Source organism: Giraffa tippelskirchi, chromosome 1 (genome assembly GCF_054371585.1).
Source record: "Giraffa tippelskirchi isolate mGirTip1 chromosome 1, T2T-mGirTip1v1.2.pri, whole genome shotgun sequence".
NCBI lineage: Eukaryota > Metazoa > Chordata > Mammalia > Artiodactyla > Giraffidae > Giraffa > Giraffa tippelskirchi.
The window spans coordinates 110,884,812-111,346,834 of NC_137275.1; the positions used below are offsets into that span (position 1 = coordinate 110,884,812).

The 462,023-nt window shown below is 43.2% G+C and overlaps 7 protein-coding genes, 2 long non-coding RNA genes and 2 pseudogenes across 41 annotated transcripts; 6 read left to right on the forward strand and 5 right to left on the reverse strand.

Annotated features, from left to right (window-relative positions):
- Positions 1-14,370: 14,370 nt before the first annotated feature.
- LOC145505864 (uncharacterized) lies at positions 14,371-106,399 on the reverse strand. 3 transcript variants are annotated; one of them, XM_081488990.1, is made up of 30 exons: positions 105,342-106,399; positions 104,037-104,138; positions 103,425-103,565; positions 102,686-102,835; positions 99,729-99,952; positions 97,725-97,956; positions 91,277-91,498; positions 88,820-88,969; positions 85,863-86,086; positions 83,859-84,090; positions 77,411-77,632; positions 74,954-75,103; positions 71,997-72,220; positions 69,993-70,224; positions 63,545-63,766; positions 61,061-61,210; positions 58,104-58,327; positions 56,100-56,331; positions 49,652-49,873; positions 47,162-47,311; positions 44,205-44,428; positions 42,201-42,432; positions 35,752-35,973; positions 33,272-33,421; positions 30,315-30,538; positions 28,311-28,542; positions 21,862-22,083; positions 19,380-19,529; positions 16,513-16,736; positions 14,371-14,705 (listed from the first exon to the last, which is right to left on the reverse strand). In XM_081488990.1, exons 1-30 carry the CDS (start codon positions 105,456-105,458, stop codon positions 14,387-14,389), a joined length of 6,021 nt encoding a protein of 2,006 aa, XP_081345116.1. In that variant the 5' UTR covers positions 105,459-106,399; the 3' UTR covers positions 14,371-14,386. The 3 variants fall into 3 exon arrangements, with proteins under 3 accessions (XP_081345116.1, XP_081345124.1, XP_081345135.1); XM_081488998.1 differs by lacking the exon at positions 77,411-77,632; XM_081489009.1 differs by lacking the exon at positions 21,862-22,083.
- Positions 106,400-106,435: 36 nt separating this feature from the next.
- LOC145506045 (kazrin-A-like) lies at positions 106,436-145,220 on the reverse strand. Of its 5 annotated transcripts, none has more exons than XM_081489705.1 (13): positions 144,871-145,220; positions 123,892-123,971; positions 115,864-115,984; positions 113,063-113,122; positions 112,596-112,675; positions 111,603-111,764; positions 111,416-111,513; positions 110,831-110,942; positions 109,815-110,065; positions 109,342-109,367; positions 108,709-108,766; positions 107,470-107,536; positions 106,436-106,558 (listed from the first exon to the last, which is right to left on the reverse strand). In XM_081489705.1, the coding sequence occupies exons 1-12, from the start codon at positions 144,904-144,906 to the stop codon at positions 107,520-107,522; spliced, it is 1,101 nt and encodes a 366-aa protein (XP_081345831.1). In that variant the 5' UTR covers positions 144,907-145,220; the 3' UTR covers positions 106,436-106,558; positions 107,470-107,519. The 5 variants fall into 5 exon arrangements, with proteins under 5 accessions (XP_081345831.1, XP_081345818.1, XP_081345840.1 ...); XM_081489692.1 differs by having other exon boundaries at positions 109,342-109,718; XM_081489714.1 differs by lacking the exon at positions 144,871-145,220 and adding an exon at positions 131,640-131,989.
- Positions 106,872-107,668, forward strand: LOC145506855 (uncharacterized). Its single transcript, XR_014054397.1, has 2 exons — positions 106,872-106,942; positions 107,455-107,668. It is a non-coding gene; the product is annotated as an uncharacterized LOC145506855 (long non-coding RNA).
- LOC145506572 (uncharacterized) lies at positions 131,386-144,303 on the forward strand. Of its 5 annotated transcripts, XM_081491533.1 has the most exons (3): positions 131,841-132,182; positions 132,539-132,731; positions 133,108-133,130. In XM_081491533.1, exons 1-3 carry the CDS (start codon positions 131,841-131,843, stop codon positions 133,113-133,115), a joined length of 543 nt encoding a protein of 180 aa, XP_081347659.1. In that variant the 3' UTR covers positions 133,116-133,130. The 5 variants fall into 5 exon arrangements, 2 of the variants coding, with proteins under 2 accessions (XP_081347670.1, XP_081347659.1); XM_081491544.1 differs by lacking the exon at positions 132,539-132,731 and having other exon boundaries at positions 131,386-132,182; positions 133,088-133,332; XR_014054048.1 differs by lacking the exons at positions 132,539-132,731; positions 133,108-133,130 and adding an exon at positions 143,508-144,303 and having other exon boundaries at positions 132,018-132,182.
- LOC145506702 (uncharacterized) lies at positions 144,626-247,327 on the forward strand. Of its 15 annotated transcripts, XM_081491978.1 has the most exons (5): positions 144,626-145,425; positions 211,283-211,466; positions 212,262-212,526; positions 214,575-214,697; positions 227,762-228,084. In XM_081491978.1, the coding sequence occupies exons 1-2, from the start codon at positions 145,084-145,086 to the stop codon at positions 211,325-211,327; spliced, it is 387 nt and encodes a 128-aa protein (XP_081348104.1). In that variant the 5' UTR covers positions 144,626-145,083; the 3' UTR covers positions 211,328-211,466; positions 212,262-212,526; positions 214,575-214,697; positions 227,762-228,084. The 15 variants fall into 15 exon arrangements, 3 of the variants coding, with proteins under 3 accessions (XP_081348104.1, XP_081348095.1, XP_081348109.1); XR_014054220.1 differs by lacking the exons at positions 211,283-211,466; positions 212,262-212,526; positions 214,575-214,697; positions 227,762-228,084 and adding exons at positions 186,860-186,916; positions 195,713-195,810; positions 196,752-196,937 and having other exon boundaries at positions 145,261-145,425; XM_081491969.1 differs by lacking the exons at positions 212,262-212,526; positions 214,575-214,697.
- On the reverse strand, positions 146,360-152,252 carry LOC145539093 (olfactory receptor 4C11-like; annotated as a pseudogene). The gene is made up of 2 exons (XR_014077568.1): positions 152,237-152,252; positions 146,360-148,338 (listed from the first exon to the last, which is right to left on the reverse strand). The product of XR_014077568.1 is annotated as an olfactory receptor 4C11-like (transcript).
- LOC145506204 (olfactory receptor 4C15-like) lies at positions 157,737-159,053 on the reverse strand (annotated as a pseudogene). The gene has a single exon (XR_014053622.1). The product of XR_014053622.1 is annotated as an olfactory receptor 4C15-like (transcript).
- Positions 168,559-242,209, reverse strand: LOC145505927 (neurotrypsin-like). Its single transcript, XM_081489284.1, is given in 8 exon segments — positions 168,559-169,134; positions 200,920-201,116; positions 204,120-204,261; positions 206,318-206,496; positions 213,547-213,697; positions 218,291-218,469; positions 226,080-226,218; positions 241,667-242,209. Coding segments are annotated over 8 exon segments (1,950 nt in total). The 5' UTR covers positions 242,160-242,209; the 3' UTR covers positions 168,559-168,664.
- Positions 247,328-247,374: 47 nt separating the features above from the next.
- Positions 247,375-247,860, forward strand: LOC145506939 (uncharacterized). Its single transcript, XR_014054459.1, has 2 exons — positions 247,375-247,452; positions 247,736-247,860. It is a non-coding gene; the product is annotated as an uncharacterized LOC145506939 (long non-coding RNA).
- An 81,274-nt stretch (positions 247,861-329,134) lies between these two features.
- LOC145506138 (N(6)-adenosine-methyltransferase non-catalytic subunit METTL14-like) lies at positions 329,135-371,005 on the forward strand. 4 transcript variants are annotated; one of them, XM_081490072.1, is made up of 12 exons: positions 329,135-329,356; positions 333,393-333,481; positions 334,131-334,218; positions 335,524-335,604; positions 335,953-336,040; positions 347,389-347,479; positions 348,874-349,015; positions 353,181-353,273; positions 355,470-355,586; positions 356,974-357,184; positions 367,996-368,244; positions 369,495-371,005. In XM_081490072.1, exons 1-12 carry the CDS (start codon positions 329,291-329,293, stop codon positions 369,545-369,547), a joined length of 1,368 nt encoding a protein of 455 aa, XP_081346198.1. In that variant the 5' UTR covers positions 329,135-329,290; the 3' UTR covers positions 369,548-371,005. The 4 variants fall into 4 exon arrangements, 3 of the variants coding, with proteins under 3 accessions (XP_081346198.1, XP_081346189.1, XP_081346209.1); XR_014053572.1 differs by lacking the exon at positions 369,495-371,005 and having other exon boundaries at positions 355,881-357,184; positions 367,996-369,487; XM_081490063.1 differs by lacking the exon at positions 369,495-371,005 and having other exon boundaries at positions 367,996-369,487.
- On the forward strand, positions 369,495-405,213 carry LOC145506173 (liprin-alpha-1-like). 4 transcript variants are annotated; one of them, XM_081490212.1, is made up of 9 exons: positions 369,495-369,569; positions 384,856-384,918; positions 385,860-385,939; positions 388,143-388,278; positions 390,963-391,186; positions 392,957-393,188; positions 401,567-401,718; positions 402,571-402,740; positions 404,068-405,213. In XM_081490212.1, the coding sequence occupies exons 2-9, from the start codon at positions 384,904-384,906 to the stop codon at positions 404,121-404,123; spliced, it is 1,065 nt and encodes a 354-aa protein (XP_081346338.1). In that variant the 5' UTR covers positions 369,495-369,569; positions 384,856-384,903; the 3' UTR covers positions 404,124-405,213. The 4 variants fall into 4 exon arrangements, with proteins under 4 accessions (XP_081346338.1, XP_081346324.1, XP_081346316.1 ...); XM_081490198.1 differs by lacking the exon at positions 369,495-369,569 and adding an exon at positions 382,882-383,005; XM_081490190.1 differs by lacking the exon at positions 369,495-369,569 and adding an exon at positions 384,087-384,256.
- The last annotated feature ends 56,810 nt before the right edge of the window (positions 405,214-462,023 follow it).

Consider the following 462,023-nt stretch of genomic DNA (forward strand, 5'->3'; position numbering starts at 1 on the left):
AGGGCTCCTCTCCCAATGGGTCCCACCCTCTCCTTCCTCCCCTGTATCGACAAGTCTGTTCTCTACGAGGTTCATCGGTGCCATTTTTCCAGATTCTCTATATATGCTGTCATATTCCTGGGTGGCTCAGAATCTGCCTGCCAGTGTAAGAGACACAAGCGTGATTCCTGGGTCAGGAAGATACCCTTGAGCAGGATATGGCAACCCACTCCAGTATTCCGGCTGGAGAAATCCCATGGACAGAGGAGCCTGGCAGGCTACATACAGACCATGGGGTCGCAAAGGGTCAGACACAACTGATTGACACACACATATACAATACTTCTTTTGACTTGCTTCACTCTGTATAACAAACTCTGTGTTCATCCACTTCACTATAACTGACTCAAATTCATTCCTTTTCATGACTGAGTAATATTCCATTGTATATATGTAACACATCTTCTTTATCCATTCAGCTGTTGATGGACATCTAGGTTGCTTCTATGTCCAGCATTATTGTAAATAATGCTGCAGTGAACATTGAGGTACATGTGTATTTTTGAATTGTGCTTTTCTCAGGGTATATGCCCAGGGATTGCTGGGTCATGTTGTCGATTTATTCCAATTGTTTTTTTTTTTTTTTTTGTATTTTCTTTAAAGGATTACTTTATTAATTCTAAGTACATAACATAAAGTATACTAATTTTAAATGCACAATTTTTCAAAACATGTATACATCAGTAAAACTACCACTCATAGGAAGGTATTGAACATTTATTTTACAATGAATGCCATGTTATCTACCGCATAAATCAGCTTAAATGTTACAACCTGTACTGTATGTCTTATAAATATGCTGTAGCTTGAGTTGTCTAATAAAAATATTGCTCCCTACTTGCATTTCTATGACTCTTTGTTTTCACTATCTTTATACTCTTTTATGGTTTGTTTTCTACAAATATGAGTATCCAGGGTTACAGAGCCATACTGTTCTTCATAGTGGCTCTATCAATTTACATTCCCACCAACAGTGCAAAAGGGCTCCCTTTTCTCCACATCCTCTCCAGCATTTATTGTTTGTAGATTTTTTTTGATGATGGCCATTCTAACCGAGGGCTTCCCTGATAGCTCAGTTGGTAAGAACCTGCCTGCAATGCAGAAGACCCCAGTTCGATTCCTGGATCGGGAAGATCCACTGGAGAAGGGACAGGCTACCCACTCCAGTATTCTTGGGCTTCCCTTGTGGCTCAGCTGGTAAAGAATCCGCCTGCAATGTAGGAGACCTGGGTTTGATCCCTGGGTTGGGAAGATCCCTTGGAGAAGGAAATGGCAACCCACTCCAGTATTCTTGCCTGGAGAATCCCATGGACAGAGAAACCTGGTGGGTTAGGGGTCCATGGGGTCGCAGTTGGACCTGACTGAGTGACTAAAACTTTGATTGTAACCATGTGAAGTGATACCTCATACAGTTTTAATTGCTCTAATAATGAGTGATGTTGAGCATCTTTTCACGTGTTCATTGGTCATCTGTACGTCTTCCTTGGACAAATGTCTGTTTAGGTCTTCTGCCCAGTTTTTGGTTGGGTTTGTTTTTCCGATGTTGAGCTGCATGAGCTGCTGGTATATTTTGGAGATTAATCCTTTGTCAGTTGCTTCATTTGCAATTATTTTCTCTCATTCTGAGGGTTCCCTTTTCATCTTGTTTGTAGTTTCCCTTGCTGTGCAAAAGTTTTTAAGTTTTATTAGGCTCCATATGTTTATTTTTGTTTTTATTTCCATTACTCTGGGAGGTGGGTCATAGAGGATCTTACTGTGATGTATGTCACACAGCGTTCTACCTATGTTTCACTCTAAGACTTTTATTGTTTCTGGTCTTACATTCAGATCTTTAATCCGTTTTGAGTTTATTTTTGTATATGGTGTTAGGAAGTGGTCTAATTTCATTCTTTTACATATAGCTGTCCAGTTTTCTCAGCACCACTTATCGAAGAGGCTGTCCTTTCTTCATTGTATATTCTTCCCTCCTTCGTCAAAGATAAGGTGCCAATATGTGCATGAGTTTATCTCTGGGCTTTCTACCTTCTTCCATTGATCTGTATGTGTTTTTGTGCCAGTACCATCCTGTTTCAATGACTGTAGCTTTGTAGTATATCTGAAGCCAGGAAGGTTGATCCCTCCAGCTCTGTTTTTCTTTCTTAAGATTGCTTTGGCTATTTGGGGTCTTTTGTGCTTCCAAACAAATTGTAAAATTATTTGTTCTAGGTCTGTGAAAAACAATGCCTTCGGTAATTTATAAGGATTGCATTGAATCTGTAGTTTGCTTTAGGTAGTTTAGTCATTTTCACAATATTTATTCTTCCAGTCCAGGAACATGGTATATCTTTCTATCTGTTTGTGTAGTCTTTGATTTCTTTCCTCAGTGTCTTACCATTTTCTGCATACAGGTCTTATGTGTCTTTAGGTAGGCTTATTCCTAGGTATTTTATTCTTTTTGTTGCAAACACATTTCTTACTCTTAAGAACTGTTTTTTTTCCAAGAGAAAAATTTCCTGTAGCCTCTATCTGATTTTGGATAATTTCTACTGCTGTTACATTTTCGACTTTTTATTTCATCTGGCTCTATAATTGTTATCTAGTATAATTTTTTATCTACACTGGTTGAGTCTACACGGCCATTTTACTTGGACAACATTTCTGGACATTCTCTCTCTCTCCCTCTCTGTTAAAAGCTGACATCTATTTATTTATGTTTGGCTGTTCTGGGTCTTTGTTCCTGCATCGGCTTTTCTCTAATGGTGGTGAGCAGGGTCTATTCTGAAGTTGTGGTGTGTGAGTTTCTCATTTCATTGGCTTCTCTTGTTGTGGCTCCTGGGCTCTAGAGCACAGGCTTAGTAGTTGTGGCTCCAGGCTTAGTTGCTCTGAAGCATGTGGAATCCTTCCAGACCAGGGATTGAACCTGTGTCGCCTGCATTGGCAGGTGGATTCTTAACCACTGGACCACCAGGGAAGTCCCGGATGTTCTCTCTTTATGCATAAAATGTAATTAGTAAAAATCCTGTGAACATAATCTTCTAAGTATTAAAACTTTTCTTTCTTTAAAGAGATTTCCTTAGAGTATTAGTGCACAATTGGTCAAAAACATAAACATTTTTCAGATATATTGTATTATGATGAGATAAATAAATGATTTTTCTCAAATCCCTGTGGGTGAATGTTGCTGGTAGCTGGAATGGGAGAGTAATAGTAAACCAGCAAGCATTCCAGTGTTTTAAAAGAGGGTAAGCTTTGCAAAGCATATTCAGATCAGTATTGTGGTAGGAACAAGAGAAGTTTGTTTGTTTGTTTGTTTGTTTACAAGAACATAATTCACTTCTGTGAAGCTCTGAGTAATATGAACATTGTGAATGTCTCATTGAAACATTTACCAGTTTACAAGTTGACAAATTTGGTTCAGAAAGATTTTCTCTTCAATCATTATTATCATCATCTCAGTTTCTAATAAAAACACTGAAAAGCACAACCTCCCTAATGACTATTAATTTTGCTCTTCTTACTTTCTTAGATACATCGTGTTGTCAGAGTTAAAATCGAACATAACTGGGGAAACACGATGCTACAAATAGGAAAAGTGGGAAAGTTTTTACTCAAATTGTCACTTGGTATCAAAGACCTATATAATAACAATGCTTAATTTTCTTGGTTCTCTTTAAATCCCTTGAAAGTACTTGAAAATTGAACAGAAATCAGACGCTGTGGAAATACTAGATGTATTAGTAGCTAAATACAGTGTTTGAAAACAATTCAGTGTACAATTCAGACTTTTGCAGAATTTGAACAGCAGTGAACATCTGCAAGAATGTAATTAATCTTAACCCAACGAAGCTGGTTTTCCTAAATCCTAGGCATGACTCCCTGACTGCAGTGAGGGGTCCTTTGCCTTACTCTGACTGCACAGGTCACACTGTCTCAGTCTCCTGCTCTGTGAACGCTTTCTCTTCCCCACCTCCCTATTTGGAAATGTCCCCTGATTCGTATTAGGTCCTTTTCTGTTTCTGTGTAAACACTTGTCCTAATTTATCTCATTTAATTCCTGAACTTTGAAACCGTCTATCAACTTAGGAGTCCCAATTTTTGGATTGGCCCCGAGCTCCAAAATGTTTATTCAACACCCTCACTTGAATGTCTACAAAGAGAAAAACAAATATCATGTGTTAATGCATATATATGGAATCTGAAAAAATGGATATAGGTTATCTTATTTACAAAGCAGAAATATACATTCAGACATAGGGAACAAATGAACAAATGTATAGACACCAAGGAGAGGGAGAGAGGATGAATTGAGAGAACGGGATTGACACACATGTATTATTGACACTATGTATGAAGTAGGTAACTGATGAGAAGGTACTGTATAGCTCAGGGACCTCTACTCAGTGCTCTGTGACCTCGTAAGAGTGTTAGTCATGCAATCGTGTCCGACTCTTTGCAACCCCATGGACTGTAGCCCCCCAGGCTCCTCTGTACATGGAATTCTACAGGCAAGCATACTCGAGTGGGTTGCCATTCCCTTCTCCAGGGATCTTCCCGACACAGGATTTAACCCAGGTCTCCCGCATTGCAGGCAGATTCTTTACTGTCAGAGCCACCAGGGAAGCCCATGGTGACCTAAAGGGGGAGGAAATTCAAAAAAGAGGGGGTATGTGTATACGTATAGCTGATTCATTTTGCTGTATAGCAAAAACTAGCACAACATTGTAAAGCAACTAGACGCCAAGAAAAATTTTTTTAATGTATCAAGAAGGACCAGGCACTTTTATTCACCTCAATGCAGCCCACCCTCCCATGTGAGTCAAAGCCACCACATTCCTCCCACGACCCAACCAGCTGCTCAAACCAGGAATCTGGGTCTCACCCCTCAGAGCCTTTGTGTACCCTGAACCACCAGAAGGTCCTGTGACACTGCCTTGCGGTGTGTCCTGACCTGGGTCAGCGTCTCCTCTCACGCCAGCTAGTCCTCTGCTCCCTCGTCCTCACAGAGCAGCTTTGATGACCTGCTCTGCTCTGCAGTGTCCGGTCTGCAGGCTGAACCAGAGAGAGTTGGATCTGTCTCTCACCCCTCTAACATCCTTCACTGACAGACAGTTCAGATAAAACCCATCTTCTGCCCCAGTCTCGCCAGGCTGTGCTCAGGCCTTGGCCTTGCCCTGAGCCTTTCTGCCTGCTCACCTGCCTTTCCTTCCAGACCAAAGGCCGTCTCCTTGAGGGCTTGTGGACAGCAAACTCGGCTCCTGCTCAGAACCTTAACGTGACATGTAAACCTGCTCTTCATTTATGTGGACCCCTGTGCCCATATTTGGCAAGCGTGGCTCTTTCTTCTTATTGAGACCTCTGCTTGAACATTGCTTCCTTATAATATCTTAACCTGGCCAACCTGTTCTTTTTTTTTAATTTGATTTTTTAAAACTGAAGTAGTATAATAATGAGTACAATTCAGACAGTAAAGAATCCGCCTGCAATGCAAGATACCCAGGTTCGATCCCTGGGTTGGGAAGATCCCCTGGAGAAAGAAATGGCTACCCACTCCAGTCTTCTCGTCTGAAAAATCCCATGGAACAGTGGAGTCTGGCAGGCTATAGTCCATGGGATCCCAAAGAGTCAGCCACGACTGAATGACTAACACTTTCACTTTTCTGTGTTGATTCATAGTGTGCTAATTACTTCTGTACAGAAAAGTGATTGCTATATATACATATATATATACACACACATACATATACCTTTTATTTATATTCTTTTCCATTATGGCTTATCACAAGATAGTCAATGTAATTCCCTTTGCTGTACAGTAGGACTTTGTTGTTTACCCATCCTCTATATAAAGCTTGTGCTGTGCTGTGCTTAGTGGCTCCGTCGTGTCTGACTCTTTGTGACCACATGAATTGTAGCCCTCCAGGCTCCTCTGTCCATGGGGATTCTCCAGGTGAGAATGCTGGATTCGATTGCCATGCCCTCCTCCAGGGAATCTTCCCAACTCAGGGATCAAACCCGGGTCTCCTGCATTGCAAGCAGACTCTTTACCATCTGAGCCACAAGGGAAGCTCATATATAGTTATATATGATATATACAAAGCACCCAAAATAGTTTGAATGAATGAATTGGTTTTTCTAAGGATTTGGAACCGAGGGCAAGGCAGGCGGTCATGTTGGTGGGCCCCTGGACGTCCCCGTGTGGCCGTGCTCTCACCCTGTATGGCATATTCGGGTCACCTGTTAGTGTAACAACCAAAGTTACCAGTCACCCAAATTCATTTACTTTTCAGAAATATTCTTTTCCAAGACTTCAAAAATGTTATCACTGGTCATCCTAGCCAGCAATCCCTGAAACCTCCATCTTTGAAAACCTCAAGACTCTCTCCAAAGCAAAATAGGAAATGTTAGCTTTCCTGAATTGTGTTGCTTATCAATTATAACAATAGATTTTCCTTGTATAAGCCACATTTCTCCAACTCTAAATGTGACTGTCAATTTCATATATCGACAGAGTATTGCTCTTCAATCTAAAGCAATTTTTTGAGAGAATTCACATAGAATATACAATAGCTATCTATGTCATGCATAAATGAAAAAATATGATTTTAAAAATTATCTTTATCTCTGCACTTTGGACATAGACTGATATTCAAAAGCCCATTTAAGGCTGCCTCTAATTGGAAATTTGCATTCACCCTTTCCATTTTGTAGCAACAGAATTCATGAATTAAAATAACCTGTTTTAAATTATTTTTCAAATTAGAGACTCCAAACCTTACAAGAAATTTAGTTAAAACTCCAAGAAAAAAGTAACATACTACAAAATTATTTTCACCACTTTTAAAGTTAGATTCTAGTACATTAGTTATATATGTTAATTTGAAACAAAGTTCATATTTCTGGAATAGTAATTTTCATATATTTCAGAGAGATTAGAAGTCAGAGAATCATTCTCATTAAAGAAGGAGAAATACTTATGATGGTAAATGGGTCTCATATGACATTAAAAGCAATGTGTATTGAAAAGAGGTATCAGGTGTTTCTGGAGGATATTTTCCTTTGGGTTTGTCAATACCATTTTAAAAATTGTTTTTTATTTATCTGACTGTGCTGGGTCTCGTTGCTGCACAGGCTTTTCTCGAGCTGTGCAGAGCGGGGGCTCCTCTCCGTTGCAGAGTGCAGACTTCGCTTTACAGGGGCTTCTCTTGTTGCAGCCCGGGCTCTGGAGCACAGGCTCAGTAGTTGGGGCACACGGGCTTAGTTGTTCTGGGGCAGGCGGGATCTTCCCGGACCAGGGACTGAACCCTCGTCTCCTGCATTGGCAGGCGAATTTATTTGTTTTGAAATGGAAACACAAGATGCGTCTGACTCCCATGTGAAGGCTGGAGCCGGTCCTAGGAAGGAGCATCAGTTCTCACGGAGCAGATGTGAACAAAGCAGAGCCATAACCATGACTTAACTTTTCTTGAAATCAGTAAATAAAGTTCATGTCATCATATAAAAATCCTTCCCTGGTGGCTCAAGCAGTCAAGAATCCACCTGCAGTGCAGGAGACATTGATTGGATTCCTGGGTCAGGAAGATCCCCTGGTGTAGGAAATGGCAACCCACTCCAGCATTCTTACCTGGGAAATCCCATGGACGAAGGAGCCTGGTGGGCTGCAGTCCATGGGGTTGCAAAGAGTCGGACACGACTGAGCGACTGAGCACACACACTAGTCTTACCCATTGAAATAGCAAATATAGTTTTTGCAAAATAATATTTCATTTTGATGTGTGACTGTGAAGTATTTAAGAAATAGACAAGCTGGAATTTACATATCCAGGCATGTATTGTTGTTTGCCTTGGGAGATTATTAATGATGGCAGTGATGCCCTTGTTTCAGTGATAAAAGTGAGTATTTTTCAGCACCAAATGTGCCAGCTTTGTTCTAAACACTTTAAATAGTTTTAATTTGTCCCTGTAAACAAGCCTATGAAGTAGGCTTTATTATTTCTCCATAATATAGTTGAGGTTGAATATATGGAAAATGAGATTCAGATGCTCTGTGGAGCATCCTTGTGTGAGGTTTTAGTGAAGATAAGGACCTGGAGCGGCAGGCAGGAGAGTCCAGGCAAACCATGGGCTTGCCATCGAGGCCCCCCACATGGGAGGATGCGACACCCACAGATGGGACCATCACCTGTGGATGTGTGTTGCTTTGGGAGACTTTGCTAGAAGCTTCCGGTGAGATCTGTCTCTGGTTATGCAGCCAAGCCAGGCTGACTCACCTGCACCAGCAGTTCCTGGTTGCTCTGGGAGTTGTCTGGGGTTAGTCTGAAACTGCTGCAGTGGGACACCCGCCCGCGATGCAGTAAGGAGTTTCATGATGCAGCCCCCACTTTGGGCTTCTTTTCCCTTCGGGTGTCTCAGGCCCATTTTCCAGACCGCATCAGAGGCCCACTGGCTCATCCCCAACAATGGGCAAAAGCCACTTCTGCTGTTGGCGATTTCCTCTGACGGTGAAAGGAACAGTGCTTACCTCTGCCCACAGCGGGCTTTTCTTTGACCTCTTCAGTTAGTGTAATGCCATCAGCATGTCAGCAGAGCACTGTTTTCTAGATGGAACACAGGCTGGTCATCTTGATCAGCGGTTCCCAACCTTTCTGGCATCAGAGACCAATTTTGTGGAAGACAATTCTTCCCCCAGCCGGCGATGAGGGGTGTTTTCAGGATGATTCAAGCTTTCCATTTACTGTGCACTTTATTTGTAATCTAACCCCACTACTGATGATGACAGGAGGTACTGAACCACAGCCTGGAGACTGGGGACCCCTCCTCTAGATGGTCAAGGACCGTCTACCATCCATGCCATGTGGCACCCTCTGATAAGTGTCACAGGAAAGGGACCCCTCAGTGACATCCTTTCAAGAGTCCACAGGGAAATGGAGGACCCGGGGGAACACCAGCCTCCTGAACATCCTCCTGATGAGGTCCCATAATACGCTTCCGCCCCCAACCCCCATGATGCTGTGAAAGTGCTGCACTCAATATGCCAGCAAATTTGGAAAACTCAGCAGTGGCCACAGGACCGGAAAACGTCAGTTTTCATTCCAATCCCAAAGAAAGGCAATGCCAAAGAATGCTCAAACTACTGCACAACTGCACTCATCTCACACGCTAGTAAATGCTCAAAATTCTCTAAGCCAGGCTCCAGTGATAGGTGAACCGTGAACTTCCAGATGTTCAAGCCGGTTTTAGAAAAGGCAGAGGAACCAGAGATCAAATTGCCACTGGACCACTGAAAAAGCAAGAAGAGTTCCAAAAGACATCTATTTCTGCTTTATTGATTATGCCAAACCCTTTGACTGTGTGGATCACAATAAACTGTGGAAAAGTCACCAAGAGATGGGAATACCAGACCACCTGACCTGACTCTTGAGAAACCTGTATGCAGGTCAAGAAGGAACAGTTAGAACTGGACATGGAACAACAGACTGGCTCCAAATAGGAAAAGGAGTACGTCAAGGCTGGATGTTGTCACCCTGCTTATTTAACTTCTATGCAGAGTACATCATGAGAAACGCTGGGCTGGAGGAAGCACAAGCTGGAATTAAGATTTCCGGGAGAAATATCAATAACCTCACATATGCAGATGACACCACCCTTATGGCAGAAACGTGAAGAGGATCTAAAAAGTCTCTTGATGAAAGTGAAAGAGGAGAGTGAAAAAGTAGACTTAAAGCTCATCAGTCAGAAAACTGAGATCATGGCATCTGGTCCCATCACTTCATGGCAAATAGGTAAGGAAAGAGTGGAAACAGTGTCAGACTTTATTTTTGGGGGCTCCAAAATCACTGCAGATGGTGATTGCAGCCATGAAATTAAAAGACACCTACTCCTTGGAAGGAAAGTTATGACCAACTTAGATGGCATATTTAAAAGCAGAGACATTACTGTGCTAACAAAGGTCCGTCTAGTCCAGGCTATGGTTTTTCGAGTAGTCATGTATGGATGTGCGAGTTGGACAGTGAAGAAAGCTGAGTGCCAAAGAATTGATGCTTTTGAACTGTGGTGTTGGAGAAGACTCTTGAGAGTCCCTTGGACTGCAAGAAGATCCATCCAGTCTATCCCAAAGGAGATCAGTCCTGGGTGTTCATTGGAAGGATTGATGTTGAAGCTCAAACTCCAATACTTTGGCTACCTCATGCGAAGAGTTGACTCATTGGAAAAGCCCCTGATGTTGGGAAGAATCGGGGGCAAGAGGAGAAGGGGACGACAGAGGATGAGATGGCTGGATGGCATCACCGACTCGATGGACATGGGTTTGGGTGGACTCCGGGAGTTGGTGATGGACAGGGAGGCCTGGCGTGCTGCAATTCATGGGGTTGCAAAGATTCGGACACGACTGAGCGACTGAACTGAAAAGAAGTCTTCACTAAGAGAGAATCTTGTATCAACCTAGAGGGGTGGGATGGGAAGTGAGATGGGAGGGAGGTTCAAAAGGGAGGGTCTATATGTGTACCTGTGGCTGATTCATGTTGCGGTTTGACAGAAAAGAACAAAATTCTGTAAAGCAATTATCCTTCAATTAAGAAATAAACTAATTAAAAAAAAAAAATAGATGATCTCTCCTGGACTCCCAGCTTTTCCGCTGGTCCTGGGTCTGAGGACAGGAAACAGTGGTGGCAACAGTGTGGGGAACAGCTAACCCCTTCAGGGTCCAGACGGGTCTCACTTATACCTTTGCGCGAGTGGTTCAGCCAGGGGAGGTTTTAGGAAGCATGCACGGCCAAGTATTTTTATAAACAATGAGTGCGCTGTTTTAACCAACTAACCTGTGCCTTTTTAATGAGATTCTGTAAAGAATACTGATCCACTGCAGCCCCACAGGAGCTTGGTGACAACAAAGTGACTTAGTGCAAAATACAGCTGAACTCATTTAACAGGAGTTGGATAAACTGTGCACCCTCCCCTGATCTCTAACAACCACCCTCAGACAACAGAAGGCTAAAAGGCTAGAAATTATCCACATGGAACTGAACAGGGATCAATCTCAAATTCAAGTTAAAAGAAGCATTTATAAAAATCAGAAAACAACAAAGAACAGACCAAGGAAGTGACACCCCTGGGTTGACTATAGACTCCATGGAGAAAAACACCTGCCTCAAAGTCAGGGACCACGGCCAGGCCCTTCCCCCGGGCCTCCTCCTAAGGCAGGCCTCTGGGTCCCCAGCCTGGCCGCCCTCCCCCAGGATGGGAGCCCGCCCCACGGGTGCCCACGTGACTAGGACGGGCAGTACCGTGTCCTCACTTAACAAGAGGGCAAAGCAGGCCACAAAACGGGCGAGCCGTACACCCAGGTCACAAACCCCAGGGTGACGGTGCTGCTCTGCTGTGCCCGGCAGAAGGGTTCCTGGGCACTGCGCTGCCTGAACTGGAGCGCGGCTGCCCGAGTCCTGCGGAAAGCCCCAGGAGTGCTCGATTAGCAGGCTGGAAGCGAGAGAGGGACAAGGAAGGCCAGCCCTCGGGGCACTGGACTCCAACAACAGGGGCTCATCCAAGTGACCCGAGCGGAGAGGCACCGAGCTCCCTCCTGATGCTCCCTCCATCAGGGATGCCATGATGGACACGAGAGCCTCTGGAGGAAAGCGGGCTGGACGGCACCACAGCTAAGTGTCCAGGCTCTGATCAGACCAGTCCCCACCGCACTGCTGGGTGTGCAAGCCTGGGCATGGTGCCCAGCCTCTCTAAGCCTCAGTGTCCATGTCTGCTGAATGGGGATAACAGCAGCCTGGACCTCACCTGGGTGTCTGTGGGATTAGATGACAGGCTCGGAAAGCACTCTTCGGGGTGCCTGGTGCACAAGAGTCTCCTGCACACTGCTACCCACCGTCATTAAATTGGTTTCCCCCAATTCTAACATCTATGGTTCTGATTCGGTCATTTCTTTTAAAAAACCACTAAGTGGAAATTCCATGGTGGTCCAGAGGTTAGGTCCAGAGGCACTTTCACTGCCCGGACACAAGTCTGATCCCTGGTTGGGAAACTAAGATCCCGTAAGCTGTGCAGCATGGCCAAAATAAATAAGTAAATAAAATTTTAAAAATAATAAATAATACTACGTCCATTATAAATAAGCATGAGATGATTAGAAGGCAAACAAGTGGGAGAAAGGCAAACTGTTACAATTTCCCCAAGGAATGACCCATTTGCAACAAAATCATCAGCATATTTTAAGTGGTGGGTGAGTTTCATCACTTCCATTAAAATGTCAAGTATTCACCAGTACATAACCACATAGCGTTCATTCATGTAAAACGATAAAGACTCTTTAATACTTCATCGAGAAACAAAGGCATGCTAAATTACTAAATAGTTTACCTTTCGACGATGCTTCCTTAAATCACTAGGCTGATAGATGCATGCAAAGAAATGAAGAGAAACCAGATTTATTGCGACTTTGAAGCTAAAAATCCAAGAATCCGTATAGGCAAAGACAGTAAAGCAAAAATGACAGCAAACATATAAGTGAGATGAAGATTTAGAGAACATGTAACTGGAAACAGAACATTTTCTTGGACCACAGAAGTTAAATAAGCTATTCAGGATTTACTAGAGAAACACTATACATTATTCCTCAGCAAGATACAATTCTATTCCAACATCATGATTTGTTAAAGCACAGCATTCTGTACAACGAAGGGCCTTAACAAAGGGCCTGAGTTTTCTATTCTCAGCCAAACTTCCCTATAACTTAGTTTCTCTTAATAAATAACATGTTATACTTCAAAATAGTAATTTAACAGATGAGGAAGTTACCATAATACCTTTTTTAACACTGAACAAATCTAACCACCTATTGGACGTTAATGTAATATCTTTACGTAGAATCTGATTTCAAACTTCTCAAAATAAATTCATTAAAGCAGGTACCCTGTGAAAATATATAAGAATGAAAGCTAGAATAATAGCAGGTGGAGTCTTTACATTTTATGAACCATAGAAGATACATTTTAAGAGAGTCTAGTAGAGACATTAACCGTGCAAAAGCTGATGAGATTTACAGTCTTAAGTACAAGCACCAACACAGAAAGGATATTGTGTCAAAAGTCCATTAATTCTACACTTAGAGGATCATTTCTTTATGTAAGCATAATCTCATTTATGAATCACACATGCTACGTAGTGTACTATCCATCTACATTCTGCTTGTAACTGCATAGTGATACAATAATTCAAACTTCCTGCTGTGGGAGAAGAACATCATTTAATGAGACATGACGACAAAGCACAAACCCGACGAAAAGGGACACACGCTGTGGACCACAGCACTGCTATGACCAGAGCAAGTGGGAGGGCGAGGGAGGGGAGACGGATGGGTAAACTACAGCCTCCGGGTGGGGGGATGGGAGGCTGGGGTCTGGACTGACGACGACTAAGCAGACAACAGTATGAGACAGGAAATCAAAACCAATGATGAAAGCAGACACACCGTCAGAGAGCTCCAACAACAAGGAAAAAATATACAGAACTGTTCTTTTACAAATACTCGGAAAGAAATCAAGCATGAAACCACAGAGAAATTTCAAAGAATTTTAAATACCAACTAATTAGCCAGTGATGCAAATTATAAAAACAGTGTGTCAAGAGACCACAAAATGGACTAGTTACCACTTCATCTGCAGCTAAAATGATTCACCGATAATTTAATTATATGCTAACTAACAATGCAGCTACAATGAAATGGGTGGTAACAAAAAATAGTGATAGTACAAGTGCAGTTACAAAGCAGAGTGTTGCAGACATGATTTCATGGGGTAAACAGCAATGCACTCACAAAACCTAAGCTAAACACGCAAGAAAGCTGGAACATGTGCTTTAGAGCCGCACACTCTGTCACCAAAAGCCCTAGGTCGTCATCCCATTTTTAGACTCGGAAGAGCGAGGAAGCCCAACTTCTTCCCTGGGGCCCTGGGCTTTTAACCTGGTTTCACACGCAGAGCTGGCCTGAGCGTGCGGCCAGGTCCAGCAGCAAGCAGACCAGTTTAGCTTCTTGGTTTTGTTCCCACCGCATGCCCTGCACCCTGCAGCCAGGCATCCCCAATGGAAAACGTGCTGCACGGTTTTCACACACCATGAGACCTGCCTATGGTTACTTTCACGAAGCTGTCTGCTCCCTGAGAACAGAAAACTTCCCTGCAGCTGCTGTGCCCAGCACAGGCCAGGCCCAACGTTACAGAGGCAGGCTCTGGCTGAGTTCATGATGATGTGGCTAAGCCGGCGGTCCAAACATCAAGACTCACTTGTCGCTGTGTGATTACGGAATGATTAAAGACTAGCCAGTTTTAAAAATCTTACACCTCTGAGCGTAGCAAATGTATATCTGATTTTATTCTGGGTAAAAAGAGAAAAAAACAAAAAAGAAACAAATAAAACACAAAACCAGTGTGCTGGGGGAGGGACGCAGCAGGGAGGCCAGAGTCTTGATGTCCAGCTTGTCTACCTCTTGCTCCGGGCTGTGCAGCCTCCTTTGGGGCTTGGAGCGCCCACTGCTGGGCAGGCAGGAGTCGGCAAGCGAGGAGGTGGGACACAGGTTGAGGGAGCTCACAGATTCACGACGACGAAGGTTGCCTAAGCTCCCCCTGCACACTCTGCTCTCAATCTCCTCGACCCGCTGCTCCGTGTTCTCCTTCTCTTCTTGGATCAACCTAAAATAGAATAAAACTCTTCACCTGCCTTTGTCAGCAGAGGAACGTGTCTGGACAACAAATGTGGGCTTGCATTCTGTGTCACGATTAGCAAATTCCAGGAACAGTTGCTCAACTAACATCTCAGCAAAAAGGTAGGACTTTCCCTCTTTTCAACAGTCTCAAACTTAGAATAATTATCATTGAGTCTTACAAAGTGGCCCCTGATCGTTCACGTTTGATTTGACTGATTTACTCTAACATTCTGACGGGGCCTGGGTGGCGCCTCTCTCCCTGTGAGGAGATAACCTGAAGTTGACAACCTTCACCTTCCCCGCTCTCAGGGCAGAGATGCACGGCAGTGCCTCAAGTCTTTTCCACTGGGAATCGGGAACTCTGTATAATCAAACAGCAATTCACGAACAAGCTGGAGTTTCTAAACACAAGTCTCCAGACCAGATGAAGTGCTGAGTTGATTTTTTTTTTTTAAGGTTCTATACATACAAACGCATCACTTGATGCAGTTCTCCACCAGCTTTGTGTGAGTTTCTGGATTCATGTCAATGTGCTGCATTAACCTGTAATTCATGGTTACTGCTTTTCTCCCCTAATGTGTGGTGGATGATTTTATACAGCAGTTTAAATACTCGATTATGCAAATAAAATGATTTTCAAATTTAACTACAAGATTCTTACAGGTCGTAACCTCTCCAGTTTCACTTCTGCTTATACATACTGGAAGTTTTTCACCGTTGATAACAAGTTGATGGACAGCATTTGCCATTTACATCAAGTTAACTTGTGGCATAAGGAAAAATCACCTTTACCTGACAACGTGCTGTAAAAATAAAAATATTAATATATAACCGTTCCAGATTACCTGCGGGGACGGGGAAAGACAATCTTTCTGAGCTGTCTGTGCTCAAAGCCGGCCCACAGAGCAGTCTGTCTACGGCGTCAGAAGTGCAGGCGGCACCACCTGCGTTTGCTGGTTGGCCGTCACCCCCGCCTTTCCCCCGGGCCCCCCGTGCTCGGCCGACAGGAACGGGCACCTCGGCCTGGGCTGACGTGACAAGAACAATCTGAGCAGCGGCTCTGCCAGGTCCTGTGCAGGGTCACCGGCCTGCGACCAACTCTGAACGTGGACTCGGGACAGGAGGCATGGCTGTGCGGGTGTGGTACCAGGCAGATCTCGGGGCCCCCAGCCACCCGGCTGCACCCAGACCCAAGGCCCCCTGTTCACCACGAGGCCGGCCTTTGGATTCTAGCCCGTTTTGTAAATTGTTATAACTGCCAAGACGGTGTCTAAGGAAAACATCTTCAATATACTGATGAGATGAGAAAAACTCAAACACATGTCCTTGGACCACTGTCTTACTTACAACAAGCCAATCTTCACACTGTATTAACTTTAAAAGGAAAATGCAGATCTGAGTGGGAATTTGCCAACCCCAAAACCCCAGCTTTTCTGTTCTAGGTGGCTTTTCACCAGAACGTGGGCGGCTCCGAAGGACACACGAGGGCGAACCCTCAGTGCCGGAGGGTGCACGGGCCACAGGGGGACACTGCCTTGGCACCTCACCCACCTTGGGGCTCAGAGCTGAGAGGGGAACACCCCACAGCGCCTCCCCACAGAGTGCTGACAACACACTGTGGACCGAACGCCCTGGCTGACTGAGCTCTATAATCAAGGGCCATCTCGGAACTGAAAATTCTTGAAGCAGACCTGAAGTCAGTTTTCTTACTAGGGAACACTCAAGACTTGTCTAAGGAGAACAGCTCCTCAGAGAAACCAAGTTTCCAGGAAGCTGGGCTCGGGCGCACCCACCGGATCTCTTCGTTGATGCCGTCCAGCTGCTCCTGAAGCATCGCAGTCAGAGTCTCGGCATCGTCCTGCCCTCTGGGCGACAGCAGAGCGGCCGAGCTGCAGAGGGTGGCCCTGTCGTCCTCGCCGTCAGACACGTCCACGTCACTCTCGAACGCCTGGGCCACGCTGGCCGGCACGCTGGCTTCCTTGGCGCGCTCGCAGTCCTGTTTCTTCGGGGTCTGCACCTGGGCACGAGAGGACCACGTCTCGTCAGTGACCACGATTTTACATGGGAGCCCTGACTTTGGATAAATGGGCCATGCTTATGAGACACTGCCATCTCTTAAGCGAGCAGTACTGAAGAAACGGGCAGGAGGAGAATCCAGTTCCTAGATGGCCTGGTGACATTCAGGTCTTAGCGTGGACGGAAGGCAATCCTATGAGGTTTTTCATAAGGGTGGGCTGATGGAGTCAGAGACAAAAACCGAAAATTAAAAAAAAATACATCCATGCTTCCTTCAGCCAGGCGGAAGGAAAAGAAAAAAAAAATCCTTCAGCTCCGCAGCAGCTGGGTCCACCTCAGCCGTCATCACTTGTACTAGTTCACCGAGGAGTACAGTCCTCACAGGTTCCCAGCCCTCCGTTTTCCAGGCTGGTCTGAACACCTCAGACAGGAGCGAGCAGGGGCAGCCAGGGGACCGGAAGGCCAGCCCCCCGCGGCTCTCCTCTCCGGGCACAGGCACTCGGGCTGTTCTGGGGGACGGCCCCTCACACCCCAGGGGTGGCTCTGTCATCAGAGATGCCCGGGAGAGTGCCTGCTGGGCCCCATCCTGCTCTTCCACTCTCACACCTCACACCCTTCTCTCTGCAAATCTCCCCCCTGCCCCACTCTCAACCCAGGTCCTGCCTTCTTTTCCCAGACATGACCTCAAAGCAACCAAGGGGCAGCCTTGAGGGGCTGGTTTGCCGGCTCCCTGTCCCCCGTTGCCTGTGCCCTCACCCTCTGTCTTCGTCACAATCCCTCCCCAGGGCTGGGCCACCCCCTTCGCTGGCTCCAGCACCTCCTGCCATCATTCCTGCTCCGCTCCAGCGAACCAGCTGCCTATGGGTTCACCCCCATCAGCCCGGTCAGCACATCCTCTCCCTTTTCTCACCTTAAAATCGCACAATGGGAACCAGCAGATTCCTCCTCCAGGGCTCCCTGCAGCACCCACTGCAGGTCTCTGAAAGCTCCCTGGGAGCGGCCTCTACTGTCCCCTGTCCCACCCGGTCTCCAGCTCTCTGCAAGCAGGTGGTGTGCCCCACCCCGCAGGGCAGTTCCCCGGGGGCGCCAAGGAACCCATGTTATCAAGCCCCCTCCCCTCCTTGCCCCCGCAGCATGTCTCTCCCTGGGCTCCAGGCCCCTCCCTCTCTGGGGTTATTCCTCAGTCCCTCGCGCCCCTTCTCAACCTTGGAATGTGGGGCACCCCACGGCTCTACTCTTGCACCCCATCTCTCTCCACCAGCACATGCCTGGTGACTTTACCATGCTCGTGCCTTTAAATGCCATCTGTATGCCCACGACCCTGAGTCCTCTCCCGGATCCAGGCCGGAACACTCAGCTGCTGACGGGCTCGTCCACTTGAACAGGGCTGAGGCCGGCTCTTAGCTCCCCACCCCAGTGCCCTCCTCACTTCAGGAAACAGGCTCCGGCCTCGAGCTGCTCAGGCCTGAGCCCGGGGTCCTCCCTGATGTGGCCCTCTCTCTCCGTTATCCCAGCTTGTTGACACGACCCTTGATCTATCTCCGAGTGGCTCCTTCTCTTCCTGCCTCTGGGGCTCTGTTCAAGGTCACCCTCCTGGTGTCACCTCGTTGGCCACCCTGTTCACACTCAATCGTCCCCCCTTCCTTGGACAACTCGGGCACTCTGGTCTCCTTTCCCTGCTCGTTACTGTCAACAGGCTGCGCGGGCTTAAAAATGGATCCACAAATTCTTCCATCCTCCTCCCTTCAAGAGGCAGAGGGGGCAACTCCTGCTCAGCCCCTGAGCGAGGCAGGACTTCGCAGCTCACTCTCGCAAACAGAACTGAAGGTGTGCGGCTTCCGAGACCGGGGCGTGAAAGGCCCCGGGATACACCCCGCACTCTCGCTCTCAGAGGGTGTTCCGAGGAAAGCCAGGCCATGAAGAGGTCCACACGGCAGGGACCTGGGCCTGTCCCCACCAGCCAGGTGAGTCTGAAAGCCTGCCATCCAGCCCTGGGGGGCCTTCCCATGTTTGCGTCCTCAGGAGGCCCTGAACCAGGCCCACCTGCTGCAAAGCACAGAAACTGGACTGTGACCTGCTCACTGGGAAGCCACTAAGCTTTGCAGTGATTTGTTACATGGCAGTGGATAAAGAACGCACACGGTTTTTAATTCACTGCTGGAGTCCTAGTTCTGACGATGTCTGGCCCAAACTAGCTGCTCACTGAACATGGCAGCTCAAAACACAGACATGTATGAAAACATACATGCCATAAATGAGGCGAAAATACAAAGGTACTTAAACTTCCAATGAGAATTCTTCTCACTATAAAATGATGGGTATGTGTATCCATTTACTCGCAGGATGATTTCAATCAAAACGGTGCTAATTAGTACTGTGCTGGGCCTCACAGTAGGCCACAAGTTATCAAAATTGGTTCTTTTAAGAAAAAAAAGCATGCCTTAAAAGGAAACTCGTAGCCAGAAAAAGGAAAATGGGAAGACATAAAGCAATCTATCAACGCTTTGTTCCAAAACCATTTCAGGACCACAGTGTGAGGGGGCAGGTGCCTTACAACGTGGGAGTCACATGAAAAGGTGTTTACCTTCCTTCCTCAGGAATTCACCACCATAAAAGTCAGACACAGTTCAGTAAAAGCCGTTACCTGTCGATGCATAGAATCCTTATCTGCGATTTCATTTTCAAGTTTATCATTGAGGTCGTCGTGCACAGAGGTGGCTTCGCGCTGGGCGGCAAGGTAGCATCTCTCAAGGGTAGTGATTCGCACCTCCACGTCCGTGTTCTGGACCATGGCCTACACCGGGCATTGCAGAGTAGAAAAGGTAAGTCATTATCATGGAACATTCCGATACACGTACGCGTAAAAAAGTTGGACTAAATCCTAAGTTTCAACTCAAAAATAAAGTTAGCGTCCTCAAAATTAAAGTCCTAGACACGGCAGTTTCCTCGGACGTGAGCAAAAACGTGCCTACTTAAAATGTCACATTTGCCACGATTGGCACCCATATGTCTGTATTAACGTTCTGTCTGGCCACTCGGTTTCCCAAGCTTCTCTTCAACATAATCAACCCAAACAGCAAAGAGTATACTAAACTACCCTGTTATTGCATGAATTCCAGGAGGAATGGTATCTGGCATGAAGTCACGACCTCTGTCTGCTACACCACACAGGCGGACTGGATCCACAAGAGGGAGGGACCTTCGACAGATCCAACAGGGACCTCTGAGGCTCGTTTCCTCGGGTAAAAGTCGGAAAACTCTCATGCAATTTCCTCAGAATTCAAGTAACAGTAATGAGTGGAAACAGAAGTCAAAGTTTAACACAACTGGAAGCAGCCTTCTCAAGCCTAATTCTTCTAAAGCAGACTTACACCACATGTATGAAAGGGTCAAACCAGGACCAGAACTTGCTGCTGGTGCAACTCCCGTCCGCCAGGTCAAAATCCACTGCAGGTCCCTCCGTAGTCGACTACTAAGTAACCAATGTGGGCAAAGGCCTGACATTAAAAGTGAAAGGTCTCAAGGCCGCTTTTCCCAGAATTCTCTACATATTGAACTCTGCCACCTAATCTCCTCCTGTTGCCAAAGAGTAGTGGGAAAAGGTTATACAAGCGTGCAAATATTCTGTTTTGAGTTCTCACATTGAGCTCTCACAGAGAATTACTCACACCAAGCTACTAAACAAGGACACCTGCTGTAGCACATGTCGGAGGGGTTCTGTCTGAGACGGTCTCACGGGGGAGGGGTGGGGCAGGGTGGGCGCTGTCTGCCTGCCTACAAAGGAGAGGTGAGGCTCACAGGAGGAGGCCCGAACCCTCAGCACTCTTCTCTTTTCACAATGACCGTTAGGCAGTTTCTCATCAATCATGACAGCCGCAGACACGACCACCAGAAACATCATGACTCTACATGGTTACACAGCACGGGCCTGAGGCTCTGAGGGTGAGCAAACGCCACTCGACCTGTCTGACCGCCGGTATCAATGTCACACATCCCCTCAAGGAGCAGAACCTCAGAAAACTAGAGAAGACGGCCAGGCAAGCTGCCTCAGCAGGGCCCACACAGCGGGCTCCCATCTCTCCGAGAGAACGGGCTCCACAGACGTCACCAGACTCGCCTGAGTGAACCCGAAGGAAATTTCAGCATCATCAGGTATACATTCGACAGGCAGGTGGGGGGGATGAACTGGGAGACTGGGGTTGACGTATGTACACTACTGAGACTATGCGTAAAGTCAACAACGAGTAAGGACCTACTCTACAGCACAGGGCAGTCTACTCAGGGCTCTGTGGTGAAGTAAATGGGTAGGAAATCTAAAAAGAGGGATATATGTAGACACACACACACACACACGTATATATATATATATATATATATATATAAATATAAATATAAATATAAATATAAATATATATATATATATATATATATATATATATATATATATATATATATATATGACGGATTCACTTTGCTGTACAGCAGACATTGACACAGCAGTGTAAAGCAACTGCTAACTGCTAAGTCGCTTCGGTCGTGTCCGACTCTGTGCGACCCCACAGACGGTAGCCCACCAGGCTCCCCTGTCCCTGGGATTCTCCAGGCAAGAATACTGGAGTGGGTTGCCATTTCCTTCTCCAGTGTATCAAAGGGAAAAGTGAAAGTGAAGTCGCTCAGTTGTGTCCGACTCTTAGCGACCCCATGGACTGTAGCCTACCAGGCTCCTCCATCCATGGGATTTTCCAGGCAAGAGTACTGGAGTGGGGTACCATTGCCTTCTCCAAGAAAAAGGAAAGCAACTAGACTCCAATAAATGAATGAATGGATGAATGAATTTTTCAAAGAGGAACACACTGGGCACCCTAGAACTTGTAGAAATGAGGAGTCCACACCCAGGGTGAGCACAGCGCTAGGGATGCCCTCGTGTTGCTCCACTGCCAATGGACCGCCTGGACCAGGCCTCTTCTACCCCAGAGATCTCGACGCAGAGGCGGGGAGGCCGCCAGTCGCGGTCTCGCCAGCGCTCTGTGCTCCTACTCACGCAGCCATCCCAAAGCTCAGATCAGCCGGAGAACAAGGGACCCACATTCCACCTCAGGACAACAGACACGTCCGCTGTCACTCACTTCGCGGACATCCCGCTGTGGTTGTCTGTTCGCTTCCTCGGACGCGAGGAGCTCCTTCCTGGCCGTGTCCGGGTCCTCCTCCGGCTCTCTCACGTAGGCAGAGAGGTTTGCCAGGCACTCCTTCGACTGGCTCTGCTCCCCTGACTGCCTCTCGATGACCTCCTGGAGCTCGATCACCTTAGCCAGGTCTTCCTCGTGGCTTGGGGAGCCGTCGGAGGATCTCTAAGGGGGAAAGGAAGCCTTAGACAGACAGCCTTGTTTTGGGAGGGAGGGAACACAGCATTTCCGGGCAATCGGTGAGGTCAAAACTTTCTTCTGCACTCTGGGAGCTCACACGACCCTCACGGCCACTCAGATCTACATGGTGCATTGCTGACAGGTCCCAACAGCCCCGCACAGACTGGATGGTAAGGCGAGAACCAGACAGAGAGCGAGACCGAGGACTTGCCTTTCCATTGGTGCTTGGCATGTTTACTTGCTCGGGATTTACATCAAGCACCCCGTCCGTTAGTAGCTTTCCCCAGTTATTCTGCTCTTTAAGAATCATCTGCTAAACGTGAAGTCCACCGGACTTTAGGAAGCATCACTACGAACAAAGCTAGTGGAGCTGATGGAATTCCAGCTGAGCTATCTCAAATCCTGAAAGATGATGCTGTGAAAGTGCTATATTCAATATGCCAGCAAATATGGAAAACTCAGCGGTGGCCACAGGACTGGAAATGGTCAGTTTTCATCCCAATCCCAAAGAAAGGCAATGCCAAAGAATGCTCAAACTACCGCACAATGGCACTCATCTCACGTGCTAGTAAAGTAATGCTTAAAATTCTCTAAGCCAGGCTTCAGCGATAGGTGAACCGTGAACTTCCAGATGTTCAAGCTGATTTTAGAAAAGGCAGAGGAACCAGAGATCAAATTGCCAATATCTGCTGGATCATCGAAAAAGCAAGAGAGTTCCCGAAAAACATCGATTTCTGCTTTATGGACTATGCCAAACAAAGCCTTTGACTGTGTGGATCACAATCAACTGTGGAAAATTCTGAAAGAGATGGGAATACCAGACCATCTGACCTGTCTCTTGGGAAACCTGTACGCAGGTCAGGAAGCAACAGTTAGAACTGGACATGGAACAACAGACTGGTTCCAAATAGGAAAAGGAGGACGTCAAGGCTGTGTGTCCTTGTCACCCTGCTTATTTAACTTAGACGCAGGGTACATCATGAGAGACGCTGGGCTGGAAGAAACACAAGCTGGAATCGAGACTGCCGGGAGAAACATCAATAACCTCAGATATGCAGATGACACCACCCTTACGGCAGAAAGTGGAAAAGAACTAAAGAGCCTCTTGATGAAAGTGAAAGAGGAGAGTGAAAAAGTTGGCTTAAAGCTCAACGTTCAGAAAACTAAGATCATGGCATCAGGTCCCATCACCTCATGGGAAATAGATGGGGAAACTGTGGAAACAGTGTCAGACTTTATGTTTGGGGGCTCCAAAATCACTGCTGATGGTGACTGCAGCCACGAAACTGAAAGACGCTTACGCCTTGGAAGGAAGGTTTTGGCCAACTTAGATGGCATATTTAAAAGCAGAGACACTACTTTGCCAACAAAAGTCCGTCTAGTCAAGGCTATGGTTTTTCCAGTGGTCGTGTATGGATGTGAGAGTCGGACGGTGAAGAAAGCTGAGCGCCACAGAACTGATGCCTCTGAACTGTGGTGTGGGAGAAGACTCTTGAGAGTCCCTTGGAGTGCAAGGAGATCCGAACAGTCCATCCTAAAGGGGATCAATCCTGGGTGTTCATTGGAAGGACTGATGTTGAAGCTGAAACTCCAACACTTTGGCCACCTCATGCGAAGAGCTGACTCATTGGAAAAGACCCTAATGCTGGGAAGGATTGAGGGCAGGAGGAGAAGGGGACGACAGAGGATGAGATGGCTGGATGGCATCACTGACTCGATGGACATGGGTTTGGGTGGACTCCGGGAGCTGGTGACGGACAGGGAGGCCTGGCGTGCTGCGATTCATGGGGTTGCAAAGATTCGGACACGACTGAGCGACTGAACTCAACTGAAGTCTTCACTAAGAGATACTCTTCTATCAATCTCGAGGGGAGGGAGATGGGAGGGAGGTTCAAAAGGGAGGGGATATATGTGTACCTATGCCTGATTTTTCCTGCGATTTGACAGACAAGAACAAAATTCTGTAAAGCAATTATCCTTCAATTAAAAAATAAGCTAATTAAAAAAAAAAAAAAAAGATCTCTCCTGGACGCCCAGCTTTTCCGCTGGTCCTGGGTCTGAGGACAGGAAACAGTGGTGGCAACAGTGTGGGGAACAGATAAACCCCTTCAGGGTCCAGACAGGTCTCACTTATACATGTGGGCGTGTGGTTCAGCCAGGGGAGGTTTTAGGAAGCATGCATGGAAAGTATTTTTATAAACAATGAGTGCGTCGTTTTAACCAACTAACCTGTGGCTTTGTAATGGGATTCTGTAAAGAATACTGATCCACTGCAGCTCCACAGGAGCTTGGTGACAACAAAGTGACTTACTGCAAAATACAGCTGAACTCGTTTAACAGCAGCTGGATAAACTGTGCACTCTCCCCTGATCTCTAACAACCACCCTCAGACAACAGAAGGTTACAAAAGCTAGAAATTATCCACATGGAACTGAAGAGGGATCAATCTCAAATTCAAGTTAAAAGAAGCATTTATAAAAATCAGAAAACAACAAAGAACAGAGCAGGGAAGTGACACACCTGGGCTGACTAGGACTGAATGCAGACAAACACCTGCCTCAAAGTCAGGGACCACGGCCAGGCCCTTCCCCCGGGCCTTGTCCTAAGAAAGGCCTCTGGGTCCCCAGCCTGGCACCCTCCGCCAGGATGGGAGCCCGCCCCACGGGTGCCCACGTGAGTCGGATGGGCAGTACCGTGTCCTCATTTAACAGGAGGGCAAAGCAGGCCACAAAGCGGGCAAGCGGCACACCCAGGTCACCAACCTCAGGGTGACGGAGCTACTCTGCTGTGCCCGGCAGAAGGGTTCCTGGGCACTGAGCTGCCTGAACCGGAGCGCGGCTGCCCAAGTCCTGTGGGAAGGCCCCAGGAGTGCTCCATCAGCGGGCTGGGAGCAGGAGAGGGACAAGGAAGGCCAGCCCTCGGGCCACTGGACTCCAACAACAGGGGCTCATCCAAGTGACCCGAGGGGAGAGGCACCGAGCTCCCTCCTGAGGCTCCCTCCATCAGGGTTGCTGTGATGGACAGGAGGGCCTCTGGAGGAAAGCGGGATGGACGGCACCACGGTTAAGTGTCCAGGCTCTGATCAGACCAGTCTGCACCGCACCGCTGGGTATGCGAGCCTGGGCACGGTGCCCGGCCTCTCTAAGCCTCAGTGTCCATATCTGCTGAATGGGGATAACAGCAGCCTGGACCTCACCTGGGTGTCTGCGGGATTAGATGACGGGCTCAGAAAGCACTGGACACGGTGCCTGGCACACAGAGTCTCCTGCACACTGCTACCCACCGTCATTAAATTGGCTTCCCCCAAATCTAATATCTATGGCTCTGATTCAGTCATTTCTTTTAAGAAAACACTACGTGGAAATTCCATGGTGGTCCAGAGGTGAGGACTTGGCACTTTCACTTTCACACCGGTCTGATCCCTGGTTGGGGAACTAACATCCCATTAGCTGTGCAGTATGGCCAAAAAAATAAGTAAAGAAAATTTTAAAAATAATAAATAATACTATGTCTATTATAAATAAGCATGAGATGATTAGAAGGCAACCAAGTGGGAGAAAGGCAAACTGTTACAATTGTCCCAACCAATGACCTATTTCCAACAGAACCATCAGTTCAGTTCAGTTCAGTTCAGTTCCGTTCCGTTCAGTCGCTCAGTCGTGTCTGACTCTTTGCGACCCCATGAATTGTAGCACGCCAGGCCTCCCTGTCCATCACTAACTCCCGGAGTCCACCCAAACCCATGTCCATCGAGTCAGTGATGCCATCCAGCCATCTCATCCTCTATTGTCCCCTTCTCCTCCTGCCCCCAATCCTACCCAGCATTAGGGTCTTTTCCAATGAGTCAACTCTTCGCGTGAGGTGGCCAAAGTACTGGAGTTTCAGCTTCAAAATCAGTCCTTCCAATGAACACCCAGGATTGATCTCCTTTAGGATGGATTGATTGCATCATCAGCATATTTTAAGTGGTGGGTGAGTTTCATTACTTCTATTAAAATGTCAATCATCCACCAGTACGTAACCACATAGTGTTCATTCACTAACACGATAAGGACTCTAATACTTCACAGAGAAACAAAGGCATGCTAAATTACTAAATAGTTTACCTTTCGACGATGCTTCCTTAACTCACTAGACTGATAGATGCATGCAGAGAAATGAAGAGAAACCAGATTTATTGCGACTTTGAAGCTAAAAATTCAAGAATCAATATAGGCAAAGACAGTAAAGCAAAAATGACGGCAAACATATAAGTGAGATGTAGATTTAGAGAACATGTAACTGGAAACAGAACAATTTGTTGGACCACATTAGTTAAATAAGCTATTCAAGATTTACTAGAGAAACACTATACATTATTCCTCAGGAAGATACAATTCTATTACAACATCATGATTTGTTAAAGCACAGCACTGTGTACAACAAAGGGCCTTAACAGTTGTCTGTTCTCAGCCAAACCTCTCTATAAGTTAGTTTCTCTTAATAAAAAAAACATGTTATACTTTAAAATAGTAATTTAACTGACGAGGAAGTTGCCGTAATACCTATTTTAACACTGAACAAATCTAACCACCTGTTGGACATTAATGTAAAACCGTTACCTAGAATTTGATTTCAAACTTCTGAAAATAAATTCATTAAAGCAGGTACCCTATGAAAATATGTAAGAATGAAAGCTAGCATAACAGCAGGTGGAGTCTTCACATTTTATGAACCATAGAAGATACTTTGTAAAAGAGTCTGGTAGAGACATTAAGCATGCAAAAGCTGATGAGATTTACAGTCTCAAATACAAGCACCAACACAGAAAGGATGTTGTGTCAAAAGTCCATTAATTCTACACATAAGAGGATCATTTCTTCAGGTAAGCATAATCTCAGTTATGAATTACACAGGTTCTGTAGTGTATCATCCATCTACATTATGCTTGTAACTGCACAGTGATAACAATAATTCAAACTTAGTGCTATGGGGGAAAAACACCATTTAATGAGACATGAAGACAAAGCAGAAACCCGACTAAGGGGACACACGCTGTGGACCCCAGACTGCTATGACCAGAGCAAGTGGGAGGACGGGGGAGGGGAGATGGATGGGTAAACTACAGCCTCGGGGGGGTGCGGTTGTGGGAAGCTGGGGTCTGGATTGATGACAACGAAGCAGACAACAGGATGAGACAGGAAATCAAAACCAACGATGAAAGCAGACACACCGTCAGAGAACTCCAGCAACAAGAAAAAATATACAGAACTGTTCTTTTACAAATACTCGGAAAGAAATCAAGCATGAAACCACAGAGAAATCGTCAAAGAATACACACTATCAACTAATTGGCCAGTGATGCATATTATAAAACCAATGTGTCAAAAGACCACAAAATAGACCAGTTATCACTTCACATGCTGCTAAAATGATTCACAGTTAATTTAATTATATGCTGACTAACAATGCAGCTAACATGAAATGGGTGGTAACAAAAAAAGTGATAATACAAGTGCAGTTACAAAGCAGAGTGTTGTAGACATGATTTCACAGGGTAAACAGCAATGCGCTCAGGAAACCTAAGCTAAACATGGAAGAAAGCAGGAACATGCGCTTCAGAGCTGCACACTCTGTCACCAAAAGCCCTAGGTCGTCATCCCATTTTTAGACTCAGAAGAGTGAGGAAGCCCAACTTCTTCCCTGGGGCCCTGGGGCACCAGGCTTTTAACCTGGTTTCACACCCAGAGCTGGCCTGAGCGTGCAGCCAGGTCCAGCAGCAAGCAGACCAGTTTAGATTCTTGGCTTTGTTCCCACCGCATGGCCTGCAGCCTGCAGCCAGGTCTCCCCAATGAAAAATGTGCTGCGTGGGTCTCACACGCCAGGAGAGCTGCCTATGGTTACTTTCACAAGGCTGTCTACTCGGTGACAACAGAAACTTCCCTGCACCTGCTGTGTCCAGCACAGGCCGGGCCCAACGTTACAGAGGCAGGCCCTGGCTGAGTTCATGATGACGTGCTAAGCCGGTGGTCCAAATATCAAGACTAATTTGTTGCTGTGCGAGTATGGAATGATTCAAGACTAGGCAGTTTTTAAAAATCTTAGACCTCTAAGCGTAGCAAATGTACCTGAGTTTCTTCTGGGTAAAAACAGAAAAAACAAAAAACAAACAAACAAAAAAGAAAGCCAGTGTGCTGGGGGAGGGACGTGGCAGGGAGGAGGCAGACACATACCAGAGTCTTGATGTCCCGCTGGTCTACTTTCCGCGCCGAGCTGTGCCGCCTCCTTGGGGGCTTGGCGCGCCCACTGCTGGGCGGGCAGGAGCTGGCGAGCGAGGAGGCGGGACACAGGTTGAGGGAGCTCGAGGATTTACAACAACGAAGGTTGCCTAAGCTCCCCTTGCCCACCCTGCTCTCAGTATCCTCGGCCCGCTGCTCCGTGTTCTCCTTCTCTTCTTCGATCAACCTAAAATAGAATAAAACCCGTCACCTGCCTTTGTCAGCAGAGGAACGTGTCTGGACAACAAATGTGGGCTTGCATTCTGTGTCACGATTAGCATATTCCAGGAACAGTTGCTCAATTAACATCTCAGCAAAAAGGTTCAACTTTCCCTCTTTTCAATATTCTCAAACTTAGAATAACTTATCCTTGAGTCTTACAAAGTGGCCCCTGATCATTCTCGTTTGATTTGACTGGTTTACTCTAACATTCTGACGGGGCCTGGGTGGCGCCTCTCTCCCTGTGAGGAGATAACCTGAAGTTGACAACCTTTACCTTCCCTGCTCTCAGGGCAGAGATGCACGGCAGTGCCTCAAGTCTATTCCGCTGGGAATCAGGAACTCTGTACAATCAAAACAGTGAGCCACGAACAAGCTGGAGTTTCTAAACACAAGTCTCTAGACCAGATGAAGTGCTGAATTGATTTTTTTATTTTTTAGGTTGTCTATGTACAAATGCATCACTTGATGAAGTTCTCCACCAGCTTTGTGTGAGTTTCTGGACTCATGTCAATGTGCTGCATTAACCTAGAATTCACAGTTACTGCTCTTCTCCCCTAATGTCTCGCGGATGATTTTATATAGCAGTTTAAATATTCGATTATGCATATAACATGATTTTCAAAATAAAATACAAGATTCTCGCAGGTCGTCACCTCTCCAGTTTCACTTCTCCTTATCCACCCTGAAAGTTTTTCACTGTTGATAACAAGTTGATGGAAAGAATTTACCATTTACCTCAAGTCAACATGTTACCTAAGGAAAAATCACTTTTACCTGACAACATGCTGTAAAAATAAACATATTAATATGTAACCGTTCCGTATTTCCTGGGGGAGGGGGAAAGACAATCTTTCTGAGCTGTCTGTGCTCAAACACGGCCCACAAAGCAGTCTGTCTCAGCGTCAAACGTGCAGGCGGCACCACCTGCGTTTGCTGGTTGTGCCCTTCACCCCTGCCTTTCCCCCGGGCCCCCCGCACTCGGCTGACAGGAACGGGCACCTCGGCCTGGGCTGACGTGACAAGAACAGTCTGAGCAGCAGCTCTGCCAGGTCCTGTGCAGGGTCACCGGCCTGTGGCCACTCTGAACGTGGACAAGGGACAGGAGGCAGAGCTGTGCGGGTGCGGCACCAGGCTGGCCTCGGGGCCCCCAGCCACCTGGCCGCACCCAGACCCAAGGCCCCTGCTCGCCATGAGGCGGGCCTTTGGATTCTATCCCGTTTGTAAACTGTTATAACAGCCCAGACGGTGTCTACAGAAAACATCTCACAGACACTGATGAGTTGAGAAGAACTCAAACACATGTCCTTGGACCACTGTCGTACAACAAGCCAACCTTCACACTGTATTAAGTTCAAAAGGAAAATGCAGATCTGAGGGGGAATTTGCCACCCCAAAACCCCAGCTTTTCTGTTTCAGGTGGCTTTTCACCAGAATGTGGGAGGCTCCGAGGGACACACGAGGGCGAACCTTCAGTGCTGGAGGGTGCACGGGCCGCAGGGGACACTGTCACGGCACCTCACCCACCTTGGGGCTCAGAGCTGGTGGGGGGACACCCCACAACGCCCCCCACAGCCCTGGCTGACTGAGCTCTATAATCAAGGGCAATCTCAGAACTGAAAATTCTTGAAGCAGACTTGAAGTCAGTTTCCTTACTATGGAACACTCAGCCTTCTCTAAGGAGAAGACAGCTCCTCAGAGAAGCCGAGTTTCTGGGGAGCTCGGCTCGGGCTCACCCACCGGATCTCTTCGTTGATGGTGTCCAGCTGCTCCTGAAGCATCACAGTCAGAGTCTCGGCATCGCCCTGCCCGCTGGGCGACAGCAGAGCGGCCGAGCTGAAGAGGGTGGCCCTGTCGCCCCCGCCGTCAGACAAGTCTGCGTCACTCTCGAACGCCTGGGCCACGTTGGCCGGCACGCTGGCTTGCTGCGCGCGCTCCCAGTCCTTTTCCTTCAGGGTCTGCACCTGGGCACGAGAGGACCACGTCTCGTCAGCGACATTCAGGGCAGCTCAAGTCTATCAGGAACTGAACACAAGTTTACATGGAAGCCCCAACTGTGGATAAACGGGCCATGCTTATGAGACACTGCCATCTCTTAAGCGAGCAGTACTGAAGAAACAGGCAGGAGGAGAACCCACTCCCTAGATGGCCTGGTGACATTCAGGTCTTAGCGTGGATGGGAGGCAATCCTATGAGGTTATTCACAAGGGTGGGCCGATGGAGTCAGAGACAAAGTCCGAAAATTACAACAATACATCTGTGCCTCCATCAGCCAGGCTGAAGGAAAATAAGAAAAAGAAATCCTTCAGCTCCGCAGCCTCTGGGTCCACCTCAGCGGTCACCACTTGTGTTACTCACCGAGGAGCGCCATCCTCGCAGGTCCCCAGCCCTCCGTTTTCCAGGCTGGTCTGAACACGCACAGACAGGCGCAAGCAGGGCCAGCAGGGCTGGGAGGGCTGGGAGGGCCAGCCCCCCGCGGGGCTCCTCCCGGGGCGCAGGCCCGCGGGCTGTTCTGGGGGACGGCCCCTCACACCGCAAGGCGGCTCTGTCACCAGAGACGTGCGGGAGAGGGCCTGCTGGGCTCCGAGCCGCCCTCCAGCTCTCACACCTCACACCCTTCTCTCTGGCACATCTCCCCCCGGCCCACTCTCACCCAGGTCCTGCCTTCTTTCCCAGACATGACCTCAAAGCAGCCGAGGGGCAGCCTCGAGGTGCTGGCTTGCTGGCTCCCTGTCCCCCGTGGCCAGCGCCCTCGCCCCTGTCTTCGTCACGACCCCTCCCCAGGGCTGGGCCACCCCCTGCACTGGCTCCAGGACCACCTGCCATCATTCCTGCTCCTCTCCAGCGAACCAGCTGCATATGGCTTCACCCCCATCAGCTCAGCCAGCACGTCCTCTCCCTTCTCTCACCTTAAAATCGCACAAAGGGAACCAGCAGATTCCTCCTCCAGGGCTCCCTGCAGCGCCCACTGAGGGTCTCTGAGAGCTCCCTGGGAGAGGCCTCTACTGTCCCCCTCCCCGCCCAGTCTCCAGCTCTCTGCAAGCAGGCGGTGTGCCCCGCTCGCAGGGCAGCTCCCAGGGAGCTCTGAGGAACCCATGTTACCAAGCCCCCTCCTCTCCTTGCCCTCCCCCCACCCCAAGCATGTCTCTCCCTGGGCACCAGGCCCCGCCCTCCCTGGGGTTACTAGTCAGTCCCTTGCGCCCCTTCTCAACCTTGGAATGCGAGGCACCCCACAGCTCTACCCTTGCACCCCCTATCTCTCCACGGGCACCTGCCTGGTGACTTTACCTTGTCTGTGCCTTTAAACACCATCTGTATGCCCACGACCCAAGTCCACCTTGAGCTGAGTGAGGCCTCTCCTGGATCCAGGCCGGAACACTCAGCTGCTGACCTCACAGGTCCCCTGGACACCCCATGGGCTCATCCACCTCAACAGGGCTGAGGCCCGTCTCTTAGCTCCCTGCCCTGACAGCCCTCCTCAGCTCAGGAAACAGGCTCTGGCCTCGAGCTGCTCAGGCCTGAGCCCGGGGTCCTCCCTGATGCGGCCCTCTCTCTCCCTTATCTCCGCTTGTTGACACGACCCTTGATCTATCTCCGAGTGGCTACTTCTCTTCCGGCCTCCGGGTCTCTGTTCCAGGTCACCCTCCTGGTGTCACCTCGCTGGCCACCCTGTTCACACACGATCGTCCCCCCTCCTCAGACAACTCGGGCACTCTGGTCTCCTTCCCCTGCTCACTACTGTCCGACAGGCTGCGTGGGTTTAAAAATGGGTCCACAAATTCTTCCATCCTCCTCCCTTCAAGAGGCAGAGGGGGCAACTCCTGCTCAGCCCCTGAGCGAGGCAGGACTTCGCAGCTCACTCTCGCAAACAGAACTGAAGGTGTGCGGCTTCCGAGACCGGGGCGCGAAAGGCCCCGGGCTACATCCCGCGCTCTCGCTCTCAGAGGGTGTTCTGAGGAAAGCCAGGCCGTGAAGAGGTCCACACGGCAGGGACCTGGGCCTGTCCCCACCAGCCAGGTGAGTCTGAAAGCCTGCCATCCAGCCCTGGGGGGCCTTCCCATGTTTGCGTCCTCAGGAGGCCCTGAACCAGGCCCACCTGCTGCAAAGCACAGAAACTGGACTGTGACCTGCTCACTGGGAAGTCACTAAGCTTTGCAGTGATTTGTTACATGGCAGTGGATAAAGAACGCACACGGTTTTTAATTCACTGCTGGAGTCCTAGTTCTGACGATGTCTGGCCCAAACTAGCTGCTCACTGAACATGGCAGCTCAAAACACAGACATGTATGAAAACATACATGCCATAAATGAGGCGAAAATACAAAGGTACTTAAACTTCCAATGAGAATTCTTCTCACTATAAAATGATGGGTATGTGTATCCATTTACTCGCAGGATGATTTCAATCAAAACGGTGCTAATTAGTACTGTGCTGGGCCTCACAGTAGGCCACAAGTTATCAAAATTGGTTCTTTTAAGAAAAAAAAGCATGCCTTAAAAGGAAACTCGTAGCCAGAAAAAGGAAAATGGGAAGACATAAAGCGATCTATCAACGCTTTGTTCCAAAACCATTTCAGGACCACAGTGTGAGGGGGCAGGTGCCTTACAACGTGGGAGTCACATGAAAAGGTGTTTACCTTCCTTCCTCAGGAATTCACCACTATAAAAGTCAGACACAGTTCAGTAAAAGCCGTTACCTGTCGATGCATAGAATCCTTATCTGCGATTTCATTTCCAAGTTTATCATTGAGGTCGTCGTGCACAGAGGTGGCTTCGCGCTGGGCGGCAAGGTAGCATCTCTCAAGGGTAGTGATTCGCACCTCCACGTCCGTGTTCTGGACCATGGCCTACACCGGGCATTGCAGAGTAGAAAAGGTAAGTCATTATCATGGAACATTCCGATACACGTACGCGTAAAAAAGTTGGACTAAATCCTAAGTTTCAACTCAAAAATAAAGTTAGCGTCCTCAAAATTAAAGTCCTAGACACGGCAGTTTCCTCGGACGTGAGCAAAAACGTGCCTACTTAAAATGTCACATTTGCCACGATTGGCACCCATATGTCTGTATTAACGTTCTGTCTGGCCACTCGGTTTCCCAAGCTTCTCTTCAACATAATCAACCCAAACAGCAAAGAGTATACTAAACTACCCTGTTATTGCATGAATTCCAGGAGGAATGGTATCTGGCATGAAGTCACGACCTCTGTCTGCTACACCACACAGGCGGACTGGATCCACAAGAGGGAGGGACCTTCGACAGATCCAACAGGGACCTCTGAGGCTCGTTTCCTCGGGTAAAAGTCGGAAAACTCTCATGCAATTTCCTCAGAATTCAAGTAACAGTAATGAGTGGAAACAGAAGTCAAAGTTTAACACAACTGGAAGCAGCCTTCTCAAGCCTAATTCTTCTAAAGCAGACTTACACCACATGTATGAAAGGGTCAAACCAGGACCAGAACTTGCTGCTGGTGCAACTCCCGTCCGCCAGGTCAAAATCCACTGCAGGTCCCTCCGTAGTCGACTACTAAGTAACCAATGTGGGCAAAGGCCTGACATTAAAAGTGAAAGGTCTCAAGGCCGCTTTTCCCAGAATTCTCTACATATTGAACTCTGCCACCTAATCTCCTCCTGTTGCCAAAGAGTAGTGGGAAAAGGTTATACAAGCGTGCAAATATTCTGTTTTGAGTTCTCACATTGAGCTCTCACAGAGAATTACTCACACCAAGCTACTAAACAAGGACACCTGCTGTAGCACATGTCGGAGGGGTTCTGTCTGAGACGGTCTCACGGGGGAGGGGTGGGGCAGGGTGGGCGCTGTCTGCCTGCCTACAAAGGAGAGGTGAGGCTCACAGGAGGAGGCCCGAACCCTCAGCACTCTTCTCTTTTCACAATGACCGTTAGGCAGTTTCTCATCAATCATGACAGCCGCAGACACGACCACCAGAAACATCATGACTCTACATGGTTACACAGCACGGGCCTGAGGCTCTGAGGGTGAGCAAACGCCACTCGACCTGTCTGACCGCCGGTATCAATGTCACACATCCCCTCAAGGAGCAGAACCTCAGAAAACTAGAGAAGACGGCCAGGCAAGCTGCCTCAGCAGGGCCCACACAGCGGGCTCCCATCTCTCCGAGAGAACGGGCTCCACAGACGTCACCAGACTCGCCTGAGTGAACCCGAAGGAAATTTCAGCATCATCAGGTATACATTCGACAGGCAGGTGGGGGGGATGAACTGGGAGACTGGGGTTGACGTATGTACACTACTGAGACTATGCGTAAAGTCAACAACGAGTAAGGACCTACTCTACAGCACAGGGCAGTCTACTCAGGGCTCTGTGGTGAAGTAAATGGGTAGGAAATCTAAAAAGAGGGATATATGTAGACACACACACACACACACGTATATATATATATATATATATATATATAAATATAAATATAAATATAAATATAAATATAAATATATATATATATATATATATATATATATATATATATATATATGACGGATTCACTTTGCTGTACAGCAGACATTGACACAGCAGTGTAAAGCAACTGCTAACTGCTAAGTCGCTTCGGTCGTGTCCGACTCTGTGCGACCCCACAGACGGTAGCCCACCAGGCTCCCCTGTCCCTGGGATTCTCCAGGCAAGAATACTGGAGTGGGTTGCCATTTCCTTCTCCAGTGTATCAAAGGGAAAAGTGAAAGTGAAGTCGCTCAGTTGTGTCCGACTCTTAGCGACCCCATGGACTGTAGCCTACCAGGCTCCTCCATCCATGGGATTTTCCAGGCAAGAGTACTGGAGTGGGGTACCATTGCCTTCTCCAAGAAAAAGGAAAGCAACTAGACTCCAATAAATGAATGAATGGATGAATGAATTTTTCAAAGAGGAACACACTGGGCACCCTAGAACTTGTAGAAATGAGGAGTCCACACCCAGGGTGAGCACAGCGCTAGGGATGCCCTCGTGTTGCTCCACTGCCAATGGACCGCCTGGACCAGGCCTCTTCTACCCCAGAGATCTCGACGCAGAGGCGGGGAGGCCGCCAGTCGCGGTCTCGCCAGCGCTCTGTGCTCCTACTCACGCAGCCATCCCAAAGCTCAGATCAGCCGGAGAACAAGGGACCCACATTCCACCTCAGGACAACAGACACGTCCGCTGTCACTCACTTCGCGGACATCCCGCTGTGGTTGTCTGTTCGCTTCCTCGGACGCGAGGAGCTCCTTCCTGGCCGTGTCCGGGTCCTCCTCCGGCTCTCTCACGTAGGCAGAGAGGTTTGCCAGGCACTCCTTCGACTGGCTCTGCTCCCCTGACTGCCTCTCGATGACCTCCTGGAGCTCGATCACCTTAGCCAGGTCTTCCTCGTGGCTTGGGGAGCCGTCGGAGGATCTCTAAGGGGGAAAGGAAGCCTTAGACAGACAGCCTTGTTTTGGGAGGGAGGGAACACAGCATTTCCGGGCAATCGGTGAGGTCAAAACTTTCTTCTGCACTCTGGGAGCTCACACGACCCTCACGGCCACTCAGATCTACATGGTGCATTGCTGACAGGTCCCAACAGCCCCGCACAGACTGGATGGTAAGGCGAGAACCAGACAGAGAGCGAGACCGAGGACTTGCCTTTCCATTGGTGCTTGGCATGTTTACTTGCTCGGGATTTACATCAAGCACCCCGTCCGTTAGTAGCTTTCCCCAGTTATTCTGCTCTTTAAGAATCATCTGCTAAACGTGAAGTCCACCGGACTTTAGGAAGCATCACTACGAACAAAGCTAGTGGAGCTGATGGAATTCCAGCTGAGCTATCTCAAATCCTGAAAGATGATGCTGTGAAAGTGCTATATTCAATATGCCAGCAAATATGGAAAACTCAGCGGTGGCCACAGGACTGGAAATGGTCAGTTTTCATCCCAATCCCAAAGAAAGGCAATGCCAAAGAATGCTCAAACTACCGCACAATGGCACTCATCTCACGTGCTAGTAAAGTAATGCTTAAAATTCTCTAAGCCAGGCTTCAGCGATAGGTGAACCGTGAACTTCCAGATGTTCAAGCTGATTTTAGAAAAGGCAGAGGAACCAGAGATCAAATTGCCAATATCTGCTGGATCATCGAAAAAGCAAGAGAGTTCCCGAAAAACATCGATTTCTGCTTTATGGACTATGCCAAACAAAGCCTTTGACTGTGTGGATCACAATCAACTGTGGAAAATTCTGAAAGAGATGGGAATACCAGACCATCTGACCTGTCTCTTGGGAAACCTGTACGCAGGTCAGGAAGCAACAGTTAGAACTGGACATGGAACAACAGACTGGTTCCAAATAGGAAAAGGAGGACGTCAAGGCTGTGTGTCCTTGTCACCCTGCTTATTTAACTTAGACGCAGGGTACATCATGAGAGACGCTGGGCTGGAAGAAACACAAGCTGGAATCGAGACTGCCGGGAGAAACATCAATAACCTCAGATATGCAGATGACACCACCCTTACGGCAGAAAGTGGAAAAGAACTAAAGAGCCTCTTGATGAAAGTGAAAGAGGAGAGTGAAAAAGTTGGCTTAAAGCTCAACGTTCAGAAAACTAAGATCATGGCATCAGGTCCCATCACCTCATGGGAAATAGATGGGGAAACTGTGGAAACAGTGTCAGACTTTATGTTTGGGGGCTCCAAAATCACTGCTGATGGTGACTGCAGCCACGAAACTGAAAGACGCTTACGCCTTGGAAGGAAGGTTTTGGCCAACTTAGATGGCATATTTAAAAGCAGAGACACTACTTTGCCAACAAAAGTCCGTCTAGTCAAGGCTATGGTTTTTCCAGTGGTCGTGTATGGATGTGAGAGTCGGACGGTGAAGAAAGCTGAGCGCCACAGAACTGATGCCTCTGAACTGTGGTGTGGGAGAAGACTCTTGAGAGTCCCTTGGAGTGCAAGGAGATCCGAACAGTCCATCCTAAAGGGGATCAATCCTGGGTGTTCATTGGAAGGACTGATGTTGAAGCTGAAACTCCAACACTTTGGCCACCTCATGCGAAGAGCTGACTCATTGGAAAAGACCCTAATGCTGGGAAGGATTGAGGGCAGGAGGAGAAGGGGACGACAGAGGATGAGATGGCTGGATGGCATCACTGACTCGATGGACATGGGTTTGGGTGGACTCCGGGAGCTGGTGACGGACAGGGAGGCCTGGCGTGCTGCGATTCATGGGGTTGCAAAGATTCGGACACGACTGAGCGACTGAACTCAACTGAAGTCTTCACTAAGAGATACTCTTCTATCAATCTCGAGGGGAGGGAGATGGGAGGGAGGTTCAAAAGGGAGGGGATATATGTGTACCTATGCCTGATTTTTCCTGCGATTTGACAGACAAGAACAAAATTCTGTAAAGCAATTATCCTTCAATTAAAAAATAAGCTAATTAAAAAAAAAAAAAAAAGATCTCTCCTGGACGCCCAGCTTTTCCGCTGGTCCTGGGTCTGAGGACAGGAAACAGTGGTGGCAACAGTGTGGGGAACAGATAAACCCCTTCAGGGTCCAGACAGGTCTCACTTATACATGTGGGCGTGTGGTTCAGCCAGGGGAGGTTTTAGGAAGCATGCATGGAAAGTATTTTTATAAACAATGAGTGCGTCGTTTTAACCAACTAACCTGTGGCTTTGTAATGGGATTCTGTAAAGAATACTGATCCACTGCAGCTCCACAGGAGCTTGGTGACAACAAAGTGACTTACTGCAAAATACAGCTGAACTCGTTTAACAGCAGCTGGATAAACTGTGCACTCTCCCCTGATCTCTAACAACCACCCTCAGACAACAGAAGGTTACAAAAGCTAGAAATTATCCACATGGAACTGAAGAGGGATCAATCTCAAATTCAAGTTAAAAGAAGCATTTATAAAAATCAGAAAACAACAAAGAACAGAGCAGGGAAGTGACACACCTGGGCTGACTAGGACTGAATGCAGACAAACACCTGCCTCAAAGTCAGGGACCACGGCCAGGCCCTTCCCCCGGGCCTTGTCCTAAGAAAGGCCTCTGGGTCCCCAGCCTGGCACCCTCCGCCAGGATGGGAGCCCGCCCCACGGGTGCCCACGTGAGTCGGATGGGCAGTACCGTGTCCTCATTTAACAGGAGGGCAAAGCAGGCCACAAAGCGGGCAAGCGGCACACCCAGGTCACCAACCTCAGGGTGACGGAGCTACTCTGCTGTGCCCGGCAGAAGGGTTCCTGGGCACTGAGCTGCCTGAACCGGAGCGCGGCTGCCCAAGTCCTGTGGGAAGGCCCCAGGAGTGCTCCATCAGCGGGCTGGGAGCAGGAGAGGGACAAGGAAGGCCAGCCCTCGGGCCACTGGACTCCAACAACAGGGGCTCATCCAAGTGACCCGAGGGGAGAGGCACCGAGCTCCCTCCTGAGGCTCCCTCCATCAGGGTTGCTGTGATGGACAGGAGGGCCTCTGGAGGAAAGCGGGATGGACGGCACCACGGTTAAGTGTCCAGGCTCTGATCAGACCAGTCTGCACCGCACCGCTGGGTATGCGAGCCTGGGCACGGTGCCCGGCCTCTCTAAGCCTCAGTGTCCATATCTGCTGAATGGGGATAACAGCAGCCTGGACCTCACCTGGGTGTCTGCGGGATTAGATGACGGGCTCAGAAAGCACTGGACACGGTGCCTGGCACACAGAGTCTCCTGCACACTGCTACCCACCGTCATTAAATTGGCTTCCCCCAAATCTAATATCTATGGCTCTGATTCAGTCATTTCTTTTAAGAAAACACTACGTGGAAATTCCATGGTGGTCCAGAGGTGAGGACTTGGCACTTTCACTTTCACACCGGTCTGATCCCTGGTTGGGGAACTAACATCCCATTAGCTGTGCAGTATGGCCAAAAAAATAAGTAAAGAAAATTTTAAAAATAATAAATAATACTATGTCTATTATAAATAAGCATGAGATGATTAGAAGGCAACCAAGTGGGAGAAAGGCAAACTGTTACAATTGTCCCAACCAATGACCTATTTCCAACAGAACCATCAGTTCAGTTCAGTTCAGTTCAGTTCCGTTCCGTTCAGTCGCTCAGTCGTGTCTGACTCTTTGCGACCCCATGAATTGTAGCACGCCAGGCCTCCCTGTCCATCACTAACTCCCGGAGTCCACCCAAACCCATGTCCATCGAGTCAGTGATGCCATCCAGCCATCTCATCCTCTATTGTCCCCTTCTCCTCCTGCCCCCAATCCTACCCAGCATTAGGGTCTTTTCCAATGAGTCAACTCTTCGCGTGAGGTGGCCAAAGTACTGGAGTTTCAGCTTCAAAATCAGTCCTTCCAATGAACACCCAGGATTGATCTCCTTTAGGATGGATTGATTGCATCATCAGCATATTTTAAGTGGTGGGTGAGTTTCATTACTTCTATTAAAATGTCAATCATCCACCAGTACGTAACCACATAGTGTTCATTCACTAACACGATAAGGACTCTAATACTTCACAGAGAAACAAAGGCATGCTAAATTACTAAATAGTTTACCTTTCGACGATGCTTCCTTAACTCACTAGACTGATAGATGCATGCAGAGAAATGAAGAGAAACCAGATTTATTGCGACTTTGAAGCTAAAAATTCAAGAATCAATATAGGCAAAGACAGTAAAGCAAAAATGACGGCAAACATATAAGTGAGATGTAGATTTAGAGAACATGTAACTGGAAACAGAACAATTTGTTGGACCACATTAGTTAAATAAGCTATTCAAGATTTACTAGAGAAACACTATACATTATTCCTCAGGAAGATACAATTCTATTACAACATCATGATTTGTTAAAGCACAGCACTGTGTACAACAAAGGGCCTTAACAGTTGTCTGTTCTCAGCCAAACCTCTCTATAAGTTAGTTTCTCTTAATAAAAAAAACATGTTATACTTTAAAATAGTAATTTAACTGACGAGGAAGTTGCCGTAATACCTATTTTAACACTGAACAAATCTAACCACCTGTTGGACATTAATGTAAAACCGTTACCTAGAATTTGATTTCAAACTTCTGAAAATAAATTCATTAAAGCAGGTACCCTATGAAAATATGTAAGAATGAAAGCTAGCATAACAGCAGGTGGAGTCTTCACATTTTATGAACCATAGAAGATACTTTGTAAAAGAGTCTGGTAGAGACATTAAGCATGCAAAAGCTGATGAGATTTACAGTCTCAAATACAAGCACCAACACAGAAAGGATGTTGTGTCAAAAGTCCATTAATTCTACACATAAGAGGATCATTTCTTCAGGTAAGCATAATCTCAGTTATGAATTACACAGGTTCTGTAGTGTATCATCCATCTACATTATGCTTGTAACTGCACAGTGATAACAATAATTCAAACTTAGTGCTATGGGGGAAAAACACCATTTAATGAGACATGAAGACAAAGCAGAAACCCGACTAAGGGGACACACGCTGTGGACCCCAGACTGCTATGACCAGAGCAAGTGGGAGGACGGGGGAGGGGAGATGGATGGGTAAACTACAGCCTCGGGGGGGTGCGGTTGTGGGAAGCTGGGGTCTGGATTGATGACAACGAAGCAGACAACAGGATGAGACAGGAAATCAAAACCAACGATGAAAGCAGACACACCGTCAGAGAACTCCAGCAACAAGAAAAAATATACAGAACTGTTCTTTTACAAATACTCGGAAAGAAATCAAGCATGAAACCACAGAGAAATCGTCAAAGAATACACACTATCAACTAATTGGCCAGTGATGCATATTATAAAACCAATGTGTCAAAAGACCACAAAATAGACCAGTTATCACTTCACATGCTGCTAAAATGATTCACAGTTAATTTAATTATATGCTGACTAACAATGCAGCTAACATGAAATGGGTGGTAACAAAAAAAGTGATAATACAAGTGCAGTTACAAAGCAGAGTGTTGTAGACATGATTTCACAGGGTAAACAGCAATGCGCTCAGGAAACCTAAGCTAAACATGGAAGAAAGCAGGAACATGCGCTTCAGAGCTGCACACTCTGTCACCAAAAGCCCTAGGTCGTCATCCCATTTTTAGACTCAGAAGAGTGAGGAAGCCCAACTTCTTCCCTGGGGCCCTGGGGCACCAGGCTTTTAACCTGGTTTCACACCCAGAGCTGGCCTGAGCGTGCAGCCAGGTCCAGCAGCAAGCAGACCAGTTTAGATTCTTGGCTTTGTTCCCACCGCATGGCCTGCAGCCTGCAGCCAGGTCTCCCCAATGAAAAATGTGCTGCGTGGGTCTCACACGCCAGGAGAGCTGCCTATGGTTACTTTCACAAGGCTGTCTACTCGGTGACAACAGAAACTTCCCTGCACCTGCTGTGTCCAGCACAGGCCGGGCCCAACGTTACAGAGGCAGGCCCTGGCTGAGTTCATGATGACGTGCTAAGCCGGTGGTCCAAATATCAAGACTAATTTGTTGCTGTGCGAGTATGGAATGATTCAAGACTAGGCAGTTTTTAAAAATCTTAGACCTCTAAGCGTAGCAAATGTACCTGAGTTTCTTCTGGGTAAAAACAGAAAAAACAAAAAACAAACAAACAAAAAAGAAAGCCAGTGTGCTGGGGGAGGGACGTGGCAGGGAGGAGGCAGACACATACCAGAGTCTTGATGTCCCGCTGGTCTACTTTCCGCGCCGAGCTGTGCCGCCTCCTTGGGGGCTTGGCGCGCCCACTGCTGGGCGGGCAGGAGCTGGCGAGCGAGGAGGCGGGACACAGGTTGAGGGAGCTCGAGGATTTACAACAACGAAGGTTGCCTAAGCTCCCCTTGCCCACCCTGCTCTCAGTATCCTCGGCCCGCTGCTCCGTGTTCTCCTTCTCTTCTTCGATCAACCTAAAATAGAATAAAACCCGTCACCTGCCTTTGTCAGCAGAGGAACGTGTCTGGACAACAAATGTGGGCTTGCATTCTGTGTCACGATTAGCATATTCCAGGAACAGTTGCTCAATTAACATCTCAGCAAAAAGGTTCAACTTTCCCTCTTTTCAATATTCTCAAACTTAGAATAACTTATCCTTGAGTCTTACAAAGTGGCCCCTGATCATTCTCGTTTGATTTGACTGGTTTACTCTAACATTCTGACGGGGCCTGGGTGGCGCCTCTCTCCCTGTGAGGAGATAACCTGAAGTTGACAACCTTTACCTTCCCTGCTCTCAGGGCAGAGATGCACGGCAGTGCCTCAAGTCTATTCCGCTGGGAATCAGGAACTCTGTACAATCAAAACAGTGAGCCACGAACAAGCTGGAGTTTCTAAACACAAGTCTCTAGACCAGATGAAGTGCTGAATTGATTTTTTTATTTTTTAGGTTGTCTATGTACAAATGCATCACTTGATGAAGTTCTCCACCAGCTTTGTGTGAGTTTCTGGACTCATGTCAATGTGCTGCATTAACCTAGAATTCACAGTTACTGCTCTTCTCCCCTAATGTCTCGCGGATGATTTTATATAGCAGTTTAAATATTCGATTATGCATATAACATGATTTTCAAAATAAAATACAAGATTCTCGCAGGTCGTCACCTCTCCAGTTTCACTTCTCCTTATCCACCCTGAAAGTTTTTCACTGTTGATAACAAGTTGATGGAAAGAATTTACCATTTACCTCAAGTCAACATGTTACCTAAGGAAAAATCACTTTTACCTGACAACATGCTGTAAAAATAAACATATTAATATGTAACCGTTCCGTATTTCCTGGGGGAGGGGGAAAGACAATCTTTCTGAGCTGTCTGTGCTCAAACACGGCCCACAAAGCAGTCTGTCTCAGCGTCAAACGTGCAGGCGGCACCACCTGCGTTTGCTGGTTGTGCCCTTCACCCCTGCCTTTCCCCCGGGCCCCCCGCACTCGGCTGACAGGAACGGGCACCTCGGCCTGGGCTGACGTGACAAGAACAGTCTGAGCAGCAGCTCTGCCAGGTCCTGTGCAGGGTCACCGGCCTGTGGCCACTCTGAACGTGGACAAGGGACAGGAGGCAGAGCTGTGCGGGTGCGGCACCAGGCTGGCCTCGGGGCCCCCAGCCACCTGGCCGCACCCAGACCCAAGGCCCCTGCTCGCCATGAGGCGGGCCTTTGGATTCTATCCCGTTTGTAAACTGTTATAACAGCCCAGACGGTGTCTACAGAAAACATCTCACAGACACTGATGAGTTGAGAAGAACTCAAACACATGTCCTTGGACCACTGTCGTACAACAAGCCAACCTTCACACTGTATTAAGTTCAAAAGGAAAATGCAGATCTGAGGGGGAATTTGCCACCCCAAAACCCCAGCTTTTCTGTTTCAGGTGGCTTTTCACCAGAATGTGGGAGGCTCCGAGGGACACACGAGGGCGAACCTTCAGTGCTGGAGGGTGCACGGGCCGCAGGGGACACTGTCACGGCACCTCACCCACCTTGGGGCTCAGAGCTGGTGGGGGGACACCCCACAACGCCCCCCACAGCCCTGGCTGACTGAGCTCTATAATCAAGGGCAATCTCAGAACTGAAAATTCTTGAAGCAGACTTGAAGTCAGTTTCCTTACTATGGAACACTCAGCCTTCTCTAAGGAGAAGACAGCTCCTCAGAGAAGCCGAGTTTCTGGGGAGCTCGGCTCGGGCTCACCCACCGGATCTCTTCGTTGATGGTGTCCAGCTGCTCCTGAAGCATCACAGTCAGAGTCTCGGCATCGCCCTGCCCGCTGGGCGACAGCAGAGCGGCCGAGCTGAAGAGGGTGGCCCTGTCGCCCCCGCCGTCAGACAAGTCTGCGTCACTCTCGAACGCCTGGGCCACGTTGGCCGGCACGCTGGCTTGCTGCGCGCGCTCCCAGTCCTTTTCCTTCAGGGTCTGCACCTGGGCACGAGAGGACCACGTCTCGTCAGCGACATTCAGGGCAGCTCAAGTCTATCAGGAACTGAACACAAGTTTACATGGAAGCCCCAACTGTGGATAAACGGGCCATGCTTATGAGACACTGCCATCTCTTAAGCGAGCAGTACTGAAGAAACAGGCAGGAGGAGAACCCACTCCCTAGATGGCCTGGTGACATTCAGGTCTTAGCGTGGATGGGAGGCAATCCTATGAGGTTATTCACAAGGGTGGGCCGATGGAGTCAGAGACAAAGTCCGAAAATTACAACAATACATCTGTGCCTCCATCAGCCAGGCTGAAGGAAAATAAGAAAAAGAAATCCTTCAGCTCCGCAGCCTCTGGGTCCACCTCAGCGGTCACCACTTGTGTTACTCACCGAGGAGCGCCATCCTCGCAGGTCCCCAGCCCTCCGTTTTCCAGGCTGGTCTGAACACGCACAGACAGGCGCAAGCAGGGCCAGCAGGGCTGGGAGGGCTGGGAGGGCCAGCCCCCCGCGGGGCTCCTCCCGGGGCGCAGGCCCGCGGGCTGTTCTGGGGGACGGCCCCTCACACCGCAAGGCGGCTCTGTCACCAGAGACGTGCGGGAGAGGGCCTGCTGGGCTCCGAGCCGCCCTCCAGCTCTCACACCTCACACCCTTCTCTCTGGCACATCTCCCCCCGGCCCACTCTCACCCAGGTCCTGCCTTCTTTCCCAGACATGACCTCAAAGCAGCCGAGGGGCAGCCTCGAGGTGCTGGCTTGCTGGCTCCCTGTCCCCCGTGGCCAGCGCCCTCGCCCCTGTCTTCGTCACGACCCCTCCCCAGGGCTGGGCCACCCCCTGCACTGGCTCCAGGACCACCTGCCATCATTCCTGCTCCTCTCCAGCGAACCAGCTGCATATGGCTTCACCCCCATCAGCTCAGCCAGCACGTCCTCTCCCTTCTCTCACCTTAAAATCGCACAAAGGGAACCAGCAGATTCCTCCTCCAGGGCTCCCTGCAGCGCCCACTGAGGGTCTCTGAGAGCTCCCTGGGAGAGGCCTCTACTGTCCCCCTCCCCGCCCAGTCTCCAGCTCTCTGCAAGCAGGCGGTGTGCCCCGCTCGCAGGGCAGCTCCCAGGGAGCTCTGAGGAACCCATGTTACCAAGCCCCCTCCTCTCCTTGCCCTCCCCCCACCCCAAGCATGTCTCTCCCTGGGCACCAGGCCCCGCCCTCCCTGGGGTTACTAGTCAGTCCCTTGCGCCCCTTCTCAACCTTGGAATGCGAGGCACCCCACAGCTCTACCCTTGCACCCCCTATCTCTCCACGGGCACCTGCCTGGTGACTTTACCTTGTCTGTGCCTTTAAACACCATCTGTATGCCCACGACCCAAGTCCACCTTGAGCTGAGTGAGGCCTCTCCTGGATCCAGGCCGGAACACTCAGCTGCTGACCTCACAGGTCCCCTGGACACCCCATGGGCTCATCCACCTCAACAGGGCTGAGGCCCGTCTCTTAGCTCCCTGCCCTGACAGCCCTCCTCAGCTCAGGAAACAGGCTCTGGCCTCGAGCTGCTCAGGCCTGAGCCCGGGGTCCTCCCTGATGCGGCCCTCTCTCTCCCTTATCTCCGCTTGTTGACACGACCCTTGATCTATCTCCGAGTGGCTACTTCTCTTCCGGCCTCCGGGTCTCTGTTCCAGGTCACCCTCCTGGTGTCACCTCGCTGGCCACCCTGTTCACACACGATCGTCCCCCCTCCTCAGACAACTCGGGCACTCTGGTCTCCTTCCCCTGCTCACTACTGTCCGACAGGCTGCGTGGGTTTAAAAATGGGTCCACAAATTCTTCCATCCTCCTCCCTTCAAGAGGCAGAGGGGGCAACTCCTGCTCAGCCCCTGAGCGAGGCAGGACTTCGCAGCTCACTCTCGCAAACAGAACTGAAGGTGTGCGGCTTCCGAGACCGGGGCGCGAAAGGCCCCGGGCTACATCCCGCGCTCTCGCTCTCAGAGGGTGTTCTGAGGAAAGCCAGGCCGTGAAGAGGTCCACACGGCAGGGACCTGGGCCTGTCCCCACCAGCCAGGTGAGTCTGAAAGCCTGCCATCCAGCCCTGGGGGGCCTTCCCATGTTTGCGTCCTCAGGAGGCCCTGAACCAGGCCCACCTGCTGCAAAGCACAGAAACTGGACTGTGACCTGCTCACTGGGAAGTCACTAAGCTTTGCAGTGATTTGTTACATGGCAGTGGATAAAGAACGCACACGGTTTTTAATTCACTGCTGGAGTCCTAGTTCTGACGATGTCTGGCCCAAACTAGCTGCTCACTGAACATGGCAGCTCAAAACACAGACATGTATGAAAACATACATGCCATAAATGAGGCGAAAATACAAAGGTACTTAAACTTCCAATGAGAATTCTTCTCACTATAAAATGATGGGTATGTGTATCCATTTACTCGCAGGATGATTTCAATCAAAACGGTGCTAATTAGTACTGTGCTGGGCCTCACAGTAGGCCACAAGTTATCAAAATTGGTTCTTTTAAGAAAAAAAAGCATGCCTTAAAAGGAAACTCGTAGCCAGAAAAAGGAAAATGGGAAGACATAAAGCGATCTATCAACGCTTTGTTCCAAAACCATTTCAGGACCACAGTGTGAGGGGGCAGGTGCCTTACAACGTGGGAGTCACATGAAAAGGTGTTTACCTTCCTTCCTCAGGAATTCACCACTATAAAAGTCAGACACAGTTCAGTAAAAGCCGTTACCTGTCGATGCATAGAATCCTTATCTGCGATTTCATTTCCAAGTTTATCATTGAGGTCGTCGTGCACAGAGGTGGCTTCGCGCTGGGCGGCAAGGTAGCATCTCTCAAGGGTAGTGATTCGCACCTCCACGTCCGTGTTCTGGACCATGGCCTACACCGGGCATTGCAGAGTAGAAAAGGTAAGTCATTATCATGGAACATTCCGATACACGTACGCGTAAAAAAGTTGGACTAAATCCTAAGTTTCAACTCAAAAATAAAGTTAGCGTCCTCAAAATTAAAGTCCTAGACACGGCAGTTTCCTCGGACGTGAGCAAAAACGTGCCTACTTAAAATGTCACATTTGCCACGATTGGCACCCATATGTCTGTATTAACGTTCTGTCTGGCCACTCGGTTTCCCAAGCTTCTCTTCAACATAATCAACCCAAACAGCAAAGAGTATACTAAACTACCCTGTTATTGCATGAATTCCAGGAGGAATGGTATCTGGCATGAAGTCACGACCTCTGTCTGCTACACCACACAGGCGGACTGGATCCACAAGAGGGAGGGACCTTCGACAGATCCAACAGGGACCTCTGAGGCTCGTTTCCTCGGGTAAAAGTCGGAAAACTCTCATGCAATTTCCTCAGAATTCAAGTAACAGTAATGAGTGGAAACAGAAGTCAAAGTTTAACACAACTGGAAGCAGCCTTCTCAAGCCTAATTCTTCTAAAGCAGACTTACACCACATGTATGAAAGGGTCAAACCAGGACCAGAACTTGCTGCTGGTGCAACTCCCGTCCGCCAGGTCAAAATCCACTGCAGGTCCCTCCGTAGTCGACTACTAAGTAACCAATGTGGGCAAAGGCCTGACATTAAAAGTGAAAGGTCTCAAGGCCGCTTTTCCCAGAATTCTCTACATATTGAACTCTGCCACCTAATCTCCTCCTGTTGCCAAAGAGTAGTGGGAAAAGGTTATACAAGCGTGCAAATATTCTGTTTTGAGTTCTCACATTGAGCTCTCACAGAGAATTACTCACACCAAGCTACTAAACAAGGACACCTGCTGTAGCACATGTCGGAGGGGTTCTGTCTGAGACGGTCTCACGGGGGAGGGGTGGGGCAGGGTGGGCGCTGTCTGCCTGCCTACAAAGGAGAGGTGAGGCTCACAGGAGGAGGCCCGAACCCTCAGCACTCTTCTCTTTTCACAATGACCGTTAGGCAGTTTCTCATCAATCATGACAGCCGCAGACACGACCACCAGAAACATCATGACTCTACATGGTTACACAGCACGGGCCTGAGGCTCTGAGGGTGAGCAAACGCCACTCGACCTGTCTGACCGCCGGTATCAATGTCACACATCCCCTCAAGGAGCAGAACCTCAGAAAACTAGAGAAGACGGCCAGGCAAGCTGCCTCAGCAGGGCCCACACAGCGGGCTCCCATCTCTCCGAGAGAACGGGCTCCACAGACGTCACCAGACTCGCCTGAGTGAACCCGAAGGAAATTTCAGCATCATCAGGTATACATTCGACAGGCAGGTGGGGGGGATGAACTGGGAGACTGGGGTTGACGTATGTACACTACTGAGACTATGCGTAAAGTCAACAACGAGTAAGGACCTACTCTACAGCACAGGGCAGTCTACTCAGGGCTCTGTGGTGAAGTAAATGGGTAGGAAATCTAAAAAGAGGGATATATGTAGACACACACACACACACACGTATATATATATATATATATATATATATAAATATAAATATAAATATAAATATAAATATAAATATATATATATATATATATATATATATATATATATATATATATATATATATATGACGGATTCACTTTGCTGTACAGCAGACATTGACACAGCAGTGTAAAGCAACTGCTAACTGCTAAGTCGCTTCGGTCGTGTCCGACTCTGTGCGACCCCACAGACGGTAGCCCACCAGGCTCCCCTGTCCCTGGGATTCTCCAGGCAAGAATACTGGAGTGGGTTGCCATTTCCTTCTCCAGTGTATCAAAGGGAAAAGTGAAAGTGAAGTCGCTCAGTTGTGTCCGACTCTTAGCGACCCCATGGACTGTAGCCTACCAGGCTCCTCCATCCATGGGATTTTCCAGGCAAGAGTACTGGAGTGGGGTACCATTGCCTTCTCCAAGAAAAAGGAAAGCAACTAGACTCCAATAAATGAATGAATGGATGAATGAATTTTTCAAAGAGGAACACACTGGGCACCCTAGAACTTGTAGAAATGAGGAGTCCACACCCAGGGTGAGCACAGCGCTAGGGATGCCCTCGTGTTGCTCCACTGCCAATGGACCGCCTGGACCAGGCCTCTTCTACCCCAGAGATCTCGACGCAGAGGCGGGGAGGCCGCCAGTCGCGGTCTCGCCAGCGCTCTGTGCTCCTACTCACGCAGCCATCCCAAAGCTCAGATCAGCCGGAGAACAAGGGACCCACATTCCACCTCAGGACAACAGACACGTCCGCTGTCACTCACTTCGCGGACATCCCGCTGTGGTTGTCTGTTCGCTTCCTCGGACGCGAGGAGCTCCTTCCTGGCCGTGTCCGGGTCCTCCTCCGGCTCTCTCACGTAGGCAGAGAGGTTTGCCAGGCACTCCTTCGACTGGCTCTGCTCCCCTGACTGCCTCTCGATGACCTCCTGGAGCTCGATCACCTTAGCCAGGTCTTCCTCGTGGCTTGGGGAGCCGTCGGAGGATCTCTAAGGGGGAAAGGAAGCCTTAGACAGACAGCCTTGTTTTGGGAGGGAGGGAACACAGCATTTCCGGGCAATCGGTGAGGTCAAAACTTTCTTCTGCACTCTGGGAGCTCACACGACCCTCACGGCCACTCAGATCTACATGGTGCATTGCTGACAGGTCCCAACAGCCCCGCACAGACTGGATGGTAAGGCGAGAACCAGACAGAGAGCGAGACCGAGGACTTGCCTTTCCATTGGTGCTTGGCATGTTTACTTGCTCGGGATTTACATCAAGCACCCCGTCCGTTAGTAGCTTTCCCCAGTTATTCTGCTCTTTAAGAATCATCTGCTAAACGTGAAGTCCACCGGACTTTAGGAAGCATCACTACGAACAAAGCTAGTGGAGCTGATGGAATTCCAGCTGAGCTATCTCAAATCCTGAAAGATGATGCTGTGAAAGTGCTATATTCAATATGCCAGCAAATATGGAAAACTCAGCGGTGGCCACAGGACTGGAAATGGTCAGTTTTCATCCCAATCCCAAAGAAAGGCAATGCCAAAGAATGCTCAAACTACCGCACAATGGCACTCATCTCACGTGCTAGTAAAGTAATGCTTAAAATTCTCTAAGCCAGGCTTCAGCGATAGGTGAACCGTGAACTTCCAGATGTTCAAGCTGATTTTAGAAAAGGCAGAGGAACCAGAGATCAAATTGCCAATATCTGCTGGATCATCGAAAAAGCAAGAGAGTTCCCGAAAAACATCGATTTCTGCTTTATGGACTATGCCAAACAAAGCCTTTGACTGTGTGGATCACAATCAACTGTGGAAAATTCTGAAAGAGATGGGAATACCAGACCATCTGACCTGTCTCTTGGGAAACCTGTACGCAGGTCAGGAAGCAACAGTTAGAACTGGACATGGAACAACAGACTGGTTCCAAATAGGAAAAGGAGGACGTCAAGGCTGTGTGTCCTTGTCACCCTGCTTATTTAACTTAGACGCAGGGTACATCATGAGAGACGCTGGGCTGGAAGAAACACAAGCTGGAATCGAGACTGCCGGGAGAAACATCAATAACCTCAGATATGCAGATGACACCACCCTTACGGCAGAAAGTGGAAAAGAACTAAAGAGCCTCTTGATGAAAGTGAAAGAGGAGAGTGAAAAAGTTGGCTTAAAGCTCAACGTTCAGAAAACTAAGATCATGGCATCAGGTCCCATCACCTCATGGGAAATAGATGGGGAAACTGTGGAAACAGTGTCAGACTTTATGTTTGGGGGCTCCAAAATCACTGCTGATGGTGACTGCAGCCACGAAACTGAAAGACGCTTACGCCTTGGAAGGAAGGTTTTGGCCAACTTAGATGGCATATTTAAAAGCAGAGACACTACTTTGCCAACAAAAGTCCGTCTAGTCAAGGCTATGGTTTTTCCAGTGGTCGTGTATGGATGTGAGAGTCGGACGGTGAAGAAAGCTGAGCGCCACAGAACTGATGCCTCTGAACTGTGGTGTGGGAGAAGACTCTTGAGAGTCCCTTGGAGTGCAAGGAGATCCGAACAGTCCATCCTAAAGGGGATCAATCCTGGGTGTTCATTGGAAGGACTGATGTTGAAGCTGAAACTCCAACACTTTGGCCACCTCATGCGAAGAGCTGACTCATTGGAAAAGACCCTAATGCTGGGAAGGATTGAGGGCAGGAGGAGAAGGGGACGACAGAGGATGAGATGGCTGGATGGCATCACTGACTCGATGGACATGGGTTTGGGTGGACTCCGGGAGCTGGTGACGGACAGGGAGGCCTGGCGTGCTGCGATTCATGGGGTTGCAAAGATTCGGACACGACTGAGCGACTGAACTCAACTGAAGTCTTCACTAAGAGATACTCTTCTATCAATCTCGAGGGGAGGGAGATGGGAGGGAGGCTCAAAAGGGAGGGGATATATGTGTACCTATGCCTGATTTTTCCTGCGATTTGACAGACAAGAACAAAATTCTGTAAAGCAATTATCCTTCAATTAAAAAATAAGCTAATTAAAAAAAAAAAAAAAGATCTCTCCTGGACGCCCAGCTTTTCCGCTGGTCCTGGGTCTGAGGACAGGAAACAGTGGTGGCAACAGTGTGGGGAACAGATAAACCCCTTCAGGGTCCAGACAGGTCTCACTTATACATGTGGGCGTGTGGTTCAGCCAGGGGAGGTTTTAGGAAGCATGCATGGAAAGTATTTTTATAAACAATGAGTGCGTCGTTTTAACCAACTAACCTGTGGCTTTGTAATGGGATTCTGTAAAGAATACTGATCCACTGCAGCTCCACAGGAGCTTGGTGACAACAAAGTGACTTACTGCAAAATACAGCTGAACTCGTTTAACAGCAGCTGGATAAACTGTGCACTCTCCCCTGATCTCTAACAACCACCCTCAGACAACAGAAGGCTACAAAAGCTAGAAATTATCCACATGGAACTGAAGAGGGATCAATCTCAAATTCAAGTTAAAAGAAGCATTTATAAAAATCAGAAAACAACAAAGAACAGAGCAGGGAAGTGACACACCTGGGCTGACTAGGACTGAATGCAGACAAACACCTGCCTCAAAGTCAGGGACCACGGCCAGGCCCTTCCCCCGGGCCTTGTCCTAAGAAAGGCCTCTGGGTCCCCAGCCTGGCACCCTCCGCCAGGATGGGAGCCCGCCCCACGGGTGCCCACGTGAGTCGGATGGGCAGTACCGTGTCCTCATTTAACAGGAGGGCAAAGCAGGCCACAAAGCGGGCAAGCGGCACACCCAGGTCACCAACCTCAGGGTGACGGAGCTACTCTGCTGTGCCCGGCAGAAGGGTTCCTGGGCACTGAGCTGCCTGAACCGGAGCGCGGCTGCCCAAGTCCTGTGGGAAGGCCCCAGGAGTGCTCCATCAGCGGGCTGGGAGCAGGAGAGGGACAAGGAAGGCCAGCCCTCGGGCCACTGGACTCCAACAACAGGGGCTCATCCAAGTGACCCGAGGGGAGAGGCAGCGAGCTCCCTCCTGAGGCTCCCTCCATCAGGGTTGCTGTGATGGACAGGAGGGCCTCTGGAGGAAAGCGGGATGGACGGCACCACGGTTAAGTGTCCAGGCTCTGATCAGACCAGTCTGCACCGCACCGCTGGGTATGCGAGCCTGGGCACGGTGCCCGGCCTCTCTAAGCCTCAGTGTCCATATCTGCTGAATGGGGATAACAGCAGCCTGGACCTCACCTGGGTGTCTGCGGGATTAGATGACGGGCTCAGAAAGCACTGGACACGGTGCCTGGCACACAGAGTCTCCTGCACACTGCTACCCACCGTCATTAAATTGGCTTCCCCCAAATCTAATATCTATGGCTCTGATTCAGTCATTTCTTTTAAGAAAACACTACGTGGAAATTCCATGGTGGTCCAGAGGTGAGGACTTGGCACTTTCACTTTCACACCGGTCTGATCCCTGGTTGGGGAACTAACATCCCATTAGCTGTGCAGTATGGCCAAAAAAATAAGTAAAGAAAATTTTAAAAATAATAAATAATACTATGTCTATTATAAATAAGCATGAGATGATTAGAAGGCAACCAAGTGGGAGAAAGGCAAACTGTTACAATTGTCCCAACCAATGACCTATTTCCAACAGAACCATCAGTTCAGTTCAGTTCAGTTCAGTTCCGTTCCGTTCAGTCGCTCAGTCGTGTCTGACTCTTTGCGACCCCATGAATTGTAGCACGCCAGGCCTCCCTGTCCATCACTAACTCCCGGAGTCCACCCAAACCCATGTCCATCGAGTCAGTGATGCCATCCAGCCATCTCATCCTCTATTGTCCCCTTCTCCTCCTGCCCCCAATCCTACCCAGCATTAGGGTCTTTTCCAATGAGTCAACTCTTCGCGTGAGGTGGCCAAAGTACTGGAGTTTCAGCTTCAAAATCAGTCCTTCCAATGAACACCCAGGATTGATCTCCTTTAGGATGGATTGATTGCATCATCAGCATATTTTAAGTGGTGGGTGAGTTTCATTACTTCTATTAAAATGTCAATCATCCACCAGTACGTAACCACATAGTGTTCATTCACTAACACGATAAGGACTCTAATACTTCACAGAGAAACAAAGGCATGCTAAATTACTAAATAGTTTACCTTTCGACGATGCTTCCTTAACTCACTAGACTGATAGATGCATGCAGAGAAATGAAGAGAAACCAGATTTATTGCGACTTTGAAGCTAAAAATTCAAGAATCAATATAGGCAAAGACAGTAAAGCAAAAATGACGGCAAACATATAAGTGAGATGTAGATTTAGAGAACATGTAACTGGAAACAGAACAATTTGTTGGACCACATTAGTTAAATAAGCTATTCAAGATTTACTAGAGAAACACTATACATTATTCCTCAGGAAGATACAATTCTATTACAACATCATGATTTGTTAAAGCACAGCACTGTGTACAACAAAGGGCCTTAACAGTTGTCTGTTCTCAGCCAAACCTCTCTATAAGTTAGTTTCTCTTAATAAAAAAAACATGTTATACTTTAAAATAGTAATTTAACTGACGAGGAAGTTGCCGTAATACCTATTTTAACACTGAACAAATCTAACCACCTGTTGGACATTAATGTAAAACCGTTACCTAGAATTTGATTTCAAACTTCTGAAAATAAATTCATTAAAGCAGGTACCCTATGAAAATATGTAAGAATGAAAGCTAGCATAACAGCAGGTGGAGTCTTCACATTTTATGAACCATAGAAGATACTTTGTAAAAGAGTCTGGTAGAGACATTAAGCATGCAAAAGCTGATGAGATTTACAGTCTCAAATACAAGCACCAACACAGAAAGGATGTTGTGTCAAAAGTCCATTAATTCTACACATAAGAGGATCATTTCTTCAGGTAAGCATAATCTCAGTTATGAATTACACAGGTTCTGTAGTGTATCATCCATCTACATTATGCTTGTAACTGCACAGTGATAACAATAATTCAAACTTAGTGCTATGGGGGAAAAACACCATTTAATGAGACATGAAGACAAAGCAGAAACCCGACTAAGGGGACACACGCTGTGGACCCCAGACTGCTATGACCAGAGCAAGTGGGAGGACGGGGGAGGGGAGATGGATGGGTAAACTACAGCCTCGGGGGGGTGCGGTTGTGGGAAGCTGGGGTCTGGATTGATGACAACGAAGCAGACAACAGGATGAGACAGGAAATCAAAACCAACGATGAAAGCAGACACACCGTCAGAGAACTCCAGCAACAAGAAAAAATATACAGAACTGTTCTTTTACAAATACTCGGAAAGAAATCAAGCATGAAACCACAGAGAAATCGTCAAAGAATACACACTATCAACTAATTGGCCAGTGATGCATATTATAAAACCAATGTGTCAAAAGACCACAAAATAGACCAGTTATCACTTCACATGCTGCTAAAATGATTCACAGTTAATTTAATTATATGCTGACTAACAATGCAGCTAACATGAAATGGGTGGTAACAAAAAAAGTGATAATACAAGTGCAGTTACAAAGCAGAGTGTTGTAGACATGATTTCACAGGGTAAACAGCAATGCGCTCAGGAAACCTAAGCTAAACATGGAAGAAAGCAGGAACATGCGCTTCAGAGCTGCACACTCTGTCACCAAAAGCCCTAGGTCGTCATCCCATTTTTAGACTCAGAAGAGTGAGGAAGCCCAACTTCTTCCCTGGGGCCCTGGGGCACCAGGCTTTTAACCTGGTTTCACACCCAGAGCTGGCCTGAGCGTGCAGCCAGGTCCAGCAGCAAGCAGACCAGTTTAGATTCTTGGCTTTGTTCCCACCGCATGGCCTGCAGCCTGCAGCCAGGTCTCCCCAATGAAAAATGTGCTGCGTGGGTCTCACACGCCAGGAGAGCTGCCTATGGTTACTTTCACAAGGCTGTCTACTCGGTGACAACAGAAACTTCCCTGCACCTGCTGTGTCCAGCACAGGCCGGGCCCAACGTTACAGAGGCAGGCCCTGGCTGAGTTCATGATGACGTGCTAAGCCGGTGGTCCAAATATCAAGACTAATTTGTTGCTGTGCGAGTATGGAATGATTCAAGACTAGGCAGTTTTTAAAAATCTTAGACCTCTAAGCGTAGCAAATGTACCTGAGTTTCTTCTGGGTAAAAACAGAAAAAACAAAAAACAAACAAACAAAAAAGAAAGCCAGTGTGCTGGGGGAGGGACGTGGCAGGGAGGAGGCAGACACATACCAGAGTCTTGATGTCCCGCTGGTCTACTTTCCGCGCCGAGCTGTGCCGCCTCCTTGGGGGCTTGGCGCGCCCACTGCTGGGCGGGCAGGAGCTGGCGAGCGAGGAGGCGGGACACAGGTTGAGGGAGCTCGAGGATTTACAACAACGAAGGTTGCCTAAGCTCCCCTTGCCCACCCTGCTCTCAGTATCCTCGGCCCGCTGCTCCGTGTTCTCCTTCTCTTCTTCGATCAACCTAAAATAGAATAAAACCCGTCACCTGCCTTTGTCAGCAGAGGAACGTGTCTGGACAACAAATGTGGGCTTGCATTCTGTGTCACGATTAGCATATTCCAGGAACAGTTGCTCAATTAACATCTCAGCAAAAAGGTTCAACTTTCCCTCTTTTCAATATTCTCAAACTTAGAATAACTTATCCTTGAGTCTTACAAAGTGGCCCCTGATCATTCTCGTTTGATTTGACTGGTTTACTCTAACATTCTGACGGGGCCTGGGTGGCGCCTCTCTCCCTGTGAGGAGATAACCTGAAGTTGACAACCTTTACCTTCCCTGCTCTCAGGGCAGAGATGCACGGCAGTGCCTCAAGTCTATTCCGCTGGGAATCAGGAACTCTGTACAATCAAAACAGTGAGCCACGAACAAGCTGGAGTTTCTAAACACAAGTCTCTAGACCAGATGAAGTGCTGAATTGATTTTTTTATTTTTTAGGTTGTCTATGTACAAATGCATCACTTGATGAAGTTCTCCACCAGCTTTGTGTGAGTTTCTGGACTCATGTCAATGTGCTGCATTAACCTAGAATTCACAGTTACTGCTCTTCTCCCCTAATGTCTCGCGGATGATTTTATATAGCAGTTTAAATATTCGATTATGCATATAACATGATTTTCAAAATAAAATACAAGATTCTCGCAGGTCGTCACCTCTCCAGTTTCACTTCTCCTTATCCACCCTGAAAGTTTTTCACTGTTGATAACAAGTTGATGGAAAGAATTTACCATTTACCTCAAGTCAACATGTTACCTAAGGAAAAATCACTTTTACCTGACAACATGCTGTAAAAATAAACATATTAATATGTAACCGTTCCGTATTTCCTGGGGGAGGGGGAAAGACAATCTTTCTGAGCTGTCTGTGCTCAAACACGGCCCACAAAGCAGTCTGTCTCAGCGTCAAACGTGCAGGCGGCACCACCTGCGTTTGCTGGTTGTGCCCTTCACCCCTGCCTTTCCCCCGGGCCCCCCGCACTCGGCTGACAGGAACGGGCACCTCGGCCTGGGCTGACGTGACAAGAACAGTCTGAGCAGCAGCTCTGCCAGGTCCTGTGCAGGGTCACCGGCCTGTGGCCACTCTGAACGTGGACAAGGGACAGGAGGCAGAGCTGTGCGGGTGCGGCACCAGGCTGGCCTCGGGGCCCCCAGCCACCTGGCCGCACCCAGACCCAAGGCCCCTGCTCGCCATGAGGCGGGCCTTTGGATTCTATCCCGTTTGTAAACTGTTATAACAGCCCAGACGGTGTCTACAGAAAACATCTCACAGACACTGATGAGTTGAGAAGAACTCAAACACATGTCCTTGGACCACTGTCGTACAACAAGCCAACCTTCACACTGTATTAAGTTCAAAAGGAAAATGCAGATCTGAGGGGGAATTTGCCACCCCAAAACCCCAGCTTTTCTGTTTCAGGTGGCTTTTCACCAGAATGTGGGAGGCTCCGAGGGACACACGAGGGCGAACCTTCAGTGCTGGAGGGTGCACGGGCCGCAGGGGACACTGTCACGGCACCTCACCCACCTTGGGGCTCAGAGCTGGTGGGGGGACACCCCACAACGCCCCCCACAGCCCTGGCTGACTGAGCTCTATAATCAAGGGCAATCTCAGAACTGAAAATTCTTGAAGCAGACTTGAAGTCAGTTTCCTTACTATGGAACACTCAGCCTTCTCTAAGGAGAAGACAGCTCCTCAGAGAAGCCGAGTTTCTGGGGAGCTCGGCTCGGGCTCACCCACCGGATCTCTTCGTTGATGGTGTCCAGCTGCTCCTGAAGCATCACAGTCAGAGTCTCGGCATCGCCCTGCCCGCTGGGCGACAGCAGAGCGGCCGAGCTGAAGAGGGTGGCCCTGTCGCCCCCGCCGTCAGACAAGTCTGCGTCACTCTCGAACGCCTGGGCCACGTTGGCCGGCACGCTGGCTTGCTGCGCGCGCTCCCAGTCCTTTTCCTTCAGGGTCTGCACCTGGGCACGAGAGGACCACGTCTCGTCAGCGACATTCAGGGCAGCTCAAGTCTATCAGGAACTGAACACAAGTTTACATGGAAGCCCCAACTGTGGATAAACGGGCCATGCTTATGAGACACTGCCATCTCTTAAGCGAGCAGTACTGAAGAAACAGGCAGGAGGAGAACCCACTCCCTAGATGGCCTGGTGACATTCAGGTCTTAGCGTGGATGGGAGGCAATCCTATGAGGTTATTCACAAGGGTGGGCCGATGGAGTCAGAGACAAAGTCCGAAAATTACAACAATACATCTGTGCCTCCATCAGCCAGGCTGAAGGAAAATAAGAAAAAGAAATCCTTCAGCTCCGCAGCCTCTGGGTCCACCTCAGCGGTCACCACTTGTGTTACTCACCGAGGAGCGCCATCCTCGCAGGTCCCCAGCCCTCCGTTTTCCAGGCTGGTCTGAACACGCACAGACAGGCGCAAGCAGGGCCAGCAGGGCTGGGAGGGCTGGGAGGGCCAGCCCCCCGCGGGGCTCCTCCCGGGGCGCAGGCCCGCGGGCTGTTCTGGGGGACGGCCCCTCACACCGCAAGGCGGCTCTGTCACCAGAGACGTGCGGGAGAGGGCCTGCTGGGCTCCGAGCCGCCCTCCAGCTCTCACACCTCACACCCTTCTCTCTGGCACATCTCCCCCCGGCCCACTCTCACCCAGGTCCTGCCTTCTTTCCCAGACATGACCTCAAAGCAGCCGAGGGGCAGCCTCGAGGTGCTGGCTTGCTGGCTCCCTGTCCCCCGTGGCCAGCGCCCTCGCCCCTGTCTTCGTCACGACCCCTCCCCAGGGCTGGGCCACCCCCTGCACTGGCTCCAGGACCACCTGCCATCATTCCTGCTCCTCTCCAGCGAACCAGCTGCATATGGCTTCACCCCCATCAGCTCAGCCAGCACGTCCTCTCCCTTCTCTCACCTTAAAATCGCACAAAGGGAACCAGCAGATTCCTCCTCCAGGGCTCCCTGCAGCGCCCACTGAGGGTCTCTGAGAGCTCCCTGGGAGAGGCCTCTACTGTCCCCCTCCCCGCCCAGTCTCCAGCTCTCTGCAAGCAGGCGGTGTGCCCCGCTCGCAGGGCAGCTCCCAGGGAGCTCTGAGGAACCCATGTTACCAAGCCCCCTCCTCTCCTTGCCCTCCCCCCACCCCAAGCATGTCTCTCCCTGGGCACCAGGCCCCGCCCTCCCTGGGGTTACTAGTCAGTCCCTTGCGCCCCTTCTCAACCTTGGAATGCGAGGCACCCCACAGCTCTACCCTTGCACCCCCTATCTCTCCACGGGCACCTGCCTGGTGACTTTACCTTGTCTGTGCCTTTAAACACCATCTGTATGCCCACGACCCAAGTCCACCTTGAGCTGAGTGAGGCCTCTCCTGGATCCAGGCCGGAACACTCAGCTGCTGACCTCACAGGTCCCCTGGACACCCCATGGGCTCATCCACCTCAACAGGGCTGAGGCCCGTCTCTTAGCTCCCTGCCCTGACAGCCCTCCTCAGCTCAGGAAACAGGCTCTGGCCTCGAGCTGCTCAGGCCTGAGCCCGGGGTCCTCCCTGATGCGGCCCTCTCTCTCCCTTATCTCCGCTTGTTGACACGACCCTTGATCTATCTCCGAGTGGCTACTTCTCTTCCGGCCTCCGGGTCTCTGTTCCAGGTCACCCTCCTGGTGTCACCTCGCTGGCCACCCTGTTCACACACGATCGTCCCCCCTCCTCAGACAACTCGGGCACTCTGGTCTCCTTCCCCTGCTCACTACTGTCCGACAGGCTGCGTGGGTTTAAAAATGGGTCCACAAATTCTTCCATCCTCCTCCCTTCAAGAGGCAGAGGGGGCAACTCCTGCTCAGCCCCTGAGCGAGGCAGGACTTCGCAGCTCACTCTCGCAAACAGAACTGAAGGTGTGCGGCTTCCGAGACCGGGGCGCGAAAGGCCCCGGGCTACATCCCGCGCTCTCGCTCTCAGAGGGTGTTCTGAGGAAAGCCAGGCCGTGAAGAGGTCCACACGGCAGGGACCTGGGCCTGTCCCCACCAGCCAGGTGAGTCTGAAAGCCTGCCATCCAGCCCTGGGGGGCCTTCCCATGTTTGCGTCCTCAGGAGGCCCTGAACCAGGCCCACCTGCTGCAAAGCACAGAAACTGGACTGTGACCTGCTCACTGGGAAGTCACTAAGCTTTGCAGTGATTTGTTACATGGCAGTGGATAAAGAACGCACACGGTTTTTAATTCACTGCTGGAGTCCTAGTTCTGACGATGTCTGGCCCAAACTAGCTGCTCACTGAACATGGCAGCTCAAAACACAGACATGTATGAAAACATACATGCCATAAATGAGGCGAAAATACAAAGGTACTTAAACTTCCAATGAGAATTCTTCTCACTATAAAATGATGGGTATGTGTATCCATTTACTCGCAGGATGATTTCAATCAAAACGGTGCTAATTAGTACTGTGCTGGGCCTCACAGTAGGCCACAAGTTATCAAAATTGGTTCTTTTAAGAAAAAAAAGCATGCCTTAAAAGGAAACTCGTAGCCAGAAAAAGGAAAATGGGAAGACATAAAGCGATCTATCAACGCTTTGTTCCAAAACCATTTCAGGACCACAGTGTGAGGGGGCAGGTGCCTTACAACGTGGGAGTCACATGAAAAGGTGTTTACCTTCCTTCCTCAGGAATTCACCACTATAAAAGTCAGACACAGTTCAGTAAAAGCCGTTACCTGTCGATGCATAGAATCCTTATCTGCGATTTCATTTCCAAGTTTATCATTGAGGTCGTCGTGCACAGAGGTGGCTTCGCGCTGGGCGGCAAGGTAGCATCTCTCAAGGGTAGTGATTCGCACCTCCACGTCCGTGTTCTGGACCATGGCCTACACCGGGCATTGCAGAGTAGAAAAGGTAAGTCATTATCATGGAACATTCCGATACACGTACGCGTAAAAAAGTTGGACTAAATCCTAAGTTTCAACTCAAAAATAAAGTTAGCGTCCTCAAAATTAAAGTCCTAGACACGGCAGTTTCCTCGGACGTGAGCAAAAACGTGCCTACTTAAAATGTCACATTTGCCACGATTGGCACCCATATGTCTGTATTAACGTTCTGTCTGGCCACTCGGTTTCCCAAGCTTCTCTTCAACATAATCAACCCAAACAGCAAAGAGTATACTAAACTACCCTGTTATTGCATGAATTCCAGGAGGAATGGTATCTGGCATGAAGTCACGACCTCTGTCTGCTACACCACACAGGCGGACTGGATCCACAAGAGGGAGGGACCTTCGACAGATCCAACAGGGACCTCTGAGGCTCGTTTCCTCGGGTAAAAGTCGGAAAACTCTCATGCAATTTCCTCAGAATTCAAGTAACAGTAATGAGTGGAAACAGAAGTCAAAGTTTAACACAACTGGAAGCAGCCTTCTCAAGCCTAATTCTTCTAAAGCAGACTTACACCACATGTATGAAAGGGTCAAACCAGGACCAGAACTTGCTGCTGGTGCAACTCCCGTCCGCCAGGTCAAAATCCACTGCAGGTCCCTCCGTAGTCGACTACTAAGTAACCAATGTGGGCAAAGGCCTGACATTAAAAGTGAAAGGTCTCAAGGCCGCTTTTCCCAGAATTCTCTACATATTGAACTCTGCCACCTAATCTCCTCCTGTTGCCAAAGAGTAGTGGGAAAAGGTTATACAAGCGTGCAAATATTCTGTTTTGAGTTCTCACATTGAGCTCTCACAGAGAATTACTCACACCAAGCTACTAAACAAGGACACCTGCTGTAGCACATGTCGGAGGGGTTCTGTCTGAGACGGTCTCACGGGGGAGGGGTGGGGCAGGGTGGGCGCTGTCTGCCTGCCTACAAAGGAGAGGTGAGGCTCACAGGAGGAGGCCCGAACCCTCAGCACTCTTCTCTTTTCACAATGACCGTTAGGCAGTTTCTCATCAATCATGACAGCCGCAGACACGACCACCAGAAACATCATGACTCTACATGGTTACACAGCACGGGCCTGAGGCTCTGAGGGTGAGCAAACGCCACTCGACCTGTCTGACCGCCGGTATCAATGTCACACATCCCCTCAAGGAGCAGAACCTCAGAAAACTAGAGAAGACGGCCAGGCAAGCTGCCTCAGCAGGGCCCACACAGCGGGCTCCCATCTCTCCGAGAGAACGGGCTCCACAGACGTCACCAGACTCGCCTGAGTGAACCCGAAGGAAATTTCAGCATCATCAGGTATACATTCGACAGGCAGGTGGGGGGGATGAACTGGGAGACTGGGGTTGACGTATGTACACTACTGAGACTATGCGTAAAGTCAACAACGAGTAAGGACCTACTCTACAGCACAGGGCAGTCTACTCAGGGCTCTGTGGTGAAGTAAATGGGTAGGAAATCTAAAAAGAGGGATATATGTAGACACACACACACACACACGTATATATATATATATATATATATATATAAATATAAATATAAATATAAATATAAATATAAATATATATATATATATATATATATATATATATATATATATATATATATGACGGATTCACTTTGCTGTACAGCAGACATTGACACAGCAGTGTAAAGCAACTGCTAACTGCTAAGTCGCTTCGGTCGTGTCCGACTCTGTGCGACCCCACAGACGGTAGCCCACCAGGCTCCCCTGTCCCTGGGATTCTCCAGGCAAGAATACTGGAGTGGGTTGCCATTTCCTTCTCCAGTGTATCAAAGGGAAAAGTGAAAGTGAAGTCGCTCAGTTGTGTCCGACTCTTAGCGACCCCATGGACTGTAGCCTACCAGGCTCCTCCATCCATGGGATTTTCCAGGCAAGAGTACTGGAGTGGGGTACCATTGCCTTCTCCAAGAAAAAGGAAAGCAACTAGACTCCAATAAATGAATGAATGGATGAATGAATTTTTCAAAGAGGAACACACTGGGCACCCTAGAACTTGTAGAAATGAGGAGTCCACACCCAGGGTGAGCACAGCGCTAGGGATGCCCTCGTGTTGCTCCACTGCCAATGGACCGCCTGGACCAGGCCTCTTCTACCCCAGAGATCTCGACGCAGAGGCGGGGAGGCCGCCAGTCGCGGTCTCGCCAGCGCTCTGTGCTCCTACTCACGCAGCCATCCCAAAGCTCAGATCAGCCGGAGAACAAGGGACCCACATTCCACCTCAGGACAACAGACACGTCCGCTGTCACTCACTTCGCGGACATCCCGCTGTGGTTGTCTGTTCGCTTCCTCGGACGCGAGGAGCTCCTTCCTGGCCGTGTCCGGGTCCTCCTCCGGCTCTCTCACGTAGGCAGAGAGGTTTGCCAGGCACTCCTTCGACTGGCTCTGCTCCCCTGACTGCCTCTCGATGACCTCCTGGAGCTCGATCACCTTAGCCAGGTCTTCCTCGTGGCTTGGGGAGCCGTCGGAGGATCTCTAAGGGGGAAAGGAAGCCTTAGACAGACAGCCTTGTTTTGGGAGGGAGGGAACACAGCATTTCCGGGCAATCGGTGAGGTCAAAACTTTCTTCTGCACTCTGGGAGCTCACACGACCCTCACGGCCACTCAGATCTACATGGTGCATTGCTGACAGGTCCCAACAGCCCCGCACAGACTGGATGGTAAGGCGAGAACCAGACAGAGAGCGAGACCGAGGACTTGCCTTTCCATTGGTGCTTGGCATGTTTACTTGCTCGGGATTTACATCAAGCACCCCGTCCGTTAGTAGCTTTCCCCAGTTATTCTGCTCTTTAAGAATCATCTGCTAAACGTGAAGTCCACCGGACTTTAGGAAGCATCACTACGAACAAAGCTAGTGGAGCTGATGGAATTCCAGCTGAGCTATCTCAAATCCTGAAAGATGATGCTGTGAAAGTGCTATATTCAATATGCCAGCAAATATGGAAAACTCAGCGGTGGCCACAGGACTGGAAATGGTCAGTTTTCATCCCAATCCCAAAGAAAGGCAATGCCAAAGAATGCTCAAACTACCGCACAATGGCACTCATCTCACGTGCTAGTAAAGTAATGCTTAAAATTCTCTAAGCCAGGCTTCAGCGATAGGTGAACCGTGAACTTCCAGATGTTCAAGCTGATTTTAGAAAAGGCAGAGGAACCAGAGATCAAATTGCCAATATCTGCTGGATCATCGAAAAAGCAAGAGAGTTCCCGAAAAACATCGATTTCTGCTTTATGGACTATGCCAAACAAAGCCTTTGACTGTGTGGATCACAATCAACTGTGGAAAATTCTGAAAGAGATGGGAATACCAGACCATCTGACCTGTCTCTTGGGAAACCTGTACGCAGGTCAGGAAGCAACAGTTAGAACTGGACATGGAACAACAGACTGGTTCCAAATAGGAAAAGGAGGACGTCAAGGCTGTGTGTCCTTGTCACCCTGCTTATTTAACTTAGACGCAGGGTACATCATGAGAGACGCTGGGCTGGAAGAAACACAAGCTGGAATCGAGACTGCCGGGAGAAACATCAATAACCTCAGATATGCAGATGACACCACCCTTACGGCAGAAAGTGGAAAAGAACTAAAGAGCCTCTTGATGAAAGTGAAAGAGGAGAGTGAAAAAGTTGGCTTAAAGCTCAACGTTCAGAAAACTAAGATCATGGCATCAGGTCCCATCACCTCATGGGAAATAGATGGGGAAACTGTGGAAACAGTGTCAGACTTTATGTTTGGGGGCTCCAAAATCACTGCTGATGGTGACTGCAGCCACGAAACTGAAAGACGCTTACGCCTTGGAAGGAAGGTTTTGGCCAACTTAGATGGCATATTTAAAAGCAGAGACACTACTTTGCCAACAAAAGTCCGTCTAGTCAAGGCTATGGTTTTTCCAGTGGTCGTGTATGGATGTGAGAGTCGGACGGTGAAGAAAGCTGAGCGCCACAGAACTGATGCCTCTGAACTGTGGTGTGGGAGAAGACTCTTGAGAGTCCCTTGGAGTGCAAGGAGATCCGAACAGTCCATCCTAAAGGGGATCAATCCTGGGTGTTCATTGGAAGGACTGATGTTGAAGCTGAAACTCCAACACTTTGGCCACCTCATGCGAAGAGCTGACTCATTGGAAAAGACCCTAATGCTGGGAAGGATTGAGGGCAGGAGGAGAAGGGGACGACAGAGGATGAGATGGCTGGATGGCATCACTGACTCGATGGACATGGGTTTGGGTGGACTCCGGGAGCTGGTGACGGACAGGGAGGCCTGGCGTGCTGCGATTCATGGGGTTGCAAAGATTCGGACACGACTGAGCGACTGAACTCAACTGAAGTCTTCACTAAGAGATACTCTTCTATCAATCTCGAGGGGAGGGAGATGGGAGGGAGGCTCAAAAGGGAGGGGATATATGTGTACCTATGCCTGATTTTTCCTGCGATTTGACAGACAAGAACAAAATTCTGTAAAGCAATTATCCTTCAATTAAAAAATAAGCTAATTAAAAAAAAAAAAAAAGATCTCTCCTGGACGCCCAGCTTTTCCGCTGGTCCTGGGTCTGAGGACAGGAAACAGTGGTGGCAACAGTGTGGGGAACAGATAAACCCCTTCAGGGTCCAGACAGGTCTCACTTATACATGTGGGCGTGTGGTTCAGCCAGGGGAGGTTTTAGGAAGCATGCATGGAAAGTATTTTTATAAACAATGAGTGCGTCGTTTTAACCAACTAACCTGTGGCTTTGTAATGGGATTCTGTAAAGAATACTGATCCACTGCAGCTCCACAGGAGCTTGGTGACAACAAAGTGACTTACTGCAAAATACAGCTGAACTCGTTTAACAGCAGCTGGATAAACTGTGCACTCTCCCCTGATCTCTAACAACCACCCTCAGACAACAGAAGGCTACAAAAGCTAGAAATTATCCACATGGAACTGAAGAGGGATCAATCTCAAATTCAAGTTAAAAGAAGCATTTATAAAAATCAGAAAACAACAAAGAACAGAGCAGGGAAGTGACACACCTGGGCTGACTAGGACTGAATGCAGACAAACACCTGCCTCAAAGTCAGGGACCACGGCCAGGCCCTTCCCCCGGGCCTTGTCCTAAGAAAGGCCTCTGGGTCCCCAGCCTGGCACCCTCCGCCAGGATGGGAGCCCGCCCCACGGGTGCCCACGTGAGTCGGATGGGCAGTACCGTGTCCTCATTTAACAGGAGGGCAAAGCAGGCCACAAAGCGGGCAAGCGGCACACCCAGGTCACCAACCTCAGGGTGACGGAGCTACTCTGCTGTGCCCGGCAGAAGGGTTCCTGGGCACTGAGCTGCCTGAACCGGAGCGCGGCTGCCCAAGTCCTGTGGGAAGGCCCCAGGAGTGCTCCATCAGCGGGCTGGGAGCAGGAGAGGGACAAGGAAGGCCAGCCCTCGGGCCACTGGACTCCAACAACAGGGGCTCATCCAAGTGACCCGAGGGGAGAGGCAGCGAGCTCCCTCCTGAGGCTCCCTCCATCAGGGTTGCTGTGATGGACAGGAGGGCCTCTGGAGGAAAGCGGGATGGACGGCACCACGGTTAAGTGTCCAGGCTCTGATCAGACCAGTCTGCACCGCACCGCTGGGTATGCGAGCCTGGGCACGGTGCCCGGCCTCTCTAAGCCTCAGTGTCCATATCTGCTGAATGGGGATAACAGCAGCCTGGACCTCACCTGGGTGTCTGCGGGATTAGATGACGGGCTCAGAAAGCACTGGACACGGTGCCTGGCACACAGAGTCTCCTGCACACTGCTACCCACCGTCATTAAATTGGCTTCCCCCAAATCTAATATCTATGGCTCTGATTCAGTCATTTCTTTTAAGAAAACACTACGTGGAAATTCCATGGTGGTCCAGAGGTGAGGACTTGGCACTTTCACTTTCACACCGGTCTGATCCCTGGTTGGGGAACTAACATCCCATTAGCTGTGCAGTATGGCCAAAAAAATAAGTAAAGAAAATTTTAAAAATAATAAATAATACTATGTCTATTATAAATAAGCATGAGATGATTAGAAGGCAACCAAGTGGGAGAAAGGCAAACTGTTACAATTGTCCCAACCAATGACCTATTTCCAACAGAACCATCAGTTCAGTTCAGTTCAGTTCAGTTCCGTTCCGTTCAGTCGCTCAGTCGTGTCTGACTCTTTGCGACCCCATGAATTGTAGCACGCCAGGCCTCCCTGTCCATCACTAACTCCCGGAGTCCACCCAAACCCATGTCCATCGAGTCAGTGATGCCATCCAGCCATCTCATCCTCTATTGTCCCCTTCTCCTCCTGCCCCCAATCCTACCCAGCATTAGGGTCTTTTCCAATGAGTCAACTCTTCGCGTGAGGTGGCCAAAGTACTGGAGTTTCAGCTTCAAAATCAGTCCTTCCAATGAACACCCAGGATTGATCTCCTTTAGGATGGATTGATTGCATCATCAGCATATTTTAAGTGGTGGGTGAGTTTCATTACTTCTATTAAAATGTCAATCATCCACCAGTACGTAACCACATAGTGTTCATTCACTAACACGATAAGGACTCTAATACTTCACAGAGAAACAAAGGCATGCTAAATTACTAAATAGTTTACCTTTCGACGATGCTTCCTTAACTCACTAGACTGATAGATGCATGCAGAGAAATGAAGAGAAACCAGATTTATTGCGACTTTGAAGCTAAAAATTCAAGAATCAATATAGGCAAAGACAGTAAAGCAAAAATGACGGCAAACATATAAGTGAGATGTAGATTTAGAGAACATGTAACTGGAAACAGAACAATTTGTTGGACCACATTAGTTAAATAAGCTATTCAAGATTTACTAGAGAAACACTATACATTATTCCTCAGGAAGATACAATTCTATTACAACATCATGATTTGTTAAAGCACAGCACTGTGTACAACAAAGGGCCTTAACAGTTGTCTGTTCTCAGCCAAACCTCTCTATAAGTTAGTTTCTCTTAATAAAAAAAACATGTTATACTTTAAAATAGTAATTTAACTGACGAGGAAGTTGCCGTAATACCTATTTTAACACTGAACAAATCTAACCACCTGTTGGACATTAATGTAAAACCGTTACCTAGAATTTGATTTCAAACTTCTGAAAATAAATTCATTAAAGCAGGTACCCTATGAAAATATGTAAGAATGAAAGCTAGCATAACAGCAGGTGGAGTCTTCACATTTTATGAACCATAGAAGATACTTTGTAAAAGAGTCTGGTAGAGACATTAAGCATGCAAAAGCTGATGAGATTTACAGTCTCAAATACAAGCACCAACACAGAAAGGATGTTGTGTCAAAAGTCCATTAATTCTACACATAAGAGGATCATTTCTTCAGGTAAGCATAATCTCAGTTATGAATTACACAGGTTCTGTAGTGTATCATCCATCTACATTATGCTTGTAACTGCACAGTGATAACAATAATTCAAACTTAGTGCTATGGGGGAAAAACACCATTTAATGAGACATGAAGACAAAGCAGAAACCCGACTAAGGGGACACACGCTGTGGACCCCAGACTGCTATGACCAGAGCAAGTGGGAGGACGGGGGAGGGGAGATGGATGGGTAAACTACAGCCTCGGGGGGGTGCGGTTGTGGGAAGCTGGGGTCTGGATTGATGACAACGAAGCAGACAACAGGATGAGACAGGAAATCAAAACCAACGATGAAAGCAGACACACCGTCAGAGAACTCCAGCAACAAGAAAAAATATACAGAACTGTTCTTTTACAAATACTCGGAAAGAAATCAAGCATGAAACCACAGAGAAATCGTCAAAGAATACACACTATCAACTAATTGGCCAGTGATGCATATTATAAAACCAATGTGTCAAAAGACCACAAAATAGACCAGTTATCACTTCACATGCTGCTAAAATGATTCACAGTTAATTTAATTATATGCTGACTAACAATGCAGCTAACATGAAATGGGTGGTAACAAAAAAAGTGATAATACAAGTGCAGTTACAAAGCAGAGTGTTGTAGACATGATTTCACAGGGTAAACAGCAATGCGCTCAGGAAACCTAAGCTAAACATGGAAGAAAGCAGGAACATGCGCTTCAGAGCTGCACACTCTGTCACCAAAAGCCCTAGGTCGTCATCCCATTTTTAGACTCAGAAGAGTGAGGAAGCCCAACTTCTTCCCTGGGGCCCTGGGGCACCAGGCTTTTAACCTGGTTTCACACCCAGAGCTGGCCTGAGCGTGCAGCCAGGTCCAGCAGCAAGCAGACCAGTTTAGATTCTTGGCTTTGTTCCCACCGCATGGCCTGCAGCCTGCAGCCAGGTCTCCCCAATGAAAAATGTGCTGCGTGGGTCTCACACGCCAGGAGAGCTGCCTATGGTTACTTTCACAAGGCTGTCTACTCGGTGACAACAGAAACTTCCCTGCACCTGCTGTGTCCAGCACAGGCCGGGCCCAACGTTACAGAGGCAGGCCCTGGCTGAGTTCATGATGACGTGCTAAGCCGGTGGTCCAAATATCAAGACTAATTTGTTGCTGTGCGAGTATGGAATGATTCAAGACTAGGCAGTTTTTAAAAATCTTAGACCTCTAAGCGTAGCAAATGTACCTGAGTTTCTTCTGGGTAAAAACAGAAAAAACAAAAAACAAACAAACAAAAAAGAAAGCCAGTGTGCTGGGGGAGGGACGTGGCAGGGAGGAGGCAGACACATACCAGAGTCTTGATGTCCCGCTGGTCTACTTTCCGCGCCGAGCTGTGCCGCCTCCTTGGGGGCTTGGCGCGCCCACTGCTGGGCGGGCAGGAGCTGGCGAGCGAGGAGGCGGGACACAGGTTGAGGGAGCTCGAGGATTTACAACAACGAAGGTTGCCTAAGCTCCCCTTGCCCACCCTGCTCTCAGTATCCTCGGCCCGCTGCTCCGTGTTCTCCTTCTCTTCTTCGATCAACCTAAAATAGAATAAAACCCGTCACCTGCCTTTGTCAGCAGAGGAACGTGTCTGGACAACAAATGTGGGCTTGCATTCTGTGTCACGATTAGCATATTCCAGGAACAGTTGCTCAATTAACATCTCAGCAAAAAGGTTCAACTTTCCCTCTTTTCAATATTCTCAAACTTAGAATAACTTATCCTTGAGTCTTACAAAGTGGCCCCTGATCATTCTCGTTTGATTTGACTGGTTTACTCTAACATTCTGACGGGGCCTGGGTGGCGCCTCTCTCCCTGTGAGGAGATAACCTGAAGTTGACAACCTTTACCTTCCCTGCTCTCAGGGCAGAGATGCACGGCAGTGCCTCAAGTCTATTCCGCTGGGAATCAGGAACTCTGTACAATCAAAACAGTGAGCCACGAACAAGCTGGAGTTTCTAAACACAAGTCTCTAGACCAGATGAAGTGCTGAATTGATTTTTTTATTTTTTAGGTTGTCTATGTACAAATGCATCACTTGATGAAGTTCTCCACCAGCTTTGTGTGAGTTTCTGGACTCATGTCAATGTGCTGCATTAACCTAGAATTCACAGTTACTGCTCTTCTCCCCTAATGTCTCGCGGATGATTTTATATAGCAGTTTAAATATTCGATTATGCATATAACATGATTTTCAAAATAAAATACAAGATTCTCGCAGGTCGTCACCTCTCCAGTTTCACTTCTCCTTATCCACCCTGAAAGTTTTTCACTGTTGATAACAAGTTGATGGAAAGAATTTACCATTTACCTCAAGTCAACATGTTACCTAAGGAAAAATCACTTTTACCTGACAACATGCTGTAAAAATAAACATATTAATATGTAACCGTTCCGTATTTCCTGGGGGAGGGGGAAAGACAATCTTTCTGAGCTGTCTGTGCTCAAACACGGCCCACAAAGCAGTCTGTCTCAGCGTCAAACGTGCAGGCGGCACCACCTGCGTTTGCTGGTTGTGCCCTTCACCCCTGCCTTTCCCCCGGGCCCCCCGCACTCGGCTGACAGGAACGGGCACCTCGGCCTGGGCTGACGTGACAAGAACAGTCTGAGCAGCAGCTCTGCCAGGTCCTGTGCAGGGTCACCGGCCTGTGGCCACTCTGAACGTGGACAAGGGACAGGAGGCAGAGCTGTGCGGGTGCGGCACCAGGCTGGCCTCGGGGCCCCCAGCCACCTGGCCGCACCCAGACCCAAGGCCCCTGCTCGCCATGAGGCGGGCCTTTGGATTCTATCCCGTTTGTAAACTGTTATAACAGCCCAGACGGTGTCTACAGAAAACATCTCACAGACACTGATGAGTTGAGAAGAACTCAAACACATGTCCTTGGACCACTGTCGTACAACAAGCCAACCTTCACACTGTATTAAGTTCAAAAGGAAAATGCAGATCTGAGGGGGAATTTGCCACCCCAAAACCCCAGCTTTTCTGTTTCAGGTGGCTTTTCACCAGAATGTGGGAGGCTCCGAGGGACACACGAGGGCGAACCTTCAGTGCTGGAGGGTGCACGGGCCGCAGGGGACACTGTCACGGCACCTCACCCACCTTGGGGCTCAGAGCTGGTGGGGGGACACCCCACAACGCCCCCCACAGCCCTGGCTGACTGAGCTCTATAATCAAGGGCAATCTCAGAACTGAAAATTCTTGAAGCAGACTTGAAGTCAGTTTCCTTACTATGGAACACTCAGCCTTCTCTAAGGAGAAGACAGCTCCTCAGAGAAGCCGAGTTTCTGGGGAGCTCGGCTCGGGCTCACCCACCGGATCTCTTCGTTGATGGTGTCCAGCTGCTCCTGAAGCATCACAGTCAGAGTCTCGGCATCGCCCTGCCCGCTGGGCGACAGCAGAGCGGCCGAGCTGAAGAGGGTGGCCCTGTCGCCCCCGCCGTCAGACAAGTCTGCGTCACTCTCGAACGCCTGGGCCACGTTGGCCGGCACGCTGGCTTGCTGCGCGCGCTCCCAGTCCTTTTCCTTCAGGGTCTGCACCTGGGCACGAGAGGACCACGTCTCGTCAGCGACATTCAGGGCAGCTCAAGTCTATCAGGAACTGAACACAAGTTTACATGGAAGCCCCAACTGTGGATAAACGGGCCATGCTTATGAGACACTGCCATCTCTTAAGCGAGCAGTACTGAAGAAACAGGCAGGAGGAGAACCCACTCCCTAGATGGCCTGGTGACATTCAGGTCTTAGCGTGGATGGGAGGCAATCCTATGAGGTTATTCACAAGGGTGGGCCGATGGAGTCAGAGACAAAGTCCGAAAATTACAACAATACATCTGTGCCTCCATCAGCCAGGCTGAAGGAAAATAAGAAAAAGAAATCCTTCAGCTCCGCAGCCTCTGGGTCCACCTCAGCGGTCACCACTTGTGTTACTCACCGAGGAGCGCCATCCTCGCAGGTCCCCAGCCCTCCGTTTTCCAGGCTGGTCTGAACACGCACAGACAGGCGCAAGCAGGGCCAGCAGGGCTGGGAGGGCTGGGAGGGCCAGCCCCCCGCGGGGCTCCTCCCGGGGCGCAGGCCCGCGGGCTGTTCTGGGGGACGGCCCCTCACACCGCAAGGCGGCTCTGTCACCAGAGACGTGCGGGAGAGGGCCTGCTGGGCTCCGAGCCGCCCTCCAGCTCTCACACCTCACACCCTTCTCTCTGGCACATCTCCCCCCGGCCCACTCTCACCCAGGTCCTGCCTTCTTTCCCAGACATGACCTCAAAGCAGCCGAGGGGCAGCCTCGAGGTGCTGGCTTGCTGGCTCCCTGTCCCCCGTGGCCAGCGCCCTCGCCCCTGTCTTCGTCACGACCCCTCCCCAGGGCTGGGCCACCCCCTGCACTGGCTCCAGGACCACCTGCCATCATTCCTGCTCCTCTCCAGCGAACCAGCTGCATATGGCTTCACCCCCATCAGCTCAGCCAGCACGTCCTCTCCCTTCTCTCACCTTAAAATCGCACAAAGGGAACCAGCAGATTCCTCCTCCAGGGCTCCCTGCAGCGCCCACTGAGGGTCTCTGAGAGCTCCCTGGGAGAGGCCTCTACTGTCCCCCTCCCCGCCCAGTCTCCAGCTCTCTGCAAGCAGGCGGTGTGCCCCGCTCGCAGGGCAGCTCCCAGGGAGCTCTGAGGAACCCATGTTACCAAGCCCCCTCCTCTCCTTGCCCTCCCCCCACCCCAAGCATGTCTCTCCCTGGGCACCAGGCCCCGCCCTCCCTGGGGTTACTAGTCAGTCCCTTGCGCCCCTTCTCAACCTTGGAATGCGAGGCACCCCACAGCTCTACCCTTGCACCCCCTATCTCTCCACGGGCACCTGCCTGGTGACTTTACCTTGTCTGTGCCTTTAAACACCATCTGTATGCCCACGACCCAAGTCCACCTTGAGCTGAGTGAGGCCTCTCCTGGATCCAGGCCGGAACACTCAGCTGCTGACCTCACAGGTCCCCTGGACACCCCATGGGCTCATCCACCTCAACAGGGCTGAGGCCCGTCTCTTAGCTCCCTGCCCTGACAGCCCTCCTCAGCTCAGGAAACAGGCTCTGGCCTCGAGCTGCTCAGGCCTGAGCCCGGGGTCCTCCCTGATGCGGCCCTCTCTCTCCCTTATCTCCGCTTGTTGACACGACCCTTGATCTATCTCCGAGTGGCTACTTCTCTTCCGGCCTCCGGGTCTCTGTTCCAGGTCACCCTCCTGGTGTCACCTCGCTGGCCACCCTGTTCACACACGATCGTCCCCCCTCCTCAGACAACTCGGGCACTCTGGTCTCCTTCCCCTGCTCACTACTGTCCGACAGGCTGCGTGGGTTTAAAAATGGGTCCACAAATTCTTCCATCCTCCTCCCTTCAAGAGGCAGAGGGGGCAACTCCTGCTCAGCCCCTGAGCGAGGCAGGACTTCGCAGCTCACTCTCGCAAACAGAACTGAAGGTGTGCGGCTTCCGAGACCGGGGCGCGAAAGGCCCCGGGCTACATCCCGCGCTCTCGCTCTCAGAGGGTGTTCTGAGGAAAGCCAGGCCGTGAAGAGGTCCACACGGCAGGGACCTGGGCCTGTCCCCACCAGCCAGGTGAGTCTGAAAGCCTGCCATCCAGCCCTGGGGGGCCTTCCCATGTTTGCGTCCTCAGGAGGCCCTGAACCAGGCCCACCTGCTGCAAAGCACAGAAACTGGACTGTGACCTGCTCACTGGGAAGTCACTAAGCTTTGCAGTGATTTGTTACATGGCAGTGGATAAAGAACGCACACGGTTTTTAATTCACTGCTGGAGTCCTAGTTCTGACGATGTCTGGCCCAAACTAGCTGCTCACTGAACATGGCAGCTCAAAACACAGACATGTATGAAAACATACATGCCATAAATGAGGCGAAAATACAAAGGTACTTAAACTTCCAATGAGAATTCTTCTCACTATAAAATGATGGGTATGTGTATCCATTTACTCGCAGGATGATTTCAATCAAAACGGTGCTAATTAGTACTGTGCTGGGCCTCACAGTAGGCCACAAGTTATCAAAATTGGTTCTTTTAAGAAAAAAAAGCATGCCTTAAAAGGAAACTCGTAGCCAGAAAAAGGAAAATGGGAAGACATAAAGCGATCTATCAACGCTTTGTTCCAAAACCATTTCAGGACCACAGTGTGAGGGGGCAGGTGCCTTACAACGTGGGAGTCACATGAAAAGGTGTTTACCTTCCTTCCTCAGGAATTCACCACTATAAAAGTCAGACACAGTTCAGTAAAAGCCGTTACCTGTCGATGCATAGAATCCTTATCTGCGATTTCATTTCCAAGTTTATCATTGAGGTCGTCGTGCACAGAGGTGGCTTCGCGCTGGGCGGCAAGGTAGCATCTCTCAAGGGTAGTGATTCGCACCTCCACGTCCGTGTTCTGGACCATGGCCTACACCGGGCATTGCAGAGTAGAAAAGGTAAGTCATTATCATGGAACATTCCGATACACGTACGCGTAAAAAAGTTGGACTAAATCCTAAGTTTCAACTCAAAAATAAAGTTAGCGTCCTCAAAATTAAAGTCCTAGACACGGCAGTTTCCTCGGACGTGAGCAAAAACGTGCCTACTTAAAATGTCACATTTGCCACGATTGGCACCCATATGTCTGTATTAACGTTCTGTCTGGCCACTCGGTTTCCCAAGCTTCTCTTCAACATAATCAACCCAAACAGCAAAGAGTATACTAAACTACCCTGTTATTGCATGAATTCCAGGAGGAATGGTATCTGGCATGAAGTCACGACCTCTGTCTGCTACACCACACAGGCGGACTGGATCCACAAGAGGGAGGGACCTTCGACAGATCCAACAGGGACCTCTGAGGCTCGTTTCCTCGGGTAAAAGTCGGAAAACTCTCATGCAATTTCCTCAGAATTCAAGTAACAGTAATGAGTGGAAACAGAAGTCAAAGCTTAACACAACTGGAAGCAGCCTTCTCAAGCCTAATTCTTCTAAAGCAGACTTACACCACATGTATGAAAGGGTCAAACCAGGACCAGAACTTGCTGCTGGTGCAACTCCCGTCCGCCAGGTCAAAATCCACTGCAGGTCCCTCCGTAGTCGACTACTAAGTAACCAATGTGGGCAAAGGCCTGACATTAAAAGTGAAAGGTCTCAAGGCCGCTTTTCCCAGAATTCTCTACATATTGAACTCTGCCACCTAATCTCCTCCTGTTGCCAAAGAGTAGTGGGAAAAGGTTATACAAGCGTGCAAATATTCTGTTTTGAGTTCTCACATTGAGCTCTCACAGAGAATTACTCACACCAAGCTACTAAACAAGGACACCTGCTGTAGCACATGTCGGAGGGGTTCTGTCTGAGACGGTCTCACGGGGGAGGGGTGGGGCAGGGTGGGCGCTGTCTGCCTGCCTACAAAGGAGAGGTGAGGCTCACAGGAGGAGGCCCGAACCCTCAGCACTCTTCTCTTTTCACAATGACCGTTAGGCAGTTTCTCATCAATCATGACAGCCGCAGACACGACCACCAGAAACATCATGACTCTACATGGTTACACAGCACGGGCCTGAGGCTCTGAGGGTGAGCAAACGCCACTCGACCTGTCTGACCGCCGGTATCAATGTCACACATCCCCTCAAGGAGCAGAACCTCAGAAGACTAGAGAAGACGGCCAGGCAAGCTGCCTCAGCAGGGCCCACACAGCGGGCTCCCATCTCTCCGAGAGAACGGGCTCCACAGACGTCACCAGACTCGCCTGAGTGAACCCGAAGGAAATTTCAGCATCATCAGGTATACATTCGACAGGCAGGTGGGGGGATGAACTGGGAGACTGGGGTTGACGTATGTACACTACTGAGACTATGCGTAAAGTCAACAACGAGTAAGGACCTACTCTACAGCACAGGGCAGTCTACTCAGGGCTCTGTGGTGAAGTAAATGGGTAGGAAATCTAAAAAGAGGGATATATGTAGACACACACACACACACACGTATATATATATATATAAATATAAATATAAATATATATATAAATATAAATATAAATATATATATATATATATATATATATATGACGGATTCACTTTGCTGTACAGCAGACATTGACACAGCAGTGTAAAGCAACTGCTAACTGCTAAGTCGCTTCGGTCGTGTCCGACTCTGTGCGACCCCACAGACGGTAGCCCACCAGGCTCCCCTGTCCCTGGGATTCTCCAGGCAAGAATACTGGAGTGGGTTGCCATTTCCTTCTCCAGTGTATCAAAGGGAAAAGTGAAAGTGAAGTCGCTCAGTTGTGTCCGACTCTTAGCGACCCCATGGACTGTAGCCTACCAGGCTCCTCCATCCATGGGATTTTCCAGGCAAGAGTACTGGAGTGGGGTACCATTGCCTTCTCCAAGAAAAAGGAAAGCAACTAGACTCCAATAAATGAATGAATGGATGAATGAATTTTTCAAAGAGGAACACACTGGGCACCCTAGAACTTGTAGAAATGAGGAGTCCACACCCAGGGTGAGCACAGCGCTAGGGATGCCCTCGTGTTGCTCCACTGCCAATGGACCGCCTGGACCAGGCCTCTTCTACCCCAGAGATCTCGACGCAGAGGCGGGGAGGCCGCCAGTCGCGGTCTCGCCAGCGCTCTGTGCTCCTACTCACGCAGCCATCCCAAAGCTCAGATCAGCCGGAGAACAAGGGACCCACATTCCACCTCAGGACAACAGACACGTCCGCTGTCACTCACTTCGCGGACATCCCGCTGTGGTTGTCTGTTCGCTTCCTCGGACGCGAGGAGCTCCTTCCTGGCCGTGTCCGGGTCCTCCTCCGGCTCTCTCACGTAGGCAGAGAGGTTTGCCAGGCACTCCTTCGACTGGCTCTGCTCCCCTGACTGCCTCTCGATGACCTCCTGGAGCTCGATCACCTTAGCCAGGTCTTCCTCGTGGCTTGGGGAGCCGTCGGAGGATCTCTAAGGGGGAAAGGAAGCCTTAGACAGACAGCCTTGTTTTGGGAGGGAGGGAACACAGCATTTCCGGGCAATCGGTGAGGTCAAAACTTTCTTCTGCACTCTGGGAGCTCACACGACCCTCACGGCCACTCAGATCTACATGGTGCATTGCTGACAGGTCCCAACAGCCCCGCACAGACTGGATGGTAAGGCGAGAACCAGACAGAGAGCGAGACCGAGGACTTGCCTTTCCATTGGTGCTTGGCATGTTTACTTGCTCGGGATTTACATCAAGCACCCCGTCCGTTAGTAGCTTTCCCCAGTTATTCTGCTCTTTAAGAATCATCTGCTAAACGTGAAGTCCACCGGACTTTAGGAAGCATCACTACGAACAAAGCTAGTGGAGCTGATGGAATTCCAGCTGAGCTATCTCAAATCCTGAAAGATGATGCTGTGAAAGTGCTATATTCAATATGCCAGCAAATATGGAAAACTCAGCGGTGGCCACAGGACTGGAAATGGTCAGTTTTCATCCCAATCCCAAAGAAAGGCAATGCCAAAGAATGCTCAAACTACCGCACAATGGCACTCATCTCACGTGCTAGTAAAGTAATGCTTAAAATTCTCTAAGCCAGGCTTCAGCGATAGGTGAACCGTGAACTTCCAGATGTTCAAGCTGATTTTAGAAAAGGCAGAGGAACCAGAGATCAAATTGCCAATATCTGCTGGATCATCGAAAAAGCAAGAGAGTTCCCGAAAAACATCGATTTCTGCTTTATGGACTATGCCAAACAAAGCCTTTGACTGTGTGGATCACAATCAACTGTGGAAAATTCTGAAAGAGATGGGAATACCAGACCATCTGACCTGTCTCTTGGGAAACCTGTACGCAGGTCAGGAAGCAACAGTTAGAACTGGACATGGAACAACAGACTGGTTCCAAATAGGAAAAGGAGGACGTCAAGGCTGTGTGTCCTTGTCACCCTGCTTATTTAACTTAGACGCAGGGTACATCATGAGAGACGCTGGGCTGGAAGAAACACAAGCTGGAATCGAGACTGCCGGGAGAAACATCAATAACCTCAGATATGCAGATGACACCACCCTTACGGCAGAAAGTGGAAAAGAACTAAAGAGCCTCTTGATGAAAGTGAAAGAGGAGAGTGAAAAAGTTGGCTTAAAGCTCAACGTTCAGAAAACTAAGATCATGGCATCAGGTCCCATCACCTCATGGGAAATAGATGGGGAAACTGTGGAAACAGTGTCAGACTTTATGTTTGGGGGCTCCAAAATCACTGCTGATGGTGACTGCAGCCACGAAACTGAAAGACGCTTACGCCTTGGAAGGAAGGTTTTGGCCAACTTAGATGGCATATTTAAAAGCAGAGACACTACTTTGCCAACAAAAGTCCGTCTAGTCAAGGCTATGGTTTTTCCAGTGGTCGTGTATGGATGTGAGAGTCGGACGGTGAAGAAAGCTGAGCGCCACAGAACTGATGCCTCTGAACTGTGGTGTGGGAGAAGACTCTTGAGAGTCCCTTGGAGTGCAAGGAGATCCGAACAGTCCATCCTAAAGGGGATCAATCCTGGGTGTTCATTGGAAGGACTGATGTTGAAGCTGAAACTCCAACACTTTGGCCACCTCATGCGAAGAGCTGACTCATTGGAAAAGACCCTAATGCTGGGAAGGATTGAGGGCAGGAGGAGAAGGGGACGACAGAGGATGAGATGGCTGGATGGCATCACTGACTCGATGGACATGGGTTTGGGTGGACTCCGGGAGCTGGTGACGGACAGGGAGGCCTGGCGTGCTGCGATTCATGGGGTTGCAAAGATTCGGACACGACTGAGCGACTGAACTCAACTGAAGTCTTCACTAAGAGATACTCTTCTATCAATCTCGAGGGGAGGGAGATGGGAGGGAGGCTCAAAAGGGAGGGGATATATGTGTACCTATGCCTGATTTTTCCTGCGATTTGACAGACAAGAACAAAATTCTGTAAAGCAATTATCCTTCAATTAAAAAATAAGCTAATTAAAAAAAAAAAAAAAGATCTCTCCTGGACGCCCAGCTTTTCCGCTGGTCCTGGGTCTGAGGACAGGAAACAGTGGTGGCAACAGTGTGGGGAACAGATAAACCCCTTCAGGGTCCAGACAGGTCTCACTTATACATGTGGGCGTGTGGTTCAGCCAGGGGAGGTTTTAGGAAGCATGCATGGAAAGTATTTTTATAAACAATGAGTGCGTCGTTTTAACCAACTAACCTGTGGCTTTGTAATGGGATTCTGTAAAGAATACTGATCCACTGCAGCTCCACAGGAGCTTGGTGACAACAAAGTGACTTACTGCAAAATACAGCTGAACTCGTTTAACAGCAGCTGGATAAACTGTGCACTCTCCCCTGATCTCTAACAACCACCCTCAGACAACAGAAGGCTACAAAAGCTAGAAATTATCCACATGGAACTGAAGAGGGATCAATCTCAAATTCAAGTTAAAAGAAGCATTTATAAAAATCAGAAAACAACAAAGAACAGAGCAGGGAAGTGACACACCTGGGCTGACTAGGACTGAATGCAGACAAACACCTGCCTCAAAGTCAGGGACCACGGCCAGGCCCTTCCCCCGGGCCTTGTCCTAAGAAAGGCCTCTGGGTCCCCAGCCTGGCACCCTCCGCCAGGATGGGAGCCCGCCCCACGGGTGCCCACGTGAGTCGGATGGGCAGTACCGTGTCCTCATTTAACAGGAGGGCAAAGCAGGCCACAAAGCGGGCAAGCGGCACACCCAGGTCACCAACCTCAGGGTGACGGAGCTACTCTGCTGTGCCCGGCAGAAGGGTTCCTGGGCACTGAGCTGCCTGAACCGGAGCGCGGCTGCCCAAGTCCTGTGGGAAGGCCCCAGGAGTGCTCCATCAGCGGGCTGGGAGCAGGAGAGGGACAAGGAAGGCCAGCCCTCGGGCCACTGGACTCCAACAACAGGGGCTCATCCAAGTGACCCGAGGGGAGAGGCAGCGAGCTCCCTCCTGAGGCTCCCTCCATCAGGGTTGCTGTGATGGACAGGAGGGCCTCTGGAGGAAAGCGGGATGGACGGCACCACGGTTAAGTGTCCAGGCTCTGATCAGACCAGTCTGCACCGCACCGCTGGGTATGCGAGCCTGGGCACGGTGCCCGGCCTCTCTAAGCCTCAGTGTCCATATCTGCTGAATGGGGATAACAGCAGCCTGGACCTCACCTGGGTGTCTGCGGGATTAGATGACGGGCTCAGAAAGCACTGGACACGGTGCCTGGCACACAGAGTCTCCTGCACACTGCTACCCACCGTCATTAAATTGGCTTCCCCCAAATCTAATATCTATGGCTCTGATTCAGTCATTTCTTTTAAGAAAACACTACGTGGAAATTCCATGGTGGTCCAGAGGTGAGGACTTGGCACTTTCACTTTCACACCGGTCTGATCCCTGGTTGGGGAACTAACATCCCATTAGCTGTGCAGTATGGCCAAAAAAATAAGTAAAGAAAATTTTAAAAATAATAAATAATACTATGTCTATTATAAATAAGCATGAGATGATTAGAAGGCAACCAAGTGGGAGAAAGGCAAACTGTTACAATTGTCCCAACCAATGACCTATTTCCAACAGAACCATCAGTTCAGTTCAGTTCAGTTCAGTTCCGTTCCGTTCAGTCGCTCAGTCGTGTCTGACTCTTTGCGACCCCATGAATTGTAGCACGCCAGGCCTCCCTGTCCATCACTAACTCCCGGAGTCCACCCAAACCCATGTCCATCGAGTCAGTGATGCCATCCAGCCATCTCATCCTCTATTGTCCCCTTCTCCTCCTGCCCCCAATCCTACCCAGCATTAGGGTCTTTTCCAATGAGTCAACTCTTCGCGTGAGGTGGCCAAAGTACTGGAGTTTCAGCTTCAAAATCAGTCCTTCCAATGAACACCCAGGATTGATCTCCTTTAGGATGGATTGATTGCATCATCAGCATATTTTAAGTGGTGGGTGAGTTTCATTACTTCTATTAAAATGTCAATCATCCACCAGTACGTAACCACATAGTGTTCATTCACTAACACGATAAGGACTCTAATACTTCACAGAGAAACAAAGGCATGCTAAATTACTAAATAGTTTACCTTTCGACGATGCTTCCTTAACTCACTAGACTGATAGATGCATGCAGAGAAATGAAGAGAAACCAGATTTATTGCGACTTTGAAGCTAAAAATTCAAGAATCAATATAGGCAAAGACAGTAAAGCAAAAATGACGGCAAACATATAAGTGAGATGTAGATTTAGAGAACATGTAACTGGAAACAGAACAATTTGTTGGACCACATTAGTTAAATAAGCTATTCAAGATTTACTAGAGAAACACTATACATTATTCCTCAGGAAGATACAATTCTATTACAACATCATGATTTGTTAAAGCACAGCACTGTGTACAACAAAGGGCCTTAACAGTTGTCTGTTCTCAGCCAAACCTCTCTATAAGTTAGTTTCTCTTAATAAAAAAAACATGTTATACTTTAAAATAGTAATTTAACTGACGAGGAAGTTGCCGTAATACCTATTTTAACACTGAACAAATCTAACCACCTGTTGGACATTAATGTAAAACCGTTACCTAGAATTTGATTTCAAACTTCTGAAAATAAATTCATTAAAGCAGGTACCCTATGAAAATATGTAAGAATGAAAGCTAGCATAACAGCAGGTGGAGTCTTCACATTTTATGAACCATAGAAGATACTTTGTAAAAGAGTCTGGTAGAGACATTAAGCATGCAAAAGCTGATGAGATTTACAGTCTCAAATACAAGCACCAACACAGAAAGGATGTTGTGTCAAAAGTCCATTAATTCTACACATAAGAGGATCATTTCTTCAGGTAAGCATAATCTCAGTTATGAATTACACAGGTTCTGTAGTGTATCATCCATCTACATTATGCTTGTAACTGCACAGTGATAACAATAATTCAAACTTAGTGCTATGGGGGAAAAACACCATTTAATGAGACATGAAGACAAAGCAGAAACCCGACTAAGGGGACACACGCTGTGGACCCCAGACTGCTATGACCAGAGCAAGTGGGAGGACGGGGGAGGGGAGATGGATGGGTAAACTACAGCCTCGGGGGGGTGCGGTTGTGGGAAGCTGGGGTCTGGATTGATGACAACGAAGCAGACAACAGGATGAGACAGGAAATCAAAACCAACGATGAAAGCAGACACACCGTCAGAGAACTCCAGCAACAAGAAAAAATATACAGAACTGTTCTTTTACAAATACTCGGAAAGAAATCAAGCATGAAACCACAGAGAAATCGTCAAAGAATACACACTATCAACTAATTGGCCAGTGATGCATATTATAAAACCAATGTGTCAAAAGACCACAAAATAGACCAGTTATCACTTCACATGCTGCTAAAATGATTCACAGTTAATTTAATTATATGCTGACTAACAATGCAGCTAACATGAAATGGGTGGTAACAAAAAAAGTGATAATACAAGTGCAGTTACAAAGCAGAGTGTTGTAGACATGATTTCACAGGGTAAACAGCAATGCGCTCAGGAAACCTAAGCTAAACATGGAAGAAAGCAGGAACATGCGCTTCAGAGCTGCACACTCTGTCACCAAAAGCCCTAGGTCGTCATCCCATTTTTAGACTCAGAAGAGTGAGGAAGCCCAACTTCTTCCCTGGGGCCCTGGGGCACCAGGCTTTTAACCTGGTTTCACACCCAGAGCTGGCCTGAGCGTGCAGCCAGGTCCAGCAGCAAGCAGACCAGTTTAGATTCTTGGCTTTGTTCCCACCGCATGGCCTGCAGCCTGCAGCCAGGTCTCCCCAATGAAAAATGTGCTGCGTGGGTCTCACACGCCAGGAGAGCTGCCTATGGTTACTTTCACAAGGCTGTCTACTCGGTGACAACAGAAACTTCCCTGCACCTGCTGTGTCCAGCACAGGCCGGGCCCAACGTTACAGAGGCAGGCCCTGGCTGAGTTCATGATGACGTGCTAAGCCGGTGGTCCAAATATCAAGACTAATTTGTTGCTGTGCGAGTATGGAATGATTCAAGACTAGGCAGTTTTTAAAAATCTTAGACCTCTAAGCGTAGCAAATGTACCTGAGTTTCTTCTGGGTAAAAACAGAAAAAACAAAAAACAAACAAACAAAAAAGAAAGCCAGTGTGCTGGGGGAGGGACGTGGCAGGGAGGAGGCAGACACATACCAGAGTCTTGATGTCCCGCTGGTCTACTTTCCGCGCCGAGCTGTGCCGCCTCCTTGGGGGCTTGGCGCGCCCACTGCTGGGCGGGCAGGAGCTGGCGAGCGAGGAGGCGGGACACAGGTTGAGGGAGCTCGAGGATTTACAACAACGAAGGTTGCCTAAGCTCCCCTTGCCCACCCTGCTCTCAGTATCCTCGGCCCGCTGCTCCGTGTTCTCCTTCTCTTCTTCGATCAACCTAAAATAGAATAAAACCCGTCACCTGCCTTTGTCAGCAGAGGAACGTGTCTGGACAACAAATGTGGGCTTGCATTCTGTGTCACGATTAGCATATTCCAGGAACAGTTGCTCAATTAACATCTCAGCAAAAAGGTTCAACTTTCCCTCTTTTCAATATTCTCAAACTTAGAATAACTTATCCTTGAGTCTTACAAAGTGGCCCCTGATCATTCTCGTTTGATTTGACTGGTTTACTCTAACATTCTGACGGGGCCTGGGTGGCGCCTCTCTCCCTGTGAGGAGATAACCTGAAGTTGACAACCTTTACCTTCCCTGCTCTCAGGGCAGAGATGCACGGCAGTGCCTCAAGTCTATTCCGCTGGGAATCAGGAACTCTGTACAATCAAAACAGTGAGCCACGAACAAGCTGGAGTTTCTAAACACAAGTCTCTAGACCAGATGAAGTGCTGAATTGATTTTTTTATTTTTTAGGTTGTCTATGTACAAATGCATCACTTGATGAAGTTCTCCACCAGCTTTGTGTGAGTTTCTGGACTCATGTCAATGTGCTGCATTAACCTAGAATTCACAGTTACTGCTCTTCTCCCCTAATGTCTCGCGGATGATTTTATATAGCAGTTTAAATATTCGATTATGCATATAACATGATTTTCAAAATAAAATACAAGATTCTCGCAGGTCGTCACCTCTCCAGTTTCACTTCTCCTTATCCACCCTGAAAGTTTTTCACTGTTGATAACAAGTTGATGGAAAGAATTTACCATTTACCTCAAGTCAACATGTTACCTAAGGAAAAATCACTTTTACCTGACAACATGCTGTAAAAATAAACATATTAATATGTAACCGTTCCGTATTTCCTGGGGGAGGGGGAAAGACAATCTTTCTGAGCTGTCTGTGCTCAAACACGGCCCACAAAGCAGTCTGTCTCAGCGTCAAACGTGCAGGCGGCACCACCTGCGTTTGCTGGTTGTGCCCTTCACCCCTGCCTTTCCCCCGGGCCCCCCGCACTCGGCTGACAGGAACGGGCACCTCGGCCTGGGCTGACGTGACAAGAACAGTCTGAGCAGCAGCTCTGCCAGGTCCTGTGCAGGGTCACCGGCCTGTGGCCACTCTGAACGTGGACAAGGGACAGGAGGCAGAGCTGTGCGGGTGCGGCACCAGGCTGGCCTCGGGGCCCCCAGCCACCTGGCCGCACCCAGACCCAAGGCCCCTGCTCGCCATGAGGCGGGCCTTTGGATTCTATCCCGTTTGTAAACTGTTATAACAGCCCAGACGGTGTCTACAGAAAACATCTCACAGACACTGATGAGTTGAGAAGAACTCAAACACATGTCCTTGGACCACTGTCGTACAACAAGCCAACCTTCACACTGTATTAAGTTCAAAAGGAAAATGCAGATCTGAGGGGGAATTTGCCACCCCAAAACCCCAGCTTTTCTGTTTCAGGTGGCTTTTCACCAGAATGTGGGAGGCTCCGAGGGACACACGAGGGCGAACCTTCAGTGCTGGAGGGTGCACGGGCCGCAGGGGACACTGTCACGGCACCTCACCCACCTTGGGGCTCAGAGCTGGTGGGGGGACACCCCACAACGCCCCCCACAGCCCTGGCTGACTGAGCTCTATAATCAAGGGCAATCTCAGAACTGAAAATTCTTGAAGCAGACTTGAAGTCAGTTTCCTTACTATGGAACACTCAGCCTTCTCTAAGGAGAAGACAGCTCCTCAGAGAAGCCGAGTTTCTGGGGAGCTCGGCTCGGGCTCACCCACCGGATCTCTTCGTTGATGGTGTCCAGCTGCTCCTGAAGCATCACAGTCAGAGTCTCGGCATCGCCCTGCCCGCTGGGCGACAGCAGAGCGGCCGAGCTGAAGAGGGTGGCCCTGTCGCCCCCGCCGTCAGACAAGTCTGCGTCACTCTCGAACGCCTGGGCCACGTTGGCCGGCACGCTGGCTTGCTGCGCGCGCTCCCAGTCCTTTTCCTTCAGGGTCTGCACCTGGGCACGAGAGGACCACGTCTCGTCAGCGACATTCAGGGCAGCTCAAGTCTATCAGGAACTGAACACAAGTTTACATGGAAGCCCCAACTGTGGATAAACGGGCCATGCTTATGAGACACTGCCATCTCTTAAGCGAGCAGTACTGAAGAAACAGGCAGGAGGAGAACCCACTCCCTAGATGGCCTGGTGACATTCAGGTCTTAGCGTGGATGGGAGGCAATCCTATGAGGTTATTCACAAGGGTGGGCCGATGGAGTCAGAGACAAAGTCCGAAAATTACAACAATACATCTGTGCCTCCATCAGCCAGGCTGAAGGAAAATAAGAAAAAGAAATCCTTCAGCTCCGCAGCCTCTGGGTCCACCTCAGCGGTCACCACTTGTGTTACTCACCGAGGAGCGCCATCCTCGCAGGTCCCCAGCCCTCCGTTTTCCAGGCTGGTCTGAACACGCACAGACAGGCGCAAGCAGGGCCAGCAGGGCTGGGAGGGCTGGGAGGGCCAGCCCCCCGCGGGGCTCCTCCCGGGGCGCAGGCCCGCGGGCTGTTCTGGGGGACGGCCCCTCACACCGCAAGGCGGCTCTGTCACCAGAGACGTGCGGGAGAGGGCCTGCTGGGCTCCGAGCCGCCCTCCAGCTCTCACACCTCACACCCTTCTCTCTGGCACATCTCCCCCCGGCCCACTCTCACCCAGGTCCTGCCTTCTTTCCCAGACATGACCTCAAAGCAGCCGAGGGGCAGCCTCGAGGTGCTGGCTTGCTGGCTCCCTGTCCCCCGTGGCCAGCGCCCTCGCCCCTGTCTTCGTCACGACCCCTCCCCAGGGCTGGGCCACCCCCTGCACTGGCTCCAGGACCACCTGCCATCATTCCTGCTCCTCTCCAGCGAACCAGCTGCATATGGCTTCACCCCCATCAGCTCAGCCAGCACGTCCTCTCCCTTCTCTCACCTTAAAATCGCACAAAGGGAACCAGCAGATTCCTCCTCCAGGGCTCCCTGCAGCGCCCACTGAGGGTCTCTGAGAGCTCCCTGGGAGAGGCCTCTACTGTCCCCCTCCCCGCCCAGTCTCCAGCTCTCTGCAAGCAGGCGGTGTGCCCCGCTCGCAGGGCAGCTCCCAGGGAGCTCTGAGGAACCCATGTTACCAAGCCCCCTCCTCTCCTTGCCCTCCCCCCACCCCAAGCATGTCTCTCCCTGGGCACCAGGCCCCGCCCTCCCTGGGGTTACTAGTCAGTCCCTTGCGCCCCTTCTCAACCTTGGAATGCGAGGCACCCCACAGCTCTACCCTTGCACCCCCTATCTCTCCACGGGCACCTGCCTGGTGACTTTACCTTGTCTGTGCCTTTAAACACCATCTGTATGCCCACGACCCAAGTCCACCTTGAGCTGAGTGAGGCCTCTCCTGGATCCAGGCCGGAACACTCAGCTGCTGACCTCACAGGTCCCCTGGACACCCCATGGGCTCATCCACCTCAACAGGGCTGAGGCCCGTCTCTTAGCTCCCTGCCCTGACAGCCCTCCTCAGCTCAGGAAACAGGCTCTGGCCTCGAGCTGCTCAGGCCTGAGCCCGGGGTCCTCCCTGATGCGGCCCTCTCTCTCCCTTATCTCCGCTTGTTGACACGACCCTTGATCTATCTCCGAGTGGCTACTTCTCTTCCGGCCTCCGGGTCTCTGTTCCAGGTCACCCTCCTGGTGTCACCTCGCTGGCCACCCTGTTCACACACGATCGTCCCCCCTCCTCAGACAACTCGGGCACTCTGGTCTCCTTCCCCTGCTCACTACTGTCCGACAGGCTGCGTGGGTTTAAAAATGGGTCCACAAATTCTTCCATCCTCCTCCCTTCAAGAGGCAGAGGGGGCAACTCCTGCTCAGCCCCTGAGCGAGGCAGGACTTCGCAGCTCACTCTCGCAAACAGAACTGAAGGTGTGCGGCTTCCGAGACCGGGGCGCGAAAGGCCCCGGGCTACATCCCGCGCTCTCGCTCTCAGAGGGTGTTCTGAGGAAAGCCAGGCCGTGAAGAGGTCCACACGGCAGGGACCTGGGCCTGTCCCCACCAGCCAGGTGAGTCTGAAAGCCTGCCATCCAGCCCTGGGGGGCCTTCCCATGTTTGCGTCCTCAGGAGGCCCTGAACCAGGCCCACCTGCTGCAAAGCACAGAAACTGGACTGTGACCTGCTCACTGGGAAGTCACTAAGCTTTGCAGTGATTTGTTACATGGCAGTGGATAAAGAACGCACACGGTTTTTAATTCACTGCTGGAGTCCTAGTTCTGACGATGTCTGGCCCAAACTAGCTGCTCACTGAACATGGCAGCTCAAAACACAGACATGTATGAAAACATACATGCCATAAATGAGGCGAAAATACAAAGGTACTTAAACTTCCAATGAGAATTCTTCTCACTATAAAATGATGGGTATGTGTATCCATTTACTCGCAGGATGATTTCAATCAAAACGGTGCTAATTAGTACTGTGCTGGGCCTCACAGTAGGCCACAAGTTATCAAAATTGGTTCTTTTAAGAAAAAAAAGCATGCCTTAAAAGGAAACTCGTAGCCAGAAAAAGGAAAATGGGAAGACATAAAGCGATCTATCAACGCTTTGTTCCAAAACCATTTCAGGACCACAGTGTGAGGGGGCAGGTGCCTTACAACGTGGGAGTCACATGAAAAGGTGTTTACCTTCCTTCCTCAGGAATTCACCACTATAAAAGTCAGACACAGTTCAGTAAAAGCCGTTACCTGTCGATGCATAGAATCCTTATCTGCGATTTCATTTCCAAGTTTATCATTGAGGTCGTCGTGCACAGAGGTGGCTTCGCGCTGGGCGGCAAGGTAGCATCTCTCAAGGGTAGTGATTCGCACCTCCACGTCCGTGTTCTGGACCATGGCCTACACCGGGCATTGCAGAGTAGAAAAGGTAAGTCATTATCATGGAACATTCCGATACACGTACGCGTAAAAAAGTTGGACTAAATCCTAAGTTTCAACTCAAAAATAAAGTTAGCGTCCTCAAAATTAAAGTCCTAGACACGGCAGTTTCCTCGGACGTGAGCAAAAACGTGCCTACTTAAAATGTCACATTTGCCACGATTGGCACCCATATGTCTGTATTAACGTTCTGTCTGGCCACTCGGTTTCCCAAGCTTCTCTTCAACATAATCAACCCAAACAGCAAAGAGTATACTAAACTACCCTGTTATTGCATGAATTCCAGGAGGAATGGTATCTGGCATGAAGTCACGACCTCTGTCTGCTACACCACACAGGCGGACTGGATCCACAAGAGGGAGGGACCTTCGACAGATCCAACAGGGACCTCTGAGGCTCGTTTCCTCGGGTAAAAGTCGGAAAACTCTCATGCAATTTCCTCAGAATTCAAGTAACAGTAATGAGTGGAAACAGAAGTCAAAGCTTAACACAACTGGAAGCAGCCTTCTCAAGCCTAATTCTTCTAAAGCAGACTTACACCACATGTATGAAAGGGTCAAACCAGGACCAGAACTTGCTGCTGGTGCAACTCCCGTCCGCCAGGTCAAAATCCACTGCAGGTCCCTCCGTAGTCGACTACTAAGTAACCAATGTGGGCAAAGGCCTGACATTAAAAGTGAAAGGTCTCAAGGCCGCTTTTCCCAGAATTCTCTACATATTGAACTCTGCCACCTAATCTCCTCCTGTTGCCAAAGAGTAGTGGGAAAAGGTTATACAAGCGTGCAAATATTCTGTTTTGAGTTCTCACATTGAGCTCTCACAGAGAATTACTCACACCAAGCTACTAAACAAGGACACCTGCTGTAGCACATGTCGGAGGGGTTCTGTCTGAGACGGTCTCACGGGGGAGGGGTGGGGCAGGGTGGGCGCTGTCTGCCTGCCTACAAAGGAGAGGTGAGGCTCACAGGAGGAGGCCCGAACCCTCAGCACTCTTCTCTTTTCACAATGACCGTTAGGCAGTTTCTCATCAATCATGACAGCCGCAGACACGACCACCAGAAACATCATGACTCTACATGGTTACACAGCACGGGCCTGAGGCTCTGAGGGTGAGCAAACGCCACTCGACCTGTCTGACCGCCGGTATCAATGTCACACATCCCCTCAAGGAGCAGAACCTCAGAAGACTAGAGAAGACGGCCAGGCAAGCTGCCTCAGCAGGGCCCACACAGCGGGCTCCCATCTCTCCGAGAGAACGGGCTCCACAGACGTCACCAGACTCGCCTGAGTGAACCCGAAGGAAATTTCAGCATCATCAGGTATACATTCGACAGGCAGGTGGGGGGATGAACTGGGAGACTGGGGTTGACGTATGTACACTACTGAGACTATGCGTAAAGTCAACAACGAGTAAGGACCTACTCTACAGCACAGGGCAGTCTACTCAGGGCTCTGTGGTGAAGTAAATGGGTAGGAAATCTAAAAAGAGGGATATATGTAGACACACACACACACACACGTATATATATATATATAAATATAAATATAAATATATATATAAATATAAATATAAATATATATATATATATATATATATATATGACGGATTCACTTTGCTGTACAGCAGACATTGACACAGCAGTGTAAAGCAACTGCTAACTGCTAAGTCGCTTCGGTCGTGTCCGACTCTGTGCGACCCCACAGACGGTAGCCCACCAGGCTCCCCTGTCCCTGGGATTCTCCAGGCAAGAATACTGGAGTGGGTTGCCATTTCCTTCTCCAGTGTATCAAAGGGAAAAGTGAAAGTGAAGTCGCTCAGTTGTGTCCGACTCTTAGCGACCCCATGGACTGTAGCCTACCAGGCTCCTCCATCCATGGGATTTTCCAGGCAAGAGTACTGGAGTGGGGTACCATTGCCTTCTCCAAGAAAAAGGAAAGCAACTAGACTCCAATAAATGAATGAATGGATGAATGAATTTTTCAAAGAGGAACACACTGGGCACCCTAGAACTTGTAGAAATGAGGAGTCCACACCCAGGGTGAGCACAGCGCTAGGGATGCCCTCGTGTTGCTCCACTGCCAATGGACCGCCTGGACCAGGCCTCTTCTACCCCAGAGATCTCGACGCAGAGGCGGGGAGGCCGCCAGTCGCGGTCTCGCCAGCGCTCTGTGCTCCTACTCACGCAGCCATCCCAAAGCTCAGATCAGCCGGAGAACAAGGGACCCACATTCCACCTCAGGACAACAGACACGTCCGCTGTCACTCACTTCGCGGACATCCCGCTGTGGTTGTCTGTTCGCTTCCTCGGACGCGAGGAGCTCCTTCCTGGCCGTGTCCGGGTCCTCCTCCGGCTCTCTCACGTAGGCAGAGAGGTTTGCCAGGCACTCCTTCGACTGGCTCTGCTCCCCTGACTGCCTCTCGATGACCTCCTGGAGCTCGATCACCTTAGCCAGGTCTTCCTCGTGGCTTGGGGAGCCGTCGGAGGATCTCTAAGGGGGAAAGGAAGCCTTAGACAGACAGCCTTGTTTTGGGAGGGAGGGAACACAGCATTTCCGGGCAATCGGTGAGGTCAAAACTTTCTTCTGCACTCTGGGAGCTCACACGACCCTCACGGCCACTCAGATCTACATGGTGCATTGCTGACAGGTCCCAACAGCCCCGCACAGACTGGATGGTAAGGCGAGAACCAGACAGAGAGCGAGACCGAGGACTTGCCTTTCCATTGGTGCTTGGCATGTTTACTTGCTCGGGATTTACATCAAGCACCCCGTCCGTTAGTAGCTTTCCCCAGTTATTCTGCTCTTTAAGAATCATCTGCTAAACGTGAAGTCCACCGGACTTTAGGAAGCATCACTACGAACAAAGCTAGTGGAGCTGATGGAATTCCAGCTGAGCTATCTCAAATCCTGAAAGATGATGCTGTGAAAGTGCTATATTCAATATGCCAGCAAATATGGAAAACTCAGCGGTGGCCACAGGACTGGAAATGGTCAGTTTTCATCCCAATCCCAAAGAAAGGCAATGCCAAAGAATGCTCAAACTACCGCACAATGGCACTCATCTCACGTGCTAGTAAAGTAATGCTTAAAATTCTCTAAGCCAGGCTTCAGCGATAGGTGAACCGTGAACTTCCAGATGTTCAAGCTGATTTTAGAAAAGGCAGAGGAACCAGAGATCAAATTGCCAATATCTGCTGGATCATCGAAAAAGCAAGAGAGTTCCCGAAAAACATCGATTTCTGCTTTATGGACTATGCCAAACAAAGCCTTTGACTGTGTGGATCACAATCAACTGTGGAAAATTCTGAAAGAGATGGGAATACCAGACCATCTGACCTGTCTCTTGGGAAACCTGTACGCAGGTCAGGAAGCAACAGTTAGAACTGGACATGGAACAACAGACTGGTTCCAAATAGGAAAAGGAGGACGTCAAGGCTGTGTGTCCTTGTCACCCTGCTTATTTAACTTAGACGCAGGGTACATCATGAGAGACGCTGGGCTGGAAGAAACACAAGCTGGAATCGAGACTGCCGGGAGAAACATCAATAACCTCAGATATGCAGATGACACCACCCTTACGGCAGAAAGTGGAAAAGAACTAAAGAGCCTCTTGATGAAAGTGAAAGAGGAGAGTGAAAAAGTTGGCTTAAAGCTCAACGTTCAGAAAACTAAGATCATGGCATCAGGTCCCATCACCTCATGGGAAATAGATGGGGAAACTGTGGAAACAGTGTCAGACTTTATGTTTGGGGGCTCCAAAATCACTGCTGATGGTGACTGCAGCCACGAAACTGAAAGACGCTTACGCCTTGGAAGGAAGGTTTTGGCCAACTTAGATGGCATATTTAAAAGCAGAGACACTACTTTGCCAACAAAAGTCCGTCTAGTCAAGGCTATGGTTTTTCCAGTGGTCGTGTATGGATGTGAGAGTCGGACGGTGAAGAAAGCTGAGCGCCACAGAACTGATGCCTCTGAACTGTGGTGTGGGAGAAGACTCTTGAGAGTCCCTTGGAGTGCAAGGAGATCCGAACAGTCCATCCTAAAGGGGATCAATCCTGGGTGTTCATTGGAAGGACTGATGTTGAAGCTGAAACTCCAACACTTTGGCCACCTCATGCGAAGAGCTGACTCATTGGAAAAGACCCTAATGCTGGGAAGGATTGAGGGCAGGAGGAGAAGGGGACGACAGAGGATGAGATGGCTGGATGGCATCACTGACTCGATGGACATGGGTTTGGGTGGACTCCGGGAGCTGGTGACGGACAGGGAGGCCTGGCGTGCTGCGATTCATGGGGTTGCAAAGATTCGGACACGACTGAGCGACTGAACTCAACTGAAGTCTTCACTAAGAGATACTCTTCTATCAATCTCGAGGGGAGGGAGATGGGAGGGAGGCTCAAAAGGGAGGGGATATATGTGTACCTATGCCTGATTTTTCCTGCGATTTGACAGACAAGAACAAAATTCTGTAAAGCAATTATCCTTCAATTAAAAAATAAGCTAATTAAAAAAAAAAAAAAAGATCTCTCCTGGACGCCCAGCTTTTCCGCTGGTCCTGGGTCTGAGGACAGGAAACAGTGGTGGCAACAGTGTGGGGAACAGATAAACCCCTTCAGGGTCCAGACAGGTCTCACTTATACATGTGGGCGTGTGGTTCAGCCAGGGGAGGTTTTAGGAAGCATGCATGGAAAGTATTTTTATAAACAATGAGTGCGTCGTTTTAACCAACTAACCTGTGGCTTTGTAATGGGATTCTGTAAAGAATACTGATCCACTGCAGCTCCACAGGAGCTTGGTGACAACAAAGTGACTTACTGCAAAATACAGCTGAACTCGTTTAACAGCAGCTGGATAAACTGTGCACTCTCCCCTGATCTCTAACAACCACCCTCAGACAACAGAAGGCTACAAAAGCTAGAAATTATCCACATGGAACTGAAGAGGGATCAATCTCAAATTCAAGTTAAAAGAAGCATTTATAAAAATCAGAAAACAACAAAGAACAGAGCAGGGAAGTGACACACCTGGGCTGACTAGGACTGAATGCAGACAAACACCTGCCTCAAAGTCAGGGACCACGGCCAGGCCCTTCCCCCGGGCCTTGTCCTAAGAAAGGCCTCTGGGTCCCCAGCCTGGCACCCTCCGCCAGGATGGGAGCCCGCCCCACGGGTGCCCACGTGAGTCGGATGGGCAGTACCGTGTCCTCATTTAACAGGAGGGCAAAGCAGGCCACAAAGCGGGCAAGCGGCACACCCAGGTCACCAACCTCAGGGTGACGGAGCTACTCTGCTGTGCCCGGCAGAAGGGTTCCTGGGCACTGAGCTGCCTGAACCGGAGCGCGGCTGCCCAAGTCCTGTGGGAAGGCCCCAGGAGTGCTCCATCAGCGGGCTGGGAGCAGGAGAGGGACAAGGAAGGCCAGCCCTCGGGCCACTGGACTCCAACAACAGGGGCTCATCCAAGTGACCCGAGGGGAGAGGCAGCGAGCTCCCTCCTGAGGCTCCCTCCATCAGGGTTGCTGTGATGGACAGGAGGGCCTCTGGAGGAAAGCGGGATGGACGGCACCACGGTTAAGTGTCCAGGCTCTGATCAGACCAGTCTGCACCGCACCGCTGGGTATGCGAGCCTGGGCACGGTGCCCGGCCTCTCTAAGCCTCAGTGTCCATATCTGCTGAATGGGGATAACAGCAGCCTGGACCTCACCTGGGTGTCTGCGGGATTAGATGACGGGCTCAGAAAGCACTGGACACGGTGCCTGGCACACAGAGTCTCCTGCACACTGCTACCCACCGTCATTAAATTGGCTTCCCCCAAATCTAATATCTATGGCTCTGATTCAGTCATTTCTTTTAAGAAAACACTACGTGGAAATTCCATGGTGGTCCAGAGGTGAGGACTTGGCACTTTCACTTTCACACCGGTCTGATCCCTGGTTGGGGAACTAACATCCCATTAGCTGTGCAGTATGGCCAAAAAAATAAGTAAAGAAAATTTTAAAAATAATAAATAATACTATGTCTATTATAAATAAGCATGAGATGATTAGAAGGCAACCAAGTGGGAGAAAGGCAAACTGTTACAATTGTCCCAACCAATGACCTATTTCCAACAGAACCATCAGTTCAGTTCAGTTCAGTTCAGTTCCGTTCCGTTCAGTCGCTCAGTCGTGTCTGACTCTTTGCGACCCCATGAATTGTAGCACGCCAGGCCTCCCTGTCCATCACTAACTCCCGGAGTCCACCCAAACCCATGTCCATCGAGTCAGTGATGCCATCCAGCCATCTCATCCTCTATTGTCCCCTTCTCCTCCTGCCCCCAATCCTACCCAGCATTAGGGTCTTTTCCAATGAGTCAACTCTTCGCGTGAGGTGGCCAAAGTACTGGAGTTTCAGCTTCAAAATCAGTCCTTCCAATGAACACCCAGGATTGATCTCCTTTAGGATGGATTGATTGCATCATCAGCATATTTTAAGTGGTGGGTGAGTTTCATTACTTCTATTAAAATGTCAATCATCCACCAGTACGTAACCACATAGTGTTCATTCACTAACACGATAAGGACTCTAATACTTCACAGAGAAACAAAGGCATGCTAAATTACTAAATAGTTTACCTTTCGACGATGCTTCCTTAACTCACTAGACTGATAGATGCATGCAGAGAAATGAAGAGAAACCAGATTTATTGCGACTTTGAAGCTAAAAATTCAAGAATCAATATAGGCAAAGACAGTAAAGCAAAAATGACGGCAAACATATAAGTGAGATGTAGATTTAGAGAACATGTAACTGGAAACAGAACAATTTGTTGGACCACATTAGTTAAATAAGCTATTCAAGATTTACTAGAGAAACACTATACATTATTCCTCAGGAAGATACAATTCTATTACAACATCATGATTTGTTAAAGCACAGCACTGTGTACAACAAAGGGCCTTAACAGTTGTCTGTTCTCAGCCAAACCTCTCTATAAGTTAGTTTCTCTTAATAAAAAAAACATGTTATACTTTAAAATAGTAATTTAACTGACGAGGAAGTTGCCGTAATACCTATTTTAACACTGAACAAATCTAACCACCTGTTGGACATTAATGTAAAATCGTTACCTAGAATTTGATTTCAAACTTCTGAAAATAAATTCATTAAAGCAGGTACCCTATGAAAATATGTAAGAATGAAAGCTAGCATAACAGCAGGTGGAGTCTTCACATTTTATGAACCATAGAAGATACTTTGTAAAAGAGTCTGGTAGAGACATTAAGCATGCAAAAGCTGATGAGATTTACAGTCTCAAATACAAGCACCAACACAGAAAGGATGTTGTGTCAAAAGTCCATTAATTCTACACATAAGAGGATCATTTCTTCAGGTAAGCATAATCTCAGTTATGAATTACACAGGTTCTGTAGTGTATCATCCATCTACATTATGCTTGTAACTGCACAGTGATAACAATAATTCAAACTTAGTGCTATGGGGGAAAAACACCATTTAATGAGACATGAAGACAAAGCAGAAACCCGACTAAGGGGACACACGCTGTGGACCCCAGACTGCTATGACCAGAGCAAGTGGGAGGACGGGGGAGGGGAGATGGATGGGTAAACTACAGCCTCGGGGGGGTGCGGTTGTGGGAAGCTGGGGTCTGGATTGATGACAACGAAGCAGACAACAGGATGAGACAGGAAATCAAAACCAACGATGAAAGCAGACACACCGTCAGAGAACTCCAGCAACAAGAAAAAATATACAGAACTGTTCTTTTACAAATACTCGGAAAGAAATCAAGCATGAAACCACAGAGAAATCGTCAAAGAATACACACTATCAACTAATTGGCCAGTGATGCATATTATAAAACCAATGTGTCAAAAGACCACAAAATAGACCAGTTATCACTTCACATGCTGCTAAAATGATTCACAGTTAATTTAATTATATGCTGACTAACAATGCAGCTAACATGAAATGGGTGGTAACAAAAAAAGTGATAATACAAGTGCAGTTACAAAGCAGAGTGTTGTAGACATGATTTCACAGGGTAAACAGCAATGCGCTCAGGAAACCTAAGCTAAACATGGAAGAAAGCAGGAACATGCGCTTCAGAGCTGCACACTCTGTCACCAAAAGCCCTAGGTCGTCATCCCATTTTTAGACTCAGAAGAGTGAGGAAGCCCAACTTCTTCCCTGGGGCCCTGGGGCACCAGGCTTTTAACCTGGTTTCACACCCAGAGCTGGCCTGAGCGTGCAGCCAGGTCCAGCAGCAAGCAGACCAGTTTAGATTCTTGGCTTTGTTCCCACCGCATGGCCTGCAGCCTGCAGCCAGGTCTCCCCAATGAAAAATGTGCTGCGTGGGTCTCACACGCCAGGAGAGCTGCCTATGGTTACTTTCACAAGGCTGTCTACTCGGTGACAACAGAAACTTCCCTGCACCTGCTGTGTCCAGCACAGGCCGGGCCCAACGTTACAGAGGCAGGCCCTGGCTGAGTTCATGATGACGTGCTAAGCCGGTGGTCCAAATATCAAGACTAATTTGTTGCTGTGCGAGTATGGAATGATTCAAGACTAGGCAGTTTTTAAAAATCTTAGACCTCTAAGCGTAGCAAATGTACCTGAGTTTCTTCTGGGTAAAAACAGAAAAAACAAAAAACAAACAAACAAAAAAGAAAGCCAGTGTGCTGGGGGAGGGACGTGGCAGGGAGGAGGCAGACACATACCAGAGTCTTGATGTCCCGCTGGTCTACTTTCCGCGCCGAGCTGTGCCGCCTCCTTGGGGGCTTGGCGCGCCCACTGCTGGGCGGGCAGGAGCTGGCGAGCGAGGAGGCGGGACACAGGTTGAGGGAGCTCGAGGATTTACAACAACGAAGGTTGCCTAAGCTCCCCTTGCCCACCCTGCTCTCAGTATCCTCGGCCCGCTGCTCCGTGTTCTCCTTCTCTTCTTCGATCAACCTAAAATAGAATAAAACCCGTCACCTGCCTTTGTCAGCAGAGGAACGTGTCTGGACAACAAATGTGGGCTTGCATTCTGTGTCACGATTAGCATATTCCAGGAACAGTTGCTCAATTAACATCTCAGCAAAAAGGTTCAACTTTCCCTCTTTTCAATATTCTCAAACTTAGAATAACTTATCCTTGAGTCTTACAAAGTGGCCCCTGATCATTCTCGTTTGATTTGACTGGTTTACTCTAACATTCTGACGGGGCCTGGGTGGCGCCTCTCTCCCTGTGAGGAGATAACCTGAAGTTGACAACCTTTACCTTCCCTGCTCTCAGGGCAGAGATGCACGGCAGTGCCTCAAGTCTATTCCGCTGGGAATCAGGAACTCTGTACAATCAAAACAGTGAGCCACGAACAAGCTGGAGTTTCTAAACACAAGTCTCTAGACCAGATGAAGTGCTGAATTGATTTTTTTATTTTTTAGGTTGTCTATGTACAAATGCATCACTTGATGAAGTTCTCCACCAGCTTTGTGTGAGTTTCTGGACTCATGTCAATGTGCTGCATTAACCTAGAATTCACAGTTACTGCTCTTCTCCCCTAATGTCTCGCGGATGATTTTATATAGCAGTTTAAATATTCGATTATGCATATAACATGATTTTCAAAATAAAATACAAGATTCTCGCAGGTCGTCACCTCTCCAGTTTCACTTCTCCTTATCCACCCTGAAAGTTTTTCACTGTTGATAACAAGTTGATGGAAAGAATTTACCATTTACCTCAAGTCAACATGTTACCTAAGGAAAAATCACTTTTACCTGACAACATGCTGTAAAAATAAACATATTAATATGTAACCGTTCCGTATTTCCTGGGGGAGGGGGAAAGACAATCTTTCTGAGCTGTCTGTGCTCAAACACGGCCCACAAAGCAGTCTGTCTCAGCGTCAAACGTGCAGGCGGCACCACCTGCGTTTGCTGGTTGTGCCCTTCACCCCTGCCTTTCCCCCGGGCCCCCCGCACTCGGCTGACAGGAACGGGCACCTCGGCCTGGGCTGACGTGACAAGAACAGTCTGAGCAGCAGCTCTGCCAGGTCCTGTGCAGGGTCACCGGCCTGTGGCCACTCTGAACGTGGACAAGGGACAGGAGGCAGAGCTGTGCGGGTGCGGCACCAGGCTGGCCTCGGGGCCCCCAGCCACCTGGCCGCACCCAGACCCAAGGCCCCTGCTCGCCATGAGGCGGGCCTTTGGATTCTATCCCGTTTGTAAACTGTTATAACAGCCCAGACGGTGTCTACAGAAAACATCTCACAGACACTGATGAGTTGAGAAGAACTCAAACACATGTCCTTGGACCACTGTCGTACAACAAGCCAATCTTCACACTGTATTAAGTTCAAAAGGAAAATGCAGATCTGAGGGGGAATTTGCCACCCCAAAACCCCAGCTTTTCTGTTTCAGGTGGCTTTTCACCAGAATGTGGGAGGCTCCGAGGGACACACGAGGGCGAACCTTCAGTGCTGGAGGGTGCACGGGCCGCAGGGGACACTGTCACGGCACCTCACCCACCTTGGGGCTCAGAGCTGGTGGGGGGACACCCCACAACGCCCCCCACAGCCCTGGCTGACTGAGCTCTATAATCAAGGGCAATCTCAGAACTGAAAATTCTTGAAGCAGACTTGAAGTCAGTTTCCTTACTATGGAACACTCAGCCTTCTCTAAGGAGAAGACAGCTCCTCAGAGAAGCCGAGTTTCTGGGGAGCTCGGCTCGGGCTCACCCACCGGATCTCTTCGTTGATGGTGTCCAGCTGCTCCTGAAGCATCACAGTCAGAGTCTCGGCATCGCCCTGCCCGCTGGGCGACAGCAGAGCGGCCGAGCTGAAGAGGGTGGCCCTGTCGCCCCCGCCGTCAGACAAGTCTGCGTCACTCTCGAACGCCTGGGCCACGTTGGCCGGCACGCTGGCTTGCTGCGCGCGCTCCCAGTCCTTTTCCTTCAGGGTCTGCACCTGGGCACGAGAGGACCACGTCTCGTCAGCGACATTCAGGGCAGCTCAAGTCTATCAGGAACTGAACACAAGTTTACATGGAAGCCCCAACTGTGGATAAACGGGCCATGCTTATGAGACACTGCCATCTCTTCAGCGAGCAGTACTGAAGAAACAGGCAGGAGGAGAATCCACTTCCTAGATGGCCTGGTGACATTCAGGTCTTAGCGTGGATGGGAGGCAATCCTATGAGGTTATTCACAAGGGTGGGCCGATGGAGTCAGAGACAAAGTCCGAAAATTACAACAATACATCTGTGCCTCCATCAGCCAGGCTGAAGGAAAATAAGAAAAAGAAATCCTTCAGCTCCGCAGCCTCTGGGTCCACCTCAGCGGTCACCACTTGTGTTACTCACCGAGGAGCGCCATCCTCGCAGGTCCCCAGCCCTCCGTTTTCCAGGCTGGTCTGAACACGCACAGACAGGCGCAAGCAGGGCCAGCAGGGCTGGGAGGGCTGGGAGGGCCAGCCCCCCGCGGGGCTCCTCCCGGGGCGCAGGCCCGCGGGCTGTTCTGGGGGACGGCCCCTCACACCGCAAGGCGGCTCTGTCACCAGAGACGTGCGGGAGAGGGCCTGCTGGGCTCCGAGCCGCCCTCCAGCTCTCACACCTCACACCCTTCTCTCTGGCACATCTCCCCCCGGCCCACTCTCACCCAGGTCCTGCCTTCTTTCCCAGACATGACCTCAAAGCAGCCGAGGGGCAGCCTCGAGGTGCTGGCTTGCTGGCTCCCTGTCCCCCGTGGCCAGCGCCCTCGCCCCTGTCTTCGTCACGACCCCTCCCCAGGGCTGGGCCACCCCCTGCACTGGCTCCAGGACCACCTGCCATCATTCCTGCTCCTCTCCAGCGAACCAGCTGCATATGGCTTCACCCCCATCAGCTCAGCCAGCACGTCCTCTCCCTTCTCTCACCTTAAAATCGCACAAAGGGAACCAGCAGATTCCTCCTCCAGGGCTCCCTGCAGCGCCCACTGAGGGTCTCTGAGAGCTCCCTGGGAGAGGCCTCTACTGTCCCCCTCCCCGCCCAGTCTCCAGCTCTCTGCAAGCAGGCGGTGTGCCCCGCTCGCAGGGCAGCTCCCAGGGAGCTCTGAGGAACCCATGTTACCAAGCCCCCTCCTCTCCTTGCCCTCCCCCCACCCCAAGCATGTCTCTCCCTGGGCACCAGGCCCCGCCCTCCCTGGGGTTACTAGTCAGTCCCTTGCGCCCCTTCTCAACCTTGGAATGCGAGGCACCCCACAGCTCTACCCTTGCACCCCCTATCTCTCCACGGGCACCTGCCTGGTGACTTTACCTTGTCTGTGCCTTTAAACACCATCTGTATGCCCACGACCCAAGTCCACCTTGAGCTGAGTGAGGCCTCTCCTGGATCCAGGCCGGAACACTCAGCTGCTGACCTCACAGGTCCCCTGGACACCCCATGGGCTCATCCACCTCAACAGGGCTGAGGCCCGTCTCTTAGCTCCCTGCCCTGACAGCCCTCCTCAGCTCAGGAAACAGGCTCTGGCCTCGAGCTGCTCAGGCCTGAGCCCGGGGTCCTCCCTGATGCGGCCCTCTCTCTCCCTTATCTCCGCTTGTTGACACGACCCTTGATCTATCTCCGAGTGGCTACTTCTCTTCCGGCCTCCGGGTCTCTGTTCCAGGTCACCCTCCTGGTGTCACCTCGCTGGCCACCCTGTTCACACACGATCGTCCCCCCTCCTCAGACAACTCGGGCACTCTGGTCTCCTTCCCCTGCTCACTACTGTCCGACAGGCTGCGTGGGTTTAAAAATGGGTCCACAAATTCTTCCATCCTCCTCCCTTCAAGAGGCAGAGGGGGCAACTCCTGCTCAGCCCCTGAGCGAGGCAGGACTTCGCAGCTCACTCTCGCAAACAGAACTGAAGGTGTGCGGCTTCCGAGACCGGGGCGCGAAAGGCCCCGGGCTACATCCCGCGCTCTCGCTCTCAGAGGGTGTTCTGAGGAAAGCCAGGCCGTGAAGAGGTCCACACGGCAGGGACCTGGGCCTGTCCCCACCAGCCAGGTGAGTCTGAAAGCCTGCCATCCAGCCCTGGGGGGCCTTCCCATGTTTGCGTCCTCAGGAGGCCCTGAACCAGGCCCACCTGCTGCAAAGCACAGAAACTGGACTGTGACCTGCTCACTGGGAAGTCACTAAGCTTTGCAGTGATTTGTTACATGGCAGTGGATAAAGAACGCACACGGTTTTTAATTCACTGCTGGAGTCCTAGTTCTGACGATGTCTGGCCCAAACTAGCTGCTCACTGAACATGGCAGCTCAAAACACAGACATGTATGAAAACATACATGCCATAAATGAGGCGAAAATACAAAGGTACTTAAACTTCCAATGAGAATTCTTCTCACTATAAAATGATGGGTATGTGTATCCATTTACTCGCAGGATGATTTCAATCAAAACGGTGCTAATTAGTACTGTGCTGGGCCTCACAGTAGGCCACAAGTTATCAAAATTGGTTCTTTTAAGAAAAAAAAGCATGCCTTAAAAGGAAACTCGTAGCCAGAAAAAGGAAAATGGGAAGACATAAAGCGATCTATCAACGCTTTGTTCCAAAACCATTTCAGGACCACAGTGTGAGGGGGCAGGTGCCTTACAACGTGGGAGTCACATGAAAAGGTGTTTACCTTCCTTCCTCAGGAATTCACCACTATAAAAGTCAGACACAGTTCAGTAAAAGCCGTTACCTGTCGATGCATAGAATCCTTATCTGCGATTTCATTTTCAAGTTTATCATTGAGGTCGTCGTGCACAGAGGTGGCTTCGCGCTGGGCGGCAAGGTAGCATCTCTCAAGGGTAGTGATTCGCACCTCCACGTCCGTGTTCTGGACCATGGCCTACACCGGGCATTGCAGAGTAGAAAAGGTAAGTCATTATCATGGAACATTCCGATACACGTACGCGTAGAAGAGTTGGACTAAATCCTAAGTTTCAACTCAAAAATAAAGTTAGCGTCCTCAAAATTAAAGTCCTAGACACGGCAGTTTCCTCGGACGTGAGCAAAAACGTGCCTACTTCAAATGTCACATTTGCCACGACTGGCACCCATCTGTCTTAACGTTCTGTCTGGCCACTCGGTTTATCAAGCTTCTTTTCTATATAATAAACCCGAACAGCAAACAAAAAGTATACTAAACTACCCTGTTATTGCAAGAATTCCAGGAGCAAAGGTATCTGGCATGAAGTCAGGACCTCAGGAGTCAGGAGTGTGGTGGGCTACAGTCCACAGGGTCGCAAGGACTTGGACATGACTGAGCACGTACGCAGGCAACACTTTTTAACCATATAAAACTCTGACTTCGTACAGAAAAAATGTATTTACAAAAATTCAAGAAGCTCAAAAGTCAACTAGTTACATAAATACGTGCATCATCCACCTAACAAGGCAGCAAGTGTACAAATTCAGGACGGCCGGGTGGCTGGTACCTTCTCGCCCAGGGCCTTGTGGTGCTCGAAGAGTGACTTCAGTGCCCTGAGCACCTCCACCTCGCTGGTCATGCCGGCTGGGGACGTGCGGAGGGATGGCACGTACCGGGAAACCAGGCACTCCAGGCGCTCCAGCAGCAGCTGCAGGGCAGGGCCAAAGGAGCGCCGTCAACCTCATTCTTGAACTCAGGCCCAATAACTCCTCTCAGCCACACGCTAAAGCTGAAACCACGCTAAGGCAAGTCGGAATCCCGCCAGTTCAGTCTCAAGTTAGAGTGGACTTCCCCAGTGGCCCGGTAGTTAAGACTCCGCACTTCAGCAGGGGACATAGGTTTTAATCCCTGGTCGGGGAACTAAGATCCCACACAAAGTGGAGCATGGACAAAAATGTAAGTTAAGAGAACTCTCCCCTCAAATGTACTAAAATTACATTAGCTCTCATCATAAATTTGAAGCAAGGTATGAGAACCCCGAACTGATCCACCTTGGTCTGCTCAGTGGGAAGATGTGAAAAATGACTTGAAAACCAGACCGAGTTTAAAGACAGCAAGAGAGAGCCCAGTGGTGACCCCCACGGGGCAAAGGGCAACACGTGAGAATCCCCCTACTGACCCTGGTGTTGCTCCTTTCCGCTTTCAGCTCAGCAATTTCTTCTTCTCGTTCAAGAAGCTGCTCCCTGCATACCTTTAGTTCTTTCGTAAGTTCTATAAACTCCTAGAAGACAGTGAAATGAGTAAGTAACTACATGCAAACACAAATTAAAAAGAGAGCGAGCCGCTGAAGACTGACCCTGTCAAGTCTCTCTAGGCTCCACACAAAGGATCTCCTTGTCCCTCCAGAGAAGAGGGGGTCCCCCTGACCCACAGACCACACAGACCACCACAACTCAGACCGGCCTGCAGCCTCCACCTCGACCTGGCAGGCACGCGGCAGGGGAGAACCCGGAATCCAAGCCTGCCTTCTCAAGACCCAGGGACGTCTGAGAAACTTTCCTAAACAGAAATCCTAACAACAAAGTGGATAAAGAGATTCTTAAATGACACCCAGACAAGTGACCTAGAACCACTGGGGAGAGCGAAGAACAAAGGTAAGGTCTACAAGGCCACCAGGCTTTGGAGTGTTCCTCTGGGAAAAAGGCTGATGGCACCCCAAGGCCATCCGTTAGCCTGACTCCACTGAAGTCACCCAGTCATTCAATAAACTGGTTAAAATGTTAAATTCACGTTATATGTATTTTACCACCATTTGCGTGCACATGGGGCCATCCACGTGGTGAACTCCCTCAAACTAAACCACACGGAGCCTTTCATTCTTCTGTTTTTCTTTGCAGAAATACAAAAATCCTGGGCTACGTATCCCCTACTACATACTGAGTATTCAGCACCCAGAACAGTGCCCAACTCTTGTGAGAGGCATGTAGTAGACATGTGAAGCTATGAGGGTGTACGTTATACACGTAAAGCAGTAGGTACCAGTCATTAAAATACTGGACCCACTGGCCTGTGCTCTGTTAAGATGGGAGACGTTAAGGGGCTTAGCATTTCTGCTTCAAGGACTGACTCTCTAGCTCGATCCACAGGCCCCAGAGACTCCTCCAGCCAGTATATCCCTTCTTTGGAAGAGGGGCGATAATAAGGGGCTTCGCCTTTCTGCTTCAAGGACTGACTCTATAGCTCAGTCCACGTGCCCCAGTGACTCCTCCAGCCAGTGTTGCCCTTCTTGTGGGGCCCCCGCCCATCCTCCACGCAGCACCTGCACAACCTCTTACAAGGTCCACCTGCTGGGGTCCGTCCTGCCCACTAAGGCCAAACGCCCTGGCCGGCAAGGCCCACAACCGTGCTAACAAAATGAAACACAAAGCCAACGCTTTGCCGGCTGAGGGCCAATCTAATGGGCCCAGACCCCGGCTGCTCTCACCTCAGGCCACTCTGCTTCCAGGACTTGGGCCGAGGCCAAGTTCTTCCTCCTCTTGGCCTTTGCCTTGGGCTTGCAGCACTGGAAAAGCCCCCAAAGGCGGGTCTTTCTGCGACCCATCCTCGCGGATGGGGGCAGCCCCCCACTAGGGGGCAACTGCTGATTCACAATCAGATGCCTCAGCACCCGAGCTATCACCACCGATCTCACACAATGACCACCGCTATTCACACTACGACCACCCCACTCTCACACACACTACTCTCACACACACAGCTCTCACACTATGACCACCGCTCTCACACTATGTCCACCAGCACCGGTGTCTCAAGAAGAAATGGCACGAAGGCTCTGCCTCCAGCACGTCTCCCAGGAGCCCGGAACCCGGAACCCACTCAGTCACAAGGGGCTCCATGGTAACAGGGGGGCTGGGCTCAGGCCCACCATCAAGGGCGCAGAGAAGGGGGAGGGGCTGCCAGAAAGACGGCAGGTGAGTGTGGGGTGTGGGAGAAGGAAGGCCGTGCCCACAGCTCAGGCCCACCGTCAAACATGACCCTGCAAGGTACTGGTTCACAGTCGAACCCAACAGGATGAACTGCTTCAGAAACCACCACCACTAGGAATAAGCATATCTTCTAAGTGGACTTCTCCCCCTCCACCCACTAAACAAGCCTCCAGGGAGGCTAGTGAAAGGGCACCCCTGAACTCAAGGGCGTCCCCAGAACCCACCCAGGTGAGGAGGACTCACCACACTAGCTGCCCCTCACTCTCACCCTGAGCTCGGTCCTCCCTGACTGACTCTCTCAATCGAGCTCAGCAAGGGCTGGACCAACCTCGCTCCAGGCACTTAAAATGAACCCACAGTGGGTACAGGGGTTCACTCAACCTGCTGCGAACTCGCTCTCTTAACTTCGACCCTGGGCGGTCAGACAACTCTGCCCTGTGAGGGCTGCACGGTGGAGGTTCAGGGGTGTCCCTGCCTCGAGCCCCGACAGCCAGCGCCTCCCAGACCCCGCCAGGTGCTGCCCCTTCCTCCAACCCCGAGTCCCCCACCCCCTCTCCCGGCTCCACTCCCACCCTCGCGGCTCCCCACTCACCGGGGCACAGGCCACACAGGCCACACGGCTCCTGGCTCAGCCGGGACCTCTGCTGTCACTTGAAGACCTCAGTCCCGAGGGTGCTTGGGGTCCTATATCCACCCATCTCAGCAATTACAGACTCTGGGAGAGACACAGGACAGTTTGGGGTGCCGCCCGCAGTTCACCCTGAACACATTCTGTTTTTTCGGCTTTACCTACTGGAGTTTTCTGAGATGTCTTTTGAAAACCTCAACTGTTGCTTTCAAAAAGACTGTAAAATCACTGTGCTCAAGTTTAAGAATAAAATCTTCATTTTCAACCTTAACGTGAAACTGGAGGGAAGACTAAAAGCAGTCATGTTTTCAAACTGAAAAAGCAAACCCGCACGTGACCACGTCACAGAATACACGTCACCGAACCCCTTCCTCCTCAGCCTTCTCCTCCACCACCAGCCAGTCAGGCTACAGCAGTGGGAGCGGCGTGAGGTCAGCCTGGGGCAGTTGGGGCTCTGCTAGTGCAGGAGATGTAAGAGATGTGGGTTCGATCCCTGGGTTGGAATGATCCCTAGAGGAGGGCATGGTAACCCACTCCAGTATTCTTGCCTGGAGATTCCCACGGACTGAGGAGCCTGGCAGGCTCCTCAGGCCATGGGGTTGCAAAGAGTTGGACATGATTCAAGCCACTGAGCATGCATGGACAGGTGCTCCACAGCCTCCCTGGGCCAGTGGGTGCCCTGCTAGGCAGCACAACCTCTCAGATGTCTCAGGGTGGGTCAACCTGGCCCTGAGCAACCAGGGACGAGAGAGGATGGTGGAGGAGGGAAGGACAGGGAGGTGTTAGGGGCCACTGGTAGAGGACAGAGGGGTGCAGGGTGGGAAAAAGAGGGGGGGGCAGGGAGGGAATTCGAGTCCTGATGGTCCAGGGACAAGCCGTCCCCTCTCTGAGTTGCCCTAACAGCTATGGAGACAGAAATTAGGACACTAATTCTGTCGCTCATCCCTCCACTCCTGATCCCACTCCTGATCTCCACTGCCCAGGAGAAAAACACTCACTTTCAGTGGCGTCTGTTGGAACCAGCAGCCATCTTCTCCTCTGAGATCCTTCAGGGGCTGCTGGTTTCTGTAAAACACAATGGAGAGCAGCCTTGGTCTTCATCGAGGATCCAAGATTACACAACTGAGCCTAGTAAACATTGTTCTGAAATTCTGGCAGATGCAGCCATAAGCAAAACAAAACCAATGCAGGATCTTTGAAGGGAGTGGACAAAAGAGTCGTTATTGGATATATGGTTGTATTCTTATCAAACTCGAATGGTTCAACACTAATACCTAAATGTGAATGTATGGATGGATGAATGTTAAAAATTATAACAGGCAATAAATTCTATAATGAATTATGAGTTGGATAAACTCATAAGGTTACAGAACACTGTAATACAAAGATACAGCCTCAACAAGAAATGAGAAATTTACCAAAGAAAAACACACATGGAGTTGAGGGATTATAAAACTCTTAAAATGCTAAATCTTTTCATAAGAAAAATATAGAACACCTGAAAGATCTCAATTCCTCCTAGATTAATTTATAAATTAAGGTAATACTCAAAAACCTCAAAGCTATTGAAGTGATAGGACCCCAAACTCTGTGTGTGTGTGTGTGTGTGTGTGTGTGTGTGTACATATATATTATATATATGTCTTCAGTCACTCAGTCATATCTGATTCTTTGCAACCCCGTGGACTGTAGCCTGCTGGGCTCCTCTGTCCATGGGGATTCTCCAGGCAAGAATACTGGAGTGGGTTGCCATGCCCCATACACACACATATACACAGTGAAAATACTTCTATATGTTGACAAAGAAATTTTACTTCAAGTAGATTCAACTTAATCATACTTTTGAAATAAATGTGAAATTCCTACTATGATGAGGAATGGCTTAAAAGTGAGTAACAATCACACAGACAAATATTAGGTAGCTCTGACTCCATCACTCGGTCAGCCATGGGAGGAGTGATCACCCTTCGGCTGCCCTGTTCTAGACCAGGGATGTGGTGAGAACAAGACAGAGGATCAACAGCATCAGAGCTGCCAGTGGACCAGAACAGGGCTTGGGCTCCCTTCCCCTCCATGCCCTGGTCTCTCTCCAGAGCAGGGAGTGGGGCTCCCTTCCCTCCATGCCCTGGTCTCCCTCCATCACCACCTCCCCAGAGGAGAGGAGACCTGACCAGCATGGCCTCTCCCTGTCTCTACCACAGTCCGAGCAAGCAGAAGGGCCAGAGCCCCACACTCACCAACAGACAGACTGCTTGCTTCATCTTGGGACTGGGCGTTGTCTTCTGTCAGCTTTTCCTGCCAAGGGACCAGAAGAGAAAGTGAATCTCCATTGGTCAGCGTATTGTTGTGGGCATGGTCCAGAGTCCCAGACCCTCTTGGGGGACACATAAGCACCAGAAAAGGGCCTTGAGAAAGCAAGGCGCTGACCCAGGAGTCACAAACCCACAAACCCCTACAGTATCTGGGGGGACACAGTGGGTTCTGCCTTCCCACCTACTCCTATGCTTTGCCCTCCAAGTGGGCACAGACTCATCACATCTGGGCTCTGCTGATGGCACCCAGACTCTGGTGTGATGCTAAGGGGATCTGAGCACCCCTGCCTGACACCCCCCATGCCTCCGGGTCCAGGGTTACAGAGTGAGGGTGTCTCAAACAGTAAGGACAGGGCCAGCGCTGCCAACCGGCCTTAGGACAGCTCTCAACAGGCCCGTCTCCCTCCTACATTCAGCCTAGAGCCCCCAGGCCAGCTGAGAGAGTCAGGGACAACAGTAGAGGACAAACCAGGGACCGTGTCCACCCTGGGCTTTGTTGTGGGGGGAAAGCAGTGACTGAGGGTCTGATGCCGCCAGATGCTGGAGAAACCGACTCACCTTGTGGCAACACTCACTCAAGCGACCTACAAGAGAAGAGACATCCGCTGAGTGGTGGGGACAGCCCTCTTGCCACACCTCCCTCCCTAGGGACAGGGTGCAGGCTGGGGGCTCAGACACTGAACAGAGTCCCGGGCCTGTGACGGCAAGCGGGACATTCCGAGTCTGGACAACCCTCAGGGAGGAGAAGAGAAGGGAGAAAAGGAAATAAAATGAAACCGTGGAAAATCTCTGTGCAGCGCTCCTGAACCACCTTCTTCTCCTGCCTCCTCCCACCAGACTCGGCCAGGGGGAAGAGGGGACCGTCAGCTGAGTTGGGGGGACCGATGTGATCATGGTTTGGTAGGACCTGGTGAGGTGGGAGGAGGAGGAGTTTCCTGGGGAACAAGATCAGAGACAAACCAGGAGGAACAGGAGGATTGGGGAGATGGAGGAGGGAGCCAGCACCTCCTCCCTCCCTTCTAGAACCTCACCTTTAAAGTACCAGCATACAGCACATCCGATTAGGATGAGGACAGTGGTGACTCCAAGTCCAGTTACCATTTTCATCACCAGTGAAGTGCATGAGGAGGGAGAGGGAGTGATGGGTAGTCTCTGGCTCATGGCTGCTCGCTCTCCAGGAACCAGGACCTCCCCATGGGCCAGGGTACTTGATTCTTGGTCCACACACTTCATGTTGCTCCAGGGCGTACAGTCCATGACCATGACCTTCCCATCAGGGCACCTGGGTACAGATACAGGGGGACTCATCAGGGACAGCTAGCTGGATGAGGAGAAAGAGGGGGTAGCCTCCTGTCCTGGGTCCCCTGACAAGACTGGAGGGGGGACAGGCTCCTGCTGTCTGCAGGGCAGGGTCCCCTCACTCCCCCTCACTGGGCAGGAGAAGGATCCAGGATTGTGTATTGTGGCCCCCGGGCTCCTGCTGAGTGTTCAGAGCTGTTCTTCAAGAGCTCTGTGAGGGGGGCCTCATCCAGGTCAAGGGTCAGAAGGGTATGGGCACAATTCTGACTCATCTTCCAGTCAAACTTAAATACCAGGCCCTTTCATCCACCTGTTGACTCTTCCTACCAATCTCAGCCAACACTGGAGCGTCAGAGGACAGTGAATTACTACTGGCCACCGAGCCCCCCAGTAGGAAAGATTCAGGTGCTACTGGGGAGCAAGGGCTGGGTGTGAGGCCTGTCGAGTTGGCTCCGGTTTTATAGGAACCTTGAAGGAGCACACACGTGGCCTCATGATGACTTCTGTCTGCTGTCAGCACTTCGGTCTTTCTAGGCCCCTCCTGAGGAGACGTGGGAAGGGGCCACTGGGAAAGCCGTGCAGGACAAACGGGGGTGGTGGGGAGCGCTGCTGCAGGCTCAGGAGACCCCACAGGCACAGGGGAGCTCTGAGAGGTGGGAGGGGCTTCACGGAAGCAGAAGAGAGACATGGGTACAAGGAAACTGGGGTCTCCTGTGGGTTGGAAGCCCCCTAGGCTCCTGTGTCTCACCCGGTGCTGCATTTCTGACAGAATTCAGCTGCATCTTCTCCACGGAAAGTGCCAGGTTTGCATTGACACTCACTGTCCTTGGTGGAGGTGCAGCGGTTTTTTTCTTCTTCTCCTAGAGACCAAAGATAAGGTTTTGCTGTTTGTTGCTGTTTCAATGAAAGAATTAGTGTTTTTCATGGGTGTTTGGAACTTCCCTGGTGGCTCAGGCGGTAAAGCATCTGCCTACCAGGCGGGAGACCCGGGTTCGATCCCTGGGTCGGGAAGATCCCCTGGAGAAGGAAATGGCAACCCACTCCAGTACTCTTGCCTAAAAAATCCCATGGACGGAGGATCCTGGTAGGCTACAGTTCATGGGGTCGCAAAGAGTCGGACACGGCTGAGCTCACGCATGTGAGCCCCAGGACAGAGCACAGGTTCTCTGGCCACAGAGGACGACCTCAAAAACAGTCCTTTCCATCCCTCCCTCCTCTGTCATGATGCGAGGTGTGTTTTCTCCAAGGAAAGCATTTCCTGAAGTTTTCTTTCAAATAGGAAATCACTGAGGCTGCTTATACACTGGGAAGCAAGAAATAGGACTGTACTAGCCTTTCAGGTCATTCTGGCGTTCTTCTCTTTTCCTTTCCAGTCCTTTTCGGTCATAGTTCAACCTTCGCAGGCACACAATTCCACACTGCAAACTGTTTCTGTTTCCAAGAGAAAAAGAAAAAATTTAGACCTGGCCGCAGGCAAACATCTCTCAGCAGGCTAGTGAGAACTTCTTGCACCGACTGACCTGTGAAAACTATCAACCATTTTCAGTTGCCCACGAAGGGCTTTCTTGGTCAAGTGGTCCAGCATCCGCACGTGCACAAGGCACTCCATGAAACAGCTATAGTTCTGCGGGAGGCCCAGACTGGGCAGCCACTTGTTGCCGATCCACTCATGTTTCACGTTCCTGTACGCAAGGGTCTGCATTCAATAATTAAGGATGGTTAATTGGGGAAAAAATGGAGGAGGCAACGGCAACCCACTCCAGTACTCTTGCCTGGAAAATCCTGGTGACAGGATGATTTGAGAGAACAGCACGGAAACATGTCTATCACCATATGTAAAAGAGATGACCAGTGCAAGTTCGATGCATGAAGCGGGGCACTCAAAGCCGGTGCTCTGGGACAACCCAAGGGATGGGGTGGGGAGGGAGGCGGGAGGGGGCTTCAGGATGGGGGACACACGTGCACCCATGGGTGATTCATGGCAAAAACCACCACCACACCATAAGGAAATTATCCTCCAATTAAAATAAAGTAAAAAGATACAACTGTTTCAATCAGTCAAAACTTTCCTCACACTTCGTACTTTTAACCCATGTAACAGACAGACAGCGTTTTCTATAATCCCTACGGTGAGCAACAGCGAGGTGGCACGCAGTCTTTGACCACCTGACAAGCATCTCCTTGGCGAGCCCCCGGGCAGACACCGTCCGCGGTGCTGGGCTACAGCAGGCCGACAGGGACGCCCCCTGTCCTGGGACGCACGTGCCTTGGGGGGCGGGGGGGGGCAGAAAGCGAACAGGTGTGTGAGAGCGTTTCTGAGCCACGGCTGCTGTGAGGGAGAGGAAGCGGACGGCACGGACTGCAGTGGGACGGGAGGAGGTGGCTGGCTTCAGATGGGGGGGAGGGGAGACCTTCAGACAAACGACTTTTGAGCTGAGACAGAAAGAGTCCACAGGAGCTGGCCTCCCGACCAAAATAACAGCAACAGTGACGACCCACAGCACCCACTTCACCTGCATTTCTGAGGCCGAACCAGGTGAGCCAGCTCGGCAAACCTCCACAGGGCAGCGCGCAGGCTCCGAGGAGCGCCGTTCTGAGGGAGTGAAGGAGCGGTGTGTTACCCGGAGGAGTCACAGACACCGGTCATCAACAGGACTTCAGATAAACAAAAGAGCTCTTTTCACTAATTTCTAATTTTAGAGAAAAGGCCATTTAAGTGTGCAACTACTTTTGAAATTTTAAGGTTTAATGGGACGAAATTATAAAGAATTTTTTAAAAAACTCCCATTTTAATTCCCATCTCATCCAATAAATAATGAAGAACAACATTCTGAAAAGAAGTACAACAATAGAGTCTACTTCATCCAACAGCATTTGTTTCCTTCTAACATTTTTACTTATCAAATACAAGAAAATTTCATACATTACTCAATACAGTGGATCAATAGACTTGTTTCAATAAGGAAAAATAAAAACCCACCTTTTTCACTTCCTTATAGAGTTCTAGCTGCAACCTCGGAAGATTGGAATCCATCAAAGCCTACAACAAAACACAAGAGATTTGTTCAGAGAAGATACATTCTACTTACTAGCAGTTCTAAGAGTGATGAAGGACAGGGAAGCCTGGCGTGCTGCAGTCCACGGGGCCGCAAAGAGTTGGACACGACTGAGCGACTGAACAACAACCACGAAGCAGTTCTAAAGAAATCTAAAGGACAACTAAAACTTCAATGTTGATGCAAAGGAGAATATAATAGCAACTAAACTGAAAACCTGTTCATTAAGAAAGAAGTATATGTATGCAGGAAGTTACCAACTAGATACAGGTCATTCACCATAATATTTAAAAAAGGAAGGAAAAGAATATTCATTACAATCAAACACTACATAATATCAAAATTAAATGGTAGATAGTTCAAATTCACTCTAAAGCTCTTATATTCAATTAAAGTACATACTTTAATCATTTTTAGTCATTAAAGCACATTCTTTAACCATCGTTTTTAATGATGATCCAACATCAGCAATTCCCTGGAGTCTGCAGAGCAAGTGGGACAGGAGGTGGACACCCAAGGGCAGAGCCCTGATTCCGGCATGGGAACACGCCGCTCCACGCAGAAGCCGCACCCTTCCCAAAGGTCTGGTCCGCCCGTGAGGCACACGTGCTCCCCACCTCAGGGCCCCAGCGACACACGAACCTGCTGGAACCACAGGCTCCTCAGAGCCCTGACCCTGTTGCTCGACTACAAGTCAAACCGAAATGGCCACACGGGCAACTTCAACCCAGGAATAATGGCTGATGGCAACCACCAGCAAGGACACAAAGTCCACGCTGGAGATGGCTTCCCAAGACGGAAAGATCTCTGGGCCCCGCTCTCAGCCGTGAGAACCCTCTCCTCCGAACGGTACTGCCAATGGCTTGTCCACAAGAAGAGAGAGAAGATATAACCAAGCCTCCACAGAAAAGACGTCTTCCTTTCCTGTGATATAAGCATGTGACAGCTATAAACCAAGCTGGTCTTAGCAAACCCACAGAGGCTCAGCGAGCTTGAAAATCAAACCAGGGTCACATTCTGGGAGGTTCTGAATCATGCCTAGGATATTTTAAAATTCTAATTCTACTATTTCAGTTTGGACTACAGTCCCTCAAACAAGCACATCAAAACGGACAAGTATATAGTAAAACACGGCTTGGCCAGTAAAACTAGAAGGCATATCCAAGTTTTGTTTCACTTCATAAATGTTTTATAAACTAATGTCAAATGTATTTTATTACAGGAGAAAAGTAAACTTCAAAGCCGAGAAATAGCACTGAATGGGCGCTCACAGCCACAGGCGATGCTAATGCGCCACCTGAGCCCTCCCTGCTCCCGCCTCCACCTCCACACCGGGGTGGACACACAGCCGCCACGTCCAGTCCGTGACAGCCCAACCTCTGCTCCTCACTGGCACCCCAGCACCTCCTCCTGGCTCAGGGCCCCGCCTCTCTTCCCTGGACACTTAGCCTCCCTCATGGATTCTGGGCACAAAGTCTCTCTTCTGTCCAAGGCAGGCTACAAGGCACCACCAGGCTACTTCAACTACCAGGTTACAAATCCTCGAGAGCTCTTCCCTTTCTTCATTCTCTACCAAATAAAGTGCAAACCCCTTGAACTGATCCTCAACATCTCCCGTTCTCTGGTAGAGTCCCCCTCCTCCGTGAGTCTGCAAGCGTTAAGAAGGTCCTAAGGGACGTCCCTAGAGCACTCCTTGCTTCCACTGCAGTGGGGCCCGGGTTCGATCCCTGGTGGGGGAAACCCAGATCCCACATGCCACACAGTGAGCCAAAAAAAGAGAAGGTCCTAAATCTTCTCATTCACCTAACTGCCACCACCTCCGGGGAGCCTGCTCTGCCTCCCCACACAGAAATCACCTCCACCTCCAGACTGCAATGATGAGCTGCCAACATCTCCCAGAACTCAGAACTTACACCATGCGTTCAGGCATTTCTGAACAAACATGCTCCCCGTCTGAGACTGTACATTATCTGAAGGCAGGAGCACACTGTCAGCTGAAACCCCAGGATGGCTGGGGATACAAACAAGGAGAAGGGCAGAATGCGAAAAACAAAGGCAGTTTTCCAAGATAGTAACAATTATGAAAGAACTTCATCTTCAATGGCAGCAGAAAACAGGAAAAGGGAAAAGTGGATTAAAGCTACACTGATCTTGGGTACAAACTCTGCACTGGGAAAGCCTGAGCAAAGAGGACCTGTGTCCCCCGCGCTCCTCACCTCACCTCCCACCCAGGTGGCTCTGGCTTCACCAACCTTTTCTGGGAACTCCTATCTCCCCAGTCACGTCACACCAACTCCAGCCAGAACTCCAGCCAAGCTACCAGAGAAGGCACGTCCTTACCTGTGAACAGTCCTGCCTGACCCAGGACTCGGGAGACGAAGACATCAACGGCGGATTCCACCGCCCGTCCCCTTGCCTTCTCGGGGCGTCTTGGTTTCTCGACAGAGTGACACTCGGTCCAAGAGCCCCCAGAGGCCACTGCCAGCGCCCATCCCTGACCTACGCCCCGCGCAGGCATGAGGGGAAACCTGTTCCCTTTGACTGGGCAGGTACAGCCAGTACCCTGGCAGACACTAGAGTCCCTCCAAACCACACACTATTCGATTAAAAAAGTGCAGACGACCTAAAGGACTTGGCTACTCAAAACAAAAGAACACCAAGTCACGGCTTCTTCCCTTAGCTACAGTGATCGCATCTCAGAGAACACCATCCAGAGGGTTCTTACTTTTATGACTTTGTTGAGGCATTCGTCAGCCACCATCCTGACATCTGACTCCGCGTCATCACTGCACAGCAGAAAAAGTTCCATAGCGATGCCCAGAAGTTTCTGGAATTCTGGAGAATTTCTAAATGAAAAGAGAAGAGAGACTGTCACAGCCAAGAGAACACACGACGATGAAACGCAGTTAGGTTTCTGGTATCCTGTGTGGGATTCTGGAAGAGAAAAAGGACGTTACATTTACCTTACAGGTAAAATTCATCTTAATAATATATTTCATTTAACCCAATGTATCCAAAATATTACTTCAACATGTAATCAACATGAAGAAATTACTGTGCTATAGAACAATCTTTTTTACAGCACATCTGAATTCAGACACAAAATTTTCATCAGAACTATTTCATTTGGGGGCTTCCGTGGTGGTCCAGTGGTGGGACACGGGCTCGCTCCCTGGTCTGCGAAGACTGGCAGGCTCCCACGTGCTGTGGGGACAGCTAAGTCCGGGCACAATACTGAGCCCGCACACCGCCATCAGAGCACCCCCCGCCTGCTGCAACTAGAGGAAGCCCGAGAAGGAGCGAAGACCCAGCACAGCCCAAAACAAGTAATTAGATAAACCTTTAAAAGAGAGGGGGGGGGGGGAGACAGAAATACGTGTGTAGAGATTCCATACAATTCACAGCTGAAAAAGCAGGCTGACTTGTAATTAGCAGATAACCTGGAACTCGGAAGCACAGCCTAGTGATTGCAGTCTATTGCTAGCAATACTGCATTTTAAACTTCAAAGTTGCTAAGAGACTAGCTCTTTAGTGCTCTCAACACACAAAAAGGAATAACAATGATACGACAGAGGTGCTGGCTAACACCAGGTTGCCGCAGTGCATTATACAAGGGAATCAAACCACCAGTGTTGTGGGCCCATTCTCTCTCAATTTTTAAAAAAGACAAAAAGTAGGTTTACATACTACTTCTAACCATGCTTTTAAGAAGCTCTCCAATAACTAAATCAAATACTGTTTTTAAATTTTAAGTTAATAAAATAGATAGAGGACTTAGGGAGTCCCTGGTGCCTAGTGGTTAGCACTCTTGAGCTCTTGCTGCTGTGGCCCCAGGTTCGACCCCTGGCGGGGGAACACATTCTGCGAGCTGCACAGCACGCCCCAAAAACACAACAACAACGAGACACAGGGCTAGTCAGGCTATCTATTTCTGCTTGAGAGAGCTTTACAAGTTGGTCTTTCAAGAAACTTGTCCATCGCACTTGCCTGATGCTACAGCGGACAGGAATCCGTCTGCCAGTGCAGCGGACATGGGTTTGATCCCTGGTCCACAAAGACCTCACGTGCCACGGAGCAACTAAACCCGTACCCCACAGACGTTGAGCCTGTGCTCTAGAGCCTGACAGCCGAAACCACTGAAGCCCGTGGGCCTACAGCCTGTGCTCCACAGCAAGAGAAGCCACTGCAATGCGAGGCCTACCGATCGCAACGGAGAGCAGCCCCCGCTGGCCGCAACTACAGAAAGCCTGTGGGCAGCAACGAAGACCCAGCACCGCCAAACAGAATAAACAGTGCTTTTCGAAAAAGAAACGTGCCCATCATCTAAGTGGTTGAATTTACTGGCATCAAGTTCATATTTCCTTGTTATCCTTTTACTATCTGTACAACCTACACTGACACCATTTCCCTTTTCCAGACATTAGAAATTTGTGACTTCACTTTTTCCTGATCAGTCTTATTACTCTTACTGACATTCTCAAAGAACACACTTTTCGTTTTATTGACTTTTCTATACACTTCTGTTTTGAATTTTACTGACTTTTGTTATTTTTAGTAGGGCCATCCTTCTGCTAAATTTGGGTCTCATTTGCTTTTTAGTTTTCTAAGGTATACTGAGGTTACTGAAGGTCTGAGACCTTTCTTCTTTTATAAAATAGACGTTTAATGCCATAAATGCCCCTTTAAAATGCTATAGCAGCATATTACAAGTTTTTTAATCCTTCCTTTTTATTTTCACTCAATTCAAAATATTTTCAAATTTCCCTTTTGACTTCCTCTTTGACCCATGGATCATGTGGAAATGTGCTATTTGTTTTCCACATAGTGGGGGCTTTTCAAGACCGCCTTTCAACAGAAGAGTCCCAGACACCTACACTGAGGTCGGAGAGCATGCTTTGTGTGACGTTACTGATTTACGTCCACAGACCTGCTTATGGCCCTGCCAGTCTTCCTTGGCACGTGTCCTGTGGGCACTCGAAAGGGGTCTTCTGCTCTCCTGCATGGAGCTTCTGTAAATGTCGATCAGGACACGGTGGGACAGTGTTTTCAGTTTTCGAGATCCAGATTTTAAGAATTTCTGAGAGGCCACTGACATCTGCCTGTAACTGTGGGTTTGTCTATTTCTCCTTGCAATTCCATCAGGTTTTGCTTCGTGTGTTTCTGAAGCTCCGGACTTCAGTACATACACATTTAGGGCTGTCACGCCCACTTGATGAACTGATGCCTTTACTGTTGTTATGAAATGATGATCCTATTCCAGGTCATGGCCTTGGATTAGAGACCCACTTCGATGATAACAGGGCTCCCCTGGTGGCTCAGCTGGTAAAGAATCCACCTGCAATGTGGGAGACCTAGGTTTGATCCCTGCGTTGGGAAGATCCCCTGGAGAAGGGAAAGGCTACCCACTCCAATATTCTGGCCTGGAGAATCCCATGGACTGTATAGTCCATGGGGCCACAAAGAGTCAGACACAACTGAGTGACTTTCACTTCCACTTGATGGTAATATCAGCTTCCATCTGTTCAGGGCCAACATGGTGAACCTCTTTCCATTGTCTTACTGTTAACCTATATGAATCTTTATATTTAAAATGTATTTCTTCTAGGCAGCAGAGACTGGGTCTTGCTTCTCGTTTGATCTGAAAAATCTTTTGCATTTCATGTCATTATTGATACAACTAGGTTTATTTTTTATTTTTTGGCCTCAACGGCTCTCAGCTGCAACGCCCAGGCTCTTCACTGTGGCACTCGGGCTCAGCTGTCCTGCAACATGTGGGATCCCAGCTTCTTGACCAGGGATTGAACCCATGTCCCCTGCATTAGAAGGCGGGTTCTTAATCACCAGACCACCAGAAAAGTCCCTAAAACTAGGTTTGAATCTGCCACTGTACTGCGACTTCCCTATTTGGTCCATATGCTCTTTATTGGCCCTCTTCCCTGCCTTCTTCTGGGTTAAATATTGTTTGGGTCAGCTTCAGTTATTTTCCTCACCGTTGCTCATGTTTTCTTGCTTCTTGGCATTCCTGACCATTTCGGATCAGATGCCAGACCTTATACCTTCTATCTTGTTGGGCGCTATACACTTCTGAATTCCGACGTTCTTGAAGTTTGCCCTGGAATGCAACTGTGTTATTCTGAAGGACTAGGGCCGCCCTGGGCTCCGCCTGCAGGCAGGATCAGAACAGCATCTCATCTAGGGCTGAAGTGAGTCACCCCTGCTGTGAAGGCAAACCCTTCTGAGCAGCTGACCCAAAGCGCCAGAAGGATGAGGTTCCCCCTCTGGCTGGTGAGAGCAGGAGCTCTTCCCGCACTTGGAGTTTCAGCACCTGCTCCCTCCAGCCCCTTCAGGTGACTCTACCCGCAGCTCCAGGCCACTGTCTGCAGCAAGACTCAGCTGAGACCTGAGAGCCCTCACGGGTCTCCAGGTCTCTCTGTGCAGCTTGTCCCTCTCTGATCTTCCCCCCATGGTCCCAGCCACCCTGCCTCCTGAGGCCATCAACTCTGCCTCAGCAACCATGGGCTCTCCCGGGTTTCCCCTCCTCCCGTCCTCACTGGAAAACCCCCTCCAGGCAGTCATCTGGGGAAATCCTGAGGCTCATAGCATTAGCTTTCCATTTTTCCAGAGATGCCTAATACCTGATGCCTTGAAAACCACAGTGAATGCATTGTATCCATTATCAACTGCTTTGGGCAGGAAGGCAAACCCTGTCCTTGTCACTTATCTTGTTGTTCAGTCGCTCAGTCATGTCTGACTCTGTGACCCCCATGGACTGCAGCACGCCAGGCTCCCCTGTCCTCCACTGTCTCCCAGAGTTTGCTCAAACTCATGTCCGTTGAGTCGGTGATGCTATCTAACCATCTGAGTCAGAAGCAAAAATCCTTCATAATTTTCTAATTTAATCTTTATCATATTATTATTATATCACCTAGTCACAGATGTAGAAATCATCTTTAATAAAGTTAACTAATATTCCTTTCCATAAATGTATCAAGTTCAATTCCCCTGTAGGTAAGTCATCAAGATTATTTTTCATTCTTTAACGGGATGACTAGCATTGCACCAGGATCACCGGACACTTTCCTAAGGATAAACTCCTGAAGCGAAATGGCCAAATCAAACAGGCCAAACTGCCTTTCATTTTTTTAAATATTTATTTATTTGGCTGCGCCGGGTCTTAGTTGCCGCACACGGGATCTAGTTCCCTGACCAGGAATCGAACCTGGGCCCCCTGCATCGGCAGCACAAAGTCTTAGCCCCTGGACCGTGAAATTCCCCAAGTTGCCTTTTAAAAAAGTTGCATCATCTCTGACAAAATCCTGAGGATTGTTTAATGTCTGTAAAGTTGACAGGTAAAAAAGAAACGTTCTGATTTTTGTTTTCGTCTCATTCCAGTGATTACTAGTAAATCTGAACATTTCTCCACAGGAAGCATGAAATAAGTGTTAGCTATTACGTCTACTGGCTCAGTTACATTTCTTCTTTTCCAAACTGCCCATTCATAGTTTTGCCTGTTTTCCTATTAGAAAGACAGCCTTTTTCTTAATGGTTTACAATTTCTCTCTAAAGAAGCTAGTAAACCTTTGATACATATACCATCAATACTTTCCCCAAGTTGCATTTAAGTTTCAGTTTAAAGTAGATTTTGACATACTGAACTATATTCTAGATAAAACACTTTTTTCCTTTATATTGTAAGCATTCCACAGACTAAGATTAAATGTCCTTTTTGTAGTAATGATTTCACTCTCTTACATTTAGGTAATTAATCTGGCATTTACGTTTGCCTGCAATATGAAGAATATTCCCCTAAATACTCAACTGGTTCAATAATCCATCATTTCCACACTAATACAAGATGTTACCTTTATCGGAAATTCGTACCTGCACATACGCACATACACTTTCCCACTTCCTATTCTGTACCTTCTTTAATGTCTAAGAGCTATTTTAATGTCATGAACACCAGGTCTCACCAATTACTGATGGTTTCAGATTTTGTTTGTTAAAACTGATGTATTTATTCTTGCAGATGAACAAGTTCAAAAATATCTCTACTAGAATTCTGATCAAGCTCATTTTAAATTTATGGATTAATTTAGAGAAAGTTTAACTTTATGATAAGGAACTGTTCCCACGTTGAAAAAGCAGTAGTCATCTGTCCCTTTCAGGGAAGTCCATACAGTCCTTCCATAGTTTCTGCATATCTCTTGTCAATTTCTTCAAATATTATATGTTGGTGCTACTATGAATTGGATCTTGAAGCATTATATTTTCTAACAGATTTAAGCTAATATATGGGAATGGGAAATCTATAGATTCCTGTACACTTATTTTTACCCAATCACCTCATCAAGGCCACTTGCTTAGACGAGGGTGTCGAGGTCCTCCCAAAAGGAAACAAGTTAAAAATGAATCCTCACCCTCCACTGGACAGAAAACATCCGAGTGCTGGGGAAAGAGGGCAGTGAGGTTATCTTCGTTTCTGTATTTCTAACAAATTTTCCGGGTGATTCTGATGTTCGTGCGTATGTAGGAAGCAGGACAGACCACCAAATTGAGAGCTGAAGTAGGCTGAGTCACAACACACCTCAAGGACTCGAGAAGCTGCCTGAAATAAGCCCCGAGAGATAACATCAGTACCTGACAGAAGCTGAAGAACGTACCAGAGATCAGGTACATTAGAGGAGAGACCACAGGAAACGCCAGCCACGAAGACTTCCTAAATCATTACCTGTGTATAAAAGATCCACTGCAGCTCTACAACCCGACATTTCTGAAAAGTATGGAGAACATCTTAAAACAAACACGTTCTTTGATCTGATGCGACCAAAGACAACCTCTCTGCCTCCAAAAAATATCCCATTCATCTGATCCTACGTAGCACAAGCACCGCAAAGACCATTAGCGTTACTCCATAAAAACAGAACAGACACAGGAATGGAGAAACTATTAACAGCGATTACCCCGATTTACGATGGCAAAGTGAACCACAAACCAGTCTTAACATATCTCAACGTACTTCCCAGGTGGCGCTAGTGGTCAAGAATCTGCCTGAATGCAGAAGACACAAGAGATGCAGGTTCAATTCCTGGGTGGGGAAGATCCACTGGAGGAGGGAAATGGCATCTACTCCAGTATTCCTGCCTGAAAAATTACATGGATAAGAGGAGCCCGGTGGGCCGCAGTCCATGGGGCTGCAAAGAGTCAAACATGACTGAGCAATTGAACACACACTCACTCACACACACACACGCCCCCACACACAGGTGTGAATCTAAGCCAACAGTCCATCAAGTCCACTGGGAATTATTAAGAAACAAAGTAAGCGTAAGGCATGAAGCACTCAGAATGGAAAAGGTCTATTTTCTGGGTCCATAAGCTTTCGATGTGAGGTGTTCTTCCTGAGACCTGGATGCTGGAAGGCTGATGAGCACAGCTGTGCGAAGGAAGCAGCAGGCCCCGGGGGTCTGCCAGGCATCTAACGTCCATTCACATAAGAGTCATGGCGGCTTGCAGGACAACGTGCGCCACCACAGGATGGATTTCTGCCTCTCAGGAGCTCATGAGCACTTTCACGCAGCTCTCAACAGCGTCCCACGGGTGTCGCTCCTCCCACAAGAGCTCTGTACACTGAGTTTACACATCAAAGACGAGGCCACAGGGACTCCAAGAAGTTGGCCTCGTCCGAAGCTGCATGGCTTATTCGGAGCGGAGACAGAATTCAAACCTTCTCCCCTACTTTTACTTAGTACTGTTGTCTACAATAGCATGCTAACTTAGAATTTTTGTATTCTTATTTTCAGCACATATTCTCACTTGTCACTTCATTTCTTCCCACAATATTTCTACAAATTAGATGAAAACAGTAATCATACACTGTCTTTCAAAATGGCATTGAGTTCAACTAAAATGAAATAGCCTACATGAAATCACTTTGAAAGCATAAAATACAAGTGGCAAGTATAAAATACAAGTGGCAATGTGCCACTAAAAATAAATGAATCACCAAATTTCTGTCAGTACGAAAACCAAGGTGATTATTCTTAGAGGTTTTTCTAATAGATTACAAAGAGCCCTTCCCAACAGGAGAAGAACATGAATGATTTACTCCAAGAGAAAGTACTTACTCCAAGAGAAGTATTTCACACGTCCCATCCGAGTAACGGAGTTCAGAAACCATAAGCACATCTGTTTCCTACTCACTCATTTAGAGACAGGCTTAAAATAACTACCACCCACAGATACAAGGAACAGTACTCAGAAAGAGAGACAGACAGTAAAAAGCAAGGAGAAGGAGGAGAATCAGCAAAAAAGCGATACAAGAAGGTGCTGCCTGCTCACCCCACAGGAAAGCCTGAGCCAGGGAGGTGGGCCTCCGGTTAACGCCCATGATCCCACCATCCCAAAGCTGTGATGAGCAGGGAGCACCCCCACAGGGCGGACAGGGCAGAGCGCAGAAGAAAAGCAACCACGAGATCCCAGTAATCGGGCAGGCTCTTGTTCCCACACCGCAATAAGTAAAATACAAACATGCTGTTCAGTTATCCAAATGGTTACAACGACACGGTGTAAGATTACAAGAAGGAAGCATTACTCATTACGGTGTCTGGAAATCCTCCATATCCACCGCCAGAAGGGGGAGGGGTCCCGTCAAGGTTTCAAAACAACTGGGGCGACGAAGAACATTCTAGCCCATTAAGGATGAAAACACAGAAGTGTTCTATTTTCACTAGAAAGTTCAAAGTGCAGTTACCTGAGAGACTGTGCCACTATGTTTTCACGTATTGTCAGACAATGATTCACACGGTCTTGGTGGCTGAGAGTTCTTTCTTTCTAAAAGGGGGAAAAAAAGAGTAAAGGAAGTTAGTGTTGTCCACTCCATCTATTTCTACGTGGCATTCATTCATTCATTCAACACAGCTTCTTTGACTCCAAGGAGTAAAACCGTGCGGGGGCAGGGTGCTCTGAGGTCAGAGAGGTGGGGTGGGCCGAACCCCGGGTTCCCTCCAGGACTGGGCTCCACAGAAAACTCAGGGGGCGTCACTAACACGCCTGCCTTCTCTGCTGCAGAGAGAAGAAACTGCAGCGCCAACAGGGCTGGCCCAGGATCACGTGGACAGAGGGAGCTTCAATTCAGCGCAATAGTATAACACCTACTCTACACAGCAGCCCCCTCGCAAAACCACACGGACGGACGAGTCAGCCCCACACAGGCCTCACACGATGAAGTATGAGAGAATGTATTAACACAATGGCTAAGTGCTCCTATATCTCTGAATGGCTACAAACAAGTACCCTGCCCAGAGCCTTTCTCAAAAGCCTCCTAGTGAGACTTTTCAGTCAAAAATTTAAAAAGGAGACAGACTGGCCAAGAAGATGAGATAAAAGGTGCCTGCTTCTCACCCAAACCTATGACTTCAGAGGTCTCTTAAGCAGGCACCGGAGAAATACAGAAGACAGGGATGATCCAAAGAGGAAGCGAAAAAGAAATCAGGCTTGATGATTACATCCAAAAAAGGATCCGAGTGTCTGACAGCTACCAGGACATGGTACTAACTAGCAACAGTGAGACCAGAAGACTCCTACGTTTTTGAGGGAATTCTATAAAGAGTACCAAAGAGATTAAAATACTAATTGACCAACACCTCCGTTTAATCCCTAATGCAACTGCAGGCCGGAGAAGGCAACGGCACCCCACTCCAGTACTCTTGCTTGGAAAATCCCATGGACGGAGGAGCCTGGTAGGCTCCAGTCCATGGGGTCGCTAAGAGTCAGACACGACTGAGCGACTTCACGTTCACACACTAGAGAAGGAAATGGCAACCCACTCCAGTATTCTTGCCTGGAGAATCCCAGGGACGGCGGAGCCTGGTGGGCTGCCGTCTATGGGGTCGCACAGAGTCAGACACGACTGAAGCGACTTAGCAGCAGTAGCAGCAGCAGCAACTGCAGGCTCCAAAAAACTACACGTGAAGGAACAGACTCTTCCAATCGTGCAAACCAAGAAAGACACACCCTCAAAAGGCAGTTCAGACGTGGCCAGGGAAGAACATGGACAAGGAAGAGTCTCCCGAGCGGAAAGTCAGGGCCCAGGAGAAGGAAAGACAGGCCTGGATGAGAGGCCAAGTCCATGGTGTGCAGAGAGGGGCTCCCAGTCAGCAGCCACTAAGTCTCTCACCACATGGACAGGTGACCATGTCCCCCACTGGTCTCCTTCCTAAAAGAGACTCGCTGATGAGCTGTGCTGTGGGCTGCTAGGCACCCACCAAAACACCGTTCTTCCCTTCTCAGACACGAGCTTCCTGCTGAGAAGTCCCACAGCCCGGCTTCCCTGCAGCCAGGCACACACAAGTGACTGTTCACACAGATGAAACGGGAACACAGCAGCGAGTGGAGCTTCTGCCTGTGGCTTGCCCAGGGCACCACCCCCTCCTTTTAGCTTCCCCCAACTGGAACAGACACTTCTAACACCCAGTTTCTGAACGTACAGACAAAGACAACAAAAAGGCTGCAGGGTGACAGGATGGAAGGAGCCTGGGTCCTGAGTGGCAGGAGGAGGCAGAGGCCTTTCACCTCCCGCCCACCTGAGTCACTCACTTCAAAAGTGCTGGGATGGAAACAATCCAAATGTCTCAGTGGATGGATAAACAGCTGCCACGGAGTAACGGAATACTGCTTGGCAGTGAAAGAAGCAAACGACTGACACACACAAGGATGAATCTCAATGCATCTGCTTCAAGGTACACAGGGATGATTCAATTTATGCCACAGTCTTTACCTTTAAGGGAATGTAAAGTGGTCTGAAATTTACAGGGTCCTGGCAGGGGAGGAGTACACTAAAAAAGGTACCGATGAGTGAACTGGATTCCAAACTGGGAAAGGAGTACGTCAAGACTATATATTGTCACCCTGGTTATTTAACGTCTATGTAGAGTACATCATCCGAAATGCCAGGCTGGATGAAGCACAAACTGGAATCAAGATTGCCAGGAAAAATATAAATAACCTCAGATATGTAGGTGACACCAACCTAATGGCAGAAAGTGAAGAGGAACTAAAGAGCCTCGTGATGAAGGTTAAAGAGGAGAGTGAAAAGCTGGCTTAAAACTCAACTTTCAAAAAACTAAGATCACGGCATCCGGTCCCATCACTTCATGGCAAATAGATGGGAAACCAGTGGAAACAGTGACAGACTTTATCTTCTTGGGCTCCAAAATCACTGCAGATGGTGACTGCAGCCATGAAATTAAAAGACGCTTGCTCCTTGGAAGAAAAGCTATGAAAAACCTAGACAGCGTATTAAAAAGCAGAGACATTACTTTCCTGACAAAGGTCCATCTAGTCAAGGCTATGGTTTTTCCAGTAGGCAGGTATGGATGTGAGAGTTGGACTGTGAAGAAGGATGAGCGCCAAAGAACTGATGCTTCTCAGCTGTGGTGCTGGAAAAGACTCTTGAGAGTCCCTTGGACCTCAAGGAGATCCAACCAGTCAATCCTAAAGGAAATCAACTCTGAATATTCATTGGAAGGACCGACGCTAAAGCTGCCTTTTCATACTGTTCATGGGTTCTCAAGGCAAGAACACTGAAGTGGTTTGCCCTTCCCTTCTCCAGAGGACCACGTTTTGTCAGAGCTCTCCACCATGACCCGTCTGTCCTGGGTGGCCCTACACAGCACGACGCATAGCTCACTGAGTTAGACACGGCTCTGGTCCATGGGATCAGACTGGTTAGTCTTCTGTGACTGTGGTTTTCATTCTGTCTGCCCTCTGATGGAGAAGGATAAGAGGCTTATGGAAGCTTCCTGAAGGGAGAGACTCAGGAAAGACTGGGGAAGGCTGACGGCAGGAGGAGAAGGGGACAACAGAGGCTGAGATGTTTGGATGGCATCACATACTCAATGGACATGAGTCCGAGTAAACTGCGAGTTGGTGATGGACAGGGAGGCCTGGCATGCTGCAGTCCATGGGGTTGCAAAGGGTGGGATACAACTGAGCAACTGAACTGAACTGATGCTGAAGCTCCAATACTTTGGCCACATGATGTGAAGAGCCGACTCTTAAGAAAAGACCCTGATGCTGAGAAAGATTGAAGGCAGGAGGAGAAGGGGGTGACAGAGGATGAGATGGTTGGATTGCACCACTGACTCAATGGACATGAGTTTGAGCAAACAAACTCTGGGAGATTGTGAAGGACAGGGAAGCCCGGGGTGCTGCAGTCCATGGGGTTGCAATGAGTCAGACATGACTGAGGGAGTGAACAACAGCAACTATATAGATATGTGTGTGTGTGTGTGTGTGTGTATGTATGTGTACATCAGACCTCAGTTTGAAAAAGAAAGTACTATGAGAGTTTAAATGCTCTCTTCTTTGAGCCACCACATTAAAGTCTCGATTACAGCAGCTCACCTAGTTGAAGACCTTAAGTCATCAAGAAAATTAAAGAACACTGACCTCTCCCAACAAGTTAGGAGGCAAACGAACTCTCTTCTGTATGGCTCCCTTCCAAAGTGAAAACCCACAAAGGCCTTAAATGAGCTGCATTCACACACCCGGTCTCCCAGCTCGACTGGCAATGACCCCTCTGTGGGCAGCCTCTTACCCTAGGGTCTAAAACAACTCCTGGGGGGATGGCCATCAGAAAAAGCTGACAAACACTAAATTGAGTGCACCTCACTATCTAAGATGGTCACAACAGAAAAGTGATCAATACAAATATAAGCTTTAAAAAGAACTGTGTCTCTCTCCTCGTATGTGGACTAGGCCACAAGAATACAGGTAACAAAAAATGATACCACTTTCTGAACCTGCTGCCTGATTTCCTTAAGACTCACATGTGCTGCACCCGCGGCCCCATGCTAGAATTTGAGCAAAATTTATGAGACAAGCAAAAAAGCAAAGACCGAATACCAATTTCACCCATCAAAATAAAAGTACACTCCTGTGTTGTCTGCTTGGGTCTAGCTCCTCCTCTGAGCTCCCTGTGGGGATAGAGAGAAAGATGTGTGTGTGTGTGTGTGTGTGTGTGTGTGTGTGGATAGAGAGAAAGATATGTGTGTGTGTGTGTGTGTGGTGTCCGACTCTTTACCACCCCATGGACTGTAGCTCACCAGGTTCCTTTGCCCACGGGGTTTTCCAGACAAGAATACTGGAGCGGACAGCCATCCCGTCTCCAGGGGAACTTCCTGACCCAGGGATCAAACCTGTATCTCCCTCTCTTGCATTGCAGGCAGATTCTTCACTGCTGAGCCATCGGGGAAGCCTGCCCTATTCCCCCAGGGCTCCTGCCCCAGGCCCTGCCATGAGCCAGCACCACACTCTGGAAGGAACGCTTCCCACGGTTACCTCTCCAGGGATGACAGACTCACTGAGAACAAGCGCGTGCCTCTCACGGGCACTCAGCCCAGCACCTACACTGGACAGGTGTTTCACAGACAACAAAGGAGTGGGCAAGTGCTTGCCGTACAAGAGTAGGTTGAAAGTGAAAGAAAATGAAAGTCACTCAGTCGTGTCTGACTCTTTGCAACCCCATGGACTTAGTCCATGGAATTCTCCAGGCCAGAATACTGGAGTGGGTACCCTTTCCCTTCTCCTGGGGATCTGCCCAACCCAGGGATCAAACCCAGGTCTCCCGCACTGCAGGCAGAGTCTACTGGCTGAGCCACAAGGGAAGACCAAAGGAGTAGGTTAAATACACAGTAAAACTGACTCAAAAGTCTTGAGTCAATCTTACCAACAGGTTTCGGAAGATAAATGATAATTATGTTAACCTTGAGTTTCTAAAACCAAGAGATGGAAAGAGAAGTAGAAACAGCAGAGCTTAAAAAAAGAGAGACCCTGAAGAGCAGTCCCACGCGACTGAGCTCAAGCAGCTTGTGGAGTCCCAGCTGCAGCCCTCAGGTGTGACCAAGACGTCAGTGACGGCCCGTCTGTGACCCTGACTGTCACAGCTTTACTGCCAGAAAGGGTGAGTACACGTCCCATCACGGTCAGCTACGAAGAAAGCGCATGTTTCAGATCTCTCTTCTAACTCATCCAAAGTCACTTCCCAGCAATCCACACCGATTTGAGGGGGAAAACATCTGCCCTGATTAAATTTTACTCTTTTCTGCACTCAATAGGTAGCTCTAAAATCATAAAATTCTTCAGGTAGATGGATGGTCTTCAGTGGTGACTGATCTTATATTAAAATTCAAACAATAATGACTAGGTGGCGCTAGTGGTAAAGAATCCGCCTGTTAACGCAGGAGAAGCAACAGCTGTGGTTTCATCTCTGGGGAGAGAAGATCCCCTGGAGAAGGAAATGGCAACCACTCCAGGATTCTTGCCTGGATAACTCCATGGACAGAGGAGCCTGGCAGGCTACACAGTCCATGGGGTCACGAAGAGTTGGACACGACTGAGTACGCATGCACGCACCTATTTTGAGTGAGGAGCATAAAAACAAACTACCTGATTGCTACCTAAATAATTATGACAAAATCTCCGCTTTTATCACACTGAAGAATCAGTTCAGTTCAGCTCAGTCGCTCAGTCGTGTCCGACTCTTTGCGACCCCATGCATCTCAGCACGCAAGGCCTCCCCGTCCATCACCAACTCCCAGAGTCTACCCAAACCCATGTCCATCGAGTGGGTGATGCCATCCAGCCATCGCATCCTCTGTCGTCCCCTTCTCCTCCTGCCCCTAATCCTTCCCAGCATCAGGGTCTTTTCCAATGAGTCAACTCTTCGCATGAGGTGGCCAAAGTATTGGAGTTTCAGCTTCAACATCAGTCCTTCCAATGAACACCCAGGACTGACCTCTTTAAGGTTGGACTGGTTGAATCTTCTTGCAGTCCAAGGGACTCTCAAGAGTCTTCTCCAACACCACAGTTCAAAAGCATCAATTCTTCGGCACTCAGCTTTCTTCACCATACAACTCTCACATCCGTACATGACCAGTGGAAAAACCACAGCCTTGACTAGATGAACCTTTGTTGACAAAGTAATGCCTCTGCTTTTAAATATGCTATCTAGGTTGGTCATAACCTTCCTTCCAAGGAGTAAGCGTCTTTTAACTTCACGGCTGCAATCACCATCTGCAGTGATTTTGGAGCCCCCAAAAATCAAGTCTGACACTGTTTCCCCATCTATTTCCCATGAAGTGATAGGAGTAGATGCCATGATCTTAGTTTTCTCAATGTTGAGCTTTAAGCCAACTTTTTCACTCTCCTCTTTCACTTTCATCAAGAGGCTCTTTAGTTCTTCTTCACTTTCTGCCATAAGGGTGGTGTCATCTGCATATCTGAAGTTATTGATATTTCTCCCAGCAATCTTGATTTCAGCTTGTGCTTCTTCCAGCCCAGCGTTTCTCATGATGCACTCTGCATATAAGTTAAAGAAGCAGAGTGACAATATACAGCCTTGACGTACTCCCTTCCCAATTTTAAGCCAGTCCGTTGTTACATGTCCAGTTCTAACTGTTGCTTCTTGACCTGCACACAGATTTCTCAGGAGGCAGGTAAGGTGGTCTGGTATTCCTATCTCTTCAAGGATTTTCCACAGTTTGTTGTGATCCACACAATCAAAGGCTTTAGTGTAGCCAACGAAGCAGATTTGTTTTTGGAATTCCCTTGCTTTTTCTATGATCCAATGAATGTTGACAATTTGATCTCTGCTTCCTCTGCCTTTTCTAAATCCATCTTGTACACCTGGAAGTTCTCAGTTATGTACTGCTGAAGCCCAGCTTGAAGGATTTTGAGCATTACTTTGCTATCATGTGAAATGTGTCTGCCACAGGAGACTGTCCGCAGACACCCATCCAGGTTCTGGCCAGCGTGACTGCGATGCCCGTGAAATGGACATCACTCGCCCCGACGATTAACCTCTCCCTCAGCAAGATGTGATTTATTTCCAACTGCAGACAAGTAATAAACTTCAGTCCACTCGTCCCACTATGGAAGGCCGTTTTATTGTTTCTTGTGTGTTAATAACAACCATCTAGGCTAAGTTCACACTTACGGGGCGACCACCGCTCATTTAAGGGGCCTGCAGACCGCCTTGAACTGAGACAAGCCGGTCTCTTTCCAACACTTCAGTCTTCTGCTGCGACCCCCGAACTAAACGAAAAGCCCTGAGGCTACGGGAAGACAGGCCCGACTGACTCCCAGCCTGTTTAAAGGGGGCCCCGCCAGAGGCTCCCCATTGGAACGCGCGCGCTCCCCCGCCCTCCAGCCCGACGTCCCCGGGCATGAGGTCACCACTGTCCCTGCATCACTCGGGCTCCCAATTCCCGGCTCCTCGGGGAGCGGCCAGCGCCCGCGCGGCCCTGCTCCCCTCAGAGCAGAAGAGTGGGGGCTGGACGCGGCCTCGGCTCGGCCGAGTCCTGCTCATAACGCAACCCCGGTTCCTCCCCAAACTGGGCAGCCGGGAGGGCAGAGGGCCGGGGCCGCCTCCGTGCCTCCGCGGGAGGCTGGCGAAGGCCGGGGAGGGCTGGGGCCGAGCTGCGGCGGGTCAGTACTCACGGTCGGTGCAGCGGCTCCTCGGCCACGGCCGGGCATAGCGGCGGCGGCGGCGGCGGCTGAGGCGGCGGCGGCTGAGGCGGCGGCTGCGCCTGCGGCGGCGGCTGCGGGGGCTGAGGCGGCTGAAGCGGCGGCGGCGGCTGCTGCTGCTGCTGGAAGGACTTAAGGGACTCGAAGGCCTTCATCAGCTTTTCCAGGGTCGCCATGGCGGCCTGCGGCCCCGCGGGGACAGCGCCCGGAGCCCTCGAGCTGGCTTGCGGCTCTGCTCAGCAGCGCGGCAATGAATCAGGCTCGGGGCCGACGGCAGGAACGGAACACAGGCGCCCGGCCATCTTGGGTCCGTCCCGGCAGCCACCTCGGCCAAACGCCCCGCGACGCTCCGCCGTTGGGCGGGGCGGGGCCAGGCCGGCGGGATTGACAGCCGGAGGCGGTGGCCTCCGCAAAAGGCCAGAAGCGGCGCCCGCCCGGCTCTACGCGTCCGCCGTCTCGCCTCCTGGAGCCGCCGAGGCCACAGACATCAGCGCGCTCCTCCCAGGAAAAAACGAGGTGGGCCGTGCGGACGTGAGGGGTCGCGACGGCGAGGCGGGGCGGGGCGAGAAGGGGCGGGGCGGGGCGGGGCGGAGGGGCGGGGCGGGGCGGAGGGGCGGGGCGGGGCGGAGGTGCGGGGCGGGGCGGGGCGGGGCGGGGCGGGGCGGGGCGGGGCGCGGCGCGGCGCGGCGGGGCGCGGCGCGGCGCGGCGGGGCGGGGCGCGGCGCGGCGGCGCGCGGCGCGGCGGGGCGGGGCGCGGCGGGGCGCGGCGCGGCGGCGCGCGGCGCGGCGGGGCGGGGCGCGGCGGCGCGGGGCGCGGCGGCGCGCGGCGTGGCGGCAGTGAGCCTCCGGCTAGCTGGCGAACGATCCACTAGGAGAGGAGCCCCCGAGTGACGCCCGCGGGTGGAAGGGCGGGCCGGCCACGGGCTCGGAGCCTGAGACCCCGCGGGGGAGCCTGCCCACTCAGCGTCCCGGGCGGAGGGAGAGCTCACGGGACAGCCCTGCAGAGAAGGGAGCGGGGAGTGGTGCGCCTCAGGCGGAGCCAGGGCACTCTCAGGTGGAGCCCAGGTGGGGTCCCCGAGTCGAGCACATCCCTGGAGGGTCACTGCGCAGCCCGAGAAGAACCGAGGGGCTTGGGGCTGGCACGGCTGGTCAGAACCTGCCTGGTCTGCGCCTGCTGTCGCGAGAGGCCGTGGCTGGTATAGCGAGCAGCAGCTTTGGCCCCAGAGGTCCCTCACCCGCATGACCGCTTGACCCAAGGGTGTCCCCCCCCTTGACCGAGGCCGGCTGCGTGGGCGGGCCCGGGGCTCCAGAGCCTCAGCACCTGGAGGGGGGCCCTGAGCAAGCCGAGGGGCGGCACGTGGGTGGCCCCCAGGAGAAGTCCCCAGTTCTGGGCCACAAGCCACATCTCCACCTGATTCCAGAGCCTGTTTTCCCAAAGCAGCCAGGTGAGTGGAAACCCAGCACCGCCACAGGAAACCGTGTCCCCACGGGAACAGCAACGGCCCCCTTGCTATGGGGAGAGGGCCTATGGGGAGAGAAGATACTCCATAGATACCAACCCTTCCTAGAAGGCCTGAGTTAGACTCTTCAAAAGGATGTGTAATACTGGCAGAAAGTTTCTTACTCTGCTCTTAGAAATTTCTAGAATAAATAAGACATATTCTCACTCTTCTGTGATAAAACTCTCTCTAAATAGCCATACCCATTACCCCAAATCATCCCCTGGCAGAGCATGCAAATTAAACATTTTCTCTTCCTCCAACAGATATTTATAGGGACTTCATAAAAAGTTCTTTGCCGAGGATCTGAAGGAAAAATGTCCTCACCCTTCCCACCCAACCCTGAAGGATTTGCTAAATGAGCTATTTAGTTCAGTTAATCCAGAATCACAGCAAACCATGAGGCTAATTCATCCCAGACAAGATTGTCAAATGGAATATTCTGCCCACAGAGCCCTCTTCTCCTCCTACTCTGTCCTAATGGGACATCTAACATTTCAGTGACCAGGAGCTACACTCATGTACCCTACTCCAAGGAAAAATCACATGTTCAAAGTCACGTGGAGGTATAGACTATGAAAAGTTACCAAAGACTCTGTCCTTTAAGTCAAATCTTTCCTAATGACAGAAGAAGCTCTGAGTGTAGGTAAAGGTTCAAATAGATGTGATGTAATAGAATTCTAGCTTCATGACTTGTGTTTCTGTGGCTTTAAGCAAGTTTCTTGACTTCTCCTGGTTTCATGTTCTAGAAACTATTACTGTTAGATATATTAATTATTATATAAATCCTGATGATACTAGTGAAATATAATGACAATGAAAGCTAATAATTAAAATTTCTATAATTCCTATAGCATTTTGAAATTAGTCACTAGATAAAGGAAGGGAGAAGAGAAAAATGGAAAGAAAAATGTTTTTATATATTTTTGTATTTAAATGAACTTCTTACAGTATGATTTACATACAATAGACGGCACCATTTTAAACATACGGTAAATAACTTATGACAAATATACACACCCATGTAAATACCACCACGTGATAGGAGATTATTAATTTTGTTCTTCTAGTCAAAGGACCAGAGTATGGCTTTCTGTGTGTCTTCTCTTCATAATTATATTCTTTATTTTTCCTTCTGTTCTTTATTAGTTGGTATTATAATATGGTTCCTTATGAAGTAAGACAGACAATCCATTCCATGCCACTCTCTCTCTGGTGGTTTATATATGTTTATACAATTATTTATTTATTAGCTCAACAGGTACTTGACCATTTACACTATGCTAGGTGCTATTCTAGGCACTGGAGATGTAATGGTATTTTTAAGACACAAATTCCTACCATCATAAAAGTATATTGTAGTATATATACCAGAAAATAAAATGAATAAACTGTATGACAGGGTAGAGAATGATAAGTGCTAAGGAGGAAAATTAAGCAGAGATGGAGGATCAGGAGATACGGAAGGTTACTGGGTGGGTGTTGCAATTTTATGAAGCAGTCTGAAAAGTCATTATTGAGAAGATACATTTTAACAATAAATCAAAAGTATTGAGGGGATAAGCTATGAATATATCCAGATGAAGAATAATTGAGAGACAGAAAACAGGCAGGCTTGCAAAGATTCTTAGAAATGATCACAGCCATAAGATCAGTTCCCATCTTTAACCATAAAAAGGTGTTACAGAAGAGAATATAATCAAATCTTCCACACTTTGACTGTCAGAGACTGAAGGTCCATGAGTGCTGAGATTCCCAAAGAGACATGCTCATGCAAAACATCTCAAAGTGGCATCATATGAGTTCATCTGCCACAGTTTACAGTCCAGCTTTCAGATCTATAGGGAAATCAGTCAGTGCAGTCACTCAGTCCTGTCCGACTCTTTGTGACCCCATGGACTTCAGCACGCCAGGCTTCCCTGTCCATCAACCACTCCAAGAGCTTGCTCAAACTCGTGCCCATCGAGTCGGTGATGCCATCCAACCATCTCATCCTCTGTCATCCCCTTCTTCTCCTGCCTTCAATCTTTCCCAGCATCAGGGTCTTTTCCAATGAGTCAGTTCTTCAACTCAGGTGGCCAAAGGATTGGAGCCTCAGCTTCAGCATCAGTCCTTCCCAATGAATATTCAGGACTGATTTCCTTTAGGATGGACTGGTGGGATCTCCTTGCAGTCCAAGGGACTCTCAAGAGTCTTCGCCAACACCACAGTTCAAAAGCATCAATTCTTCCACTCTCAGCCTTCTTTATGGTCCAGCTCTCACATCCGTACAACTACTGGAAAAACCACAGCTTTGACTGGATGGACGTTTGTCAGCAAAGTAATGTCTCTGCTTTTTAATACACTGTCTAGGTTTTTCATAGCTTTTCTTCCAAGGAACAAACATCGTTTAACTTTGTGGCTGCAGTCACCATCTGCAGTGATTTTGGAGCCCAGGAAAATAAAGTCTGTCACTGTTTCCATTGTTTCCCCATCTATTTGCCAAAAAGTGACGGGACCAGATGCCATGATCTTAGTTTTCTGAATGTTGAGTTTTAAGCCAGCTTTGTCACTCTCCTCTTTCACTTTCATCAAGGGTCTTTAGTTCCTCTTCACTTTCTGCCATTAGGGTGGTGAGTGAAAGTCGCTCACTCGTGTCCGACTTTTTATGACCCCATGGACTATATAGTCCATGGAATTCTCCAGGCCAGAATACTGGAGTGGGTAGCCTTTCCCTTCTCCAGGGGATCTTCCCAACCCAGGGATGGAACCCAGGTCTCCCGCATTGCAGGCGGATTCTTAACCAGCTGAGACACCAGGGAAGCCCTTAGGGTGGTATCAATCTGCATATCTGAGGTTATTGTTATTTCTCCTGACAATCTTGATTCCAGTTTGTGATTCATCCAGCCCAGCATTTCGCATGATGTACTCTGCATATAGGTTAAATAAGCAGAGTGACAATATACAGCCTTGACGTACTCCCTTCCCAATTTTAAACCAGTCCGTTGTTACATGTCCAGTTCTAACTGTTGCTTCTTGACCTGCACACAGATTTCTCAGGAGGCAGGTAAGGTGGTCTGGTATTCCTATCTCTTCAAGGATTTTCCACAGTTTGTTGTGATCCACACAATCAAAGGCTTTAGTGTAGCCAACGAAGCAGATTTGTTTTTGGAATTCCCTTGCTTTTTCTATGATCCAATGAATGTTGACAATTTGATCTCTGCTTCCTCTGCCTTTTCTAAATCCATCTTGTACACCTGGAAGTTCTCAGTTATGTACTGCTGAAGCCCAGCTTGAAGGATTTTGAGCATTGCTTTGCTGTCATGTGAAATGAGCGCAATTGTACGGTAGGTTGAACATTCTCTGGCATTGCCTTTCTTTGGGATTGGAATGAAAACCGACCTTTTACAATCCTGTGGCCACTGCTGAGTTTTCCAAATTTGCTGGCATACTGAGTGCAGCACTTTAACAGCATCATCATTTAGGATTTGAAATAGCTCAGCTGGAATTCCATCACCTCCACTAGCTTTGTTTGTAGTAATGCCTCCCAAGGCCCACTTGACTTCACACTCCAGGATGTCTAACTTTAGGTGAATGACCACACCATTGTGGTTGTCATCTGTAAGGAGGGACCTATGAAAATCAAGGTCTCTACATCGTAGTAAGTGACAATGTTAGTCACTCAGTCGTATCTAACTCTCTGCGACCCCATGGACTGTGGTCAGCCAGGCTCCTCCGTCCATGGGAATTCTCCAGGCAAGAATACTCGAGTGGGTTCCCATTCCCTTCTCCAGGGGATCTTCCCAACTCAGGGATCGAACCTGGGTCTCCCACATTACAGGCAGATTCTTTACCGCCTGAGCTACCAGGGAAGCCCTGGTATAGCACAGAACAATCAAACTGATCATTGAAGAAAGAATTCTGAAAACAGGAATTGAAGCCCTCTCATCTAAATTCACATTTTTAGAATTAGGTTATTTTAAGATGAAGCATGAAAAATTTGATTCCGGGTTGAGGGTGTGCAAGAGAAGACCTGGACCCCCTCAGGGACTGAAGACACCACTCACCCTGCACTTGTCTTGCTGTTCATGCTCACGGGTCCTTTCATACACACACCCCGAGTCAGGGCCTACACGCCCCACACAGGAGGCACAACTGAGGTCCAGAGGCGGCCCGGTGCAGGAGCACGGCAGTAAAGGGCCAGGCAGAGAGCCAGGTCTTCTGGTTCCTCATCAGTGGCTCTTTAACTTTAGCCAAGTACTAGACTGATGTGAGAGTGTTCCTAGAAGATTAGAACTCCTTTGGAAAGATCCTCTTTTTTCAAAGAAGGAATACAACACCTAAGTCACTTTGGAATTATGTTTCAGACATAATTTTAAAATAAAAGTACTGGTTGAGGGGATTCTCTGGTAGCCCAGTGGTTAGCATTCGGCGTTTTCACAAACGGCAAGGGCCCGGGTTCAGTCCCTAGTCGGGGAACTAAGATTCCTCAGGCTGTGCGGTGTGGCCAAAAAAAAAGTCGTTTGGCTAGGGAAAGCAAGACCTAATAGTTCCCCGCTACCAGTCTATAGCATAGAAAAAAGCTATTAATGCCTTTCTTACTGGTGATTTAACTGAATACTATAGAAGAAAGTGCAGTTCAAACTCCAATCTGTTACGCTAAGTGAATAAAATCTGACACAAAGGCCCCATGTGAATGATTCCGTTCATAAGAAACATCCAGAACTGCCAGCTCCATAGAGACAGAAACAGATCGGGGGTTGCCAGGGGCTGGGGGGAGGCAGAGGGGACGGGGACGGACTGCTGCAGAGAGGGGCTTTCTTTGTGAGTGATGCAATGTCCCAGAAATTAGATAGGAGTGATGGTTGCAGAACCTTATGATCGTACTAAAAACCACTAAATTGTACACTTTGAAACGGTGGATCTTATGATATGTAAATCATAACCTTAATGTCTCTTAAAAATCTGGCTGCAGTCCCAGCAGCCCTCCCTCCTGAGGGGACCACCCCGCGGGCACCAGCCACCCCAGCTCCAGCTTTGAGTCCCATAACAGCCCCTCAGCTGACCTGATTACTTCCAATCTGCTTCCATTACTTCAATAGCCTCTTTCACTCCTACTCCCTTGTCCACCAGGGTGGCCTCTATTGTTCAAGTTTCTAATGAGGCAATTGCAGATTCATGTGCTACCATAAGAAATATACAAAATTCAGGGTACAGTTTCCCCAGTTTTCCCCAAGGGGAACATTTTACAAAACAATCACACCAGAACAGTGCTACAGAATAGTGACACTGATCTTCAGATTTCCAGGCTTACTCGTCTGTGTGCCTCTATGTGGCTCCACACAATTTCTCAGATGTATATGCTTTGTGTATCTGCCACCAGTCACGAGAGGGGACACTCCCATCACCATGGGGATCCCTCAGCTGCCCTTCAGAACCACACCCACTCCCTCACCCTCCACCCTGCCCCTAACCCTGGCAACCACTCATTTATTCTCCGCTCCTACAACTGTGTCATTTCAAAGATGTTATATAAGTAGAATCAGACAGTATGTAGGGCTTCCCTGGTGGCTCAGCTGGTAAAGACTCCACCTGCAGTGGGGGAGACCTGCGTTCGATCCCTGGGTTGGGAAGATCCCCTGGAGAAGGGAAAGGCTACCCACTCCAGTATTCTGATCTGGAGAATTCCAGGGACTGTCTAGTCCATGGGGTCGCAAAGAGTCAGACACGACTGAGTGCCTTTCACTTCACTTCTCAAACAGTGTGTCACCTTTGGGGATTGGCTGTTTTCACTAGCACAATCTCCTTAACATTTGCCTTAGCTGTTGCGTGTGTTATCAGGAGCCTGAGCCTGTTCCTTTTTCTACTGCTCAGTAGTCTAATCAATCCCCTGTTGAAAGACACCTAAGTGGATTCTAGTTTGGAGCTACTATGATAAAGCTGCCACAAACACTTGTGCACAGATTTATGTAAACATACGTTTTCACTTCTCTGGGATAAACCCCCAGGAGTGCTACAGCCAGATCATAGAGTAGTCAAAAGTTCAGTTCTGTAAGAAACTGCCGTGAGCTGTTTTCCAGAGTAGCTCTCCCCTTCCGAAGTCCCACCAGCGACGATGAAGTGACCCAGTTTCTTTCGCACCAGCATCTGGCGCTGGCTGAGCGGCATAAATTGCATCACTTGTTTGACGACACAAGTGTGCATCTGGGCAGGGGAATATCCGAAGTCCTCAGACTGGGGTACGAGGCCGTCCGGGGCTGCCCCTCACCTCCCTTCCCGGTCTCCTCACGGCCCCGCCTTCAGACGCCCACGCGGCCCGCTCCCTCCCTCCGCTTCAGAGGCACCTTCTCAGTGCACTTCACACCCTCAACCACGCCCCACAGCACCGCTCCCCCGAATTCGGTTTCGTTTTTCTCCAGAGGATTGATCACCAGCCCTTGTTCACCTGTAACCCAAGGGCCCAGAACAGGCCCTGGCACGTGAGAGGCACCTGGCTGAAAGGAGTCCTTCCGGGTCATCTCGTCCAGTCCCCACTGAAGTCCCCGCTCCCAGTGGCCGGGGCTCTTAATGCCACCACAGCTCCTTTGGCAGTGTTACAACCTACTTTACAGCCACACAAACGCCCCACAGCCTAGGACAGGGAGACGATACCGCCTCAGCTACAGCTGCACCGTGAGCGCCTTAAGTCTTCCCTCCCAAATGCAGATGGCATTATTGGATTAATTATATTTCATATTATACTATAACATCAGAAAGATACGGCCTGATCATCTACAGCGGAGCTTCTCAAGATTTATGTGCACGCAAATTGCTCACAAACCTTGTTAAAATGCAGACTCTTGACTCCGTAGGTCTAAGGTCGGGCAGAGATTCTGTACTTCTTATACGCTCCCAAGTGATACCAAACTGCTGGCCCTGAAACCACACTGAGCAGCAAGGATCCGCGGCAAGTCTTGTCTGTGGTTTACTGAGTGGCGGGCTCACTTGCTGGGACCAGAGGTAATGGGGTGGGGCCTCTGAATGTGGACAGCACTGGAAAGACCTCTGCCTTTACACCTCTGTGAGTCCTCTTTTACAAAGAAATTCTACAGCATTACATAGCCAACCAGTAAGAATTACATGCACTGCTATGAAATAACATCTTTGAGATATAGTGCTAAGTGAAAAAATATAGTGTGAGCAAAAAAAAAAAAAAAAAAAGACTTGCACGTGCACTCAAACGTCAGAGAAAACAAAAGAAACTTAATTGTTATTTTTAGAGAATAAGGCTAGGACAGCCAGGGAGGAAGTCTTGCTTGTCATCTTCTGTGCTAGCTGAAGATGCTGTTACAATGTATGTGCGTAATTTTTATAATTTTTTAAGCTAGTTAAGAAAAACTGCTTCCCCAAAGTGGTCTCAGCATATCTAATCCGGGGTGGGAGGCAAACCAGAGCCTGCCTGTCCTAGACAGTCTAAGAAGTGTTCTTACATTTTTAAATGGTTAACCAAAACACAAAATAAAACATCAAAGAATAGTATTTTGTGACATGGGAAAGTTACACACAAAATTCAAAGTTTCACATCACTAACAAAATCTTATTGGAACAGAGGCACACTTGTTCATCTAGCTGGAGCTTCCGGCTGCTCTAATCCACATGGCAGAGCTGAACGGCAGCTAGAGATGTGCTCACAAAGCCTGGAAAACTGTCTGACCATGCGCATAAAGAGTGGGTCAGTGTTCAAGAACCAGAAGACTTCATGTGGATGAGACGCCAATACTCTCCGAGTTGATCCACAGATTCAATGCAATCCCCATCAGAGAATCCCGGCTGGCTTCCTCACTGAAACAGACCATCTGTTCTTATAGTTTAAATGGAAACGCAAGGGGCCCAGAGTAGCCAAAACTATCTTGAAAAGGAATCAAGTTGGAGGACTCACATTTCACTTGAAATTGTGATACAAAATTAACAGAAATCCAGATTGTATGGGGCAGAGGGGGGCAGGCGGGGGGCCCTTCCCTGGAGGTCCAGTGGTTAAAAATTCGCCTTGTAACGCAAAGGACACCAGTTCAATCCCTGGTTTGGGAAGATCCCACGTGCCTCGGAGCAACTAAGCCCGTGGACCACAACGACTAAAGCCCACACACCGCAAGGAAGAGTCGTCCCCACTCACTGCAACTGGAGGAAAGCCTGGGTGCAGCAACAAAGACTCCCCACAGCCAAAAATAAATCCATCTTAAAAACATTTTTAAAAAAAGACTGTGTGGAGGGGACTCCCCTGGTGGTCCAGTGGTTGGACTCCACTCTTGCACCATCGAGGGCCTGGGTTCTGTCCCTGGTCAGGGAACTGAGACCCCACAGCCAGGCAGTGCACGGAAAAAAAAGTGAAGAGACAACCCAAGAGAGGGAGTATCATTTCACAAATCACCTATCTGATAAGGGTCTAGCATCAAGAATATTATGAAGAACTGTTACACTCCAACAAAAAGACAATAACTCAACTTAAAAAATGGGAAAGAAGGAGGACAGGGACTTACAAGTTAAGTACAAAAAACAAAGCTGGGCACCCCCAGTCATTGTGGAACTTCCTCACATTCTTATCTGTTTAACTTACTGCAGAAGAGTTTCTGCTATTTGCAGTTGAACGTAACCCTAAACGATAATACCCACTACGGCTAAATTATACTCAGCAGAGAAGAACAAGTCCTGTTGGGTTTACCTTCAAAATTCAGCCATTTCCCACCTTGCCACTGCCAACAGCCTGACAGAATTCACCATCATCTCGCACCTGATCACTTCACTAACTTCCTAACTGGCTTCCTGCTGCTGCCCAGGCTGTCCGTCAACTCAGTTCTCAGCCAGTATTCATTTTAAAACAGAACTCAAATCCTTCCACTCCTCTGAGCAAACCCTCCAATGACTTCCCACCTCACTTAGAGTAAGTGCCACTGTCTTTAATCCACCTGGAAGGGATTACTGATGCGGCGAGGCACTCCTCTACCTCTGGGACCTCCGCTCCCACTGAGAGTCTCCTCTCCGGAATTCAACAGGCCACACCTACCACCTCGCTAGTCCTCTCTGCAAAGTCCGGACCTGCTCCCTGGGCCTGGTCTTTACTCGTCCCTGTTTGCTGTTATTCCTCCTCCATTTATCGCTATCTAACATACTGTGTATTTTACCTATGTACCCTGTTTACAGTCTATGTCCCTCACTAAAACGTAAGCTTCACGAGGGCAGAGCTTTATCTGTTCAAGGCCATAGCGCTGCACCTATTTAGGATACTGGCTGGCACTCGTTCGATGTTCGTTCAGCAAATACTTAAAGTCAGGGAAAAACTAGGAGGGGATACGAAGGAAAGTGAGAAAGTGCCAAAGGCCAATGCCAACTGCCTCATAATTGCAGTGAGGACCCTGCCAAGCTCTGGTACTCCCCTGCACGCCAGCCTTCTAGAGACTGTAGCCAGCACCACGCGGAAGCCCTGCATACCATACACTGAGCCCATAGTAGGCACTCAGGTCCTTAATCAGAGTCCACGCTCAGCTGGTGCCACTATAGTTCCATAGACAGCAAGAACCATAACAACAGAACAGTTACTTTCTCATTGCTTTTGGCCAATCTTGTGGGGAAGGGCTTTTTCAGCTGAAGTGTATGAACAGAAATGCTAAGATCCAAATTTGTAGGCAGGGAGTTTGTTACTCAAAATCAATGAGTATCTGCTTTCTCAACAGCAAAGTACATAAAAATATATTTATGCATTTTATAACTATAATTAAGCCAAACGCAATTGATTTCAGAGCATGCTAAAGAACCTTTCAAAGCTGCTATTCTGAAGTATTTTTGTTTTTAAAAAATTTAAAGTCTATCCATATATATACACAAGTTATACCAGGTAGGATACACAAGGAAGAAGTGTAACAGTGCCTGCCTCTGGGAACGGAGTTAGGTACTCAGGACAAAGGAAGGGGAGAGAGACATTTTAATTACTTGTCTGCAATTTTGGCGTTTGTATCATGTTAATGTATTGTATTGGAGAAGGCAATGGCAACCCACTCCAGTCCTCATGCCTGGAAAATCCCATGGACGGAGGAGCCTGGTGGGCTGCAGTCCATGGGGTCGCTAGGAGTCGGACACGACTGAGCGACTTCCCTTTCACTTTTCACTTTCATGCCTTGGAGAGGGAAATGGCAACCCACTCCAGTACTCTTGCCTGGAGAGTCCCAGGGACGGGGGAGCCTGGTGGGCGGCCGTCTCTGGGGTCGCACAGAGTCGGACACGACTGAAGCGACTTAGCAGTAGCAGCAGCAATGTATTGTTTATGCAAAGATGACAGACCAAGTGCTGGACAACAGACAGGGACGGCAGTAAGACGTTCCTTCCCACCCAGAGCCTGCCTGGTGCTTCCTGTTTGTACACAAGATCCAAGAGACGCTGAGATGCGTGAACTTCTCTGACTTCTACCTCCACGGAGAAGCACTATGCTAAGTCTGGAATGGGTCATGGTTACAAGTTATTTGCCGCGGAGAAATGTCAAGTTGTTAAAAAAAGATTCTTTTTTTCTCAAAGTATCCAAACAAGTTTTTCACCTTTTAGCAGAAAAAGCAATTTCCTGCTACATTTTAACAGATAAGCCAAAATGACTCCCCAAATACTCATTTCCTGATGAAACCTCAGGACACAGCAAGGAATCGTATCAGAAACAAAGATGAAAACATTCCTGAAAATGAATCCATCTTAACATTAAGGTGAACTTCTTAAAGGGGCTGCTTCCCAAAAACTGTCCTCATTAAATGCCGTCTTGTACAAATCCAGATGAGAAACAGAACGCCCGCACATGAAAGAAAGGCCTGAACTGTAGCAGAGCACGCCCTGACCTCTGCGGAACACCCAAGACTTCAAGGAAAAGTACTTGGGCTCTGTAAGAAGGTGACATCAAATGGTCTCTCTTCTTCTGTTTCGAAAAGTTCCCTAGCACAAGCAACCGAGACCCCCTACTTCCGAACAGTACCAGGATGTCTGCCACAGGAGACTGTCCGCAGACACCCATCCAGGTTCTGGCCAGCGTGACTGCGATGCCCGTGAAATGGACATCACTCGCCCCGACGATTAACCTCTCCCTCAGCAAGATGTGATTTATTTCCAACTGCAGACAAGTAATAAACTTCAGTCCACTCGTCCCACTATGGAAGGCCGTTTTATTGTTTCTTGTGTGTTAATAACAACCATCTAGGCTAAGTTCACACTTACGGGGCGACCACCGCTCATTTAAGGGGCCTGCAGACCGCCTTGAACTGAGACAAGCCGGTCTCTTTCCAACACTTCAGTCTTCTGCTGCGACCCCCGAACTAAACGAAAAGCCCTGAGGCTACGGGAAGACAGGCCCGACTGACTCCCAGCCTGTTTAAAGGGGGCCCCGCCAGAGGCTCCCCATTGGAACGCGCGCGCTCCCCCGCCCTCCAGCCCGACGTCCCCGGGCATGAGGTCACCACTGTCCCTGCATCACTCGGGCTCCCAATTCCCGGCTCCTCGGGGAGCGGCCAGCGCCCGCGCGGCCCTGCTCCCCTCAGAGCAGAAGAGTGGGGGCTGGACGCGGCCTCGGCTCGGCCGAGTCCTGCTCACAACGCAACCCCGGTTCCTCCCCAAACTGGGCAGCCGGGAGGGCAGAGGGCCGGGGCCGCCTCCGTGCCTCCGCGGGAGGCTGGCGAAGGCCGGGGAGGGCTGGGGCCGAGCTGCGGCGGGTCAGTACTCACGGTCGGTGCAGCGGCTCCTCGGCCACGGCCGGGCATAGCGGCGGCGGCGGCGGCGGCTGAGGCGGCGGCGGCTGAGGCGGCGGCTGAGGCGGCGGCTGCGCCTGCGGCGGCGGCTGCGGGGGCTGAGGCGGCTGAAGCGGCGGCGGCGGCGGCGGCTGCTGCTGGAAGGACTTAAGGGACTCGAAGGCCTTCATCAGCTTTTCCAGGGTCGCCATGGCGGCCTGCGGCCCCGCGGGGACAGCGCCCGGAGCCCTCGAGCTGGCTTGCGGCTCCGCTCAGCAGCGCGGCAATGAATCAGGCTCGGGGCCGACGGCAGGAACGGAACACAGGCGCCCGGCCATCTTGGGTCCGTCCCGGCAGCCACCTCGGCCATACGCCCCGCGACGCTCCGCCGTTGGGCGGGGCGGGGCCAGGCCGGCGGGATTGACAGCCGGAGGCGGCGGCCTCAGCAAAAGGCCAGACGCGGCGCCCGCCCGGCTCTACGCGTCCGCCGTCTCGCCTCCTGGAGCCGCCGAGGCCACAGACATCAGCGCGCTCCTCCCAGGAAAAAACGAGGTGGGCCGTGCGGACGTGGGGGGTCGCGACGGCGGGGCGGGGCGGGGCGAGAAGGGGCGGGGCGAGAAGGGGCGGGGCGCGTCGCGGAGGGGCGGGGCGCGTCGCGGCGGGGCGGCGGGGGCGGCGGGGGCGGCGGGGGCGGCGGGGGCGGCGGGGGCGGCGGGGCGGATGGTCGTAGGGGCGGGGGCGGAGGGTCGGAGGGGCGGGTCCGGCGGGGCGGGTGCGCGGAGTGGCGGAGGGGCGGAGGGGCGCGGAGGGCCGGGGGTGCGGAGGGGCGGAGGGGGGCGGAGGGGGGCGCGGAGGGGGGCGCGGAGGGGGGCGGAGGGGGGCGCGGAGGGGGGCGGAGGGGGGCGCGGAGGGGGGCGGAGGGGGGCGCGGAGGGGGGCGGAGGGGGGCGCGGAGGGGCGCGGAGGGGGGCGGAGGGGCGCGGGGGCGGAGGGGCGCGGGGGCGGAGGGGCGGAGGGGCGCGGGGGCGGAGGGGCGCGGGGGCGGAGGGGCGGAGGGGCGCGGGGGCGGAGGGGCGCGGGGGCGGAGGGGCGCGGGGGCGGAGGGGGGCGGGGGCGGACTCAAACTCGTGCCCATCGAGTCGGTGATGCCATCCAACCATCTCATCCTCTGTCATCCCCTTCTTCTCCTGCCTTCAATCTTTCTCAGCATCAGGGTCTTTTCCAATGAGTCAGTTCTTCACATCAGGTGGCCAAAGTATTGGCGTTTCAACAGTAGCAAAATAGTCTTAATTATATTTATTCTCAGAGGTAGACTCAATGTCTGTTCCCTTGTGGACTGGCTCCTACTGTTGATACTCATTAGTTAACAGTACTCAAATAAAATGCAAATTTAGTGAGATGCATGAAAAATATGAGCTTCCCAGGTGACACAGAATCTACCTGCCATTACAGGAGATGCAAGAAATGCAAGTTTCATCACTGGGTCAGGAACACCTCCTGGATAAGGAAATGGCAACTCACTCCAGTATTCTTCCCTGGAGAATCACATGGACAGAAGAGCCTGGCAGGGTGCAGTCCACGGGGTCTCAAAACAGTCCGACAGGACTGAGCGACTGAGCGCACACACCCACATCATGGCATTAGTTCTATTTTATTTGTCAATTATTGCCTTTTTCATATGTATGACCTCATCCTTGAGATGTTAATTTTTATAATTTAACTAACAGCTTTATAAAATGGTCATCCATTCAGAAGTAACCAAAGATTAGGGAAGTGTCCATGAACTTAAAATAAAAAAAAAAAAGATATGTATAAAAAAACTAAGAAATATGAAAATAATAATCAACATGATGAACAAAACATATTAATGTATATAGAGAGAAATTATCTATCAATGCAGTGAATATCTTTGTTATAACTAGAATTATCTGATTTGAATAGGAAGTAAGGCATTATTTCCCTGTACATAGGCAAAGGAAAAGCTAATTTTTAAGAGTATTATAGAGGGGAAACAAGCACCAAATAGAGGCTTAACTAGTTGATATTTATGCTCCTTGGGGATCATAGGTTTCTGGGTGTGATATTATGCTATTGACTCTTGAGCCAGAAAGTATATGATACAGATCCAGTAGTTCCAGAGCTGGTTTACCAACAAAATGGATGATAGAAATCAGGGACAAACTATTAAACATGGGTAAGAAAAAAAAACAAAAACAATAATGTACAAAACCAGAAGATAAACCTATAGAAAGAACAGGATGTGGCTCACAACCAGAAACATCAAAGCAGACAGCAGACACGAGGAATGGGCTTGTGTCCCCACAAAGATGATGGAACTTCAGGTTCTCTTTCTGAGGCGTTGGTTAAAACAATACAGATTTTGCTGGGTGCTCATTCTGCCTGTTCCCCTAAATGCCCCACTGGAACACATCTATACTGTCCATAATAGAATGAGAACATTTTCTCTTTTCCATCAATCCAATTATACTTAAACTCGGGCAGAATTAGCATTTGGCATCTTCCACTCTTTGCCGTCTCAAGTTAGACTTTGTTGCACCATAAATTTCTCATGGCCTGTTTGGCTTCTGCATTCCTCAGAGTGTAAATCAGAGGGTTGAGCAAGGTTGTTACAATACTGTAAAACAGAGCCACCGTCTTGTCCACTGGAAATACAGTTAGAGGGCGAGCATATATGTATATACACGGTACAAAGAATAAGACAATAACGATAATGTGGGAGGTGCATGTGGAAAGGGCCTTCCTTCTTCCTTCTGTGCTACAGTTACTCAGACAACCTAAGATGAAAACATATGAGATCAGCAGCAACAGGAAACTCACCATGCATATGGTCCCACTGTTAAACACTGTGAGTAGGTTGATGACATAAGTATCCACACAGGCAAGTTTCAACAACGGTTACATATCACAGAAATAGTGATCAATAACATTGGGGCCACGGAAGGGTAATTCCAAAGTCAAGAGAATCTGTGCTGAAGAATGGATACAGGCCCCTAACCAGGCCAGTTTTACCAGTGTGCCACAGACACATTGGCTCGTGATGGATGTGTACCGCAGGGGCTTGCAAATGGCCACATAGCAATCGAAAGACATGAGGACAAGTACCAAGATCTCCATGCACCCAAAGAAGTGAAATGCAAAGATCTGGGTCATGCACTAGTTGAAGGAGATGGCTTTCTTCTCAGATACAGAATCTATAATCAACCTAGGGGCAATGGTTGTTGAAAAACAGGCATCAGCAAAGGATAAGTAGAAAAGGAAGAAGTACATGGGGCTCTGAAGTGTCTGGCTATATCGTATGGTCATCACAATTAGGAAGTTTGCCAACAGAGTTCCAAAGTATAGAAATAGGAAGATAACAGATACTACTTTCTCCTTTAGTAGATTCTGTGTTGAATGAACACATTCATTCTGAGTAGAATGAATTCGTTCACACTGCTGTTCACCTCTATGGTTATGATAAATATAGAACAGACACAGCTGAAAAGTGGTTCATCTTCTAAAGAAAAGTTGGAGAAATGGTGGCTTGGCAATTGTGGTGCATTTGGATGCAGAATTGCAAGTTTTAGAGTTCTAATTTCGTCAAACATATAACTTAGTGTTTCTCAAAGTTTTCATACACTATACTCACTCAGGAATTTTTTTTTTTTAATGTTGGCATGCTTTAAACATTGGCATTGATTCAAGGTCTTCTTGTTGCTGCTGCTGCTGCCAAGTCGCTTCAGTTGTGTCCGCTTCTGTGCGACCCCATAGACAGCAGCTGGGTTGCCAAATTTTATGTGTGTGTGTGTGGGGGGAAAGCGCTCAAGTGATTGTGCACTCTGCCATGGTCTGAAAACTAGTGAATTTGCTTTATGATCTTGGTCAGATCATTTTAATGCCTTGACACTCTTTCTTTATATGACAGAGAATCTGACAGATACATTATTAAGGATATGCATATGCATATGATACATATATGTTCATATGATGTGTATGCACATCAATTACTGACAATAATATCCTTATATAATTTAAAAATAATATATTTGGAGATTATCTCCTGAGTGAATACATTTCTTGATTTGAACAACAGTTTGTAGCCATTATTCCTGGTCTCTTCAGTATCTTTGTTGGGTTATACTTAAGAAAAAAGCTTATTTTTCCGTCTTTAGATTCATTGCAGCTATAACTTTACCTTCATTGCCAGTTAGGGCACATGAGATATTTGAGCCAATCAATGAGGCTAGCAGTATTTTGGAAAATTGCTATATATTTGATATAAACCATTACATATGTCAGATGCATGCTAGTAAATTTCACATTCTGTGGACTCAGCCTATTATTTCACTTTCTATGTTTCTGTAACCTGTGTACTATCTTCCTTCATATCTGATTCTCCTACCACTATCATCTAGAAGATTGCATTCTTTCAATTTGTATCTCTTTAAAATGTAAGTTTAAAAATGTATTTCAGAAACTCAACATAAAATGCATCTCCTTGCTCTCCTTTACTTTTTCCTTATATACTATACCTATATAATTTCAATCATCGTATTATATTTTCTGAATTTCCTTTTTTAATTTAAAAGCCTTTTCTATGTTAGCTACACTGTATTTGTAGTGTAATTATCTACTTAGCAATTAAAAATAAACATGATGTTAGTCACTCAGTCATGTTTGACTCTTTGTGACACCATGGACTCCACCAGGCTCCTCTGTCCATAGTATTCTCCAGGCAAGAATACTGGAGTGTGTTGCCATTCCTTCCTCCAGGGGATCTTCCCAACCCAGGGATCAAATCCAGGTCTACTTCATTGCAGACAGACTCTTTACCAACTGAGCCACCAGGGGAGCCCAAAATTAACCTATCAAAATCTGAAAATACAAATTCCACCATTTATTTTTTGTTTTTCCAAATTTTCATCTTAATTAAAATATTTTTAATAAACGCTTCTCATATAGCTTGTGCTTATTTTAATAGTTTAATCAAATATATGCCCAGGGAATTGTTAATATAAATATCACTATTTTAAGTCACATGGACTGTAGCCCACCAGGCACCTCTGTCCATGGGATTTTCTAGGCAAGAATACTGGAATGATTGGCCATTTCCTTCTCCGGGGGATCTTTCTGACCCAGGAATCGAGCCCACATCTCCTGCATTACAAGCATGTTCTACCACTGAGCCACCAGGGAAGCCCATAATTATTGACATTATTCTCAAATAATCTTTCAGTTTGGTTGCTTCAATATTTATTAGAAAATTAATTATGGTATGGGTGTATCTGCATAATAAAATTTCCAAAGCTTGCAATGTATTACAGGGTAAGAAAAGCGCCCTTCAGAAATTCATACTTAACCAGTCCAAGGGTGGTGTTAGTCACTCAGTCCTGCCAGACTCTTTGTGACCCCATGAACCCAACCGGGCTCCTCTGTCCATGGGATTCTCCAGGCAAATGGGCTGTCATTCCCTTTGCCAGGGTATCTTTAAGACCCAGGGATCAAACCCATGTCTCCTGCACTGCAGGCAGATTCTTTACAATCTTAGACACCAGGGGAGCCCATAAACCAGAAGTAAAAGTTAGTTCCTTACACATTCTGCTGGGTTTTCAGATATATATCTATATACCTACATCTACCTATATATAGATATATATGTATGTATATACTCACACATATATGTGAAATATTTTTATGCACAAATTAGGTCATTTCCCATTGTTTCTAAAACTATAACAATATGGCACAAATTGCAAATAAAAAATTAACTTCAGGCATTATTATACTTGTTAACAGAATTAAAATTATGAATATATATTTTGATTAGTAATAGAGTATAACATTTTTGTATATTTTAATTTATTATATTTCATTTGTTTTGAATTTTGTATGTTATATTTGTTTAATTTTTGATATCTTTAAATTTTGAGCTCTTTTTTTTCAACATTATACAATAAACTCTATCAATTTTACACTCCTGTTTCCGTTTTAGTCAATCATGTTTTTAAAATTTAATGTCAAATGAAACACATTTTAACATGAATTTTGACGTACACTTCCTCTTTCTGATTAATCATCAATTCTTTAGTGATTCAATAACACCATCAACTCAGTCATCAAATGTGTACTGAGAACCTACTCATATCTGGAGTCAACTTATAGAGCATGAAAAGATGTCCTCAACCTCCTCACAACCACGTTGGAGGGATAACATTTCTCTATGTAAGATTCTTAATCATTGAAAAACTACACACAACTCTGTGATAATGCTAAGTAAATTTTAACTCCATATCAGAAAGATCCTAGAAAATAAGCTGATTGGTCGTTAAAGGTTTAAACATGGGAAATAAGTGAAATTATGGCTTTAATTGAGTTAAACTGCAATTTCCAACAAAGTTCTCTGAAAATTAAATATTCAAAAAGTTTGTAAAGGGTTTCCCTAAGTAAGATAAATATATCAATATCAGTAAATCAAGCTATTTAACTCTAGTAAAGTTACGCATCTAAATACAATTAGATTTTCCTTGCAGTTGAGCTAAAATAATATTAGTTCACTCTGAGAAATTAGAAATATCACAATAATTACAAACTCTGATTGGAAGTTGCAATTTTCTCTGCTGATTATTAAAAAAAAAGGAAATCAATTATTATTTAATTTTAATACATTAGGTTTCCAGTAGGGGATAAAAACAAAAGAAGGGGAGCCCTTTGCTGTGAGAAGAGGAGGAGTTAGGATTGAAGAGTGATTAAATATTTTTAAAAAGGGAACATGCATTGCTTCAGGAAAAAAATAAATGCTCCCATCATTAAAAACTACACTCTCATTAAATTTCAAACATTTTAAGAGACAAATTTTGGGTAGGTAACAGACAACCATGACATCCAGTTCAACTAATTCTATTTTATTTTAAGTAAGCAAAGAGAAGGTTTAGGGACATAAAAACAGGAAAGCATCATTGACAGGATGTATGCATTAGTTTAAATCAATACTAAGAATTTTATTATTGAATTCAGCCATTATCTCCAAACTTTTCTGGACCACCCTGCCTCTTTGATTTGGGAGGGCATCATGGTGGTAGAAGGTCTTTTTCCTTCCTTGAGCCTTACATTTTACTTTTACCTACTGAATTGTTAACTGATTCAAATATATTTGGTGCCAAAATTTTTCCATTCTTCCTAAGTTAAATAATCACCTGCCTCTATCTCCTATGTTCCATATATATAACGTATGTATGTATGTATGATTGAATAAGGCAATTCAATATTAAATATTATTATTTTTCCATAATCTTATCATTCAAACAATTTTTGCTTGTGCAATTTCATGTGACATACACATTTTTTTGCAAGGTAACTGGACTGACCATGTGATTCATCCATTTCTAGTTACAAAGCATGACCTGTGATACAGAGTGTTTTAATTAAGACACTGAGGCTAGAACTAGAAAGGGATGTTACTATGTAGCCTCTCTCTCAGCATTCACCCTACATCTCATATAAAATACCAAATTCTAATCATCACATGGATTGCATCTTAGAAAAGAGAAATCATGAGTCATGAGAGAAGGATAGCAATTGATCTCTTAAATTTCTGTCCTGACTCCAAAATCAAGTGCATTAAACTGCATGCTGAGGCTAATATTAAAGTAAAAAATAAATAAATAAATAAATAAATAAATAAAGATCTAACTGGATAATAGTGAAGAGGAGGAAAGAAGCAGACTAGTGTAGTCAGAACAGGAGAGAGGAGTGATCAGGTACCAGGGGAAGAATAGTCGGAGATGGGATATAGAAAGAGATAGAGTGGGAAGGAGAGCAAACATCTTAGAGAAAGTAGTTTTATCTAAGATTTCATCCCACAGTTCAGCTTCTTTCTTCCTGAACAACCACGCCATCACTTACCCCCATTAAAGAGAGATTGTTGTTGTGTGTTAAAACAAGGATTGTCAAGGATCTTGAAAACCCAGGTGTGTAGAAAGTGGAGCCCGATTTAATACTCTGTCCCAGAAGCATCAGCACTGACCATAGACTTTGGACCAGGAGCTCCCCAAGACAGAAACTTAGATCAGTGTTTAGGGCTCAGATGGTAAAGAATCCGCCTGCAATACAGGAGACCTGGGTGCAATCCCTGGATTGGGAAGATATCTTGGAAGAGTGCAACCCTCTCCAGTATTGTTGCCTGGAGAATCTCATGGACAGAGGAGCCTGGCAGGCTACAGTCCATGGGGTCACAAAGAGTCAGACATGACTGAGAGACTGAGCACAGCACAGAAGAAAATATTTCAGACAGATTGAGAAAATTGCCTCTTTTCTTACAACCAAACAGATGACTTCCAACAGAGTGTATTTTTCATATCTTCAACTTTCATTTACTTAGAAGGTGAATTGTGTGAAGCTTGAATAAAACACACAAATGATACTTCAATGAGATTTATCATTGCCTTCTATCACAAGTGATGATGGGATATAAAGAGTTTATGGAGAAGGGAACTCTTCATGTAGCTATAATTCAGACAGCTCCTTCCTGGAAACACTGGGTCAGACAGAACAGCAACGTCTGTATTGGAGCAGAGAGAATGCTCTGAAAATGGAGTGAATTTCTTAATTCGGCTCTTGGAAACTTAATTGGAGTAAATTTTCTTACAGTCTGAGAAATAAATGCCTCTGCAGCCAGCTTCCTTCCCACTGTATCTCTCTCTTTTTTTTTTTTTTTTGAAAAATCATGAGGCTAACTGTTTTATTTTTACTGTACTTGATATTTATAGAAATTCACACAAAAGTTTGCAAATGCTTAAGGTAGGCTTTAAGCCTCAGGAGCTCCAAGGAAACTATTTCTTCGAAACCAGTCCCAAGTGATATGCAACAAGCTACCTAGCTCAAACAGTCCAAGGGCAAAATCAAGCCTTGGGGACAATTGGTTAAACTTCAACTCATATGACTTGATATGAGGCAATTCTATTCTCTTCCCCATAAACTTTCCTTAAGTCCATCTCTTCTAGAGGCCTGGAAGTCTTTGAAGGCAGTTGAAAGCCCATAGATGAAATATGTGTGGTTAGCTACTCTTATTTGTGTTATATCAAAGTGTGAACTGGTTTCCCTGGTGGCTCAGATGGTAAAGCACCTGCCTGAAATGTGGGAGAGCAGGGTTCGATCCCTGGGTCTGGAAGATCCTCTGGAGAAGGAAATGGCAAGCCACTGCAGTACCCTTGCCTGGAAAATCCCATGGACAGAGGAGCCAGGTAGGCTACAGTCCATGAGGTCACAAAAGAGTGGACATGACCGAGAGACATCACTTTCACTTTCAAACTGTGAATTATATTTATCATCACTATCAAAGAGCTAAAGTCAGCAATAATTACAGTTCTTTGACAAATCTGAAATATTAATATGTGAATGTTTTTCTTTCTATTGTTTATTTATTTATGTTTTAAATAGAGTTGATTTACAATGTTTTGTAATTTTCAGTTGTACAGCAGATACATTCAATTCAGTTCAGATGATCAGTCGTGTCTGACTCTTTGCGGCCCCACGAACCACAGCACGCCAGGCCTCCCTGTCCACCACCAACTTATGAGTTCCCCCAAACACATGTCCATTGAGTCGGTGATGCCATCCAACCATCTCATCCTCTATCGTCCCATTCTTCTCTTGCCCTCAATCCTTCCCAACATCAAGGTCTTTTCAAATGAGTCAGCTCTTCACATCAGGTGACCAAAGTATTGGAGTTTCAGCTTCAACATCGGCCTACCAGTGAACACCCAGGACCGATCTCCTTTAGGATGGACTGGTTAGATCTCCTTGCAGTCCAAGGGACTCTCGAAAGTCTTCTCCAACATCACACTTCAAAAGCATCATCTATCTCTTTGGCGCTCAGCTTTCTTTAGAGTCCAACTCTCACATCCATACATGACTACTGGAAAAACCATAGCCTTGACTAGACAGACCTTTGCAGACAAAGTAATGTCTCTGCTTTTTGATATGCTGTCTGGTTTGGTCATATTCTGGTTTGGTCATATTGGTCATTGGTGATATTCGTTTGGTCATAACTTTCCTTCCAGAGAGTAAGCGTCTTTTAATTTCATGGCTGCAATCACCTTCTGCAGTGATTTTGGAGCCCAGAAAAATAAGTCTGACACTGTTTCCACTGTTTCCCCATCTATTTCCCATGAAGTGATGGGATCGGATGCCATGATCTTAGTTTTCTGAATGTTGAGCTTTAAGCCAACTTTTTCACTCTCCTCTCTCACTTTCATCAAGAGGCTCTTTAGTTCTTCATTTTCTGCCATAAGGATGGTGTCATCTGTATACCTGAGGTTATTGATATTTCTCCTGGCAATCTTGATTCCAGCTTGTGCTTCCTGCAGCCCAGCATTTCTCATGATGTACTCTGAATATAAGTTAAATAAGCAGAGTGACAATATACAGCCTTGACGTACTCCTTTTCCTGTTTGGAACCAGTCTGTTGTTCCATGTCCTGTTCTAACTGTTGCTTCCTGACTTGCATACAGGTTTCTCAAGAGGCAGGTCAGGTGGTCTGGTGTTCCCATCTCTTTCAGGATTTTCCACAGTTTATTGTGATCCACACAATCAAAGGCTTTGGCATAGTCAATAAAGCAGAAGCAGATATTCTTTTGGAACTCTCTTGCTTTTTCAATGATCCATCGGATGTTGGCAATTTGATCTCTGGTTCATCCGCCTTTTCTGAAACCAGCTTGAACATCTGGAAGTTCATGGTTCACGTATTGCTGAAGCCTGGCTTGGAGAATTTTAAGCATTATTTACTAGCGTGTGAGATGAGTGCAATTATGCGGTAGTTTGAACATTTTTGGCATTGCCTTTCTTGGAATTGAAATGAAAACTGACCTTTTCCAGTCCTGTGGCCACTGCTGAGTTTTGCAAATTTGCTGGCATTTTTTTTCACATTTTATTATTATATATATATATTTTTTTTTTTTAATATTTTTTAACTTTACAATATTGTATTTGTTTTGCTATACATTGTCATGAATCCACCATGGGTGTACATGTTTTTCCCTTCCAGAACCCACCTCCCACATCCCTCCCCATCCCATCCCTCCGGGTCGTCCTCAAAAAACTGGAAATAGAACTGCCATATGACCCAACAATCCCACTGCTGGGCATACACACTGAGGAAACTAGAATTGAAAGAGACACGTGTACCCCAGTGTTCATTGCAGCACTGTTTATAATAGCCGGGACATGGAAGCAGCCTAGATGCCCATCAGCAGATGAATGGATAAGGAAGCTGTGGTACATATACACAATGGAATATTATTCAGCCATTAAAAAGAATACATTTGAATCAGTTCTAATGAGATGGATGAAACTGGAGCCTATTATACAGAGTGAAGTAAGCCAGAAAGAAAAACACCAATACAGTATACTAACACATATATGTGGTATTTAGTTAACTGGTAAAGATAACCCTGTATGCGAGACATCAAAAGAGACACAGACAAATAGAACAGTATTATGGACTCTATGGGAGAGAGTGAGGGCGGGGTGATATGGGAGAATGGCATTGAAGTATGTAAATTAGCATATGGGAAATGAATCTCCAGTCCAGGTTCAATGCATGATACCGGGCTCTCGGGGCTGGTTCTGGCATATTGAGTGCAGCACTTTCACAGCATCATCTTTCAGGATTTGAAACAGCTCAACTGGAATTCCATCACCTCCCCTAGCTTTGTTCGTAGTGATGGTTCCTAAGGCCCACTTGACTTCAGATTCTAGGATGTCTGGCTCTAGGTGAGTGATCACACCATTATAATTATTTGGGTCATGAAGATCTTTTTTGTACAGGTCTTCTGTGTATTCTTGCCACCTCTTCTTAATATCTTCTGCTTCTGTTAGGTCCATACAATTTCTGTCCTTTATTGAGCCCATCTTTGCATGAAATGTTCCCTTGGTATCTCTAATTTTCTTGAAGAGATCTCTAGTCTTTCCCATTCTATCGTTTTCCTCTATTTCTTTGCACTGATCACTGAAGAAGGCTTTCTTATCTCTCCATGCTATTGTTTGGAACTCTGCATTTAAATGGGTATATCGTTCATTTTCTCCTTTGCTTTTTGCTTCCCTTATTTTCAAAGCTATTTGTAAGGCCTCTTCAGACAGCCATTTTGCTTTTTTGCATTTCTTTTTCTTGGGGATGGTCTTGATTCCTGTCTCCTGTACAATGTTGTGAACCTCCATTGATAGTTCATCAGGCACTCTGTCTATGAGATCTAGGCCATTAAATCTATTTCTCACTTCAACTGTATAATCATAAGATATTTGATTTAGGTCATGCTTGAATTGTCTAGTGGTTTAGCAGATACATTAGGTTGGACAAAATCTTCATTGATATATATATATATATACACACATACACACACACACACACACACACACACACACACATACATATTTATGTATGCAAAATCTAATCTCTAAGACAATTTTTTCTTCCCTCCAGAAATATTTTCCAAAATATCAAATGAGTTGCAAGAAGTGAGTGGAGAAGGAAATGGCACCCCACTCCAGTGTTTTTGCCTGGAGAATCTCGGGGACAGGGGAACCTGGTGTGCTGCCGTCTATGGGGTTGCACAGAGTCGGACACGACTGATGTGACTTAACAGCAGCAGCAGCAGCAGCAGCAATAAGTGAGAATAATTTTTTCATTCTTTTTTGACTTCTAAATTCTAAGTGAGCGTAAAATTCAAGTCTTCTTAATTTTCATTTGAGGCTATTGAATTGCCAAATCAGAGTTCATAAGTGATCTAAGAATGAAAACTAAATTATTTCCTGGAACTTATGCTATTTTTTATAATATTGCATTACTTTACCCCCGGTCAAACAATGTTCATCCATATAAGATTTTTGTCTGATTAGATAATTTGAATTTTTTACTCAACTTTAAATGTTTTATTTTTCATTAGAAACTACCATTATCCTATTCCACACTTTCCTCATGGCACTTTTCACTTAAAGAAGTGAATAAAGATTCCTGAAAGTGTAAATCAAAGGGTTTATCAAGGGAGTTAGGATGGTGTAAAATATGGCTACCATTTTGTCAAAGGGTAAAGAATATGAAGGTCATACATACATAAATATGCACGGGATAAAGAACAAAACCACAACAGCAATGTGAGATCCTCAGTTGGAGAGGGCTTTCTTCTGCCCTTCAGAGCTATGTATTCTCAGAGACAGCAGGATGACCCCATAGGAGACAAGCAACAAGGAGAAGATTAAGATGCCAAAAAACCCACTGTTGGTGACTACCAAAAGGCCAAAGATGTGAGTGTCAGCGCAGGCAAGCTCCAGCAGTGGGTACAAGTCACACATGAAGTGATCGATGACGTTGGGGCCACAGAAGAGCAGCTGGAAAGTGAAGAAAATCTGTATCATGGAATGCAGGAAGACCCCTGTCCAGACTACCGCCATCAGAAGGACACAGAGTCTACGGTTCATGATAGAAGAATAGTGCAAGGGTTTGCAGATAGCCACATAGCGGTCATAGGCATGGCGCTGAGGACAATCACCTCCACCCCAGCAAAGAAGTGTTCAGCAAAGAGCTGGGTCATGAAGCCTTCGAAAGAAGTGGTTTTCCTCCAAAGGAGAGAGTCCACAATCATCTTTGGGACAATGACAGAGGAGAAGCATGCATCCAGGAAGGACAGAAAAGCCAGGAAGAAGTACATGGGGGAGCCACAGAGTGCTGGGCTGCTACTGATGGTCATCACAATTAGCAAGTTGTCCCCGACAGTTGCACTGTAAATGAACAAAAAAACAACAAATATTATTTTCTGCATGGTTGGATTCTGTGAAAGCCCCAGGAGGACAAACTCAGTTACGAAGCTTTGGTTTTGCATAATTTCCAAGGAAAAGGTGAAAGGTACCACAGTGAGCATGTAGAATCTAGTTAGAGAAAAAGACAAATGTCAGACCGGTTTTGGGAGTCATCATAGTCATCAACAAATTGGTGCATCCATGTGAAAAATTGACTTATGTTCTTGTGCTTGCTTTTTCATTGAGAACACAAAGCTAGAAATGTGTTGAAGGTGGTAGGAGGATATCAGGAAGAATTGAAGTTTAGATAAATTGTTAAATGTTTTAAGACAGAGCTTCAATGTAGGAGAAGGGTAGGGATCCATCTGGGGTGGGGATAAGAAATCGTTATTATATCAACTGCTAACTCTGGTCATATGTTAATAGTAGTGGTTTCCTGGAGTGAACTGTGAGAAGAGTTCTGAAGCTACATCCATGATCTGAGGAAAGGAAAAGAGCAGTTTATTGGTCATGCCTGCCATGTGCATGGATGGGAGAAGGGGAAGTTGCATGCCATCCATGATCAGGTGACTTCCTTATCTCCAGGTAGAAGGAAAAATTAGACAAAACTGGAGTAGTGCTTGGATCATGGCTATACTCCAAATTATTTCCTTAAAGTCTAAAAAAAAAAATGAGACTTTAAAGTCAACAAATTCATTATTCAGAAAAAAAAAAAAAAAGAAATATCACCTTGCTGTAGACCAATACATAATAAATATGCGTGTGTTAAGTTGGCTTTCTTTTCACTCATTATTTTAAAACAAGAATGCTGCTGCGGCTGCTGCTGCTGCTGCTAAGTCGCTTCAGTCATGTCCAACTCTGTGCGACCCCATAGATGGCAGCCCACCAGACTCCCCCGTCCCTGGGATTCTCCAGGCAAGAATACTGAAGTGGGTTGCCATTTCCTTCTCCAATGCACGAAAGTGAAAAGTGAAAGTGAAGTCGCTCAGTCGTGTCCGACTCTTCGCGACCCCATGGACTGCAGCCTACCAGGCTCCTCTGTCCTTGGGATTTTCCAGGCAAGAGTACTGAAGTGGGGTGCCACTGCCTTCTCCGAAAACAAGAATAGAAGCTGACAAAAATAAGTAATACCTACTAATATGTACTGTTATGATGACTAAGTTAAATAATGTAAGGAAGCAGTTGTTCAGAGTTAAGTGGCTAGGAAACAGTCCACGTTAGATCTTATTACCCAGTTTTACTGGTAGGAAGCCCATGCTTAAACAGATAAAATTAAAGAAATAACAGATACTGGCTCTGGAGTTTTAACCCAGAAACTTTGACTTCAGCATGGAAGTGACTGACTCTATAGGGAAAGAAGCAAAAATTTTTCTAGCAAGAGCAGGAGGGGCTTCTCTCGAGTCTCCATTCACTGTAGAGGTTATAACCTGATTCCTCTGTTCATGTTTGACTGATGCTTCTTGATGAATGACACAGAGCCAGTGATGTAGAATCAGAAGGTAATGACCAGATTATTTACAGATACAAACTGACAGTAACCACAGAGGTAAGGAATAGAAACAGAATGCTGACTATAGCCAGAGCCTGAGGCTTTATTAATTGCTAAGTATTTATTCAAGGTGACTCAATCAGATCAAGCAGTACTCACAAGTGTGTGTCTGTTGACTTACTTACAGTATGACTTACTGTAGTGTAGGGATATTCACATATAACATCCCTACCCATTTCATACGATTATAATGAGGGTCAAATTGGAAAATGTGAAATTGCTGCTTATGATAAAATGCTCTTACTGATTTTAGTGACTCTTCTCTCACTTAAAAAAGCAAACAGGTTACCCACATAAAGCTTTTCCATTACTCATCCAGATATTACTCCAACTTTTGACTTCATTTCTTATAGCAAGACACAGCTTTGAAGAATGACTGTCCTTTGTTGCTGTTTAGTTGTTCAGTTATGTCTGACTCTTTGTGATCCCATGGACTGTAGCCTGTCAGGCTCCTCTGTTCATAGGATTTCCCAGACAAGAACCTCGGAGTGGGTTGTCATTTCCTTCTCCAGGGGATCTTCCCTATGCAGGGATTGAACCCGTATCTCCTGCATTGGCAGGTGGATTCTTTACTGATAAACAACCAGGGAAATATGATTGTGTCCTTCCCTGTATATATGAGAAATTCATGAGTCAAGTGGCAAGTGAGTGTGTGTGTGTGTGTGTGTGTGTGTGTGTACATACACATACTATCTATGCTTGTTATATAGGGAAGTAAAAGAATAATTGGGCTTTCTGAAAGAATTAAAAATGAGTTGATTTTTATGAATGACACTGACAGCTAACAAAAATTATTGAAAATATGAATAAAACTAGCAAATATACAGACGTATATACAACACGTCTTTTTACTTACTTTAAAACAAATTGTTTCCAGGGTACTAGGCATTCCTAAACAGCGTCTGTACTCTGAACTCCATATTCAGGTATGTCATCAAGCAAACAAGAGCATGAGAAAAACCTTATAAGATCATTGGATCAGTTAATGACTATATATTAAAGAGTAAAAACTATCAATATATCCAGAGACACTGAAATGAAATAAAGACACCAGGTCCAGATTCATAGAGACCTAGGTTCAAATCCAAGCTCTTGTACTAAGTTATATTATGTGGTGAGAAAAGTTACTTAAAATTCTCAAGAGCTCAGATTCTATTCTGTAATGATGTATAATAACAATACCTATTGATAAGATTCTTAGAAGAATCAGATAAGGCAATATTGATATTCATAAAACCATTAATGCAGTTAGATGCACTGGAGAAAATTGCCATCAGTGAGAAAAAGCTTCCAGAGCCTTTGACACAGAGCAGAAATGACAATCCTTTAACTCCTAATTTCTGCTTTACCATGATCTAGGCTTACAAATATCTTTACTCATCCTTTTACATATTCACAAATATAAAATAGTTTTATTGGTTACCACAATGGAGATACGGTATCATTTAAATTTGCAACAATTTTAAGTCTTTAATAATCCCTGAATACAATTTTATAGTCTTAAGACCCTCATGTGTGCGTGTGTGGGTGCTAAGTTGCTTCAGTTGTGTCCAACTTTTTGTGGCCTTATGGACTGTAACCTGCCAGGCCCCTCTGTCCATGGGATTCTCCAGGCAAGAATTTTGGAATGGATTGTTGTGCCCTTCTCCAAGGGATCTTGCCGACCCAGGGATCAAACTTTCATCCCTTCTATCTCCTGGATTTGCAGGCAGATTCTTTACCATTAGCATCACCTAGGAAGCCCAAATCCTCAGGTGTCCACTTCTTTTACAGGTAGTGTCACTGTACAAAGGAAATCAAATAATACAAACAGTGGAGAGAAAGAGCAAGGCTCTGTATTAATCTAACAAGTAATTCTCAGGCTCTGTACTTCCCTAATCTGAGAAGTTTCTAAGAAATACTATTTTAGAATCAAATGCTCATTAAATACGAACAAATCAAAATGCTCTTTTTTTTATTTTTTATTTTTTACTTTTTTTTATTTTTATTTTTTTTAAAAATTTATTTAATTTTAGTTGGGGGCTAATTACTTTACAATATTGTAATAGTTTTTGCCATACATTGACATGAATCAGCCATGGGTTTACATGTGTTCCCCTTCCTGGACCCCCCACCCACCTCCCTCCCCATCCCATCCTTCTGGATCATCCCATTGCCCCGGCCCTGAGCCGTTGTCACATGCATCGAACATGGAATGGTGTTCTGTTTCACATATGATAATATACATGTTTCAATGCTATTCTCCCAGAACGTCCCACCCTCACCTTCTCCCTCAGAGTCCATAAAATTGTTCCATGCATCTGTGTCTCTTATTCTGTCTCGCATGTAGGGTTATCGTTACCATCTTTCAAATTCCATATATATGCATTAGTATACTGTATTGTTGTTTTTCTTTCTGGCTTACTTCACTCTGTATAATGGGCTCCAGTTTCATCCATCTCAGTAGAACCGATTCAAATGTATTTTTTTTAATGGCTGAGTAATATTCCATTGTGTATATGTACCACAGCTTCCTTATCCATTCATGTGCTGATGGACATCTAGGTTGCTTCCATGTCTTGGCTATTGTAAACAGTGCTGCGATGAACATTGGGGTACACGCGTCTCTTTCAATTCTGGTTTCCTCGGTGTATATGCCCAGCAGTGGGATTGCTGGGTCATATGGCAGTTCTATTCCCAGTTTTTTAAGGAATCTCCACACTGTTCTCCACAGTGGCTGTACTAGTTTGCATTCCCACCAACAGTGTAAGAGGGTTCCCTTTTCTCCACACCCTCTCCAGCATTTATTGCGTGTAGACTCATTAAATACGAACAAATCAAAATGCTCTTTTTTTTAGATAAAAGGAATTTCCAAAATTCCTGTTAAAACTTAGGCAATAGAGAGGACAGTGTCCTCAGAGTTTATGATCACAAGGTTTATGATTAGAAAGTATTTAAAAGGTAATTAAACATACTGTGTTGTCCTGGATTGACCCCTAGAACAGAAAAGTGATAGAAGTGGAAAAGTTAGTGAAACGTGATTAAAATCTTGTGCTTCTTTAAGAGTAATATACTCAATGTTCATTCCACAGTCTTGACAAATATACTATTAGTAATGTTAAATGATATTTATTAGGGGAAATAATTGAGGAGTAGACAGAAGCTCCGTATTATCTTGGCAACTTTTCTATTAATCCAAAATTATTCCAAAATGAAAAGTTAATTAAAATAATATAATAATTGTTCAGTTTCCAATATAAAAATCTAGAAGCTACAGATTTATAGTCATGTGTCACTGAAGAAACCAGAAGCTTCTGAGTCCTCTCCGATAAAATAGAGTACCATTTGTTCAAGCTGTTGACCTGTGAGAGTCAAATAAGACAGTTACTATGAATTGCTTTGTAATGTATAGTTCAAAAGGAAGATGTGGAATATTGATGTAAACTTTATTTTTTTTAATAGTGTTTATACATACAAAGTGCACTGAAGGATCTATCATAAGAATAAAACAGATTTCTAAGTCAGGTTTTTAAAAAAACGGTGTCTTCTAAATTGCAATGAAACAGCTTCATTCATATTATCTAATTGGGAAATGTTTTAGCAAATACGTTTAGAGTCATAAAAATGACTATATTTTTTATACAAGTAACCCCAACACTAAAAATTATTCTAAGAGTGAAATAAAGTGATGTAAGATCTTCACAACCCAGATAATCACGATGGTGTGATCACTCACCTAGAGCCAGACATCCTGGAATGTGAAGTCAAGTGGGCCTTAGAAAGTATCACTACGAACAAAGCTAGTGGAGGTGATGGAATTCCAGTTGAGCTATTTCAAATCCTGAAAGATGATGCTGTGAAAGTGCTACACTCAATATGCCAGCAAATTGGGAAAACTCAGCAGTGACCACAGGACTGGAAAAGGTCAGTTTTTGTTCCAATCCCAAAGAAAGGCAATGCCAAAGGATGCTCAAACTACTGCACAATTGCACTCATCTCACATGCTAGTAAAGGAGTGCTCAAAATTCTCCAAGCCAGGCTTCAGCAATACGTGAACCATGAACTTCCAGATGTTCAAGCTGGTTTTAGAAAAGGCAGAGGAACCAGAGATCAAATTGCCAATATCCGCTGGATCATCGAAAAAGCAAGAGAGTTCCAGAAAAACACCTATTTCTGCTTTATTGACTATGCCAAAGCCTTTGACTGTGTGGATCACAATAAACTGTGGAAAATTCTGAAAGAGATGGGAATACCAGACCATCTGACCTGTCTCTTGAGAAACCTGTATGCAGGTCAGGAAGCAACAGTTAGAACTGGACATGAAACACCAAACTGGTTCCAAATAGGAAAAGGAGTACGTCAAGGCTGTATATTGTCACTCTGCTGATTTAACTTATATGCAGAGTACATCATGAGAAACGCTGGGCTGGAAGAAACACAAGCTGGAATCAAGATTGCCGAGAGAAATATCAATAACCTCAGATATGCAGATGACACCACCCTTATGGCAGAAAGTGAAGAAGAACTAAAGAGCCTCTTGATGAAAGTGAAAGAGGAGAGTGAAAAAGTTGGCTTAAAGCTCAATGTTCAGAAAACTAAGATCCTGGCATCTAGTCCCATCACTTCATGGGAAATAGATGGGGAAACAGTGGAAACAGTGTCAGATTTGATTTTTGGGGGCTCCAAAATCACTGCTGATGGTGACTGCAGCCATGAAATTAAAAGATGCTTACTCCTTGGAAGGAAGGTTATTGCCAACCTAGATAGCATATTTAAAAGCAGAGACATTACTTTGCCAACAAAAGTCCATCTAGTCAAGGCTATGGATTTTCCAGTGGTCATGTATGGATGTGAGAGTTGGATGGTGAGGAAAGCGGAGCGCCGCAGAATTGATGCTTTTGAACTGTGGTGTTGGAGAAGACTCTTGAGAGTCCCTTGGACTGCAAGGAGATCCAATCAATCCATCCTAAAGGAGATCAGTCCTGGGTGTTCATTGGAAAGACTGATGTTGCAGCTGAAACTCCAATACTTTGGCCACCTCATGTGAAGAGTTGACTCATTGGAAAAGACCCTAATGCTGGGTAGGATTGGGGGCAGGGGGAGAAGGGGACGACAGAGGATGAGATGGTTGGATGGCATAACCGACTCGATGGACATGGGTTTGGGTAGACTCCTGGAGTTGGTGATGGACAGAGAGGCCTGGCGTGCTGCAGTTCATGGGGTCGCAAAGAGTCGGACACGACTGAGCGACTGAACTGAACTGAACTGAATGCCTCCGTGACAATCTTCACAATGTGGCCAGTGGTCAGATCATTGTTTTGATGTTTTCACGTCATGACAGGAGGAGTTCTGTGAAGTGAGATGAATATAGAAATCCAACTCTAACAGACTTCATATTCTTTTTTACTTTATTGAGTTTCATTTCCCTCTTGCATACAATGGAGTGAAACTCGATCAACTAATACCTGTCCCTACGATAAGAGAGTTAAAGTTTGAAAAGAACCTGTCAAAATGTATGTCTCACGTTGGCTTTCAACACTAGTGAACTCACTTCAGTCTCTTAATGCCTAAAATTTTCACCAAATGAAAATTTCATGTTAAAACAAAATATCCTTATACACCAGATCCAGACATTCTATCTCATTAACTTTTTAGGAGAAATGTAACTATGCCTGATATATATATATTTATATATATATTAATGAATCAAAAGAAGTCACATGGTAGTTGCTCCTCAGAAGAGATTATTGGGAATGAGAGAAAAGAAATCTCTAAACTTACAACCTGCAATACTTCACCCACTGAGATTCCATACAGCCTACACATCCTTCTTCAGTTCTGATACCTTCCAAGTTTTCTGTTGGAAATTTATAGTTCATGCAGCATTAATTTTCTCATTCCTCCATTGAGCCTCTGATATAGCCCCCTAAAACACAATCATTGGTCTTATTTTCTGTCTTCAAATCTTCCCTTTGGTCTTAGAGTAGAAACAACATTTACTTAAGACTTTTCTATTCACTGCCCTTGGATTACTCTCATTTCCTCTTACCTTCTCATCAGAATAAACCATATATCATTTAGTCTTGATTTGTTGAAAGGTTTAATTCTCACCAGAAATTTCAAACGACAATTTTAATAGATTAAATGCTGATTCTATCATTTTCCAGGCCTAGACATTGTGAGAAAAATTGCTGTTTCCTATGAATTTGAGATCATTATGCACAATTTACTAAACACCATCGTCCCAGTACCATGTTCAAGCATTACTCTATGTTCAAATTATGGAATAAACAGCTCCACTTCATCATTGAGTCTAAGAAAGTGACATCTGTGATAAGTAACATGGGTTTCTGTGTTGTAGTCAGAGAAGCTTAGATTTACAGTTATTAATAATGTAGGATGACCTGGTATTTGCCATGTATATAGAGGAGCATTACCGGTATTCCCAGCTTTCTGAAGTTAACTTTAAGCATTTGGGTTTTATGAAGAACAACATCAATACTTGATTTTACCAATTAAAAAAAAATGGGATTTTTGTTTTTACAAAAGCCAACACAAGACTCCACAATCATACAAATGTTGATGAGGTTTTAAATATTTCTTTTTTTTATTGAAGCACAGTTAGTTTGCAATGTTGGGTAAGTTTCAAGTGCACAGCAAGGTGATTTATTTACAAATATATATATCTATATATATATGTATAATATATATATATTCTTTTTTTCTTTTGTTTTAGATTAGTTTATTTTCTATTTTTTAACTTTACAATATTGTATTTGTTTTGCCATACATTGACATGAATCCACCATGGGTGTACATGTTTTCCCCTTCCAGAACCCCCCTTCCACCTCTCTCCCCATCCCATCCCTCCGGGTCATCCCGGTGCACCAGCCCCGAGCACCCTGTATCATGCATATATATATATATATAGTCTATTTGAGATTCTTTTCCATTTTAGATTACCATTACCATACTAATGTTTCTTTGTAAAAGTGAAGTAGTATAACTTGAACTTTCAAAAAATGAATAAACTTGTACTGCCGAAGTATATCATAAAATGTGAGACAAAGCTACAACACATTAACACCATCTTCACAAAAGAGGTAAATCATTAAGATCACAGATAATTTTCTTATCTACATGAAAACACATACCACAGACAAAGCATTTGAAAGAAACTGAGTTAGAAGCCCTAGGTTGAAAGTTTGTAAGGGAACTTCATTCTAGAGTTATAGGTCCTGGACATACTTTATGGGAGAAGCATGTGTGATGTGAGGCAAGCAAATCAGTAAAACTGTCTTGGCTTCAATTTGCTTCCCTGTAAATTAGGAACAAAGATAATGAAACTACCAGTTTTGTTTGAGGATAAATCAACTGAAGTGAGTGTGCCTGGTAGATAATAAAGGGTTCCCATAATGTACTTATATGAATCAGATCTACAGAGCAACAGCTTTGGAAATTGACCATATGCTTTTCAGTTGATAGTTGAAAGAGATGTGTACTCTTGTTTCAAATGGTTCCTCAAGTCTTGGTATAAAAAATGAAAATGTTTTCTTTATATTCAATAAAAAATGTGATCCATAGTGATATTTAAGAAAAAGAGAGCAAATTAAGAGTAATTTCAAAATTTGTGCTCTATCTTCTCTATTAAAAAGAGAATCAGAGATAGATTGTAAAATATTCTTTCCTCCTTTTGTCAGTGACACTCATTTTGCTTTTGATAAATCCATAGTACAGGGAAAAATTAGCTATTATTCCCTCATTCAACTCCCTCTTCACTATGTATTTACCCAATATTTCTATCCAATGTTTGCTTTACCATAGGGTAAGTAAAAATGGAAAAAAAAATGAGATTAAAATCCTATGGAAAAGCCAATTTCATCAAAGTAACATATATGAGAAATCTGAAAAAGCAGCAGTAAGACTCTGGAGAAAAACTTCTTACTCTACAATTATCAAACTGTGGATTTAATGTTCTTTTCATTGCCTATTCTGAACCTATGAATACTGAAACCTTGGCAGTGTACATTAAAATATCAGTATGCCTACAATAATGCCTAGCCAAAATTAAAAAAAAAAAAAAAAAAACCCAACAAGTATTAGTTCCTGGATCTCTCTCTCTCTCTTTTTAAATGATCTACAAAATTTCTTACTTTTATTTCACACTTTACAACAGGTATAGCCCTCTGAATGCATATAAACAATCGCTTTCTTGGCACCATGAACAGCCTAAGTCACTCTCCTCTTCAACAAACTCCTCATGACATTTTTCACCTCTGTGTTTCTCACTGTGTAAATGATAGGATTTCACATGGGAGTGAGGATTGCAAAGAACATAGCCACGAATTTGTCCACAGGGTAGGTGACCACAGGACGCATATAGGTGAATATACAGGGACCAAAAAAGGCACCACTACTGTGAAATGGGAGCCACGTGTAGAGAGGGCTTTGTGTCATGCTTCAGAGCCATGGGATTTCAGAGAGTGCAGGATAACTGTGTAGGAGATGAAGAGCATGATAAAAAAAAAACTAAACACATTTCTGCAGTGTTACCTGCCACCATGATGCCAAGCTTGTAGGTGTCACTGCAGGCGAGTTCCAGCAGTGAGAAGAAATTACACATGAAGTGATCAATGATGTCAGGACCACAGAAGGTCGAGTTGACAAAGAAAATAATCTGCACGGTGGCATGTAGGACCCCCTCAATCCAGGCCACCACCACCAGGAGCTGGCAGAGCCCCTGTCGCATGATGGTCGTGTAGCTCAGAGGCTTGCAGATGGCCACGTAGCGGTCATAGGACATGGAAATGAGAAGGATGATCTCTGAACCTCCCACTGTGTGTTCCAGAAAGATCTGAATCAGGCAGCCACTCCAGGAGATGGTTCTCCTCTGGTACAGCAGGTCAGTGATCAGTTTGGAGGTGGTGACAGAGGTGAAGATGCCATCTAAGAAGGACAAGTGAGTGAGAAAGAAGTACATGGGAACAGAAAGCGTGGGGCTGAGAGAGATGGTGATGACAATGAGCAGGTTGGCCAACACAGTAAACAGGAAAATGAGCAAAAAGACAATGAAGAGAATTTTCTGCAAGTGTGGATTCTGTGTGAGTCCCAAGAGAACAAATTCAGTCACGTTGTTGGGAGGTGTGAGGACATCCATTTAGGAAGTAATACCTTCCTACGTCCTGAATTATCTACAAATAAGTAAAAAAAAAAAAAAAAAAAACACACAAAAAAACCCCCAAAAAACGATCCTGATTAACCATGAAAGAAATTTGATCTGAATTTCTTACAACAAAGGAAGAATGATTATTTTACTATGAACCATCTCCTTGTCACTTTTGTCTCAGTTCTTGTTTCAAGCCTTTTTAAAATTTTTCCAAGATGATTTCCATTTCTACAGACCCCTAGCACCTGTCACCTGTTAAACACCTTTAGAGCAATGTCTGGTGTGTAATTTATTGAGAAATCAGTGTTCTGTCTACGTAAGAGCTGGATTCTTCTCTTAGTTCAGCTCAAAGTGATTCTGCAAAGTCATCTCAGTGCCTCATGAGCCCTTCGCTCTGTCCATCAGCTTACAAACTATAATTTTCAGATGTATCTTGTAAGTTGAGAATTGCTACACACAGGTAGGAGTTATTTTCTATTCCATGTGAATTTACATTTGAACCCTCAGCTCTAACTGTGGAAAGAAATATAACATCGACAAGTATCTATCACAAGCATTGAATATAAGGAAATATGTATTGCACTGATGACACACTACAATTGGAACCATCCAGAACACTAAAGTTTTTCAGCTCTGTTTCCACTCTTAGCATGGGTGCCTGCATACTAAGTCACTTCAGTCGTGTCTAACTCTTTGTGACTGTATGGACTATAGCTTGCCAGGCTCCTCTGTCCATGGGATTCTCCAGACAAGAATACTAGAGTGAGTTGACATGCCCTTCTCCAGGAGATCTTCCCAACCCAGGGACTGAACCCACATCTCTTATGTGTCCTGAATTGGCAGGCGGGTTCTTTATCACTAGCACCACTTGGGGCTCTTACCATAGAATCTGCCACTATGGCTTCAGTGCCTGAAACCTATTAGGTGATGAGCAAATGTTTGATAAATTTCCATTCACCATGTGCAAATAGGGCTTCCTTGGTGGCTCAGCTGGTAAAGAATCTGCATGAAATGCAGAAGAACTGGGTTCAACCCCTGGGTCAGGAGGATCCCCTAGAGGAGAAAATGGCAACCCCTCTAGCATTCTTGCCTGGAGAATTCCATGGACAGAAGAGCTTGGCAGTCTATAGTCATGGGATTGCAAAGAGTGGGACACGACTGATAGACTAACATGGATAGGTAAATCATGACTGCGTCCCCTGACCATAAACCTAGAAGGATTTCAAGTGCTCTTTTTTTTTTTTCCTGCTGAAGAGTGAAAAAGTTGGCTTAAAGCTCAACATTCAGAAAGCTAAGATCATGGCATCCGGTTCCATCACTTCATGGCAAATAGATGGGGAAACAGTGGAAACAGTGGCTGACTTTATTTTGGGGGGCTCCAAAATCACTGCAGATTGTGACTGAAGCCATGAAATTAAAAGATGCTTACGCCTTGGAAGGAAAGTTATGACCAACCTAGACAGTATATTAAAAAGCAGAGACATTACTTTGCCAACAAAGGTCCATCTAGTCAAGGCTATGTTTTTTTCCAGTAGTCATATATGGATGTGAGAACTGGACTACAAAGAAAGCTGAGTGCCGAAGAATTGATGCTTTTGACCTGTGGTGTTGGAGAAGACTCTTGAGAGTCCCTTGGACTGCAAGGAGATCCAACCAGTCCATCCTGAAGGAAATCAGTCCTGGGTGTTCATTGGAACGACTGATGCTGAAGCTGAAGCTCCAATACTTTGGCCACCTGATGTGAAGAGCTGACTCATTTGAAAAGACCCTGATGATGGGAAAAATTGAGGACAGGAGTAGAAGGGGACGACAGAGGATGAGTTGGTTGGACGGCATCACCGACTCAATGGACATGAGTTTGGGGAAACTCCGGGAGTTGGTGATGGACAAGGAGGCCCTGTGTGCCGCAGTTCATGAGGTTGCAAAAAGTCAGACACGATTGAGCAACTGAACTGAACTGAACTGATGAGAAACAGAAATAAACATTTGAAAGGAAGGTGAACTCCTAAAATTTAGTTTCTGATACACTGTATCATGTTAATATGAATATTTTTAATTGCCTATAGGAAATAGTATTTTCTGGATTAATTTATTTTTAAGATAGTGTGTTCATTATTTGATACTTCTATTTTTTCAAAATTCTATTACGATATGATTTAATATAGTCATTTTCAGTACATTTACAGCTTTTATAGACTTGGGTATAGAAGCTCTTGCATGGGTGTTCAGTACACAAGGATCTTTCAAGCAAAGGAAATCCTTATTTTCAAAGTTCTAAAAAAAATAATATGGAATAATAAGTATGGAAGAGAAAGAAATAATAGATTGCTAGGTAAGATAGATAAAGAACTACACATATATTGTTGTATACAGAGACTAACACAAACATATAAAGTATTTACTTAAGAAGTGGAAAAAAAAAGTGAAAGTGAAAGTTGCTCAGTGATGTCCGACTCTTTGCGACCCCATGGACTATACAGTTCATTGAATTCGCTAGGCCAGAATACTGGAGTGGGTAGCCTTTCCCTTTTCCAGGGAATCTTCCCAACCCTGGGATTGAACCCAGGTCTCCTGCATTGCAGGTGGATTCTTTACCATCTGAGCCACAAGGGAAGCCCAAGAATACTGGAGTGGGTAACATATCTCTTCTCCAGCGGACCTTCCTGACCCAGGAATCCAACCGTGGTCTCCTGCATTCCAGGCAGATTCTTTACCAACTGAGATATCAGGGAGTACCTATTATAAGCTCACACGTTCAATAAATATTTCTTGGACCAAAACTGTGTATATAAACATATATTTTTCCACACAATGTCACGAGGTGTTTCCCTGCTAATTACACTTACTATCTGACATTTCAGTACCAAATAGCAGCAGTTCATACATCCATGATATGCATAACCTTCTCACTCCTTTATGTTTCTGCTATATGATTCCTATGCCTCCTCCCATCTTACTATAGGATCAGTCATCCATCCTTCCTGGTTACAGGCTACTGGATGACTAATGGGATGGGAAACTTGCCAGAAATTTTGCAAAGAAAAGACAAGAGAAAACATAAATGTAATGAAATATATTCTGTGAAAAATATATTGTTTTCCAAAAACAAGTGGATGAATATCTTCATGTTTTAGTTCTCCAAGATGAAGATTTTATACCTGAGTGGAAACAAAGTGCAATGGCCTCATTTTATTTCCTTATTCTAAAGTGAGACCCCACAACAGAGCAAAAAAAGTTGTCAAGAAGTAAGAGTTAGATCTTATTAATAAGGTTTAGAAATAATGATGAAGAAATAAATTTTTCACTTTTAATTTGTTCAACAATACTCTTTCTAGGAAGACACGCTAATGGAAAATATTTTTTAACAGAGAAAAATTGTTATTTACAGTTATATTCTACACAATTTTTCAGAGCTATGGGAAACTTGAGAATGAAATAGAATGTTCAACAGTGGAGAAATGGATAATTAAAACATAATGTGTCTCTTTGAGTAATATGTAGTTTTTAAAAGATGTTTTTAAAACTTGTGCAGTGTCATTGAAACATATGTGAGTTGTAACATAAATGGAGAAAAATTTTGATGCAAATTTGAATTGCATAATTATTCTAATTTAATGCTAACTTTATTATTATTCTAATGTAAATATGTCATAAGAAATAAGGACTCAAAATATTTTTACTTATAAATTGATAGTATTATTTGAGTCTATCTTTCTTGATGTTTTGTAAGCTGAAAAAGCAATTTAAATGTCATATCATTGTGGATGAGTGGTGATTATATGATTTTAAGGTTAATTTAAACCTGAGAGTCTCTAATTATGAGATTTCTTGTGGGGGGGGGAGGGAAACTTACCTATGAACTTGCCTGACATAGGTTCATGGCCAGGGCCCCAAGCAGTTGTTAGTACACCAAGAAAGAAGCAAAATAGTAAGATTTCAAAATTCCAACTAGCTCAACTACAATAAGTATCTTTGTTGACTTAAAAATGGTGCCTTTGGATAGCCTTAAAAGTACTACCACATGTCCTGTATACAGGTGAATTATATAAAGTTTCTCAGCTACGACTAACAGGACCTCAGAGGTATTGCATCATCATTAGTAGATCTTGCCAATAACCCAATTATTTCATATAAGTTAACTGAACAGTAGAGAACTTGTATGTCTCTTATCTTTAATTTTTAACTTCTACATAAAGTCTCTATGTAGACAAAACACTAAGACTAGAGAAAATAAAAAGTTGACCACTTGTGAAATTTGGTATTGGAAAACAGTTGAGTTTATTATGAAGCCTTAATATTTAATATTATATAAAATAAGCATTCAGGTAGAAAATCATCTGATTTTTAATTTTTATTATAATAATTTGTATTGATTGATCTATGCTTATGCAAATCATAATTTTTAAATATTGTTTTCAGACGTACACTAATTGATAATTATGAATCCTATTGTACTACTGGAACTTCACACCAGGTGAAGTTTTCACACCAGTACTTCTCAAAATAGTTGTTTTTTTGACAATTCTGGAATTAGATTAACAAGATATTAATGAAAATAGTTCCCTTATTCAATTATATTTAAAGATGATTAAAGCATCTATTTCACTCATTTAAATTTAATTTATAAATCCATATGGTATAGAGAAATAAGCAATGATATTTACAATTCATAGCAAAGAAATATAAGACAAAGAATAAGAATGCCATTTGCCAAGGGGAATTTAGAAACCAGAGCACTAAATCCTGGATCAGAATCCTTATATTAAATTATTGTTAAGTAAGCAAGAAAGAAAAACACCAATACAGTATACTAATGCATATATATGGAATTTGAAAGATGGTAACGATAACCCTATATGCGAGACAGAATAAGAGACACAGATGCATAGAACAGTCTTATGGACTCTGAGGGAGAAGGTGAGGGTGGGACGTTCTGGGACAATAGTTTTGAAACATGTATGTTATCATATGTGAAACAGAACACCACTCCAGGTTCGATGCATGAGACAAATGCTCAGGGCTGGTGCAATGGGATGACCCAGAGGGATGGGATGGGGAGGGAGGTGGGAGGGGGGTTTAGGATGGGGAACATATGTAAACCCATGGCTGATTCATGTCAATGTATGGCAAAAACCACTACAATATTGTAAAGTAATTAGCCCCCAACTAAAATAAATAAATTTATTAAAAAAAAATAAAGAAAAAAAAATTATTGTTTTATAACTAAAGCAGAATGAAATGTTTGATATCACCAACTGTAAGCCCATTACAAACATCCATGAACAGAAACATCGATGTATGAAATTATTTTGTAAATATATTTAAATCAATTAAACTCAGAAATATTCTTATGTAGAAAAATACTTACAATTTTCAAATATAATTGCATTAATAAGAAGAAAATAATTTGTACATAATTCTCATTGGCTCCAGAGAATGTGTCACTGTGAGCAACATGTGTTATGAAAAAAAAGAGTTTAATAAAACTGAAACCCCATGACCAAACCTAGTTTGAAAGGACACTCCAATATTATAGTGCTATAATAATATTTGTGATAGCAGATGTAAAAGCCTGAATGCAGATTTTAAACTATCTAAAGAACTCTGTGTGATAAGGATTTTGCTGAAGTGTCATCATTAAAATATCTTGAACTTGTCTTTCAACTCGGGTATGAAAAGCAGAGTCAGATCAGAGAATTAGCATGTATGGGCAAAATCATCACTCCTACAGCTCATAAAAGTTTGAAATCCGTTCAGAATGATCCATTGAGTGGTCATCCAGCCTCTACTTAAATAGCTATGGTTCTGGTTAGAGAGATTGCTTTAGAACCCCTACACCTGTCTAGTCTAGCTCCTCAAACCCTAGAGTAGCATAAAAAGGAGAGAGTGTAGTTAGCTCTAAATCAGTGAAGGTTTTTGTGTAAAGAATTATTCAAAAGTGGATTCCTGGAGTTATACCAGGAAATCCTACTGCTATTATGCTCAGTTCCACAATCATGTTTGTCTCTTTGCAACCCCATGGACTGTAGCCCAGCAGGTTCCTCTGTCTTTGGGATTCTCCAGGCAAGAATACTGGAGCGAGTTGCCATTTCCTGCTCCAGGGGATCTTCTCAACTCAGCGATCAAAACTGTATCTCCCACATTGACAGGCAGATTCTTTACACTGAGCCACCTGGGTAGCCCATTTTGAAGAACAGTTGATCAATAATATTGTGATAGTTCCAGGTGTACAGCAAAGTGATTCAATTATACATATACATGTATCTATTATTTTTTCAGATTCTTTATCAATTTAGGTTGTTACCTTACAGTGACCAGTGTTCCCTTTGCTGTACAGTAGGTCTTGGTTGGTTATTTGTGTGGAAGTGTTGACTGAAGCTTATTTAGTGCTCTGCCTGAGAACTATGCTATTGTAAAAAAGATATGCAATACTTCTTTTGACTCAACTGAAAAGAAACAGTTTGAAACTATAAAAAGATTTGCTGTTGTTTTTATTCAGTCACTAACTAGTATCTGACTCTTTGTGACCCCATGGACTGCAGCAAGCCAGGCCTTCCTGTCCTTCACTATCTCCTGGAGTTTGCTCAAACTCACTGAGTCAGTGATGCTGTCTAACCACCTCATCCTCCTCTGCCCCTTTCTCCCCTTGGCTTCAATCTTTCCCAGTGTCAGGGTCTTTTCCAATGAGTTGGCTTTTCACACCAGGTGGCCAAAGTATTGGAGCTTCGACCCCATTCACAAGCAGTCAGTTAGTTTAAAGACTTACTGAGTATGGTCCTGCCCAACAGAGCAATATCCAGTTTCCCCACAGCCAGTCCCTCCCATAAGGAAGCCTGAATAATCCTCTTATGATCATCCATCCAAGGTCAGACAGAAGAAATAAAAACTGTAATTTCACAGCCTCCAGAACAAAAACCACAATCACAGAAAGTTAACCAAAATGATCATATGGATCACAGCCTTGTGCAACTCAGTGAAGCTATGAGCCATGCCATGCAGGGCTACCAAAGATGGACAGGTCATGGTGGAGAGTTCTGACAAAACGTGGTCCACTGGAGAAGGGATAGCAAAGAACTTCAGTATTCTTGCTTGAGAACCCCGTGAACAGTATTAAAAGAGTTGTAGTTGCTCAGTCACTAAGTCATGTCCGACTCTGTGACACCATGGATTGCAGTATGTAGGGCTTCCCTGACCTTCACTGTCTCCTGGAGTTTGATCAAACGCATCTCCATTGAGCTGACCATGCCATCCAACCATCTTATTCTCTGTCACACCCTTTTCTTCCTACCCTTAATCTTCCCCAGCATCAAGGTCTTTTCCAATGAACTGACTCTTCACATCAAGTGGCAAAAGTACTGGAGCTTCAGCTGCAGCATCAGTGCTTCCAATGAATATTCAGGGTTGATTTCTTTTAGCATTGACTTGTTTGTTCTCCTTGCTGTCCAAGGGGAACTTGAGAGTGTTATCCAGCACCGAAAACTGAAAGCATCAATTCTTTCATGCTCAGCCTTCTTTATGGCCCACCTGGCTCAGATAGTAAAGAATCTGCCTGAAATTCGGGAGACACGGGTTCAATCCATGGGCCAGGAAGATCCCCTGGAGAAGACAATGACTACCCACTCTAATATTCCCAAGGACAAAGGAGCCGGGTGGACTACACTCCATGGGGTTGCAAAGACTGGGACATGACTGAGTGAATAACACTTACTTTCTTATTAATAATGTAGAATGACTTTACAAAAACATTGTGGGTGTCCCCCACTTTCTGAAAGTTTACCTTAGCCACCTGACATTTATGAATACAAACACTGGTAATTGTTTCACTTATGAAAAAAATAAATCGAAAAGGGACTTTGTTTTCCCCCCAAAAAGAAATCTATCTTACTAAGATTCGTTAGTTTTTTAAACATTTTTTTAAATTTTCTTTTATTGAAAATTAGTTAATTTGCAATGCAGTGTTAGTGTTCAGATGCACAGCAAAGTGATTTGATTATGTGTGTGTGTGTGTGTGTGTGTGTGTGTGTGTGTGTATGCATATATTCTACTGTGGCTCATGAGGAGATCATGAACTCCTTATTGCCAAATTCAGACTTAAAGTGAAGAAAGTAGGGAAAACCACTAGATCATTCAGGTATGACCTAAATCAAATCTCTTATGATTACACAGTGGAAATGAGAAATAGATTTAAGGGACTAGATCTGATATACAGAATGCCTGATGAACTATGGATGAAAGCTCGTGACATTATACAGGAAACAGGGATCAAGACCATCCCCAAGAAAAAGAAATGCAAAAAAAGCAAAATGGCTGTCTGAGGAGGCCTTACAAATAGCTATGAAAAGAAGAGAAGCAACAAACAAAAGAGAAAAGGAAAGATATACCCATTTGAATGCAGAGCTCCAAAGAATAGCAAAGAGAGATAAGAAAACCATCCTCAGAGATCAGTGCAAAGAAATAGAGGAAAATAATATAATGGGAAAGACTAGAGATCTATTCAAAAAATTAGAGATACCAAGGGAACATTTCATGCAAAGATGGGATCAATATAGTACAGAAATAGTATGGATCTAACAGAAACAGAAGATATTAAGAAGAGGTGGCAAGAACACACAGCGTTCAGTTCAGTTCAGTCACTCAGCCATGTCTGACTCTTTGCGACCCCATGAAACACAGCACGCCAGGCCTCCCGGTCCATCACCAACTCCCGGAGTCTATCCAAACCCATGTCCATCGAGTCTGTGATGCCATCCAACCATCTCATCCTCTATCGTCCCCTTCTCCTCCTGCCGCCAATCCTTCCTTCCCAGCTAATGAGAAAATTTAAAGCAGAGATGGGGCATTTTAAAGTGCCTCAAATCAGGTACATATACTTGATGAAGTAGTCCATACCAATTGGAATTAAGAGCCAATAGCAATTTAAATTAAAAAAAAAGATGAAGAGCAAAGTCACATTCAGAGATAGCCTCTAAACTCATGAAAATTAAAACTGATCAAACATATGTAATTATCAATTCAGATTAAATATATTTTATGACAAACATAGCTTGAAATCCTTAGATATCAAACAGATGGCACGTTCCATTTGTAAGGCTTCATAAGTCACGTGCTGCCAAAATAGAGATTGTGTATGTTTCACACCTAGAAAAGACATAGCATATAGCTGATTTACAAGGAAAAATAATCTACAAGTTTCCATAAATGAAGAAAGTATCATGTTATGACTTTGATCTAGATTGTATAGGGTAGATAACAAAAACAAACAAAAAGGGCCAGTGTAACAAAATATGAAGGAATATTTAAAGGATGTTAAAGCCATTTGACAATGAATTTATACAGTACCTGAGAAATAAAAAAAAATGGCATATGGAAAAAAAAAACATTAATTCTTCTAGATTCATTGAAGCTGCTGAAATGGAAATAGACTTCTGATTGAATATCCCTTTCTGATTAAAAGGGAGGTGGTTTAAAGGCCAAGCAGTTTAATTAAAAATGGTACTAGATTGAAAGTCAAGAGAGCTGGCTATAATCACAGCTCAGTCTTAAATACATGACCTGAAGAAAGGTACTTTCTCTAGGTCTTGGTTTACTCAAGAGAAAATGAAGAAAATAATATCTACACTAAAGGTCTGCAATGAAGATTGAATCAGGTAGAATATGTTGAAGTTGCTAGCCGAGGACAGTTTCTGAAAAGTGTTTCAAAAATTCCCTTTCCTTGTCCTTGGTGGTTTAGTGCTATGCACAATGGGGTGTAATACAATTAATTTTTAAAGGTATTATATATTGGACAGGCTGAGTTGGCGAGTATGCTATGACCTCCCAACAGCACTGGGAAAACGGAGATGGTGGGAGGATTGTAAATTTGACTGTTGAGGAGCAGTGGTAACCAGTTGCTAATGCTAATTGTAGAAAGGTTGTGATGAATGCAGACTTCATTCAGGTGAATGTTTATACATAAGGGAGTCTCATCAAGTGAACTGGGCAGGGTAGACAGGGATTCCAAGCAATAATCAAGGTCACGACTATTAAGAGTATGGTTCCGGGTAATCAGTGTATTCAGAAGAGAAATGAGCCAGTGGTTGAGAAACTGGTGAAAATACTGTGCAGGATTGTGAGAGTTGGGCAGACCGTCACCAGAGGGTTTCTTTACCAGGACAGAGGCATGTCAAACTCAAATTTAGAATTATTGAGGGAATACCCTGGCAGTTCAGTGGTTAAAACTCCATGCTTCCAACGCAGGGGGTACAAGTTTGATCCCTGGTCAGGGAGCTAAGATCCTACATGCTGAGTGGCTGCCAAAAAAAATAATAATAATAATAATAATAAATTTAGAATTATTGGAATGAAGCATTTGTGTATTTGTAATTTTGGTAGATTTTTCCAGTTTTACCTCCTTAGATATTTCATGTATTCACACATCTATCCACAATGTATGAAACTACCTCTATGCCCTAGATTTACAAATCAAAACAATGTGTTCTTAAACTTTATTTTCACTGATGTGATAGTGAAAACTCATATGTTTTCGTAGGCTTTATATCTGACTAAAGGTGTAATAGGTTGGATCTTAGTTTCTCCTACTTCTAACATTTTATTGGAACATACCTAAAAATTGTTGACAAATAATAAGTTCAGGGTCACTTTGGAAGAACAAGTGTACAAGAAAAGAAAGTGTGGAAACCTGTTTTAAAAACCCATTTACACAATTTCTTTGTGGTGGACCTTTGGTAATTTATTTAGTTTCTGTGAGCTTTAGTTTTCTCTTCTGTAAATAGAATTACTGAATTGTGAAATTTACTGAAAATCTTATGAAGCACCTGCCATTTAGTATGCATATAAGACTTCATTTAGAAACAATTTAAACTCTTTATTTAGTACTAAATTATGATTGGGTAAATATGTATGTTTCATGCTTAAGTGATTTTTATCCCATTTGTATGTTCTTTAGGAGTTTAGACACCCAAATGCATTAATATAGAACAGGTTATGTCCTGTACATTCTAGGTAAGCAATGTGATGTGTATTTACTGAAAATGCATAGTTCAGTAAGTAAGTTAGAATGCTGTATCCTGTCAGTAACTTTGGTTTCTTTAGGGTTTCATAACAAGTCCCAATTCCAACTTCTTTCAGAATAACTTTGTCTAAAGGTTTTGGAAATGCTGTGTGGAAATAGAATTTCTAGCGCTGAGTTGTGTGTCCTGTGTGTCATGTGCTAAGTTTTGTCCAACTGTTTGCGGCTGCATGGAGTGCTGAGTTTTACATGATCTCAATCCTTCCTCCTCAAATCTAGTGTGTTGTTTTATTTAAGATTGATGAAACATATCTCATTCCTGTCATCTATTATTCCCATTATGTAAGATAATTGAAATTTCACTTTTGTTTTTCCTCCTCTATCTTGGGAAAATTGTACATTTCTAACTTGCTGGGAGCTTTAGCCTAATCCTTGAGGTCAAGGTAGAGAAAAATATCAGTACATTCCAATTTAATCTTATGCCTGGTCTTCTGCGAAGTCTACTTAATCTCCTTGTACCCATTGAGTCTGTTTTTAGTCTCTTTCACTACACTTCATAGTACTTACCACAATTGGTAATTCTATATTTATGTATGTGTTAACTTCTGAAAGATTTGCCTTCTTACAACTAGAATACAAGTCCCATGTATTTGGAGAACATTCGCTTTATTAACCATTATGCACCAATTCTAAAAACTTGACTCAGCCTATAGTAGTTATTAAAACATATTTATTGAATAAATAAGTACATTCCCATACTGTCAAATACCTTTAAATCTATCTTAGGAATAGATTACTTATCATATTATGAATGATTTAGTTAAAGCCCTTCTACATGTTCCTCTGTTTTTCTCTGTAAAATGCCGTCTTTATAAAACAGCAAATTTTACTGCTTCTCTAGGCTGATATGATCCTCAGAGTTTCATTTTTCCGTTTTAGATAATTTCCACGTTAATTAGAAAGCAATGAAACAAAATATTATTATTGTTAGTCTCTAAAGCATGATACCGGAGAAGGCAATGGCACCCCACTCCAGTACTCTTGCCTGGAAAATCCCATGGATGGAGGAGCCTGGTAGGCTAAGGTCCATGGGGTCGCTAAGAGTTGGACGACTGAGCGACTTCACTTTCACTTTTCCCTTTCATGCACTGGAGAAGGAAATGGCAACCCACTCCAGTATTCTTGCCTGGAGAATCCCAGGGACGGCGGAGCGTGGTGGGCTGCCGTCTATAGGGTCACACAGAGTCGGACACGACTGAAGTGACTTAGCAGCAAAGCATGATACTATAATGCATTTGTTCCTCCACTAAAGCTATTGGTAAAATAAAAGGCAGTGTTTCAGTTTCATAGGTTTCTCTAACTGCCTGGTGAATGCAGTCATTATTTTGGGGGGTACTTTCTGACATATACATGGAGAGTAGAGTATAAGAGCCTGTCTTTAAAAACTCACTGTCCAATAGGATACAAAAATCTTAAGGGGTGTGACAACTGCCCCAAAAGACCAACAGAAAATCCTGAATTCAGTAAAGCTAAATTTATTTGACATATTGCAATAAGGGAAAATAAACTATAACTGTCACACTCTTGGTAACATCTCTGAAGGGGAAAACTGGGGAGGTGGGGAATATTTGCATGATTTTAGAATTTTAAAGAGTAATTTTCAGGTGAATCTTGCAAGAAGGGAAACTAGCTGGGACCGGGCAGAGTTCATGACATAACTGATTTGGATTGGCATGTACAGAGAAGTGAGGGTTTTGAAGTAAGGTATGACAAGTAAGCTTAGTCTCCATAAGTAAGCTGCTCTCATTTGCTCAGTCTTATCTTCCAGAAGTGAGTATTCCCTGGAGCAAAAACCCGATTTTACTTTGCTTGTTCTCAGTATTGTTTAACATAGTCAGAGGAAGTATGCTCAGTCTCTGTGTTGTTTAACACAGGAAGAGAAAATTATTTTGGTATCAGGTTTCAGTCCTTCGTTTTTGTGATTTGTCAGCTTTGGCTGAAGAAGACTATTATCATCTGATCACATGATAAATTTACATATGCATCACTGTTTGAGCTAGCCAACTCATTGGAAAAGACCTTGATGCTGGGAAAGATTGAGTACAGGAGGAGTAGGAGGCCACAGAGGATGAGACAGTTGAATGGCATCACCGATTCAATGGACATGAGTTTGAGTAAACTGGGAGATAGTGAAGAACAGGGAAGCCTGGCATACTATACTGCGGTCCTTTAGGTCACAAAGAGTCGGACACGATTTAGCGGCTGAACAACAGCAACACCGTTTGATGTTATGGTTGCATATAAAGTTTCTGATAATAATCACTGCAGCTGTTTAAGATTTTCTTCTCTATGCGGGGGAGATAATTTATTATATAAATATTGTTTGATGGAATTGCAGCCATGAAACAACATTTAAGACTGAAGATTACACAATTGAGCACTACAACACAGATATATACTAATATGAATTATTATCATCAGAACTATGGTTCACTTCTAAGCCAGAAATAGTCCTCATTTTTGAGAACAGATCAAATCCCACACCCACATTATCTCAAATTATATATGGGTATTTCTTGTATTTGTCCAGTTTTGGCATCAGGGTAAATTGAAATAATAGAATGAGTTGAGAAGTATTCTATCCTCTTCTATTTTTTAGAAGACTTTTTAAGGAATTGGTCATGTTTTCATTAACTGTTTGACCATAAAATTCTTTGGAATTCAGCCTCAAAGCAATCTGTACACTACATTTTTTTTTTTAATTGTTCATCAACTCACAAATCTACAAGTGTATCTGAAAAGTTTACCCATAAAACTCTACCTTTCTGTAGCTTCATCATGTACTATGGATATTATCTTAGCACTTTATGGAGCAGTGTCACATACAAAACAGATGCCCTCTTCTTTTTCCTGAATGTAAAGTATTGTTAATTTGTTAACATTGAACTCATGGTGAGCAGCACTGCAAGTCATGCTTGAATGAAGCTTATCTAACACACGTTTTTTCCTAAAAAGCACATCACAGCCTTCTTGTGCCTGTAGACAGCACTTCATTACACTTGAGGCCATTTAAAATAGCAAAATCACCAACAAAAAGCATAAAAACATGAAAAACTTGACACTAAATATGTGTCAGAAAAGAAACTTGTTACGTGTGAGAGCTGACGTGACAGGGCAATGTGTTGCCTGATTTGACCTCAGCTTAGAACATGTATTGGGTGATTCAGATGATTCATTACTTTATATAAGTTTGTAAATGACTGTGAACTTGCCCTGAGTATCCATTTGGGGGGTTACAAACACATTTTGCAAGTAGTCAGATTTACAAATGCAGAATCCATGAGTCATGAGAAGCAATTGTACATTAGTATGCTCAATAGTGTCCTACATTTCTCCAAGGCTCTTTTCATTGTTCCTCATTCTTACTTTTTTTCTGCTCTCAGATTCTATGATTTCTATCCAACTGTCTTCGTGTTTACTGGTTTATTCTTCTCCTAACTCCCATTTCCTGTTGACCCCTGAAGCAAAATTTTTGTTTGGTTATTGGGCTTTTTAAACTCCAGAATTTCCTTTTGGTTCAATTTATAATTTCTATTTTTCATTGATCTTTTATAATACGTGAGACATTATCATCATATCTTCCTTTAATTCTGTAAGTATGACTTCCTTTAGTTCTTTGAATGTATTTGTAATAGCTACTTTAAAGTTTCTGTCCTCAAAGTACAACATTTGGACTCTCTAAAATGCAGTTTCTTTTGCCTGTTCTTTTAAATCCTAAAAATATGCTTTCTTATTTATTTGCCTTTCTCATGGTTATTTTTTTGGTTCCAAACTGGATATTTGATAATATATTATAGCAGCTCTGATACTAACACCCTATTTCTAAGACTATCATTGTTTGCTAGTCTACTTGTTTGTTTGCATTTATTTTCTAGTTAGTTGCTTGCTTTAGTTGAGTGAAATTAGTTTTTCCCCAAATGTGCAACCCTTGATGTTGCGCTCAGAGAGTTCAGGCTTGAGTATGACTCCTCCTACCCCACTGGGTTAAAATGATTTTATCTCTGTCCTCTTTGACTATCTCTTTCTGTGAACTCCTTTTTAAGGTACTGCTTTAGTTGCAGATGAAATATCATCTGCATTGGTATCGGATGCTGCAGTTAGCCTATGCTAATTTCTAGCTGATTGCTCTATTGTTTTGACAACGCCCTGGTAAATAAATTACTCTGAAGTCTGATCTGATTCTGCTTGAACAGAAACAATCTGATTCCAGTTTCTAGGAGTTGTCTTTGAGGCCACACTTTAAGGCTTCCTCCACCCCCAGGAGGGCTCTTCTTTGCTGCTTCTTTCCTTAGTTATTTCTACTAACCTTCTAGCTGTTCTGTCTTTTCTCTTATTGCTGTTACAGAGCTATAAGCCCCCAACTAATTTACTCATCACCAAAATGACCACTGTTGATTCCAGTGTCCTTAGGCTTGAACTTCCCCACACTCCGTTCCATATAAGATGAGTCCTCTTAAGGAGATGTATGGAGTGCTTTGTTCTTTTAGCCTTCCTCTTCTTCCCAGGCAGAATGTATCTGCTACTGCTTCAGAGTTTAAGGTGAGGACAGCACCCTATTTCTCTTGCAGAGACACTCATGTTCTATGAGCAGAGTTCTAGGCAAGGATACTCTGTGTCTTCTTGGCTTTCTTCTCCTAACATGGAACCTTAGCTATACTCGTGAACTAAGACAAGGATGCTTAAGGTCCAGTATTCTCAGCCTGTCATGCCTGATATAGAACTTTGGTCCTATGACAAGGCCTAGGTAGAGGAAGAGGGCCTCTAACTTCTCTGTCATTTTTGCCTGAAATAGAGCTTTTGGCACATGAAGCTGGGAGAGGAAAGGGTGAGAAACAGGTCATCTGCTCCTCTTTGACAGATACCATAACCCTAGGCTTGGACTGTCATGAAAGACTTATTCCATCTTCTTAACTTCACATGCCTGTCACTTTACCTGGGGAGGGAAGGGGGCAAGTCATAGTTCAAATGGCACTGACTCTATTCTTCTAAAAGTTAGTAGATTTTCTTGAATAAGTGTTTCTCCATTTATTATATGACCTTAGGATGACTTCCAGAGATCTTTAAATTGTTTTCCATACTTCGATCATTAGTTTTTTGTTAGGAAGAGGATCCACAGAGTTCCTCACATCACTATTCTAGAAGTGCTTCTGACTTGACTTTTCTGGGATGTTTCACTGTTTATAACATCTGTATATCTAAATACTTTTCCCATCTCTGATAACTTCTCAAAAAATTGTATTGTGACAGAATATACATCATCCTTTATAACCTATTGTGGTCACTTCATGTTGGGAGTTCTAATTGTAAACTGAGACATGAAAGCCTTTTCTGCTTCCTTATTTCCATCCTTAATTGAGGTTTCAGCCACAGTATTGTCAAGGAGTAACTGTGGGCATAGGAAGAGAATAGAGACTTTTTATTTCTAGTCCTATTTTCTAGTCTTCTCCTAGCTCATTGCTTGAGTATTGGAAATGTTTCTATCTATCTTTTGGGTCTTTGATAGGAAGTCAACTCTTATGTCATCTGCCTGTATCCTCCACACTATGTTTGTTTGGTATTAAAATAAAAGCTATGTGTTAAATCTACAAGCTCTGTATCTTAAATTTTAAATCATTTTACAATGCCTTTCTCTTTCAAAAGTCAAAACTGTTATAAATCACAAGTGTTTTTACTTTCAATAAATTGTCTTTTCAATAAGTTTTCAATAACCAAAACAGAATGTTGCTGTTTATTCCTGCCTACCCTTAAGGGCAAGGGAAATGGAAAGCTATCACCTCTGTCCAACTGTTAGGAGTAGAAAGGGCAGTGAGCACAAGGAAACTTGGACCAAAAATGTCAATTAACATTTCACAGTATTATCCTGCTATTGCTTTAGAATTACTCGGCAAATCACGTGGTGTTTTTATTTGGAGGAGGGGGTCTGTGGAATGGTAAGGGTGGCTGCTAGTAAAAGCTCAGTTGGTTCCTTTCTTCTGTAAAAACCAAATATAATTTAGAAGAGAAAGAAGAATAAAGAAGTGAGTTACTTACTTTCATATGGTTTCTTTTAAAATTATGATTCCTAAAACCTGTTTTCTCTTAGCTCTTTTCGGAGTTTCCATTCCTGTATGAAGAGTCCAGAGTGCCCTAAGTCTCTGACACGCCATGTTCATCTTTTTTGCATTTATAGAATGTTGTGGTTTCGCCCTGTTTGCATAGACTTCAGCTGAACATTGTCATTCTCTGTTTTTTATGTGAGTTCTACTTGATTGTTTCATGCCACATTTTTTTTAATGTGTCTGAAAGTCAGCACCACCCAAGCAATAAGGGCAAATTTTCCCTCTAAAAGAGGCAAAGAATTCATTATAAGTAGTTTTTACTAGGCAACAAATGGGAATGTTTTCTAAAAAGTAATAAAATGAGAAAGCTACCAAAATTGTTAATCATTATTTCCCCAGATCAGAACACCCATCGGGTCGAAAGCCAGGAGAAAATTTTGAGGATCATTAAATCTGGTATGTTAGAATAATATTTTTACTGGTTAGTCTTTCCTGAAGGGCCCAACTTTTTTCTTTTAATTTAGTCATTCAGCCCTGTCACTGGTCAGTGAGTCAAGGAATGGATTTAACAATAGATACTGATTGTTGCTGCTACTGCTAAGTCGCTTCAGTAGTGTCCGACTCTGTGCTACCCCATAGACGGCAGCCCACCAGGCTCTGCCGTCCCTGGGATTCTCCAGGCAAGAACACTGGAGTGGGTTGCCATTTCCTTCTCCAGTGCATGAAAGGGAAAAGTGAAAGTGAAGTCGCTCAGTCGTGTCCGACTCTTCGCGACCCCATGGACTGCAGCCTACCAGGCTCCTCCGTCCATGGGACTTTCCAGGTAAGAGTACTGGAGTGGGGTGCCATTGCCTTCTCCGGATACTGATTGAGGGGTTGCCTTTTCCTGACTTGTTTTTCAAAAATCTGGATCCTTAATGAGATAGGAAGGATTTGAAGCGTAGACAAATTATTTTGCGGAGTACTGTAGTCAGAACAAAACTTTTCTGCTCCCCACCTTATGAAAAAGGACAGATAGAGAATAATTCAACAGTGGTGGATCCCATAGAGAGAATCCCTGTGCTATCTTCATGGACTGACTCCTGGAGAGGTAGAATGGAGAGGCAGAAAATCCCAAACAGGTTTTTGCTCCATGCCCAGGTTGATCCTACACAGATAGCAGGTTCCAAGTATAAAGAAGCTCTGTTTTTATCTCAGCCTTCTTCCTCTCCTTCAAAATTCCCATAACCTACCATTATGTTGTATGAGTGACAGAATAATCTCCCTATGTCCAAGACTTCAAATCAAGGAAGTGTTGAAAGAAGAGAGCTGTCAGACATGAATGAACCATGTATATGAAATTAAGTTATATAACCTTCGTAATCTGTGTGGACTAATGACAGAGACCCAAACAGGACTAGGAATTAGCTGTGTGGACAAAAGACACAAAGGCCCAGATGCCTATAGCTTTTCTTTATTGTCCAATAAGACTGCTCAAACTTGAGCTGTCACACTTGCTTTCTATCAGTAGGTAAAAGGGATTCCTTTTCTATCAAGTTTCTCATACAATATTTTCTTACATCTCATTGGCCAAAATAGCTATATAGCCATGTGTGCTTATTTGCTCAGTCGTGTCTGACTCTTTGCAACCCCATGGACTGTAGCCCACCAGGCTCCTCTGCCCATCGAGTTTCCCAGGTAAGAATGCTGGAGTGGGGCACCATTTCCTATTACAGGGTATCTTGCTGACCCAGGGATCGAACCCAAGTCTCTTTGGTCCTCCATTGGCAGACAGATTCTTTACCACCTGTATAGCATACTAACTGAAAAATAGGCTAGAAAACACTGTTGATTGGGATGACGATGTGTTTGGTTGATTAAAATTAGGCTTTTTATTAAGGGCTTATATTAAAGAATGCTGTTCCTTTGGGACTCCGATACTTTATCTTGGAAACTCTAGTCATCTTCTCCCTAGGCTCTTAACTCCATCTTCTCAACTCAGACTATCCTGGGCTCCACTCGGATTCTCCCTGCCTGCATTACAACTTTGACGTTTTCTCAAGTTGATAAGTTAGGTCTATGATGGGTTTCATTTTGTTTGTTTCTCATCATGAAGGATCACTTTTCCTCCATTGCCTTCATTGTCTTAAAAACCGTTGTTTCTTTTTTGTGTGTTTTAAGTAGGAAGGGTTAATGGGGTCCCTGTTATTTTGTCCTGGCTGTGAGTGGAAGTTCCCTCCTCTATTCACTTTTTCCTCCTATTTATTATTATACTCATACCTCTCATCTGCTTGGTGAGTTCTTTGCAGATTACTTTGGTATTCGTTGTAATTTGCCAAAGTGTAAGTGAAGTTAGCATATGCACTTTACTTCCTGTCAGAGATAAAAGTGCTTATGAGTAGTCCTGTCTCTACTTACTAATTAGGCCTCTCTGCCCATAGAATTTGATCCTGAGGGGATGGGAATTAGTTCAAGAAGAGAATGTGTCTGGAGTGAAATGGTGTGGACCCAGAAAGCAGTAAGCAACACCCTGAACAGACCTTTGTAGAAATGACTGAAGGCCAGGGTGTATGAAGAACAGATTAAGTTGGAATACTTCTTGGATAACACTCCTGTGGACTTTAGCCTGATTCAAATTTGCAATTTGTGTGTGTGTGTGTGTATGTTTAGCAGTTAATGTGTTATGATAGGGATGACACCTAATTTAAGGGACTGAGAGATAATTCAGGTCTGGTTTTAGAAAATGACTCCATTTTCTAGCATAAAATGTTTTCAGGGTAGGTAATCTCCCATCTCTAAACTTCAGTTTCCTTTTCTTGCATATGGTAGGGAAGGGAATATACTACTAGATCTTTTTTGTTGTTGTCCAGTCACTTGAGTTGTGTCTGAATCTTTGTGACCCCATGGACTACAGCACACCAGGCTTCCCTGTCCTTTCCTATCTCCCGGAGTTTGCTCAAACTTACATCCATCCTCTGCTACTTGATCTTTACATACTAAATTTCTATTTTTTATGAAAGGTTTTCTGGTTTAAGTGGACTAAATTAAACTTTCTATATACATCACAGAGCCTCTTTATACCTGAACTTTCTTTCCCCTGTCCAAACTTTTGCAATTCCTGGTAACCTCCAAGGTTTGTGCCCTCTGGAGAATTGAAAGAACTACATTTAGGAATTTGGTTTGTTGCTCTTTCTTCCCTCCTGCAACTCAAATTTTTTGCTCACACACAAACAGTGTCACAAATAGAATTGGTGTCTACAACTGGAAATGCAAAAGACCTCAGGATATAAATTGAGTTGAATATAGTGATTGGGTATTTTCTGTTGACAAATTAGTCTTTATAATTTTGGGGGTCGAGATGTGCTTGAGTTCTCAGTCTTAGGGTTCACAACAGTTTTATAGATCTGAATTCTACTGCTACTGTATTGTTTCCAATACATTTTATGGGAGCAAAATATCTTCATACCACTAAACAACATCTACTTGCAAGTGAAGAGGAAACAAAAGCTCATAAAACTGCAATAAAATATTTATTTGTCTTCAGCAGTAGGATTAATTTTATCACTGTAGATTTATGACCCTAGAAATTCGTTGGTGGATATTTAATATATCAAAATAGCAGAACAAGGAGCTTGTATTAAGAAATGTGTTGTGAAACTTGTGATTTACCAGAGAAAGCAGATTTTTTTCCATAGGAGTTAATAAAACAGCAACAAAATTGAATTAGCTTGGCATAAAGTTTAATTGCCTGAGGAAAGATTTGATACTGCTGTTGCATTACTGTTTATTATATATAACATATCTTGGACTTGTGGATCATCACCCCCCACCCCCACCCCCAGACTGACTGGGAAAGCTAATGATGGCAGTAGGATTGTAGTGTTAGTGTCTAGGAATCTTCCTTTTGATTTCCTCTTCCTAACACGAAGGAGGAAGAGTTCACTACAATGAACTTTCCAAAAGGGAAAACAGGACTTTATAGTTTGTTGCCTCCCTCAATGCAATTCCTTTGTTGAAAGCCTCTCTCTTCAAAAATTCCATAGCTCTTCCGTGCTATAGTACCTTGTGAGAGTGTGCCTTAGTGACATTCAGCTTATGCATCTGGGTTTTTGTTTTTGATAGAAATAGCCTGATAGCAGAAAGTCGTAAAAGAATATAGTAAATCTACAACCTTCCGATTTTCTCTATTTTGAGTTGTGGCGGTAAGTATGAATTATTCTCTTTCTGCTCATATTGTGTCCGACTCTTTGCGACCCCATGGACTCTCCATGGAATTCTCCAGGCCAGAATACTGGAATGGGTAGCATTTCCCTTCTCCAGGGGATCTTCCCAACCCAGGGATCAAACCCAGGTTTCCCGCATTGCAGGCGGATTCTTTACCAGCTGAGCCACAAGGGAAGCACATATATATATATATATATATATATATTTCTTATTTTTTGAGCTCCTATAAGAATTAGGTACACACTTAGGAAAAAAAACACAGTCTCTTGAGATTGTAATGTGGGAACTAGACATCTTCATGTTCAGAAAGGTTAGAGGTATATGGTCTGACAGAGGCAGAACGACTTCAGTCCCCATAATTCAGCTACTACAGAATTTGAGAATAGAGCCACTAAATCAATGATATGTCCATAGAGTTTACAACCAGAGACAGTCTCAGTTCTTATCCATAAAACTTGTAACAACTAACCTTCTTGGCGACTGCTTTGTGAATTTTCAATCAGAAGGACAGTCCCCAAAGGATGGCTGAGTCTGGATCATTGTTATGGAAAGTAACTGAGTAAGTGAAAATATGTATCATGAGAAGAAGCCAGTAGCTTCCTTTTAGTTTTATTCGAATGAGGGGAAAAAAGGATTTCTTTCTTTTTTTTTTTTATCCTAGTGTCTCCTGGGGTCTTGATGATTTGTATTTTTAAAGTATGTCATCAAGAAAAGCATTTGCTTTCCATCACAGATCTGATTAACTCTCTCAACCCTTTGCATGCTCTTGATAATAGAAGCATGTGTACATTTGATGGAGTCTACAGGAGTCCAGAACAGTGAAGCTTTTGGGCTTAGTCATATCCAGTGCTTTTAGGCCACCCTCAGCCCTGTTACTGATTATCTACCCAGAAAAGATGCTAAAAATAACACAATATATAAATTTGACTCATTGGCAATTAGCCATTCAGACTAAAAATTCCATTCAGACATTAAAAAATTAGTCCATAAAACCTGTGTGATTTTATGGTGTAAAAGAGATTATCAATTAACTTCAAAGTAACATGGTTATATGAATGCTAGTGTCTCTCTCTCTCCCTCTCAGATCCTGATTCAGATCAGTTCAGTCGCTCAGTCGTGTCCAACTCTTTGCGACTCCATGAATTGCAGCACGCCAGGCCTCCCTGTCTATCACCAACTCCCGGAGTTTACCCAAACCCATGTCCATCGAGTCGGTGATGCCATCCAACCATCTCATCCTCTGTTGTCCCCTTCTCCTCCTGCCCCCAATCCTTCCCAGCATTAGGGTCTTTTCCAATGAGTCAACTCTTCACATGAGGTGGCCAAAGTGATTCGAATAACCAAATACATTTAATAATAAGGAAAAATTCACATCAGTGCTTCTTACTAACAGAAAAGATTATATGACTACACCATGGAAAAGAAAAATAGAAGTATACACTGTTGCAAAAAAAGTATTCACAGAAGTTGAAAGCAAAGAATGAACAAAGAGATGCAAACTCATTTAAATAAAGGAATCATAATATTAATGCCAAACAGGTAGAAATAAATGCCCAACATATTAAATGTACCAATACTACTGCATTATTGATGGACACAATCGTCCAAGAAAATATAAATACCGTTATTCCTTGCATTAAAATAACCAACATAAAAATACATAAAATAATCAAAATACACATCTGTGGAAATCTAAGAGAAGTTGAAAGAGCTTCCCTGGTGGTTCAGATGGTAAAGTGTCTGTCTGCAGAAGACCCAGTTTCAATCCCTCGGTCAGGAAGATCCCCTGGAGAAGGGAATGGCTACCAACTCTAATATTCTTGCCTGGAGAATCTCATGGACAGGGAAGCCCAGTGGGATACAGTCCATGGGGTTGTGAAGAGTCAGATACTATTGAGTGACTAAGCATGCACGTGCGCGCGCGTGCACACACACACACACACACAAGAAAAGTGAAAAGGAACCCAATACTAATAGAGTGAGTATTTTTACAGTCCTGGGGATATCAGTAATCTACAAATAAGCTAGTAAGTAAGCCAATGCCCTTCAGAGTAGGATTCTTTCCCTCATCTCTTATAAAACACTAGAAAAATTTGGTTGCATTTTCAGCTATAATGTAAGCATCAGTGTATTGCAAAATGCAGTCATTTAAGAGAAAATATTGTCTGACCATAATACAAGAGGGAAATAATAAAACAAAATGAATAATACTCAATAACTTGACCATCTCCCAAATTTCACAGGACTGTGTTATGACTCTCTTTCTGTAGAAGTTTTTTTTTTTTTTTTTTTTTTTTAATTTGTTTTCAGAGAACTTCTTAATCTAAAGACATTCTATGGCCATCAAAGTGACATCATTTAGTACTTTTCTCTTGTGGTTAATAATCTATGTACTATAATTCTTTCCAAATAGCTCTAGTTCTGGTAACACAAACCAGTGGGTTAAAATCTGAGCCTTTCACACTTGCATTGAATACAATGTGCCATTATCAGTACTAAAATGCCACTTAATTGTGTTCCTTTACTTATTCTTATACATATCCCTATTTTCAAAGTCCTTTTCATTTTTTGACAGGTAAAAATTAAACTGGTAATCTTCCTAACTGGTTCTTAGACCAAAAGAAAATATAAATGTAAATTATATAATGTATAAAAAGGTCAGTGGTAAGAATATTATATATCAACATTTATGAGAGATTTTCAAAGTTGCACTCAGAAGAAAATAAATGTCTCTATATGCTTTAAATACTAAAGAATAAACAAGGAATTTTTTTAAGTTTTAAATTTCATTGAAGATTTTTAAAAAAGAATATCTAAAATAAAGCACACGTTGGCAAACTCTAGTCCATAGGTCACTTCTAGCCCACTACCTGTTTTGGTGAATAACATTTTATTGAAACTTAGCTATGCTCATTGACTTTTAAATTGTCAGTGGCTGCTTTTGTGCTACAAGGGTAGTGTTGAGTCATTGTGACAGGGACTATTCAGCTTCAAAGTCATACAGCCCTTTCAGTTCAGTTGAGTTCAGTCGCTCTGTCATGTCAGACTCTTTGCGACCCCATGAATCGCAGCACGCCAGACCTCCCTGTCCATCACCAGCCCCCGGAGTCCACTCAAACTCATATCCATCGAGTCAGTGATTCCATCCAGCCATCTCATCCTCTGTCGTCCCCTTCTCCTCCTGCCCTCAATCCTTCCCAGCATCAGGGTCTCTTCCAATGACTCAACTCTTCGCATCAGGTGGCCAAAGTATTGGAACTTCAGCTTCAACATCAGTCCTTCCAATGAACACCCAGGACTGATCTCCTTTAGGATGGACTAGTTGGATCTCTTGCAATCCAAGGGACTCTCAAGAGTCTCCTCCAACACCACAGTTCAAAAGCATCAATTCTTCGGCGCTCAGCTTTCTTCACAGTCCAACTCTCACATCCATACGTGACTACTGGAAAAACCATAGCCTTGACTAGACGGACCTTTGTTGGCAAAGTAATGTCTCTGCTTTTCAATATGCTATCTAGGTTGATCATAACTTTCCTTCCAAGGAGTAAGTGTCTTTTAATTTCGTGGCTGCAGTCACCATCTGCAGTGATTTTGGAGCCCAGAAAAATAAAGTATGACACTGTTTCCACCGTTTCCCCATCTATTTCCCATTAAGTGATGGGACCAGATGCTATGATCTTAGTTTTCTGAATGTTGAGCTTTAAGCCAACTTTTTCACTCTCCTCTCTCACTTTCCTCAAGAGGCTTTTTAGGTTCTCTTCACATTCTGCCATAAGGGTGGTGTCATCTAAATATCTGAGCTTATGGATATTTCTCCCAGCAATCTTGATTCCAGCTTGTGCTTCCTCCAGTGCAGCGTTTCTCATGATGTACTCTGCATATAAGTTAAACAAGCAGAGTGACAATATACAGCCTTGACGTACTCCTTTTCCTATTTGGAACCAGTCTGTTGTTCCATGTCCAGTTCTAACTGTTGCTTCCTGACCTGCATACAGGTTTCTCAAGAGGCAGGTCAGGTGGTCTGGTATTCCCATCTCTTTCAGAATTTTCCACAGTTGATTCTGATCCACACAGTCAAAAGCTTTGGCATAGTCAATAAAGCAGAAGTAGATGTTTTTCTGAAACTCTCTTGCTTTTTCAATGATCCAGCAGATGTTGGCAATTTGATCTCTGGTTCCTCTGCCTTTTCCAAAACCAGCTTGAACATCTGGAAGTTCATGGTTCACGAATTGCTGAAGCCTGCCTTGGAGAATTTTGAGCATTATTTTGCTAGCGTGTGAGATGAGTGCAATTGTGCAGTAGTTTGAGCACTCTTTGGCATTGCCTTTCTTTGGGATTGAAATGAAAACTGATCTTTTCCGTTCTTTTCCAGCCCTTTACTGTACTTACTGTAACCTTAATCTAGGGCATGTAAAGAAAAGGATTATTAAAAATAAAATTATAAAATAATGATTTTAAAATTAATCTGTGATATGTCAGTTGTTTTTAACATGTTCTAACATGCATAGAAAACCATGTAATGTTATGCTATTTTGTTAGCATCCTCGCATACTAAAACATTGAATGAAAAGCATAATGAAAAAAATAGATACGTTTCTCACATACAGGTGAAATATTGAAAGTAAATATTATGAAATCTAATTCAGCAGATGTTTAACTATTAATTACCTGCAGCCAAGTGAAAATTTATTCCAGGGTGTATAAATTATTTACTCTACGGAAATATGTTAATATACCTAATCACATCACATAGCCCAAAGCCGAGAAATCATGCATTAATCTTAATAGAGACAGAGAAACAGTTGGTCTCTTTTTATGATAGAAAAATATTAATCTAGAAATGGAAAAGTATATTCTCAGTATGCCACAAACAGCATACATACTCTGATGTTTTTCACAGTTAAACATCAGAGATGGTCTTTTAAAGTCATAAATGGTACAAGAATATCTTCTATTTCATGAATATTTAAGGGAAAAAAGTTAATGAAAGTTCCAACTAGTGAATAAGACATGAAAGATTTGATAAGAGGAAAACATTATTATTTTCAGATTATATTATGACTATATTTCCTGAAAACAAAGTCTGGAAATTAACAGATCTGATAGTTGTCCTCATTCAAGCTTCTTCAGTTGGCCAAGGGATTCCAGTGAGTTTGACATGTAACATTTATTAGTTGTGTCTTTGCATTTTCCTTCAATTCAGAACAGTTCCTCATTTTTTCTTTGTATTTCATACCTTGACAGTTACAGAACTATAAATCAGTTATTTCATAGAACATCTGTTAATTTGGGGTGTTCCTGTTAGTTTAAAGTTAATGCATCATTGGCTGAAGTATTTCAGAAATAGTGTTGTGTTCTCATTATATGCCCATCCTATCAGATGCACATGTTTTCCTTTGTTCTATTACTGATAGTGTTTACCTTTGACAAGTTGATTAAAATGCTACTGACCATTCTAAACTTACTATTTTTCCATTTTTGTAATAGGTGTTATATCAGGAGATAATTTGTAACCATAAGAGTACCTATCCTATTCTGCATTATTTTATCCATCTGTTTATTTATATTGGCATGTATTCATGGCTTTCTGTTTTATTCAATGATTATAATTTGTTTCTATATATATTTAACTGCTCAAATTGTCCAGGGTGGCCAAATACTGAAAATTATCATACGGCCAGGATCTGCACTGATTACATTCCAAAGCTAGGATTTTTAAGAAGAATTTTTAGATATACTTTAGGATGCATGAGTAACTTGAATGATGGAAGAGAAGAAAAAAAAAAAAAAACGCAAGCAACTAATAAGGACAATTTCCATCTCAGGCTTCCTATTTATTCTTGATTCCCAAGGAAGGGCTTAAGTCATAAAAATCATTAAAGATGTAAAAGTTGAGATACTGATCTCTAGCAAACTGGGGGTTTATCTGAATTATGCAAAAGAAATGATCTGTAGAGTTTTTCACACATCTCTATTGACACCAATAAATATGGTTTCGTTTAATTAAAAGCCCTCATTATGGCTTGCATACTGCCTGGGGCTGAGTTGTGAAGCCATTAGAATGGGTTCTAATCCAATCTGTACACAGAGACTCACAGAAGGAAGATGTTGTGAAGAGACAGAGGGAGAAAACAGCCACCTACAAGCTGAAGAGAGAGGCCTGGAACAGATCTTTCTCTCCCAGTCCTCAGAAGTACCCAACCAGAGTGCACACCTTGATTTTGGACTTCAGATTCCAGAAGTGTGAGACAATAAATACCTGTTGTTTAAGCCACCCAGTGTGTGATTTGTTACAGTAGTCCATGCAAACTAATACACCTTCTTTACATTATCTAGTTACTAGAAGGGTCTCCAGCTTGCGCCTCTAAGATTGATAAGGACTCAAAGAATACCATCCAACATGGTGAAATGATCAGAACCTAAGGAGGTGAAGTAAGCAGCTAACAAACCAAGTATCACTCAATATGTGTTCAACCCCATGTATGTAATCACTAGATGACATTTTTTAACTGAAAGAAAACACAGTTGGCAAGATAGACACATCCAACTTTGATTCCTCGAATTCTTCTTTGTTGCCCCAGAGTTGCTGGCTCTCTAATCTCTGATCATACCCACTTCATGTAACAGGCATCATAGTGGAATCAATACAGCAAAGTCAAAATTAACAACCTTCTCTATGTGTTGTTTACATTAGCTAAAAATTTTTGTAATAGGCATGTTACAAAATGCAATATATTTAAAACTTTACATTTTTTATTATTATATCTGAAATTTAGGGATTCTTTGCAAGAGGAGCAAGGGGAAAAGTGATTTTCAATGAAAAAATTTAAAGAGATGAAATTCTTCAAGTTTTTGTTTTTTACACTTTTTAGTGTAAAATTAAGAAATTAAGAAAATTAAGAAATCATATACACATGGAATTCGATCTCCACATTTCATCCTAGTTGTTTTATAGGCAGTTTTTCACATTCCATAAAAATAAAAATGATAAAGTAGTTTTAAAGCCTAAGTTGCATATTTTGTAAAAATAATATATACAATATTTCTGAACCTAATTTTAGCCATTCATTTTATTAAATCATTGGATTTTCGATGCTTGAAGAGAAACTGAATGACAGAAGCCATTCTATTAATACCACCTCACTAAGTTCTTTTTGTTATAGCAATAATAACATACATGATTTATTTCTAAAATCTTAAAATGCTTGGGAAAACTAAACAGAGTATATAGTACCTTTCATTATATATCTCAAACTCTGATTACAACAGAGTTTTCTTTATTTCAATTTTCCTCTAAAACTGATTTAATACATTATTTTTAAGAAATAATATTTTTCCTAAAAGAACGATAAAATCTAGCATAAAAGTAAAAGTTGAACTTTATACCGTAAAATTGAGAGACAATGAAGGTGTGAAAGATATCTCTGTTAAGATTTAATACTCTGAACTTTAGAATTAATGCAGTATTGGTGGAGAGTAGTCTTAGGGCAATCAGGGCAAGTAAGTTTGAGATAGGATGTGGAAAATTCAGTAATTAATAAATTTATTTAAATTTGTAAAAAAGAATGCAGTATTAAAATAAGAAATCTACATATTTACCATCCTACAAATTTCCCCCAACTAACATAGGCATTAACTACACTTGTACTAAATCACCTTTACTGACCTAGAATATTGTTTTTGAGCATTCCATCTACCACACACCTAAAATTAGGAAGTGTCTACTGAACTACTACTAATTTTGAGAAAAGTTTCATTCACAATTAAAGTTAAGGTCAATGAGTTGCCTTCAAATAGTTGAATACTCTTAGTAGTCTAACAGCTCTTATCATAGCGCCAAAGAAGTGAAAAAACTCAATTGTTTTTAAACTGCACCATTACATGGTCTCTTTCCCTAAACTTCTCTTTTAATTATGCAGTCCTTTTTGATAAGTGGATAAGTAATGATCTCTTTGGATGAATAAATGGTAATCTGATTCTACTGCAAAAGAATAATTTGGCTCAGATATAATGTTCTTTGGACAAATAAGTAGTTAATATATTACCAAAATTAGTACCAAAGAATTCATAATAATAATCTCATATTTTATTAATAATTATCACCCTCAACTTTTAAATTTTTTAAAAATATATCTATCAATATAATCCTAGAAAATTAAAAATTTTTAGGAAATTGAAAGGATTAGTTTTCCTAACTGTATGTGTATACTTAACCACACAGGTCTTCAGAGAACTGAGATTGTGGTATTTGGTATGCTTCCCAGGTGGCACTAGTAATAAAGAACCCACCTGCCAATGCAGGAGAGAAAAGAGACAGGGCGGGGGGTTGGGGGGTGATCCATCCCTGGGTTGGGAAGATCCCCTGGAGGAGGACATGGCAACCCACTCCAGTATTCTTGCTTGGAGAGTCCCATGGACAGAGAAGCCTGTCGGGCTATAGTCCAAAGGGTTGCAAAAAGTCAGACACAACTTAAGTGGCTGAGAACACATGCATAGTATTTATAACACTTCATCACATGGAGTACTGATGGAATATGCCTGAATAGATCACTCCATGATCCAAATACCTGCTATCTGGGGCTAAGAGGTTCCATTTCTAGCAAACAGGCTCTATCTCTCCCAACCACATGCAATCATTCATCACATAATCCTAGGAGGATCATAAATCCTTTATAGGAAGAAAGTAGCAAGGAAGGAGACCAAACAGAAACAATTTAAACTATGACCTATGAGGGACAGGGTAAAATGCTGTATTTCTACCTGGTATCATCAGTGCTAGATTAGTGGAGTACGTCACTATGATCTCACAGGTCAGAGTACAATGAGGAATCAACATACACTTTGACAAATTAAAGTATGTGTGCTTAACTGCATGCTCAGTCATGTCCCACTTTTTGTGACCCCGTGGATTGTAGTCCACCAGGCTCCTCTATCTGTGGACTTTTCCAGGCAAGAATACTGGAGTGGGTTGCCATTTCCTTCTCCAGGGGATCTTCCCAACCCAGGGATCAAGCCCACGTCTCCTGCATTGGCAGGCAGATTCTTTAACCACTGTGCCACCAGAGAATAGTTAATACTGTGGGATTCAACACATCCCATTATTTTATAATATGAAGATTCCAGCTTCAGAGTCTCAAAACAGGAGGATATAAAAGGGGCTGACTCAAGCCTGAGGTGAGACTTAAGGACCACCAGTTGTTATTTCAACATTTATGTACCAAAAAATACATGTATAGATACAAACAGAGCTATGGTAGAGTCCTGGCAAGTCTTCTGAATATCTCCCTCTACACTTTTCATTCATATTTATTCTGGCCTCCTCATCAGATGTTAAGTCTGTCAAGGATATATAGTAGTTCCTCTCTGCTCACAAAAGGACCTTTATCTAACAATATTTAAGGTCTTCCTTGTAGCTCAAATGGTAAAGAATCTGCCTGCAATGCAGGAGACCCAGGTTGGACCACTGGGTCGGGAAGATCCCCTGGAAAAGGAAATGGAAACCCACTCCAGTATTCTTGCCTGGGAAATCCCAGAGACAGAGGAGCCTGGCAGGCTACAGTCCATGCCATCAAACAAGTTGGACACGACTGAGTGATTAAGACTACACACGAATATTTTAGACTGTTAGATGAGCTAAGTACCTTTTATCTGACTATAAGTCTGAAGAAATTTGGAATGAGGGGATAATAAGTGATGCTAATGGGTTTTTAGTAACAAGATATCTTAGAAAGATAAGTGGGCTGTTTACTCCAATGAATCCACCTTGGAATCCAGTGAGAAACTTGAAAGATCTAGGTTAGGACACAGCAATGGCTGGCTGGCAAGCAATGATTGACAAGGCCTCAGGACTAAAGACAAATGAATCATGGAGGGTGGGAAAGAGACCTATTGTTTTGTTCTGGTTTATTTTCAACCCTTTCTCAAATAGTTCATTAGAAGTCTAGGTAAATGAGAGGCAGAATAGGTGACGAAATCAGTTGGGGAATGGACACTGCAGTTTCTTTCTTCCATCTTTCAGATACATGAGAAACGTGGGCTCATAGGTAGAGAAAAACTAGGAGTAAAATTTTGTGACATTGGTGGAAAGACTCAAAAGACTATTTTTATATGAAATCAAATTATTAAAAATTAGAGCATTTGGGGAAATAGACTTTTTGAAAAGCCAGAGATTAGAAGCCTCTCACATTCCGGACCAGTGGCTAGATGTGCAGTGGCTACTGGATTATGAATACTCAAGAGCTGTGGCAGGACCTCACCCAGGGAGAATCTGAATCCATTCCCGCCAGGGTAGCAGGAGATGCCAACATCTTCCCAATGGCTGCAGTCATGACCTCCCCAGGGTCTCCGCGAACACTGAAGGAAACTGGCTTCCTTTCCTGAGCAACTGACACCTTCCAACCATATGGGTCCCGTGCTCTCTTCAAAGTGGTTTGCAGAGGCTTGTTTGCCACATCTGTGGCAATAAAATAAACATCATGCACAGAACTGCTGTCTCTTGTTTCAAGGAACCACAAAACATAAAACAAGCAACTTCATTAAGCATCATGACTTCAGAGGGTAAGTACTTGTTCTTTCTCCTATCCTGAGAACTCACTTCTAACAGTAGTGTTCACTACATCACATATTTTGATGATCTTAACAATGTTTGATTGACTGAATGGGTAACGAGTGGATAATTAATCCTATTCCCCCAACCATTCTTGTGTTTCGTCTACAATTTAAGCCACCATCCAGAGAGAATGCAGACAGATAAATGTCAAATTCCTGACCGTGGAAATAACACAGTGCACCAGGAAGTGAAAACACTTGCGTCAGCCTCTGAAAGCCTTCTGAGTGCATGTGATTTCATTAGTTCTCTAAGACCCTTTCCTATCCTGTCTTCCAAAATAAACCATGTGAGGAATTTCCTGGAGGTTCAGTGGTTAGGATTCCACACTCACTGCCAAGGGTTGCAGGTTCAATTCCTGGTAGTGGAACTAAGATATTGAAAGCTACATGGCACAGTCAAAGAAAACAAATAAACAAAAAATAAAAACAAAATGTATGTATTGGTTCAATGATTTCTCAAGCATCATTCCCATCCATGATGAAACGTGGATTTTAACCCATCAAAATCAGAGTAATAACAGTGTTTCTACCTTTTTATAAGGTTACATAATCTGATTTTTTAAACTTTCATGAATTATATTTGTGTTTCAATTGACTTTATTTGTAACACTGCCTTACTGAAAAACCCAAAGTATATTATAATATATATATATATATATATATATACACACTGTAGAAATAGGAAAGATCCACAAAGTCAAAAATTAGCAAATAAGTCAATCTCTACCTTCGTTCATCTTCTCCCCAGTTTAGTTCTTTTGTTCTGTAAAATCCAAACAAGCCTCCAGAAATCCCTGGGCTAAAAGATATCTGAAGTGTCTTTCAATTGGTCTATATAAATAATTAAACTCTAACTCATAAATTTTATGTTAGTCACTTCCATCCCAATTTATTATTTCTGTACTAAGAGTATGAAGAGATCTTTCTCTCTGAAAAATGAATTTTCCTAATCTTTTCCTATGCACTTACTTATTAAATTTATTTAACATGATAAACATTTCAATTAATTAAAACAATGCAACTTTCAATGTCATTCTAAGACTTCTATTTTGGTGACTTATCGATTCTTAGCTAAAAAAGTAATTATCCTAAATTCCATACTGCTATCACGCTCAACTTACACCAGGTTTCCACAAAATGCAGCAATCGGATTACATCCATTCATATCGATTATGTAAGAGACAGCAAGAGGTCATTTTACTTTGGGATTTCGTTTGTATGAAGAAACCCAGAGTTCACCGTCTTTTTCATTCCAAAAGTGCATTCTCTTTCAGAAATTCCTCTGTAAACTAAAATGTAAATGTAGCAGGTGCCTATTCTACCTTCTAACGTAATCATTTAGAATTTTAACAAATATTGAGAACACTTTCAGAACCATTAAGTTCTGATACTCTGTATATGCAAGAAAAACTGAATGTATCTGTGAAACAATAAAATAAAATAAAAAATGGAGAAAAAATCAGCATTTATTCAGTTGTTTTCACTAATAAGGAAAAATATGAGAACAGTAAACAATAATATTTTTGAATTTTTCTAAACTTGTGAAAATGGGATACAGTTCTCAGACTAGCAGAGATTTACTTGGATGAAACGGCATTTTAAAGTAATTCTTATTAATTAAATATCAATATTTATTTGGCTAGCATGTCATAGCCCTTGACCTCATAATTATAATTAACTGCACTGCCCATGAAAATTCAAAATATTTGTCAATCGCATACATCTATACCTTTGTGATGTCATTATTTACAACAGGAAAATTTAAACTAATTGATATATTAAGTAAATTATAGTATGAACATCATCAGTTATGTTATTAAAATTATGACTACAGTAATATAAAGTAAAAAAGTGAATAGTAAAATTATATATCTACTACTAGAGCTGCTACAAAGTTATACACAAGTTTTAATAATGGAAAAATTAGGAGTAGTTTTTTATTTTCTCTTTTTTCCAAATCGCTAAAATTTTATATTACTTTTACAACTTTAAAAATATATGTTTAAACATAGCTTGAATGAAAGCATATTTTAAGTTTTAATAAATATTTGCAATTAATTCTATCTCAAGCTGAAATAATATAATTTTGCTTATTTCTTTTAAACAAGAGACAATTACTTCAAGTATGACATAGCAATATGGAAAATAAGAAAGAATGGGCATCCATGGGCTTCATTCAGATATTAGCTCAAAGGCATCATTTGCAATTACTTCAAGCAACTTAGGTCTTTACTCTGGAATGCATTATGTGTGTGACATGAAATATATTGCTCAAAGTGTGATACTCAGTTTTTAAGAGAATGAGGTCAAGGGTGAGTTCAAAAGGTCATCTCATGACAAGAAAGCTGTTTTTCTCAAATAAAAGTGATAATTATCATCACATTATGAGAAAGGAAATAATGTAATACCAAAGAATTTGACATTGGACTTCTCTGAAATTTTAAATACAGTGATGTTATTACTAACAACATCCAATAGTAGCAATGCATCAGAATAAAACTGATCATTCACAGCATACAGTCTTACTTAAATAGACAAAACGGGACTTAGAAGTCATCCATGGCTCCAACCAGTTATTCAAGAAGAGGGGTCATGGCAGGAAAGGCAAATGAGATAAATAGCAAGATATGGTTATTTATCATCAAAGAAATGTTATTGTTTTTTAATTGCTGAACTTCCATATATAGATAGGTAGATAAGAGGGGTAGGAAGGTAGGTAGAATAGACAGGTAGATAATAATTGAGAATATATACTGTTAGTATTATAGACATTACAAGCAAGGGTGACAAAATAAGACTTTTAAAAATATAGCTTGGCATTTAGCTATCTCATATCAATAGATCTTACTTAAATCCCAGCTGTCAGCAAACCACATAGGTATTAAGATCAGTCCAGCCATCATTACAGACAGTCCCCCACTGTCCCCTGTAATACACTTCCAGGCGACGCTCATGGCTGCCTTTACCACCTGCAAGTCTGATGACGCCATCTGCGACAAGAAGAAGACACGGAGACTGAGCAAATAATGATCAGAAAAAGGCAGAGCAACATTGTAATTTCATGAGAAATATCATCCTACCCAGATCTCTCTCGAGGCCTTTTTTTAAACTCCTATTAGAATTGTCCTTGGTAGCTCGGACAGTAAAGAGCCTGTCTGCAATGCTGGAGACCTGAGTTCAATCCCTGGATCGGGAAGATACCCTGGAGAAGAAAATGGCACCCCACTCCAGGATTCTTCCCATGAACCGAAGAGCCTGGAGGACTACGGTCCATGGGGTGGCAAAGAGTCATTCACAGCTGAAGCAACTAAGCACACAAGCATAGAACTGTGCTCAGTGATCTGAGATCATTAACGGGATTGTTCTTGAACAAAGTCATAACACATATCGGTCCTAACAAACTACTTCCCTTTTATTTCTACTCTTGTGTCTAACTAGAAAAATATACTCTGATATAATTCCAAAGTAACTATTTAGATTTCTTCAGATTAAATAATACTTGGGAAATTTCTTATGGTTTTAATCTCCTTAAAAGTATGAGCAATATTTGTCACTTTAATTTAAAAAGTATAAAAACACAGTAACTTGGAAATAGCTGAAAAATTTAACTGTGAATGAAAAAATACTGAAATATGAAGACAGAAAAAGCTACTCTGGTTAAAGAGTGATCTATCATGTCAAAATATTTATTACTATTCCTTAGGCATTCATAAAGGATTTCCTGGTGGCTCAGATGGTAAAGAATCCACCTGCAATGCAGGAGACCCAGGTTCAATTCCTGAGTTGGGAAGATCCCCTGGAGAAGGGAATAAAAACTAGGGTGCATGTTTTGCCTGTGTTCTTTTATCGATAATACAAATCTAAATTTCAGTCTTCTGAAATTAAATGAATACTTAATTCCCAGAAAATCCTGTAAAAAGCTTCTAAGCAGATACACAATATAATAAATTCATTCCCCAAAAAGTATAAGAGGCCATTTCCATCCAAAATAATCCAAACACTGTCCCTCTTCCCAAATGAAATATATAAATAATCTTGGGAGAAAGTCATACTTTTCATGAATCTCTGGGATCATTCAAAGTAAATTAAGGTCTCCTAGCAACAGAATCATTATTAATGTAAAATTTCACTGTTTGCAAAGCATTGTTACACCTGTTACCTCATTTGACCATCCCAGCAACAGTACAAGACTATCCTCATTTGAAAGAGGAGGAAATGGAGGCTCAAGAAGATGAAGTGCTCTGGCTTACAATCTGGTATAAATTTTCTATTTGTTTTGTGTATAAATGGGTTATTCTAATAAAACAACAGTGTATACAGAGCTATGTAAATAAAAAAGTAGACCTTCAGCATTTCACAGTCTGTCAGAAGTATTTCATTTGACTTTTTTAAAGAAATATTAAAGCCTTAATTTTTTTCTTCAAGCTCTTTTTGCTATAGAAACAACAGATTTGTGTTGACCCAACTTCTCTTGCCCATCCATTTCTCTCTTCTTCCCCTCAAACATTTAAGTACATACACATACACTCATTTGCACTCAGACATGTCCTTCTTGCAACACAAGACATAGCTTGACAAGCATGCTGTGATTTGGAACAGTCTGAATATTCAGCACAGCAAAGGTTAACCTGGTTCTTTAATAGTGTGCTTTAATCAACAATCCCATCAAAATAGTTTTACCAGCTATAAACACATTCTGAGAGTCAAGACAGGCTAATAAATGAATGGACTAAATGTATAATTATAAAATCTAACATCCTAAATGTAGCATTGTACACTGATTCTGACTACTAGGTACTATATATTGCAACAAGATCATATATTCTTAATTACTTTATAGGATTGTGTAGCTTTCAACTGAAAAATTCAGAAATATCTATAAATAAAGAGATAGCATTATAATATACAGTGTATATTCTTTTTATGTCTTATTTGGGGGATTTATTTGTAAGTTCATTTAGTAATATCAGCTAAATTGAGAAGGGAAGTTAAGCCCAAATACGGGCGAAGGCAAGAGTGGCTAGGTTGACAGGGTGAAGTTCCTACCTGTTAGAGGGGTACAGGACACTCCAGCATCTTCTTCATGGTCACAGTTATGCTCTCCCCAGGAACTCTTTGGACACTGCTCAATAGAAAGCTCATTCCCAGTGCAGCGTACTTCATCCAACATTACTGGGCCAGACCCTTCCCCAAAATACGCCTGTTTCCACGCTTTGGCAATGCCACTGAACAAACATAAGAACATAAGTCAGATTGAAGGTTAGTCTGACCTGTTTCTTCTTTTGCCTCTGGCAAAGGTAAACTTATGATTAATTTATAATTTTCCGTATCAATTCACTCCACTGTATCTATCTTGGTCCATAAAGTACCAAACTAAGAATGAAAGAGCTACAAGCTAGAGTCTGGGGCCCTGATGACTGTGGAACCACCGTACCAACCTTGAATTAACTATCTCCGGTCTCCAGAGAGAGAAATAGACTCTTGTCTTTGTTGTTGTTGTTCAGCCACGCGGTCACGTCTGACCCTTTGCAACCCCATGGACTGCAGCACACCAGGCCTCCTTGTCCCTCACCATCTCCCAAAGTGTGCCCAAGTTCATGTCCATTGCATCAATGATGCTGGACAGCCATCTCATCCTCTGATGACCTCTTCTCCTTCTGCCCTCAATCTTTACCAGCATCAGGGATTTTTCCAGTGAGTCAGTTGTTCACATCAGATGACCAAAAGACTGGAGTTTCAGCTGCAGCATCAGTCCTGCCAACAAATATTCAGTGTCGATTTCCCTTAAGATTGACTGGTTTGATCTCCTTGCTGTCCAAGTGACTTTTAGGAGTCTTCTCCAGCACCACAGTTTGAAGGCATCAATTCTTCGGTGCTCCGCCTTCTTTACAGTCCAGTTCTCACAACCGGACATGACCACTGGCAAGACCATATCCTTGACGATACGGACCTTTGTCGGCAGAGTAATGTCTCTGCTTTTTAACACATGGTCTAGGTTTGTCACAGCTTCCCTGCCAAGAAGCAAATATCTACTGATTTCATGGCTGCAGTCACCGTCCACAGTGATTTTGGAGCCCAAGAAGAAGAGATCTGCCACTGCTTCCACCTTTTCCCCCTCTCTTTGCCATGAAGGAATGGGGCTGGATGCCATCATCTTAGCTTTTTTAATATTTAGTTTTAAGCCAGCTCTTTCACCCTCCTCCTTTGCCCTCATCAAGAGGCTCTTTAATTCCTCTTTGCTTTCTGCCATTAGAGTGGTATTATCAGCATATCTGAGGTTGTTGATGTTTCTCCTGACTGTTTTGATTCCAGCTTGTAACTCATCCAGCCTGGCATTTCTCATGTCTTGTTTAAGCCATGGTTATTTTCAGTTCTCTGTTACTCATGGTCAAACATCTCTTCACTCAAATTTATTTGACTAAATTTACTTCTCTCACAATTCAAAGTGACACCATATTCTCTAGAACCCCAGATTTCAATGAAGAAGATCATGATTGCCTGTCAAAATGATAAATGACTTCAGAAATTGTATCTTCAGCCTTTTTCAGCCATTTAATTCTTAGACTAGAGAATTTATATTTTTAGTTTGCTTTTCAACGATACTGCATCTATTCCCCATTATTTAAGTTGCCTTTTTCTCCTTACATTATAACTATCTTGAGAATTTAAAACCAAAACAGGAATGCAATTTTGATATATGTAATTCAAATTTTACTATCCAGAAATAAGGTTTTATCAGAACAAAGCCACACTCATTCCCAAATTATTGTCTGTGGCTGCTTTTGCACTACACAAAAGCTCAGTGGAGTAATTGGAAAGTCTAAAATATTCACTATCTGTCCCTTTACGGAAAATGTTTGCTGACCCTTGCTCGAGAGGAAAGAGATTAATGAAAGCAAATATGGAAACTGATTTAGAGAACACTGAAAGCTGGAGAGTAGAAGCAGAAGAGACAGGATGACTAATGCAGGCCATGGGGAAGCCAGATAGGAGCAGAGTTTTAGAGAAAGGCAGATTGACCGTCTCTTGGGTCTCTGCCCTGTGACAATTGCTAGAAAAGAAAAAGACCTGTCAAAGAAAATTTCAGTGAGTATAATTCCTTGAGGCAAGACTAGGTGCTAAAATAAAACCAGGGACCAATATGAGAGAAAATAAAATTTGATCCCAAACTCAGAAACAAAAAATAAACTCCAGATGGTTTCAAAATTTAAATAGAAAGAAGGAAAGAAAGGGAGGAAGGAGGGAAAGAGGAAGACAAGATGACTAAAAAGTTAATACAATGCAATGAAATAATAATAACATAGTTCTTATAACCTTGGTAATAAGGGAATTTCCTGAGCAAGATGAAAAACCAAGAAATCAGAAAACAAAGACTAAAAAAAGTTAAACTTATAAATTTGAACTATGTAATAAATAAACCAAACACATAAATTTGAACTATTGTATGGCAAAATACACCACAACCAGATCAAAAGGCAAAGAAGGTGAAAGATATATTTGTAAAATATAACAGCAATCAAATAAAAAAAATTCCTAGAAGTAAATAATCATAATTTATTATTATCATAATAAAAGAAAAAACGACCAACATCAAAAATAGGGTAATGGAGACAAACAAGCTATTTACAGAAGAAGAAATACCCATGGCCACTGAGCATATTGTAAGATGCTCAACTTACAGTGATCAAATTAAAACAGTTAGAATGCATTTTTACATATCCTTAAAATCCTTTGCACTAAAAATCTAGGCTAAAAGATTAAAAACTAAAGGCTTTCTATTCCCAAGAAAAAAATAACAAACCTAAAATACTCATTACTTGGGAGTGACTTGAGACAGGCTGGACAGAGTAACTGAAATACATTGCATTTCAAATATGTCAAAGATGTGGTAGAGGTTCTAGGAAAAAGCAAAAGCCCTGATTAACAGCCTCTAAACTGTGTTCCTTCCTTAAGGGAGAACACTAGATGGGAGATCAGAAGCCCCGGATAGTGACTCTGGGGAAAATCACCTATGTTATAATGCAGCCTTAAAACATCATTTGGGTGTTTTATTTTCTTCCTTATGCATCTCCATATTTTCCATTGTTTACAACCATTATTTTAATGATCACAAAAATGTTTAATTAAAATAAACTAATCAGAAAAATTAATGCAATAAATTCAAGAACCAAACAAAACAAAAAAAACACTAAGAAATCATGATGTAAAGCAAACTAGGTTTCCCAGCTAATTTTGGAGTTCATTAAAAATTAAGATGATATTTATAAATTCACACAGTCCTTCAGCCTATTTCCTGGTGTCCTGGACTGTATTAGCTTTCAGGGGAATACCAAAGAAATGGATGACTCTGCCGTTTAAGACATTGTCTAATACCAGGGAAAGCAACATGAGACTCATGGTTTGTTAAAGGCTAATAAGTACTATGTAAATTTGATAAAGTTGTGTGTTCTCTTCCCTTCCATTATGAAAAGTATGTCCACATCAGCCCTGGCAGTTCATTTGTAGTAACAGTCCCAGTTTTACTACTTTCTCACCATCTGACCACAGAATAAATTTGTGGAATAGGGGTTTTCTGATATAATGCATCGATTTATTAGGTTATTTTATGCAAAGCTGTTTGACCTACACAGCAGCAATCCCCAATAGACACCGAACTGATCCTATGTCTGATCCGTATCCAAAACATTCCTAAACCTATTTAGCTAATCTGATTGTATTCATATAAAATTTGTCTGTTTTTCATAGAAAAAGAGCAAATAAAAAATACCACCTGACTAACTCAATCCCTGGATTTAGCTACTACTTTGAATAGACACAGAATGGAGTTAGGCAATTCTATTGTGTAAAAAGAATTACTTGCTAGGTTATAAAAGATTGGTTCTTTGACAGCAAATATCATTTTGTGACACATAACATTTGGATGAAAAACTCATTTTTACTGGTCAATAGTCCATATTTCTTTCTGGAAAACAATCCCCTCTATCTCCAATAATGATATTTTGAAGTATACTGAATGATTACTGTATCCCAGACACTGGTCTAACAGCTTCAAATGTATTAACTTTTTCAATCCTCCCTACAACCCCATGATGTTATTACCCACTGTTTACAGATGAGGAAACTGAGTTGCAGAAGTTAAACAATTTGCCCAGCATTAGATAGTAAAATTTGTCTGGCTTTAGAGCAGACTCTGAAACACTTTACTTTCTTTCAGTCTCTTGGGGCATTTTCAGTGATGTGTCTGTGGCACATTAATATATAGTCTGTCTAAAACATGCTCATCATCAATTTCCTCCTACAATAAACTTTTCTCCCTTGACTTCCCTATTTCTTTCAGCTTGTATTCATATTTATTCTTATTAATACCTGCCTATTTTGCAAACAGTGTAACATGAAATGAAAAATCCTACCTTGGGAGCCACAAATCTCAAGATTCCAGTCTTCATTCACAGTATAATTTGGGGACTTTGAGTAATCTCAGAGAGTCTAACTTTCTCATCTGTTAAATAAGGCCTCCTTTCTGCTCAATAATTGGACATACTAATAATGTTTATAAAGTATTTTAAAAATTAATAAACAATAAAATAAGAGAACAAATAAATATTTAAAAAGAGCATGAGAAGAATTTTTATTTTGACCACGGAATAATATGGTTCTTTCTTTAAGATAATTTTATAGCCAAAAAAAAAACCTAAGAAGAAAAAAGCGCTCAAAAATTTAAAATTCTTATGTAAATTATGGCATATCCACAAAATAAAATATGATGTCACAGTTCCATGAGCAGCTATGCTTTTAAGAGTTCTGAAAGACATAGGAAATGCTTTAATGTTAAGTGCACAAAAGGAACTCCAATTAAAATGTCTCTATCTGAAACTTCACTGCATATGTATGCATTCTCAAGTTCAATTTTCTAACACTTGGCTTCTTCCTTTCCTAATCCTCATGTTTCTCTGAGTTCTGGATTAATCAAATTTAAATATCTTAAGTACAGTTATTCCTTTTGTGTTTTAGGACGCTTGCCAGCTACCAAAATCTACAGCCACCATTAAAAGATGAGGGTCAACAAAGACAGCATCTCACAAAGAAATTGTAACCAGCACTCCAGGGAGGCATGATATAGTTTCCCTTTGGGAATTCAACAAAGCAAGTACCACTGAGATGAAACATGCAACATTAAAAATTATTGCATCTGAAAGTACTGTGCCTTTAAGTGAGCAAAACAAATTCTAGGGGAAGAGCACTTGCAGAATACTGCTGTACTGCAAGGTTATGAGAGAAGTAGAAAATCAAAGTAAAGAAAAACAAAGCAAAAGAACAGCATCAGCTCAGATCCTAGGGTACTTAATAATAAAAAAAAAATCTCCACCAAGCTAGATTGTTGGTTATTACACAGGCTTGTGGAAGATCTTTGCTGTCTTGAATATTTGAAGATATTTTTCCTTTTCATCACTTCTCCAAACACAAATCTCCTCATACAAAAGATGGCAGCGAGCAAATGCTTGAGAAAGATGTAAACACTTTACTCAACCCATACATATGTTCAACATTAATACAGTCTTCCTTGTGATTCTATCTCTACATTCTTTCCATGCAGTAGACTATTGTTTGTCAACACAGTCTTTGTTTGAGAACTGTTTATGTAAGTGAAAAAAAAAAAAAATCTTGGCTCTCAAGAAAGAACTCTACATTACAACATGAATTTTTAGACTCACTTTTAAAACTATGAAAGTGAAAGTGTTAGTTGCTCAGTGGTATTCAACTCTTTGAGACCCCACAGACTATAGCCCGCCAGGCTCCACTGTCTATGGAATTCTCCAGGCAAGAATACTGGAGTGGGTTATCATTTCCTCCTCCAGGGGATCTTCCCAACCCAGGGATCGAACCCAGGTCTCTTGAGTATCCTGCATTAGCAAGTGGGTTCTTTACCAGTAGCGCCACCTGGGAAGCAAATACTTGAGTGATGTTTATCTAATCAAACTTTTGGATCTAGCCTCCCATTTCAGAAGTTACAAGAACCAGAATGAGACAAATTCAGAAGGGAGGATATTCTACAAACCAACTGGTGTGGTCTTTGGTCTCTGCAACAAGTCAGTGTTAGGAAAAACAAGAAACTGTTCTGGATTAAAAGACTTTGGGGGTATAACGTCCAGATGCACCACAAGGCCCTGGGCTAAATTCTGCTACAGAGAAACCATCCGTCAAGGACATGGTGGGAACACCTATGGAAATCTGAATATTACAGGATATTAAACAATGTAAGAATGATTACCACTGACATTAGTTGTGATGATAATTTGGCTATGTAGGACAATGTTCTTATTTTTAAAAGGTGAAGTATACACTGAAGTATTTAGAGGTAAAATGTTGAAACACCTTTATTTTGTTTTAAAATACTTTAATATTAACCTACAGTTTTGAAAAAGTGGGAGGGGAGGGGTCAGTTGCAAAAACAATTGCAAAAAAATTACGGTTCAAGGTTCAAAAATCATGCTCCAGTGTCAAAGACTATGCTTAACTGGACAAAGTGAAACAAGAACTGAGAAGACTTAATTTTGAGAGGTCTCCACATCAACCCACCCCTACCTGCCACAACATGCTAAATAATTTTTTTCCAATTTAAAGTAAAATATCAACTTCAGAAGATCTGCCAGTATAATTTCAGAGAAACTTTTAGGCCTGCTATACCAATGTTCAAAATCACTAAAGACAAGGATCAGAGGATACACAATTATACCATACTATTCCAAAGTAACCATAACTAAAGCAACATATAATATTGGTTTTCTGTCTTTATTCCACAAGCTTCATTGCCATATCCTGCATAGGAATTATTTCCTTTGAACATTAATAAACATTCTTTGTTCTAAGCACATACCTAACAAATAAGGAGCAAAGGGCAAAAGTTTAGACGATATTTGGGGGAAAGAAGTTGAACTTCAGTTAAAGCCTCACAACTAGTTTCATCATATGACTTTGGTAAGTTACTGCAGTTGACCGTGCTAGTTACTACCTGGGAGTCCTATAAAGGCTCCTGATAAAAAGTGGTAAAAGGCTTAAGGTTCTTAAGGATACAAAATCAGTTGAATTCAGATACAAACAGGTTAGATCTATAGGTACATAGACATTCTCTTCAAGGAGACTACCGCCAAATACAATGATCAAAAAGGTGGCTTTTTCTACTTGTTCAAAGAAATGTGCAATTTAAACACACCTATCTTTGGGTATGGAAGTAATAAACTTAGAAATGTAAGCAAAACAAAAGAAGAAGAACCAACCTCAGACCCAGCTGCCTGCAGACCACTTCTGCATCTGCATCATCCCACTGGTCGTCACAGACTGTCCCCCACTGACCGGCATGGTAGACCTCCACTCGGCCCTCACGCACACTGCTCCCCCCAGCAAGGCGCAGGATGGGGAACGCAGGGCCTGCGATATGAAATTAACAACAAATTAAACCTACACATTCATACTGAGCTATAGAAGATCAGGTATATTCTATTTCTTTGCCATTCTCAATCATAAAGTTATATTTAATAAGCCACTTCAGCAATATGGACATACCCACGCATGTCTAATATATTTTATGATAATCTCAACTGATTAAAATCCTCCAACTTGAATTACATTCATACAAATAGCTGTCAAGAGGAAGCAGTCTAAATTCACTTTTTCCCGAGGACCTCAGAAACCAGAAAAGACACACTCAAAACTGCAGTTATTGGAAATCCATTTGATTTTTATGGTATTGTGGGGGATAGCATTGATTTTTTATTTACAGTAACTTGAGAATTACCAACATGTAATTATTAAGAATGGCACTTATATCTATGACATACTTGCTTTCAGCATAGAAATATTTCTACATTTGTAGAGATCAAGTCAAAGTTAACATTATCACATTATAAGAAGCTGGTGGACATCACAGCCAGTACCTTCAAAAAACAATATTGAAGATTCATTTGTGTATGAATCAGTTCATCATTTGTGTATGAATCAATTCATTCTCTGTGAAGAATACCAGAGGCTTCCCCATGCAAATTCCTTATTATAGTCTACAATGCCCTTATCTAGCTTCATCAGTTTTTTAATTTTTCTCTCTTTTTCTTAGTCTAGAATTGAGGACACAGGGAACGCCTTTCCCTTTCACTCAAGTACTTCAGATACCCAGCTATGTAGAAGGCATGTAATAAATATTTGTTGACTGACTGGATTGGCAAACGATGACTAAAAGCCTAGAAAGAATATCCCAAACAACGAAAAATAACTATTGATATCCACTCCTTCAATTCTGTTTCTTAAACAGCTGTTAGGCAGAGAGGCACTGCACAAATGCTACCCTTAAGAAGTATATTGCCTCGGGATATGGACAACATGAGTACAGATGGGAGACCATTGAGAAGGCCCTGCAGGGGTTCAGATGCAAAAGGTGCTCGCCCACCCCCGGAGGAAATTAGGGAATCTCTTCTAAAGGAGCTGTAGCTGAGAGGGCCAAGATGATGGATGGGACTTCATAAGTTCTACATGGGGGATGTGCACTTCAGACAAAATGAACCGAATGAACACAAGCATAGAAACACAAAGCTGTATGTGTTTGGGAAACAGAACGGCCCTCTAATTTTTCTGGAATAAAGAATGTGAGATGGTCAAAGGTTCAGAACAGGCTGGGTCCCTATTAGGAAATTTAGTGTTATCTTTTGCCAAATACTCATCATTTATCCACATGAAATATGCTTCTAATTCCTCCACAGTATAAGCAGCTATCAATAAATGGTACTTGGACATTCATATTTATATTCAAATATCACACCAGAGAAGGGATTTAGATTAGCAAACATGTACATATACTCATACTCTGATATTTGTAACACAGTTTTCTTACATAAGTCAACTAGCACTTGTAATTTGGAAAAGGATAAAGGTAGGTTTAATAAACATAACTGTTCTCAACAGTATATAGCAGCTTCTTATAATTAATGACTGCTGAATTATGACAAGAAACCTAAATTTACATGTTACTATGTTTTTCTTTTAAGAAGCTTGGAAAATATAGAAACAAACCAATAGAAACAGCATAAATTTCTTAAACTATTATATCCTTCTCTGCTTCTCCTCTCCCCACCTCCATAGTAAGCTTGGAGAAAACAGAAAAAAAAAAAAAAATTTAAAAGGAAATTTAAAATTATCTACAACCTAGAAACATTATGGCATAATTACCTTACATTTTTTTAAACGTTGTGCTTTATTTTTAAATGTAGTTTTTACACTGGTTGTATAAGTATTTGTGAAAATATAGAGAAGCTCAAAGACAAAATTTAGTCACCATCTCACATCTTCCCAATAAATACACGCACAAAAAAAAAATCACTTGAAAGAAATTTCAGTGAAGTAGTTGACTCGTATTTAACTTATGGATAAATAAAACTCCCAGACATTTTCATTTATACTGATATTTCCTATGTCCAATACAAAGATACGATCTTCTACTTTGTAAGTGTTGGAAAAGTACTAAATGCCAAGATGCTAAATGTAAATTCCAAACTAAAAGAAAGTATTAATGTTAAAGGTCTGCTGCTGTGCCTTAAGATAGACTCAGTGTTTGCTGATTTGAGCTATTTGTTTTCATATTCTCATTTAATTTACCATAAAAGCATATTTTTTCATTCTCACTTCTAATTTATCTCAACCTTCGATATTTTATATATGCTTACATCAACCTTAAATTTATCTTTGCAGCCAGAGCATAAACAAGTGGATAGATTATAGAGAATGGAGAGCTTTTTTAAAAAAAGAGTAGACAGAGAGCCTGAAAAAAATATACTGACTTCCCATTGTTGTTAGAATTAAATGCAGGCTTTTAGAGTACTACAAACTGTATGTGTGTATAACTGAGTCATTTTGCTGTACACCAGAGACTGGCACAACACCGTAAATCAAATTAAAAATAAAATAAAGTACTATGAAACCCTGAAAAAAAAAAAGGATTGTTTTCAAAAATTTACTTACTTCACTACTTGAAAAATGTTAACATACTTTATCAGTTCAGTTGAACACAGAATACAAGCAATGTCTACAAAAAGCAGTGCACTGTTGAGCCCGATGCACAGCATCCCTGATGTAGCAATGTGTAAACATGTGTTTGCCACAAGTAGGATTACCAAGAGGTGGAGAGGCAAAGGAAGAAAAGGAAAAACTTACAAGACATAAAGACTTAGAATGCACCTTGCATCCACAAAAGGACTGTAGCTCTCCAAGCACACACTTGTGTGATATCTTGCACCATTTCCATTGGTTCTTCCAGTCAGTTCACAGGAATGACCCTAGCTTGGATCTTCCTATGTTTTGCAGAGGGAGTGTGTCAATTCCTTCCCTGATACTTGTACTCAATCAGAAACCATTGCCCTCGGCTGTCTGCTGGCATTCTAAGACCTGGGACATCTGATCACGCTACTATCGCCAAGAAAATCCAAAAAGGTGTGATAGCCACAGGTTGTGGTCACACGTTAAAACAATCACGGACCCCAGAAAACCCACCCACAATTGTGAAACTAAAAGCCTAGAAAGAATATCCCAAACAAGGAAAAATAACTAGCAAAGGGAGCTTCTCCCGCTGCTTCCGTTCACATGATCATACACACATCTGTATACCAAAACCACATACTAATCACCAATGCTGCAGATGGTGACTGCAGTCATAAAATTAAAAGATGCTTCCTCCTTGGAAGGAAAGTTATGACCAACCCAGGCAGCATATTAAAAAATAGCGACATTACTTTGCCAACAAAGGTCCATCTCGTCAAGGCTAAGGTTTATCCAGTAGTCATGTATGGATATGAGAGTTGGACTATAAAGAAAGCTGAGCGCCGAAGAATTGATGCTTTTGAACTGTGGTGTTGGAGAAGACTCTTGAGAGTCCCTTGGGCTGCAAGGAGATCCAACCAGTCCTTCCTAAAGGAGATCAGTCCTGGGTGTTCATTGGAAGGACTGATGTTGAAGCTGAAGGTCCAATCCTTTGGCCACCTGATGAGAAGAGCTGACTCATTTGAAAAGACCCTGATGCTGGGAAAGACTGAAGGCAGGACGAGAAGGGGACAACAGAGGATGAGATGGTTGGATGGCATCACTGAGTCAGTGGAGATGAGTTTGAGTAAACTCCGGGAGTTGGTGATGGACAGGGAAACCTGGCATGCTGCGGTCCATTGGATCGCGAACAGTCAGACACGACTGAGCGACTGAACTGAACTGAATGCCTAGGACATCATGCATAGGAGCCCTTATCCAAGGTAGCGATTTGTTTTATGGAATGTGCTATCTTCAAAGAATAATGCTAATAACTATGATTCTATTCTATTTTATAAAGTGAAAACATTTTATTATAGTTTCTGTATTTTATATTTGGTTTCAAGATGACTTTTAACTTGATTCCATCACAATTTTTCATTACCCAAATAAGTGTTTCATATACAGTATATAATAATCCTATAAACAAATTATATTAAAACAGAAAATATGTGAAGTGAGGTCAGGGCTTCTCAGGCGGTCCAGTGGTTAAGAGTTTGCCTTGCAATGCAGGGGACACCAGTTCAAACCCTGGTCTAGGAAGATCCCACATGCTAGGGGGCAGTTAGGTGCAAGCATCACATCTACTAAAGCCTGCATGATCTAGAGCCTGTGCTCCACAGCAAGAAAAGCCACCTCAATCAATGAGAAGCCCGTGCACTGCAACTAGAGAGTAGCCCCCACTTACTGCAACTAGAGAGAGCCCGTGCACAGCAGTCAAGACTCGGTGCAATCAAAAAAATTTTTAATTAAAAAAAAAAAAAACAACTGAGTTCAAATGGAAATCCGACTGTTACATGAATTCCTTTGAAGACTAATTAGATTGTTGATAGACTATGATGATTCAGACTCAGGTCTGTATTTCAACGCTTAGGAAAACATTCAACTAAGACATGTTTTTCATCTGGAATGCTGAAAACAGAATAAAAGTAAAGCAAGGGAATAAAAATTTTTTTTTTTCACCATGGGAAAAGCTACACAGGTCAGCAGCTGCCATCTTCTCAGAACATGCCCTGCCCTGCCAGATGTCTTTTTCACAAAGCAGTATATTTTCTTCATCTCCTCTGCAACGGACATTGCTCCAATAAACGGGAATAAGGCCCAGTTCAGAAAACGGGGTTTGTTTTGCGACTCCTTTTCCTCTGGAAGTACAATGCTCAAGGTTAGGTTTATCAAATGTAGGCTAACTTTTATCAAAGCACAAGGGTTTTAAAAAAATTGAAAAAGTCAAAAAAGGTGGATGTGGAAGAAAAAGACAAACATAATGGATTATGTAAATTTCAAGGAAATCAAAATATTAGATCAGAACAGGGTGATTATCTATGGCAATCTTTCTAATTAACCTTGAATAATGCTAGGCATGTGCCTTTATCTACAGCTGATTTTAGAAGAAAATGGGCAAATACTACAGACATAAAACAGGAGTCTGGATGGTTATATGGAAGAAGTGTGTCTGTCATGTGATCTAGTGGGACTTGGATTCTAGTCTGCACTCAGCTGCAAATTACTCTAACACGTCTCTAAGTCCTTCCTTCTGATACATGAAAGAAGTCTGGATGCTTGAAGATTCTTTCCTATTCCAATATTTTAGGCTGTCATTTTCAAAACAATTATTATTGCCACATCTAAGCAAGGTAATATCAAGAGAGGCAATCCATTCCCATTTTTAAAAAATTTATATATATATAATAGTATTTGCTAATGAACTTTTGAAATCAATTGAGAAAACTCATCTAGTCTACATACTTTTAACCTCTAATATGTACAAAGCTTAAATTAAATTTTTAAAAGATTAAATGCTTATCTGAATAACATGATGATCTCTAGAACTGTCTCCATGCTACAGCTTCCATTAACCCAACAATAAATATTTGGGGTGTATCTAAAATATGAATCTGTCTTGACAGCAATAAAGCCAGGTTGCTCTGCTCTTATTTGAAATTCTTTTTTATTAATGGACTACTAAGAGATGACAGAAGGAATCAGATCAGCTTATCTGAAGTTTATGTTTGCATAAAGATAGTTTACATTCTTTTATCAATCAAGGGAGGGAAGTCGCTCAGTCGTGTCCGACTCTTTGCGACCCCGTGGGCTCTAGCCTACCAGGCTCCTTCGTCCATGGGATTCTCCAGGCAAGAATACTGGAGTGGTTTGCCATTTCCTTCTCCAGGGGATCTTCCCGACCCAGGGATCGAACCCAGGTCTCCCGCATTGGAGGCAGACGCTTTAACCTCTGAGCCACCAGGGAAGTCCCTTATCAATCAAGAGGATCTCTGTAATTCACATCTCCACTACAGAGCTTGTTTTGTTTTAAAATTTTTTAGAAAATTTTATTGGCATATAGTTGATTTAGTGTTGTATCTGCTGTACAAAAAAGTGAATCAGTTATGCATATACACATATCCATTCTTTCTGCTGTACAAAAAAGTGAATCAGCTATGCATATACATATATCCATTCTTTTTTAGATTATTTTCCCATATAGGTCATCACAGAGCACTGAGTAGAGTTCCCTGTGCTATAAAATAGGTACTTATTAATTATTTATTTTATATATAGTAGTGTGTATATATCAATCCCAATCTCCCAATTTATCCCTCCCTACTGTCCCCCCTTAGTAATCATAAGATTGTTTTCTACATCTGTAATTCTATTTTGTAAATAAGTTCATTTGTACCATTTTTGTTTTCTTATGTCAGTCTCATAGAAAATTTCATTCTTCCCTGCTTTTCAGGGATAATAAAAGCACAGGTAGAAAGGTCCATGAAGGAAGACACTGACATCAACCTACAAATTGTTACACCTTCAGGCTGTCAAAGAAAAAGCATCAAGCCAACATTCTTTGTGACTTGCCCAACCAGCCAAGGACTGTTTGCCAAACAAACCACTGGGGATAAAATCAGTAATTAACATGCTAACACCATAACTCTTTGTAGGCTCTCTCCTCTTGCTTTTATCCTGATTTATTTCAACCCTCATTGTAAAAAATTAGTGAGTTGTAGCTGAACTTAACTAATTGTTTAGTTAACTAACTTAACTAATCGTTGTTTAGTTGCTAAGTTGTGTCTGACTCTTTGCAATCCCATTTACTGTAGCCCGCCAGGTTCCTCTGTCCATGGGATTTCCCAGCAAGACAACCGGAGCAGGTTGCCACTTCCTTCTCTAGGGGCTCTTCCTGACCTAGAGATAGAACTTGCATCTCTTGCACTGGCAGGTGGATTCTTTACCGATAAGCCACCAAGGAAGCCTAATTAAGTATTGTTGTTGTTGTTCAGTCGCTCAGTCGTGTCCAATTCTTTGAGACCTTAAGGACTGCAGCACACCAGGCTTCCCTTTCCTTCACCATCTCCAGTAGCTTGCTCAAATTCATGTCCATTGAGTCGGTGATGCCATCCAACCATCTCATTATCCCCTTCTCCTTCTGCCTTCCATCTTTCCCAGAATCAGGGTCTTTTCCAATCAGTCAGCTCTTCACATCAGGTAGCCAAAGTACTGGAGCTTCAGCTTCAGCATCAGTCCTTCCAATGAATATTCAGGGTTGATTTCCTTTAGGATTGCCTGGTTTGATCTCCTTGAGTATAAGGGACTCTCAAGAGTATTCTCCAACACCACAGTTGGAAAGCATCAATTAAGTATTACATTAACCCTATTTGCTACTCTAATAGAATCAAAAGTCTGAATAAAACTTAAGCCTGCAAGGTTCGCCTGTACTAAATACTAATTTCCCACCTTCCGAGTGAGAAGACAGGAAACGGGCAAATTAAAATTCTTACTGATTTGACTGCACTTGACTAACCTTTTCATTTGTGTCATCACATTAGATATTACCACTCATTGATTATTAATCTAAAATATTTGCAAATAGAAAGCTTTTCTTTCAGGCCTTTTAACCTTTATTTTTTTCATAACAAGATATTTTCCAAGCTTTTTAAAGATCCTTGGTGATAAAGGTCAAGAAAAATATAGGGCATGTATACTTGGAAAAAATAAATGATACAGAAAAGCAGAACAATAACAACAACAAAAAAAAACCATTAATTCCAAAATGGAAACTTCTGCTCCTGGGAAACCCCTTGAGACAAAGCATAAAGGTACTGGGCATGGTGGGAGTCAGTGTACACCAGTCCATTTTAAGGAGAGTGCCTAGGGTCAGGCTGAAAGCATGAGGAGAAGAGGGTGAGAGAGGATGAGATGGTTGGATGGCATCACTGACTCAATGGACATGAGTTTGAGTAACTCCGGGATTTGGGGATGGATAGGGAGGCCTAGTGTGCTGCAGTCCATGGAGTAGCAAAGAGTCGGACACGACTGAGTGACTGAACTGAACGGAACTGAGGGTGGTAGGAACGGCCAGCAACTTCTCAGGATGACAGGTGCTGCTGGGCTGAGGGAAATTGCCATCTCTTACAGAATCTCCTCAGTGCAAAAACCTATGTCCCAGGATATCACACCTTACTCAGCATGGGATGAAACTACAAATGAACTTCACCTCCTACACACACACATACAACAGGGGAATCTGTGGCTGGCTCAAGGTAAAAGCGAATGACAGCAACCACAGGCTGTAGAGGCTACTGGGAAAATAAAACTCTTAGGACCCAATTCTTTGTTTCCTGGCACTGAAGAATCCATTTGTTAGATCAAAGACCAAAAGATGCTTTTATTTTTGGACCATTTAGCTTCTGCCCATTTCCTAGTCAATTCAGTTCAGTTCAGTTGCTCAGTTCTGTCAAACTCTTTGCGAACCCACGAACCACAGCACGCCAGGCCTCCCTGTGCATCGCCAACTCCCAGAGTTTACTCAAACTCATGTCCATTGAGTCGGTGATGCCATCCAACCAACCTTCTCATCCTCTGTTGTCCCCTTCTCCTCCTGCCTTCAATCTTTCCCAGCATCAGAGTCTTTTCAAATGAGTCAGTTCTTCACATCAGGTGGCCAAAGTACTGGAGTTTCAGCTTCAGCATCAGTCCTTCCAATGAATATTCAGGACTGATTTTCTTTAGGTAGGACTGGTTGGATCTCCTTGCAGTCCAAGGGACTCCCAAGAGTCTTCTCCAACACCATAGTTCAAAAGCATCAATTCTTTGGCATTCAGCTTTCTTTAGAATCCAACTCTACATCCATACATGACTACTGGAAAAACCACAGCTTTGATGAGACAGACCTTTGTTGGCAAAGTAATGTCTCTGCTTTTTAACATGCTGTCTATATTGGTCATAAGTTTTCTTCCAAAGAGGAAGCATCTTTTAATTTCATGGCTGCAGTCGCCATCTGCAGTGATTTTGGAGACCGAAAAAATGAAGTCAGCCACTGTTTCCACTGTTTCCCCATCTATTTGCCATGAAGTGATGGGACCAGATGCCATGATCTTAGTTTTCTGAATGTTGAGTTTTAAAACAGCTTTTTCGCTTTCCTCTTTCACTTTCATTAAGAGGCTCTTTAGTTCTTCACTTTCTGCCATAAGGGTCGTGTCATCTGCGTATCTGAGGTTACTGATATTTCTCCCGGCAATCTTGATTCCAGCTTGTGCGTGATCCAGCCTAGCATTTCTCATGATGTACTCTGCATATAAGCAGAGGTGACAATATACAGCCTTGATGTACGCCTTTCCATATTTGGAACCAGTCTGTTGTTCCAGGTCCAGTTCTAACTGTTGCTTCCTGATCTGCATACAGGTTTCTCAAGAGGCAGGTCAGGTGGTCTGGTATTTCCATCTCTTTCAGAGTTTTCCACAGTTGATTGTGATCCTCACAGTCGATGGCTTTGGCATAATCAATAAAGCAGATGTTTTTCCGGAACTCTCTTGCTTTTTCGATGATCCAATGGATGTTGGCAATTTGATCTCTGGTTCTGCTGCCTTTGTTAAATCCAGCCTGAACATCTGGAAGTTCACGGTTGAAGCGTGGCTTGGAGAATTTTGAGCATTACTTTACTAGCATGTGAGATGAGTGCAACTGTGCGGTACTTTGAGCATTCGTTGGCATTGCCTTTCTTTGGGAGTGGAATAAAAACTAACCTTTTCCAGTCTTGTGGCCACTGCTGAGATTTTCAAATTTGCTGGCATATTGAATGCAGCAATTTCACAGCATCATCTTTCAGGATTTGAAATAGCTCAACTGGAATTCCATCACCTCCACTAACTTTGTTCGTAGTGATGCTTCCTAAGGCCCACTTGACTTTGCATTCCAGGATGTCTGGCTCTAGGTGAGTGATCACACCATCGTGATTATCTGGGTCATGAAGATCTTTTTTGTATAGTTCTTCAGTGTATTCTTGCCATGTCTTCTTAACATCTTCTGCTTCTGTTAGATCCATACCATTTATGTCCTTTATTGAGCCCATCTTTGCATGAAATGTTCCCTTGGTATCTCTAATTTTCTTGAAGAGATCTCTAGGCTTTCCCATTCTATTCTCCTTATTTCTTTGCACTGTTCACTGAGAAAGGCTTTCTTGTCGCTCTTGCTATTCTTTGAAACTCTGCATTCAAATGGGTATATCTTTCCTTTTCTCCTTTGCCTTTTGCTTCTCTTCTATTCACAGCTACTTGTAAGGCCTCCTCAGATAACCATTTTGCCTTTTTACATTTCTTTTCCTTGTGGATGGTCTTGATCACTGCCTCCTGTACAATGTCACGAACCTCCATCCACAGTTCTTCAGGCACTCTGTCTACAGATCTAATCCCTTCAATCTATTTCTCACTTCCAGTGTATAATCGTACAGGATTTGATTTAGGTCATACCTGAATGGTCTAGTGGTTTTCCCTACTTTCTTCAATTTAAGTCTGACTCTGGCAATAAGGAGTTCATGGTCTGAGCCATAGTCAGCTGCCGGTTTTGTTTTTGTTGACTGTATAGAGCTTCTCCATCTTTGGCTGCAGAGAATATAATCAATCTGATTTCAGTGTTGACCATCTGGTGATGTCCATGTGTAGTCTTCTCTCATGTTGTTGGAAGAGGGTGTTTGCTATGACCAGTGCATTCTCTTGGCACAAGTCTATTAGCCTTTGGCCTGCTTCATTCTGTACTCCAAGGTCAAATTTGCCTGTTACTCCAGGTATTTCTCGACTCCCTACTTTTGCATTCCAGTCCCCTATAATGAAAAGGACATCTTCTTTGGGTGTTAGCTCTAAAAGGTCTTGTAGGGCTTCAGAGAATCGTTCAACTTCAGCTTCTTCAGCATTACTGGTCAGGGCATAGACTTGGATTACTGTGATATTGAATGGTTTGCCTTGGAAATGAACAGAGATCATTCTGTCGTTTTTGAGATTGCATCCAAGTACTGCATTTTGGACTCTTTTGTTGACTATGAGGGCTACTCCGTTTCTTCTAAGGGATTCTTGTCCACAGTAGTAGATATAATGGTCATCTGAGTTAAATTCACCCATTCCAGTCCATTTTAGTTCGCTGATTCCTAGAATGTCGACGTTCACTCTTGCCATCTCCTGTTTGAACACTTAAAATTTGCCTTGATTCATGGACCTAACATTCCAGGTTCCTTTGCAATATTGCTCTTTACAGCATCAGACTTTACTTCCATCACCAGTCACATCCACAACTGGGTGGTGTTGTTGCTTTGGCTCCATCTCTTCATTCTCTCTGGAGTTATTTCTCCACTGATCTCCAGTAGTATATTGAGCACCTGGGGAGTTCATCTTTCAGTGTCATATTTTTTGCCTTTTCATATTGTTCATGGGGTTCTCAAGGCAAAAATACTGAAGTGGTTTGCCACTCCCTTCTCCAGTGGACCACGTTTTGTCAGAACTCTCCACCATGACCTATCTGTCTTGAGTGGCCCTACACGGCATGAGTCATAGTTTCAATGAATTAGACAAGACTGTGGTCCATGTGATCAGATTGGTTAGTTTTCTGTGATTGTGGTTTTCAGTCTGTCTGCCCTCTGATGGAGAAGGATAAGAGGTTATGGAAGCTTCCTGATGGGAGAGACTGACTGAGGGGGAAACTGGGTCTTGTTCTGATGGGCGGGGCCATGCTCAGTAAATCTTTAATCCAATTTTCTGTTGATGGGCGGGGCTGTGTTCCCTCCTTGCTGTTTACCTGAGGCCAAACTATCGTGGAGGTAATGAAGATAATGGTGACCTTCAAAAGGTCCCGTGCATGCACTGCTACACTCAGTGCCCCCAGCCCTGCAGCAGGCCACCACCGACCCATGCCTCCGCTGGAGACTCCTGGACACTCCCCGGCAAGTCTGGGTCAGTCTCTTGTGAGGTCACTGCTCCTTTCTCCTGGGTCCTGGTGCACACAAGGTTCTGTTTGTGCCCTCCCAGAGTCTATTTCCCAGTCCTGTGTAAGTTCTGGCAGCTCTATGGTGGGGTTAATGCCGACCTCCTCCAAAAGGGCTTATGCCATAGCCAGGTCTGCTACACCCAGAGCCCCTGCCCCAGCGGCAGGCCACTGCTGACCCTCACCTCCACAAGTGAGGCTCAAACATAGTTCTGCCTCAGTCTCTGTGGGGTCCCTGGGTCCTGGTGTGCACTTGGTTTGTTTGAGCCCTCTGAGCGTCTCTGGCAGGCATTTCCTAGTCAGCAGGGGTAGTAACAAGTGAAATGCATTTGTATGTAAAGGAACTCACTCCTTCCATTGGGGACCCTTTCTTTAAAAGTCTCCTGAGAGAAGTGAGTGAGGAACGTGAGAGAAGGAGAAGGAGGAGGTAACCTCTCCAAGGTAACAGCGGGGGGCCAGCACTCCCTTCAGGTATCAGCAGACAGATTCCGTCAAGGATGAACAAACTCACCCCAGCTGCAGCTGGTGACAAACAGCTGAAGCATCAGCGTCGTCCCAGTGGCTGCTACAAACGACGCCCCAGGCTCCATTCTCATACACTCCTACTGTGCCTTCAAAGGCGCTTTTGCCACCACGAAGCCGGACTGACCCTAAATGGAAAAGAATCCCCAGATCCTTGAATAGAACATAACCGTTTGAACACACTGAACATACTGAACGAGTCCTCGGGTAACATGCTGAGAGAGCCAGGCTTTCACTGTTCACAGCAAGTCCTTCTATCTTTAAAAGAGGATTTAGCAGGCACTTTTTTTTAAATTAACATCCTGATGTCAATGCTAAGGATACTTTCTTTCTTTATCCAGGCAAACAGAAGTCCAAAGGGAAAAAGTGGAAGACTGTGACTAATGGCAGATACTGCATCCCACATGTTTGATTACATCACATAGGAAGTTCTTATCACTTATGTATCACTTTCCATCTTCACGAGACATCACAGATTTTAAAAAAAGAAAAACAGAAACAAATACAATGCTGTTTATAAGTTACCTGTTATTGGCTGTTGTATCTTCCTTCTATCTGTTCTTCCACTAAAGAAGAATAAAATGTTTTTCCCCTTTTAGCCTCTACCAGTAGTTGTGAGAAGTCTAAAGACAATGTCTAAAATTTCAGAAAGGTGTTAAGTGTCAGAAATACTGTCTAATGTTAGTCTTAGGGAAACTGCCCCTAGGGAGACTGGTGTGGTGTAACTGAATGGCCCTTGAACTTCACTTCTCTTTACATATCATCCCCACTCAGCTGCTCCACAGTCCATAATTTGAGTCATTCTTCTCAGTCTTAAAAGAGTCAAAATTTAAATTAGAGCATCCCTGGGAAGATACTATTTTAAGTCTTATCCCTTAACTGTGGATCAAAGTGGTTACTAGGCTTACTGTGGTGATTATTTCATAACATATGCAAATTGCAATCACTATGCAGTACATCTGAAACCAACATAATAGCGTATATCAAATATATTTCAAGTTTTTTTTAAGTGTGCATCAAAGGACTACATTTCTCTTCTCACTGGCATTTATTCTTAGAGTCGGTCCTGAGGCTGCAGTTGAGACATGTGCAGAGGTAGAAGCAAACTCAGACAACTTAAAAATTTCATAAAAGTCTGTGAAAAGTCACTTAAGATGACCTTTGTTTCATAGGTAAAAGAAGTTAAGAAATTAAATTTTATTAAAAATTTCTGGCACATTTTACATATTTCAAAGTAATCTATGGCTTTATAATTATTTTTCAAAAATAATAGATTCTAAATCATCCATTCATTTCATTTGCATTAGCCTAGTCATCTATCACTATTATTTTCCACCCAATCATCCTTTAAAAATATAACTATTTAAGAAACACATATCCTATCTCTCATGATAAATACAAAGTGTCATTTAATTTAAACAAGAGGCAAGAACAAATGGAGACAAAGTTGCACTGCCAAATCCTGATTACTCAGGAGAGAAGGTGAGCGTGCATCATTCATATGGCAGATAATCTAAAACTGATTCATATATATTCTAACTTTCTTTAATTCAGACCAAGCAAGAGGAAGCCCTGTCTAGCTCAGTGAAAATGTTAGGGGGAAACACCAACTGAAACCGCTCACCCTGGCCAGGCACCACAGTAACCATCTCATGATTTATTTTATGACAGGAGGTCCTGGTAAAGAACATGAAACTAACAAGCCACCACCAACCAGAAGAATTTGGGAAAGCTCCAAAGGAGACACCAATCCCTATGTCCTACCAACTTCCCAGAATCCTCCTCGCTGGAATCCATCTTGACTGAGCAATGCCTGGACCAACAGGAAGGACCTGAGTCAGAATGACTGGCCAGAGACAACCCGGAAACTAATCTCATCACCATAGGTCCCAAGACTGTGAGCCATGGGGCAGAGCAATTCTCCTGGGTTTCCTTACAGTACTGCTCTCCACCCAGGCGCCCCTTTACCAATAAAATCTCTTGCTTTGTCAGCACATGTGCCTCCTCAGATAATTCCTTTCTCACTGTCAGACAAGAGCCTACTCTTGGGCCTTAGAAGAGGTCCCCCTTTCTACAACAAAAAGTGTGAGCTGTAGAATATTTTTAAAGAAATATGTCCAAAGAGTTTAACTGAACTTTAATGATTTCTTATAATCACAAAATGTCTTCTATAGAGACCCACATAATACTAATATCATGCACAGTAAAAATGTCTTTTGATTTTTTTCAAATCAAAGAATTCATTTGTTCACCTCAAACACATGTTATTTGAAATGATGTTTAATCCGAAAGTGAAAGTCACTCAGTCGTGTCCAACTCTTTGTGGCCCCATGACTATACAGTCCATGGAATTATCCAGGCCAGAATACTGGAGTGGGTAGCCGTCTCCTTCTCCAGGGGGATCATCTCAACCCAGGGAGCGAACTCAGGTCTCCCACATTGCAGGCGGATTCTTTACCAGCTGAGCCACCAGAGAAACCGTTTAATCTATTATCTGTTTATTAATTCACCACCACCACAAATACCACCGCCATCAAATTCTTCATGTCAAAGGGTTGGACAGAAGTTCTAGTAATGAAAACAAACTGGAACTCTACTCATGCATGTTAAATAATCACAATAAAATGTAAAATATTGCCCAAATCACTAAAAAGCTTTCAAAGAAGAAATGATGCAGGCATATTATCTAAATGATTAAGGCACCTATCTACAAATGAGGAGGAGAAAACTCTGCATAATATGTAATTGTTACCATAACATCATTATAACAAAAATGATAGCACTGGGAATAATTTCCAGGTCAATTATCAGTTCTACCATCATTTCTCACATGCACCAAACATGCTGTGAAAACCTGGATTTGTTTATCTGTATTTGTTATATGGCAAGAAATGTGGAGTGCTCATCCAATTTTCCTTTAACAAATGGATACAAATATTTGCAATTCTGGAAAGGCAGTTTGCATGTCAATGACTAGCGAATTCTCTGGAAGAATCCATTCTCAACACCAACATCCCCAAAACACACACCTGCCTAGCAGTGCCCCTCCACATAGTTTATCCTTTCCTTACGCCATAAAAATTTCCAAAATATCTGAGTAATCATCTACCTTGAACTCAGTGAGTATTTCTTACTGGTATGTAATTCTATGAGGTTTACACTTCTAATAATTTTTTGAAAGAACTTTAAAAAAAAAATATCAGCACGATAATATGCCTAAGATAAGAAAAGCATGAACACACAATTCATACTACATACATTTGAGACAGGAGGTAGTTTTTGTTTGGTTTTGGTTTTACTTCGTTCTTGCTTCACTTAGCTCTCTTAGAATGCTTAAGACGGTAGAACTGTAATTGGTTTCCCTTAATTTATGGATGAGGAAGCTACGGAGCCAACCAACTGAGCAGTTGCAGAGCCATGACAAACTGCCTCCCAGATTCCCTCCCTTGCTACCAGTCCCTTGCCTCCAAACCTGAGCAAAGACTTGGGATGCAATAAGCACTTTTCAATAGTTCAGGTACCACTTTATGCATTCTGCCATGTTGGCATTCACCAGGATGGTGAAATACTACAACAAATCTACCAAACATTACATGGGGATACACTAGCCAGGCAGATCCATAAGACAGTCTTAAGAGTTTCTCTATACTACAGAACACAAGAGAAGTGGCTTTCTGGTGATCTATATTTGAGGCTAATCCTCCAGTGGAGGCTGATTTGTCCCATGGGCTGTACAAATTTCTAGGACTGTACAAATTTCTAGGACTATACATTTGCACAAATTTATAGATACGCAATTACAAGAGGAAATAAAAAAAAAAAAAAACCAGAGAGAGAGAGGATAAAACAATAAAGCAATCCACAAAGGCCAGAGCCTGGTAAACTCATTTTTATTACTATCTTACTAACAATAAAATTCTTCAGACAAATTCTAGACCAGATTCTTTGGTAAATATTGCTCCGTTGTCACAGCCTCTTATTACCAAAAATTGATCTGTCTTCCTTGGTTCATACTTTCCTACTTCTGCCCAGCACTTTGCGATGTTCCTCGTAGTCTCAGCTCATGTCTCTCAGCAACACCTCAGTGAATCCAGGGTTGCATGGTCTTAAAGTCTCTCATGTGCCAATTTGATGGAAAAATATTCTATTCTAAATATTCCTATTTTTTAAAAAGTGTTAATAACAATAATCTAAAATTTGAAGTCTCAGACAGAGGTTTTAGATCAACTATAGTAGTCATTACTAATTTACAGACTAAACCAGTAATAGAAAAAAGTCTGGAACTATAAAGCTATGCATGATGGCATGTCATGGAGAGGAGCCCCTAGAGTTCATGAAAAGAATTATTGCAAAAAAACAAAGAAAACTGTCAGTCGTACCAGCCTGTTGGTATAAACAACTACTTAAAGGCAAAATGTGCCAATACACAACAATGGTCAGAATTCTACTACCTTAATTCTCTGCCAAAAATGTTGAACTTGGGGTAGGATGGAGTGGGAGGTGGGAAGGAGGTTCAAAAAGAAGGGGACATACATATACCTCTGGCTGATTCATGTTGACATATGGCAGAAACCAACACAATATTGTAAAGCAATTATCCTCCAATTAAAAATGAGTACATTTTTAAAAGATGTTGAAATCACTGTCATTTTAGTTTACTACTATTTTTTATTATGTAAACACATCTCCAGTTTTTATAAAGGAAAAGGAACATAAAAGATTTTTGTTACAGAAATTTGCTTTATGGATAACTTAGCTACAAAAAAAAAAAAAAATAGGGATTCCTAAAACAAAGAGACATTCCAGAGGGGTTCTCTTCTGCCATGTTATCAGTCTCACTCAATACAAGGTAATCTAGAGAAAGAGAGTTAACTAGATTAAAATTCTCTTCACAAGTTTCATCGGTTCTCAAGGCTATTGCAGTGGGCTGAATTCTTTTTTTTTTTTTTTAATAAATTTATTTATTTTAGTTGGGGGCCAATTACTTTACAATATTGTAATAGTCCTTGCCATACATTGACATGAATCAGCCATGGGTTCACATGTGTTCCCCCTCCTGGACCCCCCACCCACCTCCCTCCCCATCCCATCCCTCCGGGTCATCCCATTGCCCCGGCCCCGAGCCCTTGTCTCATGCATCGAACATGGAATGGTGTTCTGTTTCACATATGATAATATACATGTTTCAATGCTATTCTCCCAGAACGTCCCACCCTCACCTTCTCCCTCAGAGTCCATAAAATTGTTCTATGCATCTGTGTCTCTTATTCTGTCTCGCATACAGGGTTATCGTTGAAAGATGGTGATGGGCTGAATTCTTTTCCCCCCAAAATATGCTTAAGCATTGACCTCCGGTGCCTATGAATGTGTGAATTTATTTGGAAATAGGGTCTTTGCAGAGGATCAAGATAAATGAGATCATTAGGGTGGGCTCCAATCCAGTATGACTATGATCTCATAAAAAGGAGAGATTTGGACAGACACCCATAGGGAGAATGCCATCCGGAGGTTGCAGTTACATTTCCACAAGCCAAGGAACTATCAGAAGCTAGGAGAGAGCCCTGGACCAGATCCTTTCCTACTGTCTTGAGAGGAAGTATGGCTCTGCTGACACTGATCTTGGACTTCCAGTCCCCAGAACTGTGAAATAACAAGTTTCTTTATTTAAGCCACTCAGTCTGTGTACTCATTACAGCAGCTCTAGCAAACTAATAGACCCATTCTGGTATTATCTCTCCATGGACAGCTGGCAAAACCATCCATACTTCAAGAAGACCTAAAAGAAATATCAGGAAAGGAACCAAACATGTCAGTTATCTTTGTTCTCTAAATCCAGCTCATTTCAAAATTAGTGAAATGAAAAGGTATGCCTATTTAGTTAACTCCTTAAAATATACTTATACAATAGCACTCACTCATGTGACAGAAAAAACAGCAAAAACAAAGATCCATCCCAGTATTCTGAACAGAATTAAAAATAAATATTTCTGAAATCTTGTAAAAATCACAGTTTGATAAATGAGGAATAGAAAATTAATGTTATCGCCCGAATCCTTTCTCATCCATTACTGAACTTCACAGAGGCACAAAATACTTAATTTTAGTCAGCTCTATTGTTCTGGTGGAACCAGAAATTCATGCTGGTGACATCAAGCTATTATTCAGATCTTTGACAAAAAGTATACTTAAAGCTGAAAGTGATGTAGAAATTTCAGTTTATGAACTATTAAAAAAACAGAACAAAAGTCCATTACATATTGGACAATTTAGTACACATATTTGACAATGAATTAAATATAATCTTATGCCTTCTACTAAAGGCAAAATTGGAAAAATATATTAAGTGATCATTTTCTGTCTTAATTATAAAACATACACCAAATAATCACATTGCCTAAAAACAACTGAATAGAGAATTAGTTAGTTGAATTTTTCAAGTACAGTTGGGGAGGCTACATTAATTTTTATGTTTTGTTTTTTTCCCTACAGCTTATTTGATAGTATTCAGGTATTCTATTTTGCCGGGAGAATATCAATAACCTCAGATATGTAGATGACACCACCCTTATGGCAGAAAGGGAAGAAGAACTAAAGAGCCTCTTGATGAAAGTGAAAGAGGAGAGTGAAAAAGTTGGCTTAAAGCTCAATGTTCAGAAAACTAAGATCATGGCATCTGGTTCCATCACTTCATGGCAAATAGATTGGGGAAACAGTGGAAACAGTGTCAGACTTTATTTTTTTGGGCTCCAAAATCACTGCTGATGGTGATTGCAGCCATGAAATTAAAAGACGCTTACTCCTTGGAAGGAAGGTTATGGCCAACCTTGATAGCATATTTAAAAGCAGAGACATTACTTTGCCAACAAAGGTCCGTCTAGTCAAGGCTATGGTTTTTCCAGTGGTCATGTATGGATGTGAGAGTTGGATGGTGAAGAAAGCTGAGCGCCAAAGAACTGATGCTTTTGAACTGTGGTGTTGGAGAAGACTCTTGAGAGTCCCTTGGACTGCAAGGAGATCTAATCACTCCATCCTAAAGGAGATCAATCCTGGGTGTTCATTGGAAGGACTGATGTTGAAGCTGAAACTCCAATACTTTGGCCACCTCATGCGAAGAGTTGACTCACTGGAAAAGACCCTAATGCTGGGAAGGATTGGGGGCGGGAGGAGAAGGGGACAACAGAGGATGAGATGGTCGGATGGCATCACTGACTCGATGGACATGGGTTTGGGTAAACTCCAGGAGTTGGTGATGGACAGAGAGGCCTGGCGTGCTGCGATTCATGGGGTCGCAAAGAGTCGGACACGACTGAGCGACTGAACTGAACTGAATTCTATTTTGTCAATGATTACACTTACCCATAACTGAAATCACTTTAGCATTGTGAAATAATAGATTTTACTCAAATCATGCCATGTCAAAATGAAATCATCTTTTAACATAGGAAGCATCCCCTTAAATATCCAACTGAACTATACTCACCCCCATTAGTCCTCATCTATAATTCATATTAATTGTTCATTTATTATTTATGTAGATACCTTTCATACTGAGAAAAATATGAACTTGTCAGGTTCAAAATGAAAGCATATCTTTTGAATAAGCAATTCTACCCATTTACATTGGGCTTACATAAATCTATAAGCCCATCCGGGAGATGGTGAGGGACAGGGAAGCCTGGAGTGCTGCAGTCCAGGGGGTCGCAAAGAGCCGGATACGACTGAGTGACTGAACACCACCACCACCAATTATTCATGCATTTAAAACATTATACAATATAATGCAAAAGAATAAGACAATATATGCATTTAAATAACTTTAGCAGAAAATTTTACAAATTGTGTTTATACTGTTCAGTAGCTAAGTCCACACATAAACACATAGTGTGGGTATTAACATTTTATTGTACAACTCTAAGTGATGAAATTAAACTACACTTAATAGTAAGTTTATCTGTCTCCCAGCGTACATATCACAGGAAAGGTAATAAAAAATGCCTAGTATTATTTTGACATTTCAACCAGAGAGTGGGCATCCTTAACCAGAGGACTTAGGTGATTTCTTATTCATCTTTGTAAGTTCTGTTCCTGGGCTTCTCTGGTGGCTAAGCAGTGAAGAATTCGCCTGCCAATGCAGGAGGCACGGGTTCGATCCCTGGGTCGGGATGAGCCCCTGGAGAAGGAAATGGCAACCTACTTCAGTATTCTTGCCTGGAAAATTCCATGGACAGAGGAGCCTAGCGGGCTACAGTCCATGGGGCTGCAAGAGTCAGACACAACTTGTCAAAAAACAACACCTACACCTTACAACAACAACAAACAAAAAAGAAGCAACTAATCTTAGGAAACATCTTGCTAAGAAATGCACAAAATAAACAGGAAAAGTGCAGATGCTCCCAGACACAGCTCAAAGACTGGCGGCAGCCGGATGCTGATATACTGAGTGCAGTTCCTGGAGAAGGCGCTTGGGGGCAGCACTCTCGCTGCTGAGGGGGGTGTGCGCCGCCGCTATAATGTTCAGTTGCTAAGTCGTGTTCAGCTCTGCTACAACAGGGACTGCAGCAGGCCAGGCTCCTCTGTCCTCCGCTATCGCCCTGAGTTTATAACGGCTCCCAGCAAAACAAACACTGAGAGCACTTGTAAATTTTCACCATTTTTCATAAAAGTGAAAATTGGATTTCCTTTGGTTAGCGAAAACAAGTACTGATGTAGGTCTTTCTTAAAAGTGAAGCGGCATAAAGCAAACTTTCAAAAAGTGGGGGATACCTGTATAAGGATTGTATGGTCAGGCCATCCCAGATGGCCGTCCCCTTGCTCTCAGTACATCCCTCTGTTCCATCAGTCCCTGCGTTACACCCTACTCAGGTGACTGACCTTCCCTCTTAATCATAGAGCCTAATCAGTCAACTCCTACATACCTGCCCCAACTCCAGCTAGGGACTGTGTGAATTCTTAGAACAGAGCATCTCCACTATGACAGCTTATCAAAGGGGTGGTGAGAGGTGTGCTCCTCTGCTGGTTTCCCTGGTAACCAGTGAGCCAACCTGACAAGTCAATTTCCTCTATAACTGGTAACCTCCCTCTCCACCTCCCAGCCCCAGCTCTCACCTCTATTCCTCCTACCTCACACCCCCTACACACACACACACACACACACACACACACACACACACACACACACACAGCAAAGACTACTGCCATGTCCTGCTCACCGCCTGCCACACCTGGTGAGATGCTGCTTCAGGAGCTGGCTGCAGACATGTAAGGCCCCCGCATCCATTAAACCATGGACGTAGGAGGCTGGGCAGGCACCAGGGCTTGCAAGTTTGTGGTGTGCAGCCCAAGAGGACAAACCTCAGTCACATTTTTTGACAGACTCTGTTGGTTCTCTTGAATAACTACCTGCTTCTCCCTGCCAGGCGAGGCCCCACGTGTTCAGAGGTCAATCCTGACTAATACAGGCAAAGCATGGTAACTGCATTTTCCTTCCCAGAGAGTGCCAGGAAGGTCTGAGCAATGAAACACAGGAGGGAATCTGTGCAGAAGTTCTGGGAAGGTCTCCTTGCTCTTTCAATGGGACATACATAAAGAGGATACCCTATCTTGCTTCTTCAAGTTATTCTATCTCAATATAAAATCTGGAATAACCATCAGTCTAAGGATAAAACCACACTTTGAAAATAATAGAATCAAGAGAGTAGCAGAGAGATAGAGATGTACTATGTTGGAGCCCGACTTCTTGTAATATGAACAACAAACCTCCTTATTTATTCAGTCATTTTGAATTAGGTTTTCTATTCTTTGCCATCAAAATTGCGTGAACTGATCCAAGCCACATTCATATCCAAGTTCATAATCATCACCTGTTTTCCTTCCCAAACTTCACAGCCATCTTTATTTTCAGTTAGTAAAAACATATATACATTTTGTTCCAATCTTTTCCCTTCAACCTTATCATGAGCATTTTTCCATCTTCTATAGACAATCTTCACAATTATCACTTAGGAGCTGCACCACACACTGACTCTTTGAGACCCTATGGACTGTAGCCTGCCATGTTCCTCTATCCATGGGATTCTCCAGGCAAGAATACTGGAGTGGGTTGCCATGCCCTCCTCAGAGGATCTTCCCGACCCAGGGATTGAACCCACGTCTCTTATGTCTCCTGCACTGGCAGGTGGGTTCTTTACCATTAGTGCCACCTGGGAAGCCCTTAGGACCTGCACAGTATACATCAAATAAAGGGATCTCTGAATAATACATTATTGCTGCGCACTTAGGTTTGCCTTCACAGTTAAAAAACCAATTACTTTTACAAAGGTTACCTTCACACACACACACACACACACACACACTGCATAAATATAAATATATAAGTATATATGCTTCATAAATATATCCATATTTATATATGAATAAATATATATATTTAATAAATATATATGCAGTAAGAGAGTGTGTGTATGTGTGTCTGTGTACAGTGTGTGTCCAGGATAATCACTCATAAAAGGCAATAGTAACTGAACATCTAATTTTCTTCTTAAAATTTTTTTCACATTACTGAAGAGTCTGATAATGCCTCCAAATCAAAAGTATTTTATATCTGCCTTAGCCTGAAAAGGAGATTGAGCTCAATATCTAAAATCCAGCCAGGAAATGTATCAAATCTGTTGTTGCTAATAAATGATTTTAGCATCTGCTACATAGAATCAAGATGCAGCATTAAAAAAATTTAAAAAGGGACAGCTTTCAGCCAACTTTTTAATTAACCTTCACTTCAAACACCAGATGGACTTCAAAGAATACAGCCTGTAAACAGCAGCATTTATCCCACAAGACCACTATCTCTATTTGAATCAGATTTGGGTGAACAGATTAGCAGGACATGACAAAAAGTCAGATCTATGAATCATTCTTTCTGGTAAAATCTCAGTTATTAGAGCACTATTGATTCTTCTATCTATTTTACCTATCAGTCACTTAAGGTTGAGTTCCACTCAGCTGCTTGTAACAAAGAGGAGTTCCCAGCACAGTGCAAGCAAGTTGCCCCACCTGAGGGGCCAACCTGAGACTAGAGAAGGGATTTCCCTTTCCAGTCAGGAAGTCGTAAATTACTGGGGCTCCCCAGGTAGCACAGTGGTAAAGACTCTGACTTTCAAGCACTGCAGAAGGAAATGGCAACCCACTCCAGTGTTCTTGCCCGGAGAGTCCCAGGGATGGGGGAGCCTGGTGGGCTGCCGTCTATGGGATCGCACAGAGTCGGACACAATTGAAGCGACTCAGCAGCAGCAGCAGCAGCCAATGCAGAAGACACAAGAGATGGGGGTTCGATCTAGACGATTCCTTGGAGGCGGAAATGGCAACCCGCTCCAAGTATTCGGGCCTGAAAAATTCCATGGACAGAGGAGCCTGGTGGGCTACAGTCCACGGGGTCACCGAGAGACAGATCCAACTGAGCGACTGAGCACATTCCTGGAGGTCATCAGTCACCTGTTAATTCTTCCTGTAGAAATGTCAAAACTAACCTGGCTCACATTCAGTTAATAAATCATATTCTGGTGAGCTAAGTTGGTATTACCCCACACTGGTCAAATAACAAGTGTGGTACCATTTTCTAAAACCACACAAAAAGTTACCATAGGCCTGCCGTATGTGCATGCATGCTAAGTTGTTTCTCCTTGCGATCCTACTGCCTGTAGCCCGCCAGGCTCCGCTGTCCATGGGATTCTCCAGGCAAGGATACTGGAGTGGGTTGCCATGCCCTCCTCCAAGGGCATCCTGACCCAGGGATCCAACCCAGGGATTGAACCTGCATCTCTTATGTCTCCTGCATTGGCAGGAGGGTTCTTTACCACTAGTGTCACCTAAATCTAGTAGGATTAAGTCACAGAATGGCAGATTCAGCTGACGTGACCACCCACCGCTACACAGCTTAGGTGGGTTCTGATGCCCTCCCCTGGTTTTCCCTGACTGTGGCAATGAGTTTTCAGTTTCCAAATGACCTTGACTGCTCATTAGAAATGCACATTCCTCAGCCAGATTCCGGAGATTACTTAAACAGGGTCTCAAGGCTAGAGCCCAGGTATCTGTATTTTAATAAGCCCCCCCAACCACCACCCCCGTGCCATGATTCTAATGCTTATTGTAAGAACTAACTCTCCAGGCTGATTCAGGGTATTCCAATCCCCCAACGATTCTTTTATCACTGATTTGCAAGTTTCACACACCCAGGGCCCAGGCATAATCTTCCTTGTTCTGAGACATTTGAGCCATTGGAGTGTCCACGCCCTGCCCCACTCACCTGAGATCCCCCTGCCACCCCTTCAACTAGGTTTCAATCAACTTTCCACCTTGGAGACACCAGCTTCCTCATTTGTCTCCACGCAGCCAGGTACATGAAAATCTAGCCTCCAGTATATTTTTCAAAGGAGGGATTCCGTTACAATTAATCTTCTTTCCTTTTGTTCAAGCTATTTTTTGTTTAAAAAAGAAAGAGAACGAAAACCCTGGATATTTTCAAGCCATAAGAGACTGGAAATCACATGCATTGGGCCAAACATAGCTTCCTTTCTCTTTCCTTTTAAACTAGTCTTCAAGCTACAAAAATAGAATCATTAGGCTTTTCTACAGGCTTCCCAGGTGGCTCAGTGGTAAAGAATCCACCAGCAATGCAGGGGACACAGGAAATTCGAGTTCGTTCCCTGGGTGGGGAAGATCCCCTGGAGGAGGAAATGGCAACCACCTCCAGTCAGTATTCTTGCCTGGAGAATCCCACTGACTGAGGAGCCTGGCAGGCTACAGTCCATGAGGTCAAAAAGAGTTGGACACAATTGAGCAATTGAGCACACAGACTTTCTACATGTTTATATAATTAAAGAGGAAAATGAGCTATGGAGTGAAATGTGCACTATCTTATAATGTTCCTATAAGAATTAAATGAGACACTGGAGAAGGAAATGGCAACCCACTCCAGTATTCTTGCCTGGAGAATCCCAAGGACGGCAGAGCCTGGTGGGCTGCAGTCTATGGGGTCGCACAGAGTCGGACATGACTGAAGAGACTTAGCAGCAGCAGCAGCAGCAGAGGATGATGGAATCACTAAATGGGAGCATCTCCCATTGATATCTCCAGTTCTAGGTTACTTCTAGAGTCAAATGTAAACCTAGGGCCTCAAGGAAGACCACACTTCCTCTTGGTAGGAACCAACAGAATCAATTCCATGAAGACTTCGCATTTTTAAATTAAATATTCTGTGAGGAAAAGAAACATGGTATAGACACAAAGTGGGTTTTCTCACTGTGCCAGATGGGGAGACCACCTAGAACATGTAAGACAATCCTTATCAGTTCCTGGGTTACAGTAAAACTGATATTTCAGAAAAAAAAAAAAGAATTAAATGAGAAAACTAATATATAAAATGCTTAGCTCAGCATCCAACACAGAATGAATCCTCAATAAATCCTACCTGTTAACTATCAGGCTGGGCTGTTCTGGTACGTGCTCAGTGCTAGGAAAGTCCTTTGAATACATCTATCCCCAAACTGCCTTCTTCCAGATAAGGAAATCAAAGCTTGGGGGTTAAGAGTCCTACTCAACACTGTATAGCTACTGGCTGAGCCAAAGTGGACACCAGTGCTCTCCAGAGCACAATTCCATATTCTTTTCACCACACCATGATAGCTTTGTTTACACTCCTAACCGAATGTAGAACCAGGACAGCCATAGTTTCAGAACATGTCAGTCATTTTAAGGCATGACTATGCCCCGTCAGAAAGTGAGGAGTGAATGACAGACTGAGCCTGGAAAGTAATTAAATCATTACAGAGCCAGCAGACTGTTTTCCTGGTTCTTTTTTTTTTTTTTGGGTGGGGGGGGGAGTGTATTTATCTCCCATCTTGGGGGGTTTCTTTTGCTTCTCTTGTGTTCAGTCAGGCACTTTATTTCAGGAAGTACACACTATTATGCAGTGCTTAGAGTTTTGTCTAGTGAGAATTAGCTATCAGCATAAAGGTATCTATCCCAAAGAGTCTGTACTGATGTTAGGTTTAATTTTCTTTTCAACACAAGAGGGTGGGGAGAATGAACCGCCAAGCTATTCTCCTCATTCCGAATGTAAAATTTAAAAAATTATGTGTTAAACCGAGAACAATAGATCACTACAGTGTTTTAACTTTGAATTCTACTTATTTATATATATATGTATACACAATAGGAAATATGAAATATAATAATAGAAAAATGAAAAAAGTGTCAGTGTTTGCTAACCATGAGCTTTTACTACAAATAAAGAGTGAAACAGCACTAGGGCTGTCTGCCTGATATCACCTCAAATTTTTTATAGCCACATTGGCATTCTGTCTGTGTAACAAGTGTAGCGATGACTTCATTCTCTAGGATGAAGGATAATGGATCTTAACCTTCCTATCACTTCCCTTTAACTCAAAGCACTAATGCAACTGAAGGTACATATAAATAAAATTTTATGAAGGGAAAGAATGGCCCTGTGAAAGTTTAACCTCCAAATCACCAAAAGGTACAAAGTACAATATATCTCAGAATCACAATTAACAAAGCCCCTGCCACAAAGCTTGGATGGAGAGCTGCCAAAAATTTTTTTTAAGGAAAATCTAAACTTTGAAGAACTTTAGGGTTTTTTTCCACAACTATTAAAGAAAAAAAAAAAAAGCCCTAATGGTAAACAAAACGCCACCAACTCAAAACAAAGCACTGTTCAAAGGCAGATGATTCACTTACATTAAATCTACTAATGTGATCTTTCACATTAATTAATGTGAAACATCTTACCAACTTTATCTCTTTACCAACTAATTCCGGTTTTCCACAAATAACATATACAGTTGAATACTGGCATTCTTGAAAACAGCACTTGACTATATCAAGTTGCTTCTTCCCTAGAATAGTTACTATTCCTATCTTTTGCCTTTCTTTCTTCTCCACTCACTGATATTTACCACGCTGTGCCCCAGAACATGAACATCATTTGACAAGTCACATTTGGGCCCAGAAAGTTTGCAAAAACCTTTTCAAATACATGTCAACTGCGGGCAGAAATTGAGCGGGGGGGTGTGGTAATTGATTGTCATATTAGATTTAATATTTCCCTTTCCAAAACAGGTAATTAGAAACTATCTTCTCTTTTACTTTGCCACTTCTACGTAAATACGGCACCATTCTCAAGGCAAAGCTGATGCAGAAAACACACATCCACGCCAAGCGCGCGCGCACACATCCCCTTCCCCTCCCCCCACACACATCACAGTGGCTGGAGACAAGCCCGCAGCCCGGAGACAAGCCGTCACCCAGGAGCCCCGAGAGTGCACCACCCTCCATTGAGACTGTCACCCCAGGTAACCGCACACAAAGCGCGCCTCGCTAGTTCACAGTCACGGTGCCAAGGTACTTGGACGGTAAGTCCGTGGCCGTCCACCTTCACACAGAGCGAGGCAAACCCGCAACCCCACCCGCTCTCACTTTCTCCTCCAGGAGCACCTAACGCGCTCGCCCACCCAGGCGGGCTCCCCGCCGGGCCCCGGTCGCCGCCGCTCCGCGGCCACTCACCCCGGCTGCAGTCGCAGTAGCCCCAGTCCACCTTGCCGCGGGCGTCCCCGTAGAAGCACCAGGGTCTGCCCGCGCCGTCCGGACTCCGGCAAAAGTTGTGGCGCTGCCCTCGCAGTTGCGCCCAGCCCGCCGGGGGCGACCGCGCGAGGAACGGTGGCACGTCTGCCCAGCGCAGACAAGGGGCGCCGGAGTCTGTCACGTTGGCCCCGGGCGCCCCGGCGGGGCAGTCCCCGGGAGGCGGCCGGGTCATGCGGAGGCCGTGCGCGCGCGAAGCGCGGAGCGCCGGAGGGGGGTGCAGGACGCGCGGGAGAGGGGGCGGCGGGGGCGTCTTCTGTGGCCGCCGCTGAGTGGCAAGGTAATAAGGGTCCTGGGGACCCCGAGAGGGCGCATGGTGATAGCGGTGGTGGAGCGGATAACCGAGGACCGAATCAAAGCTGACCACGCCGGGGAGCGCCCCGAGAATCAGAGCCACCGCGAAGTGGGGGAGCTTCATGGTGCCGGAGCCGCGGCGTCTGTTCCATGCTCCCCGGCTCCGCCGTTTCTGAAGGGGAGGCGGGGGAGGCGCTGCGCGTCCCCGGAACCCCCGCTCCAGCCCCCTCCCGCCCTCCCGCGCGCGGACCGCCTCCCGCCGCGGGGCCCGCTGCCGCGCCCCTGCTCGCTGCGCTCGGGAGCGGTCCCGGGCGGGGAAGGCGTGCGCTCCGCGGAGCCCTGGCTCGTAGAGAGGACCGGCCGAGAGAAGGCGCCGACCCGGGGACTCTGCCCTCTGGCGGCGGGCACAGGCGCGCGGTCTCGCCCCGGAGCCGGGCTCCGCGCTGTCCTTGCCGGGCTCCCGCTGTCAGCGCGCCGGGCCGGGCCAGATCAGCTCGCTGGCACCCCGGCGGCCTCGGGGTGCCTGAGCCAAGTCCGAGGGTGCCCACGCGGGGGACGGTCTTGGCTGCTCTTTGCCAGCAGCCGACACCACCACAGCCTTTCCGTCTGGCGGCTGCCAAACCTGCCACCAGCCCCTGCAGCCCACCTCTCCTCCACCCCTTTGCCGCGCTTCATTTCCTATGTTTTGAAATATTTATAAGTGTGGATGGGTTTAGTCCCTTGAAGTCCCGGGGTAAAAGCTATCAAAGCCCACTTGGAATGCCGAAGCCATTTTCCTGAGCTGTGAGCTCCTCAAGGACAAGACCACATTTCGTTTCCTTTATCTCCCAGTGCTTAAAACTTAAAACCGCGGGCCACACTTATTAGGCTCCAATAAACATTTGCTGAAATTAAATTCCTGAACCGACCCAGGGAAAGCAGGTCGAGCCTTTCTACTTCCTGCCACCCACTCTCCACCCGGTGCCCTGAACAACACCAGTTGTTTGGTTATTATTGGGATTCAGTGAAGCCCTCTTAATACCAAATTTCCTTTCTAGCCAGAGACGACTTCATCCGTCCGGGTCTCCATCCTATCCAAAAAGCCCATCCCTCTAACACCTGCCTCGTTTTGGCCGAGCATGGGACTTGAGTTAAGCCTACTCATTTGCCTCTCCACAGTGGACTCTGTCCACCGGCAACTCTATAGCTGTTGGCTCGACCTTAGGAAAGCCTTTTCAACAGCTCCCCCGATTTGCACTGCCCCACTTCCCCGGCCAGAAAAAAAAAAAAGTTGGTTTAGAATCTTTTTAAAAATCCCTGAAGCTGGATGTTTTAGGGATTTCCCCCTTCAGTTGTTCCTGACTATGCCACGGAAGTTAAACAAGAAACAAGGAAGGCCAATAAAAAAGGTAATGTTTTACATCCTGGCATAATCGTGTTGAAGTGTAGGGGAGACCGGCTGCCCCACAGTATACTGTTGTTTAGTCGCTACTCTTTTATGACCCCATGACTCTTTTGTAGCCCACCAGGCTCCTCTGCCCATGGGTTTTCTCAGGCTAGAACCCTGGAGTGGGTTGCCGTTTTCTTCTGCAGGGGATCTTCCTGACCCAGGGATCCAACCGGAGTCTCGTGCATCGCAGGCAGATTCTTTAGTGCGGAGCCACCTGGGAATCCCATCGTACACTCCTCTGAAGAAAACTTGAACATTAAATGTTTATTGTTAAAACCTAGTTTCAGTTAGAAACTGAATTAATTTCCTACCCCCAACTCAAATAATCTTAGTTTAACCATTCTGAATCATATTACTGTTTTCTTAATTTTTCACCCCTGTTAATGAAATATCTGATTTTTACTTAGAGAAGTGGACAAATGAACAATATTAGGCATCCAGGAATGTGTTTATTAAATCTTTATTCAAGATGTTTTTGCTCCAGATGCTTTTACCCACTGTTTCATTTTTTTTAAACTTACACTTTTCTGATTCCAAAAGCATAGTTAAAACTGTACTTGGCGAAGAAGAGTAAAGTTAAAATACATATTTGGGGGAAGTTGATTTACTTATTTTAGTAGAGGTCAGCAGAATTCACCAATCACAGATTTTTTCTTTTTTTTTTTACTTAACCATTGATTTGTACACTTTATTTTTTTAATTACTTCTTTATTTTTATTTATTTGTCTGTGCTGGGTCTTGGTTGTAGCACATGGGCTCTAGTTCCCTGACCAGGGATTGAACCCAGGCCCCTACAGTGGGAGCACGGAGTCTGAGCCACTGGACCATCAGGGAAGAATCACAGTTTAGTCAGTTCAGTCGCTCAGTCGTGTCCGACTCTTTGCAACCCCATGAACCGCAGCACGCCAGGCCTCCCTGTCCATCACCAACTCCCAGAGTTTACCCAAACTCATGTCCATCGAGTCAGTGATGCCATCCAGCCATCTCATCCTCTGTCGTCCCCTTCTCCTCCTGCCCCCAATCCTTCCCAGCATCAGGGTCTTTTCCAATGAGTCAACACTTCGCATGAGGTGGCCAAAGTAGATTCCGACAAATCATAGATTCTTTGTCTATTATAGGTGACAGTTCTAAAAGGAATCACCCCTTTTCTTCAAAACTGAGTCTCCACCTTCTGCCACTCACATGATGGTCCAAGAAAGGCTCGCCCTGGGATTCTGATCGGCCCGCTTAGCCCTGCTTCTCTCCTTTCTCTGCATGGCTCCTACACCCAGGGCTTTCACATTTGCTGAGAGTCTGGAGGCAGACCTGGTCCCAGTGTACCTATGCACCTTGGAGAGAGGAAAATAACAAGAAAGAAGTGAGTAGAAGAGAAGATGGTTGGAACTGAGCTCCCAAGAATAGGGACCCTGGTGTGGCCTCTTCTCCAGCCCGTTTTACACCTAAGAGGAACTGACAATTTTCCAAGGTCTACTTAACAGTTAACAAGTTATGAAGCTGATTCATACGAAGTGGAGTTATCCACAGAAAATTCCACATCTGGATGTAATCGCCTCCATTTTAAAGCGTACCCTTTCCGAGATGATAAAACAGCACGTCTGTAATTGGACTGTGAAGTCAAGGGCCTCGATTTGGGTTTTGTCCTCTATTTTACAGGGAAAGTATGACTTAAACAGACCTGCTCTTTATGTATTACTCCGCCCTCCTGCTAATCTCTTCCTTCCCTCTCTTCCTTCATTCCTCCTGGCTGCTACCAACATGCAGATGTTTAGGATTTCCAATTCCCCATCCGATGGAATGGATTCCCCTTCCCTGATTTGCGTTTCTCCCTCCTGCCTCTGTCACATTACACTGCCTGTGTTGGGGGCTGGGGGAGAAGCCTCCCTCCACCCCGGAGAACCACCACCTAGCCACCGCTCCTCAGCCGCTCCTCACCCGGTCACACACAGCAAAGCCAAAGGAAAGGGGGCGGCAGCTCCATCGTGTTACAGCTGCAAGAAGCCCACTGTGGATGCTTTCTCTGCTTTCCAATCCCTTCAGCAGCGCTAAAGGAGCCAGGAGAAGGAACAGAATGAAACAGATGACACTTGGCAGGCATTTCCCAGCACAACCCTTCAAAAGCCCCATGAGGTCCCCCAGTCTCTCTTGTCACCTCTGTAACCTCCAGTTCCATCAAGCAACCTGGGTGACAAAGGCTCAAGAGCTCAACTATCCCCAGCCTCCCAGCCAAAAACCTAAAAAGGGAAGTGAAGAGGGGTGTCTCCCTGCCCACCTCACAGCAGGGAGGAGGTGCAGCCTTGGGGGTGGAGCCGGGCGCGAGTATTGAATACATGTGCATACCTGCACTTTACTGTGGCAACTGTGTTATATAGGGACATTTGGTTTTATGGTCGTTTAGGGGATCATTATGCTTTACCTACATAATGGACTGAATATACAGAGTTCTAAAGCCAATACACCAAATAACTTGGATAAGTTCCATGTACAGTTTGGGTACTGCCTGTATTTGGAAAAGCAAAATGCAGTATTTACTTGAACAATTCCAAGTGCAAAAATATTGTTAAAAAAGAAACACTGGGCATTGTTCTTTCACATAAAAGCAAAAATATATTAAATAATATCAATAACATAAGTCCATGTCTAGGGACTGTGGAAGATTTAAAATTATAAGACATTATCAGGCCTTTGGTCAAGGGGGGGTGGATACAACAAAAGAACATATAGTATTTAGTTAAAAGTTCTGGAAAATAAAAGAAAGGTCCAGAAAACAAGTAATGAATTGCTAAATGAATGGCACAGTGGTTTGGCCAAAGGGGCTCTGCTTGACTCATTGTATTCATAATGCTTTTAAGAGGCATTTGATCTCTATTTTCCTTATTGTTTTAAATAGAATTTTATAAAACAGAATACTTTTTTGTTTCCATTTATTTTAGAAAGTTCATCTAACCTTGGTGTAATCCCTACCTGGAAATTAATTCTGTAGGTTCATTTTCAGGCTTACTCAAATTATACATAGGGTATATGAAGAATATAGATGTAAATATATAGATTTTCATTGTTGTTTTGTTGCTAAGTCATGTCTGACTCTTTTGTGACCCTATGGACTGTAGCCTGCCAGGCTCCTCTGTCCATAGGATTTCCCAGGCAAGAATACTGGAGTGGGTTGCCATTTCTCTCTCCAGGAGATCTTCCCGAACCAGGGGTCAAACCAGCATCTCCTACATTGGCAGGAGGTTTCTTTACCCCTGCGCCCCCCCAAAAGAAAAAATGTTATTTTGGCCTTGAAATATCTTAAGCAAGTTCCCTTAGTTTCCTAAGTCAAAGGCTCAGCATCTTCAAAAAAGGGATAGTAATCATGTTTCCAAGATAGATCTGATGGGGGGAGGTAACTGAGATAATGCCTATAAACTGATGAGCAGAGCACTCAGAAAGTGCCAACTATAATGCGGTAGATTAGCCTCAGTAACTGCCTTTGAGTTTTAACTCCTCAGAGTAAGTCACTCTGTGAAAACCTGCCTCCACAAAGCAGAAAATCCCCTCCCTACCACGCCCCTGTCCCTTGCTGCCCCCCAGCATCTCCCCTCTAAGATGGAAGACAAATATGCAGCCACCCTAGCTTCACTCCCCTGAACACTAGTCCTGTCTGATGGGTTTTCTGTCTCCTCATCCCCACAGGTTTGGTCCCTGAAAGCCAAGGCACTCCGGACAAACCCGAATGAACTTTCTGGTCAACCCATCACTAGATATTTTGAGTTAAAACTCTTTTCCTGAGCCGTCTGCCTGAGGATAATGAGTAGTTTTCAAATCTCTCAGTTGCAAGTGAGCTGTGGTCACTTGTAAAAGGAGTAAACAGATAGAAAGAAAAACCTGGCTAGAACTGTTTGCCGGTGATCTGGGAAGCACAGAATCTCCGTGTTGAAAAGGACTTAGAGCCCCAACTCTGTCAAATGCAGGAAACCTTTCTAGAATTTCCTAACAAGTAGACTTCCAGGTATTTTTTAAAAACTATGGGTGGGGGAAATTTCTACTTGGAAGCTAGCTCACTCTGTCTCTAGAAAATCCAAATTGTTAGGAAAATCTTCCCATCTACTAAGCCACAAGTTGCCTCCAGGTGGAAACCTACTTTATCCAGCTATGATGCTGGTTATACTCCTACTGATTTAGAGTCCAGCAGACCTGGGTTCAAATCCCTATTAAATTTATTAGTTTCCTGGCCTCCGGGGGGGGCAGTGGTATTAAAGAATCTTTTCTCCCCAACTTCTTTCACGTTCAAGAAAGAGATCTCCCCATTTGGAGTGTGCAGATCCAAGAACGGCAATTGATTCGCATTACTGGACTCCCTTAATAGTATTATTGTGGGAGGTATGAGTCTGTGTAAGAATAAATGTTCAATGTCCTATTTTCCCTCCTTTTGCTTACTGTTTTCCCTACTTCATCACTGGAATCTTAGGGACCATAAAGTTGAGATTTGGACCTGGGTTGAGGTTGAAAGAGAGGGAGAGAAGCAGTTTAGCTGTTTAGTTGTTTGCCTACCTGGTGGCTCAGATGGTAAACAATCTGCCTGCAATGCAGGGTACCTGGGTTCTATCTCTGGGTCAGGAAGATCTCCTGGAGAAGGGAATGGCAACCCACTCCAGTATTCCTGCGTGGATAATTCCATGGACAGAGGAGCCACAAAGAGTTGAAGTCATGAAGAGTTGGATACGACTAAGTGACCAACACTTCCACTACTACTAGGAAACTACTTTGGGGTTTGGGATCAAAGCCTCAGCTAATTGTAAAAGTCTGCATTTGCCCGGCTTGTATCCTATGCATAAACGTCCTCCGGGGAACTCATTGCCTGAGGATGGGAGAGGGTGGGAGTGGAGATAGGATTTAAGGGTCCTGGCTCCCCACTCATCCATCAATCACTGCTAACCTCTTCGGAAATAGAGTTTCCCTGTTTGTAATATGGAGATAACTCTATTTTACGAAGCTGCAAGAATTAGAAACAGTATATTAAGGTCTGGACAGTGAGCACATGACTATCATTTAAGTATGTAAAGACAATTATCAGGACAAATATGGCAGTAAATGGCAACTCATAGAATTAAAAACAATACCTCAGATATTATTTACCCATTGCAGATTTCAATGGAAAAAGGTCACTCTTATTCCACATACCACACTATGATTACATTAACTTTTCCATAGCTGCATAATATGTGGTTGTTACACAATAAACACAGTCACTCTTGTATTTGAGTTTACTCTTTTTTGTTTGTTTGTTTGTTTTGAGTTTACTCTTAAACTTTTGTCTGTCTGACAGAATTCCCCATAGCCATTAAAACCCTGTTCAAACTATGAAATCTTCCCTAATCAAATTCTGCTGTTGAAATATGGGTTAGCCTGGCATGCCGTACACACAGAATTTCTACAGTCACAATCACATTGTTCCAGACTTGTTTTCATTGTAAAATCCCCAATGCAAAGAATTATGCATTCTATAGTGATTGGTCCTTACATGAAGCCAATAGGCGATGGAGTATTATTCGGCACTGAAAAGAATTACTCAGCATGAAAGATGTGGAAGGATCTTAAAAGCATATTACTAAGTGAAAGAAGCCAATCTGAAAAGACTATATACTATACGAGTTCAACTATTTGACATTCTGGAAAAGACAAAACTGTTGAGACAGTAAAAAGATTAGTGGCTGCTAGTGGTTGAGGTGTTGGGGCAGCAATGAACAGGCAGAGCATGGAGAATTTTTAGAGCAGCAAAAATACTTCATACGGTACTATAATAATGCATCCACGTCATTATACATTTGTCCAAACACATGGAATGTATACCACCAAGAGTAAACTGTAATATAAACCATGGACTTCGGACGATTATCATGTATCAGTGTAGGTTCATCAGTTGTAGCAAATATGTCACTCTGGTGGGGGATGTTGATAATGGAGGAAGCTATGCATGAGTGATGAAGAGGATATATGAAAATCTGTGTACCTTCCCCCTCAGTTTTGCTGTAAACCTAAAACTGCTCTAAAAATTTTAAGTCAAGTTTTTAAAAATGTCACCCAATGAACAGTGAGCAAATGAGATCCTCAAATAAAATGCAAATGAGCTTTTAATGCTTTTTTATAATATGATAGTGTAGTGTCTACAACAGAGACCACAAACTAGCCACCACCAAAATGGACATGCCATCTAGATATATTTTGTTTAGTGAAATGTTATTTTAATAATTGAACTTTATGTATTATTTAAAATCAGTAGCTCATCCATGAAATTATGGATTACCAGCCTTGTATGTGTGCATGTTAGAAAGCTTTTGACTGCAAGTAAAAGACACTTCAACTCAAATTGGCTTAAAGTCAGGTATTTTCAAGGATTATATGATCCCATTCAGTAGGAAGTACCAAGCAATCCAGGTTGATTGTTTCGGTGCCTAACCACACCTTTGAGGTGGCAGGCTCTTTATCTCTCTGTTTGGCTATCTGAGTGTTGGCTTCATCTTCAGACTGCCAACAAGGAACAAAACATTACATCTAGATAGAGGTCATGTCCAGAAGAAGAAAAGAGATTTGTTCTTTCTGTGCCCCTTTTCAGGAGCAAAATAATCTTTCCCCAGAGGCTTCCAAGGATTTCCCCTGACACTTTGTAGGCCATTCCTGGGCCACATGCCTGCACCTGTGGCTTCCCTGGTGGCTCAGTGGTAAAGAATCCACCTGCCAGTGCAAGAGATGCAGGAGGCACGAGTTTGATCCCTGGGTCAGGAAGATCCCCTGGAGAAGGAAATGGCAACCCACTCCAGTATTCTTGCCTGGAGAATCCCATGGACAGAGGTGGCAGGAAGGCTGCAGTCCATGTGGTCACATAGAGTCAGACACAACTGAGCATGCATGCACACCTGTTGCTGCAACAATCATTGACTGAAAGGATAGACTGAGCTGTGATTAGCTTGGACTAATTATGTGGGAACTTGGGAAGAGATCAGCTAATGTATACTACAAGTTGAAAAAATCAAGAGCTCTGGCACTATCACAACCCTAGTTCCCACACAGTGACAAATGTCTATGGCTATTTCCATCCTTAGACTTAGGGAACGGTCCTCAATTCACCATGGGTCCTACCTGCCTGGACTTTGTAAGCATTTGAGTTTACTATACCTGGTTTATACTTTTTTATCTGGCAGCAGCTTCATGCTAAATTATGATATTTCACAGATATTTTAGCCTATGGATTCTGGAGACACATGATAAATGTCTACAGTGACATGATAGTGTTTTGTCCCACAATTTAGTGGTTTAAAACAATAAGCATTTATTATCTCACAGAGTTTCTGGGAGTCACGAACTTGCGAGTGGCCGAACTGGGTGTTTCCGGCTTAAGACGTCTTACGAAGCTGCAGTCCAATTGGTGATGGGACTGCAGTTATCTGAAGGCCTGGCTGCACTAGAGAAATTGCTTCCCAGATCACTCACAGGCTGTTGGCTGAAGGGCTTAGTTCCTCAGCACATGGAATTCTCATCAGGCCATTCACAATAAGGCATTGGCTTCCACCGGGGCCAGTGATCCAAAAGAGCAAGAGCGTGACCAAGACAGAAATCACGAAGATTCTTATGACCTAATCTTACAACTGATACACTGTCAATTCTGCCATATCCTATTGCTCACAGAGTAAACTAACTGTGCTACGGTGCAGGAGGGATGTGAGTTCCAGGGGGTGGGGACTGCAGGGGGGCACTCTTTGAGACTGGCTACTATAGTTGCATTCTGCAAAACTGTTCTATGCAGGAAATTTATATATATATTTTGGAATTTATAAAGTACTTATTTATTTGGCTGCATCACATCCTAGGTGCGGCACACAGACGGGATCTTTGTTACATTGTGCCAGATTGTTGCAGAGCCTGGACTGTCTAGTTGTGCCCACAGGCCGGGTGGTCCTGCAGCATGTAAGATCTTCATTACCCAACCAGGGTTCGAACCCGTGTACCCTGCATTGCAAGGCAGATTCCTAACCACTGGACCACCAGAGAAGTCCCAGACAGGGAATTTAGACAGATACTTACTTGCTGTGTGACTACATGAATTTTCCCAATGCTAAATATCTTGGAAGTGCATTGTCAATTAAACAATCACTTCAGTGAAACATAGGGTCAGCTGTAAGCAAAGGTGTCTTAATATCCCTAGAATTACATCTTCCACTCTACATTATAAGCTAACTCAGTCTTGTTTTTTATCTGTCTGCAAGGGGAAAAAAACCAAAAGATTTTATCAATGAATTCAGGGCTCCAAACTCCTAGTAAAAGACTCCCAAAGTGTACCAGCTGCCTGATAAGACTTAATGTATCAACCAGTGTGGAGATATTAACATTGTAACAGGGACAAAAGAATGCATGGAATGGACAAAGGATTATGGGCTTTCAGGCATCCCCTGAACTGAGTCCCAGGAGAGCAGGAATTTGGATAAGGAGGAAGCCTCCTGCAATTGTACCACATGTAAGGCTGTCCCTAAGATACTGATAAAGAAAAAGAAACATGAAACGAAAATAACCCTGGTTTAATTTGATGAGAGCACTTCTCAGTTGCCTCAGTGGTGAAGACTATGCCTGCCAAGCAGGAGACCACAACAGATTTGATCCCTGGGTTGGGAAGCTCCCCTGGAGAAGAAAATAACAATCCACTCCAGTATTCTTGCCTGGGAAATCCATGGACAGAGGGGCCTGGTGGGCTACAGTCCATGGAGTTGCAAAGAGGCAAACACAACTTAGTGACTGATCAACAACAGCAATAACAATTTGATGAGGAGATCACAAAACTTCTCAGTTAAATTGTATTCGCCACAACTCCCAGAATTTTGTAATACAGTGAAGTTTCTTGTCCAAGAAATTTAAGCTTCACACATTGCTGTTGCCTTCCTACACACCCTCAAACCAAAAACCCCAAAGCATTAAAAAGGCTCACACTCTTGCATAACACTGCTATAAGAACTAGAGACAAAATATGCTCGTGGAGCTGAAATCAGAAAGAATTTCTTTTCTCCCCCTTCCATAAAACAGTTACATTGTGAAGTACAGTTTGCCCTCATTTGGAGACTGAAAGATAACAGTTTTGAAACAGAGATTCATTGGCAGTATTTATAACTGAGTTGTGTAATAAACTCGGGGCATTAAAAATATGACGCTACTCTAGACTAGTCTTTATTTTTAGAAGGCTTAGAAAACCTCTATCCAGTGTTAAAAGTCTCTACATATGACGAAATGTTCTTTGCTATCCCATGGTCATTAGGAAAATGAAATACAGTCAGTCAGTCAACAAGAAAAACAATACTAGGCACACAGTATCAGTTGTGTTGGAGCTGACTCCTGGGCCCGAGCAAAGGCAACTTCATGGATGTTTCTGGGTTCCATCTAGGAACCTGAAATAAGAAATGTTAACTAACAAGGTTTTGTTCTGTAAAAGAACAGCTATTAATGTAATGCTTATGTCTTGTGGACTGTTTGTCTTCAGAAATGTTTTAGGTAAATTATTTCAGAGACTCAACAATAACTTTGAATAATATTAACCTTTGGAACTTAACTAGCTCAACAGGGCATAAAATAATGAAGGCAGAAAGAAGAAATCTGTTAAGAAATCAATCTCTTGAAGAGTTTTAAAATGCTCCAACGCTGGAAATCAACACAAAAATCTGAGCAATAGCATTAGTTTTAAGAATATAAATAATGACATAATTTTGGTTCTTGATTGTGATACATAATAGTGTTTGAAAGTTCTGATTTTATACTTCATAATTTTCTATATTCTTTTATTTTCAAAATATTTTTGATAAAGATTTACAAAGAAAGCACAGAGGGCACATTTAGTGGTATCCAAGTGAGCACTTAAAAATACATTATTTTTCATAATGAATTTTTCTCAAGTTGTTGGATGGATTTGTGCTGGGCTTATATAAGCTACTGAGTGAGGTACTGGATCTTATTCATTTCTGGATCCTCGTTACTTAGTATAAGCTTTTCAATAAATATTTTCACTGACCCTAGTCTCTTATCTAGTTCTCTTGATGGTTAGTTGTTTACCTTTGTGAGATGGTTGCCTACAGTTAAATGCACAGAAGGCAGTGAAATGCAGAGTTTTTTCCCTGCAAGTTAAAAGAGTTTTTATGGAAAATGTTAATAAAAACAAAGAAACTGACTTTATTTAGAACATTTTATTTTGCTACAAATATGTATCTTCCCATTATATTTTCTTTTTCATGCCCTTAGATGATAGATTGGATTAGCAATTCTAGAGGGACTGTGACCAAATAATTTTTAAGCATCTGGAGATGAATTTGAAGCAATGACAATTTTTTTAAATGTTTTTGGTGATCAGAGTAAATCATGTGCTTTGTTGCTCAGTTGTGTCCGACTCTTTGCAACTCCATGGACTGTAGCCCGCCAGGCTCCTCTGTCCATGGGGATTCTCCAGGAAGAATACTGGAGTCAGTTGCCATGCCCTCCTCCAGGGGATCTTTCCAACCCAGGGATCGAACCTAGGTCTCCCACATTGTAGGCAGATTCTTTACCATCTGAGCCACCAGGGAAGCCCATCATACAAGTGCAAAATCAATCATGGAACTCACACAACCACACTGTATCCCTCCTCCTATTTTGCAAATACTGGAGAATGCTGCGATTTCAGTTTTTATAAACTTCACTCTAGTCCACAGGTCTCATGAAGTTGCAGGATATTAAACAATCTTAAGAATGATACTGAATGAAAAAGAAGTTGTTCTATATAAATCAGCAAAAATGAACATATACAATGTTCAGGAAAAACAAGTAAATGGATCCAATATTTCAGGAAGTTATAAAGTTAAAAAAGAAATGTTATTAATAACATTGCTGTATTTAAAGAAGAAAGATATGGTATTAACGATGCTGCTGTAGATGGTCCCTGACTTATAGTGATTCAACTTAATGATTTTTTAACTTAATGGTAGTGCGATATGCATTCAGTAGAAATCATACTTCAGATTTTGAAGCTTGATCTTTTTTTCAGGCTAGCGTTACATGGTATAATCTCATGATACTTAGTAGGAGCAGCTGCCTTCACGATCACGACAGTAAACAACCAACATACGTTAATAACCATTCTGTCTCCACATAGCCATTCTGTTTTTGACTTTCAGTACAATATTCATATACATGAGCTAGTCAACACTTTATTATAAATTAAACTTTGTGTAGATGGTTTTGCCCAACTGTGGGCTAATGTAACTGTTCTGACCATGTTTAAGGTGAATGAGGCGAAGCTCTGATGTTCAGTAGGTTAGGTGTATTCAATGCATTTTCAACACACAATATATTCAACTTACATTTATCGGGATATAACCCCATGGTAAGTCGAGGAATCTCTGTTGGCAGTCGAGGAATATCTGTATTTCAAAGATAAACTCTTATTCTATAAACTTGACTATTCCTAAATCTAAGTGATTCCGTAGGAGTTGAGAATTTTTATGGTTGCTTACTTTAAAAACAGGGCTTCCCTGGTGGCTCAGTGGTAAAGAATCCGCCTACCTATGCAGGAGACTCAGGTTCGATCACTGGGTTGGGAAGATCCCCTGGAGAAGAAAATGGCAACGCACTCCAGTATTCTTGCCTGGAAAATTCCATGGACGGAGGAGCCTGGTGGGTTATGGTCCATGGGGTCACAAAGAGTTGGACATGACTGAGTGACTGACAACACTAATACTTACTTCAAGGACACTCCTTGGTGATGATTAAATTAATGCAATAACAACATAATACCTGGCATACAGTAGGTTCTGGATAAATGATGGCTATTAATATTATGGCCAAAATTATTGGTATTAAAAAATAAGTACAGAATAGGACATCTTAGGATCAGGGGAGGTGCAATGAAAAAGAACAGGGCTTTTCTGTACTACTTTGTTGACTTTGGCCCCAGATCAGGCCATCAGACTGTCTTCTGAGATCGAGGTAAGAAGGAAGTTTGGACGTGGTTTACAGAAGTCACAGGTTCACTAACAGTTAGACTCAGCCTGCCCAGGAGCCAGGTTAACATTAGGCACTCTGGTTTCAAGTGGTCAATGCTTAAGAGCAAGCACAGTAGTCTTCTTCCAAGCAAAAATACTGATCCATAAACCTAAATGTTACCTGAAAGAACTCCTACACTTCTCTATTTATTTTGCTGTAAAGAAAGACAAAACAGATTGCTGGTTTCTGGAAATTTTAAGGAGCTCACCCTAGGCTTCTGCGTGATTTCTTGACTAGTATAATAACAGGCCAAAGGAATTGGTTTCTGAAAGGTGGCGGAGTAGAAGAACGTGCGCTCATCTTCTCCTGTGAGAACTCCAAACTTACACCTCGCTGCTGAACAACTGTCGACAGGAGAATGTTGGATCCCGCCAAAAAAAGATACCCCACATCCAAGGGCAAAGGAGAAGCACCAACAAGACAATAGGAAAGGCGAAATTGCATTTAGAATCAAATGCCATACCTACCAGAGACGCCCGGAGGGCTCAAACAAAACCTTGTGTGCACCAGGAGACCCCACAGAGACTGAGTCAGACCTGCCTATGAGTGTTTGAGTGTCTCCTGCAAAGGTACAGGTCAGCAGTGGCCTGCCGCAGGGGCAGGGGCTCTGGATGCAGCAGACCTGGGTATGGCATAAGCCCTCATGAAGGAGGTCACCATTAATCCCACCATAGAACTACTAGAACTTACACAGGACTGGGGACACAGGCTCTTGGAGGGCACAAACAGAAACTTGTATGCACCAAGACCCAGAAGAAAGGAGCAGTGACCCCACAGGAGACTGACCCAGACTTGCCTGTGAGTGTCCAGGAGTCTCTGGCAGAGATATGGGTCAGCAGTGGCCTGCTGCAGGGTCAGGGGCACTGACTGAAGCAGTGCTTGCAGGGGACTTTTTGCAGGAGGTCACCAATATCTTCATTACCTCCACCATAGTTTGGCCTCAAGTCAAACAAGAGGGAGGGAACACAGCCCCACCCATCAACAGAATATTGGATTAAAGATTTACTGAACATGGTCCCGCCCATCAAAACAAGACCCAGTTTCTGCCTCAGTCAGTCTCTCCCATCAGGAAGCTTCTATAAGCCTCTTATCCTTAACCATCAGAGGGCAGACAGAATGAAAACCACAATCAAAGAAAACTAACCAATCTGACCTCACGGACCACAGCCTTGTCTAATTCAATGAAACTATGAGCCTTGCCGGGTAGGGCCATTCAAGATGGATGGGTCATGGTGGAGAGTTCTGACAAAATCTGGTCCATTGGAGAAGGGAATGGCAAACCACTTCAGTATTCTTGCCTTGAGAACCCCATGAACGGTATGAAAAGGCAAAAAGATAGGACACTGAAAGATGAACTCTCCAGGTTGGTAGGTGCCCAATATGCTACTGGAGGTCAGTGGAGAAATAACTCCAGAAAGAATGAAGAGATGGAGCCAAAACAACAACACCACCCAGTTGTGGATGTGACTGGTGATGGAAGCAAGGTCCGATGCTGTAAAGAACAATATTGCGTAAGAACCTGGAATGTTAGGTTCATGAATCAAGGTAAATTGGAGGTGGTCAAACAGGAGATGGCAAGAGTGAACATCAGCATTTTAGGAATCAGCAAACTAAAATGGACTGGAATGGGTGAATTTAACTCAGATAACCGTTATATCTACTACTGTGGACAAGAATCCCTTAGAAGAAATGGAGTAGCCCTCATAGTCAACAAGAGTCCGAAATGCAGTACTTGGATGCAATCTCAAAAACGACAGAATGATTTCTGTTCGTTTCCAAGGCAAACCATTCAATATCACAGTAATCTAAGTCTATGCCCCGACCAGTAACGCTGAAGAAGCCGAAGTTGAACGGTTCTATGAAGACTTACAAGACCTTCTAGAGCTAACACCCAAAAGAGATGTCCTTATCATTATAGGGGACTGGAATACAAAAGTAGGAAGTCAAGAGATACCTGGAGTAACAGGCAAATTTGGCCTTGGAGTACAAATTGAAGAAGGGCAAAGGCTAATAGACTTTTGCCAAGAGAATGCACTGGTCATAGCAAGCACCCTCTTCCAACAACACAAGAGAAGACTCTACACGTGGACATCACCACATGGTCAAGACCGAAATCAGATGGATTATATTCTTTGCAGCTGAAGAAGGAGAAGCTCTATACAGTCAGCAAAAACAAGACTGGAAGCTGACTGTGGCTCAGATCATGAACCCCTTATTGCAAAATTCAGACGTAAAATGAAGAAAGTAGGGAAAACCGCTGGGCCATTCAGGTATGACCTAAATCAAATGCCTTATGATTATACAGTGGAAGTGAGAAACAGATTCAAGAGATTAGATCTGGTCGAGTGCCTAAAGAACTATGGACAGAGGTTCATAACATTATACAGGAGGCAGGGATCAAGACCATCCCCAAGGAAAAGAAATGGAAAAAGGCAAAATGGTTGTCTGAGGAGGCCTTACAAATAGCTGTGAAAAGAAGAGAAGCTAAAGGCAAAGGAGAAAAGGGAAATATATACTCATTTGAATGCAGAGTTCCAAAGAGTAGTAAGAAGAGATAAGAAAGCCTTCCTCAGTGATCAATGCAAAGAAATAGAGGAAAACAATAGATGGGAAAGACTAGAGATCTCTTCAAGAAAATTAGGGATACCAAGGGAAAATTTCATGCAAAGATGGGCACAATAAAGGACAGAAATGGTATGGACCTAACAGAAGCAGAAAATATTAAGAAGAGGTGGCAACAATACACAGAAGAATTACACATAAAATTATACACATGACCCAGATAACCACTAGGGTGTGATCACTCACCTAGAGCCAGACATCCTGGAATGCGAAGTCAAGTGGGCCTTAGGAAGCATCACTACGAACAAAGCTGGTGGAGGTGATAGAATTCCAGTTGAGCTATTTCAAATCCTAAAAGATGATGCTGTGAAAGTGCTGCACTCAATATGCCAACAAACTTGGAAAACTCAGCAGTGGCCACAGGACTGGAAAATGTCAGTTTTTTTTCCAATCCCAAAGAAAGGCAATGCCAAAGAATGTTCAAACTACCACATAATTGCACTCATCTCACATGCTAGCAAAGTAATGCTCAAAATTCTCCAAGCCAGGCTTCAACAGTACACGAACCATGAACTTCCAGATGTTCAAACTGGATTTAGAAAAGGCAGAGGAACCAGAGATCAAATCGCCAACATCCACTGGATACGGAAAAAGCAAGAGAGTTCCAGAAAAACATCTACTTCTGCTTTATTGACTACATCAAAGCCTTTGGTTGTGTGGAACACAGCAAACTGTGGAAAATTCTACAAGAGATGGGAATACCAGAACATCTTACCTGCCTCCTGAGAAATCTGTATGCAGGTCAGGAAGCAACAGTTAGAATTGACGTGGGACAACAGACTGGTTCCAAATTGGGAAAGGAGTATGTCAAGGCTGTATTTCGTCACCCTGCTTATTTAACTTATATGCAGAGTACATCATGAGAAATGCTGGGCTGGATGAAGCACAAGCTGGAATCAAGATTGCCAGGATAAGTATCAACAACCTCAGATACACAGACGATACCACCCTTGTGGTAGAAAGTGAAGAACTAAAGAACCTCTTGATGAAAGTGAAAAGGAGAGTGAAAACTTTGGCTTAAAACTCAACATTCAGAAAACTAAGTTCATGGCATCCAGGCCCATCACTTCATGGCACATAGATGGGGAAACAATGGAAACAGTGAGAGATTTTATTTTGGGGGGCTCCAAAATCACTGCAGATGGTGACTGCAGCCATGAAATAAAAAGACGCTTTCTTCTTGGAAGAAAAGCTTTGTCCAACCTAGAGAGCGTATTAAAAAGCAGAGACATTACTTTACCAACAAATGTCCTTCTCATCAAAGCTATGGTTTTTCCAGTAGTCATGTATGGATGTGAGAGTTGGACTCTAAAGAAAGCTGAGCACCAAAGAATTGATGCCTTTGAACTATGGTGTTGGAGAAGACTCTTGAGAGTCCCCTGGACTGTAAGGAGATCCAACCAGTCCATCCTAAAGGAAATCAGTCCTTAGTATTCATTGGAAGGACTGATGCTGAAGCTGAAACTCCAATATTTTGGTCACCTGATGTGAAGAACGGACTCATTTGAAAAGACTCTGTTGCTGGGAAAGATTGAAGGCAGGAGGAGACAGGGACGACAGAGGACGAGATGGTTGGATGGGATCACTGACTCAGTGGACATAAGTTTGAGCAAGCTCCAGGTGTTGGTGATGGACAGAGAGGCCTGGCATGTTGCATGCCGTGGTGTCCATGGGGTGCGTCCATGGGGTGGCAAAGAGTCAGACACAGCTGAGTGACTGAACTAACTGACTGAAAGAAATTGAAAGAATTCCCTTTCCTCAAACTCTGGTGGATAATCTTCCTAGGCTCCCATGCAGGCTGTTCTTACCTTCTCCCTCCTTTCTCCAGGCCTTCTGCATCATAGCGACTCCATGAGAGGTATCTGTTGTTGTTATTTAGTCGCTAAGTTGTGCCTGACTCTTTTGTGAGCCCCATGGACTCCTCCGTCATGGGCTTGTCTAGGCAAGAATACTGGAGTGGGTTGCCATTTTCTCCTTTCCGGGTCTTTCCTACCAAGGGATCAAACCTCCATCTCCTGCACTGGCAAGCAGATTCTTTTCCACTTAGCCATCAGGGAAGCCCAAAGGTACCTGTGTTGTTGTTCAGTTGCTAAGTTGTGTCTGACTTTTTGACCCCCATGGACTGCAGCATACCAGGCTCCCCTGTCCTCCACTGTCCCCCAGCATTTGTTCAAGTTCATGTTCATTGAGTCAGTGATGCTATCTAACCATCTCATGCTCTGCTGCCCTGTTTTCCTTTTGCCAAGGTACCTGTATCCTTAGCCAATTTTTAATAGGTGACTTTTCCATCAGAAAAGGGTGGTATTACAATTAACGTGATCATTCAGTTGCATTTATTAATTTTTCTTAATGTCAGTAAACAAACTTTTATCATCTCTGTTACAAATCTCTAAATAAGGGGATGCTGTGTAGCCTGGTGGATAGCACACAGACTGTCAACCATAGGGCGTTATATCAAATTCTCCCCAGCCGTTTAACAACTCAGATCTTTGCTAGTTTCTCTTCGAGTTGCATCTGGAGGTGTCAGCACCACCTCAGAGTGATGTTGTGCAGGAATAAGAAAAATGCTGTGCTGGCTACTTCATGACCACTGAACAGATGGTACGTTTTCTGTTTTGTTTTTTCCCCCTTTTTCTAACCTCATCCTTTGTTCAATATTATTGAAGAACTAACAGTTTTTTCCTACCAAAGCATGTTGAGTCAAGATGCAGTTTTACAATCCAGACTAAAACAGAACAGTCAGGGAAGGCTGCTACACATCCTTGAGAACATGCTAACCTTTCAAAAAAAAACCAAAACCCTTACCCAGTGTGCATTTGTGGCTCTGAAATCTGGTAAATAATGTGTCGTTAATTAAAACCTCAGCTTCTTTGGGAAAGAACTGAACTTCCTTTGCCTTTTAAATTGGTAGACAAAGGAGTTCAGACCAAATTAAAGTGTTGGTAAGCCTTTGAAACATAAAACAAGTAAGATATTACCTCTAAGGACTAAATCATGCACTGATACTCTTTTGGGTTCTCACACAGGAATTTTAACTTTTTTTACTTTATTAAAAATCTAAGATATTTAGGCCATTAAATTTTATCTATGTAAGTTTGTTGTTCTTGTTTAATGAAGGTATCAGTGGTAGTCATTTCCCTCTTCCTCTTGAATTAGAATACCAGCTGTGGTGACTGTAACACTGTAGTCTGGGTTGATCCCTGGGGTTCCTTACCTACTGCTGTAGCCACAGCAAGGGTTTTTTTTTACCTTTCTTTCTGGAGCACATGTTTGTAAACCAAAGCTTGCTGACATTGAGTATCACCCAGGTTTTAGCTCTTGTCTTCACTATTATAGGGGCGCTACACCCAGGGTTGCCCTCTTTTCTCTACATCCTCAAAAATGCTGTTTTAATGGATTCTGTCTGATCTTCCTGAATCTTCTCTGGATCAGAATTAGCTTCTACTTTAATCTTCCCTTTAAATTCTCTTTACAGTTAAAGAAACTCCATGTGGCCTAGCCTGCGAACTTTGTCTTGGACTTTTTGTGCTTTGTTTACTTTCTTTGGCCACATTCCTTTTCATTGCTTTTGTTGTTGCTGATTTCTTCCCCCACTGTATCAAGTTCACTGATATTTCAGGCCTCTCATACTTGCTACTCCCTCTTCAAAGAATGCCCTTCTCTGGGTCTTCACAGAGCCACACTTCAACTCTTGGGTCTCAATCAGATACCACCTTTCCAGGTAGTCTCCAAATCTGCACCCTCTAGCTAAAAACTCATCATCACCCTTCCCCCAGGTCACTCGCCATCCCATTGAACTGTTCTCCTTCCTTCACAGCACCTACTGCTGTCTGAAGTGATCTTTGTCTTTAACTGTGTTTGTTGTCTGACTCCACACTCAGGAAGGTAAGCGCCATTAGGGCAGGAACCTGTCACTTCTGCTCTCCACAAAATCCCTGGTGTGTAGCACAGTTCCCATAGAGGCTTCATGAATAATTTCTTGAAGAAATAAGTGAATGAATCAATGACTGTCTTCATCCTCTTCTCCATCTACTTCAGTTCAGTTCAGTTCAGTCGCTCAGTCGTGTCTGACTCTTTGCGACCCCATGAAGTGCAGCACACCAGGCCTCTCTGTCCATCACCAACTCCCAGAGTCTACCCAAACCTATGTCCATCGAGTCGGTGATGCCATCCAACCATCTCATCCTCTGTCGTCCCCTTCTCCTCCTGCCCCCAATCCTACCCAGCATTAGGGTCTTTTCCAATGAGTCAACTCTTCGCATGAGGTGGCCAAAGTATTGGAGTTTCAGCTTCAACATCAGTCCTTCCAATGAACACCCAGGACTGATCTCCTTAAGGATGGATTGATTGGATCTCCTTGCAGTCCAAGGGACTCTCAAGAGTCTTCTCTAACACCACAGTTCAAAAGCATCAATTCTGCGGTGCTCAGCTTTCTTCACCGTCCAACTCTCACATCCATACATGACCACTGGAAAAACCATAGCCTTGACTAGACGGACCTTTGTTGGCAAAGTAATGTCTCTGCTTTTAAATATGCTATCAAGGTTGGCCATAACCTTCCTTCCAAGGAGTAAGCGTCTTTTAATTTCATGGCTGCAATCACCATCAGCAGTGATTTTGGAGCCCCCCAAAAAAAGTCTGCCACTGTTTCCACTGTTTCCCCATCTATTTCCCATGAAGTGATGGGACCAGATGCCATGATCTTAGTTTTCTGAACGTTGAGCTTTAAGCCAACTTTTTCACTCTCCTCTTTCACTTTCATCAAGAGGCTCTTTAGTTCTTCTTCCCTTTCTGCCATAAGGGTGGTGTCATCCGTATATCTGAGGTTAATTGATATTTCTCCCGGCAATCTTGATTCCAGCTTGTGTTTCTTCCAGCCCAGTGTTTCTCATGATGTACTCTGCATATAAGTTAAATAAGCAGGGTGACAATATACAGCCTTGACGTACTCCTTTTCCTATTTGGAGCCACCTATTTAATCTCACCAATTAATCAAGGTCCGTTTTTTTCTCCTATAAATATCCTTCGAGACAACTCTAGTCCACAATGTCGTTTAAAACAGCAGTCCTCATTTTAAAAGTACGAGGCTACCTGTTATTAATAGAATTCCTCACGACTCTGCCCTAAGTTTCAGTGGCTAGTCCACTCCTCTGAATGATTAACCTGGATTTAGGTTAGAATCAATCAGTTTTGACCTCATTCAGTTCTGAGAGACATTTTGGTGAATAAGTGAGTGAGTGTGTGTGTGTGTGTGTGTGTGTGTGTGTGTGTGTGTGTTCGTGCGCATGCTTAGTCCCTTAGCCATGTTCGACTCTTTGCAATGCCATGGATGTAGCCACCCAGGCTCCTATGTCCATGGGATTTTCCAGGCAAGAATACTGGAGTGGGTTGCCATTTCCACCCCAGGGCATCTCCCCAACCCAGGGATTGAATCTGTATATCTTGCGTCTCCTGCATTGGCAGATGATTCTTTATCACTGGGCCATCTGGAGCTCAGGCATTAGCCCCAAAATATTGCTCAGTATTCTCAAGAGTGCCACCAGCCTCTTTGAGACAATACATTCTAGTGTAATTCCCCCCCTTTTCATACCAGCCTGCTCCAGACAGTGAGGAGTCCAACCCAGACCCATTCCAGAATGGTTGTTAACTGATATCAAACCAAGTTAAACCCTATATGCAATAGATAAAAAGAAATAAATAAATTTGGTACTTCTTGCTTTCCCATATTCTTCATTTTGAGCACCGTCTGTAGCAGTGTACCTCCTGAGTGGGATTCCAGGACCTGCTTTCCTAGATCTGGCACTTTCCAGCTGTTCATACCTTCATACCCAGAAGGTGGCTTCGGGAATACAGCCTTAAGACTGCAGGCTCTCCTCTCTCTGCAAGTCTCCTATCACAAACACTGCCTTATGGACGGTGTGCGCCCCCTAAATCACTTCAGTAGTGTCTGACTCTTTGTGACCCCATGGACTGTAGCCCACCAGGCACCTCTGTCCATGGGATTCTCCAGGCAAGAATACTGAGTAGGTTGCCATGCCTTTCTCCAGGGTTATGGACAGTATCAGATCCTGAGTGTTTGCCAGCCATTGATTTGATACATTCCTTTGTGCTGGACTAAAAGAACCCTCAGGGCCTCTTCTCCACCTCCAGGAGTCTTAATTATAATAGCTTTTTAAGATAACCATCCACTTCGGTGTGTCACCCACAGGAATGAGAGGAGAGGTTAAAATTCTAGACCAGGTAAGAGGTGAAGGAGAGTCAACAGGTTGAGACTGGTGCTTCTGATGAGGAGCTTGTTGAGCAGCTCACATTCTGCTGGGTCTGTGGCCAAGGACTTCTCCCAGCTCTCGAGAACTGAATGAAAAAGCGACTTGAGCACCGTTTTGGGGGCAAAAAAGTAAAATGATCCACTTGAGGCTTTAGATTTCCTATGGTGATTTCTAAACGTCTACATTCCCGATTGTTCTCTCAGCTTTTCAGCCATTTTCCCCCCGGAAGGCTCTCTTTGTCTCTTCCCACACCCGTTTCAGTGATAGTTTCTCTCCACGGCTTACTCAATCTGCATGCAGTTGCTCTCTCCCTGCCCCGTTTGTGTTTTCCTCATTCCCTTACCTGCTCTACCATTAAAAAAAAAAAAAAAAAAGATCCCTCTTTTGGAATCTGTTATGTGTATAATGGACATACCACCTCAAAAATATTCCCTTCAGGAATAGAATAGAGGGAAAAACAGGAGGAAAAATGTTCAAAGAAGCTTGGATCTGTTTCTCATCTTCGCTTGTGTGGCAAAGAGAAGGACAGAGTCCAGGTTCTCCCTCTCTACAAAAAACCTACTCACCCTGGAGGTCTGCTCATCTTCCTTGATGGATTGGAGCCTAATTGTCTGTCTCAAGTCATTAGGCTACTAGATTGTTAGTGTACCTTTTATTTATGCTCTTCTCTATTAATATTATCATTATTAATATCAACCATAAGAAAAGCAATGAAATTACCTATATTCTTTGTTATTATAACCTCCTCTAATCTTTAATTAGGTCATTAACTTTTTGCTATCATGAAAAAGGATAGTGTAAAATATCAATATATTAAAAGATGAAGAAAGCTATTGCATCTTTTAATTAGGCATTCAGTGGGTATTTTGACAAAGAGAAATAGAAGATTTTGTATAAAATTAATTGATTCAAGTATAACTTTTCACACAAATGAAATGAAATGTGTAATTTCAGCTTTTTGAATGAAAAAATTGAAGATTGAAAATGAAAAATTCAAACCTCTTTGAGGTTTGAATAATAAACTATGTGTGGTGTGATTGTAAGATTGCATCTCAACTTTTCTAGAAAGCATGAAAAAATGCAGCTGCATTTTTTACCACAGTAACATTACAATCACTTGGTCTGTTGAAATTACAAGTCAAGAAGAAGCCTCTTGTCTCTGCATATAGATGTGAAGTCTGTGGAATGGCACTATATTTTTTCAAGCTATTGAAGATGGGCTCGTTGCTAAACAGATACAGGTTACTATTTAGTGAGGTTTAGTTAGTGTGATAATGAGGATCCAAGGGGGAATTTTCCAAGACAGTTGAGTTTTAAATACACAACGTGAACTTAGCTGGAAAGAAGCATAGACATAAAAAAACAGGAGCTAGTACAGTGTTCTAACAGCACAGTGGTGAAAGGTAGCAAGAAATGAATAGTGAGTGCAAATGTGAACCAATTCAGCCCAGAGCACCAAAGCAGTACTCAGATTTCTCTAATTAAGGTTCAAATAAAAAGGTGGGGAATCACTTATTTTTTGGAAACATAATGACTATGAAAACATAAATAATTTCTGGTGGAGAAAAACCCATGAGCTCTATTCTGACTTGCAGCTTAAAAGGCTGCTTTTTGTTTCGTGCCATTCGGATAATAACAGCTCCCATTACTTCATTCCTAGCAATGATAGTGAATTTAATATGCTATCTTATTTGATCTTGTTGAATGACAGACATTTTACATGAGGATACAGAAGTTTAGTGAAGTTAAGTAAGCTGTGCTGCAGCTTAGGAGGTGAAACCAGGACTCAAACCTAGGTCTTACCAGATGCCAGAGCACTTGCCCATCACTACTGCCCTGTGCTGCCCCTTGTATTGGCAGTTTGCAGGCAGTGAGAAGGACACAAGATTTTTTTCAACCTGCAAACAGATGTGTACAACACTTTTGTGAGCTCACTTGTGAAAAACTAAACCAAAGCAAAAATACGAGAGCATTAAGGTTTAAGAAAACCTAAACAAAGCCAGTGGAATTCACAGTCTGAGTTTTTGTCTCATTTTTTTTTGATAGGTAATGAAATACGGTTGAACTTGGGAGCCTCTCAGAAAAGTGGAGACATTCTTGGGAAGAAATATGCAAAACACGATAATCCTTTGGACTGTCGTTCTTATAAAATATAGCAGTCTCTTTCAGACAGCAACAACAATTAGTCATGACTTACACATTCTTCTTAAGATATATCAGAGTCCTTTTAAAGTTCCAAAATGTAATACTCAGCACAGAAATAGAGTAACAGATGTTATAACCAAATTAAGGGTTCTTCCCAGACATCTTTTATTGACATTAGAGTGGTACAGAGGCACACTAAAGCCTTTGAATAAAGTGCTACACTCTCAACCTGAGGATTTGGTAGAAAATAACTTCTGCAATTGATGTTTCAATTTCAACTGCTTGTGTAGGTGCTGAATTGCTTCAGTTGTGTCCGACTCTTTGCAACCCCATGGACTGAGGCCATCAGGCTCCCCTATACGTGGGATCCTCCAGGCAAGAATATTGGAGTGGGTTGCCATGACCCTCTCCAGGGGATCTTCCCAACCCAGGGATGGAACCCAGGTCTCTTAAATCTCCTGCATTGGCAGGCAGGATCTTGACTACTAGCACCACCTGGGAAGCCCTCAATTTCAATTATTCTATTCAAATTGATGCTTCTAACAAGTGGCTTTCTAGTTAATGAATAAGTTTACAGATATTTTAATTCTTTCTTAATACCTTCTTTCTACTCTGTTCTCAAATTTATCACATTTCTGCAATAATTTGCCTATTGTCTCCCTCCCTCACTAGACTGTGAGCCATTGAAGTGCAGGCGCTGTGTGTAAACCTTCTTTGTATATCCAGGTCTTGATAATGCCTGGTAACAAGTAGACACTGAAATTTTTACTTTTTGAAGCACATAACATAGAAGAGTTTTTCAACCTCAGCACTGTTGATACTTTGGGTCATATAATTCTTATTGGGGGGGTGGGTGCTGTAACATACATTGTAGGATCTATAACTGCACTCCTCACATCTACTCACTGGATGCCAGTGGTCCCCACCCACCTACCCAAAATATCTCCAAAAGTTTCCATATGTCTCCTGAGGGGGACGAGGAATCACCCGCAATTGAAAACCACTGACAGACAAGAATGCACACACATGCACAGATAGAAACATGATGCTTTTAATGTATTAATATATTTTTTCAAATTTCTTTGATTAGGCAACAAGTACACAGCATACAAGAATCTAAAGTATGAAAGGATATATAATAAAAGGTAAATTCCTCTCCCTCTTCCATCTCCCAGTCAGTTTTTTGTATATCATTCTAGACCTGAAATATCCAACAGATGCCACTAACTCGTGATTGTTGTGAACTTAAGCTGTGACTTGTTCTAACTGAGATGTGCTAAGTATAAAATTTGTGATGGATTTTGAAGACTAAAAAAGTGCAAAATATATCATTAATAATTGTTTTACATTTACATGTTAGAATGACAATATCTTGGATATACTATGTAAAATAAAATATATAATTAAAATTTATTTCACCTTTAATAAAGCCATTTTACCACAGCTACTAGGAAATTTTAAATTACATATGTGACTTACATTATATTTTTGTTGTATGGTACTTTCAAATAAACTTTCTGTGGAGCTATAAACATGCAGATATGCATATATAATGATAAACTTTAACATGTATACATTGTTTTATTTTATACTTAGCATAAAAATTGCATATGGTACTTAGTAAATACTTAATAGATACTCACTGATTGAATCAATAAATAATTGAGTGATTATATGTATACATATACAATTGACCCTTGAACAACTAGGAGGTTAAGTCCAAAATCTGTGTGTATTTTATACTTGACTCTCCAAATATGCTTGCTATTCCGCTGAATCTGAGGTCCCACATCCCCTCATTCAACCAGCCTTAGATAGTGTAATACTGTAGTATTAACTGTTGAAAAAAATTCACATATAAGTGGACTCAAACAATTTGAATCCATATCACATCTGCATACTTCATTTTATTCGAATGATACAAATATTTTATTATGATCTTCATTTATTTCATCTGTAAAATGGGCATAATAACAATATTGTTGTGAAAATTAAGTATTTATATAAGAACTTAGAATAATACCCATCAGATTACTATAATCACATATCATTACCCTTCCCTTCTTTGTTATCATTATTGTTTTTGTTGTTACTATTTTTTTAAGTAACTTTTTTAAAGATGAGGAAACCAAATATCAGGGAGGATAATGCCCCTAGGTTACAAAGCTGGCAGCTTGGCTGGTCAAAGCAGGAACCTTGCGCTTTGACTTACAAATTCATGCACTCATCTCCATCTCATGATGCCTCATTATAGTCATTTAAAAACACACAAAAAGAAAGCATGTACTGCACAGATCCTGTTTTTAAATTCCATTACCTTGTATCCAGTATCCTTGCCTGGAGAATCCCATGGACAGAGTAGGCTGGTGGGCTATAGTCCACATGACTGAAGTGACTGATCACCCAAACACGCACCTTATAAAAGGTACCAGCGCTTCCCAGATGGCACTAATGATAAACAATCTGCCTGCCAATGCAGGAGATGTAGGAGACATGGGTTCAATCCCTGTGTTGGCGAGATCCCCTGGAGAAGAAAATGACAACCCACTCCAGTATTCTTGGCTGGAAAATTCCATGGACAAAGGAGCCCCATGGGCTACAGTCCATTGGGCCACAAAGAGTCGGACACAACTAACTGACTGACACACACACATAAAAGGGACCAAGAATCTTAGAATATTGTCTACCTCCACTTCAGGATTAGGAAAGTACAAATCTGAAATATTTTGATATACCAGTAAGGATGTGCTCAAAAACTGGATATGCAGGAGCTTTGTGTACATTTCTGAAACTTTCAGGTAAATTTCCAGTAATTTCAATTATTTCAAAATATGAAGTCTAAAAAAATAGTAAAAACAATGAGGAAATTTTGTTTGGAATGTCAAAACACATATCTATGTAATTTATGGGTTAAAGAATTTATAGTGGAAGTTGATATTTAGAATTGAATGAAAGGAATTTACTTATCTAAATCTGTGGGATACAGCCATGATGGCAGTTGGAAGGAATTACAAAACTTTTAAAACTTATGTTAAAAATAGCATAAATATAATGGGACAAGTGGATATTATGTACCTCCAAATGTGATGCATTTAAGAAAGACATTATATCATCTTTTTAGTATTTTTGTCAAAAATATTTCAACTGCTTCTAATTGTGAGGAAGCAGTCAGACAAACTGAAATTGTGGACATTCTACAAAACACCTGGGCTAGATGCTTAAAAATGGTGGTCATGAAAGTCAAAGAAAAAAACCCAGAACCCACTTTTAGGTTAAAAAAAAGAAACAACACCTTTTTTTACCTAGAGTAAAAGAGGCTAGGGTAACCTATCACCTAAATGCAATGCTTGATCCTTGTTTGGGTCTTGAATTAAACAAACAAAAAGCTATAAACGTTATTCAGACAACTGGGGAAATTTGAATATAATATTACTACATAGTATTAAATTTCTTGATTGTGATAATGGTATTATGTTTGTGTGGAAGAGTATTTTTATTCTGTAAGGGTGACATATGACATGAGCAATGATATAGATAGAAAGATGATAGAACAGTGTGACAGATGTTAGCACTTGGACTAGAGGAGGAGTACTCTGATTTTTTTGTTTCTTTAGTGGCTTAGTCATGCCTGACTCTTGCGACCCCATAGATTATAGCCCACAAGGCTCCTCTGTCCATGGGATTTTCCAGGCAAGAATACTGAAGTTGGTTGCCATTTCCTTCTCCAGGGGATCTTCCAGGCTCAGGAATCGAACCTTCATCTCCTGCACCGCAGGTGAATTCGTTACCACTGAACCACCTGGGAAGCCCTGATGTGCTGTGCTGTGCTTAGTTGTTCAGTCATGTCTGACTCTTTGCAACCCCATAGACTAGCCCACCAGGCTCCTCTGTCCATGGGATTCTACAGGCAAGAATACTGGAGTGGGTGGCCACGCCCTCCTCCAGGGGATCTTCCCAACCCAGGGATCAAACCCAGGTCTCGTTGCAGGCAGATTCTTTACCGTCTGAGCCACAAGGGATGGTCCAAAGCCCTAAGAGTTGAGTGTTAGTTATATTGTGAGGTTTTTATTGTTTTTATTGTTTTTTATTTTCTCATTATCTCAAGCTTTAAAATTTAACAAACATTTGTTAAGCTCTATGTGCTGAGAGCATAAAGATAAATAAACAAGGCTCTCTTCCCCAAGAAATCCTAGTTTTGTGGAAGAGTTAACATGATCATTGCTGCAGTACCTGCTGATAGTATAGATGCTAAAAAAGAAATACACAAAATAAGGAGGAAATTTTGTTAACAAAAGTTATTATTGCTATAAAAGCTCAAAAATAAAGAAAAACTTAGAAAATTAAATTCTTCTATGGCATCACCCAGAGATAATTTTGTCAACATTTTGCTGATTGATTTCCTTTCAATGCTCTTACTGTGCATTTCCCGTTCTTCTTTCTCACTGTCACTCTCACGCTCTCTCTTTCCAGTGGAGAATGGAAATACTAAATTGAAGTCACATTGTATTTTCAGTTTTGTTCTCTGACTCCTCCACTCACTATATCATTGTAGAATCTTTTCCATGACATTATATTTTTTTGAAATGTCCATTTTAATGGCTTCACAGTATTCAATTACATTGTTGAAGATTTTGACCATTTCCAAATATTGTCTATTGTAAATAGTTATAATTAGGAAATGATTCAGAGAAAAAGTGTCTAAATGTCAAAGGAAAATGCTACTGTTAGTTTGAAAATGGGTAATTTTTTAAAAAAATAAATTTATTTATTTTAGTTGGGGGCTAATTACTTTACATTATTGTAGTGGTTTTTGCTCTACATTGACATGAATCAGCCATGGGTTTACATGTGTTCCCCATCCTGAACCCCCCTCCCACCTCCCTCCCCATCCCATCCCTCTGGGTCATCCCATTGCCCCAGCCCTGGGCATTTGTCTCATGCATCGAACCTGGAATGGTGTTCTGTTTCACATATGATAATATACATGTTTCAATGCTATTCTCCCAGAACATCCCACCCTCACCTTCTCCCTCAGAGTCCATAAGACTGTTCTATGCATCTGTGTCTCTTATTCTGTCTCGAATATAGGGTTATCATTACCATCTTTCAAATTCCGTATATATGCATTAGTATACTGTATTGGTGGTTTTTTTTCTGGCTTACTTCACTCTGTATAATGGGCTCCAGTTTTATCCATCTCAGTAGAACTGATTCAAATGTATTCTTTTTAATAGCTGAGTAATACTCCATTGTGTATATGTACCACAGCTTCCTTATCCATTCGTCTGCTGATGGACATCTAGGTTGCTTCCATGTCCTGGCTATTGTAAACAGTGCTGCGATGAACATTGGGGTACACGCGTCCCTTTCAATTCTGGTTTCCTCAGTGTGTATGCCCAGCGGTGGGATTGCTGGGTCATATGGCAGTTCTATTCCCAGTTTTTTAAGGAATCTCCACACTGTTCTCCATAGTGGCTGTACTAGTTTGCATTCCCACCAACAGTGTAAGGGGGTTCCCGAAAATGGGTAAATTTTTATATACTCCTTTCATTTATAATGTAGCATGTAACCCTTATCTAATTTTCCAGTTTATAATCCTTATCTAATTTTCTAGTTTATAATACTGCTATATTCATTTCAGTTCAGTCGCTCAGTTGTGTCCGACTCTTTGCAACCCCACGGACTGCAGCACGCCAGACCTCCCTGTCCATCACCAAATCCTGGAGCTTGCTCAAACTCATGTCCATTGAGTTGGTGACGCCACCCAACCATCTTATCCTCTGTCATCCCCTTCTCCTCCTGCCTTCAATCTTTCCCAGCATCAGGGTCTTTTCCAATGAGTCAGTTCTTTGCATCAGGTGGCCAAAGTATTGGACCTTCAGCTTCAGCACCAGTCCTTCCAATGAATATTCAGGACTGATTTCCTTTAGGATGGACTGGTTGGATCTCCTTGCAGTGCAAGGGACTCTCAAGCACCTTCTCCAACACCACAGTTCAAAAGCATCAATTCTTCAGCACTCAGCTTTCTTTATAGTCCAACTCTCACATCCATACATGACTACTGGAAAAACCAAAGCTTTTGACTAGATGGACTTTTGTTGGCAAAGTAATGTCTCTGCTTTTTAATATGCTGTCTAGGTTGGTCATAACTTTTCTTCCAAGGAGCAAGCATCTTTTAATTTCATGGCTGCAGTCACCGTATGCAGTGATTTTGAAGCCCTCAAAATTAAAGTCACTGTTTCCATTATTTCCCCTATATTATCTACTAGTGGCATTTTATACTGAAATAACAATGTAACTTATGTAAGCTTATATATTAATATTGGGGTTTCCCTGGTGGCTTAAACAGTGAGGAATCTGCCTGTAATGTGGGAGGCTCTCTGGATCAGGAAGATCCCCTGAAGAAGGAAATGGCAACCCACTGCACTACTCGTGCCTGAAGAATTCCATGGACAGGAGCCTGGCAGGCCACAGTCCATGGGGTCACAAAGAGGGAACACAAGTGAGCGACTAACATTTTTATCTTTTTACATATTAACATGAAATATTTGTTAAAAAATATAGTTCTCCACTTGATTTTTCAACTCCCAAAAGGAAATTTTAATGTAACAATGCATTTCAAGGGAAACATTTTGTATTATTAAAAATAATTTGCTGCATTTAAAAATTTTCTCCCTCTAACCTTTACCCCTCAAACTTCTCTACTATGGGTTTTATCCATTTAAATGAAAATGTCTTGTGGATTTATGTAAGCTTATTTGAAAAATAAACTACCTGAAAGATTTAACAGTTAAAGGTAAATTCACCCATCCTTTTGGGAAAAAGATGTAGTGTTGTTTGGAAAAGTTTAGAGAGGGAAGCCACGCTTATGCACCATTCACGGGGAGTAACAACAGAAGAAACTTTCTTATAGGATGATATAGCAATACCCATTAAAAATTTAAATATGTATAATCATGTTGCTGGAGCTTCCCCGGTGGCTCATGGGTAAAGAATCCACCTGTCAATGCAGATGTGGCAAGAGTCACAGGTTTGGTCCCTGGGTCAGGAAGATCCCCTGGAGAAGGGATTGGCAGTCCACTCCAGTATTCTTGCCTGGAAAATCCCATTGACAGAGGAGCCTGGCGGTCTACAGTCTGTGGGGTCACAGATATTCAGACAGGACTTGGCAACTGAACAACAACAACAATAGCCTTGTTGCTGTGGGCTGAAAGTTTATCTTCAATCATTTATATACTGAAACCCTAACCCTCAAAGGTGATGTTATTAGTAGGGGGGGGTCTTTCGGGGTTGGTGAGGTTGTGAAAATGGAGCCCTCCTGGACAGAATAAGTGTGTTTATATCGAGTTGGCCAAGAAATTCGTTCGAGTTTTTTCCATAAAAAAGAAATCTCACTGAGCTCCCAGCCCCTTGTGCTACAGCAGGATACAGTGAGTTCTGCAGTCAGAGAGAGTTGTCACGCTGATCTTGGACTTCTAGCCTCCAGAACTGTAATAAATTTCTGCTGTTTATAAGCCACCCAGTCTGTAGTATTTTATTATAGCATCCTGAACAAAGTAAGATACATGTTCTTATTCTTAAGATTTTCAAAATGCATACAGCAAACTTTTAATTGTCCTCAGGAGGCAAAGAATAAATGGATAATGAAAACATTAAATTCCACTGATTTACACACAAGCTTCGGTTCCCCACATCATTAAAGATTTTACTAAATCTTCTAAGAAATGGCAAAATGATGGATCACAGTGTGATCTTCTGCTTTACTCTAGCCCCAAACTGCTCTTAATAGACATGCTGATTAGTGAAATGGCTAAATAGTTAGCAGCAGTGAGACATAGTAGAAACAAAATGCTTGCATAATCCCCTAAAAGGACAATCAGTCACTAAATAATTAAGGTTGACTATGCAGTAGATGTAAATTATGCTTAACAAATCCCTTCTGCTCAGCCCTTTCATTATATCGTGCAAAATGGATTGTATGGAGGAAGTCTTTCCATAAATGGTTCATGGTGGAGGAGGTGCTAGAGTTTCAATGGGGATTCTAAATTAATTAAATGATCTAAATACAGAGAAGAGAAAAAAGATAATTAACAAGATACCAAGTGGCTGGCCAGTACTGAAGTCTCTAATCCTCTTGAGAGACTCCCTTTATGTTATCTTGAGTCCTGTAGAGAAATGGTAACAAATCAAATTGACTAGCTACATTCACAGAACACATTTATAATCATGTAAGTGTCCTTAGGTGAAGTAAATCAAAGCTTTTTACCTCACAGAGTCACAACTCACTATTTTCTTAATGAGCAGGACTTTCTATTGGATATTTTCAGCTAGTCCTCCCATTTTGAATCTCTGAAGACATGAAATGTGTATTTTAGCCTGCTAACAATTTCCTGGGCTTCCCTGGTGGCTCAGTGGTAAACTATCCACCTGCCAGTGCAGGAGACACAGGTTTGATCCCTAGGTCGGGAAGATCCCCTGGAGAAGGGAATGGCAACCCACTCCAGTATTCTTGCCTGGAAAATCTCATGGGCAGAAGAACCAGGCAAGCTATATAGCCCATGGGATCACAAAGAGTCAGACATAACCAGCGATTAAACAACAACAGTTACCTGCTACACTTCCTAAAATTTTTACCTTAAATATATCCAAAATATTACATATGTGTGTGTGTGTGTGTGTGAGAGAGAGAGAGAGAGAGAAAGAGGAAAATTGTGACAGTCCAGGAGTGGGCCAGGAAATTGGAAAAGTAAACTTACCTCAACTTCTAAGGTCTGTTTCCTCTAACATATGATGGTTGTTTATGTTCAAAATCCTAAAGTTTACGAGAAGAAATCAACATTGTCCTTTTGATGTTACTTTTTATATCAAGATTCATGTCTCTTATGTTTAAATCCAATTGCCAAGTTAGATGAAATTTATTTTATAGATACCATAGTGTCTGAAAGCATTTCATCTTCTCATTAAATTATTATGTATTTTAATTTATAATTGTAGTTGTTATTTTTAAATCAAATTCCTTGATGTAAAGTGTTACATACTTTTGGAGTATAATATTTTTCTTAGAAGTCAATCATTGCTATATTATCTTTCCTTTTCCTTTAGCAGACTCAACTTAAAAATTCAACAAAATTTATTGACAGCCAGCTACTCATCTTGCCTAGAGTAGGGACAGCTTCACGTAGTTCAGTTCTAGAAACCCCTCTATAAAGTGGAAATTCCTCTGTGATGACCTGGAGGGGTGGGATGAAGTGGGATGAAAGGCAGGCTCATGAGGGAGAAGATACGTGTATACTTACAGCTGATTCACTTTGTTGTATGGCAGAAACCAACACAACATTGTAAAGCAATTATCCTCCAATTAAAAATAACTTAGGGACTTCCCTGGTGGTCCAGTGGTTAGACATTCAGCTTCCAACGCACGGGACACAGTTCCATCCCTGGTCAGGGAACTAGGATCCCACACGTCATTGGGCAACTGAGCCCAAGAGCTGCAGCTAGAGAAAGCCCTAGAGCTTTTTCTGCAACAAAGTCCCAGCACAGCCAAAATTTTTAAATTAATTAAAATAAATAAAAATATACTGTAGAAACAAAAAAAAGATATATCTTTTCCTAAGAAAAATAAAGTGGAAATCTGTAAAGGAATCTCCATGCTCAAACAGAGGGTTACAATTTTATAACTTAAGTAATATTAAAGAACTTAACATTTTAAAAAGTAAAGAAAAATATGTTATGAACATCCAACAATTATAAACATGTTAAACTAGTAAAATTGAACTCTAAATTATGGAATTATAGATTTGATTGTTGGAAGGGACTTTATCAGTTTATCTAATTTAATCCCCTTATTTTGAAAATGAAAAAACTGAGGTACAAACAAGTGAAACAATTCTTTACAAAGTGAAAGTTGCTCAGGTGTGTCCGACTCTTTGTGGCCCCATGGGCTATACAGCCCATGCAATTCTCCAGGCCCGAATACTGGAGAGGGTAGCCCTTCCCTTCTCCAGAGGATCTTCCCAACCCAGGGATCGAACCCAGGTCTCCCACATTGCAGGTGGATTCTTTACCACCAGCTGAGCCAGCAGGGAAGCCCTTCTTCCCAAAGCTATACATATTATATAGTAGCAAAGATGAAGCTAGAAACTAAGACTTCCAGTTTAGTGCCACGTCCAATCCCAAAGAAAGGCAATGCCAAAGAATGCTCAAACTGCCGCACAATTGCACTCATCTCACACACTAGTAAAGTAATGCTTAAAATTATCCAAGCCAGGCCTCAGCAATACGTGAACCGTGAACTTCCAGATAGTCAAGGTTCTCTTAGAAAAGGCAGAGGAACCAGAGATCAAATTGCCAATATCCGCTGGATCATTAAAAAAGCAAGAGAGTTCCAGAAAAACATCTGTTTCTGCTTTTTGACTATGCCAAAGCCTTTGACTGTGTGCATCACAATCAACTGTGGAAAATTCTTAAAGAGATGGGAATACCAGACCACCTGACCTGCCTCTTGAGAAACCTGTATGCAGGTCAGGAAGCGACAGTTAGAACTGGACATGGAACAACATACTGGTTCCAAATAGGAAAAGGAGTATGTCAAGGCTGTATATTGTCACCCTGCTTATTTAACTTATCTGCAGAGTACATCATGAGAAATGCTGGGCTGGAGGAAGCACAAGCTGGAATCAAGATTGCCGGGAGAAATATCAATAACCTCAGATATGTAGATGACACCACCCTGATGGCAGAAAGTGAAGAAGAACTAAAGAGCCTCTTGATGAAAGTGAAAGAGGAGAGTGAAAAAGTTGGCTTAAAGCTCAACATTCAGGAAACTAAGATCATGGCATCCAGTCCCATCACTTTGTGGCAAATAGATGGGGAAACAGTGGAAACAGTATCAGACTTTATTTTTCTGGGCTCCAAAATCACTGCAGATGGTGATTGCAGCCATGAAATTAAAAGATGCTTACTCCTTGGGAAGAAAGTTATGACCAACCTAGATAGCATATTAAAAAACAGAGACATTACTTTGCCAACAAAGGTCTGTCTAGTCAAGGCCATGGTTTTTCCAGTGGTCATGTATGGATGTGAGAGTTGGACTCTAAAGAAAGCTGAGTGCCGAAAAATTGATGCTTTTGAACTGTGGTGTTGGAGAAGACTCTTGAGAATCCCTTGGACTGCAAGGAGATCCAACCAGTCCATCCTGGGGGAGATCAGTCCTGGGTGTTCATTGGAAGGACTGATGTTGAAGCTGAAACTCCAATCCTTTGGCCACCTGATGTGAAGAGTTGACTCATTGGAAAAGACCCTGATGCTGGGAAGGATTGAGGGCAGGAGAAGAAGGGGATGACAGAGGATGAGATGGTTGGATGGCATCACCAACTCAATGGACATGGGTTTGGGTAGACTCTGGGAGTTGGTGATGGACAGGGAGGCCTGGCGTGCTGTGGCTCATGGGGTGGCAAAGAGTCGGACTCGACTGAACTGAACTGAACTGACCACCTGATATGAGTAGTGTACAATTTATATCCCCCCCAAAACTTTAACCTCAAAAAACAAATAGAGTAAGAAATAATACATAAGTAAGTAGATGCTGATATATTATAAAAATAGCATGTAAAACATGGTTATTTACCTAATAACTATGTTAAACCAACTGTGTTAATAAAGTATATTAGACAGCAATGATTTAGGTTATGGCCATCTTAAAATTTAAAACTACTTTATAAATTTCTTGTCTTTCAGTAATCTTCTAGGAGCAAGAGGTAAGAAGTTTTTTAACCAATCACTTGATAGCCTTCGCAAGACATTAGAGCAGTCAATAATACTTACTGAACATTTTTTACTGTTGGGCCAGAGACTATTCTAGGCCACGCGGATGCAGTGGTTAAACAAGACAATGAAAATGTCTGTTCTTATAGAGTTTATATTCTAAGGAATGTGCATGCACATGCATGCACATATGCATACACGCATGTGCAAGCATGTGTGGTGGGGGGCAGACAAAAAAACAAAAACGAAAATATCATAGAGTGATAAGGGCTGTGAAGAACACATGATGCTGTGATAGAAAACAGCTATAGGCTGCTTTAGATTGGAAGGTCAGTGAAGGTGTCCAGAGGAACTGAGTCCTAAAGAAAATAAAGGGGGAGTCGGGAAATACTGGTGAAGAGTATCCCAAGCCACAAAACCAGAAACTATTGTAAAGGATTTAAATTGGAGATAAGGTTGGCACACTAAAGAAACCGTAAAAGAAGGAAAATAATAAATATAAGAGCAGAGATAAAATAGAGGCCAGAAAAACAATAGAGAAAACAAACAAAGCCAAAAGGTGGATCTTCAAAAAGAACAAATTGACAAATCTTAAGCTAGGTTGACAAAGGAAAAAAAGACACAGAAAATTCATAACCAATATAAATAAAAATGGGATCAGTATTAACAATTATATAGAAATAAAAAGCATTATGAGAGTACTATGAACAATTATATACCAACAAATTAGATGACTTAGATGAAATGGATAAACTCCTAGAAACACAAAAGCTACCAAGGTTGAAACCTAAGAACTAACTAGTAATGAGATTGAATCAGTAATAAAAAATCTGACAAGGCAAGCCCTGGACCATGGCTTCACTGCCAAACATTTAAAGATGAACTAACACCACTCCTTCTCAAACTCTTCCAAAAAACTGAAGGGGATGGAACACTTTCTGACTCAATCTGTGAGGTCAGAATTACCAAAGCCAAAGACCAGCAAGACAGGAAACTACAGATCAATATCCTTTATGAGCATTGATGCAGAAATCCTCAACAAGATACGAGCAAATAGAATTCAGCAGCATATGATAAATATTAAACACGATGACCAAGTGGGATTTATTCCTAGAATGTAAGAATAGTTCAACATACGAAAATCAATTAATAATCAATCAATGTAATGCACCACATTGGGCTTCCCAGGTGGCGCTAGTGGTAAAGAACCCACCTGCCAACACAGGAGACATAAGACGCAGGTTTCATTCTTGGGTCAGGAAGATCCTCTGGAGGAGGACATAGTAAACCCACTCCAGCATTCTTGCCTGGAGAATCCAATGGACAGAAGAGCCTGGCGGGCTACGGTCTATAGGGTTGTAAAGAGTCAGACACGACTGAAGTAGCGTATCACAGACACATGCCCATATACCTCTTTAACAGAGTGAAGGGGGGAAAAAAAACCCACACGTGATTAATTTCCTTCAAGAACTTTTCCTTTGCATTCACAGCTTGGCTAACTGGTCATTGCAAGAGGCCTCACTTTTGGCCTATCTTGGCTTTCTACGTGCCTTCATACTACACTTAATCATTTCTAGCTTTTATTTTATTTTTAACATTTATTTATTTATCTGCATCAGGTCTTAGTTGTGGCATGCAGGACTTTTCATTGGGGTGCAAGCTTCTCTCTAGTTCCAGCAGTCAGACTTAGTTGCCTTGAAGTATGTGGGCTCTTAATTCTCGGACCAGGGATCAAACCTGTGTCTCCTGCATTGGAAGGCAGATTCTTAATCACTGGATCATTAGGGAAATCCTTTGATTTATTTTTTAGTGTTCTATTTGTGTTTAAAGATGATATATATTTTATTATACACACATATATACACATATATCATTCATTCCTTCTACATTTAGTACCATTTTTTTTGCTATTACAGAAAATAATCTTGTATACATCCTGAACATGTCTCCTTGTACCCATTGGTGATAATTTCTTCAGAGTATATATCTAGAAGTGAAATTTCTGGGAAGTAGTATATGTGCATCTTTAATTATACTAAACATTGCCAGATGCTCTCCAAAATGATTATACAAAGTTATACTACCACCAGCTATACTTGAGAGTTTGTTTTCCTATGTGCTTGACATTCTTGGTATTGCCAGACTTTTCTTCTCTGTTAATCTTACAGGTTCACAGTGGAACCACCTTATCTTTTCCCCCCTTTTTTATTGACACATAGTTGATTTGCAACATTGTACAAAATTCAGCAGAGTGACTCCGTTTTACACATATATACATTCTCTCTTTTTCTTTTTTTTTGTAACCAAAACTTTAATCCCAAGGATTCTTACAAAACATATTACAAATGACAGCATGAAAAAAGAATCTTACACAGTAACTCAGTTCAGCTGTACAATGTACCCTTAAACTGGCAGGATATTTGGTATCTTGAGTAGTCTCAAATTTCCGAATAAAGAATGTTACAAAGAGCTGTGTATTCTTATAAAGCAATCACAGAAGGAACTTACAACCTAAAGAAAAGGTAAACTAACTTCCTTGAAACTTCTTAGATTCTACACCAACTGGACAACCTTTTGTCCAATGTGAAGAGTAGTGGAATTTTTAAACCTCTAATCTAGTTTAAGGGTGCAGCTTTAATTTTTCCAGCTGGCTTTTGAGTTCACAGCAGCTTTTAAAAACTGCTTAACTACAGCTACATATCATATCCCAGCTATGTTGAAAAAAATCTTCCAATTTTTGCCAGTTTTTGTTTCCATAATGTTAAACATTGACTTTACCTGGGCAGGAGTTAGAGGTTTATTATCAGCCTATGCAAGACTAAAATTCAAAGCAAATTAAATTTTGTTTAAGGGAACATTGTAAAGTAACAATTCTTGATATTACATGCCTCATATGATCCATTTCAAACCACAGAGAATTACACCTTTGTGTGTCACTGTTCCAACAGACAAACAAATGTGAACAGCTAAAACATTTTAAAAATGCACCAAGCTTATGAAGTCTCAAAGAGAACTTGAATTTTCTGTACATACTCCTGTCAAACGAAGTTATTTCCTGTACACCACTCCTCTTGCAAACTGATCTTCCATTTCCTTTCATTTGACCTAGATCTGCTATGAGACCTAGAGAAAGATCAGGACGGCTTGTGATTTGTCTCCCGGGGACAGTGATCTCTCTCTTCTCCAATCTCTAGAAAGGGACCTGCTCCGGCGGCGGGAGAAGCTTCTCCGTCTTGGAGATCTGCGTGGAAGTGGAGGACTCCTCCTCCGATAACCATCTCAAGGGCGACGACCCCAAGAAGGAGGTGGGCGGCGATTTCGACTTCCCTTTTCATCATTGGATAGTCCCCTCTTACTCGGCAGCCACACGATGTTCTCTCCCGTCTAGCTCTCGGACAGCATCAGCTGCATCTCGGGGATCTTCGGACGGAACAAAAGCAAAGCCAGGACGGTTTCTAGCAACCTACACACTTCGGAGTGGTCCCTAATAGCCAAAAGCTCCTTCCAATTCAGTCTTGTTGCCATTGTTTCCAAGATTATCGACATAAAATTTACAGTCCAGTGGACAGGAATCACGATGCTTTTCGAGATCTTAGGTTAGAGATGCGGAGGTTCAAATCCACAGAGGTCTTCCCGGTCCCCTCCCGCCCGGCGTTCCCAGATGCGCTCGCACACCGGACGTCCACGAAATGGCCTACGTTCTCTTTCTAAAACATTCTTTTCCATTATGGATTATCCCAGGAGATTAGATACAGTTCCCTGTGCTATACCGTAGGACCTTGTTGTTTAGCCATTCTAAATGTAATAGTTTGCATCTGTCAACCCCAAATTCCCAGACCATCTTTCTCCTCTCCCTTGACAACCACAAGTCTGATCTCTATGCTTGTGAGTCTGTTTCTGTTTTGTAGCCAGGTTAATTTGTGCCATATTTTAGGTTCCACTTATAAGTGATATCATATGGTATTTGTCTTTCTCTTTCTGGCTTACTTCACTTAGTATGATAATCTCTAGTTGAATCCATGTTGTTGCAAATAGCATTATTTTCTTCCTTTTTATGGCTGAGTAGTTGTATGTATGTACCACATCTTCTTTATCCATTCATCTGTCATTGGGCATTTTGGTTGCTTTCATGTTTTGGCTACTATGAATAACCCTGCTATCTTTTTGAATTATAGTTTTGTCTGACTATGCCACAGTATCTTTGAAACAATAAAGCAAAGTGCAATGAAACAAGGTATGTGTGTACCAAGAATAACCTCATTAACACTTTTGAGAACATAGTGAGATTTTACTAATTTAGACAACAGTAACATCATAATTCATACACTGAAATTAAATTTACATTGATATTACACACTTTTTGGCATTCCTTGGCATTGCCTTTCTTTGGGTAATGAGTTTGAGTACACTCCAGGAGTTGGTGATGGACAGGGATGCCTGGCATGCTGCCGTCCATGCCAGGTCACGAATGAGCAACTGAACTGAACTGAACATATTTTTTACAAAAGAAAATACTTTAGAAACTAAACATATAAACCTGGCTCCAAAGAGCATTATAAAATATTTATCTTTACAACCACCTCTATGTTGTTCAGCACTCAGTCGTGTCCAACTCTTTGCAACCCCATGGACTGCAGCATGCCTTCCTTCACCATCTCCTGGAGCCTGCTCAAACTCATGTCCATTGAGTCAGTGATGCCATCCAACCATCTCATCCTCTGTCGACCCCTTCTCCTCCTGCCTTCAGTCTTACCCAGCATCAGGGTCTTTTCTAATAAGTCAGCTCTTCACATCAGGTGGCCAAAGTATTGGACTTTCAACTTAAGCATCAGTCCTTCCAATGAATATTCAGGATTGATTTCCTTTAGGATTGACTGGTTTGATCTCCTTGAAGTCCAAGGGACTCTCAAGAGTCTTCTCCAGCACCACATTTCAAAGCATCAATTGTTTGGCGCTCAGCCTTCTTTATGGTCAAACTCACATCCATACATGACTACTGGAAAAACCATAGCTTTGACTAGACAGACCTTGGTCAGTAAAGTAATGTCTCTGCTTTTTAATATGCTGTCTAAGTTTGACATAGCTTTTCTTCCAAGGATCAAGAGTCTTTTATTTCATGACTGCAGTCACCATCTGCAGTGATTTTGGAGCCCAAGAAAATGAAGTCTGTCACTGTTTCCATTGTTTCCCATCTATTTGCCATGAAGGGATGAGACCGGATGCCATGATCTTCGTTTTTTGAATGTTGAGTTTTAAGCCACCTTTTCACTCTCCTTCATCAAGAGGCTCTTTAGTTCCTCTTCTCTTTCTGCCATAAGGGTGGTAGCATCTGCCTATCTGAGGTTATTGGTATTTCTCCCAGCAATCTTGATTCTAACTTGTACTTCATTCAGCTGGCATTTTGCATGATGTACTCTGCATATAAGTATAATAAGCAGGGTGACAATATACGACCTTGATGTACTCCTTTTCCAATTTGGAACCAGTCCATTGTTCCATATCCGGTTCTAACTGTTGCTTCTTGACCTGCATGCAGATTTCTAAGGAGATAGGTGAGGTGGTCTGGTATTCCCATCTCTCTAAGAATTTTCCACAGTTTGTTGTGATCCATACAGTCAAAGGTTAGCATAGTCAATGAAGCAGAAGTAGATGTTTTTTCTGGAACTCTCTTGCTTTTTTGATGATCCAGCGGATGTTGGCAATTTGATCTCTGGTTCCTCTGCCTTTTCTAAATCCAGCTTGAACATCTGGAAATTCTCAGTTCACGTACTATTGATGGCTAGCTTGGAGAATTTTGAGCATTATTTTGCTAGCATGTGAGATGAGTGCAACTGTGCAGTAACCACCTCTGTACAAACAGTTATATGTTGGCAGTTACCTCTGAAGCTGGCCACAGTAAGTATTCAATAATCGTTTGCTGAAAGAATAAACATTTTATCTTGTAGTCACAGAGCAGCTTAATCTATTAATGAAGCAGTGGATCTTCTATAATCCTCTACCCAATCTTGTACTTTAGTTATAAAAGTATGTTGTGGAGAATTAGACTGTAAATCAGATGTTTTCACTATGTCTAAATGCCTCCAGCAGGTTTGAATTAATGATGCTTCTGTTGATAGAAATAGGAAATTTTAAGAATAAGATAATAAGAATCTATTGGCTATTTCACAAGTCATTCTTTTTTATTTTTTTTTTACCTTTTGACCTCTAACACCTATTCTTTCCGCACCCACCCCCACTTCTGACAATCACCAATTTGTTCTCTATATCTATGAACTGTTACGTTTATTTTTTAGATTCCACATATAAAAGAGATCGTAGAATATTTGTCTCTGACTTATTTCACTTAGCATAATGCCCTAAAGGTCCATCCATGTTTTGAAAATGGCAAGTTTTTTTTTCATTTTTAAATTTGTTAAGCAATCTCGACATACTTGACACACATATTTGTTTGTATATATACACTGCATCTTCTTTACCCATTCATCCATCAGTGTACAGTTAGGTTGTTCCCATATCTTGGTGCTGTAAATAATGTGACATTGAACATGGAGTTGTGTATCTTTCTGAATTAGTACTTTCATTTTCTTCTGATAATACCTAGAGGTGGAACTGCTGAACGGTATGGTAGTTATATTTTTAGTTTTTGAGAAAACTCCATACTGTTTTTCAAAACGACTGCACCAATTGGCATTCCCACTGACAGTTCAGAAGGGTTCCCTTTGCTCCACATCCTTGCCAACACTTGTTATTTCTTGTCTTTTGATAACAGTCATTCTAGGAGATGTGAGGAGATATCCTACTGTGGTTTTGATTTGCACTTCCCTGATGATTGAGGATGTTGAATATCTTTTCTTGCACCTGTTAGCCATCTGTATGTCTTCTTTGGCAAAATCTCTCTTTAGATATTCTGTCCATTATTTAATCACATTGTTTTTGTTTTTGTTTTGGCTATTGAGTTGTGTGAGCTCTTTACATTTCCTGAATATTAATTCTTTATCAGGTGATTTGGAAATATTTTCCCTCAGTCCATAGGTTGCCTATTCATTTTGTTTATGGTTTCATTTACTGTGTAGAAGCTTTTTAGTACCATGTTGTTCTATTTATTTATTTTTGCTTTTGTCACTTTTGCTTTAGGTGTCATTAAAAAAATTGTAGCCAAGACCTATATCAAGGAGCTTAGCACTTATATTTTCTTCTAGAAATGTTATGGCTTCAGGTCTTATGTTCAAATCCTCAATCCATTTTGAGTTAATTTTTGTGTGTAGTATAAGATAGTAATCCAGTTTCATTCTTTAGTATTTGGCTGTCCAATTTTCCCAACAACATTTGTTGTAGAGACTGCCCTTTCTTCATTATATATTCTTGGTCCTTTATCATAAATCAATGGCCCCTGTGTGTTGGTCTGTTTCTGCGACCTCTGTCTTGTCCCACTGATCTATGTATCTGTTTTTTTCCCAGTACCATGTTTTGTTTTATAATGCTTTATATTGCAGTTTGAAATCAGGGAGCACGATGCCTTCAGCTTTTTTTTTTAATTAATTTATTTTTTAATTGAAGGATAATTGCTTTACAGAATTTTGTTGTTTTCTGTCAAACCTCAACATGGATCAGCCATAGGTATACATATATCCCCTCCCTTTTGAACCTCCCTACCATCTTCCTCCCAATCCCATCCCTCTGGGTTGATACAGGGCTGCTGTTGGGGTTTTCTGAGGCAAACAGCAAATTCCCGTTGGCTATCTATTTTACATATGGTAATGTAAGTTTCCATGTTACTCTCTCCATTCATCTCACCCTCTCCTCCCCTCTCCCCATGTCTATAAGTCTATTCTCTGTGTCTGTTTCTCCATTGCTGCCCTGCAAATAAATTCTTCAGTACCATTTTTCTAGATTCCATATATATGTGCTAGTATACGATATCTATCTTTCTCTTTCTGACTTACTTTACTCTGTATAATAGGCTCTAGGTTCATCCACCTCATTAGAACTGACTCAAATGTGTTCCTTTTTATGGCTGAGTAGTATTTCATTGTATATATATACCACAATTTCTTTCTCCATTCATCTGTTGATGGATACCTAAGTTGCTTCCATGTTCTAGCTATTGTAAATAGTGCTGCAATGAACAGTGGGATACCTGTGTCTTTTCAATTTTAGTTTCCTTAGGTTATATGCCTAGGAGTGGGATTGCTGGGTCATATGTTGCTTATAGGGCTTCTCTGGTAGCTCAGATGGTAAAGCATCTGCCTGCAATTGGGAGACCTGGGTTCAATCCCCAGGTTGGGAAGATCCCCTGGAGAAGGAAATGGCAACCCACGCCAGTACTCTTGCCTGGAAAATTCCATGGATGGAGGAGCCTGGTAGGCTACAGTCCATGGAATTGCAAAGAGTCAGACACGACTGAGCAACTGCACTGCACTGGCTATGTTGCTTTTATTCCTAGATTTTATGGAATCACCATACTGTCTTCCACAGAGGCTATATCAATTTACATTCCCACCAACAGTGTAAGAGTGTTCCCTTTTCTCCACACCTTCTCCAGCATTTATTGTTTGTAGACTTTTTGATGATGGTCATTCTGACCAGTGTGAGGTGATATCTCATTGTAGTTTTGATTTTCATTTTTCTAATAATGAGTGACGTTGAGCATCTTTTCATGTGTTTGTTAGCCATCTGTCTCCTTTGAAGAAAAGTCTGTCAAGGGCTTTTTCCCACTTTTGGATTGGGTTGGTTGTTTTTCTGGTATTGAGTTATATGAGCTGCTTGTATATTTTGGAAATTAATCCTTTTCAGGTTGTTTCATTTGCTATTATTTTCTCCCGTTCTGAGAGTTGTCTTTTCACCTTGTTTTTAGTTTCCTTTGCTGTGCAAAAGCTTTTAAGTTTAATCAGGTCCCATTTGTTTACTTTTGTTTTTATTTCCATTACTGTAGGAGGTGGGTCATAGAGCGTCTTGCTTTGATTTGTGTCATTGAGTGTTCTGCCTGTTTTCCTCTAAGAGTTTTATAGTTTCTGGTCTTACATTTAGGTCTTGAATCCATTTTGAGTTTAGCTTTGTGTGTGGTGTTAGGAAGTGTTCTAATTTCATTCTTTTATATGTAACTGTCCAGTTTTCCCAGCACCATTTATTGAATAGGCTGTCTTTGCCCCATTGTATATTCTTGCCTCCTTTGTCAAAAATAAGGTACCCATAGGTGCATGGGTTTATTTCTGGGCTTTCTATCTTGTTCCATTGGTCTATATTTCTGTTTTGTGCCAGTACCACACTGTCCTGATGGCTGTAGCTTTGTAGTATCATCTGAAGTCAGGAAGGTTGATTCCTCCAGGTCCATTCTTCTTTCTCAACTGCTTTGGCTATTCGGGGTCTTTTGTGTTTCCATATGAATTGTGAAATTTTTTGTTCTAGTTCTGTGAAAAAGCCATTGGTAATTTGATAGGGATCGCATTGAATCTGTAGATTGCATTTGGTAGTATGGTCATTTTCACAATATTGATTCTTCCTACCCAGAAACATGGAATATCTCTCCATTTGTTTATGTCATCTTTGATTTCTTTCATCAGTGTCTTATAACTTTCTGTGGAATTCCATCACCTCCACTAGCTTTGTTCATAGTGATGCTTCCCAAGGCCCACCTGACTTCGCATTCTAGGATGTCTGGCTCTAGGTGAGTGATCACACCATCATGGTTATCTGGGTCATGAAGATCTTTTTTGTATTGTTCTTCCGTGTATTCTTGCCACATCTTCTTAATGTCTTCTGCTTCTGTTAGGTCCATATCATTTCTGTCCTTTATTGTGCCCATCTTTGCATGAAAAGTTCCCTTGGTATTTCTAATTTTCTTGAAGAGATCTCTAGTCTTTCCCATTCTGTTGTTTTCATCTATTTCAATCAAACACAGGCCCCCAAATTGAAAGTGCTGAGTCTTAACCACTTGACCGCCAGGGAATTCCCTAGTTTTCAATATGTAAGCTTTTCACCTTCTTGGTTAAATTTATTCCTGAGAATTTTATTCTTTTTGATATAACTATAAATGAGATTGTTTTCTTTATTTCTCTTTATGTTAGTTTATTTGTGTATAGGAACACACCAAATTTTTGCATATTGATTTTATATCTTGCAACTTTACTGATTTTGTTTATTAGCTCTAACAGTTTTTAATGGCATCTTTAGGGTTTTTTGCATATAATATCTTGTCATCTGCAAGTGACAGGTTTACGTCTTCCTTTCCAATTTGGATGTCTTTTATTTCTTTTTCTCACCTAATTACTCTGTGTAGGATTTCCAATACTGTGCTGAAAATAACTGGTGACAGTGAACATCTTTGTCTTGTTTCTCATCTTAGAGGAAAGACTTTCAGCTTTTCACCATTGAGTATGATGTTAGCTGTGGGTTTGTCATGTACAGCCTTTATTATGTTGAGGTACAGTCCCTCTATTCTCATTTTATTTAGAGATTTTTTTGTACATGGATGTTGACTTTTGTCAAATGCTTTTTTTTTGTTTCGGTTGAGATAATCATAATTTTTATCATTCATTTTGTTTTAATGTGTTGTATCACATTGACTTCATTGCAGATACTGAATGATACTTACACCCCTGGAAAAAATCCTACTTGATCATGTTGTATGGTCCTTAAAATGTGTTGTTGAAATCAGTTTGATAATATTTTGTTGAGGATTTTTGCATCTACATCCATCAATAATATTGGCCTATAATTTTCTTTCCTTTGGTATCCTGTCTGATGTTGGTATCAGGTAATGCTGACCTCTTTAAATGAGTTTAAAAGAGTTTTCTCCTCTTCTATTTTTGAAGAGTTTGAGAGGGATTGGTTTAATTCTCTTTTGAATGTTGGGTAAAATTCATCAGTGAAGTTTTTAACTTTTGTTTGCTGGGAGATTTTTAATTACTGATTCAGTTTCATTACCAGTTAATTGGTCTGTTTAGATTTTCTCTTCCACCATGATTCAGTCTTGATAGGTTGTATGTTTTTAGAAATTCTTTCATTTCTTCTAGGTTGTCCAATTTGTTGGCATGTAATTGTTTATAGTAGTCTCTATGATCCTTCATATTTCTGTGGTATCAGTTGTAATATCTCCCTTTCATTTCTGATTTTAGTTAGTCCTCTTTTTTCTTTACTTTTTGAATCTTAAGCATGTAAAAATCAAGAAGGAAAATGTAGTTGGAGCTAACTAATTCCAGTGGTAGCACAATGATAAGAAATTCTAGGAATTCCTGTTTTAGCTCCTATCTGTTCCTGAAGCTGTTTTACAAATGTGTCATTAAATTTATGACTTATCTTTTCAACAAATTCTCCTACTTGCTTAATTTACCTTGAATTCATTTTGTTGCTTGCAGCAATATTTGTATTCATAATTTTCAGAATTTTAGAATATTTTCTTAGGATAGATTTGATAGCATTGGGATTATTGAGTACAATTTCTTGACGGTTTTCTGGCCTTTTATATAAATACTTTTTGTTGTGATTGCAGAGGCCAAACTAAATAGAAAAACTTTTCTTACTTCTGCAGTGATATGAACATTCTGATAACGCAGGAAATGGCAACAGTAATTGCTTTCATTACAGTCTATGTAATTTAGAACAAGAAAAAGGAATTATTTTTTTAATCATTTGCACGCATTTATGTGGTAATAGGCACTATTGTTTTAACTTTTCTAACGAGGTCATTATAAACCTAAGATGTTAGCTTCATACCAAAGACAGACTTGTGCATGTGCATGAATGTGTGGGCTGACTGGGTTGGGAGAGGTGGAAAGGGTCTGAAAAATGAAGGGTAGAGTGGGAAAGAGAGAGAAAAGAGATATAGTGGAAATGTGCAGGCCATAGATATATTAACCAGTTTACCTCTCGGGCATGCATAAAATAAAGGCTTCAATTCTAAAACTGATTGATGGTAATAATTCTTTCCAACCTAACTTGTTCCTTCTATAAATTTTAAAAAGATTTTTTCTGTTATTATGTATTTAAATTCATTACTCTGCTTTGAAGTTCCACTTACCAATAGTGAATACAGTTGTGGATCTTAATAAACATTTTTTTTTAAATCTATTCTAATTCCATTCCCTCATTTAACTTTGGGAACTTCTGTTAAACACCATGACAAATGCCTAAGAGTTGCTGGGGGAAAAAAGCCAGACTAAATTTGACGCTGGTCATCTTATTATTTCTTTGTAGCCTTGCCTCTCCAAAAAGACTAATGTTTATCTTTGAATTGTTGAGAATTCTTACTTTCAGAATTCTTACTTTCAGAAGACAAAGTACCCTTTGTCTAGGGGTAATTTTTATGGTGTGGGACGTTTAACTTACTTATTAAGAGTAAAGCAAATGAAGTCTGTAGTAAATGAAAAAAATATTTGTGACTTTCCATGAAGGTCAGGGCAACCACATTCTAAAATCATCAGCAATGCTGCTTGGTTTAAAGAGTTAGGTCTATTTCACATTTTTTTAAGACAAAACTTTTTAATTTACTTGGAAAGAAAAAGATACATGTTTTGTAATGTAGGCTTTGAGATTCACACTTCTTTTCTGTACAGACACAGCTCAAGATTTGACACACTCAGTATTTCAAGATATCATTTATATATGTAATCTAAAATATGACACAAATGAATATATCTATAAAACAAAACAGCTCACAAATACTTTGTATGATAATAAAAATATGACACTTGCAATTTTTTAAATTGGGCTTATTTACAAAATTTTCAATATTTTATATGTTATTTCTGTTGTATCAGATCTGAAACAATCATCACATTTTATTCACACAATAGTCATTCATTCAAATAAGGCATTTATTGCGTACCTACTATATACAAGACAGTGAATAAAGCAGAGAATGAAAGAAATGACCTGCTCTCGTGGTGCTAATACTCTAATGAAGGATGGAATTTAAAATAAAAACATCTAAATATATTATAAACCGAGTGAGAAATGTTATGAAAAGAAAATAAAGCAAGACAATAACAACAGTGATGACTATGCTATTGTGCAAAATTTGCTCAGAATCTTCCTTGACACAGTTTATAGTCTCCTTCTGGAAATCAACATAACTTAAGGGTCAGCTAGTAATTCCAGTGCCTAAATCCTTCAAAGAATCTACCATATCTAATATTTAATGCGCACACACACATTTCTTAGAAAAGTTTTTCATATTTGACCTGATGAACTATATATCAAAGTACAATGGTATTTGGTAATATGTGAATAATGGAACAAGGTTAACCAAATATGGTTTACTTTTTGAAATACTGAATGTCCTTTACCTGTAAGCAAATTGTGTTGTTAAAGTTTATTTTTAAATATGTATTTGAATCTCTGAATACATTTTCCCATAGAAACAATATTAAGTATAAAGATATACATCCAAGCCTGTTATTCAGCTGAAGGACAGTTTATTGAAATAGTAGAAAATAATATTGCCTCCAATTACAGTAACTGAATAAAGTAGAAAATCTATATAAGAGAATCTGATCCTTTTTCTTGAAGGATGACACTGTAGAAAATTATGTTCATTAAGAGGAAAATAGAGAGAACATGAAGAGAACATTGAGGGGACTAAAGTGCATGAAAACTTTAGAGGTTTCTGGAATTGGTTATTTTTTATATATAATTGTATTTTAAAGTTATAATTTTCTTTAACTTCTAAGAAACCATGTCATTAAGCACTACTCATATTTAAGTCATAATTAGACCTGACTTTTTCCCCCCTCTCACAAATTAAGAAGAGACAAAAAAAGGGTAGGACTTCTCTTAGTTTTGGAAATAATCAAAGAGGCAAAAAAAAAAACCACCTACTTATAAGAATATTATATTTTAGCTTTATTTAAAATTACATGGTTGGAAATAAACTCAATGTCCAACAGTAGGAAAATGGTAAAGAAATTTAGACTTGATATATATTGAATACACCAAAAAGAAAGTTTCTGAAGAATATTCAATGAAGTAGAAAAAAATAAATAAATGTTCACTGGAGGATAAAAGCTAGTAACAAGACTGTATAATACTGTACGATTTTTCTATAAAATTTTCAACCAAAAATTTGAAATTATTATCTCTGGGTGTAGAGTGATTGGTATTTTCAAGATTTTTTTTTTTTTTTGCATTTTTTATTTCTATGATCTGCATTGTTGATTTTTGCATTTTTGAAGGTATTTTTCAGAGTCTGATTTGCATATGAGGAAAAGCAAATAAGGAAAGGGTTTTAGTATAACTGTTAAAACATATTTTAAAGAATGAGTGGGGAAAATAATACTCCTAAGAAAGAAACGACCGGAAAATATCTGTTTTTACTTAATTCTTCCCTAAGTGAAAGAAACAGCCTGATGGTAAAGACACTGGGCAGAAAGTCATGGTGGCCCCAGATTTCATGACCTTTGTGACAGGCTCCTATATTAAATTCCTCCTATTGAACCACATGGCGTGGACCCTGTTTTCCTGATTGGATCCTGACTAATAGTGGTAGTTTTCTTCTAAGAAGAAGTACTAAGAAGCAGTACTCCCTCAATAACACAAATCTGATGTATGAACAAACGTGCCTTGTTGTGCACTGATCACTTACCTGTGTCTCTCTTCCTCTGCACCCAGCCCCAGCCCGCCTTCGCCTTTGCGCTATGTCTCTCCCTTGCATCTGCTGCTGGCCATCCTCAGCCAGCAACCAGTGGCCCCAGGGTGAAATCTGAACTTAGATCAAGGGAGTTTGAATCTCTTTCAGAAAGAAGATTATCGAGGAAGAATCCTCACTTAAACGTTGTCCTAGACTCACAGACTCAGAGAACAAACTTATGGTTGCCAGGGGGCAGGATGGAGGGAAGGGATAGTTAAGGAGCTTGGGATAGACATGTACACACTGCTATATTTAAAATGATAACCAACAAGGTCCTACTGTATGGCACAGGGAACTCTGCTCGATGTTATGTGGCAGCCTGGATGGAAGGGGAGTTTGGGGGAGAACCTGCTCAGTCGTGTCCAACTCAATGCCACCCTTTGGACTGTAGCCCACCAGCCTCCTCTGTCCATGGGATTTTTTCAGGCAAGAATACTGGAGTGGGTTGCCATTTCCTCCTCCAGGAGGTCTTCCCCACCCAGGGATTGAACCCATGTCTCCTTTGTCTCCTACATTGCAGGTAGATTCTTTACAACTGAGCCATTGGCAAAGCCCATGGATACGTGTATATGGATGGCTGAGTCCCCTGACTGTTTACCTGAAAGTATCACAACGTTGTTAATCGGCTATGCCCCAGTACAACATAGAAAGTTAAAAAAAAGTTGTCCAAAGCTTCACAATAAGAGCAATATGCTCCAAAATACAGTGCCTGTTCTTACATCTATTGTCAGTGTTACAGGTAATCAGGACCATCTGATCTGGATTCTGTGTTTCTGCTGGGCAGCAAAAATTTTTACTGGCATTCTAACATTAAATGAGTCCCACTGAATTGCAGGAATCAAAAGATAATTGTCATGTATTTCCTTGTATTTGAAGTTTCTTTAAATGAGCCTCAAGAAGAAGCAAACTTTTTTTTTTTTAAATCATGTGGGTGGTTTCTAAAAATGTCAAAGATTCAATATATTGCTTTGTCCAAAACACTGAGATAGAAACATAGTTTCCCCTGTAATTCTTTCTCTTATTATCTTTCTAAATTGAAAAGAAAGAAAATACTATAGTAAAAACCAGTTAAAGATAAAAGTTTCAAAGCAGTGTGCTTCATTCTGTCCTACCAGTACACAATGAAGCATTTCACTCGGTGGACCAGTGTGAGAAAATGGGATTCATAGCCACCCTTGATCTAAAATACATTGCTGCCTGTAGGCCACTCTTTCCTTTTATACTCCTTGTGGTGGAAAATCAACAATTACATTGATGTCAAAATGGTGTAGAAACAGATAGGATAATTTTCAGAATCAAAATCCCAAAAGTGTATTTGCATCTTTGAACTAGAGTAAAGCAATAGGAGGCTTTGTCTCAGTGAACACACGCAATAGAACCTCTACCTTGATAGAATGTTGATCTATGTAAAATGCAGATAAACATCAACAAAAAGCAGGCTGGACATCCATTGTCTCATCAGAGCTGCTGCCGATTATTTTAGAATTTTAATTCTTTATAATTTCCCTCAAGGTTTCTCAAACTTTAATTCACTGAAGATTGAACTGATTGTGTCAGTAGCAAAACACTGTTAAATTGTGTTATCATAAACTTGTAGATTTTTTCCAAAGAACTTTCATTTTTATGTAGGCAGTTACATCTTCAGTTTAGTCATCCAGAAAACAGTATTTTCCTATTTTAATTTCCTGTGAGGTAGGTGCATTACTGTTCCAGTTTTACAGAAGAGGTTTGGAACAGGTCAGTGACTTAGTGAAGGTCCCATGGAAGGTGAAGAGTCTACTGACTCTAGGACCTGTGGAGGTTTATCTGCTGTTTCACTTTAGATGTTTACAGTGTTGCACCACTTTGTTGTCCAGGTGGCAATTAAATCTTTTTAAAAAAACATATTTATTTGTCCTTATAATAAATTCCTAAAATGCAGAAGTAGAATTCAGAGGGCCCTCGCAGTTGAATTGCATAAAGCCCCATCACTCCAAGATAATTGTGGTTAAATTTTGCACATTTCCTTCCAGTATCTTAGGACCTTATGTTTTACATATCATATAGCAAAATATAATGAAGTCTTATTTTTCACTGTAAAAGCAATATAGAAAGTTAGAAAAGCTAGAGTGTATAAAGAACAAATCAGTAAAAACGCAAAACAATTGGGTTAGTGACAAGTAAGATTTTCTTGTTGTGCTAAGTCACTTCAGTTGTGTCCTTCTCTTTGAGAACCTATGGATTATAGCCTATGAGGCTCCTCTGTCCATGGGATTCTCCAGGCAAGAATACCCATGCCTTCCTCCAGGGGATCTTCCCAACCCAGGGATCAAACCCACATCTCTTATGTCTCCTGTATTGGTAGGCAGGTTCTTTACCACTAATGCCACCTGGAAAGCCCAAATAAAATTTACTATCAACTGAAATTAACTCAATCAGTTTTATTAATTTCTAATTTGCTACATTCTCTTAACCACATTTAAAAATTAATATTACACTTAAAATTAATACTAACAGGCTATAAAAACCATATATAACTTTCCACAGACTTTTTTCCTGAATAGCAAAAAATTGCAACCACTTGAAAGATTCATCAAATTGTTTAAAATGTATGAAATCATCTCATATAAATTGAGAAACACGTCACAGAGTGATTTGTATTACAACTTTGTATATTAAAAGATACTGACTAGAGATATAAAACAAATTAAAGGTAAAATGGGAAAAACACTTCTATTGATCCAACTTAAGGAAAGGTTACTACCACCAGTTTATAGTCTTCAAAGTTGGTATATATTGTTCCAAACAACACACTTAAAGGCAGTAGGATAGGTCTACTCTTATCTTAGAAAACACCCTAGTGTTCTGAAGGGGTTAATAATATATTTTGAGAAAAAATAAAGTAAGTGCACATGGCCAAACATATTTGAGAAAGGGTGTATATTATAGTTTGCTCATCTGAGAAAGGGTATGTGTTACTATTTCCTCCTGGAAACATAACGAATAATAGCAGAATATTAAAGACTCTTAGAAATCAAGCATCAAGTGTAACTTTATTTCAGAATTTCTCACATTTATTTGATAAAGAGATTCATCTTTCCCCTGCCCCTCCAAATACTTACGAATATCTCACAAAGATGTCCTGAAGAATCCACTTTGGAAAATGTAGACAGATCAGTCATTACATACTCAAGGTTTCATTCAGTTATCTTGGACACTGAAAGATTGAGCAGTTTGTGGATCATTGCTCTCCAATAACCTTGTCTCACCTGCCGTGTAGTCTCCTATTATCCACCCCATTATTATTTTCAAGTGTCCTGTCCTGCTTGCCTATCACCTTTCTGTGTCTGCCGCATTACTAGCATCCCTTAAAAACTATTAAATCTAGACAGATATTGACATCATGATTCCAAATATAAATCATTATACTACTACTACTACTAATAGTAGTAAAAAGTCTCCAGAGATTTTCCCTGAGTCTTCCCTACACTTTGAAGGGCCATACAACTTACCATCTTTTATTCCTTCTTTCTGTATAAAAAAGGAGGTCTCTCTATGTTCTAGATTTAATCTTACCATTAGAGGCTGGGAAAGAAATTATTTCTTTTAAAAAATTTTAAAGCATTAATTCAGAGCTTTCCAATCTGGTTGCTGGAACACAGAGTTGTTAAATGTGTAGGAAATAGCTCCCCCTTCAGCTCCAAGATGGTGAGGCAAGACTTACAGGGCAGGGAACTGCCTCTGGCTACAAGTGACTTCACATAACTCTCTGGGTGCCTTATAAATGTTGCTGCTGCTACTGCTGCTAAGTCGCTTCAGTCGTGACCGACTCTGTGCGACCCCACAGACGGCAGCCCACCAGGGTCCCCCGTCCCTGGGATTCTCCAAGCAAGAACACTGGAGTGGGTTGCCATTTCCTTCTCCAATGCATGAAAGTGGAAAGGAAAAGTGAAGTCGCTCAGTCGTGTCTGACTCAGCGACCCTATGGACTGCAGCCTACCAGGCTCCTCTGTCCATGGGATTTTCCAGGCAAGAGTACTGGAGTGGGGTGCCATATAAATGTTATTATATTGTAATTTACCAAGGACTTCCCTGGTGGCTCAGGTGGTAAAGAAATCTGTACGCAATGTGGAAAACTTGGGTTCAATCCCTGGGTTGGGAAGATCCCCTGGAGAAGGGCATGGCAACCCACTCCAGTATTCATGCCTGGAGAATTCCATGGACAGAGGAGCCTGGTAGACTACAATCCATGGGGTCACAGTCAGACACGACTGAGTGACTAACACACACAAAGCATGAAAAACATCTTAAAGAAGAACATTAATATGCTCAGAACTTTTGTACACTGACCCACTTTCCAGTTAGAAAAGAACATGAAATATTAAATAAGAATCACAAAATTGTGGAACAATAAGACATACATAAGTATATATACAAATATATACATCTATAGCATTATTAGAAACACTTTTGACAAGCTCCAAGACATTTTAGTAGAGATATTTGCTATGATTAAAGAATATTATTTAAAATATTAATAATGAAAATCATATTACTTCTAAAATGTGAGTTATAGGAAAAGATGGTTATAGCAAACATTTTCTATTTAACCAAGAAAAACTTGCATGAGGTTGTGCCATCAAAAAATAGTGCCTTTGAATATTTAGCACATAGAATTTAACCTTCATTTAATTATATAGTTCACATTGCTATGATTTATTAAGTACAATATGGACAAAAGTGACATAATATCCAGAAGACTTTAAAGAGTTTTAAGATTAATACCGAGAATACCAAAGCAATTGAAAAATGCAATAAACTAAGCATGACAGAGCAGCATCTACAGGCTATAATTTGCAGTATATTGTTCACACAAGAATTAATGATAGGGAAATTTTATTGATGCATAAAAGGTTTAGTCAGTGAGTATGTGCAATGAGATAATACCATCGAACAAAACAAACTGATGCTTTTTAAACTACTGCATGACAGATTACATGAAACTCAACAAAAGGCAAACTTTTCACAGAGTATTTTGTATTTTCCAGATTTACAGAGCAATTCTCTCTGAATATTAAACAGTCACATTTTCAAATTTTCACTCCTTTCCTAGACTGATTGCTGGAGGCTAATTTCAAACTAATTTCTAACACTTTCAGTGGAGAAATATATTTAAAGCAAAGATTTATACTAGTCAGATATCCATCTGTCTTCTACATAAGGCCATTCAAATCCTCTCAGAATCTGTTTTAAAATATGTGCACCCTTTTGCGGGGAACATTGCTTACTCCTCTCCCAAATTAGGACAAACGTTAATTATTCATGAGTCAAATGGCTCTCAAATACACAGATTTCATTTTCTACTCTTATTATAAAGTCCATGAAATGCTCCTCTCGTTTTATTTCATTATTCTTTCCCCTTTGTCCTACTCATTCTCATTTACATTGTCCTTCCCATCAGAGATGTTTATACTAGTATATTCAATATATGTCCTTAGGCATCCGAAGCTATAACTCTAAGAAATAATATTACTTTCTATGTGTGTGTTTTGAATGTACATAAATTGTTTTGCCCTATATAATTCATTCTATATTTCTAAGGTCTATCCATATTGCCATAACTTAAAGTGATTAACTACTTACTGCTGTACTGTATTTCATTGCATGTATTTATCACATATTCTGATAATCCATTTCCCTAGGGACAGATATCAAGGCTTCTTATAACATTTTGCTAACACAAATAATGCAATGACATTATCCTCATAAATGTCCCCTTAAAAACTTGTACACATTGTAAACCCAGATGAAGGAATGATATGTATACAGAATATATGGATAATTAATTTCACTCAATATTATCAGTTTACTCTCCCAACAGTGCGTAAAGTTTCTCGTGACTCCTCATTCTAACCAACATTTGGTATTAGCTGATGTTTAAATTTTTCCCAGTACTAGGTTAACTTAATTTGAATTTCTCTGACTTCATGTGAAGTTAAGCATCTCTTCATGTCCATATCGGCTATTTAGATTACTTCTTCCATGAATAGTCTATTTTTACTCCTTGTCCAGTTTTTGTTTCCTTGAAGATATTAGTAGTTCTTTATATATTCTATTTGTTAATAATCATTTTTCAGTTTTAAATTTTGAAAGCATCTTTTAATCTTCCACAAGCTTGTTAAGTTTGTCTATCATATCCTCTTTGTATAGAAATCTTTCATTTTCATATGAATTAAAATGAAAGATTTCTGTATTAAGTTATATATGAATTAAAATTCATATAGCACCTACTCTTTTTTTGGCTGTGCTGGGTCTTCGTTGCGGTGCTTGGACTTCCCGCTGTGGTGTTGCAGCCCAAGGGTTTAGTTGTCTTGTGCATGTGGGATCCCAGCTCCTTGACCAGGGATCACACCCAAGTTCCCTGCATTGGAAGGCAGACCACCAGGGAAGCTGCTCACTTATTCTTAAAGTTTATAATTTTTAAGTCTTGTCTAAACATCCTTTCCTATCCCAAGTTCACAAAGACAGCGTCATATATTTTATTACTTTATATATTGCCTTTTATAATTAGGTTTTTAATATATTTGGAATTAATTCTGTAAGAATCTAAACATACTTTTACCTATATTTGAGTCATTTACTAAATAATCTCTCTTTTTTGATTTGTGATGCTGATTTCTGCTACCTTCTCATATATAACAGGCACTTATTCATTGCTTTTCTATTTGTAGCATCTATTTTTTTAATCTGTTTCCGTACTACTAGTACCATGCTGTTTTTTATTGCTTTGGTTTTATAAAATATCTTAATATATCCAACAAAACAAATTCCCTTTCTTTAGTCCATTATTCTTCCTTTCACAGAAACTATTTTTCTGTTTTCTCACAAAACCCTGCTAAAATTTTCATCAAAACTGCATTGAATTTATAAGTTCATTTATGGAGAATCATATTTTTTTACAGTGTAGTTTTTCCCATCCATGAACATGTTACTTTTCTCTTTTTAGCTAAATTTATTTTATGTAATTTAATCAATTTGGAAAGTACTTTGTAAAGGATTAGTACTTCTTCATTAGGTTATCTAATGTACTTTGTAGTTTTTGTTGCTAATGTAAGTGAAGTCATATTCTCCATGCTTATTTCTGGTTGGTTGCTGCTGATGCATAAAAGTGTCTTGATATTTACATTAAATGTAAATAGATTAGTACAAGTAAAATATTTATATAGTTTCTTATATAGTACTTAGTACATGCTTACATATAACTTAGTATGTTGCCTATTATTGATCTTGCATCTGTGCAATCTTTCTGAACTCTATTAGTTCTAATAGTTTGTCTATTGATTCAGTTAGGTCTTCTAATAGAAGATCTAACGATTTACAGTGACAGAGTAATTTATTCTACCCAATCCTTATACCTCTTGTTTTTTTCTTGTCTTATTATATTGGCCAAAATCTCCTCACTATGGGAACTGTAATAACAAGCCTCTCTTCCCTGTTCCTAATCATAACATGTCATGATTTTTTCATAGGTTTTTGTTAAAAGCTTTTATTAAGCTAAATTTTCTTTAATTCCTAATTTTTTAACACTTCAAAATATCATAACTAGGTTTTAAACTTTACCAAATATTAATTATGCTTATGTTGAAGTAATTTTTTCCCCTATAGACCATTAATGAGCTAAATCGTATTGATAGCTTTTCTGGTGATGAACCCCCTTACATTTCTGAAATGGAATTGACATCACCGTGTTTTGTTTATAAAAACACTTTGAACTCAACTAATATTAATTTAGGATTTCACATTTTGTTCGTAGTGAAATAGGCTAATAGATTCTTTTCTTGTACTTTCCCAATCCATTATTGATCTGAAGATTATAATTAATAAATTAATTAACTTGAGACCTAAAATGAGGTGCACTGATTTCCCTCATTTTCTTTTTTCTGAAACACTTAATATCAACTAGAATTATCTTTACTTTGAAAGTTCTGAAACTCAAAATACTATCTGATCTTGTGGATTTATTTTTCAGTCTCATTCTAACTCTTGAAAGTAAAATCTACTTGTTTCAAATTCTCTGACAGTTTTCTGAATGTGATTTAAGGTCTGGTAATAAGATTCACTTGTGGGAGATTTTGATTCAGTCTCAAAATCTGAACTGAGATTGAATCAAAGAGTCATGTGGAAACAGGGTACAGTGCATTCATTTTTTTTCTTCCAGTTTTGTTGGGATATAATTGACATACAACCCTGTGTAAGTTTAAGGTGTACAGCATAATGATTCAACATAAATACATCATGAAATTATTATCACAGTAAGTTTAGTGAACACGCATCATCTCATGTAGATACAAAAGTAAAGAAAGAGAAAAAACTTTTTTCCTTGTGTCGAGAAGTCTTAGGATTTATTTTTTTTAACAATTTCTATATATAACATAAATGTTTCATATATAACATATAGCAATGTTAATTATGTTTATCATGTTGTGCTTTGCATCTCTAGTATTTATTTTATCTTAAAACTGTAACTTTGTACATTTGTTTTTATCATATAGATTTTGGCAGTGGTGGTGGTAAAGTCAGAAGTGCGGGCAGCAAATTCCTGATCATAATAGTGGCCACAGTTCTTTTGTTTATTCCTGGTGGGTTTTAGAAATCATTCTTGAAAGCTCAGCCATAGTCTGTTTCATCAGTCTTTTTAACAATTCTGTGATTTATATATTCCTTAAAAAAATCCTTTGCAGAGTATCTTAACTAGAGTGTGTTTACTTAACTAAAATTAAGAAACTTGACCATAAATTTTAGACTGGAGTCCTGATGAATAATTAGAAATCTCTTTCATGATTAATGCATTATTCAAGTGTTCTATTTCTTCTCAGGCAAATTTTTTCCTGAAAATTTATTTTTCATTTAGTGTTTTTTTTTTTATTCTTTCTTTATTTTTGGCTGTGCTGGGTCTTCGGTAGGCTTTTCTCTAGTTGCGGTGCTCAGGCGTGTCACTGTGGTGGCTTCTCTTGTTAGGGTCCATGCAGAGCATGCACTCTAGGGCCAAGGGCTTCAGGAGTTGCAGCGCATGGACTCAGTGCTTGCGGCTCCCCGGCTCTAAGCTCAGGCACAATCGTTGTGGCAGTGGGCTTAGGGCCCCAAGGCATGTGCAATCTTCCCGGATCGTGGATCAAGCCCACGACTCCTGCGTTAACAGGTGGATTTTACCACTGACACCAGGGACGCACACCCTCCTTTAGATTTTTTGATATTATTGTTATATAGATCATAGTTGTTATTTTTAAATCTCTATTGTTTCTAGAGTTAATTTTCTTTTGGGGGTTATGCTTTAATTCATAGTCTTTTATGGTTGATCAGCTTTGTCAGATATTTGTGTTCAATAGTTGATCACTTCAAAGAAATAAGGTTTTGATTGTTTGTCATCTCTATTGATTTTTTTCTTTCTTATTGGTTTTTCCTTATTTGTATTATCTCCTCCCCTCCTGTTTCTATGTTTATTCTGTGGTTTCCTTTTCAAGTTCTTTGAATTTAATGCTTCCTTTATTTTTATTAAGTATAATATATATTATATAATATTAAATATATAATATATATTATATATTTAACATTATATACCATATATAAAACTATGAATATTATAATATTTTATATTATATACAATATATATTATTATTAATATAATACATATTGTTATTAATATAATATATAATATTACATATATATTATATATATTGTATAACATATATATAATTATATAATATTTAATATATACATAATATATAATATATGTACTATATATACTATATATAATATATGTACTATATAATATATTAATATAATATATATTATATATAAAACTATGAATGTTATAATATATATACATTATATACAATATGTATTACTATTAATATAATATATATTATCAATATAATATATAATATTACATATATAATATAATATGTATAATATATAATATCATATATATTATAAAATATAACATTATATATACTATATTATATATAATATATATTATACAACATGTATATAATGTATATATTACATATATTATGTTATATAATATATAATATATGTATTACATATAATATATATATAAAATATGATATATGCTATATCTATTACATACATAGTATTATATAGAATACATAATTATATAATAATACATATATATTATTATATTATTATATAATATATTGTTATATATTGTTATAATTATATATTGGTATAACTGTAATTGGTATAATTGGTATAATTATAATTGTTATACTTGGTATAATCATAATTGTATAATTATATTATATACTGGTATAATTTTAATTGGTATAATTATACCAAGTTTCTATATACAGTATTATATAATATATATAATGTTATATTATATATGTATATTTATACTCTGCTGAGTGTAAAAGTCTGTTATCTTCATTTCAGTTTGTAAGTCATGTTATAATTTTGTATAGTGTTAATTTTTTGAAGACTTTTCAGTTTTTTTAGAGGGATGACTTAAAATCTCCAGCTTAAATTAATTTATTAATTTCCCTCAATAGTTCTTTCTGCTTCCTTATATAATTGAAAGTTATGTTGTCTGCTGCTGCTATGTTCCTATTATATTATTATAGTTTATTGGTATACTGTTATTCTAAAAGCTACTTTTAACTTCAAATTCTATTTTGCTATCTTGGCTTCTTTTAAAGGAGATTGTCTCATATTTACCTGATATCCCTTTTCTTAACATATACCCTTTTATACACACATTTGAGGTAAGTTACTGAATTGTTTCTGTCCCCCAACATAAAGCCACAGGTCTTGCTTACAAACATTTTAAGGTCTACATTTTAAGTATATAGCTTCACAGAGGCAGGTGAGATTACATAATATTTCTGAGTCAGACACAAGATCTACATTCTTTCCTCAACATGTTCCAGGTGCAAGCTTAGTTTCCAGGGTAGCAGTTCTAATGAATCACAATGCTGCTGCTGCTGCTAAGTCGCTTCAGTCGTGTCCGACTCTGTGCGACCCCATAGAAGGCAGCTCACCAGGCTCCGCCGTCCCCGGGATTCTCCAGGCAAGAACACTGGAGTGGGTTGCTGTTTCCTTCTCCAATGCTTGAAAGTGAAAAGGGAAAGTGAAGTCGCTCAGTCGTGTCCAACTCTTCTTGACCCCGTGGACTGTAGCCTACCAGGCTCCTCTGTCCGTGGGATTTTCCAGGCAAGAGTACTAGAGTAGGTTGCCATTTCCTTCTCTATCTAATGAATCATGAAGCTTATCAAAAGGTAAATGGACAAAAGAAGAGGTAATTATGCTATCTTGGGCTACCTGCTTTTAGAAGAGGAGCAGAGGTCTTATTCAGTAATACTTGTCTATGGAACTTTTGGTTTCTTCATTGCCCGGTTGTACTTGGCCAAGCACTTAGATTGGAACAGGGATGGCCTAGTGCTGTCCTTGTTGACAACAGTAATATCTCAGTATCTTTAGAATTATGGGAAACCATGAAAATTCACCTTTTGGACTGAACTGAATAGCACACCTGAAAACACTCAGTTTCAGAATGGATCTGATTCACTGTGAGCAGAAGGCAATGGCATGACTTCTCATCCTAGCCTTGGAAATTTGCTTGGGGCTGGTCACTATGATATCTCCTCTTACCACCTAGAAAATAGTATGCTGGGGAACTTCTTTCAAGTTTCCTAGCCATCCTTATGAAAAGAATGTTAAATAGACAACAGCATCACACCACCAAATCATCCTTAATGGAAAACTTGCACATGTTTGATAACTAGTCAGATAAGATATACCAGCTAGAGTTAAAAAAAAGACTTGAAATCTGGGTCATATCTCCAACACTGGAAGAACCAGAGGTACTTTCACCTATGTCAACAACTTTATCCATGTATGCAGCCTTTGCAATGATGATCTTTAACAGAACCAGGGCTTCATTATTCTCAAGGATGTTTAGAGGAAAATCTCTTATGCCCCTTATTGGTGCATCTTTCTTTACTCCTACCTGATGAAGTTCTTTTGTTTTGTTAGACCTCAACTCTAGTGCATTATCTGAAGTTTGCATCACTGGTAGGGAAGTGTTATGAAACACTGCATTGTGAGCTTGTTGCTATTCTTGATCACACTAAAACTGGAACTGACTAGGTGACATCTGAGTGGCCAGATTAGTTGATAATAAGATGGGAGAGAGAGGCCCCCCACCCCTTTGACAGTTTCAGCCTTGACAGCAAGGGGAATACTTAGTTTGACAATATTTCTATTTAAATTCCTTCTCAGTGCCAATTTGTCATCAGTTTGTCAACCTGCTTTACATAACACTCAGTCCCTTGTTTACTAGGCAATTCCAGTGGTGGGCTGCCGTCTATGGGGTCGCACAGACTCGGACATGACTGAGGCGACTTAACAGCAGCAGCATCTAGTAGTTTAGCTGATGTGTTTGACAGCTTTGGTGGCACTTTTTTTCATTGTTTCCTAGAGTTTGAGGGCCTTTTATACATACATGTATATATATATATATCCCTTATATATATATATATCTCAGTATGTATATACTGATTGACATGCTATTAGAAGAGCTCTGAAGAGAAATTTTCAGATGGAAAGCTTAACCTCAACACCAAGTTTCTAGGAAGCTTTGGTAACGATCTTGACAATGGATATGGTGAAGATCTGGCTGTAGGTTCTTGATGCCCAGAGGGAGAACGGATGCAGACTCCGATGGGGTTGCACAGCTCACTCATGTATCTCTCTGAGAAAAGAAACAGTCTCTTTTAAGAAATGTATTTTTAAGAAACTGTTATATTTTTAATACAATCTGAAAATTTCTGTCTTCTAATCTGTAAGTTTAACCTAGTGACATTGATTGAAATTATTGTGTTATTTGGAATGTTTTCTGATCCCTTATTTAGTGTTTTGCAATTGCCGTATTCTTTTCTTCCTTTTCTGCTTTGCATAGAATAATGCATATTATCTTTTGCTGATTTTAAAGTTATGTATTTTGTTCAAGTGTTGCACTCAATGTGCCAGCAAATCTGGAAAACTCAGCAGTGGCTACAGGACTGGAAAAGGTCAATTTTCATTCCAATCCCAAAGAAAGGCAATGCCAAAGATTGTTCAAATTACTGTACAATTGCACTCATTTCACATGCTAGCAAGATTATGCTCAAAATCCTTCAAGCTAGGCTTCAACAGTACCTGAACTGACAACTTCCAGATGTACAAGCTGGATTTAGAAAAAGCAGAGGAGCCAGAGATCAAATTGTCAACATCCACTGGATCATAGAAAAAGCAAGGCAATTCCCAAAAAATCTACTTCTGATTCATTGACTATGCTGAAGTCTTTGACTGTGTGGACCACAACAAACTGTGGAAAATTCTTAAAGAGATGGGAATACCAGACCATCTTACCTGCCTCCTGAGAAACCTGTATGCAGGTCAAGAAGCAACAGTTAGAATCAGATGAGCAACAACTGACTAGTTCAAAATTGGGAAAGGAGTATGTCAAGGCTGTATTTTGTCACCCTGCTTACTTAACTTTTATGCAGAGTACATCATGTGAAATGCTGGGCTGGATGAATCACAAGCTGGAATCAAGATTGCCAGGAGAAGTATCAACAATCTCAGATAGGCTGATGATAGTTACCACTTTAATGGCAGAAAGTGAAGAGGAACTAAAGGGCCTCTTGATGAAGGTGAAAGAGGAGAATGAAAAACCTGGCTTAAAACTCAACATTCAAAAAATTATGATCATGGCATTTGGTCCCATCACTTCATGGCAAATAGATGGGGAAAAAGTGGAAACAGTGACAGATTTTATTTTCTTGGGTTCCAAAATCACTGTGGATGGTTATTGCAGCCATGAAATTAAAAGACATTTGCTCCTTCAGAGAAAAGCTATGACAAACCTGCGTGCTGCTTGCTAAATCACTTCAGTGGTATCTGACTCTTTTCGACCCCATGGACTGTAGCCTGCCCATGGGATCCTCCAAGCAAGAATACTGGAGTGGGTTGCCATGCCTTCCTCCAGGGGATCTTCCTGACCCAGGGATTACACCCATGTCTCTTACATCACCTGAATTGGCAGGGGGATTATTTACCACTAGCGCCACCTGGGAAGCCTATGACAAACCTAGATAACATATTAAAAAACAGAGACATCACTTTGCCAATAAAGGTCCATATAGTCAAAGCAACTGGGTTTTTCCAGTAGTCATGTGTGGATGTGAGAGTTGGACCATAAAGAAGACTGAGCGCCTAAGAACTGAGGATTTCAAATTGTGCTGGAGAAGACTCTTGCGAGTCCCTTGGACAGCAACGAGATCAAACCAGTCAATCCTATCCTCCCAAAGGGAGATAGTGAAGGATAGGGAAGCCTGGTGTACTCCAGTTCTTGGGGTCACAGAGAGTCAAACATGACTTGGCGACTGCACAGCAAGAATAATTGTGTTATTTTGTTCTTTATTGTCTCTTCCTAAAACCCAAAGAACTAGACTCAATTGTCTCTACAAGTTAGTTGTACTTATCCATAGGTATTCTTGCCTCAAACAAGATAAGGACCTTAGCATCAGCCTGTTTCTTTCTGTTCTGCCTCAGCCCTTCACCAGCCCATACTGGTAACATCTAGCATTTTTGTTCAGAATTGATATAAATATATTTTAAATGCTTCTTTCTCACTCTTTTCCTCAGTTCAGTTCATTTCAGTTGCTTAGTCGTGTCCGACTCTTTGCGACCCCATGAGCCGCAGCACGCCAGGCCTCCCGGTCCATCACCAACTCCCGGAGTTTATCCAAACCCATGTCCATCGAGTCGGTGATGCCATTCAACCATCTCATCCTCTATCGTCCCCTTATCCTCCTGCCCCCAATCCTTCCCAGCATTAGGGTCTTTTCCAATGAGTCAACTCTTCGCATCAGGTGGCCAAAGTACTGGAGTTTCAGCTTCAACATCAGTCCTTCCAATGAACACCCAGGACTGATCTCCCCCAGGAGGGACTGGTTGGATCTCCTTGCAGTCCAAGGGACTCTCAAGAGTCTTCTCCAACAACACAGTTCAAAAGCATGAATTCTTCAGCGCTCAGCTTTCTTTAGAGTCCAACTCTCACATCCATACATGACCACTGGAAAAACCATAGCCTTGACTAGATGGACCTTTGTTGGCAAAGTAATGTCTCTGCTTTTCAATATGCTATCTAGGTTGGTCATAACTTTCCTTCCAAGGAGTAAGTGTCTTTTAATTTCGTGGCTGCAATAACCATCAGCAGTGATTTTGGAGCCCAAAAAAATAAAGTCTGCCACTGTTTCCACTGTTTCCCCATCTATTTCCCATGGAGTGATGGGACCAGATGCCATGATCTTAGTTTTCTGAATGTTGAGCTTTAAGCCAACTTTTTCACTCTCCTCTTCCACTTTCATCAAGAGGCTCTTTAGTTTTTCTTCACTTTCTGCCATAAGGGTGGTGTCATCCACATATCTGAGGTTATTGATATTTCTCCCGGCAATCTTGATTCCAGCTTGTGCTTCTTCCAGCCCAGCATTTCTCATGATGTACTCTGCAGATAAGTTAAATAAGCAGGGTGACAATATACAGCCTTGACATACTCCTTTTCCTATTTGGAACCAGTCTGTTGTTTCATGTCCAGTTCTAACTGTTGCTTCCTGACCTGCATACAGGTTTCTTAAGAGGCAGGTCAGGTGGTCTGGTATTCCCATCTCTTTCAGAATTTTCCACAGTTTATTGTAATCCACTCAGTCAAAGGCTTTGACATAGTCAATAAAGCAGATATAGATGTTTTTCTGGAACTCTCTTGCTTTTTCGATGATCTAGCAGATGTTGGCAGTTTGATCTCTGGTTCCTCTGCCTTTTCTAAAACCAGCTTGAACATCTGGAAGTTCACGGTTCACGTATTGCTGAAGCCTGTCTTGGAGAATTTTGAGCATTACTCTACTAGCATGTGAGATGAGTGCAATTGTGCGGTAGTTTGAGCATTCTTTGGCATTGCTTTTCTTTGGGATTGGGATAAAAACTGACCTTTTCCAGTCCTGTGGCCACTGCTGAGTTTTCCAGATTTGCTGGCATACCGAGTGCAGCACTTTCACAGCACCATCTTTCAGGATTTGAAATAGCTCAACTGGAATTCCATCACCTCCACTAGCTTTGTTCGTAGTGATGCTTTCTAAGGCCCACTTGACTTCACATTCCAGGATGTCTGGCTCTAGGTGAGTGATCACACCATCGTGATTATCTGGGTCATGAAGATCTTTTTTGTACAGTTCTTCTGTGTATTCTTGCCACCTCTTCTTAATATCTTCTGCTTCTCTTAAGTCCATATCATTTCTGTCCTTTATCGAGCCCATCTTTGCCTGAAATGTTCCCTTGGTATCTCTAATTTTCCTCAAGTCAGTGCTTAATGAACTTATTTTTTATCTTTATATTATTTTGTTCATTGTTAAATATAAATATAAAGTTGTTTTCTCCAGAATTTATTTCTCTCTTGAAGGAATATTTCCTCCAAGAGTCATTGCAAAGAAGACTTTTTTAGGGAAACACTTTTGCCTCCTTGTATTATCAAGCCCTTACACAAAATGTAGTTTTCCTAGAAGTAAAAAATCTAGGTTAAAAGTTGTTTTGCTAAAATCCTTTGAAAATATTAACTCTCTTACCTTCTTGCATCTAGAATGGCTAATGAAAGGGTAATGTTAAGCTGATTTTTGTTTCTCTATAGGTGATATGCATTTTCTCTCAGAAATCATCTAAGATGTTTTCCTTGTCTTTGATGTTGCAATGTGAATTGACCACTCCCCATCTGCACCCTTTCCATGATCTACCAGGCAATCCTATCCCTTATTAAACCTTCTATCACTTTTACCAACCTGGGCACCGCTCTTTTCAGCAGCTGTTTCCTTCAGCTGTAATTATCTGGCCAGAGTTGGGGTGAAGCGGGTGAAGGAGTAGGATGCATGCTCAGGGCATAGTCAGCTTGCCTGCCTTAGTTGTTATATGCTACTATATCATTACCTTGGGCTGGCACTGAGCCGGTGCTAGTGTTTTTCCGCCCTGAAGAGGCAGTAGGATGGGAAATAATTAGCCAGAACAATGTAGGAGAGAGAAAAGGGCAACTCTTCCTCCAACCAAACCTCCATCCCTGATGCCTAGCTGTCTTCACCTGTAGGTCACTATTCCCTCTCATCATCTCCTTCCTCTTGCAGACACACACACACACACACACGCACACACACACACACACACACACACACAGACAGCTTTTGTTTCTTGAAAGAGGTAGATACAACCTTAGAAGAAAGCTTTTGTAGATATCCTCAGGTGATTCTGAGACACAGAGAAGTATTTAAACCTTTGGAGCGTAGATCAAACTTTTTTTTGCTCATGATTAAGAAAGTAATAATTGGGCTAAAGAGAGTAGGAGAATGCAGGCACAGGAGTATATTAGACTGAGAGAAAATGAAATCAAGAAAGACCAAAATTCTGGGTAAGAAGTTTCCTGGAATGAAGTCCAAAGCATGAACCTCTTGAATAGTCACCAGCTACCTTTATAGTGAAAGCAAGTGGGCTAGCTGGGTCTATTCCCTTGAAAAACTGTACAGTTCATTAGAAGGGCAATGATTGGCTGAGCTACTTTTGATAGCTGTTCCCTAGCACAGTTGTAAGGTCCTTAAATCACCAGAGAACAAGGTCTAGTCCTTTACCTCTCAGCTAGAGTGTCAGATTGAGAAGAAACTCTCAAAATGAAGAATGGAATAAAGCCATTTTGAGAAGAGTTATTTTATGTCTGCCCTAATGGCATAGAACAGATGGGTAACAGGATGCTCCCTCTCTGGATTTCATTTTCTCTAGGTCCCAGAAATGTAAGGAGTGTTAGTTGTTCAGTCATGTCTGACTCCTTGCAACCCGATAGACTCTAGCCCTCCAGGTTCCTCCGTCCGTGGGATTTTCCAGGCAAGAATACTGGGATGTGTTGCCATTTCCTTCTCCAGAGGATCTTTCTGACCCAGGGACCGAACCCGGGTCTCCTCCATTGCAGGCAGACTCTTTGAGGTCTGAGCACCAAGACTCTTCAATTCGGGTAAGAACAGATTATCAGAGATCTACTGATACAGGACGCAAGAGGTCATCATCACCAGCAGTAGAAAGGGAGGCTGCTGAGAGAGGACTGAGAAGACTCAGATTGTAAATTGATCTAAGAGACATTTTGAGCATGTCTCGATCCTTAATGAAAGGTTTAGAAGCTAGGTTCCCATGATGCTGCTGGTACAATAGACTGGAGCATTATTCTATTATTACTACTACTGTAACTGTACTGAACCACTAACTCTGTTCCACCCACTCCCCTCCCCCAGTGATCTTCTTATATCTTTCAGTCGAGACAGACTCACAGAATTTCTGATTAAATTGATGATATTCAGTATTCATCATTTTACTGTGATATCTATTAAACTACCTATTTAAATTGCTTATCTATTATCTAGTCTTAAGAAAATTCACCAAAAATAAATTTTTTAAGACAATAAAAGAATATTCACTAATGAAAAGGGGTCAAGTAAAGATAAAGGAATAAAAAATTCTCATCACATCACTCTTAGTTAGACTAAAAGGTGGCATAATCTCTATTCATTTTCAAGCCACTCTCCAGAAAGTTGTTACTCTTTGATATGAAAAATTCATTGCTATGATTACAGATTTCACATAGCAGCTGGGCTTTTAAAAAATGATCGTGTATCAAGCTTCCATGTGCTATGAACAAAAATATCCATAATTATCTTAAAATAATATTAAAGTTTTAAAGGTTTAAACTCCTTTCCAACTATCTACATGAGACCAGATTTTCTTCATATACTTTAATCAAGACAACAGATCACAGGAAAATCAACGCAGGAAAACATCTAAGAATCTAGCCATTCTTTATTAAACCAGACATTAAACAGATTTTATTTATCATGCAAAACAGTGCTACTTTTCTTTAAAAAGTATTTTGTTTTGGAAAACTTAGTTATTTCTCATAAAATATATTGTTTATGCTAACATACGGTGAGATAGTTATTTTTAAATGAATACAATTTTTCTCAGTCTTAATTTTGAATATTGTAATAATGATTGATATAATCCTCGCAAATAAAAATTGAGCTCATTGAGATCACCTGTTTTAAGAGAGTAAAGACGTCCTTGAGACTTCTTTGAGAAATCTCAAAGAACCACTGAATTATTTGAGAACCACTAAATTATTTTATTCCTTTTGAATTGCAGTTTAGGAACACAGGATACAAATGGTTAGATGACTTGATCCATGCCATAAAGCTATTTCTTTTTCATAGCTCAAGAATTTTTAAAGCCTAGTTTACATTTATAAATGAAATTTCTAATTTTATAAATTAAATTACATTTTTTATTTTACTGAATTCTATTACAATATTACTCCTAGTTATATTAAGGTAACTATAAGGCTCTTTTGATATTTTAAATTTCTTTTAAAAACTCTACACAATGCATTTTATGGAACTGTATCATATATTTTAAGTTTCAGTTTCTTTGAAAATCCTTTCAGAATCAGAATGGATAAATGGACAATTTTTTTTTCTATTTGTGTGTTCTATTATTGTGTCGAGTTCCACAGGGTTTCAAGTAAGTGAATGCTAATAATATCAGAAAGCTCTTTCATTTCAAAATAAGGAATGTGCCTTCAGTATTCTAATCATGTAATAGATACATAAACTATAGAATTTTAAGTTTATAAAATGTATTTCACTGATTTTCTACTAAAGTTTTGAGGCTATCCTGAGATATCTAAGAGTCTTATTCTAAAGACACAACTTAAAATGGTCTGAGACAATTTTTCAACCTAGCTAAATTCCAGATTTATCTTTAGACTTAATTCCAACCCAACCCCCAAAATTAATTTAATAGATGTAATAGAATCCCACAAGTATCTCTAAGAATGTGGCATCCTTTGTGGCATCAACTCTTTTGACACCATCATGTAATAAATGTGCTGTTCCATACAAATGTAGAGACAAAAATCACACAGCACTTAGAACAAATAGAAACTGCTTTACATAACATCTTGATGAGGTAAGCTTGTGTTATATCCTTTTAACACAACGAAACACAAAGCTGTGAAAACCTGTTCAGACTTGCCTAGATTAAATCACAGAATTACTGATGAAGTCAAAGGATAAAAATTCCCGTGGTTTCTGGAACTTGTGAAACACAACAATATCCTCTCTTTTATTTAGAATCAAGACATGTTTGAGGTATATTAATATATGGTTCCACATTTCTTATTTACTTCATGCGGCATGAATAGAGGACTTGACTCAGTGGTAAGTAGCATGAGTAGAATTTATCTGAAATCAGAGCTCACCTTTCTTTGTTTCTGTAATTAATTAACAACACTATAAACAGTCCCTTTTGAGGATATACTGAATCTACCAGTATTTGAATACTCAAAAAGAATTTGCATTTTGAAAAGGAAATAGAAATGTTAAACATGTAATAAATATTGAGTGACCCCTATGTGCTGGGTGTTTGAGATGTGATGAATATTGACAGGCAAGGTCACACTTTGAGTGGGGGCAGATGAAATAAACAAATAATTTCAGCTAGTCTAGTACAAAAAAATAACACACAACAGAGTAATAACAAAATAAAAAATTTAACTTTTAAAATTTAACTATTGTATAGGATATATTAAAATTTTAGGATTAAAAGGTGCTTACTCCTTGGGAGAAAAGCTATGACAAACCTAGACAATGTATTAAAAAGCAGAGACATCACTTTGCCGACAAATGTTGGTCTCTTCAAAGTTATGGTTTTTCCAGTAGTCGTGTACAGATGTGCGAGTTAGACCATAAAGAAGACTGAGCACCGAAGAATTGATGCTTTGGAGGTGTGGTGTTAGAGAGGACTCTTGAGAGTCCCTTGGACAGCAAGAAAATCAAACCAGTCAATCCTTAAGGAAATCAACCCTGGATATTCATTGGAAGGACTGATGCTAAAGCTGAAACTCCAATACTTTGGCCACCTGATGTGAAGAGCCAGTTAAGTGGGAAAAAACCCTGATGCTGGGAAAGATTGAGGGCAGGAGGAGATGAGAGCCAGCAAGGATAAGGTGGTTGGATGGCATCACTGACTCAATAGACATGGGTTTGAGCAAACTCCAGGAGATAGTGAAGGACAGGGAAGCCTGGTGAGCTTCAGTCCATGGGGTCACAAAGAGTCAGACATGACTTAGTGACTGAACAACATCATAGGATATATCTTTCACTTAAGTGTACAATAGTACTTGTGGAAGTTTTGGCTAGGACTTCCAAAGTTTCCAAAGTGTGGATCACAACCACCCTGTCGGACGTGTAAAAGAAGTAGAAGATAATTGGCTGTGAGGCTCTAAACTATTCTGTCTGCTTCAGAGTCCTCAAATGATCAAGAAGTGGTGATTGGAGGAGAGAATTTTCAGAGTTCACTGTATTATGTTGTGATACCACCCTTCCCCTCAAGGAAGGGAGGGAGAGCTTAGTCCTGCTTAACCTAAATCAACAAAGGAGGCTTTAAGGAGACTATGGGGAAACCTGAGGTCTGGGGGATATGGGACTGTTTACTTTCCATTTGGAATGGTTGGTTAGTTGCTCAAAGGGCAGAGATAAAAAGGGGTCAAGTGGCCACTTTGTAATAGGATTTCTGGTTTTCCTGAATTCTGGCAGTAAAATATTGCCCCCAGAGTCTGTTGGGATAAACAATGTAGTTTTTCCATGAACCAAATCTTAGAAAGCCAGTCACTTAGAAAGCCAGCATGGAGTCTTCTTAGATTATGCCCTGAAGAATAGCCAAGAGGGGTGAATAGTGCTCTGCAGAAAGAAGCCAAGTAAATAAAGAAAGCTAAAGAACAGTAGAAACAGAGCTCTTGTCATGGGAACCCACAGGGAGAGTAGAGTGGGTCTTGGAAGAACCCATGAAAATGCAAAATGAGAAAGTGTCAATTTTAAGAGGCTTCTGCTGTGGTCCAGTGGCTAAGACTTCACTCTCTCTCCGCAAGGGAATGAGATGCCACATGCTGCAACTCAGAGTTCACATGCTTCAACTAAGAGTCTGCATGCCGCAACTAAAGATTCCACATGCTGCAACGAAGAGCAAACATCCCACGTGCCACCACTACGAAGTGGCACAGCCAAATACATAAAAGAAATATTTTAAAGAAAGAAAAAGAGTCAATTTTGAACATCTGCCAAGTTCAGGAAGTTTCTATGCTAGATTGTGAGGACAGTACTAATTTAGTAAGAACTTTTCCACTAAGCTGTCCATGAAGTCCCCTCGGTCCCCGCACTCCTACCTTGGGTGTGGGGGTCTGCAGGTCTGACTGAGGTGGAGCTGGAGCATCCCCAGGATGACAGAGAGAAGCAGCTGACGGCGCTCTCCTTTCTCTGCCTCTGTAACGGTGAGCTTCATGCCTGCAACTGGCCTGAAGATGGGGGTAAGGAGACAAGCCTTTACCAGAAAGCCAGAATTAAACTGTGACTTCTTACTTTGATTGTTATATGTGTGTGTTAATCACTCAGTCGTGTCTGACTCTTTGCAACCCCATGGACTATAGCCTGCCAGGCTCCTCTGTCAATGGGATTCTCCAGGCAAGAATACTGGAGTGGGTTGCTATGCCCTTCTCCAGGGGATCTTCCCGACCCAGGGATCAAACCCAGGTCTTCATTGCAGGCAGATTCTTGCCAACTGAGCCACCAGGGAAGGCCCGCCCCCCCGCCCCCATCTCATTGATTGTTATAATGAGATGAAAACTTGAATAACCAAATAACGGTTTCTAATAAATAAGAATGACCAGAAAAACTATGAAGACTGCTTAAGTTTTCATCCAAGGACAAGGGAAGAACCAGCCTCACAGAAAGAGTAGTAGAAGACAATAATTAATTTGCTTAATGAATATATGCTACAAGACCTGCTGGGTCAGTATTCTAAATACAAAGGTAATCTTCCTATGCGTGCAGGCTCAGTGTCTGACTCTGCTACCCCATGGGCTGTAGCCCACCAGGTTCTTCTGTCCATGGGATTCTCCAGGCAAGAATACTGGTGTGGGTTGCCATTTCCTACTCTACAGGATCTTCCTGACCCAGGGATCAAGCCTTCGTATAGTGAGCCTCCTGCATTGGCAGGCAGATTCTTTACCATCTGGGAAGCCCCAATCTTCCTATACATCTTAACAAAATTTTTCTAAATTATACTATTGCCATATGTGCATATGTGTTACACGTGCATACAGAATCATGTGCTTTCCCCCCTGCTATGAAGATGATACCTGTTTTCAGAAACTACCAATTCAGACTTGGGTACAGATGTGAAAGAGTTGCTTACTTTTAATGTCACTTCCAGTTTTCCTGAATTAGTTAACTTACAGAGCAGTACTACTGTGCTACAAATATGGAAATTGTTTATTTTGGCCTAAGATGAGTTTTACTATAACTAAGGTCCAGCCTGTAGAGACATAACAAAACAATTACAGTTGGAAATTGAAGTTAGAATCCTATCCAGCTCCTCTCCAGGATGAGAAAATGTCCAATTTTTTCCCTTCAGTAAAGCTCTTCAAGTTTCTGTGGCCAAGCTGTTTTTCTCTGCTAAATTTCACCAGGATCAACATGCTTTGAGTTATTGTACATTTGACCCATAAACAGATGAGAGGAAAAAAAAACAGTTTAGATCATTCAAATTGGAGGGAATTCTGCATAACCAGTGAGTAGCCAGTGAGTGCTAATTCTGCTCATTCCTAAGTCATCTGACATAAAGGCCCAGAGGAGAAGGCTGGACAGGAGAAAGTAGGGCAACTCCAGTGACTTCTCTTGGATGCACTGATTTATAATCTAAAACAGATTTAGCATATTAGCCATAATTTGGTCTTAATATCTGTATTTCTGAGCACATATACAAGAATTGTCTTTTCATATTCATTTGAAACTTAACTCTTTGGAATTTATAGATTTAATTTTAAGTACTGTAAAAATTACAGCATTTGTATTGGCTACAATAATCTGTCATACTTTTTTTTTAATTGGCATATAATTGCTTTACAATTTTGTGGTAGTTTCTGCTGGACAGCAAAGTAAATTGGCTCTACGCATACTCGTATCCCCTGCGTCTTGAGCCTCCCTCCCCCTCCCACCTCCCCCATTACACCTCTCTAGGTCATTGCAGAGCACCGAGCTGAGTTCCCTGTGCTACACAGCTGCTTCCCACTAGCTATCTGTTCTACACACAGTAGTGTGTAGTATATGTCAATCCATTCCCCGCTTTCCCGTGTCCACTTCTCCATTATCTACGTCTGGATCTCTATTCCTGCCCTGCAAACAGGCTCATCTGTACCATCTTGCTAGATTCCATACACGTGCATTAATATAAAATGTTTGTTTTTCTTTTTCTGATTACTTCACTCTGTATGAATATGTCGCCTGTTTTAAAGAATGTATCCAATGAAATCTATAATTATGGTGCCTGCGTGCTAAGTCGCTTCAGTCATATTTGACTCTGTGCAATCCTATGGACTGTAGCTCACCAGGCTCCTCTGTCCATGGAATTCTCCAGGCAAGAATACTGGAGTGGGTTGCCATGCTCTCCTCCAGGGGATCTTCCCGACTCAGGAATTGAACTTGTGTCTCTTAACTTCTGTTGCGTTAGCAGGCAGGTTCTTTACCATGAGCACCACCTGGGAAGTTTGGGTATAAAGTTACAAAAATAGTTTTTAGCATTTTTCTGATCCAAATTTCTGGAATAGTGGATTCCTTTATAATAGTACTTTGTAATTTCTGAGACCGAATCTTGTGCGGTTTGTATGTGTGGTTTATAAAATACTGTTAATATTTAAAAATCCCCCAAATCCCAAACAGAGCATTAAAAAGTAAGCAGCACTTACTATTATATCATCAGTTTCTCTTTGAATATAAGTTTTATGCATTTATAATTTTTGGCTGCACTGGGTCTTCACTGTGCCAGCTTTCTCTAGTTGTGGCATGCAAGCTTAGTTGCCCAGCGTTGTGTGGGATTTAGTTCTTCAGTCAGGGATAGACCCTGTGTCCCCTGCATTGGATTGTGGATTCTTAACCACTGGAACACCAAGGAAGTCCCTATACGTTTTATTTTTGATTCATTCCAGAATATACTTTCTTTTTCTAATTGTTTTTAACATTTCAAATTTTGGAGAGAGAGAATACTCAAAGTAAGAATTAAGCTGTAAAAACAAACACATTTAAAAAATAGTGTAAAGCATTAAGGCTGTTAATTGGAGTGAGCTACAGAACAAAACTTCCTATTCTTTAAAAACCACAGAATAAGCTCCCAAAAGTATTTGCTTCATAAACAATTTCATTTCTTACGTAAGTATGGTAATCTTCTTAGAGAAAGCCCTACATGCTGTTACAGGTATTTCAAACTTTACAGATTTTTAACTCAACATTTTCTGCGTTACATAGAGATACCTGTGTGTGTGCTCAGTGGCTCAGTGGTGATCGAGAATTTGTGACCCCATGGACTGTAGTCCACCAGGCTCCTCTGTCCATGGGATTTTTTCAGGCACAAATACTGGAGTGAGTTGCCCTTTCCTCCTCCAGGACATTGAGATACAGTGACTCGTTAAAATAAACTATAGAAGAGATAAGTTAGGGGGAAATTGCTTTCATTTCATAGGGATATTTCATTTTATTAAATTTTTTATCTCACAGATCTTTAAAACCGCATTATTAGTGTTTTTGAAATAGGAATGAAGTTATAGGGAATGTTGAAGAAATTGTATAGAAATAATAGAAGAATTCATAAAAAGTAGAACTATACATGCACTTCCTCCTAATTATAAGTGTCTTTAAAGCCTCTTACTCTTCTCTCTTCTTGATAATTTAAATGCTTTAAAATATCAGTTCAGTTCAGTTCAGTTGCTCAGTCATGTCTGACTCTTTGCACCCCCATGGACTGCAGCACACCAGTCTTCCCTGTCCATCACCAACTCCTGGAGCTAACTCAAACTCATGTCCAACATGACGGTGATGCCATCCAACCATCTCATCCTCTGTCATCCCGTTCTCCTTCTGCCTTCAATTTTTCTTTCCTAGCACCAGGGTCTTATCCAATGAGTCTGTTCTTCACATCAGGTGGCCAAAGTATTGGAGCTTCAGCTTCAGCATCAGTCCTTCCAATGAATATTAAGGACTGATTTCCTTTAGGATGGACTGCTTGGATCTCCTTGCACTGCAAGGGACTCTCAAGAGTCTTCTCCAATACCACAGTTCAAAAGCATCAATTCTTTGGTACTCAGCTTTCTTTCTAGTCCAACTGTCACATCCATGCATGACTACTGGAAAAACCATACCTTTGACTAGACAGACCTTTGTTGACAAAGTAATGTCTCTGCTTTTTAATATGCTGTCTAGGTTGGTCGTAACTTTTCTTCCAAGGAGCAAGCATCTTTTAATTTCATGGCTGCAGTCACCATCTGCAGTGATTTTGGAGCCCCCAAAATAAAGTCTCTCACTGTTTCCATTATTCCCCCATCTATTTGCCATGAAGTGATGGACCGGATGCCATGACCTTAGTTTTCTGAATGTTGAGTTTTAAGCCAACTATTTGATTTTGCCTACTTTCTTGAATTTAAGTCTGAACTTGACAATAAGGAGTTCATGATCTGAGCCACAGTTAGCTCCTGGTCTTGTTTTTGCTGACTGTATAGAGCTTCTCCATCTTTGGCTGCAAAGAATATAATCAATCTTATTTCGGTATTGACCATCTGGTGATGTCCAGATGTCTCTGCTTACTCCTTGAAATAAAAGTTATGACCAACCTAGACAGCATACTAAAAAGCAGAGACATTACTTTGCCAACAAAGGTCCATGTAGTAAAGCTATGGTTTTTCCTGTAGTCATGTATGGATGCGAGAGTTGGACTATAAAGAAAGCTGAGCACTGAAGAATTGATGCTTTTGAACCGTGATGTTGGAGAAGACTCTTGACAGTCCCTTGGACTGCAAGGAGATCCAACCAGTCCATCCTAAAGGAAATAAGTCCTGAATATTCATTGGAAGGACTGATGTTGATGCTGAAACTCCAATACTTTGGCCACCTGATATGAAGAACTGACTCATTTGAAAAGACCTTGATGCTGGAAAAGTTTGAAGGTGGGAGGAAAAGTGCACGACAGAGGATGAGATGGTTGGATGGCATCACCGACTCAATGGACATGAGTTTGAGTAAACTCCAGGAGGTGGTGATGGAAAGGGAGGTTTGGCGTGATGCAGTCCATGGGGTCGCAAAGATCGGACACGACTGAGTGACTGAACTAACAAACTGACTGAAGCCAACTTTTTCACTCTCCTCTTTCACTTTCATCAATAGGCTCTTTAGTTCTTCACTTTCTGACATAAGGGTGGTGTCATTTGCATATCTGAGGTTATTGATATTTCTCCTGGAAATCTTGATTTCAGCTTGTGCTTCATCCAGCCCAGCATTTCTCATGATGTACTATGCATATAAGTTAAATAAGCAGGGTGACAATATACAGCCTTGATGTACTCCTTTCCCTATTTGGACTAGTCTGTTGTTTCATGTCCAGTTCTAACTGTTGCTTCTTGACCTGTATACAGATTTCTCAGGAGGCAGGTCAGGTGGTCTAGTATTCCCAACTCTTGAAGAATGTCCCACAGTTTGTTGTAATCCACACAAAGGCTTTGGCGTAGTCAATAATGCAGAAGTAGATGTTTTTCTGGAACTCTCTTGCTTTTTCAATGATCCAAAGGATGTTGGCAATTTGATCTCTGGTTCCTCTGCTTTTTTAAGTCCAGTTTGAACATCTGGAAGTTCACAGTTCACATACTGTTGAAGCCTGGCTTGGATAATTTTGAGCATTACCTTGCTAGCATGTGAGATGAGTGCAACTGTGTGGTAGTTTGAATATTCTTTGGCATTGCTTTTCTTTGGGATTGGAATGAAAATTGACCTTTTCCAGTCCTGTGGCCACTGCTGAGTTTTCCAGATTTGCTGGCATATTGAAGGGCCGCACTTTCACAGCATCATCTTTCAGGATTTGAAATAGCTCAACTGGAATTCAATCACCTCCACTAGCTTTGTTCATAGTGATGCTTCCTAAGGCCCACTTGACTTCACATTCCAGGATGTCTGGCTCTAGGTGAGTGATCACACCATCATGGTTATCTGGGTCATGAAGATCTTTTTTGTATAGTTCTTCTGTGTATTCTTGCCACCTCTTCTTAATATCTTCTGCTTCTGTTAGGTCCATATCATTTCTGTCCTTTATTGTGACCATCTTTGCCTGAAATGTTCCCTTGGTATCTCTAACTTTCTTGAAGAGATCTCTAGTCTTTCCCATTCTATTGTTTTCCTCTATTTCTTTGCACTGATCACCGAGGAAGGCTTTCTTATCCCTCCTTGCTATTCTTTGGAACTCTGCATTCAAATGGGTATATCTTTCCTTTTCTCCTTTGCCTTTCACTTCTCTTCTTTTCTCATCTATTTGTAAGACCTTCTCAGACAACCATTTTGCCTTTTTGCATTTCTTTTTCTTGTGGATGGTCTTGATCCCTGTCTCCTGTACAATGTCACGAACCTCCATCCACAGTTCTTCAGGCACTCTGTCTATCATATCTAATCCCTTGAATCTATTTGTCACTTCCACTGTATAATCATAAGGGATTTAGGTCATACTTGAATGTTCTAATGGTTTTCCCTACTTTCTTCAATTTAAGTCTGAATTTTGCAATAAGGGGTTCATGATCTGAGCCACAGTCAGCTCCTGGTCTTGTTTTTGTTGACTGTATAGAGCTTCTCCTTTTTTGACTGTAAAGAATATAATCCATCTGATTTCGGTGTTGACCATATGGTAATGTCCATGTGCAGAGTTTTCTCTTGTGTTTTTGGAAGAGGGTGTTTGCTATGACCAGTGTGTTCTCTTGGTAAAACTCTGTTAGCCTTTTCCCTGCTTCATTTTGTACTCAAGGCCTTACTCATTATCTGTACTTAACACATCCTATGGGATTCATCCACCCTATTTTGTGCGCTCCAGCAGAACTGATTTTCACAAATAATACAGTCATTTAAATCACACTAACCAATATTTAAATATTTTTCTTCATATATTTAGTTAAGCATGTTGACATTTTACTTAACCTGTCTTTGCATTATTTTATGCTTTTCACTTGGCCTTGTCTCACTTGCTTCCTTATTTTTGTCATTTTGAAAAGACTAGGGATTTTTTGTGCTAATTCTCCAGGTAAAGCAAACATACTCAATTCTCCACATCTTTCCAGTTAACACTGACATATAATCTGTGAAATGTTCTTCTTTATATTCCAGGAAACCAATCTTTTATAAAAATTTTTTTAAGTATTTTTTAAAATTTACTTGGCTCCACCAGGTCTTATCTGCAACACGTAGGATCTTTGATCTTCATTTCAGCATGCAGGATCTTTCGTTGCAGGCATTCACACTCTTAACTGTGGCATGTGCAATCCATTTCCCTGGCCACAGATAGAAACTGGGCCCCCTTCTTTGGGAGCATGGCATTTTAGCCACTGGACCACCAGGAAAGGCTCCAGAATAATTTAATCACAATGCCCTTAAAAAAATCTATTGACAGATAAGAAAAGCCATCTTAATCCCTGTTTCTTATGTAGTCCATTTATTTGACACACGAGGCTTGCTAAATATTCTCTTGTGCTACAGCTGCACTAGATCTTACCCGTTGTCCTTTTGGGCACAATCACATGCATGGACTGAGAAGCCTGCACCCAGTGGCCATAAATCAGTTTCCATGGATGATGCAGAAAACGTCAAATACTAACTGGCTGTCTCCCATCCCTCCCAAAACAGCTACTTACAACCAACCTTTCCAACGAAGCTTGGAAAAATTAGACAGTTAGCCTCAACCAGTTCATCAATAAGCATTTGTTGAGCATTTGTTCTTTCCATCCCCGAGAAAAAGAAATGCAAAAAAGCAAAATGGCTGTCTGAGGAGGCCTTACAAATAGCTGTGAAAAGAAGGAAAGTGAAAAGCAAAGGAGAAAAGGAAAGATATTCCCATCTGAATGCAGAGTTCCAAAGAATAGCAAGGAGAGATAAGAAAGCCTTCCTCAGTGATCAGTGCAAAGAAATAGAGGAAAACAATAGAATGGGAAAGACTAGAGATCTCTTCAAGAAAATTAGAGATACCAAGGGAACATTTCATGCAAAGATGGTTCAATAAAGGACAGAACTGGTATGGACCTAACAGAAGCAGAAGATATTAAGAAGAGGTGGCAAGAATACACAGAAGAACTATACAAAAAAGATCTTCATGACCCAGATAACCATGATGGTGTGATCACTCACCTAGAGCCAGACATCCTGGAATGTGAAGTCAAGTGGGCCTTAGGAAGCATCACTATGAACAAAGCTAGTGGAGGTGATGGAATTCCAGTTGAGCTATTTCAAATCCTGAAAGATGGTGCTGTGAAAGTGCGGCCCTCAATATGCCAGCAAATCTGGAAAACTCAGCAGTGGCCACAGGACTGGAAAAGGTCAATTTTCATTCCAATCCTAAAGAAAGGCAATGCCAAAGAATGCTCAAACTACCACATAATTGCACCTTTCGTACGCACTAGTAGAGTAATGCTTTAAATTCTCCAAGCCAGGCTCAGAATTACATGAATGGTGAACTTCCAGATGTTCAAACTGGTTTTCGAAAAGGCAGAGAAACTAGAGACCAAATTGCCTATATCTGCTGGATCATTGAAAAAGCAAGAGAGTTCCAGAAAAACATCTCTCTCTGCTTTACTGACTATGCCAAAGCCTTTGACTGTGCGGATCATGATAAACTGTGGAGAATTCTGAAAGAGATGGGAATACCAGACCACCTGACCTGCCTCTTGAGAAATCTGTATGCAGGTCAGGAAGCAACAGTTAGAACTGGACGTGAAGCAACAGTTAGAACTGGACATGAAACAACAGACTGGTTCCAAATAGTAAAAGGAGTACGTCAAGGCTGTATATTGTCACCCTGCTTATTTAACTTATCTGCAGAGTACATCATGAGAAACACTGGGCTGGATGAAGCACAAGCTGGAATCAAGATTGTTGGGAGAAATATCAATAACCTCAGATATGCAGATGACACCACCCTTATGGCAGAAAGTGAAGAAGAACTAAAGAGCCTCTTGATGAAAGTGAAAGAGGAGAGTGAAAAAGTTGGCTTAAAGCTCAACATTCAGAAAACTAAGATTATAGCATCTGGTCCCATCACTTCATGGCAAATAGATGGGGAAACAGAGGCAGACTTTATTTTTCTGGGCTCCAAAATCACTGCAGATAGTGACTGCAGCCATGAAATTAAAAGACGCTTACTCCTTGGAAGGAAACCTACACAGCACATTAAAAATCAGGGACATTACTTTGCCAACAAAGGTCCGTCTAGTCAAGGCTATGGTTTTTCCAGTGATCATGTATGGATGTGAGAGTTGGACGGTGAAGAAAGCTGAGCACCGAAGAATTGATGCTTTTGAACTGTGGTGTTTGAGAAGACTCTTGAGAGTCCCTTGGACTGCAAGGAGATCCAACGAGTCCTTCCTAAAGGAGATCAGTCCCGGGTGTTCATCAGAAGGACTGATGTTGAAGCTGAAACTCCAATCTTTGGCCACCTGATGCGAAGAGCTGACTCATTTGAAAAGACCTTGATGCTGGGAAAGATTGAGGGCAGGAGGAGAAGGGGATGACAGAGGATGAGATGATTGGATGGCATCACTGACTCAATGGACATGGGTTTGGGTGGACTCCGGGAGTTGGTGATGGACAGGGAGGCCTCGTGTGCTGCGGTCCATGGGGTCACAAAGAGTTGGACACAACTGAGCGACTCAACTGAACTGAACTTTTCTTTCCAAGGCACTGGGAGAAAGCATTCATTTCTAGTTCTTTAGCTCTTTTAAAAAGTTTCTTACCAAATATATTTTTTAAAACTCATTTAAGAATATCTCTTTTTATTTTAGAAGATTTTCTCTCACCCAGTTATAAGTTAATAAAAAGTACAAGAAAAAAGGTGTTTTAGGAAACTAGATAAAAATTGTCATATACCTGTAAGATTGTGTACATAAAGGAGAATAGAATGAAAATGGGAGAGGTAACAGAGGACTGTTTTGCATATAATGCTGGGTAGTTTAGATTTTAATCCCCTTGAACCTAGAGCTGTGTTATGTAATATAGTAGCTGATATACCAAATATGGTTAATTACATGTAATTAATTAAAATCAAATAAAAATTCTGTTCCTTGGGTACACTAGACACATTTTAAGTCCTCAGTGGATACATATAGCTAGTGGTTTAGTACAAATAGCACATTTGTATAATTATAAAAATTTTTCTTGGACAGCACTGCCCCAGACAGTGGGGAAGCATGTAAAAATTTTTAGTAGAGTTGGAAGTGATAAACTTGTATTTTTCCACAGATCTCTAGGAAGAATTTGATAGACTGAAAACTGCTAGGAAAATTAGGATATGAATCAGGATATGTATCATCCAAGGTTGTGTTTACAGAAATGAAGACTAGGGTGTGTGTGTGTGTGTGTGTGTGTGTGTGTGTGTGTGTGTTAAGGTGAGGGAAGAGATTACAGTCACAAAGCAAATAAGGAGGCTGAAGGAGAGGTAGAGTTCTTCTTATTTAGGAAAATGGGTGGCTATTGATCCCACTCACTGAAAGAGGAAACATTTTAGAAGTAGAATTAAAAAGACAGGCACAGGGAACTCTACTTAATGCACTGTGGTGACCTGAATGGGAAGGAAATCCTAAAGGGAAAGGATATGTATGTGTATTCATTTTTCTGTTGTAAAGCAACTATACTTCAATAAAAATTAATTAAAAAATAAATGGATGGGGGTAATTGATGAATTCACCTTATAGCCATCTCAACTTTGAGACTGTGAGGGACATTTTAGTAAGATGGACAATAGACAGTTGGATACATAAGTTTGGAAGAGTCATCCTCAAGGAACTTAGGGGGATGCATGGTCAGGTCACTGAAGACGTTTGCTCTCTTGCTGTCTGCACATCCCCTGCACCCCTACTGCCTGCACCCTAATCCCATGACTGACCTTCCTATGCACTTGCCTCAGGCTCCAGCTAGTGATTTAGTGATTGTTCTCATCAAAGGGGTGGTGAGGGGCATGCCCCTCTATTGCTTTCCCTGGTAACTAACGAGCCCACCTGACATCAGTTCCCTTGTAACTGGTAATATACTCCCGGCCCCCCAGTGAAGATGGCCACCATGGCTTGCCTGCCGTCTGCCATACACCATGAGGTGTTGCTCCAGGACTTTGCTTCACACATGTTAGTTCCCCATTCATTAAACCATTGCTGTCTCTGTTGCTAACTCTGGGCTTGAAGCTGGGTGAGCACAGGACTTGTAGGCCTATGGGATGGAGCCCAAGAGGGGAGATGCATTAATTGTTACCTAGAGCTTTCATTTGTTGTTGTTTAGCCGTAAGTCATGTCAGAGTCTTTTGTGACCCCATGGACTGTAGCCCGCCAGGCTCCTCTGTCCACAGGATTCTCCTGGCAAAAAGACTAGAGGGGTTGCCATTCCCTCACCCAGGGGAGCTTCCCAATCCAGGAACTGAACCCACATCTGCATTGGCAGGTGGATTCTTTACCAGTGAGCCACCTGGGAAGCCTGCATCTCTCATTACTTCCTTAAAATAAGTGTCTACAAGTAAAATTGCTTTTTCAAAGAATATGAATTATATTTGGGGAATTTACAAATTTCTTCTCCCCCCGCTCCTGCCACACACATTCCCTAGTGGCCCTTATTTTGTCGTAATGAAGAAATATTACTGATGCACATGTACAGTACTCTACAGGTGTGCTGATGTGGTAGTAAAATGCTCAATAAATATCAATGCATATTTGAGTGAACAAAATGTCTATTTACATCACTGATCAATAAAAGTTCAAATCAGTACTCACATGACTGGCAAGTGATGCAGCTAATTTTTAAGTACAAGTTAGTATTGTCTTTTATAGTTCAGGGCCCTTGGAAGTCAGCATACTTTTTCAAGTAGTGCTGCCATTACTCAAAGGATTTTTAGGACTCCTTTTTTGAAACTGCTTTTCAGAGCTACTTATTGAGAAATACGTGACAACTGGTAGAGTCTAGTACTGGTTATTTCCAGCTAAGACAAATGAACAAACACAAAAAAGGGACCCCTAGCATCTGACCTCTAGAACGTGAACCAAGGAAATGTTTTACTATGACCCACCTGTTACTGAGTTTAGCCCTTTTGGCCTAGCCGGGACCACTTGCTTTTGATCTGCAGGATTTAATACTATTTTCAAAAAGTAAATCCCCTCTTGAAGAATACAGACTTGTTACTAATGTCACTAAGTACTTGCCACAATTTCCAATTAAACATGCAGCCACATGACTTTCTTAGTCGACTTCTGCTAGTACTTTGAATTTGGAATAAGATGAGAATATGATGTATGATGGTAATAACTTAAGACTTCAGTCTTTGTTGCCTTCCTATAAAGAGAGGAGCATCACGGAGCCCCCTGCTACAAGCAGGTTATTTCAGTAGGCTATTTGTTTTTATATCTCAGGGTTATTTCCAGCTAAGACAACTGCACAGGCACAAAAAAGGGGCCCCCTAGCATCTGACCTCTAGAATACAACCAAGACTTATTTTCCTTTGACCCATCTGTTATCAAGTCTAGGCTCATACTGCTTGCTGCACAAAAGGCCAGTAATCAAGAGGCAAGTTGTTGGGACAAGAAATAATGACTTCCTTTGGAAAGTCAGTTAAGCAAGAAGAGAGTGGGCTCATACCCCAAAGAACCATCTTGCCTGAGTTAGAATTTAGGCTCTTTTTATAGTAAAAGTGGAGGGAGTAAAGTCAAACACTTTGTTTCCTATCAGCCTCTGGACGGGGATGTGTTAATCTCTTTCTGCTGGCAGTGATTCACAGGTGGGTATGGTCAGGATGTTTCCTATGAGAAGGATTTTAGCGTAATGTGCATTTCCTGGAAAACAGAGTTCCCAGAGATGGGCCATTTATGTATAATTTAAGCTTATAGACAGCATCCCTTTAGTGATTAGCTTGTAATAGAGGACAAAAAAGTCAAAGTGAAAGTATTAGTCGCTCAGCCCTGTCCAACTCTTTGCGATCCCATGGACTGTAGCCTGCCAGGCTTCTCTGTCCATGGGATTTTCCACACAAGAATACTGGAGTGGATTGCCATTCCTTTCTCCAGGGGATCTTCCTGACCCAGAGGTCGAACCCAGGTCTCCTGCATTGCAAGCAGTTTCTTCACTGTCTGAGCCACTTATTACACATTCACTTCCTTAAACAAAAGAATCCATAAGAATGCATTCTGGTAAAACAGGAAACTTCTCAAGGGTTAGTGAGTTGTGAAGAGCATGAGCATATGCAGTGACTGTTCCCTGTGTTGTGCAGTGCTAAGTCGCTTCAGTCGTGTCCAACTCTCTGTGACCCTATGGACTGTAGCCTGTCATGTTTCTCTGTCCATGGGATTCTCCAGGCAAGAATACCGGAGTGGGTTGCTGTGCCCTCCTCAGGGGATATTCCTGACTCAGGGATCAAACCCGTGTCTCTTATGTCTCATGCATTGTTGTTCCCTATCTAAAGGGAAATATAATAATAAAAATCTCAAACATCTCCATGGTGGTATGCTTTTAGCTGTTTATTTTTTCAATCTTCAACTCTGTGAAGTAGCCACTCTTATCACTCCTACTGTACAAATGAGAAAACCAGAGGCACAAGAGGGTGATTAACTAGCCAAGGCCATTCAGCTAGTAAAGGACAGTCCCAGGTTTAAACCCGGCAATCGGACTCGAGCCTGTGCTTTTAGCAAAAAACCTGGTACCCAGCAATTTTTAAAACGTCAGCACTGGCAACTGGGGAATTATTGAAAAAGGGAATCGACAATACGACCCACAACTCGGAAACAGTGCTAACAGACCTAGGAAGGCTGCAGTCCCAGGAGAGGACAGTGAGAAGCCAGGCCACCTGCCCGCACCATTCTGACAGCCTGCGCACCATTCTGACAGCCCGCGCTCTCGGAAGGGCGGACACCTTCCGTGACGCCCCCTGCGCCGCAGGACACTCATTGGGCCTCTGCTAAATGGCGTCAAATCGCGGGCGTCCAGGAGGAGGCGGGACTTCCGGGTCCCGTGGCGCAAAATTCCGGCCGCGCCGGAAAGGCCTACTGAGGAGAGGGTATTGGGTACCCGCCTCCTGAAGCGGCTGGAAAATTTTGTGTTCTACAGATTCCGAAGAGAAATTGGGACAAGGATTCATCCGCTAATTGCCAATTTTCGAGGTAGTGGAAAACAAGTCGGGACATGGACAGCCGCTTGCAGGAGATCCGGGAGCGGCAGAAGTTACGTCGACAGCTTCTCGCGCAGCAGGTCCGCGGCCCAGGGAGGGGTCGCGAATACGCGTGCGCGGCATTCCCCGTCCCTTTCTCCTCGCTTTTCCGCCTCCTCATCTGCCACGGGGCATCCCTTTCTGGTCTCGAGACTTTAATGCTGGGACCTGCCTACCCTCTGTGCCCCGAATCGTTCCCCTTTCATGTTGTGGTCCTTGTGGTGGTGCTAAACCGACCGCCACGCGTGGTCTTCAGCATCATTTATGGAATGCCCGCTAGGTGTCTGGCATAGTGCTCAGTGACGAGGATACAAAACTTGGGTGTTTGTGTATAAGTTATCGCGGTTCACGCGAGGAAAGGGGACTCGTTATCCCCTCAGTTTCTCTTCACTTTTTAAGTAGTCGTTTGTGTCTTGGTTTTCTCGTATCAGCGCCTGATTCATGAGATTGTGGCTTCATTGTGAAATAGGTTTACAGTGTTTTTTCTGGGATAATATCTAAAGGCCTCATTGGAAGTAGCCTGAGTGTAAATGTTAGGTTCTGCATCATGGGTGTTGCAGTCGACTGTGCTGTGTACCGTATCCTCGTCATTACCCACAGCTAAACGTTTGAATTCTTTTATCAGTCACAACAAATCTCTGAAAGGGGTAGCATTATCTTCACATAATGAAACACAGGCGCCGGTGGTTAACTAACTTTTCCCCCGAGTCGTTAACCGCTAGGCCAGTAAGTTGAACCCAGGTTTGTCTGTCCAAAGCTTATCTTCACTGCTTCTTGTGTGTAAGTTGACACGTGCTGATTAGTAGAGTACACGTGCAGAAAATGCACATGCACATCTTTGCTTAAAGTCAGAGGCTGTGTTTTCCTTTCTACCCCTCGGGTCAGTAAAAGTGATGGGGGAAATGCTCATAAGCTTTAATGAGGAATCTTAATAGTTATTCAAAAATAGTAATTTTTTTCTGTTTTAAGTCTTGGCTTTAGTAAATGAAAATCAAAGATATAGCTTCTTTTATGACATGAAAAGATTTATGGTATAGCGTTTAAAATGTCGGTGTTTAGGGACTTCTCTGTTGGTCCAGTGGTTAGGACTCTGCGATTTCATGGCTGTGGCCTGGGTTCAATCCCTGGTTTGGGAACTCAGATCCCTTAAGCCCCGTGGTGTAAGCCAAAAAAAAAAATGGGTGTTTGGAATCAGATCTGTTTCTGTGCCTCTGACATTATGATTTTTTGACAAATCAGATATCTTTTTCAAGCCTTCTTTATCCCAATTGCTTTTATCATGTTATGTTTGAAAATATCCAGTGGCTCTTTATTACAACCAAGTAAGATTTTTACACTTAAGTTTTGAATTCAGACCTATATTTGACTCAAAATACATACATAAGGAATTATTTCTTGAATGTCTTACTATGTACCAGGAACTCTTGTAGATGTTGGTAACTCAGCTATGAATAATAGGTTATCCTACCATTAGAGAACTTACATAGTGTACAGCATTTACTAATGGCTACTGTTTATTAAGTCCCTTGTATGTGTCAAAGAACTTGACAAACTTTTACATATGTTATATTTTATCATACAAGTCAGATGCTATCTGGATCTTATAGATGAAGAAAATAAAGCTCAAAGAATTTCCCTTACACGCTGAAGGTGACAAAACTTAAGTTTGCCAGCTTCAGTGTTAGGCCTCTCTGTGCTCTTTTCAATACACCTGGCTCCTTCTTGGTATAACTGGTTAGAAACCATTCCACCTGGGTGAGGATGGCCAATATCATCAATGGTAGACTTCCACTTTACCAGCAGCCTTTTTTTTTTCACTTACTATGTGAACAAGACTGGTTGCTCTCCAGAAAGTTATTTGTGTAATATAATAGACTTTATAATTTTTAAGAAGTGTCCTTTCTTTCTGGTTTCTATCCTTTATGGCACAGCCGTGGTCAGAACTTTGTGATGAAACTTGGTCTGGAACTCCCTGGTTTAGGCTTTTCTCTCTCTGTGTGTCTGTTGTCCTGAATGTTGGGTCCACTACTGTACATCACTAACTCATAAATACAATTCCAGTTGGGTTAATCTTCTACCCTAACTCTGTTTCTTACCCAAAGTTAGTTTTTAATAAGTTTTTTAATAAGTTTTTGTTGATTCATGAACTTCAAAGTAGAGCACAACTCAACGTATATAATTTGCTTGATTTGCTTTTGGCTGCTGGATGAAGATATCAGGTGCAGTGTATAGGCACAAACTATGATTGTGGCCATTGATGCTGCCACCAGTAATTTACACCTGCTTTTTAACTTGTAGCTTTGTTTTTAAAAATTAATATACTTCCAAAGGATACCAAATTGTCATAATTATTCAAATAATATATTTAGTGCTACCACAGTGGAAATGGCAACCCACTCCAGTATTCTTGCTTGGAAAATTCCATGGACAGAGTAGCCTGGTGGGCTGCAGTCAAGGGGGAATCACAAAGAACTGGACACAACTGAGCACGCACACACCCACCCACCCACGATGGAAAGTCTATTTAATTACTCCAGTCATTCCACAATTAAAAAAAAAAAAATGTTGGAACACAAGATGATTATGTATGTAAGCACAATTTGATCTAAAGCGTTTGTCTTATAAAACATCGTATTCTAATTTAGGCCTTGGCAAGAAATCTCATTGGTTTATTCACATAGTTATTGAGCATCTATTATAAGTCAGACTTTATAATAGCTCCTGAACATATAGATATCAACAGGACAGAGTTCTTCCTCAGTGAGCTAACAATTCAATGGGGGGAGAAGTAGACAAAAGTAAACATAAAATAATTGAGGTGTACAAATATAAAATAATATAAATAGGGAATAAACAAAAGTAAAACAAAATTAGTTTGTATTTTTATCTGAATGAGAAAATGAGGAGGTAAGGGAAAAATGGAAGGAGACTACCTATTCTCTCTCTAGTGTTCATAGAAGAACTCTCTGAGAAAGTGACTTGTGTTTATCTGAGAACTGAAGGGAGTGGAGTCAGTCGCTTTCATGGGAAGAAGGTTAAAAAGCATTTCCCCTACAGGAAGTAGATGTGTTTTCTGACAAAACAGAGGAGGGATCAGGAAAATTTTATGGAAGAATTAAAATATCAGAACAGTTAATATATTAGAAGAGATTTATCAGTGGGGAAACTTTAGGGGAGTCATGGAATAGTCTAAAGAGGCAGTGGAAATTAATATAATTGTTTAATAAAAATTGTTTAATAATGACTGGGCGCTAGTATTGTATGCTTTCTCACCTTTTTTGAGCTCAAGGGGCTATTTAATGCAGACTTCCTCATGCTCTTATTGTGCTTAAAAATGTTAAGTGATTCCTCATGGCCTATAAATTGCTTTCTATACCTTTGGTTTGGTTTTTAATTTTTCCGTGAATTGATGCCACAGTTTGTAGCCAGACTTACCTCAACTAGTGATTTGTTTACATTTGTATTTTGCAAAATTTCCCCAACTGCCAGCCGTAATTTGCATAACTATTTTTCAGGTATTTGGACAGTTTAGTATTGTGCTTGTAATCATTATATAAAGACTTGGTTTGAATAAAACCAAATAGGTATTTATTACAATATGGGATAAATAAGGTATAGCACATGAAGTATATGTACCATATAAAATAAATAAGGAATGGTACACAGATGGATGAAAAGTGTTTAACATAATGCCTATCAAACTATAAACACTGTTAGCTGCTTTTTTTTGTTACTATTACTACTACTAAATCGTGTTTTATTATTTACTTTAAAAGAAGATTGGCTCAAGTTAATTGTTTTGATATACTGATATAACTGTAAGTTATACTGATATAACTTAAAGCATAAAATACTTTTCAGCTGTCCAAATCATTCTTAAATAACGTGGTTTTGTTTCAAGGTACTTCTGTTTTTCCTGCAAGGTCAATAGTCCATTTGCTTGCTATGGTAGTTAGGGATAGTTCTTTCTTTCTTTTTTTTTTTTTTTTACTATTTAATGTATTAAATGCTGCTACAAATGGCTAGAAAGGATATTCAGCGCATTGTGTTCTAATTTTGATTTTTGCCTTTTCTCAGTTGGGAGCTGAAAGTGCCGACAGCATTGGTGCTGTGTTAAATAGCAAAGATGAGCAGAGAGAAATTGCTGAAACAAGAGAAACTTGCAGGTCAGTAGAATAATTGCTTTTTATAAGCGGTATGTTAATATTTGCAAAAGGATCATTGCTTTAATAAACAATAATCTTAGGTATCAAGTATGTTGTTATGATAAGCATCAGCATACCAATTTGGAAAACAATTGATTTTTATTGTCTATGAGTTATGAAATGCTTATTTTCTTAATATAAGTTCTCATTTATGAACTAGTTAGAAAATGGAATGTTAGACTGAGAATTAGCTTATGTACCATATATAATTTTATTTTAAAAATCCTTATTTAAAAAAAAGTGCTTTGCCCTAAAAGTGATACTCATTTGATAGTTCATAAAGCATTTAGAATTTTTCAGTATTGTAGTTACCAATTAGAACATCAATTTCACTCAAGACAGATTAAAATGGTATGTAATGTAGAAATTTCTCTTTGCCATACATACCTTATAAAAACTTATTTTCTCATTTGGTTGCTTTCTCAAAAATAAAGTACAAAGTTATTAATCAGGTTGTGATACTTTTAAAATTTATAAACCAAGTGAATGGATACTGTTTAGTCAGGAAAAATTTGTCTTGTTCTGTCTTTTTAAAACTGTTCTTTAATATTAATGGATACGTGTATACATCTTATGTATTTGTGAGTGATATTTCAGTTTTAATTTTCAGGGCTTCCTATGATACCTCTGCTCCAAACGCAAAACGTAAGTATCAGGATGAAGGAGAGACAGATGAAGACAAGATGGAAGAATACAAGGCGAGTAGAGAATGGGGCAATGTTTTGGGCAAGAGAAAAATAAGTCCTTACAATCTGTAGAGTCTTATTTAGGAAAACAAATTTGACAAAAGTTGAATTTTGACAAAACACTAAATAACGTCAGTAGCATATATGTCACCACTTATATCAATTTACTCATTTTAATAGAAGAGGTATGTGGATTAAATCAGGTGATGTATGTAAAGCACTAAGCGTAATGCCTAGTAAGCTCTAGGCAACAACATTCTTAAATAAGAGCAAGGAGGTAGATGTACCAGTAACGTTGGATAATTGGATCAATTTTCAGGAGGCTACACTGTCTTTTATGAGTTGTATTATTCCATCTTAACAATATAGGGTAGTGCAGTTAAAATATTTTGAGAATCCATGGGCTAGATGACAGTGTAGAAGCATTTTTAACAGAGGCCCAAGCAAAAAAACCCAACTTCTGAACTTGTAGTTGCATTATTTAGGTGAAAAAAAAGTAAAGGGCAAAAAACCTATCTCCATTTTTTCGAATTATTGTTATACAGCTGTATTTAACAAATGAGAATAAATAGTTTGAGTAAATCTCTAAGTATAATTACCTAATTTCATAAAAACTATGTTGTGTGTTGGGCTTCCCTGGTGGCTTAGTGGTAAAGAATGTGCCTGCCAGTGCAGGAGACATAAGAGATGTGGGTTCAATCCCTGGGTTTGAAAGATCCCCTGGTGGGGAAGATGGCAACCCACTCCAGTATTCTTGCCTAGGAAATCCCACTGACAGAGAGGCCTGGCAGGCTACAGTCCATGCGGTCGCAAAGAGTTGGACCCATCTTTGCGAAACAAAAATATTGTGTGTTGGTTGCATTTGATATATCCTAATATATAACTTAAATATTTGTGATTATGTTAGATTAAAGCATATACACTTCCTAATATTTTAACATTTTTGACCTATAAAATAGCGATTTCTTTTGGTTTGCTCTAGTAGAAGTAAAATTGCCCCATTGGTGGGCCTGTCTTTCATGATTTAAGCTAAATTCTAATAATTTAAAGTATTATATCTAAGGTAAATATAGATAACTTAGTCAACAGAATTAGTAGTTATAGACAGTTATTATTGAGAATGAAAAGGAAATTTTTATTATAAACATAGCTAGTTACAGGTAATGACAAAGCAAAGACTTCAATGTTTGACTTTAATGGTAATTTGAAAAATTTACGTCTTAGGGAAATAAAATATTTATGAGTCTTAATACTTACGATATAATACATAAGATTCCTCTTAAACATAAAATATCTACTTAATCTTCCTTTTTTAAGGATGAATTAGAAATGCAACAGGAGGAAGAGAATTTGCCATATGAAGAAGAGATTTATAAAGATTCTAGTACTTTTCTTAAGGTAAATAATTTTCAAATCTTTTAACTTTTCATGTTTCAGCCCTTTGCCTGAAAAGATTTTAAATACTTATTTATGTTCAAGATTTTTTTTCAGTTATTGAGGGATCATTTTTATTGTAAAATAAAATATCATTTAAAATTATTCATGAAATGCTCTTCTGATGCTTGGCTGTTAATGTCTGTAGATAACTGAATTGTAAACTATCATTTTAGTAGTGATGTTTTTTATTTTTTAAATCTATCAGTTAGCTTATATTTTGCTTGGCCTCATAATAAAAAATAAAGCTCCGAGTTAATGTATCTGTCATCAGAGTGAAAGCTATTAATTTAATTTTGACTTTTTCTTTAGGGAACACAGAGTTTAAATCCCCATAATGATTACTGCCAACATTTTGTAGACACTGGACATAGACCCCAGAATTTCATCAGGGATGTAGGTATGTCTGATTTGTTGGGAATATGCGATTGCCGGCTGTTGGTTACATGCATGTAATTTATCCATTTTGTGGTTTATTTCTAACAAAATTACTTTTTCCTGGCATGGCTTTAATTCATAGTACTTCTTGTACACTGTCTTTTTCCATCAAGCAGTGTTGCTTTTTTCCTTTTTCCTTCCTTTCCTTCATTTTGTTTCTGTGATTATCCCTCATTTTTATTTTGCCTTTATTTATTCCTTCTTTGATGCTCTTCCTTTCTTTAGGTAAATCTGATTTTTTGACCTATGTCATTTTCCTTTCCTCTAAGAATTTTTTTTTTTAACGTTTCTTGCAAGATAGGCCTACTAGCAACAAATTCCCTCAGTTTTTGTTTCTCTGAGAAAGTCTTTATTTCTCCTTTACTTTTGAAAGATTAATTTTGTAAAGTACAGAATTCTGGATTGGTGTTTTCTTTCTTTCAATACTTTAAATATTTTACTTCACTCTCTTTTTGCTTGCTTTTTTCTGAGAAGTTGGATATAATTCTTAACTTTGTTCCACAGTAGGTTTGTTTTTTTTTTTCCTGGTTTCTTTCAGGACTTTTATTTTCTATAGCTTGAAAATGATATGTGTAGGTATAGTTGAGTTTTTCTCTTTTTTGATATGTATCCTGTTTGGTACTCTCTGAGCTTCCTATATTTGGGGTTTGATGTCTGACATTAATTTGTGAAATTTTTAGTCATTATTTGTTTATTTTTGACTTCCTCAGATCTTAGTTGTGGCATGTGAGCTCACTGTTGTGGCTTAGTAGTTGTGGTACATGGACTTAGTTGTCATGCCGCATGTGGGGTCTTAGTTCCCCAATCAGGTATCGAACCGCCATCCCCTGCATTGCAAGGTGGATTCTTAATGCCTGGACCACCAGAGAAGTCCCCCCAGTTATTATTGATTCAGATATTTCTTCTGTTCCTCTGGTTTTTCTCTTCGTCTGATGTTTCCATTACACCTTTTGTAGTTATCTTATGTTCCTTGGATAGTCTGACTTTTTTCCCCCCAGTTTTTGTTCTATTTACTTTTCAGTTTTTGAGATTTCTGTTGAGATATCCTCAAGCTCAGATTCTTTCCTCAGCTGTGTTCGGTCTACCAGTATGCTCCTCAGAGGCAGTATCCCTGCATTTTTAAAACAGCTTGATTAAGATAATTCATGTACTATACAATTCACCCATTTAAAGAATATAATTTTTTAAAGTATCTACAGGTTTGTGCAACCATCACCACCATCTAATTTTAGACCTTTTTTTAAAATTGAGGTATAGTTGACTTACAATCTTATATAAGTTTTAGGTGTACAAATAGTGGTTCACAATTTTTAAAGTTTATACTTTATTTATAGCTAATATAAAATATTGTCTATATTCTCTCTGCTGAACATTATGCTTGTAACTTATTCATTACATATATAGAAATTTGTATTTTATAATCCCTGCCCCCGTTTTGCTCTCCCTCTTCTATCCCCACTGGTAACCACTAATTTGTTTTCTGAGTCTGTTTCTTTTTGTTATATTCACTAGGTTGCTCTTTATTTTTTAGATTTCACATATGAGTGATAATATATGGCATTTGTCTTTCTGACTTATTTCACTAAGCATAATATCCTCCATGTTGTTGCAAATAGTGAAAGATACAATCACTTTTTATGGCTGAGGAGTACTCCATTGTATATGTGTATGTACCATATCTTTATCCTTTCACATGTTGATGGGCGCTTAGGTTGCCTCCATATCTTGGCTATTGTAAATAATGCTTCTGAGAACATCGGTGCCTGTGTCTTTTTGAATTAGTGTTTTTGTTTTTTTCATATACATACCCAGGAGTGGAATTTCTGTATTCATATAGTTACTTCTATTTTTAGTTTTTTGGAAAAACAGTATGATAGTTCCCTACTGTTTTCCACAGTTGCTACATACATTCCTACCAACAATATTACACATCCTTAGAACATTTTTATCTCCCCTAAAGAAACTCAGTACTCAATCATTAGCAGTCAGTTTCCATTCCTTCTCACACAGTTGCCGCCCCCCCCCCAACCAGGCTTAAATAACCATTCATTGACTCATTATCAGTTTGCCTATTCTAGACATTTCATATAATTGGACTCATACAATGTGATTTTGTGACTGGGCTTTTTTCACGTAACATAGTGTTTTCAGTGGCCATTGATGTTAGCAGCGTGTAGAAGTATTTCCATTGTAAGTATATACCACATTTTGTTTATTCATTTGAATTGTTTCCACTTTCTGACTTGACAACTCTCCTGCTGTGAATATTCATGTAGAGTTTTTGTGTGAATGCATGCTCTCATTTCTCTTGGGTGTATACCTGGGAGAGAATTACTGGGTCATGTGATAGTTCTACATTTAACTTTTTGAGGAACTGCAAATCTGTTTTTCAGAGCAGCTGTACTGTATATATTTTTACTAACAATATGTGAGGGTTCCAACAGTATTTCAGGTATCATTGACACTTTCTATTATCTGTCTTTATAGTTATAGCTATACTAGTGAATATGAAGTAGTATTTCATGTGGTTTTGATCTGCATTTCCCTAGTGACTAATGATATTAAAAATCTTTTCCTATGCTTATTTTTCCATTTAAATACCTATTTTGGAGAAATGTCTAAAAGCTTTTTTTTTAGATATTTGACTTTTTATTATTTTATTGTAAGAGTTCTTTATATATTCTCAGTGTATGTATTCTCTTTATATATTCTCCTTTATCAGATGTATGATTTGCAAATATTTTCTCCCATTCTGTGGGTTGTCTCTTCACTTTTTTGATGGCACCCTTTGCCACACAAAAATTTTATTTTGATGTAATCCAATATACTTTTTCTTTTTTTGCTTGTAAGCAACATGTGGAAACTGATTTTAATGTTTTCATGGTCACAATTTAGATGTAGCACAAAAAGTTATAATAAGGGTGAGATAAGCCAATTACAGAATGACAAAAATGCACGCACTTAAAGAGGTACTTAAAATATCAGTAGTACATATATAAATACATACACTTTTATGAGCTACCTAAAATAGTGATTCTCACAGAAGAAGAGAATACAGCAGTGGTTGTCAGAGGCTGGAGAGAGAGGAAAATGAGAAGTTGTTGTGCAGTTGGCATAAAGTTTCAGTTATGCAAGATAAATTAATTCTGTAGATCTTGATGATCAGTCGCTCAGTTATGTCTGACTCTGTGACTCCATGGACCACAGCGTGCAAGGCTTCCCTGTCCTTCACTGTCTCCTGGAATTTGCTCAAACTCATGTCCATTGACTTGGTACTGCCATCCAACTGTCTCAACCTCTGCCACCCCTTTCTCCTCCTGCCGTCAGTTTTCCCAGCATCACTTTTCCAGTGAGTCAGCTCTTTGCATCAGGTGGCCAGAGTATTAAGAGCTTCAGCTTTACCATCAGTCCTTCCAATGAATATTCAGGATTAATTTCCTTTAGGATTAACTGGTTTGATCTCCCTGCTGTCCAAGGGATCTCAAGAGTCTTTTTCATCACCACATTTTGGAAGCATCAGATCTTCAGCGCTCAGCCTTTAATAGTGCAACTCTCATAGCTCTCCCTACGTGACTGCTGGAAAAACCATGACTATACGGACCTTTGTCAGCAAAGTGATATCTCTGCTTTTTAATACGCTGTCTAGGTTTGTAATAGTTTACAGCCCAGAAAATAAAGTCTATCACTCTTTACATTTTTTTCCCCATCTATTTGCCATGAAGTGATGGGGCCAGATGCCATTATTGTAATTTTTTGAATGTTGAGTTTTAAGTCAGCTTTTTCACTCTCCTCTTTGACCTTCTTCAAGAGACTCTTTAGTTCCTCTTTGCTTTCTGCCATTGGAGTGGTATCATCTGCATATCTGAGGTTATTGATATTTCTCCCAGCAATCTTGATTCCAGCTTGTGCTTCAGCCAGCTCCTCATTTCCCATGATGTACTCTGTATATAAGTTAAATAAGCAGGATGACAATATACAGCCTTGACGTACGCATTTTGCAGTTTGGAACCAGTCTGTTATGCCATATCCTGTTCTAAATGTTGCTTCTTGACCTGCATTCAGGTTTCTCGGGAAGACAGGTAAGGTGGTCTGGTAGTCCCATCTCTTGAAGACTTTTCCCCAGTTTCTTGTGATCCACACAGTTGAAGGCTTTAGTGTAGTCAATGAAGCAGAAGTAGAGGTTTTTCTGAAATTCCCTTGTTTTTTCTATGATCCAAAGGATGTTGGCAATGTGATCTCTGGTTCCTCTGCCTTTCCTAAATACAGCTTGTACATTGAGAAATCTGAAACTTCTCGATTCGTGTACTGCTGAAGCCTAGCTTGAAGGATTTTGAGCATTACCTTGCTAGTATATGAAATGAGTGTAATTGTGTGATAGTTTGAACATTCTTTGGCATTGCCCTTCTTTGAGATTGGAATGAAAATGATCTTTTCCAGTCCTGTGGCCACTCCTGAGTTTTCCAAATTTGCTGGCATATCATCTTTTAGAATTTGAAATAGCTCAACTGGAATTCCATCACCTCCACTAGCTTTGCTCATATTAATGCTTCCTAAGGCCCACTTGACTTCATACTCCAAGAGGTCTGTCTCTATGTGAGAGATCACACCATCATGGTTACCCGGGTCATTAAGACCTTTTTTGTAAAGTTCTTCAGTGTATTTTTACCACTTCTTTTTATATCTCTTCTGCTTCTGTTCTTTATTGTGCCCATCTTTGCATGAAGTGTTCCCTTGGTATCTCTAATTTTCTTGAAGAGATCTCTCGTCTTTCCCATTCTATTGTTTTCCTCTATTTCTTTGCATTGATCACTTAGGAATGCTTTCTTATCTCTCCTTGCTATTGTTTGGGACTCTGCATTCAGATGGATATATCTTTCCTTTTCTCCTTTGCCTTTCACTTCTTTTCTCAACTATTTGTAAAGCCTCCTCAGACAATCATTTTGCCTTGTTTTATTTCTTTTTCTTGGGGATGATTTTGGTCACTGCCTCCTATACAATGCTATGAACCCGATCCATAGTTCTTCAGGCACACTCTTATCAGATCTAATCCCTTGAATCGATTTGTCACTTCCAGTGTATAATCATAATGAATTTGATTTGGGTCTTACCTGAATGGCCTAGTGGTTTTCCATACTTGCTTCAGTTTAAGTCTGAATTTTGCAATAAGGAGTTCATGATCTGAGCCACAGTCAGCTCCTGGTCTTGTTTTTGCTCACTGTCTAGAGCTTCTCCATCTTTGGCTGTAAAGAGCTCTCCATCTTCTCCATCTGGTGATGTCCATGCGTAGAGTTGTCTCTTGTGTTGTTGGAAGAGGGTGTTTGTTATGACCAGTATGTTCTCTTGGCAAAATCTGTTAGCCTTTGCCCTGCTTCATTTTGTACTCCAAGGCCAAACTTGCCTGTTACTCCAGTTATCTCTTGACTTCCTACTTTGCATTCCAGGCCCCTATGATGAAAAGAGTCCATAGATCTGCTGTATAGCAAATTGTCTATTCTCAGCAATACTGCTGACCATAGTCAACAATACTTCAAAAAATTTAAGAGGGTATATTTTATCTTACTTAAAAATGCTTGTTGAGTCGCCAAGTTGTGTCTGACTCTTTGTGACCCCATGGACCGCAACACACCAGGCTTTGCTGTCCCTCACCCTCTCCCAGAGTTTGCCCAAGTCATGTCCATGGAATTAGTGATGCCATCCAACCATCATCCTCTGTTGCCCTCTTCTCCTGCTTTTAATCTTTCCCAGCATCAGGGTCTTTTCTAATGAGTTGGCTCTTTGCATCAGGTGACCAAAGGATTGGAACTACAGCTTTAGCATCAGTCCTTCCAAAGAGTGTTCATGGTTGATTTCCTTAAAGATTTGATTTAGTGTGATCTCCTTGCTTTCCAAGGGACTCTCAAGAGTCTTCTCTAGCACCAATTCAAAAGCATCACTTCTTTGGTGCTCAGCCTTCTTTATGGCCCAACTTTCACATCCGTACATGACTACTGGAAAGATCATAGCTTTGATTGACTATACGGACCTTTGTTGGCCAAGTGATGTCTTTGATTTTTAACACACTGTCTAGATTTGCCTTAGCTTTCCTGCCAAGAAGCCATCATCTTCCTTTCCTGCCCAGAAGCAGTTGTCTTCTAATTTTATGGCTGCAGTCACTGTCCGTGGTCATTTTAAAGCCCAAGAAGAGAAAATTTGTCACTGCTTTCCCCTTTTCCCCTTCTCTTTGCCCTGAAGTGATGGGAACAGATGCCATGATCTTGGTTTTTTTAATATTAAGTTTTAAGCCAGCTTTTTCACTCTCCTCTTTCACCCTCATCAAGAGGCTCTTTAGTTCCTCTTCATGCTCTACCATTAGAGTGGTAACATCTGCATATCTGAAGTTGTTGATATTTCTCCTGGCAATCTTGATTCCAGCTTGTAACTCATCCAGCCTAGTATTTCCAATGATGTACTTTGTGTATAAGTTAAATAAACAGGGTTGACAATACCAGGCTTGTCCTACTCCTTTCTCAATCCTGAACCAGTCAGTTGTTCCCTCTGGGGTTCTAACTGTTGCTTCTTGACCTGCATACAGGTTTCTGAGGAGACAGGTAATATGGTCTGATATTCTCATCTCTTCAGCCTGCCACAGTTTGTTATGATCCACACAGTCAAAAGCTTTAGTGTAGTCAGTGAAACAGAGGTGGATGTTTTTCTGGAATTCCCTTGCTTGCTCTGTGATCCAGTGAAGGTTGGCAATGTGATCTCTGGTTCCTCTGCCTTTTCTGAATGCAGTTTGCTTGAACTTCTGGAAGTTCTTGGTTCACGTAATGCTGAAGCCTGCCTTGGAGGGTTTTGAACATAACCTTACTAGCATGGGAGATGAGCGCAGTTGTCCGTTGGTTTGAACATTCTTCAGTACTATCTTTCTTGGGAGTTGCGATGAGGATTTACCTTTTCTGGTCCTGTGATCACTGCTGGATTTTCCAAATTTGCTGACTTATTGCACTTAAAGTGCAGTGCTTTAATAGCATCGTCTTTTAGGATTTTAAATAGCTCTGCTGGAATTTCATCACCTCCACTAGCATTATTGGTCTTAGTGCTTCCTAAGACCCACTTGACTTCATACTCCAGGATGTCTGACTCTGAATGAGAGACTACACCATCATGGTTATCCAGGTCATTAAGATCTTTTTTGTACAATTCTTCTGTGTATTTTTTCCATCGCTTGATCTCTTCTGCTTCAATTAGGTCTTTACTGTTTCTGTCCTTTATTGTGCCCATCTTTGGATGAAATGTTCCTTTGATATTTCCAATCTTCTTGAAGAGATCTCTAGCCTTACACTTTCTGTTGTTTTCCTCTATTTCTTTGTACTGTTCATTGAAGAAGACCTTCTGGTCTCTTGCTATTTTCTGGAACTCTGCATTTTGTTGGGTGAACCTTTCTATTTCACCCTTTCATTTTGCTTCTCTTCTTTCCTCAGCTATTTGTAAAGCTTCCTCAGGCAACCACTTGTCTCTTGCATTTTTTTTCGTTGGGATGGTGTTGTTTGCTGCCTCCTGTACAGTATTATGGACCTCTGTCCATAGTTCTTCAGGCACTCTGTTCACTGGATCTGATCATTTGAGTCTATTTGTCACCTCCACTGATATTCATAGGGAATTTAGATTTAAGTCTTATCTGACTGGCCTAGTAGTTTTCCCCACTTTCTTTAGTTTAGGCTTGAATTTTGCTATGAGGAGGTGATGATCTGAGCCACAGTCAGCTCCAGGTCTTGTTTTTGTTGACTCTGTACAGCATCTTCATCTTCAGCTATGAAGAATGTAATCAATCTGGTTTCAGTATTTACTATTCTGGTGATATCCATGTGTAAAGTCATCTCTTGTGTTGTTGTGAAAGCTTGTTTGCTATGACAAGAGTATTTTCTTGGCAAAATTCTGTCAGCCATTGCCCTCCTTCATTTTGTACTCCAAGGCCAAACTTGCCTGTTATTCCAGGTATCTCTTGAGTTCCTACTTTGCATTCCAGTCCCTTATGATGAATCAGTTCAGTTCAGTCAGTCAGTCGTGTCTGACTCTTTGCGACCCCATGGACTGCAGCACACCAAACTCCCCTGTTCTTCACCAACTCCTGGAGCTTGCTCAAACTCATGTCCATTGAGTCGGTGATGCCATCCAACCATCTCATCCTCTGTTGTGCACTTTTCCTCCCACCTTCAATCTTTCTCAGCATCAGGGTCTTTTCCAGTGAGTCAGTTCTTCACATCAGGTGGCCAAAGTATTGGAGTTTCAGCTTCAGCATCAGTCCTTCCAATGAATATTCACGACTGATTTCCTTTAGGATGGACTGGTTGGATCTCCTTGCAGTCTGAGGGACTCTCAAGAGTCTTCTCCAGCACCACAGTTTAATAGCATCAATCCTTCGGCACTCGGCTTTCTTTATGATGAATAGGATATCTTTTTTTGGTGTTCTAGGAAGTCTTCTGTTGAGCGCCGAAGAATTGATGCTTTTGAACTGTGGTGTTGGAGAAGACTCTTGAGAGTCCCTTGGACTGCAAGGAGGTCCAACCAGTCCATCCTAAAGGAGATCAGTCCTGGGTGTTCATTGGAAGGACTGATGTTGAAGCTGAAACTCCAATCCTTTGGCCACCTGATGTGAAGAGTTGACTCATTGGAAAAGACCCTAATGTTGGGAAGGATTGGGGGCAGGAGGAGAAGGGGATGACAGAGGATGAGATGGTTGGATGGCATCACCAACTTGATGGACATGGGTTTAGGTAAACTCCGGGAGTTGGTGATGGCCAAGGAGGCCTGGTGTGCTGCTTGCGATTCATGGGGTCGCAAAGAATCGGACACGACTGAGCGACTGAACTGAACTGAACTGAGCCATACAGCAAATTCCCGTTGGCTATCTATTTTACATATGGTAATGTAAGTTTCCATGTTACTCTTTCCATACATCTCCCCCTCTCCTCCCCTCTCCCCATGTCCATAAGACTTCTGTGTTTCTGCATTGCTGCCCTATAAATAAATTCTTCAGTACCATTTTTCCGGATTCTGTATATATGTGTTAGAATATGATATTAATCTTTCTCTTTCTGACTGACTTCACTCTGTATAATAGGGTCTAGATTCATCCATCTCATCAGAACTGACTCAAATGCATTCCTTTTTATGGCTGAGTATATGTAGCACAAATTATTTATCCATTCATCTGTTGATGGACATCTAGGTTGCTTCCCTTAGGGATTCTTGTCCACAGTAGTAGGTCCAATGATTATCTGAATTAATTTCACCCATTCCCATTCATTTTAATTCATGGATTCCTAAGATGTTGATGTTTACTCTTGCCATCTCCTGCTTGACCATGTCTAATTTACCTTGATTCATGAATCTAACATTCCAGGTTCCTATGCAGTGCTATTCTTTAAAACACCCAATTTTACTTACATCCCAGACACATCCACAACTGAGTATTGTTTCCGCTTTGGCCCAGCCGCTTCATTCTTTCTGGAGCTATTAGTAGCTGTAATCCGCTCTTCCCTAGTAGCATATTGGACACCTTCCAAACTGAGCGGCTCATCTTTCAGTGTCACATCTTTTTGCCTTTTTATACAGTTCGTGGAGTTCTCAAGGCTCGTATACTGCAGTGGTTTGCCATTCTCTCCTCCAGTGGATCATGTTTTGTCAGAACCCTCCACTATGACTCGCCTGTCTTGGGTGGCCCTTCACAGCATGGCTCATAGCTTCATTGAGTTATGCAAGCCCATTAGCTGAGACACGGCAGTGATCTGTGAAGGGGTCTTACTGCACGTACACACACCAAAACCAGAGGAACACAAAGAAACTTCTGAAGGTTATTAATATGTCTCATCTTGATTGTGGTTATGGTTTCACAGCTATATGCATATGTTAAAACTCACCGGATTGCATCCATTAAATATAAGTTTAATGTATAAGGTTTTTGTTTATCAATTATACTTCAATAAAGCTTTTTTTTTTTAAGGTTATAAGTAATATGGCCAAATTTCATTATTGTCCTTTCTGCTTTTAAGACGTTTATTTCTCCAAGGCAAAGAAAATGTACTTAGGAAACTATTATGGATTGAGAAAAAATTGTACCTCTGTTTTGTAGATGATTGAGAGCTGACTCTACTGTGATTGAAACCCGAATATAATAAAATCTTCAAACTTGTTTCATTTGAAATTTGATCTGTAACCACTGATTAAGGACGCTTTACAAAATCTTTCATTTTTTTAATCTTTGATTAAAAATCATATCATATTTGAAAATGGACTTTTGGTTTTTAAGATGATTATGATTCTTGTAAGGAAGAGGGATAAAGTAAAATAAGATCTTTTAGGAATCTTTGATATTCAAAGCCCTACTTACAGTTGTTTAAACAGGCATTATGCTGTTTTACCTAAAATCTCTCTGAGGTTCAAAGATTTAAATATTTTTGAGGACATGGAAACAATAAAGCTCCTGCTTTTAACCTTTCTGGGACTTGGAGGTGTTTTTGAAGATCCTGAGCTTGAAAATATATATGAAGATTTGGTTTATAATATATGGAGATGTGAGATCTTTAAAACTATAAATACTGATGTAGGATATGTTTTTAGAGAAAATGACTTGTCTTGGAGTTGGTAGTACAATGAGATAAGTAATCAGAGTGAGTGAGGTGAGAGCTCATCGACTAATAGGGACTCATTATCTTTCTGCCTAGATTTGTTCTGGGATAGTGTCCATAATTTAAGCCATTTAAGATCGTCAGTAGTAAGGATAAGAAATCTTCATGTTCTCTGCGTTGGATAACTGTCAAACTAAGGGAAAACTGAACAGTCATTAGATCTTTGGGAGAGTTGTTTTTTTGTTTTTTGTTTTCTTTTTAGTAAAAAAAAAAAAAAGGAAAAAAGCATGAACAAAAAAAAAAAAAAAATTCTTTTCCTGAGAACAGAATGTCTAAACTTGATACTTTAAGCAGATTATTTAATATAATAAGTTTGAAAAATTAAATGGTTACTTGACTTAAATCATCTGGCCTATAAAACACCTGGGTGTTTGCCTACATGTGAAATTAGGGTCATTAGGTATAAAATGTGTATATGAAGTATTTAAAAATACTCAAAACTAACTTTTTTACAAACGATGTGAGAATGATAAGTTGGTTGTGTCTTGTATTTAAAAATACTCAAAACTAACTTTTTTACAAACGATGTGAGAATGATAAGTTGGTTGTGTCTTGTTTTATTTTCCTGAGCAGGCTCATTACCTTTGAATTCACTGATACTCAATTGTATTGAAATTTGAAATTTACTATTTTTCCTCCCCAGGTTTGGCCGACAGATTTGAAGAATACCCTAAACTGCGGGAGCTCATTAGACTGAAGGATGAGTTAATAGCTAAATCTAACACTCCTCCTATGTAAGTGGGGTTTTTTGTTCCCAACTCAGGCTTAAAATATTAGTCTTTTTGTCATGTAACCTTTCTGAAGTTTGAAAAAAATTCAGCATCTTTGAAAGGTTAACACACTCTTTCTTCTTTAGTGAAATGTATTAGTTTGAAACTCTGGTATGGAGTACACAGTAGGTTGTCATTTTATTTGTTTTCAGTTTACTAGATAATTTAGAGTGTCTTTAAGTATTTTTTCTTAGAAAATCTTATTTGTTGTTTTCTTAACTATCTTTAAATGTTTTTAAATATCTTTTCTTCTCAAAAATTACTTATTGAAGAAAGTTAGAAAACTTAAGAGAGAGAAAATAAGAAAATGAAAGTTAATTATAACTTGGCAGCTAGGGATACTATTCTTAACATTTTGGAATACAAAAATTCATTTTAACCTTTGGTAACAGAATGTTTCCCTCAAAAATGTGTATAATCCTTAAAACTGGAGACTCTTTAGCTTACTTTGAACATTTTATACATTTAACAGTTTGCTAAAATATATGCTATTAACGATTAGAAAAACCACAGATAACTGAGTTTGTGGAAAAAAATTTTAACAGGCTAATATCATATTCAGAAATATTTTATGTTTAAAGTATCGTATGCATGCATGCATGCTAAGTTGCTTCAGTTGTGTCCAACTCTTTGCGACCCTATGGACTGTAGCCCTGCAGGCTTCTCTGTCCATGGGATTCTGTGGGCAAGAATACTGGAGTGGGTTGCCATGCCCTCCTCCAGGGGATCTTCCCGACTCAGGGATTGAACCTGGGTCTTCTGCATTGCAGGTGAATTCTTAACCGCTGAGCCACCTGGAAGCCCCAAAGTGTTTTATATTTATATTTGAAATACCTTCGTACTGTGTAGAAATAACCATTAAATAAAGACTAGTAGTAATTTATGCTAAGTGGCTGGAAAAGACTGTTAATATAAACACTATTGCTAACAAACAAACTAGCAAAAGAAAATTATGTCTATCTTTAGAAGCTTTTTTAGACAGAAGAATTTAAAACAATTTTTCTGAAGGACAATTGCAGGAAAAATAATGTAATATTCCTCGAAGTATTATGATGATAATGGAAAGGGACTCAGACACTCACGTCTGAGTATGGATTTTCAGTATAAAAATGAGAGAGATTTATACTCAGGATGTTCCTGTGGAATCATGGTTTTGCTTTGCAGTACGATTCTATCCATGTTCTCAGGAAGAACGGTGGTAGATAGTTTTACTGTCTATACTGAGGAGAGAGATTCCTCCATAAAAAGGTATTCAATTATTAGCTCATGATGACTTTGAAATAGTATTAGGAAATATTTAAGAAACTTTTTTTCATTACCATCTGTAATCTCTTACTTTTTATGCTTTAATCAAATAGGTATTTACAAGCAGATATAGAAGCTTTTGACATCAGAGAACTGACACCCAAATTTGATGTGATTCTTCTTGAACCACCTTTAGAAGAATATTATAGAGAGACCGGCATCACTGCTAATGAAAAATGCTGGACTTGGGATGATGTATGATGAAACTTTCTACATTGTAACGAATTATTTATTTTTCAAATGAATATATCTTTATTTGATCAGAGAGTAATATTATAAATACTGTTTTAGGAATTATAAATATAGATTTATAGTATATATTATGGCTGAAGATCTAAGGTACAGTAACAAATATTATAATATCTTTGGTGTTTCTTTTTGAGGCAGAAGTTGAGCAGGGAATAAGTTAAGTTGTCTTAAAATTCCAATCTTAGAGTCCTTGGATGTATAGCGAGAAATAAGTCTAAAAACAGATTGAATGGTTGATAGCTTTCTGTATTTGGTTAGTTTCAGTGAATGTCAGAGTATTCACACACACATATATATTAGCATAATTTTTACTCTTTAAAGAACTTACAGTATAATAGATTTAAAGAATATATAATCTCAGTCTTATATAATTGCAGTAAAGTTCTGTTTTCCTAAATAAAAGTAAACAAACTGATAGCCTCAGTGAGTTACGTAAAGTAATCTGTTTTTACCGGTCAGTAACAAAAATAGCAAATATATATTTATCGAGTACCACTCTGTACTAGGCAACTAGGTACTGGAGATTCAAAGGTGAATGAGACTTAGTATTTGGCCTTAAGGAGCACATAGTTGAATGGGATAAGCAATAACCTAAATAGATAATTGCAGTGTCATTTTGTTAGTTCAGTAATAGAGGAGTGCATAAGGTGATCTGAAAAAAAACCTGACCAAGTTGAGGAAGCTGGGGGACATAAAGAGGACGTGACACATGAACAAATTAGCCAGAATTGGCCAGCTGAGAATGGGCTGGGCTAGGAATTCCAAGCTGAAGGAACAGTAAGAGCAGGAGGCAAAGAGATGAGAATGGAGGTCTTGTATGTATGTTGATTGTGTTAAATCACAGATGGAGACTGTCTAGAGATGCTATCTTCTTAGAAGCTTGGACTTTTATCCTGAAGGCACTAAGGAATCTTTGAAGGGCTTTAACCAGTTTAGTAAAATGGTCTAATTAGTGTGTGGAGAAGGATGGTCCAGAGAAAATGAAGACTGGAGAGGGAACAGCAGTTAGAGGACTGTTGCAGTAGTCCGGTTAGGAGATGAAGGATCCCTGAATTAGGCTGATGGTAGTTAAGGATAGAAAGGTGATAAATTCAGTAATGTTTTGTAGGTATGTCTGGTGAGATCTAGTGATTGGGATGAGGGAAAGAGGTAAGGATGCTTGAAAGTTGAGTCTTAGGATAAATGGGTTCGGTTACCACCAGCTGAGAGTCAGTTTAAGAAGAGGAGCAGGATTAGAGGGATTAGGATTATGCTGAATGTGTTGATTAGAGGTGTATGAGAGACATTCACGTGGAGGTTGTAATAGGAGTATGCAACTTAACAGAAAGATCTGGCCATCTCAAAAGATAGATTTTAAAGGGTTAGCATATTAAACCTGTAAGAATAAATGAATGTGTCTTGAAATAGCATCTCAATTAGGATACAATGTGAATTTACAGTAAAGCCTCAGGAAACTTATATTTAAGAGGCACATAGAAAAGATGTGAAAAGAAAGGGTCACAGATGAATGAGGTGAATCAAGACAGTTTGAATGTCATGGAAGCCAAGGAATTAGAGCGCTTCCCTAATTGAGGAGGAGCATGTGATCAAAAGCATTGAACACAGAAGAGAGGCAGGGAGGGCAGTGAACTGAGACTGTGAACTGATGCTTCACAGGAGACTGCTCTGAGTCCTCGCACATCCCCTTCTGAGTTCATAGTCGTTACTGTTGTTAGTATTACTTACTCTTCAAGATATAACTTCAGTTTTTCTTCCTTGAAGCTTTCCTATCAGCTTCAATACCTCTGTCACATTTATTTACATTTTTATTTTATTTTACAAGTTTTTCCTCTCCTCTGATAAGTATAATCTGTGTTTATTGTTGAAACACAGAAATATATAGTATCCCCAAAACTTAAGGTTAAAGATGTAGTACTATTTATATTTAGGGCTGAGAGGTTTTCCAGATAGGTTGCACAAGTTAATATTCATTCTGATAGTGTTTAAGAAATATCTGTTTTTCCTCATCAAAATTCATATAGAAAATAATCTTTTAGGCAAAAGAAAATTGAAAAATTAATCTTATTATGTCTATGATTAGTAGTTAGGTTGAACTTTATTTTCTCTGGCCCATCTCTAAGATTTGGTCAGTGAAATCCAAGAGTTTAAATTTTATATGATAAACTAATAGAGTTTTTGTAATAAAGAAATTCCATTTTATATGCATATTGAAAAGTTTTGTCTGGAGCCCTAGGAACTCTAAGCTCTTAACCTTTATGTAGTAATAACCTAAAGAAAGTGCCAGTAGCTAAATATAAATAAAAGAAGTGTTTGAGTTTCTCAGATATTCTTTTTCATGTTAGAGTCAGTAGAGGTCAGTGTGTTTTAGTTAAGAATATAAGCACTTACTTAAAATACCAATATTTAGTATTTATAATTGTAACATCAAGAGTTATTTCCTTAATGTTCTTCGCTGTGTGCCATCACTTACCTTAGCTATGCCATGTATAAATGTGTATAGGAATATATGTGTGTGTCTGTGCATATTAATGTTTATTCATATTATGAGAATATTAGATTAGGCGTTATGTCAAGACAAAGTTGGAAGTGTAAAACTGAATAGGTTTATGCCTATTGTGATTTATTTCCACTATCACCCTCAAATAATGTTTTCTTACCTAGATAAGTTATAGGTGACATGGTTATGATGCACTCAGGTAAAAGTTAAGGAACTTCCCTTGTAGTCCAGTGGTTAAGACTCTGCGCTTCCTCTGTGGGGAATGTGGGTTCCATCCTTGGTTGGGAAAGTTCCACATGCCCGTGAGGTGTGATCAAAGAAAAAAATAAAGGAAAAAAAATTTTTTTTAAGTTAAAATTTTCTTAATACATGTAACTAATAGGTATTAGCTTGAGCCATGGTCTGTGGAACTTGTTAGCTGTATGTAATAGGAAGCAGTAGAATAAGAATACCACATAAAATGATTGCTTTTGTAGTCATTTATACACATTTATGGTCCCCAAATTTAGAGATTTAATTATTAAAGAACTTTTTTTTTAATTGACATACTCAACACATACAAAGCCAACAATTATAGCCTATTTTTTTTTTACATTTCAGACCTAAAGTGATCATTACAATGAAATGTGTATATTGATTTATTTTATTTAGAACTATTCTACTGGAAACCATGTCCTCCACAAACATTTGTGGTTATGTTTTATTTTAGGTTTGCCCCTAACTTTGGGGTAATTTAATCCCTTTTCTTTTCAGTTTCTTTTTCTGTAAATGGTAACAGGTTGCTCTAAACCTATACCTTATAAAATTCCGTAATTCTATAAATATGGTTTCCTATAAACTTTTCATACGGAATCAAGTGTGTCTATGTGCATGTGTTCATCTGTGTTGTATTAATACAGGAAAAAAAAACCCATAAGAACAAGTTTTAAGGATAAAATTTATTTTCCATTGTATTTCCTAATGAAAATTAGTACATTTAAAGAGCACATATACTATAAGCGGAGAAGGCAATGGCACCCCACTCCAGTACTCTTGCCTGGATAATCCCATGGACGGAGGAGCCTGGTAGGCTGCAGTCCATGGGGTCGCTGAAAGTTGGACACGACTGAGCGACTTCACTTGCAGTTTTCCCTTTCATGCATTGGAGAAGGAAATGGCAACCCACTCCAGTGTTCTTGCCTGGAGAATCCCAGGGACGGGGGAGCCTGGTGGGCTTCCATCTGTGGGGTCGCACAGGGTCGGACACGACTGAAGCGACTTAGCAGCAGCATACTATAAGTGAAAAGGAAAGTGAAGTCGCTCAGTCATGTCCGACTTTTTGCGACCCCATGGACTGTAGCCTACCAGGCTCCTCCATCCGTGGGATTTTCCAAGCAAGGGTACTGGAGTGGGTTGCCATTTCCTTTTCCAGGGAATCTTCCTGACCCAAGGATCAAACCCAGGTCTCCCACATTGCAGGCAGACGCTTTACCATCTGAGCCACCAGGGAAGCATATATTATAAAAATATAAACATATACTATAAGTCCTGATAAGTCTCAGTGCTTGTTCTTTTGGATTTAGAATAGATGGGAAACAAGATACTTCAATGCAGTACTGTTTTGGTTTCTTCCAGATTATGAAGTTAGAAATTGATGAGATTGCAGCACCTCGATCATTTATTTTTCTCTGGTGTGGTTCTGGGGAAGGATTGGACCTTGGAAGAGTGGTAAGATGGTGTTTTTTTAAAATTCATAAGAAACAAATAACAGTATGTTGTATAAGAAATTTGAAGATTAATGTTAAATTGTTCTTGATTTCTTAAATAGTACTCAAATATTCAGAAAGAAAAACTGTTTTAAAAAGAATATGTAAAAATTTTTTTAAATTAAAAAAAATAAAAAGAATATGTGAAAGACATTACCCCTTAGTTAACTAGCTTTCAGGATGAAAAATCAAACTACGATTTACTACAACTGCAGGAAGAGACCAGTTTAGAGATTTGAAACTGAATTGCAGCTCAAAAACAGGCAACTTACTGTTATGTACTGTCCGTTATTAGTAGCTAAAATGTATTTTTCTGAGTAGCCTAAACTCATGAATTCTAAATGGAAGCCGAATCGAGTTGGATAAATAACACAGCGTCTAGAACACAGAGTTTGAAGGGATGAATGAGAGTGAGAAAGAAGTTTATCATCTCAATTTATTTTAGGTACCTTATGTTTATCATATTCAGAACTTTTTTGTTTTTTTGGTTGGGGTATTTTGAATTCCTAAATGGAAACAAAATACTAAAAGCTTTTTTTTAAATACTGGTAGCTTTGTGGCTAGTTTTGGTCTCAGATCTGCTGTCCAGCAGTGAAACTTTGGGTAAAGAGGTATTTACTCTCGTGTGTTTCAGTTTCCTCACTTGTTATTGGATAATATTTACATTTTTAGGACATATTATTAATACTTGATATACTACCAAGATCTCATTTAATCCTGGTAATTTTAGGAGGTGTCCATTTGACAGGTGAAGAATTTAAGTAGGATTATATTGCTATAAATTTGTGCTCAAATCCTGAAATTCTGTAGTTGCTTTGTATTTTTTGTATAAATAGCAAGTTTGAGATTATTGGATCACATCATTGCTTCCGTCATTTATTAACTCCATGGTAAGACTATAACTGTATACTGGGAATCTGTTTTATTGCTGGCATCTCCCTAAGATGCTGTAAAAAAATCTAAGAAAATAGAAACACACCACAAGTTTTTATAGGTATATTGGTATATTTTATAGGTATATTACCCTTTTTAGATCAAATGTCTAGCTTTGGGCTTTTCTCCTACCCCTCAAATTAGCTTGAAATTGATTATCTTATTTGTTTATGCAGCAGTTTATCATACTAGTGAAAGCAGATTTTGGCCCAAAATAATTACAAAAAATAATTCAGCATGAGAAATACTCATGAGCTTGTGCTAAGTTGATTAGGGCATGTTGGATTTAGGCCCTTGTGATACTTCATGACTATCCAGTGCTAAACAAATATTTGGCAACAGGAACAGATAGTGATGATGATTTTTGAGATTTTAAGTTAAAAATCTAAGTTCCATTTTGAGGTGTATCTCAGTTTATACAATGAAAAGTACATATGTTTTATGCTCCACTGTGTCTTTATTTGTACTTGATCATAGTGCCAACAATATTAGCACTACACAATTTACTTAATTCCTCCTACTTTGCTCTTAGTCAGTTAGGAGTAAGGATCATATTTTACTCATGTTTTTAATCCCAGCAGCTAGCCAACACCCACATATGGTAGGGCTCAAAATGCTACTCTGGGTACTCACTTAGCTGGTATTTGTTATATATTCATATATAACAGATTCTAAGAGACTGAGATTCAAATCTCTCTATTGTCTAGGTTACATAAAGCTGAAAATAAAGTTCTATAAAGAAATATACAAACAACTGTTAAGTCTTTGGCTTTTTGAGGTTTAGTATTAAATATATAAAAATAACATTTTACAAGACTCATTTGAAAGGAAGTTACTGATTAGAACTTCTCAACAGTTTTTAGCTTTATCAGAGGATAGAAAATTGAAGTAGCAGGAACAGTTTACCTCTTGAATTATTTTTTGATTAAAGAGGGGCTGATTGTTCTCTTATTTAAAGCTCACTTTCTATTGATGACAGTGGAAGGTAGTATTAAAGAATTGGAGTATTATATAGTCTTTTCCATGTTTTGATGTTATATGTTTATATGATGGCTATATATTTAAAGACAAGTATTTCTTTTTTTCTTTTTCTTTAGTAATACAAAATTACTATGACATCTTGGAATTTAGTGTCTCAAACCTCTGGAAAGTTTTTAATGCTGGTTGGTTAAGTATTGTTTATTTCTTTTAGCTAAGGATTTTTTTAAAATTCTCTTATTTCTAGTGTTTACGCAAGTGGGGTTACAGAAGATGTGAAGATATTTGTTGGATTAAAACCAATAAAAACAATCCTGGGAAGACTAAGACTTTAGATCCAAAGGCTGTCTTCCAGAGAACAAAGGTATTGTCTTTACCGTTTTCTTTTCTATATTTTAATTATTTTCTCTCAAGCTTTTCCAAATGAGTCAGTGCTGTTTAATTCATTTTGGTGGAAAGGTTCTCTGAGACTTGCACAAATGGCATTGAGCATTAAAGTAATACAGCCAAGTTCATTTTAAAAATTTTATTCACTCAGAGAAGCCTGTGCTGTGCTGGAGAAGGTAATATGTATTCCCGTATATCCTAAACTACTGTAATTCTCAGTCAGATATGGGCTTTTGGTACTTCTGACCCCCATATTTTTTCCTTTCTCTAGACTCAGAAAAAAGAAATGGCAGCAAGACTCATAGCTGGCCAGCTGAGATGACTATTTCTCTCCTCTTCCCTTCCTTTTTCTGGGCTTCCCTGATAGCTTGGTCGGTAAACAATCCGCCTGTAATGCAGGAGACCCCATTTGGATTCCTGGGTTGGGAAGATCCCCTGGAGAAGGGATAGGCTACCCAGTCCAGTATTCTTGGGCTTCTCTGGTGGCTCAACAGGTGGTAAAGAATCCACCTGCAATGCCGGAAACGTGGGTTCGATCCCTGAGTTGGGAAGATCCCCTGAAGAAGGGAAAGGCTACCCACTCCAGTATTGTGGCTGTTCCATGGACTGAGCGACTTTCACTTTCCCTTTTTTTCTACATAAGTACCTGAACAAGAACCCCTGAGAACCTCTGATTCGTAGGACTGCCCTCTAGTTATCAGGGTTTAACAGTTTGTCCTCCAGTCTTTCACTCTTCTGGGAGCTTCGGGGGGAGGGTCTTTTTGAAATCTTTCTTGGGCTAGAAATTCTTTTTGAAGGGAATCCAAGCCATCCTTACTATGATTGGTTCATGGAGTCAAGTGAGATTAAATTTATTTAAACTATACCCTGTTGTCCAGATTAAATAGAGGTCAAGAAATAAACAACAAAAAAGGAAATTGTTTGACTTTCACATTTATGTATGTTGAGTATTTTAAGTTTGTATCCTTGTTTAAAGTCTTCTCTCCACTTGAAAAGGCTTACACCTTGTGTGTAGATTTGTTCTTGTATCATGTGAGGCCCAATATAACATCAGATTCTGGAGTCAAGTGCCATGTTTCCATAACTTCTGGAAACAAGTTACTGTCAAGAGTTGCAGAGGAAAAGACCCCACAGTCATTGACTCAGTTATCTAAAATGTGACGGCCCTGAGTTTAATGTCTAGCTTCCCTGCCAATCTTCGAAGGTCCAGAGATCCAGGTTTTTCCTATTGTGTTTTTGCCCATAGAACTATATCCCGAAGATTCAGAGAAATGAGTATTATTTTGGAATTTGAAATGTAAAATGTTGTTCAATATGACTGTTTATGAAAAGAGATTAATTGGCCTGTTTTTATTGTTACTTAGGAACACTGCCTTATGGGGATCAAAGGAACTGTTAAGCGTAGCACAGATGGGGACTTCATTCATGCTAATGTTGACATTGACTTGATTATCACAGAAGAACCTGAAATTGGCAATATAGAAAAGCCTGTAGAAATCTTTCATATAATTGAACATTTTTGTCTTGGTAGAAGACGCCTTCATCTGTTTGGAAGAGATAGTACAATTCGACCAGGTAAGAACTCGGGGTGAGGGGGGAAATGTTAATAGTTCCTTGAGATATAGATGTTAAGAAAGAGTACACAGTGCTTTGTAAAATAAAATGCTTATGACACATTTGACCCCTCTTCTTGCTGTATTTCAAGTATACTAAGCTCAGTCTTGTCTCAGTACTCTTTCATGGTCCTCTTTCCTATCATTCTGGTCCTGACAGAACTTTTCTCATAACACTGTCTAAATTAGCCAGCTTCACACTACTATCCATTCCTCCCACCACTCTTTCCCTCATAGCACCTATTATTATCTGAATTATAGAATCATTGGGGCATGTTTATAGTCAGTCTCTTTAGCATTGCATTCTCATGGAAAGCGAAGACTGTCTTATTTTCTTCTTTGGACCCAGCATTTAGGTTATTAAGTAAATACTGTGTTGAAGAAATGCATAATGGACATTGGTCCTGTCTAAAACGTCTGTAAGACATTTGGTCCACACCAGAAGGTTCTTGATATTTTGGCCCTGTCCAAAATCATTAGGCAGGGACCAGATTTGCTCAGGTTTCAAGGACCTTTTGGCGTGAACAAAATGTCTTACTTTTTAGATAGCACTAAATGTCTGCTAACCAAATGATCCTGTAGAAAATAAACATACATTTGTGAAATATATGATATATCTCAGCTTTATTAGTATTTGGCTTGTCTCCTTACATATACCATGATACTGTTTTATCAAAACTTGAACTTTTTTACTGAATCTGTATCATCTGAATTTACAGTTTTGAAAAAAATGAGTAGATAGTTAAGCTGTTACAGACTGGAATTTTCTTTCAGAGGGCACGGCTTTTGTTTACAAAGTATTGTTGAATTAATTATACATTGTTTCTTTTACTTCTTGGAAAATATTAAAGTTACTTTTAAGGACATTGCATCATTCCATCACAGTATGTAAAACCAACATGTTTGGTTTTACCCTGCTAGAAATGTTGTTTAAAGCTGAAAGGAGCCAGGATCTTATTTGTTTTAAGTAGTCTACATTTTATACAAAGTAAAAGTTGAAGAAGGTACAGTGGAATAATTGGCCTTCAAAGTACCTAAGAATTTAGAAGAAACTCTGATGTTCATTCTAAAAAAAGTAATCCTTACAGTTGCGGTAGGTAGGTATAATGGGGTCCGTCCTCCCTACCTCCACCCTGGATTCGTCAGCTATTCTCGTGGGTGTGCTTCAGTGAACACTCTTAGAAATATCTTCGTTTGTAGAAACTAGTCTTGAATTTCATAAAGTTCTATAAAATGATAAAGAGAAAAATGAAAGTACATTCTCTTTACAAAGAAATATTTTGTGTGTGAAATGTTTTTTTCTGTGGCTTAGGTTTAGAGGAAGTGTTTTCTGTATTTAAAAGTTAAATGGGGGCGGCGGGCGGCGGCGGGCGGGCGGGGGTCCCGCGCTCCCGGCGCCCAGAGCCGGGCGGAGACCCTGGCGGCGGCCGCGGCCCCGACTCGCGGCGCCTGCTGCGCTCCGGGCCGGCATGTCGGAGGCGGGCGGGCCCGCGCCCGGGGCGCCCCCGCTGCCCCCCGCGCCCCCGCAGGGGCCCCCGGGCGCGGCGGCCGGGGGCGCGGGCTCCTGCGGGCCGGCCGCGGCGGGGGCGGCGGCGGGCGCGGCCGAGGGCCCGGGAGGCGGCAGCTCGGCCCGGATCGCCGTGAAGAAGGCGCAGCTGCGCTCCGCCCCGCGGGCCAAGAAGCTGGAGAAACTCGGGGTGTACTCTGCCTGCAAGGTACCGTGGAACAATCAGAACATCTGCTTTTCAGATGAGAGACCTGGATACTCAGCTCAGTGCCAGTAAAGCTTGGGTTTCCGCGGCTCAGCGGCTTCTGACGGAGTTCGTCTGTTCCACCCTGAGAGGAAGATTTGGGAAGAGCTGTCAGAGGTTTCCGCCCCAGACAGTCTCCTACTCCGAACCTGATTCCAGGCTTTGAATCTGCCGCGGTGCCTGTGCGAGACTGCAGGCCAGCCGGCCCCCTGCGACCTGAAGGGAACCTGGAGGGTCAGCTGCCCCTGCCTGGTGCCCCCGGCGGGCCTCGCCTGCCTGCCTTTCAGTCTCCTCGCGGGTGGAGCGGGAGGCAGGGGCCGCCTCATCGGTTTACCACGAAGACAAGATTGTCGAGTGTCTCCGAGCGCTCTTAGAACACAGGCATTCCACGGACGACTGTTTTATTTTTTAACAATTTCCGTTGGTATCAGCAGTTCTGTCGCTAGCGTTGTGCTGAACGACATCTGATGCTTCCACCTGGGGGAACAGAAAGGCTGGGAGGTCATCTCCCCGCAGGCTGAGCCCCGAGGAGGGAGCCGCCTTGTCCCGCCCGCGGCCAGGGGACGAGCTCCGGGCTGGGCCGTGAGGGCGCCTTCCTGCAGATGGGTTTACAGGGGCCTGCGTTCCTGGCAGGCGCTCTCCTCCTCTCCTTTGACGGTTACTGTGCTCCTATTGAGAGGTATGTTCAAAGGCTTTCTCTAGTTCATGGAGACCGTGCAGGCAAGCGAACAGGGTAAGTGTTCTTTATGACTGGCCCAGGGCAGACAGATGCATGCCCTAGATTGTTTTAAAGCTGACAATCAAGAGCGGCCCCCGAGCTGGCCCCAGAGAGTTCCGTGTGGAAGGGAGATGAAAGGGCTGTCGACTCAGGCCATCAGGTGCCAGATGGGCTGGAGAGGTGAGGACTCGCCTGTCCTGGGAATGTAGGAGTCCCGGAAGAGCTCTAGATAAGACTGCACACGCGGCAGAATTTCAGCACAATCCAGACGAAAGCAGTCTTTTTACACTTGTGCTGCGCAGCCGCTGCAGCGCTCAGATCTTCAGTGTGTGCGAGGATTTGGGGGTGCGCTTCTGCACATCTGCACATCTGTGCCACCGTCACCCAGATAACGCTGTGGAGCGTTTCCAGCCTCCCAGAGGCAGTGCGCGCCCTCCCCAGCGCCGGTACCCTTTTTTCTGATGCTTCTTGCCAGAGACTAGCTCTGCCTCCCCGAGGCTTCACATCAGTGGAGTCACAGCGCGCCCCGCCTCTGGCTCTGTTCATCCACGTGGCGGCCGTAGGATGTGTGTGTGTGTGTTGTCAGCTGTAGCCCTAGTTCATAAAAGCCCATGTGTTTAAGCTAGAAAACAAGTTAAAATTGGTTAACCATTTACAGAATGGAAGTCATTGGACGTGGACAGCTTCCTAGGATGAATTTTAATTAGGCTTTTGGAACTTTTATTTATTTATTTTTTTGTGGCTTCACTGCACTGCATGGCTCGTGGGCTCTCAGTTCCCTGACCAGGGGTTGAACCCAGGCTCCCAGCAGTGAAACCATGGCCTCCTAACCCCTGACTGCTGGGGAAGTCCCCTGATTAGGCTTCTGAAAGAAAAGATGGGAATTTGATCTTCAGATGAACCAGGAAGAACCCACGAGGGTAAGAATGTGATGGGAAATCTAGGAGGCGTGCCGGCTGCGCGGATGTAGAGAAGGATCCGATGAGAGGGAGGATCCTGCAGCCTGTGGCCGCTCGGCTGTGCACGCCCGGCCTGTGACCTTCCTCCTCCCTGCAGCCTCTTGGGGAGCCCTTGCCGGTGAATGTCATGCCAAGTCCTGCTGTCACCCCCTTGGCCGCGTCCGGTCCAGAAGGCTCCAGTGGACCCTGACACCTCCGTGTTACTGGCCCAGGGGTAGACACACTGCCCAGAGACGGTCCCTCCTGGTTCACACCCCTGATCTCCAGAACTGTGTGCTGAGGCCGCTAAGGGCCCCGTCCTCGCCAGGAGCGGCACCCCGTTTACTGTACAGCCTCTGGTTTTCCCAAACAACTCATCCTTGAAAACCCATGTTAAATATTCAAGATAAGCTTGCTATTTAATGGAATCATATGGACCGTAAAATGATCTTTTCTGTAGTTAAAAAAAAAAAAAAAAGTTAAATGGTTTTTCTCCTGGCAGTTTGTTATTCAGAAATGCATTGCCTAAGTTATCATTGCTCATTGCTTTTTGTCTTAATATTGTGGTCAAATAATCTGTATCATAAAATATCACTAATTTGTAATTTGCTTTGACCGAATTTTGATGAGTTTCCAATTCAGATGAAAGTCTGATTGAAAATAATGTAAATTTGTTGTTGTTGGTTGTAGTATTTGTTGTATGCTGTTTCTGTCAGCCATGTCTTTACTGATTTTTTTAACTATTCTATGGGAAAGGTATGTTTAAATCTATTAAGATTATGGGTTTGTGGTTCTGTTTAGTTGTCAATTTTGAATTTATGTCTATTCGAGATTGTTATTAGGTATATTTAAAATGTAGGACTTTTATGCCTTCCTAGTAGATTGATGCTCTTAATATTATGAAATGTCCTTCTTAATCCAGTTTCTTAACTTAAAATCCTACTTCATCTAACATTATTACAGTGATTCCAGCTTTTTTTTGGTTTGTGTTTGCTTTGCATAGTATTTCCATCCTTTAGTTTCAGTCTTCCATATCCTTTAACATACCTCTTATGATCAAACACAGAGGTAGTTTTCATTAAATAGGTAGATTTAATCTTTATCTTTGAATTGGGTTTTTTAAAAATAATTGATTGCTCCCTTTCCCATGTTTGGTGTTTTTTTTTTGGTTTCTATTTTTCGGCTGAGAGACATAGGATCTCAGTTCTGCAAATAGGAATTTATCCCGTGCCCCTTGCTTTGGAAGTGTGGAGTCCTGACCACTGGACCACCAGGGAAGCCCCTTAACTGAATTGTTTGGTGGTGGTGGTGGTGGTTTAGTCGCCATGCTCCTTTGTCCATGGGATTCTCCAGGCAAGAATACTGGAGTGAGGTGCCGTTTCCTTCTCCAGGGGATCTTCCCAACACAAGGATTGAACCATGGCCTCCTGCATTGCAGGCAGATTCTTGACCAACTGAGCTACGGGTCAAGTCTATATTTAATGTAATTTCTTTTTTAAAAATGTTTCTTTTTATTTATTCTTGGCTGTGCTGGGTCTTTGTTGCTGCACAGACTTTTCAGCTGGCTGGGGCTGCTCTAGTTACGGTGCACAAGCTTCTCATTTGAGTGGATTTTCTGAAGTAGAGGCTCTAGGATGCGAGAACTTCAGTAGTTCTGGCGCGTGGCCTCACTAGTTGCAGTTTCTAGAATACAGGCTCAGTAATTGTAAACGGGCTTAGATGTCCCGCCGCAGCATGTATGATCTTCCAGGATCAAGGGCAAATCCGTGTCTCCTGCATTGCTGTGGGGTTTCTTTACCACTGAGCCACTAAGAAAACCTTTAATGTAGTTCTGATATTTGTGGTTGTTCAGCCACTCAGTCATGTCCAACTATTTGTGACCCCATGGACTGCAGCACCCCAGCCTTCCCAGTCGTTCACTATTTCCTGGAGTTTGCTCAAACTCAAGTCCATTGACTTGGTGATGCCATCGAACCATCTCATCCTCTGTCATCTCCTCCTTCTCCTTCCCTGAATCTTTCCCAGCATCAGAGTCTTTTCCAGTGAGTTGGCTCTTTGCATTAAGTGGCCCAAGTATTGGAGCTTCAGTTTCAGCATCAGTTCTTCCAAATTTAGGGTTGATTTCTTTTAGAATTGACTGGTTTGATCTCCTTGCTGTCCAAGGGACTCTCAAGAGTCTTCTCCAACACCACAGTTCAAAAGCATCAATTCTCTGGTGCTCAGCCTTGTTTATGGTCCAACTCTCACATCTGTATGTGACTACTGGAAAAACTGTACCTTTGATTATACAGACCTTTGTTGGCAAAGCGATGTCTCTGCTTTTTAATATGCCGTCTAGGTTGGTCATAACTTTCCTTCCAAGGAGCAAGTGTCTTTAAGTTTCATGGCTGCAGTCACCATCTGCATTTTGGAGCCCAAGAAAATTAAATCTGTCACTGTTTCCATTGTTTCCCCATCTATTTGCCATGAAGTGAAGGGACCGGATGCCATGATCTTAGTTTTTTGAATGTTGAGTTTTAAGCCACCTTTTTCACTCTACTCTTTCACTTTCATCAAGAGGCTCTTTAGTTCCTCTTCACTTTCTGCCCTTAGGATGGAGTCGGTCTGCATATCTGAGATATTGATATTTCTCCTGGCAATCTTGATTCCAGCTTGTGCTTCATCCAGCCTGGCATTTCTCATGATGTACTCTGCATATAAGGTAAATAAGCAGGGTGACAATATACAGCCTTGACATAGTCATTTCCCAGTTTTGATCCAGTCCGTTGTTCCATGTCCAGTTCTAACTGTTGCTTCTTAACTTGCAGACAGATTTCTCAGGAGGCAGGTAAGGTGGTCTGGTATCCCATCTCTTAAGAATTTTCCACTGTTTGTCATGATGCACACAGTAAAGACTGTAGTGTTGTCATTGAAGCAGAAGGAGATGTTTTTCTGGAACTCTCTTGCTTTTTCTATGATCCAATAGATGTTGGAAATGTGATCTCTGGTTCCTCTTCTTTTCCTAAATTTAGTTTGTACATCTGGAAGTTCTTGGTTCACATACTGTTGAAGCCTAGCTTGAAGGATTTTGAGTATTACTTTGCTTACATGTGAAATGAGTGCAGTTGTGTGGTAGTTTGAACATTCTTTGGCATTGCCCTTCTTTAGGATTGGAATGAAAACTGATCTTTTCCAGTCCTGTGGCCGCTGCTGAGTTTTCCGTCTTTGGTGGCGTATTGAGTGCAGCACTTTCACAGTATCACTTTTTAGAATTTGAAATAGCTCAGCTGGAATTCTGTCACCTCCACTAGCTTGGTTCATATTAATGCTTCCTAAGGCCCACTTGTCTTCACACTCCAGGACGCCCGGTTCTAGGTGAGTGATCACACCATTGTGGTTATCCAGGTCATTAAGACCTTTTTTGTACAGTTCTTCAGTGTATTCTTGCCACTTCTTATATCTCTTCTGCTTCTGTAAGGTTCATACTGTTTCTGTCCTTTATTGTGCCTGTCTTTGCATGAAATGTTCCTTTGGTATCTCAGATTTTCTTGAGGAGATCTCTAGTCTTTCTCATTCTGTTTTCTCTATTTCTTTGCATTGTTCACTTAAGAAGGCCTTCTTATCCCTCCTTGCTCTTCTCTGGAACTCTGCATTCAGATGGGTATATCTTTCCTTTTCTCCTTAGCCTTTTGCATCTCTTCTTTTCTTAGCTATTTGTAAGACCTCCTCAGACAACCATTTTGCCTTGTTGCATTTCTTTTTCTTAGGAATGGTTTTGATCACCATGTCTTGTACAGTGTTAGGAACCTCTGTCTATACTCTTCAGGCACCCTATCAGATCTGATCCCTTAAATGTATTTGTCACTTCTGCTGTATAGTCATAATGGATTTGATTTAGGTCATACATGAATGGCCTAATGGTTTTCCCTACTTTCTTCAATTTAAGTCTGAATTTGGCAATTAGGAGTTCATGATCTGAGCCACAGTCAGCTCCCCATCTTGTTTTTGCTGACTGTATAGAGCTTCTCCATCTATGGCTGCAAAGAATATAATCCATCTGATTTCAGTGTTGACTATCTGGTGACGTCCATGTATAGAGTTGTCTCTTGTGTTATTGGAAGAGGGTGTTTGCCATGACCATCTTACTGTTTAGTTTACATTGATAACACCTGTTCTGTGTCCCCTTTTCTCTCATTTCTTTTGGGTTAAGTATTCTTACATTATTCAGTGTTTCTTTTTTATTAACTTGTTAGATATTTTTATTGTTCCTTCACTGGTTTTCTTGGAAATTGCAGCATGTACCCTTGAATTATTAAATTCTAAATTAAAATAGCATATTGGTTTTTTTAAAGGGTAGGAATGCTATAGTTTAAACTTCATAGTTTCTTTAGTCTTTTAAAACCAATTTTTCTCAATATATATATATACAGTCATGCCTGAGTTATTACACACATACTAGATATACAGCTACAGGATGAACTTTTGAGTTGTTGAGACTTCTGCTATACATATACATGAACATCTTGTTTGGAGGTTTAGTAGATGATTTTACTCTCTTATGAAAGTAAAATATTTTGGCAGCAGAGCTTGTGGCAAGCAAGTATTTCCTCTTCACTGACTTAAAAGAAAGTAACATGACTAGATGCTCAGCTGGAGTTGTGTGTTTTTCAGAAAGTGTAGATGTCCATAGATATTGAATATTAAGATTATGGCTGTAGTGTTTGAGGAAATAAGGAACAGATTTTTATCTTCCATCATTAACCTTCATACCCCAAAACAGCCCTTGAATCTGGGAACAGTCTCCAGTGGTAACTGCTATTTAAAGGAAGTAGAAAACTTTAAAGAAAAAGCAAAGCTATTTGAACAATAAAAGGGAACATCAAACAGATGGTAATCTTTTAATAATTGAAAAGTCAGTGTAACAACATTAAAGAAAATTTTCAAGAGGAAAAAAGATTCAACCTCACTACTTCCAAGAAGTATTATTTTTTTGCATAATACTTTCCAGTCCTCTTGTGCATACAGATTTTTACCTAACTGTATCATTCATCATTTTGTATTTTTCTCAATATTATGTCAAAATATTTGTCAAAATTTTTTCTACATTTAAGTAATTAGTTATAATGCTTTTAATTGGCTTTATAGCATTAAGGTTTTTTTTTGATGTGAGTGGAAGAACCTAAGGAGTAGAGACAGTAGATAATTGTTAAGTATAGCTGTAGATACATACACAGCAACTGAAATAAAAATACAAATTTTGGTGCTAGTTTGTGTTTATAATATTCTATAACTATAACATAATGGGAATTTTCTCCATTCATTTAGCTGTGGCCACTCTACCCACTTTATATTATACATTATATCTTTGATACCCTTCTATCTATATCTATACCAGTTGCACAAAGTCTTAGAGGTTCAGATTTTATTTTTTGTTTGTAAACTACTATCTGATTCTTTATCTTTGCCCATTCTTGCAAAAATTATTGTAGTATTAAGAAGGAATATCCACTTGGGAAAATTATGTAGTAGGAAGTTAACCATGTAAATAATAATAAGAGCGACTGAGAGAAGTCTGTTCAAGAGGCTATAATTTATTTGGGTCAAATCCTCAAATATACTTCTTCCTCAAGGAGGTAATCTAAGGTATATAACACATACCAGAGGAATACTCTTTATTATTGCTTTAAAAGTTTAAAAATTGCTATATATATCATATTCGCTGAAGCCAGGCTAATTTAAACTTACTTGGGTCTTAGAAATTAAGGATTAGAAATTTTAATAGAACACTGTTGCAGTGAAGAATTTGTGAGTGGGAGGCAGCGTCCCTTGCAGTTTACTTTGTAAAGGTTTGCATGTCTTATTTATGTATGGCAATATAGCATGAAAGAGACAATATTAACTATTTATATTAAATCTTCGAATTTTTTCTTACCTCTTGCTTGTGCGTTGTGTTCCACAGCACTATATATATAGCAGAAAATAAACCAAAAGCACGTAAAAGTCACATAGGTTCAATTGTCAGTGAGACCACATAGGTGTGTGGTGTATTCTTTCATCTGACTTTTATCAGGGTGTCTACTTGATGAGACATGAAAGGCGTCATGTGGTTTTATCAGTTATTTTTCTCCAGATATTACAGATCTTATCTGTGCACTGTTAGACGATTTAAATGATGAACACAGTTTTGTACAAAAAAGGCTACTACATTTTAGAATGTGACCCTAGGAAAATATTTTGCATTTTATCATGGACCTAATAGTCTAAGAAATAATCCTGATAAGGCAGAAATAGTGTGAGATTAATTTTTCAGGTGAAGAACCTATGCCCTGATGATCAGGGATCACCACATGCAGGGAACCTCGAAGCACACCGGCTCCATCAGGCGTTTACAGTTAATTCCCGCTCTTTCTATTGCAGATGCAATGTAATCAAACAGAAACCACCCTTATAGGGAAAATTATCTAGCAGTGAAGTTGACAAAAATACCTTTTTACCTATAGAAATATAATATGTAATGGAAATTCAGAAAGATAGTTCATTTCATTAAGATACATGTTTAAAGTGGATGTTGAAGGATGGAATTTTTACCAGGTTGACAGGATAGAAAAAATTATAGGCACAAGGTGGAGATCTGTGTGCAAACAGTTAACTATAGTGGTTCATTGTTTAGCAGTGTGATTAGAAAGCTAGTTCAGACCTCACTGAATAAGACTTTTGATTCTATGTTAATGAATTCTGGCTTAGTGGAAAGCCCAGAAGGTTGTGCAGAGAAGGAATGTGGTTTCAGCTTTGCTTTAGGCTTTCCACTTTTAGAGGGAGGAGAGGTTGGGAAAGCATTACAGTATACATGTATGTCTGTTATATGTGTAGGGGACAAAGCTAGTAGAAAAAAACGAAGGGTGGCAGTAGAAATGGAAAGATGGTAACAGATAGGAGCAACATGATAGTAGATTGAAATTCTAAGACCTGTCAGCTGGGTTAATGTGGTTGGAAGAGAAGAAGCAAAAGTTAGTTCCAGGATGTTAGTCAGAAAACTGGAACCGTTTCTACAAGTAGGAAGGTGATATAAAATTTAATAAATTTTCACTAAGCCGGAACTCAGTGTAGTGTCTAATATTTTCTAAATCCTGTTCTCACAGAATGTGAAATATGGATGGAAATGACGATTATATTACAAAAGTTACAGTTTAAGACAAAAAACAAACAAAATATATATATATGAAATCAAAGACCATAGTTAAATGCCACATGTTCTGTGTAAGATATCAATATTGGGTAAGTGATAGGGACATCTTTAGAAATACACTGGAGCTTTGAAATGGCTCCTAAAGATCAGTAAGAGAATTGGGGGGGGGGGGAAGGTTAATCTTTTTTCCCTCCATTTCAGGGTGGCTTACAGTTGGACCAACTCTTACAAATAGTAACTACAATGCAGAAACGTATGCATCTTACTTCAGTGCCCCGAATTCCTATTTGACTGGATGTACAGAGGAAATTGAGAGACTTCGACCAAAATCACCTCCTCCCAAATCTAAATCTGATCGAGGAGGTGGAGCTCCCAGAGGAGGTGGAAGAAGTGGCACTTCTGCTGGCCGTGGGCGAGAGAGAAACCGATCTAACTTCCGAGGAGAAAGAGGTGGCTTCAGGGGGGGCCGTGGAGGAGCACACAGAGGTGGCTTTCCACCTCGATAGTTTTTTAGGGCACCGATCCTATTAATGCCCCTTCACCTTCTTTCCAATAGTTTGAATTTCAACCAGAGATGTTTAGAACTCTGTTCCAGCTTGCACTTTGCTCTAGTTTCTCTAAGCTACAGGAATATTTCAATCAACCTCCCTTGCAGTTGTCACTGTCTCGTTTTATTCAAGGTAAATGAGTCATCCTGTATTTTGTCCTGTGCATGTAACCAAACAAGAGTGGAACAACACAAATACCTTCACTTTCAGAAACTGAATTTAGTCTAATTAAAAAGGCTTTTGCTTTTTAGGAATAAAGTGAGCAGTGAAAAAGACCCAGTCTGAAGTATCATACTGGTGCTGACAGTTGTTGATCATGGGCATCCCACTGCTGTCACAGCAAATGGGAAGCTGTTTGGCAGCCTTGATGGAGTGGAGTTGGGACAGATGGTAAACTTCTCTTAGGGTTTCAATATTTCTCATTGAAACAATAAAAGACACTTTTTTTCTTTCTTTTTGAAAAATCTTAAGTAAACTCGTGTAATTTGATCACAGGAGAAATTAAGAGACTTGGAACAAAAACCTCCTCTCAAGTCTAAATCTGATCAGGGAGGTGGATCCACCGAGTGGGCAGAGAGGAGGTAGATCCTATAGGCGTACTTTACAAAAAGGAAAAAAAGTGCTCATTATAATCTCAGTTGTGCAGCTACCGATGACTGTTACTCATGCTTCCTAAGAAGCTGGCGAGGACAAATAGCCGAGTAGCCAAGGACAATAGAACTTTGGTGTGATCTTGGGTTGACTTTCAAAGCAGTTTCATATTCCTTAGCAAAATAAAAGAATTGGAAGCAACAGATACACCCTACACCCGGTTATCAGGTACTTGGTTTAAACATTTTGGGGAATAAAGTACTTGGTGATGGGAAAATCACATGCATTTTAAACTTGTTATGGGGAAAACTTAAGGTAAAACCAGTTACAGAAAACTCTCAACTTAAGAAGAGACCTTGGAAAAATGGAACTGCAGTTGCCTTCTAAGGGACTGGTTTTCCAGATAAGTTAGTTGTATGAGATTTTCTATTGTCATTTCTGTACTGTCACTCATGTTTTGCATGAATCTGCTGAGTGAAATAATGCCATTATTGTTGATAAACATATTTTTTATTTTATGTATGATTTTTCTAATGAAACTTTAAACCTTTGAACTTCTAGAGTCTCTTTTCTGTGAGTGGAATTGTCGTCATTACCAAATGAAAAAGGATTGACCTCAGACTATTCTCTTGGTCTGTGAGTAGCCCTTCTGTGCTTTTCATTGGCTCATAAAATGAGGTTATGTTATATCCTTTAAAGACTCAGTTTGAAGATAGGGACTGAATTATAGGAATATGCTTGAGATCCTTAAAAGCCTGATGAATTTTACTTGCTCAACCTGTTAGAGCTTTCTAGTACAGGTAGCATTTGACTAATGTCCTTCTTGATGTAGATATGATGTGGAACTATTGGTTAGAATTTTTACTGAAATGGTGGTACATTTTCAGTTTCAGTAATTAAAACTTACCAGAGAGAGAACTGCATTTGTTAAAGGTGACCTGGGAATGAAGAAGACACATGCTCAGTTGCCCAGTGGGAGTCCTTAGACACACCAGCTAGGGAGTGACTCTGTCCTGTAAGTAGGACTCTAGCCTGGTCCCTGCTCTGGGTCAGCTAGGACAGAGTTTGTGGTGGGGAATAGCATACCAAAACACTGCTGAACCATATTAGACCAGGAAATTGTTGTGATGTCAGTCAAAGCGTAGAAGGAGAAAGACAGGGCACGAGGTGTCAAGCTTTTTAGTGGGGGATCGAGTGTGGACCCAGACTTGGTAGCCAGGTCGCATATCCAGAGTTGGAGTGGGCATCAGTGCTGCACCAGCTAATACTTTGGTAAGTAGAAGAGTCGCCTCCTATTAGTCCTTAGCTCATAAAAACTACGTATCTCTCTTATTTGTAAACCGAGTTATTGTTATGCCACATTTTCATTTTAAATTGATGGGATTGTAATGGTTGGATGCCTGGGACAGCACACTGTAACAGAATGATTCCCTTGCATGTCTCTTAAAATACTTTCTACCCATTTTAGTTGTTAACTTACAGTGTTCTGATTACAGCAGCTTATTTTTAAAACCTGTACTGTTTTCATTCTGAACTTAAGAACATAAGATTTAGTCTTTGAAGTATAGTTCTAGATTTTATTGATTTAATATAATTTGTATTAACTTGACACAATGATCACCCAGTTGGGATTCGTTCTAAATAGTAGTCTTTGATCGGAAAGTCTCTTTTTGTGTGTGCGCAGTTAAAAACATAAGCCTTTGTGTATAAGAAAGGCTTTTCTTGGAACAGTCCTGTATAATCTTGGGGTCCATGTAGGACATTAGCATTATCTTTGATGTTCAGTGATAGGGACTGAACTGATATGGACTTAGGTATATTCTGTCAGTTTTTAAGCTATAAACCTAGGACTCCCCAGGAGGTTAGAACATTTGTCTGGCAAATTGAGCCAATTGAAGACTCCATTTCTGAAAAGTCACATTGCTTCTGTTCTCAAGACCCCCAGTCAATTACTCATATGAACATTGTTAGGTATGATGCACAGAGAAAATACTACCTCATTTAATCTAGATGTTCTTTTTCTGTAAACCCTTTTTCTAAAATTTGACAAAATATTAAAATGATCAGTTTGAGTCTGTGTTACACTTCTTTTGTAACTAGAGGGGCTAATGAGCAATGAAATCAAATAAGGTAGGTTTTTTCCAAAAATACTTCTAAAAAATTGAATTTGAAGTCCGTGATATAAAGTGCATATAGGAATTAAGTATATAATGTGAATCAGTGAAGCAAGCCATGAGTTTATTTTATAGTGGATAATGACTGCAGCCATGAAATTAAAAGACGCTTACTCCTTGGAAGGAAAGTTATGACAACCTAGACAGCATATTAAAGAGCAGAGATATTACTTTGCCAACAAAAGTCCGTCTAGTCAAGGCTATGGTTTTTCCAGTGGTCATGTATGGATGTGAGAGTTGGACGGTGAAGAAAGCTGAGCACCGAAGAATTGATGCTTTTGAACTGTGGTGTTGGAGAAGACTCTTGAGAGTCCCTTGGATAGCAAGGAGATCCAATCAATCCATCCTAAAAGAGATCAATCCTGGGTGTTCATTGGAAGGTCTGATGTTGAAGCTGAAGCTCCAGTACTTTGGCCACCTCATGCGAAGAGTTGACTCATTGGAAAAGACCCTAATGCTGGGTAGGATTGGGGGCGGGAGGAGAGGGGGACGACAGAGGATGAGATGGTTGGATGGCATCACCGACTCGATGAACATGGGTTTGGGTAGACTCCGGGAGTTGGTGATGGACAGAGAGGCCTGGCGTGCTGCAATTCATGGGGTCACAGAGAGTCGGACACGACTGAGTGACTGAACTGAACTGAACTGATATATAGGTCTTTTGTTTCTTTAGGTAGATCTATTCCTGAGTATTTTTATTCTTTTCGTTCCATGGTGAATGGAATTGTTTCCTTAATTTCTCTTTTTGTTTTCTCATTGTTAGTGTATAGGAGTGCAAGGGATTTCTGTGTGTTAATTACATATCCTGCAACTTTACTATATTCATTGATTAGGAGTCTTTAAGGTTTTCTATGTAGAGGATCATGTCATCTGCAAACAGTGAGAGTTTTACTTCTTCTTTTCCAGTCTGGATTCCTTTTATTTCTTTTTCTTCTCTGATTGCTGTGGCCAAAACTTCCAAAACTGTTGAATAGTAGTGGTGAGAGTGGGCACCCTTGTCTTGTTCCTGACTTTAGGGGAAATGCTTTCAGTTTTTCACCATTGACGATAATGTTTGCTGTGGGTTTGTCACATATAGCTTTTATTATGTTGAGGTGTGTTCCTTCTATTCCTGCTTTCTGGAGGATTTTTATCATAAATGGATGTTGAATTTTGTCAAAGGCTTTCTCTGCATCTATTGAGATAATCATATGGTTTTTATCTTTCTATTTGTTAATGTGGCGTATTATGTTGATTGATTTGTGGATATTGAATCCTTGTATCCCTGGGATAAAGCCCACTTGGTCATGATGTATGATCTTTTTAATATGTTGTTGGATTCTGTTTTCTAGAATTTTGTTAAGGATTTTTGCATCTGTGTTCATCAGTGATATTGGCCTGTAGTTTTCTTTTTTTGTGGCATCTTTGTCTGGTTTTGGTGTTAGAGTGATGGTGGCCTCATAAGATGAGTTTGGAAGTTTACCTTCCTCTGCAATTTTCTGGAAGAGTTTGGGTAGGATCGATGTTAGCTCTTCTGTAAATTTTTGGTAGAATTCAGCTGTGAAGCCATCTGGTCCTGGGCTTTTGTTTGCTGGAAGATTTCTGATTACAGTTTCAATTTCCGTGCTTGTGATGGGTCTGTTAAGATTTTCTATTTCTTCCTGGTTCAGTTTTGGAAAGTTGTATTTTTCTAAGAATTTGTCCATTTCTTCCAAATTGTCCATTTTATTGGCATATAGTTGCTGATAGTAATCTCTTATGATCCTTTGTATTTCTGTGTAGTCTGTTGTGATCTCTCCATTTTCATTTCTAATTTTGTTGATTTGGTTCTTCTCCCTTTGTTTCTTGATGAGTCTGGCTAATGGTTTGTCAGTTTTATTTATCTTCTCAAAGAACCAGCTTTTGGCTTTGTTGATTTTTACTGTGGTCTCTTTTGTTTCTTTTGCATTTATTTCTGCCCTAATTTTTATGATTTCTTTCCTTCTCCTAACCCTGGGGCTCTTCATTTCTTCCTTTGCTAGTTGCTTTAAGTGTAGAATTAGGTTATTTATTTGACTTTTTTCTTGTTTCTTGAGGTAAGCCTGTATTGCTATGAATCTTCCCCTTAGCACTGCTTTTACAGTGTCCCATAGGTTTTGGGTTGTTGTGTTTTCATTTTCACTCATTTCTATGCATATTTTGATTTCTTTTTTTATTTCTTCTGTGATTTGTTGGTTATTTAGCAGCGTGTTGTTCAGCCTCCATATGTTGGAATTTTTAATAATTTTTCTCCAGTAATTGACATCTAATCTTACTGCATTGTGGTCAGAAAAGATGCTTGGAATGATTTCAGTTTTTTTGAATTTACTAAGGCTAGATTTATGGCCCAGGATGTGATCTCTCCTGGAGAAGGTTCCATGTGCCCTTGAGAAAAAGGTGAAATTCATTGTTTTGGGGTGAAATGTCCTGTAGATGTCAATTAGGTCTAACTGGCCTATTGTATCATTTAAAGTTTGTGTTTCCTTGTTAATTTTCTATTTAGTTGATCTGTCCATAGGTGTGAGTGGGGTATTAAAGTCTCCCACTGTTACTGTGTTATTGTTAATTTCCCCTTTCATACTGGTTAGCATTTGCCTTACATATTGCGGTCCTCCTATGTTGGGTGCATATATATTTATAATTGTTATATCTTCTTCTTGGATCGATCCTTTGATCATTATGTAGTGTCCTTGTCTCTTTTCACAGCCTTTAAAGTCTATTTCATCTGATATGTGTATTGCTACTCCTGCTTTCTTTTGGTCTCTATTTGTGTGGAATATCTTTTTCCAGCCCTTCACTTTCAGTCTGTATGTGTCCCTTGTTTTGAGGTGGGTCTCTTGTAGACAACATATATAGGGGTCTTGTTTTTGTATCCATTCAGCCAGTCTTTGTCTTTTGGTTGGGGCATTCAACCCATTTACGTTTAAGGTCATTATTGAAAAGTATGATCCCGTTGCCATTTACTTTGTTGTTTTGGGTTAGAGTTTATACACACTTTCTGTGTTTCCTGTCTAGAGAAAGCCTTTAGCATTTATTGGAGAGCTGGTTTGGTGGTGCTGAATTCTCTGAGCTTTTGCTTGTCTGTAAAGCTTTTGATTTCTCCTTCATATTTGAATGAGATCCTTGCTGGGTACAGTAATCTGGGCTGTAGGTTTTTCTCTTTCATCGCTTTAAGTATGTCCTTCCATTCCCTTCTGGCCTAAAGAGTTTCTGTTGAAAGAACAGCTGTTACCCTTATGGGAATCCCCTTGTGTGTTATTTGTTGTTTTTCCCTTGCTGCTTTTAACATTTGTTCTTTGTGTTTGATCTTTGTTAATTTGATTAATATGTGTCTTGGGGTGTTTCGCCTTGGGTTTATCCTGTTTGGGACTCTGGGTTTCTTGGACTTGGGTGACTATTTCCTTCCCCATTTTAGGGAAGTTTTCAACTATTATCTCCTCAAGTATTTTCTCATGGTCTTTCTTTTTGTCTTCTTCTTCTGGGACTCCTATGATTTGAATGTTGGGGTATTTAACATTGTCCCAGAGGTCTCTGTGGTTGTCTTCATTTCTTTTAATTCTTTTTTCCTCTCTGCTTCATTTATTTCTACCATTCTATCTTCTACCTCACTTATCCTATCTTCTGCCTCTGTTATTCTACTGTGAGTTCCCTCCAGAGTGTTTTTGATCTCATTTATTGCATTATTCATTATATATTGACTCTTTTTTATTTCTTCTAGGTCCTTGTTAAACATTTCTTGCATCTTCTCAATCCTTGTCTCCAGACTATTTATCTGTAACTCCATTTTGTTTTCAAGATTTTGGATCATTTTCACTATCATTATTCGGAATTCTTTATCAGGTAGATTCCCTATCTTTTCCTCTTTTGTTTGGTTTGATGGGCATTTATCCTGTTCCTTTACCTGCTGAGTATTTCTCTGCCTTTTCATCTTGTTTATATTGCTGAGTTTGGGGTGGCCTTTCCGTATTCTGGCAGTTTGTGGTTCCTCTTTATTGTGGAGGTTCCTCACTGTTTGGTGGGATTGGATGGGTGGCTTGTCAAGGTTATGCTAATTTTTAAAACATTTTTTTTTGGTATACTAGAGTTTACTGCTGCAAATTTATGTCAATATGCCAAATCTGATTTCCCCTAATTCATAAATGTGATAATAGCCTTTTTGCCAAACATGCATGATAAGTCCCTAAAACATTGATTGGGTAACATTAAACCTCATGGGGTATCCTAAAACTGTATTTTTGAAACAATATCTTTTTAAACAAGAGTTTTTCATAGACTTAAGGTGTACCCTAGTTTGAAAAATATTGGCTTCAAAGTCTTATTCTGTAAATGATCTTAAAATAGAAAATTCTTATCATATAAGAGCTCTGTGTTTATAACTGTTAATATTTTTTAATGTCATGAAAATAAAAAACATACTCTGAAAATCCTTTCACAGCTCATACTCTTGAGACCAGATCTGTAGTCATTATTATGATAGTTTCCTAAACTAGACATTAGTTATTTTGCTTCCCAAATTGACTTCATTCTTTATGTAGTTTAAAATTGGATTTTCATGGATGACAGTGGCTCTGGAAATCATATTCATGAGGACATACTTTGGGAATTGGGGGAGTTAAGCCTGGACAAGGGACGTGACAGGGATACATGATAGCCTTTGAACTTTCTGAAAACTGTCAAGTGGAAGAATTCACCTGTGACCTCAAGACAGAGTGTGCACAAAAGGGAAATTCCAGTAATGCAATCTGCTAAATATGATTTTCTAACAGAACTGTTCATAAATGGCTGCTTGGGAAGGAGTAAGCTTCTTAGCACGTTGTTTCCACAGAGGCCAGGAAACATCTGTTAGAGATGATGACTGGGGATTTCTGTTGCTTCTTTCAACTAAGATTTTTTTCCTTTTTATCCAGATTATTCAGTGTTATGTCTTGTTTTCAGCAACTATAATTTATGTAGTTAATTCTCCCCCAAAGAACTCTTCTCTGGAAAATTACCAGCTAAACTTTTTGGAAGGTTTCCAGACCCTCAGTGTGTAATGCCTCCTAGTGGAGCTGAAGTTACCTTTGAACATGATCTAAATTTTGATCTCTGCTCTTCATGATTTTATTAATAGAGAAACATGTTTCCATCTGGCAGCATTTTTTAAAAAGACTAATATACTACTCCTAATTATTAATCTTACTAGGTTAGATTTCTAGGAAGTGAAGGTAGTAACATTTAGTAACATCCTCAAAGATGTGCCTTTTTGAGTGAGTGAACTCTTATTTTTCTCATACTGATTCTTCAGCATTCCAAATACAAATTCTTGCTTTTGGTTTATATATTACTAAAGTTTTGATTTAACACCTAAAGCAGCTTGGTTTAATATTTTTCTCATTGAAGAGTTTATTTTAATCTCTGAGACCATCTTTTAATTGTATACTTCTGTAGAATTTAAAGATGTTTGGTTTTAAGGACATAAATTAAAATATTCACGAGACATGTAGGAGTCCTAGTTTTCTTGATCCTTAGCAAGTTTAATGTAAAAACCTAGTATTAATAGCAGTGAAACTGTGGTGATGGATACCACTGTGTGCCAAGAATTGTTCTAAGTCTTTTATTAACTTAATCCATGAAACAACTGAAAAGGAAACTGAAGCACAGAAAGGTGTCTAACTCAGCTGTATCACACACCTGTGTGGTAGAGCTACAATAGAAATCCACATGGCTGGTCCAGAGCCCATGCTGTTAGCCATTATGCCCTCCTGCCTCTCAGGGTTTGGGGGATGGGGTAACTCTTTCAGAACACTCTGGGACAGCACTCACCATTTTCAGCAAGTAGTCATTTGGGATTCACCGGTGCATTTCCATTATATATTGGGTTCTTCTACCATTGAAGGGTTTTCCTAGGTGGCGCTAGTTGCAAAGAACCTGCCTGCCAGTGCAGGAGACCTGAGACGTGTGTTTGATCCTTGGGACAGGAAGATCCCCTGGAGGAGGGCACAGCAACCCCCTCCAGTATTCTTCCCTGGAGAATCCCATAGACAGAGGAAACTTACGTGCTACAGTCCATAGGGTTACAAAGAGTCAGACCAACTGAAGCAGCTTAGCACCTGCACCGTTGAAATCTAGTCCCTGTTGTGCTCTGTATTATACTCCTTCCTATGCTCTTGAGTCTGACTCTTTTAAGTGTTTTGTTTGTTTCTTTTTCTGTTTTTCTCTTTTCAACCTTCAACATTGTTAGAGTTGAGTGAAACAGTACTGCCACTATTTTTTTTCCGATATAATACTGGACTCTGCCGGTATTTAAATGTCAAATCCCTACCTGTCTTAAATAACAAAATCCTTCCTTCTGTCTGTGACCATCTCTCATCCCTTTCTTGAGCTGCCTCCATTCTGTCTCGTATTCCTCAACCTTTTCTAATCTAGCATTTAAGCTCATTGACCCAGTAAAATTGTTCTTACCAGTTCTCCCTGACCTTTTCTTTTTTAAAACTAATTCCAATGTACCTCTTAGTCTTTATAGCTTGCCTTTGGGGAGCCTGGAACTTGCCTGTCCACCCCCATGTACCCCTTTCCCTTGGCGCTGTGACATCCTCCTGCCATGTCTTCCATCTTCTCTGACACTTCCTTTTCAGTCTCTCCAGGTTTCTATTTTACTGTCTGTCAAGGATTTGTTGTGCTCTTACGACAGGATTTCTCTATATTTTTGTTTTTTTTTTCTTTCATCCACTTGTGTGGCTTTTTCCCTCTCTATGTGTAGATGGCTTGCACATTTCCAGCCGAGAGTTCTTTCCTGAGCCTCAGACCCATATTTTTAGGTGCTATAGTTGGTCTCACTTGCGTAACTTACAAGGTACCTTAAGGTACAAATGTGAACTACCCCTTACACACAGAGACACACACATTAACACAGTCTGTTTCAATTCCATGTTTCCTTTTTAAGGGAATGGTCTATCTACCCAGCTATCCAAAGCAGAAATAGTTTTCAGACGCTTCCTTCTCCCTCACTAGCTCCAGTTCCTCCCTTTTCTGTCAGATACCATCATTTTAGTTCAGGCCACCCTATGTGTCCTCAAAGGGACTATTCTGAGAGCTGCTTAAATGGTTTCTCTACTTTAGTTCTGCCGCCTCACATCCCAAAGTGATCTTCCTAGAGGATGATCTTATGTGTCTTGCTGAAGTTACTTTGAATGTCTGCAGTTTGCTTTTAGGCTTAAGTCCAAACTCCCCATTGACCAGAACTCACTCAGTTTTCTCTTTTGCTGCTTTTTTCTCCTTGGTAAGTTCCAGTCAACTTTAAACTTAAAATCCTTTAGGTTTATTGGAAGGGTAATATATGCTATCTCTCACTCTGGGCCTTCCTGCATATTTTTTTCCTTTTCTGGAACATTTTACCAGTACTCCCTATGACCTGGCTAATGTCTACCAAATTTTCCAGGTCCCAGCTTCAGTGTTTTAAGTACTGTGAAATCTTTACTGACTATACCCTGCCCCCAGCTGGATTAGGTCAGATATCCCTAATATATATACAGTATCATGCACGTGCCTGCGTGCTCAGTTGTGCCCGACTCTTTTGCAGTCCCACAGACGAAAGCCTGCCAGGCTTCTCAGTCCATGGGATTTTCCAGGCAAGATTACTGGAGCAGGTTGCCATTTCCTTGATCTTTCCAAGCGAAGGATTGAACCTGTGTCTCTTGCATTGCCGGCAGATTCTATACCGCTGAGCCACCAGGGAGCCCATATATGATATATATATACATACAGACATATGTATATATAGCATATAGACATGAGATTTGGTTTGTGGTCTTACTGTTGTCTGTCTCCCCAGTAGAGGTATAATGCCTGACACATTGCACACAGCAGGTGTGAAGTAAATACTTGCTAAGTGAGAACTTACTACCTCTTTGAACAGCACATTCTTTGAGCACCTAACTAATTACTTAGAAGTTTCTTCTTTCAGTTGAGCTGCACCTTGTCACTTATATTTATTGGTTCTATTTTCTATACCCTTGGGAATACACAGGGCAATAGTTAAACTATTTCTTAATTTTTTTAAAAGTTGTACCTCATGTATAGTTATTATGAAATACTGGCTATATTCCCTGTATTGTACAATATATCCTTGTAGTTTGTTTTATACATAGTATTTTGTACCTCTTAATGCCCTATTCCTATCTTGCTCTTTCCACCCCACTTCCCTTTACCTACTGGTAACCGTTGTTCTCTATATCTGTGAGTCAGTTTCTTTGTTATATTCACTAGTTTCTTTCATTTTTTTAGACTCTACATGTAAATGATAACATGCAGTATTTATCTTCTCTGACTTAATTTCACTAAGCGTAATACCCTCCAAGTCCATCCATATTGTTGCACTTGGCAAAATTTCCTTCTTTTTTTGCTGTTGTTGCTGAGTAGTATTCCATTGTATGAGAGTGTGTGTGTGTGTATACACCACATATTTATCCGCTTGTCTGCTGATGAGCACTTGGATTGCTTCCTTAGCTTTTTGTGTGTGTATGAGTGTGTGTGTGTATATACACACCACATATTTATCTGCTCGTCTGCTGATGAGCACTTGGGTTGCTCCCTTAGCTGTGTGTGTGTGTGTGTATACACACCACATATTTATCTGCTCGTCTGCTGATGAGCACTTGGGTTGCTCCCTTAGCTCTGTGTGTGTGTGTGTGTGTGTGTAGGTGTGTGTATGAGGGTGTGTGTGTGTGTGTACACACCGCATGTTTATCTGCTCGTCTGCTGATGAGCACTTGGGTTGCTCCCTTAGCTGTGTGTGTGTATGAGTGTGTGTGTGTGTATGAGTGTGTGTGTGAGTGTGTGTGTGTATACACACCGCATATTTATCTGCTCGTCTGCTGATGAGCACTTGGGTTGCTCCCTTAGCTTTGCGTGTGTGTATGAGTGTGTGTGTGTATACACACTGCATATTTATCTGCTCGTCTGCTGATGAGCACTTGGGTTGCTCCCTTAGCTTGGCTTTGCTGCTGTGTCACCTCGGGGTGCGTGTATCTTTTCAAATTCGTGTTTTTATTTTTTTCAGGAAGGTACCCAGGAGTGGAATTGCTAGGACATGTGGTAGTTATGTTTTTAGTTTTTTGAGGAACCTCCATACTGTTTTCCACAGTGGCTGTACCAACTTGATTTCCACTGGCAGTGTATGAGGCTTCCCTTTTCTCCATCTTCACCAACATTTCTTATTTGTGTTCTTTTCGATGCTAGCCATTCTGGTAGGTGTGATAGCTCATTGTGGTTTTGATTTGCATTTTTCCGATTAACAGTGTTGAGCTTCTTTTCATGTTCCTGCTGGCCATCTTTATGCCTTGGAAAAATGTCTGTTCAGGTCTTCTGCCCAGTTTTTAGTTGGATTTGTTTGTTTGTTTTGTGAGCTGTTTGTATATATTTAGATAGCAATCCCTTATTGGCTATATCATTGGCAAATATTTTCTCCCATTTAGTAGTTACCTTTTCGTTTTATGGTTTCCCTTGCTGTGCAATTTCTTTTAAATGTAATCAGGTCCCATTTGTCTAATTTTGCTTTTATTTCCTTTACTTTAGGAAACAGACAAAAAAAATTACTGCTACAATTTATGTCAAAGAGTGTTCTATGTTTTCCTCCGGGAAATTTATGGTTTCTGGTCTTAAATTTAGGTGTTGAATACATTTTGAGTTTGTTTTTGTGTGTGGTGTTAGAGAATGTTCTAATTTCATTCTTTTACATATAACTATTCAGTTTTCCTACCACCATTTATTGAAGAGACTGTCTTTTCTCCATTATATATTCTTGCTTTGACCATAGATGCGTGAGTTTATTTCTGATCTGTCCTGTTTTATTGATCTATTTGTCTATTTTTGTTCCAGTACTATAGTATTTTTTATTACTGTAGTTTCATATTATATGCTGAAGTCAGGGAGAGTGATTCTTCTAGTTGGTTTTCTTTCTCAAGATTGTTTGGGGCCTTTTATGTTTCCATACAGATTTTATAATTATTTGTTCTATTACTGTGAAAAATGCCCTTGGTATTTTGATAGGGATTGCATTGAATCTGTAGATTGCCTTAGGTAGATAAGTTATTTTAACAATATTAATTCTTCCAGTCCATGAACACAGTATACCTTTCCATCTGCTTGTGTTGTCTTTAATTTCTTTCATCATTGTCTTCTTCAGTCTCTCAGTCATGTCCGACTCTTTGCGACCCCATGGACTGCAGCACACCAGGCTTCCCTGTCCTTCAATATCTCCTGGAGTTTGCTCAAACTCATGTCCATTGAGTCAATGATGCTATTCAACCATCTCTTCCTCTGTCAACCTTTTCTCCTGCCTTCAATCGTTCCCCCAAATCAGGGTCTTTTCCAATGAGTCGGTTCCTCAAATCAGGTGGCCAAAGTATTGGAGCTTCAGCATTAGCTCTTGCAGTGAATATAGAGTTGATTTCCTTTAGGATTGATTGGTTTGATCTCCTTGCTGTCCAAGAGACTCTCAAGACTGTTCTCTAGCCCCACAGCTTGAAAGCATCAATTCTTCATTGCTCAGCTTTCTTTATGGTTGGTCCAGCTCTCACATCTGTACATGACTGCTGGAAAAACGATAGCTTTGACTATTCTGACCTTTGTTGGCAAAGTGATGTTTCTGCTTTTTAATATGCTGTCTGCGTTTGTCATAGCTTTTCTTCCAAGAAGCAAGCGTCTTCTAATTTCATGGCTGCTATCACTGTCCACAGTGATTTTGGAGCCCAAGAAAATAAAGTCAGCCACTGTTCCCACTTTTTCCCCACCTATTTGCCGTGAAGTAATGGGACCAGATGCCATGATCTTAGTTTTTTGAACGTTGCTTTGAGCCACCTTTTTCACTGTCCCCTTTCACCCTCAAGAGGCTCTTTAGTTCCTCTTCTCTGTCTGCCGTTAGGGTGGTATCAACTGCATATCTGAGATATATCTTACTGATATTTCTCCTGGCAATCTTGATTCCAGCTGGAGATTCATCCAGCCCCACATTTCACATGATGTAGTTTGCATAAAAGTTACATAAGCAGGGTGATAATATACAGCCTTGACATACTCCTTTCCCCGTTTTGAACCATTTGGTTGTTCCATGTCCAGTATCTAACTGTTGCTTCTTGACCTGCATACAGGTTTCTCAGGAGGCACTTAAGAGGGTCTGGTATTCCCATCTGTTTAAGAATTGCCCTCAGTTTGTTGTGGTGCATAAGTGGGTAGTCAGAGGCTTTAGTGTAGTCAATGGATAGAAGTAGATGTTCTTCTGGAATTCCCTTGCTTTTTCTATTGAGAGGGTCAGGCTTGAAGGCCAGGGGTCTCCAAATGGAGAAAATAGGCTGCAAGTGTCAGACATTTTTTCTCTCTCCCTTAAGTGGCAGGAGGAAACAAACTCTATGGAAAATATTTTTTTCTTAAGCTATGCTAATGAAACTATGTATTTGCTTTGAAATTTGCCCTTCTTCAAAAGACTAACTATGACTAACTTCTTTTCTCAAACCTTGGGCTGATAATAGCTCAACAAACCAGTATTCATATCAACTGTTTTATGGCTGGGGGATGACACACCTCGTGCTATCCTATCTCAAAAATGCATATTGTGGGAGAGGGGCCTGGTGAAACTCTCTCAGCCTTGAGGTGTCTCTCTTATATGATTAATAGCTTTCTAACAGACATAAGACAGCTTGCTAAAACTGGCAGGGGGGCACTCTCCATGTCCCTTCTGATGTCCATGTCAGAGGCTTTCTCTGTCCCTTCTCTTACTTTAATAAAACTCTGCTACACAAAAGCTGTTGAGTGATCAAGCCTGGTCCCTGGTTCCAAAGCTAAACCTTCTTCTTCGGAGATCATGAATCCGACACCGTTCACCGTAAGCTATCATCTTGGGGGCTCATCCAGGATCTTCAGGACAAGGTAAGAACACTCAGAGCTGTAGCTTCTTTGCTTTCTCCATGTACACGTTTTTTGCTTTACTTTACTAACTCTGCAGTGTGCTTGTGTGAATGAATGACACGCCCTGCGTGAAACAAGTGATGAGCCCTGCTCTGTGGTTTTGCGGTGCCCTGTAATGACTGAAGGTAGCCCCCAAAAGGGGAACCTTATTGGGGGTTTATACCGACCTGCCAATGCCAAGAGACACCCAACCTCCCTGCGAGGGGAGCAGCCAGAGATGGGCAAAGCGTGTGGACTGAACTTTCCTTTCTCGGTCAGCTTTTCCTGGTCTCTTTGACCGCTTCGTAATTGCGTGGGAAGTTAGAACTACTAACCTGATCTGCCGGACCACAGACTTTCAAGAGACTTCTGATCTATGCTGTTATTGTGTACTGTTACTTAGGTCCCAAACTTAGATTGGTAGTCAGGAAGTGCCTAGCTTTGCTAGGAGTTGAAAGTTTGGAAGCTAGACGGAGCTCTAGCTCCAAGAGCATCTCTCAGGTTCAAGGTCACTCAGAAGGTACAGAGGGCTTCTTCCTTTGGTAACACTAGCTCTTAGTGGACCAGAGGAGGCTTTCCAGTGGCTTTTGTCCCAACTCCTTAGCTATTCTTTCTGTGGAATCTGTGAGAATACTGGTGTGGTGACACTCAGAAGGAATAGTTTGGTTTTATGTTTATACTGGTCTTCCTGTGGTCAGGAATAGACTCGGTCGTGCACAGGCACTCAGGAGACAAATGTTTTCCCCAGCGGTCTTAGCTTGGGAGGCATTCTGGAAGGTCACTCTGATTGCACCCCAGGTGGCATCAGAGGCAGGCAAGGTTTTAATGGTGAGGAGCTGGACACTAGTCTGGGATGCCATCAGGTATACCCTTGGTGCGTCTCCTCCCCGCCTTGGTGGTGGAACCAGGAGGGACGAGTACGGTGCCTGCGTCGGTAAGGGACAAACTAAGTCCGACCAGGGAAGGAAAGCTTCGGTGTAAAGTCTGTCTACATCCCCATCTAGAGCAGGGAGGGACGCCTCCGGTAGAAAGATGGCTCTGGTCGCTCTTTTCTCTCTTACAGATGGGAGCTAACAATTCCAGCCTCACTCCTTTGAACTGTATCCTGAAAAGCTGGGGTAGATTTGATCCCCAGAGCTTAAAGAAGACACGCTTGATCTTCCTATGTGATACTGAGTGGCCACAGTATCTACCAGAGGATGGCAAACGGTGGCTGGTTGGAGGGTCTCTTAAGTATAATACTGTTTTACAATTAGTCCGGTTCTGTAGAAAGCAAGGGAAATTGGGTAGAAGTAGCATATGTGTTGCTCTTTTTCTCTCTGTGAGATATGCCAGACTTGTGTCCTAAGGTCGTCTCTTGTCTGAGAGGGACCTGTGGTCACTACAAGTGCTACGGCACGTTTTTCCCCCACAAAACCCAAGATGACACACACACACACCTCACCAGAGACCACACAGGGCTCCCCTCACATCACCCTGACCTGTGGGCTGGGCCTTAGGTGGGGAGAGTTTTGTCTCAGGTTTGAATTTGGCATGTGTAACCTGCGCCTGTTTCCTGAGTGACCACTGAACTGCAAGAACTGAAAGCAAGTATAAAGCAGTTTCACTTACCCCAGGGACCTGGTGTCCTTGTATCTCTAAGATCAGTCGGAGAAGCAGGAGATTGTCTGTGTACAAGTGAGCGTTAAAAGTTGTCATCCGGCCTCGTGCCAGCACTTCACTCTGCCGCTCCTCCCGAGGTGCTTTACGCTTTCAGGCAGAAGAGGAGCCCCCCGCAGTCCACGCAATGTCTGTGACTATTGACTCTAAAGCACTGTGTGCGTCTTTTTCAGAATTCTTTCCAACGGCAAGTTGAAAACGCGATAAAGGAATTAGAAGAAATGCAAAACTACCAGGTACTTAAATCTCTAAATCCTTTAGAAATTTGTTAAGAGCTGAATTGAGCTGGGTTCATTGTTACAGTTACTACAGATGCTTAGTGGAAGTCGAGTTACCTTTTCCTTCTGGTCAGTCTACTGCTGTAACATGTATAGCATTTCTGGTTTTGAACATTGAATGTGTTTGCATTATAGGTGGATTTAGAGTGTGTGGCCGTTGTGTGTGGTTCAGAATTCTGAGTAGTCCTTTCTGGGTTCACCCGAAAGCTGAGACAAAGCGTGAGCCTTTCCCGTGGACAGTGCTGTCCATCAGAAAGATAATACGAGCCACATACACAGTCTAAACTTTTCTAAAAACGAACGGGCTACTTCCATACTTTTTTCACCGCGAGTCTTGAAATCTTCTGTTGTGATTTCCACATCGAGCTTTGCGCCGGCCTGTGTCTCGTCCTCAGTGGCTGCACGAGGTGATTGACTGCCGTGGCCGACAGCACAGAGCTGCCAGGTTGAGTCGAGTGACTTGGAAACTTGGCCTGTTTGACTTGTTTTACCCCATGAGGAAGTGAAGTGGGGTGTAGAGGAATGAATGTGAGCTCCATGGAAACACTTTAAAGCAGTGAGAGGAGCGAGGGCAATAGAGTGAGTCCTGTCCCCCCGACCCGAGCCCCCGCCCCAAGTCCAGCTTCTCTCTACAGCCTTCATCGTTGTTCATGGCTTGCCATGATACCTCCAGAAGCTTTTCTACACCTGAGATGTAGCTTCTAATTCATTATGGTTTATAAGGGTTACTATTGTTTTGAGTGTTTATATTTGCTCTGGGACACTTAGAGTACATTTCCTCAGAATTAAAATGTTCGGAGTTGATAACGACTAACGTAACCTGTTATGCACATTTTGGTGCAAGTCATTTTACATCCGGAAAGCAAGCGGTGCAGGCTGTGTCATTTGCTCTCTCGTAGGACCAGCTGATTAAAAACCTGGAAACCCTGAGAGCCGAAGTGGACCAGATGATCCTGGGAGGGGCTCCCTTCCACCACGGGTAGGGCCCTCCCCGGGCAGCTCCCCTCAGCACTGTCGAATGTGACAAGGGCCTGTCTGGTGTGTAGACAGTATGACTGGGTGTCGCTCATGGTCGCACCTCAAGGAGCCTGTAGCTTCGTGGCCAGCGAGAGAGAAGAGACAAGCATCGTTCCTCAGGGTCGAACTTGGTACCAGGGAGAGTGGTGGTCACAGTATTGACAAAACTCAAAACCACAGGCGGAGGTTTGGAAGTAGGGGGCGGCCCAGTTGATACATGGGTGTATTCATTTGAGGGACCTGACAGACTGTGACACTGATGTTTCTTTAAAGTCGCAGAAGGTTAATGACCTGTAGTCTTTTCTACGTGAATAGAGACTGAGACATGACTTGCCATTGGCTGCAGTGGGAGGAATCACCTGGCTTGTGAATGAGGCGAGCAGATTACTGAGCATCCTGATTTTTTCTTCCTCGTTGTTGTAGCGGCAGTAATTCTTATTAAGTATTTAAATGTTTCTTTGGCTTCTGCATGGAAAATGGTCACAAGTAAGAGAGAAACTTTAGCAAAGGTTATTAAAGTGCTTAACTGGTGACATTCATTCATATGTAGGAAATCGACTGCTGCTTGAATCCCGATTTAGGAGACAGTTTGGAGCCCACACGCATATGTCTGTGTTTGTGTGCTTAGGGGATCCTCGCGGTCCAGGGCCCCTGCCCAGCCTTCTTCTAGAGTAAGGGGATATCATTTGAGACAAAGGCAGAGCCAGAAAGGCTAGTGCAAGGGAGGGGTGTGTCCAGGAGGCAGCTCTCAAGGGCTCATGCAGGGACTTGGCAGCACAGGGGGGCCTCGGAACAGGGCTTGCCGGCAGTGTGGGCTGGTTGGGGGGCACTGTGCTGGCTCAGGAGGGAGGGAGTGGGGACAGAAAAGCTGGCTCACAGTCAGGGCAGGCTCGGCGTATTTGGCAGGACCTCCCAGTGGAAATGGTCACCTTGTCTCTGAGACCTTCTCCCAGAGGAAAGAGCCTTGGGTGAAGAGGGGGAGAGAGATGGAGGCTGCACTCCACGAGGGGATTGGGAGGTTATGGTTGGGGGGCGACACACCCAGAGACCTTTGTGGCCTTCAGAGGACCCTCGAGTGTCCTCAGTCCACGGCGGGACTGTGTCGTACCTCCCACCCAATTCCCAAGTGTGGTCTGGCCCCGGGCCCTTGGGTAGAAGTTGAGCAGAGAAAGGAGTGTTTCCCTCAGGAGGTGGGGGAGCCGGGAGGGAAGACAGGTGTGGCTCGGGGAGAGTCCAGATTTCCATCTCAGTGCAGCACAGTTTTCCTGCAAAAGTGGCGAGCAGAGCAGCGTGTGAACCCGAGCAGGCTGACCGGTGGTTGGCCTGGCCGCTCTGCAGACGTATGGGGTGTCCTGTCCTCGAAGGAGGGCTCTGTCTCCCGGGTTTAGGGACTCCTGCAGGTGAAGGCGCCACCCTCTTCCCAGAGACAAGACTGAGCAGACCCCGGGCGGTCCTGCAGTGCAGGCGGCTCACAGTCAAAGCGGGGCCGCACCGCCTCTCAGCAAGCCCTCCTGAGTGAGCTCCTAGTACCCACCATGCCCAGGTCTTAGTGCTCAGGGCCTGAGCATCTGTGCTGGGCCTTGTTCAGCCCAGAGTCTGGTGACATGCTCATCTCTGCTTTTGATGGGAGACACCAGTGCGACTCAGCTCGGAGCTGTGGGTCTCAGGGCTTTCTGCTGCTGGTTGTCTGAGGCACCTTTAGAAGCGCTGAGAGCGGTGCAGAAAATGTTCCAGGTAGACGGGTGATTGTGATCCACGGACTTGACGCGGGAGAGGGAGGTCAGAGCAGGCGTGGGCCGGAGGGGAGGTGCGGGTGCCAGGAAGAAAGCAGAGCAGGTGCAGGCCCCGCCCTGGGACCTGAGGGTGGGCTCCGAGGGGACCACGGACGCCCCAGCCCCAGACAGCTGATCCCGTCCTAGTCAGCTCCACACCCTCGCGTCAGCACTGCCTTCCCCATATATGGGAGTTTTCCAGATGGTGGGCTGAGCCCTGAGTGGTTGCGGGGCAGCAGGCGGCCTATTCCTGTTGGAGCCAGGAGGGCAGTGCCCTCCTGGGGGCCCTTTTGCTCTGAAATTGCCGATTTTCCAAATTGACAGGCTCTGGCTTGACTGACAGAGTGAGCTCTCGTTCCTTCTAACAGCGCTCTTGTCTCCCGTGTGTTTCAGCCAACCCCACTTGGACAGCGCCCTGGACTTCAGGTTCCCTGTGGCGGATGGGCCGGCAGACTCCTCCGGCAGCAGGGCGGTGCTGCGGCGCCCCCGGAAAGGCCGGCTGGCCACTCTGCGTGATGAGCCGTCCAAGGCAAGGACCCCCCCCCCCGCCGCCCCCTGCCCGTCCCTGGTGGGCACCTTGTGAGGCACCTGCACCCTCACACTGCGGTCCTGAGATGGGTTTGGAACAAAGCGTTGATAGATCGCTTTATGTCTTCCCATTTTCCTTTTTCTGGCTAAGAGTTTACTTTGAAGACATGTTTTTTTTTTTCTTAAAAGAACTAATTCTGATAACTTGTGGCCTACTGCGAGGCCCAGCATGGTACTAATTAGCACAGTTTTGAAATCATCCTTCGAATAACTGGATACACATATCCATCATCTTATAGTGAGAATAATTCTCATTGGAAGTTTAAGTGCCTTTATCTTTTTGCCTCATTCATGGCATGAATTTTTTCATACATGTCTGTGTTTGAGCTTCCATATTCAGTGAGCAGCTAGTTGGGGCCAGACATCGTCAGAAGAAGGACTCCAGCAGTGAATTAAAACCCATGTGCATTCTTTATCCACTGCTACGTAAGGAATCACTGCAAAGCTTAGTGACGTCCCAGTGAGCAGGTCACAGAGCACCGTTTCTGTGCATTGTTGCAGGTGGGCCTGGTTCAGGGCCTCCTGAGGGCACAGACATGGGAAGGCCCCCCAGGGCTGGATGGCAGGCTTTCAGACTCACCTGGCTGGTAGAGAGAGGCCCAGGTCCCTGCTGTGTGGACCTCTTCATGGCCTGGCTTTCCTCAGAACACCCTCTGAGAGCGAGAGCGCGGGATGTAGCCCGGGGCCTTTTGCGCCCCGGTCTCGGAAGCCGCACACCTTCAGTTCTGTTTGCGAGAGTGAGCTGCGAAGTCCTGCCTCGCTCAGGGGCTGAGCAGGAGTTGCCCCCTCTGCCTCTTGAAGGGAGGAGGATGGAAGAATTTGTAGACCCATTTTTAAACCCACGCCGCCTGTCGGACAGTAATGAGCAGGGAAAGGAGACCAGAGTGCCCGAGTTGTCTGAGGAGGGGGGACGATCGTGTGTGAACAGGGTGGCCAGCGAGGTGACACCAGGAGGGTGACCTTGAACAGAGACCCGGAGGCAGGAAGAGAAGTAGCCACTCGGAGATAGATCAAGGGTCCTGTCAACAAGCGGAGATAAGGGAGAGAGAGGGCCGCATCAGGGAGGACCCCGGGCTCAGGCCTGAGCAGCTCGAGGCCAGAGCCTGTTTCCTGAGCTGAGGAGGGCTGCCAGGGCAGGGAGCTAAGAGACGGGCCTCAGCCCTGTTGAGGTGGATGAGCCCATGGGGTGTCCAGGGGACGTGTCAGGTCAGCAGCTGAGTGTTCCGGCCTGGATCCAGGAGAGGCCTCACTCAGCTCAAGGTGGACTTGGGTCGTGGGCATACAGATGGTGTTTAAAGGCACAGACAAGGTAAAGTCACCAGGCAGGTGCCCGTGGAGAGATAAGGGGTGCAAGGGTAGAGCTGTGGGGTGCCCCGCATTCCAAGGTTGAGAAGGGGCGCAAGGGACTGACTAGTAACCCCAGGGAGGGCGGGGCCTGGTGCCCAGGGAGAGACATGCTTGGGGTGGGGGGAGGGCAAGGAGAGGAGGGGGCTTGGTAACATGGGTTCCTCAGAGCTCCCTGGGAGCTGCCCTGCGAGCGGGGCACACCGCCTGCTTGCAGAGAGCTGGAGACTGGGCGAGGAGGGGGACAATAGAGGCCTCTTCCAGGGAGCTCTCAGAGACCCGCAGTGGGCGCTGCAGGGAGCCCTGGAGGAGGAATCTGCTGGTTCCCTTTGTGCGATTTTAAGGTGAGAGAAGGGAGAGGACGTGCTGGCTGAGCTGATGGGGGTGAAGCCATATGCAGCTGGTTCGCTGGAGAGGAGCAGGAATGATGGCAGGTGGTCCTGGAGCCAGTGCAGGGGGTGGCCCAGCCCTGGGGAGGGGTCGTGACGAAGACAGGGGCGAGGGCGCTGGCCACGGGGGACAGGGAGCCAGCAAGCCAGCACCTCGAGGCTGCCCCTCGGCTGCTTTGAGGTCATGTCTGGGAAAGAAGGCAGGACCTGGGTGAGAGTGGGCCGGGGGGAGATGTGCCAGAGAGAAGGGTGTGAGGTGTGAGAGCTGGAGGGCGGCTCGGAGCCCAGCAGGCCCTCTCCTGCATGTCTGTGATGACAGAGCCGCCTTGCGGTGTGAGGGGCCGTCCCCCAGAACAGCCCGCGGGCCTGCGCCCCGGGAGGAGCCCCGCGGGGGGCTGGCCCTCCCAGCCCTGCTGGCCCTGCTTGCGCCTGTCTGTGCGTGTTCAGACCAGCCTGGAAAACGGACGGCTGGGGACCTGCGAGGATGGCGCCCCTCGGTGAACTGGTACAAGTGGTGACCGCTGAGGTGGACCCAGCAGCTGCGGAGCTGAAGGATTTCTTTTTCTTATTTTCCTTCAGCCTGGCTGATGGAGGCGCAGATGTGTTGTTTTAATTTTCGGATTTTGTCTCTGACTCCATCGGCCCACCCTTGTGAATAACCTCATAGGATTGCCTTCCATCCACGCTAAGACCTGAACGTCACCAGGCCATCTAGGAAGTGGATTCTCCTCCTGCCCATTTCTTCAGTACTGCTCGCTTAAGAGATGGCAGTGTCTCATAAGCATGGCCCGTTTATCCACAGTTGGGGCTTCCATGTAAACTTGTGTTCAGTTCCTGATAGACTTGAGCTGCCCTGAATGTCGCTGACGAGACGTGGTCCTCTCGTGCCCAGGTGCAGACCCTGAAGGAAAAGGACTGGGAGCGCGCGCAGCAAGCCAGCGTGCCGGCCAACGTGGCCCAGGCGTTCGAGAGTGACGCAGACTTGTCTGACGGCGGGGGCGACAGGGCCACCCTCTTCAGCTCGGCCGCTCTGCTGTCGCCCAGCGGGCAGGGCGATGCCGAGACTCTGACTGTGATGCTTCAGGAGCAGCTGGACGCCATCAACGAAGAGATCCGGTGGGTGAGCCCGAGCCCAGCTCCCCGGAAACTCGGCTTCTCTGAGGAGCTGTCTTCTCCTTAGAGAAGGCTGAGTGTTCCATAGTAAGAAAACTGACTTCAAGTCTGCTTCAAGAATTTTCCGTTCCGAGATTGCCCTTGATTATAGAGCTCAGTCAGCCAGGGCTGTGGGGGGCGTTGTGGGGTGTCCCCCCACCAGCTCTGAGCCCCAAGGTGGGTGAGGTGCCGTGACAGTGTCCCCTGCGGCCCGTGCACCCTCCAGCACTGAAGGTTCACCCTCGTGTGTCCCTCGGAGCCTCCCACATTCTGGTGAAAAGCCACCTGAAACAGAAAAGCTGGGGTTTTGGGGGTGGTAAATTCCCACTCAGATCTGCATTTTCCTTTTGAACTTAATACAGTGTGAAGATTGGCTTGTTGTAAGACAGTGATCCAAGGACATGTGTTTGAGTTCTTCTCAACTCATCAGTGTCTGTGAGATGTTTTCTTTAGACACCATCTGGGCTGTTATAACAGTTTACAAACGGGATAGAATCCAAAGGCCCGCCTAATGGCGAGCAGGGGCCTTGTGTCTGGGTGTAGCCTGGTGGCTGGGGGACCCGAGGCCAGCCTGGTGCCGCACCCGCACAGCTCTGCCTCCTGTCCCTTGTCCACGTTCAGAGTGGCCGCAGGCCGGTGACCCTGCACAGGACCTGGCAGAGCTGCTGCTCGGATTGTTCTTGTCACGTCAGCCCAGGCCGAGGTGCCCGTTCCTGTCAGCCGATCGCGGGGAACTCAGGGGAAAGGCAGGGGTGAAGGGCACAACCAGCAAATGCAGGTGGTGCCGCCTGCACTTTTGATGCCAAGACAGACTGCTTTGTGGGCCGTGTTTGAGCACAGACAGCTCAGAAAGATTGTGTTTCCCCCTCCCCCAGGAAATATGGAACGGTTACATATTAATATGTTTATTTTTACAGCATGTTGTCAGGTAAAAGTGATTTCCTTAGGTAACATGTTGACTTGAGGTAAATGGTAAATTCTTTCCATCAACTTGTTATCAACAGTGAAAAACTTTCAGGATGTTTAAGTAGAAGTGAAACTGGAGAGGTGACGACCTGCAAGAATCTTGTATTTTATCTTGAAAATCATGTTATATGCATAATGGAGTATTTAAACTGCTATATAAAATCATCCGCAAGACATTAGGGGAGAAGAGCAGTAACTGTGAATTCTAGGTTAATGCAGCACATTGACATGAGTCCAGAAACTCACACAAAGCTGGTGGAGAACTTCATCAAGTGATGCATTTGTACATAGACAACCTAAAAAATAAAAAAATCAATTCAGCACTTCATCTGGTCTAGAGACTTGTGTTTAGAAACTCCAGCTTGTTCATGGATCGCTGATTTGATTGTACAGAGTTCCTGATTCCCAGTGGAAAAGACTTGAGGCACTGCCGTGCATCTCTGCCCTGAGAGCAGGGAAGGTAAAGGTTGTCAACTTCAGATACCTCCTCACAGAGGGAGAGTCACCACCCTGGCCCCATCAGAATGTTAGAGTGAATCAGTAAAATCAAACGAGAATGATCAGTGGCCACTTTGTAAGACTCAAGGATAAGTTATTCTAAGTTTGAGAATATTGAAAAGAGGGAAAGTTGAACCTTTTTGCTGAGATGTTAATTGAGCAACTGTTCCTGGAATATGCTAATCGTGACACAGAATGCAAGCCCAAATTTGTTGTCCAGACACGTTCCTCTGCTGACAAAGGCAGGTGACGGGTTTTATTCTATTTTAGGTTGATCGAAGAAGAGAAGGAGAACACGGAGCAGCGGGCCGAGGAGACTGAGAGCAGGGTGGGCAGGGGGAGCTTAGGCAACCTTCGTCGTTGTAAATCCTCGAGCTCCCTCAGCCTGTGTCCCGCCTCCTCGCTTGCCGGCTCCTGCCCGCCCAGCAGTGGGCGCTCCAAGCCCCCAAGGAGGCGGCACAGCTCGGCGCGGAAAGTAGACAAGCGGGACATCAAGACTCCGGTATGTGTCTGCCTCCTCCCTGCCACGTCCCTCCCCCAGCACACTGGCTTTCTTTTTTGTTGGTTTGTTTTTTGTTTTTTCTCTTTTTACCCAGAAGAAACTCAGGTACATTTGCTAAGATTTTTAAAAACTGCCTAGTCTTTAATCATTCCATACTCGCACAGCAACAAATTAGTCTTGATATTTGGACCACTGGCTTAGCACGTCATCATGAACTCAGCCAGAGCCTGCCTCTGTAACGCTGGGCCCGGCCTGTGCTGGACACAGCAGGTGCAGGGAAGTTTCTGTTCTCACGGAGCAGACAGCCTTGTGAAAGTAACCATAGGCAGCTCTCCTGGCGTGTGAGACCCGCGCAGCACATTTTTCACTAGGGATACCTGGCTGCAGGCTGCAGGCTGCAGGGCATGCGGTGGGAACAAAACCAAGAATCTAAACTGGTCTGCTTGCTGCTGGACCTGGCTGCACGCTCAGGCCAGCTCTGGGTGTGAAACCAGGTTAAAAGCCTGGTGCCCCAGGGCCCCAGGGCCCCAGGGAAGAAGTTGGGCTTCCTCACTCTTCTGCGTCTAAAAATGGGATGACGACCTAGGGCTTTTGGTGACAGAGTGTGCAGCTCTGAAGCGCATGTTCCTGCTTTCTTCCATGTTTAGCTTAGGTTTCCTGAGCGCATTGCTGTTTACCCTGTGAAATCATGTCTACAACACTCTGCTTTGTAACTGCACTTGTATTATCACTTTTTTTGTTACCACCCATTTCATGTTAGCTGCATTGTTAGTCAGCATATAATTAAATTAACTGTGAATCATTTTAGCAGCATGTGAAGTGATAACTAGTCTATCTTGTGGTCTTTTGACACATTGGTTTTATAATTTGCATCACTGGCCAATTAGTTGATAGTGTGTATTCTTTGACGATTTCTCTGTGGTTTCATGCTTGATTTCTTTCCGAGTATTTGTAAAAGAACAGTTCTGTATGTTTTTTCTTGTTGTTGGAGTTCTCTGACGGTGTGTCTGCTTTCATCATTGGTTTTGATTTCCTGTCTCATCCTGTTGTCTGCTTCGTTGTCATCAATCCAGACCCCAGCTTCCCACAACCGCACCCCCCCGAGGCTGTAGTTTACCCATCCATCTCCCCTCCCCCGTCCTCCCACTTGCTCTGGTCATAGCAGTCTGGGGTCCACAGCGTGTGTCCCCTTAGTCGGGTTTCTGCTTTGTCTTCATGTCTCATTAAATGGTGTTTTTTCCCCATAGCACTAAGTTTGAATTATTGTATCACTGTGCAGTTACAAGCATAATGTAGATGGATGATACACTACAGAACCTGTGTAATTCATAACTGAGATTATGCTTACCTAAAGAAATGATCCTCTTATGTGTAGAATTAATGGACTTTTGACACAACATCCTTTCTGTGTTGGTGCTTGTATTTGAGACTGTAAATCTCATCAGCTTTTGCATGCTTAATGTCTCTACTAGACTCTTTTACAAAGTATCTTCTATGGTTCATAAAATGTGAAGACTCCACCTGCTGTTAGGCTAGCTTTCATTCTTACATATTTTCATAGGGTACCTGCTTTAATGAATTTATTTTCAGAAGTTTGGAATCAAATTCTAGGTAACGATTTTACATTAATGTCCAACAGGTGGTTAGATTTGTTCAGTGTTACAATAGGTATTACGGCAACTTCCTCGTCAGTTAAATTACTATTTTAAAGTATAACATGTTTTTTTTTATTAAGAGAAACTAACTTATAGAGAGGTTTGGCTGAGAACAGACAACTGTTAAGGCCCTTTGTTGTACACAGTGCTGTGCTTTAACAAATCATGATGTTGTAATAGAATTGTATCTTCCTGAGGAATAATGTATAGTGTTTCTCTAGTAAATCTTGACTAGCTTATTTAACTAATGTGGTCAAACAAACTGTTCTGTTTCCAGTTACATGTTCTCTAAATCTACATCTCACTTACATGTTTGCCGTCATTTTTGCTTTACTGTCTTTGCCTGTACTGATTCTTGAATTTTTAGCTTCAAAGTCGCAATAAATCTGGTTTCTCTTCATTTCTTTGCATGCATCTATCAGTCTAGTGAGTTAAGGAAGCATCGTCGAAAGGTAAACTATTTAGTAATTTAGCACGCCTTTGTTTCTCTGTGAAGTATTAGAGTCCTTATCGTGTTAGTGAATGAACACTATGTGGTTACGTACTGGTGGATAATTGACATTTTAATGGAAGTAATGAAACTCACCCACCACTTAAAATATGCTGATGATGCAATCAATCCATCCTAAAGGAGATCAATCCTGGGTGTTCATTGGAAGGACTGATTTTGAAGCTGAAACTCCAATACTTTGGCCACCTCACGCGAAGAGTTGACTCATTGGAAAAGACCCTAATGCTGGGTAGGATTGGGGGCAGGAGGAGAAGGGGACAACAGAGGATGAGATGGCTGGATGGCATCACTGACTCGATGGACATGGGTTTGGGTGGACTCCGGGAGTTGGTGATGGACAGGGAGGCCTGGCGTGCTGCAATTCATGGGGTCGCAAAGAGTCAGACACGACTGAGCGACTGAACTGTACTGAACTGAACTGAACTGATGGTTCTGTTGGAAATAGGTCATTTGTTGGGACAATTGTAACAGTTTGCCTTTCTCCCACTTGTTTGCCTTCTAATCATCTCATGCTTATTTATAATAGACATAGTATTACTTATTACTTTTAAAATTTTCTTTACTTATTTTTTTGGCCATGCTGCACAGCTAATGGGATGTTAGTTCCCCAACCAGAGATCAGACCGGGGTGAAAGTAAAAGTGCCAAGTCCTCACCTCTGGACCACCATGGAATTTCCACGTAGTGTTTTCTTAAAAGAAATGACTGAATCAGAGCCATAGACATTAGATTTGGGGGAAGCCAATTTAATGACGGTGGGTAGCAGTGTGCAGGAGACTCTGTGTGCCAGGCACCGTGTCCAGTGCTTTCTGAGCCCGTCATCTAATCCCGCAGACACCCAGGTGAGGTCCAGGCTGCTGTTATCCCCATTCAGCAGATATGGACACTGAGGCTTAGAGAGGCCGGGCACCGTGCCCAGGCTCGCATACCCAGCGGTGCGGTGCAGACTGGTCTGATCAGAGCCTGGACACTTAACCGTGGTGCCGTCCATCCCGCTTTCCTCCAGAGGCCCTCCTGTCCATCACAGCATCCCTGATGGAGGGAGCCTCAGGAGGGAGGGAGCTGCCTCTCCCCTCGGGTCACTTGGATGAGCCCCTGTTGTTGCAGTCCAGTGGCCCGAGGGCTGGCCTTCCTTGTCCCTCTCCTGCTCCCAGCCCGCTGATGGAGCACTCCTGGGGCCTTCCCACAGGACTTGGGCAGCCGCGCTCCAGTTCAGGCAGCTCAGTGCCCAGGAACCCTTCTGCCGGGCACAGCAGATTAGCTCCGTCACCCTGAGGTTGGTGACCTGGGTGTGCCGCTTGCCCGCTTTGTGGCCTGCTTTGCCCTCCTGTTAATTGAGGACACGGTACTGCCCATCCGAGTCACGTGGGCACCCGTGGGGCGGGCTCCCATCCTGGCGGAGGGTGCCAGGCTGGGGACCCAGAGGCCTTTCTTAGGACAAGGCCCGGGGGAAGGGCCTGGCCGTGGTCCCTGACTTTGAGGCAGGTGTTTGTCTGCATTCAGTCCTAGTCAACCCAGGTGTGTCACTTCCCTGCTCTGTTCTTTGTTGTTTTCTGATTTTTATAAATGCTTCTTTTAATTGAATTTGAGATTGATCCCTGTTCCGTTCCATGTGGATAATTTCTAGCTTTTGTAGCCTTCTGTTGTCTGAGGGTTGTTGTTAGAGATCAGGGGAGAGTGCACAGTTTATCCAGCTGCTGTTAAACGAGTTCAGCTGTATTTTGCACCAAGTCACTTTGTTGTCACCAAGCTCCTGTGGAGCTGCAGTGGATCAGTATTCTTTACAGAATCCCATTACAAAGCCACAGGTTAGTTGGTTAAAACAACGCACTCATTGTCTATAAAAATACTTTCCATGCATGCTTCCTAAAACCTCCCCTGGCTGAACCACATGCCCACATGTATAAGTGAGACCTGTCTGGACCCTGAAGGGGTTTATCTGTTCCCCACACTGTTGCCACCACTGTTCCTGTCCTCAGACCCAGGACCAGCGGAAAAGCTGGGAGTCCAGGAGAGATCATCTTTTTTTTTTTAATTAGCTTATTTTTTAATTGAAGGATAATTTCTTTACAGAATTTTGTTCTTTTCTGTCAAATCTCAGGGAAAATCAGCCATAGGTACACATATATCCCCTCCCTTTTGAACCTCCCTCCCATCTCCCTCCCCAACCCAGCCCTCTAGGTTGATAGAAGAGTATCTCTTAGTGAAGACTTCAGTTGAGTTCGGTCGCTCAGTCGTGTCCGAATCTTTGCAACCCCATGAATCGCAGCACGCCAGGCCTCCCTGTCCATGACCAGCTCCTGGAGTCCACCCAAACCCATGTCCATCGAGTCGATGATGCCATCCAGCCATCTCATCCTCTGTCGTCCCCTTCTCCTCCTGCCCTCAATCCTTCCCAGCATTAGGGTCTTTTCCAATGAGTCAACTCTTCCCATGAGGTGGCAAAAGTATTGGAGTTTCAGCGTCAACATCAGTCCTTCCAATGAACACCCAGGACTGATCGCCTTTAGGATAGACTGGTTGGATCTTCTTGCAGTCCAAGGGACTCTCAAGAGTCTTCTCCAACACCACAGCTCAAAAGCATCAATTCTTTGGCACTCAGCTTTCTTCACCGTCCAACTCTTAACATGCATACATGACTACTGGGGAAACCATAGATGGACCTTTGTTGGCAAAGTAATGTCTCTGCATTTAAATATGCTATCTAGGTTGGTCATAACTTTCCTTCCAAGGAGTAAGCGTCTTTTAATTTCATGACTGCAATCACCATCTGCAGTGATTTTAGAGCCCCCAAAAGTAAAGTCTGACAGTGTTTCCACTGTTTCCCCATCTTTCTGCCATGAAGTGATGGGACCAGATGCCCTGATCTTAGTTTTTGGAATGTTGAGCTTGAAGCCAACTTTTTCACTCTCCTCTTTCACTTTCATCAAGAGGCTTTTTAGATCCTCTTCACTTTCTGCCGTAAGGGTGGTGTCATCTGCATATCTGAGGTTATTGATATTTCTCCCGGCAATCTTGATTCTAGCTTGTGCTTCCTCCAGCCCAGCGTTTCGCATGATGTACTCTGCATGTAAGTTAAATAAGCAAGGTGACAGTATACAGCCTTGACGTACTCCTTTTCCTATTTGGAACCAGTCTGTTGATGCATGTCCAGTTCTAATTGTTGCTTCCGGACCTGCATACAGGTTTCTCAAGAGGCAGGTCACGGAGTCTGGTATCCCCATCTCTTTCAGAGTTTTCCACAGTTCATAGTGATCCACACAGTCAAAGGCTTTGGCATAGTCAATAAAGCAGAAAGAGATGTTTTTCTGGAACTCTATTGCTCTTTCGATGATCCAGTGGACGTTGGCAATTTGATCTGTGGTTCCTCTGCCTTTTCTAAAACCAGTTTAAACATCTGGAAGTTCACGGTTCACTTATTGCTAAAGCCTGGCTTGGAGAATTTTGAGCATTACTTTACTAGCATGTGAGATGAGTGCAATTGTGCGGTAGTTCGAGCATTCTTTGGCATTGCCTTTCTTTGGGATTGGAATGAAAACTGACCTTTTCAGTCCTGTGGCCACTGCTGAGTTTTCCAAATTTGCTGGCATGTTAAGTGCAGCACTTTCACAGCATCATCTTTGAGGATTTGAAATAGCTCAACTGGAATTCCATCACCTCCACTAGCTTTGTACCGATGCTTTCTAAGGCCCACTTGACTTCACATTCCAGGATGTCTGGCTCTAGGTGAGTGATCACATCATCGTGATTATCTGGGTCGTGAAGATCTTTTTTGTATAGTTCTTCTGTGTATTCTTGCCACCTCTTCTTAATATCTTCTGCTTCTGTGAAGTCCATACCATTTCTGTCCTTTATCGAGCCCATCTTTGCATGCAGTGTTTCCTTGGTATCTCTAATTTTCTTGAAGAGATCTCTAGTCTTTCCCATTCTGTTGTTTTCCTCTATTTCTTTGCATTGATCGCTGAGGAAGGCTTTCTTATCTCTCCTTGCTATTCTTTGGAACTCTGCATTGAGATGGGAATATCTTTACTTTTCTCCTTTGCTTTTCTCTTCCCTTCTTTTCACAGCTATTTGTTAAGGCCTCCTCAGACAACCATTTTGCTTTTTTGCATTTCTTTTCCACGGGGATGGTCTTAATCCCTGTCTCCTGTACAGTGTCGTGAACCTCCATCTGGCACTCTATGAGGTCTAGTCCCTTAAATCTATTTCTCCCTTCCACTGTATAATCATAAGGGATTTGATTTAGGTCATACCTGAATGGTCTAGTGGTTTTGCCTACTTTCTTCAATTGAAGTCTGAATTTGGCAATAAGGAGCTCACGATCTGAGCCAAAGTCAGCTCCCGGTCTTGTTTTTGCTGACTGTATAGAGCTTCTCCATCTTTGGCTGCAAAGAATATAATCAGTCTGATTTCGATGTTGACCATCTGGTGATGTCCACGTGTAGAGTCTTCTCTTGTGTTGTTGGAAGAGGGTGTTTGCTATGCCCAGTGCGTTCTCTTGGCAAAACTCTATTAGCCTTTGCCCTGTTTCATTCTGTACTCCAAGGCCAAATTTGCCTCTTATTCCAGGTGTTTCCTGACTTGCTACTTTTGCATTCCAGTCCCCTATAATGAAAAGGACATCTTTTTTGGGTGTTAGTTCTAAAAGGTCTTGTAGGTCTTCATAGAAGTGTTCAACTTCAGCTGCTTCAGCGTTACTGGTTGGGGCCTAGGCTTGGATTACCGTGATATTGAATGGTTTGCCTTGGAAACGAACAGAGATCATTCTGTCATTTTTGAGATTGCATCCAAGGACTGCATTTCGGGCTCTTTTGTTGACCATGATGGCTACTCCATTTCTTCTAAGGGATTCCTGCCCACAGTAGTAGATATAATAGTCATCTATTATAATAGTGATAATAGTGATCTATCTATAATAGTCATCATTGGAGTTAAATTCACCCATTCCAGTCCATCTTAGTTCGCTGATTCCTAGAATGTCGACGTTCACTCTTGCCATCTCCTGTTTGACCACTCCCAATTTGCCTTGATTCGTGGACCTAACATTCCAGGTTCCTATGAAATATTGCTTTGTGTAGCATGGGACCTTGCTTCTATCACCAGTCACATCCACAACTGGGTATTGTTTTTGCTTTGGCTCCATCCCTTCATTCTTTCTGGAGTTATTTCGCCACTGATCCGCAGTACAATATTGGGCAGCTACCGACCTTGGGAGTTCATCTTTCAGTGTCCTATCTTTTTGCCTTTTCATACTGTTCATGGGGTTCTCAAGGCAAGAATACGGAAGTGGTTTGCCATTCCCTTCTCCAATGGACCACATTCTGTCAGACCTCTCCACCATCACCTGTCCATCTTGGGTGGCCCCACACGGCATGGCCTAGTTTCATTGAGTTAGACAAGGCTGTGGTCCGTGTAATCAGATTGGCTAGTTTTCTGTGATTATGGTTTCAGTGTGTCTGCCCTCTGATGGCCTCTCACAACACCTACCGTCTTACTTGGGTTTCTCTTACCTTGGACGTGGGGTATGAAGACTTAGGGGTGCTTTATGTAAACCACAGTGAGCAAATTACACTCAAGCTGCGTGTAAGCACTTCAGTGTGAGCCCTCAGTCTATATGTTACTGAGAAATACAAGCCAGACACATGGTGTTCGCATGGAGGGGTTAGGTACCTTTTCTTTGTTTCATTTGTTGTCATAGGTTCCGGTAACCTGCGTCATCACTAAAACTGATCTTGGGTGGTGGTACAATCTGTTTCCTTTTCTCCTTCAAATAGAAAGGTCTGGATGGGTTTGCTGAGAGCTTTCTTATTCTTGCTAGTGGTGCTTCTGAGCAGCATCTGGCGATGAGCACAGTCCTCGTCAGGGCAGTTCATGCCATGCAGGGATCACGGTGCCGGCATCACTCTGCCGTCCTGCCCGGTGGGGCCATCTGGTCGCTGGATTCCAGGGACGGCGGAGCCCGGCTGCAGGGAGGCTCCCGTCCTGGGTCTCTGCACTCAGTCGGGGGCTCTCGCTGCCCCACCGCCCCGCTTCTCTTGAACAAGACAGTCCTTTAAGATGGCATTAAGCTAGAACAAGGCTTTTTTTGGACTTGGCAGAAAGCATAGCTAATAGATTTTCAAATAAGTTTCTGGTTATAATGTAAAGCCTGTGGATTGCCTTTTTCGACAAAGTCTGTTGTCACTCAGTTTTACGCTTACCTCACTCCCTCAGCTGCCAGCTTTACCAGAAGAGGTACTAGATGACAAAACGACCATCAGATGTGAAACCTCGACCCCCCCCTCGCCGCAGTCCCTTCGGCTGGACCGGCTGCACACGGGGGCGCGGCACGCAGCCAGCCACGAGGACATCAGGGACGCCCGCAGGTAAGGGGCCTGGGCGCCTCGTTGTCAGTTTCAGGAGCCCTGCGCCTCTTGTCTTGAAAGAGTTGGAAGGATGATTTTAAAGGAATCCCACTGGATTAGGTGCCTATGCTTAGTGGTGAACTTCAGGTGCTGGGGGAGAAGAGCTCAGGGACCTCAGTGATTTTAGAAAACGTCCGTCTCTACGGATTGACTCCCGTGGGAGGTTTCTTCCTGCTCTTGCTAGAGGTCTGCCCAGCCCCGGGCGCGTTCCTGACGGTGACGGCCCCATGCCTCTCGGATTTGCTCTTGAGGGTTCCTCCGTTTTCCTCAAGGGTCTCCTCTCAGGAGGCTGTCTGTCCCCTCCTGTGACTGACACTGTCCTCATTCAGACCACCACCTGCTGACCTCCCGTCCTGAGGCAGGCAGCACTCGATGGAGGGCACGTGTGGTCACCTGACCAGCAGCCCTGCACGGTGACAGTCACTCTCCTGCCGCGGCCGGGGACGGTCACCCTGCGGGAGGCGGAGGGAACTGCCCAGAGCGAGGGAGCTCGCCTTCTCTGGGAGCGTCGTCACCTGCCGATCGGCGACCCTGAGGGAGGGTCGGAGCGCCCTCTGCACCAGCTGGTCTGGAGTGAAGCCCTCCTCGGGGGAGAGCTTGAGTCAGCGAATCTTAGCTTCCCAGGGTGGTTGTCTGTGGCCGGGAGCTGGCATTGCTCGTGTGGAGTGTGGTTGGTGAAGGAGACTCCACTGTCTGCTGTGAGGTTGAGGCGCGGTTGGTGCTGGGTGGCCGGTTCTATCAGTAAGTAGGTCTTGTGGACGGGTGTGTGTTTGCACGAGGGCGCCGGTTCAAGGCCGTTTTCTCTCCCCGAAGGTCAACAGGCTCTCAGGACGGCCCTGGGAGCAACCCCAGCAGCAGCACCAGCAGCCAGGCCTCTCTGCACAAAGCCCCAAAGAAGGGCATCAAGTCCTCCATCAGCCGCCTGTTTGGGAAGAAGGGAAAGGGCCAGCCTGGACTCCCCGGCAAGGAGGCGTCAGGACCAGGTGGGTGATTCACCGTTCAGAGGGAGGAGGGCCTGCAGGCGTGTCCCTTCTGTGTCTCCCCCGTCGTCCCCACGAGGCTCCTGTCACTCACGCTGGGTGTCCTCCTGGGAGCAAGAGCGGAGGAGACGTCTGTCTTCTCGGCGGGTCCAAGATGATTGGATGAGTTAATGAGTGGATGGGTGGATGGATGGATGAACAGAATGCTGGCTGGATGGGTGGATGGAATTCGTGAGTGGATGGATGGATGAACAGATGGCTGGCTAGATGGGTGGATGAATGGAGCATGGAATGAATAAAGCAGATGTTTACACTCCAATGCTAGAAACATACTCTACAAAACTGATTGAGTAGGAGCTGGGCAATGATTGTTTTCTCCAGAACAGTGACAAGTGTTTGGAAACTGCCCAAGTGCTCATCAGTGAGGGCTGAGGTACCATCTGTAGACACCCTACAAGGAACAGCCCTCCCCCTCCTTCCTGCCACCTCCCCCATCCCCAGGAGCTCATCAGGGGTTCTGCCCATGCCCCCCACCCCACCCCACAGCCACGCAGGGCCTCCTGGGGTCTCCTCATCACGCAGTGTTATCATCAGCCCCCCATCGCGCTCTGCTTCATCTCCTTGAAGACAGAGTATGTTCCTGCCTCTTCAGCCAGAAATTGGTTGAGTGTCTTGTTTGTGCTGGGTGTGGGATTTACAGGGGTAAGTAAAAGAGATGTGGTCTCTAGCACAGTTAAGTGACAAGAGAGAAAAAGGAGCAGGTTATTAAAAGCTATCCCTATTATTAATAAATACACCGCTGAGATGGATGGTGCATTGATTATATACCAGATGCTGTGTGTGCCCCTTCCCAAGCAGGTGCTGCCACCTCCCGATTTACAGAGGAGGACACAGTGATGCTCACACGGTTAGGGAGTGGTGAAGGCAGGTTCACACCCACACAGTGGGACCGTGCACTTTGCCGAGCTCCAGCCACCTCTCTGGTGGATGCAACAGGAATAAGATGGTTCTGTGGCATCACTGATTCGATGGACATGACTTTGAGCAAACTCCAGGACATCGTGAAGGACAGGAAAGCCTGGAGTGCTGCAGTCCACGGAGTGGCAAAGAGTCGGACACGAGTGAGCGACTGAATTAAAACCTGAGTGTGTGCGAAAGTGCTTCAGTTGTGTCCGACTCTTTGCGACCCCAGGAACTGTAGCCCACTAGCTCCTCTGTCCATGGGATTCTCGAGGCAAGAATACTGGAGTGGGTTGCCATGCCCTCCTCCAGGGCATCTTCTTGACCCAGGGATCTAACCCACGTCTCTCGTTATCTCTTGCATTGGCAGGCAGGATTTTTACCACTAGCGCCACCTGGAAGGCTCCAGTGAGCGCTGACAACTAGGAAATGCAGAAAATAAGGGCTGCTCCTAAGTTAAACTGGCAGAGCAGCAAGCACAGGTTGTAAAGAGAAAAACACACGATGACCGACCACAGTGCCGACAGAAACCAACAGGGATGCGTTCACCCACATAAAGATAATATCTGTGCCATTCGGAAGAGGAGCCCGTCAGCCCTTGGAGGGACAGTTGGAACTGGAATGAAAACAGGCCATGGTCAGCAGTGCCCACCCACACGGCACAAGTGGGGTGGTGTCCCTCACCAGGCTTCCTGCGTCCCCACAGCTGCTGGCGGTAACATCTCTTGAGTGCTGAGGCTGGGCAACGTCCCCGAGTGAGCTAAGGCATCGCTGCTCTCCTTCCAGGGCTGCTGTGGGGCCCTCTGTGGGCAGCCACCCTCAGCCCCTGCCCTGCCACCCACTGGGGCCCGGCTGTCCCCTTGCGATCCTTTTAGCCCTTGTGCTTGTGTGTTCCCAGCCCTCTGCCACGCCAGACTGGGACGCGACTCAGGACTTGGGCTTGAGATACCAAGGAGACCGTGAATCTGGAAGGACACAGCCCTGGGGCCCTCGCGTGACCACGTGTGAAGGCAGGAGAGCAAAGCCCCCACAGGGAGGAAGCAGAGCTGGGGAGCGTGCCCACACCCACCACTGCTTCTGGCACAAGTGCCTCTTCTTTGCCTCTCCTGGGCCTGCAACAGACCCCAGCTGCTGCTGCCCCACAGGTCATTCCTAAAGATGCACCGCCTGCAAGAGCTATTGTTCGTGCTGCTCTGGGGCTGCCTGAGTGTGCTCAGGAGCATCTGACAGGTGGGGGCCTGCTACTGGGGCAAGGGTCTGATGCCGGGGGAGGGTCTGATGCTGTGGGCGGGACTGATGCTAGGCTAGGGTCTGATGATGGGGGGGGTGCTGGCGCTGCAGGATGGTCTGATGGTGAGGGAAGGCCTGATGCTGGACTAGGGCCTGATGCTGGGTAGGGCCTAATATTTTCTCTATGGTATTCATGAATTTTTCACTAATTAAAAACTCTGTAATAAAATATCTTAGGGTCTATATAACAAGTATTAACAGATTAAAGATTGCATTGAGTTCAAAATGTAGTCTTTGTTGTATTCTGGACACGGTATCATCATCTGTAAAAGTAGTGCGGGTAAACTGGAAACAAACACACAGACGAGTCAGTTCTGGGATGGCGGTTGGTGCCCGAGCCCCTGCCCCTCCAGACACCCCCACACCCCATTCTGGGCTTCAGCTGCTTTGAGAATTCAGAGACACATGAAGGACCAGGCAGATCAAGGCGAGAACTCGGGCTGACTTTGTTCTGACACATAGCCAAAAGCTGCTGGTAAAAAATCTTAAAACCCAGTCAAGCTTTCTAGCTGAAAGTGAACAGGACAGAGCAGACAGCCTCCTGCCCTCAGAGCGGCTCGAGCAGGGCTGGGCTCCCGGGCCGGACCCACCAGAGGACCACCCAGAGCAGCACCTGTAAGGGAGGGTGGCCCCTCATTGGCGCCCGACCCCCAGATGCCGCTGCATTTCCGTGTTAAACACTGGCCTCCGGACAGAGAGGCCCAGGGCAGGGCAGCCTCGTGAACCCTGATGCTCTGGGTCCTGTTCCCTCCGAGAATGTGCACGCAGGGCATGGCCAGCAGCCCTGCCGCTGTGGGAGGGACACCCGTGCACACGGACGCGAGGGAAACTTGGGCTGTGCTCTGCCCACTCCGGCGGCCGCCAGGGGCCAAGGTCACGTTCTCTGCCGCTGAGGGCTGTCCTGGGCCCGACCTCTGGAGACCCGCTGACCCTCCACGCCCAGGGCGTGGCCTCCATGCCCCTGTGGGACCAGGCCGGCCTGTACTCACCCTGAAGCTCAGCAGGAGTAAGTCCTGACTGTAGCGGAATCCAGCCTCTGCGTTTCCGCCACTCTGCCTGGTCCCACGAGCGCGGGAGGAAGCGTGCAAACAGAGTGCGGTTAGTCACACAGCACGAGGACACACACGCTCACACCCGCAGTAGTGCCCACTCCTACTGAGGGTCTGGGGAAACTTCTAGAGGGTGGGTGAGCCGGAGAGAGTGAGCCTGGGGGCTGCCACGTGGGGCATCCCTGCCACCCGGGGGTGGGAGGGTGGTCACACTAGAGCAGCAATGGCACATTCGATGACAGAAACACCGTCATGGGGACAGCTACTCCACATGACCAGCTGCCAGTCTCTCAGACCCCCAGATTCACAGGGCTGCTGGGCCTCTCTTCAGCCCTCAGAACTGGATCTGTGACAATGGGACGTGGGGAGGGACCGGCTACTTGCGGGTCAGCGGCCGGGCAACGGTGGCCTGGAGCCTCGTGATCTGCTGTCCTGGGGCCCGGGCCGCTCTCCCCAGGCCGCCTCAGGGAGGGCAGAAGATGGGACTGATCTAAGAAAGCAGAAACTCTGTCTCAGCCTCCCTCGGAGATGTCACCACTGACGTTTTCTCGTCACGATCCAGGCTGTAGGGCCCGACCCCAGCTCTAAGTTGAATGAGAAATCTCCATCACCCCCTAGCAGAAACCCGCTGCTCCCAATTCAACGTTTTCCGTCTTCCGCTGGGCCCACCGGGAACACATCTGATGAGTCGCTGGCCAGGGTTCCAGAGAGGGCTGAAGACAGCGGGGGCTGCTGATGGAGCAGGTCACCTGCTCTTAGAGCCCCGCACACCTGCTGCACTGCGACGTCAAAAGCCATGAAAACAACCCCGGTACACAGTTCATGCCTTGCCTCTCTCACGGGGTTTGTAAAAGGTCATCTCCCATTTATTATATTCCCAGCACCTCTTTCTAGGATTGTTTCCAATTTATCTAAACTCTAATGTCAATGTCACTATGTGCATCTGTCAGGGAAACGTTGGATTTATAATGAGGAGAACGGAAAATAAAAGAGCAAGCAGTTAGACTCTTCAATCGACTGAAAGCTAAGCTCCAGTTAAGATTTGTAAAAATGAGCTGCATGCCCCTTGGAAGAAAAATGGTATTTAAAAAAGGAGAGAGTCACTGGGTCTCCCCCACCCCTGTTAAGCGTATTATTGTGTTCCAGCGAAGAGATGATGTAGCTTCCCCGTAAGCCCCCTCACCAAAAGTGTCCAGCTTAGCACAGGCTTTACCTAAATGTCCTTTCTCTATGAGAGCAAGTGAGAGCAAAGCTTATAAATCTGCTCATGGGAAGGGCTAATAACAGGGAAAAAAATGGCACCAAAGAGACCCTCCAGGCCCCACTCCCACAGGGTGAGCACACACTCCCTCTGGGAACCCCCAGTGTGGCCGGCACAGCCATGGGGGAGAAAGGAGCCACCGAGACGCCCCTGTTACGGACGGACATTGGGCAGGGGGCGTGCATAAGGCATCTCCTGAGCCACAGAGCCTGACTCCGGCCCAGGCTGTCTGGCCGTCTATCTTGCCATCAAGTGGGGACACAGCGGCCCTGAGCACCCAGCCTGAACTAGCAGCGTTTTCTGGCAGAGAGGCTGTCAGAGGGAACACCAGAGCTGGGTTTGAAAGGACAACTGCAAGGCCGGTGTATTTACGGCCCAGCTTAACTCGGGGGAGGACGTCTCTCGGCCTCACCTTCTTCCTTCGCCCCATCGACTGACAGTGTGCAAGGGACAGATGATGGTGTGTGAGGAAAAGAAAAGGCACAAAGTATTCAAAGTATTTCCTATGCACCTGACTGTGTGTTTATTGTAGTGCTGTCAGATTTAGCAGGAAAAAAAAATACAGTAGGCTTGATTACATTTGAATTTCACTAACCAATGAATCATGTTTTAGTATAAGTATGTCCTGGGCTTTCCAGGTGGTGCTGATGGTAAAGAACTTGCCTGTGGAGGCAGAGACTTGGGTTCCATCCCCGAGTCTGGAAGATCCCCTGGAGGAGGGCTGGCAACCCACCCCAGTATTTTTGCTTGGAGAATCCCATGGACAGAGGAGCCTGGCGAGCTACCGTCCATAGGGTAGCGAAGAGTGGGACCTGACTGAAGCGACTTACTTAGCACGCAGGCATACGTATGTCCCTTACAATAATAATGCACTATCGACTCCCTATTTTCTAGTAAAGATATGGAAATAGCCACTATTATACCTCCTCTCCCACCACCTCTGAAGTTTATTCCTAATATTCTAAGGTCTTTCCCTTGCTGTTAGAGAAAGTGGGTTGGAAAGCAGCCCCTGATATCTGGAAGCCGGCTAGCACTCAGGCCATGTTCTTCTGTTGGACATAAACTTACAGAACACCAGTCTACATGTCGGTCATCACTAAATGACTGATGACGTGAGACAAAATGAAACCACTTCATAATTTTTTCTAAGCACAGACCAAAAAAAAAGGTTGCTCTGCCACCCACAAGACACCAAACACCCCCTCTCTTCACCAACATGGGTGACTGCTTCTTTACCCATTACAGCTTTATCCTTGTCCTAGTCTGTCCTCCCTACAGATGAGATCATTGAGATGCCCGATGCCCTAAATCATCCAAAGACTATAGTAGGTTCTTTCTAACTTTCTTTTCCTGAAACACCCCTACAGTTCCCTATAGTGCTTGTTCTCCCTCCCTGCAAAGAAAAATAAACCCAACTTGTCAGCTGTGAGCATGTTCCCGGTGGTCTTTGGTTGAAAGGCATTGACGTGTTCCACTGCCTAGAATGCTTCCCCAGATATTTGCATGACTCTTTCCCTTAGTTCATTCTGTTCTTTGCTCACGCATCATCTTTTCAGAGAGGTCGTCCCTGAAAAGATTTACAGTACCACCCTCATCCTTCTCTCTCCCTTTATGCTGTTTATCTTTCTTCATAGCACTCGTTGCTATCTGATATTATATATTTGGATAACATATTTATTGCATATTGAAATAGAACATATTTCATTTTTGGAGTCAGCTGGAATTCAAATGAGGTCAAGGCTTGTCATTAAAATTTTTTCCTTAGCTATCGTTTTGACTATGAATTGGTTGAGAAGTTACATAGATATTAATATTGTGTTCATGGCATCAAATCAACTCTTGAAGTGGATGGACTTGATGGATAACTTGGAGAGTATGTATGTGTTTAGTGAAAAGACAGGTTCTCCTGCTCCAAATTTGGTGGCATATTGAGTGTAGCACTTTCACAGCATCACGGGGGTTGGCGGGGGGGGGCGCATATTATGGGACCTCATCAGGAGGGTGTTCAGGAGGCTGGTGTTCCCCCGGGTCCTCCATTTCCCTGTGGACTCTTGAAAGGATGTCACTGAGTGGTCCCTTCCCTGTGCTGTGACACTATCAGAGGGTGCCACGTGACATGGAAGGTAGACGGTCATTGACCATCTAGAGGAGGGGTCCCCAGTCTCCAGGCTGTGGTTCAGTACCTCCTGTCATCATCAGTAGTGGGGTTAGATTAAAAATAAAGTGCACAGTAAATGGAAAGCTTGAATCATCCTGAAAACACCCCTCATTCCCGGCTGGGGGAAGAATTGTCTTCCACAAAATTGGTCTCTGATGCCAGAAAGGTTGGGAACCGCTGATCAAGATGACCAGCCTGTGTTCCATCTAGAAAACAGTGCTCTGCTGACATGCTGATGGCATTACACTAACTGAAGAGGTCAAAGAAAAGCCCGCTGTGGGCAGAGGTAAGCGCTGTTCCTTTCACCGTCAGAGGAAATCACCAACAGCAGAAGTGGCTTTTGCCCGTTGTTGGGGATGAGCCAGTGGGGCTCTGATGCGGTCTGGAAAATGGGCCTGAGACACCTGAAGGGAAAAGAAGCCCAAAGTGGGGGCTGCATCATGAAACTCCTTACTGCATCGCGGGCGGGTGTCCCACTGCAGCAGTTTCAGACTAACCCCAGGCAACTCCCACAGCAACCAGGAACTGCTGGTGCAGGTGAGTCAGCCTGGCTTGGCTGCATAACCAGAGACAGATCTCACCGGAAGCTTCTAGCAAAGCCTCCCAAAGCAACACACATCCACAGGTGATGGTCCCATCTGTGGGTGTCGCATCCTCCCATGTGGGGGGCCTCGATGGCAAGCCCATGGTTTGCCTGGACTCTCCTGCCTGCCGCTCCAGGTCCTTATCTTTACTAAAACCTCACACAAGGATGCTCCACAGAGCATCAACCATCTGAATCTCGTTTTCCATATATTCAACCTCAACTATATTATGGAGAAATAATGAAGCCTACTTCATAGGCTTGTTTACAGGGACAAATTAAAACTATTTAAAGTGTTTAGAACAAAGCTGGCACATTTGGTGCTGAAAAATATTCACTTTTATCACTGAAACAAGGGCATCACTGCCATCATTAATAATCTCCCAAGGCAAACAACAATACATGCCTGGATATGTAAATTCCAGCTTGTCTATTTCTTAAATACTTCACAGTCACGCATCAAAATGAAATATTATTTTGCAAAAACTGTATTTGCTATTTCAATGGATAAGACTAGTGTGTGTGCTCAGTCGCTCAGTCGTGTCTGACTCTTTGCAACCCCATGGACTGCAGCCCACCAGGCTCCTTTGTCCATGGGATTTCCCAGGTAAGAATGCTGGAGTGGGTTGCCATTTCCTACACCAGGGGATCTTCCTGACCCAGGAATCCAATCAATGTCTCCTGCACTGCAGGTGGATTTTTTACTGCTTGAGCCACCAGGGAAGGATTTTTATATGATGACATGAACTTTATTTACTGATTTCAAGAAAAGTTAAGTCATGGTTATGGCTCTGCTTTGTTCACATCTGCTCCGTGAGAACTGATGCTCCTTCCTAGGACCAGCTCCAACCTTCACATGGGAGTCAGACGCATCTTGTGTTTCCAGTTCAAAACAAATTCGCCTGCCAATGCAGGAGACGAGGGTTCAGTCCCTGGTCCGGGAAGATCCCGCCTGCCCCAGAACAACTAAGCCCGTGTGCCCCAACTACTGAGCCTGTGCTCCAGAGCCCGGGCCGCAACAAGAGAAGCCCCTGTAAAGCGAAGTCTGCGCTCTGCAACGGAGAGGAGCCCCCGCTCTGCACAGCTCGAGAAAAGCCTGTGCAGCAACGAGACCCAGCACAGTCGGATAAATAAAAAACAATTTTTAAAATGGTATTGACAAACCCAAAGGAAAATATCCTCCAGAAACACCTGATACCTCTTTTCAATACACATTGCTTTTAATGTTAATTTCATATGAGACCCATTTACCATCATAAATATTTCTCCTTCTTTAATGAGAATGATTCTCTGACTTCTAATCTCTGTGAAATATATGAAAATTACTATTCCAGAAATATGAACTTTGCTTCAAATTAACATATATAACTAATGTACTAGAATCTAACTTTTAAAGTGGTGAAAATAATTTTGTAGTATGTTACTTTTTTCTTTGAGTTTTAACTAAATTTCTTATAAGGTTTGGAGTCTCTGATTTGAAAAATAATTTAAAACAGGTTATTTTTATTCATGAATTCTGTTGCTACAAAATGGAAAGGGTGAATGCAAATTTCCAATTAGAGGCAGCCTTAAATGGGCTTTTGAATCTCAGTCTATGTCCAAAGTGCAGAGATAAAGATAATTTTTAAAATCATATTTTTTCATTTATGCATGACATAGATAGCTATTGTATATTCTATGTGAATTCTCTCAAAAAATTGCTTTAGATTGAAGAGCAATACTCTGTCGATATATGAAATTGACAGTCACATTTAGAGTCGGACAAATGTGGCTTATACAAGGAAAATCTATTCTTATAATTGATAAGCAACACAATTCAGGAAAGCTAACATTTCCTATTTCGCTTCGGAGAGAGTCTTGAGGTTTACAAAGATGGAGGTTTCAGGGATTGCTGGCTAGGATGACCAGTGATAACATTTTTAAAGTCTTGGGAAAGAATATTTCTGAAAAGTAGATGAATTTGGATGACTGGTAACTTTGGTTGTTACACTAACAGGTGACCCGAATATGCCATACAGGGTGAGAGCACGGCCACACGGGGACGTCCAGGGGCCCACCAACATGACCGCCTGCCTTGCCCTCGGTTCCAAATCCTTAGAAAAACCAATTCATTCATTCAAACTATTTTGGGTGCTTTACGTATATCATATATAAATATATATGAGCTTCCCTTGTGGCTCAGATGGTAAAGAGTCTGCTTGTCATGCAGGAGACCCGGGTTTGATCCCTGAGTTGGGAAGATTCCCTGGAGGAGGGCATGGCAATCGACTCCAGCATTCTCACCTGGAGAATCCCCATGGACAGAGGAGCCTGGAGGGCTACAATTCATGTGGTCACAAAGAGTCTGACACGACGGAGCCACTAAGCACAGCACAGCACAAGCTTTATATAGAGGATGGGTAAACAACAAAGTCCTACTGTACAGCAAAGGGAATTACATTGACTATCCTGTGATAAGCCATAATGGAAAAGATGATAAATAAAAGGTATATGTATGTGTGTGTATATATATATATATATGTATATATAGCAATCACTTTTCTGTACAGAAGTAATTAACACACACTATAAATCAACGCAGAAAAGTGAAAGTGTTAGTCATTCAGTCATGGCTGACTCTTTGGGATCCCATGGACTATAGCCTGCCAGACTCCACTGTTCTGTGGGATTTTTCAGACGAGAATACTGGAGTGGGAAGCCGTTTCTTTCTCCAGGGGATCTTCCCAACCCAGGGATCGAACCTGGCTATCTTGCATTGCAGGCAGATTCTTTACTGTCTGAATTGTACTCATTATTATACTACTTCAGTTTTAAAAAATCAAATTAAAAAAAAGCACAGGTTGGCCAGGTTAAGATATTACAAGCAAGCAACGTTCAAGCAGAGGTCTCAATAAGAAGAAAGAGCCACGCTTGCCAAATACGGGCACAGGGGTCCACATAAATGAAGAGCAGGTTTACATGTCACGTTAAGGGTCTGAGCGGGAGCCGAGTTTGCTGTCCACAAGCCCTCAAGGAGACGGCCTTTGGTCTGGAAGGAAAGGCAGGTGAGCAGGCAGAAAGGCTCAGGGCAAGGCCAGGCCTGAGCACAGCCTGGCGAGACTGGGGCAGAAGATGGGTTTTATCTGAACTGTCAGTCAGTGAAGGATGTTAGAGGCGTGAGAGACAGATCCAACTCTCTCTGGTTCAGCCTGCAGACCGGACACTGCAGAGCAGAGCAGGTCATCAAAGCTGCTCTGTGAGGACGAGGGAGCAGAGGGCTAGCTGGCGTGAGAGGAGACGCTGACCCAGGTCAGGACACACCGCAAGGCAGTGTCACAGGACCTTCTGGTGGTTCAGGGTACACAAAGGCTCTGAGGGTGAGACCCAGATTCCTGGTTTGAGCAGCTGGTTGGGTCGTGGGAGGAATGTGGTGGCTTTGACTCACATGGGAGGGTGGGCTGCATTGAGGTGAATAAAAATGTCTGGTCCTTCTTGATACATTAAAAAAATTTTTCTTGGCGTCTAGTTGCTTTACAATGTTGTGCTAGTTTTTGCTATACAGCAAAATGAATCAGCTATACGTATACACATATCCCCTCTTTTTTGAATTTCCTTCCCCTTTAGGTCACCATGGGCTTCCCTGGTGGCTCTGACAGTAAAGAATCTGCCTGCAATGCGGGAGACCTGGGTTAAATCCTGTGTCGGGAAGATCCCTGGAGAAGGGAATGGCAACCCACTCGAGTATGCTTGCCTGTAGAATTCCATGTACAGAGGAGCCTGGGGGGCTACAGTCCATGGGGTTGCAAAGAGTCGGACACGATTGCATGACTAACACTCTTACTAGGTCACAGAGCACTGAGTAGAGGTCCCTGAGCTATACGGTACCTTCTCATTCGTTACCTGCTTCATACATAGTGTCAATAATACATGTGTGTCAATCCCGATCTCTCAATTCATCCTCTCTCCCTCTCCTTGGTGTCTATACATTTGTTCATTTGTTCCCTATGTCTGAATGTATATTTCTGCTTTGTAAATAAGATAATCTATATCAATTTTTTCGAATTCCATATATATGCATTAACACATGATATTTGTTTTTCTCTTTGTAGACATTCAAGTGAGGGTGTTGAATAAACATTTTGGAGCTCGGGGCCAATCCAAAAATTGGGACTCCTAAGTAGATAGACGGTTTCAAAGTTCAGGAATTAAATGAGATAAATTAGGACAAGTGTTTACACAGAAACAGAAAAGGACCTAATACGAATCAGGGGACATTTCCAAATAGGGAGGTGGGGAAGAGAAAGCGTTCACAGAGCAGGAGACTGAGACAGTGTGACCTGTGCAGTCAGAGTAAGGCAAAGGACCCCTCACTGCAGTCAGGGAGTCATGCCTAGGATTTAGGAAAACCAGCTTCGTTGGGTTAAGATTAATTACATTCTTGCAGATGTTCACTGCTGTTCAAATTCTGCAAAAGTCTGAATTGTACACTGAATTGTTTTCAAACACTGTATTTAGCTACTAATACATCTAGTATTTCCACAGCGTCTGATTTCTGTCCAATTTTCAAGTACTTTCAAGGCATTTAAAGAGAACCAAGAAAATTAAGCATTGTTATATAGGTCTTTGATACCAGGTGGCAATTTGAGTAAAAACTTTCCCACTTTTCCTATTTGTAGCATCGTGTTTCCCCAGTTATGTTCGATTTTAACTCTGACAACAAGATGTATCTAAGAAAGTAAGAAGAGCAAAATTAATAGTCATTAGGGAGGTTGTGCTTTTCAGTGTTTTTATTAGAAACTGAGATGATGATAATAATGATTGAAGAGAAAATCTTTCTGAACCGAATTTGTCAACTTGTAAACTGATAAATGTTTCAATGAGACGTTCACAATGTTCATATTACTCAGAGCTTCACAGAAGTGAATTACGTTCTTGTAAACAAACAAACAAACTTCTCTTGTTCCTACCGCAATACTGATCTGAAGATGCTTTGCAAAGCTTACCCTCTTTTAAAACACTGGAAGGCTTGCTGGTTTACTATTACTCTCCCATTCCAGCTACCGGCAACATTCACCCACAGGGATTTGAGAAAAATCATTTATTTATCTCATTATAATGCAATATATCTGAAAAATGTTTATATTTTTGACCAATTGTGCACTAATACTCTAAGGAAATCTCTTGAAAGAAAGAAAAATTTTAATACTTAGAAGATTATGTTCACAGGATTTTTACTAATTACATTTTATGCATAAAGAGAGAACAACCAGGACTTCCCTGGTGGTCCAGTGGTTAAGAATCCACCTGCCAATGCAGGTGACACAGGTTCAATCCCTGGTCTGGAAGGATTCCACATGCTTCAGAGCAACTAAGCCTGGAGCCACAACTACTAAGCCTGTGCTCTAGAGCCCAGGAGCCACAACAAGAGAAGCCACTGAAATGAGAAACTCACACACCACAACTTCAGAATAGACCCTGCTCACCACCCTTAGAGAAAAGCCGATGCAGCAACAAAGACCCAGAACAGCCAAACATAAATAAATAGATGTTAGTTTTTAACAGAGAGACAGAGAGAGAATGTCCAGAAATGTTGTCCAAGTAAAATGGCTGTGTAGACTCAACCAGTGTAGATAAAAAATTATACTAGATAACAATTATAGAGCCAGATGAAATAAAAAGTTGAAAATGTAAAGGCAGTAGAAATTATCCAAAATCAGATAGAGGCTACAGGAAATTTTGCTCTTAAAAAAAAAAAAAAAACAGTTCTTAAGAGTAAGAAATGTGTTTGCAACAAAAAGAATAAAATACCTAGGAATAAGCCTACCTAAAGACACATAAGACCTGTATGCAGAAAATGGTAAGACACTGATGAAAGAAATCAAAGACTACACCAACAGATGGAAAGACATACCATGTTCCTGGACTGGAAGAATAAATACTGTGAAAATGACTAGACTACCTAAAGCAAACTACAGATTCAATGCAATCCTTATAAATTACCAAAGGCATTTTTTTTCACAGACCTAGAACAAATCATTTTACAATTTGTTTGGAAGCACAAAAGACCCCAAATAGCCAAAGCAATCTTAAGAAAGGAAAACAGAGCTGGAGGAACCAACCTTCCTGGCTTCAGATATACTACAAAGCTACAGTCATTGAAACAATATGGTACTGGCACAAAAACAGAAATACGGATCAATGGAACAAGGTAGAAAGCCCAGAGATAAACTCATGCACATATTGGCACCTTCTCTTTGACAAAGGAGACAAGAATATACAATGAAGAAAAGACAGCCTCTTCAATAAGTGGTGCTGAGAAAACTGGACAGCTATATGTAAAAGAATGACATTAGGACACTTCCTAACACCATATACAAAAATAAACTCAAAACAGATTAAAGATCTGAATGTAAGACCAGAAACAATAAAACTCTTAGAGTGAAACATAGGTAGAACGCTGCATGACGTACATCACAGTAAGATCCTCTATGACCCACCTCCCAGAGTAATGCAAATAAAAACAAACATAAACATATGGAGCCTAATAAAACTTAAAAACTTTTGCACAGCAAGGGAAACTACAAACAAGATGAAAAGGGAACCCTGAGAATGAGAGAAAATAATTGCAAATGAAGCAACTGACAAAGGATTAATCTCCAAAATATACAAGCAGCTCATGCAGCTCAATATTGGAAAAACAAACCCAACCAAAAAATGGGCAGAAGACCTAAACAGACATTTGTCCAAGGAAGACGTACAGATGACCAATAAACACATGAAAAGATACTCAACATCACTCATTATTAGAGCAATTAAAATTAAAACTATATGAGGTATCACGTCACATGGCTACAGTGAAAGTTTTAGTCACTCAGTCAGGTCCAACTGTGACTCCATGGACCCCTAACCCACCAGGTTTCTCTGTCCATGGGATTCTCCAGGCAAGAATACTGGAGTAGGTTGCCATTTCCTTCTCCAAGGGATCTTCCCAACCCAGGGATTGAACCTGGGACTCCTGCACTGCAGGCAGATTCTTTACTGTCTGAGCCATCAGGGAAGCCCTCGGTTAGAATGAAGTGAAGTGAAGTGAAAGTCGATCAGTCATATCTGACTCTTTGCAACCCCATGGACTATACTGTCCATGGAATTCTCCAGGCCAGAATACTGGAGTGGGTAGCCTTTCCCTTCTCCAGGAGATCTCCCCAATCCAGGGATCAAACCCAGGTCTCTTGCATTGCAGGCAGATTCTTTACCAGCTGAGCCACAAGGGAAGCCCAAGAATACTGGAGTGGGTAGCCTGTCCCTTCTCCAGTGGATCTTCCCGACTCAGGAATCGAACTGGGGTCTTCTGCATTGAAGGCAGGTTCTTACCAACTGAGCTATCAGGGAAGCCCTCGGTTAGAATGGCCATCATCAAAAAAAAATCTACAAACAATAAATGCTGGAGAGGATGTGGAGAAAAGGGAGCCCTTTTGCACTGTTGGCGGGAATGTAAATTGATACAGCCACTATGAAGAACAGTATGGCTCTATAACCCTGGATACTCATATTTGTAGAAAACAAACCATAAAAGAGTATAAAGATAGTGAAAACAAAGAGTCATAGAAATGCAAGTAGGGAGCAATATTTTTATTAGACAACTCAAGCTACAGCATATTTATAAGACATACAGTACAGGTTGTAACATTTAAGATGATTTATGTGGTAGGAAATGGCAACCCACTCCAGTATTCTTGCCTGGAGAATCCCAGGGATGGCGGAGCCTGGTGGGCTGCCGTCTATGGGGTCGCACAGAGTCGGACACGACTGAAGTGACTTAGCAGTAGCAGCATGCGGTAGATAACATGGCATTCATTGTAAAATAAATGTTCAATACCTTCCTATGAGTGGTAGTTTTACTGATGTATACATGTTTTGAAAAATTGTGCATTTAAAATTAGTATACTTTATGTTATGTACTTAGAATTAATAAAGTAATCCTTTAAAGAAAATACAAAAAAAAAAAAAAACAAAACTAGGAATAAATCGACAACATGACCCAGCAATCCCTGGGCATATACCCTGAGAAAAGCACAATTCAAAAATACACATGTACCTCAATGTTCACTGCAGCATTATTTACAATAATGCTGGACATAGAAGCAACCCAGATGTCCATCAACAGCTGAATGGATAAAGAAGATGTGTTACATATATACAATGGAATATTACTCAGTCATGAAAAGGAAGGAATTTGTCAGTTATAGTGAAGTGGATGAACGCAGAGTTTGTTATACAGAGTGAAGCAAGTCAAAAGAAGTATTGTATATGTGTGTGTCAATCAGTTGTGTCTGACCCTTTGCGACCCCATGGTCTGTATGTAGCCTGCCAGGCTCCTCTGTCCATGGGATTTCTCCAGCCGGAATACTGGAGTGGGTTGCCATATCCTGCTCAAGGGGATCTTCCTGACCCAGGAATCACACTTGTGTCTCATTCTGAGCCACCCAGGAATATGAAAGCATATAGAGAGAATCTAGAAAAATGGCACCGATGAGCCTCGTGGACAACAGGCTTGTGGATACAGGGGAGGAGGGAGAGGGTGGGACCCATTGGGAGAGGAGCACTGACACACACACACCGCCACGTGTAAAACAGCTCGTGGGAAGCTGCGGTGTAGCACAGGGAGCTCAGCTCCATGCTCTGTGATGACCTAGCAGGGTGGGATGTGGGGCTGGGAGGGAGGCTCAAGAGAGAGAGGATATATATATAATTATCAGTGATTTGCATTGTTCGAAAACCAACAAAACGTTGTAAAGCAATTTCCGCCAGGGGAAAAAAAAAAAAGTGAATTTGAGGCTTTCAGACCTGAATGTGTGGATTTTTGATTCCTGATCTTCTCAACCCCCATAGCTACAATGATGCAGATCAGCAGAAGAAAACTATGGTATCAAGGGACAGCAAGGGAATTCCAGAAAAACATCTACCTCTGCTTCACTGACTACACTAAAGCCTTTGACTGCATGGATCACAACAAACTGTGGAAAATTCTTCAAGAGATGGGAATACCAGACCATCTTACCTGTCTCCTGAGAAACCTGTATGCAGGTCAATACACAATAGTTAGAACCTTGTATGGAACAACTGACTAGTTCAGAATTGAGAAAGGAGTATACTAAAGATGTTTATTGTCACCCTGTTTACTTAACTTAGATGTTAAGTACATCATATGAAATGCCAGGCTGGATGAGTTACAAGCTGGAATCAAGATTGCCGGGAGAAACATCAACCACCTCAGATATGTGGATGATACCACTTGGCAGAAAGTGAAGAGGAACTAAAGAGCCTCTTGATGAGGGTGGAGGAGAGTGAAAGAGCCAGCTTAAAACTCATTATTAAAAAAACTAAGATCATGGCATCTGGTCCCATCACTTCATGGCAAATAGAAGGGTAAATAGAAAGGGCAAAATAGAAGGGCAAATAGAAAGGTAGGAACAGGGACAGATTTCCTCTTCTTAGGTTCTTAAATCACTGCTGATGGTGACTGCAGCCAAGAAATTAGAAGACAGTTGCTTCTTGGCAGGAAAGCTGTAACAAACCTAGACAGTGTGTTAAAGAGCAAAGACATCACTTTGCCGACAAAGGTACGACTAGTCAAAGCTATAGTTTTTCCAGTGGTCACGTACAGATGTGAGAGTTGGACCATAAAGAAGGCTAAGGACTGAAGAATTGATGCTTTTGAACTGCGGTGCTGGAGAGGACTCTTGAGAGTCCCTTTGACAGCAAGGAGATCAAACTAGTTAATCTTCAAGGAAATCAAGCCTGAATATTCATTGGAAATGCTGATACTGAAGCTCCACCACGTGTGCCACCTGATGGGAAGAGCCGACTCATTGGAAAAGATCCTGATGCTAGGAAAGATTGAAGGCAGAAGGAGAAGGGGGCAACAGAAGATGAGATGGTTGGATGGCATCACCAATGCAATGTACATGAACTTGGGTAAACTCCAGGAGATGGCAGGGGACAGGGAAGCCTGGCATGCTGCAGTCCATGGGGTCTCGGCGAGTCAGACAGGACTTGGTGACTGACCCACAACAACAACAAATGAACACTGGATTGTTCACTAAGTGCCAAGTAGCAGTAAAATGCTATAATACACATTTATTTTGTGATTTGGGAGAAATAATGTATGAAACATACGTTTACAAATATATTGGACTTTGAAGCTGTTTTTAAAATGTTTCCTCAAAATGTAATAAGGCTAAATCCTAAGATAATGTATATACATACAAAAGTGTACAAATGAAAGTCACTCAGTCGTGTGTGACTCTTTGCAGCCCCATGGATTATACATGGAATTCTCCAGGCCGGAATACTGTAGTGGGTAGCCTTTCTCTTCTCCAGGGATCGAACCCAGGTCTCCCACATTGCAGGCAGATTCGTTACCAGCTGAGACACAAAGGAAGCGCAAGAACACCACATTGGGTAGCCTACCCCTTCTCCAGCAGATCTTCCCAACCCAGGAATCAAACCGGGGTCTCCGGCATTGCAGGCAGATTCTTTACCAACCGAGCTATGAGGGAAGCCCAAGTGTACCAAAGATGGTGCACATATATGATTGCTCCAAAACGTCCCTGTTGGGTAATCATTTCTTTCGTAAATAAACTATTTTTTAACATTAGACACATAACAGTTTAATATATTTAGTGAATAGTATGTGTGTTAGTCGCTCAGTCATGTGGAACTCTTTGCAACCCCATTGACCGTAGCCTGCCAGGCTCCTCCATCCACAGGATTTTCCAGGGAAGAATACTGGAGTGGGTTGCCATTTCCTTCTCCAAGTGAATGGTATAGATGCATATAAAACCTAGCCACGTGAAGCATGAAGCTAGAGGCTGGAGGAGCAGAAAAAGTCTGAGTGTTAAAAACGACAAAGCAGAAAATAAATCATTAACCATGTGTTAATCAACCCACTTTCCACAAGTCACCAGCTTTCTCAAAAGATTACACTGCTTTCATAGGTTCTGTAATTAATGTTTCTTAAATCAACACAGAGCCAGGGGTTAGGCTACCGGTTCTGTTTGTTTTGTGCATTAATTCTGCCTGTGACTGGTGGCTCAGTATATTAATAAATGCTTGTCCATAACTGACCCTGTGTTTTTTTGCTTGAGAAACCAAAGCGGAGAGTGGACATACTTAAACTGGATTGAACGGTGAACTTCAGTTCTTTCAAGGGACACCGTGAAACAAGTCTATTCAACTGACCACACACTAAACACCTTTTGATCTGCCCTGAAGTTAAACACTATCATCAAAATGTTTTGCGGAGACTATGTGAGTATAATGGCTATTTTCACAAAACTTGACAGTTTTTCGAGATGTGAACCTTGTTTATAAAATTTCATTTGTGGTTCTTGACATTTTCAACAAGAAATACTGGTGTTTTAATTTATCTTCATTAAAGTTTTAATGAGTAGGTGTTCAATGTAACTATTAAACCAAGTTTGTGTTATTAAATATCAAATTCATGCTAATTTTGACATAATGTATTATTCTCTAGAGGCAATTCAGTGATCCCTACTTTCTAAAGTTACCTGACTCAGAATTCTAACTGAAGTGTAATAAGCTCTTTTTGTCTCCATACTTACGTCTCTCTATAAGAAACTAAAAGTAAACCTGACTGCTAATTTTTATTTAAAATCTATGGTATGTTCAGAAAATACAGTTTATTTTTTAACAATTATTTTGAATTTAAACAAATGTAAGACTTAGTTTAGTCATTCTGTTTTTTTCCTTGTCTGAGCCACTTTGATCCAATTGCTCTAATAGTCCATGAACTTTGGAAGAGCCTATAGAGACGCTGAGTTATTTAAATGTACATCATTTGAAAAGATATCCACTTCACACAGCCTCGGAAATTATATATACCTTTGTTGAGGATTTTCTAAAAATCTGTATCGTTAAAAATGCTTTCCAGAAGCCTTTTATTTTTAGTGCAAAAATGTTATGCAAGAAAAGAAAACAAGTATTTGGTTAAACTCTGGCACAAAAATGATGTTATTTACCCATTTACAAAGTATTGATCCCTAGAAATTTTTATTTACTTATATTGTTTTTCAAATTAAATATTGAATGGGACCTCAACTGTAGCTACTTTCCATCACTGTTGGTTCATGAATCTTAATTTTTCCTTGAGATTTCAGGATCTTATTTGCAGTTGAAACTTCCTTCATCATCTTATTAATTGTAAGGCAGTTACATTCTACTAAAGAAACAGAAGTTGTTATGTAATTTAGGCCAGCACAGTAAATGATTTAATTTGTAAAAGAAGTTGTTTTCTCCCGATTATTACTTTCAAATAATTGTACTTGGATGAATAGAAGATTTCTCCCTTTTTGTTCATTCAAGTACAATTATTTGGAAGTAATTAAAACTATATTCTGTGGGTACATATGGTGTTATATTAACATTTATATGCCCATCTATCAAAAGATATATTCATAGAATATTTAAATTACATTTCAGAGACTACTAAAAGTTACCAATGATAACAAGCTTTTAAAGAACTGCAATGGTTTGCCATGCTTCTGTAGATAAAGAAGAACATCAGAGATTAAAGAGTTGGATTTCAGCAGACCCAAACTTTCATTTTAAGTGTTCTGATCATCTATTTCAGAGATAAATATTAGGTTTTATGAATTATCTCAGAAAATGAGACATGGTTTTACATAATCATGTGATTATATTTATAGTCTTTAGGATATATATTTATACATCCCGTTATATATATATATATATATATATATATATATATATATATCCTTAAGATTTATGGACTAACTGGGAAGAATTGGCTATTAAAGAGGCCAATATATGAGGTCAAGTTCACCTGTTTGATCTCCATTCTGGGTGTGTGTCCTTCAGCAAAAGGCAGACTTTTGCATAATAAGCAAAAGTCTTCAAGTCATAGGGGAGATAGTTACTGACTGGGTTGCTTATTAAACTATTGAGTTTACATTAAAATTAAATTATCGACTGAGCCTTCTTCTCAGCAGCTCTGATTGAATGACACCTGAATTCACCCCCTTGGTATAAACACATGACTGTCTTTAGAGCCACCAAAATAATGCATTATGTCAGTTACAAAACATAGAAAATTTAAACAGCAATCAAGCAAGAGGCAAGAATTAGAGAAAAGCAGTTATATTTCTATGGGAAAGAAGCATATGCACTCCTTGAAGATTCCGTTCCAGAATTTTGGAGTTCGAGGACCCTCAGGGATTAAAGTAATTCAAGTGGGTTAATTACACCAAGAAGGTAAATTCACCTTCCTGTAAGTATTTTACAGGTGTAAGTATTTTACAGGTGTGCTTGACTGTAAAACTGTCAAAAGCAAGCTTTAATGAAATGACGTTGGCGAGCCTCGAATTGTTCTGATTTACTATTTAGCCAGATATAAATCACCCGTCAGGAAGATGGTATTATAACATGTCTCTTCGAGTGGAAAAAATTTCACTGCAGAGCACTGCCAAAAACCTGCCCAGGATCAGTATCTAAACCAGGTCTCTCTCTGCCACCGTAACTCAAGCTCTTATCCACAGCAAAACACTGTCTCTTCCACATACATCGCCCTGATTCTTCTGCCAAAACTGTTGGCTGTTTTTGTCCTGTTTTGTCATCAACTGATTCCCCCGTTTTGTGTGCGTGCTCAGTCACTAAGTCGTGTCTGACTCTTCTGTGACTCCACGGACTGTAGCCCACCAGGCCCCTCTGTCCACGGGATTTCCAAGGCAAGAATAGTGGGTTGGGTTATCATTTCCTCCTCCATCATTTTGTACAGTAGCATTTTATTTATTATAGACTCCTTTACTTGGGAACACTCTTCCCTTTTGCCTCAAAGGAAATTATAGTCCTTTTCCTTTCCTTTTGACAACTTTCCTATTTCTACCACATTTATTGACTCTGAAAAAAGTTAATCATAGGAAGATCACAAGCAATAGAATATGTCGAGCACACATTCCATACCTGAATTTACATTTTATTTTACACGGAGAGAAGTTATCACTATTACAATTTCCGAGTCGGTGATAAACAGCAGGAGCTTTGCGCGCGTTGTCTGATGGAACAGTCACTGTGAATCTTTTTACAAGAATACTCCTGGACACGCAAAGGTCCTTCCGTTCTTCTTGGAGGCTCCAGACATCCTGCTCAGTGGTTTTAAATATATTGCTTTTAGGCTTCACAACCTTCATGGAAAATTTTATCTACCAGTTTCCATATGAATATACTGAGGCTTAGAGAAGTTAAATAATTTTTCCAGGAATGGAAAGGCAGGAAGTGGCGAAACAGAACGTAGCTCCAAAACTGTATCCATCACACAGACACAGTTAGAGGGTAAACACGTCTAAGTGTGACTGCTGTGTGTTAGTCCCTCAGTCATGTCCGACTCTCTGCAGCCCCATGGACTGTCGCCCGCCAGACTCCTCTGTCCATGGGATTCTCCAGGTTAAGAATACTGGAGTGGGTTGCCATGCCCTCCTCCAGGGGATCTTCCCAACCCAGGTCTCCTGCACTGCAGGTGGATTCTTTACCAGCTGAGTTACCAGGGAAGCCCCTAAGTGTGATGATCCTACATAATTCGAGGTTATGTTATGAAGGAAAGAGCAGACCCTTTGTCAGTCCAATTGAGAGAGGAAATTAGCAGCAGTATTTTCACAGAGATGCTGTTACTCATAGATTTGCTTCCAGAATGGCCTGAGAACAGTCTGACAACAGCAGCTGAGCTAACGTCTAGAATGGGCGACAAGGCATTCTACATTTCAGCTCAACGAACACAAAACAAGGCTCAGTATTAAAGAACCCACCTGCCAAGGCGGGAGGCACAGACTTGGGTTTGATCCGTGGGTGGAGATGCCCTGGAGGAGGAAATGGCAACCCACTCTAATATTCTTGCCTGGGAAATCCCATGGACAGGGAAGCCTGGCGCATGACAGTCCGTGGGGTCAAAAACAGTCGCACATGACTGAGGACCGAATAACAACAACATGAATTAAACGCATGGCTGCTCAGGTGCGAATGGCCGGTGAGGACGGCAGACAGGCAGGAAGCCAGAAGCAAGTCCGGGCTTTCAGTCTGGGAGGGTCTGCGGGCTGAGAAGGCCTCCCTCCCCTGGGGGTAGAAGCTGGGAAGGGCAAGATCTTTTGTAAAACATGTTTATTGGAGTACAGTGGATTCAAAGGCAAAATCGTTTGAAAAGCAGATTTTTCCTATAGAAAGGGATTCCTGAGAGAAACATTCCAAGCATGAAATGTGATTTGGATTGCTTATCTACAGTATGACTTACTGAACAAATAATAAGAAAAGATTATTCCTACTGCGATTGCATTTTACTGTCACAGGACTGCATTGTCTGGACTTGACACTCTGGAATTTAACAAAACTCATGACTCGTGGGTGAGGGCCTCCACTGCAACTGAAGCTTCTGTTGAACTCATACATACTGGACTGGAAAATTCGATGCAGGCACGTTTTCCTTGTAGTCATACACAAGCATATTGCTAATAAGTATTATTATTATTGCTAATAATATTTCAAAACTTCTGTAACAGCTGTGGATTGCTTTACTGGAAGAGCAGGGCAAACATAACTGTAGGATCACTACTGCACGAGCACTCAGGGCCAGCTTTACCTCCAGGGCTCTGTGCTGAGGACCATTTACTCAAGCTTTGTCGTTGTTTAGTCACTCAGTTGTGTCCGACTCTTTTCGACCCCATGAACTGTAGCCCGCCAGGCTTCTCTGTCCATGGAATTTCCCAGGCAAGAATACTCGAGTGGGCTGCCATTTCCTCCTCCAGGGGATCTTCCCCACCCAGGGATTGAACCCGCATCTCCTGGTTTGGCAGGCGGGTTCTTTACCACTGAGCGCCACCTGGGAAGCCCTTACTTAAGCTTTCTGCATCTCAATTTTCCTACCTGTGAGATGGGCGATATGGGCTTCCCAGGTGGTGCAAGTGGTAAAGAACCCACCTGCCAATGAAGATTAGACATAAGAGACGTGGATTCCTTCCTTGAGTCAGGAAGATCCCCTGGGGGACGCCGTGGAAACCCCCTTCAGTATTCTTGCCTGGAGAATCCTGTGGACAGAGGGCAGAATCCCATGGCTGCCGGCACTGGGATCGCAAAGAGCTGGGTATGACTGAGCAACTGAGCACAGCACACAGCACAGCAGAATGGGTGGCCTAACAGCACCTGTGTTAGAGGAGTCTCTCGAGGATCACTTGGCAGGTAAAGCTCTGAGAAGACCTGGAGCACAAAACACATCTGGGAAAGTGAACTATTATTAGCAGCTTTATTAAGTAGCTGTGCCAGAGTTTGAACCCAGCTAATGCAGAAGCCCTGGCTCTCAACATCCCAGCACATGGCTTCTAGAGAGGAGGTTACACATAGACACACACACAAACACACACACACATATGTATATTCGTATATGTGTGTGTAAGTATTCATAACATTTATGAGCAAATTTGAATACCAGCAAAAGTTCCATGGGTAGAAATAGAAATATATTCTCGTATGTGAATTCATTTGCTTTATCTGTAAACAGCTTCTACTGTGCTGAAAAGTTTTTCACAATCCCACTTTCTTCGCCAGTTATTGCAAACTCTGTTTCTTATGGCACAAGTCCTCCAAAGTGTATTGTACTTGTGTTATCCTGCTCCTCACCTCTGAATCTCCCTGGCTGCATCCTACCTGGGCTGTCACCCACCCCCTCTACCTGCTGGGTCCTGTGGAGGTTGGCAGTGACCTCCATGACCTGACCTATACCCCATTCTCTGCCTTCTCTTGCAGATATATGGGTGAGGTCTTGCCGGAGTTCTGCTCCAGCTGGTCCAGGGGTTCCTTCAGGAAGGCCGGCGTCAGCCATGCGAAATGAGAAGACACAGCGAATCTTAGAGTGTCCAAGTGTCTCCTGACTTTATTGTTTTCAAGACAGCTTTTATATTTTTAGTGGTACATAGAAACAAATGTAACGTGTAGAGTCATACCAAATCAGCTTAATGGCTCAGCAGTTTTAACCCTTATGGACACCGTTTGCATATCTTAGTTACAAAAAGTTTCATTTTGTTTACATCATCTTCTGGCCTGGGGGCCTGCTAACATCTTGTGACTCTATTGATAAGGGTTGATCAGCCAGAACACTTTTGTATCAGGCACAGCAGGAAAGAATTCATCAACAGAAAGTTTCAAAGTAAAACCCGTTTTCGGTAATCTGTCCTAGCCTTGAGCCTAACAGAAAAGAATGTGGTCCCATAAAATCATAGAACAGCAAGCTGAAACAATGTAGCGCAAAGGTCATTTCTTAGCAAAAATCACCAGCTGAATTAACAATTGTCTTATTATTTGTATTAAGGCTAAGCTTTTATTTTTATAATTCTTAAACTATTAAACGACAGAGCTCAGCCCTTTGAAAATGAGATGGGTCAAACCTCAATGGCCTGACGCGCAGGTGTCTAGGAACGTGTAATTGACACTTAAGTTCTAACCTCTGCATCTTCCTTTTTCTTCCATTAAGTAAGGGTCTCATTCCAGAGGGGAAAAGAGTAGAGCTGAGTAACTTCTGAGAACACAGATTTTTGCTTTTTTTAAATTAAAGTCAAGTTGACTTACAACATTATGTTAGTTTTAGGGGGAGAGCACAGTTTTAATAGGCAGGAACCCTGCCGGAGTCCTGCTCCAGCTGGTCCAGGGGTTCCTTCAGGAAGGCCGGCGTCAGCCATGCGAAATGAGAAGACACAGCGAATCTTAAGAGTCTCCAAGTGTCTCCTGACTTCATTGTTTTCAAGACAGCTTTTATATTTTTAGTGGTACATAGAAACAAATGTAACGTGTAGAGTCATACCAAATCAGCTTAATGGCTCAGCAGTTTTGACTCTTATGGACACCGTTTGCATATCTTAGTTACAAAAAGTTTCATTTTGTTTACATCATCTTCTGGCCTGGGGGCCTGCTAACATCTTGTGACTCTTTATTGATAAGGGTTGGTCAGCCAGAACACTTTTGTATCAGGCACAGCAGGAAAGAATTCATCAACAGAAAGTTTCAAAGTAAAACCTGTTTTCCCTAATCTATCCTTGGCCTTGAGCCTAACAGAAAAGAATGTGGTCCCATAAAGTCATAGAACAGCAAGCTGAAACAGTGTAGCACAAAGGTCAGTTCTTAGCAAAAATCACCAGCTGAATTAACAACTGTCTTATTATTTGTATTAAGGCTAAGCTTTTATTTTTATAATTCTTAAACTATTATATTTTTATTATGTAGGCTAAATATGTTAAGAGCAAAAATACAGCGAGTAAATATAGACTAAGTAACACTTTCATAAAGCAGTATTTCTTATGCTTTCTAATAAGCCCTTTCCTACGAAGGGCTCTGTGCCCATTGGGGCTCTCTGTGCTGAGGCTCTTAATGCTGTTTATTGTTAAGGAGCAGTCATGCACATTAGCTCCAAAGGCACAGGTATTTTTTATCAAGCAAACTAATATACTAGTAAGAGAAGTGTCAATTAAAATACTCTATATCCTAGATACTCTTATAGGGAACTACCGTTCAGGGGCCGTAAAGTTTTCAGATTGATCTATTTGAGAAGAGATCAGGAAAGGCCTTCTACCTAAGTCACAGAAAATAAGAAGAGGTTTATTAGAAAGATAGATATCATCTTTAAGGTGAGCACTGAGGCAGCCTTCCGAGAATCCCTGAGGCCTGAGTTGCTCTGCTCATCAGTTCTTCTCCTCATGACTCTGTCATGGGTGGGATCTCGTGAGCTGGCTCCTGGCAGAACCCAACCTCGCAGGCATTATAGTTTCTGTATTTGGGTGTGGTGTGTGCTCAGTCGTGTCCGACTCTTGGCAAACTCCATGGACTGTAGCCCGCCAGGCTCCTCTGTCCATGGGATTCTAAAGGCAAGGATACTAGAGTGGCCTGCCATGTCCTCCTCAAAGGCATATTCTATTTTTATTACAATATTGGATTATGCCAAGTGGTCTATTTTTGGTTTCTACTATTTTCCCCAAATTTGCAATATTGTGAGCATTTATATGTTCACAATCCCCAAAAGAAGATTTTGAATTGTGTAATATTTTATCCCTTGGGAACTGTCATAATTTATTTAGCCATTTCTCTATGTGGACATCATTTTTAAAATTTTCTAAGCAAAAAAACCTGAAATGGACATTCTTCTATTTAAATTTTTTTCCACCCCATGAGTTACTTCTCTAGGCTAAATTCCTAGATGTCAAATTGTTGCTTCAAAAAGTTGAGCTTTTAAAGCTGTTGACCTTGCCTTCTAGAAAGGTTAGATTTTTCAGTCCTGCATCAGGACAGGGGAGTTCCTTTCTTCACTGCCCTACTCAGTTATCAGCTTTAGAGAAGCACTGATTAGTGCTCATAGATTTCTTCTTTTCAAACACAAAAGTGGAATGGGAAGATGCAATAAGGCAAAACAGAGTATCAACCCTCCCCTTGTTCTCACTCCCCACCCCACCCACCTCACATATACACACTCGCCCTCTCCCAGCACTAAGACCCCCACCCCAGACATAGCTCCATTCTATTCCGATGCGTACACTCTCAGATGTCTTCTGTACAGTAGAGTCATATGTACGCCCATGGACACAGACTGTTCATAGCTGTGATCTTATGATTCACATTGCACTGCGGTGTGACTTATTTTCCGAGAAAGAATTGAAAATGTTTTGATAATTTTTTTATCTGTAAAAATTGGTTATGTCATTCTTTTGTTATGGCTTAATAGAATTCCAAAATGAATCATAAATAATGTCTCCATGGCCTTATTGACCTTTTGATATCATGATACATATTTATTTGTGCATCTGTTGGCTGTTTATCTGAAACCTCACAGAAAGGCATGCTCCCTGAGGTCAGGGTCATTGTGTGTCTCTTCCAGTCTGAATTTCCATCAGCCACACTATTTTGGTTGTGCTCAAATATCAAAGGATTGGAGGAAGAAGGGCATTTAGGTTTTTCTCCACTGCTAAAATGGACACATGTGAACATGTATCTCCATGCACATGAATGAGAATTGCTGTTTTTCTCTTTTTGGGCCCTGATACTCAGCTTGTGGGATCTTAGTTCCTCAACCAGGAATCAAACCTGTGCCCCCTGCAGGGAAAGTGTGCAGTCTTAACCATTGGACCACCAGGGAAGCCCCAAGAATTTCTTAAAACTGACCTACTAGGGTTTCCCTGGTGTCCACTGGTCAGTAATTCACCTCGCAATGCAAAGGACTCTGGTTTCAATCCCTGGTCTGCGGATGCCACATGCCACGAGGCAGCTCAGCCCATGAGCCACAGCTGCTGAGCCCAGGGTGGCAGCTACAGACACCTGCATACTCAAGAGCCTGTGGTGCCCGACACGCGACGCTCTCGCGGCGAGGTGCGCACGCCCCAGCGAGGAAGGAGCCCCCACTCGCCCCAGCGAGGGAGGAGCCCCCAACTCGCCCCAGCGAGAGAGAGCCCACGGGGAGCAAGAGACCCAGTGCAGCCAAAAGTAAAATCGATTAATTAAAAAATAACCTCCTAGAAGAAGAAAGCCTTGCTCAAAGTGCATATAGTGTTTAATTTCTGGTAGAACTGCCCTTCTCAAGAACTAGATAACTTTCACTCCCACCAATCACATCTGGGAGTTTATCTGCTTTGCTACATACCTCCAGGACCGTGGGTATGGTTGGTTAATGAGGCGGTTTTGATTTTGGCAAGCATCAGCAGGAGCGCCATCTACAGCTCCTCAGGCTGCACACTGATCAACTCTGAGGGTGCCATTCGCATGACCTCCAGCACCAAGGGCACCGCCACGCCCTCCAGCGTGGCTACTCTAGGAGTTCAGGGGATGGTCTCTGAGCATTTCTTCTTTCTTCTTGTGGTGCAGATACTGACAACTGCAAGCTGACCAATCCTATGCAGCTTATGGAACTTAACTAGGTAAATGGCAGTTTCTTGAAAATGCTGCAGGACCTCAAAAGACTTTTACTGTACTTTGATTTCAGACTTCTAGATTTGTATGATATTTTCACTGTCTTAACATTTGTCTCCCTCACGCCTAATATGATAGCATCTTTTAGCTGATTGCCTTTATCATTTTTTTCCAAGGTGTTCAACTTAGTTTTCATAGAGATAATTCTCTTTTCACACTTACAACTTATCAGTTTATATAATGCTTAATTAAATGGTATAATTATAATAGCAAGTACAATTACCATGAACAGATTTAGGACAACAAAGTGAACACTTGGCAAGCACCAAGCTTCAATAGAAGTGTGCAGGAAAACTAGAGATTAGTCTACCAGCCTGGAGTCTTCAGCGTGGAGGCATAAGGAGTCAGGATGCTTTCCAGAAGGAACATGTGAGTTAATTAATCCAGCAAGGTGGCCAAGTAGAGGTCAATTCACAGAGCGTCAGAAATACCGGCAACAGTGCAAGCAACTGCCCCCTCCAACCAGTGAGTAAATCATTCCAGAGTAAGAATCATGTAAGAAACACAGATCTGTTGTTTCTTTCTCCGTCTCCCTTCTCCATTGCCTTTCACTGTATAACCATCAGACTCGCTGGGGCTTAATGACGCAGAATTCCCTTTTCTACAGCCTTGCCTAAAAATACAAGGCAACTGCTTCTTGGGATGCTTACACAGAAAAACAGAGATCTCTTTGTACCCAAGAGCAGAAGTGGCCAGATTGAATCATTGACCTAATGTATGTCAGTTTCCAATAGGATGCCCTCCTAAAGAGATTTTCACAGTTAGTTCACCCTGCAGATGATTTCTGCCCTCTGTACTGACCTTAGAATTTTACCTAAGATGGAATGAGGATTCCCTAAGATGGCTTTTGCGCTGAAAAGATGCCAAATACTTTGCAATTTAGCTTTTAATGTATAGATAAAATACTAGAATCATTTCTAGTGGCATTCAGCGTTGCCGGCATCTACAGAAATTTATCACCTCCCCGCATAGTCTCATCTGATCAAAAAGCTGCCATCTCATCTCTCTCCAATCCTATGTTTTTAAAGGCACAGTGCTTGTATAATGCTGCTCTAGGAGGATTTATTACTAAATAATTGAACAACATCCATCTTAAAGTTGAATTACCTGACCCAGGATCTTTCCTTATGTTAACAAAGTGACTGATAACTGTAAAAAATCAGCTTATTAGTAAATTTAGACTTTGAGATTCTTGGTTTATTCAGAAAATTTGGAAATACTTTCTTTTATCCATTTAAAAGCAAGATGTAACCATTTAAGCCTTTCTTTTTATTTTTGATTTTATGGCAAGTAGTTAATAACTTACATCAGACAAAAGATTATTTTATTACTATTGATGTTAGACTATCTCTCCTCTGAAGAATGAAACAATGTTATTTTTCTTAATGGATTAATGTCTCCATAAATTGCTGCAAAACTATGCTTATGTTGACAAACATAGTATTTGTTGGTGAGCCTGAAATACGGAAATTTCTGCTATATTTCTTGGGATGTAAATATGTGTTTATGCATTCATCAAACATTCATTATAACCTTGCTTTGCACCAAATTTGTCCAGGGAGTCAAGAGTACAAGAACCTCTGCCATCACAGACTGTCAGTCCAGACGAGAAAACAGACATAACTACAGGCAATGTAAATGCTCCATACAGAGAATTACACAATGTTAGAAGGTTGAGAGGGGGCACCTAATGTAACTTGGCTATTTAGAACAACAAATCTGTGCTTCTCTTAATCTACTCTCTCTACATCTCTTTATAAAAATCCTGACTCTCATCTAAGAAACGCACATTTTTAAATCACCTTCTAGAAGATACTTTGAATCATTTTGCTGAAAGACATTCTCGGATTGTCTCATAACTAAGAGCTGGGTAGTTTGGCTTTGGCCTAGAGCGGAGGTCAGCCAATGACTGTGGTCCATGTGCCAAATACTTCTGCCACTTATCTTTGACCAAGGCTTAAGAATGATTCCTGTAGTGTATTTTTTTTTTTTTTTTTTTTTTAGTGGTCGAAAGATAAGCAAAGGAAGTTTCCTGAACACAATGTAAAGAGGAATGGATGACCCTCTTTTCAGGGCAAAGACTAACATGAGAGAAGAGAAATACAAGCCCAGACACAAAATCTAAGGGTGGAAGACAGAATGCCAAAGCATTCAGTTATCCAGGTACATCACATTATAATGTAGTATTTTTCAATCAAAATTAACACCAAAACATCCATGATAAACAATATTTTTAATGCACAATTACTATTATTAATTCCTTTAACTAGTGGCTCACCCTAACACTACTCTTGACCCAATCTTTCTTTAAAATTTTGATTTTTCATTCATCATGGGTTTCTTTCGTTTTTTGTTTCTTTTTGCACTGGGTCTTCACTGCTGCCTGAGCTTTCTCTAGCTGCAGCAAGTGGGGCTGCTCTGTGTTCCAGCATGTGGGCTTCTCATTGCAGTGGCTTCTCGCTGCTGAGCACTGGGGCTGTGGGCTCCTGCAGTATGGCTCATGCGCTTAGTTGTCCCAGAGCATGTAGGATCCTCCTGGGCCAGGGAGCCAACCCGTGTCCCTGGCATTGGCAGGTGAATTCTTAGCCACTGTACCATCAGGAAGTCCCATCATGGGATTTTAAATTATTTTTGACTTTTAAGACTATTGCATTAAAATATCATTTATCTGGGGACTTCCCTAGTGGTCCAGTGGCTAAGATTCTATGCTCCCAAGGCAGGGGGCCCAGGTTCAATCCCTGGTCGGGGAACCAGATCCCACATGCCACAAGTAGGAATTCACGTGCTGCAACCAAGACCCAGTGCAAATAAATAAATATAAATATTTTATAAAATAAAGTATGGTTTATCTGGATTACTAGGTTTTTTGGTGGCCTCTTGGGTTTTGCACCTAAGGCCAGTGTCACATTCCCTTTACCCTAGCTGCCTTCGTCCATTCTGGGTGCTGTAATAGAACACTGTAGGCTGGATGACTATAACCACAAACGTTTGTTTCTGTGCATTCCAGAGGCTGGGAAGTCCAAGATCAAGGCATGGGCAGGTGTGGAGTCTCCTGGGTGCCCACTTCCTGGTTCACAGGCTACCATCTGTTTGTAATGTCCTCACATGGCAGAGGGGGAAGGGGAGCTCTCCAGCATCTCTTTGGTAAATGGCACTAATCCATTGATGGGGTGCTCCACCCTTCTGAAACCAGAAGGGGTTAGACTTCAACATATGGATTTTGAGGGTGCACAAAACAGTCTATAGCTCCAGTGTTGGCCTGCTGCAGAGTCACGTTTGAAATTCCCCTAAGTATGAATGTACTTGTTCTGGGAAGGGAGAGAGTAGCCCTTAGCATTTGAAGGATATGGCAGAGCTCTTTCAATTTAGGGAAACCTGAAGCCCACCACACTTACCATTTCTATAACAGAAACGTAAAATCCTCCCAGGGTTAAAAAGTCCATATATTTGAGGCAGATGGGAAGACTGGGGCCTTCATTTGTTACCTTTTAATGGGAACCCTGAGCACCCCTCTCTCAAGGTTATGGACGAAGTGGAATGACTGTGCTGTGAAGCTGTGCGGGGGTAACTCCCGGAATGTGTGGGCGGAACCACCGCAGAGCCGCAAATGACAGACTGGGAAAATGCTCTACCGTACCTGGGGGAGCCAGACACTGCCAGATTCAGTATGATTTCAGAAATTCACTAAAAATCCAGATCTCTGAAAGGCTGGAGACAATGTTTTACAGCTAGCCCCGGCAATAGGAAACAGTGAGTTTGGAGAAATGGCCAGGATGGAAGTGACCTTATTCAGTTCATTGAGTTTTGAATGCATGTCCCCCACGTGCTGGGAACTAGGGATGCACATAGCAAGTCAAGGGCTCCCCTGGGGGTCCAGTGGTTGAGAATCCACCTGCCAACACAGGGGATACAAGTTTGATCCCTAGTCCAAGAAGATCCCACATGCCACGGGGCAACTAAGCCTGTGCGCCCCAGCTACTGCAGTTCGTGCGCCTGGAGCCTGAGCGCCGCTGCAACAGTAGCCTCCGCTCCCGCAGCTGGAGAAAGCCCATGCAGCGGTGAAGGCCCAGCACAGCCAAAAATAATAAATAAATAAATTCTTAAAAAATTTTTTAAATAGTTTTTTTAAAAAAAGTCAAATGGTGCTGAGTCCTACCATATGCTGGGGATGATGGTGACCAGCTAATATGTTCACAGGTATTTACTCCTCATAAGATCTCTATAGAAACCAATATTGTCTGTTCAACACTTGCAGAAATTGAGGCTCTGAGATGCTCAGTAACTGCCTCAAGGTCACCCAGCTACTGAGGAATCCGCCTGAGATTCAACCCCAGATGATACACTGCAGAGATGAGAGACTAAACTGAGATAAACAATGGCAGAAGAGTGATTTGAATGTGGGGGGGTCACCTAATTTCCTACTGGAAAAATTAGTCACTTTACCCATTTATTGGAAGAATATCCTTGCTATTAAATACAGGGTCATTCAGCTAGAATTAAGGTCCCTGAAACCGAAGCTCTCGAGTTGGAAGGGCCATTAAAGAGTCTTGTTCAAACTTCCTTCCCTATATTATAGATGAAGAGTCTGGGGCATCCACAAGGAATAGCTTGTTACAGTTGTAGAAAATTATTCATCTTCAGCCCTCCTGATAAACAAGGATTCGATAGCCAAGAATGTTCAGGGGAGGGGGGCAAGCTAAAAAAATGGGAAGACTAAAGAAGGAGAATCTGATCATTAAGAAAGAAACTTATTTATTACCAGGAGCTACAACTTTGCAAGAAGGATGAAGAAGGTCTTTCACTTAACTAAAGCGAAATTGTGCCCTAGATATTTGCACGCAGCTGTGTGTGCATTTCAGGTTAACATTTGCCCTCAAATCTTCCTCTAGTTTCTCCTGACAGCAAAATACCCTAAATGTACAGCTGAATAAGTCTCCTTCACGGTCCCTTTTAGGGAGATTATATCTTGCCTGTTAGGAGTAAATTTTCCTCATCTTGTTTGCAGTTACTTAGACCTTCCTGTGAATTTAGTACTTTTTCACACGTAATGGGGCTAAGACATATGTAGCAAAAGAATATTGTTTTTGCCTTTTCTCCCTTTGTTTTTCCTCCCTAAATTCCACATGGAGAAAATCACACTCATAAAGCCTACATGGTCAGCAGGAAAAGCATCAGTGATTCCGTTAATATGTCTGCACGTGGGGGCACATTCATCTCACCCTGCGTCAGTTACAAAGGGCAAGAACTGAGCTCCCTTACAACCTACGCCTTTAGGACAAAGCACATGATGCTAACTATTGTGTTTTCCTCAGAAGGACCGTTGGCCCCAAAGTCAGGGAAGGAACACTCCACCCAAATTCCTTTAGAGCAATGGCTGTCAGTAAAGGTAACACCATCTCCTGGAGGTGGGCATTTTGGAAATCTGGTGGGGGCACTTTTATTGTTGTAATATCTAGGAGCGCTGCTAGCATTTAGTGAGTAGGTCAAGGATACTAGAAATTCTCTGAAATTCACTGGACAGTCCTGACCAAGAAAAGAGAAAAAAAGGACATTTCATACCCACATGACTTTTGAAAGACTCCCACTGAATATTTGGGCTTCTGTGATGGCTCAGTGGTAAAGAATCCAGAACCCACCTGCCAATGCAGGAGATGTAGGATTGATCCCTGGGTCAGGAAGATCCCCTGGAGAAGGAAATGACAGTCCATTCCAGTACTCTTGCTGGGAAATACCATGGACAGAGAAATCTGGTGCGCTACAGTCCAAAGGGTCACAAGGAGTTGGATACAACTTAGCAGCTAAACAACAACGACATTGAATATATAGAAATAATGTATGTGGGGGTAATTTTTAACAATAGTGAATTTTCCAGGAATGCAATTATCATATACATCAAGGGCAGTGCTTTTCCTTAATTTTGTTAAGGAGGTATGTATTTTATTAAGAATTTTACTAAAAGTTATTTTCCAGTTATTTATTTTGCTTATGTTATGGCTTATTGTGAAAATAAAAATTAATCTCATGATGATGGTAGAAAAGGTAATCATCAATAAACCTAAATATTAATTTGTTTCTATTTTGCTTGGCTTTCTCAGAACATAATACGGAACTACAAGATAATCTAGGTGCTATCAGTTGTAAATGAGGAGAGAAATAAGCAATGGTCAACCTGCTTCCTTTTTTCCTGGGAGAACAGAAAACAAAGTAGAGAAGTGAAAGATGGAAGAGAAGCCATGTAGACAGAGCATCTCAGGAAGAATAAAGCCCTGCCTTTCTGGGTGAGCGGGACTAGGTGCCCCACAGCACGTGGGATCTTAGGTCCCCGACCAGTGATCAAACCACATTCCCTGCCTTGGAAGGCAGATTCTTGGCCACTGGACCACCAGGGAAGTCCCAAGCAACGGCTCTTTAATAGGGGCTGACTGGTATGTCATAGGATCGCAAAGAAGGACTCAGGAGGCAGGAAGTTAAAACAAAAGCCAGAGGAAAATAAAGCCAAATGAATGGACCCTGAGTCCCTGTGAGGACATGGGCTTTTTCTCTTTGATGGGCAGCTATTGCTTAAGAGCTTAAAGATGACTCTACCTACTTCATAGTCAGGAAAGCAGACACATCTCTGAGAGATTAAAGGAGGAAGAACTGGGGAAAGGTTGGTGGGAAGTCAGGAAAACGTTGTTTTGACCACTTAATTGTTGCTCTAGTTTTCCCCTTTTGCTTACTTTACCCAACAAAATTTCAACGCCAAAGTTTTTCAATGAGTTTAGTCACCTCTTGTTATTTATTAGAATCAAGTTAAGTTACATGTTAAGAGAATAGGAAGATAAAAGTAATAGCGAAAGAAAGTGAGTGTTACTGGCTCAGTCCTGTCTGACTCCTTGTGACTCCATGGACTATATAGTCTGCCAGGCTCCTCTGTTCATGGGATTCTCCAGGCAAGAACACTGGAGTGGGTGGCCATATCCTTCTCCTGGCCATCTTCCTGACCCAGAGAAGGAACTCGAGTCTCCTGCATTGCAGGCAGGCTCTTTACCATCTGAGCTACCAGGGAAACCCGGAGAAAGAATGTGGGGTTTTTACAGGAAAATGTGGTTCTGTTTTGGGACCGAGTCATCTTGATTATAGTTCTTTGGTGAGAAGTTAAATGCATTTGAGGAGGGAAAAGGAATATATATTTGAATAAGTATGTTGGATACGAGAGTTCAACAGATTATTATTTCTACCTGTGGTCAACATGGAAAAGTGAAATCTCCACTCCCAGCCATCAGTGTTTTTAACCTTTCAAGGAAACTTCTTCCGTGGAAGGGAGTCATTATATATAATCAGATTTAATTATATTAAGTGGGATGAGATGTAACATCCTTGCCAATTATGCCAGCAAGTTGCTTGCCTAGCCTTTCTGAGTGTGTCAGCAAGAATTCCTCCAGCACCGGAGAAGATTCCTGTTTGAGGCCACTTCTCAGAAAAAGGAAGATATAATAGTCTTTCATGTTGAAGACTAATTGCACAAAGAATCTCCCTTAAACTTCTGTCAGTTGTCCTCCTTCCAGATTAGACAAAAGCCAGGGAAATGACCCTCATGATTTTACATCTAAATTCCAGTGCTAGGAATACCTTTTTGGAATTCATTGGGAAACACTCTACCTAATGCAGCAGCAACTAGAATAAGAATTTGAATTGCTCTGATTTCTCAAAAAACTCAGTTCACTTTTTCACTTTTTTAAACAAATTCATGGGTGGGGTGGGAATGGATACTCTCTTTTGGAGTTAAACGTCATTATCAAGTAAAATCATAAGGAAGGTCACCTTCTATTTATCATTCTAGAATTCTAAGATTATTTACTATTGGGATTTCCCTGTTGGTGCAGTTGGTAAGAATCTGACTGCCAATGCAGAGGACACGTGTTCAATCCCTGGTCCAGGAAGATCCCACATGCCCCAGAGCAACTAAGCCTGGGAGCCACAGCTGCTGAGCCCGCTCTCTAGAGGCTGCGTCCGCTGGAGCCCACACGCCTGCAGCCTGTGCTCTGAAGCGAGAGGCGCCATCACAGCCACACCTGAGCCCTGCAATGAAGAGCCGTCCCCACTCCCCGCAAGCAGAGAAAGCCCACGGGGGGCCAAAAATAAAGAGATAAAGTTATGTTTTTAAAAAACTGATTAAGTAAGATTATGTACTATGAAAGATTATTAAACTAAGATACCAGTAAATGGGAGATATCCTAGATGGATATTTCAAATATTCAGAATAAATAGATGACTGTGGGGAGACCACTCTGAAAAGAACAGATTCAGCATCACTAGGGTCCAGACAGAGTCTGAGTGCTCACTCAGCAGAGGGAGGGGTAGGCACCCAATGTGCACTGACAAAGCAGCTCTGTTAGACCTGCTCTAAGCCTTGGTCAGACAAAGGAGCTTGGGGCTGAGGCTGGGGTTAAGGCCACTGGGCCTGTCTTCATGGCGTTTACATTTTCTAACCCTTTCAATCTAAGATCTCACAATTCTGTATTTATAATGATAAGAAGCCTCGTCAAAAACAGCCTATAGTAGAGAGTTTTCTGGTGGCCCAATGGTTAAGACTCGGCCTTCCAATTCAGGGAGCATGGGTTTGATCCCCAGTCAGGGAACTAAGATCCCACATGAAAGAAAAAACATTATATAGCAAAATATAGCGAAGTAATAAAACTAAAAAGAGAATAACTATTAACTTTATTATTGAGAATCACTGTTAATAGCAATGAGCTTCCCATGTGGCTCAGTGGTAAAGAATCTACGTGCCAATGTGAGAGGCAAAGGAGACATGGATTGCATCCCTGCGTCGGGAAGATCCCTGGAGAAGGAAATGGCAACTCACTGCAGTGTCCTTGCCTGGAGAATCCCACGGACAGAGGAGGCTGGCGGGCTACAGTCCACGGGTGCCGGGAGCCAGCTCACGAGATCCCACCCATGACAGAGTCATGAGGAGAAGACCTGATGAGCAGAGCAACTCAGGCCTCAGGGCATTCTCGGAAGGCTGCCTCAGCGCTCACCTTAAAGATGAGATCTATCTTTCTAATAAACCTCTTATTTTCTGCGGCTTAGGTAGAAGGCCTTTCCTGATCTCTTCTCAAATAGATCAATCTGAAAACTTTGCAGCCCCTGAATGGTAGTTCCTTATAAGAGTATCTAGGATATAGAGTATTTTAATTGACACTTCTCTTACTAGTATATTAGTTTGCTTGATAAAAATACCTGTGCCTTTGGAGCTAATGTGCATGACTGCTCCTTAACAATAAACAGCATTAAGAGCCTCCGCACAGAGAGCCCCAATGGGCACAGAGCCCTTCGTAGGAAAGGGCTTATTAGAAAACATAAGAAACACTGCTTTATGAAACTGTTACTTAGTCTATATTTACTTGCTATATTTTTCCTCTTAACATATTTAGCCTACATAATAAAAATATAATAGTTTAAGAATTATAAAAATAAAAGCTTAGCCTTAATACAAATAATAAGACAATTGTTAATTCAGCTGGTGATTTTTGCTAAGAAATGACCTTTGCGCTACATTGTTTCAGCTTGCTGTTCTATGATTTTATGGGACCACATTCTTTTCTGTTAGGCTCAAGGCTAGGATAGATTACCGAAAACGGGTTTTACTTTGAAACTTTCTGTTGATGAATTCTTTCCTGCTGTGCCTGATACAAAAGTGTTCTGGCTGATCAACCCTTATCAATAGAGTCACAAGATGTTAGCAGGCCCCCAGGCCAGAAGATGATGTAAACAAAATGAAACTTTTTGTAACTAAGATATGCAAACGGTGTCCATAAGGGTTAAAACTGCTGAGCCATTAAGCTGATTTGGTATGACTCTACACGTTACATTTGTTTCTATGTACCACTAAAAATATAAAAGCTGTCTTGAAAACAATAAAGTCAGGAGACACTTGGAGACTCTAAGATTCGCTGTGTCTTCTCATTTCGCATGGCTGACGCCGGCCTTCCTGAAGGAACCCCTGGACCAGCTGGAGCAGAACTCCGGCAAGACCTCACCCATATATCTGCAAGAGAAGGCAGAGAATGGGGTATAGGTCAGGTCATGGAGGTCACTGCCAACCTCCACAGGACCCAGCAGGTAGAGGGGGTGGGTGACAGCCCAGGTAGGATGCAGCCAGGGAGATTCAGAGGTGAGGAGCAGGATAACACAAGTACAATACACTTTGGAGGACTTGTGCCATAAGAAACAGAGTTTGCAATAACTGGCGAAGAAAGTGGGATTGTGAAAAACTTTTCAGCACAGTAGAAGCTGTTTACAGATAAAGCAAATGAATTCACATACGAGAATATATTTCTATTTCTACCCATGGAACTTTTGCTGGTATTCAAATTTGCTCATAAATGTTATGAATACTTACACACACATATACGAATATACATATGTGTGTGTGTGTTTGTGTGTGTGTCTATGTGTAACCTCCTCTCTAGAAGCCATGTGCTGGGATGTTGAGAGCCAGGGCTTCTGCATTAGCTGGGTTCAAACTCTGGCACAGCTACTTAATAAAGCTGCTAATAATAGTTCACTTTCCCAGATGTGTTTTGTGCTCCAGGTCTTCTCAGAGCTTTACCTGCCAAGGGATCCTCGAGAGACTCCTCTAACACAGGTGCTGTTAGGCCACCCATTCTGCTGTGCTGTGTGCTGTGCTCAGTTGCTCAGTCATACCCAGCTCTTTGCGATCCCACTGCCGGCAGCCATGGGATTCTGCCCTCTGTCCACAGGATTCTCCAGGCAAGAATACTGAAGGGGGTTTCCACGGCGTCCCCCAGGGGATCTTCCTGACTCAAGGAAGGAATCCACGTCTCTTATGTCTAATCTTCATTGGCAGGTGGGTTCTTTACCACTTGCACCACCTGGGAAGCCCATATCGCCCATCTCACAGGTAGGAAAATTGAGATGCAGAAAGCTTAAGTAAGGGCTTCCCAGGTGGCGCTCAGTGGTAAAGAACCCGCCTGCCAAACCAGGAGATGCGGGTTCAATCCCTGGGTGGGGAAGATCCCCTGGAGGAGGAAATGGCAGCCCACTCGAGTATTCTTGCCTGGGAAATTCCATGGACAGAGAAGCCTGGCGGGCTACAGTTCATGGGGTCGAAAAGAGTCGGACACAACTGAGTGACTAAACAACGACAAAGCTTGAGTAAATGGTCCTCAGCACAGAGCCCTGGAGGTAAAGCTGGCCCTGAGTGCTCGTGCAGTAGTGATCCTACAGTTATGTTTGCCCTGCTCTTCCAGTAAAGCAATCCACAGCTGTTACAGAAGTTTTGAAATATTATTAGCAATAATAATAATACTTATTAGCAATATGCTTGTGTATGACTACAAGGAAAACGTGCCTGCATCGAATTTTCCAGTCCAGTATGTATGAGTTCAACAGAAGCTTCAGTTGCAGTGGAGGCCCTCACCCACGAGTCATGAGTTTTGTTAAATTCCAGAGTGTCAAGTCCAGACAATGCAGTCCTGTGACAGTAAAATGCAATCGCAGTAGGAATAATCTTTTCTTATTATTTGTTCAGTAAGTCATACTGTAGATAAGCAATCCAAATCACATTTCATGCTTGGAATGTTTCTCTCAGGAATCCCTTTCTATAGGAAAAATCTGCTTTTCAAACGATTTTGCCTTTGAATCCACTGTACTCCAATAAACATGTTTTACAAAAGATCTTGCCCTTCCCAGCTTCTACCCCCAGGGGAGGGAGGCCTTCTCAGCCCGCAGACCCTCCCAGACTGAAAGCCCGGACTTGCTTCTGGCTTCCTGCCTGTCTGCCGTCCTCACCGGCCATTCGCACCTGAGCAGCCATGCGTTTAATTCATGTTGTTGTTATTCGGTCCTCAGTCATGTGCGACTGTTTTTGACCCCACGGACTGTCATGCGCCAGGCTTCCCTGTCCATGGGATTTCCCAGGCAAGAATATTAGAGTGGGTTGCCATTTCCTCCTCCAGGGCATCTCCACCCACGGATCAAACCCAAGTCTGTGCCTCCCGCCTTGGCAGGTGGGTTCTTTAATACTGAGCCTTGTTTTGTGTTCGTTGAGCTGAAATGTAGAATGCCTTGTCGCCCATTCTAGACGTTAGCTCAGCTGCTGTTGTCAGACTGTTCTCAGGCCATTCTGGAAGCAAATCTATGAGTAACAGCATCTCTGTGAAAATACTGCTGCTAATTTCCTCTCTCAATTGGACTGACAAAGGGTCTGCTCTTTCCTTCATAACATAACCTCGAATTATGTAGGATCATCACACTTAGGGGCTTCCCTGGTAACTCAGCTGGTAAAGAATCCACCTGCAGTGCAGGAGACCTGGGTTGGGAAGATCCCCTGGAGGAGGGCATGGCAACCCACTCCAGTATTCTTAACCTGGAGAATCCCATGGACAGAGGAGTCTGGCGGGCGACAGTCCATGGGGCTGCAGAGAGTCGGACATGACTGAGGGACTAACACACAGCAGTCACACTTAGACGTGTTTACCCTCTAACTGTGTCTGTGTGATGGATACAGTTTTGGAGCTACGTTCTGTTTCGCCACTTCCTGCCTTTCCATTCCTGGAAAAATTATTTAACTTCTCTAAGCCTCAGTATATTCATATGGAAACTGGTAGATAAAATTTTCCATGAAGGTTGTGAAGCCTAAAAGCAATATATTTAAAACCACTGAGCAGGATGTCTGGAGCCTCCAAGAAGAACGGAAGGACCTTTGCGTGTCCAGGAGTATTCTTGTAAAAAGATTCACAGTGACTGTTCCATCAGACAACGCGCGCAAAGCTCCTGCTGTTTATCACCGACTCGGAAATTGTAATAGTGATAACTTCTCTCCGTGTAAAATAAAATGTAAATTCAGGTATGGAATGTGTGCTCGACATATTCTATTGCTTGTGATCTTCCTATGATTAACTTTTTTCAGAGTCAATAAATGTGGTAGAAATAGGAAAGTTGTCAAAAGGAAAGGAAAAGGACTATAATTTCCTTTGAGGCAAAAGGGAAGAGTGTTCCCAAGTAAAGGAGTCTATAATAAATAAAATGCTACTGTACAAAATGATGGAGGAGGAAATGATAACCCAACCCACTATTCTTGCCTTGGAAATCCCGTGGACAGAGGGGCCTGGTGGGCTACAGTCCGTGGAGTCACAGAAGAGTCAGACACGACTTAGTGACTGAGCACGCACACAAAACGGGGGAATCAGTTGATGACAAAACAGGACAAAAACAGCCAACAGTTTTGGCAGAAGAATCAGGGCGATGTATGTGGAAGAGACAGTGTTTTGCTGTGGATAAGAGCTTGAGTTACGGTGGCAGAGAGAGACCTGGTTTAGATACTGATCCTGGGCAGGTTTTTGGCAGTGCTCTGCAGTGAAATTTTTTCCACTCGAAGAGACATGTTATAATACCATCTTCCTGACGGGTGATTTATATCTGGCTAAATAGTAAATCAGAACAATTCGAGGCTCGCCAACGTCATTTCATTAAAGCTTGCTTTTGACAGTTTTACAGTCAAGCACACCTGTAAAATACTTACACCTGTAAAATACTTACAGGAAGGTGAATTTACCTTCTTGGTGTAATTAACCCACTTGAATTACTTTAATCCCTGAGGGTCCTCGAACTCCAAAATTCTGGAACGGAATCTTCAAGGAGTGCATATGCTTCTTTCCCATAGAAATATAACTGCTTTTCTCTAATTCTTGCCTCTTGCTTGATTGCTGTTTAAATTTTCTATGTTTTGTAACTGACATAATGCATTATTTTGGTGGCTCTAAAGACAGTCATGTGTTTATACCAAGGGGGTGAATTCAGGTGTCATTCAATCAGAGCTGCTGAGAAGAAGGCTCAGTCGATAATTTAATTTTAATGTAAACTCAATAGTTTAATAAGCAACCCAGTCAGTAACTATCTCCCCTATGACTTGAAGACTTTTGCTTATTATGCAAAAGTCTGCCTTTTGCTGAAGGACACACACCCAGAATGGAGATCAAACAGGTGAACTTGACCTCATATATTGGCCTCTTTAATAGCCAATTCTTCCCAGTTAGTCCATAAATCTTAAGGATATATATATATATATATATATATATATATATATATATAACGGGATGTATAAATATATATCCTAAAGACTATAAATATAATCACATGATTATGTAAAACCATGTCTCATTTTCTGAGATAATTCATAAAACCTAATATTTATCTCTGAAATAGATGATCAGAACACTTAAAATGAAAGTTTGGGTCTGCTGAAATCCAACTCTTTAATCTCTGATGTTCTTCTTTATCTACAGAAGCATGGCAAACCATTGCAGTTCTTTAAAAGCTTGTTATCATTGGTAACTTTTAGTAGTCTCTGAAATGTAATTTAAATATTCTATGAATATATCTTTTGATAGATGGGCATATAAATGTTAATATAACACCATATGTACCCACAGAATATAGTTTTAATTACTTCCAAATAATTGTACTTGAATGAACAAAAAGGGAGAAATCTTCTATTCATCCAAGTACAATTATTTGAAAGTAATAATCGGGAGAAAACAACTTCTTTTACAAATTAAATCATTTACTGTGCTGGCCTAAATTACATAACAACTTCTGTTTCTTTAGTAGAATGTAACTGCCTTACAATTAATAAGATGATGAAGGAAGTTTCAACTGCAAATAAGATCCTGAAATCTCAAGGAAAAATTAAGATTCATGAACCAACAGTGATGGAAAGTAGCTACAGTTGAGGTCCCATTCAATATTTAATTTGAAAAACAATATAAGTAAATAAAAATTTCTAGGGATCAATACTTTGTAAATGGGTAAATAACATCATTTTTGTGCCAGAGTTTAACCAAATACTTGTTTTCTTTTCTTGCATAACATTTTTGCACTAAAAATAAAAGGCTTCTGGAAAGCATTTTTAACGATACAGATTTTTAGAAAATCCTCAACAAAGGTATATATAATTTCCGAGGCTGTGTGAAGTGGATATCTTTTCAAATGATGTACATTTAAATAACTCAGCGTCTCTATAGGCTCTTCCAAAGTTCATGGACTATTAGAGCAATTGGATCAAAGTGGCTCAGACAAGGAAAAAAACAGAATGACTAAACTAAGTCTTACATTTGTTTAAATTCAAAATAATTGTTAAAAAATAAACTGTATTTTCTGAACATACCATAGATTTTAAATAAAAATTAGCAGTCAGGTTTACTTTTAGTTTCTTATAGAGAGACGTAAGTATGGAGACAAAAAGAGCTTATTACACTTCAGTTAGAATTCTGAGTCAGGTAACTTTAGAAAGTAGGGATCACTGAATTGCCTCTAGAGAATAATACATTATGTCAAAATTAGCATGAATTTGATATTTAATAACACAAACTTGGTTTAATAGTTACATTGAACACCTACTCATTAAAACTTTAATGAAGATAAATTAAAACACCAGTATTTCTTGTTGAAAATGTCAAGAACCACAAATGAAATTTTATAAACAAGGTTCACATCTCGAAAAACTGTCAAGTTTTGTGAAAATAGCCATTATACTCACATAGTCTCCGCAAAACATTTTGATGATAGTGTTTAACTTCAGGGCAGATCAAAAGGTGTTTAGTGTGTGGTCAGTTGAATAGACTTGTTTCACGGTGTCCCTTGAAAGAACTGAAGTTCACCGTTCAATCCAGTTTAAGTATGTCCACTCTCCGCTTTGGTTTCTCAAGCAAAAAAACACAGGGTCAGTTATGGACAAGCATTTATTAATATACTGAGCCACCAGTCACAGGCAGAATTAATGCACAAAACAAACAGAACCGGTAGCCTAACCCCTGGCTCTGTGTTGATTTAAGAAACATTAATTACAGAACCTATGAAAGCAGTGTAATCTTTTGAGAAAGCTGGTGACTTGTGGAAAGTGGGTTGATTAACACATGGTTAATGATTTATTTTCTGCTTTGTCGTTTTTAACACTCAGACTTTTTCTGCTCCTCCAGCCTCTAGCTTCATGCTTCACGTGGCTAGGTTTTATATGCATCTATACCATTCACTTGGAGAAGGAAATGGCAACCCACTCCAGTATTCTTCCCTGGAAAATCCTGTGGATGGAGGAGCCTGGCAGGCTACGGTCAATGGGGTTGCAAAGAGTTCCACATGACTGAGCGACTAACACACATACTATTCACTAAATATATTAAACTGTTATGTGTCTAATGTTAAAAAATAGTTTATTTACGAAAGAAATGATTACCCAACAGGGACGTTTTGGAGCAATCATATATGTGCACCATCTTTGGTACACTTGGGCTTCCCTCATAGCTCGGTTGGTAAAGAATCTGCCTGCAATGCCGGAGACCCCGGTTTGATTCCTGGGTTGGGAAGATCTGCTGGAGAAGGGGTAGGCTACCCAATGTGGTGTTCTTGCGCTTCCTTTGTGTCTCAGCTGGTAACGAATCTGCCTGCAATGTGGGAGACCTGGGTTCGATCCCTGGAGAAGAGAAAGGCTACCCACTACAGTATTCCGGCCTGGAGAATTCCATGTATAATCCATGGGGCTGCAAAGAGTCACACACGACTGAGTGACTTTCATTTGTACACTTTTGTATGTATATACATTATCTTAGGATTTAGCCTTATTACATTTTGAGGAAACATTTTAAAAACAGCTTCAAAGTCCAATATATTTGTAAACGTATGTTTCATACATTATTTCTCCCAAATCACAAAATAAATGTGTATTATAGCATTTTACTGCTACTTGGCACTTAGTGAACAATCCAGTGTTCATTTGTTGTTGTTGTGGGTCAGTCACCAAGTCCTGTCTGACTCGCCGAGACCCCATGGACTGCAGCATGCCAGGCTTCCCTGTCCCCTGCCATCTCCTGGAGTTTACCCAAGTTCATGTACATTGCATTGGTGATGCCATCCAACCATCTCATCTTCTGTTGCCCCCTTCTCCTTCTGCCTTCAATCTTTCCTAGCATCAGGATCTTTTCCAATGAGTCGGCTCTTCCCATCAGGTGGCACACGTGGTGGAGCTTCAGTATCAGCATTTCCAATGAATATTCAGGCTTGATTTCCTTGAAGATTAACTAGTTTGATCTCCTTGCTGTCAAAGGGACTCTCAAGAGTCCTCTCCAGCACCGCAGTTCAAAAGCATCAATTCTTCAGTCCTTAGCCTTCTTTATGGTCCAACTCTCACATCTGTACGTGACCACTGGAAAAACTATAGCTTTGACTAGTCGTACCTTTGTCGGCAAAGTGATGTCTTTGCTCTTTAACACACTGTCTAGGTTTGTTACAGCTTTCCTGCCAAGAAGCAACTGTCTTCTAATTTCTTGGCTGCAGTCACCATCAGCAGTGATTTAAGAACCTAAGAAGAGGAAATCTGTCCCTGTTCCTACCTTTCTATTTGCCCTTCTATTTTGCCCTTTCTATTTACCCTTCTATTTGCCATGAAGTGATGGGACCAGATGCCATGATCTTAGTTTTTTTAATAATGAGTTTTAAGCTGGCTCTTTCACTCTCCTCCACCCTCATCAAGAGGCTCTTTAGTTCCTCTTCACTTTCTGCCAAGTGGTATCATCCACATATCTGAGGTGGTTGATGTTTCTCCCGGCAATCTTGATTCCAGCTTGTAACTCATCCAGCCTGGCATTTCATATGATGTACTTAACATCTAAGTTAAGTAAACAGGGTGACAATAAACATCTTTAGTATACTCCTTTCTCAATTCTGAACTAGTCAGTTGTTCCATACAAGGTTCTAACTATTGTGTATTGACCTGCATACAGGTTTCTCAGGAGACAGGTAAGATGGTCTGGTATTCCCATCTCTTGAAGAATTTTCCACAGTTTGTTGTGATCCATGCAGTCAAAGGCTTTAGTGTAGTCAGTGAAGCAGAGGTAGATGTTTTTCTGGAATTCCCTTGCTGTCCCTTGATACCATAGTTTTCTTCTGCTGATCTGCATCATTGTAGCTATGGGGGTTGAGAAGATCAGGAATCAAAAATCCACACATTCAGGTCTGAAAGCCTCAAATTCACTTTTTTTTTTTTCCCCTGGCGGAAATTGCTTTACAACGTTTTGTTGGTTTTCGAACAATGCAAATAACTGATAATTATATATATATCCTCTCTCTCTTGAGCCTCCCTCCCAGCCCCACATCCCACCCTGCTAGGTCATCACAGAGCATGGAGCTGAGCTCCCTGTGCTACACCGCAGCTTCCCACGAGCTGTTTTACACGTGGCGGTGTGTGTGTGTCAGTGCTCCTCTCCCAATGGGTCCCACCCTCTCCCTCCTCCCCTGTATCCACAAGCCTGTTGTCCACGAGGCTCATCGGTGCCATTTTTCTAGATTCTCTCTGTATGCTTTCATATTCCTGGGTGGCTCAGAATGAGACACAAGTGTGATTCCTGGGTCAGGAAGATCCCCTTGAGCAGGATATGGCAACCCACTCCAGTATTCCGGCTGGAGAAATCCCATGGACAGAGGAGCCTGGCAGGCTACATACAGACCATGGGGTCGCAAAGGGTCAGACACAACTGATTGACACACACATATACAATACTTCTTTTGACTTGCTTCACTCTGTATAACAAACTCTGCGTTCATCCACTTCACTATAACTGACAAATTCCTTCCTTTTCATGACTGAGTAATATTCCATTGTATATATGTAACACATCTTCTTTATCCATTCAGCTGTTGATGGACATCTGGGTTGCTTCTATGTCCAGCATTATTGTAAATAATGCTGCAGTGAACATTGAGGTACATGTGTATTTTTGAATTGTGCTTTTCTCAGGGTATATGCCCAGGGATTGCTGGGTCATGTTGTCGATTTATTCCTAGTTTTGTTTTTTTTTTTTTTTTTGTATTTTCTTTAAAGGATTACTTTATTAATTCTAAGTACATAACATAAAGTATACTAATTTTAAATGCACAATTTTTCAAAACATGTATACATCAGTAAAACTACCACTCATAGGAAGGTATTGAACATTTATTTTACAATGAATGCCATGTTATCTACCGCATGCTGCTACTGCTAAGTCACTTCAGTCGTGTCCGACTCTGTGCGACCCCATAGACGGCAGCCCACCAGGCTCCGCCATCCCTGGGATTCTCCAGGCAAGAATACTGGAGTGGGTTGCCATTTCCTACCACATAAATCATCTTAAATGTTACAACCTGTACTGTATGTCTTATAAATATGCTGTAGCTTGAGTTGTCTAATAAAAATATTGCTCCCTACTTGCATTTCTATGACTCTTTGTTTTCACTATCTTTATACTCTTTTATGGTTTGTTTTCTACAAATATGAGTATCCAGGGTTATAGAGCCATACTGTTCTTCATAGTGGCTGTATCAATTTACATTCCCGCCAACAGTGCAAAAGGGCTCCCTTTTCTCCACATCCTCTCCAGCATTTATTGTTTGTAGATTTTTTTTTGATGATGGCCATTCTAACCGAGGGCTTCCCTGATAGCTCAGTTGGTAAGAACCTGCCTTCAATGCAGAAGACCCCAGTTCGATTCCTGAGTCGGGAAGATCCACTGGAGAAGGGACAGGCTACCCACTCCAGTATTCTTGGGCTTCCCTTGTGGCTCAGCTGGTAAAGAATCTGCCTGCAATGCAAGAGACCTGGGTTTGATCCCTGGATTGGGGAGATCTCCTGGAGAAGGGAAAGGCTACCCACTCCAGTATTCTGGCCTGGAGAATTCCATGGACAGTATAGTCCATGGGGTTGCAAAGAGTCAGATATGACTGATCGACTTTCACTTCACTTCACTTCATTCTAACCGAGGGCTTCCCTGATGGCTCAGACAGTAAAGAATCTGCCTGCAGTGCAGGAGTCCCAGGTTCAATCCCTGGGTTGGGAAGATCCCTTGGAGAAGGAAATGGCAACCTACTCCAGTATTCTTGCCTGGAGAATCCCATGGACAGAGAAACCTGGTGGGTTAGGGGTCCATGGAGTCACAGTTGGACCTGACTGAGTGACTAAAACGTTCATTGTAGCCATGTGACGTGATACCTCATATAGTTTTAATTTTAATTGCTCTAATAATGAGTGATGTTGAGTATCTTTTCATGTGTTTATTGGTCATCTGTACGTCTTCCTTGGACAAATGTCTGTTTAGGTCTTCTGCCCATTTTTTGGTTGGGTTTGTTTTTCCAATATTGAGCTGCATGAGCTGCTTGTATATTTTGGAGATTAATCCTTTGTCAGTTGCTTCATTTGCAATTATTTTCTCTCATTCTCAGGGTTCCCTTTTCATCTTGTTTGTAGTTTCCCTTGCTGTGCAAAAGTTTTTAAGTTTTATTAGGCTCCATATGTTTATGTTTGTTTTTATTTGCATTACTCTGGGAGGTGGGTCATAGAGGATCTTACTGTGATGTACGTCATGCAGCGTTCTACCTATGTTTCACTCTAAGAGTTTTATAGTTTCTGGTCTTACATTCAGATCTTTAATCTGTTTTGAGTTTATTTTTGTATATGGTGTTAGGAAGTGTCCTAATGTCATTCTTTTACATATAGCTGTCCAGTTTTCTCAGCACCACTTATTGAAGAGGCTGTCTTTTCTTCATTGTATATTCTTGTCTCCTTTGTCAAAGAGAAGGTGCCAATATGTGCATGAGTTTATCTCTGGGCTTTCTACCTTGTTCCATTGATCCGTATTTCTGTTTTTGTGCCAGTACCATATTGTTTCAATGACTGTAGCTTTGTAGTATATCTGAAGCCAGGAAGGTTGGTTCCTCCAGCTCTGTTTTCCTTTCTTAAGATTGCTTTGGCTATTTGGGGTCTTTTGTGCTTCCAAACAAATTGTAAAATGATTTGTTCTAGGTCTGTGAAAAAAAATGCCTTTGGTAATTTATAAGGATTGCATTGAATCTGTAGTTTGCTTTAGGTAGTCTAGTCATTTTCACAGTATTTATTCTTCCAGTCCAGGAACATGGTATGTCTTTCCATCTGTTGGTGTAGTCTTTGATTTCTTTCATCAGTGTCTTACCATTTTCTGCATACAGGTCTTATGTGTCTTTAGGTAGGCTTATTCCTAGGTATTTTATTCTTTTTGTTGCAAACACATTTCTTACTCTTAAGAACTGTTTTTTTTTTTTTTTTAAGAGCAAAATTTCCTGTAGCCTCTATCTGATTTTGGATAATTTCTACTGCCTTTACATTTTCAACTTTTTATTTCATCTGGCTCTATAATTGTTATCTAGTATAATTTTTTATCTACACTGGTTGAGTCTACACAGCCATTTTACTTGGACAACATTTCTGGACATTCTCTCTCTGTCTCTCTGTTAAAAACTAACATCTATTTATTTATGTTTGGCTGTTCTGGGTCTTTGTTGCTGCATCGGCTTTTCTCTAAGGGTGGTGAGCAGGGTCTATTCTGAAGTTGTGGTGTGTGAGTTTCTCATTTCAGTGGCTTCTCTTGTTGTGGCTCCTGGGCTCTAGAGCACAGGCTTAGTAGTTGTGGCTCCAGGCTTAGTTGCTCTGAAGCATGTGGAATCCTTCCAGACCAGGGATTGAACCTGTGTCACCTGCATTGGCAGGTGGATTCTTAACCACTGGACCACCAGGGAAGTCCTGGTTGTTCTCTCTTTATGCATAAAATGTAATTAGTAAAAATCCTGTGAACATAATCTTCTAAGTATTAAAATTTTTCTTTCTTTCAAGAGATTTCCTTAGAGTATTAGTGCACAATTGGTCAAAAATATAAACATTTTTCAGATATATTGCATTATAATGAGATAAATAAATGATTTTTCTCAAATCCCTGTGGGTGAATGTTGCCGGTAGCTGGAATGGGAGAGTAATAGTAAACCAGCAAGCCTTCCAGTGTTTTAAAAGAGGGTAAGCTTTGCAAAGCATCTTCAGATCAGTATTGCGGTAGGAACAAGAGAAGTTTGTTTGTTTGTTTACAAGAACGTAATTCACTTCTGTGAAGCTCTGAGTAATATGAACATTGTGAACGTCTCATTGAAACATTTATCAGTTTACAAGTTGACAAATTCGGTTCAGAAAGATTTTCTCTTCAATCATTATTATCATCATCTCAGTTTCTAATAAAAACACTGAAAAGCACAACCTCCCTAATGACTATTAATTTTGCTCTTCTTACTTTCTTAGATACATCTTGTTGTCAGAGTTAAAATCGAACATAACTGGGGAAACACGATGCTACAAATAGGAAAAGTGGGAAAGTTTTTACTCAAATTGCCACCTGGTATCAAAGACCTATATAACAATGCTTAATTTTCTTGGTTCTCTTTAAATGCCTTGAAAGTACTTGAAAATTGGACAGAAATCAGACGCTGTGGAAATACTAGATGTATTAGTAGCTAAATACAGTGTTTGAAAACAATTCAGTGTACAATTCAGACTTTTGCAGAATTTGAACAGCAGTGAACATCTGCAAGAATGTAATTAATCTTAACCCAACGAAGCTGGTTTTCCTAAATCCTAGGCATGACTCCCTGACTGCAGTGAGGGGTCCTTTGCCTTACTCTGACTGCACAGGTCACACTGTCTCAGTCTCCTGCTCTGTGAACGCTTTCTCTTCCCCACCTCCCTATTTGGAAATGTCCCCTGATTCGTATTAGGTCCTTTTCTGTTTCTGTGTAAACACTTGTCCTGATTTATCTCATTTAATTCCTGAACTTTGAAACCGTCTATCTACTTAGGAGTCCCAATTTTTGGATTGGCCCCGAGCTCCAAAATGTTTATTCAACACCCTCACTTGAATGTCTACAAAGAGAAAAACAAATATCATGTGTTAATGCATATATATGGAATTCGAAAAAATTGATATAGATTATCTTATTTACAAAGCAGAAATATACATTCAGACATAGGGAACAAATGAACAAATGTATAGACACCAAGGAGAGGGAGAGAGGATGAATTGAGAGATCGGGATTGACACACATGTATTATTGACACTATGTATGAAGCAGGTAACGAATGAGAAGGTACCGTATAGCTCAGGGACCTCTACTCAGTGCTCTGTGACCTAGTAAGAGTGTTAGTCATGCAATCGTGTCCGACTCTTTGCAACCCCATGGACTGTAGCCCCCCAGGCTCCTCTGTACATGGAATTCTACAGGCAAGCATACTCGAGTGGGTTGCCATTCCCTTCTCCAGGGATCTTCCCGACACAGGATTTAACCCAGGTCTCCCGCATTGCAGGCAGATTCTTTACTGTCAGAGCCACCAGGGAAGCCCATGGTGACCTAAAGGGGAAGGAAATTCAAAAAAGAGGGGATATGTGTATACGTATAGCTGATTCATTTTGCTGTATAGCAAAAACTAGCACAACATTGTAAAGCAACTAGACGCCAAGAAAAATTTTTTTAATGTATCAAGAAGGACCAGACATTTTTATTCACCTCAATGCAGCCCACCCTCCCATGTGAGTCAAAGCCACCACATTCCTCCCACGACCCAACCAGCTGCTCAAACCAGGAATCTGGGTCTCACCCTCAGAGCCTTTGTGTACCCTGAACCACCAGAAGGTCCTGTGACACTGCCTTGCGGTGTGTCCTGACCTGGGTCAGCGTCTCCTCTCACGCCAGCTAGCCCTCTGCTCCCTCGTCCTCACAGAGCAGCTTTGATGACCTGCTCTGCTCTGCAGTGTCCGGTCTGCAGGCTGAACCAGAGAGAGTTGGATCTGTCTCTCACGCCTCTAACATCCTTCACTGACTGACAGTTCAGATAAAACCCATCTTCTGCCCCAGTCTCGCCAGGCTGTGCTCAGGCCTGGCCTTGCCCTGAGCCTTTCTGCCTGCTCACCTGCCTTTCCTTCCAGACCAAAGGCCGTCTCCTTGAGGGCTTGTGGACAGCAAACTCGGCTCCCGCTCAGACCCTTAACGTGACATGTAAACCTGCTCTTCATTTATGTGGACCCCTGTGCCCGTATTTGGCAAGCGTGGCTCTTTCTTCTTATTGAGACCTCTGCTTGAACGTTGCTTGCTTGTAATATCTTAACCTGGCCAACCTGTGCTTTTTTTTAATTTGATTTTTTAAAACTGAAGTAGTATAATAATGAGTACAATTCAGACAGTAAAGAATCTGCCTGCAATGCAAGATAGCCAGGTTCGATCCCTGGGTTGGGAAGATCCCCTGGAGAAAGAAACGGCTTCCCACTCCAGTATTCTCGTCTGAAAAATCCCACAGAACAGTGGAGTCTGGCAGGCTATAGTCCATGGGATCCCAAAGAGTCAGCCATGACTGAATGACTAACACTTTCACTTTTCTGCGTTGATTTATAGTGTGTGTTAATTACTTCTGTACAGAAAAGTGATTGCTATATATACATATATATATATATACACACACATACATATACCTTTTATTTATCATCTTTTCCATTATGGCTTATCACAGGATAGTCAATGTAATTCCCTTTGCTGTACAGTAGGACTTTGTTGTTTACCCATCCTCTATATAAAGCTTGTGCTGTGCTGTGCTTAGTGGCTCCGTCGTGTCAGACTCTTTGTGACCACATGAATTGTAGCCCTCCAGGCTCCTCTGTCCATGGGGATTCTCCAGGTGAGAATGCTGGAGTCGATTGCCATGCCCTCCTCCAGGGAATCTTCCCAACTCAGGGATCAAACCCGGGTCTCCTGCATGACAAGCAGACTCTTTACCATCTGAGCCACAAGGGAAGCTCATATATATTTATATATGATATACGTAAAGCACCCAAAATAGTTTGAATGAATGAATTGGTTTTTCTAAGGATTTGGAACCGAGGGCAAGGCAGGCGGTCATGTTGGTGGGCCCCTGGACGTCCCCGTGTGGCCGTGCTCTCACCCTGTATGGCATATTCGGGTCACCTGTTAGTGTAACAACCAAAGTTACCAGTCATCCAAATTCATCTACTTTTCAGAAATATTCTTTCCCAAGACTTTAAAAATGTTATCACTGGTCATCCTAGCCAGCAATCCCTGAAACCTCCATCTTTGTAAACCTCAAGACTCTCTCCGAAGCGAAATAGGAAATGTTAGCTTTCCTGAATTGTGTTGCTTATCAATTATAAGAATAGATTTTCCTTGTATAAGCCACATTTGTCCGACTCTAAATGTGACTGTCAATTTCATATATCGACAGAGTATTGCTCTTCAATCTAAAGCAATTTTTTGAGAGAATTCACATAGAATATACAATAGCTATCTATGTCATGCATAAATGAAAAAATATGATTTTAAAAATTATCTTTATCTCTGCACTTTGGACATAGACTGAGATTCAAAAGCCCATTTAAGGCTGCCTCTAATTGGAAATTTGCATTCACCCTTTCCATTTTGTAGCAACAGAATTCATGAATAAAAATAACCTGTTTTAAATTATTTTTCAAATCAGAGACTCCAAACCTTATAAGAAATTTAGTTAAAACTCAAAGAAAAAAGTAACATACTACAAAATTATTTTCACCACTTTAAAAGTTAGATTCTAGTACATTAGTTATATATGTTAATTTGAAGCAAAGTTCATATTTCTGGAATAGTAATTTTCATATATTTCACAGAGATTAGAAGTCAGAGAATCATTCTCATTAAAGAAGGAGAAATATTTATGATGGTAAATGGGTCTCATATGAAATTAACATTAAAAGCAATGTGTATTGAAAAGAGGTATCAGGTGTTTCTGGAGGATATTTTCCTTTGGGTTTGTCAATACCATTTTAAAAATTGTTTTTTATTTATCCGACTGTGCTGGGTCTCGTTGCTGCACAGGCTTTTCTCGAGCTGTGCAGAGCGGGGGCTCCTCTCCGTTGCAGAGCGCAGACTTCGCTTTACAGGGGCTTCTCTTGTTGCGGCCCGGGCTCTGGAGCACAGGCTCAGTAGTTGGGGCACACGGGCTTAGTTGTTCTGGGGCAGGCGGGATCTTCCCGGACCAGGGACTGAACCCTCGTCTCCTGCATTGGCAGGCGAATTTGTTTTGAACTGGAAACACAAGATGCGTCTGACTCCCATGTGAAGGTTGGAGCTGGTCCTAGGAAGGAGCATCAGTTCTCACGGAGCAGATGTGAACAAAGCAGAGCCATAACCATGACTTAACTTTTCTTGAAATCAGTAAATAAAGTTCATGTCATCATATAAAAATCCTTCCCTGGTGGCTCAAGCAGTAAAAAATCCACCTGCAGTGCAGGAGACATTGATTGGATTCCTGGGTCAGGAAGATCCCCTGGTGTAGGAAATGGCAACCCACTCCAGCATTCTTACCTGGGAAATCCCATGGACAAAGGAGCCTGGTGGGCTGCAGTCCATGGGGTTGCAAAGAGTCAGACACGACTGAGCGACTGAGCACACACACTAGTCTTATCCATTGAAATAGCAAATACAGTTTTTGCAAAATAATATTTCATTTTGATGCGTGACTGTGAAGTATTTAAGAAATAGACAAGCTGGAATTTACATATCCAGGCATGTATTGTTGTTTGCCTTGGGAGATTATTAATGATGGCAGTGATGCCCTTGTTTCAGTGATAAAAGTGAATATTTTTCAGCACCAAATGTGCCAGCTTTGTTCTAAACACTTTAAATAGTTTTAATTTGTCCCTGTAAACAAGCCTATGAAGTAGGCTTCATTATTTCTCCATAATATAGTTGAGGTTGAATATATGGAAAACGAGATTCAGATGGTTGATGCTCTGTGGAGCATCCTTGTGTGAGGTTTTAGTAAAGATAAGGACCTGGAGCGGCAGGCAGGAGAGTCCAGGCAAACCATGGGCTTGCCATCGAGGCCCCCCACATGGGAGGATGCGACACCCACAGATGGGACCATCACCTGTGGATGTGTGTTGCTTTGGGAGGCTTTGCTAGAAGCTTCCGGTGAGATCTGTCTCTGGTTATGCAGCCAAGCCAGGCTGACTCACCTGCACCAGCAGTTCCTGGTTGCTGTGGGAGTTGCCTGGGGTTAGTCTGAAACTGCTGCAGTGGGACACCCGCCCGCGATGCAGTAAGGAGTTTCATGATGCAGCCCCCACTTTGGGCTTCTTTTCCCTTCAGGTGTCTCAGGCCCATTTTCCAGACCGCATCAGAGCCCCACTGGCTCATCCCCAACAACGGGCAAAAGCCACTTCTGCTGTTGGTGATTTCCTCTGACGGTGAAAGGAACAGCGCTTACCTCTGCCCACAGCGGGCTTTTCTTTGACCTCTTCAGTTAGTGTAATGCCATCAGCATGTCAGCAGAGCACTGTTTTCTAGATGGAACACAGGCTGGTCATCTTGATCAGCGGTTCCCAACCTTTCTGGCATCAGAGACCAATTTTGTGGAAGACAATTCTTCCCCCAGCCGGGAATGAGGGGTGTTTTCAGGATGATTCAAGCTTTCCATTTACTGTGCACTTTATTTTTAATCTAACCCCACTACTGATGATGACAGGAGGTACTGAACCACAGCCTGGAGACTGGGGACCCCTCCTCTAGATGGTCAATGACCGTCTACCTTCCATGTCACGTGGCACCCTCTGATAGTGTCACAGCACAGGGAAGGGACCACTCAGTGACATCCTTTCAAGAGTCCACAGGGAAATGGAGGACCCGGGGGAACACCAGCCTCCTGAACACCCTCCTGATGAGGTCCCATAATATGCGCCCCCCCCCGCCAACCCCCGTGATGCTGTGAAAGTGCTACACTCAATATGCCACCAAATTTGGAGCAGGAGAACCTGTCTTTTCACTAAACACATACATACTCTCCAAGTTATCCATCAAGTCCATCCACTTCAAGAGTTGATTTGATGCCATGAACACAATATTAATATCTATGTAACTTCTCAACCAATTCATAGTCAAAACGATAGCTAAGGAAAAAATTTTAATGACAAGCCTTGACCTCATTTGAATTCCAGCTGACTCCAAAAATGAAATATGTTCTATTTCAATATGCAATAAATATGTTATCCAAATATATAATATCAGATAGCAACGAGTGCTATGAAGAAAGATAAACAGCATAAAGGGAGAGAGAAGGATGAGGGTGGTACTGTAAATCTTTTCAGGGACGACCTCTCTGAAAAGATGATGCGTGAGCAAAGAACAGAATGAACTAAGGGAAAGAGTCATGCAAATATCTGGGGAAGCATTCTAGGCAGTGGAACACGTCAATGCCTTTCAACCAAAGACCACCGGGAACATGCTCACAGCTGACAAGTTGGGTTTATTTTTCTTTGCAGGGAGGGAGAACAAGCACTATAGGGAACTGTAGGGGTGTTTCAGGAAAAGAAAGTTAGAAAGAACCTACTATAGTCTTTGGATGATTTAGGGCATCGGGCATCTCAATGATCTCATCTGTAGGGAGGACAGACTAGGACAAGGATAAAGCTGTAATGGGTAAAGAAGCAGTCACCCATGTTGGTGAAGAGAGGGGGTGTTTGGTGTCTTGTGGGTGGCAGAGCAACCTTTTTTTTTGGTCTGTGCTTAGAAAAAATTATGAAGTGGTTTCATTTTGTCTCACGTCATCAGTCATTTAGTGATGACCGACATGTAGACTGGTGTTCTGTAAGTTTATGTCCAACAGAAGAACATGGCCTGAGTGCTAGCCGGCTTCCAGATATCAGGGGCTGCTTTCCAACCCACTTTCTCTAACAGCAAGGGAAAGACCTTAGAATATTAGGAATAAACTTCAGAGGTGGTGGGAGAGGAGGTATAATAGTGGCTATTTCCATATCTTTACTAGAAAATAGGGAGTCGATAGTGCATTATTATTGTAAGGGACATACGTATGCCTGCGTGCTAAGTAAGTCGCTTCAGTCAGGTCCCACTCTTCGCTACCCTATGGACGGTAGCTCGCCAGGCTCCTCTGTCCATGGGATTCTCCAAGCAAAAATACTGGGGTGGGTTGCCAGCCCTCCTCCAGGGGATCTTCCAGACTCGGGGATGGAACCCAAGTCTCTGCCTCCACAGGCAAGTTCTTTACCATCAGCACCACCTGGAAAGCCCAGGACATACTTATACTAAAACATGATTCATTGGTTAGTGAAATTCAAATGTAATCAAGCCTACTGTATTTTTTTTTCCTGCTAAATCTGACAGCACTACAATAAACACACAGTCAGGTGCATAGGAAATACTTTGAATACTTTGTGCCTTTTCTTTTCCTCACACACCATCATCTGTCCCTTGCACACTGTCAGTCGATGGGGCGAAGGAAGAAGGTGAGGCCGAGAGACGTCCTCCCCCGAGTTAAGCTGGGCCGTAAATACACCGGCCTTGCAGTTGTCCTTTCAAACCCAGCTCTGGTGTTCCCTCTGACAGCCTCTCTGCCAGAAAACGCTGCTAGTTCAGGCTGGGTGCTCAGGGCCGCTGTGTCCCCACTTGATGGCAAGATAGACGGCCAGACAGCCTGGGCCGGAGTCAGGCTCTGTGGCTCAGGAGATGCCTTATGCACGCCCCCTGCCCAATGTCCGTCCGTAACAGGGGCGTCTCGGTGGCTCCTTTCTCCCCCATGGCTGTGCCGGCCACACTGGGGGTTCCCAGAGGGAGTGTGTGCTCACCCTGTGGGAGTGGGGCCTGGAGGGTCTCTTTGGTGCCATTTTTTTCCCTGTTATTAGCCCTTCCCATGAGCAGATTTATAAGCTTTGCTCTCACTTGCTCTCATAGAGAAAGGACATTTAGGTAAAGCCTGTGCTAAGCTGGACACTTTTGGTGAGGGGGCTTACGGGGAAGCTACATCATCTCTTCGCTGGAACACAATAATACGCTTAACAGGGGTGGGGGAGACCCAGTGACTCTCTCCTTTTTTAAATACCATTTTTCTTCCAAGGGGCATGCAGCTCATTTTTACAAATCTTAACTGGAGCTTAGCTTTCAGTCGATTGAAGAGTCTAACTGCTTGCTCTTTTATTTTCCGTTCTCCTCATTATAAATCCAACGTTTCCCTGACAGATGCACATAGTGACATTGACATTAGAGTTTAGATAAATTGGAAACAATCCTAGAAAGAGGTGCTGGGAATATAATAAATGGGAGATGACCTTTTACAAACCCCGTGAGAGAGGCAAGGCATGAACTGTGTACCGGGGTTGTTTTCATGGCTTTTGACGTCGCAGTGCAGCAGGTGTGCGGGGCTCTAAGAGCAGGTGACCTGCTCCATCAGCAGCCCCCGCTGTCTTCAGCCCTCTCTGGAACCCTGGCCAGCGACTCATCAGATGTGTTCCCGGTGGGCCCAGCGGAAGACGGAAAACGTTGAATTGGGAGCAGCGGGTTTCTGCTAGGGGGTGATGGAGATTTCTCATTCAACTTAGAGCTGGGGTCGGGCCCTACAGCCTGGATCGTGACGAGAAAACGTCAGTGGTGACATCTCCGAGGGAGGCTGAGACAGAGTTTCTGCTTTCTTAGATCAGTCCCATCTTCTGCCCTCCCTGAGGCGGCCTGGGGAGAGCGGCCCGGGCCCCAGGACAGCAGATCACGAGGCTCCAGGCCACCGTTGCCCGGCCGCTGACCCGCAAGTAGCCGGTCCCTCCCCACGTCCCATTGTCACAGATCCAGTTCTGAGGGCTGAAGAGAGGCCCAGCAGCCCTGTGAATCTGGGGGTCTGAGAGACTGGCAGCTGGTCATGTGGAGTAGCTGTCCCCATGACGGTGTTTCTGTCATCGAATGTGCCATTGCTGCTCTAGTGTGACCACCCTCCCACCCCCGGGTGGCAGGGATGCCCCACGTGGCAGCCCCCAGGCTCACTCTCTCCGGCTCACCCACCCTCTAGAAGTTTCCCCAGACCCTCAGTAGGAGTGGGCACTACTGCGGGTGTGAGCGTGTGTGTCCTCGTGCTGTGTGACTAACCGCACTCTGTTTGCACGCTTCCTCCCGCGCTCGTGGGACCAGGCAGAGTGGCGGAAACGCAGAGGCTGGATTCCGCTACAGTCAGGACTTACTCCTGCTGAGCTTCAGGGTGAGTACAGGCCGGCCTGGTCCCACAGGGGCATGGAGGCCACGCCCTGGGCGTGGAGGGTCAGCGGGTCTCCAGAGGTCGGGCCCA

Bases quoted from the DNA above. Each gene is read 5' to 3' on its own strand.
- LOC145505864 (XM_081488990.1), bottom strand. From the start codon at position 105,458: ATGGGTCGCAGAAAGACCCGCCTTTGGGGGCTTTTCCAGTGCTGCAAG. The intron at 58,328-61,060 runs GTAACGGCTTTT...TCTCGTGCCCAG, and splicing joins AGGATTCTATGCATCGACAG to GTGCAGACCCTGAAGGAAAA. The intron at 30,539-33,271 runs GTAACGGCTTTT...TCTCGTGCCCAG, and splicing joins AGGATTCTATGCATCGACAG to GTGCAGACCCTGAAGGAAAA.
- LOC145506572 (XM_081491533.1), top strand. From the start codon at position 131,841: ATGGCGGCCTGCGGCCCCGCGGGGACAGCGCCCGGAGCCCTCGAGCTG. The intron at 132,183-132,538 runs GTGGGCCGTGCG...ACGATCCACTAG, and splicing joins TCCTCCCAGGAAAAAACGAG to GAGAGGAGCCCCCGAGTGAC.
- LOC145506045 (XM_081489692.1), bottom strand. From the start codon at position 144,906: ATGCCCGGCCGTGGCCGAGGAGCCGCTGCACCGACC. The intron at 110,066-110,830 runs GTGAGACACAGG...ATCTGTACCCAG, and splicing joins TGTCAGAAATGCAGCACCGG to GTGCCCTGATGGGAAGGTCA. The intron at 108,767-109,341 runs GTGAGTCGGTTT...GTCCCTTGGCAG, and splicing joins TGAGTGAGTGTTGCCACAAG to GAAAAGCTGACAGAAGACAA.
- LOC145506702 (XM_081491978.1), top strand. From the start codon at position 145,084: ATGGCGGCCTGCGGCCCCGCGGGGACAGCGCCCGGAGCCCTCGAGCTG. The intron at 145,426-211,282 runs GTGGGCCGTGCG...TTTGTGTTTTAG, and splicing joins TCCTCCCAGGAAAAAACGAG to GACGCTTGCCAGCTACCAAA.
- LOC145506138 (XM_081490063.1), top strand. From the start codon at position 329,291: ATGGACAGCCGCTTGCAGGAGATCCGGGAGCGGCAGAAGTTACGTCGA. The intron at 329,357-333,392 runs GTCCGCGGCCCA...GCCTTTTCTCAG, and splicing joins GACAGCTTCTCGCGCAGCAG to TTGGGAGCTGAAAGTGCCGA. The intron at 336,041-347,388 runs GTATGTCTGATT...TTTCCTCCCCAG, and splicing joins GAATTTCATCAGGGATGTAG to GTTTGGCCGACAGATTTGAA.
- LOC145506173 (XM_081490212.1), top strand. The intron at 385,940-388,142 runs GTAGGGCCCTCC...CGTGTGTTTCAG, and splicing joins GGGGCTCCCTTCCACCACGG to CCAACCCCACTTGGACAGCG. The intron at 391,187-392,956 runs GTGGGTGAGCCC...ATTCTATTTTAG, and splicing joins GCCATCAACGAAGAGATCCG to GTTGATCGAAGAAGAGAAGG.